At 43.9% G+C, this 576,716-nt stretch overlaps 4 protein-coding genes across 11 annotated transcripts in view; all 4 read right to left on the bottom strand.

Annotated features, from left to right (window-relative positions):
* SMOC2 (SPARC related modular calcium binding 2) overlaps positions 1-4,411 on the bottom strand; it is a 308,253-nt gene extending 303,842 nt beyond the window's left edge. The window contains exon 1 of the mRNA XM_056567010.1: positions 4,013-4,411. Coding sequence (XP_056422985.1) covers positions 4,013-4,093 — 81 coding nt within the window. The 5' untranslated portion in view covers positions 4,094-4,411. The remainder of the gene's footprint in view (positions 1-4,012) is intronic.
* Positions 4,412-64,913: 60,502 nt separating this feature from the next.
* On the bottom strand, positions 64,914-149,411 carry GALNT2 (polypeptide N-acetylgalactosaminyltransferase 2). The gene is made up of 16 exons (XM_056567007.1): positions 149,116-149,411; positions 124,482-124,575; positions 121,734-121,887; positions 116,546-116,644; positions 116,050-116,117; positions 113,159-113,224; positions 110,534-110,655; positions 96,781-96,868; positions 95,747-95,834; positions 94,040-94,143; positions 81,818-81,944; positions 79,705-79,797; positions 78,785-78,868; positions 76,492-76,618; positions 74,242-74,361; positions 64,914-66,174 (listed from the first exon to the last, which is right to left on the bottom strand). Exons 1-16 carry the CDS (start codon positions 149,212-149,214, stop codon positions 66,019-66,021), a joined length of 1,689 nt encoding a protein of 562 aa, XP_056422982.1. The 5' UTR covers positions 149,215-149,411; the 3' UTR covers positions 64,914-66,018.
* An 18,782-nt stretch (positions 149,412-168,193) lies between these two features.
* Positions 168,194-171,981, bottom strand: LOC130362471 (protein spinster homolog 1-like). The gene is made up of 2 exons (XM_056567009.1): positions 171,843-171,981; positions 168,194-169,750 (listed from the first exon to the last, which is right to left on the bottom strand). Exon 2 carries the CDS (start codon positions 169,723-169,725, stop codon positions 168,211-168,213), a length of 1,515 nt encoding a protein of 504 aa, XP_056422984.1. The 5' UTR covers positions 169,726-169,750; positions 171,843-171,981; the 3' UTR covers positions 168,194-168,210.
* A 17,902-nt stretch (positions 171,982-189,883) lies between these two features.
* On the bottom strand, positions 189,884-547,222 carry PCNX2 (pecanex 2). 8 transcript variants are annotated; one of them, XM_056566999.1, is made up of 35 exons: positions 546,721-547,221; positions 537,374-537,561; positions 533,415-533,505; positions 523,892-523,928; positions 518,836-518,971; positions 510,388-510,518; positions 495,766-495,853; positions 493,304-493,427; positions 484,306-484,451; positions 471,616-471,769; positions 469,688-469,720; positions 442,664-442,835; positions 428,983-429,093; positions 413,504-413,595; positions 372,893-373,002; positions 353,653-353,743; positions 350,803-350,895; positions 341,321-341,471; positions 332,911-333,052; positions 319,504-319,681; positions 309,901-310,009; positions 297,932-298,061; positions 294,365-294,423; positions 293,432-293,647; positions 285,233-285,486; positions 281,333-281,566; positions 266,736-266,839; positions 257,657-257,801; positions 247,553-247,783; positions 215,079-215,353; positions 212,916-213,106; positions 211,440-211,879; positions 192,139-192,181; positions 191,639-191,708; positions 189,884-190,448 (listed from the first exon to the last, which is right to left on the bottom strand). In XM_056566999.1, exons 1-34 carry the CDS (start codon positions 546,952-546,954, stop codon positions 191,653-191,655), a joined length of 4,989 nt encoding a protein of 1,662 aa, XP_056422974.1. In that variant the 5' UTR covers positions 546,955-547,221; the 3' UTR covers positions 189,884-190,448; positions 191,639-191,652. The 8 variants fall into 8 exon arrangements, with proteins under 8 accessions (XP_056422974.1, XP_056422975.1, XP_056422977.1 ...); XM_056567000.1 differs by lacking the exon at positions 191,639-191,708; XM_056567002.1 differs by lacking the exons at positions 189,884-190,448; positions 428,983-429,093 and having other exon boundaries at positions 191,357-191,708; positions 546,721-547,222.
* Positions 547,223-576,716: the final 29,494 nt, after the last annotated feature.

Raw genomic sequence — 576,716 nt, 5'->3', positions numbered from 1 at the left:
TCTCCTACTCTGCTCCCAATGGTCATGGGCAATGAGCCATGGATAATATACGGTCTGATGATCTTTCCAGATTCTCTATAAACTCTCAAGAGTATCTTCTGACTGAGTGCAGTATATAAAAACTAATAGACAGCACAGAATAAAAATGATCTGACAGTTTAGCACTGGATGGATACATTCTGTTGCAGAAAAGACAAATGTGTCGTTCCATTATTATGTCATATCTGTCTGTTTATAGGCTAAATGTACATTTTTACATTTTATGTTATGCATTCATTGAAGAAGACGCATGTTTATATGATCAAGTGACCTGTTTTTATGATCTGAGCTGAGCTGTCATTGGTTGCTATGGGCAAAACCAGACGGAATTGGTTTTAGCAATACAACCACAAAGAATCCCCAATGACACCAGTTCAAATAGACGGCCATGGCTGGCTACATGGTGCCTAGCTAGATCCTATTTTAAAGCGGAAAAACTCAATCAGAATTGTAACACAGAAGAAAAAACTAGAGTTCACGCTATACCGCTTGAATAAAACTGATCATTTTATTGATTAAACAATTAAAAACATGTACCGTATTTTTCGCCCTATAGGACGCACCGGCGTATAAGACGCACCCTATTTTTAGGTGCAAAAATTTAAGATTTTGAACCCAATAGTGGTCTTCAACCTGCGGACCTCCAGATGTTGCAAAACTACAACTCCCAGCATGCTGGGAGTTGTAGTTTTGCAACATCTGGAGGTCCACAGATTGAAGACCACTGCATAGGAGGTAATACTCACGTGTCCCCGCCGCTCCGGACCCGTCACCGCTGCCCTGGATGTCGCTCCATCACTGTTGCCGTGTCCCCGTCGCTCCGGAACGTCTCTGCTGCCGGACGGGTATCCTCACTCTCCATCGCCGTCATCACGTCGTTACGCACGCCGACGCACGTACGCGACGACATGATGACGAGGAAGGAGAGCGCTGGCCATACAGGGGATCCCTGAACGGAGAAGACACCGAGGAGGCAGGTAAGGTCCCTCCCGATGTCCTGTAAGCACTAACCTGGTTATTCAGTCGGGCTGTTCGGGACCGCCGCAGTGAAATCGCGGCTGTCCCGAACAGCCCGACTGAACAGTCGGGTTAGTATCACTTTCCCTTCAGACGCGGCGATCAAAGCTGATCGGTGATGTCCTGTATTAGCCGCGGGATCCCGGCCGTTGATGGCCGCAGGGACCGCCGCGATAGGGGTGTATTCGCCGTATAAGACGCACCGACTTTTTCCCCCCAGTTTTGGGGAAGAAAAAGTGCGTCTTATACGGTGAAAAATACGGTATATGGACAGCAATCTGATTGCAAGATTGCTGTCCATATACATGTTTTTAATTGTGTCATCAATAAAATTATACGTTTTATTCAAGCGGTATAGCGTGAACTCTAGTTTTTTCTTCTGTGTTACAATTATGGAATTGGTTTTAGGCACATTGATAAATCTGGGCCATTAAGTTTACAATTAAAAAGCAATAGTTCCAGCTGCTGGAATTTGATGTCAATAGTTAAAGGGGTATTCCAGGCAAAAACTTTTTTTCATATATCAACTGGCTCCGGAAAGTTAAACAGATTTGTAAATTACTTCTATTAAAAAATCTTAATCCTTCCAATAGTTATTAGCTTCTGAAGTTGAGTTGCTCTTTTCTGTCTATCTGCTTTCTGTAGAGTCACGTCCCAGGAGCTGTGCAGTTCCTATGGGGATATTCTCCCATCATGCACAGCTCCCGGGACTTGACATCATCATTGAGCAGTTAGACAGAAAACTTCAGAAGCTAATAACTAGTGGAAGGATTAAGATTTTTTAATAGAAGTAATTTACAAATTTACTGTATTGTAATTCTAGCAACATTTCCACACCTAGAAAGTTTTATCCTGTATTAAAATCTGTTCTGTGGAGAGAAGAGTGCTGCATACAACTAAGCACACATACACATAACCCCTTATATTTATAACACTTTATACACATTGAACAAGGAATACCAGCTCACTCCTGTTGTATGCGCCCGGACTGGACTGGGACAATACCACGTAAATAGCAGAAAAAGGAAAGGAATGTCCAGCGCTGACTCTTAAACAAGGGCCGAAACGCATCACATTACATGAACTCTTGTTGTATCCCATGGCAACCATGATGTCTTAAAGGGGTTATCCAGGAAAAAAAAATGTTTTAAATATATATATATATATATATATATATATATATATATATATATATCAACTGGCTCCAGAAATGTAAACAGATTGGTAAATTACTTCTATTAAAAAATGTTAATCCTTTCAATAATTATCAGCTGCTGAAGTTGAGTTGTTCTTTTCTCTCTGGCAACAGTGATCTGCTGACATCTCTGCTTGTCTCGGGAACTGCACAGAGTAGAAGAGGTTTGCTATGTGGATTTACTTCTAAACTGGGCGGCTCCTGAGACAGGTGTCATCAGAGAGCACTTAGACAGAAAAAAACAACTCAACTTCAGCAGCTCATAAGTACTGAAAGGATTAAGATTTTTTAATAAAAGTAATTTACAAATCTGTTTAACTTTCTGGAGCCAGTTGAGATAGATATATATATATATATCAACAGAAGGCCAGGTCCATATAATAGTTTGGTATCAACTAAAGTGCTGGCTGACTTATTCTTTGTCTATCTATCTATCTATCTATATATATATATATATATATATATATATATATATATAAAGTTTTTTCCTGGATAACCCCTTTAATAAAGAAGTTCCTTGTTTAAGAGTCAGCGCTGGACATTCCTTTCCTATTTCTACCTTATACACATTATATTCTCATGATTCTACCTGGTAATGTTTCTTATGACCTGCACAACATAGTATATTATTAGTAAACATGGAACTTTTAAAATGGTGGCAGTTCTGTAAAGATTTTTGAAAGACTACTGTATGACTCAGCATGGAATGTCTTTTATAACTATATATATATATATATATATATATATATATATATATGTCATAATCTTCTGGTCAGTTAGAAGTAGAGATTTGCGAACTTACAGTAAATTCGATTCGTCACGAACTTCTCGGCTCGGCAGTTGATACCTTTTCCTGTGTAAGTTAGTTCAGCCTTCAGGTGCTCCGGTGGGATGGAAAAGGTGGATACAGTCCTAGGAGACTCTTTCCTAGGACTGTATCCACCTTTTCCAGCCCGCCGGAGCACCTGGAAAGCTGAACTAATTTATGCAGGAAAAGTCCTCAACTGCCGAGCGGAGAAGTTCCTGACGAATCGAATTTACTGTAAGTTCGCTCATCTCTAGTTAGAAGCTAACTCCTTTTGACTATGCTATGAAAATGATGACTGCTGTAGAGAGTGCAGGCTTGCCCACTCTGTGATGGAGTACACACCAGTACACCAGTATACTATGGGGCTTGTAAAAGTTAGAACAGGTTGGTCTGGATAATGTGACACACAATTCCATGTATTCATCGGCTACAGTGCAAGGCAGTGGTCTACATGATATCTCTATATCTCTCTATACACATATTCTAATGCACAAATATAAACTTCGTATGAATCCAAATATTTTTGCGAGTTCTTGATTTTGGTTGGAAAATAAAAGGGCAATTGCCAAGAACCAGAACAATGGAACAATAGGACACACTCGGTTGTGCAATTTCTTCTGGCAGAAGTGAATTTAGGGTAAAACTGAAGCAGATTGGTACTAGAGACAAAATAGCACCTGAAACCTACCCCCCAAAGCCATGACTGGATGCACCTCCAGTATCTCCAGGCAGGACAGAGGGGTGCAGCAGCTGTGCTCACCCAGGTACAGTAGATCTCTACTATTGTTAGGATAGGATCTGGACTGAAAGCTGAACAGCGCAGAGCAGATCAGCTCCACAAAAGATGTGGGGGGAGGGCAGACTGCAGTGAAGCAGTGCTATGCCATGTGATACCATCAATGCCCCCAAAAACTAACACACAAGTCACATTGGAGAGGGAAATGCCATCTTACCGTCAGGGCTGAGAACTTCTGCGCATGGCTGAGAGGTCCCACAAAGACGATCAGGAGCAGAATGAAGCTAACAGGCAGCATCCTCCTCCTCCTCCTGGGTGATTGTAGAGAAGTGTCTGGAATAAGGATGACTAGACTCAGTCCTCAGTGTGCGGGCTGCCACAAATCCGCCTCCTGCTGTCACTTTCCAGAGATGAAGCCTGAGAGGCAATTGTCAGCCTTTACCTTGTGACAGATGGAAGTTCTGGGCAGCCTAGGACTACAGAGCTCAGCCTTCCGCTCCCTCCCCTCTTATCTGATCCTGGCTATCCTCTCCCAGCCTTGTAGATCCCCCCTTCTCCAGGAGATCTGTCATATGATGAATGCAGAGCTGCCTGAATGGCTGCAGGCGAGAGGTGAATGCTGCCTCGCCTTCCCAGGGAAGGTGTTACTCCAAGTCCCATAGAATGACCAGATGATGGCAAAGCCCCCTGTGCTCCTGCTGGGGCCAGCCTTCATACTCCCCCCCCCCCCCCCTCCCAGACCTGACGCTCATTAATTAACCCCCTGACACTTAGCACACAGGGAGCTGATGTCAGCCTGCCAGGGGGGCACCATGGGCATGCACACCAGAGAATGGGCAGGAGAAAAAAGGACTCAAGTGCTCAGCATGGTTGTCAGATACAATTGTAGCACAATTATTTCACATTCGTTATGTTATTAACACATTTTTTATTATTTACAGATGTTATGTACAATATTAATCGGTTCCAGGACAGCCATTGTATGTTGGGACCATTGTATGTTGAGACCAGAACTCTGTGGAAACCTGGGAATTGGTTCTAAAGGCACCAAAATGTCATCCAAAAAAATGGGAAAAAGTGAGGATTAAAGAAAAATAAGTAGATAACTAATATAGATAAAGCAAGTCCTTACATATAAAAGTAAGAAAGATCTGCTGGGAGCTGTAAATCACTGTCTATGTCAGTGTTTCCCAAAAATGGAGCCTCCAGCTGCTGCAAAACTACAACTCCCAGCATGCCCGGACAGCCAAAGGCTGTCCGGGCATGCTGGGAGTTGTAGTTTTACAACAGCTGGGGGTACCCTGTTTGGGAAAACACTGGTCTGTGTAGAGGACAGGAGCTTCTTCGGGGTCCTGTACAGTACACAAAGTGTCCCAAAAACTAACATAGAGCCGCCCTCACCTGGTGTCCAAAGGAGCAGGTAACCCTGGGACAGGTAAAGTGTACAGAACATGTAATACCTCCCTGTACTGTAGGGGGCGCTACCAGACACCAGTCAGTGCATACACTTCAGTAATACAGGGGTTTTACCATTAAATACCTATTCTGATTGGTCAGTTCTTCCGGCCATTGACAGGTTTCACAGTCTGTACATTGTATGTTGATTCCGGTTTCAACTTACAATGGTTCAGAATAGACCATTGTATGTTGAAACTATTGTATGTTGAGGCCATCGTAAGTTGAGGGATCACTGTATTATTTATATAGTGCCATCGTGTTATCCTGCACAGGACAAAGTTTGTTTTACAAACAAGTGAATTGTGAATATTCGGCCAGTGTAAAGAAGTCTTAAAGAGGTACTCCGGTGAAAACCTTTTTTCTTTTAAATCAACTGGTGGCAGAAAGTTAAACATATTTGTAAATTACTTCTATTAAAAAATCTTAATCCTTCCTGTACTTATTAGCTGCAGAATACTACAGAGGAAATTCTTTTCTTTTTGGAATGCTCTCTGATGACATCACGAGCACAGTTCTTTCTGCTGACATTATTATAATAATAATAACGCTTTATTTATTGTTGTCCTTAGTGGGATTTGAACCCAAGTCCCCAGCACTGCAAGGCAGCAGTGCTAACCACTTAGCCACCATGCTGCCCTTAGCATCTATCTGCTATGCATGGTTGCTAAAATGGACAGAGATGTCAGCAGAGAGCACTGTGCTCGTGATGTCATCAGTGTTCCAAAAAGAAAGGAATTTCCTCTGTAGCATTCAGCAGCTAATAAGTACTAAAAGGATTAAGATTTTTTAATAGAAGTAATTTACAAATATGTTTAACTTTCTGCTACCAGTTGATTTAAAAGAAAAAAGGTTTTCACCGGAGTACCCCTTTAAATCTCCCTGGAAACTTGGCAATAAGGCACTTTTCACACAAGTGTATTCTGTGTTTATATTAGGTTAACCTATGGGGCTATTCACATGATGGTATACACTATACACATAGCATGTGCTACTTTTATTCATTTTGTAGATGAAATATGGGGAGTATATGGGGAGGAATTAAAATAGTATATCATAAGTATTTTTGTTTATTTTATCATCAGTTTAGTGTAATTCAATCTCCTGTCTCTCAGTGAAAGGGTGCATTCACACTGAGCAAATCAAGAGGAATTCACGCTGAAAAATTTACGTGCGGAAAAAAGAATTTTCTATTCGCGCGGAATTTGTACGGAATTGCATGCGGAAATGGGGGAGAAAGAAGTGAAGGTTTTTTTTTAGCCATTTCCGCGCGAATCCCGCGCAAAAACGATGTTGGGCGGAATTTTTTTTTCACCATTGACTTCTATTGATTTCTGCTCGCGGATTCCGCTTGAAGAATGAACATGTTCTTACTTAAAGCGGAAAGGAATTCAGCGTCGGAATTCCGCTAGAAGAATTTCCGCAGTGTGAACAGGAAAGCAGAAATAACATTAAAGTCAATGGGCAGAGAGGATGTGCATTAATTTGGAGCGGAGAATTCAAGAGGAATTACTCGAGTAAATTCCTCTTGAATTACTCAGTGTGAACGCACCCAAATACGCTTATATCTCTATTACAGGTATATACTTATATGCTTGTGTGAAAGAGGCCTCACTGGGTTGTTCTGCTACTATCTGGTTTGGGTTTGTAAGAGACAAAACATTAGAAATAAATAAATTGTAAGAAATTATTTTAGTACTTTGACTTGTATGTTTATTTACTATTTGTCTTATCATTTGTTACATTCGTCCCCTGTACAACTTTCTATTCACCCTGTTAGGTGTCATTGGCATCACAAGTGGTTTCATCAGTTCTTCCATGTATTATATGGCAAGCAATTCATATAAATGGAATACAGCAATCCCTCAACTTACAATGGCCTCAACATACGATAGTTTCAACATACAATGGTCTTTTCTGGACCATTGTAACTTGAAACCAGACTCAACATACAATGCAACAGTCCAGATCTGAGAAACGTGTCAATGGCCGGAAGAACTGAACAATCAGAATGGGCATTCACTGGTAAAACCCCTGTATTACTGAAGCGTATGCACTGACTGATGTCTAGTAGCGTCTCCCTACAGTACAGGAAGGTATTACTTGTTCTGTACTCTTTACCTGTACCAGGGTTACCTGCTCCTTTGGACACCAGGTGAGGGTGGCTCCATGTTACTTTTTTAGGACATTGCATGTACTGTACAGGACCCTGAAGAAGATCCTGTCCTCTACACAGACCAGTGTTTCCCAAGCAGGGTGCCCCCAGCTGTTGCAAAACTACAACTCCCAGCATGCCCGGACAGCCTTTGGCTGTCCGGGCATGCTGGGAGTTGTAGTTTTGCAACAGCTGGAGGCTCCCTGCTTGGGAAACACTGACATAGACAGTGATTTACAGCTCCCAGCAGATCTTTATTACTTTTATATGTAAGGATTTGCTTTATCTATATTAGTTATCTACTTATTTTTCTTTATTTCTCACTTTTTCCTATTTTTGGATGACATTTTGGTGGCTTCAGAACCATTTACCAGGTTTCCATAGAGTTCTGGACTCAACATACAATGGTTTCAACATACAATGGTCATCCTGGAACCAATTAATATTGTAACTTGAGGGACCACTGTACTACATGCTGCAGAAACGTACAGCTAGCCGCAGCTTTCACAGCTGGTTCCCACATGATTCTGAAACTAGACCCACAGCGATCATTTGACTGTAATAGAAAATCAGATGGTCTAGATGAGACATGTATCCCCCACTTTATCCCCCACCCATAATGTAAAAGAAATTAAAAAACGAATATGATATGAAGCTAGTAAGATAGTAACAATATTATTATTCCAGGTTTCTGGAATTTCCCCCAAAAAAATGTCTGTTGGCTGGAACCAGTATGAATCAGGAAAATCTTTACTCCCTCCTAATTTCACCACTATCACTCCAGTATCTGGTGCCAGACCTGCTGTGATGACATCATATACATTGTTCATATGATGCCGCAGCTCATCACTGGCTTCAGTAGTCTCTGCATGCATGTACGTCATGTAATTGGCTGCAGTGACGTGTACAATGTACAATCTGCAGTAGGCTGCACACTTCCAGGGACACACCATCATGACTAGCCTGGACAGAGAGCCAAGCTCACTGCAAAACCAGAGTATAGCACTACAGCTGGGATCACATACATCTGGCATAGTTTCCCTCTGGCGTGCATGGTGGAGGGAAACTGATGCTAGAACTAATCCCATTCATTTGAATTGGACAGTTCACAATCATCCAGGGTCTCAACTTTGACACCAGATGGTTGGACACGCCGGACGGCACCGGACAGGGGAACGCAGCTAGCTGCATTCCCCTGTCCGGCGTCCAGAAACAATGGAAACCAGATGCCATACAACAAATGATAACTGATGCATGATGTCATCAGTTGTGGCATCAGTTGCGTCAAGATTTAGGTTGAGTTCACCTATGCCAGATGCCGGACATATGTGAACCCAGCCTTAGATTTCTCACTTCATTCCTCTGATTTCAGCTACTTTATTTATTTTAGGTATATTACCTTTTAAGAGTCCATAGAAAGACAAGTATTCAGGCATTGTGCTTTGTTTCTCTAAGATTTATATTTTTTTATAACCAGGCAAAGTGAAAACTATGAAGGAATCATTATAACGTAGAATCTTACATGTTTTGTGCAGCTCTATATTATGCTCAGAGCTGCAGACATGGGCAGATAGGGAGAAAAACTAATGCTATCTGTCTCTTAGCTGATAGCTGTTTGCAAAGTTATAAAATCATGTTTTCTATACAAGCTTGTGTTTCATAGAAGCAGTGCCGAGCTGCAGCATGTACACCTCCCCCCTCCACCAGCTCTCCGTGAGGCTTCCAGTACTGAACCCAGTACATTAATAATGCAGGGCAGAAGGAAGGAGGTATGCATGCTGCGGCTAAACACCTCTATGACACCTAAAGGCAAGTATTTACATTTTACTCTTGTCTCTGACCTGCCTCTGTCCCAGAATTCTATGCAGCCAGAGATAATATGTTTTAAGTCACATGGTCTTCATGGAATCGTGCCCAAGCTGCAGTAAATTGGCGGATAACAGGGTACAAGGAATTTACTGAAGCAATGCTGTCCACCCACCCATTAAAGCATAGCCATGCATCAAAGGCTGAGGGAACAAAAAACCTGGAATATTCCTTTAAGCATGGACAGAAAACATGTTTTTATAACTTTGCAAACAGCCATCAGTTAAGAGAAAGGTCTAATTTGTTTTATCTCACTATTTGCCAAAGTCTGCAGCATTGAGCATGATATAGAGCTGATGGGTTATCTTCCAATAACAATGTAATTCCGAGCATCTGACCAGAATGTCTCATAGCATGCTGTCATTCATACCTAATGCTTTGAAAAATAACTTAAGGGGTACTGCGGTGGAAAATTCATTTTTTCTAATCAACTGGTGCCAGATTTTTAAATGACTTCTACATAAAAATCTTAATCCTTCCAGTACTTATCAGCTGCTGTATGCTCCACAGCAAGTTGTATAGTTCTTTTCTGCCTGACCACAGTACTCTCTCTGCTGACACCTCTGTCCATGTCAGGAACTGTCCAGAGCAGGATAGGTTTTCTATGGGGATTTGTTCCTGCTCTGGAGAGTTCCTGACATGGACAGAGGGGTGTCAGCAGAGAGCACTTTGGTCATACAGAAAACTTCTTCTGTAGCACACAGCATCTGATAAGTAGTGATGAGCAGCATATGCCACATTCGAATTCGCCATATTTTGTAAATATATGGACGAATATATATGCAAAATTTGCATATTTGATATATTCACGGCTATTTGCGCATGGGGATAACTATCTACAGGGTGGGCCATTTATATGGATACACCTTAATAAAATGGGAATGGTTGGTGATATTAACTTCCTGTTTGTGGCACATTAGTATATGTGAGGGGGGAAACTTTTCAAAATGGGTGGTGACCATGGTGGCCATTTTGAAGTCGGACATTTTGAATCCAACTTTTGTTTTTTCAATAGGAAGAGGGTCATGTGACACATCAAACTTATTGGGAATTTCACAAGAAAAAAAATGATGTGCTTGGTTTTCACGTAATTTTATTCTTTCATGAGTTATTTACACGTTTCTGACCACTTATAAAATGTGTTCAATCTGCTGCCCATTGTGTTGGATTGTCAATGCAACCCTCTTCTCCCACTCTTCACACACTGATAGTAACACCGCAGAAGAAATGCTAGCACAGGCTTCCAGTATCCGTAGTTTCAGGTGCTGCACATCTCGTATCTTCACAGCATAGACAATTGCCTTCAGATGACCCCAAAGATAAAAGTCTAAGGGGGTCAGATCAGGAGACTTTGGGGGCCATTCAACTGTCCCACGACGACCAATCCACTTTTCAGGAAACTGTTCATCTAGGAATGCCCGGACCTGACACCCATAATGTGGTGGTGCACCATCTTGCTGGAAAAACTCAGGGAACGTGCCAGCTTCAGTGCATAAAGAGGGAAACACATCATCATGTAGCAATTTCGCATATCCAGTGGCCTTGAGGTTTCCATTGGTGAAGAATGGCCCCACTATCTTTGTACCCCATATACCACACCATACCATCAATTTTTGTGTTCCAACAGTCTTGGAGGGATCTATCCAATGTGGGTTAGTGTCAGACCAATAGCGGTGGTTTTGTTTGTTAACTTCACCATTCACATAAAAGTTTGCCTCATCACTGAACAAAATCTTCTGTGTAAACTGAGGGTCCTGTTTTTGTTTTGCCCATTCTGCAAATTCAGTGCGCCGATCTGGGTCATCCTCGTTGAGATGCTGCAGTAGCTTGAGTTTGTAAGGGTGCCATTTGTGAGTAGCTAATATCCGCCGAAGGGATGTTCGACTAATGCCACTCTCCAGTGACATGCGGTGAGTGCTACGCTGTGGGCTCTTGCTGAACGAAGCTCGGACAGCCACTGATGTTTCTTCATTCGTGACAGATTTCATGCGTCCACATTTTGGCAAATCCAACACTGAACCTATTTCACGAAACTTAGCAAGCAGTTTGCTAACTGTAGCATGGGAGATGGGTGGTCTCGTAGGGTGTCTTGCATTGAAATCTGCTGCAATGACCTCGTTACTGTGTTCACCAGACATCAACCCAATTTCTGTCCGATCCTCATGTGTTTACCTCGATGACATGTCAATGGCTGTAAACAAAGAGAAACTTGTAAATAACTCATGAAAGAATAGTTATGTTAAAACCAAGCACATCATTGGTTTTCTTGTGAAATTCCCAATAAGTTTGATGTGTCACATGACCCTCTTCCTATTGAAAAAACAAAAGTTGGATTCAAAATGTCCGACTTCAAAATGGCCACCATGGTCACCACCCATTTTGAAAAGTTTGCCAAAAACAGGAAGTTAATATCACCAACCATTCCCATTTTATTAAGATGTATCCATATAAATGGCCCACCCTGTATATTATCTATCTATATTATCTATATATCTATCCATCTCCTAATATTCTTTAGTGATGATATTCACGAATATGAGGATATTCGCGAATATTCGCATATTCTCATATTTGTGAAAATTCGCTCTCCAGTCTAATACAGTAAATAGTATAGGAGACTTCTTTAGACCACAATCTGGAAGCAGGGAGGGATGAGCACGAGTTCACTGTGATGTGTTCTGTGGGGATTTTTTCCCCCCAAATAATCGTTATTGTGAATTTATAGTGCTATATTCGCCATATTCGCGAATATGCGAAATTTGCAATAAATATTTGAATTGCGAATATTGGTGCTCAACACTTCTGATAAGTACTGGCACCAGTTGATTTTAACCCCTTGAGGACTAAGGGCATACATGTACGCCCCGAGTCCGCTCCATTTCTATAACGCGGGGTCACACCGCGACCCCCCGTCATAGCGGGTCGGACCCAGCCTCTAACAACGGCGGAGACCCGTGGCTAAAAACAAGCATCACCGATCGCAGTGCCGCGCGCTATTAACCTTCTAAAGTTGTAAAAATCCACCCCCAGCAGCTCAGCCTCCTGCATGTCCAATTGCCGAATTACTGCTCTGTACCTGAGATCCACGCAGGAGCGGTCAAGAGGCAGAATCACTGATCAATGTTATCCTATGGGATAACAATGATCAGTGTAAGAGATTGGTGTGTGCAGTGTTACAGCCGCTAGAGAAGGCTATAACACGGCATAAAAAAAAGTAAAAAAATTAATAAAGTTCATTAAGCCCTCCCCTAATAAAAGTCCAAATCACCCCACTTTTCCCATTTAAAAAACAGTGTAAATAAAAATAAACATATGTGGAAATGTCTGAACTATAAAAATATATCGTTCGTTAAACCGCACAGTCAATGGCGTACGCACAAAAAAATTCCAAAAGTCCAAAATTGTGTCTTTTTGGTCACTTTTCATACTATAAAAAAAAATGGAACCAATAAAAACTTCAGATCACTGTGCAAAAAATGAGCCCCATACGCGGAAAAATAAAAAAGTTATGGGGGTCAGAAGATGACAATTTTAACGTATACATTTTCCTGCAGTTCTTGTAGTTATGATTTTTTTCAGAAGTGATACAAAATTAAACCTATATAAGTAGCGTATTATTTTAATTGTATGGACCTACAGAATAAAGAGAAGGTTTCATTTTTACCGAAAAATTTACTGCGTAGAAACGGAAATTGTGCTTTTTCTTCAATTTTGTTGCACAATTATTTTTTTTCCTGTTTCGCCGTAGATTTTTGGATAAAATGACTGATGTCATTACAAAGTAGAATTGGTGGTGCAAAAAATAAGCCATTATATGGATTTTTAGGTGCAAAATTGAAGGGGTTATAATTTTTTAAAGGTAAGGAGGAAAAAAGTGCAAAAACTGAAAACCGCTTATTTGTTTTTCTCCAGCATACCCCTTTAACCCCTTAAGGACTCATGACGTACCGGTACGTCATGAGTCCGCTCCCGATCTATAACGCGGGGCCAGAGCAGGGCCATAGCCCGGGACCCGTGGCTAATAGCACGCGGCATTGATTGTGCTACCGCGCGCTATAACCCTTTAGACGCGGAATTCAAAGTTGAACACCGTGTCTTCTAAAGTGAAAGTGAAACCATGCCGGTTAGCTCAGGGAGCTGTTCGGGATCGCCGCGGCGTAATTGCGGCATCCCGAACAGCTGCAGGACACGAGGAGGGTCTCCTACCTTGCCTCCTGGTGTCCGATCGCCGAATGACTGCTCAGTGCCTGAGATCCAGGCATGAGCAGTCAAGTGACCGAATCATCGATCAATGGTTTCCTATGAGAAACCAGTGATCAATGTGAAAGATCAGTGTGTGCAGTGTTATAGGTCCCTATGGGAGCTATAACGCTTCAAAAAAAAAAAAGTGAATAAAGATCATTTAACCCCTTCCCTATTAAAAGTTTGAATCACCCCCCTTTTCCCATAAAAAGAAAAACAGTGTAAATAAAAATAAAAATAAACATATGTGGTATCACCGCGTGCGGAAATGTCCGAATTACAAAAATATATTGTTAATTAAACTGCACGGTCAATGGCGTGCGCGCAAAAAAATTCCAAAGTCCAAAATTGTGCATTTTTGGTCACTTTTTATACCATGAAAAAAATGAATAAAAAGCGATCAATAAGTCCTATCAATGCAAAAATGGTACCGCTAAAAACTTCAGATCACGGCGCAAAAAAATTAGCCCTCATACCGCCCCATACACGGAAAAATAAAAAAGTTATAGGGGTCAGAAGAGGACAATTTTAAACGTATAAATTTTCCTGCATGTAGTTATGATTTTTTCCAGAAGTACGACAAAATCAAACCTATATAAGTAGGGTATCATTTTAATCGTATGGACCTACAGAATAAAGATAAGGTGTCATTTTTACCGAAAAATTTACTGTGTAGAAACAGAAGCCCCCAAAAGTTGCAAAATGGCGTTTTTTTTCTTCAATTTTGTCTCACAATGATTTTTGTTTCCGTTTCGCCATAGATTTTTGGGTAAAATGACTGATGTAATTACAAAGTAGAATTGGTGGCGCAAAAAATAAGCCAGCATATGGATTTTTATCTGCAAAATTGAAAGAGTTATGATTTTTTAAATGTAAGGAGGAAAAAATGAAAATGCAAAAACAGAAAAACGCTGAGTCCTTAAGGGGTTAAAGGGGTTATCCAGGTATATAAACACTAATAGACACTAACAAATAGAGCTAAAAAACAAATTCTAAAACAGTACCACTCTTGTCCTCAGGTTGTGATTGATATTACAACTTGGCTTCATTTCAGTGGAACTGAGCCCTCTATTAAATATACATTTGTAATTTGTAATGCTGTGATGTAGATATGTCAATCGATGGTTACTTCACCCTTTATGATAGCTATATACATAATACACACAGATATAAGAAATGTCAGCAGGGAGATTGATACACATAGGGACGATCCTGCTACAAATGCCAAGATAGGAGCTAACTCAGTCTTGGGAGTTTACCTCAGAAATGCTGCAGTCATTAGTGACAGTAGCATCTATGCGGTTAGACCGAGGGAATAGATTCCCGGGCTATGTGCATATGGAAAAAATACATTTCAGATGACATGCTTGAGAAAGGCAATTTGGCTGAAATGTCGCATGTACTTGTTGGTGCAAAAAAACTTCTAGTCACTTTATTCACCTATATGCCGCTGCACTTGGGATGGTATCAGATGACATAAAACACAAAAAAAAATGAACAAAATGAATGACAGAAGGGAGCAGTGTAAAAAAAAACTATTTGATGTGATCTATTACATTTATTAAATAAACTGGAGAGGTGGGAGGGGGCCTCACTTTTTTTTTTTTTTGTGGTTGACATTAACCAGTTTTCTTGGTTTCAAAAATTCAAGTGCTGTTTTGCTTTTGCTGCTTCTGCATTAGTATTTTTTACTACTTGGCAAAGTCTTTTTTTGTGGCAGTAAACAAGCATTTACCAGAATATGAGTTTTCCATTGTATGAATAAAACCCCTACTAGAATTAAGCGCTGTTTCCTACATTTCCAAAATGTTCTCCAACATTTTAATTGTATAAAATATGTCTGTGAAGACATAAGTATCATGTCAGTTCTAGATTGGGCCTAGGTAAAGCTATGGATGTTATGTATCTGGACCTTTCTAAGGCATTTGATACTGTGCCATATAAAAGGTTAGTACATAAAATGAGGATTCTGGGACTAGGAGAGGATATATGTAAATGAATTAGCAACTGGCTCAGTGATAGGAAGCAGAGGGTGGGGATCAATGGAACTTACTCTGGATGGATGATTGTTACAATCAGGGGTCAGTACTGGGTCCACTTCTTTCAAATGTGTTTATAAATGACCTTATAGAGGGATCACAGTGTCAAATTTTAATATTTGCAGATGACACTAAACCAGGTAAGGTGATCACCACAGAGGACGATAACATAATATTACAGAGGGATCTGGGGAAGCTGGAGGCTTGGACACAGACATGGCAAATCAAGTTTAATGTGGATAAATGTAAGGTTATGCAATTTGGCCATAAAAAACATGTACAATTATGTGCTAAATAATAAGACATAAGGTGAAACAGCTATTAAAAGGACTTGAAGATAATGGTGGACAGAAAACCCAACTTTGGCTCCTTTCACACTGCCGTTATGACACAGTAGTGTGATGCATGTCAGAGGAGCCAAGGGAGAAGAGCGGGAGAAAAAATACGGCTTGCGCTGTCTTTTTCTTCACTATTCCCGTAAAAAAAACAACAGTGCCCGATGGACCCCATAATAAGAAATGGGGGCCGTTGGGACCCGTTGTTGCCCCATCACGAGAATGGCCGTTAAAGGCACAAAAAAAAAAAAAAAGAGACTTTAACAGCCATTCTTGACGGGGCACAACGGCAGTGTTAAAGGGGCCTTTAGTGATCAGTGCCAGGCAGCTGCTGCCAAGGCTAACAAAGTCATAGCATGTATCAAGAGAGGCATATAGGCTTGTTACAGGAACATAGTTTTGCCTCTGTATAAATCATTAGTCAGACTACATATGAAATATTGTGTCCAATTTTGGGCACCTGTGTATAAGAAGGACATGGCTGACCTGGAGAGGGTGCAGAGTAGGGAGATGAAGGTAATTACTGATATGAAAGGATTACAGGACCAAGACAGGTTATCAAGCTTGGGGTTATTTTGTTTGGAGAAATGATGTCTTAGAGACGATCTGATCACAATGTACAAATATATAAATAGACAGTACAGTGATCTTTTTATATCTGGGCCAGTAACCATGACAAAGGGGCATCCTCTACATTTAGAGTGTTTCTCAAGTGCGGTCCTCAAAACATGTCGTGTTTTCAGGATTTCCTTAGTCTTTTACAGGTGATATAACTGTGGTGATGCCAGATTCACTGACCATAATTATATAATCTGTGAAAGACTAAGGAATTCCAAAAAACATGACCTGTTGGAGGGTCTTGAGGACAGGGATTCTTTACTGTAGGAGCATTGAGACCAGGGGGAAAAAGTGTGGGAATTCATCCAAGGTTTCCACTTAAGGGCTGGTTCTACAGGTCTCCTGCTAATGAGAACAGTGGAACAGTGTTCATGCTGGGTCAAAAGTGCAAGAACTCCTTTCCTATACGTTCCTGCAGGATTGGAGCCCCGATTATGACTATGGAACGCTCTGTCATTTGATGCTGTGATGTCGGACACAAACGAGAAATTTCAAGGTCATGTTGAACAATGACTAAGAACAGCATTGTTTGAAATGCGTCGGTGGACATGGGTTTTTAACTCATCAGAGCACTCCATGTTTTGTTTTGTCTTTTTTTTATTTTAAGGCAACATGAATTAAAGTTATAAATATATTTTTATACATTTTTTTGTGGAGCTGGAGCTCCTCTTTTCCCCATTGGATTGCTTTATTTACCAAGAATATGGCTTGGTGTTCACCTCCTGTGCTCCCTGCTGCCAGGCACCTTCTCCTTTTGAATACAAGGAAATGGTGAGCTGAAAGTTTTTTTGTTTCTATTTTGGTCACGCGCCGTATTTTGCTGCTGCATATGTTCCTACAATGAGTAGTAAAATTGGCTGCAGAGAATATGCAGCAAAATTTGGCACTTGTGGCCCTACCCTTATAAAGAATAGGGGCCGACATATTTGATAAGCTTATACTACCTATAGTAGGACTTCTCTATGTTTCCACTGAGGCCCACCACCAAAGCCTCTTCAATGGTTGTGATTGCCCTCTTGTTATAAGACAAACAGGTCATTAGTTTGATCTTTGTACTGACCTTTATATATATTTTTATATGCATTTATTTGGTCACTCTTAAATTGTGTTTTTGCAAACTAAATAAATAGACTCCAAATAAATCTTCCTGAGGACTAAAACCGTCCACCAGGGTAGTAGAAAACAGTGTCCCAACTAACACTATATACTCCGAAGAAATAGGGAAAGAAAAGAAGAAAAAGGGAGATAAACACACCATAAATATTGCACAAATACATAATGAGCCTTACCAAATACACATGCAATACCCCTACATATGTATCGCTCCGTTGAGCTTCCCTGAGGAAGCTCAAAGGAGCGAAAAATATGTAGGGGTATTGCATGTGTATTTGGTAAGGCTCATTATGTATTTGTGCAATATTTATGGTGTGTTTATCTCCCTCTCTGCCTATGTACTCCTACTGTTAGGATTGCTACATTTTACTATGGTAGAATATAGGGTGTGATACCGTTTTCTTCTGCTAATTTCTTTACTGGCCTACCTTTTTGCTTGTATTCCGTGATTTATTTCCTGTGAGTGTCATTTTAATACATTTTTACATTGTGTGTACTTTAATAAAATTGATTTATATTTTCATTATAATTTTGGAGTGTTTCCCTATTTCTTCGGAGTATAAACTAAATAAATGCTAAACGTCTTTAAAACCGCACAGCATAAACAAAAGGCATTACCATAAAAAATCCTAAGAAATTAACTCAAAAAGCAATAATTAAAACAATGACAGACATTCCCCTCAACAAAGGGACCCTCATAAGACCCTGGGTTATGCTGTATTGGTTTCTTCTTGGGCAGTGTTTACCTGTTTCTAGCTGGTCTGGGAGAATAATACCACTAAGGTAGTTAGGAGAGAATTTGTCTTATGCCCTTTGTGGAATAAAAAACATCATCAAACCATATAAGCCACAAGTAAAATATAAGTGTACAATGCATTCACAAATTCTTCAGACTTTTTAATATATTTTTTACATTTTGTTTTTGCATCCTTTCTTGGTGAAAAATTTTAAAATTTTATGAAAAATTTGAAAATTTTGCATTTTTCCTAACTTTGAAGCTCTCTGTTTGTAAGGAAAATGGATATTCAAAATATTTTAATTTTTTATTCACATATACAATATGTACACTTTATGTTTGCATCATAAAATTGACAAGTTTTTACTTTTGGAAGACACCAGAGGGCTTCAAAGTTCAGCAGCAATTTTCCACAAAATTTCCAAACTCACTATTTTTCAGGGACCAGTTCAGGTTTGAAGTGGATTTGAAGGGTCTTCATCTTAGAAATACCCCACAAATGACCCCATTATAAAAACTGCACCCCCCAAAGTATACAAAATGATATTCGGTCAGCCTTTTAACCCTTTATGTGTTTCACAGGAATAGCAGGAAAGTGAAGGAGAAAATTCACAATAATTTTTTACACTCGCATGTTCTTGTAGACCCAATTTTTTAATTTTTACGAGGGGTAAAAGGAGAAAATGTATACTTATATTTGTAGCCCAATTTCTCTCGAGTAAGCACATACCTCATATGTCTATGTAAAGTGTTCGGCGGGCGCAGTAGAGGTCTCAGAACCAAAGGAGTGACAAGGGGATTTTGGAGAGTACGTTTTTCTGAAATGATTTTTGGGGGGCCATGTTGCATTTAGGAAGCCCCTATGGTGCCAGAACAGCAAAAAAAAAAAAACACATGCCATACCATTTTGGAAACAAGACCCCTTGAGGAACGTAACAAGGAATAAAGTGAGCCTTAATACCCCACATGTGTTTCATGACTTTTGCATATGTAAAAAAATAAAATTAAATTTCACCAAAATGTGTGATTCCCCCCAAATTTCACATTTTTGCAAGGGTTAATAGCAGAAAATACCCCCCAAAATTTGTAACCCCATCTCTTCTGAGTATGGAGGTACCCCATAAGTTGACCTGAAGTGCACTATGGGCGAACTACAATGCTCAGAAGAGAAGGAGTCATATTTGGCTTTTTGAGAGCAAATTCTGCTCAGGGGCATGTCCCATATAGGAAGCCCCTATGGTGCCAGGACAGCAAAAAATACCCACATGGCATACCATTTTGGAAACAAGACCCCTTGAGGAACGTAACAAGGAATAAAGTGAGCCTTAATACCCCACATGTGTTTCATGACTTTTGCATATGTAAAAAAATAAAATTAAATTTCACTAAAATGTGTGATTCCCCCCAAATTTCACATTTTTGCAAGGGTTAATAGCAGAAAATACCCCCCAAAATTTGTAACCCCATCTCTTCTGAGTATGGAGGTACCCCATAAGTTGACCTGAAGTGCACTATGGGCGAACTACAATGCTCAGAAGAGAAGGAGTCATATTTGGCTTTTTGAGAGCAAATTTTGCTCAGGGGCATGTCCCATATAGGAAGCCCCTATGGTGCCAGGACAGCAAAAAATACCCACATGGCATACCATTTTGGAAACTAGACCCCTTGAGGAACGTAACAAGGAATAAAGTGAGCCTTAATACCCCACACGGGTTTCACGACTTTTGCATACGTAAAAAAAAAAAATTTCATTAAAATGGGGGTTTCCCCCCAAATTTCACATTTTTTCAAGGGTTAATAGCAAAAAATACCCCCAAAAATTTGAAACCCCATCTCTTCTGAGTATGGAGGTACCCCATAAGTTGACCTGAAGTGCACTACGAGCGAACTACAATGCTCAGAAGAGAAGGAGTCATATTTGGCTTTTTGAGAGCAAATTTTGCTCGGGGGGCACTTCGCATTTAGGAAGCCCCTATGGTGCCAGGAAAGCAAAATAACCCCCACATGGCATACCATTTTGGAAACTAGACCCCTTGAGGAACGTAACAAGGGGTACAGAGAGCATTTACCCCCACTGGTGTCTGTCAGATCTTTGGAACAGTGGTCTGTACAACATTTTTAATTTGCACAGCCCACTGTTCCAAAGATCTGTCAGACACCAGTGGGGGGTAAATTGTCACTGAACCCCTCATTACATTCCGTGAGGGGTGTAGTTTCCGAAATGGGGTCACATGTGGGGTTTAGTGTTTTTTGCGTTTGTCAAAACCGCTGTAACAATCAGCCACCCCTGTGCAAATCACCTGAAATGTACATGGTGCACTCTCCCTTCTGGGCCTTGTTGTGCGCCCCCAGAGCACTTTGCTCCCACTTATGGGGTATCTCCGTAGTCGGGAGAAATTGCATTACAAATTTTGGGGGGCTTTTTTCCCTTTTACCTCTTGTCAAAATGAAAAGTATAGGGCAACACCAGCATGTTAGTGTAAAAAATTTATTTTTTTACACTAACATGCTGGTGTAGACCCCAACTTCACATTTTCATAAGGGGTAAAAGGAGAAAAAGCCCCCCAAAATATGTTAGGCAATTTCTCCCGAGTACGGCGATACCCCACATGTGACCCTAAACTGTTGCCTTGAAATACGACAGGGCTCCAAAGTGAGAGCGTCATGCGCATTTGAGGCCTAAATTAGGGATTTGCATAGGGGTGGACATAGGGGTATTCTACGCCAGTGATTCCCAAACAACCTCCAGCTGTTGCAAAACTCCCAGCATGCTTGGACAGTCAACGGCTGTCCAGCAATACTGGGAGTTGTTGTTTTGCAACAGCTGGAGGCTCCATTTTGGAAACAGTGGCGTACCAGACGTTTTTCATTTTTATTGGGGAGGGGAGGGGGGCTGTGTAGGGGTATGTGTATATGTAGTGTTTTTTACTTTTTATTTTATTTTGTGTAAGTGTAGTGTAGTGTTTTTAGGGTACAGTCACACGGGCGGGGGGTTACAGCGAGTTTGAGCTGCCGCGCAAAATTTGCTGCATCGCAAACTTGCAGCCTGATACTCACTGTAAGCCCCCTGCCCATGTGAATGTATCCTGCACATTCACAGGGGGGGGACCTCCAGCTGTTGCAAAACTACAACTCCCAGCATGCACAGTCTATCAGTGCATGCTGGTAGTTATAGTTTTGCAACAGCTGGAGGCACACGGGTTGGGAAACACTGAGTTAGGAAACAGACAATGTTTCCCAACCATTGTGCCTCCAGTTGTTGCAAAACCACAACTCTCAGCATTCTCAAGCATGCTTGGAGTTGTAGTTTTGCAACATCTGGAGGACTACAGTTTGCAGACCACTAATACAGTGGTTCTCAATCTGTGCCCTTCCAGATGTTGCAAAACTACAACTCCCAGTATGCCCTTACTGTCCAGGCATGCTGGGAGTTGTAGTTCTGCAACATCTGAAGGGCCAGATGTTACAGAACTACAACTCCCAGCATGCCTGGACAGTAAGGGCATGCTGAGGATGTGTAGTTTTGCAACATCTGGAAGGGCACAGTGGTCTCCAAACTGTGGACCTCCAGATGTTGCAAAACTGCAACTCCCAGCATGCCCAGATGCCAAGGGCTGTCTGGGCATGCTGGGAGTTGTAGTATACAGGGTCCCAATACAGCAATGCATGTCGCTTTATGGCGACGTGCATTGCTGTAAAGGGCCCGACCGCGGCTGAAGATCAACTCACCTGTCGCCGCCGCTGCCGTCTTCATCGCAGGGATCCGGGTCTTCAGGGACGAGGTAAGTACCGGGGCTGGTCCCCAGCACTCCCCCGTCCCCCGCCGCGTCCTCCGGTCTTCCTCCCGTCCTCTCCGGAATTTCAGGGGCCGGGCAGGACGGGAGGAAGTAACCGCCCCCCCTCCTGCGATTGGTCGGTTAACTAACCGACAGATCGCAGGGTATAGGAGGAGGTGGCCGGCTTGCCACCTCGCTCCTAGCCTCCAGCATGGTCCTGGCTGTCTGTGACAGCCGGGATCATGCAAAATTACCGGGCGGTCGGGTCCCAGAGACCTGATCAGCCCGGTATCGCCGCAGATCGCAAGGGTGATTTCCCCCTCAGCGTTTGCCCTGGATGCCTGCTGAAGGATTTCAGCAGGCATCCGGTTCCGATCTCTGCCCGGCGCGCGGCAGAGACCGGAAAACGCCAGGGCGTATGGATACACCCTGGGTCCTTAAGGCCCAGGGTGTGAGGGCATATCCATACGCCCTGGGTCCTTAAGAGGTTAAAGCCTTGTGCTGAGATAAAATACCTCATAACGACAAAGTAAGAAACAGAATATTACAAATCTTTTGTCACTTATCAAGAAGGAAAAGCTAAAATATTGCATTGATGGAGTGGTGGCCATCACGCCCTCTCCATGTATCTCTATGGGAGAGCCGGAGAAAGAGGCGTAGCTATAGGGGATGCAGCAGTAGCAGTCGCCCCAGGGGCCTCAAAGCTAGTTTGCCCCATAAAAGGCCAGTATTATAATTGGCACATGGGGCCCCATTGCAGATTTTGCTTTGGGGCCCAAAACCTACAAGTTACGCCTCTGGACGGATATACAGTGCTCATGTATCTCCAGCTCTCCCAGAAATACATGAAGGAGGCGTGTTGGCCACCGCTTCGTATTGGGGTTGACAGTCTCCTTCCACAGAGCGGAGAACGCTCCGGGCAGGAGATTGTGGGAAGTCCCAGCGCTCAGAGCACCTGCGAACAGATACTTGTCCTTTAAATAGGGGATAACTTGTCCTGCCCCACAGTACCCTTTAACCTCCTCCATGGTTGACCATTGGAAAACGTATACATAGATTTTATTGCTTGTTTAGTGAACTATTTCTGTCAGGACAACAGCTCCAATGAGTCATTAATGTACATGACTATTGATTCTCATTTTCATATTGATAAAAATATTCTTCAATAATCATTCATGCAGGGAGTATGTTTGAAACAAGCTGCACACCTCCCATCTCCCATCAATCTCTCTGCCATACCCAGAGCTGCTTAGCTTAAAGTAAAGCTCAGTGCAACTTTCCATAGACCCAAACAGGCCAATTGATTTCTATGGGGAAAATTCCTCTATGTTATACGTAAACCCTATTTAAGCCTCCAGCAAATCCCTTCCCAAGGTCATAGGGACTGACATCATAGACCAGCCCCCAGTGACTTCAGTTACCCACCATCTTTGAAAATTTGAAGCCCCTCTACTGTATAAATACACACACCATAAAGCAATATAATGGACCTGATGAAGAGAGGAATCCCCTCTGGAAACGTGTCTTTGTCTCCCCGGTGAAGCGCTAAAGAAGAAGTTGGATTTTGGGGTTTCATTCCTTGTCAGGGACACCCGCAACCTTCCTCCAGCTTCAATAATCATTCACACATACAGTGGGGGAAAAAGTATTTAGTCAGCCACCAATTGTTCAAGTTCTCCCACTTAAAAAGATGAGAGAGGCCTGTAATTTTCATCATAGGTATACCTCAACTATGAGAGACAGAACGAGGAAAAAAAATCCATAAAAACACATTGTCTGAATTTTAAAGAATTTATTTGCAATTTATGGTGGAAAATAAGTATTTGGTCAATAACAAAAGTTCATCTCAATACTTTGTTATGTACCCTTTGTTGGCAATGACAGAGGTTAAACGTTTTCTGTAAATCTTCACAAGGTTTTCACACACTGTTGCTGGTATTTTGGCCCATCCCTCCATGCAGATCTCCTCTAGAGCAGTGATGTTTTGGGGGTGTCGCTGGGCAACACTGACTTTCAACTCCCTCCAAAGGTTTTCTATGGGGTTGAGATCTGGAGACTGCCTAGGCCACTCCAGGACCTTGAAAGGGTTTTTACGAGGCCACTCCTTTGTTGCTCGGGTGGTGTGTTTGGGATCATTGTCTTGCTGAAAGACCCAGCCACATTTCAACTTCAATGCCCTTGCTGATGGAAGGAGGTTTTCACTCAAAATATCATGATACATGGTCCCATTCATTCTTTCCTTTACACCGATCAGTTGTCCTGGTCCCTTGGTAGAAAAACAGCCCCAAAGCATGATGTTTCCACCCCCCATGCTTAACAGTAGGTATGGTGTTCTTTGGATGCAACTCAGCATTCTTTCTCCTCCAAACATGATAAGTTCTACTTTGGTTTCATCTGCCCATATGACATTCTCCCAATCCTCTTCTGGATCATCCAAATGCTCTTTAGGAAACTTCAGATGGGCCATACATGTATTGGCTTAACCTCTTAAGGACGCAGGGCGTATGGATACGCCCTGCATTCCGAGTCCTTAAGGACGCAGGGCGTATCCATACGCCCGTGGGAATTCCGGTCCCCACCGCTAGCCGGTTGGGGACCGGAGCCGGATGCCTGCTGAAATCATTCAGCAGGCACCCTGGCACATCGCCCAGGGGGGTCCTGAGACCCCCTCATGTCGGCGATCGGAGAAAATCGCATGTCAATTCAGACATGCGATTTTCTCCAATTCCGGGCTGATCGGGTCTCTGGTGACCCGATCACCCGGAAAATAGGGCTGATCGGAGTTGTCAGCAACAACCCCGATCAGCCTAAAGGATAGGAGTGAGGTCGCAAAGCTGCGATCTCCTCCTATCCCCTGCCATTACTCAGAACGGAGTTCTGACCAATAGCAGCGCAGGACAGGGGGTTGCCATGGCAACCCCCCGTTCTGCCCGCCCCTGGATGTCAAGGGGCTCTGGAAAGAAGATGGAGGCCGTACCTGCAGGAGAAGATGCCTGGGGACCTGGGATCTTCGCTGGAGCCTGCAGGATCCTGATCAGGTAGGGAATCCACAGTGTGGGGGGGGGGAATTGAAAGTGAAAGTAAATCGATCTTTACTGTGGCAACCACTAGGGGGCCAAACTGCAACTCCCAGCATGCCCAGAGAGCCAAAGGCTGTCTGGGCATGCTGGGAGTTGTAGTTTTGCAACATCTGGAGGGTCACAGTTTGGAGACCACTGTTACAGTGTTGCCCAAACAGTAGCCCTCCAGATGTTGCCAAAGTACAACTCTCAGCATGCCTCGACTGCCCAGGCATGCTGGGAGTTGTTGTTCGCTAACATCTGTCCCTTCAGATTTAGCAATTTTCATGACATTTTTGAAAATTGCTGCTCTACTTTGAAGCCCTCTAATTTTTTCAAAAAGCAAAAGTATGTCCATTTTATGATGCCAACATAAAGTGGACATATTGTATTTGTGAAGAAAAATAAAATTTATTTGGAATATCCATTTTCCATACAAGCAGAGAGCTTCAAAGTTAGAAAAATGCAAAATTTTCAAAATTTTCATGAAATTTTGGGATTTTTCACCAAAAAACGATGCAAGTAACGCCGAAAATTTACCACCAAAATAAAGTAGAATATGTCATGAAAAAACAATCTCAGAATCAGAATATTCGGTAAAAGCGTTTTCGCGTTATTAATTTGTAAAGTGACGGTGGTCAGAATTGTGAAAAAGGGCTCAGTCCTTAAGGTGAAAAAGGGCTGCGTCCTTAAGGGGTTAAGCAGGGGGACACGTCTGGCACTGCATGATTTGAGTCCCTGGCAGCACAGTGTGTTACTGATGGTAGTTTTTGTTACTTTGGTCCCAGCTTTCTGCAGATCATTCACTAGGCCCCCCACGTGTGGTTCTGGGATTTTTGCTCACCATTCTTGTGATCATTTTGACACCATGGGGTGAGATCTTGTGTGGAGCCCCAGATCAAGGGAGATTATCAGTGGTCTTGTATGTCTTCCATTTTCTAATAATTGCTCCCACAGTTGATTTCCCACATACCAAGCTGCTTGCCTAATGCAGATTTAATCTTCCCAGCCTGGTGCAGGTCTACAATTTTGTTTCTGGTGTCCTTCAACAGCTCTTAGTAGAGTTTGGAGTGTGACTTTTTGAGGTGGTGGACAGGTGTCTTTTATACTGATAACAAGTTCAAACAGGTGTCATTAATACAGGTAATGAGTGGAGGACAGAGGAGACTCTCAAAGAAGAAGTTGCAGGTCTTTGAGAGCCAGAAATCTTGCTTGTTTGTAGGTGACCAAATACTTATTTTCCACCATAATTTGCAAATAAATTCTTTAAAAATCAGACAAATGTGATTTTATGGATTTTTTTCTCATTATGTCTCTCAAAGTTGAGGTATACCTATGATGAAAATTACAGGCCTCTCTCATCTTTTTAAGTGGGAGAACTTGCACAATTGGTGGCTGACTAAATACTTTGTTTCCCCACTGTATGTAAATACATTTATCATCTAAAGGCTGTGTTAATAAGGAAGAACAAGGATATACATACCATAGTGGAAGGCCATACGTCTGTAATGGGGCACTGTCCTAGTAAATCTCTTTGCAGAAATTCTTTGTCCAGGGAACACATTGGCCCAGATTTATCAAACTGTGTAAGAGAAAAAGTGGAGACATTTTTCCACAGCAACCAATCACAGCTCAGCTAACGAGCTGTGGTAAAGTGAAAGCTGGTCTGTGATTGGTCGCTGTGGAAAAATCTCTCCACTTTTTCTCTTACACAGTTTGATAAATCTGGGCCATTGTCTGCAGATTATTGGAGGGGGAATTCACTAATGGGTCATGGAAATAAACACCAGGCATTTTTGTCATGGATAGAAAAATCTGACGTCATAATAGGAGGCCATTTTTAATGTTTGCTAGAGTGCCCCCTTTCTTCTATGAACATTACTGAGGAGAATTTTAAAAATGACAATATATCTATGCAAACATTCATGTACATGTCTATTTCAGTGAGCCGACAAAAATCATTCACCGGCAAAACCCTAGTGTAATATAATGATTAAATGCATTTTATAGAACACAGAGATGCAGTTAAATCATTCTATATGACATATATATGACAGTTTGGTTTACAAAATGGATAACTCCCATTAAGTAGCATCAAAAAGGACAGTTTTTAGTGATCATTATATTAACGCTATGAAGTTTAGCAATTCTTAGAGAAGAATGACATCTAGTGGTAGACTTTGTCTATCTTCTGTTAAAATTATTGTAGAAAATAAAACCATAGAACTCTATGCAGTTTTCATCTTGATTATTGTCTAGCAACAAAGCAAAGACAAAAATAGTGTACAGTATAGGCATCAATCTACAATCTAGGAATAATCTAAAAGGCTGACAATAAAACTATGAAAACGCTTCCTATGCTCAGATATGACCAACTGCTTTTTGGCAATAGGAAATTCTAATGATTTTGAACAAATTGTTTCATGTTACAAGGGAGAGGATCGAATCTAGGCCAAGGAATCTTCCAGATGCATTGCCTTATAAAGAGGTCTTGATATATGTAAAAATTAAAATTCATTTAAAAAGAAAGAAAAAGAAATTCATAAATCAGTTTTTGTAGAATCCAGAAACAAAAAAGAACAAGGCTTCGCTATCAACATCAAATGTAAGTGCAGGGTAAGTGCAGGTATATATTTTTAGGAGATCAATGAATTGTGTGGAGAAAAAACGATCTCAATGTCAAATGTCAAATCTGTTACAACGGTTTGTTCTGGAAACCAAAACAAGCTATAAGTGACAAATCCGAAAATTTATTTACATGGAATAAAGACTGTATAGTATAGCCTGGATGGAAAATGCATAAATTTGGCGCTATTCAGGAAAGTTCACATTAAGGAAACTGAGGATCAATCGGCAAATATTTCATGCAGAATTTGGCGCCGAAATAAAGCACAGGAACGCAAAGTTCCATTGACTTGTGATACTTTGGGGATTTCACAGAAAGAAGGGTTGGCGGACAGCTTCTGGTCTCAAGTTGTTTCTCTTATAAAAGAGATCATGTATCCTAAATAACCCTCTATGTGCCTATAAGGAGATAAACCCTCCAAAATGATAAAATAGGTTCTTTTAGTTATCACAGCTCCTCCTCCTATTAGAAGCTAAAACATATTTTGCTTAGCAATAAAAGCAGCATGCTGAACATGCATCCAGGCTCTTTAAACATTAATATTTTTTTTTATAAATTGACCATCCCAACATCATGTGGCAGAGAATTCCATAGTCTCACTCCCTACAGTAAAGAACCCCTGTCTTTGATAATGGTGAAACTTTCTTTCTTCTAGACGTAAGCTGCTTCTTATCATGGTGAGGGGCCTAGGTGTAAAAAGATCACTAGAAAATCTCTGTGTGGCCAACTATGTACATTGTGATCAAATCCTCCCTTAGACATCTTTTCTCCAAACTAAATAACCCCAAGCTTGATAACCTGACCTGGTACTGCAGTCCATCCATTCCCTTACATGAAATCTGCGGCAATATACACTTATCCCCTAAGAGCAGAGGCGGCTCTCTAATTAGGCCTCGCGCTAAAGGGGGCCTCGTGGCTGCCTAAATCGTGTAGTTAGAGCAGTGATTTTGGCAACATTTTTGTATATTTTTTTCAATTGTCCCGCCCCGGCCTGCGCGCAGGTGGGAAGGGAAGCCTGCGTGCGCATTGCGCACACAGCGTCCTCCTGCGTGACCCTCCCCCTTGCGGCGCAGTGAGCTGAAAATGGTGCCCGATGTGGGAACGAGCTGCATTTGCGCCGGACTGCCGTGGAACTGCAAGCTGCGCAGGCAGGTGTGAGGTGAGATTTCCGAAGGTACCGTACCCTTTCCACCCCCCTGTTACCCCTGTTCACCCCCTGTCACCCATGTCTACCCCCCTGTCACCCATGTCCTCCCCCCTGTCACCCATGTCCACCCTCCAGTCATCCCTGTCACCCATGTCCTCCCCCCTGTCACCCATGTTCACCCCCCCTGTCACCCATGTTCTCCCCCCTGTCACCCATATCCACCCTCCTGTCACCCATGTCTACCCCCCCCCCCCCCCCCCGTCACCCTTGGCCATTCATTTTGTGGTATTAGGAAACCCCTTGGAGCCCTGCTGGCTCATCGAGGATCAGGGGCCCTTTAAGTGGTGTTACTCTGGCAACTCTGGATGTAAATATAGCAATATACTCAATGATATAAGTATCCCGTCCAGTGTTTCCCAACCAGGGTGCCTCCAGCTGTTGCAAAACTACAACTCCCAGCATGCCCGGACAGCCTAAGTTTGTCCAGGCATGCTGGGAGTTATAGTTTTGCAACAGCTGGAGGCACCCTGGTTGGGAAACACCGATGCAGTCTATACTCATCCCACACAAAGGCCAGTTAGGATGTCAGGTATTTACACTGTCCGTAATAATGTTATAATAACAACATGTCCACCCCCCTGTCACCCATGTCCACCCCCCCCCTGTCATCCCTGTCATTCATGTCCACCCCCCTGTCATCCCTGTCACCCATGTCCACCCCACCCTCTCACCTATGTCCACCCTCCTATCATCCCGTCACTCATGTCCACCCTCCTGTCATCCATGTTCTCCTTGTCCACTCCCCTGTCACCCATGTTTTACCCCCGTCTACCCCCGTAGTCTACCCTGTCACCCATGTCCACCCTCCTGTTCACCCATCTGTCCCTTTGTTACCCCAGTCTACCCCTCTGTCACTCCTGTCCCTCTTTTACCCCCTTGTCCACCCCTCTGACCCCCTGTCTCCCATGTCCACCCTCCTGTCATCCATGTCCACCCCCCCATCCAACCCTCTGTCACCCATGTTCACCCTCCATTGTCCACCCCCCTGACCACATCCTTGTCACCCATGTCCACCCCCTATTCACCCCTCTGTCACCCTTGTCCACACCTCTGTTACCACCTTGTCACTCCTGTCCACCCCTCTGTCACCCCTATGCCCCCGTCACCCATGTTCACTTTTCTGCACCCATCTGTCACCCTTGTACACCTCCCTACACCCTTCTGTACACTCCTCTACACCCCTCTGTCACCCATGTACACTCCTCTACACCCCTCTGTCACCCATGTACACTCCTCTACACCCCTGTCACCCATGTACACTCCTCTACACCCCTCTGTCACCCATGTACACTCCTCTACACCCCTCTGTCACCCATGTACACTCCTCTATACCCATCTGTCCCCCATGTACACTCCTCTACACCCCTCTGCCACCCATGTACACTCCTCTACACCCCTCTGTCACCCATGTACATTCCTCTACACCCCTCTGTCACCCATGTACATTCCTCTACACCCCTCTGTCACCCATGTACATTCCTCTACACCCCTCTGTCCCCCTTGTACACTCCTCTACACCCCTGTCATCCATGTACACTCCTCTATACCCCTCTGTCACCCATGTACACTCCTCTACACCCCTCTGTCATCCATGTACACTCCTCTACACCCCTCTGTCACCCATGTACACTCCTCTACACCCCTCTGTCACCCATGTACACTCCTCTACACCCCTCTGTCACCCATGTACACTCCTCTACACCCCTCTGTCATCCATGTACACTCCTCTACACCCCTCTGTCACCCATGTACACTCCTCTACACCCCTCTGTCACCCATGTACACTCCTCTACACCCCTGTCATCCATGTACACTCCTCTACACCCCTGTCATCCATGTACACTCCTCTACACCCCTCTGTCATCCATGTACACTCCTCTATACCCCTCTGTCACCCATGTACACTCCTCTATACCCCTCTGTCACCCATGTACACTCCTCTACACCCCTCTGTCACCCATGTACACTCCTCTACACCCCTGTCATCCATGTACACTCCTCTACACCCCTCTGTCACCCATGTACACTCCTCTATACCCCTCTGTCACCCATGTACTCTCCTCTACACCCCTGTCACCCATGTACACTCCTCTACACCCCTCTGTCACCCATGTGCACTCCTCTACACCCCTCTGTCACCCATGTACACTCCTCTATACCCCTCTGTCACCCATGTACACTCCTCTACACCCCTCTGTCACCCATGTACACTCCTCTATACCCCTCTGTCACCCATGTACTCTCCTCTACACCCCTGTCATCCATGTACACTCCTCTATACCCCTCTGTCACCCATGTACACTCCTCTACACCCCTGTTATCCATGTACACTCCTCTACACCCCTCTGTCACCCATGTACACTCCTCTACACCCCTGTCATCCATGTACACTCCTCTACACCCCTCTGTCACCCATGTACACTCCTCTACACCCCTCTGTCACCCATGTACACTCCTCTACACCCCTCTGTCAGCCATGTACACTCCTCTACACCCCTCTGTCACCCGTGTACACTCCTCTACACCCCTCTGTCACTCGTGTACACTCCTCTACACCCCTCTGTCTCCCATGTACACTCCTCTACACCCCTCTGTCACCCATGTACACTCCTCTAGACCCATCTGTCACTCATGTACACTCCTCTACACCCCTCTTTCACCCATGTACACTCCTCTACACCCCTCTGTCACCCATATACACTCCTCTATACCCCTCTGTCTCCCATGTACACTCTTCTACACCCCTCTGTCATCCATGTACACTCCTCTATACCCCTCTGTCATCCATGTACACTCCTCTACACCCGTCACCCATGTCCACTCCTCTACACCCCTCTTCACCCATCTGCAAGCATTATAGTTAATGGTTTACCTTCAAAAGAATTTATGCTTCTTTGTGGGACTCGTCAAGGATGTCCTATCTCCCAATGCTATTTGCTCTGTATATTGAAATTCCTGCAATATTGGTGAGGAAATTGGAGGGAGCGAAGGGGCTACTGGTAGAGGGGAGGAAGAAAAGGCTGGCACTCTACGCAAATTATATTTTACTTTTTCTGCAAGATCTTGTGAATTCCATACCAAAGGTTATAAAGAAAAAAAAACTTTTAATGCTACAGGGCTCTTTCTGGGTTGGAAATCAATTGGGGAAAATGCTCTTTTCTTCCCCTCTCTCATGAATTGCATGTGGGAGACGTCCCTTTAAAAAGATTTAGAGTATCTAGGGATAAATATAACGGAAGATGTGGGAAAGTATATGTCTTTTAACTTCGATTCCTTATCAAGGCTGGAAAAAAAGATGACTGTCTGGGGAAGGTTACCTATCTCAATGCCAGACAGGATGACTTTGATTAAGATGGTGGTATTACCACAAGTCTTATTTTTCCTAAACGCTTCTCCAGTTTGGATACAGGAATCATGGTAAATTTATTCAATTGTTTATGAAAAATATTATGAGGGCGAAAATGGTGTAGGTTAAAGTATGAGAGGTGGTGTTCCCCCGGATGGAGAGGGTGGTTTTGCTCTACCGAACTGTAGAATGTATTACATGGCAAGAATCCTGGATTAAAGAGGGTTGGATGGGAATAAATATACAACAGGAAGTAGGTCAGGGGTATAATCTTATAGAATCACTTGAAACCAATTTGGTGGATACGAAATTCTCATATGGTGGTATGTTAAAAAAGGGGTAGAATCAGTTGAGAAATAAGGTTTTGAGTAAGGGTAGTACACTGCTCAAAAACATAAAGGGAACACTAAGATAACACATCCTACATCTGAATGAATGAACTAATCGTATTAAATACTTTCGACTTTGAATGTGCTGACAACAAAATCACACAAAAGTTATCAAAATGATTAACCCATGGAGGTCTGGATATGGAGTCACACTCAAAATCAAAATGGAAAACCACACTACAGGCTGATCCAACTTTGATGTAACGTCCTTAACCCTTTAAGGACCCGGCCATTTTTTGAACATCTGACCACTGTCACTTCAAGCATTAATAACTCTGGGATTCTTTTACCTTTCATTCTGATTCCGAGATTGTTTTTTCGTGACATATTCTACTTTATGTTAGTGGTAACATTTTGTCGATACTTGTATCATTCCTTGGTGAAAAATTCATGTACACTCATGTACACTCCTCTACACCCCTCTGTCATCCATGTACACTCCTCTACACCCCTGTCATCCATGTACACTCCTCTACACCCCTGTCATCCATGTACACTCCTCTACACCCCTGTCATCCATGTACACTCCTCTACACCCCTCTGTCATCCATGTACACTCCTCTACACCCCTCTGTGACCCATGTACACTCCTCTACACCCCTCTGTCACCCATGTACACTCCTCTACACCCCTGTCATCCATGTACACTCCTCTACACCCCTCTGTCACCCATGTACACTCCTCTATACCCCTCTGTCACCCATGTACACTCCTCTACACCCCTGTCACCCATGTACACTCCTCTACACCCCTCTGTCACCCATGTGCACTCCTCTACACCCCTCTGTCACCCATGTACACTCCTCTACACCCCTCTGTCACCCATGTACACTCCTCTATACCCCTCTGTCACCCATGTACTCTCCTCTACACCCCTGTCATCCATGTACACTCCTCTATACCCCTCTGTCACCCATGTACACTCCTCTACACCCCTGTTATCCATGTACACTCCTCTACACCCCTCTGTCACCCATGTACACTCCTCTACACCCCTGTCATCCATGTACACTCCTCTACACCCCTCTGTCACCCATGTACACTCCTCTACACCCCTCTGTCACCCATGTACACTCCTCTACACCCCTCTGTCAGCCATGTACACTCCTCTACACCCCTCTGTCACCCATGTTCACTCCTCTACACCCCTCTTTCACCCATGTACACTCCTCTACACCCCTCTGTCACCCATATACACTCCTCTATACCCCTCTGTCTCCCATATACACTCATCTACACCCCTCTGTCACCCATGTACACTCTTCTACACCCCTCTGTCATCCATGTACACTCCTCTATACCCCTCTGTCATCCATGTACACTCCTCTACACCCGTCACCCATGTACACTCCTCTACACCCCTCTGTCACCCATGTACACTCCTCTACACCCCTCTGTCTCCCATGTACACTCCTCTAAACCCCTCTGTCACCCATGTACACTCCTCTACACCCATCTGTCACTTGTGTACACTCCTCTACACCCCTCTGTCACCCATGTACACTCCTCTATACCCCTGTCACCCATGTACACTTTTCTACACCCCTGTCATCCATGTACACTCCTCTACACCCCTGTCACCCATGTACACTCCTCTATACCCCTCTGTCACCCATGTACACTCCTCTATACCCCTGTCATCCATGTACACTCCTATACACCCGTCACCCATGTACACTCCTCTACACCCCTCTGTCTCCCATATACACTCCTCTACACCCCTCTGTCTCCCATATACACTCCTCTACACCCCTCTGTCACCCATGTACACTCCTCTACACCCCTCTGTCACCCATGTACACTCCTTGACACCCTCTGTCAACCATGTACACTCCTCTACACCCCTCTGTTACCCATGTACACTCTTCTACACCCCTCTGTCACCCATGGAAAAAAAAAGTTTGGCGCCTATTAGGTTTGTTTTGCAGGTTTAACGGTGAAGAATTGTGTGTGGAAGAAATCGTGATGATGGCCCGGACCAAATGGAGAAGAGAAGGCAACGAAGCAAATTAGAGAAGACGTCATTGGTGAGTTGCTGTATAAAGCAGCACTTTAAACTACATACCCACTGATAAATAGATATAGTGCATTGCATTTTTTTTTATCGCGCTTGGGGGGGCCTCAGATATATTTTTGCCTAAGGCCTCAAAAAGTCTAGAGCCGCCTCTGCCTAAGAGGATAAGTGTCTAGGCACAGGGGTCTGAATGCTGGGAAGCTATCACCCCCCACCCCCTCCCTGCAACCTCCTCCACGGGGCCCCGGCTCTCCCATGCCAAAGGCGTGTCAGCAGCAGCATGATGCCTCGGCCGACACTCCCCCTCCATGTATCTCTATGGGAGAGGTGGAGATGCAGCGTTCATGCATCCCTGCCTCTCCCACAGGGCTGTATGGAGGGGGAGTGTTACTGACCTCAATGAGGTAGATGAGCAAATTCCGGGTCCCCATACGGGAGATCACAGGGGGTCCCAGTGGATGGGGGGGATAAGCATCTTAGACTGCAGTACTCCTTTAAAGGGGTATTCCAGGAGTTTTTTATTTGACTATAAAGTTAGTGTTGTTCAAAATAAGTAGTTTGGTAGATCCAGATGAAACTGGATTTATGCCAGGGAGATCATTATTTACAAATACTGAAAGAACTTATTGGAACATACAGAAGGGAGAGGGAGACCTCCGCTCCATCCTATCTTTGGATACTACTAAAGCTTTCGATAGTGTCGACTGGAGGTTTCTATGGAAATTATTGGAAAAGTTCGGTATGGGTGCTGTATTTATAAATTATATTAAATTGATGTATGCAAGCATTATAGTTAATGGTTTACCTTCAAAAGAATTTATGCTTCTTTGTGGGACTCGTCAAGGATGTCCTATCTCCCAATGCTATTTTCTCTGTATATTGAAATTCCTGCAATATTGGTGAGGAAATTGGAGGGAGCGAAGGGGCTACTGGTAGAGGGGAGGAAGAAAAGGCTGGCACTCTACGCAAATTATATTTTACTTTTTCTGCAAGATCTTGTGAATTCCATACCAAAGGTTATAAAGAAAAAAAAACTTTTAATGCTACAGGGCTCTTTCTGGGTTGGAAATCAATTGGGGAAAATGCTCTTTTCTTCCCCTCTCTCATGAATTGCATGTGGGAGACGTCCCTTTAAAAAGATTTAGAGTATCTAGGGATAAATATAACGGAAGATGTGGGAAAGTATATGTCTTTTAACTTCGATTCCTTATCAAGGCTGGAAAAAAAGATGACTGTCTGGGGAAGGTTACCTATCTCAATGCCAGACAGGATGACTTTGATTAAGATGGTGGTATTACCACAAGTCTTATTTTTCCTAAACGCTTCTCCAGTTTGGATACAGGAATCATGGTATAATATTTTTCATAAACAATTGAATAAATTTGAGGGCGAAAATGGTGTAGGTTAAAGTATGAGAGGTGGTGTTCCCCCGGATGGAGAGGGTGGTTTTGCTCTACCGAACTGTAGAATGTATTAAATGGCAAGAATCCTGGATTAAAGAGGGTTGGATGGGAATAAATATACAACAGGAAGTAGGTCAGGGGTATAATCTTATAGAATCACTTGAAACCAATTTGGTGGATACGAAATTCTCATATGGTGGTATGTTAAAAAAGGGGTAGAATCAGTTGAGAAATAAGGTTTTGAGTAAGGGTAGTACACTGCTCAAAAACATAAAGGGAACACTAAGATAACACATCCTACATCTGAATGAATGAACTAATCGTATTAAATACTTTCGACTTTGAATGTGCTGACAACAAAATCACACAAAAGTTATCAAAATGATCAACCCATGGAGGTCTGGATATGGAGTCACACTCAAAATCAAAATGGAAAACCACACTACAGGCTGATCCAACTTTGATGTAACGTCCTTAACCCTTTAAGGACCCGGCCATTTTTTGAACATCTGACCACTGTCACTTCAAGCATTAATAACTCTGGGATGCTTTTACCTTTCATTCTGATTCCGAGATTGTTTTTTCGTGACATATTCTACTTTATGTTAGTGGTAACATTTTGTCGATACTTGTATCATTCCTTGGTGAAAAATTCCAAAATTTGATGAAAAAATGTAAAATTTTGCATTTTTTTTTACTTTGAAGCTCTCTGATTATAAGGAACATGGATATTCCTAATAAATTATACATTGATTCACATATACAATATGTCTACTTTATGACTGCATCATAAAGTTTACATGTTTTTACTTTTGGAAGACATCAGAGGGCTTCAAAGTTCAGCAGCAATTTTGCAATTTTTCTCAAAATTTTCTAAATCAGTTTTGAAGTGGATTTGAAGGGCCTTCATATTAGAAATACCCCACAAATGAGCCAATTATAAAAACTGCACCCCTCAAAGTATCCAAAATGACATTCAGTAAGTGTGTTAACCCTTTAGGTGCTTCACAGGAATAGCAGCAAAGTGAAGGAGAAAATTCTAAATCTTAATTTTTTACACTCTTGTTCTTGTAGACCCAATTTTTGAATTTTTACAAGTGGTAATAGGAGAAAAAGCCCCCAAAATTTGTAACCCTCGAGTAAGGAAATACCTCATATGTGTATGTCAAGTGTTCGGCGGGCGCAGTAGAGGGTTCAGAAGGGAAGGAGCAACAATGGGATTTTGGAGAGTGAATTTTTCTGAAATGGTTTTTGGGGGGCATGTCACATTTAGAAAGCCCCTATGGTGCCAGAACAGCAGAAAACCCCACATGGCATACCATTTTGGAAACTACACCCCTCAAGGCACGTAACGAGGGGTCCAGTTAGCCTTAACACCCCACAGGTGTTTGACAACTTTTCGTTAAAATCGGATGTGTAAATAAAAAAAAAAATGTTCTCACTAAAGTGCAGTTTTTCCCCAAAATTTACCATTTTTACAAAGGGTAATGGGAGAAAATGCCCCCCAAAATTTGTAACCCCATCTCTTCTGAGTATGGAAATACCACATGTTAGGACGAAGATTCTCTGCTGGCCAACTACAATGCTCAGAAGAGAAGGAGCCACATTTGGCTTTTTGAAAGCAACTTTTGCTGAAATGGTTTTTTGGGGGCATGTCGCATTTAGGAAGCCCCTGTGGTGCCAGAACAGCAAAAAATACCCACATGGCATACTATTTTGGAAACTACACCCCTCAAGGAACGTAACAAGGCATACAGTGAGCCTAAACTACCCACAAGTGTTTGACGACTTTTTGTTAAATTTGGATGTGTAAATGAAAAACCTTTTTTTTTTTTTTTTTTTTACTAAAATGCATTTCCCCCCCAAAATTTTACATTTTTACAAGGGGTAATAGGAGAAAATGACCCCAAAATGTGTAACCCCATTTCTTCTGAGTATGGAAATACCCCATGTGTGGACGTCAAGTGCTCTGCTGGTGAGCTACAATGCTCAGAAGAGGAGGAGTGCCATTGAGCTTTTGGAAAGAGAATTCTTTTGGAATGGTAGTCAGGGGCCATGTGCGTTTACAAAGCCCCCCCCCCCCCCGTGGTGCCAGAACAGTGGACCCCCCCCACATGTGACCCCATTTTGGAAACTACACCCCTCACAGAATTTAATACGGGGTGCAGTGAGTACTTACACCCCACTGGCGTTAGACAGATCTTTGGAACAGTGGGCTGTGCAAATGAAAAATTTAATTTTTCATTTTTACGGACCACTGTTCCAAAAATCTGTCAGACACCTGTGGGGCGTAAATTCTCACTGTACCCCTTATTACATTACATGAGGGGTGTAGTTTCCAAAATGGGGTCACATGTGTCGGGGGTCCATTGTTCTGGCACTATTGGGGCTTTGTAAACACACATGGCCTTCAATTACGGACAAATTTTCTCTTAAAAATCCCAACGGCGCTCCTTCTCTTCTGAGCATTGTAGTTCGCCCGCAGAGCACTTTACATTCACATATGGGGTATGTTCTTACTCAGAAGAGATGGGGTTACAAATTTTGGGGGGCTTTTTTCCTATTTTCCCTTGTGAAAATGAAAAATTTAGGGTAACACCAGCATTTTAGTGAAAACATTTTTTTTTTCATTTTCCCATCCAACTTTAATGAAAATTCGTCAAACACCTATGGGGTGTTAAGGCTCATTATACCCCTTGTCACGTTCCGTGAGGGTGTAGTTTCCAAAATGGGGTCACATGTGGGTATTTATTTTTTTGCGTTTATGTCAGAACCGCTGTAAAATCAGCCACCACTGTGCAAATCACCAATTTAGGCTTCAAATGTACATGGTGTGCTCTCACTCCTGAGCCTTGTTGTGTGCGCGCAGAGCATTTTACGCTTACATATGGTGTATTTCCGTACTCAGGAGAAATTGCGTTTGAGATTTTGGGGGTCGTTTTTTCCTTTTACCGCTTGTGAAAATAAAAAGTATGGGGCAACACCAGCATGTTAGTGTAAAAAAATTAAAAAATTTACACTAACATGCTGGTGTAGCCCCCAACTTTTCCTTTTCATAAGGGGTAAAAGGAGAAAAAGCCCCCCAAAATGTGTAGTGCAATTTCTCCCGAGTACGGTAATACCCCATATGTGACCCTAAACTGTTTCCTTGAAATACGACAGGGCTCTGAAGTGAGAGAGCGCCATGCGCATTTGAGGACTAAATTAGGGATTGCATAGGGGTGGACATAGGGGTATTCTACGCCAGTGATTCCCAAACAGGGTGCCTCCAGCTGTTGCTAAACTCCCAGCATGCCTGGACAGTCAGTGGCTGTCCAGAAATGCTGGTAGTTGTTGTTTTTAAGCAGCTGGAGGCTCTGTTTTGGAAACACTGCCGTACAAGACGTTTAAAATTTTTATTGGGGGGGGGGACAGTGTACGGGGGTGTATATGTTGTGTTTTACCCTTTATTATGTGTTAGTGTAGTGTAGTGTTTTTTAGGGTACTTTCGCACTGTCGGGTTACGGTGAGTTTCCCACTAGGAGTTTGCGCTGCGGCGAAGAATTTGCCGCAGCCCAAACTTGAAGCAAGAAATTTACTGTAAACCTGTCCGTGTGAATGTACCCTGTACATTCACATGGGGGGGGGGGGGGGCAAACCTCCAGCTGTTTCAAAACTACAACTCCCAGCATGCACTGACAGACCGTGCATGCTGGGAGTTGTACTTTTGCAACAGCTGGAGACACACTGGTTGGAAAACCTTCAGTTAGGTTCTGTTATCTAACTCAGTATTTTCCAACCAGTGTGCCTCCAGCTGTTGCAAAACTGCAACTCCCAGCATGTACTTATCACCGAAGGGCATGCTGGGAGATGTAGTTAATCAACAGCTGGAGGTACCCAACTACAACACCCAGCATGCCGAGACAGTTGTTTGCTGTCTGGGCATGCTGGGATTTGCAGTTTTGCAACATCTGGAGGGCTACAGATAGAGACCACTGCACTGTGATCTCCAAACTGTGACCCACCAGATGTTGCAAAACTACAAATCCCAGCATGCCCAGACAGCAGACAGCTATGTGGGCATGCTGGGAGTTGTAGTTTTGCAAGATCTGGAGGGATATAGTTTAGAGACCACTGTATAGTGGTTTCAAACTGCATCCCTCCAGCTGTTGCAAAACTACATTTTCCAGCATGCCCAAACAGCTGTCTGGGCATGCTGGGAATTGCAGTTTTGCAACATCTGGAGGGCTAGAGTTTAGAGACCACAGTCTCAGACTGTAGCCCTCCAGATCAACTTACCGGCTTCCGTAGGATCCCCGGAGCCGTCCTCTTCTGACGCACGTCACGCCGCCCGCCGATCACCGTCACCGCAGCCTCCGGATCGGTAAGTGGACGTCGGCGCTCGGTCCCCTTCATTTCCCTGATCTGCCCCGCCTATTGTGGGTGGGCAGGATGGGGAAAACGAAAGTTAACCACCCACCCCCGATCTGCTATTGGTCGTCGCCTCCGACGATCAATAGCAGAGTAATAGCAGGGATAGGTGGGGTAGCACCTCTACCACCTCACTCCTTTGCCTTCAGGGAGATCGTGGGTGTCTTGGACAACCGCGATCCCCCTTATATTCTGGGTCACCATAGACCCGTAATCGGCGCAAATCGCAAGTGTAAATTCACTTGTGATTTGCGCCGATCGCCGACGGGGGGGGGGGGGGGGTATGTTCTGATGACCCACCTGGGCATTTGCGCGGGGTGCCTGCTGATTGATATCAGCAGTCACCGCGGTCCGGTCCCTGCCCGGCGCGTGGTGGGGACCGAAATTCCCACGGGCGTATGGATGCGCCCTGGGTCCTTAAGTACCAGGACGTCAAGGCGTATCCATGCGCCCTAGGTCCTTAAGTGGTTAAAGGGGTACTCCGGTGGTCAACGTGTTTTTCCGTTTTTGACTTACCCTATTCGTTTTGTTTCATTTCTTTTCTTGTTGTTTAGGCGACTTTATTTCCATTCTTTGTTGTCTTTTTATCCCCCACTATGTTTTCTTAGCTTTGCTTCTATTTCCTGTTTCTTGATGTGCTGAAAACTACAAATCCCAGCATGCCACATGCCTTGCTGGTTTGGGGCGGCTCCTTTTTTTTTGTTTGTTTGTTCCGCCCTTTACCCATCCTACTATTTTCCCGAGTCAGCCCCCTTATACACAGCACACTAATATAATCAGCCCTGGTTGGGATACACTGTCATACACACACAAAAGGGACTACAACTCCCAGCATGTGTCATTCAGGAGTCTTCAGTCTGTGGTATAACACCAACATGCTGCCTCTGTAGTCTCCTGGGGGGTTGTAGTTCACCACACCTCTTTAGGGCATACACCAGTGTTTCCAAACCAGGGTGCCTCCAGGAGTTGCAAAACTACAACTCCCAGCATGCCCTGACAGCCTTTGGGCATGCTAGGAGTTGTAGTTTTGCAACAGCTGGAGGCACACTAGTTGGGAAACACTGGTGTAACATGATGTGTATGCTGAATAGGCTAGAACAGTGTTTCCCAACCAGTGTACCTCCAGCTGTTGCAAATCTACAACTCCCAGCATGCCCAAAGTCTGTCAGGGCATGCTGGGAGTTGTAGTTTTTCAACACCTGGAGGCACACTGGTTTGTAAAGACTAGCATATACACACAACAGGGACTACAACTCCCAGCATGTGTTATTCAGGAGTCCCCACCCCCTTCCCATATAGGGGGAGATTTATCAAAACCTGTGAAGAGGAAAACTTGCCCAGTTGCAAATAGCAACCAATCAGCCTGCTTCTTTCATTTTTATGAAGGCCTGTGAAAAATGAAAGAAGCAATCTGATTGGTTGCTATGGGCAAGTTTTCCTCTGCACAGATTTTGATAAATCTCCCCCATAGCGATCGTTCCCAGTATGAGATTTATTCCCCTGCAGTCCATACATCCCCAGCTCGTGCACCTTCTCATCCTCCCCTTCAGATAACACTTATCTTCTCTGTGAGGTCCTTCTCCTGTGCAGAACTGCATCCTTAGAATACAGAGCAGGGGGGAGGGGAGGTGAGGAGCCGTGTACTCAGCTGGATCAGATGAGGGGGTGTGGCTTATTCCTCTCAGAAGAAAAAAAAAAAAAGCTGTGACATCTTGTCCACAACACTCAGAACTGTGGAAAAGAGTAAAAGAAAACACTCTGAACTACAGAACTTCCTGCCCAACAAACAGGTAAGAAAAACACACACATGCTGCCAAAACATATAACACATGAATATTGCAAAAAAACTAAACTTACAAAGAAGATGCCATATAGTCAAAAAAATTAACCACCGGAGTACCCCTTTAAAATAAGTCAAAATGAGGCTCAGTAGTGTGTGTGGCCTCCACGTGCCCATATGACCTCCCTACAATGCCTGGCCATGCTCCTGATGAGGTGGCGAATGGTCTCCTGAGGGATGTCCTCCCAAACCTGAAATAAAGCATCCACCAACTCCTGGACAGTCTCTGGTTGGTAGATGGAGCAAGACATGATGTCCCAGATGTGCTCAATCTGATTCAGGTCTAGGGAACGGTTAGGCCAGTCCATAGCATCAATGCCTTCCTCTTGCAGGAACTGCTGACACACTCCAGCCACATGAGGTCTAGCATTCTCTTGCATTAGGAGGAACCCAGAGCCAACCGCACCAGCATATGGTCTCACACAGGGTCTGAGGATCTCATCTCGGTACCTAATGGCAGTCAGGCTGCCTCTGGCAAGCACATGGAGGGCTGTGCGGCCCCCCAACGAAATGCCACCCCACACCATTACTGACCCACCGCCAAACCGGTCATGCTGGAGGATGTTGCAGGCAGCAGAATGTTCTCAACGGCATCTCAGGTGTGAGTAGAGGGCGCCAGTGGTGAATTTGCCAATCATGGTGTTCTCTGGAAAATGCCAAACATCCTGCATGGTTTTGGGTTGTAAGCACAACCCCCTCTGTGGACGTCGGGCCCTCATACCACCCTCATGGAGTCTGTTTCTGACCCTTTACGTGGCCACCTGCACATTTGTGGCCTGCTGGAGGCCATTTTGCAGGGCTCTGGCAATGCTCCTCCTTGCACAATGGCAGAGGTAGTGATCTTGCTGCTGGGTTGTTGCCCTCCTATGGCCTCCTCCACGTCTTCTGATGTACTGGTCTGTCTCCTGGTAGCGGCTCCATGCTCTAGACACTACGCTGACTGACACAGCAAACCTTGACTTGGACTTACTCTGTGTTGTTTAAGTGTTCCCTTTATTTTTTGAGCAGTGTATATCGGCTACTCCTTTATGGGACAATAGGAATTTGAAAGAATTTCTAACTATCCCAGATAGGATATTTTGGGAACATTTTGGGATTAGGTATATTGCACAAATGTTGGATGGAGAGAGATTGGCCTCTTTTAATACACAAACAGGAATATGGTTTTAGAGATTGTCATTACTTTAGATATATACAGTTAGCACATGCTTTTCACAAAACAGAGAATAGGGTAGTATTCAAGATTGTGAAAAATCCGTTTTTTGCATATTTGATAGATGGAGTTAATATTAAGAAATGAAAGGTATTTATAAATTAAATTATACAGGAAATTGCACTACAATCAAATAAGAAAGTACGCACAAGATGGGAAATGGAGGTAGGACCGTTCTCCTTGCAGCAGTGGAAGGGTATAATGCAGAATGTGAATAAAGTATCGGTCAATAGTAATTCTAGAAGAATGCAAACAAAAATTTAGCTTAGATTGCATTTATCACCAAAATCACTAAAACATTTTAGGTATAGTAGGAGTGCTATTTGCCCAAGATGTCCTGTCAAGGAAGCAGATTTCTCTCATATAATTTGGGAATGTCTGCCTATATTAGAATATTGGAGGGAGATTTTTATACAGTCATGGCGGTAAATGTTGGCACCCCTGAAATATTTCAAGAAAATGAAGTATTTCTCACAGAAAAGGATTGCAGTAACACATGTTTTGCTATACACATGTTTATTTCCTTTGTGTGTATTGGAACTAAACCAAAAAAGGAAGGAAAAAAAGAAAATTGGACATAATGTCACACCAAAATTATTGCCACCCTTTCAAAATTGTGGATAAATAAAAGATTATTTCAAGCATTTGATGCTTCTTTAAACTCACCTGGGGCAAGTAACAGGTGTGACAATATAAGAAAAAATATCACACCTGAAAGCAGATAAAAAGGAGAGAAGTTCACTTAGTCTTTGCATTGTGTGTCTGTGTGTGCCACACTAAGCATGGACAACAAAAAGAGGAGAAGAGAACTGTCTGAGGACTTGAGAACCAAAATTGTGGGAAAATATCAACAATCTCAAGGTTACAAGTCCATCTCCAGAGATCTAGATTTTCCTTTGTCCACAGTGCACAATATTATCAAGAAGTTTGCAACCCATGGCACTGTAGCTAATCTCACTGGGCGTGGACGGAAGAGAAAAATTGATGAAAGGTGTCAACGCAGGATAGTCCGGATGGTGGATAAGCATACCCAAACAAGTTCCAAAGATACTCAAAGCTGTCCTGCAGGCTCAAGGAGCATCAGCCTCAGCACGAACTATCCGTCGACATTTAAATGAAATGAACGCTATGGCAGGAGACCCCCCACTGCTGACAGAGACATAAAAAAGCAAGACAACATTTTGCCAAAGTGAACTTGAGTAAGCCAAAATCCTTCCGGGAAAATGTCTTGAGGACAGATGAGACCAAGATAGAGCTTTTTGGTAAAGCACATCATTCTACTGTTTACCAAAAACAGAATGAGGCCTACAAAGAAAAGAACACTGTACCTACAGTGAAATATGGTGGAGGGTTCAATGATGTTTTGGGGTTGTTTTGCTGCCCCTGGCACTAGGTGCCTTGAATGTGTGCAAGGCATCATGAAATCTGAGGATTGCCAACAGATTTTGGGTCACACTGTACAGCCCAGTCTCAGAAAGCTGGGTTTGCTTCCGAGATCTTGGGCTCTTCCAGCAGGACAATGACCCCAAACATACGTCAAAAAGCCCCCAGAAATGGATGGCAACAAAGTGCTGAAGAGTTCTGAAGTGGCCAGCAATGAGTCCAGATCTAAATCCCATTAAACACCTGTGGAGAGATCGTAAAATTGCTGTTGGGAAAAGGCGCCTTTCCAAAAAGAGAGACCTGGAGCAGTTTGCAAAGGAAGAGTGGTCCAACATTCCGGCTGAGAGGTGTAAGAAGCTTTTTGATGGTTATATGAAGTGACTGATGTCATTTTTTTTTTCCAAAGGGTGTGCAACCAAATATTAAGTTAAGGGTGCCAATAATTTTGTCCAGCCTATTTTTGGAGTTTGGTGTGACATTATGTCCAATTTGCTTTTTTTTCCTCCTTTTTTGGCTTAGTTCCAATACACACAAAAGGGAAAAAACATGTGTTACTGCAATCCTTTTCTGTGAGAAATACTTTATTTTCTTGAAAAATATCAGGGGTGCCAATATTTACGGGCATGACTGTACATCTAGATACGGTACTAGAGCAGAAGGTGGAGTTTACCTTTATTCAAGCTATTCTGGGAGGTTTGGTAGTGAAGGACAAAAATAAAACACTTCTTCTGAAATTGTTGTTCTGTGCAAAAGTACTTATTTTAAGGGTATGGATGTCGGATAAAATCCCTAGCGTTGATGAATGGTGAACATCAGTAGATAAGATCAGAAAATATGAATTTATTGCAGTAAAGGGACATAAAAAGAGGGACAAACAGGTTTAAAATGTATGGAGTCCTTGGATGCTAGGATGTTGTGGAAAAAGATATATATAACAAAGTGGTCATCTTTATTTTTATTTTTTCCCCCCTTCTCTGATCGGGGTGGTTTGGGTGGGAGGTTATATTGTTTGATATTATTTCTGTAATAATTTGTACAGTTATTTGTATGTTATAACACTTGTGATAAATAATTAAAAAAAATCGATTAGGACAAAGAAAAACAAAACAAAAAAATTGGTTGTAAGATTGTGGGAGTCTGAATTTTATTTTGGCTTAGGTATGTACGTGTTACTGTTAGAAACAACTTTTTTTATTTAATACTTTCATTAAAAACTAAGCATTTTCCTTATATACTTCATAAAAAAAAGCTTGATTGCTTAAGATGTGAAAAAATGGATAAAAAAAAAAAACAAAAAAAAAAAACGAACAACCCTGGTATCAAAGTCATTTTGATCCTAACAACAAGATATTTGGACCTATTTTCGGAGGCGGGTGTGTGGTCCTCTCTCTGCTCCCTTCTGTACACTGTATAATCCAGCTATCACCAGTGGGAGCTGAAGCCTTGTAAGATCCAGACAGGACCCAGACAGCTTGCAGTCTTTTAAGAAGAGAAGCATTTTCATGTACACTGACACGCAACTAAATTATTATTTATATGCAAAATGATTTCTCATTGTTCATTTTATGAACGTATTTCTTGTGTATTTGCACCATATAGGTTCCACATGGCTGCTTAAGGGTTATACAAAGCCTGCACTTTGGGCACAAAGCTTTGCAAATGTATAAAAAAAAAAATTGGGGCATAAAACTGAGGTTTTTCTTGGGGACTTGTCTTGGAGTTTGTCATGCTCCTGAATAAATGCCCCCAGCCTTCAGGAGTGGAAGAGTGAGCACAGTAAGACATAGATCAAAAAGGTATTTTACATATAAAACAACATGCATATTATTATGCATACAGTCTTATTGCACATTACTACACAGACTTGATTTTTAAAAAAAAATCTTATTTATGACAGTAAACGCTCTGACATGATCTCAGAGTCAACCTATAAGAGAGAATGCCATCACGCTACGTGTAGCTGTAGAGAATAGCTAAAACGAAGACAATCTCTAAGGTCAGGATTTGATAATTCTGCCACCAGTCTGTCTGATTCTAGATATTTATAGGTGTGAGCCCCAAAGTTTGCAATCCTAACATTGTTAGGATCTCCAGTGCCAGCTGATAATGTGGTATGGGTGCCTCTAATGTGTATTAAACGTCTATAAAAGATGATACAGAAGGAGGAGATTCCGGCTCCCAAGCTGGATAAAATTCAAACTTTATTCCTTACATGTTAAAATCCAGTGCATGAAAAATATAAAAGCATGGAAAAAGCAAGACACAAACGCACCGACGCGTTTCGACTTAACAGTAAGTCTTGGTCATGGCAACTACAAATCACAGCATAATTTCCTTATATATCGTAATATCCTGTATCGTCACTAGGTCAGGATACTCCACCCACAGGTAGGCGTATACTCAGGTGCAGAATAACACATGAATGGATAATAAATAAGGGTCAGAGGTGAACAAAATATATGAAAAACATATATATAAATGTGAATTAATAATGTGTAACAGAATGGTGACATAGATTAAAAAAAAAAACTATGTCATAAATTAGTAACAAGTATATATATGTTAAATCATGTCTATAGTTTAGCCCGGATGGGAAGCGTGAATCCAGACACAGGATCCAAAACGCTTCGCGTCTGAATAGTGCCTTGCACCAATCTCCGCCCCTGCGTGGTGGAGACACCCTTTCCAGACCAGTGACTGAAATCTTGGGGATAGTGCCACCATGTTTCTCAACTATATGTTTGGTGATACCTGACATAGATCTATTTGTAAATGATCCAGATGATGGTATATGTAAGTATATTATATTTTGTTCACCTCTGACCCTTATTGGTTATCCATTCATGTGTTATTCTGCACCTGAGTATACCGCCTACCTGTGGGTGGAGTATCCTGACCTAGTGACAATATAGGATATTACGATATATAAGGAAGTTATGCTGTGACTTGTAGTTGCCAAGACTTACTGTTAAGTCGAAATGCGTTGGTGCGTTTGTGTCTTGCTTTTTCCATGCTTTTATATTTTTCGTGCACTGGATTTTAACATGTAAGGAATAAAGTTAGAATTTTATCCAGCTTGGGAGCCGGAATCTCCTCCTCCTTCTGTGATTGCTGCACCTGGGGACTCGGCCCCTGTGTTTCCTCCGTAGCTTCCACTGGAGAGGTTTGTTGTGTGATACCATTGGGAACGATCAGAACTACAAGTGGTGAGCTGATACAATATCCTTCTTATTGTGAATTCTACCTTGCCGTAGTGTATCGTGCTAACCCGGACAGCCTGCTCTTATTTATATCATTTTGATGATTGGAGATCCCACACACCCCATACAATATATATATATTAAGTGCACTGAAATTATCATTTTTGCTTTATTATGTCCACACAAAACAGCAACACAGCATCTTCCGTGCCTACCGCTACCAATATTACTATGCCTGACTTTTCCACCTTGAATGCTGCAACTCACCAAGCCAGAATTGCAAATGTTTTTTCAGGAGGCACTGACGCATCATCTGTATTCGATCTTAAAAGACTGATTTGGGACCTAGAGAATCTTAAATCATTGCAGCTAAAAACATGGTGGGATGCTACCACCTTATCCAAATATTTGGAAAAGCACATGATTCCCAGAGGTCTCCGCATTAGAAAGAAATCCACCACCACATATGATGAGGACTTTAATGTCAGGTGGAGTGATGCGTTAACAAGGTGTTTTTTGGATCTTATGTCTCTCATAATAGAAAAAGAAGAATTAAAACTTGCAGATCTGGAACAGAGTATTAATAAAATCTTAACTTCCATTGAACCCTACAAACAATCCACTGATTTTGAAATGCTACAGAGAAAAATGAATGAACATCTGTTGAAGTTGGAAGAAACAGTCACCAGTATCAAAAAAACTAAACTCAATAGAGACCTGAGAGATTATACAACCAAGACAGCGTATAACTGGCAAAATAAAAGGTCACACAAACCTAGACCTATATTAAAACATTCACACAACACACCTCAGAAGAAAAATGTGAGCTTCAGCTCCTCGGATAATGAGGCCACAGACTATGGTACAGACAGTGACTATGAGATGAGACCATCTACATCCAATTCCAACAATCACAATCAACAACCAACAAGTCAAAAAACAGCAAATCGCAGTATGTGAACAAGGATATAACGCAGAACACAAAAGGAAACGGAGGAAACACAGGGCGGGAAGAAAACATAGGTCGGGAAGGAAATATCAGGACCATGTACACGAGGAAGAACAAATATGAACCCAAGTACAGATAATGAATAATTCAGTAATCAATCTATCTGCTCAGATTCTAAGCAAAGCACAGATTGAAGTACTAGAAAAAGGCCATACCTTTGTTGCCACCTGTGACTTCGCCCTCTATCATACGATTCTTGAGGTGAACAAATTTGTTCATCTTTTGACCATTAAGACATATCTTTTCTGACAGCGAGTCTAGCAACAATGTGGATTCCATAGATACACCAGTACTAAATACAAAAGGACTCAGCCAGATGCCATTATGTAGCACCTTTCAAGAACAAGTTGCCACACATATTCTTTTGGAATTACAATATGCTCCTGACAGTTCTGAGACATTCTCCAGTACAGCCAAAACCTTTAAAACTAAAAAATCCTGAATTCTACCCGATTAACTCCAGATCTGAAAGCATGGACATATTTCAACAAAGTCGAGCAGGACTTGAAAACATCATATTTACAACAGAATAATACTCATTCTAAACATAACCTTACTGCACTCCAAAGAAAAGCTATAAGGGAGTTATCGGATAACAAGACACTTGTCATTCGTCAGTCAGACAGGGAAGATCCATTGCAGTTAAAGACACGGCACTCTATGAAAAATCTATTTTACATATGCTTCATGAAAAAAAAACACCTACCGAAAACTAGATGCGGATCCCACAGAAACAGTGAGAATGAAGCCGACTAAACTCCTGGAAGAGGGTGTAATGTTATCCATTATTACGGAAAGACAGATGGAATATCTAATACCGCAGTTTGTGAAATGCCCTGTATTTCACGCATTGCCTAAACTTCACAAAGACAAATTCCCTCCACCCATGAGGCCGATCGTGGCAGCAATCGACTAACTGCTGGAGAGACTTAGTTCATGGCTGGATGAATTATTACAGCCCTTGGTCATTAGGACTACAGGTTACATTAAAGACACTAAATCTCTTTTACAAGCTGTTGGCAATTTACAATGAGCGGAGCAGGAAAGTTGGATGAGTTGCGATATCACGGCTCTATATACATGTATTCCACATGATGGAGCCGTGGTGGCGGTATCTCGCCACATTAAAAAGTACAGCAATTATGATTATAATTTGCAGGAATTTATTTTACAGGTTATGCATTTTTTGTTCCAGCACAATTTTTTCTGTTTCAATAACATGTTCTATCTGCAGATTACTGGTTGCCCGATGGGTTCCAAATTTTCGCCATCGCTTGACAATCTGTATACGGCCTATTGGGAGGAGGTCTTGTTTTCACCCGCTAACCCCTTTTGCCATCTCATCGGATGGTTTGGGCGTTACATAGACGACCTCCTCCTAGTATGGCGAGGTACACCTACACAAGCTAGACATTTTTCTAGTTTTCTTAATGACAATGATTTATCTTTAATTTTTACTGTCAATACGGACCCTGTAAGCATAGATTTTTTGGATGTCACCCTTACAGGTGAAACAGAAGAACATTGTATACATACCAAACTTTACCGTAAACCCTGTTCGGGCAACAGCCTTTTACATTCTACTAGTTGTCACCCCCGTCATATTACACAAAATCTCCCTATAGGTGAGTTTGTCAGGCCCAAACGTGCCTCTTCACAGGAACACACCTATCAGGAAACATGTAAAGAGATCAAACAGCGACTCCGAGATAGGGGGTACAACACTCGCATAATAGCGAGGGCAGAGGGTATTGTTAATTCTACGCCACCAGGATACTACTTGAGAGATAGATCCAAAACTACACATTGTGACATGGATAGTTCACTTGTTTTTACTACTGCTTTTTCTAATCAATTCAATCACATTCGTAATATCATTTACAAACACTTACCTATACTAGATCATAATTCTACCATGTCCCATATTTTGGAAAACAACAATGTCAAGGTCATTCCTCGTAAAGCACGGTCCTTACATAATCAATTATCACCTAGCGACATAGCTACGTATTATACACAACAAAGTACTTGGTTGTCTGTGAAAGGCAGCTACCAGTGTGGGCGCAACAGGTGTAGTATTTGCAAGTACATGACCAACACCAACACATTTAAATCATGTGTCACCAACAATAGCCATAATATCAAAAGCTATATAAATTGTCAAACACACCATGTCATCTATAGCATTACGTGTCTGGAATGTACTCTACAATACATTGGCTGTACTAGTAGAAAACTCAAAGTCAAGATAGAGGAACACTTACATATACCATCATCTGGATCATATACAAATAGATCTATGTCAGGTATCACTAAACATATAGTTGAGAAACATGGTGGCACTATCCCCAAGATTTCAGTCACGGGTCTGGAAAGGGTGTCTCCACCATGCAGGGGCAGAGATTGGTGCAAGGCACTATTCAGACGTGAAGCGTTTTGGATCCTGTGTCTGGATTCACGCTTCCCGTCCGGGCTAAACTATAGACATGATTTAACATATATATACTTGTTACTAATTTATGACATAGTTTTTTTTAAATCTATGTCACCATTCTGTTACGCATTATTCTTTCACATTTATATATATGTTTTTCATATATTTTGTTCACCTCTGACCCTTATTTGTTATCCATTCATGTGTTATTCTGCACTATATATATATATATATATATATATATATATATATATATATAGTGCAGAATAACACATGAATGGATAACAAATAAGGGTCAGAGGTGAACAAAATATATGAAAAACATATATATAAATGTGAAAGAATAATGCGTAACAGAATGGTGACATAGATTTAAAAAAAACTATGTCATAAATTAGTAACAAGTATATATATGTTAAATCATGTCTATAGTTTAGCCCGGACGGGAAGCGTGAATCCAGACACAGGATCCAAAACGCTTCATATATAGCAATAATAGATCAGGGGGAGCACTGTGCACCAGGATTCCGGATCCTCCCGGGTGCCAAGCTTCGGGAACCGACCAACTCCCAAATAATATGTAGAATCAAGTAGAAGCGGCACACCAGTATACCAATGAAAGCGTGGGTTTATTCACACATCTGTGCAGAAAAGCTACGTTTCGGCTCAGCAATAGAGCATGCTTGAGAAAAGCTCTATTGCTGAGCCGAAACTTAGCTTTTCTGCACAGATGTGTGAATAGACCCACGCTTTCATTGGTATACTGGTGTGCCGCTTCTACTTGATATATATATATATATATATATATATATATATATATATATATATATATATATATATACATACACACTAGTTACTAATTTATGACATAGATAAAAAAAAAACTGTCACCATTCTGTTACGCATTATTCATTCGCATTTATATATGTTTTTCATATATTTTGTTCACCTCTGACCCTTATTTGTTATCCATTCATGTGTTATTCTGCACCTAAGTATACCACCTACCTGTGGGTGGAGTATCCTGACCTAGTGACGATACATGATATTACGATATATAAGGAAGTTATGCTGTGACTTGTTGTTGCCATGACTAAGACTTACTGTTAAGTCGAAACGCGTCGGTGCGTTTGTGTCTTGCTTTTTCCATGCTTTTATATTTTTCGTGCATTGGATTTTAACATGTAAGGAATAAAGTTTGAATTTTATCCAGCTTGGGAGCTGGAATCTCCTCCTTCTTCTGTGATTGCTGCACCTGGGGACTCGGCCCCTGTGTTTCCTCCGTAGCTTCCGCTGGAGAGGTGTGTTGGGTGATACCATCGGGAACGATCAGAACTACAAGTGGTGAGCTGATACAATATCCTTCTTATTGTGAATTCTACCTTACATACTACCAGCAGCACAGTTGGGACATTCCACTCCCAGTGAACTGGTAAGACTATGGAATTTATTGATAAAAACAACATGCAAATGAAGGTCTAAGCACCAACTCCCCATGGCTGTAGCCTCCGGTCAGCTGTACACCCCATGCAACTCCACTCTGTACCTAGGTTGTAACAATGCTGGATGTGGATCCACTGACCTGAGTGGCTGATGACACGGGCCGTATCGGGGAGCGGAGTCTAAGGTGCCGCTGGTCTTCACCAGAGCCCGCCGCAAGGCAGGATGGATTTGCTGCAGCAGGCAACACCTAGGTCGCTACCACCGATACGACTCGACCACACAGGTAGCTGGGCGAGGCGAAGTACAGTAGGATGAGGCAGAGGCGTCGTCGGACTTAGCAGAAAGTCAAGGCAGGCAGGAAAGGTGCGTAGTCAAATAACGTAGCGGAAGGGTTAGAACACGGGCAAGGCAGACAGTATGGAACGCTTAATCTCAGGCAAATGGCACTGAAAATCCGGCAGGGAAGAGCTGGAGGTTCAGCTTATAGAATAGTGTCAGGTGTTTCACATAAATGGGCATACTGGCCCTTTAAATTTCAGAGCACCAGTGCGTGCATGCCCTAGGAGACGTGGACACGCGCACTACAGCTGAAAGGCAGAGGAGCGGAGACCCCCAGCGAAAATCGGGGGGTCCCCAGGCATCTTCTCCTGCAGGTACCGGCCTCTATCTTCTGTCCATGTTCCCCTCGACATCCAGGGGTGGGCAGAATGGTCAGAATCAGTTCTGACCAATAGCAGGGCATCGGAGGAGATTGCAGCACTGCGACCTCACTCCTAGCCCTCAGGATGATCTGGGCTGTTCCTGACAGCTCCGAACATCGCTATTTTCCGGATGATCGGGTCACCAGAGACCCGATTAGCCCGGAATAGCAGAAAATCACATGTCTGAATTGACATGCGATTTTCTGCGATCGCCGACATGGGGGGGTCTCAGGACCCCCCTGGGCGATGTGCCGAGATGCCTGGACCCCAAAATTTGTAACCCCATTTTTTCTGAGTATGGAAATACCCCATATGTGGATGTAAAGTGCTCTGCAGGCAAACTACAATGCTCAGAAGAGGAGGAGTGCCATTGAGCTTTTGGAGAGATAATTTGTTTGGAATGGAAGTCGGGGGCCATGTGCGTTTACAAAGCCCCCCGTGGTGCCAGAACAGTGGACCCCCACCACGTGACCCCATTTTGGAAACTACACCCCTCACGGGATGTAATAAGGGGTGCAGTGAGCATTTACACCCCACTGGCATTTGACAGATCTTTGGAACAGTGGGCTGTGCAAATGAAAAATTAAATTTTTCATTTTCACGGACCACTGTTCCAAAAATCTGTCTGACACCTGTGGGGAGTAAATGCTCACTGTACCGCTTATTACATTAAGTGAGGGCTGTAGTTTCCAAAATGGGGTCACATGTGGGGGGGTCCACTGTTCTGGCACCATGGGGGCTTTGTAAACACACATGGTCTTCAATTCCGGACAAGTTTTCTCTCCAAAGCCCAATGGCGCTTCTTCTCTTCAGAGCATTGTAGTGCGCCAGCAGAGCACTTTACATCCACATATGGGGTATGTTCTTAATCAGAAGAAATGGGGCAAAACATTTTGGGGGGCTTTTGTCCTGTTTTCCCATATGAAAATGAAATATTTAGGGTAACACCAGCATTTTAGTTACATTTTTTTTTCCATTTTCCCATCCAACTTTAACGAAAATTCATCAAACACCTGTGGGGTGTTAAGGCTCACTATACCCCTTGTTACATTCTGTGAGGGGTGTAGTTTCCAAAATGCGGTCACACATGGGGGTATTTCATTTTTTCTGCGTTTATGTCCGAACCGCTGTAAAATCAGCCACCCCTGTGCGAATCACCAATTTAGGCCTCAAATGTACATAGTGCGCTCTCACTCCTGAGCCTTGTTGTGCGTCCGCAGAGCATTTTACGCCCACATCTGGGGTATTTCCGTACTCAGGCGAAATTGCGTTACACATTTTTTTTTTTTTCCTTTTACCTCTTGTTAAAATAAAAAGTATGGGGCAACACCAGCATGTATGTGCAAAATGTTTTATTTTTTTTCACTAACAGGCTGGTGTAGACCCCAAATTTTCCTCTTCATAAGGGGTAAAAGGAGAAAAAGCCCCCCAAAATTTGTAGTGCATTTGCTTCCGTGTACGGAAATACCCCATATGTGGCCCTAAACTGTTTCCTTGAAATACAACCGGGCTCCAAAGTAAGAGTGCTCCATGCACATTTGAGGACTAAATTAGGGATTGCATAGGGGTGGACATAGGGGTATTCTATGCCAGAGATTCCAAGGCAAGGTGCCTCCAGCTGTTGCTAAACTCCCAGCATGCCTGGATAGTCAGTGGCTGTCCGGAAATGCTGGGAGTTGCAGTTTTGCAACAGCATGAGGCTCCGTTTTGGAAACACTGCTGTATGATACGTTTTCATTTTTATTGTGGGGACAGTGTAAGGGGGTGTATATGTAGGGTTTTACCCTTTATTATGTGTTAGTGTAGCGTTTTTAGGGTACATTCACACAGGTTTATGGAGAGTTTCCCCGCAATGAGTGGCAGCTTTTTTCCCGCAGCTCAAACTTGAAGCAGGAAACTCACTGTAAACCCCTCCATGTGAATGTACCCTGTACATTCACATGGGGGCGGGGGGGGGCAAACCTCCACCTGTTTCAAAACTACAACTCCCAGCATGCACTGACAGACCGTGCATGCTGGGAGTTGTACTTTTGCAGCAGCTGGAGGCACACTGGTTGGAAAACCTTCAGTTAGGTTCATTTACCTAACTCAGTATTTTCCATTGTGCCTCCAGCTGTTTCAAAACTACCACTCCCAGCATGTACTGATCGCCGAAGGGCATGATGGGAGATGTAGTTATGCAACAGCTGGAGGTACGCAACTACAACTCCCAGCATGTCGAGACAGCAGCTTGCTGTTCATGCATGCTGGGAGTTGTAGTTTTGCAAGATCTGAAGGGCCACAGTTTGCACGGGGTGCCTGCTGAATGAGTCCAGTTCCCGCCCATTCCTGCCCTGCCACAACTTTCCATTAGCAGGCAGGAATGTGCAGAAGTGATGGAAGGGGGGAGTTTAATTATGGCTGGGGCCCACAATATCAGGGGAGCCCAGCCACCTAAGGAGGACATGTAGCATTACACTTGGGGCTGCAAATATCTTCTCTGCTGCTGGTGGATCTTAGAGGGGAGGACTCATGGCACGGCAGCCTGAAGAGGCCAAACAGCAGGTCATGAATAGGAATATGTGCCTGCATGGTGCCTGTGCCCCTCCTCTCAGCTGTGTTATCTGCTATTGACCCCTCCATGACAATCCAGAGATAAAAGACCAAGTCAGGAGAATGCCTGCATGAGGTTAGTGTAGTGTTAATGAGAGTGCATGTGTGTAAGTGTTAATCACAGTGTGTGGTAGTATATTCAGAGGGCACTGTGTGTGGTAGTATTACATTCAGAGGTCACAGTGTGTGGTAGTATTATATTCAGATGGCTTGCTGTATCGTAGTACTATATTCAGTGTGCTGGGTGTGGTAGTATATTCAAAGGGCACCGTGTGGTAGTTTTATATTGAAAGGGCGCAGTGTGTGGTAGTTTTATATTGAAAGGGCGCAGTGTGCAGTAGTATTATATTCAAAGGGCGAAGTGTGGTAATATATTGAGAGGGTACAGTGTGTGGTAGTATTATATTTAGAGGGTACATTGTGAGGTAGTATTATATTCAGAGGCCACAATGTGTGGTAATTTTATATTCAGAGAGTGCAGTATGTGATCACGGCGATATGTACCAGCTAGATTAGATAAGGAAAGACTACAGAGAAGATGTCACCTGTAATCACTGATATTATGTATTCTCCTCACTATGTCCCATCATAGCGGTAGTCACTTGCAAGTTCTGCAGTAATGATGGGTAAATCAACAACTCCCAGCATACCCTCACCACTGCTAAGGCTACGAGGCATATTTTACATGGTAAAAACTTCTTTACCACTTTACTCTTACATGGCAATTGGTATATTTGATTATTATACTGGAAGTTATTTCCTAAGATGCGCTACACCGTGGGCTTGAATACAGGATAAAAAATTATGTTTTTTTGTGGGGGGGTGAGGGCGGGCATTATGAGGGGACACCAAGTCTAGCAACGAGTCTGGTACTAATCAGCTGCTGTATGCTCCAGAGGAAATTCCGTTTTTTTTCTTATTTGACTGACCACAGTGCTCTCTGCTGACACCTCTGTCCATGTTAGGAACTGTCCAGAACAAGAGCAAATCCCCATAGCAAACCTATCCTGATCTGGACAGTTCCTGACATGGATAGAGGTGTCAGCAGAGAGCACTGTGGTCAGACAGAATAGAAATTAAAAAAATAATAGAACTTCCTCTGCAGTATATAGCAGCTGAAAAGTACTGAAAGGATGAATATTTTTTTTTTTAAATAGTTTAAATAGAAGTAATTTACAAATTTGTTTAACTTTCTGGCACCAGTTGATTTATAGATTATAGTCCAGTCAGCAACCATACGCATGCAGAGGGAGCAGGAAAATGGCCCTAGAACTCTGGCACAAACACTCTACAAAGGATATATTTGGCCTCATAGATTTATTGATTAAAATAAAATGTACCGTATGTACTACATAACATGTTTCGGAGCTCCTGAATATACATATAATGCTATATATGCATTCTATTTAATTGATCAATACATTTTGGACACCATACACTAAGTGAATTCCTTTGTGAAGTGTTAACAGAGTTTCAGGGCTTTTCTCCTGCCGCCCCCCTGCATGCTTGTGTTTTTTTCTGGTTCTACACTTTGTTTTGCATTGGTGTCTCCTTTACACACTGCTCCAATATGGCCATGATGTAGTATTTGGAACACTCCTTGCTGCTATGGGCAACTGAAAACTAACCATTACCACACATGGCTCAAGGTTGACAGTTACACATACATAACTAGAGAATTTTTCTTCCCTCTGAATACCATTAGCCTGGTAGATCTTAGTGTTCATTTCCAACCATACTATATAACAGTCTACTATACCATGTTTGAACACCAGGTGGCACTCGGCTCCTGTTGAAAAGACTGTTCAGCCTAGACTAAAGAGGGTCATTACACTGCAATACCCAAAATCAAGTACAGTATATAGTTATTAACAAATATACTGTCCGCTTCATTTTTCAATTTCCTGACTGATGAGAGCTCAAATGTTTAAAAACCACAATATACACCAGCCATATTATTAAAACCACTGACAGGGAAAGTGAATTACATTGATTACCTTGTTAAATCTGTTACTAGGCAGCAAATGAACAGTCTGTTCTTAAAGTTATGTTGGAAGCAGGAAAAATATTCAAATATAGGGAGCTCAGAAACTTTGTTAAGTGCCAAATAGAGATGAGCGAACTTACAGTAAATTTGATTCGTCACGAACTTCTCGGCTCAGCAGTTGATAACTTATCCTGCATAAATGAGTTCAGCTTTCAGGTGCTCCGGTGGGCTGGAAAAGGTGAATACATTCCTAGGAAAGAGTCTCCTAGGACTGTATCCACCTTTTCCAGCCCACCGGAGCACCTGAAAGCTGAACTAATTTATGCAGGCTAAAGTCAGCAACTGCCGAGCCGAGAAGTTCGTGACGAATCAAATTAACTAAGTTCGCTCATCTCTAGTGCCAAATTGTGCGAGTTAAAAAAAAAAAAAAACAGAGCATTTTCAAAACCGTGTTCCAAAATTGATTCGATGAATGGCAACCAGTCTCAAGGTCATGGATGCCCAAATTTCATTAATATATCCGAGTTGTGAATTTTGGCCTGTCTGTTCCATAGTAAAATTTGCTTAAAAATGGCATGCTGGCTATGGTAGAAAGGCAACTTCCTCCCTAAGGGGCTCCATAGCTGCAGACCTGTCAAGAGTGCCAATGTACATCAGTGAATGCGGCTACAATGAGCATCAGAACTAAAAGCAATGGAAGAAGTTGGCCCTGTCTGATTAATTATGTTTTCTGTTACATCATATAAATATCCAGGGGGGGGGGGGGGGGTGTTTGTCACCTGGGGAGGAAATGTACTATGTGGGAAAGGAAAATATTGAGGCAGTGCAACACTTTGGGCAATAGTCTGCTGGGAAACCTTCGGTCCTAGCATTCATGTGGATGGCAATTTAACTTGTACCACCTACCTAAACATTGTTGCAGATCAAGGATACCCCTTAAAAGGGGGTTAAACATATCACCTTTCCACACGATACTTAACAAGCATCTGATAGGTCATAAATGAAGCGGCAGCATACAGGCTTGGCTACTGCTCAATTCACGGTCCATGTGACTTTAATGGATAGCCCATTGCAGCATAATTCTCTTTGGAAGTCTCATTAAGGGTAAATAAGAAAAGCCAAGCAGGTGTATAATGTCGATCCCAGTGGATGGACCCTCAGTGATCAGATACTCCTCTCTCATCCTCCTCAGGGACACCTTTCAGCAGGATACTGCACAGATTGTTCAGGAATGGTTGGAGGAACATAAAGAGTGCAAGATTTTTACTAAAAATCACAGACCGAGCTTTAGAAATGCACGTTATAAATGTATACATAAGTAGCACTATTCCTGGCCATCATATTACAGCTTATGCAGAAAAATTACCTTAAAAGGAGTATTCTGCTTCAATTTTATCTATCCACGAGCCAAAGGATAGGGGTCACATAAGATTGGTCTGGCTTCCCATTCTCTTATAATTAGTTGATCCTGAGAAAGTGGTTGGAGACTGCTGTAAAGTCTCACACACAGCACATACACAGCACATACACAGAATAGGTGAGATGTAACAATTGTAGGAGCTTTAAAGTGCAACACGTACATTCCCTAAGTACCGTAAGTTTCACCAAATCAGCTGCCCCTTTATAAACCAAATATGGGTCTTTTATACTCCTTTAGTAACTACAGCTGCCTGTGGATAGTGGATTAAGTCAGAATACCCCTTTAAAGTACAAGTAGTCTTTAAATCCTTAAAAAGTACCTGTTGCCAAATAGACGGTTCTCAACTACATCCGGCTATGTTCCCTAACTACTCCTAACACCTCTCCAGCCCTTAAAACAATTTCAGAGCTTTAAAAAGCTGTGAATCTTACCTTTATTTCTGCTCACATAGTGCAATTTCCCAGCAGGAGAAAGTGGGAGTTTCCCAGCAGGCATGACATCACTAAAGCCTACTGGGGGACCACTTTTGCCCTCACATTGTTGCAGCATTGTAATTAATAGACGACCTCAAGTTCTGTGCATGTTTCAGTCTGTGCAGATTCCAGTGAAGCTCTCCTTCAGCTGTCAGTCTGTGTGGCTTTCTGTGAGAACCTGTGGAGCTTTCACTTTCTGTGCAGCTGACAATCAATCTCCATGCAGAGAAGCACTTTCTGAGTTCTGACTCCTGCCAGGCTGGGAGGAGACCGAACTCACTGTATTAATTGTGGCAGGGAAAAGAACAGAGCCACCTAGTGGCCATTTTTTATATTATATTTTAAACATATTTATGTTGATAATTTTAAAAGCAAGTGAATGACGTGTCTGCTAATTACACAAGGAACACTATATTAAAAGTTTTATTTGGTGACAGGTACTCTTTAAAGGGTGGGCTCACAACAGAATTTCCTTACTAAAAATAATCCTCATTAGGAACTTCCATGGACATCAATGAGGCATTGATTCCACTAGGATTCCTGGCAATTATTCTGCCATTGTTTTGCAAAGAGAAGTTCACACTGCAACAATTCCGCTCGGAAATTCTGCTGTAGCAGAGTCCCATTGATTAGAATGGCAATGTGCTTTACTGTGCACACTGTGAAATGCAGATTAGGATGACAGCAGAAAGCACCATCTATAGGACGGCGCATTTCCAAGTGGTCCTAGCACATGTTGGAACACTGAAGTGTGCGGAATGTCAGCCAGTGTTTTCCAAGCAGACACTGTGCACATTTCAAGTGTGTGAACATGGCAATAGAGGAAATTCAGTGAGGAAATTTTGCTGTCTGAACCCAGCCTAATAGCCGCATTAAAATGACATGCCTGCTCTGTTATTGTGCTAGAATAGCAAAGTGCTCACGTCACTAGAACGTGAGAGCCAAGAAAACGGAATATTCATAACGGGACAGACAGTGCGCGGCATAGAGGGGAGGCAGGAAAGCTCTGAAATCCGGCTCCACTGCACACAGAAGAGCTGTAGGTCCATAACTTCTCAATTACTGGACCAATTTCTGTAAGTTATACCTGGTTTTACTCCTGTTTACCCGCACTAAGTTTTTAAATAAAATACACAATAGCTAGAAAATAAAAATCACAACAGCTCAGTAAAATAAGCACAACTTTTTTGTTATCTATAAAGTATTTATTTTTTTTAAGTTAAATTTCAATGATGCTTTGAATTTATAAAATGAACACGTACAGGCCCAGTACAACAGACACCGTTGTATTACTATAGCCAATTAAAAGAACAGTTACCAAATTATAAATTTGAGTAAAAAACAAACAAAAAAAAAACATGTTATTACATCATTGTTATGTCCTTGATAATGAAAATGTATTACAACAGACATTCTAGGAATCTGCTTATAGCAGTGGGGGTCTTACTTGTTTTTTTCGTACAAGATTGGGACTAGAAACTCACAAGAAAATGACTTTGGCACATGATATTATGTAAACATACAGAGACATCTAAAGCATCAATTATCTCGCTATCAAACAGTGTAGAGATTTAATACAATTAAATGTTTCTGAAAGGTCAAGCATTCAAGGTCTCTGACAGAGGTTTATGAACTCAGGATTAGACTGTTCAAGCTGATGCAGCAAAAATACTCGTGTGCCACCTGACCGTAACATGCCTACAATTTATAGGCTCCTTTAGATTATAGTCTATTCAAAAGATGAATGCCACCCATGTTTACCTAAGCTTAAAAGAACCGCATGTATTAAAAAGTTTTCTGAGAATATAAATCAAATATTTTACCTCAGAACATGTAATCCAGCTGCATTATATAAAAACCTATCAGAAGATGTAGTGTGACTACGGCAGAGAATGTATTTCTAAATATAAATGGAGGTTGGGAGGCATCCTTATATGAAATAATGCTAAGGCCGGGTCCACACTACGTTTTGTCCCATACGGGAGCGCATACGGCAGGGGGGAGCTAAAAGCTCGCGCTCCCGTATGTGACCGTATGCGCTCCCGTATGTCATTAATTTCAATGAGCCGACCGGAGTGAAACGTTCGGTCCGGTCGGCTCATTTTTGCGCCGTATGCGCTTTTACAACCGGACCTAAAACCGTGGTTGACCACAGTTTTAGGTCCGGAGGTAAAAGCGCATACGGCGCAAAAATGAGCCGACCGGACCGAACGTTTCACTCCGGTCGGCTCATTGAAATTAATGACATATGGGAGCGCATACGGTCACATACAGGAGCGCGAGCTTTTAGCTCCCCCCTGCCGTATGCGCTCCCGTATGGGACAAAACGTAGTGTGAACCCAGCCTAACTGGGTTTATTTCTCCAAACAGATTGGATAAAACAATTATACACACAGACCTTGTAAATAACATTCATTAGTAATCATCAGAAAAAGGATAGTGATGGCCATAACTTGGTGTCCTACAAAAGATATGTCATCATAAAGGCAAACACAGCTGAAAAGATCGATAAAATGAAGCCAATGCCACAATATGCTTTCAGGAGTAAACAGTGTAATGAAGAACTAAAAATGGCCAATCCTTAGAACCCTTTGTGAAAAGAATGATGGCAGGTTTCTAGCAGTTGCTTATTCTCCACTCATATGGCAGCAAACCTGCATGTCTGGCTGCTCCAAGCATGCACATTTACAAGCCAACTTTTGGCTTTCAATGCTATATTATGTCTACCTTAAAGGGGTACTCCGCCCCTAGATATCTTATCCCCTATCCAAAGGATAGGGGATAAAATGTCAGATCGTCGAGGTACCGCTGCTGGGGACCCCCAGGGATCTCCGCTGTGGCACCCCGCTATCATTACTGCAGAGAACACACTCGCTCTGGGCGTAATGACGGGCGATACAGGGGCTGGAGCATCGTCACGGCTCCGCCCCCTCGTGGTGTAACGACCCGCCCCCTTAATGCAAGTCTATGGGAGGGGGCATAATGTCCGCCACGCCCCCTCCTATAGACTTGTATTGAGGGGGCAGGCCGTGACATCACGAGAGGCGGAGCCGTGACTTAATGCTCCGGCCCCTGTCATTACGCACAGAGCGAGTGTGCTCTGTGCAGTAATGATAGCGGGTGCCGCAGCCGAGATCCCGGGGGTCCCCAGCAGCAGGACCCCGGCGAGCTGACATCTTATCCTCTATCCTTTGGATAGGGGGATAAGATGCTAGGGGCTGAGTACCCCTTTAATAGTGACTGTACGTTTAAATGAATTGAAAAACAGAGCCACATCTGTCCTCAGGTTATGCGTGGTATTCCAAATTGGCTCTATTCACTTCTATAGAACAGAGCTCCACTACACACAAACTGAGGACAGGTGTATCTTTTCCTAGAAACCCCCTTTAAAGGGGTACTCTGGCCCTGGGACATCTTGTCCTCTAGCCAAAGGATAGGGGATAATATGTCTCACCGCTTGGGTCCTCCGCAATTTTGAATTCGCCACCCACCTGTTTGAGCTACATGTCGCGGTGCCAGCTCACAAGCAGCCGGGTGACGACCACGGGGCCAGAGTATCGTGACGACACCCCCCACCCCCTCCCATAGACTTGCATAGCGGGGGCGGGGGGTGACGTCACACAGGGGCGGAGTCGTGACATCACAATACTCCAGGCTCATGGTCGCCACCCAGCTGTTTGTGAGCTGGCACCGTGGCATGCAGCTCAAACAGGTGGGTGGCGAATACGAGATTGCGGGGGTCCCCAGAGGCGGGACTCCCGCGGTGAGACATCTTATCCCATATCCAAAGCATAGGGGATAAGATGTCTCAGGGCCGGAGTACCTCTTTAACAGGGTTATGCAGGATTAAAAAAATAAACATAACTGCTTTCTTCCAAAAACAGCACATCTGTCCTCAGGTTCTGTGTTGTAGTACAACTTTGCTGCATTCACTTAAATAAAACTGAGCCACAATACCACACACAAGCTAAGTACAAGAGCGGGGCTGTTTGTGCAAGAACGCAGCAATGTTTTTGCTAATCCTGGATAACCCATTTAAGCAAGAATGGATAACCAAATAACTCACACAACACTCTGTGGGTCAACATTGACAAATTTGGGATATGCAACCTTAGAAGATGTAAGGCTATGGCTACACAGCAACATGTGTCAAATGACCACAAACAACATCTGAGATGCATGACCAGAATATTTGAAAATAGCAAGCAGGTCTCCATCACACACAAGTTGCATTGATAAAACGGTGGGAAGATTATGTGAAATGTGACCAAAAGTGTTTTTTGGCAACATGGCTTTGCAGTCCCTCTATGTTAAAATACGACACCATTTATTAACATTGCAGCGCAACACTCCAATCTTTGTGGATTGCGACCAAAGTTGCAGCGTTGCCCTAGTCTAACATTTCCCCACAGTCTGAGAGGCAGGCTTGAAACTCATTCAGAAGCAATGCCCAATAAGTGTTTCTTCACAAAAAATTATCTGCAAGCCGCCCCTCTTTCTTTGTTCTAAATACACTAACAGTTGAAAGTGCTTAAAACAGGCACTATACCAGAAAGGATCAAAATAATTCCACTTAAGAGGACATGTGGTTTATAACGGGTCTATATAAATCTTAGATGTTTACTTTTTGATGATTTAGTTAGAAAATATGACACTAAAACGAATACAAAAGAGCACAAGGATGTGCAGAAATAAAACGGCTGCACATATGACTGGCAACGCAGGATATAGTGCCCCAAATAACTTAACTCAATTTTATATTTACTTACAGACATTATCCTTCAAGGTTCTTTTTTTTTATCTTGTTTAGAAGAGTCAAGAGAGGGGATAAGAAATGCTTTTAATCAGTAATGCCTCATTTCGAGAAGGGAATATTCCCCAAAAATCGGCTTATATTGTTTTGTAGAATAAAAGACCATTTTTTACTGAACACTATGGGGGAAGGAAGGTAGGAAGAAAGAAAGGAATGGAGGGAGGGAGGAAAAGAGTTACAAAACAACTTACCTCAACAAAACTGAATGCACATACATTCAAAGCTCTGAATACAAACGCATCTTCTGGCAGCAACTCATCTCTGAGCAATAGAACTTTTTTCAATAAAATGAAATGATTCTTTCACAATGTAAAAATGCTTCCAATGTTCAGATCTACAACCAACACAACATTTCCCACATCTCCCAAAAAACTATTGCATTGCTCCAGTCTTGTAATGGTTCTTGTTTGTTTTGAGGTATCCCACTTAGATCAAGGGATAGCAACAAAAAGAGAAAATGAAACCAACATTGCACATATATTTTTACACAATTTGCATTGAAATATTGAAATGGGGGAATACAAGCAAGAGCAACCAAACGACTTGTCTCAATGGGGAGTTATTTCTTACATACACACAAGGCTAGATATGTTCCTTCCCATTTATCTTTTCAAGTTTATACCTCCATTTCTGCACATTCTGAAGTAGAAAGTTTTGCAGTTTATCCTCTTCGAGGGCCTAGGCCTATGTGCAACATTTAAATACTTTTCGTACTCACAACACAAAATTGTAGAAGGCCTTGCTTTGCTTTTTCTTCTCCACAGCTAGCTCTCATTTTCACCGTACTTCTAAAATCCAATCCGAGATGGAATACTGAGGTATATAAATCCGCAGAATGTTTAACATATACATCTGCAATGCATTCAAAATTGATGTCCATGAAATGATTGTCATTCCCCCCACCCTTTATACGAACGCTTGAGATTCTACTGTTGCAGATTGAGTGAAAATTTCCACTGCTGTGATAAAGAAGCGCTGCAAGCTTCTACTGTTAGACCACCGGTTTTGGCATTCCGACTGTCTAGGCAAAAGTTGCTGCCAACATGTCTCAATTTCGAGTTGTTGTCAATTTGCTCCCATTTCTAAGAGAAAATAAAGGAAAATTGTAAGTAAACAACAGATAACTGCAGCCATTGCAGGCAGCATGTTTATGGTACGAGTCATTTTTTTTTTTGGGGGGGGGGGGGGGTCACCACGCTTTAGCTTAAATAAGTAAAATGGAAACTGTAGTAAAAAATTCTGTTATAGTTTAAATCGGAGGTTTTTGCAAGTACTACAACAAAAGTGTAGGGTATAATACCAAAATGTGAGGAGTTGCATAAATGGATAAAACATAACTTCATTTACTATTTAAAATAATGACCCATATAGACACATACATACAAATAATTGTATATACACAACAATCACCATTAACATGAGATTATGTTCTGGAAATAAACATATACCATTCTCCATTTAGATGCCTCCGCTTGTTTGCTTATTATATAAAATACCCAACAATTTTTTAAGGAAAACTGTCAGCCCATTCACCCACACTAAATCAAATACACTGGGTTATAGTGAGGGTGAACAGGAGTCTGCCGGGGGCTGGGCTTCGTGACTCCACTTCACTAGGTTGTGGAGTCACAGACAATGAATATGTAAATTGAGCAGGTGAAGCCCTGCCCCCTGCACACAGTCTTTGCATATCCACCATTGAAAAAGGGGATGCTGCTCCCCGAAACACGTCTGGTCCAAGAATGCCTTTGCACAAGAAGTCGGGACAATTTGGATTATTTGCCCACCACTATTGGTCTTTTACTGCCCTCTCAGCTTCTCCCCGCGCCGTCGGGGTAGAGAGGGATCCCACACCAAAGACCTCCAGCGCTGCCACACGCTACAAACTAACATTACCTTTTCCAGCAGACTACGCAATAACCATCTGTACCGGACATCTTCACCTCTCCTACACCTTCCCCGTGCTGCCAGGGCTGAGAGTCATCAATCACCGTTAAGCGCTGCCATGCGCATATGACTGCTTTCGCTGGAGCCGGTAAGAGGCACTAAGTGCCTGACTTTGATCTATTTTTCCTCTTGTACTTTGTCCCCGTGCCGTCGGGGTATAGAGGATAGATCTTTAGCGCTACTGCGCATACAAGTATACTCAGTGGGCTCATAACTGCGAGCCTCCAGTGCTGCAAAAACTTTATTGGACATATACTATTACAAACAGACTATAAACCCCCACCATTATCCCACCGTTTATATGCAATACTATTTTAAACGTCATGTTTTAAATGTTGATAACTAACTTTTACCTCACAGTATTATTCAATAAATGTAATTATATTTTATATCTTATTATCAGACACTTCCTTTCTTTCTTTTTTATTTATCTCTATTTATTCTGCCTTAATCTAAATTTTCTTCCTAGCCTAGAAGGACTGCTATTTTTCCATTTTTTAAGTCAGTATGCTTTTTTTTGGCATTGAACGAGTAACCACAGCGTATGGCATAGATGTCCGGAATAGCCTTCTGAAAAAAAAGGTATGTGGATAATAAAGACAAACGCCTTGGGCAACCCGGGCTTAAATGACAGGATAGAGATGAATGTTTTTGTTTAATTTGGCTTTGTCCAAGCTGTGATAATGACTAAGTTTTGAATATGTTTTTAATTCACCATTGCTTGACTAATTGTAATGCCCTTTTCCGTGACGTGAGCGAGGAAGGTGCATTTACCTGCGCTCAGGTGGCGGAAGGGGTTGGTCAGACAAGGCACTGCTTGATCAGTGCGAAAGCAGCTATTCCGTGGCCTCCTGGCGTCCCGCTCCATGATGCACATGCACCGCACAGATGTCAAAGAATAAAGAAACCACTTGATATCATCCCTACGCAGTGAGTGCTCCCTCTATTTCTTGTTTGCTATGCATGAACTGCCTTTTCATTAGGGGTCGAGCACGGGAAGATTTGATCAGAGTGGGCCCGTTAGTGTGTCCTGCCGCTGTTTACAATAGTGAAGTTAAGACACTCGTGTCAAAAGTGGCAGTAGACGATCTCTGGGTTTCCAAGTCTTGCCTGATAAAAATGTGTGTGTGTGTGTGTGTGTGTGTATATATATATTATATACACACACACACACACACACACACACACACACATACATACACACACACACACACCAATATACTTTTAGGTACGGATCTTATGTGCACAATCCCCACTGCTTAATTCTCTTTTATATAGATATCCTATATCTTATACACATACATTTTCCTCTATAGTCTATTTATATATTCCCCATTCATAATACGTACAAGACAATTATCGGTATGCCACAGTGTCTTAATCACACATACATCTCCTTTGACTAACGAATCTGGATATCCATGCCTATGCGAAACGCGTTGTCAAAATAAAGGAATTACTGTACCACATCTCGCTCCTGTACCATCATTCCAAAACCCAGAGCTGGGATAGAAAACAGGAATCCTGCTCAATAGAAGCATCATTATTTTCTAACACCTTTAGGTGTTTCACAAGAATAGCAGCAAAGTAGAGGAGAAAAATCTAAATCTGCATTTTTTACACTAACATGTTCTTGCAGCCCCATTTTTTTCATTTTTAAAAGTGGCATAAGGAGAAAAAGTCCCCCAAAATTTGTAGCCTAATTTCTCTCGAGTATGGAAATACCTCATATGTTGACATAAAGTGCTCTGCGGGCTCACAACATGGTTCATGGTTTAGGAAGCCCCCATGGTGCCAGAACAGCCAAAAAAAAACAAAAAACACACATTACATCCTATTTTGGAAACTACACCCCTCAAGGGACATAACAAGGGGTATAGTGAGACTTAACACCTCACAGGTGTTTGACTACTTTGTGTTGAAGTTGGACATGAAAATGGAAAATTAGATTTTTAACAATAAAATTATGCTGTTACCCCAAATTTTTCTTTTTCACAAGGGGTAATCGGAGAAAATGGACCCCAAAATTTGTAGCCCAATTTCTCCCAATTAAGAAAACACCCCATATGTGGATGTTAAGTGCTCTGCTGGCGCACTACAGGTCTCAGAACAGAAGGAGCGCCATTGGACTTTTGTAGAGAGAATTTTGCTGAAACCACATGTGACACACTATTTTCGAAACTACACCCCTCCAGGAATGTAACAAGTGAGTACTTACTCCTCACGGGTTTTTTGAACAGAGGTACGAAAAAGTTAAAAATTTGATTTTTAACACTAAAATGATTGTGTTACTACAAATTTTTCATTTTCACATGGTGTAATAGGAGAAAATGGACCCCAAAATTTGAAGCACAATTTCTCCCAGTTAAGAAAATGGCCCATATGTGGTTGTAAAGTGCTCTGCTGGCGCACTACAGTTCTAAGAACAGAAGGAGCGCCATTGGACATTTGCAGAGAGAATTTTGCTGAAATTGAAGTCGGGGGCCATGTGCATTTACAAACCTCCCATAGTGCCAGAACAGCAGAAACCCCCCACATGTGACACCATTTTGGAAACTACACCCCTCACAGAATTTATTAAGGGGTGCAGTGAGCATTTATACCCCACTGGCATTTGACGGATCTTTGGAACAGTGGTATGTGCAAATGAAAAATTACATTTTTCATTTTCACGGACCACTGTTCCAAAAATCTGTCAGACACCTGTGGAGTGTAAATGCTCTCTGCACCCCTTGTTACATTCTGTGAGGGGTGTAGTATCCGAAATGGGGTCACATGTGGGGGGTCCACTGTTCTGGCACCATGGGTGGCTTTGTAAACACACACATGGCCTTCAATTCAAGACACATTCTCTCTCCAAAATCCCAATGGCGCTCCTTCTCTTCTGAGCATTGTAGTTCGCCAACTGAGAATTTACATCCACATATGGGGCATTTCCATACTCAAAAGAAATGGAGTTATAAATTTTGGGAGGCTTTTTTCCTATTACCCCTTGTGAAAATGAAAAATTTGGGATAACACCAGCATTTTTGTGAAAAAAAATAAAAAAAATTCATTTTCACGTCCAAATTTTATGAAAATTCTTCAAACACCTGTGGGGTGTTAGGGCTCACTATACCTCTTGTTATGTTCCGTGAGGGGTGTAGTTTCCAAAATGGGGTAACATGTGGGTGTTTTCTTATTCCCTGTTTATGTCAGAACCGCTGTAACAATCAGCCACCCCTGTGCAAATCACCTCAAATGTACATGGTGCTCTCACTCCTGAGCCTTGTTGTCCCCCCGCAGAGCATTTTACGTCGACATATGGGTATGTCCATACTCAGGAGAAATTGTGTTACAAATTTTGGGGGTATTTGTTTTTGTTTTACCTCTTGTGATAATGAGTATAAGTATGGGGTAACACCAGCATGTTAGTGTAAAAAAATAAAACATTTTTACAATAACATGCTGGTGTAGACCTCAACTTTACCTTTTCATAAAAGAAAACCAAACCTCCAGCTGTTGCAAAACTACAACTCCCAGCATGCCCTTTGGCTGTCTGTGCATGCTGGGGGTTGCAGTTATGCAACAACTGGAGGCACACGGGTTTGGAAACACTAAGTTAGGAAACAAACAATGTTTCCCAACCAGCGTGCCTTCATTTGTTGCAAAACTTCAGTTCCCAGCATGCCCAGACAGCCGAAGGGCATGTTGGGAGTTGCAGTTATGCTGCAACTGGAGGAGAACAGTTTGGAGACCACTGTGTAGTGGTCTCCAAACTGTGGCCCTCCAGATGTTGCAAAACTACAACTCCCAGCATGCTGGGAGTTGTAGTTTGGCAACTCCTAGAAGGCAGCAGTAAAGAACACTTACCACTGATTTTCACTGCTGCCGACTCCTCACTGCAGCCGATCCTGCCGCCGGTCCCACCGTGATCGCCAGTCCCCACGCCATCCTCAACTGCTCCGGTAGCCGCTGCCATCTTCTCCCCGCTCTGCCCTGGCATCCAGGGCGGGCAGAGCGGGGATTTCAACTGTAACCCCCCCCCCCCCCCCAACTGCCATTGCTCGGTTAGTCCTAACCGACCAATGGTAGGGGATAGGAGGAGGTGGCACCCCTGCCACCTCGCTCCTATCCCTCAGCATGATCGGGGATGTCCCTGACCTCTCCGATCATCCCTATTTTCCGGACTGTCGGGGCATCAGAGACCCGATCAGCCCGGAATTGCCGCAAATCGCCGGTCTGTATTGATCGGCGATTTGCGGCGATCGTCGAAATGGGGGGGGGGGGGGGGGATGGGTAGGCGGGGGGAGCGGGCTGGTTTCCCAGGGATTTGCACGGGATGCCTGCTGAATGATTTCAGCAGGCATCCCGGTCCAGTCCCCGACCGGCTAGTGGCGGGACCGAAATCCCCACATACGCCCTCAGTCCTTAAGCACTCTAAAACGGGGGGCATATGGATACCCCTTAAGGACTGACCGTTTTTCTGTTTTATTTCCACTTTCGTTTTTTCCTCCTTACCTTTAAAAAAATCATAACCCTTTCAATTTTACACCTAAAAATCCATATGATGGCTTATTTTTTGCGCCACCAATTATACTTTGTAATGACATCAGTCATTTTACCCAAAAACCTACTGCGAAACGGGGAAAAAAAATCATTGTGCGCCAAAACTGTTTATACGCAGTACATTTTTCAGTAAAAAGGACACCTTATCTTTATTCTGCAGGTCCATATAATTAAAATGATACCCTACTTATATAGGTTTGATTTTGTTGTACTTCTGGAAAAAATCATAACTACATGCAGGAAAATTTACATGTTTAAATTTGTCATTTTCTGACCCCTAAAACTTTTTTCTTTTTCCGCGTAAGGGGTGGTATTAGGGCAATTTTTTTGCACTGTGATCTGAAATTTTTAGCGGTACCATTTTTGTATTGATGGCTTTTTATTAATTTTTTCATGATCTAAAAAGTGACCAAAAATACGCTATTTAGGACTTTGGAATTTTTTTGCGCTCACGTCATTGACCGTGCGGTTTAATTAACAATATATTTTTATAATTTGGACATTTCTGCACGCGGCGATACCACATGTTTATTTATTTATTTTTTTTACACATTTTTTTTTTTACATGGGAAAAGGGGGGTGATTCGAACTTTTATTAGGGAAGGGGTTAAATGATCTTTATTCACTTTTTTTTTTTGCAGTGTTATAGCCCCTGCACACACTGATCTTTTACATTGATCAATGGTTTCTCATAGGAAACCATTGATCAATGATTCTGCCGCTCAGGCACTGAGCACTCATTCGGCAATCCGACACCAGGAGGCAGGTAAGGGGACTCTCCTGCTGTCCTACAGCTGTTGGGGATGCCGCGATTTCGCCATGGCGATCACGAACAGCCCCCTGAGCTAACTGGCAACGTTTTACTTCCCCTTTAGAAGTGGCGGTCAACTTTGAACGTCGCTTCTAAAGGGTTAATAGCGTGCGGCACCGTGATCAGCGCCGCGCGCTATTAGCCACAGGTCTCGGCCGTTGGCGTGGCCCCGCGTTATGGAACAGGAGCGGACTCAGGATGTACAGGTACGCCCTGAGTCCTTAAGGGGTTAAGACAAAATGAAATGCTGCATACCTGCTGCAGCAATAAAAATTAGGACAAGAAGCTGCTTTTCTCAACGATAATAACATGATCAGTTTACTTAGCCCCTTAAGGACCAAGCATATTTTGGCCATTTTTCACCTACAGACCCATTTGAAGGCTTGTTTTTTTTGCACGAACAATTGTACTTTGTAATGACATCTTTCATTTTACCATAATATGTTAGCCGCAATAAGAACATTTTTTTATTTGCGGGCAGAAAAACTGCAATTTTGCTACTTTTGGAGTGTTTGGTTTTTACGCAGTGCACTTTATAGTAAAAGTGATACATTAATTCTGTAGGCTACCCAATTTATATAGTTTTTCTATTACTGTATTATTAAAAAATGCTAACTTTTTTAAAACAAAATTGGTATGCATAAAATTGTCATTTTCTAACCCAACTTTTTTATTTTTCCATATACAGGGATGTGGGAGGGCAAATTTTTTGCGCCATGATCTGTAATTTTTATCGCTACCATTTTTGTTTGAAATTTTTTCCAAATATATGATGTGATTAAAAATCTGTATTTTTGGTGTTTGGCATTTATTTACATTTACACCGTTTACCGTGCGTGATTATGAACATTATATTTTAACCCCTTAAGGCTTGTTTTATGCATTCCCAATTTTACTTTGTAATGACATCAGTCATTTTACCACAAAATATACGGCAAAACCCCCAAAAAATTTGTGCGACAAAACTGAAAAAAGAAAACGCCATTTTATAATTTTTAGCAGCATCCGTTTCTACGTAGTGCACTTTTCTTTACAAATTACACCTTTTATTTATTCTGTAGGTCCATCCGATTACAAGGATATCTAATTTATATAGGACTTATTTTATTTTACTACTTTATTTTTACAGCCTCACGTATACACTATAACATGCAATCCTTGGATTGCATACACTGTTCAATGCTATGCCATACACTTGATGCTCCAGCTGCCTCAAGGAAGAGATGGGACAGCGAAGCAGCAGGTAATGACCGGCATTTGACACAGGTCCTAGCGGTTGATAGCGGCCGAGATCATGCAGGTCAGCTCATGAGCACACGTCATAGCAGGGGAGCGTGCACAGGGCGTATAGGTAACAGGTTAATAGTGTGGACATTTACGCATGTCACGATACCAAATATGTAAAAAAATTAAATAAACTCCACCACCATTTTGGTTCACTGAACCCCCGTGATGCCCTTGCAGGGGTTCAGTGAGCTCCACTGTGCTGCTTGCATATTTCACTTTCAATGCAGTGATCTGCATGGATCACGGCGTCTAAAGGGTTAAATACCGGGCAGTGGTGGGATCGCTGCTGTCCGGCATAAGCAGCGTGTGAGAGGTTACTGACAGTAGCCGACACTCACTGCTCTGAAGAGAGCACAGCTTCTGCGTTTGCTTCAGAGCTGCTTAAGGATTTAGGGCAAACTGGTACGCCCGTGGTTCTTAACAGGTTAAGTAGATTTTAAACCAGTTAGAATAGGAAAATAAAAATTAGAAGCAAATACCGTAAATCACCACAACTACCTCTAGGCAAAGCTATATTTTCTATGGTAGAAAAATAATGCAAATTTTGTGCTCTTACTTGTCGACTGTCATTTTCTCTGCAGCCCTGAAGTTTTATAAGTGATCCTGGTGTCCTTTCTACAACAGTAAGGCAAAGATCCATATGTTTGACTGATTTGTCCTTTGTTAAAGCCCATTCCTGTAAGTAAAGGGAAAACAACAAATATTTGAAAAATAAAACTTTCCACAACATGGACCTACTCAAATAATGTGACCATATCCTCTACTTTAAAAGGGTAAATCCACCTTTGAGTACCATTTTAGATCTAGGGATAAAATAAAAAGTTAAGGCATTTTGTAAATACAGCACATAGATCATATTTTTATTAACTGATTAAAACTAGCAAGTCATCAATTAGGCTAGGCTCACATGTCCGTTCTCGCCCTTATCGATATTCTCCGATTATTGCTGCTAAACGGACCATACTAACAAACGGATGCAAACTGATGCAACAGATGCCATTTGTCTGTTATTTTAATTGACTATAAGAAAAAAAATATATATACACAAGTGCCATCTTTTTGCATCAGTTTATATACTTTATTGTCTGTTTTTTTCTGTCTGGCTACTTCCTTGTTGCTCACACCTCACCTGAACAAACGGATCAAAAATGGATTGGAAAAAAAAATGATGCAAACGCATGACATAAAAGGCTTACCCGTTTCCCACTGACTCAATGCCTACATTTATTATATCCGTTTCTCTTTGTTTTTTATTTGTTGTTTTTTTTGACGAGGAAAAAAATACAGAATTTTTTTCCTGTTAAAAATTTAATAGAAACCAAAACAGGTGTAAACCGATGAAAAAGTATTGTAATACAATCCGACTGACACCCATTTGCAAAAGGCTTGAGTGGATTTAAGAACTGAATGAAATTACGGAAACGGACATTACAGACATGTGGCTAGTTTTAGACATCAGTTTATATGAAGTGTGACTTGGATACAATTGCATACACCGTTTACTGACAATATGTACTATTACATTGTGGTAAAAGATATGCCCTACAATAGAACTTAAAATATAACAGATTGTCTAAAATAAACAAGTTAAATAAATAAAACACGCTAAGGGTGTAAAATGAAATGCACTATGTGCTCCTTGCCGATTCCAGTGCCAGCAATCTGGTAGGTTCAGGTTGTCATGAGGAGGAGATTATCATGGTAAGTAAACAAAGGCACTAGGGCAGACCAGCTCTACACTCAGCATGGTGAGCAGTGTATTCTATTACAGTAAAATCTCCCTTAGCAGACACCTAGCAATAGAGGACACCTCCCAATAGTGGACAGCTTTTAATTCCCCGGCAGAGTCCCATAAGATTTAATGTATTTGCAGCCTCCGAATAGGGGACATTCCCAATAGTGGACATGGACACTCCCAATAGAGGGAAAAAAAAAACACTTCCTACATTGTACACAGGGTCGCTGTCAGGGGGTATAGCCTATACCCCAGTAAGGGGCCCAGATTCCCAGTGGGCCCTGGCCCCCGCTGCACCCCCCTGTAGCAGCCCCAACACAGAAGCAGAAGACCGTGGTCTCATGCTTCTGTACATACATGATTCGCCCCCTCCTTCCCCGATTCTACCCCCTCCCCCCCGTTCCACTTTATTTCTCCTGTATCAAATCATCCCTCCCTTTATTACCCCCTGTGCCACATCATTTTCTCTTGATCCCACTCTGTGCTATTTAAATCCAAATTTATTCCCCTCTTTACCACCCCCTGTTCCATTTCTTCCACTACCCATGTGCCATTTTATTCCCCTTTACTCTCCTGTGCCACTTCATAAAGAGGGGGGTGATGAATTTACACAGGGGTTAATAATGGGGGAATGAAATGGCACATGGGGATCTAGGGGAAATTATGTGGAACAGGGTAAGGAGGGAATAATTTGGCACAAGACATAAGGTGGTACAGGGTATAAAGGGGGATGAAATGATAAGGGGGGGGTTAAATGGCACTCGGAGATTCTACTGCAATATTGCTTTTTATCCTGTTTTATAGGTAATTACATTCTGTGAGTACAGGACAGTATTCCATCATATAGAAAGATTTGTGAGCCTTTTTCCCCAATAGGGGACATCTCTCAATAGTGGACACTTTTTAATTCCCCATGAGTGTCTGCTATTGGGAGATATACAGTATTTTATAGCTCAATCAGGCCATAGTTTGCATTTTATTTAACTTGGATAACTGGTATAAAGGAATAAATACTATATGTAACTTGCAATATGCTGAAAATTATAACCAAGTCATCTTTTTTACACCTACCTGGTTGCCTCCAGCATTATGGCATTCATAAACACCAACAACTCCATCTGCAAAATGACCAAGTGTATCAAGGCAGTTTGTACCTTGCTGCAAAGCTCCAAATGCAATATCTTGATGATCAGGAACTCTGGTAAAACAAAATGCAATTTGTAAAAGGTACTAAAACATACAGTACAGTGCCTCCAGAAATCAACAAGAATTACTGTAGCCTACTGTCAGTATTAGAATCTAAAGTTACCCCCATGGCCTCTCTTTAGTATACAAAAGGCTGTATGTCGAATATATGACCTGGAGAAGTACAAGCATCTAAATGGTACAGTCAAGTAATTAAGTACTTTCATTACACTGACACATACTCATTAGGTTTCTAAGATCCGTTTTCATCCTAGTGTAAACCCTACGGGGGAGATTTATAAAAAAATGTCTAAAAGAAAAAAAGACTGTCTTTGGTGCCTATAGAAGACAATTTAGAGCTCGCCATTCATTTCATAACCTCTTAAAGAAATGTTTACATTTCCATTTTTTCCTCCTCTCCTTTTAACAGCTACAACTCTTATTTTGCTATACACAGAACCATATGAGGTCTTTTTTTGAGAAGGGGGGAGATTTGAATTTTTATTGTAGGAGGGGTATATTTATATTTTTAAAAACATTCTTTGAATATATTCTTTAGTTCCCCCTCGGGGACTTCCATAAGCAATCATACAATTGACCAGCAGTCTTGGAGGCCTGGCAAATGCCGTGGGCTGCCGTGACAACAGATCGTTCCCCGTGTTGGCCTTGCGGAGAGACTATTCGAACCACTGTACCACCAATGACACTAAGGGCGGCTGCTTAAATGCCATTTTCACTTAGGACACCTGATAAAAGCAACTTGAATCCCGAGCACGCTCCATACACCCATAACGGCTGCAGGCACCTTAAACCTTTGTTCTTTTTCCATAGTTACACTTGGTGGAGTGTAACTTGATGTGGTAAGCGTCACTTTAACTACATCTATTCCTGTTGAAAACGGTTTCACACCACGGAGCGCTGTCTGTTTTTTAAGTCTGCCATGACATAAATGACATTAAGTGGTTAAAGCGTACCTCCAGTCATGCAGTCATCATACTTTAGAGTGGAGAGACGCAGCTCATGTTGGGCATTTGGTTTGCTGAAACAACCGTATGACAGCTAGTGAGTTTGGTGCACAAGTCCTTTTAATTAGAATAAGGCGTCAGTAACCTGACCACTTGAAGTGATCTGCGTCTCTGCACGCCAAAGTGTACAGAGCACATAGTACCATTTTATTGGAGGTGCGCTTTAAATTGTTCAGGTAAAATGATAGCTGCAATGGTATGGGTTGCGACGGGCAACAAAGCAAAATCTCAAAACACTTTTTGTAATAAAATTGGCCAATGTTAAATAATGAGATATAGATGCAGTCCTAAGGAATACATTGAATTGTATGCGCCTTTGTGAACTACAGCTGCCAATTGAAAGCTAAAATAAATTTTAAAAAAGTTACAAAAAGTCCCAGGTTAATGTAAACATTATAGTTATAGCAAATAATGTCCATAAAATTTTCGGCCAGTGAAACAGATTTCTGTCAGTCAGAAAAACTGGAGTAGGTGAACAAAAGTGCCTGCATGAAAAGTCTGGTGCAATTTACACCAAAAACCTAGTTCATGTAGATTTTCAATGTGTTGATGACACTTTTTAGACTCTCCCTTCACCACATTAAAGGGGTTATCCACCATAGGGTGATTTTGGTACATACCTACCAGGCTATCTGGGTATTTCCTGTTGGGAGTTTGGTCTCTTAAACTACACATCCCATAGTTCCATACTTGTAGGTGTGAAGTTACATTCCCGCTCACACATCAGCTACAGATCAGTGTTTTCTAATCAGGGTGCCTACAGCTGTTGCAAAATTGTCTCTGTCGTGCCACCCATTGAAGCAGGACTAGCTACCTTTGCACAACTGACTAGTGATATCAGGTCTCGACGCACGGCAACCTGGGAAATCCCGAGACATGAGTAATTTTGTATGCAGTTAAAAATAAGTATTGGGGCGAAAATCCCATAAGAAATGTGAGATCATCGTCACACACAGGTACAGACATTATATTATGAACTACACTACCTTTACAGCCCCTGTAGCATAGTCAAATAAAAAAAATCCTGGAATACCCCTTTAAGCTATGAGAAACTGTAGATAAAAATCTGAACATAATACCAATAATCTGCAATACTTTAACTGTGTTTTAACTACTCTGAAGATGTATTTAAAATCCGCAGCATTAGATCTTACCTCAGTTCAGGATAAACATTTTCCAAGTACCACTTGAAAGGCTTGCAGCTCAGTTTTTTCTTCAACTCTGTACGACTTTGAATACTAGATAGAAGAAATAATAAATAAAAAAAAAGTTTTCAGCTGCCACAAAACTAAATATGTCTCTAGTAAAAATCCAAACATTTCTGTAGCAGGGTTATACTGTAAAGAATTCCTATTTAGACATTCTCTTCTATATTAGTACAATCTTTTAGTAGGAAACAATCCATTGCAAGCAAGGCCACTAACTACAGCTGCAAATGGTGCCCTCCACTGAGCTGGTCTAAAGCTGAAAACCCCACTGGTTCCCTGCCCCAACTAAAGGTGAGTACAACCACAAGTAAAAGCCATCTTACACCAGGCTATCCAGGACACTGGTGCACTAAAGAGTGGCTAAGCAGAGGGCCACTGGCTCCCTACATCACTCACTTTTTTCTTGCAGGAAACAGGGTGCTTAAGGATGTTTTGGGGGGTTGTTGGGTGCTTGGAATCTGTCTACTTACCTAATGGGTGTCTAACTATACTCAAAGCTATCTACCTGGGAAGTGTGGGGGGTTTAAACATGTTCCTTAGTGTGAACAGTAGAGTAACCGCAGAAAACAATGGGAGGCTGCTGCAAGCAGAGTCTGCTTAGAAAGTATTTCCGATGCAGCAGTCTCCCATTATCATCAATAGGATTCTGTTGCGTCACGGACACTGCTGAATTTCACATTCCACGAACAAGTTCAATGTTTTGGTGGAATCCACTCAGAAATGCATTGCAGTCCATGGGGGTGGCGTATGTCCGAGTGGCCCTAGTGGCGATTCAGCTAGTAATCATACTGTTTGCCATTTGTAGGCACCAAAGCATAGGATTTAATCACAAGCCAAATGAGTGCAGAAAGCTATCATCTACTTACTTGCCAAATGGTACATTTCTGGCTGACGGCACAGCTGCATAGTAGAAATTCTTGTATTCATCCATCCAAACCTCAGCAGCTCGCCTGGTGTTTCTTTATTAGGAAAACATTACCATTAACACTTTCTAATCGTAATTCTAAACAAACTTTAGTTGGTTTGTATGGATAAAGTTATAAAAGAAAATAACTAATGCATGCATATTAATCATGCATATCATGTTAAATCTGAAGTATCTGCAGTCAAGTTTTTAGGTACAGTGACCCCCCCGACTTATAATGGCCCCGACATATGATCATTTCAACATATGATGGCCTCTCAGAGCCCATCGTATGTTGAAGGCAGCATCGACATATGATGCTGCTGTGTGTCGGGGCCATCGTACAAACAGATATCTGACAGCGCTGACAACGTCAGCAACTGACAGATAGTGGTTTAATGTGCCCCATTACTCACATGCTGTCCTGCTAACTCACGCAGGCTTCCACTGTGAGCTCCGTGTAAGCCCCACCCCCCCAGTGCAGCCATAGCCAATAGCCTGCAGCATCTTGCTGCAGGCATCCAATGAGCTGCTGGCTGCCCTCCCCTTCCTTTCCTATAGAGCTGTAGTCGGCAGGATCGTAATGGAGGACATTCTGTCCCCCCTGAAGGTATTTAAAGAACTGTACAGTACTGTATGCGATGTCACACATCACATACAATACATATACACACTATACACCCCATACATCAATGTTTCCCCATCAGTGTGCCTCCAGCTGTTGCAAAACTATAACTCCCAGAATGCCCAGACAGTCAATGGCTGTACATGCATGCTGGGAGTTGTAGTTGTGCAACAGCTGGAGGCACCCTGGTTTGTTAAACACTCCCCATACACTCCACATACAATGGTCATCCCAGAACCAATTAGCAGTTTCCCATAGAGATATGTATTCAACATACAATGGTTCCGAGGCCCCAGAACCAATTACCATTTTTACATAGACATATATACTCTACATATGATGGTTTCAACATATGATGGTTCTCCTGGAACCAATTAATATCATATGTTGAGGGACCACTGTATTTAGATCCTCTGAAGCATGATAAGTTGAAATATTTAAAACTTTCACATTATCTCACTTAGTACAAGGAACTGTGTGACCTAAGGAAGCTACAAAAAGAGCTGAGCAAGCATGTCCAGTTGGACCCCATAGACTTACAATGGAGACAATACAGACTACTGCAGCTACACTGTAAAGGCAGCAAGATGGGGAGTGCATTAAGTTAGCAGAGTGGTTCTGTAGGATCTATATAACAATTAGTAGGGGTCTAAACACCCAAAAGAGACAGTGTCTATTTAAAGAGGACCTGTGGTGAATGTAAGAAAAAAAAAAAAACGGAGTGCTGCTGTAACCTGTAGAAAGCATGATGAAGGGAGGGGGGCATCTATTTACACACCTGTTTACAGTATGTTAATCTGTCAGAGAGGTTGGAATGCAGTCCTAACATGGCTGTGTTTTGCAGTGTTCGGCATGCTGTACATGCCACGGGCTTTCCAGACAATTTTTTCAAATTTTTCTACATAACCATACTCTCCTGACCCAATCCCTCTTCGCTGCTATTCCAACGGTGCCTGGTCCAGACATAAGAGAAAGCTGGAAAAATCGGAGAGGATCAGGGACTGATGTCTGAATAGCAGCAGCTGGGGAATTCGGTCAGGAGAGAATTATTTTTTTTTTCTTTGCAGCAACAGGATCCAAAAGAAGTTTGTTCTCGAGAAACCCCTTTAAAAAAGGAAGAGAAATGGGGGTATGGAACTCTGTTAGAAACATATAGCTGTGACACCTATGAATGATTTATTTTTCAGAATGTACTGAAATAGCCTTGCACAGTTGTCCGTTCCCTTCTAAGCTCTGCCATTGTTGATAGGTGAACGGTGCTTTGTCAAGAAGTGATGCTTAGCCGTCTTTGTAAACTACTGCAGGGAGTGCCCTCCTGCTCCTGGCAGCCAGATGCAGGTTAGTGAGAAAGAGGGAGACAGGACTAATCTTTGACAAAGAAGAAAACCAAGAAAATGAAGGAAAATATGGGAGAAATTGCCATTTGTTTAGTCTTCTCATGGCTGCTTACCTGGCAAACACTGTTCCACTTCCACCAGGAAAAGTGTATGGATGCTGTTTACGAAACACATGGCCTACTCTGCTGCATGGGATTATTTCTAGACTTCCACCACATTGCCACACCCGGAATGAAATCTCTAACATAAAAAAAGAGGACATACTTAAAAGCACAATACATGTAACCAACACAACCAGTGTCAGGGCAAAACATGCATATTTTACAGACAAATTAGCTTTTAGACATTATCAGGTTCAGTTAAGATAACTCCTTCAATATGGGACCAACTGATTCTACTAAATGACATACAGAAGAGACAGAGGGGATATGATAGAAACTTTTAAATACATAAAGGGAATAGACACTGTAAATGAGGAGAGCATATTTAAAAGAAGAAAAACTACCACAAGAGGACACAGTTTTAAATTAGAGGGGCAAAGGGTTATGCAGTAATATCAGGAAGTATAACTTTACTGAGAGAGTAGTGGATGCATGGAATAGCCTTCCTGCAGAAGTGGTCGCTGAAAATATGCATGGGGTTTAAACATGCATGGGATAAGCATAAGGCTATCCTTCATATAAGATAGGGCCAGGGACTATTCATAGTATTCAGATTATTGGGCAGACTAGATGGGCCAAATGGTTCTTATCGACCGACACATTCTATGTTTCTATGTCTATAAGTACAAGTTATAATATAATTTTCTATACATCTATATGTCTGTGTAGAAAATTTTTATATCTCTATGTATATCTATATATCTGTATCTCTGTATCTATATCTACAAACACATTATGTATACACACTAATATATATATATATATATATATATATATATATATATATTATTTATACACATATACACACACGTCACACACATATATATATATATTTATTTATTTTTTTTTAACACAGATAAGCCAGATTGTCCAACATAACCACACTTTTCAGCTGCTTTTAATTCTGCAAGGAGGGCAAGCAGGGCACCCCTTTATATGTGTATTAGACTGAAAACCCATTCATTTTCCCTACGGAATATTGGAAATCTGTCCAGCATTCAAAAATGTTATGTTCATAGCCATATGATCTATTTTTATGCTCTAAATCCATGCTCCTTTGCTTAGACATTACTGTAGTTCAAAGATTTCTAACTAGGCAGCCACAGCATAATGTTGTGCTGTGGCATTCGGTGGGGAAGATGGCAACAGGACGCACTAAGACACCAGGCTGTGGTTTAGCACCACTACAGGTGTCCTAGCGCATCCTAATTTCTGAGGTCTGCAGGCCGCAGGAATTAGGCCACAAGAGACTGAGAGTGGCTCTTCCACCGAGAAGCACACAGTTTGTGAATTCACCCAGCATGTCTGAAGGTAGAGATGACCCTGGCCTATAGCAACTGCAGGAACAAGACCAGAAGACAGCTGTGATCATGACAGAACTGAGATGATGAGATGTTTGTGTGTTTTTTGTTGTTGTTTTTTTTTTTAATTATTGGGGGGGGGGGGGGGGGTTCTACTTTATACTGTGGAAACTACTTACTGGGGGGTGAAGAGGAGAAAACGAAAAAGAGGGTGTTGAAAAGCTGCAACACAATTAATTTGTTTGTCAGGTTTTGCAGAGATAAGTGGTGGCTAGAAGAAATCACCATGGCAGTCTGGGCCACATGGAGAACAAAAATCGAATGACTCGGCTTGGAGAAAATGTCATCTGTGAGTCACTGTAAACTACAAGAATTTTTTTTACGTGTACGCCTTTGACGCAATTAACAATAAGGAGTTTTTTATGCTTACCGTAAAATATCTTTCTCGAAGGATCCATTGGGGGACACAGACCATGGGTGTATGCTGCTGTCACTAGGAGGCTCGACACTATGGCAACAAGAGAAGTCTGCTTCTCCCAGCAGATTATACCCGCCCACAGGCACCTGAAGTAATCAGTTTTAGTCCCAGAGCAATAGGAGAAGACCGACAGGTCAAGAGAAAACCACAAACTGTCTGAGCAATCAGAAGAAAAGGCAACTGAACACACCTTCGGACAGATAACTGAAATAGGAACACCAGAAAAAAGGGTGGGAGCTGTGTCCCCCAATGAATCCGTCGAGAAAGAGATTTTACGGTAAGCATTAAAAAAAATTCTCCTTTTCTCTATCGGCTCCATTGGGGGACACAGACCATGGGACGTACAGTCTGCAACATGCAACATCTTACATCCCAGAGTAGCATCAACCGATGCGAAGGCATGAATCTGGTAGCACCTTTAGAAAGTGTACAAAGACGACCATGCGGATGCCTTACAGAACTGCAAGGCCGAAGCCACGTAGCGGAGGGCCCAGGATGCCGCGAAAAACGGGTGGAATGAGCCAAACCCCTGAAGGGTGGGATTTTCCCATTGCAGCGGTAAGCTCCCAAAAAAGAGCAGCCTGGATCCACCGAAAAATGGTGGTCGTAGAAGCAGGTTGTCCTATAGAACGACCTTCCGGAAAAACAAAAAAGGGGGGTCACACTGCCGAAAGGAAAGAGTGACAGAGATAAGTCCGAACAGCCCTCACCACAACCAGGTTGTGGAGCAAACGCTTCCAGGGATGAGAAGGGGCCGGACAAGAGGACGGTAGGACGATGTTCTCATTGAGATGAAACAGTCAAAAACCATCTCAGGTAAGAAGGACGGACCTGGATGGAAAACAACTTGTCCTGATATACCACCAGGAAGGGAGAACGGCAGGAGAGAGCTACCAGCTCCGACACCCTCCTAACAGAGGCAAGAGCAATAAGGAATGCCACCTTTTGGGGTAGGAGGCGAAAAGAAATGTCCCCGAGAGGGTCCAAAGGGGCATCATGCAGAGCACCTAAACAAGTCCCAAGGGGATAAAAGGGACTGATAAGGAGGGGCAACTTGTGCCACTCCCTGATCTAGGTTCGGACATGATAATTGAACGCCAAAGAACGTTAAAAAAGAATGGAAACGGCCGAAAGCTAACCACGACCGGAGAAAAAGGCTGAGTTTCACACCAACAGAAATAAGACCACCAGGTATAGTGATAAATCGTTGCAGAGGAAGGCTTGTGAGCTCTCAGCATGGTGTGAACCACTTGGGAAGAGAAACAGTGGGTCCTCAGAACCGCTGTCTAAACCGCCAAGCCGTCAAAAGCAGAGACTGTAAATAGGGGTGGCACAGGGGACCTGATATAGGAGGTCTGGACGATAGGGAAGGTGCAGAGGTAAGTAGTACAGGAGCCTGACCACGACGACGTACCACGCCCGCCCGGACCAGTCTGGGCCATGAGAATGGCAGGAACACCCTCTGCTGTGAGTTTCCTCAGGACCCCGAAAAGAGAGGAAGGGGAGGAAACAGATAAGGTAGGGCAAAACCCGACCAATAAACAGATAAGGTAGGGCAAAGCCCGACCAAGAAAGAGGAACGGCTGGTTGTGGCGGGACATGCAGAGGCCCACGCCGGGAGCGCCCCAGAGGGGTCAGATCACTGCAAACACCTCCGGATGTAGGGACCACTCTCCTTGGACGTCTGAGGACCGGCTGAGAAAGACCACATCCCAGAAACGCCAGGAATGAAAAGCGCTGAGATGGCCGGAAACCTGAGTTCCGCCCAGTAGGGAATTTCCCAAGAAGCAAGCAAAGGAAGCATTGCCCTAGGCCCCAACATGTTGAAGGGGAAAAGGGATTCTCGAGGGACCAAGGCCCCAGACCAGCCGGTCCTTGAAAACACCTCCCCAGCCCGACAGACTGGCAGGGAGTGGCAGGAAGGACCGCCTCCGAAAAAGCAGGGGGGAAACAAAGCCACCATAGAAGGGACCGACAAGACTGTCGAGTGACAATGGAGACCTGTCCCACCGGAAGAGAATCACCAATTGAAAAGGTCGGTAATGGAACTGGGCAAATGGCCCGGCCTTCACAGCCGCTGCTAACCGACCCAGGACATCCATGCAAAAGCAAATGGAAACTGGAGCAGGGTGCTGAAGTCAACGGACTCTTGGTAAGAGAGTCAGCCGATTGGTCGGCAGAGTTGAAAGCGGGCAAAGGCTGCGTCGAACTGGAGCCACGGGAAAGCGGTTGGACTTGTCCCGAATGACCATCCAACCGAAGAGAGACAAGGTCTGGAGGTTGAGACTAAGACTCTCCAGGATCTGGGCCCTGGCTGGAACTCTGATCAGAAGGTCGTCCAAGTAAGGAATCACGGAAACAACTGTTGTCCCTAAAAGGGGCTATCACAGGCGCCGGGACTTTGTTAAAGGTCCGCGGAGAAGTGGCCAGACCGAAATGGAGAGCCACAATAGAAAATGACCGTTCAGAACTGCAAAGCGGAGGTACCGCTGATGACCGGAACAATGAGATGTGGAGGCAGGCATCCTTGATGTCCACCGAGGAACCAAAATTCCCCATGAACCAGGGACGCCAGCACCGAACAGAGAGACTCCATTCGGGATGGGAAGCAGAAGATGCTGGTTGAGATACTCGAGAACTAAGATTGGGCAAACAGAAATTCCTTTCTTGGGGACCACAAAGAGGTTGGAATAAACCTCGAAAACGTTCCCCTGAAGGAACCGGGACAATGAATGTGTGTAGTCCAGGCATCCCGGAAGAGTAAGAGGCGACCAACCACCCAAGAAAGGTCGGCAGGTGGGGGCGACCATTCAGATCAAGGAAGGCCTACGGGTGCCTAATGGGGCCGCAAAACGGCCTGAACGGATAGCCGCCCTCGGGAGGGACAGGTCCGGAAGAAGGAAGCCCTCTTCCCGTGAAAGGCGCCCGGCTGGACCCTTTGTTGGCACCCTGTGGTGGCACCAAAGGTCCGCAGAACCCGAAGGAGGACTCTTTTCCACCCGACGCCTCACTTCCTGAAGGCGGCGTCCACATTCCAGGCTTTAAGCCACATGGAGGGACGGTGGCTACCAGGTAGCTTGTGGCAAAGGCAGCACAGTGGCTGCGCATGGAACAGAAAATCTCCAGCTGCGGAGCATCGGGAGCTAGATTAATTAAATCCTCCAGAGGGATCTTCAAGACTACCCTGGCGGAGTTGGGAGACCATACTGAAAGGGCCCTTGACCCCCCAGGCCGAAGCAAAAGCAGGAAGAACCTGCTGTCTCAAGGCAAAATTTCCCAAAGTCTCCACCTTCAGGTCGGCTGGATCTTGAAGGAAGCCGCATCAGCCAAAGGCCCGGTAGGCGCCTTAGAGAGGTGGGAGACCGGCAGTTCCACAGTTGGAGAGGAGGTCCACCAAGGTCCTTGGCGAAGGGATACCGCGCTTGAACCTTCTAAGTTTCCTGAAACTTCTTGTCAGGGTGCCTCCAGGCGGATACCAGCAGAGCGTAAAATTCTGCGTGAGAACTGAAGGTCCTGGGTGCCGGTCGGGCATGAAGAAAAGGAGACTTCTGGAGCCACGTCCGAAGTTCCTGGGTCCTTTAGATGGAAGGTTTATCTTATGTCCGAAACCAATGAGTACACCACATCAGGCATCCGTGCGTTCCTTTAAGTCGGAGGCCGAATCAGAAACCTCATCCGAAAGTTCTCCAGGTGAATGGGAACGAGGTGAGGCAGCCCTGGAAGAGGTCGGGCACGATTAGAGGAAACTTCTGGACCACGTCCGAAGTTCCTGGGTCCTTAGCTGGAAGGTGTCTCTTATGGCCGAATCCAATGAGTACACCACATCAGGCATATCCATGTGGCCCTCTGAGTCAGAGGCCGAATCAGAAATCTCATCCACAAGTTCTCCGGGAGAATGGGAACGAGGTGAGGCAGCCCTGGAGGTTGGGCACGATTAAAGGAAACTTCTGGAGCCACGTCCGAAGTTCCTGGGTCCTCTAGATGGAAGGTGTCTCTTGTGGCCAAGACCAAGGAGTGCACCATGTCTGACATATCCGTGTAGTCCTCTGAATCAGAGGCCGAATCGGAAACTGCACCCACAAGTTCTCCAGGTGAATGGGAACGTGTGAGGAGGCCCTGGAAGAGGGGGAGACTGACCAGGTACGCAGGTCTCGAGAGCCAGAGCGGCGACCATGGGAGCGTCCTCTAGGGGAGCGACGCTTGCTACAGGGCAGAGTAACGGAGCGATGCCTGTGAGGGGAGCGCCCGTGCCTGCCAGAAGACTCGGAGGATGAGTCAGATGAAAAACACCCCCATGACGCTGCGAGAGCATCAGTATAGGAGGAGAGTGGAACCCTCCAGAGGGCCTCTCCAATGCAGTTACCACATAACAGAAGACCTGAGCCAAGTCGGATATAGACTGGGGGAGGGAGAGAACCCAGGCTGGAGGGGCGGTCGAACCCACCGGGTCTGGTAGACAACCGGGGTAGAATAGCAGGGGGTCTGGGGGAGCAGTGGAGCAGGCAGAACAAGTCGTTCAGCAGAACCAGACATTTTTGAGATACAGCTTTTACAGATGAAATGAGTGGCTAACCCTCCAGTTAACTGTTTAGAGGGAGCAAATGGGTTCAACAGAACCAGGCACTTTGGAATTACAGCTTTTACAGACAAAATTATGAACGCTCAAGTTGTCTGTGCAGCCCAAGTCTGTGACCCCAGGGCAGCTGCTGTGAGGAGAACTCCGTTCTAGTGTAGACAAAGAAGGGAGAAATGCCAGCCAATAGCAAAAGAGGGGCGGACCAGGAGCAGGGGCACTGCTGATTGGCCCCTGCCTCTCACAACGCACGCACAGCGCTGATTGGAGGCTAATAAACAGAGGGGGCGGAGCTATAGTGCCCTCAGCTTCAGACAAGAAGGTCAGTAATGGCGCCCACGCCCGCTTCTCTCCCCGAGCGCACATGTCATTCGCATATGCACTCGCGGGGAAGTGAGCGAGACGCCGCCGGCAGCCTACTGCTGCCGAAAGCGAAAGTAAGCCGGCGCTTCATGTGCCCGCATAGAAAAAACGCTGCGGCTGTCAGCCGCTTAAAGAAACACACACCACACACACATATCGTTCAGGAAAGTGAAGAGTATAGTGCCCTCTGAATAAAGCTGTGCCCCAGTCCAAAAATGCTCCTGCTCACCCCAGTTTTTTCAATAAATATAGAAAAAAAACCCTGTCCAGGCCAGCCCCTGAAAAAAAGTGGGCAAAAAGTGAGGGTCTACAGAGGTTGCAAGGCTGTGCCTAGGAGAAAGGGAACACACTCACCTCAGTCAGAAGAACTTACCTAATGGAGTCTTCTGTGAGGTCTTCAGTCAGCTTTCTGTCACCTGCATCACGGCGAGCTACCATGTGCGAGCGAGGCAAGCAGGGAAATAGGGGGACCCGGACCCATGAGGTACAACCCCAGGCGCTGAACCTTGGCGAGAGGGGGTTAACGGCGCATATACGCAATGTTTGTGCCCCCTCAATCGCAACGGGGAGACAGTGAGCCGCAGTTCCTGAATCCCCACCTGAAAACATGAAAGAAAAAGGAATAAAAAACTAACACATCCCTAACTAGGAAAATAATAAAACATAAGACCTGGTCTGGAGAGAACTCCAGACCATGTCCCCCTCCTTAAGACACTAAGCTAAAACTGATTACCCCAGGTGCCTGTGGGCGGGTATACCCTGCTGGGAGAAGCCGACTTCTCTTGTTGCCATAGTGTCGAGCCTCCTAGTGACAGCAGCATACACCCATGGTCTGTGTCCCCCAATGGAGCCGATAGAGAAATATTTTTATAGTTCAGACATTTACGCACGTGGTGATACCACATAAGTTTATATTTTTTTTAACCCCTTAACGACAATGGACGTAAATGTACGTCATGGTGACGTGGTACTTAGCGCACCATGATGTACATTTACGTGCCGCCATGATCGCCGCTATCAGCTGCCAGGGACCCGCCGGTAATGGCGGACATCCACGATCGCGCGGATGTCCGCCATTAACCCCTCAGATGCCGTGATCAATACAGATCACGGCATCTGCAGCAGTGCGGTACTTTGAATGGATGATCTGATCGGCCGCAGCGCTGCCGCGGCGATCCGATCATCCAGCATGGCAGCCGGAGGTCCCCTCACCTGGTTCCGGCCGTCTCCCGGGGTCTTCTGCTCTGGTCTGAGATCGAGGAGACCAGAGCAGAAGATGACCGATAATACTGAGCAGTGCTATGTCCTATACATAGCACTGAACAGTATTAGCAATCAACTGATTGCAATGTCCCTATGGGGACATAAAAAGTGTAAAAAAAATAAATAAATAAAAAATAAATAAATTTAAAAGAAAAAAAATTTGAAAAATCCCCTACCCCAATCAAAAAGTAAAACGTCCGTTTTTTCCATTTTACCCCCCCAAAAAGCGTAAAAAAATTAATTAATACACATATAATACAATAAAAGTCTGAACTATTAAAATATATGGTTAATCATCCCGTACGGTGAACGGCGTAAAATTGCTGCTTTTTTGTCACATTTTATTCCAAAAAAAATTAATAAAAAAATTAATAAAAAGTAAAACCTAAGCAAAATTGGTACTGATAAAAAGAAAGTTATAGGTGGTCAAAATAGGGCAATTTCAAACATACTAATTTTGTTAAAATAGTTTGAGATTTTTTTTAAGCGGTACAATTATAGAAAAGCATATAACATGGGTATCATTTTAATCGTACTGACACACAGAAAAAAAAAAAACATATCATTTTTACCATAAAGTATACACCGAGAAAACAAAACCTTCCAAAACTTGATAAATTGCGGTTTTCTTTTCAATTTTCCCACATATATAATATTTGTTTGGTTGCACCGTACATTTTATGGTAAAATAAGTGATGTTGTTACAAATTACAATTGGTGACGCAAAAAAACAAGTCCTCATATGGGTCTGTGGATGGAAATATAAGAGTTATGATTTTTAGAAGGCGAGGAGGAAAAAACAAAAATGCTAAAATAAAATTGGTCTGGTCCTTAAGGCCAAAATGGGCCTGGTCCTTAAGGGGTTAAAAGAGGAGTGATTCAAACTTTTATTAGGGAAGGGGTTAAATCACATTTATTAACTCTTACTTTACACTTTGTTTTTTTTTGCAATGGGGGCTATAACATTGCACACACTGATCACTTACACTGATCACTGCTATGCCATAGCATAGCACTGATCAGTGTTATCTGCGCTTGATTGCTCAAGCCTGGATCTCAGGCTTGGAGCAATCAAATGCTGATCAAACAGGGTGGAGCCAGGTAGGGAGCCTCCAGCTGTTCTCTCAGCTGTTCGGTATGCCGCAATTTCCCTGCTAGTCGGCATGGATTTCTCCCGTTTTAGGCATTTAAAGGGTTAATACCAGACAGCCAGATCGGTGATGCCCAGTATTAGCAACCGGGACCCCACAGATATGAAGCGTGTTCAGCTTCTGAGCACGCTACACAGATCGGGAGCCAGTCACGGATGTAAATATATGTCCGTGGTGGTTCATGGGTTAAACCTGGCTGTGTGCTCCAAAGGGTTCACATTGTGTGTGAAAGGTAAATATAGGTAAATTTTCTGTTATCACCCATAAAGTTTTGGCCATTTGTCCCTTGTCCAAATACTTCTATACTAGAAGCTTTACTATACAGAGTATACTTTCCACACAGAGTTGCCTACGGAATGTAACCCCCCCCTCTGTAAATCAACCCCTCAGGAGAGTATGTTCAGCATGTTCTGTATAAGGCTGGGTCCACACTACGTTTTGTCCCATACGGGAGCGCATACGGCAGGAGGGAGCTAAAAGCTCGCGCTCCCGTATGTGACCGTATGCGTTCCCGTATGCCATTCACTTCAATGAGCCGACCGGAGTGAAACGTTCGGTCCGGTCGGCTCATTTTTGCGCCGTATGCGCTTTTACAACCGGACCTAAAACCGTGGTTGACCACAGTTTTAGGTCCGGTTTAAAAGCGCATACGGCGCAAAAATGAGCCGACCGGACCGAACGTTTCACTCCGGTCGGCTCATTGAAGTGAATGGCATACGGGAACGCATACGGTCACATACGGGAGCGCGAGGTTTTAGCTCCCCCCTGCCGTATGCGCTCCCGTATGGGACAAAACGTAGTGTGGACCCAGCCTAATTTGGGTGCTCGGATCAAAAATAATAAATTCAGATTTGCTTTCTGTTGAAAGTTCTAATGTCACTTTTGTAAGCTTAGTGCCACCTAGACGAATACTTTTAATCCAAGTTCGCTCTAAAACTATGTTTAGTCAATTACTTAAAAATAGAACAAAATACAATCCACAGGAAAAGCCACATAAGATAAAGTTGATGTTGATTTACTGAGGTTAAACAAATATTATAAATAGTGAATGATGATTATTCTCGGTACCATGCTGCTGCAGAACGTGTTAGCGCTATATAAATAAATATACCCCCCCCCACACACACACACTTTGGTGACAAGGTGATTGTAGTGCTCTTCCATTTGTTACTTGTCCTCATGGTGCACTATTTCACATTCACTCTATTTTAGGCAAAAGGGTCAGAGCAGAGCAGTAAGCTAGTAGAACCAGTGCATTTTTCCTCTACACTGTGATGCTATACCTTACTTATGGTGCGTTTTTCAAAACCTGCCCTTTTTCACAAATCATCCTCCTCCTCCTCCTCATGATCCTCCTCCTCCTCCTCCTCATGATCCTCCTCCTCCTCCTCCTCATGATCCTCCTCCTCCTCCTCCTCATGATCCTCCTCCTCCTCCTCATGATCCTCCTCATGATCCTCCTCATCCTCCTCCTCCTCCTCCTCCTCCTCCTCCTCATGATCCTCCTCCTCCTCCTCATGATCCTCCTCCTCCTCCTCATGATCCTCCTCCTCCTCCTCATGATCCTCCTCCTCCTCCTCATGATCCTCCTCCTCCTCCTCATGATCCTCCTCCTCCTCCTCATGATCCTCCTCCTCCTCCTCATGATCCTCCTCCTCCTCCTCATGATCCTCCTCCTCCTCCTCCTCCTCATGATCCTCCTCCTCCTCCTCCTCCTCATGATCCTCCTCCTCCTCCTCCTCCTCCTCCTCCTCCTCATGATCCTCCTCCTCCTCCTTGTCCTCATGATCCTCCTCCTCCTCCTTGTCCTCATGATCCTCCTCCTCCTCCTCCTCATGATCCTCCTCCTCCTCCTCCTCATGATCCTCCTCCTCCTCCTCATGATCCTCCTCCTCCTCCTCCTCCTCCTCCTCCTCCTCCTCATGATCCTCCTCCTCCTCCTCCTCCTCCTCCTCATGATCCTCCTCCTCCTCCTCCTCCTCATGATCCTCCTCCTCCTCCTCCTCATGATCCTCCTCCTCCTCCTCCTCCTCCTCCTCATGATCCTCCTCCTCCTCCTCCTCATGATCCTCCTCCTCCTCCTCCTCATGATCCTCCTCCTCCTCCTCCTCCTCATGATCCTCCTCCTCCTCCTCATGATCCTCCTCCTCCTCCTCCTCCTCCTCATGATCCTCCTCCTCCTCCTCCTCCTCATCCTCCTCCTCCTCCTCCTCCTCCTCATGATCCTCCTCCTCCTCCTCCTCCTCCTCATGATCCTCCTCCTCCTCCTCCTCCTCATGATCCTCCTCCTCCTCCTCCTCCTCCTCCTCATGATCCTCCTCCTCCTCCTCCTCCTCATGATCCTCATCCTCCTCCTCCTCCTCCTCATGATCCTCCTCCTCCTCCTCATGATCCTCCTCCTCCTCCTCATGATCCTCCTCCTCCTCCTCATGATCCTCCTCCTCCTCCTCATGCTCCTCCTCCTCCTCCTCATGCTCCTCCTCCTCCTCCTCCTCATGCTCCTCCTCCTCCTCCTCATGCTCCTCCTCCTCCTCCTCCTCATGATCCTCCTCCTCCTCCTCCTCCTCATGATCCTCCTCCTCCTCATGATCCTCCTCCTCCTCCTCCTCATGATCCTCCTCCTCCTCCTCCTCATGATCCTCCTCCTCCTCCTCCTCCTCATGATCCTCCTCCTCCTCCTCCTCCTCATGATCCTCCTCCTCCTCCTCATGATCCTCCTCCTCCTCCTCATGATCCTCCTCCTCCTCCTCATGATCCTCCTCCTCCTCCTCATGATCCTCCTCCTCCTCCTCATGATCATCCTCCTCCTCATCGTCCCCCTCCAGTACAAATAATGCCACCATCTACATTCAGTACAATAATAATGTCACTACTAATGTCATTAAAACTACTAATGGCAACCGTACAATTAACCCATACCACAAACACTATCATTGCCATCATTTAACCTCAGTAGAAGTTAAAAGTTTCTACAAATCTCATAATAAAATATTTATGTTTGTACAGCAAGAAACAAGAATGCAATAAGAAGTCACCTGTACTTACCTAAATTTTCTCCACCCCAAACATCCATCATCATATCATATTTCCCCAGTTCTTCGAAGTAGGATTTGTCCATTACAAACAACCCTCCAGCAATCATTGGCGTTCTGAAAAGAGCAGAGATTTTATAAAAGACTGTGGCGCTTCTAGAACAGAAACCATAATATAAAGGATTTTTATAATACACATACTGACAAGAACAAAAATAGATTAAAAAAAAGGTGCAAAATTTTTTTTTAAAAAACTCATTTTTCACACTTCATTCCCTTTACAGAAAAACTCCACTTTTAACTGAGGCTTAGTGTAAACCAGTGTTTCCCAACCAGGGTGCCTACAGCTGTTGCAAAACTACACCTCCCAGCATGCCCGGACAGCCTTCGGCAAAAATTCTGCATGAAAATTCTTTGAATTTATAGCCAATTCACTTCAATGGAATTCCTGCAATAGAAATTCTGCAGCAGAAATTCTGCTGTGTGAATGGGACAGCAGAATCACATTGAAGTGTATAGGCTAAATTCATGCAGAATTCGGTGCAGACATTCTGCTGTGTGAAACCAGCCATAGAGAGGTTTGATTGATCCGCTGACTAGCACAAGCATGTCCCACAGTTTCCTTGTTCACCATCCAGACACAGGTGGCACCTTTATAATACCCCAGTCTCTACCTGAACTATTGCCTGGCACCTAATAGAAGGAAATTTGGCACCCATATTGGACTTCTATGGACCGGAACCGTATTGTCTTTACAAACAAATCCAAGTTCTGTTAGGAATCCGATTTTTAAATCAACTGGTGCCAGAAAGTTAAACAGATTTGTAAATTACTTCTATTTAAAAATCTTAACCCTTCCAGTACTTAGCTGTTGTATGCCCCACAGGAAGTTCTTTTCTTTCTGACCACAGTGCTCTCTGCTGACACCTCTGTGTCTCAGGAACTGTCAAGAGCAGGAAAGGTTTGCTATGGGGATTTGCTCCTGATCTTGACAGTTCCTGAGACAGCAGGTGTCAGCAGAGAGCACTGTGGTCAGAATTCTTTTTTCTTTTTCTTTTTTAAAGAAAAACTTCCTTTGGAGCATACAGCAGCTGATAAGTACTAGAAAGGTTAAGATTTTTTAACAAAAGTAATTTACAAAATCTGTAACATTCTGGCGCCAGTTGATTTATAAAAAATAAAATAAACCGGAGTACCCCTTTAAGTATGGAGGCCTCGTGGTGGTGCATCAATCCTGCCTTTGCTGAGGAGCAACTTAGCAGCCTCATTTGCTGATGTGATGATTTGGGGATCCATGACATACAACATTTAGTCACCCTAAAAGTAATACGAGGGGCACAAACAGGCCGTTGCATGGTCGTTCTATTCAAAGTTTAAGCGACTGCCAGAAATAGCCTATGCTGTACTCACTGTACACGAGTATGCAACACTGTGCATTCTTTACCTCCACTACATTTAAAATGGCTGGGAGGGGCATTCTGATCAACTGTGTGAGAGTCAGATTCAGATCACTCTAGCGGTTAACACCAGAATAATAATTTAGGGTCTATCTACACATACAGTATCCGGCACATATTTGATGCGCAGGATTTGAAGCGGTGTTCAGTCATTTAGTTTACATTGAACCCTGCAGCTTTAAATCCTGCGCATCAAATATGCGCAGGATACTATAGGTGTGAATTGATCATGAAGGTAAGAAGATTAGAAGAGAGCTACTCACTTAATTGGTGCTACTGGGTTTCCTTGCCGTGCCCGTCTTTGCTCTGGAGTCATATAGTCCCATTTGAAAACTAAGTTCCAATCAAAACCTAGAAATTTGAGAGGTAAAAAAATGCATGTCATAGACATAGAGTACCCTAGAGTGTCAAAGAATACAGTCCAATTATACATCCTGATGGGACACATCTGAAGGAAAAGGGCTTAGTGCCTGTTCAGAGCCACACAGGCTTCTCTGTTCCTAGCCAACTCTAAGGTGTATGATCAGTACAGCGGAGGGAAGGGGAGCTAAATGTGTTGTGCACTTTGCATTTCATTTTCTGACAGGACCCCCATTTACACTAGACCAGCAAGAAATATATCCACCTCCTAGAAGAAGAACAAACACCCACTTCCACCTTAGACCAATACTGAATGATAAAATATGAACTCAGTCTACCCTAGACCACCAGGCACCCACCCCTCTTCTATTACCAGTTAAAATAACTGAGGATAAATGTCAGATCGAGGGGGCCCAACTGCTGGAATCCACTGTGATCTGCAGAACGGGCACTGAGTCTTTGTTATGAATGGAGTTGCGAGTGACACGTTTACTGTTGCGCCCTTAATTTTTTTTATGAAGCTGCAAAAGCTAGCCAAGTACACCCAAATACCCTTGGCAGCTCCCATAAACATTGAATGGAGCAGCGGAGCGTATGCACAACCCCCTGCTCCATAACAAACATCTGTTCATAACAAAGACCTGGGGCCTCATGCTAAAGATTGTAAGAGGCTGGGTCCTCTGGTCACCCCAACCACAACTGAAACCTAGCCAATCTCCTGTGGGTAGGGGACGCTTTAAAGAATAAGGATACTACCCTACACCACAAAAATCCGTCATATTGACCTTTCTACAAACACTGTCCACACCAGGGAAGTGTGTGTGTGTGTATGTATGTGTGTGTGTATATATTTTTTTTTTTTTTTTTTTAGCCTAGTGCATCTTTACAGGCCAAAAGAATTATTATTATTTTTTTTTGAAAAGTCATAAAGTTTTACCTCCTTTTAAATCTGCTGATGCACCAACATATTGGAAATTGTCCATATTAATCACATCAATTATTGGAGACACAACTCGAGTTCTGTCCTAAAATGACAAAATAATGCAATGACCACAAGACCTTTAATAAAACGTTTAAACATTAATATATGTAAATAAATATTTCCAGTTCATACAGTTTTGTGAAAAAGAACCCCCCTTATATTTTATCGATTATTACTAGAGATGAGCGAATCGAAGCTGACGAACCCGAATTAGTTACGAATTTCATGAAATATTCGATCCGCAACAAATGCGAATATCGCCGCGATTCGATCGCGCGAATCGCTTCATTAAACTTCATTTTACAGTGTTCCAGGCTATTGGAGACCTAAGATGGCGGATCCACATGTGAGTACATGGGGTAGGGGATTATGGGAGGGCGGGAAACAGCGGCGGGAATGAAGGTAGGGGGGCTGACCCTGAATCACATGTGAGATGCTGCCTATCAGTGTTCACTGACCCCTGTGATGTCACAGCCCCTATATAATCGGCGGCCATCTTGCCTCTTCATTTCATCTATGCACTCAGAGAGAATGGGACTGTGTGTGTGTGAATAGCTTAATACCACAGCATTACACTGCAACTGCTAGTCACAACAGCATTAGGGAAAGACAGGAGTGCAGAGTGCTTTGCTGTTACTCTGAGAAGGATCATTGATTGCTAAACCACCTATTCACGTTATTGAGCATTGCAGCAGAGAGGGGCAGATAGCTGTCAGCTGCCTCATACAGATCTCCAAGCTGCCTGAACTTTATCAACCATCTTACCACCTCATTTTTCAGCCCAATTCAGTATTTTTTTGCTCCACAAATCTGCTGCTCAGAATTGTGTGACAGAGTGCAATTTAGGGTTTAATCCCTGTATTTTTTTTTTATTGTGGTGCTGCACTGTTGGGTCCTGCTGCTGTTCACAAATACGTAATTTTTCAGCGGACTGTAGTGCATACCGTGCATACCGCATAGGTACATCCAAGTATTGTACCATTTAGTACCTGTTAATCTGTCAAGGGGCTACATACTGTCAAAGTCCAAACACTAGTATTCACCGGCTGGTGTTTCACAAAAATACAGAGTTATTTCTGCGTATAGTTGCGCATATTACTGCCCTCATCAGTGCATACCGCATAGGTACATCCAAGTATTCTACCATCTTGTACCTGTTAATCTGTCAAGGGCCTACATACTGTGAAAGGACAGCCATAAGTAATCACCTGCTGCTGTTCTAGACAAATACTGTTCAAAGAGTAGTGTAGCGTATTGTAATACCCTCATATACGCACTAAGTATGTCAGGCAGAGAAGTGCCATGACATACACAGAGGCGTGGCAGAGGCCTAAATACTTCAGGCAGAGTTGGCAGCAGACTAGGGGCGAGTGGCAGCAGGAGTCGCAGTGAGAGGCCTGAGCTCCCGGTATCAGCCAGCGGTCGTGTCTCCACCAGCAACCCATCTGCCGTCGTCCATTGGTTAACACGCTCATCCACATCACCACAAGTGACATCTGACACCCCCAGTCAACTGTCGGTGGGTTCCTCAGACACAACCCTCAGTTGGTATGGCCTGGGAGCAGTCCCTGTCCTCCCATTGCCTTTGTCCTATGCTGTTCCCTCTCCTAAAGAAGTATCTTATGCTGTGGGTTCAGCTCCACTATTTACTGAGGACGATCTAATAGAGGACAGTCAGCAGCTACTGCCCAGGCAAGAAGGGGAGGAGACATGCGCCGCTTGCTCTGCTAGGCGGCCAAATAGTGATGCAGAGAGTGACGTGGGAGGCGGTGTTGCAAGGGTTCAGGGTCCTGAAGCAGACACTGTTGGGGAACCTGAGGAGGATATCAGTGACGTGCATACGCCTGTTTATGATGATGAAGCCGATCGCAATTGGGAGCCGGGTGCAGAAGGGGCTTCATCATCATCAGGAGAAGAGAGTTGCAGGTTGCCCTTGAGGCAGCAAGGCGGTAGCACGGTTGGCAGTCAGCGTAGTGGCAGGAGTGGAAATTCAGGAGCCAAACGTGCTCGGGGGAGACCACGGGTTCCTGGAGACGGCGCCAGTAGCAGTCAATTAGTGCGGACTGCAGGTGGGAAAATCAGCTACTCGGCGGTGTGTAAGTTTTTCATCAGGCATCCGGAGGAGGTTCACGTAGCCACATGCAAGATCTGTCGGCAGAAGCTGAAGAGTGGCCAGGGTTCCAATGTCGGCACCACGGCCCTGCGTCAACACATGCTTCACCACCATAAAGCGGCCTGGGAGAACCGTGGCTCCGATGTAGTGCTCCAGCCTGCTGCATCACCCAGTGGCCATCCGCTCCCTCCTTCATCCAGCCAAGGCTTCACCACCTCAGCCGAAGGGAGCATTGTGTCAAACCCTCCTTCTGTCGCTCCTGCTTCTCCCGCTTTTAGTCAGCCATTCCGCCAACAATCCATCGGCGAAGCAGTGTCCAAGAGACAACAGTATGAGACAACTCATCCGACGGCACAGAAGTTGAATGTGCTCCTGTCCAAGATATTGGTGTTGCAGTCCCTCCCTTTTCAAGTGGTGGACTCTGCACCTTTCAGAGAATTGATGGCTTGTGCTGAGCCGAGGTGGAGAGTCCCAAGCCGTCGTTTCTTTGCGAAGAGGGCAGGACCAGTCCTGCATAAGTTTGTACAAGAGAAGGTGGGCCAGTCCTTGAGCCTGTCTGTGTGTTCAAAAGTGCACGGCAGCACCGAAGTGTTGAGCTGTAACTACGGGCAGGGACAATACTGCCCAGCCACAACAGCAACTTGGACAGGTCACACCGCTCCCTCCTCCACGCTCTCGCTCTCAGGCAGTTGGTCCTGTGACAGTGTGCTACTCCGCCTCCACATCCTCCACTGTGTCTCAAGCCTCCACTGCCCGGACAAGTCTCAGTGGCCCTTCAGCATACCAGGTGTGCAGGGCACGGCGGTGTCACGCTGTTCTTCACATGGTTTGCCTTGGCGAAAAGTCTTGGAAACAATGGCCGGTCAGGGCAATCGAGACGTTGCGCCTACATCTCACGGCCACATGAGCCCTGTGGGGGCTTGTTATGTTTGGTCCTTCGTACCCACACGCTGGGGTCCGGGACACTCAAAGTTTGTTTTAAATTTCAAATCAAAAATTGATGTCGCTGCTGGGCCTGGGTCTGGGAATTTCAAATTTTCTCATAGGTAGCACCCGCTATCCAATTTTTTTTTTCAACATTTCAAAAATTGTGTTTTTTTTTTTTGGGAGGGGGGGATTGTGAAGCCCTGCTGTGTACTCGGCATCAGTAAACCATATATTGCTTGAATGACACAGCCTGGAGTTGGCTGATGCACACTGCTGGGCCTGGGAATTGAAAATGTTATCAACTGCTATCCAAAATCTCCTTCATAAATTTCTAAAATTGTTGTGTTTTTTGGCAGGATTGTGAAGCTCTGGTGTGTACTCGTGCATCAGCCAACTCCAGGCTGTGTCATTCAGGCAATATATGGTTTACTGATGCCTCTGCTGGGCCTGGGCAATTCAAATTTTATCATAGGTAGCACCCGCTATCCAAAATCTTCGGTTTAAATTTCTTAAATCATCTTTTAATCTTAGGGATTGTGAAGGCCTAGTGCCTACTCATGCTTCCGGCAACTCCGGGCTGTGCCATTCATCCACTATATGGTCTCCTCATGCTGCCAACACCTCCACGCTGTGTCATTCAGTCACTATATGGTCTCCTGACACTGATGCCACCACCAGGCTCTGTCATTGTGCTGCTGTGCGGCAATGATTCTAAAAGCGATGCCGGTAATCTGCATGTTATTCTGAATAACAGTATTATTTCACTACCCCAGTATGCTCCATATGCGTTTTAGAACACAGCAAAGTGTTCTATACCCCTAAAGAGGCTGTATGTAGGCTAGAAATAGCCTTTTTTTAATATAGATTTGCCGCAAAAAAATTCGGATCGAAACAAACTTTCGGAAAATTCGGCAAATCGGCAAAATCGAATTTTTGAAAAGTTCGCTCATCTCTAATTATTACAGCTAATATGCAAGATGGTATCAGGTATCTAACACTTGACTGGACGGTGCAGGAATGTGTAAGGACAAGCTCCGTTGAAGAGCATAAAAAACATACCGACTGCCACTTTACATAATTAAAGTTGCTAGAGCAAATTGCAACAAACATATTAAGAGGTGCAGACCATTTTAAAAATTTGTGTCTGTGCGTCACAGACTAAAATGTAGGCCATCTATGAGCTAGTGTAGACTTCAGCTACGATATTATGCCATTTCTGTAATATTAGATTACATGCATAGGAGTCATCGGATGCCCTTCTGCTAAGCCGCACTCACATTAGATTCGGGAGTAAAAGAGATGCAAACCTTTTGCGCAAAAATAACCAACCCTTTTCCAGCTGTCAATTAGGCAGGACTGACCAACCATCTAGTGTCTAAGCAGTCAGGACTTCTGGCGTTTAGGAACGCCTCTTTGACACTATAGACACACACACACACGACACAGCATGTGTCCCACTATTTCTTCCTGCCTTCAGATAGAACACTCTAAAGTAGGAGCTTTAATTGAAGCTTAAAAGGAAGTTGCCCCTGCTATAAGGTTTATTTCAACCGTAATCCTACTGAAATATGGTCACCTATTCTCTTCTAATACCAAGTGTTAAATATATCACCATTCTGATTAGGACATTCATTTGTTTAGCGGTCATCAAAGTCAATCTATAAAATAAGATAGAGCTACTAAAGCTATTAATACAATCACGTTACAGGATCATCTGCTAAATCTTGTAGTAATCTCTCATGATGAACAGCTTGCTGCCTTATTCATTTACCCTTAAGAAGAAGCTTTAAAAACAAGCCCATTTGAAATTTTCACTGCAACAAAAATATTTCTGCAAAAAAAGTTTATATCTTAAAAGTCCAAACAGCTGTACACTTTCAGCAAGAAAAACTAAATATATGTTTTTATTGTAAACCATATTTTTTAAGAATTTTTGGTGATTTGGTTTCAAAAATAATACTAAAATCGTGCATGTCCCAGCAGTACTCTCAGAACAGTGAAGGTGACTCCAGTGTATACATGACAGAGGTACAAAGGGAGCTATTAAAACCTGTTGTGCAGTTGCCCATAGCAACCAATCAGATCGCTTCATTCACTTTTTAGAGGACCATTTAAAAATGAAAAAAGCAATTTGATTGGTTGCTATGGGCAACGATAAATCTCCCCCAATAGCCATTACTTACCGATCAGCAGCCCCCACTAGAATTACTGAAAAGTTCACACAGCACGCCCAGGTAAAGAGGCTTCTGTGCCCTGCAGTGGAAGCTTCTTTGCCAGTCAATAACACCGGCAGAGAGCCGTGACTAGTTGCAATTTGGTCTCTTCTCCGATGACTACTTAGTATACCTCTCACGCCAGATTATAAGGATCTTTTTCAAGCATTATCATCGCTAAACTTCCTGCAACGAACATGAGGTGTTCGATCATGCCCTGCGCTGCCCTTGCTTTTATACCCTCCAATGTGCTTACAAGTTGCCTTTAAAAAGGAATGTGTCACCATTTAATTTTTTTAATAAATAAAAGTATTCTATCAAGATACAGCATTTCATTTATGTATTTAGTTTTAGGACAATGTAGTTTTAATGTTATTTATTAATAAAGTGTGTACTGGGGGCTGCCATTACTGTAGCCTCTTTGTTGTGTGTCAATTCACAACACCTACACAGTTGCTTTATGGCAGGCACAGGACAAAGTTAAGACAGAGTGTCTCATAGAAAAGCATGGGCTGCTTACTGCACATGGGCATAGCACAGGCTAGGTGAAATGAAAGGGGGAGCCAGCACCGTTTTCTGGAAGTCCCTGAGGAGCAGTGACCTATCAAGAGACATCTAGTCTGTCCTTTACAACTCTTTAGGTACCAACAAAATATAACCAAACCCCCCACCCCCATCTCTCCTTTTGCACATAGAGGAGGAAGTTAGAAGGGCAAGGTCTAATTAGCAGCAGCCAGACAAGTTGCTTGCTTTCACCAGATTTCTCATGTTAGCTCCATCTGCTGGTCAACAGTGGGAGATATGACAAGTTATTTCAATTTTCATATTTTGTGACAAGTATTTCATTTTTTTTGTTTTATATTTCCAAAAATATTTAACAAATGTGAAAAAATTAATTTAACCCCTTAAGGACCCAGCCCATTTTCACCTTAAGGACCCGGGCATTAGCAGGGATAGGAGGGGTGGCACCCCTGCCACCTGACTCCTATCCCTTCAGGGGGATCGGGGGGGTGTCTTGGACATCCCCGATCCCCCTTATTTTCCGGGTCACCGGAGACCCATATGACCCGGAATCACCGCAGATCGCCGGTCTGAATTGATCTCAGGAACCCCCAGGGGTTTGCACGGGGTGCCTGCTGAACAATTTCAGCAGGCATCCCGGTCTGGTCCCCGCCCGGCGAGCGGTGGGGACCGGAATTCTGATGGGCTTAAGTACCAGGGCGGGTCCTTAAGTCGTTAACCAAAAAAAAAATAAAAAAAAAATCACATTTGGTGACACATTCCCTTTAAAAATTATGCCAAATTTTTTTTGTCCCCACAGCTTTCATTTTTTGCATGAGTTTTTGTATTTATTAGCACAATTTTGTGACTAAAGCATTTAAGGGGTTACATTTAAGTGATCATTTTGTTTTTGTTTCTGTGTGTGTATTCACGCAGACCATTATATAGTTCATAGCCCTCAGAGTGCTAGAAGGTGACTAAAATGGTTGCCTCGGGTCATGTTTCTTTCTTTGCCTAGGTTCATGTCACTGGAAGAGAGTATCATCACAACTGTTGGCTCACAGGCTCCTAGCCCTGACTTTTGCGCCACAATATTTTTATTCTACAGCCATACTATGATAATTTATAGATCACTTACATGGACAGGTTTGAAGTATTCTCTGCGCCGCCAGAAAAAAAAATTAAGTTGATCTATCTTTCAAATCATTTCCAGACTTATTGCAGAAAGGCTTTGTTGCTAAGGGGGCTGCTAAAGGAGGTGAAAAACAGTAGAATGGCGCAACTTATCATATAGAAGGTCAGCTCCTGGCTACTGAGCAGAGGCATGCCGTCAGTGCCTGAGAAGCAGGAAAAAAGCGGAAGCATCGAGTACAAGGAAATATATGTATACTGCTTTTACATAATATGATGGGGAAGAGGACAGCACTGAGTGATCTCTACATGTACGTCTACTTTAGGATTGTAAAGCTGATGGAAATCATCAAGAACTACAAAACCAGAGTGTCCAAATAAAATGGCATTTCAGTGCACCTTTGACAATACAATTTTAATTTTCAGTTATGATCATGTTCTCAGGGGTGAAATTTATTATTTGGAGGCAGAATTCCAACCCCTCTGAGAAGTGTCACAACTTTTTTTCTGTGCTGATTTTTTGGCACTGGGTGCTTTTTTGTTCTTGTTTTGTTTCTATATTTGAATCACATTCCACATTGAAGTAAATGGGAGATGGAAACCATACATTTTTCCTAGAGAGGATTACTTTGGGGAGACAAAACACCTTCAAGCTTACTGTCATTTATATAATCTTTTGACATGTCGTTTAGAAATGTATAAAGTTTAGATCGCAACAGGTCTCAGCCTGATCCGACTGATGGGCTTTATAGACTATAATGAAGCACACCAGTTGGATCTTATGGCCTTTCAGAGGGTGAGGCACGCTGCCATACGTGTCACCTGGGTATAACTCACAATCACAGAGGGTCTCAGGACTGAGAGTTGATATTATCTGAACTTTTGACACACCTGCACAATATGTCAAAAATGTATATAAATGACAGTAAGGCTACATTCACATCACAATTTTGCCACATTGTTTTGCATCTGTTTTTTTTTTTTGCATAACATTCTTAAAAACTGACAAAACTGTATGCCAACGTGCTGTAAATTTAAACTGCATACAGTTTTAAACCGTATGAGTTTTAAATTAAGATGTCTGGTTGCATCAGTTTTTGCACAAGAAAAAAAAAAACTAAACTTACTTTTTTGGATTACCGTATATACTCGAGTATAAGCCGACCCGAGTATAAGCCGAGACCCCTAATTTCAACCCAAAATCCCAGGAAAAGTTATTGACTCGAGTATAAGCCTAGGGTGGGAAATACATCATCCCCCCCTGTCATCATCCCCATCCCCCTTCATCATCCCATTGTCATCATCACCACCCCCCTTCATCATCATCCCACACACCCCCCTTCATCATCCACTTGTCATCATCCCCACCCCCTTCATCATCCCCTTGTCATCATCCCCACCCCCTTCATCATCCCCTTGTAATCATCCCACACCCCCCCCCTTCATCATCCCCTTGTCATCATCCCACACATCCCCCTTCATCATCCTCTTATCATCCCACACCCCCCCTTCATCATCCCACACACCCCCCTTCATCATCCCCTTGTCATCATCCCACACCCCCCCTTCATCATCCTCTTGTCATCATCCCACACCCCCCCTTCATCATCCTCTTGTCATCATCCGCCCACAGTGGTCTTCAACCTGCGGACCTCCAGAGGTTTCAAAACTACAACTCCCAGCAAGCCAGGGCAGCCATCAGCTGTCCGGGCTTGCTGGGAGTTGTAGTTTTGAAACCTCCGGAGGTCCGCAGGTTGAAGACCACTACGGCCTTCGACATCATCCAGCCCCCTCTCACCCCCTTTAGTTCTGTACAGTACTCACCTCCGCTCGGCGCTGGTCCGGTGCTGCAGGACTGTCCGGAGAGGAGGTGGTCCGGTGGGATAGTGGTTCCGGGCTGCCATCTTCACTGGGGGCGCCTCTTCTCCGCTCTTCGGGCCCAGAATAGAGGCGTTGCCTGGACGATGACGCAGAAGTACGTTGGCAATGAACGTACCTCTGCGTCGTTGTCAAGGCAACGTGACTATTCTGGGGCCGGGCCCGAAGCGCTTAGAAGAGGCCTCCCCGGTGAAGATAGCAGCCCGGAACCACTATCCCACCGGACGACCTCCTCACCGGACAGTCCTGCAGCACCGGACCAGCGCCGAGCGGAGGTGAGTACTGTACAGAACTAAAGGGGGTGAGAGGGGGCTGGATGATGTCGAAGGCCGCAGTGGTCTTCAACCTGCGGACCTCCGGAGGTTTCAAAACTACAACTCCCAGCAAGCCCGGACAGCCGATGGCTGCCCGGGCTTGCTGGGAGTTGTAGTTTTGAAACCTCTGGAGGTCCGCAGGTGGAAGACCACTGCGGGTGGAGAGTTCACTCGAGTATAAGCCGAGGGGGGTGTTTTCAGCACGATAAATCGTGCTGAAAAACTAGGCTTATACTCGAGTATATACGGTAACACTTTTTTGCAATTAAATTCAAATTGTTTTATAGAAATTCCAAGGAAAGTAGGTGTGGTTTGCCATGTGCAAAAAAAAATAAAAATAAAAAAAAATCCCAAAAACCATATGCCACCGTAGACCAATCCGTTTTTCATTGACTTCAATGTAAAAAAAAAAAACTAACAAAAAAAAAACTCTACAGTTTTTAGTAGACTGCAGTTTTGTGTACAGTAAATAAAAAATAAAAACTCACAAAACCGTTCACAACCAGATACTTCTTGTTGCATAAATTTTTTTGCATGGGAGGTGTATGTATATATTATATTATATATATATATATATATATATATATATATATATATACATACATATATATATATATATATATACATACATACATATATATACATACATATATATATATATATATATACACATACACATACACACACACACAGTTTTCAATACGGTTGTATATGGTTTTTATATACAAAACGGCTTACAGGTACCGTGTAGCAAAATCATCATGTGAATTTACTGTAAGTTCGCTCATCTCTAATCTTAACACTCCACGTAGCTTAGTGTTCATGACTCCTATAATTATGATATATAATTAGAAGATGACATGTCAAAAATAGACTATAAAGGCTTCTGCTTTGAATTTGAGAAGAACACAGAACTAATCTTACATTAGCACATACAAAAACAACTACCAAGTAGAGGGCTCAAGTGGGTGCCAGAGGAAATGCAGTCATGGCTGAACTACATCTTTTTGTCCTGTTGTGCAGTGTGTCTAGAGAAGAGTAGTAAAAGTAGTAAGTACTTATCAAAGAAATGGCAGATTTTTATACAATGGATTTAAAGAAACTAAAAAAGGGGACTTCAACACCTGATCTACATTAACAGCCAACGCTATGCTTGGATGAAAAGGTTTTATCCACAATACTATACTGCTGTTACCATTCAACTACAGTAAATATGTGATCTAAAAAAGGTTTTTTCAGGCAAATTTTATATTTTACCATTTGCCTCACTGTACATTAAAATAAAAGACAACATACTTCCATTTCCCACTATTCTGGTCCCCATTGCAGTCCTGTTCTTCCGGCTTTCACCTTAGCCAATCACTGGGCTGATCAAGCAGTTCCAGCAGGAGTAGAATGTAACTGGAAGCAGGAGGAACAGGACTACAAATAGCAGATTTATCCCTACATACATCTTGTACATGAGCTGCATGCAGGCACCAACTATACAGCAGCACGAGCACACTTAAAATGGACACTGTCAGATCCAAAAACTTTGTTACTGATAAAAATTATATGGTGGTTTAATTATTGTTATTTTTTTTTTTATATTTAATAAATAAAACGGCTCCTGAAAATCCCACCACTAGGAGTCCCCATACCAACTGGAATACTAACCAGTCCTGCAGCAGCATCTGGTGTGTCCATGAGTCATAGACAAGAGATGACTTATGGACAAGGCTGCATCAGCAGATGCACCAATCACCTCCTTCCACAAGGAAGCGACATACCCCTTTTCCTGAGAGGATTTCTAACACTGAGCTAATGAAAAGAGGTATTTTTATAATAAACATAGTTGATAGAGGCATAAAAATTGGTTGTACATAGTCAGGATTAGGTATTAAGTAACTTTTTTTTTTTTGTGGAATCTGACAGGTACCTTTTAATAAAGGCCTAATCTGTTGTTTCAGTGTTACATATGGATGTCTTTAGAACCATTTCCTAACATGCAGATTTGCATGTTAAATGGCTTTATACCATAGTTTAATTTCTACACTAGGTATTCTTTATAATGCAAATATTTCAATAAATATAAAATCTTTTACAATTACTTTGTAGTGTCTTGAATTATCTTCTTTAATATCTGATAGACCATAAATGTGGCTCCAGCATGGGGCCTGAAGCAAAAGGCTCCATTCATTGAATAATGGTTGCTCCAGGTAGCTGCACCGCAGCTCCTATTCACGTCAATGGGAGCCAAGCTGCAGTAAACCAGCATGACCACTACTAAGTGAATTGACCCTTCTTTCAATCTCATTCATTAAGTGTATACTGAAGTTGAGGCTCAGCCAAACAACTGATTGGTGTGGGTGTTGGATGTTAGCACCCAGTTGATCATACATTGATGGTCTATTCTTCAGTGTAAAAGTACCAGAAAAGCACTTCAAAGTTCTGTTAATTCCTTCGTTTGTCTCTTAATTAAAGCCTGTACATTGCCTGTTCCTGTACATCATCCATAGACTTCCTCTATTCAGCATGCTCTGATATCTTCTACTATTCAGCAATTAATAATTTACTTTAATAGGCAAAGAGGGAAAAGGTCTGTTAAGCAAAATGTATAAATTGCTAAGGGTCCAATCACTGGTCTTCAAATGCCCCTTGTGAACAGAGCAGTAATGGATGATCTGAATGACTCGATTCACTGCATTCTGCTATTACCATCACAGCCATTTATTTCTGTCCTGTTTAACCCAAACTTTTTAGTACTTTTAAAGCAGAGCAGGATATCAAAATATTAATTTGTAATAAGAGTAAGCCAAAATCAGTTTATTATAAGAAAAAAATATTATATATTGTAGACTCTTTCCTAGGACTGTATCTACCTTTTCCAGACCACCGGAGCACCTGAAAGCTGAACTAATTTATGCAGGATAAGTCATCAACTGCCGAGCCGAGAAGTTCGTGACGAATTGAATTTACTGTAAGTTCGCTCATCTCTAAATATAATAATACAATAATACTACTAATAACATAATAATACAATATAATATAATAATATATTGTATATTATATAAGTCAAAACAATCAGACTTCAAAATAAATCTGCCAAAAATGAAATAACTTAAGACATTCTAAATGTTAAAAGTTGGCGCTCAGAAACTGCCCCTTGTTTGCATGTGTTCTTATGCTCTGTGAGCCTATTTTATTGTCATTTCAACACCACGTGTCAAATATCAGCAAAGCAGGACAGTTGCTTTCCTTCTTTAAACAGCATACCATATGTATGGTAAGTATTCAACTACAGAAAAGGCACTGGAACCTGTGAAAAAAAAATTTCCCCGAAAAAGGGACAAAAAAAATAATCCCCTCTCGGGTTGGCCCAAAGCAGATATCTCCGAAGCACTAAGAAAAACCTTCCTGTGCTACTGGACTTGTTCTGGCTGTCATCCCTGCAATGCAAATGCAGATTACACTCCCATAGGGTAAACAGGTGGCACCATTCATCCCTAAAGGTTGGCTTAATGATGCCACTGCGTGACAAAACTAAATGGGATTGCATGCAAATCAATAGAAGTTTAATAATAAAGTACTCAGCTATGCCCAATTGATTGTCCGATACTTTGTGGTCAGTGAAATACCCCTGTACTGCTATACAGCAATGATCTACAACCTAGGACTCGGTAGCTCGTGCAGAACTACAACTCCCACCAGGCAAAAAACAAAAAAACAAAACAACCAGCATTGCATAAAAGGGCAGTGACACAAATTTATTTGTGTTAAGAGTTGTAGCTCTGAGTCTAATATTATACAATTATACAAAAAGTTGGATGGGGGAAAGAAAAAAAGTCATCTTGGTTTGGGCCAAGAAAATCCAGAGTTTTTAGTTACGGTCCACAACTTTTCATTTCGGGGCACCACTAGTGATCTGATGAATACCACTAGAGATGAGCAAAGTTACAGTGATTCGATTCATCACAAACTTCTCGGCTCGGCAGTTGACTTATCCTGCATAAATGAGTTCAGCTTTCAGGTGCTCCGGTGGGCTGGAAAAGGTGGATACAGTCCTAGGAAAGAGTCTAGAAGTCTGAATGACTAGAAGTTCGCTCATCTCTAAGGGCTGTCCTTAGAGAGATATAATTGAACTAAATAACTGCCCTAAGAAAATGGACGCAAACATTAATCTAATGAGTCTCTATCTACTCTTAATAGCAGGAAGAAAAAGAGACTGGATGTGTCAAAAGTTCAGTGCAATCATTTTTTACCACCTGGCTACAATTCTAGTAGACATTGGACTCTGCTGTAGATCTTGACAACGGTTATGTACCCACTAAAAGTTTTAGGGATCACAACCTTTTACTCAAGTTTTGTACTTCACAAAGCATGAGCTACACTAAAGGTCGCCAGATAAATGTAGTTATATGCCAAATATATTGCTTTTCAGATTTTTACAATGCTAACAAAAACAACTGATTTTGAAGGTCATGTATTTTACATCATACAACCCAAAAGGTATGAGCCTGAGGCTGGAGGCAGAGAAGACTGTGACCCAAGTCAGTAAGGACAAGTGCACTCTCATTCCACCTGGTAATCTAACATAAAAAGACTCCAAAGGCATATATTATCTGCAACAGTCAATTTAAAAAGCTGGTTACCTCAGCAACTCTCTCAAGTAGGGGCTCCAGCCAGTGTTCGTTACATTCACAGTGACTATCAAGGAAAGTGAGAACTTTAGATTGGGCTGCATCTGCTCCCTTAACACGAGAACGCATAAGACCTGTTATTAACAGACAACTGAAATAAGCATATGGATGACACATGAAAGTATAAAATGATTATGTTAATATACAAATGTATAAACACTGCTCAGAAGAATAAAGGGAACACTTAACCAACACAATGTAACTCCAAGTCAATCACACTTCTGTGCAATCACACTGTCCACTCAGGAAGCGACACTGATTGACAATCAATTTCACATGCTGTTGTGCAAATGGAACAGACAACAGGTGGGAATTATAGGCAATTAGCAAGACACCCCCAATAAAGGAGTGGTTCTGCAGGAGGTTAACACAGACCACTTTTCAGTCCCTATGCTTCCTGGCTGATGTTTTGGTCACTTTTGGATACTGGCGGTGCTTTCACTCTAGTGATAGCATGAGACGGAGTCTACAACCCACACAAGTGGCTCAGGTAGTGCAGCTCATCCAGGATGCCACATCAATGCTAGCTGTGGCAAGAAGGTTTGCTGTGTCTGTCAGCCTAGTGTCCAGAGCATGGAGGCACTACCAGGAGACAGGCCAGTACATCAGGAGATGTGGAGGAGGCCGTAGGAGGGCAACAACCCAGCAGCAAGACCGCTAACTCCGCCTTTGTGCAAGGAGGAGCACTGCCAGAGCCCTGCAAAATGACCTCCAGTAGGCCACAAATGTGCAGGTGTCCACTCAAACGGTCAGAAACAGACTCCATGATCGTGGTATGAGGGCCCGATGTCCACAGGTGGGGGTTGTGCTTACAGCCCAACTCCGTGCAGAACGTTTGGCATTTGCCAGAGAACACCAAGATTGGCAAATTCACATCTGTGCTCTTCCAGATGAAAGCAGGTTCACACTGAGCACATGTGACAGACGCGACAGTCTTGAGACGCCGTGGAAAACGTTATGCTGCCTGCAACATCCTCCAGCATGACTAGTTTGGCGGTGGGTTCTTTGGGGGGGGGGGGGGGTCGCACAGCCCTCCATGTGCTTGCCAGAGGTAGCCTGACTGCCATTAGGTACAGAGATGAGATCTTCAGATCCCTTGTGAGATCATATGTAGGTGTGGTTGGCCCTGGGTTTGTCCTAATGCAAGACAATGCTAGACCGCATGTGGCTGGAGTGTGTCAGCAGTTCCTGCAAGAGGAAGGCATTGATGCTATGGACTGGTCCGCCTGTTCCCCAGACCTGAATCCGACTGAGCACATCTGGGACATCATGTCTCGCTCCATCCACCAACAGACTGTCGAGGAGTTGGCGGATGCTTTAGTCCATGTCTGGGAGGACATCCCTCAGGAGACCATCCACCACCTCATCAGGAGCATGCCAAGGCATTGCAGAGAGGTCATACGGGCACGTGGAGGCCACACACACTACTGAGCCTCATTTTGACTTGTTTTAAGGACATTACATCAAAGTTGGATCAGCCTGTATTGTGGTTTTCCACTTTAATTTTGAGTGTGACTACATATCCAGACCTCCATGGGTTGGTAAATTTGATTTCCATTGATAATTTTTGTGTGATTTTGTTGTCAGCCCATTCAACTATGTAAAGACGAAAGTATCTCATACGATTAGTTCATTCATTCAGATCTAGGATGTGTTATCTTAGTGTTCCCTTTATTTTTTTTAAGCAGTGTATCTTATCTGACCAGCAACAAACAAAAGGGCATAATTAATAACTGTCAGTTTTTTGAAGCAATCGCAATAAAAAGAATCACGTTTTGGCTAAACACCACATTTATCAAGCCACACTTAAAAAGTGTTGCAAAAAATATCATCATATCTTTGCAGTAATTTTACACCCAGGCCCCTAACCAGTGCAAAAAGGAGTCTATAGGTTTAAACAAGCTCACAGATTGGGATTCTTTACTGTAAGAGCAGTGAGACTATGAAAGTCTCTACCACATGATGTAGCGATGGTTGATCCATTGAACAAGATCAAGAAAGGCCTTGGTGCTTTTCTTTAAAATATAATACTAGAATTCTTGAAGTCAGATGTTGATACATGGATTTATTCTGAATGCCATATATGGAGGTGGAAAGAAATTTTCCCTGTAAGGCCGTGTTCACACGGTGGAGTGCCTGCACGGAAAATCTCCATGCTTACAGTGTGGGGAGCCGGCTAAGACCCCACGGAATGCACCATCTCATAGACTGTTATGCACTCCGTGCGGAATCCGCACAAACATTGAGCGCGTTCATTCTTTGTGCGAACAAGGAAAAAGGAATTTCCGTGATGGAACAATCTGGCACGGAAATTCTGCCGTGTGCACAGAGCAACAGAATCCCGATGAATTAAACGGGACTCTGCTGCAGTGCAAATTCTGTGCAGACCTTCTAAGCAGAAGTCCGCACGGAATTTCCGTTGTGTGAACGTGGCCTAAGAGTATCTTTACCACCAAACGTATTAGGATTATTGGTAGGGCCCTATGGACACATTTTTCAACTATGTAGAGCAAATGCATACAAAGTATAACCTAAATTGTTCCCCATTGCCCCATATGGAATGCATTAGATGTATACCTTCACGTCTGTCATTCCTAAGTACTCGCACCTTCTCAATCTTCCCAAGTAAAGCCCCATCTTCAGCTGTTAAAAAAGTGATAAAAATTAATTATTGTACTGCATTATTTGACAAGAGAAAAAGCTAAACTGGATGGCAATCTGAAAAAATCTAAAGGCCATAGACACCTTGCATGGATCATTTTTAATTAATTATTAATTTTAATTTGTTTTCTAAATGGAAAATTAAGGAACTTCCTAAATGTTTTTTTTTTTTTTTTGTTTTTGTTTTTAGAAGTTTCCTGCCATTGAGCTTCTACTGAGAAAATGATAAGAAAAACAGTGTTACAACAAATTCTTTTTATAAAAAAAAAAAAGACTTGTGAAGAATAATTTTTTTAGCATAATAAATACAAAGTGAGAATAAAAAAAAGCTTTGAAAGGAGAACTCTGGCACCAAAAAAAAAAAAAAAAAAAAAATACTTTAACTCAAAGAAAAATACATCCAAACGCTCTCTCTAAAACTGGTAAGCCAATGCTTTCTCTCTCTAGAATCAGGTAAACTTAACCCCTTAAGGACTCAGCCCATTTTCAGCTTAAGGACTCAAAACAATTTTCGTTTTTGCATTTTTGTTTTTTCCTCCTCATCTTCTAAAAATCTTAACGCGTTCAATTTTGCACCTACAGACCCATATAAGGGCTAGTTTTTTGTGTTAACAATTGTACTTTGTAATGAACTTACTTATATTATAACAATCTGTGGCGAAACAAAAAAAAAAAATTTATATTTGTGGGGTGAAATGAGGAAAAGAAACAAACCCATTTTTCAACTTTTTAGAGCTTCTGGTTCTACGCAGTGCACTTTTCGGTAAAAATGACACATTACAGGGACACCCAATTTATGTACCGTATTTTTCGCCCTATAGGACGCACCGGCGTATAAGACGCACCCTATTTTTAGGTGCAAAATCTAAAAAAATTTAAGATTTTGAACCCAATAGTGGTCTTCAATCTGCGGACCTCCAGATGTTGCAAAACTATAACTCCCAGCATGCCCGGACAGCCGTTGGCTGTCCGGGCATGCTGGGAGTTGTAGTTTTGCATCATCTGGAGGTCCGCAGATTGAAGACCACTACATAGGAGGTAATACTCACGTGTCCCCGCCGCTCCGGACCCGTCACCACTGCCCTGGATGTCGCTCCATCGCTGTCGCCGTGTCCCCGTCGCTCCGGAACGTCTCTGCTGCCGGCCAGGTATCATCGCTCTCCGTCGTCGTCATTACGCATTCCGACGCACGTACGCGACGACGTGATGACGAGGAAGGAGAGCGCCGGCCATACATGGGATCCCTGAACGGAGAAGACACCGAGGAGGCAGGTAAGGTCCCTCCTGGTGTCCTGTAAGCACTAACCCGGCTATTCAGTCGGGCTGTTCGGGACCGCCGCGGTGAAATCGCGGCGGTCCCGAACAGCCCGACTGAACAGCCGGGTTATTGTCACTTTCCCTTAAGACGCGGCGGTCAGCTTTGATCGCCGTGTCTGAAGGGTTAATACAGGGCATCACCGCGATTGGTGATGTCCTGTATTAGCCGTGGGTCCCGGCCGTTGATGGCCGCAGGGACCGCCGCGATAGGGGTGTATTCGCCGTATAAGACGCACCGACTTTTCCCCCCCAGTTTTGGGGAAGAAAAAGTGCGTCTTATACAGCGAAAAATACGGTAGGTTTTATTTATTTTTCTACTTAAAAAAAGAAATGATAAACTACATGAACCAAAATTAGAATGTTTAAAATAGTGATTTTCTGACCCCTATAAACTTTTTTTTTATTTTTCCTCGTATGGGCCTATATAAGGGCTTATTTTTTTGCACCGTGGTCTGTAGTTTTTATTGGTACCGTTTTGATGGGACTTTTTGATCGCTTTATATTAATATTTTTATGGAATATAAAGTGACCAAAAATTCACTATTTTGGACTTTAGTATTTTTTTTTTTACGCGTACGCTATTGACCGTGCGGTTTAGCTAACCTTATATTTTAATAGTTCGGACATTTAGGCACGTGGCGGTACCACATATGATTATTTTTTTTTAAATTACATTTAAGGGGGTGATTTAAACTTTTATTAGGGTGGGGCTTATTCACATGTATTTTTTTTACCCCTTAACTTTTTTAGCCCCCTCAGGGTGCTATACTATGCAATCTTCTGATTGCATACACTGTTCAATGCTATGCCATTGAACAAAATGATCAGTGTTACCGGCACTCTGCTGCTCTAGCCTGCTGCGCAGGCATGGAGCAGCAGAATGCCGATCGGACGATGAGGAGACAGGTGAGGACCCTTCTGTCATCCAGTAAGCTGATCGGGACATCGCCATTCTGTCACAATAGTCCTGATCAGCTCCACTGAGCTGCCATGATAGTTTCACTTTCAGTTTAGACGATGCGATCAACTTGGATTACAGCATCCAAAGGCTTAATGCCGGGCACCGGCCCGATCGGCGGTGCCCGGCATTAGCTGTGGGTCCTGGCTGCCCGTAGCAACCGGGACCCACACGGTTTAGCCCATTCTCTGCTTGTGACAACGGTTTAAACCCTGTTAGGGGGACACAGGACGTACGGGTATGCTCTGAATCCTTAAGGGGTTAAAGAGAGAGCACCAGGTACAGACAGATACACCGTAGTGCACAGTCCAGGAGAAGGAGGACAGATAAAACGAATAAATAAAATACATAGAAGAAGTAGTTAAAATTGCGTATATTTTGTTACTTAAAATAAAATCGCTGAGCTGAAATACGGTCGGAAATTCCTCAGTCTGAACCTAACCTAAGACAGTGGCTCAAGTAGATTAGGTTGTTGGTGCCCTCTTATAAAATATACTGGCTATATGCAGAAATAATAAACATGTAGGCTTACCACTGTCACTGTAATCATCAACTAATATGATTTCTTTTATGAGATGAACAGGACTTTTTTTTAATACACTGAAAAGGAGACAAAAGGTTTAATTAACAAAATATCAATATCAGGACCAATAAAAAGCCTGGAGAGGCACAGACAGAAGAAGACACACATCAGCCGAAAGAAGCACAGACAAGGCAACCTGGATTAGTGGTGACCTGGTTGTTGTGCACACTAACAACATTCATTAGCCAGTCTGAGTGGACCACTAGCTTTACATAGGTCTGCCAGGCTGTCCTTTTCTTTACAGCTTAGATGTCGCAATTGTCACATGTCCCATGAAACTTTTTAACCCACAGGAGGTACATGGTCATAACATCACAACTTTACTGCAACTTTTATGTGACCAAATTGTGACCCAATAACCATAAACTAATGAAAACAAGAGTCTGCAGCAGCTGATGTTTTGCAATATCAGTCACAGTACACCAACCTCTCCACACATACTCACCTGATCACTGTGCGCAGTAATGCAGACCTGGCTTCATTATGAAACGTTATTACAACACTGGTTGATGGTAGATCAGTTCTCCAATGTTTCCTACGACATCTGTTACCGGAATAAATTATACTTATATAATATACATTATAAATTTCAGCATTAAAAAGGTTATATTATATAGCAATTATTCACTGCTTTCCTCTACATACAAGGCTGTGCTTACACTGTTAAAATGCATTTTCTGTTATGTCTTTCAATGAGTTGACCAATCAAAAAATATATATTTTAACCCTTTTCACTAAATTCATTTGGAGCCTTAAAAGTCCACAAAAAAATGAGACGTTCTTGTCAGTCAATAGCTTATGGTACCCTGATCACAAACCATTTTAAAGCTTCTTAATACGCCCTTCTGTTCCTGAGATATGAGGGTTCGTAAGGTGACAATTCTGAGAATCAGTACGATGGGTGTGAACTTAATTTTAGTAATGGGAGTGAATATAATGTAATGAGATTATACAGTCAGGGGGTGTGAATGTTTTACACTGAGGAGCGTGTCTGCCAAATACACACACCCCCCTCACTGTAACGCCACCCATTACCTGATATTTATTCCAATTGTTAAAATTTAGTTCACACCCATTTGACTGATTCCCTGAATTACCCACATATCGTAGGAACAGAAGGACATATTTAGAAATTAATAAGGTGTGGGATCAGGGCAGCTTAACCTCTTAAGGTCGCAGGACGTAAATGTACGTCCGGGTGCGGTGGTACCTAACGCACCAGGACGTACATTTACGTCCTGTGCATAACCGCGGGCATCGGAGCGATGCCCATGTCATGCGCGGCTGATCCCGGCTGCTGACCGCAGCCAGGGACCCGCCGGCAATGGCCGACGCCCGCGATCTCGCGGGCGTCCGCCATTAACCCCTCAGGTGCCGGGATCAATACAGATCCCGGCACCTGCGGCAGTGCGCGATTTCAATGAATGATCGGATCGCCCGCAGCGCTGCTGCGGGGATCCGATCATTTAGAACGCCGCACGGAGGTCCCCTCACCTTCCTCCTTCCGGCTCCCGGTGTCTCCTGCTCTGGTCTGAGATCGAGCAGACCAGAGCAGAAGATCGCCGATAACACTGATCTGTTCTATGTCCTATACATAGAACAGATCAGTATTAGCAATCATGGTATTGCTATGAATAGTCCCCTATGGGGACTATTCAAGTGTAAAAAAAATGTAAAAAAATATAAAAGTAAAAAAAAAAAAAGTGAAAAATCCCCTCCCCCAATAAAAAAGTAAAACGTCCGTTTTTTCCTATTTTACCCCAAAAAGCGTAAAAACATTTTTTTATAGACATATTTGGTATCGCCGTGTGCGTAAATGTCCGAACTATTAAAATAAAATGTTAATGATCCCGTACGGTGAACGGCGTGAACGAAAAAAAAAAAAGTCCAAAATTGCTACTTTTTTTTAATACATTTTATTAAAAAAAAAATCTATAAAAAATGTATTAAAAGTTTTTTATATGCAAATGTGGCATCAAAAAAAAGTACAGATCATGACGCAAAAAATGAGCCCCCATACCGCCACTTATACGGAAAAATAAAAAAGTTATAGGTCATCAAAATAAAGGGATTAGAAATGTACTAATTTGGTTAAAAAGTTTGATTTTTTTTAAGCACAACAATAATATAAAAGTATGTAATAATGGGTATCATTTTAATCGTATTGACCCTCAGAATAAAGAACACACGTCATTTTTAACGTAAATTATACGGCGTGAAAACGAAACCTTCCAAAATTAGCAAAATTGCGTTTTCCTTTTTAATTTCCCCACAAAAATAGTGTTTTTGGTTGCGCCATACATTTTATGATATAATGAGTTATGTCATTACAAAGGACAACTCGTCGCGCAAAAAACAAGCCCTCATACTAGTCTGTGGATGAAAATATAAAAGAGTTATGATTTTTAGAAGGCGAGGAGGAAAAAACTAAAACGTAAAAATTAAATTGTCTTAGTCCTTAAGACCAAAATGGGCTGAGTCCTTAAGGGGTTAAATGTAGCTATTTTGAGGTTCATACATTTTAATGATTCATTTTTATTAACTCTCTTTATGTGGGTCAAATGGAAAAATGTGATTTGGTAATTCATTTTTTGCACTCTAAATGTATGCTATTCACTGTAAAGTAAAGATAAACATAGTTTGATTCTTTGGATCAGTACAATTAGTGATACCAAGTTCATACAGGGTTTTTTCTTTCTGCATTCCTGATTGATATATCATAGGCTTCCCTATAGATTCTGGTGCGTGCACTTTTCTGACCAACTATAAATTGGCCTGTTTATGTATTATTTACATGATTGGTACAGTTTGTTTGACAGATAATACATTTAGCGGGACGAGAAACTAAAAAATGTGGTGTCATTTTAGAAAACTCCCAATGAAAATAATGAATGGCAAGTACTGCGCTTTCACATCTCCCCATATAAGATTTTCAGCTTGGTTCACTTGCTAGAATTAAAGACGTTTGTGTTCAGACCACTTTTTATTTTTTTACTTTACGTACATTCAATGTATACTGTGGTGATTTTTAAAATATCAGAAAATAGACCCTCGAATTGTTATCAAAAGATATGTAGAGTTAATTTTAGCTCTGACATAACCCTGTATTAAGATAAGATCATGCTCTGCGGAGTCTGAAAAATGACGTCTTCCTAACAGGATAGCACCACATTATAGGATATCAGCTTAGACGTTCTGAACAGGTTATTATTCTGCTGGTTGCTACTTGTATTCATTCAGTCATAACAAGGATGGATGAGAGAGGTCTAGGATATAAGCTGATACAAGTCATTCTCTTCGGTATTCTACAGTATCTTACATATTAATAGGAAATTAATGACATGACTAGCTAAAAGCTATAACGATACTCCAAAATGTTAGTTTTGCTTAAAGGGATCTCTCTGACATATTTTACCCTGGTCCTGGCACTCTAAATGCTAAAATGCAGCTTTGCTAAGAGAAGGGCAGTCTGCAGCATCATCATCCCATTATGCATAATAACTTTGAAAGGGAATTACAAGTATAATCTCTGTCACCTTAAAATATCACTACCAATCTGTCTGGCGGATGGGCTTGAGCTGTGTCTCAAAGTACAATTTAGCGTACAAGATTATACATGGGCGGAGTATGGCAGCATTATGTATGTTGTGTATAGTGGCATTAGTTTGGTTGTACAAGGAGGTTTTGAAAGATATGGGGGCCCAGATAAAGAACCTGCTCTTGGGTCCACAGGACAATGTTGAGGAATGTCTCACCTCTGCTGTATCCGTGACCGACCAGTAGCACCAAGTGAAAGTACAATAGGAAAGAGGCAATGATGACCCAACAGTGTGTAAGTGGAGCATTTCCCAATGTCTGTACCCATCTCTACCTCTGTCCTGCACTGTACTGGCTGTGGATTTTTAAAAGTAATACTGAAAAAAAGAAAGCATGTGTGGTTACTAAGGCATTGTTCACATTGCCATTGTGCTCTGTCCCGCTCTGGGTCTGTCCAGCTATTTATTTTGTGCCGAATGAACCTATAAACAGGTCAAAGCACAACTGATTCCACAGGGTCGCCACAGATTTCCACAAAACCCGTCATCTGGACAGAATTGCCAATTGAGCTTCCTTTAGCAGAGCCCAACAACAATGTGAACCAAGTATAACTTAGTACCTCTGAATGTTACTCATAAGCAACCCAATGTGAAAAATGTGGTATTATTAAAGAAAATCTGTCATCCGTGTCACCTGCACTAACATATAAGAAATAAGGAGAGCATGTGATACTGATGACAACAGTACTTACCTTGTCCCGTTCCGTGCTGTGGTTCTATGGCAATCTTCTTCCGTATCTTCAGCTCTGGACCAGACTTTGAGCATGGGTGCAGCTTAGAGATGTCGCCGCTGCTGTTCTCTGATGTCTCTAAGCTCCGCCCATGCTCCAAGTGGGGTCGGAGCTGAAGATACTGAAGAGGATTGCCGGAGAACCACAGCACGGAACAGGACAAGGTAAGTACCGTTGTCATCAGTGTCACCTCCACTACCTTTCTGTACAGACAGGTTAGTGCAGGTAACACTGATGACATACTTCCTTTAACCCCTTAAGGACTAAGCCCATTTTGTTTTTATGCAGTGCATTTTACAGTAAAAATGACATGTTCTATATATTCTGTAGGTCAATACGATTAAAATGATACCCATGTTAAGACGCTTTATTATTATTGTACCTGTTAAAAAAAAAAATCTCAAAATGTTTTCAACAAAATTTGTATGTTTGTTTTAGGTCGCCCTATTATGATCCCTATAGCCATCTCATTTTTTCGTATACAGGGCTGTATGAGGGCTCATTTTTTGCACCAAGATCTGTAGTTTTTATTGGTACTACTTTTGCGTATGTGACTTTTTGATCACTTTTTATACATTTTTTCTGAGATGTGATATAACCAAAATTCTGCAATTTCTGACCTTTTTTTATTTTTAAAACGCTGTTCACCCTATGGGATCATTAACATTATATTTTAATAGTTCAGACATTTATGCACGTGGCGATACCAGATATGTTCATTTTATTTTATTTTTTTACACTATTTTTGTAAAAAAAAATAAATAAATAAATAAAAAAAAAAGTGTAAGGGTTAATTCACTTTCTTTTTTTCTACTTTTTTTTACACTTATATAGTCCCCATAGGGGACTATTTATAGCAATCACTTTATTGCTAATACTGTTCAGTGCTATGCATAAGTATAGCACCGAGCAGCATTATCGGCTATCTACTGCTCTGGTCTGCTCAATTGCAGACCAGAGCAGATGACACCAGGATGACATAAGGATGCAGGTGAGGAGACCTCCGCCCATCATCTTAGGTGATCAGAACCCCCGCTGCAGAACTGCGGGCGATCCAATCACACGTTCAAAGTGCCTTACTGCCGCAGATGCCGTGATCAGTATTGATCACGGCATCTGAGGGGTTAATGGCGGATATTATTATCAAACATTTTTTATTATTTCAGAAAAAGAAAAAAAGAATAAAAACCTTGCCCCAGATTCTGAAATCACATTAGAATTGCATCAAAACTGGTTTTTGAGGACAGAACAAAATAATTGTTTTATCTGTTACAAAATATTTTTATAGATTTTTCTTTGCACTTACTGGTCATGTCTTGTATCAGGAACACTTCTGTCCATACGTAATTTGTCACTTTCCACTTGATTGAATTTGTTTCGTGCATAAGCATCTTGACCTGGCCGCACTGCAGTAACACCAATGTACGCTTCTTGATCAAAATCTTGCCACCGAACCTTACCTAAAGTAGCAAAGTAAACTATTAAAACTGTTTGCAACACTCGGCGAGTTTCTCTTTGAGGGTTTGAGCCACAGCAGCAGGAGCTATGGTGTCTATGTAACTCTGGGAGTTACACAAATAGCATGGCTTGTGGAGCGATGGAGTTTATGAAACCCCCTTTAATGTCAATGAGAGTTTCGCAAATTGCATAAGTCAGCAGTCTCCGCAGTTTTCAGCTTTCTTAACATATACAGTGGTCACAAATAATTCAGAGGTAGCTTGGAAGCCATCTTTTAAATTTGTGGGCAAACCCCTTCAAGGGACGTTCACACATGGAAAATACGCAGATAACATTGAACATACCCTAAAGAGGTTTGCCTATGAACTTAACAGATGGCTTCCAGGCTACCTCTGAAGTGTTTGTGGCCACTGATTGATGATCAGGAAGCTGAAAAGAGTAGAGACTGTTGACTTACGCAATTTGAAAAACTCTCATTGACATTAATGGATGTTGTATAAATTGCATAGCCTCATGTAACTACCAAAGTATTATTAGTAGTATTCCTGCAATGGCATTTGTTTTATGCCAGCTTTCATTTTGTCAACCCCATGTATCACTGCAATGTTATAACACTCCCCTGTCTGTCTCCTCTGTGCGCAGATTCTCTAGTATTTCCTGGGAGATGTAGTTGGGTATTAAAGGGGTACTCCGGTGAAAACCTTTTTTCTTTTAAATCAACTGGTGGCAGAAAGTTAAACATATTTGTAAATTACTTCTATTAAAAAAAATCTTAATCCTTCCTGTACTTATTAGCTGCTGAATACTACAGAGGAAATCCTTTTCTTTTTGGAATGCTCTCTGATGACATCACGAGCACAGTTCTCTCTGCTGATATTATAATAATAACGCTTTATTTATTGTTGTCCTTAGTGGGATTTGAACCCAAGTCCCCTGCACTGCAAGGCAGCGGTGCTAACGACAGCCACCATTCTGCCCTTAGCATACATCTGCTATGCATGGTTGCAAAAATGGACAGAGATGTCAGCAGAGAGCACTGTGCTCGTGATGTCATCAGTGTTCCAAAAAGAAAGGAATTTCCTCTGTAGCATTCAGCAGCTAATAAGTACTGGAAGAATTAAGATTTTTTAATAGAAGTAATTTACAAATATGTTTAACTTTCTGCCACCAGTTGATTTAAAAGAAAAAAGGTTTTCACGGGAGTACCCCTTTAATCGATAATCTTGGATTATTGTATGGACTTATTTAGATTATGATTTATCATGCATGCTATAACACATGACACGCTACCATTGTGCAATGAATGGAGAAGAGGGGGGAGGTGGTGTCTGCAATCCAGACTAGATTACAGTCCAGAATGTAATATGTAAAAAATAGTTGCAACCCTCCATAAGCCAGTGAGAAGAGTGTAGCTTATTTCATCAAGTCTCAGTAAGCACCAGTGCAAATGTACTTGTGTAAGTTTCCCCATACCTTGAACAAAACGGCAGTACAGTGAGCAATCGGCTCCCTGCATCTCCGAGCAGTCGCACGGGCTGCAACACAGGATACCCGCATGGACCAGCGTGATCATAAGAAATCATTACGTCTACCAAGGGATCCTGTCTTGTGGTTTTTGCAGTTTTCAGTCTTGCCGCTGGGCCTATTATTAATCTAAGACTTTCTGGGCTGTACAGATCACTTTCCAGCAGTGTCCCCCTTAACACAGACAGGAGTACAGTAAAAGCTTTCACTAGTAGATACAGAAGGAAATATATGTTGTTCACAGCTAAGCCTATCCCTCCCTGTATAATGACCTCTGCTAAGGTCACAGAGCATGCCTGGAAACCTTTCCCACTCATGTCAATGGGGTGGCTCCTGACTATTCTAGTCTATATCTATGAGGATTGCTGTAACATTTCCCAAACTACATATACACATACACACAAATTATTATTACTACTACTACTACATTTATTTTAAAGAATATTTTAAGAAGACCAGTTAACAGAAAAACATGGGTGTAAACAAACACATGGCTAGATTGGGCTTGTCATAAAAATTTAGGGTATACTTTTTTTTTTTATCTGCATAGTTCTTTCTGGTGCACAGATATAGCCTTTTTAATATGCAAACGAGACTAAAAAGCCTAAGGGGCGTTCCTTAGCACAGCATGAGCTCTGGTAAATCCATCCTTCTCTTTATCACTCTCCATTGGCCCATTTGCATTCATATACCCCATTTGACTGGCAGCCAAAAAAGATGATGTGGATTGGACTGTTTCGTGCAACAGATACACCACCTGGGGGCTTTTAAACCTAATCTGCATTAAACAAAAAGGCTTATATCTGGGCACAGAAAAAGACAATAAAAAAAAAAAAAAAAAAAAAAAAAAAAAAAAGGATGCCTGTAATTCTGATAACTAAATGGAGGACATACAGACATGAGAACCTGATCCTAGAAGCTGGCATCCAACAGAAACAAGGCATCAGAAAATGAAAGGATGAATGAATATTGAAGATGGAAACTCTCTGCAACTTTTTTTTTTTTAAACTCAAGTTAGTTACTAAGAAATGGCCCTTAAGGGGTTAAAATAAACATGTGTAACTTAGAGAACCTGGTGGGAGAGTTTCCAAATTTTGAGCTCTCTCTTCTTCGCTGATGCTGTGTGGATCCCTTTTCTTCACTCCACCAATTTCATTCCAGACCTCCTAAAAAAGGTAGGGGGGAAAAAGTTAGAATTAAAGAGTAACTTTTCTGCTTGGCAATAACCCTTAAAGGGGGTATTCCAGGCAAAAACGTTTTATTTATTTATATATATATATATATATATATATATATATATATATATATATATATATCTCAACTGGCTCCGGAAAGTTAAACAGATTTGTAAATTACTTCTATTAAAAAATCTTAATCCTTCCAATAGTTATTAGCTTCTGAAGTTGAGTTGCTGTTTCTGTCTAACTGCTTTCTGATGACTCACGTCTGGGAGCTGCGCAGTTTCTATGGGGATATTCTCCCATCATGCACAGCTCCCGGGACGTGACATCATCATTGAGCAGACAGAAAACTTCAGAAGCTAATAACTATTAGAAGGATTAAGATTTTTTAATAGAAGTAATTTACAAATCTGTTTAACTTTCCGGAGCCAGTTGATATATATAAAAAAAAGTTTTTGCCTGGAATACCCCTTTAAAGTGAAAGTCCAAAGTTATGAGCCTGCATGATTTGATTTCCTATGTGAGGAGATGAAAGCCATATTAGGCAATACAGTTGCCGAGGCAACCATACCACGCACAGCAAAGTACCAGACAAAAGTGCATTTATAAAAAAAAAAAAAAATGGGCTCACGTGCAAATTACGGTTGTCTTGGCAGCTGTTTTGCCCACCGTGACCTGTGTCTCCCCCCCAACGTTGAAGCTAGGACTTTGATGGCTTAGGACTTTGGAATTAAGCTTTAACCCCGTAAAGACCAAGGCAATTAAGCCTGTACACCCCCCTTAAAGACCAAGCCTGTTTTTTTAAATCGAGTATCGATTGTGAAATGGATGTATGACTTTGTTAGAAAATAACTCTGGTAACGTTTGGCCAATCACGATAATTCTGACAAAGTTTTTTTGTCACAAGTTGTCCCTCATGAACATAGTAAAAGTAAGCCGATATCATTTGTAATTTTTCTTTTTTTTTTTACAATGCAAAAAATCATGAAATAAAAAAATAGATTTTTTTTGCTATTTTAACACTAATAGGTTGCATATATTTATACCTACTGAGCAAATAGTTTATGAAACATACTTTCAGACGTCTACTTTATTTTTAGAGCATGTCTTTTTTATTATTTTTATTAACATTTTAAATAATTTAGAAGCCTAACAATTTTACTTGAAATGTTCTACATTTTGGAAATTTGAAAAGTACTTTTTTTTTTTTTTTGTATGTGCTATGCAAGGTTTGCAGAAACGTGGAGGTGGTAGAACATAGAAACACCCCCCCCCCCCTCAAATAACTCCATTTTAAAAACTAGACCCCTAAAGGTATTCGCTAGGGGGTACAGTGAGTATTTTAACGCCATACATTTTGGGCAGGAATTATTACAAAGTCAGTGTTGAAAATTGCTTTCTTTCACAAATGCATCATTTGTGGGACATATTTTTTGTACATCACTTCTGATATTGGAAGAAATTCACCCTATATTTTATTAAGCTGCTCGGTCCGTGTTTGGAAATATCCCCACTTAGGCCATATTTGGTTCCTTGGCCACGTGGTAGGACCCAGAAGGAGAGGAGCGCCATTTGGCTTTCAGGGCATCATTTTAGGCCGAATGGATTTCATGCCTGCAAAGGGTTTTAGCTGCCAGAACCATACAGAACCCCCACAAGGGACCCCATTTTGGAAACTACACCCCCTAAAGTATTCATCTAGACCAAAAGGGAGTACTTTGAGTGCTTTATGTGTGGCTGGAACATTTACAAAATAATTGTAAAAATTTAAATTTGCTTTCTTTTTAACAAATGCATCATTTGTGGGACATATTTTTTTTTTGTACATTGAGTCTGAAAAGGAGGAAATCGCCCCATATTTTATTACGCTGTTCGCCCTGTGTTCGGTAATACCACCGCTTAGTCCATATTTGGTTGCATGGCCACATGGTGGGACCCAAAAAGAGAGGAGCCCCATTTGGCAGGATATCATGATATCATTATACAAATTATAGGCCGCACTTCATCTGGCAAAGCATTCTAGCTGTCAGAACAATACTGCATCCCCAGAAGTGACCCCATTTTCAAAACTACACCCCCTAAACAGTATTCACCTAGGGCAAAAGTGAGTAGGCTGAGCCCTTATTGTGTGGCTAGAATTATTTCAGTCTGTGGAAAAAAATAGAAATTGGCTTTTCCCCCCCACAAATGCTTTATTTGTGGGACAACATTTTTGTACATCGCTTCTGAAATGGAGGACATACGCCCCGTATTTTATCACGCTGTTTATCACGGGCTGGGCAGTACCCCCAATTAGGCCATATTTGGTTGCCTGACTGCCTGGTAGGACCAAGAAGGAGAGGAGCCCATTTAGCTTTCAGGGCATCATTATATGAATTATAGACCCCCACGCCTGAAAAAGGATCCCCCTCGGATACCTCTAACATACTTTTAAAAACGCAGTATGAATGGGGCCTTTGTAAAAACATATTTCATAAGGGTAGGGTTACATAGAGCGCATCCGCAGCATATTTCACACCACGGATGCCCCGCAGGTAGTCACAATAGTGAGCTCACTGCTGCGGCTGGGTAGCTCAGTGTGTCCGCTCGTGACTGCCGGCGGGAAATCCGCCGCTATGAGTGAACACACAAAGCTACCCAGCCACAGCAGGGAGCTCACTATCGTGAATGCTTGCAGGGCATCCGCAGCATGTAACATGCTGCGGATGTGCGCCGTGTGATCCTACACATTATGCATTTTTATTATATTTAATGTATTCATTTTTACACTATTATTTTTATTTATTTTTTACACTTTTTTTTTTTAATGCTTTGGAATACTTAGTATTGTAGTAATTGTAGTAATATGCTGTGTGCCAGTTTAACACTGGAAGTCAGCATATCAGGACGTGCTTCAGGCAATTACAGGGCCAGACCTGGGGGGGTCTTTGTCAGACCCCCGGCTGCCCAGGTAAGCAGAAGCACCCCAAGTTCGTTGTGGGATGCTTTTGGAGAGAGACAGAGGGAGCCCCCTGCCAGCTCGCGATCGCTTCCGAACGTGGCTGTAAGGGTTAAACTTTTGGAACCAAAGTTTACTTGGGTCTCGGCAGTGCAGCAGGGTCCCGTCTTTGTGTTACAGCAGAGTCCCTGCTGCAATCTCGTGGGTACACTGGGCAGTACCCACGAGAACCATGGATGTGTATACTCGTCCATGTGCGGGAACGTGCATCCCCCCTGGAAATGTTTACACGTCCATGGGCGTTAACGTGTTAAAATACCTTTGGAGAAAATTAGGTCTCATTGGCCATCTGCAATGCGTTTTTGCCGCAATACGTACAGTCACATTTGCTTCAGTATGTAGGATGTAACGCTTAAAAAGGCAATTTAGGTTTCGGGCTCTGTTGTTTTTTAGGTGGCAAACATAAATATTCTATGTAACTGTATAAAAGGATGTACAAAACCTGGGCAAAGTACACAAGCTGGTGGATGCTGATTTTTTTCTCTCTCACAGTATAGCTTTTAACTATCTGATCTGTTAGAGGGCTCTGACCAATGGAATTCCCACCAAACAGAAGAACAGAAATCCCCTGTTCCTCATGTGAATGCAGCCGCAGGTATCCATGCTCCACTGCCACTCCATTTACTTTCTATGGTACTGCAGAGTACATCATTTAGCTAACTTCTGTAATCCTATAGGGAGACATTTTTCATTGTCATTCGAAAGTGAGTTTTAAAGGCTCTATTTTTTGCTTTGGTTTTGCCTATGTGCAACACATTTATCATACTATCGCGGAGGGGAGGGGGGAGAAAAGGGTGCACATAAGTGAAAAAATAAACAATAAATCACTTCAGAACACCATTTTGTGGGTTTCCTCCTCTCCTTTGCAACTTTCTACAGAAAAAGTCAGATCTAACATGGCTTAGGCTGGGTTCACGTCAAGTTTTTACCAATACAGGACCGTATACGGCTGGGGGGGGGAGCTAAAACCTTGCACTCCCGAATCCCTGCTGTATGCAATTAATTTCAATGAGCCGACCGGAGTGAAACGCTGACTTCGGTCGGCTCTTTTTTGCCCCGTATGCGGTTTTCCCACCGCACCTAAAACCGTAGTCTACCACGGTTTGAGGTCCGGTGGAAAACCGCATACGGGGCAAAAATGAGCCGACCGGACTCAGCGTTTCACTCCGGTCGGCTCATTGAAATTAATTACATACGGGTGGCATACGGCAGGGATACGGGAGCGCAAGGTTTTAGCTCCCTACAGCCGTATGTGGTCCCGTATTGGTAAAAACGTGATGTGAATCCAGCCTAAGGTGTGCAACATTAAGGAGGGGTTTGCGACTTTTCTATGCCAATGTGCAACATTCGCACTTCATAAATTCGTGACCACTGCAAAGTGAAAACTGAAAGTTGTTCAGGTATAAGACATTTGCTACTTTCTGTATAGCCACAAAGGTCACAAAAAAAGTGCACATGACATTTTGTGCGCCAGGCGTACGCAGAAAAAAGAAAACTCTAAATGCAATGATAAATCTTTTAAAGTCAGTGGCCAGTTACAAAAATACATTATAAGGACATTTCCAACAAATGACTACACCATTATCTCCGATTTGCTAAGATATATATTTGGCTTTATCATATATTATACATTTTAGCCATCTTTATTGAAAGGATAACTTCTCTTAAAAAAAAAAAAATAATAATAATAATTATATATATATATATATATATATATATATATATATATATATATATATATATATATATTTGCAGCTTATTCTCACCCACTGAAAAAATTCTGGAGGAATTTGAGGAAAACATACCCTAAGGCTACCTGCTTCAGGTAGTGACCGGCACTTTGTTTACTGAAAAAGCTTGTTCATGGACCCTACATGAAACGTACGTCATGTAAACATATCTTTAAATATTCCAAAATTATTATTTAAAAAGTTAACAACCACTTTAGTCATCAAATTCTTTCCAACTTTACAGATGCCTGAAGCCCCCAATGATATTTTATTACATATCACAAAACAAATGAATAAATATCCAGTCCATCAGCAGTGTGATATATACATACATGGGCACTATTTGCTTGCTTTTCTTTGGTATCACTAGTTACATATTCACCTAATGTATAATGTACCTCATCTTAAAGACACTGCTGATGGAATAGAGTATCCATTTATTCAGAACGCAGGTAATTACTCACTGGTAATTCTATTTCCTCGTAGTCACGACAGCACCACCTGAAAGATTGACGTAGCTGTAGCTAAAGTCTCTGGGAAAGTCCCCTAGGGACAAGAAAACTAGAGTACAAAAGGAAGTACAGCCCTCCTATGCCGAGACCTAAGAAACATCCTATAACTGGTTAGCAAAATGTATCACTAACTAACAGAAATGTAACACTAAAGGAAACAAATATAATACACTTTTTTTGTGACACCTCTGAACAAAAACAAGAAAAAAGGTGGGAATAGGTCGTGGTGCTGTCGTGAAAACGGGGAAATAGAATTAGGCCTCTTCCACACTATGAAATAGTTCCATTTAGGAACTTCCGTCACAAGTTCCGTCACTATATCGGCGAAACCCGGCCGTTACAAAACCCCTGACGGCCGTGACTAAATCGCATTGCAACCACTGCATACAGTAATTTTTCCGCCACGATGTCCCGTCACTGTATAACGCCCGTAATGAATTACGGGCATATACGGGTGCAAACGGGCAGTTACAAAACCCCATAGGCTGCAATGCGATTTAGTCACGGCCGGGTTTCGCCGATATAGTGACGAAATTGTGATAGAAGTTCCTAAACGAAACTATTTCACAGTGTGAAAGAGGCCTTACCGGGAAAGAATAATTGGGACCAGCTATCTTCACAGCTTATCAGACTTTCTAAAGTCACTAGTTCCATTGATGTACTCTAGAACACATCTGTGGAAAACCTTCTCATCCTCCGTGGATGGATTGACGCAGAAAGGAGGAAGTTCCACCTCCTGCGACATATGAAAATCGGAAACTACTTTGGGGAGAAAAGCAGGGTCCGGTCTCAGAATGATTCTATCATCTAAAATCTGAGTGTAGGGGTCTCAGGTAGATAAAGCCACTAACTCCCCTACCCTCCTGGCTGTAGTAAGAGCTACCAACAGGGCCGTCTTTTGAGCTCAGAGGAATAGCAGATAGTGGCTCTAATGGATTCCGGCAGAGGGAATTAAGGAACAGTGTGAGATCCCATGCTAAAGAAACCTGCGGAATGGACAACTGCAGCCTGTTGACTGAACTTCACACTCCAAGGATGGTTAGCAATTTTCTGACCACAGAGAGCCCCTAGAGCAACCACATGAACTTTGAGAGTTGCCGCTCTTAACCCCTTTTCCAATCCTTTTTGCAAAAAGTCAAGAATAAAGGCAAAGTTAGGCTTGTTAACCCCTTAAGGACCCAGCCAATTTTCACTGTAGGACCCGGCCATTTTTTGCAAATCTGACCACTGTCACTTTAAGCATTAATAACTCTGGGATGCTTTTACCTTTCATTCTGATTCAGAGAATGTTTTTTCGTGACATTCTACTTTATGTTAGTGGTAAAATGTTGTCGATACTTGCATCATTTCCAAAATTTTATGAAAAAAAAAATGAAAATTTTGCTTTTTTTTTTTTTTTTTTTTTTTTTAACTTTGAAGCTTTCTGCTTATAAGGAAAATGAATATTCCAAATAAATTATATATTGATTCACATATACAATATGTCTACTTTATGTTTGCATCATAAAGTTGACATGTTTTTACTCTTGGAAGACATCAGAGGGCTTCAAAGTATAGCAGTAATTTTCCAAAACATTTTTCAGGGACCAGTTCTGTTTTGAAGTGGATTTGAAGGGTCTTCTTATTAGAAATACCCCCACAAATCCCATTATAAAAACTGCACCCCTCAAAGTATTCAAAATGACATTCAAAAGGTTTGTTAACCCTTTAGGTGTTTCACAGGAATAGCAGCAAATTGAAGGAGAAAATTCAAAATCTTCAGTTCTTTACACTCGCATGTTCTTGTAGACCCAGTTTTTGAATTTTTACAAGGGGTAAAAGGAGAGAAATCTTCCTAAATTGTGTAACCCAATTTCTCTTGGGTAAGAAAATACACATGAGGTATGTCGAGTGTTCGGCGGGTTCACTAGAGGGCTCAGAAGGGAAGGAGCGACAGTAGGATTTTGGAGAGTGACTTTTTCTGAAATGGTTTTTGGGGGGCATGTCACATTTAGGAAGTCCCTATGGTGCCAGAACAGAAAAAAAAAACAAAAAACACATGGCATACTATTTTGGAAACTACACCCCTCAAGGCACGTAACAAGGGGTCCAGTGAGCCTTAACACCCCACAGGTGTTTCACGACTTTTTGTTAAAGTTGGATGTGTAAATGAATTTTTTTTTTCACTAAAATGCTAGTTTTCCCCCAAATTTTTAATTTTTACAAGGGATAATAGGACAATGCCCCCCAAAATTTGCAACTATCTCTTCTGAGCATGGAAATACCCCATGTGTGGATGTCAAGTGCTCTGCAAGCGCAAGCTACAATGCTCAGAAGAGAAGGAGTCACATTTGGCTTTTGAAAACCGAATTTTGCTGAAATGGTTTTTGGAGGGCATGTCGCATTTAGGAAGCCCCTATGGTGCCAGAACAGCAAAAAAAAAAAAAAAAAAAAGACACATGGCATACTATTCTGTAATCTACACCCCTCAAGGAACGCAACAAGGGGTACAGTGAGCCTTAACACCTCACAGGTGTTTGATGACTTTTTGTTAAAGTCGGATGTGCAAATGGGGGAAAAAATTTTTTTTTCACAAAAATGCAGTTTTCCCCCCAAATTTTACATTTTTTACAAGGGGTAATAGGAGAAAATGACCCCCAAAATTTGTAAGCCCATTTCTTCTGAGTATGGAAATACCCAATGTGTGGATGTCAAGTGCTCTGCTTGTTCTGGCTCTATGGGGGCTTTGTAAACACGTGGCCTTCAATTCCGGACATATTTTCTCTTCAAAATCCCAATGGTGCTCCTTCTCTTCTGAGCATTGTAGTGCGCCAGCAGAGCACTTTACATCCACATATGGGGTATGTTCTTACTCAGAAGTGATGGGGTTATAAACTTTGGGGGGCTTTTTACTAGGGATCGACCGATATCGTTTTTTTAGGGCCGATACCGATAATCGGTGCAGGTTAGGGCCGATAGCCGATAACTTATACAGATATTTTGGTATAAGTTATCGGCTATTTAACCCGCTGCGACACCGCTGCAGATCATTCATTTAAAGTGGGCGCTTTAAATCAATGATCTGCAGAGGCTTTTGCGGGGCCATAGGCCGCCGCCGCCACCACCACCCGCTTCTCTCCCCTACCTGCCAGGGTGCTCCGGGCCATCCATCCATCGTTCCTGTAGTGTCCGGGGGCATTCCGGGTGGAGGGTGGTCCGGTCCGGGCTGTCCTTCTCCGGCGGGCCTCTTCTCCACTCCGGACAGGCTCCGGCCTAGTACGCTGCATAGACGTCGCTGCGCAGTGACGCCCGTGCGCAGCGACGCACCTGACGTCACGGCGTAGCGGCGTCTATGCAGCATACTAGGCCGGAGCCTGCCCGGAGTGGAGAAGAGGCCCGCCGGAGAAGAAGGACAGCCCGGACCGGACCGGACCACCCTCCACCCGGAACGCCCCCGGACACTACATGAAGGAAGGATGGCCTGGACCACCCCCATTACGGGTAAGTTTAATTTTTTTATTCACTCGGAGGGTGGGGGAGGGGCCCGACCGTTATAGCGGTATGGGAAAAAATCCATACCGGTATACCGCCTAGCATCACGGTGGGGGGTGCGACGCGGTGCGGTGGGTCGGAGGTGCGGTGGCGGTCGCGGTGCGGGCGGTGCGGGGGGCGGGGCATTATCGGCTTATCGGCAAGATAATTGCCGATACCGATAATGCCCAAAATCGTGATTATCGGCCGATAATATCGGCCATACCGATTATCGGTCGATCCCTACTTTTTACCTATTTTTCCTTGTGAAAATGAAAAAGTTAGGGTAACACCAGCATTTTTGTGAAAATAATTTTTTTTCTATCCAACTTTGAAGAATTTTCATTAAACACCTGTGGGGTGTTCAGGTGCACTATACCCCTCGTTAAGTTCCGTGAGGGGTGTAGTTTCCAAAATGGGGTCACATGTGGGTATTTCTTTTTTTTTTGCGTTTACATCAGAACCGCTGTATAATAAGCCACCCCTGTGCAAATCACCAATTTAGGCTTCAAATGTACATAGTGCGTCCTCACTCCTGAGCCTTGCTGAGCGCCCGCAGAGCATTTTACGCCTACATCTGGGGTATTTCCGTACTCGGGAGAAATTGCGTTACAAATTTTGGGGGTCTTTTTTTCCTTTTAACACTTGTGAAAATAAAAAGTATGGGGCAACACCAGCATGTCAGTGTAAAATTTATTTTTTTTTTTTTTTTTTTTTTTTTTTTTTTTTTTACACACTAACAGGCTGGTGTAGCCCCAACTTTTCCTTTTCGTAAGGGGTAAAAGGAGAAAAAGCACCCCAAAATTTGCAGTGCAATTTCTCCCGAGTACGGAAATACCCCATATGTGGCCCTAAACTGTTTCCTTGAATACGACAGGGCTCCGAAGTGAGAGAGCACTATGCGCATTTGAGAACTAAATTAGGGATTGCATAGGGGTGGACATTGGGGTATTCTACGCCAGTGATTCCCAAACAGGGTGCCTCCAGCTGTTTCTAAACTCCCAGCATGCCTGGACAGTCAGTGGCTGTCCAGAAATGCTGGGAGTTTATGTTTTGCAACAGCTGGAGGCTCTGTTTTGGAAACACTGCCGTACAATACATTTTTCATTTTTATTGGGGGGGGGGCAGTGTAAGGGCGTGTATATGTAGTGTTTTACCCTTTATTATGTGTTAGTGTAGTGTTTTTAGGGTACATTCGCAATGGCGGAGGTTTACAGTGAGCTTCCCGCTAGAAATTTGCGCCGCGGCGAAAAATTTGCCGCAGCTCATACTTTAAGCAGGAAACTTACTGTAAACCTGCCCGAGCTAATGTACCCTGTACATTCACATGGGGGGGGCAAACCTCCAGCTGTTTCAAAACTATAACTCCCAGCATGTTCTGACAGACCGTGCATGCTGGGAGTTGTAGTTTTGCAACAGCTGGAGGCACACTGGTTGGAAAAGCTTCTGTTAGGTTCCGTTACCTAACTCAGTATTTTCCAACCAGTGTGCCTATAGCTGTTGCAAAACTACAACACCCAGCATGTACTGATGCTGGGAGATTTAGTTATGCAACAGCTGGACGTACGCAACTACAACTCCCAGCATGCCGAGACAGCTGTTTGGGCATGCTGGGATTTGCAGTTTTGCAACATCTGGAGGGCTACAGTTAGACCACTGCACAGTGATCTCCAAACTGTGGACCTCCAGATGTTGCAAAACTACAAATCCCAGCATGCCCAGACAGCAAACTGCTATTTAGGTATGCTGGGAGTTATAGTTTTGCAAGATCTAGAGGGCAGTATAGAGATCACTGTGCAGTGGTCTCTAAACTTTAGACCTCCAGCTATTGCAAAACTGCAAATCCCAGCATGCCAAAAAAGCTGTCTGGGCATGCTGGGAGTTGTAGTTTTGCAACATCTGGAGGGCTACAGTGTAGAGACCACTGTATAGTGGTCTCAGACTGTAGCCCTCTAGATGTTGCTAGGCAACTTACCGGCTTCCGTGAGATCCAGGGAGCCAGCCGCACGACATGCCGCCCGCGCCGATCACCGCAGCCGACCGCATCCCGCAGCCTCCACCGATGGGTAAGTGGATCTTCGGCGCCCGGTCCCCTTCAGTTCCCTGTTCTGCCCGGCCTATTGTGGGTGGGCAGAACGGGGAAAACAAAAGTTAACCCCGCTGCCCCCGATCTGCTATTGGTCGTCGCTTTTGACGACCAATAGCAGGGATAAGAGGGGTGGCACCCCTGCCACCTCACTCCTATCCCTTCAGGGGGATCGTAGGTGTCATGGACAACCGCGATCCCCCTTATATTCCGGGTCACCATAGACCCGTATGACCCGGAATCGGCGCAAATCTCAAGTGTGAATTCACTTGCGATTTGCGCCGATCGCCGACATGGGGGGGGGTCTGATGACCCCCCTGGGCATTTGCGCGGGGTGCCTGCTGATCGATATCAGCAGTCACCCCGGTCCGGCCCCCGCCCAGTGGGGACAGAAATTCCCAGGGGCGTAAAGGTACGCCCTGGGTCCTTAAGACCCAGGTACAGAAGGCGTATCCATACGCCCTGGGTCCTGTACGGGTTAAAGTCTATTGTAGCAGAATCTGACATAGACCTGAACTTTTCCAGATTCTGAAATAGATTGGAAGTTACTGGCTTTTTGAGAGGCCTTTAGAGCGGACAATTAACCTCTCAAGAGCCAGACGGTCAGCTGAAGGTTGCGGGCATCTGGACGGATTATCCGCCCCTGACTGAGCAGATCCTAGAGTTCCGGAAGAACCCATGGGTCTGTTAATGACATAGTTTGCTAAACTAAACTGTGTGAAAGAAAAAAACTGATTTTTCCACAGCAAACAATCACAGCTCAGCTTTCACTTTATCAGAGCTCATTAGCTGAGCTGTGATTGGTCGCTGTGGGAAAATCTCTCCACTTCTTCTCTCACACAGTTTGATAAATCTGGGCCACAGTCCTTAGACAGGAGAACCAGAATCTCCGTGGCCAGAAAGGGGCAATCAAAACAACTGTCGCTCTATCCTCGATTTTGTTGATGACCCTGTGGATGAGCGCTAGGGGAGGAAAAACATAGGCTAAGTCCCAATCCCATTTCTGGGACAGTGTGTCCACCACCAGGGGTCTGTCTGTTGGGGAGAGGGAGAACAATTTGCTGACCTGTATGTTCTGTCTGGTAGCAAACAGATTCACCTGCAGTATTCCCCATAAGGCCGATATCTTATGGAATATTTCCGGATTCAGCAGCCACTTGCCCTGATGAATCAAGTGACGACTCAGGAAGTGTGTGATGTGTACTGTAGACATTGATCTTGAGTCTTTAGTCTCTGCGAAGGTAAGGACCTAGAATGATAAATTCATTAGGGAAGAACTCATGGTTCCTTGCCTATTAATGATGGACACAGTGGTGGAATTATAAAAATGAAAAAAAATTACATTTGAACCTTGAATACAAGGACTAGGTGACTCGAGAGCTCCTTACATCGCTAATAACCCTTGTAATTTGAAGATTTATCAGATAATTCAAATTCACTAAGTGGGCTCCCCGCCCACAGGGGCTAGCATCTGTAGTAATAATGACAGGGTTTTGAAGCTGCCAATCTACACCTCAAGACAAGTTTTCCTCAATTAACCACCAATCTAGAGAGGCGAGAACAGTGGAAGATAATACAATATGCCTGTCCAAACCTGATTGAGAACCATCGTAAACCCTCAGAAGTTCTAACTAAGTTACTGGAGTGGAGTTGAGCCCAGAGAACTGTAGGGACGGCTGAGGTAAAGAGACCTAAAACTGACATCCCTTTCCTGATGGAAATACGAGGAGATCTGATATCTCTAACTGAGGAGATGATCTTCTCTATTTTAAGTATGGGAAGAAAGGCTTTCTGGGTGCTTTTTTTTTTTTTTTTTTTTTTTTTAAATTAACTGGTGCCAGAAAGTTAAACAGATTTGTAGATCACTTCTATTAAAAAATATTAATCCTCCAGTACTTTTTAGGGGCTGTATACTAAAGAGAAATAAAAAAAAGAAATGCATTTCCTCTGATGTCATGACCACAGTGCACTCTGCTGACCTCTGCTGTCCATTTTAGGAACTGTCCAGAGTAGGGGAAAATCCCCATAGCAAACATATGCTGCTCTGGACAGTTCCTAAAATGGACAGCAGAGGTCAACAGAGAGCACTGTGGTCATGACATCAGAGGAAATGCATTTCTTTTTTGGATTTCTCTTCTAAAAAGTACTGGAAGGATTACGGTAAGTTTTTTTTAATAGAAGTGATTTACAAATCTGTTTAACTTTCTGGAACCAGTTAATTAAAAAAAAAGTTTTCCACGGGAGTACCCCTTTAATAGTTTGTATAGAGGACAAAATTTGCTCCCTTGGGGCATTATTTTGCAAATCCGTGGACAGCTTATCTATCCACAACAGCAAAGTTCTAGCGACCGAGGTACTTGCTACCATAGGTTTTAAAAGTAGCTCCCACAGCCTCCCAAGCTCTCAAGAAAACTTTCTGCCTTCTTATCTATAAGCTCATTCAAGGCTCCTAAATCCTCAAACAGTAAGGACCCTTTCCTAGAGACTTTAGCTATAGCCAAGTCAATCTTTCTAGTGGTACTGTTGTGACAAGTTAGAAAGACTTAAGCTGTGAAGAAGCTACTACAGTGGTCCATGAGGCCCCTACCATACCTTAGCATGCCTCCAATTTCATACAAAAAATTTTATGTAGGAATTTAACAGAAAAAGAAATGTAGCAATTTCGCTGGACGTCTTAAATCATAGCTATAATTTCATGTGACTTTTCAGGATAAGCTGAAGCACTATTCCTGGTATATAATTTGTATATGGTATTATTCAGTAGATTTCTGCTCTGTAGGCTTCAGCTATAATTTGTAGTTCTCCCAGAGCTCCCTCCTCCCCTTCCATAGACTTGTATTGCTTGTCTTGCAGACACAGGACAGAACTGAGCTGATTTTCAGAGATGAATAGAGCAGCAGGAGAGGTAAAAAGTTTGATAACAATGGAAACATTTTTTGTGTAACATGATTTATATTATAAAGTCTCTTACATTGGCTAGTTCTATTGATCTATGCAATGTTTGTCCAAATGACAGGTAGTCATCTCTAGTCTCCATACATAAGGAGTCCTAAAGAGCCTGTATGGCAGTATACACACAGTAGGCTGTACAACTTTGTACTAAAAGGAGCCATACAACTTCTGTTTAGTGCCCCCACCCCCGGGTGCATAAACCCTATGTAAGATGTTAAGAAGAAAAGTAAACATGTAATCATTATACCTAAATGTCTGTGTAATAAAAGATTATAATATCTTTTCACAGAAACCATTCCTTATAAGTAAACATTTGAAAAAGCAAACTGGAGAAATCCTTCCCCATACCAAGAAGTCAGTTTGGATTATCCCTTACATGACTAACATTTACACTCCCGGATGTATATCAGAACAGCGCAATTCTAAGGTGATGTGCAGCTTTACATTTTACCTTTAAAAACGGAAGGCAAGGGTAGAAAAACAAACGCATAGAACATATTCGGAGAATCCTTGTGAGGAATCAACTCATTAGCAAAAGATGCAAGTGGAACGTATAGACCAAAAGATATGGGAAAGGAGTGAAGGGGGGGGAGGGTAGTGAAAAAAAAAAAACACAGCGGTATTAAGCTGTGTTAATTCTTCTCGGCTGATAATCTTCTTATGGATCAAGAAAACATATGTACAAAGCTCCTGCATAATGCACTGCTTTATAAATAGACACTAAACACAATTACCGGTAGCTCCTTCCAGAAACGTATAAGGTTTGGAAAAATTGCCCCAAAAATAAAGTTGCCGTAAGAAAAATATTTGAAAACAGCCAATAAAATTGTTAAGAAAAAAAAAAGAATGTTTTAGATCACTAAAAGGCACAGCAAAAGTTACAAAATGAGACAGATGCCCCAAAGCACAGCCAAAAAAAGGAGTCTACCCACAATGATAAATTCCACCTTATAATCTTTATTCTGTGGGTCTGTGCAATTAAAACATGCTTGTCTATGATTGTACAACCTTTATAAACAATCAAACATTTTTGATAAAATTTGTATGTTAAAAATTGTCCTACTCTCACCCATATAACTTTTTCGTATATAGGGCTGTATGAGGGCTCATTTTTGGCATTGTGATTTGTAGTTGATATAGACAGCACTTTCGTTTTGATGCAACTTTTTGATTGCGTTTTACTTTTACTTTTTTCCTGACTTGGCCAAATCCTGCACATTGGAGGCTGTTCTGAGACATCTGTCAGCCAATTGCGCTCATTGAACCCTCCTGATTGCATTGTGGTGGTCCAAATGAGCCGACTCAAACCAACCAGCACCTCCATTTTCACTATAGATACAGTGATTAGCATTGATCATGGTATCTATAGGATTAATGACGGCCATCAGTATGATCGCTGATGTCCGCCATTAGCAGCGAAGTCCTGTCATTGCAGCCGCAAAGTGCTGTGTGTGAAGTACATCCCAGGGCACCATGACATACATTTACGTCATAGGTCTTCTAGGTGAAAGTGGTATTTCAGCATTTGGAAAAAATTTATGTTGCTAGGGTTATGAAAATTTTAAGGGAAGAAAAAGAAAAGAAAAAAAAAGGCCATAAGTATCTACACCCAGTCCCGCAGTTAGCGTGCAGTTCTTTCTGGTCCCCCAATCTTCTTCTTGCTTCCAAAACAAGAGCTCGGTGCAAGCCCAGCCCCCTCAGCTAATCACTGACAGAGACTGGACACAGCTGCCGCCAATGACTGCAGGACCTGCCCGTTCAGACAGTCTCTGGTAGTGACAGGACAACCAGCTACAGCCAATTGGCTGAGTGGGCAGGTCCTGTACAAAAGGCCAGAAGGAGCCAAACAGGAAATGCAGGGACCAGCATGGGAATGGGAGTAGGTAAGTATGCCTTTTTATTTTCTATTTTTTGGGGAAATTTATTTCAAACACTGAATAAAGAATGCTACTAAATTCTTCAGTTTCCAGTGCTCTATTATCACAGAAAGTAAATTTCACAAGAGCAAATGAGGAAATCTAATGCTATTTAAACGTGACTGGACATGAAGTTATAAGATAGGCACAGAGGTGTTCCTGCATTACACTTGTGTAAAGTTGGCATCGGGACACAGTAACTTCAGTCATATGACACGAAGTTCGCAGTGTGGCACTGCAACTTTACATGTAATGTTTGTTGGACATAGTGTGACTGCAAGGCAAAAATAAAAAAAATTTGTACCCAAGTTGAACACAACTTTGCCACAAAAAGAAGGTTGCAGCAGCACTCTGTCAAAAAATTTAGATCCTAAGCACACTCTGATCAAAACATGTCCCCCCATCCTCCACGCGGATGTGGCCTAACTTCGCATGGGTCCCTAACACGCTTATTCTACTCACCTCTGCTGGGCAAAACACACACACTAAGATACATATTTTATTCTTTGATAAAACAAACTGCAGGAAAGACCATTTTTAAGCAACATTTTTGCACATTTTAAGTGCAATGGTGTATGTTAAATTTGAGTGCATCTGTAGGGTTGACTGCATATTTATTATTATTATTATTATTATTATTATTATTATTATTATTATTATTATTATTATTATTATTATTATTATTATTATTATTATTATGTAGCTAGCACTCCAATATATAAAGTTCAGCCAGTATAACCTTTTTCTAGTTCCTTTCTATCTACAAATGACAGAAATCCTCTCTTATTTGGGTCATGTGATTTTATGGTGACCCCCTTGGAAAGTACATGTGCTTCTAATGGGGGTCAACATCTCCGCTACTAGAACCTCCTGTATCTCTTGTAACCTCCTCCTGAAACTGAATGGACCGTTAAACACAAGTTCTCCACAAAGGGCAAATAGACATTTCCATCAGTTACTATTTATACAATTCCTGTCACACATATATAATGGAAGAGATGACCATTTCGCCCCACTGACTGTATACTTTATTTTAATATTAGACTAGCTGAGAACCTGGCGCTGCCCGATTTTCCTACCTAATCCTTGTGGAGGAGGAAAAGTAACAAAGAAGGAAGCTTTTGTCCTCATATCAGACCCCACGTCCCGTCCCCAGGTGGGGCTGAGCTGTGATGAAAATATTGTAAGCTGAAAATAAAAGGGCTGTGACTTAAATGGTGGGCATGGTTAAGAGATGGAGCATGGAATGCAGGGAGGGTGTGGCCTGCCAGCCGGACTGACACATTCACCAGGAGATGCAGAGCGGAGCTTGTAGAGTAAGGCGCCAGAAGTCCTATATACTTGCATGGGACTTGAAACAAAAACCCCATCATTAACAAATGGGGGTAGGTTAGAGTTAATTTAACTATTATATACTTTTAGTGGACATATAAGTAACACGTGACCAAGTATTATCAAAATATCTCCAGCCGTACGGAAGTTATGCTGGAACATACATTTCCCAAAGATTTGCATTGGACTTTAAACAAGAACCCTGAACCTCGCAATTGGGGGTGGGTAAGGGTTAAATTACCTATCCTATGTTTGCTGTTGACATATAAGTAACATGTGCGCCAAGTTTCATGTTAATATCGTCAGCTTTGGAAGTGATGCTGGAACATACACACATTTATTGAGATATATATATTATAAACTATAGAGGTAACATTGATTACAGTGTCCTCCCAGCAAGACTGGCTCCGACTGCTCATATGATGCTGTGCTGAGGTATCATGGGATTAATATCAAAGCACAGAGAGAGGGAAAGCTGGATGAAATGTAAAAGTCTGAAGTTTTTTGAAAACCCCGAAGATTGTCAGAAGAAACCACATTAATACTGATCCATTCACCGTCACAAAATAGAGGTTGTTATTCCTTTTATTACAAATTTAGAACTTTAAAAAGGTATTTCTTAGAAACATCATTTCCTCTTACTGTAAGCATAGCTATATTAAGGCTGGGTGGTAGAGATGAGCGAACTTACAGTAAATTTGATTCGTCATGAGCTTCTCGGCTCGGCAGTTGATGACTTTTCCTGCATAAATGAGTTCAGCTTTCAGGTGCTCCCGTGGGCTGGAAAAGGTGTTTACAGTCCTAGGAGACTCTCTCCTAGTACTGTATCCACCTTTTCCAGCCCACCGGAGCACCTGAAAGCTGAACTAATTTATGCAGGAAAAGTCATCAACTGCCGAGCCGAGAAGTTCATGACGAATCGAATTTACTGTAAGTTTGCTCATCTCTACTGGGTGGTATACCGCTTCATACTGAAATTTTTGTGCTGCACGATATGAATTTTAACCCATACCGCAATACCGGTTTGGCCCCTCCCCCTCGGGAATGAATGAATGAATCAGCCCAGCGATGCGCTGTCCCCACATCGGGGAACTAATCCTATGTGACCCGCGAGTGCTGTTCTGCCCCCCCTCCCCCAATTTATTAGCCCAGCGCTGTCCCCATCAGGGTACTACTCACATGTCACCCGAATGCGCTGTCCTCCTCGGCCTGTTTGTTGCGGCCGCAGGCGCTGAAACTCTATACCAGTGATCTCCAACCTGCGGCCCTCCAGATGTTGCAAAACTACAACTCCCTGCATGCTGGGAGTTGTAGTTTTGCAACATCAGGAGGTCTGCAGGTTGAAGACCACTGCTCTATACTATACTCTATATAGGATACCCCCTATGCCCGGGCTGCAAAAAACAAACTTTAACTCACCTCCCGTTGGTCCGGTACTGGCCTCACTTGTTTCCTGGGGACGGAACGTCGGACAGCCGTCAGCCTATCACCGGCCGCAGCGATGTTCCGCCTCGGCCGGTAATAGGCTGAGCCCACGGACATGTAAGAAGCCGGCTTCTTACATGACAGTGGGCTCAGCCTATCACCGGCTGAGGCGGAACATTGCTGCGGTCGGTGATAGGCTGACAGCTTACAGATGTTCCGTCCCCAGCGTAAAGCCGACGTAGGTACGTTAAAGTTTATTTTGTTTACCTTTTGCAGCCCGGGCATAGGGATACCGCACAGTATAGAGTGTCAGCACCGGCGGCCGCAACAAACAGGAGGGAGGAGGGCAGCGCTTGCGGGTGATATGTGAGTATTTACCCCGATGGGGATGTGGGCTGATAATTAATATGGGGGGGGGGGTTAGGAAATACCGTTATATACTGTGGAACCGCCAAAAGTTTAAAAAATACGGTGACACACACATTTGGTCATACCGCCCAGCCCTAAGCTATCTTCTATGCCTTGTTAGCTCATTTATTATTTATGTAACATATTGGGGTTTATGAAACCATTTTTACGTGTGAACAATAGAGATGGCTTTTGAGCTGCATGTATTGCTCCAGCGTACACTAAGAAATTACATTTGCTGTCACCCATTATTCATCCATAAAAGACAGGCACTCAAACCTAAATCTACCTGAAATAAAAAGGTCACCATTACTGGAGACAGCAGTTCAAATGAAAGAGAAGTGTAGCTTGGGGGATGCGTAAAGCAAGGAGACAGCATTCAACAGATCTGCCAGCGCTTTGTTCAGCTATGTGTCACAGATTTTTCTTATCAGTTAAAGGGAAAAAAAAATTAAAATTAAAAAAAACGTAAATAATATTTTCTACTTCCATTTCAGCATCTGTTCCTTAGCAACACAATTGCACAAGATTGGCAGCAGTAACATATGACTATGGTATGCATCCGCACAATACAGAAAAAACAACTAAAAACCTTATTAGCACTCCTGTTCAGTAGCTACGAATGTAGGAGAATTCCCATCTGAAAAACGTACTATGTAAATCCTGAAGAACAAATTACTGAACACAGACATATGTGTCACTTTCCCCCCTAGGGACTCTCACTATGCTGCAGAGGATGGCATTCACCTGTTGGCTTTCGGAAAAGAGTAAAAAAAAAAAAAAATAACAAAAGGCCAAGCAAGTGTTCTTGCTAACACAGGAAAGGTCAACTAAAAGGGAGGAGGGAAAAACAACAAAATAAGCTACACAGCAAATAAATGCAGTTGATTCAGTTGTGCTTGAATGCCACAATAGCTTTTAAAAACATTATTTAATTCTTACTTTGTAATTATTATGGTGCACAGTTAATTTCTTCATAGGTCTTTATTAATGATTTTACTCAGTTTCTCTACTACATTCTCTATAATTCTCCCCTGCAGACTGCCTTGTATCTATACTCCTCTCTCTTTACAGTCTGAGTGAGCTGTCCTTAAATGTTTCTCTCCCCTTTCTCTGAGCTACTATGTAACCCTACCCCCCTCCCTGATAGATTTATCAGCCACATGGTGGGAAATGTTTAATGAAGACTATATAGAAAGTTGCTTAATTTTACATTCATTCATTTAGGAAATAAAAAAAATCATCAATAAATTATATATATATCAAAATATTGGTGGTAGATGTCACTGTGTACACAGCAACTCCCCAATAATAACAGTTGTAGATGACACTGTGTATAGGAAAACCTGAAACTTTGGGAATATAACAGGAAGAAGCTGTGTACACAGCGACATCTACTGCTGCCAATTTTGGAATCTTGGGCCCTGGTATTCCTTAGCGCCTGGCCAGGTTCCAGAAGTTATGGAAAACTTACTTTAGTCTGCCACAAATCATATTCACAATAGAGTTATGGAAGAAATCTTGATGCCTATACACCAATCGTCTTAAAGGGTATGGTCACAGCATCTGCTGACATTGCAGATTTGCTGCCGGCGGGAAATCCAGACACACAGTTACAGGGCCCTTGCTCTGCCGTCGTTCTGTGGCTGCCAGCAACGCACCCACAGCGTCAAATACATTGCGATTGCGCTGTGTGGGACACTGGCCTAAGGGGGAATTGAAGATCCCCACTAGATAGTAGCAAATACATAACAAAGCTCTGAAGACGGCAGCTGCTTAACATCACATCAAGGGAAGATAATCAGGATTTTAAAAAGCAAAAATGCACCAGAACTTTGGCCCCAATTATACCAAAAACCTGATTTATTATTTTATACAGCAATTACGCCTCTCGAGAGACATTGAAAAGTGTCTAGAAAAGAAGCTGTGGATAAGTGGAGTCATTAAACGTACCAGATTTATTAATACTGCGCGCCATTCCTTTGGAACAGAATATTAAAAAAGTAAAAGAGAAACCAAGAAGGAGGTGGTATAAGGTAAAGAGGCTACATATCTAGCATCACGTGACAATCACACAGCACGGCCACTGTGATAAATGTAGCACATCTGTCTTCTCCAGGTTTCAGATGGTATTAATACATCTCCACCACTATGTCTAAATTTACTGCTAAATGCCAGACTGCAAATTATACTTAAAGGGGTACTCCCCTGGAAAACATTTTTTTTTTTTTTTTTTAAATCAACTGGTGCCAGAAAGTTAAACAGATTTGTAAATTTCTTCTATTTAAAAATCTTAATCCTTTCAGTACTCATCAGCTGCTGTATACTACAGAGGAAGTTTAGTTGTTTTGACCACAGTGCTCACTGTTGACACCTCTGTCCATTTTAGGAACTGTCCGGAGAAGGAGAGGTTTGCTATGACGATTTGCTTCTACTCCGAACAGTTCCTAAAATGGACAGAGGTGTCAGCAGAGAGCACTGTGGTCAGACAGAAAGGAAATTCAAAAAGAAAATAACTTCCTCTGGAACATACAGCAGCTGATAAGTAGGTTAAGATTTTTGAATAGAAGTCATTTACAAATCTGTTTAACTTTCTGGCATCAATTTATAAAAAAAATAATAATAATAATAATAATAATAATAATAATAATAATAATGTTTTCCACGGGAGTACCCCTTTAACACAGTGCATATAGAGACAGTGTTTTGTACTCCTTAGGCTAGGTTCACACTGCGAAACTTCCAGAGGGAAAAATCCCGGAAGGAGATTTGGAATGCGACCAGCACTGACTAAATTAGTCCGGGCTAGGACCGTGTATACACTGCCATCGCCTTAGACGGCAATCTATTCCAGGAGGGTTCCGCCATAAGAATGACCGAGAGCATTCTTTTAGCGGCGGACATTCCACAATGTTCATTGTGCATTGGAATCCCGTAGACAGCAATGGGATACTGTTGCACTGTCATTTCTGACGACACACAAAAGGGAGTTTAAAAAAATAAAATAAAAAATAAAACACCTTCAGATTAAACAAATTTCCCAATTTCATTAGAAAAATACATTGAAAATTCCAAACATAGAAGCTGTAACTAGTTGAGTGATACAATAGAAAAAAAAAAAGAAAAACTTATGGGGCAGGAGTACAAGCGGTCTCCCATTAGAAAACACCAGCATTTATTCTCTTTGAAAAAGTAGAGTACAGCGCTCGGCTGTTCCTGCAGATGTCAAAGTAATGTATTGGTGACGCACATAGGCGTCTCGCTGCTCCATTCTAACAGAAGACCGGGGTTCCTAGCAGTCAGACCCCTGTGAACAACTAGCTTCCCCTATCCCAGTGTTTCCCAACCAGGGTGCCTCCAGCTGTTGCAAAACTACAACTCCCAGCATGCCTGGACAGCCTTTGGCTGTCCAGGCATGCTGGGAGTTGTAGTTTTGCAACATCTGGAGGCACCCTGGTTGGGAAACACTGCCCTATCCTGTGACTTTGCTAGACAGCACAACCCCTTTAGTGTATGGTTCTTTTGCTATGTGTATAGGGACCCTACGGGGGAGATTCATCAAATCCAGCGTAGAGGAAGAGGGGTGCAGTTGCCCATAGCAACCAGAATGCTTCTTTCGTTTTTAACAAGGCCTTTGAAAAATCAAAGAAGCAATCTGATTGGTTGCTATGGGCAACTGGGTAACCTTTACTCTGCACAGGTATTGATAAATATCCCATTAAAGGGGTACTCCGTGAAAACCCTTTTTTTTTTTTTTTTTTTTTTTTTAAATCAACTGGTGCCAGAAAGTTAAACAGATTTGTAAATTACTTCTATTAAAAAAATCTTAATCCTTCCTGTACTTATTAGCTGCTGAATACTATTCTTTTCCGTTTGAAACACAGAGCTGTCTGCTGACATCACGAACACAGTGCTCTCTGCTGACATCTCTGTCCATTTTAGGAACTGTCCAGAGCAGCATATGTTTGCTATGGGGATTTCCTCCTACTCTGGACAGTTCTTAAAATGGACAGAGATGTCAGCAGAGAGCACCGTGCTCGTGATGTCAGCAGACAGCTCTGTGTTTCAAACGGAAAAGAATTTCCACTGTAGTATTCAGCAGCTAATAAGTACAGGAAGGATTAAGATTTTTAAATAGAAGTAATTTACAAGTCTGTTTAACTTTCTGGCACCAGTTGATTTAAAAAAAATAAAAAAAATAAAAGTTTTTCACCGGAGTATCCCTTTAAGTGTATATATGGCAAAAGAAGAATTCAGAATCTGAGAGACCAGAAGGGTTTCTCCAACCAAACTGCGCCTTCTCTTCAGCAACTTCCCATTGAAATCAACAGAGGGGGCTACACATTGACTTCAATGGGAGATAGTAAACTATGCAGAGAAGAATTGACATGTCACGTCTTTTCCATGCGGTTAAGGAGAACTCCGGTGGAAACACTTTTTTTTTTTTTTTTTTTTTTTTAAATGAACTGATGGCAGAAAGTTAAACAGATTTGTAAATTACTTGTATTAAAAAAAAAAAAAAATCTTAATCCTTCCAAAACTTATTAGCGGAAATTTTTTTCTTTTTGGATTTATTTTCTATCACGACCACAGTGCTCTCTGCTGACACCTCTGTCCATGTCAGGAACTGTCCAGAGCAGGAGAAAATCCCCATAGCAAACATATGCTGCTCTGGACAGTTCCTAAAATGAATGGACAGATGTGTCAGCATAGAGCACTGTGGTCGCGACAGAAAAGAAAGCCAAAAAGAAAAGAATTCCCTCTGTAGTATACAGCCGCTAATAAGTACTGAAAGGATTAAGATTTAATAGAAGTAACATACAAATCTGTTTAACTTTCTGGCACCAGTTGATTTAAACAAAAAATAAAACTTTTCCACCAGAGTACCCCTTTCAGTGCTAACCGAATGGAAAAGTAGTGGTGTCAATAAAAGCCAATGGGAACTTGGAGGGTGCCCCCCCCCCCCCCCCGGACCACCGCATTGCTCTGCACACAGGAGCGGATTATACCATTGTGCACACAGGAGCGGATTATACCATTGTGCACACACTTATAGTCCTTCCTTTATATTTCCAGATCCTTATGGATCTACGTCTGACTTTATGCTTCAAAATTTCAACAAAACTGTTCACAGTAAACTGTCGCTGTCACATGACCAAAGTTTGCAGCAGTTCGAACTCTATTCCGACACATACCGTGGCGTGCCCTGGGGTTTTGGTTTGCTTTACACCTGGATACACTATATGTGGGATAGGACAGTGTATTATTCTACTGGGTCACATAAACTGCATCCATTCTACTGTCTGAGCCACGGTATATGTTGGAATTCCTTCCTGATATTCTGACATGGGGTATACTCTGAGGCAGTGTTTACCAGGGCCTGCAACTAGTGCAAAACAACATCTTCCAGCATAAAGATTTGCAACAGCTGGAGGCACCCTGGTGGGAAAACATTGCTCTGAAGCAACGATCCCCAAGCTGTGGCTCTCCAGCTGTAACAAAACTACAACTCCCATCATGATCTGAGGTTGGAGGACAGTCCTCTCCTGTGGGGCCCCTCCAGGTGGGATACATGACAGGGTCTGTACACGTCACTGCTCGGTATTTAGCCCCTGACTGTATAGAATGGCGCAGCCCCCTCCTCCACCCCCGTTACCTTCTGGTTGCTGACAGAGGAGCCGGAGTACATGTAGTAGGCAATCCCCAGAACCCACAGGAAGGCGAAGCAAAGCAGAATGCGGGATTTCCTCCTCATTGTAGACGGAGCGGGGTCCCGAGGCGGCCACAGGCGGTGTACGCTGGCGCACGCTTCCTCTTCCGCCCACTGGAGCCGTGTGATCGCCGCCCGCAGCCTCAGCCCCTCTGCTTCTGGCACTGACTCCCTGACTGCAAGCAGGCCAGCGAGCAGGAAACAGCGAGCATCACCAGGTCAGGGGGCAAAGGTCGAGCTGCGCCTGCTCAGCCAATCACACATCACTGAGGGGGTTGCCGGTCGGGATGGGTGGGATCAGCGGCGTCGCCATGGTTACAGTACGCTGCTGCTCCAGAATGGATGGAGGTCTATGTGGCGCCTTCAGGTCACCATAGAAGAGTCCCAACAGCTGTCTCCAACATGAGACTTCCCGGCTGTGAGGGCCTGATGGGAATTGTAGTTTATTAATAGCTGGGGAGCTATGAGGGCATGATGGGAATTGTAGTTTATTAATAGCTGAGGAGCTGTGAGGGCATGATGGGAATTGTAGTTTATTAATAGCTGGGGAGCTGTGAGGGCATGATGGGAATTGTAGTTTATTAATAGCTGGGGAGCTGTGAGGGCATGATGGGAATTGTAGTTTATTAATAGCTGGGGAGCTGTGAGGGCATGATGGGAATTGTAGTTTATTAGCTGGGGAGCTGTGAGGCCATGATGAGAATTGTAGTTTATTAGCTGGGGAGCTGTGAGGGCATGATGGTAATTGCAGTTTATTAATAGCTGGGGAGCTGTGAGGGCATGATGGGAATTGTAGTTTATTAATAGCTGGAGAGCTGTGAGGGCATGATGGGAATTGTAGTTTATTAATAGCTGGGGAGCTGTGAGGGCATGATGGGAATTGTAGTTTATTAATAGCTGGGGAGCTGTGAGGGCATGATGGGAATTGTAGTTTATTAATAGCTGGGGAGCTGTGAGGGCATGATGGGAATTGTAGTTTATTAATAGCTGGGGAGCTGTGAGGGCATGATGGGAATTGTAGTTTATTAATAGCTGGGGAGCTGTGAGGGCATGATGGGAATTGTAGTTTATTAGCTGGGGAGCTGTGAGGGCATGATGGGAATTGTAGTTTATTAATAGCTGGGGAGCTGTGAGGGCCTGATGGGAATTGTAGTTTATTAATAGCTGGGGAGCTATGAGGGCATGATGGGAATTGTAGTTTATTAATAGCTGGGGAGCTGTGAGGGCATGATGGGAATTGTAGTTTATTAATAGCTGGGGAGCTGTGAGGGCATGATGGGAATTGTAGTTTATTAATAGCTGGGGAGCTGTGAGGGCATGATGGGAATTGTAGTTTATTAATAGCTGGGGAGCTGTGAGGGCATGATGGGAATTGTAGTTTATTAGCTGGGGAGCTGTGAGGCCATGATGAGAATTGTAGTTTATTAGCTGGGGAGCTGTGAGGGCATGATGGTAATTGCAGTTTATTAATAGCTGGGGAGCTGTGAGGGCATGATGGGAATTGTAGTTTATTAATAGCTGGGGAGCTGTGAGGGCATGATGGGAATTGTAGTTTATTAATAGCTGGGGAGCTGTGAGGGCATGATGGGAATTGTAGTTTATTAGCTGGGGAGCTGTGAGGGCATGATGGGAATTGTAGTTTATTAATAGCTGGGGAGCTGTGAGGGCATGATGGGAATTGTAGTTTATTAATAGTCGGGGAGCTGTGAGGGCATGATGGGAATTGTAGTTTATTAATAGCTGGGGAGCTGTGAGAGCATGATGGGAATTGTAGTTTATTAATAGCTGGGGAGCTGTGAGGGCATGATGGGAATTGTAGTTTATTAATAGTCGGGGAACTGTGAGGGCATGATGGGAATTGTAGTTTATTAATAGCTGGGGAGCTGTGAGAGCATGATGGGAATTGTAGTTTATTAATAGCTGGGGAGCTGTGAGGGCATGATGGGAATTGTAGTTTATTAATAGCTGGGGAGCTGTGAGGGCATGATGGGAATTGTAGTTTATTAATAGCTGGGGAGCTGTGAGGGCATGATGGGAATTGTAGTTTATTAATAGCTGGGGAGCTGTGAGGGCATGATGGGAATTGTAGTTTATTAGCTGGGGAGCTGTGAGGGCATGATGGGAATTGTAGTTTATTAATAGCTGGGGAGCTGTGAGGGCATGATGGGAATTGTAGTTTATTAGCTGGGGAGCTGTGAGGCCATGATGAGAATTGTAGTTTATTAGCTGGGGAGCTGTGAGGGCATGATGGTAATTGCAGTTTATTAATAGCTGGGGAGCTGTGAGGGCATGATGGGAATTGTAGTTTATTAATAGCTGGGGAGCTGTGAGGGCATGATGGGAATTGTAGTTTATTAATAGCTGGGGAGCTGTGAGGGCATGATGGGAATTGTAGTTTATTAATAGCTGGGGAGCTGTGAGGGCATGATGGGAATTGTAGTTTATTAGCTGGGGAGCTGTGAGGGCATGATGGGAATTGTAGTTTATTAATAGCTGGGGAGCTGTGAGGGCATGATGGGAATTGTAGTTTATTAATAGTCGGGGAGCTGTGAGGGCATGATGGGAATTGTAGTTTATTAATAGCTGGGGAGCTGTGAGAGCATGATGGGAATTGTAGTTTATTAATAGCTGGGGAGCTGTGAGGGCATGATGGGAATTGTAGTTTATTAATAGTCGGGGAACTGTGAGGGCATGATGGGAATTGTAGTTTATTAATAGCTGGGGAGCTGTGAGAGCATGATGGGAATTGTAGTTTATTAATAGCTGGGGAGCTGTGAGGGCATGATGGGAATTGTAGTTTATTAATAGCTGGGGAGCTGTGAGGGCATGATGGGAATTGTAGTTTATTAATAGCTGGGGAGCTGTGAGGGCATGATGGGACTTGTAGTTTATTAATAGCTGGGGAGCTGTGAGGGCATGATGGGAATTGTAGTTTATTAGCTGGGGAGCTGTGAGGGCATGATGGGAATTGTAGTTTATTAATAGCTGGGGAGCTGTGAGGGCATGATGGGAATTGTAGTTTATTAATAGCTGGGAGCTGTGATGGCATGATGGGAATTGCAGTTTATTAATAGCTGGGGAGCTGTGAGGGCATGATGGGAATTGTAGTTTACTAATAGCTGGGGAGCTGTGAGGGCATGATGGGAATTGTAGTTTATTATTAGCTGGGGAGCTGTGAGGGCATGATGGGAATTGTAGTTTATTAATAGCTGGGGAGCTGTGTGGTCATGATGGGAATTGTAGTTTATTATTAGCTGGGGAGCTGTGAGGGCATGATGGGAATTGCAGTTTATTAATAGCTGGGGAGCTGTGAGGGCATGATGGGAATTGTAGTTTACTAATAGCTGGGGAGCTGTGAGGGCATGATGGGAATTGTAGTTTATTAATAGCTGGGGAGCTGTGAGGGCATGATGGGAATTGTAGTTTATTAATAGCTGGGGAGCTGTGAGGGCATGATGGGAATTGTAGTTTATTAGCTGGGGAGCTGTGAGGGCATGATGGGAATTGTAGTTTATTAATAGCTGGGGAGCTGTGAGGGCATGATGGGAATTGTAGTTTATTAATAGTCGGGGAGCTGTGAGGGCATGATGGGAATTGTAGTTTACTAATAGCTGGGGAGCTGTGAGGGCATGATGGGAATTGTAGTTTATTTATAGTCGGGGAGCTGTGAGGGCATGATGGGAATTGCAGTTTATTAATAGCTGGGGAGCTGTGAGGGCATGATGGGAATTGTAGTTTATTAATAGCTGGGGAGCTGTGAGGGCATGATGGGAATTGTAGTTTATTAATAGCTGGGGAGCTGTGAGGGCATGATGGGAATTGTAGTTTATTAATAGCTGGGGAGCTGTCAGGGCATGATGGGAATTGTAGTTTATTAATAGCTGGGGAGCTGTGAGGGCATGATGGGAATTGTAGTTTATTAATAGCTGGGGAGCTGTGTGGTCATGATGGGAATTGTAGTTTATTAATAGCTGGGGAGCTGTGAGGGCATGATGGGAATTGTAGTTTATTAATAGCTGGGGAGCTGTGAGGGCATGATGGGAATTGTAGTTTATTAATAGCTGGGGAGCTGTGAGGGCATGATGAGAATTGTAGTTTTACACCAGCCAGAGAGTTCGGTTATCTGCGCATGATTGTAATTGTGCTTTTAAATGTCATAATGGAAACTGTAGCTTTCTAGCTTTGTAGTTTTACAACAAATCCAGCTGTTGTATAACTACAATTCCCATCATGCCCGGACAACCGAGGGAGGCTCAGGTTGGAGAAAGCTGTCCTACATGAATGGGCATGACATGAAGGGACACACTAAACAGCATAGTGGGATGATTGACTGCAGTTCTCAGAACTATCACTAGATGTCACTACACTTTTTACACTCATGGTAAATCACAGTTTGTTCTTTTCTGTAGTTCTTGATACTATGTTGCATAAAGAAGCTGCAAATGATTAACCATTTACTTGCTGAAATATTTACAGTTGTATAATGGAATCATAGTAAATTCTATAGAAAAAGAAACATGAGTCAAAACATTTGTAGGGCTAGATTATTGATTTTACCTGTTTAAATATCATCATCTTGCAATATATTTTACATGGGAATTATGGGTGGAATATCATGGTTACACATGCTAAGGAACACATTTCACCTGTTTCTGATAAGAATATGGCTATAAATGTTTTTTTTTTACATTGGGATTATGGTTACACGTGCTAAGGAACCCACTCGACCTATTTCTGATAAGAATACGGGTATAATATGTTTTTACATTGGGATTATGGGTGGAATATCATGGGTACACGTGCTAAGGAACCCACTCGACCTATTTCTGATAAGAATACGGGTATAATATGTTTTTACATGGGGTTTATGGGAGGAATATCATGGTTACACATGCTAAGGAACACATTTGACCTGTTTCTGATAAGAATATGGCTATAAATATTTTTTTACATGGGGACTATGGGTGGAATATAATCGTAACACATGCCAAGAAATAACTGTGAAAAACCAAACAATGGCGCTGCATTGTGCCCTTACCAATGGCAACTGGAGAAAAGACAGGCGAGCTGGTCCGCTTACCTGATGATGTTGAGCTAGGAGCTGAACACCTATTCTGGCATGTAGCAAGTAAAATCTTTCGGTAGTTGCCTTTACCCACACCCGTCCAGGACGCTCCTGCTATAGAGATTTCAGATGCCCGGGAGAACCAAGAACCTGCTGTGGAGAAAATCTGGGTTATGCATACATAACTAATATACCTAAAAAGAAGAAGGAATCCAGTAGGAAATGTGGGAGATATAGTAGTTGGTAGAATGGCATTTGTCCACGATGTTGCAGAAGGAATGCACACAGTAACGTAACCGTTTGTATCTTTTTTTTAAATCAAAAGTGGCTTTGAGGTACATATATTACAATTGATTACCGTATTTATCGGCGTATAACATGCATTTCTTATACAAAAATGTTTAGCTTAAAGTCTATCTGCATGTTATACGCCGATAAACTCTTTCTGGCCCCACAGAAGCCGCTGTGGTTCAATGATTTAAAGTGGCCGCTTTAGATGATGTAACTGCAACAGTTTCTACGGGCCAGAGTCCCACCTCTGCCGCCTGATTCCTTCCCCATCCCCGGCTACTTCTCCTAGGGGCGCGCTCCTGCAGGTTCTGGGGCATCCTGGCTGTTGCTGTCCACTGACGAGTGATGTCACACTGAGGATGTCACTCATCAGTGCGCAGCGCACAGCAACAGCGCAGGATGCCATAGAAGCTGCTGCAGTTACATCATCTAAAGCGGACGCTTTAAATCATTGAGCCACAGTGGCTTCTGCAGGGCCAGAAAGAGTTTATCGGCTTATAACACGCAGATAGGCTTTAAGCTAAAAAATTTTGTTGAAAAATTAGTGTTATCTGCCGATATATATGGTAATTAACTATATCTCAAACTAGGCACTTTTAATAAAAACGAAAAAATAAAAAAGATACAAACGGTTTAGTGTGCATTCCATTCTGCAACATCGTGGACAAATGTATCCCGTTCTACCAACTAATACATCTCCTATTAGATTATAGCGATACATACATACTAATTGTTTTAATAGAGCCCTCTTTAACCTCTTCAGGACCCATGACGTATGCATACGTCTTCACACCCTGGGTCTTAAGGACCCATGACGTATGCATACGTCATGTCTTTTCCTGGTCTCCGCCGCTCACCCGGCGGAGATCGGAAGCGGATCCCTGCTGAAATCCTTCAGCAGGCATCCAGGGCAAACGCCGAGGGGGGCCATGTAGGCCCCCCATGTCGGTGATCGCAGCAAATCGCAAGGGAAATCGCCCTTGCGATCTGCAGCGATACCGGGCTGATCGGGTCTCTGGGACCCGACCGCCCGGTAATTTCGCATGATCCCGGCTGTCACAGACAGCCAGGACCATGGTAACGTATAGGAGCGAGGTGGCAAGCCGGCCACCTCCTCCTATTCCCTGCGATCTGTCGGTTAGTTAACCGACCAATCGCAGGAGGGGGGGCGGTTACTTCCTCCCGTCCTGCCCGGCCCATGAAAGTCCAGAGAGGACGGGAGGAAGACCGGAGGACGTGACGGGGGAGTGCTGGGGACCGGCCCCGGTACTTACCTCGTCCCTGAAGACCCGGATCCCGGCGAGAAAGATGGCGGCGGCGGCGACAGGTGAGTAGATCTTCAGCCGCGGTCGGGCCCTTTACAGCAATGCACTTCGCCGTAAAGCGACATGCATTGCTGTATTGGGACCCTATATACTACAACTCCCAGCATGCCCAGACAGCCCTTGGCACCTTGGCATGCTGGGAGTTGCAGTTTTGCAACATCTGGAGGTCCACAGTTTGGAGACCACTGTGCCCTTCCAGATGTTGCAAAACTACACATTCTCAGCATGCCCTTACTGTCCAGGCATGCTGGGAGTTGTAGTTCTGTAACATCTGGCCCTTCAGATGTTGCAGAACTACAACTCCCAGCATGCCTGGACAGTTTTGGCATACTGGGAGTTGTAGTTTTGCAACATCTGGAAGGGCACAGATTGGGAACCACTGTATTAGTGGTCTGCAAACTGTAGTCCTCCAGATGTTGCAAACTACAACTCCAAGCATGCTGGGAGTTGTAGTTCGGCAACATCTGGCTCTAAAGATGTTGCCGAACTACTACTCCCAGCATGCCTGAGAATGTTTGGGAGTTGTGGTTTTGCAACAACAGGAGGCACAATGGTTGGGAAACATTGTCTGTTTCCTAACTCAGTGTTTCCCAACCCGTGTGCCTCCAGCTGTTGCAAAACTATAACTACCAGCATGCACTGATAGACTGTGCATGCTGGGAGTTGTAGTTTTGCAACAGCTGGAGGTCCCCCCTTGTGAATGTACAGGGTACATTCACATGGGCATGGGGCTTACAGCGAGTATCAAGCTGCAGTTTGCGATGCAGCTAATTTTGCGCTGCAGCTCAAACTCGCAGCGGGAAAATCGCTGTAACCCCCCCGCCCGTGTGACTGTACCCTAAAAACACTACACTACACTAACACAAAATAAAATAAAAAGTAAAAAACACTACATATACATACCCCTACACAGCCCCCCTCCCCTCCCCAATGAAAATGAAAAACGTCTGGTACGCCACTGTTTTCAAAATGGAGCCTCCAGCTGTTGCAAAACAACAACTCCCAGTATTGCCGGACAGCCGTTGACTGTCCAGGCATGCTGGGAGTTTTGCAACAGCTGGAGGCACCCTGTTTGGGAATCACTGGCGTAGAATACCCCTATGTCCACCCCAATGCAAATCCCTAATTCAGGCCTCAAATGCACATGGCGCTCTCACTTTGGAGCCCTGTCGTATTTCAAGGCAACAGTTTAGGGTCACATATGGGGTATCGCCGTACTCGGGAGAAATTGCCTAACAAATTTTGGGGGGCTTTTTCTCCTTTCACCCCTTATGAAAAGGTGAAATTGTGGTCTACACCAGCATGTTAGTGTAAAAAAAATAAATTTTTTACACTAACATGCTGGTGTTGTCCTATACTTTTCATTTTGACAAGAGGTAAAAGGGAAAAAAGCCCCCCACAATTTGCAATGCAACTTCTCCCGACTACGGAGATACCCCATATGTGAGCGCAAAGTGCTCTGGGGGCGCACAACAAGGCTCAGAAGGGAGAGTGCACCATGTACATTTGAGGTGATTTGCACAGGGGTGGCTGATTGTTACAGCGGTTTTGACAAACGCAAAAAAAAAAAAAAACACATGTGACCCCATTTCGGAAACTACACCCCTCACGGAATGTAATGAGGGGTGCAGTGAGAATTTACACCCCACTGGTGTCTGACAGATCTTTGGAACAGTGGGCTGCGCAAATTAAAAATTTTGTACAGCCTACTGTTCCAAAGATCTGACAGACACCAGTGGGGGGTAAATGCTCACTGTACCCCTTGTTACGTTCCTCAAGGGGTCTAGTTTCCAAAATGGTATGCCATGTGGGTGTTATTTTGCTGTCCTGGCACCATAGGGGCTTCCTAAATGCGACATGCCCCCCGAGCAAAATTTGCTCTCAAAAAGCCAAATATGACTCCTTCTCTTCTGAGCATTGTAGTTTGCCCATAGTGCGCTTCAGGTCAACTTATGGGGTACCTCCATACTCGGAAGAGATGGGGTTACAAATTTTGGGGGGTATTTTCTGCTATTAACCCTTGCAAAAATGTGAAATTTGGGGGGGAAACACACATTTTAGTGAAATTTTTTTATTTTTTTTTACGTATGCAAAAGTCGTGAAACCCCTGTGGGGTATTAAGGCTCACTTTATTCCTTGTTACGTTCCTCAAGGGGTCTAGTTTCCAAAATGGTATGGCATGTGGGTATTTTTTGTTGTCCTGGCACCATAGGGGCTTCCTAAATGCGACATGCCCACGAGCAAAATTTGCTCTCAAAAAGCCAAATATGACTCCTTCTCTTCTGAGCATTGTAGTTCGCCCATAGTGCACTTCATGTCAACTTATGGGGTACCTCCATACTCAGAAGAGATGGGGTTACAAATTTTGGGGGCTATTTTCTGCTATTAACCCTTGCAAAAATGTGAAATTTGGGGGGAAGCACACATTTTATTGAAAAATTTTTTAACATTTTTTACATATGCAAAAGTCGTGAAACACCTGTGGGATATTAAGGCTCACTTTATTCCTTGTTACGTTCCTCAAGGGGTCTAGTTTCCAAAATGGTATGCCATGTGTTTTTTTTTTGCTGTTCTGGCACCATAGGGGCTTCCTAAATGCAACATGCCCCCCAAAAACCATTTCAGAAAAACGTACGCTCCAAAATCCCCTTGTCGCTCCATCGCTTCTGTGCCCTCTACTGCGCCCGTCGAACACTTTACATAGACATATGAGGTATGTGCTTACTCGAGAGAAATTGGGCTACAAATATAAGTATACATTTTCTCCTTTTACCCCTTGTAAAAATTCAAAAATTGGGTCTACAAGAACATGCGAGTGTAAAAAATGGAAATTGTGAATTTTCTCCTTCACTTTGCTGCTATCCTGTGAAACACCTAAAGGGTTAAAATGCTGTCTGAATGTCATTTTGAATATTTTGGGTGGTGCAGTTTTTATAATGGGGTCATTTGTGGGGTATTTCTAAGATGAAGACCCTTCAAATCCACTTCAAACCTGAACTGGTCCCTGAAAAATTGTGATTTTGGAAATTTTGTGAAAAATTGGAAAATTGCTGCTGAACTTTGAAGCCCTCTGATGTCTTCCAAAAGTAAAAACTCGTCAATTTTATGATGCAAATATAAAGTAGACATATTGTATATGTGAATAAAATAAAATAATATTTGGAATATCCATTTTCATTACAAGCAGAGAGCTTCAAAGTTAGAAAAATGCAAAATTTTCAAATTTTTCATCAAATTTTGGGATTTTTCACCAAGAAAGGATGCAAGTTACCAAAAAATTTTACCACTAAGTTAAAGTAGAATATGTCACGAAAAAACAATCTCGGAATCAGAATGATAACTAAAAGCATTCCAGAGTTATTAATGTTTAAAGTGACAGTGGTCAGATGTGCAAAAAATGGCCAGGTCCTAAGGTGTAAAATGGCTGGGTCCTTAAGGGGTTAATGTGTATATTCATGTCAGTCATTTCATTTATATATATAGGAAAGTATATTAATTATGTATGCATGGACTGTCCGTACTCAGTCATGATTATGTAGAAACCTAATCATGTATGTAAAATTGCACGACCGGTGAGAACCCCTGAAAACCCAGCTTTTCTCCACAGCAGGTTCCTGGTTCTCCCGGGCATCTGAAATCTCTATAGCAGGACCGTCCTGGACCGGTGCGGGTCATTGCAGTTCCGAAAGATTTTACTTGCTACGTGCCAGAATAGGTGTTCAGCGGACCAGCTCACCTGTCTTTTCTCCATTTGCCACTGGTAATGGCACAACGCAGCGCCGTTGTCCGTTTTTTAGTTTTTACACACTTATTTCTTGGCATGTGTTACCATAATATTCCACCCATAATCCCAATGTAAAAAAAATATATATATATTTATAGCCATATTCTTATCAGAAACAGGTCAAATGTGTTCCTTAGCATGTGTAACCAGAATATTCCATCCATAATCCCCATGTAAAAAAAATATAGCCATATTCTTATCAGAAATAGGTCAAATGTGTTCCTTAGCATGTGTAACCATGATATTCCACCCATAATCTCCATGTAAAAAAATATTTATAGCCATATTCTTATCAGAAATAGGTCAAGTGTATCACTTGGCATGTGCAACCATGATATTTCACCCATAATCCCCATGTAAAATTTTTTATACCTGTAGTCTTGTCAGAAACAGGTCAAATGTGTTACTTGGCATGTGTAACCACGATATTTCACCCATAATCCGTATGTAAAAAAAATATTTACAGCCATATTCTTATCAGAAATAGGTCAAGTGTGTCACTTGGCATGTGTAACCATGATATTTAACCCATAATCCCCATGTAAAAAAAAATATTGCAAGATGATGATATTTAAACAGGTAAAATCAATAATCTATCCCTACAAATGTTTTGACTCATTTTTCTTTTTCTATAGAATTTACTATGATTCCATTATACAACTGTAAATATTTCAGCAAGTAAATGGTTAATCATTTGCAGCTTCTTTTTGCAACATAGTATCAAGAACTACAGAAAGAACAAACTGTGATTTACCATGACTGTAAAAAGTGTAGTGACATCTAGTGATAGTTCTGAGAACTGCAGTCAATCATGCCACTATGCTGTTTAGTGTGTCCCTGACATGAACAGTGAGAAAGCCAGAGGCTGTTCAGGCATATAAGGAATTTCGGTTTTACAACAGCTGGATAGACTTAGACAGCCCAGACATGATGGGAATTGTAGTTTTGCAGCAGCTATAGATCTACAGGTTGGGAACAGTGATATAGCTATATATCTCCATGTAGCGGGGTTGGTGCGTACCTCACTCTTCATGGAACAGTACAGCAGAGAGGATGTAGAAGGACGGCTCTGTTCACACTACATCCGGGGTAAAACAGGACTTACTGCCTCCATATACTACTGACATTACACCCTGTAGTGATACCTTTTAGTTTTTTAAAGGGCATATTCACTTTTTACACCTATTTTGTGGTATACAGTGGCAAGCCGGGAGAAAAAGATGCAGATGTCCTGGTCACCCATGCTTGTGGGTCCCATAACAAAACCAGTATATGCTTAGAAATTGACCAAATATCATTAGACTACTTAGTCTATGAAAACCAATGGCATATGTTAGCATGTTCTCTGTGGTACATGTAGACATGTTCTCTGTGGTATATGTAGACATGTTCTCTGTGGTACATGTAGACATGTTCTCTGTGGTACATGTAGACATGTTCTCTGTGGTATATGTAGACATGTTCTCTCTGGTATATGTAGACATGTTCTCTGTGGTATATGTAGACATGTTCTCTGTGGTATATGTAGACATGTTCTCTCTGGTATATGTTAGCATGTTCTCTGTGGTACATGTAGACATGTTCTCTCTGGTATATGTAGACATGTTCTCTGTGGTATATGTAGACATGTTCTCTGTGGTATATGTAGACATGTTCTCTGTGGTATATGTAGACATGTTCTCTGTGGTATATGTAGACATGTACTCTCTGTGGTATATGTAGACATGTTCTCTGTGGTATATGTAGACATGTTCTCTGTGGTATATGTAGACATGTTCTCTGTGGTATATGTAGACATGTTCTCTGTGGTATATGGAGACATGTTCTCTCTGGTATATGTAGACATGTTCTCTGTGGTATATGTAGACATGTTCTCTCTGGTATATGTAGACATGTTCTCTGTGGTATATATAGACATGTTCTCTCTGGTATATGTAGACATGTTCTCTGTGGTATATGTAGACATGTTCTCTCTGGTATATGTAGACATGTTCTCTCTGGTATATGTAGACATGTTCTCTGTGGTATATGTAGACATGTTCTCTGTGGTATATGTAGACATGTTCTCTGTGGTACATGTAGACATGTTCTCTGTGGTATATGTAGACATGTTCTCTCTGGTATATGTTAGCATGTTCTCTGTGGTACATGTAGACATGTTCTCTCTGGTATATGTAGACATGTTCTCTCTGGTATATGTAGACATGTTCTCTGTGGTATATGTAGACATGTTCTCTGTGGTATATGTAGACATGTTCTCTGTGGTATATGTAGACATGTTCTCTCTGGTATATGTAGACATGTTCTCTGTGGTATATGTAGACATGTTCTCTCTGGTATATGTAGACATGTTCTCTGTGGTATATGTAGACATGTTCTCTCTGGTATATGTAGACATGTTCTCTGTGGTATATGTAGACATGTTCTCTGTGGTACATGTAGACATGTTCTCTGTGGTATATGTAGACATGTTCTCTGTGGTATATGTAGACATGTTCTCTCTGGTATATGTAGACATGTTCTCTGTGGTATATGTAGACATGTTCTCTCTGGTATATGTAGACATGTTCTCTGTGGTATATGTAGACATGTACTCTCTGTGGTATATGTAGAGATGTTCTCTGTGGTATATGTAGACATGTTCTCTGTGGTATATGTAGACATGTTCTCTGTGGTATATGTAGACATGTTCTCTGTGGTATATGTAGACATGTTCTCTCTGGTATATGTAGACATGTTCTCTGTGGTATATGTAGACATGTACTCTCTGTGGTATATGTAGACATGTTCTCTCTGGTATATGTAGACATGTTCTCTGTGGTATATGTAGACATGTACTCTCTGTGGTATATGTAGACATGTTCTCTGTGGTATATGTAGACATGTTCTCTGTGGTATATGTAGACATGTTCTCTGTGGTATATGTAGACATGTTCTCTGTGGTATATGTAGACATGTTCTCTGTGGTATATGTAGACATGTTCTCTCTGGTATATGTAGACATGTTCTCTGTGGTATATGTAGACATGTTCTCTGTGGTATATGTAGACAGGTTCTCTGTGGTATATGTAGCCATGTTCTCTGTGGTATATGTAGACATGTTCTCTGTGGTATATGTAGACATGTTCTCTCTGGTATATGTAGACATGTTCTCTGTGGTATATGTAGACATGTACTCTCTGTGGTATATGTAGACATGTTCTCTGTGGTATATGTAGACATGTTCTCTCTGGTATATGTAGACATGTTCTCTGTGGTATATGTAGACATGTACTCTCTGTGGTATATGTAGACAGGTTCTCTCTGGTATATGTAGACATGTTCTCTGTGGTATATGTAGACATGTACTCTCTGTGGTATATGTAGACATGTTCTCTGTGGTATATGTAGACATGTTCTCTGTGGTATAAGTAGACATGTTCTCTGTGGTATATGTAGACAGGTTCTCTGTGGTATATGTAGACATGTTCTCTGTAGTATATGTAGACATGTTCTCTGTGGTATATGTAGACATGTTCTCTCTGGTATATGTAGACATGTTCTCTGTGGTATATGTAGACATGTACTCTCTGTGGTATATGTAGACATGTTCTCTGTGGTATATGTAGACATGTTCTCTCTGGTATATGTAGACATGTTCTCTGTGGTATATGTAGACATGTTCTCTGTGGTATATGTAGACAGGTTCTCTCTGGTATATGTAGACATGTTCTCTGTGGTATATGTAGACATGTACTCTCTGTGGTATATGTAGACATGTTCTCTGTGGTATATGTAGACATGTTCTCTGTGGTATATGTAGACATGTTCTCTGTGGTATATGTAGACATGTTCTCTGTGGTATATGTAGACATGTTCTCTGTGGTATATGTAGACATGTTCTCTGTGGTATATGTAGACATGTTCTCTGTGGTATATGTAGACATGTACTCTCTGTGGTATATGTAGACATGTTCTCTGTGGTATATGTAGACATGTTCTCTCTGGTATATGTAGACATGTTCTCTGTGGTATATGTAGACATGTACTCTCTGTGGTATATGTAGACATGTTCTCTGTGGTATATGTAGACATGTTCTCTGTGGTATATGTAGACATGTTCTCTGTGGTATATGTAGACATGTTCTCTGTGGTATATGTAGACATGTTCTCTGTGGTATATGTAGACATGTTCTCTGTGGTATATGTAGACAGGTTCTCTCTGGTATATGTAGACATGTTCTCTGTGGTATATGTAGACATGTACTCTCTGTGGTATATGTAGACATGTTCTCTGTGGTATATGTAGACATGTTCTCTGTGGTATATGTAGACATGTTCTCTGTGGTATATGTAGACATGTTCTCTGTGGTATATGTAGACATGTTCTCTCTGGTATATGTAGACATGTTCTCTGTGGTATATGTAGACATATACCACAGAGAACATGTCTACATATACCACAGAGAGTACATGTCTACATATACCACAGAGAACATGTCTACATATACCAGAGAGAACATGTCTACATATACCACAGAGAACATGTCTACATATACCACAGAGAACATGTCTACATATACCACAGAGAACATGTCTACATATACCACAGAGAACATGTCTACATATACCACAGAGAGTACATGTCTACATATACCACAGAGAACATGTCTACATATACCAGAGAGAACCTGTCTACATATACCACAGAGAACATGTCTACATATACCACAGAGAACATGTCTACATATACCACAGAGAACATGTCTACATATACCACAGAGAACATGTCTACATATACCACAGAGAACATGTCTACATATACCACAGAGAACATGTCTACATATACCACAGAGAGTACATGTCTACATATACCACAGAGAACATGTCTACATATACCAGAGAGAACATGTCTACATATACCACAGAGAACATGTCTACATATACCACAGAGAGTACATGTCTACATATACCACAGAGAACATGTCTACATATACCACAGAGAACATGTCTACATATACCACAGAGAACATGTCTACATATACCACAGAGAACATGTCTACATATACCACAGAGAACATGTCTACATATACCACAGAGAACATGTCTACATATACCACAGAGAGTACATGTCTACATATACCACAGAGAACATGTCTACATATACCAGAGAGAACCTGTCTACATATACCACAGAGAACATGTCTACATATACCACAGAGAACATGTCTACATATACCAGAGAGAACATGTCTACATATACCACAGAGAACATGTCTACATATACCACAGAGAGTACATGTCTACATATACCACAGAGAACATGTCTACATATACCAGAGAGAACATGTCTACATATACCACAGAGAACATGTCTACATATACTACAGAGAACATGTCTACATATACCACAGAGAACCTGTCTACATATACCACAGAGAACATGTCTACTTATACCACAGAGAACATGTCTACATATACCACAGAGAACATGTCTACATATACCACAGAGAGTACATGTCTACATATACCACAGAGAACATGTCTACATATACCAGAGAGAACCTGTCTACATATACCACAGAGAGTACATGTCTACATATACCACAGAGAACATGTCTACATATACCAGAGAGAACATGTCTACATATACCACAGAGAACATGTCTACATATACCACAGAGAGTACATGTCTACATATACCACAGAGAACATGTCTACATATACCAGAGAGAACATGTCTACATATACCACAGAGAACATGTCTACATATACCACAGAGAACATGGCTACATATACCACAGAGAACCTGTCTACATATACCACAGAGAACATGTCTACATATACCACAGAGAACATGTCTACATATACCAGAGAGAACATGTCTACATATACCACAGAGAACATGTCTACATATACCACAGAGAACATGTCTACATATACCACAGAGAACATGTCTACATATACCACAGAGAACATGTCTACATATACCACAGAGAACATGTCTACATATACCACAGAGAGTACATGTCTACATATACCACAGAGAACATGTCTACATATACCAGAGAGAACATGTCTACATATACCACAGAGAGTACATGTCTACATATACCACAGAGAACATGTCTACATATACCAGAGAGAACATGTCTACATATACCACAGAGAACATGTCTACATATACCACAGAGAACATGTCTACATATACCACAGAGAACATGTCTACATATACCACAGAGAACATCTCTACATATACCACAGAGAGTACATGTCTACATATACCACAGAGAACATGTCTACATATACCAGAGAGAACATGTCTACATATACCACAGAGAACATGTCTACATATACCAGAGAGAACATGTCTACATATACCACAGAGAACATGTCTACATATACCACAGAGAACATGTCTACATGTACCACAGAGAACATGTCTACATATACCACAGAGAACATGTCTACATATACCAGAGAGAACATGTCTACATATACCACAGAGAACATGTCTACATATACCAGAGAGAACATGTCTACATATACCACAGAGAACATGTCTACATATACCAGAGAGAACATGTCTACATATACCACAGAGAACATGTCTACATATACCACAGAGAACATGTCTACATATACCACAGAGAACATGTCTACATATACCAGAGAGAACATGTCTACATATACCAGAGAGAACATGTCTACATGTACCACAGAGAACATGCTAACATATACCAGAGAGAACATGTCTACATATACCACAGAGAACATGTCTACATGTACCACAGAGAACATGTCTACATATACCACAGAGAACATGTCTACATATACCACAGAGAACATGTCTACATATACCAGAGAGAACATGTCTACATATACCAGAGAGAACATGTCTACATATACCACAGAGAACATGTCTACATATACCAGAGAGAACATGTCTATATATACCACAGAGAACATGTCTACATATACCAGAGAGAACATGTCTACATATACCACAGAGAACATGTCTACATATACCAGAGAGAACATGTCTCCATATACCACAGAGAACATGTCTACATATACCAGAGAGAACATGTCTACATATACCACAGAGAACATGTCTACATATACCACAGAGAGTACATGTAGACATGTTCTCTCTGGTATATGTAGACATGTTCTCTGTGGTATATGTAGACATGTACTCTCTGTGGTATATGTAGACATGTTCTCTGTGGTATATGTAGACATGTTCTCTGTGGTATATGTAGACATGTTCTCTGTGGTATATGTAGACATGTTCTCTGTGGTATATGTAGACATGTTCTCTGTGGTATATGTAGACATGTTCTCTCTGGTATATGTAGACATGTTCTCTGTGGTATATGTAGACATGTTCTCTGTGGTATATGTAGACAGGTTCTCTGTGGTATATGTAGACATGTTCTCTGTGGTATATGTAGACATGTTCTCTCTGGTATATGTAGACATGTTCTCTGTGGTATATGTAGACATGTTCTCTCTGGTATATGTAGACATGTTCTCTGTGGTATATGTAGACATGTTCTCTGTGGTATATGTAGACATGTTCTCTGTGGTATATGTAGACATGTTCTCTCTGGTATATGTAGACATGTTCTCTCTGGTATATGTAGACATGTTCTCTCTGGTATATGTAGACATGTTCTCTGTGGTATATGTAGACATGTTCTCTGTGGTATATGTAGACATGTTCTCTGTGGTATATGTAGACATGTTCTCTCTGGTATATGTAGACATGTTCTCTGTGGTATATGTAGACATGTTATCTCTGGTATATGTAGACATGTTCTCTGTGGTATATGTAGACATGTTCTCTGTGGTATATGTAGACATGTTCTCTGTGGTATATGTAGACATGTTCTCTCTGGTATATGTAGACATGTTCTCTCTGGTATATGTAGACATGTTCTCTGTGGTATATGTAGACATGTTCTCTGTGGTATATGTAGACATGTTCTCTCTGGTATATGTAGACATGTTCTCTCTGGAATATGTAGGCATGTTCTCTGTGGCATATGTTAGCATGTTCTCTCTGGTATATGTAGACATGTTCTCTCTGGTATATGTAGACATGTTCTCTCTGGTATATGTAGACATGTTCTCTCTGGTATATGTAGACATGTTCTCTGTGGTATATGTAGACAAGTTCTCTGTGGTATATGTAGACATGTTCTCTGTGGTATATGTAGACATGTTCTCTGTGGTATATGTAGACATGTTCTCTCTGGTATATGTAGACATGTTCTCTCTGGTATATGTAGACATGTTCTCTCTGGTATATGTAGACATGTTCTCTCTGGTATATGTAGACATGTTCTCTGTGGTATATGTAGACAAGTTCTCTGTGGTATATGTAGACATGTTCTCTCTGGTATATGTAGACATGTTCTCTGTGGTATATGTAGACATGTTCTCTGTGGTATATGTAGACATGTTCTCTGTGGTATATGTAGACATGTAACGAATAAGGGGTAAAGTGGAACATAGAACAAATGCAGTTATTTTTTTCTTAAGTTTTTTTTAATGAAGTAAACGAGATAAAGGTAAGCAATGACTTTTCCTCAGTCTAAAGCGTGGTCCTCATCGGCAGGAAGCAGTGAGGAGGAGGAGGATGACGGAGGTTCTGATTCCATCTCTGCTTCTTTTTCGTCCCTCTCTATATATAGGGCCGTGGCCATGAAGAAGGCCCCTCCGATGACTGCCATTATGGTGCAGGTCATGAGGGCATACTCCAGGCTGCGGTATTTCAGAAGAGGGGATTTGGCATATCCTCGTTCGTAGGTGTCAGATATTAGGCCGATGAGGTACGGGCTGCCGGCGTCACCTAGGAGGTGATAGATTGTCATCTGCACGGCCAGGGCTGAAGATCTCCTCCACGGAGTTACTACTTTTAGTATAATGTCAGATATGAGGGTGAAATTTACTGACAGAAGCGTCTCTCCGATGAAGATGAAGATGTTGGTGGCAACGAGGCTGATGTTGCCAAAAGTCAATGCCAACAGAAGAAAAGGGGCGGAGAGCATCATCGCGCATCCACACACAAGCGGGTCCGCCCGTGGGTTGGATTTGCGATATCTTTTACTTATCTCCGTCCCTGCTACAACTCCCAGAATGCCGGAAACGACTGTAACCACACCAAATATTAGGATGTCGTGATAGTCACACGGTTCAGCACGGCAAGGGTCCTTCTCTTGTAGGAGTGTTCGTGCGTGGGTCAGGTATGACGGACCCCATACACCTATGGCTCCCACTATGAAGGATACAGCCGTCGATCCCATGGTGGTTAACATGAAGCTTCGATTTTTAAATAGTTTTTTCAGATCTGTCGCCCATTTGGCAAACTTCTGGGATTTGTTGTTCTTCTTCCCGTTTGTAGTCGTTCTTGGAAGCTCTTTTGTGACCAAAATCATCAAAGCCACAGCTATGAGGCCCAGGCCAGGGGTGACCCGAAACGCCCAGTGCCAATCACCCCTTGCTGCATCAGTCACTTTGGGCCCGATGATGTATCCTAGTCCGCAGCCTACAGGTATGACGGAGTAAAACACGTTCAGCATGCGGGTCCGCTGGTCACTTGTAAAAAGGTCTGCAATGATGGAGGGGGCGATGGTGCAGAAAGTCGCCTCTCCGGCTCCAACCAGTCCACTCGTCAGCAGGAAGAGCAGGAAGTACCCGTCAGGGATGAATGACAGGGTAAGTGTCATGCTCAGCCAAACGATGACTCCTGCGCAAACAGTATATTTCTTATTACAGTGGTCGCCCAAATATCCGGCAATTGGTGCGACCAGCACATAGCTTCCAATGAACAATGTATTCAATAAGCCGGACAGACTAGCATTGGTGTCATATGCTTTCTGTATATAAGGCAGCACCCCCGCCACGCTGGAGCGATTTGCATAGATGAGCAAATTAACAAAGGCGAGGATCACTACGGTGATGATGGAACGTGCGGTGGACATCACGCTTAGAGATGGCAGGTTCTGCCTCTCAGGGATATCGCCCTTTTCTACATCCATATCACTATGGTCCTCCATTGCTTCTTCCTCCTCCTTCAGCAATGGGTCTTGTGGAGAGGCCATGGTCACAGGTTAGAGCCTGAAAACACTAGAGAGAGATAAGTGAACACATTAGACAACATGTCATCATTCCTGTCATTATACAATAGATCCTTCATACAGAGCAGAAATGTCCAGCACAGAACCACAAGATAACACTAAGACCATCGCAGCCTCAGAAGAAGACGCTTCTCTATAAGTGTTTTATATGGAGACGTCTTCCCTGAGGCTACCAATGTCTGATAACCCTGAACCTGTCCGGTCCTAGTAATATCTGATAACCCTGAACCTGTCCGGTCCTAGTAATATCTGATAACCCTGAACCTGTCCGGTCCTAGTAATATCTGATAACACTGCACCTGTCCGGTCCTAGTAATATCTGATAACCCTGAACCTGTCCGGTCCTAGTAATATCTGATAACCCTGCACCTGTCCGGTCCTAGTAATATCTGATAACCCTGAACCTGTCCGGTCCTAGTAATATCTGATAACCCTGAACCTGTCCGGTCCTAGTAATATCTGATAACCCTGAACCTGTCCAGTCCTAGTAATATCTGATAACCCTGCACCTGTCCGGTCCTAGTAATATCTGATAACCCTGCACCTGTCCGGTCCTAGTAATATCTGATAACCCTGAACCTGTCCGGTCCTAGTAATATCTGATAACCCTGAACCTGTCCGGTCCTAGTAATATCTGATAACCCTGAACCTGTCCGGTCCTAGTAATATCTGATAACCCTGAACCTGTCCGGTCCTAGTAATATCTGATAACCCTGAACCTGTCCGGTCCTAGTAATATCTGATAACCGTGAACCTGTCCGGTCCTAGTAATATCTGATAACCCTGAACCTGTCCTAGTAATATCTGATAACCCTGAACCTGTCCGGTCCTAGTAATATCTGATAACCCTGAACCTGTCCGGTCCTAGTAATATCTGATAACCCTGAACCTGTCCGGTCCTAGTAATATCTGATAACCCTGAACCTGTCCTAGTAATATCTGATAACCCTGAACCTGTCCGGTCCTAGTAATATCTGATAACCCTGAACCTGTCCGGTCCTAGTAATATCTGATAAACCTGAATCTGTCCGGTCCTAGTAATATCTGATAACCCTGAACCTGTCCGGTCCTAGTAATATCTGATAAACCTGAATCTGTCCGGTCCTAGTAATATCTGATAACCCTGAACCTGTCCGGTCCTAGTAATATCTGATAAACCTGAATCTGTCCGGTCCTAGTAATATCTGATAACCCTGCACCTGTCCGGTCCTAGTAATATCTGATAACCCTGAACCTGTCCGGTCCTAGTAATATCTGATAACCCTGAACCTGTCCTAGTAATATCTGATAACCCTGAACCTGTCCGGTCCTAGTAATATCTGATAACCCTGAACCTGTCCGGTCCTAGTAATATCTGATAACCCTGAATCTGTCGGGTCCTAGTAATATCTGATAACCCTGAACCTGTCCGGTCCTAGTAATATCTGATAAACCTGAACCTCTCCGGTCCTAGTAATATCTAATAACCCTGAACCTGTCCTAGTAATGGCGGATTATAAGGGCTTGGCTGTATGGTCACTGGGCCATGTGAACTTCATACTGTAGATACAATTGGGCTATCCTGCTATATACATTTACTAATAATGAACCTACCCCATCTCATTGGGATCTATCGTACCCTATATGACTTTCTGCCACTAGTTGATTTGAAAATTTTCCCTTTCGGAGTACACGGAGTATTTCTATTGTTAGTACACACAGAATTCTATTATATACTTATTATATTTCTGCCCTAATCTTTCTGTCATTCTTTTACTACACCACAAAATCTTTCTCATAGACTTATATCTTTTAGAACTTCATGAATTAGGACTCTTTTTCTTGGGGGCTTTTTTGGGCATAATTGCATTTTAGCAGTTTTGCAAGAAAAAGCTCTGGTCATGATACTATCTGTGCGTTTTATTATGTTTAATGCCTAAGCCAAGTATTGTCACAATGCTATGAGGAATATAACTTTTGTTATTTCTTTTGGAAATTAATTTCTTGTTTTTTTTTTGCTAAAAAAAAAAGCAACAGCAATAAAAAAAAACTGTCAAACAAAAAGCCCTGTGTATGTATGAATAGAAGAGGCTGAGACTTACCTTGTGGTTCTCTCTTCAGACAAGGAACGGTCAAAATCTTGAATTCTCTATCGCAAATAGAAACTCTCTAACAAACACTTTGCACCACAGGTTGTGAATGCAAAACACACTGAAGAGACTGCAGCCGGCGCGCACCTCCTTGTACAGCTTACGGTGACATCATCACAAGCATGTGTGACATCACAAGGTTCTAAACCATCTTCAGGTATGCGTATATCTGTATAGTAAATGTGAGTAGACGTATTAGTCCAGTGATGCAGATTGTAATACCTTTTTTATTGGACTAACAGAATTTTGTAGAGACAAACTTTTGGGATTCCTCCCTGATAATTTATAAAGTCCTTTGATCATTAGTCCTTGACTATTGGACTTGATAAAGGGAGGAATCCTGAAAGCTTGTCTCTACAAAATTCTGTTAGTCCAATAAAAAAGGTATTACAAGAGACTGCAACATATTTTTTGGTTTGTGTGTGTATATATATATATATATATATATATATATATATATATATATATATATAGTTCCAAGCGTTAGTAGGTGCCTCCAGCTAGGGTCCGTGTCCAGGATCCTGCATACGTAGTTCCAAGGAAAATGCTGTGGCACTCAAGGTATGGTGAAAAAATGAAAACTATTTATTCATCCCAAATGTGCAAAGAGCAACGTTTCAATGGTCTCACACCATCATTATCAAGCCACTTGCTCTTTGCACATTTGGGATGAATAAATAGTTTTCATTTTTTCACCATACCTTGAGTGCCACAGTATTTTCCCTGGAACTACGTATGCAGGATCCTGGACCCGGATCCTAGCTGGAGGCACCTACTCACGCTTTAGGAGTGCTGCTTTCTTCTTTGACATATATATATATATATATATATATATATATATATATATTAATATACACCTAGAAATACATCAAGTACATAAAAACATCTTTTAGAAAAATATTTATCCAGGCCTGCCGAGTATATCCCCGTACTTCACAGTGTCTTCTTAGTTTATATATTTTAATCTTTTGACCTTTTAACCCCACTAGGACCAAGGGCATCCTGGGACTTAAAGGGGTATTCCAGGCCAAAACTTTTTTTTATATATATCAACTGGCTCCAGAAAGTTAAACAGATTTGTAAATTACTTCTATTAAAAAATCTTAATCCTTTCAGTACTTATGACCTTCTGAAGTTAAGGTTGTTCTTTTCTGTCTAAGTCCTCTCTGATGACACCTGTCTCGGGCAACGCCAAGTTTAGAAGCAAATCTCCATAGCAAACCTCTTCTAAACTGGGCGTTTCCCGAGACATGTGTCATCAGAGAGCACTTATGTCACGATGCCGGCTGGCAGGTAGTGGATCCTCTGTGCCAGAGAGGGATTGGCGTGGACCGTGCTAGTGGATCGGTTCTAAGTCACTACTGGTTTTCACCAGAGCCCGCCGCAAAGCGGGATGGTCTTGCTGCGGCGGTAGTGACCAGGTCGTATCCACTAGCAACGGCTCAACCTCTCTGGCTGCTGAAGATAGGCGCGGTACAAGGGAGTAGACAGAAGCAAGGTCGGACGTAGCAGAAGGTCGGGGCAGGCAGCAAGGATCGTAGTCAGGGGCAACGGCAGGAGGTCTGGAACACAGGCTAGGAACACACAAGGAAACGCTTTCACTGGCACGATGGCAACAAGATCCGGCAAGGAAGTGCAGGGGAAGTGAGGTGATATAGGGAAGTGCACAGGTGATAACACTAATTGGAACCACTGCGCCAATCAGCGGCGCAGTGGCCCTTTAAATCGCAAAGACCCGGCGCGCGCGCGCCCTAGGGAGCGGGGCCGCGCGCGCCGGGACAGGACTGACGGAGAGCGAGTCAGGTACGGGAGCCGGGGTGCGCATCGCGAGCGGGCGCTACCCGCATCGCGAATCGCATCCCGGCTGGAGGCGGTATCGCAGCGCCCCGGGTCAGTGGATCTGACCGGAGCGCTGCAGTGAGGAGAGTGTAGCGAGCGCTCCGGGGAGGAGCGGGGACCCGGAGCGCTCGGCGTAACAACTTAGACAGAAAATAACAACCTTAACTTCAGAAGCTCAAGTACTGAAAGGGTTAAGATTTTTTAATAGAAGTAATTTACAAATCTGTTTAACTTTCCGGAGCCAGTTGATATATATAAAAAAGTTTTTGCCTGGAATACCCCTTTAAGATTGAACCGATTATTATTGATATATGTCATGAATGCATCAACGGTCAGATGGTCGGACGACCAAATGATGACCACATCGTCTACATACCTCCCATACCATGCGAGGCATGTGGAAAATGGATTGGTGTCAGAAAAAATAAACTGCTCTTCCTACCAAAAAACAAAAAGGTTAGCCCGAGCTGGTGATGACTTTGCTCCCATTGAAGCACCCGTGCGCTGCAAATAAAAATTTTTACCAAATATAAAATAATTCAGATTGTTCAGATACCACGGACACTAGCGGGGACACCGCAATATGTGAACACTCGCAAGAATCGCAATGCGAGAAGACAGTCAAAAACGAGGAAGGCGCGGTGGCAGAAAACATAGGAAGAAGAGCTTCGGAGCGTAACAAGGACAAACGGAAAAAGTAATAAAAGAGGATTTTCAAGTCATCAACATTTCTGCACAAATCATTACAGATGAAGAAACCTCGGTCCTGTGGAAAGGACTCGGTTTCTCTCCTACACAGCATTTTGATGTTTATCGGACAATTTTGGATATAAATAAATTTGTGAGAACTTTAACAGTTAAGAAACATTTTTTTGTGGAAAATGCTGATGAACAAATTGCTTTTAGAGATCTCTGTCTCCTTGAAAATAGTGGGATATCAATTTGTGATGAAGTGAATACTGCACATACCTTCTCCACTAAAAATCAAAATTTTTACCCCATACAGACCAGACCAGCAATTTTTGATTGGTTCCAGGACCTTATCATGAAAGATTTGGTTAATCTGCAATCAAAAGTAATGTCCAATACAACTTGTCCTAATTTGAATAAAAAGGAGGCTGCTGCCATAAAGAAATTAAAGAAAAACAAAAATTTGACGATCCGATCCGCTGATAAAGGCGGCTCGGTAGTATGTATGGACACGGGACTGTATATCAATTTAAATGAAAATCTACTATCTGATGATAAAACTTACCTTAAACTTTGTGGGGATCCCACTGAACCTTTTAAAAAAGAACTGTTGACTCTGTTGGAAGAGGGGAAAGCCAGATCTATTTTGACCCAAAAAGAAGTGGATTATATTTTCGGACCTGCTAAAAATTATTCCTATCTTCCACTCGCTACCCAAGCCGATGCGTCCGATCGTGGCGGGGATCGGATCCCTTAACAAGCACCTATGCGAGTGGTTGGACTCAGTACTGCAACCTCTGGTTATGCAATGCCCAAGTTATATCAAGTCCAATAGAGAAGTCCCACTGGGTTATGGGCTCTTACTAAATAAATCTCCAATCCCCTTCAGGAGGGGAAACCCCCCCTTTTCCGGGGAACAATGCCCTAACTTATAACCCAATTAAAATTTAACTTTTATTGTGATTTATTAAAATAACATGGAAAACGTGAAAATCAAATGTAGTGATTTTAAAACTATCAGGAAATACAGGGTGTCTTCTAATAATGGCCCACTAGGTGGTACTACAGTATAAGTTATGGAGTTCTCCTTTTCCCCTATGCCGGTTCACTACCGTTACATAGTCACTCCACACTTAAACACAGCCTGTATTCCTGTCTAAAAAGTGTATAGATGCTCTAACGTTTCGTTTGTGACCAAACTTCTTCAGAGAGCTGCCTAATCTGGCGTTCAGCGTGCTGGCACTATCTTTTATACGCTTACATCTGCGCGTCACTTCCGATCCATTCCGTTATTTCCGGCCGTCAAGGGTGCGCATGGCCATTACTATCATAGTATACGGCCTCTCTATCTGTCTGTTGCGCCCGTTCCCGAGTTCGCGCCTGCGCTGTATGCAGGCCTCTTCTTCGTGGAACGCAAGCTTCATCCATTGGAGCGCAACATCTCTTTCTCATCAATGCGCATGTGCGTTATATCAAGTTATATCAAGGACACTAAGCACTTGCTAAAAATCATGGATGAATTCACATGGAGCGATTCTCTGTCGTGGCTTACTTGCGACATTGAATCGCTCTATTCCAGTATTCCGCAAAACCTGGCATTATCAGCTATCTCGGATATACTGATGAGATTTTCTAAATATTCTGTGGATTTGAGACATTACATTATTGAGGTGGTAGATTTTGTGTTAAAACACAATTATTTTATGTTTGGTAACAATTTTTATTTGCAGCGCACGGGTGCTTCAATGGGAGCAAAGTCATCACCAGCTCGGGCTAAGCTTTTTGTTTTTTGGTGGGAGGAGCAGTTAATTTTTTCTGACACCAATCCATTTTCCACATGCCTCGCATGGTATGGGAGGTATGTAGACGATGTGGTCATCATTTGGTCGTCTGACCATCTGACCGTTGATGCATTCATGACATATATCAATAATAATCGGTTCAATCTTACGTTTACCCACACATGGTGTAAAAGTGAAACCCCCTTTTTGGATGTCATATTACGTGGCAACCCTGATACAAATAAAATTGAGGTTGATCCTTACAGAAAAAAGATATCAGGCAATACCATCCGAAGGGCGAATTCATGCCATTCCAAACAAACAGTAAGAGCCATACCAGTAGGTGAACTTATACAAATTAAGTGGAACAGTTCTTTCGCCGAGGTGTACCGCAGGGAAGCTGATGCAGCATGCACACGCCTGGCGGCTCGAGGTTACCCTGGATGGCTCTTGAAAAAAGCTCGGTCGAGAGTGGATCCTATGGATCGAAAATCCCTTTTTACAAGTAAGCAACCAACTGAATCACAAGATTGTCCTACATTTGTCACCACGTACAGTCCAGAATTTAATGACATCAAACGCATTGTAATTAAACACTTACCTTTGCTATCAACAGATCCCACAGTAGGGGAGATTATGAAGTCAGGTGTGAGATTTGCAGCGAGGCGGGCACCTACTCTATCCAATCTCCTTGTTCCCAGTATGGTGGACACGGCTAGTGTTACCACCCAGTGGATTAGCACCAAGGGCTTCCACAAGTGCGGTAAATCGCGGTGTGTGGTATGTCCCTTTGCCGAAAAATGCCAGAAAATAGAAGGTACGGTGGATGGCAAATGCCATGTCATTCACAACTTTATAAACTGTGATAGCACTTTTGTTTTATATAAAATCATGTGCACACAATGTCACTTAACATATGTGGGTCCCACCAAAAGGTCACTTAAAAAACGCATGCAAGAGCACATTAGACATGCTGCTGGCCCTTTAAGCTCGAACATTTCTAACATATCTAAACATTTTCTAATATGTCATAATTCAGACACCACTTCCCTCAGGTTCTCAGGCATTGAGAAGGTGAAGCTAAATAAAAGGGGAGGTGACCATATTCGATCCCTCCACAATAGGGAAATCATGTGGATTTATCTTTTGAATTGCATTCAACCCCATGGTCTAAATAGCAAAACAGATTTAATATTACATTACTGATATGTCTCCGAATAATTTATCTGTGTTTGGTCCCATGTTTTTGTTTTAATCACCTGCACATGTGAGGGGGACCTGTCCCTCCCCTTCCTGTGGGAATGGGGAAAATGCCCTGGAGTATATAAGGGTGCCTCATTTGAGGATCTACAGGCTATGAGTAAGGATCGATAGATCAGAAACGCGTCAGCCATGCTTGGGACCCCCCTCTGTTTGTGCAATATTTCATATTTTTGATATGTTCACGGTTTGTCTGCCACCGTGAAGGCTTTTAAGGAAGAACCCTGAATAAAGACGGACATTTTACTTCTACTTGCTGGCTTTTTTTTAGTATTTTATTTTATTTTTATCCACTGTGCCAGGGATGAAAATTATTCCAAAAGAAACTAACTCAACTGTCTATGCTCCCCCGTTGCTCCAATATTGGTGTCCTGTTCTCTGTTCGCCGCCTTCTGCTTTTCCTGCAGGTCAGTGAATCACTGTGCGCTCAGTGTCATCATTGTTTCAGCACCAGTTTTACAAATCAGTGTGCCTCCAGTGTTACACCAGTGTTTACAAATAAGTGTGCCTCCAGCTGTTGCAAAACTATAACTTCCAGCATGCCTTGACAGCTAGAGACTGTCCGGGAATGCTGGGAGTTGTAGTTTTGGACCACCTGGAGAGACACTGTTTTGAAAACACTGCCTTAGTCAGTATTTTCCATCCTGGGGACTTCCAGCTGTTGCAAAACTACAACTCCCAGCATTCCCCTGACAGTCTTTAGCTGTCCAGGCATGCTGGGAGTTATAGTTCTGCAACAGCTGGAGACACTCAGGTTTGGTAGGTAGGTCCTTAGTCCATTGTTTTCCAACCTGGGTGCCTCCAGCTGTTGAAAAACTCTAACTCCCAGCTTAAGACTGTCCGGGCATGCTGGGAGTTGTAGTTTTGCAACAGCTGGAGGCCCCCAGGTTGGGAAACACTAACTACGGCAGTGTTTTCGAAACATTGTCTCTCCATCTGTTGCAAAACTACAACTCCCAGCATGCTCAGACAGTCTTAAGCTGGAAGTTAGAGTTTTGCAGCAGAAGGTGGCATTTTGGTGGGTAGTTGGGCCCTTAGTCCAGTGTTTCCCAACCTGAGTGCCTCCGGCTGTTGCAAAACTACAACTCCCAGCATGCCCAAACAGCGAAAGCCTGTTTGGAAAACACTGGACTAAGGGCCTACCTACCAAATGTAACGTGGCCACCCACCTACCAACCAAACATATTACCTACCTAGCAAATGCTTTTCCTGCCTACCTAACAAACGTATACCGTATATACTCGAGTATAAGCCGAGTTTTTCAGCACGATTTTTCGTGCTGAAAACACCCCCCTCGGCTTATACTCGAGTGAACTCTCCGCCCTCAGTGGTCTTCAACCTGCGGACCTCCAGAGGTTTCAAAACTACAACTCCCAGCAAGCCCGGGCAGCCATCGGCTGTCCGGGCTTGCTGGGAGTTGTAGTTTTGAAACCTCTGGAGGTCCGCAGGTTTAAGACCACTGCGGCCTTCGACATCATCCAGCCCCTCTCCCCCCTTTAGTTCTGTACTCATCTCCGCTCGGCACTGGTCCGGTGCTGCAGGACTGTCCGGTGGGGAGGTCGTCCGGTGGGATAGTGGTTCCGGGCTGCCATCTTCATCGGGGGGGCTTCTTCTCCGCGCTTCGGGCCCGGAATAGTCACGTTGCCTTGATGATGACACAGAGGTACGTTCATTACCAACGTCCCTCTGCGTCATTGTCAAGGCAACGCCCCTATTCCGGGCCCGAAGCGCGGAGAAGAGGCCCGCACGGTGAAGATGGCAGCCCGGAACCACTATCCCACCGGACGACCTCCCCACCGGACAGTCCTGCAGCACCGGACCAGCGCCGAGCGGAGGTGAGTACAGAACTAAAGGGTGTGAGAGGGGGCTAGATGATGTCGAAGGCCGCAGTGGTCTTCAACCTGCGGACCTCCAGAGGTTTCAAAACTACAACTCCCAGCAAGCCCGGACAGCCGATGGCTGCCCGGGCTTGCTGGGAGTTGTAGTTTTGAAACATCTGGAGGTCCGCAGGTTGAAGACCACTGTATCAGACATTGACAAGGGGTGATGATGATGACATGTGGTGATGATGACAAGGGGATGATGAAGGGGGGGTGTGGGATTATGACAAGGGGATGATGAAGGGGGGGGTGTGGGATGATGACAGGGGGATGATGAAGGGGGGGTGTGGGATGATGAAGGGGGGATGATGACAGGCGGTGATGATGAAGGGGGGATGATGACAGGGTGAGGATGATGAGGGTGTTAATGACGGGGGTCTGGATGATGACGGGGGGATGATGTATTTCCCACCCTAGGCTTATACTCGAGTCAATAACTTTTCCTGGGATTTTGGGGTGAAATTAGGGGCCTCGGCTTATATTCGGGTCGCCTTATACGCGAGTATATACGGTAACCTACCTACCTAGCGGCAAACCTTTTACTTGCCTTCCTACCAACTGAACTTACTACCTGCCTAAATAACTTGCAAACTTACTACTTGCCTACCAACTTAGGGAATGTTCTACTTACCTAATTTACTACTTGCAAACGTACTACCTGCTTACCTAGCAAACATATTACCTGGGTGGGGGGGGGGGGGCCCAGGCATATTCTTTGCACAGGGGCCCTCTCTTGTCTGTGTCCGCCCCTGTGTAGACATGTTCTCTGTGGTATATGTAGACATGTTCTCTGTGGTATATGTAGACATGTTCTCTGTGGTATATGTAGACAAGTTCTCTGTGGTATATTTAGACATGTTCTCTCTGGTATATGTTGACATGTTCTCTGTGGCATATGTTAGCATGTTCTCTCTGGTATATGTAGACATGTTCTCTCTGGTATATGTAGACATGTTCTCTGTGGTATATGTAGACATGTTCTCTCTGGTATATGTACACATGTTCGCTGTGGTATATGTAGACATGTTCTCTGTGGTATATGTAGACATGTTCTCTGTGGTATATGTAGACATGTTCTCTGTGGTATATGTAGACATGTTCTCTCTGGTATATGTACACATGTTCGCTGTGGTATATGTAGACATGTTCTCTGTGGTATATGTAGACATGTTCTCTACATGTCTCATCCTCCTGTACCTTGCCTTGCCCAGTTACCTGTGTGGTCGAGCCACGTCGGGGGTAGGGACCTGGGTGTTGCCTGCTGCAGCAAATCCATCCTGCTTTGCGTCGGGCTCTGGTGAAGACCAGCAGCACCTTAGACCCCGCTCCCCGATAAGTTTCGAGTCATCAGCCACACAGGTAGAGGATCCACTACCAGCTCTGTGACAGCCCGCTATCAGGTGCGTGACACAGTAACACATGTTTTGCTATACACATGTTTATTCCCTTTGTGTGTATTGGAATTAAACCAAAAAAGGGAGGAAAAAAAGCAAATTGGACATAATGTCCCACCAAACTCCAAAAATGGGCTGGACAAAATTATTGGCATCCTTTCAAAATTATAGAAAAATAAGATTGTTTCAAGCATGTGATGCTCCTTTAAACTCACCTGGGGCAAGTAACAGATGTGGGCAATATAAAAATCACACCTGAAAGCAGATAAAAAGAAGAGAAGTTCACTTAGTCTTTGCATTGTGTCTGTGTGTGCCACACTGAGCATGAACAACAGAAAGAGAAGAGAACTGTCTGAGGACTTGAGAAACAAAATTATGGAAAAATCTCAATGTTGCAAGTCCATCTCCAGAGATCTAGATTTGCCTTTATCCACATTGTGCAACATTATCGCAACAAGTTTGCAAGCCATGGCACTGTAGCTAATCTCCCTGGGCATGGAAGGAAGAGAAAAATTGATGAAAGGTGTCAACACAGCATAGTCCAGATGGTGGAGAAGCTGCACCAAACAAATTCCACAGATATTCAAGCTGTTCTGCAGGCTCAGGGAGCATCAGTGTCAGCGCGAACTATCCGTCAACATTTAAATGAAATTAAACGCTATGGCAGGAGACCCAGGAGGACCCCACTGCTAACACAGAGACATAAAAAAGCAAAACTACATTTTGCCAAAAATGAACTTGAGTAAGCCAAAATCCATCTGGGAAAACGTCTTGTGGACAGATGAGACCAATATAGAGCTTTTTGGTAAAGCACATCATTCTACTGTTTACCGAAAAAAGAACACAGTACCTTCAGTGAAATATGGTGGGGGTTCAATGATGTTTTGGGGTTGTTTTGCTGCCTTTGATACAAGGTGCCTTGAATGTGTGAGACTCTTAAGGCTGGAACTCCACTGAGTTTTTTTTTGCAAAAACGCCATTAAAAACGCAAATTTTCCCATGCTGAGAGTAGTAGTACTACATAAAAAAATTGAAAAAAAAGAGAAAAAAAGTTAAACACACTTTACAAAAAAAATTATAAAAACTTTGTTATAAAAAATAAACATTTAGTTAAATACATTTTAACATCCCTACTGCATCCTTTTTTTTTTTTTTTTGGCACCCAACTATTCTGGAAAAAAAAAATGCAAAAGGGGCCAAAAAAGGCAAATTCCACACAAAGGTAAAAATGCCAAAACGCAGGCAAAAACTGGCAGTTTTTCTGGTGTTTTTATGCCACAAAAATCGGAGGGCAAAAATCTCAGTGGAGTCCTAGCCTAAAGAGTCTTACAGGTCTGTGAGATCCAGAAATCTTGCTTGTTTGTAGGTGACCAAATACTTATAGTGGGGATCAAAAGTTTGGGCACCCCAGGTAAAAATTTGTATTAATGTGCATAAAGAAGCCAAGGAAAGATGGAAAAATCTCCAAAAGGCATCAAATTACAGATTAGACATTCTTATAATATGAACCTACAAAATCCCTTTCCCCAATGTAGGCTCCAGCACAAAAGATATAGAAGTGGAGTTTTATCAGAAATAGACTGAATATACATTCATTTCTTATAATATGTCAACAAACGTTAGATTTTATTCCCATCATGTACACTTTCAAAATAACAGAAAACAAAAAAATGGTGTCTGCAAAAGTTTGGGCACCCTGCAGAATTTATAGCATGCACTGCCCCCTTTGCAAAGCTGAGACCTGCCAGTGTCAATCTCAAAGGTTTTAAATGCCCAGACTCATCTGACCTTGCCCCAACAATCAGCACCATGGGTTCTTCTAAGCAGTTGTCTAGAAATCTGAAACTGAAAATAGTTGACGCTCACAAAGCTGGAGAAGGCTAGAAGAAGATAGCAAAACGTTTTCAGATGTCAATATCCTCTGTTCGGAATGTAATTAAGAAATGGCAGTCATCAGGAACTGTGGAAGTTAAAGCAAGATCTGGAAGACCAAGACAAATATCAGACAGAACAGCTCGCAGGATTGTGAGAAAAACAATTCAAAACCCACGTTTGACTGCACAATCCCTCCAGAAAGATCTGGCAGACACTGGAGTTGTGGTATACTATTCCACTATAAAGAGATACTTGTACAAATATGGTCTTCATGGGGTCATCAGAAGAAAACCTCTTCTACGTCCTCACCACAAAAATCAGTGTTTGAACTTTGCAAATGAACATATAGACAAGCCTGATTTTGGAAACAAGTTTTGTGGACTGATGAGGTTAAAATTGAACTTTTTGGAAGGAATGAGCAAGGTACGTTTGGAGAAGGAGGGGAACAGTGAATGAAAAGAACCTCTGTCCAACTGTTAAGTATGGGGGTGGATCAATCATGCTTTGGGTGTTGTATTGCAGCCAGTGGCACAGGGAACATCTCACGAGTAGAAGGAAAAATGGATTCAATAAAATTTCAGCAAATTTTGGATGCTAACTTGATGCCATCTGTGAAAAAGCTGAAGTTAAAGAGAGGATGGCTTCTACAAATGGATAATAATCCTAAACACACCTCGAAATCCATGGGGATTACATCAAGAGGTGTAAACTGAAGGTCTTGCCATGGCCTTCACAATCTCCTGACCTCAACATAATTGAAAATCTATGGATAGACCTTAAAAGAGCAGTGTGAGACAGCCCAGAAATCTCAAAGAACTGGAAGACTTTTGTAAGGAAGAATGGGCAAAGATACCTCAAACAAGAATTGAAAGACTCTTGGCTGGCTACAAAAAGTGTTTACAAGCTGTGATACTTGCCAAAGGGGGCAGTACAAGATATTAACTCTGCAGGGTGCCCAAACTTTTGCAGACGCCATTTTTTTGTTTTCTGTTATTTTGAAAGTGTAAATGATGGAAATAAAATCTAACTTTTGTTGACATATTATAAGAATGTCTAATCTGTAATTTGATGCCTTTTGGAGATTTTTCCATCTTTCCTTGGCTTATTTATGCACATTAATACAACTTTTTACCTGGGGTGCCCATACACTCTATTTTCCACCATAATTTGCAAATAAATTCTTAAAAAATCTGACCATGGGATTTTATTTTCTTATTATGTCTCTCATAGTTGAGGTATACCTATTATGAAAATTACAGACCTCTCATCTTTTTAAACGGAAGAACTTGCACAATTGGTGGCTGACTAAATACTTTTTTGCCCCACTGTATATGTTGACATGTTCTCTGTGGTATATGTTGGTACTTTCTCTGTAGTATGTTGGATGCTGTTCTTTAGACTTAGGTATGAACCTAGCCTTATAAAAAAATTAAAATAAAAAAAGTTATACATTTCCTTTGTGAGATGCTTTTGTATAGGAAAGTGTGACAAACTACTTATTTCTATGAAGCTTATAGGTAAATCCCCTCATATCTGCCCTGTGTATGTCAGCAGAACGCTGTAATGGCGTTTGTCAGTTCAGTGCGCATAGGTTTAAGATAGGCTATGGCAGCATTCACATGAGGACTGGTTTTTCTGCTTTCTTCGGGATGTTGAAGATTAGTCACATAAACCAATTGTCTGTACACGTGAATGCAGCCACTGACAGCCGTAGTCGCCTGGAATGTCCGTAGTATCAGTCAGCTAAAGATCTTATGTGTCTTCTTCTGACTGCAGACGTTAGGGGAAAGAAGAATCAGATGTGCTGAATTTCATCATGGCTTATTCAATCTTCCAGAAGATAAGCCACAGCCAGAGATTTCTAGCAGTGGCTCCCGCCTCTCTCTATTAAAACAAACCTGGACGACCTGGATTCCTTTGCTTCCACGTTCAGATCTGTTATAGCGCATTTGTTTATGTCCACCAAATTATGCATTGCTAGACACTGGAAATCCCCATCAGTGCCAACCTTGTCAGAGATTCTTTCATATGTTAATCTCACATGTGAATACGAACGAACCTTTGCTCTATCCCAACATAGGGACCTAACATTTTTGAAGACTTGGGATGTTTGGATTCACAGCCCACATTATGTCTCTTTAAAAACTTTCTTCCCTCCTCCACTCCTCTCTTTTTCCCTTCCCTGTGTAATCTTTATCTCTTTTTCCTTTTGTTTTTAGGACCTTACACTATTGGAACCTACCAATTGCTATCCATTGTTCAAGGGACACTGTCCAAAAGTTACCTTGTCTTACGTATCGGTTATCTCACGCTTTTCTGATATTCAATTTCTGATACCAGGTCTCTCAGGTCTTTTCTTCTTCTTTTAGTATGATCCAGCTCCAGCAATAGTTATTTATAGAGACAGAAGATATGACTCTTTGAGGCAGTGGAAATAATCAGGTTGTGGAGTGTAGAGTCCCATTTATTTGGGGGGAAAGTAAAGGGATCATAGAGTTAATATAATTATGTGCTTGATAATAGGCAAAAGGGGGTAGTGGTAGATCAGGGTATTTGAGATGCAGTACCAGAAGAGAGATGGGAGGTGCGGGAGAGGTCTGCTAATTGTAAAAGACTATACATGGCTCATTTAGCCCAGATATAGAAAATAAACCCCCTTTACCATCCTGAAGGCAGGGTTCTGTATAAACATTAGGTGCAAAGAATGTGGGGGGGTGACAAATGTTTTGGTGGCAAAAGTTTTTTTTCTGTCCAAGCTTTCCAGGTATTTATATAAGGGGTTGTGCATATTTTGCAAAAATATTTTAAAAATTAAGTGCACAAAAAGATTGTAGCTTACTTCCCCTATGTTCCCATACTGATCCCCTGTTCTGCCTTCAGTCAGCGCTCTGGTCCTGATTTGAGAGCGGCGGTCATGTGACTGGCACAGCCGGTCATTGCCTTGGTGGTCACGCTGCATACTCCTGGCATCAAGAGTGTGATGCCATGAATACAGAGTATATATAGAATAAGTGTCAGCACAACTGCAACAGTGGTGGTGCGGATGGTTGCATCAAAACCAAAAATGCAGTATACAGAAGATTCCAGCATTTACCAAGAATGATGTCAGAAAGTGGTGTTTACTCACATCTGGTCACAGAATGGGTACAGACAGGACATGTTTCAGCACAGCAGGACAGCTGAGGAACGCTTGGTGTGCCCAAAACGAAGCCTGTTTGCACCTATCCTGTGATCCGGAGTACGGAGTGTGACTACCGAGGCGACTGATTGGCTTGTGGACTGGTTTGTAGTGGTCACATGACCTCCCCTTCTAATGCAGGACCGGAGGCAGAAAGGGGAATAGGCGTGGAAAAGGGGGGGGGGGCATTGTAAGTAATAGTTATTTTCATGCATTTTGGGCTTTTTAAAAACTTTGCAAAAAATTGCAATAGTAGTTAAAATATCTTTACGGCGTACCTTCATTATTATTATTATTTTTTTTTAAATGAATTTAAATAATCACTATCGTGTTAAACAACTCCCCTCTATTAGATGTGATTTTGATCAGATTTATAATTGTCTGCAATCTGCTGTACTCTACCTGTTGTCAGAGGAAATTCGCCTCTAGTTACAAATAGAGCAGGACAAATTACAGCAATGTGCTATGTGAAGGAGAAAGAGACTGAAAAAGCCTGGCTATGTACCTGCAAGTTGACCGTATCTAAATATGAGTGCACATACTGTTATGTCCATAGTACTGCAGTGTAATCTGCCCTTCTTCCTCCCTTTAGCTTATCAGTAGCAGCAACACTAGCAGCTTAGCGTATCCCTTTCCTTGCTGCCGCTGTTTATTTTTTTTCTGTTCAAATTTTTTTTAGCTCCTTGCAAACCCAATCCATCCAAAACCTCTTCTCCCTTCACATGCCATCTATAGTACTGTGTAAATCAAATTAGTGCACTTTCTCAAGCACTAAGTGATGGCATAGCGGGGAGGAAGATATGAAATGTTGTGCTGTGCTATTGCTATGGACACCTTTTGGATATACTGGTTTCATTAAAGTACAGACTAAAATGTTTTTCATGAGCTTTGGTTTAAAATTTCTGCAGCTTGTATTATAAAACCTAGCAAGCTGCTTGATGCCAGCTGTCAGACAGGATGTCTCTGATGATCTTCAGCATGCTGTTTCTTTTCTACACTTAAAGCTGAATTTAGATCACATCATAGTGGATTTTACTTGATTATAATTGACTACAGTAAAATCTCCCTTAGCAGACACTCCCAATAAGGGACATTTCCCAATAGAGGACAGTTTTTAATTCCCCAGCAGGGGCTGTAAAGTTAGTGTAGTTCACAATATAGTGTCTGTACCAGTGTGTGACGGTTTTCTCACAATTCTTCTGTGATTTTCACTCCAATTTTTATTTTTTACCAGCATACAAAATTATTGTTGTCTCAGATTTTTCCCAGCTTGCAATGCGGCCGAGACCTGACTCACTAGTCAGCTGATGACAGGGAGCCTGTCTGCTTCAATTGGTGGAGCGATCGCTTTGTGGGAGAGAGATCGATCTGCAACTACTGCAACAGCTGTAGGCACCCTGATTGAAAACCACAGGTCTTTTGATGGATGCAGCTCATTTATGTTTCAATGGGTGGGGTGGCTGATGTGTGGGAAGGAGGAAAATGGAATTGTGGGATTTTTAGTCAAAAAAAGAAAAGTCAAACAGGAAATACTAGTTCACAAAAAGCTAGCCACAGTGTTATGGTAATCTCACAACATAGCCATTTATCCCCAAGACAAGTGCAGATCCTTCCTAAGCATGTCCATTACTGTCTGTCAGGTATGTACTAAAATCACCTTATGTTGGATAACCCCTTTAATGCAATTGCAGCCTCTGAATGGGGGACATTCCCAATAGCAGACACGGACACACCCAATAGGGGGCAAAACACTCCCAGTAGGGGACAAAACACTCGCTACCTTGTACACAGGGTCAACGTCAGGGGGTATAGTCATTACCCTAGTAAGGGGCCCAGACTCCCAGGGAGCTCTGGCCCCTGCTGCACCCCCCTGACCCCAACACAGAAGCAGAAGACTGTGATCTTATGCTTCTGTACATATGCCAGCCACATGATTAGCTCTCCCCCTGACCCCCACCCCACCCCCATGCCACTTTATTCCTCCTGTGGCAAATCATCTCTCCCTTTATTACCCCCTGTGCCACATAATTTCCTCTTGAACCCCCCTGTGTTATTTAATTTCCCCTTTATTATGCTCTGTGCAATTTATCACCTCCTCTTTACCACCCCCTGTGCCATTTCATTCCCCTTTATCCCCCGTGCCACTTCATAAAGAGGGAGGTGATGAATTTACACAGAGGGTAATAATAAGGGAATGAAATGGCAAAGGGGGATCAAGGGGAAATTATGTGGCACAGGGGGTAAGGAGAGAATAATTTGGCACAAGGTATAAGGTGGTACAGGGTATAAAGGGGGATGAAATGATGGGGGGGGGGGGGTTAAACACTACTGAGAGATTCTACTGTAATATTCCTTTTAATTATGTTTTATAGGTAATTACACTCTGGTATGATTTCAGTATGGTATTCAGTCATTTAGAAAGATTTTTGAGCCTTTTTACCAATAGGGGACATGTCTTAATAGTGCACACTTTTTTTTCCCCCCGTGAATGTCCGCTATTGGGAGATTCTACTGTATATTTGTGTATTCAGAAGGCAGACTGCGCTGTCGTCGAAACCAGAATTGTCGACAGAATTGACACTGAATCCAGACAGCCTGCAGCTTGCTATGTATTGTAATACATGCAAGCTGCAGAAACCAAGAAGTGCAAATTGTATTTTTATAAATGCAAATTGCAAAAATGTTCCATCGATAATAAATGTAATATAATAAATGTAATTAAATTGAAAAAAAAAAATGCTGTGAACTGCATGTAGAATATTTTTGTATTTAAGAGGGAGTTGTTGGAATTAAATGATTATTTATATGTGTAAATATATTGATGATATAGGTAAGTGATTAAGAGAAAGAATATGTTTATTGGGAAGACTGAACAAGTAAAAAGGAGGCTTTAGTACCCTGTTGTGCCTTTTAGCCTGGATACAAGATGAGATACAGTTGTGCATGGAGGCATAAAGGTTCCGGATGGCATCCTGTAGTACATTTGCCCACAGATGTTGCAGCTTGGGCTGTAAACCCTGCACATTCCTAGGTTGCTGAAACTGATCCCATAATGCTAGATTGGCAATAATTTTGCCACTAGGCAGGCCAAGAAATGTAGAAATGTGTTCGGGTAAACATTATCCTTCTGAAAAATACAGGTTGGAAGCTTTGTCATGAAAGGCAATACATGTGGTTGCAGGATGTCCAGTACATATTGCGGAGCTGTTAGTGATCCTCATATCACTGCTAGGAGTGACTGACTGCCATATGTTATTGCTCCCCAATCATCATACCAGCAGTATGGGCAGTGTGTTGCTCTACAGCGAAGGCAAGAATACAGAGCTCACCATGAGGCCTCCATACTGAAACTCGAACGTTGTCAAAGCATTCTGGTTTCATGACACCACTACAAACAAAAGTGATGGTGGCTATTTTTTAGTGGCAGGAAATATAATGGGCACTGTGACACCACATTTTATTCTGCTAAGCGTCTGGAAACGGTCCCAGCAGAGAGTGTATAATAAAAGGTACTACCTTTGTCTAGATGATGGACAAGAAAACTGTAGAAGCTGCTTATGCTTGTCGGAAGATTGATTATCCTTTTTACTGGTGGTCTGTAATTACTACCCCCAACATCTCCTAATAACTTGGTCAGCATGGCCTAGATTGTAGGCAGTTTGCCAAGATTACATTGCTGCTTCTCTCTGTCCAAAAATGCACCCCTCTCAAAGTCTGTCAGATGGGCAAAATATCTTCTTTGACTGCTAGACATGCATTTACAATGCATTCAATCTCTTACTAAGAGGTACACTACTCAAAAGTAGCCTCTGAGAGTGTGGGATATTTTTTTTTCAGGGCAGTGGGGAAAAGCACTTCTATGTTCTTTTGTGGTCATACTCTGTGCAATCAGACCACACCTGTAATCATTTACTTATCCGCCTGAGACATAACTACATGTTATACTGCAATCTGACATTTCTATCTAGGTGCATCTTTTCTTTCTTCTTGATGACTGTATGTTCAGACAGTAGACACGATATGTATCTTTGAGGCAATTTTATACAGAAATGCTTAACTCTAATGTATTAAAATATAACCATATAAACAAGAGGCACAATTTTCTTGGCTTGTATCTTTAAGTTCAAACAAATCAATGTGTGATAAAAATATGCAATAATTGAGTCACACAGCTAATATTCAAAACAATTATGTTCGGTCAACACAAAAAATACAACAGGTCTGACAGGTTAAGCATGCAAGCCTGAAAGCAGGAAGCAGAAAGAAGGGGGTAGAAAGTGTTCAGCCTGGCAGGCACAACTTGTATAAAAAAAATACAGTAATGGTGCAGAGATCTGGGAGAAAGGTAGCAAATAACAAAAACCTCATGATTTCTATCCATTGAATATTAATATTAGGTATATATACATGCTCTATAGGTTTATATACATGCTCTATGGTTCAAGAATATATTTTCTTCTGGATACAATGAGGTGCTGTAAAGGACCCTTAGGTATAAATGATGGACAATCTCCATGAAGCAGATAAACTGTAATAGGTTGGACAGTCGCTGCCACTTTTACGCTGCTCTGTATAAGTTGCTCTCTGCTTCTTCTTGGCCCCTGTGACATTTCATGCAGGAACTTCTCATTCAGCCCAATGAAGTCCTGATTGGGCAGATCCTGCGGAACAAAACATACCAAGAAAAAGAGGAAAGCATTGGGGACAATGCCTAACCAGAACTGCAGCAGCAGGGAGGGGGGCAGGTAAGTATACAGTAAATACCTTTTTATTTCAACAGTACCTAGAAGCATTACCTAATAATACCTCCTAGCCTAGAAAACACCCCTTAAAATGATAAAGTAAAGGCTGTTTGCACATACTGTTTCTGTTTTGGTTATGGGGGGAGTACAATTCTGGCTTAAATGGAAATGTTGTGGAACACGAAATCTTGATGCTTCAAAGTGATGACAGAGGAATTATGTGGATAAAATAGATATTATTCTGCTCACGTAATTATATTCTATTTAAATATCAAACCATGTTATATACTCTACTAAATAATTATTATATCTTAAATATAGATATTCCCCAATGTTATTAATTATTTATTATTATTCTGCACAGAGAGGCAGAACGCTAAAGTAAATGTACTGTAGTTTGCAGACCTTTCCCTACAATGCTATATGTAAAATCTTCCTTTCTGCACAGGACTCGCTGCCTAATTAAAGGGGTATTCCAGGAAAAAAACTTTTTATATATATCAACTGGCTCCAGAAAGTTAAACAGATTTGTAAATTACTTCTATTAAAAAATCTTAATCCTTTTAGTACTTATGAGCTTCTGAAGTTAAGGTTGTTCTTTTCTGTCTAAGTGCTCTCTGATGACACGTGTCTCGGGAACCGCCCAGTTTAGAAGCAAATCCCCATAGCAAACCTCTTTTAAACTGGGCGGTTCCCGAGACAGGTGTCATCAGAGAGCACTTAGACAGAAAAGAACAACCTTAACTTCAGAAGCTCATAAGTACTGAAAGGATTAAGATTTTTTAATAGAGGTAATTTACAAATATGTTTAACTTTCTAGAGCCAGTTGATATATATAAAAAAGTTTTTTCCTGGCTAACCCCTTTAATTGTTTCTGCTTCATAACTAGTACTTCAGTATATACTATATCCACTGGCATGCAGGTATTAGTGTCCATTAAATTGCTTAGCAGTGCTAAAATGTGCATGTAATGCAGAACTTCATGATGTGCTTAAAATTTTTTTTTAACATTGTTTTCACTTTCTTACACACTAAAAAGTTCTAACTTCAAAGCTGTTTTATCATAAACATATCTATACTATAAATATGGAGCAGCATAAAACACTTACTTTGTTTAAGGGGGCTACAGTAATTCTTGCATAATACATTTAAATAATACTGTATTCATGCTGTCTCTTCCTAACAAAATAGGAAATAAAACACAGACCAATCTATTAATTGATATAAATCCACTGGCAAGCATATACTAGAGTCCCTACATTATTTAGCAGTGCTAAAATTGATGTATTTGATACAGGTCTTCATGATTCGAATAATACATGTGTCATCTCTGATCCATTCTAAGACTTACACAAGAAGTGCAATAATAGTATAGTAGTGACAAGTTAAAATCCACTGGTATCAAAAGCCTGAAAACATTTCAATGTCACTTATCCAGTTTTCCTTCTCAGTTCATCTGAGTGTCAGGTAAGTTCCCCCAGAGTTTATATATTTATAATTTAATAACCTTAATCTATTCACTAAGGTTTTAAGAATCTGATATGGGTGGAGTATTAACAATATCTGTCTTTTTTTCCAAGTAGAAAGACTCTGCGGTGTTATGTTTCACCTGCATCTGTAGGCCCATCAATGTCCACAGTCCTGTAGATATTCTGAAAGGAAGAGACATAGTTACTTTATCATTTCAAACATACTACAGATACTGAGCTGTCTTTATTATAATAAAATGTAAAATGTTTAAAGGGGTCATTCCAATATAATAACTTATCAACATGAGAACGAGGGTCCCACGTCTCCCGAGTGAAAGGAATGGCAGCATGCATGTTGCTACTCCATTTACTTGACATGGGATTGCCATAAGAAGTAAATAGGGCATCAATCCATTCACTTGAAAGACAAGGCACCACGTCCTCATGTTGATAGGTGATAAGTTATGACCATAAGTATATCACAATTAAAAATGTACATAGTCATAGTGTACTTTTTGGAAGATGGTCAAGATCTGTATTTAGCGTAGTGACATTTTCTGTGTTGGTATTTGTCAAGAAACTAAGTTCAGAGAAAACGTGAAATAGCAATGCCAAAAGTGAATTACTTTTCTCTACATTTAGTCTACTTTTACTAGCCATATGCCTAAGTGGCCTAATCAGAGTCCTGTGGGCCCCAGGGCTTTTTAAAGAGGCACACAAACAGTTGAAAGCCACTTTCAGCAGAGATTGAGGACTTACAGTATGACAGCCCCTCCCCCCCCCCTTCCCCTACTATCGATATGCCCCTAATACACCTGCATACCCCTCTGAGACCACTTCCAGATGAGTGCAAACAAAAGTCTTCAGTAATTTTAGCCACAACAGTATTTTTTTATTTACTATTTTGACATGCTTCCATATTCCTGAGATATAGGGGTTTTCCTATTTGGATTACCATCTGTACTTTTCACTGAATATAACTTTTCTGCAAATAGGGTGTGAACATTAGGCTGAGGGGGTGTAAATATGAGGCTAAGTTGTCGTAAAACATTTAAAGTGGTGTCATTATGAAGCTCCTGATTACACTCCCTGAACCTAGCATTTACAATTCATTTTACAATAAAATTCCTGCTCATCTGACCATTCAGCAAAAAGTGCAGTCAACAGAAAGTCCTTCTCGTCTCTTTCCCTGAGTAGCAAATGGTAGGACATTTTTAATGAAGACTATAAAGTTGCTTTATTTTGCATTAAAAAAACAAACAATAAAAACAAAAATTAGTGCAAAGGTGTCCTTGGCCTTTAACCCCTTAAGGACCTGGCCAATTTCATTTTTGCATTTTCGTTTTTTCCTCCTCTTATTTTTTAAATCCATAACTCTTTTACTTTTTCACCTACCGACCCATATAAGGGCTTGTTTTTTACAGGAAGAATTGTACTTTGTAATGACATCTTTCATTTTACCATAAAATGTACGACGCTACCAAAAAAAATATTATTTGCAGGTGGAAATTTATAAGAAAATGTAGTTGTTTTTTTTACGCAGTGCACATTATGGTAAAAATGATACATTATCTTTATTCTGTGCTTTAATGCAATAAAATGACGCCTGATTTATATAGTAAATGCAAACTTTATTTTTTTACGAACCTGGTATGCATAAAATTGTAATTTTCTCACCCCTGTAACTTTTTTATTTTTCCGTATAAAGGGATGTATGATGGCAAATTTTTTATACTTTTTATCAGTACCATTTTTGTTTTGATAAAACTTTTTGATCGCTTTTTATTTGTTTTTTTTATAATTTTTATATACATGATTTGATAAAAAATCTGTATTTTTGGTCTTTGGTATTTTTTTTATGTATTCATTTATGCGTGGCGATACCAAATATGTACATTTTTTTTCATTTTTTTGTAAAATGGGAAAATAAGGGGCATTGGATTTTTTATTAGGGGAGGGGTTTTATATCATTTTAGAAACTTTTTATTTATTTTTTATTTTACACCATAGAGAACTTTTATATGCAGTCATTAGATAGCATTACACAGTAACATTGGCAATTCACTGATATATTGTTACGCCGAGCGCTCCGGGTCCCTGCACCTCCCCGGAGTGCTCGCGGCGTTCTCCTTTCTGCAGCGCCCTGGTCAGACCCGCTGACCGGGAGCGCTGCACTGTCATTCACGATGGGGATGCGATTCGCATAGCGGGACGCGCCCGCTCGCGAATCGCATCCCAAGCCACTTACCCGTTCCGGTCCCCGGCTGTCATGTTCTGGCGCGCACGGCTCCGCTCTCTAGGGCGCGCACGCGCCAGCTCTCTAAGATTTAAAGGGCCAGTGCACCAGTGATTGGTGCCTGGCCCAATCAGTCTAATTAGCTTCCACCTGCTCCCTGTGTATATAACCTCACTTCCCCTTTCCTTCCTTGCCGGATCTTGTTGCCTTGTGCCAGAGAAAGCGTTTATTGTTGTCCAAAGCCTGTGTTCCAGATCTCCTGCTATCGTCATTGACTACGAACCTTGCCGCCTGCCCCGACCTTCTGCTACGTCTGACCTTGCCTCTGTCTAGTCCTTCTGTCCCACGCCTTCTCAGCAGTCAGCGAGGTTGAGCCGTTGCCGGTGGATACGACCTGGTTGCTACCGCCGCAGCAAGACTATCCCGCTTTGCGGCGGGCTCTGGTGAAAACCAGTAGCAACCCTAGAACCGGTCCACCGACACGGTCCACGCCAATCCCTCGCTGACACAAAGGATCCACATCCAGCTAGCCGAATCCTAACATATATTCTGGCTAAGCCAGGCTACATTATTGAATCGGCGATTGGGCAGCAGGAGGCAGGTAAGGGGACCCTCCTCAGGCATCACAGGGTTCCGCAGGGTTTCACTTTAGACGCCATGATCGGCATTGATCACAGCGTCAAAATGGTTAAGTTCCAGGCTGTAGAGATCCTGCATCATCAGTGAGTAGCACTGATAGTAGCCGACACTCACTGATCTGAAGCAAGCACAACTCCTGTGCTCGCTTCAAAACTGCTTAAGAATTCAGGCCATACAGGTACGCCCATGGTCCTTAAGTACCAGGACGCAAGAGAGTACCTGTACGCCCTTCATCCTTAACAGGTTAAGGTATTTCAGGAGTATAACATTATTGTTTAATAAGTCCTAAGATGTGTAAGAATGTAATATACTTTCATAGAAAAAAAAAAATCCTGTGTCATTGCACTCACTCAAAAGCTGTGTACTGCTACCATTTTGACTACACTTGGATCTGACCCAGCTCTGCTGCCTCTCTTGCTCCCCATGTTGCACATTCCTTTAACTCAGGGGCTGGCATGAAAAGTGAGGCTGAACTGAAAAGGCTTGTCTCAGAAGCAAAAAAGGTATTACCTGTTCTACTCCGCGGAACTCATTTCAGCCCTCTGCATGTCTCTAAGGCAGGCATGGTTTTGCATGTTCAAATGTAAAACATTTTACTATAAACAAACTTTAGATCAGAGAGTGAAGCAATATCTTGTCTCTTGTATACACAATATTGAACTTTTCCAAACAGTGAATCACCTGTTTGATAAGAAATTCTGTAAGAATTATGATGCTATGACTCGGAACAGATAGATGGCTAAAACACCAGCCAAAAGGACCATGGGTAGGAAGGAGTGGGAGACAAATAAGTATGGGTTATTTTTCACCATAGTTTATCTCCCTTTCCTACTACATACGTTGTCATCTGTACCCAGTGCTGTTTTACTCTTAGAATAAGCTCATTCTTTAAATGGGCACTGTCACTAAACTTTGATTTTTATATTTTCTTCCCTATATGTCAATTCATTTTTTTCTAATGTACTTGCTTTAAAAAAATTTCTTTTGGCTGTGAAGTTCCGTCCACTAGGTGTCTCAATTGCGGCATTCTGTGCGTGAGCAAATGAACAGTTTGGTCTCATGCAAACCGGCATGAAGCCAAATTCTGGAGGCATACAGCTCTTACTCTCTGCCTGTGAATGAGACATTACCATGGCCCAGCCCCCTGTTGCGCCTACTATAAATGATCCCCAGCCGGCAGCATGCACTGAGGCTCAGTACAGTGCTTCTGTTCAGAGCAGCAGCATACAGAAGAGAGGGCGGAAGTGAGCCCCTGCACGGCTTCAGATAATGTTACGCCTGTCGGGGAATGCTCTCTGCCTCAGCACGGAGCTCACACACAGTGAGCAGGACTCAAGAAAGGAAAAAAAGGTACTTAGAAAGGATTTGTTTGTAAATTAAGAGCAGGATGCTTCTAAGCATCAGTCAGGGATAGATAGAGTTGTAAATCAGGGATAGATTAGTTAGTGACAGGTACTCTTTAAACTAACTAGGCAAGGTTAAAATATATACTGACTTAAACTAGATGAAACTTAATTGTTACTTCCTTGTGGACTTGCTCCACACCAGTTTTAATTAGTACCGCTGGCTACTGGGGCGAGTAAGAGCAGGCAACCAGTTCTGGAATCCATTAGCAATTTGGAAACTCGTCTGTTGCCTCACTGAGCCAGCAGTCTCTGGGGCAGAGGTGGGGGGGGGGGGGGGGATAAGGATATAGAGGTACAGGAGAAGAAGGCAGCTAGGTTTGTGAAAGTTAGAAGGCAAGGTATAGGGATAAGGGTCAGGAAGGCCAGCCCTGATCTGGCACACCCCAACAAGTCTTCCCGGTTGGCAGATGAAAGGAATGTTAGATCAGAATTAGCACTGCTGTAGCAAGACACTGCCTCTGACAGCTAGGGGGTGTCTCCTCCAATAAGGAGGGAAGGACGAGTGCAAGGCAGGCCAGACAAGTGCTGGTAGTGGGGGACTCAATTACTAGGGGGACAGATTAAAAGGTTACATAGTTACATAGTTAGTACGGTCGAAAAAAGACATATGTCCATCAAGTTCAACCAGGGAATTAAGGGGTAGGGGTGTGGCGCGATATTGAGGAAGGGATGAGATTTTATATTTCTTCATAAGCATTAATCTTATTTTGTTCCAGGAATGTATCTAATCCTGTTTTAAAGCTGTTAATTGTTCCTGCTGTGACCAGTTCCTGAGGTAGACCGTTCCATAAATTCACAGTCCTCACGGTAAAGAAGGCGTGTCGCCCCTTGAGACTAAACTTTTTCTTCTCCAGACGGAGTGAGTGCCCCCTCGTCCTTTGGGGGGGTTTAACCTGGAACAGTTTTTCTCCATATTTTTTGTATGGGCCATTAATATACTTATATACGTTTATCATATCCCCCCTTAAACGTCTCTTCTCAAGACTAAACAATTGTAACTCCTTTAATCGCTCCTCATAGCTAAGATGTTCCATGCCCCATATTAGTTTAGTCGCGCGTCTCTGCACCCTTTCCAACTCCGCAGTGTCCCTTTTATGGACAGGTGACCAAAACTGAACAGCATATTCCAGGTGAGGCCGTACCAATGCTTTATAAAGGGGGAGTATTATGTCCCTGTCCCTTGAGTCCATGCCTCTTTTGATACATGACAATATCCTGCCGGCTTTGGAAGCAGCAGCCTGACATTGCATGCTATTCTGTAGTCTGTGATCTACAAGTACACCGAGATCCTTCTCTACCAGTGACTCTGCCAGTTTAATCCCCCCTAAGACATACGATGCATGCAGGTTATTAGTACCCAGATGCATAACTTTACATTTATCCACATTGAACCTCATTTGCCAAGTGGATGCCCAGACACTTAGTCTATCCAAGTCATCTTGTAACTTATGCACATCCTCTATAGACTGTACTGTGCTACAAAGCTTGGTGTCATCTGCAAAGATAGAAACAGAGCTGCTAATACCATCCTCTATATCATTGATAAATAAATTAAACAACAGCGGTCCCAGTACTGAACCTTGGGGTACACCACTAATAACCGGGGACCAATGAGAGTACGAATCATTGACCACCACTCTCTGGGTACGATCCATGAGCCAGTGTTCAATCCAGTTACAAACTAAAATTTCCAAACCCAAAGACCTTAACTTACCTGTCAGACGTCTATGAGGGACAGTATCAAATGCTTTAGCAAAATCCAGAAACACTATATCCACAGCCATTCCTCTGTCAAGGCTTCTACTCACCTCTTCATAAAAGCAAATTAGATTGGTTTGACAACTTCTATCCTTAGTAAACCCATGCTGGCTATCACTTATAATACAATTATCCCCTTTGTATTCCTGTATGTAATCCCTTATAAGTCCTTCAAACAATTTACCCACAATGCACGTTAAACTTACCGGTCTATAGTTTCCTGGGGAAGACCTAGAGCCCTTTTTGAAGATTGGCACCACATTCGCCTTGCGCCAGTCCCTTGGCACAATACCAGACACCAGAGAATCTCTAAATATCACGAACAGGGGTACAGATATTACTGAACTTACCTCTCTAAGAACTCTTGGGTGTAGTCCATCCGGTCCTGGGGATTTGCTTACATTTATATCACTTAACTTACCTTGTACCATCTCTACATTAAGCCAGTTCAGTACATTACATGATGTGTTACCAGCACTGACCTGGCCAATGTCAGCTCCTTCTTCCATAGTGTATACAGAACTAAAGAACCCATTCAGTAGCTCCGCCTTCTCTTGATCGCCTGTGACAACCTCCCCATTATCATTATTAAGGGGTCCTACATGCTCTGTCCTTGTTTTTTTTGCATTTATATGTCTAAAAAAATATTTAGGATTAGTTTTGCTTTCTTTGGCCACCTGTCTCTCATTTTGAATTTTTGCTGTTTTTATTACATTTTTACAGATTTTATTAAGCTCCTTGTACTGTTTAAATGTTATAGCTGACCCATCAGATTTGTATTTTTTGAAGGCTATTTTTTTGTTGTTTATTGCTCTTTTAACATCATGTGTCAGCCATGTAGGATTTAGTTTTAGGGTACATTCCCACACGGTGTATTTGCTGCGTATTTGCTGCTGCGTATTTTATTTTCTCTGTTGAAGTCAATGGGTAGGAAAATACGCAGCACCAAATACGCAGCAAATACGCAGCAAAATACGCCGTGTGGGAACATACCCTTAATCGTTTATATTTGTTCCCATTTGGTATATATTTAGCTGTATAGTTATTTAGAGTTGATTTAAAGATGTCCCATTTACCTTCTGTATCAGTATTTGACAACACCTCCCCCCAGTCTATGTCCTGTAGTGCAGCCCTCAGCCCAGGGAAATTTGCCTTTTTAAAGTTATATGTTTTTGCCTTCCCCGCCTGTCTTTGTTTTCTACATTTTAAGTCAAAAGTAACTATATTGTGGTCGCTATTACCAAGGTTTTCCCGCACAGTTACATTACCAACCAGCTCTGCGTTGTTGGAAATGATCAGATCCAACAAGGCATCACTTCTTGTTGGGTCCTCCACAAACTGGCCCATAAAATTATCCTGCAATAAATTTAGGAATTGTCGCCCCTTTGTAGTTTTAGCCAACCCCGGACCCCAATCTATATCTGGATAGTTAAAATCTCCCATTATTACCACTGTACCTGCCCGGGCGGCCCTCTCTATTTGTTTATGAAGCCGAACTTCTATCTCTTCAGTGATATTAGGGGGTCTGTAGATTACACCAAATACTATTTTTTCAGTATTTCCCTCCTTTTGTAATTCTACCCACAATGATTCCACATCCTCAGAATCATCACACACTATGGCATCATTCACACTGACTTTCATACCACTTCTTACATACAGACAGACTCCACCACCTTTTCTGTTCATTCTATCCTTGCGAAACAATGTAAACCCCTGCAGATTGACAGCCCAGTCATGCGAGGAGTCCAGCCATGTCTCAGTGACCCCAACTATATCAATATGTTCCTCCAGTATCAAGGCCTCAAGCTCCCCCATTTTATTTGCTAGGCTTCTGGCATTTGTGAACATACACTTTACATTTCCATCCTTTATGTTATTGGGGTTAATGGGATTCAAGGGTGTAAGTTTTATTTTCCTATGAAGCCTAATCCTATTAACTATTCTAACCCCTCCCTCCGCTCCACCCCCAGGTACATTTATAATTCCCACCTCTCTATCTACACTATCTTCCCCCTCTTTGCTGTAGGTTCCCTCCCCCCAAGTCCCTAGTTTAAACACTCCTCCACCCTTCTAGCCATCTTCTCCCCAAGCAAAGCTGCACCCTCCCCATTGAGGTGCAGCCCGTCCCTACGGTAGAGCCGGTAACCGACAGCGAAGTCAGCCCAGTTCTCCATGAACCCAAACCCTTCCTTCCTACACCAGCTTCTGAGCCACTTGTTTACCTCCCTGATCTCCCGCTGCCTCTCTGGTGCGGCTCGTGGTACTGGTAGTATTTCACAAAAGACTACCTTGGAGGTCCTTGCCTTAAGCTTGCGGCCTAAGTCCCTGAAATCATTTTTAAGGACACTCCACCTACCTCTTACTTTGTCATTGGTGCCAATATGTACCATGACTGCTGGGTCCTCTCCAGCCCCGCCCAACAACCTGTCAACCCGATCCGCGATGTGCCGAACTCGTGCGCCAGGCAGACAACACACTGTTCCGCGATCCCGGTCTTTGTGACAGATTGCCCTATTTGTCCCCCTAATAATTGAGTCCCCCACCACTAGTACCTGTCTGGCCTGCCCTGTACTCCTCCCTCCCTCCTTACTGGAGCAGACACCCCCCTGGCGGTCAGAGGCGGTATCCTGCTGCAGTTCTGCTAGCTCTGTAATGGCATCCCCCTCATCTGCCAAGCGGGCAAACTTGTTGGGGTGTGCCAGTTCAGGACTAGCCTCCCTGACACTTTTTCCCCTACCCCTCTTTCTAACTGTAACCCAGCTAACTGCCTGACTGTCCTGCAACTCCGTCCCACTGTCCTCCCCCACCTCTATTCCCGAGAGTGCCTGCTCAGTGAGCAGGAGACTCCTCTCCATGTTGTTAATGCTTCTCATTGTTGCCAGTCGCCCCTCTAGATGCAGGATCTGGGCTTCCAAACGGACAACTAGCACATATCTCGCACAACAATATGCACCCTCAAACTGTTGTTCAAGGATTGCATACATTGAACAGGATGTACATTGGACTGCATTTTCCAACATGGAGGCCATCTAATTATGGGGATTTCACAAATGTATAGGAAAAAACAGACAGTCAAAATTACACTTAAAATTTTTTGTAGACCTTGTGGGTTCAAAAATTCAAACTCACAGCGATCTCAACCTTCTGCTTTCAAACTCCAGTTTTTGAAACTCCTCTTTCACGCCCCCTCTTACACAGCAACACTCAGAAAGAGCAAGCTCTCAATAAGAGTCCCAAGCTAAGATTTATACACCTGTGCCCAATCTACTCCTCCTCCCCCTAGAGGTGGAACAGAGAAAAAAAAAAAAAAATGAAAAAGGGTGTTTAAACTCTAACAGTTATCCCACTATGTGCAAAAGAGAAAAACTTACCCAAAATATGAATGTGGGCTATAGGCAGTCGCACCCACTCCACAGATTCACTCCGCACAACAGATAATCACAGTTTTTGAAACTCCTCTTTCACGCCCCCTCTTACACAGCAACACTCAGAAAGAGTGCCTCCTGATAGGTTGAAGGCTTTGGCTGCAAAGTGGCAGATGAGGTTCAACACTGATAAATGTAAGGTTATGTACATGGGGAAGAAAAATCCAGGCTGGGAATATGAACTAAATGGCAAAATAGTGGGGACAACTGACATGGAAAAGGACTTAGGGGATACAGCCATGGCCGTAAATGTTGGCACCCCTGAAATTTTTCAAGAAAATGAAGTATTTCTCACAGAAAAAGATTGCAGTAACAAATGTTTTGCTATACACATTTATTCCCTATGTGTGGAACTAAACCAAAAAAGGGAGGAAAAAAAGCAAATTGGACATAATGTCACACTCCAAAAATGGGCTGGACAAAATTATTGGCACCCTTAACTTCATATTTGGTTGCACACTCTTTGGAAAAAATAACTGAAATCAGTCGCTTCCTATAACCATCAATAAGCTTCTTACACCTCTCAGCGGGAATGTTGGACCACTCTTCCTTTGCAAACTGCTCCAGGTCTCTCTTACTGGAAGGGCACTTTTTCCCAACAGCTATTTTAACCCCTTGCCGCAAAACGCTGTTTATAAATGGCGCTGCGGCAGGGAGGGTTATGAAGCAAGCTCAGGAGCTGAGCTCGCATCATATCTGCACGGTCCCGGCTGCTTTCAGCAGCTAGGACCTGTGCCTAATGCCGGACATCACCGTTCAGGCAGATGTCTGGCATTAACTCTTTAGACGGGGCGATCAAAGTTGATCGCCGTGTCTAAAGTGAAAGCATCCAGGCAGCTGTCGGGCTGATCGGGACCATTGTGGTAAAATCGTGATGTCCCGATCAGCTACGACGCATCAGGAGGGTGCCTTATCTGCCTCCTGCGTGTCCGATCGGCGATTGATTGCTCCAAGCCTGAAATCCAGGCTTGCGCAATCAACCGCCGATAACACTGATCAAAACATTGCAATGCAATGGCATTGATCAGTGTATTGAATCAATGTACTGCATGTTATAGCCTATGGGGGCTATAACATTGCAAAAAAAAAGTGGAAAAAAAAGTTAATAAAGATGATTTAACCCCTTCCCTAATAAAAGTTTGAATCACCCACCTTTCCATAAAAAAAAACTGTAAATAAAAATAAACATGTGGTATTGCCGCATGCATAACTATAAAAATATATCGTTAATTAAACCGCATGGTCAATGGCGTACGCGCGAAAAAATTCTAAAGTCATAAATAGCGTATTATTTGTCACTTTTTATACCACAAAAAAATGAATAAAAAGCAATCAAAAAGTCTGATCAAAACAAAAATGGTACTGATAAAAAAAAATACGTGAAAAAATAAAAAAGTTACAGGGGTCAGAAGAGGACAATTTTAAACGTAAAAATTTACCCGCATGTAGTTATGATTTTTTTCAGAAGTAAGACAAAATCAAACCTATATAAGTAGGGTATCATTTTAATCATATGAACCTACAGAGTAAAGATAAGTTGTCTTCTTTACTGAAAAAATTTATTGTGTAGAAATGGAAGCCCCTAAAATTTACAAAATGGCGTTTTTTCTTCCATTTTGTCACACAATGATTTTTTTTTCAGTTTCGCCGTAGATTTTTGGGTAAAATGACTGATGTCTTTACAAAATAGAATTGGTGTCGCAAAATATAAGCCATGATATGGATTTTTAGGTGCAAAACTGAAAAAGTTATGATTTTTAAAAGGTAAGGAGGAAAAAACTAAAGTGGAAAAATGCTATGTCCTTAATGGATTACGATCTCTCCACCGGTGTTCAATGGGATTTAGATCTGGACTCATTGCTGGCCACTTCAGAACTCTCCAGCGCTTTGTTGCCATCATTTCTGGGTGCTTTGTGATGTATGTTTGGGGTCATTGTCCTCCTGGAAGACCCAAGATCTCGGACGCAAACCCAGCTTTCTGACACTGGACTGAACAGTGTGACCCAAAACCCATTGGTAATCCTCAGATTTCATGATGCCTTGCGCACATTCAAGGCACCCAGTGCCAGAGGCAGCAAAACAACCCCAAAACATCATTGAACCTCCACCATATTTCACTGTAGGTACTGTGTTCTTTTCTTTGTAGGCCTCATTCCCTTTTCGGCAAACAGTAGAAAGATGTGCTTTACCAAAAAGTTCTAAGCTCTATCTTGGTCTCATCTGTCCACAAGATGTTTTCCCAGAAGGATTTTGGCTCAGGTTGCGTTCACACGGAGTAATTCAAGAGGAATTTACTTGAGTAATTCCTCTTGAATTCTCCGCTACAAATTAATGCACATCTTCTCTGCCCATTGACTTTAATGTTATTTCTGCTGGCCTGTTCACACTGCGGAAATTCTGCTAACAGAATTTCGACGCTGAATTCCGTTCCGCTTGAAGAAAGAATATGTTCATTCTTCAAGCGGAATCCGTTAGCAGAAATCAATTGAAGTCAATGGTAAAAAAAAATTCCGCCCGACATCGTTTTCGTGCAGAATTTGCTCGCAATTCACAGGCAATTTGCGCAGAATTTGCACGCAATTTGCGCAGAAATGGCTGAAAAACCCTTCACTTCTTTCTCCCCCATGTCCGCACACAATTCTGCTCGCAATTCCGCGCGAAAAAAAAAAATTTCCGCCCGTAAATGTTTCGGCGTGAATTACTCTTCATTTACTCCGTGTGAACGCACCCTTACTCAAGTTTATTTTTGGCAAAATGTAGTCTTGCTTTTTTATGTCTCTGTGTCAGCAGTGGGGTCCTCCTTGGTCTCTTGCTGTAGCGTTTCATTTCATTTAAATGTCGACAGATAGTTCGTGCTGACACTGATGCTCCCTGAGCCTGCAGGACAGCTTGAATATCTTTGGAACTTGTTTGGGGCTGCTTATCCACCATCCGGACTAACCTGCGTTGACACCTTTCATCAATTTTTCTCTTCCGTCCACGCCCAGGGAGATTAGCTACAGTGCCATGGGTTGCAAACTTCTTGATAATGTTGCGCACTGTGGACAAAGGCACATCTAGATCTCTGGAGACGGACTTGTAACCTTGAGATTGTTGATATTTTTCCACAATTTTGGTCAGACAGTTCTCTTCTCCTCTTTCTGTTGCCCATGCTCAGTGTGGCACACAGACACACAATGCAAAGGCTAAGTGAACTTCTCTCCTCTTTATCTTCTTTCAGGTGTGATTTTTATACACATGGAATACTGTGTACAGTACTGGGCACCAATTTACAAGAAAGATATAGTGGAGTTGGAGAGGAATCAAAGATGGATAACCAGAGTAATAAAGGGAATGGAAGGACTATAGTACCCAGAAGTATTATCAAAATAAGGTTTATTTAGTTTTTAAAAGAAAAAAAACGGATAAGGTGCAACCAAATAACTATGTATAAAGATATCAGGGAGCAGTACAGAGATCTTTCACATAATCTATTTATACCCAAGACTGTATCTATAACAAGTGTATTGGGTTTAGTGTAGGTGAATAGCCTGTCAGTTTCCCTATAGAAGGTAAAGTGTAGAAAAGTTAAAAGGGTACTCCGGCGCTAAGGGGATAAGATGCCTGATAGCAGGGGTCCCGCCACTGGGGACCCCTGTGATCTTCCACGTCGCACCCCGTTAGAATCAGCCCCCGGAGCGTGCTCACTCTGGGTCTGATTACTGGCGATCACGGGGACGGAGCATAGTGACGTCACGGCTTCGCCCATGTGTGCCGTCACACTCCGCCCCCTCAATGCAAGCCTATGGAGGGAGCGTGGCAGCGGCGGGACCCCCGCGATCGGGCATCTTATCCCCTATCCTTTGGCTGATGTTTTGGTCACTTGAATGCTGGTGGTGCTTTCACTCTAGTGGTAGCATGAGATAGAGTCTACAACCCACACAAGTGGCTCAGGTAGTGCAGCTCATCCAGGATGGCACATCAATGCGAGCTGTGGCAAGAAGGTTTGCTGTGTCTGTCAGCATAGTGTCCAGAGCATGGAGGCACTACCAGGAGACAGGCCAGTACATCAGGAGACATGGAGGAGGCTGTAGGAGGGCAACAGTCCAGCAGCAGGACCGCTACCTCCACTGCCAGAGCCCTGCAAAATTACCTCCAGCAGGCCCCAAATGTGCAGGTGTCCGCTCAAACGGTCAGAAACAGACTCCATGAGGGTGGTATGAGGGCCCGACATCCACAGGTGGGGGTTGTGCTTACAGCCTAACACTGTGCCAGACGTTTGGCATTAGAACACCAAGATTGCTCTTCACAGATTAAAGCAGGTTCACACTGAGCACATGTGGCAGACATAACAGAGTCTGGAGACGCCATGGAGAACGCTCTGCTGCCTGCAACATCCTCCAGCATGACCGGTTTGACAGTGGGTCAGTAATGGCGTGGAGTGGCATTTCTTCGGGGGGGGGGGGGGGGGCGGACACAGCCCTCCATGTGCTTGCCAGAGGTAGCCTGACTGCCATTAGGTACCGAGATGAGATCCTCAGACCCCTTGTGAGACCATATGCTAGTGCGGTTGGCCCTGGGTTCCTCCTAATGCAATACAAAGCTAGACCTCATGTGGCTGGAGTGTGTCAGCCGTTCCTGCAAGAGGAAGACATTGATGCTATGGACTGACCCGCCCATTCCCCAGACCTGAATCCGATTAAGCACATCTGGGACATCATGTCTGGCTCAATCCACCAACACCACATTGCACCACAGACTGTCCAGGAGTTGGCAGATGCTTTAGTCCATGTCTGGGAGGACATCCCTCAGGAGACCATCCGCCACCTCATCAGGAGCTTGCCCAGGCATTGTAGGGAGGCCATACGGGCACGTGGAGGCCACACACTACTGAGCCTCATTTTGACTTGTTTTAAGGACATTACATCAAAGTTGGATCAGCCTGTAGTGTGGCTTTCCACTTTGATTTTGAGTGTGACTCCATATCCAGACCTCCATGGGTTGATAAATTTGATTTCCATTGATAATTTTTGTGTGAGGGGGCGGGGTGTGATGTATCAGCTGTCACACCCCCTCCCATAGACTTGTATTGAGGGGGCGGAGCTAAGACGTAACGAGCTCCCGGCTCCAGCGTTTCGGAACAGTTTGTTCCAAACGCTGAGCAGTGGAGTACCCTTTTAACTGCTCTGTCTGTGGCATGTATCCTTCTGAATTATGTTGCCCTCTAGTGGTATATAATTATCACTGTTGCTTCTTCTTTATTAGCTTTGTCTGCCTGAACTTTGCTGCCCTCTAGTGGATAAATGTGCTATTATTTTTAGATAATTGTGTTTCTAGATGCACAAATCAGTTATTTTGAATACACTCACTGTTCGATTGACTTTTTTCCTCCTCTCCTACTTTTTTCCTTCTCGTTGGCCAACAGTTTTCATTGACTCATAGAGTACAATGCATAAACTTTTTTTTAACGTCTATAAGATTAAAATTAGACTATTTTGTATATATACTCTCTAACCCCTCTTAAATGGGCACTGTCACCAACTTTATTTTTTGATATGTTGTAGTACTTATGTACTACAACATATCTCTAATATACTTTTATTTATTTATTTTTCATTAAAAAGATTTAAGTTACATTTAAAAAACGGCCACTGAAAAAGGACTGATTTTTGGAGTGGCAATCAGTCCTTTTTCAGTTAGGCTGCACTCGCTCCCTGCCTGTCAATCAGACAGGCGGGAGCGAGCGCATTGGCTCCCCGGCCACACCTCCCGCACATCACCACCGCTGCCTCGTTGCCGCCGCTGTCCCTGCACGCCCGCTGACGGACTTTGCAGTAACTGCAAGTGTAATGAGGGAAGGGGGTGGAGGGGAGGGAACGGGCTAGTGCCGTAGCGGGGGGGAACGGGCTAGCAAAAAAAAAAAAAAATAGGATGGTGGGAGCTACCCTTTAAGGAAAACAGTCAGCCCATCTCCATGCTATAGGCTGCAGGCATGGATTGCCAGATGATGAAAATATCTTTTATAAATTATATCATGGATTCCATTCAATCTTTTATAAATCTGTTGGCCTTTTCATAAGTGCTAAAATAAATGTTTTTATTCCTGACAGAAGAGTCAATGGTGCTGAATTGCTGCAGCATTGTCATCTGCAAAAAAAATATACCTTTTGTATCAGCAATACTCCTGCTGAGTATTTTTTTCATCCCAGCTCAGCTGCACCCATACATATTGAGCCATTTCATTATTAGAGTTGGATTATATCATCCCCCCTCAGACCAGCATGTACAAATGGAGATCAGCCTGTTAAATTTGGCTGACTGACAGTGAACAACATAATTACATCAATACCTATCAAATCCCACCTGGCTGCTCTCAAATCCCTCCCCACTAAACCATGCTCTCCATTGTCATCTGTTTGTGTGAGGCTAAAGAGATCATTTCTTCCTTCCTGTTGAAACAGAGTGCAGTGTTAGGTGGTAGGTCCCTAGCAGGCTGACAGGGCTGTCGCGGGTCTCCTTTTACAGTTTTACAGAGCAAAAAGCCATTGATTTCTTGTCCCGTTCATTACTTGTGTGGCCGCCTGCAGTGTTTGCAGGCAGCCACAAGAAGTTGAGCTTCTCTTTCTCTATACTTTCGCAAAGATGAGTCTATTACCCACATGTGGACTGCTACCTAGATATAGTCACTAGCGCTCTAATGGGTCTGTGGGTGAATAATAATGCCTACTCTGCAGCCTGGTATATTATGGTTCCCTGCCAACCATACATGTGAAACGAATCAAAATAATATAATAAAATACTGGCGCATATAAATAGGACTTACACTTGAATAAAAAATGGATTTTATTCCATTGTGAGTTAAAGCCTCTGCGTACAGAAAACAAAATGTTAAGATGTTATTTAGTTCCAAAAACTTGTATTCCTCTGGAATTACCTCCATACAAGTTTTTGGAACTACCGTAAATAACATCATAATGTTTTGTGTCTGTACACAGAGGCTTTAACACACAGTGGAATAAAATATATTTTTTATTCAAGTGCAAGTCATATTTATATGCATCAGTATTTTATTATATTATTTGGACTACTTACAAGTGGGTTACTTCCAACAGGGGGGCTACTTACTACCTACCGGGGGACTATTATCTAAAGTGGGACCTACCAACTCGTGGGACCTATACAATGGGGGAAATGTGATGGGACCTGTCTACCTACTGGAGAAACCTAACTACCTAATGGGGGGGGGACCTACCTACTTTTCCCCAACCCACTTACCTACCCAATCTACTGTGTGGGACTCCGGGGGGGACTCTTACTGTTTGGGGAGTTAGAGGTGCTGGAAAAGTGTGGAGATTAAAAATGCTTGTCTTGCAGGTTCTGTGGAGACAAGTCGTGGCTGAAAGATCATCATGACACTGAACGGAGAAGGAAAAGGAAAGTGCATGACTTCAATTAGAGAAGATGTTACCTACAAGTCACCTAATATAACTACACTGTAGTCACTCATATGGTCTGTAGAGCCTTGGTGACTATATGGGGGGAACATTTCCTCCTTGTAAACTGGTGTTTGCACCTGACACCACATTATAAGTCCCTGCACCTCCCTCACTTCCCTGCCAGGTCTTCAGTGCCCCTAGCCTGAAATTAAGCGACCCTTATAGCCTGTTAGCCTTACCCATGGTTCCAGACCTTCCGCTACGTTATTAGACTCCGCACCTTTGCCACCTGCCGTGACCTTCTGCTACGTTTGACTACACTACTGCCTTATCCTTTGGTACCTCGCCTTGCCCAGCTACCTGTGTGGTCGAGCCGTGTCGGGGGTAGCGACCTGGGTGTCGCCTGCCGCAGCGAGCCCATCCTGCCTTGCGGCGGGCTCTGGTGAAGACCAGCGCCACCTTAGACTCCGCTCCCCGATACGGTCCGAGTCACCAGCCACACAGGTTAGAGCAGGGGTCGGCAACCTGCGGCTCTTTTACTCCTTTGCCGCGGCTTCACGAGTCTGTCCCGGGTCCCAGTCACCCTCATTCCGGGACAATGCAGTGTCCCAGAATGATCTGAGCCCGTGAGCCGCCATTGGTTTACTTACCTGCACTGGTGCCATCGGAGCGGAGTTTCTTCTTCCGGGGCCGTGCGGATCCTCACTGTCATGTGACAATGTAACGTCACATGACAGTGACGTCGCCGGCCTGCGCCTCAGTCGAGGAGCGCTGCCGGGAGAGGAAGACGCCACGTGAGGAGCTGGTGAGTATGTAAAGTACATTACTCACTTGACAGTGGGGCGTTAACCCCTCATCCCCCGCGGGGTGAGATGTTAACGCTGCCGCTGCCATGGGGTGAGGGGTAACTTAACCCCTCACCCCATGGCAGCGGCAGCATTATCGCTGCCGCGGGGTGAGAGGTTAACGCTGCCATGGGGTGAGGGGCTAAGTTACCCCTCACCCCTTGGCAGCGGTAGCATTAACCCCTCACCCCGCGGCAGCATTAACCCCCCTCTCCCCAGTGCATTAACCCCACTCTCCCCAGCCCACCCCAGGCCTGGGCCCCAAAAAAGCCCACCCCAGGCCTGGGCCCCAAAAAAGCCCACCCCAGGCCTGGGCCCAAAAAAAGCCCACCCCAAAAATATATTTTACATTGTTAAGTGAAAGTCCTTTTTTTCTTCAGATTGACAGCTGACTGCACGATCCTGTATACATAGAATTAAGGTAAGAAACAATATATGCAGTGTTATATTTGTTTTAAATGTCGCAATGGTTTTGCGGCTCCCAGTTTTTTTTTTTTTCTTCGGAAACGGGTCCAAGTGGCTCTTTTTGTCTTAAAGGTTGCAGACCCCTGGGTTAGAGGATCCAAATCCAGCTCCATTACATTGGTGTCCATATACAGGATTTAGTCAGTAACAGTGTTGTGGTAATATGTATGACAGTAATATTTATTTTTGTATACTGGTATTTGTGATAATATTGGTCTTAGAATACAGGAGTTGGTTAGTAGCAGTATGATGGTAATATGTATGGTGATAATATTACTCCTTGTATACTGATGTTATTAGGTAAGTATATGATTTATTTAGAGGCACGCATTCTTATCATGGGAAATTGTCTTACCTATGTTAATATAAAGATTTATATTAACAGACATGCAGCATTACAATGCTTGTAAGAGTTTTGGGGGGAAACCTACTACAAGGAGACAGACTGAAGCAGCATCCCATAGGAATACTCATCTGCTCCTGCAGTGTGATTTAGAGACAGGTCTCTCTCAATGATCTTTTACTTGCTGCATTCAGATACGACTCAGAGCAGAGCTAGTGCAATGTGATTAGACTCCTTCCCCCTATCTTTGCAGAGGCATTATGGGAAATGTAGGCTGCAGTAGTACACCATATCAAAAGAGAAGATCAAGAATCAAGATACCAGGCATCCTATATAAAATAGGTACAAGGCACACAAAAGCCTCCATGTTATTTTCTAATAAGAGCTAGAGCTGTACTATAGCAGCGGGAAAAAATTATTCTTTACTCTCCTTATATAACAAAAGCTGGAACCAAAATAAAAACATTACCTAGTAAAACAAAATAAAACAAAAAAACAAGACAGACAATGGAATTAGCATAACAAGCATGGAAGGCCTGCATGCTTTACTACCAGGTCTAATAAGGTTTTCTGCAAACTAATCAAAAAAGAATCTACAGCCTGTTAGGGCTGTAAAATAACATACTAATATCACCTGGTCCACTTCCAGCACGCTGGACCTCCCTGGTGCCCGTTTACTTAGCCCAATGGCTCTCCTGATAAGGCTCCCAAACACCTGCAGCCACAGTTACTGCCAGTAGAGGGTTTCTAGGGTCATCAGGAAATTCCGGAGAGTGTGTTATTGGAAAAAGTAGAGAGAGACTCCAGGGAGCATAGGAGCATGCTGTATTTTGTTACTGTTTTCTAATAAATCAGAAAGCCCCTTATAGAAATGATGGATGTTGAGTTACCTTTTGAAGCTCTTACCTCTGTAGATTGATCTGCCGCTCTAGAATGTGAACACACAACTATATTAACACTACTCGAGGACAGGGTGTCTGCTGTATTATCTCCATCAGCAGCTGAAAGGCCAGACAGAACTAATGCACTTGAAAATCCTTTCTTTCCAAACAGAAGGCTCAATGTAGAATTGGTAGATGATGTCTGGCCAGACTGATGAAGCTCTCTTGCTTGTTCATTAATATTCCTGACTGCTGAAGCAGGGGAAACAACAGTGGGAGCATACTGGGATCTTGAGGAATTTGTTAAGCAGTGATGGCTTGAAGATAATCGTTTGACATCTTTATAATTATCTGTACAGGAAGAATTACATTTTTCCACATTTGGTCCAGAAAGGCTTGAAAGGACATGTATTTGGTTTAAGGAGGAATGTGTATAGGCTGACTGACTCCTATATTTTCTTTTTCCTAAAAGAAAAATAATCCAATAGCTATTTTTTAAGACAGAAAGTTATCTCAAATCTAGTATGTCATAGCCAATTAAGCTTTTCCAAAAAATATTTGTCAGAAAGGCCCATTTTACATTAAAACACATGGTGCTACATATGTGATCTCTCTCTATATACAGAATCATCTGTGACAGATGGATTCTCCAAAAAAGTCTGTCATTTGCACAGAAAGAAAATTATTTGTGAAGGAGGCAAGCATTTATATTACTTGAGGGCACAGTGGCTGTTTTCATTACCCGTATAAACTTTAATGGAGAGGGCAGCATGCACATGTGGCCAATTCTCTATTAGAGTGTTTGTAGAATGTTGTACCTGGGTAACTAACACCTAGAGTGTCTGGTAGATATGCCATAAATGCCTTAGATAAAAAATAAACCTTTTAAGGAAATGTGGCTGGCATGGGAGTAATATGAAAGGTATTAAAAAAAAAAGATAAGAAATGGCGTATTAGAGTACACCATTCCATAAAACAGAGGTGCTGTAGAAAAAAATAATTATATATATATATATATATATATATATATATATATATATACATATACCATGCTGTGACACAATGAGCAACATAATCCACTGTATACCTATACATATTTCAAACCTTCAAAAGAAGAAGCTTTCATCCTTTTTAATAAAAAAAAGTAAAATATTTTAAACAGATACATAGGAGGGAAAAGGATGGATATTTATTTCAATATGTCTACAGGATAACTTCAATTGTATAAAATTCTGTGCTACTCTGCCCACCATAGACAGACTGAAACATGCCATCTCTTTTTACCCATTTCTCCTTCTTATATTAAAATGGAATTATCAAATCTTGACTGTAAAGCAGGGAGAATGTAAAAGTATAAAAATGGGAATGTGTTTCACTGGTCTCCTTTTTTTGCAGCTCATTCTAGCAATGTGTCATTGTTGACCTTATTTTCTAATCTCATGTATACTGTAGATGTGAATACATTATATGGACTATTACCAGTTAAAAGGCAACATTTTACCTTTAGTTTGGTGTTTTTTTTTCTCCAATGATTTAGTCCCTGAGCCTGCATGAGAAGCGTTCAATGAGTTTCGACAACTTTCACTGTTATTGCTTTCTGAGTTGATGGTTACTGATGACAAACCACCCTCACAGTTAGCATCTTCATTAATGCTTCCATCATTATGGCTTCTGTCATAATCCTTCTTCATCCTGAATTAAATAAGTAATGCATATCTAAGATCACCTTTAATCAAATCAACTTTATGTGCTAATATTTTTTATAAAACATCAGAAAAAACAAAAATGACCACACTATATACACAACTATGTATGTACAAGTTTGTATATGTTGGAAATGTATTTTAGGTAGGCTGATCAGACTTCCTTGGTTTCTAGGGACGGTCTCCAGATTGAGGACACTGTCCATGTACAAATTATGTCCCCAGCGGGCTCTGACGGGGACATCATTTGTTCATGGACAGTACATGCTCCTTGCTGTGTATGGAGCCGTCTAGAGTATAGTGTGATTTCGCTTCCCCGCACAGACCACATATCCCATGTGAGCTTGGATGCAGAGGGACCTCACTTAACCCATCTGTGCTATGAATGTAGTGCTCCTTATTAGCTGGTGCCCATTAGCTGACAGACAAAAACTGGATGGGAACATAGGGCAACAGCCAATAAGACTCACCCCTTCCTCTCAACGCCATGCATGGAGCAAATTTTTGTAGCATCATGCTACATTGGGAGGTTCCGCCCCTGAGGCCCCTTCCCTTTTGTATAACAAAAAAAAGACCCTAAGGAAGAAGCTGGACAGGCTTTGAAATGTGTTGTGCACTACAATAAATCTTGCCAGTTTAATTCTTTTTGGAACTGTTTTTATGGAAGCTTTTGGCAATGCCCAATATCCCCTAGGAGGAGTTACTGGAGACATTTTAGATTTTGAGGCCCTAGAGCATGTTTGGCGAGGAGCATTAGCCCTTTGTTGCCTGATGTGAGTTGTGCTGACATTTGTAAAACAAAAATGGGTAATTTTTTTAAATAAACCTCACCTACATTTTGAGATTCACACAAAGGAGGGCTCTTTGGTTGTGTTTCTTCTCTCTTCATATACCATGTATAGACAGACAGCTGTCAATCAGTGCCAGGTGGACAGGGGGGAGTGAAAGGGAGTGCGCTTAGGATGCTGGTATAAACCCTGATTTTATACTAGCTGCCTTAAAGTGCAACTCTCATGAGGTTTGGGGCATATAACCTAACCACAGTCTATATGTATCCAGCCTTACTTGTATCTCTCTTATTCCAGCTTTTATTATGCCAAAAAATGCTTTTATTTACAGCCACTGACAGTCGGATAGGCATGGCCAGGGCTTCGCTATGCGCCACGCCTGTCCCGTGTACACCAGTGTTGGGACCACTGTGTGATTGACACACAGGTCCCAGTGCATGCGCCTCTTATCTTTCATATGTGAGTGCCGAACTACATTAATTTACAGAGCAAGAGTGCTCACTCCCACTGTCTGACGCCTCCGTGCACTCGGACAGTGCCTGTCCTTCTCCTCTTCCTTCTTCTCCGTGAGGGAGACACGCTGGGTGCTTCTGTATTCACTAGAGGCAGAGAGTGCTCACTCTCTGCATCTAGTATTGCCCGGGTGCACGGAGGCATCAGACAGAGCGCTCGCTCAGTAAAGTAATGTTGGTCGGCGCTTACATATGAAAGATAAGGGGCGCATGCGTTTGGACCTGTGTGTCAATCCCACAGTGGTCCCAGCGCTGGTGTACAGAGGACAGGCGTGGCGGTTGCGAGACATAGCAAACCCCTGCCCATGCCTAACCGACTGTCAGTGGCTGCAAATAAGTGTTTTTTTGGGATAATAAAAGCTGGAATAAGAGAGATACAAGTAAGACAGGATACATATTCTGCACACCATACACAGACTGTGGTTAGGTTATATGCCCCAAACCTCATGAAAGTTGCACTTTAAACCATACATTGTTATATTTAACGGACACTGGTGACAGATTTCAAAAGGGAATTAATGCCGTTCTTGAAAGACATGTAATTAATAACTGTATTTATGGGAGTTTATTTGATAAACACTGCATCAGCATAGGTTGTCTTTCTTGTACCCTTTTATAGAATTGCGTTACTTTGCATATAATTTAGTTTAGCAATACTTACAAAAGCCATTTTGTTTGAAACCACGAGGTAAAAATGTCAAAATTAATTGGTCCACCCAATAATTTTTTGAGTTGACTGTGTGTCCCTAGATAAGATGTAGTGAGTGGCGATACATAAATGGGATAACCCAAAGGTTGATCACAGGAAGAGTTGATTAAATTTCTTAAAACATGTTGGTTGTTTTGAATGCTGCCTCTTTCATGATCACGGTTCCGGAGAAAGATCAGCTCCTGTTGTTGTCCAGCCCAAAGTCCTCTTACACATTCCTTATTAACCTAAAACAATATAATATAATTATACATAAATTGCTAAGGTTGGATACACTAGGTTCTAATGTATTAATTATTCAGTAACATAATGTAATATGTATAATATAATATGAATAATAATGTAAAAAATAAATTTAAGCAATTGAAAAGTAATGCTTATTGTAATAATAGTTTGATCCTGAATGTCAGCTTTAGATAAAGAAAATAAATTTAAAAATAAATTTTAATATTGAAAAAAGCAGCCAAAACTCCATTCAACTATTGGTAGCTGTTACGGCAAGCGCTCCGGTCCTGGACCCCGACCGTGAGCGCCCGCCATCTCCTGCTCCCGCTGGGACCTGTATTTGCATCGCGGCACGCGGCCGCATGCGAATCGTGGCCCGTGGCTTACCTCCTGCTGCCCGGCTCTCTGCTTCCCCGCGCACACGCCCCCGCCTCCTAGGGTGCACGCGCGGCACCTTCTCTAGATTTAAAGGGCCAGCACACCACTAATTGGTGTCTGGTCCATCCCATATGTTATTTATGCCAGCTCCTCCCCCACTTTCCTGCTGGATCTTCAGCGCCCCTAGCCTGAGATTAAGCATTCCTTTTTGCCTGTTTGTCTTTTCCTGTGTATCCAGACCTTCCTGCCACATTATTTGACTATGCACCTTTGCCACCTGCCTTGACCTCTGCTAAGTTTGACTAGGCTACTGCCTCATCCTCTGGTGCCTCGTCTTGCCCAGCTACCTGTGTGGTCGAGCCATCTCGGGGGTAGCGACCTGGGTGTCACCTGCCGCAGCATGCCCATCCTGCCTTGCGGCGGGCTCTGGTGAAGACCAGTAGCACCTCAGAATCTGCTCCCCGTATGGTCCGGGTCATCGCTACACAGGTTAGTAGGATCCACATCCAGCATCGTAACACTACCCCTGCGACTTCATCGGAGCCTTGAGCAAGTTCAGACAGACTAAGCTGCCAGGAACCCAGTTGCACCTGCAGAGCACTGAGATGGAGCCATAACCCTGGTCAAAAGTTTGCAAACTATAACAGCAACCCCCCTCCCCATGCAGGGATTAACAAGGTTGTCTAGCCAGGCTAGTACCAGGAGGGCTAGTAGGGACAAAGTTGACAGGCAGGGGAATAAACAGCAGACAGCCCAGAGGTCAGATAGCCAGGAAGTAACGTATATGAAGAACCAGCAAGCAGATGGTTAACAGGGAACAGTCCAAGAGTCATATTAGTTGGTCACATCAATGCAGAATCAGCAGACTAAAAGGGGATTACCAAACGGTAAGAAGCCAAAATAGCTACAACCACAGGATAACACAAAGTACACAGCCAGTAGATCCAGGAGCCTATATTAAATAGCCCCCCATAATTGAACATTAAGACCAAGCTATTACATGCTTGGTGTCCAGCAGAGGAGGTAAGACAAAAAGAAACTCCTGGATCAAGGCGCTGCAACTCTTAAAGGAGTACTCCGATGCAAATCTTTTCTGCAAATCTATTCCTGCATCCTAATGGCTAGCACATTATTCCTGCATCAAGCAAAGTTATATAGCATTCTAATATACTTGCGCTTTCCATATGGCCCCTTTCCCGGTCTTCTCCTGCATTTTTCTGCTGACCGGAAGCTGGGTCCTTTACCTGCATTTGATGACGCTCGACCGCTTATTCCGAGCGCTCCGCCGGCAACTTAGCCCGGTGACTCATACCTCCCATGAGTCGGCTACTCCCCCCTCACTAATATATTCATATATGCGCTGAGCTGAGCTGCCATAGGCTCAGCTCAGCAAACGCAGAGGGGGCGTGATTTATTATAATTTCTGGAGGGGGCTGAGCAGGGGAGATACAGGCCGGATGTGACGAGCGGGCATGCTGGGAGATGTAGTTTTTACAGCACGGGCTGGGCCCTTCTACACGATTGAGGGCTCCATCAAAAGGTATTTTAATGGGCTACATTATGACATTAATTTTTTTTGGAGGGGAGGCTGCATTGGAGTTTTCCTTTAAAAATGGAGAAGAAGTCCAGGTAATAGTAAAGATCCTCAGCAGGACCATTTATTAAAAGAAAACAATAAAAAAAAAGTGATTATGCGTTTTGGGAGGAGCCCTCCCTTCCTCAGATCAGGGTCACTCTAATCTGAGGAAGGGAGGGCTCCTCCCGAAATGCGTAATCACTTATTTTATTGTTTTCTTTTAATAAATGGTCCTGCTGAGGATCTTTACTATTACCTGGACTTCGTCTTTTCCAGCGCCGTGATCCAAGGGATCTTTTTGCCTTACCTCCTCTACTCATCCACAGGAAGACCTGGGTCGTTTCCTGCAACCCACTGGTTTGACAGCGACTCACTATTGATGGTACACCGTATCATTAGGGTTACATGCCTTTTATTTCTATCCTGAGGTGAGCGGCCATCTATAAGCCCAGTGGGGTATCCCCCCACCTCCCCACATCTCGCATATCCTGGGGTAATACACAAGGCGCCGCCCGTCGGTCCTTCTCTCTTTTTTATCTCCACATTGGTGTCCAGCAGTACTGATTGGCCAACCAGCTCTCCTGTCAGCATGTCTAGTGGCCATAACAACAGGGAATGCCAGCTGTTAAATATTATGCAATAAGCTATTTTTCAATTCACAATATCAATCAAGGTTATTAGGTACAGTACAATTCATATGTTGTATATATATTTATCAAGGTTACAGGCTGTCATTGAAATACCATAGTGCTGTATATATGACATAGTACAGTGCTGTGTAGCAGGGACGTGCACAGACATTTTGAAGGGCAGGGGCTCAAGTAAAAAAGAGGGCACTTTTCATAATTTAAAAAACGTCTGCCAGACTTAATGGGCAGATGTGCTGCGGCCCAGGGACACAGTGGACTCCCGCCGGGCCTCCTCGACATTCCCCCCATAAAAGTTGGTGTTTTTGTAAAATCGAGTCAAGAACAGTTTCTATGAATGTCTGCCATGTGTATATACACTTTGGCTATGCTGTCAGTTTTATTTACAGAAAACATGTGACAGCTGCACTATAATATACTGTATTATAGAGGAGATTCATCAAAACCTGTGCAGAGAAAGAGCGGTGCAGTCGTCCATAGCAACCAATCAGATCGTTTTGCAGAGGGCTTTTCCTCTGCAAAGGTTTTAATAAATCTCCCCCATATGCCCCAACCTGAGCTCTATATGACAGAACCCATCACCAATCACCCAGCACCCATCACCAATCACCCATCACCAATCACCCATCACCCATCCCCAATCACCCATCCCCAATCACCCATCCCCAATCACCTAGCACCAATCACCCAGCACCCGTCACCAATAACCCACCTTATGCAAGAATCTCCACACAGCTCTGTATCTTACACTGAAGAGATGGACAAAACACTATAATATATGCTTACATTCTACAATATACTAGCGTTGGCAAAAAAAAGAATTATAAATATACAAAGACGGCCAGGACTAGCAAAGCATACAGGATGGAGGCAGGGAAGCTTCGCCTCCATTGCACACAAGAATGACTTCGCATACTGGCAATGTGGGGCAATACCTAGAAAATGGAAAGACCAATTTTTGTATACATTCACTGTAGTGTATTGGGTTTAGTGCGAGTAAACAGCCTGTCAGTTTCCCTTTAATTATATACCGTACCCCCCTTAATTCCCTATATACTGTGCCACCATTCATCTATTAATTCCCTATATACTGTGCTTTCATTAATGAACTATATACTGTGCCACCATTAATGAACTATATACTGTGCCACTTTTATTTTACTATACTGTGCCACCACTATGGGTGCGTTCACACGTGCGTATTCTCTGCTGCAGATCTGCTGCAGATTTGCTTTAGCAGATTTCTCTTCCCATTGTCAATGGGAAGCAAAATCTGCAGCAGCAAAATCTGCAGCAGATCTGCAGCAAAAATAGGCACATGTGAACACACCCTAAGGATCTATATACAGTGCCAACATACATAAAAAATATAATGTTCCAATATAATGAAATATATACTGTGCTTCCATAAATACAAGCACATAACATAAAGGCACATACAGTACATAGGTAATATACACACATACATAGAGACACTTTGACACATACATACAGGTACAAATATACATTAAGAAACATAAATACACAGACACACATATAACATGGAATATATACTAAAAGATATAGCCAATAAGCACATCATACATACAGGTACACACATACAATCACTCACAGATATATACACACACATACATAGATTCACTTGCTCATATATATATATATACACACACATACATACATACATACATACACACACATATATAGGCACATGCATAGAGATAGACACACACAAACACACATATATACACCTCACACTGACATACAGTCACTCAATATATACACAATCACTTACACTAAGGCCCCAGCCATCCCTCTCTGCACAGGCACATACATAGAGATACACATACACATATATACATACACACACACTGACATACAATCACTCACATACATTTACAGTTACTTACAGTAAGGGCTGCATAGACTGAAGTTTGTGGCTGGACATGCTGTGGGAGGGGCTTCTCTCTGCCTCCTCTGCTCCTGTCTCCTCCATGTGGAGAGAAGCAGAGAAATGGCAGATAATGAAAGGGTAAGTGGCGCCCCCTTGCTGCAGGGAGGGCACAGCACCCTCCATTAAACCACATACAAAACTCCCCAGCAATGGATCCTTTTTACTTCACCTGTCACCCTGAGTCTGCAGCTCCTTTTGTGAGGGCACTAGAGGGGCAGGTGAGGAAAAGGGCAGGGGCTCCAGCCCCCTTTCACTCCTATGTGTGCACATCCCTGCTGTGTAGCTTCGGGATCAATGAGGCCATATATGTACAAATAATATCCAACCAGGAAAGAATACACCCACATTCTAATGTATACTATGCCAACCCACAAGGGAGGAGGATTGTACTCAATAATAGAAGACACCTCCTCAATTAGGATAAACACACCCTCATTTATAAAGGAGACCCCCTCATTATAATAGACACACCCATTAATATTAGTATAAGTTAGACATAAGTTCATAATGGGAGGAATCAAGACACAGACAGATGGACGGAGGGATGAAGAAGGAGGAATATGAAGGAGACAAAGGCGGCCATCTTAGAGGACACTAGGAGATGGATCTGCCATGCTGATGCTATATTTGAGGAAGAAATCCCAGCTGGTGACATAAGATTCAAAAGACACAAGCTTATGTAACTCTCCCTACATGATTAACTTGAACTAACTAAGGACTGCCATTTTTTGATAATTCATTGTTTTATACTGTCTGCCATGTTGTCAATAAGAATACAATACATGTCTGTTTTTTATATAAACTAAGAACTCGTGGAAATCCCCTCCACTGTCAAACCTGAGTATATTTACATATACATAATTTTTAACAATGGCTCACAGCAGCGAGACCTTTCCCATTTGCCAGAGCCTGCTATCCGGCTTACCTCCACTGTCTTGGTACAATGGAAAGAATAGAGAAACATCGGACAGGTCAGAGCAAACAGAACAGCTTTTAGGACAATATGATGCATTCTTGCCTATTCATGGACAAGGAATCACTACAGATGGATAAGACATGATCGTTTTGGAGGTTTTTCTTTTGTTCAACAATTAGGTCATATTTCTACCACAATAAGACAAAGTGATTCTGTGCATTTCTAAAATAGATAAAATGCTATAGTTTTCCTTACAAGTAATTCCACTACCAGATTAAAAACAATGCAGAATGTTGGATATTCAAAGCAGATTTTTGAAAGCTGTAATTGTTTTAATCCATAAGAAGATTTCATTATTCACAGGTTTTAAAGAGCCTTAGTTCTAACCAGTAGTATTAATTTGGATGCAGGGAAAAATATACTAAATCTATAAGCCCAGGCCTATGTCAGTTCTAGTCTGCCTAAAGTAAATTCATTTAATTTAAATACTGACTTCTTGTACGCCAATTAGCAGAACAATTTCCCAGGACTCCTGCTGAGCTTCTTATTATCACATTCTTATTATCAGAAGCCAATAAATGGGCCAGAGCAGAGACAGAAAGCACAAACACTTCAAGAAGGCACTCCCAAAGAGTAGAGAATTATCTAAGCCTTTTTCATCAACATAACAGGAGGCTGACAGCTGCACTGACATTCCTTTCCTTGTCTCAACATCATCATCGCTAACCTCTCCATAGTGGCGCATGTGAGCTTTTTTTTTTTTAACCGGTAATTTTTATTGAAAAACCTTTTTGTTATGAAACAAACACTTAACAGCGAAGAGCAGAAGTACTGTATCACATGACTTTTGCACAGGATACCATGTAGATGTGTAACACTCAAGGTAGTAGTGGATCCACTGTACCTGTGTGGAAGATGTCGTGGGCCGTACCAGCGAGCGGAGTCTAAGGTGCCGCTGGTTTTCACCAGAGCCTGCCACAAAGCGGGATGGACCACTGGTATGACTTGTCCACACAGGTTGCTGAGATGTAATATACCACAGAAGGGATAAGGCAACTCGATGTCAGGATAGCAGAAGGCCAGGGCAGGCGGCACAGGTGCGTGGTCAGGAACGTAGCAGGAGGTCAATAGGCTGGCGGCACAGGAGCAAGGTCAGGTCACGGACCAGAAGGTCAGAACACTGCAGGGTAAACACAGTAACGCTTTCTCTATGGCTCTAGGCAAACAAAGATCTGGCAAGGAGTGGTGGGAGGTGCAGATACTAATAACAGAGGTACAGGTGCAACTGATAATTAAGGGCGCATTGGCCCTTTAAATCACATAGCTCCAGCATGCACGCACCCTAAGGGACGGTGATGCACACGCCAACGATGCACTTGCAGAGAGGAGCCGGAGACAGCAGGTGGTACGGAGATGCCCGGGACTCGCATGCGGGCGCGTCCTGCACAGCAAGTCCCAGAGCCGCCGGTGACAGGAGGAGAGGAGCACTCACGGTCAGAATGAATGACCGGAGCGCTGCCCGTAACAACATGTGAGCTTTAATTGCAATTAATAAATACAAAACCAGTAATGGATTCCTTTAGCCATGTCCCCCATGCAATTAAAAACTTAAACATATGACACAGTCTAAAGGACAGGTCTATGTCAACTAGGGAGTGATCAGTCTGCAGCTGACCACCTCGGATTAAACCACCAAACCTTGCCTGAACAACAATGCTGACCAGTTTCTGCTAATTTGTAAGGCTGTGTTAAATTTTTTGGGGGCGTAATTTTGCAGGTGCTTTTTTGCAGCGGTTTCTGAAGAAATGGCAAAATCATCACAGGAGCGAATGTTTGTGTTCACAATGTGTGATCCTAAGGGTTAATGTTTACTATTTTAGATTTTACTCTTACTTTACTCTTTGAATGATGCCTCAGCAACTGTACCGCCCAGAGTCTGCAGCGTCTCTTCACATTGAACTTTACAAAATGGGCGTGAGAGCAACATTGGACTTCAGCTTTAAAGGGATACTCAGGTGGAAAACAATTTTTTTCATATCAAGTGGCCCCAGAAGGTTAAACAGATTTGTAAATTACTTCTATTAAAAAACCTTATACCTTCCAGAACTTATCACCTGCTGTATGCTCTACAGTGCTCTCTGCTGACACCTCTGTCCATGTCAGGAACTGTCCAGAGTAGGAACAAATCCCCATAGCAAACCTCTTCTCCTCTTGACAGTTCCTGGCATGGACAGAGGTGTCAGCAGAGAGCACTGTGGTCAGACAGAAAATAACTACACAACTTCCTCTGAAGCATATAGCAGCTGATAAGTACTGGAAGGATTAAGATATTTGAATAGAAGCAATTTACAAATCTGTTTACAATTTACTTTCTGGCACCAGTTGATTTAAAAATAAATAATTCCACCAGAGTACCCCTTTAAGTCCCGGATTATGTGGGCACATCAATCTTTTAGACACACAGCTATGCCCACATTATCATAATGGTACTACCCATAGTGCTCGCACCTTGGCTTTCTCACTGGCTGTTATACCCTGTGTGGTATCCACTAATTGGAAGCAGAATTCTCATACCTGCATTAAAGTCGTGAAGGCAGCTGATCTCCGGATCTATGCCCTCCTCTTGTACCCAGCAGAGGTCCCAGAAGACCAGCTTGAAGAGTTCATAGTTTATTTTCTCATGCAGCTCCAGTCGTCAACTGCCCTCCCCATGGAGCTGCACATACAATGAACCTCAGGGCTCGATGGGGCTCACTTGCTGGGCATGGATGGTGAAAGCTGCAGCAGGTGCATGTGCCCCTCACTGCACATCCCACCACAGCAACGTCATGTGTATCCTAGTCTAAGATCTTTCTTGACATCACAGCTTAAAGGGGTACTCCAGTGGAAAACAAATGTTTTCAAATTAACTGGTGCCAGAAAGTTAAATGTTTAAAAACCTTTAACCTGCCAGTACTTATCAGCTGCTGTATACTACAGAGAAAGTTGTAGAGTTCTTTCCAGTCTGACCACAGTGCTCTCTGCTGACACCTCTGTTTGTGTCAGGAACTGTCCAGAGTAAAAGCAAATCCCCGTAGCAAACCTCTACTGCTCTGGACAGTTCCTGACTCGGACAGTGTCAGCAGAGAGCACTGTGGTCAGACTGGAAAGAATTACACAACTTCCTCTGTAGCATACTGATAAGTACTGGAAGGTTTAAGATTTTTAAATAGAAGTCATTTACAAATCTGTTCAACTTTCTTGTACCAGTTGATTTGAATACATTCTTTTTTCACCAGGGTACCCCTTTAACCCCTTAAGGACTCAGCCCATTTTGGCCTTAAGGACTCAGACAATTAAATTTTTACGTTTTCATTTTTTCCTCCTTGCCTTCTAAAAATCATAACTTTTATATTTTCATCCACAGACTAGTATGAGGGCTTTTTTTTTGCGCGACCAGTTGTCCTTTGTAATGACATCACTCATTATATCGTAAAATGTATGGCGCAACCAAAAAACACTATTTTTGTGGGGAAATTAAAAAGAAAAACGCAATTTTGCTAATTTTGGAAGGTTTCGTTTTCACGCCGTACAATTTATGGTAAAAATGACGTGTGTTCTTTATTCTGAGGGTCAAGATGATTAAAATGATACCCATTATTACATACTTTTATATTATTGTTGTGCTTAAACTCTTAAACCAAATTAGTACGTTTATAATCCCTTTATTTTGATGACCTCTAACTTTTTTATTTTTCTGTAATTTTTTGCGCCATGATCTGTACTTTTTTTTGATACCACATTTGCATATAAAAAACGTAATACATTTTTTATAATTTTTTTTTAATAAAATGTATGAAAAAGGTAGCAATTTTTGACTTTTTTTTTTTTTTTTTACGTTCACGCCGTTCACCGTACAGGACCATTAACATTTTATTTTAATAGTTTGGACATTTACGCACGCGGCGATACCAAATATGTCTATTAAATTTATTTTTTACGCTTTTTGGGGGTAAAATAGGAAAAAACGGACATTTTACTTTTTTATTGGGGGAGGGGATTTTTCACTTTTTTTAACTTTTACTTTTACATTTTTAATTTTTTTTTTTACACTTGAATAGTCCCCATAGGGGACTATTCATAGCAATACCATGATTGCTAATACTGATCTGTTCTATGTATAGGACATAGAACAGATCAGTGTTATCGGTCATCTTCTGCTCTTGTCTGCTCGATCTCAGACCAGAGCAGAAGACGCCGGGAGCCGGAAGGAGGAAGGTGAGGGGACCTCCGAGCGGCGTTCTGAATGATCGGATCCCCGCAGCAGCGCTGCGGGTGATCCGATCATTCATTGAAATCGCGCACTGCCGCAGATACCGGGATCTGTATTGATCCAGGCACCTGAGGGGTTAATGGCGGACGCCCGCGAGATCGCAGGCGTCGGCCATTGCCAGCGGGTCCCTGGCTGCGATCAGCAGCCGGGATCAGCCGCGCATGACACGGGCATCGCTCCGATGCCCGCTGTTATGCACAGGACGTAAATGTACGTCCTGGTGCGTTAAGTACCACCGCACCAGGACGTACATTTACGTCCTGCGTCCTTAAGGGCCACGGTGAAGGCAGTAGGAAACCCCTAGGAGGGCAACATGTGGCCCAATGGCCGTATGTTGTGCAGGCCTGCTTTACCTGATTATAAAGTAGTCAGTTGGAATAAAATGCAGAGAACCATGGATGGAAATAGGAATCACACAAACGAATAATTCCGTAGGCCCACTAAGGCCAATTTCACACGAATTAAAGATGCATTTATGTGTCCGTATTATGGACACAGTTTCCAGCCTGACCATATTTCTGATGACCCAAACAGACACTTGTCCGTTCGGATTATTAGACCCTCAAAAAGGTATTAGTAATATGTCTATGTGAAACTGGCCTCTGGCTCCTCCCTTCACTAACCAGTAGCAAAGTTGTGAAGGATGTAGCATTCTTGTGACCTTTGGTCCCATGGGATTATAGTTTTGTATTTAGGGAACAATTTAACAGTTTTATCTAGAGATAATTCATTGCAACAATGGTGGACAACTGAGGGGTATTTATACCATAAAGAGGTGGATTAAGGTTACCATGGGCCCTGGGCTGTTAGGGAAGTGGGGGTCCCCTTCCAGCCCCAAATATTAAAGCTGCTTTCAGACATGTGAAAATGCAGTGGATTTTCATTTGGGGGAAAAAAATGTAGCATTTTAGTTTTTTGGTAAAATAACCCTTATAATGAATTATAGAGCTAAAAAAAAAAAAAAAAACTGTTTACGGATCTTTTTCATCCAGCAAATGCTTATACACTGACATGCATGTTTTTATACACACACACAAACACTCAGAAGGAAACTTTTACACACCCGTGCTATTCTTTTATCGTGCTTTTTATTTCTTGAATTTTTTTTTTATAGACAAGCATGCACTTTAGTTTTGGAATAAAATTAGGTGTTGATTGTAAGCACACTCTAAAGAGAACCTACTATTAAGATAAGTGGTAAGATCGGGTCTATGATAGTACTCAGTCTCAGATCAGACGGCATGAAAGGTAACCTACTGCCGTGGATGTAGTACAACACCACTTCATATAAATATGTGTAGCTTAGTTTTCTCTACAGCTTATTGGGATATATAATATTAGTTTTCTCTATATGATATTAGTGTTCTCTACAGCTTATTGGGATATATGATATTGTTCCTCAATACTTGCACTCCAATTATCACTACTGCTATCTATGAACCCATTTGTCGTTACACTTTGCCATGGGAGTTTCTGAGACAATGAATGGAGGTGCTTTATTAAAAAGTGGGCCAGTTGAATCACTTGCACAGCGTGAAATCGCATCGTCGCCCAGGAGAACATCCCCCTACTACTGTTTGTCCATATCTGTCCTGCAATATATGTTGTGATATGAATAAAGAAGATTGAAGACCTGTCAATGGTGAGTGCCCTGATTTCATTCTATTTTTTTTTTTTTTAGGGACAGATACAGAGGTCAGAGCTATAGGAGATATATCGCTAGAACAATTTAGGTAAGTCACATATACTTCAACCCTGATGGACCAATTTGTATTATCCAGGATAGAAGTTATGACTTAGGGGGGCGGGGGCCTGACCGCGGACAGGAATGGCTGTGTGAGTCTGAGCTCTCCTGCCACGCACCTCTTCTACGCTACTTTATTCCCACTTTATTTGGACTGTGATTGGGAAGATTGGTCGCTACCAGGCCAGTGACTCTGCGGACATGCCTAAAAGCCAAAAAAAGTCTAGTGGACGTGACTAAATTCTTCGCTAAGAGAGGGGACCGCTCCCCGGCCCGTTCCCTCAAAATGGCACCGGAGCCCGACTCGCAGTGCAACTCGGAAGAGGAGGCGAGGCCTGACAGTGACTCCGATGAGGGGAGCTCTGCGACACTGACCCCTGCCTTTCTCAAATCGTTCATGAAGAAGGCCCTCTCTCAAGCTTTGAAGCCGGTACGTGCCGACCTAGCCGAGATTAAGTCAGACGTGCACGCCATTGGCTACCGCACTGAAGCACTAGAAGCTGCCTGCGCAGACCTCACCACACACTCGGCGGCCATGGCGGAAAGAGCGGAGGTGCTGGAGACCCATGTCAACAATGCACTTACCTTGATTGAGGATCAGGAGAACAGAAGTCGACGAAAGAACATAAGGTTCAAGGGACTGCCAGAGTCCTGGGCGGCTGACTCGTTACCTAGCATTGCTAGGAAAATATTCGGAGGCCTCCTGGCGGTAGAGAGGGCGTCCGGGGTGATAACTGAACGCATCCACAGGGCTTTACAGCCTAAGCCGTCAGAACCGCCCCGAGACGTTATCTGTGGCCTTTTGTCCTATGTGGACACTGCGGCCATTCTACAAGCTGCACGGGAGAAGCGGACAATTTACTACGGAGACGGAGAAGTGGCGCTGTATCAGGACATTGCTCCTACCACGTTAATGAAGCGTTGCATACTGCGCCCTCTGCTTGAAAAGCTCAGGGACAAGGGACTCTCTTATGCCTGGCTATTCCCCTTCGGCCTCTCGGTCCTCAAAGACGGGAAGCGAATAGTTATCAAGATGCCTGAGGACCTGGAAAAGGCCTGGTCTGCTATGGGGATACCCCCTGTTCCAGTTCCCTCATGGATGCCGCTGTATGACCATATACCTCTGCCTCAGCTCCCCCGAGTAGAGGAGTGGAAACAGGTATCCCGCTCCAAGCCAGCTAAACAGAAGAAGACCCCTGTGAAGACCCCTGTGAAGGCCCTTCCTCCTGACCGCTGAAGCTGCATACCTCCATCCACTGCCTTTGTTACTCGGAACCCTGCCGAGAGAGATGTCGGTTCCTGTTTGTAGTTTATCTAGCTCCTCTCAGATCGGCCCTTCAGTTTGGTTTGTTGTCTTCTCCGAGAATGGATCTCCCGGCTCCTCCGAATGAGACGTCCTGAGGACACTAGCAGAGACACACTGGAAGGCTAAGTAACAAGTTTTTTTTTCCCTAACCCGTGCCCCCCCCTCCCCTCACCGCTACCTCTCATACTTGCCCCACTGCCCACCCCTCCTATGGACCTGAAAACCCTGGACTGCTCCGTAGCACCCCCCCTCCTGCTGACACCCTTTCCCCTTCTGGATGGGGACTGGCCGATGAACTCCCTCTCGCAATGTCCCTTCCAGTGGTCTCTCAGGCCCGTGCCCCCCCTTCCCTCTCTCTAGGCCTCACATATGGAATTTGGCTGCTGGTTGCCTTCTCCAGCCTCATGAGCTCCTTTTCCTGCTGTGCCCGCAACTCACGTTATTAAGTTGGACTTTAGTGTATATTGCACTGACGTGTAATTTTTTCCTTGCTACATTGCTCCCTGCTGGGTTCAGGTTACTCGATTGTTTTTTAAGTGCATGCATGTATTGTGGTTCTTATGTGTGTCCGGGTCGCAGTTGCGTAGATGGACCACTTGTCTCTCGATGTGACTGGGATCTGGCTCATTGCCCTCTATCTGGCCTGTATTTTTCCACTTGTAATTTATCTTCAACTGCTCAGCCTGTTTTGACCCACGATGTTAATCCCTGCACTATGATATCCACCCCCCCTCCCCCCCTTCCACTCTTTTCTCCCCCCCCCCTTCCCCCTCCCCCCTTTCCCTGTACTCCCCCCTAACCCTGTCCTTGTTTTAAACGTGAGAAAATACCTAAATTGCCTACCAAACACTTTCCCTCCTGGTTCCATGAATGCCACGAGAGTCTCAGCATCTAAAGGGGTTTCCATCGCTATTCACAGGAGTGTACCTCTTAGAGTCCCCCAACAGTTCTCTGATGACGAGGGGAGAGTGCTCTTTTTGAGGGTGCTGACACACAACTCTAAATACACTCTGGCGAATATTTATGCACCAAACCATGCTCAGGTTCCGTGGTTGCTGAAGGTCTTAGATGACCTACGCTTGTTTGCCGACGGCCCCATAATACTTGGAGGCGATCTGAATGTTACCCTAAACCCTTCTCTTGATACGTCTGCCTCCAAACCCTTTATTTCTCACAGAGCGCTAGCATGTTTACGTAACAACTTTCTGATTTATCCCTAATAGACGCCTGGAGGACACGGCATCCCATGGTCAGGGACTACTCTCATTTTGCTGCTGCTCATAATTCCCACCAGAGGCTAGACTATCTGTTCCTGCACTCCTCTCTGCTGTCCTCTCTCACGACCACAGGTATTGATGCCATTTCTATTTCTGACCATGCCCCTGTCTTCTTCTCTATTTTTACCTCTCCCTCTTCTGCCAGGGTCCGAGTACCCGTTGGTGTCTCAACGAACACATACGAGAGCTGATATTGAGTCACACTTAACTACCTTCTTTGAAACTAATGTAGACTCAGGCCCGTCCATCCACATTGTCTGCGAGTCTTATAAGGCCTACATTCGGGGTATTTTTATATCCTGGGGCACAAAACCGAAGAAGATCTACCAGAGGGAGATAGACTCCATGTTGAGTCAGAATGCCTTGCTGGAAAGGGTTCCCAAATCATCTAGAAGTATTGACACCCAGAGGGAACTGGTTTCTCTAAGGGAAAAGCTCTTACAACATCTTAATTACAAATCTTCCAAAGCTTACCTCAACTTCAGACATCGTCTCTACGCCCACGGTGATAAGGGTGGAAAACTCATGTCCTCCCTCCTTAAAAAGGCAAAAGAGAAACAACATATTCATGAGTTTAGGGGGACTGACTGGGCGCTCTGTACCTCTACTCCCGACATCGCGGTGGCGTTTCAACAATTCTACTCTAAATTGTATAACTTGGATGGAGTGGCCTCAGCTCTGATTATAGCTGATTTTTTGGAGGACATTTCCCTCCCATATGTGGATGAGGGTATGGCAGCCTCCCTCCTTGAACCCATTACTCAGGTGGAAGTGGAGAAAGTGCTGTCTTCATTCCCCCCAGGTAAGAGTCCAGGCCCTGATGGCCTCCCCCTCTCCTATTATAAAAATTCTGTGATATACTTTTGCCCCAATTGACTAACTGGTGCTCCTCCCTCTTTACTGGTGCCCACCTACCTAATCAGTCATTAGAAGCCCATATTACCTTGATAGCCAAAGAAGGCAAAGACCCGATGGATTGTAGGAGTTTCCGCCCAATATCCCTGCTGAACCTTGACCTCAAATTATGGGCCAAGCTTCTATCCCTACGCATCAAAAAATTACTGCCCCACCTGATAGGCGAGGAACAGGTGGGCTTTGTCCCGGGCAGGGAGGGCTGCACAAATACGGAGAAACTTCTTCTGGCTATTTCGCAGGCTCAGTCCTCCAAGCTGTCGTTGGCTCTTCTCGGAACAGATGCCGAGAAGGCCTTCGACAGAGTTAGCTGGCAATATATGGTGGCAGTCCTACGGCACTTTCACTTCCCTGAACCGTTTGTTACTGCCATCATGTCGCTATATTCCAACCCCTCTGCCTCTCTCCTGGTTAACGACTCGATATCCCCCCCTTTCCACATAATGAACGGTACCGGGCAAGGGTGCCCCCTTTCCCCTACGCTGTTCATTCTAGTGATGGAAACCCTTCTCCAGAAGACACGCCAACTCCCCTCCATCAAGGGCTTCGACACTCCGCATGGAGAACTCAAGGTCCTAGCTTTTGCGGATGACTTGTTGTTTTTATTATCGGACCCTCTGGATGACCTGCCTTCGCTGATGGAACTCCTCACTGACTTCAGAGTTGTTTCTAACTTTAGAGTCAATGTGACTAAATCTGAGCTGCTCAATGTGACGCTACCCCCTGAGTGTGCCTCTAGACTGCATCAGCAATCCCGATTTCGGTGGGCGTCCTCACATATCAAATACCTAGGGGTGAATATAACTGCGAATATGGCGGCTCTCTACGAATCCAACTTTGTACCATTACTGTCGGACATCACTTCTATGCTCCGCGACTATGACGTCGCTATGATATCGTGGTTAGGGAGGAGGAATGTCCTGCAATGTTATGTTTTACCTAAATTTTCATACGAACTCACTATGTTACCCATTGCCCTCCCCGAGAAATTCTTTCTTGCTATAAAATCCATTTTCTCCAAATACCTCTGGAGACAGAAGAGACCTTGTATGCCTCACTGCCTCCTATCTCGCTCGAAACACGACAGGGGTCTGGGGTTGCCAGACATTCGTAGGCTGTACAGAGAAATCCAACTTAAACGTTTGGTTCAATTCACCCGCTCACCACACCCCTCGAACGTAGCTGAGTGGGCCAAGACGGCCTTTGTGGGCGACTTTCTGGGCGACCTTTGGCTGCCTACCCCTTCCTGCTGTAGGTACAGACGATGCGACGGGTGGTCCTTGTACAGAGGGATCTTCTCCCCCTGGTCTTTTCTGTCCCCTTCTCTCTCTCCCACTATTTCCCCCTTACTCCCCTCACACCTCTTGCCTGTGGGCGTGGAGATGTCTTCACCGAAGTACCTGCCTATGTGGACTAGAGTCTCGCACATACCGCTGTTGCAGCTTTTTCCTGACGGTGGGATTCCGTCTGATGAACAACTTCGTGCCCTGATGCCTGAGGTAACCACTTCTTTCCTACACTTCCGTCATGTTAGGGACTGCCTCAAGACATTTGCCGAAAAATTTCTTCCTCTCCGACACCTAACAGATTTCGAACACTCCCTGCTCCCTACTACTGATTCTCCCTGGAAACTTTCAAAAGCTATGATGTTGTGTAGGCAGGCCCTGCCCCCGCCTAGGCCAGGGTATCTCGCCTCCTGGGAGAAAGAGCTTCAACGGTCTTTCATGGACATTGAGGTCTCCCGTATTCTGGCCAATTCGCATGGTCTGTCCAGGTGTGTACGGCTACAGGAGAACCACTTTAAGGTTTTAACTCGTTGGTACAAAGTACCTTAATTCCTGCATGCCCATGGTCTCTCTGCTTCAAATTTGTGTTGGAGATGCAATGCACAGGTTGGCACCCATCTGCACATTTGGTGGCAATGCCCCCTGATCCAGCCCTTCTGGCAAGAAGTGGGTTCTGTGCTTTCCACGCTTTTGGGTAAGACCATGCGATTAACCTTGCGAGGTCCTTGAAGAATAATTACAAGGAACTAGGTGCCAAGCTGAAGGGAAGGACCTCTAAGGTTGTGTTCTCTGGAATACTTCCTGTGCCATGCGCATCACAGGAAAGACAGCGGGAGCTTAGGGAGTTAAATGCATGGCTTAAGTCGTGGTGTGAGGGGGAAGGGTTTGGGTTTTTAGAGCACTGGGCTGACTTTTCATTGGGGTACAAACTCTATTCTACGGATAATTTGCACCTGAATGGAAGGGGGTCTGCTGTGCTGGGGGAGAGAATCCTGGAAGGGGTGGCTGAGTATTTAAACTAGGTGAGTGGGGGGGAGGATAATAAAGCAAAGAAAGCAGACAGTGGGATGGATAGGTTAGAGAGGGGTCAGGACATAATGGTGGGTGGAGAGGAGTCCTGTGGGGGGAGGTTAAGAGCAGTGGATAAGGAGATTCATGCGTTACAAACCAGCTGTAAAAATAAATGTAGCCTGAAAAATTGTAATCACAGTAATTCAAAAAATTCCATTAGCCCCAATAACTCAATAACTACAATAAGCCCCATTAACTAAAAAAATACCGTTAGCCCCAATAACTTAAATAACAACGTTAGACGCAATAACGCAAAAAATCCCATTAGCCCCAATAACTTAAATAATAACGTTAGACCCAATAACTCAAAAAATCCCATTAGCCCCAATAACTTAAATAGTACAATTAGCCCTTATAACTCAAATAATAACATTAACCCCAATAACTCTGAAAATCCCATTAGTGAGACTATATGTGTAAAACTTAATGGAAATGTAAAGTGTATGTTCACAAATGCCAGAAGCCTAGCAAATAAAATGGGGGAGCTTGAGGCCTTGATACTGGAGGAACATATTGATATAGTTGGGGTCACTGAGACATGGCTGGACTCCTCGCATGACTGGGCCGTTAATCTGCAGGGGTTTACATTGTTTCGCTAGGATAGAATGAACAGAAAAGGTGGTGGAGTCTGTCTGTATGTAAGAAGTGGTATGAAAGTCAGTGTGAATGATGCCATAGTGTGTGATGATTCTGAGGAGGTGGAATCACTGTGGGTAGAATTACAAAAGGAGGGAAATACTGAAAAAAAAAATATTTGGTGTAATCTACAGACCCCCTAATATCACTGAAGAGATAGAAGGTCGGCTGTACAAACAAATAGAGAGGGCCGCCCGGGCAGGTACAGTGGTAATAATGGGAGATTTTAACTATCCAGATATAGATTGGGGCCGGGGGCTGGCTAAAACTACAAAGGGGAGAACATTTTATGGGCCAGTTTGTGGAGGACCCAACAAGAAGTGATGCCTTGTTGGATCTGATCATTTCCAACAACGCAGAGCTGATTGGTAATGTAACTGTGAGGGAAAACCTTGGTAATAGCGACCACAATATAGTTACTTTTGACTTAAAATGTAGAAAACAAAGACAGACGGGGAAAGCAAAAACATATAACTTTAAAAAGGCAAATATCCCTGGGCTGAGAGCTGCACTACAGAACATAGACTGGGGGGAGGTGTTCTCAAATACTGATACAGAAGGTAAATGGGACATCTTTAAATCAACTCTAAATAACTATACAGCTAAATATATACCAAAGGGGAACAAATATAAACGATTAAAACTAAATCCTACATAGCTGACAAATGGGGTTAAAAGAGCAATAAACAACAAAAAAATAGCCTTCAAAAAATTCAAATCTGATGGGTCAGCTATAACATTTAAACAGTACAAGGAGCTTAATAAAATCTGTCAAAATGTAATAAACACAGCAAAAATTCAAAATGAGAGACAGGTTGTTACGCCGAGCGCTCCGGGTTCCCGCTCCTCCCCGGAGCGCTCGCAGCATCCTCTCATTCGCAGCGCCCCGGTCAGACATGCTGACCGGGTGCGCTGCAATATCTCTCCTAGCCGGGATGCGATTCGCGACGCGGGAGGCGCCCGCTCGCGATGCGCGTCCCGGCTCCCGTACCTGACCTGTTCCCCGTCTGTCTTGTCCCGGCGCGCGCGGCCCCGCTCCTTAGGGCGCGCGCGCCGGGTCTCTGCAATTTAAAGGGCCACTGCGCCACTGATTGGCGCAGCAGGCCTAATCAGTGTTATCACCTGTGCACTCCCTACTTATACCTCACTTCCCCTGCACTCCCTCGCCGGATCTTGTTGCCATTGTGCCAGTGAAAGCGTTCCCTTGTGTGTTCCTAGCCTGTGTTCCAGACCTCCTGCCGTTGCCCCTGACTACGATCCTTGCTGCCTGCCCTGACCTTCTGTTACGTCCGACCTTGCTATTGTCTACTCCCTTGTACCACGCCTATCTTCAGCAGTCAGAGAGGTTGAGCCGTTGCTGGTGGATACGACCTGGTTACTACCGCCGCTGCAAGACCATCCCGCTTTGAGGCGGGCTCTGGTGAATACCAGTAGCAACTTAGAACCAGTCCACCAACACGGTCCACGCCAATCCCTCTCTGGCACAGAGGATCCACCTCCAGTCAGCCGAATCGTGACAGTAGATCCGGCCATGGATCCCGCTGAAGTCCCGCTGCCAGTTGTCGCCGACCTCACCACGGTGGTCGCCCAGCTGTCGCAACAGATAGCGCAACAAGGCCACCAGCTATCTCAACTGACCGTGATGCTACAGCAGCTATTACCACAGCTCCAGCAAGCTTCTCCTCCGCCAGCTCCTGCACCTCCTCCGCAGCGAGTGGCCGCTTCCAGCCTTCGATTATCCTTGCCGGATAAATTTGATGGGGTTTCCTTTCGCAATGTTCCCTGCACTTGGAGATGATGTCGGACCAGTTTCCTACTGAAAGGTCTAAGGTGGCTTTCGTAGTCAGCCTTCTGTCTGGGAAAGCTCTGTCATGGGCCACACCGCTCTGGGACCGCAATGACCCTGTCACTGCCTCTGTACACTCCTTCTTCACGGAGATTCGAAGTGTCTTTGAGGAACCTGCCCGAGCCTCTTCTGCTGAGATTGCCCTGCTGAACCTGGTCCAGGGTAATTCTTCTGTTGGCGAGTACGCCATCCAATTCCGTACTCTTGCCTCCGAGTTATCCTGGAATAATGAGGCCCTCTGCACGACCTTTAAAAAAGGCCTATCCAGTAACATCAAAGATGTGCTGGCCGCACGAGAAATTCCTGCTAACCTGCATGAACTTATTCATCTTGCCACCCGCATTGACATGCGTTTTTCCGAAAGGCGTCAGGAGCTCCGCCAGGATATGGACTTTGTTCGCACAAGGCGGTTTCTCTCCCCGGCTCCTCTCTCCTCTGGTCCTCTGCAATCCGTTCCTGTGCCTACCGCCGTGGAGGCTATGCAAGTTGACCGGTCTCGCTTGACACCTCAAGAGAGGACACAACGCCGCATGGAGAATCTTTGCCTGTACTGTGCCGGTACCGAACATTTCTTGAAGGATTGTCCTATCCGTCCTCCCCGCCAGGAAAGACGTACGCTGACTCCGCACAAAGGTGAGACAGCTCTTGATGTGAACTCTGCTTCTCCACGCCTTACTGTGCCTGTGCGGATATCTTCTTCTACCTTCTCCTTCTCTGCTATGGCCTTCTTGGATTCCGGATCTGCAGGAAATTTTATTTTGGCCTCTCTCATCAACAGGTTCAACATCCCGGTGACCAGTCTCGCCAGACCCCTCTACATCAATTCTGTTAACAATGAAAGATTGGACTGTACCGTGCGTTACAGCACGAAACCTCTCCTAATGTGCATCGGACCCCATCACGAAAAAGTTGAATTTTTTGTCCTCTCTAACTGCACTTCAGAAATTCTTCTTCTTCTTCTGGTCCACAGGAGAAATCAAGAACTGGGGTACTTCTTGTCACAAGGACTGTCTCAAACCGGTTCCCAGTACTCACAGTCGTGACCCTGTGGTTCCCCCGGTATCTGGTCTTCCTAAGGCCTATCTGGACTATGCTGATGTTTTTTGCAAAAAACAAGCAGAGACTTTGCCTCCTCACAGGCCTTATGACTGTCCTATTGACCTCCTCCCGGGTACTACTCCACCCCGGGGCAGAATCTATCCTCTGTCTGCTCCAGAAACCCAAGCCATGTCGGAGTACATCCAGGAGAATTTAAAAAAGGGGTCCTCCTCTCCTGCCGGAGCTGGATTTTTTTTTTGTGTCCAAAAAAGATGGCTCCCTACGCCCTTGCATTGATTACCGTGGACTTAATAAAATCACGGTAAAAAATCGCTACCCCTTACCCCTTATCTCGGAACTCTTTGATCGTCTACAAGGCGCCCACATCTTTACCAAGCTGGACTTAAGAGGTGCTTATAATCTCATCCGCATCAGGGAGGGGGACGAATGGAATACGGCATTTAACACCAGAGATGGACACTTTGAGTATCTGGTCATGCCCTTTGGCCTGTGCAACGCCCCTGCCGTCTTCCAAGTCTTTGTTAATGAAATTCTTCGTGATCTCCTATATACCTGTGTTGTGGTTTACCTGGACGATATTCTGATTTTTTCTGCCAACTTAGAAGAACACCGCCAGCATGTCCGCATGATTCTTCAGAGACTTCGGGACAATCAACTTTATGCCAAAATGGAAAAATGTCTTTTTGAATGTCAATCCCTTCCTTTCCTAGAATACTTGGTCTCTGGCCAGGGACTACAAATGGACCCAGATAAACTATCTGCCGTGTTAGATTGGCCACGCCCCTCCGGACTCCGTGCTATCCAACGTTTTTTGGGGTTTGCCAATTATTACAGACAATTCATTCCACACTTCTCCACTATTGTGGCCCCTATCGTGGCTCTAACCAAGAAAAATGCCAATCCTAACTCCTGGTCTCCCCAAGCGGAAGACGCATTTAAACATCTCAAGTCTGCCTTTTCTTCTGCTCCCGTGCTCTCCAGACCTGACCCATCTAAACCCTTCCTATTGTTGGTAGATGCCTCCTCAGTGGGAGCTGGAGCAGTTCTTCTACAAAAAAATTCTTCCGGGCATGCTGTTACTTGTGTTTTTTTTTCTAGGACCTTCTCTCCGGCGGAGAAAAACTATTCCATTGGTGATCGAGAACTACTGGCCATTAAATTGGCGCTTGAGGAATGGAGGCACCTGCTGGAGGGATCAAAATATCCAGTTACTATATACACTGACCACAAGAATCTCTCCTATCTCCAGTCTGCCCAACGACTGAACCCTCGCCAGGCTAGGTGGTCGTTGTTCTTTGCCCGTTTTAACTTTGAAATTCATTTTCGCCCTGCTGACAAGAACGTTAGGGCCGATGCCCTCTCTCGTGCTTCTGATGCCTCTGAAGTAGAAGCCTCTCCGCAACACATCATTCCTCCGGACTGTCTGATCTCCACTTCTCCAGCTTCCGTCAGGCAAACTCCTCCAGGGAAGACCTTCGTTTCTCCACGCCAGCGTCTCGGGATTCTCAAGTGGGGACACTCCTCCCACCTCGCAGGCCATGCGGGAATCAAAAAATCCTTTCAACTCATCTCTCGATTTTATTGGTGGCCGACTCTGGAGACTGATGATGTTGATTTTGTGCGGGCCTGTACTGTCTGTGCCCGGGATAAGACTCCTCGCCAGAAGCCTGCTGGTCTCCTTCATCCTCTGCCCGTTCCTGAACAGCCTTGGTCACAGATTGGTATGGACTTTATTACGGACTTGCCCTCATCCCATGGCAACACCGTTGTTTGGGTGGTCGTTGATCGATTCTCCAAGATGGCACATTTTATTCCTCTTCCTGGCCTTCCTTCATCGCCTCAGTTGGCAAAGCAATTTTTTATACACATTTTTCGCCTTCACGGTTTGCCCACGCATATCGTCTCAGATAGAGGCGTCCAATTCGTGTCTAAATTCTGGAGGGCCCTCTGTAAACAGCTCAAGATCAAATTAAACTTCTCTTCTTCTTATCATCCCCAATCCAATGGGCAAGTAGAAAGAATTAATCAGGTCCTGGGTGACTATTTACGGCATTTTGTTTCCTCCCGCCAGGATGACTGGGCAGATCTTCTTCCATGGGCCGAATTCTCATACAACTTCAGAGTCTCCGAATCTTCTGCTAAATCCCCATTTTTTGTGGTGTACGGCCGTCACCCTCTTCCTCCCCTTCCTACTCCCTTGCTCTCTGGTTTGCCCGCTGTGGATGAAGTGACTCGTGATCTTTCCACCATATGGAAAGAGACCCAAAATTCTCTTTTACAGGCTTCATCCCGGATGAAAAAATTTGCTGATAAAAAGAGAACTCCCCCCATTTTTGCTCCCGGAGACAAGGTATGGCTCTCCGCTAAGTATGTCCGCTTTCGTGTCCCCAGTTACAAACTGGGACCACGCTATCTTGGTCCTTTTAAAATTTTGTGCCAGATTAACCCTGTCTCTTACAAACTTCTTCTTCCTCCTTCTCTCCGTATTCCCAATGCCTTCCATGTTTCTCTCCTTAAACCACTCATCCTTAACCGCTTCTCTCCCAAAGTTGTTTCTCCTACTCCTGTTTCCGGTTCGTCTGACGTCTTCTCTGTGAAGGAGATTCTAGCCTCCAAGATCGTCAGAGGTAAAAAAAAATTTGGGGTGGATTGGGAGAACTGTGGCCCAGAGGAGAGATCTTGGGAACCTGAGGACAACATCCTAGACAAAAGTCTTATCCTCAGGTTCTCAGGCTCTAAGAAGAGGGGGAGACCCAAGGGGGGGGGGGTACTGTTACGCCGAGCGCTCCAGGTCCCCGCTCCTCCCCGGAGCGCTCGCAGCATCCTCTCATTCGCAGCGCCCCGGTCAGACATGCTGACCGGGTGCGCTGCAATATCTCTCCCAGCCGGGATGCGATTCGCGACGCGGGAGGCGCCCGCTCGCGATGCGCGTCCCGGCTCCCGTACCTGACCCGTTCCCCGTCTGTCTTGTCCCAGCGCGCGGCCCCGCTCCTTAGGGCGCGTGCGCCGGGTCTCTGCAATTTAAAGAGTCACTGCGCCACTGATTGGCGCAGCAGGCCTAATCAGTGTTATCACCTGTGCACTCCCTACTTATACCTCACTTCCCCTGCACTCCCTCGCCGGATCTTGTTGCCATTGTGCCAGTGAAAGCGTTCCCTTGTGTGTTCCTAGCCTGTGTTCCAGACCTCCTGCCGTTGCCCCTGACTACGATCCTTGCTGCCTGCCCTGACCTTCTGCTACGTCCGACCTTGCTATTGTCTACTCCCTTGTACCGCGCCTATCTTCAGCAGTCAGAGAGGTTGAGCCGTTGCTGGTGGATACGACCTGGTTGCTACCGCCGCTGCAAGACCATCCTGCTTTGCGGCGGGCTCTGGTGAATACCAGTAGCAACTTAGAACCGGTCCACCAACACGGTCCACGCCAATCCCTCTCTGACACAGAGGATCCACCTCCAGCCAGCCGAATCGTGACACAGGTGGCCGAAGAAAGCAAAACTAATCCTAAATATTTTTTTAGATATATAAATACAAAAAAAACAAGAACAGTGCATGTAGGACCCCTTAATAATGATAATGGGGAGGTTGTCACGGGCGATCAAGAGAAGGCGGAGCTACTGAATGGGTTCTTTAGTTCTGTATACACTATGGAAAAAGGAGCTGACATTGGCCAGGTCAGTGCTGGTAACACATCATATAATGTATTGAACTGGCTTAATGTAGAGATGGTACAAGGTAAGTTAAGTAAAGTAAATGTAAGCAAATCTCCAGGGCAGGATGGACTACACCCAAGAGTTCTTAGAGAGGTAAGTTCAGTAATATCTGTACCCGTGTTCATGATATTTAGAGATTCTCTGGTGTCTGGTATTGTGCCAAGGGACTGGCGCAAGGCGAATGTGGTACCAATCTTCAAGAAGGGCTCTAGGTCTTCGCCAGGCAAATATAGACCGGTAAGTCTAACGTGCATTGTGAGTAAATTGTTTGAAGGACTTATAAGGGATTACATACAGGAATACATAGGGGATAATAGTATTATAAGTGATAGCCAGCATGGGTTTACTAAGGATAGAAGTTGTCAAACCAATCTAATTTGCTTTTATGAAGAGGTGAGTAGAAGCCTTGACAGAGGAATGGCTGTGGATATAGTGTTTCTGGATTTTGCCAAAGCGTTTGATACTGTCCCTCACAGACGTCTGACAGGTAAGTTAAGGTCCTTGGGCTTGGAAACTTTAGTTTGTAACTGGATTGAACATTGGCTCATGGATCGTACCCAGAGAGTGGTGGTCAATGATTCGTACTCTGATTGGTCCCCGGTAATTAGTGGTGTACCCCAAGGTTCAGTACTGGGCCCGCTGTTGTTTAATTTATTTATCAATGATATAGAGGATGGTATTAACAGCTCTGTTTCTATCTTTGCAGATGACACCAAGCTTTGTAGCACGGTACAGTCTATAGAGGATGTGCATAAGTTACAAGATGACTTGGATAGACTAAGTGTCTGGGCATCCAATTGGCAAATGAGGTTCAATGTGGACAAATGTAAAGTTATGCATCTGGGTACTAATAACATGCATGCGTTGTATGTCTTAGGGGGGATTAAACTGGCAGAGTCACTGGTAGAGAAGGATCTGGGTGTACTTGTAGATCACAGACTACAGAATAGCATGCAATGTCAGGCTGCTGCTTCCAAAGCCGGCAGGATATTGTCATGTATCAAAAGAGGCATGGACTCAAGGGACAGGGACATAATACTCCCCCTTTATAAAGCATTGGTACGGCCTCACCTGGAATATGCTGTTCAGTTTTGGGCACCAGTCCATAAAAGGGACACTGCGGAGTTGGAAAGGGTGCAGAGACGCGCGACTAAACTAATATGGGGCATGGAACATCTTAGCTATGAGGAGCGATTAAAGGAGTTACAATTGTTTAGTCTTGAGAAGAGACGTTTAAGGGGAGATATGATAAACGTATATAAGTATATAAATGGCCCATACAAAAAATATGGAGAAAAACTGTTCCAGGTTAAACCCCCCCAAAGGACGAGGGGGCACTCCCTCCGTCTGGAGAAGAAAAGGTTTAGTCTAAAGGGGCGACACGCCTTCTTTACCGTGAGGACTGTGAATTTATGGAACGGTCTACCTCAGGAACTGGTCACAGCAGGAACAATTAACAGCTTTAAAACAGGGTTAGATACATTCCTGGAACAAAATAACATTAATGCTTATGCAGAATTATAAAACTACATCCCTTTCCCTTATCCCCTTACACCCTTCCCTTCAATTCCCTGGTTGGACTTGATGGACGTATGTCTTTTTTCAACCATACTAACTATGTAACTATGTAACCCCTGAGGAAGTCCTGTTTGGTTGTCCCTCTGTCTCGTACGTCCCCTCTTCCGCTCTTTTAGTTACACATCTACTGGCAGTGGCTAAATGCCTAGTGCCCATTAACTGGCTCCGGCAGACCCCTCCCTCCAGACGGGACTGGCTCAGCAAAGTGGCCCAGATCTGTAGGTTTGAGGAAATATCCAGTAGAATCAACAGAACTCATGATTCTTTCCTCAAAATCTGAGGACCCTGGTTAGACTCGGATATCCATGGCTCTGAAGGCTGAGCCCACCGTGGATGCCTATACTCTCCCCCTTCGCTACCCAGCTCTCTCCTCCTGCTGAGACCGCTGTGTACTGATCCTTCCTCTTTTTTTTTTCTTCTCACTTTCTTCCATTCCCCTGAGGCCCCTCCTTCCTTCTTTTCTCTTCTGCTCTTACCTAATGTCTTCTGATTACCTTTCTTGGCCCTCTTTCTTTTCCAATCCTCTCCTCCCTCGCTTCCCTGCTGTCATCCACTTCTCCCCCCCCCCCCGGCGACTCAAACCCCCCCCCCCACCTCCCTTTCTTTTATCTGCCCACTGCATGCCTCTGTTCCCCTCGGTTATTGCCTCCTCTTTTTGTTACCTCTCGTATTTCACACGTTTGGCCCTTCCTTCCTAATCCCCCCCTCCCCCCCTTACGGCGCACCGTGCTGCCCAAATCTAAGTAATTCATTACATCCCACCTCTTCTCGCATACATAGTGTCGCTTTGCACTACCAATTCTTTTCGTTAGTTGTTAGATATACTCCACCAATGAGTGGTACCTTTGTTACTGAGTATACTTGTTTATGCCATTTTTGTCTCTCTTGCTATTTGTATCGGAAAATTATGGGCATTGACTGTACCCCCACCTGTGCGTGGGCTGATTTTCTGCTTTGTCTCTCAATAAAAATTATAGTTGAAAAAAAAAGTTATGACTTAGCAATAGGTGCCAGTTATGCACAGTAAAAATCATGAAAAGCCATTAAAACCATGTAAATTATACTTTATAGCCTCAAAAAAGAGAACTGATAAACCTTACATATAGGTTACTATAACCTCTGAAATAACAGAGTGTAAATGATGCAAAACATTGTTTTTGTTATTGAAAGATATTATGCTCATGTGTTTAATTATGTTACATATGATTAAGCATCAACCACATGCAAGCACTGATAGAAGCAATGAAAAATGTGGGGCACTTTCTCATGATCATAAGCAAATATATGTCATGAACTCATCCCCATTACAATGCTTGGCATATATGGACATATATGGGCAAATATATAGCATTATATTGACACTCTCGACAGGGACCAGAGCTCCAGCATACTGGCATTGATGAATAAGCCGTATATACTCGTGTATAAGCAGAGTTTTTCAGCACGATTTTTCGTGCTGAAAATGCCCCCCCTCGGCTTATACTCGAGTGAACTCTCCGCCAGTCAATCCCTTCATCAGTGGTCTTCAACCTGCGGACTTCCAGATGTTGCAAAACTACAATTCCCAGCAAGCCCATCGGCTGTCCGGGCATGCTGGGTGTTGTAGTTTTGAAACCTCTGGAGGACCGCATGTTGAAGACCACTGCGGCCTTCGTCATCATCCAGCCCCCCCCCCCCTTTTGATTTGTACTCACCTCCCCTCGGCCGCAAATTAGGGTGAGCTGGTCCAGGCCATCTATGCTGCAGGGCCCGTCCGGTGGGGATGGTTAGTAATTGCTGGCTGTTCATTTTCACCGGGGGGCCTCTTCTCCGCGCCCGGCCCCGGAGTAGTGACGTTGCCTTGATGACGCCGCACAGGGACGTTCATGCGCAACGTCCCTGTGCGTCGTCTTCAAGGCAACGTCACTAGTCCAGGCCCGAAGCGCGGAGAAGAGGCCCCCCGGTGAAAATGGACAGCACGCAACGACTAACCCTCCCCACCGGATGGTCCCTGCAGCATAGATGGCCCGGACCAGCTCACCCTAACTTCCCGCCGAGGGAAGATGAGTAGAAAACAAAAGGGGGGGGGGCTGGATGATGACGAAGGCCGCAGTGGTCTTCAACCTGTGGACTTCCAGAGGTTTCAAAACTATCCGGGCATGCTGGAAGTTGTAGTTTTGCAACATCTGAAGGTCCGCGGGTTGAAGACCACTGATGAAGGGATTGACAGGCGGTGATGATGATGAAGGGGGGGGATGATGGCGAAGGCCGCAGTGGTCTTCAACCTGCGGACCTCCAGATGTTTCAAAACGACAACTCCCAGCATGCCTGGACAGCTGATGGCTGTCCGGACATGCTGGGAGTTGTAGTTTTGCAACATCTGGAGGTCCGCAGGTCAGGTTGAAGGCCACTGATGAAGGGATTGACAGGCGGTGATGATGAAGGGGGGGGGGGGGATGATGACAGGGGTCTGGATGATTATATGGGGGGATGATGTATTTCCCACCCTAGGCTTATAGTCGAGTCAATAACTTTTCCTGGGTTTGTGGGGTAAAATTAGGGGCCTCAGCTTATATTCGGGTCGGCTTATACTCTAGTATATACGGTATATGTTTTGGGTTTTCTATTTTTTACCTCTCCATCTATGATTTAAAAAGAGAATGTTGCCTGGGCAACCCTTTTATTAAACAAATTGAAAAGAAGGTGTCCAATACTGCTTCCTGTGGTACCACACCTATAACTATTCTCTGTTTCCTATCACTGAGCCAGTTGCTAACCCATTAACATATATCCTTCCCTGGTCCCAGCATCCTCATTTTATGTACCATCCTTTTGTGTGGCACAGTATCAAATGCATTAGAAAAGTCCAAATATACATCCACAGCTTCACCCGGTCCAATCTATAACTGACTCCCTCATAGAAGCTGATCAGATTAGTCTGACAGGACAGATCCCTCAGAAAGCCATGGTGATGCTGTGTTAGAAGGTTATTTTAATTGGCATACCTCTGGATAGTATATACTGTATTAGAAGATCCTTAAATGTCTTACACACAATAGATGTTCACATGCCTTTACTTTTTAAGCCCCTTTTTTTTTTTACTGCCACCAAATTTGCTACATGCCAGTCATGTGAAACAAACCCTGCCATTATGGAATATTTATACATTAGCATAAGGGTCTCTCTAGCACAATACTTCCTGCAGTGGTAGATGCCATCTGGACCAAGTGTAATTTGGTGTTTTTAAGGCAGTCGGGCACTTGTTGGGTTAAGCACAGGGCCAAATGTGCCATGAGGTGAGATATGAATCTTGCCTCAGGCTGCAGATTCTCAGGTCTTTCAGGTAGCGACAACTTCTGTCTAGACATTTTATGACATCTATTACATCTAACTTAACTAAGATGACAGGGTTGACAGAATCAATCCCACTGCCCTGCTAGTGCATGTTGTGCCATGTGTGCTCAGCCTGTCTTTCACCTGTCAAAACTGTCCATGCCAGTGTCTCAAGTAAGAATGATCAAGTTCAGGACCCTCTGTATAGCAAAATCACAAATGGTGGGCAGGGTCTCAGGGTCGTGTAATCCATGGTCCTGCTTGTCATTTGTCATTGTGAATCTTGTGGCAAATGTGCATTGAATCCACAGTGATTCCACAGTAAAATGTGCACATTACCTGCGGGTTATGCCACAGATTGCACAACCCACTGCATATTTCTCTCTCTCTCTCTATATATATATTTTGAATGGGTGAAATATGGAGTAAAAATCTGCTGCATATATGCAGTTTAATGAGTATAATGTGCATCTATAAATCTGCTGCAAGCTTGTTTTTCTTTATGGATTCTTTATGAATTGTACTGTAAATAGCTGTGGGTTTGCATTATAGAATTGCCACTGTAAATCTGCAGTTTAAGAATTTACTCTTATGCCTCTAGACCGTTTGCAGGCATCCTCCATTGTATGAAATTTTTGCTGGGGATCGCTCTTAGCAACGGTTTACAAGTGGAGGACCTCCGCCCCAGCAAAGGTGCACAACTGCACTTGGGGTTGAGTTTTCCTACTATAACCATGTTCATGCAAATATAAGCCGTTATGTCTTTGCTTAGGGCTTATACTAATGCACCCTTATCTTGCTGGGTAGCATTAGGGTTTCACCTGTGAGGCCTGCTATAAATGAACCAACCAGGGAGGGGCTTGTAGCTTGTCTACTCCCTCCCATTGTATGTGTGCTTACATTCACACTGGAGGTGACTGAGGAGCAGTCTGCAAGTCGGGCCTATGGCTACTGTAATTTGGTTCCTGGTTTTATTTATCTGGCCAGGTAGGTTAGTTGATAGGACCCGCACCCTTTGAGAAACCTTGGCGTGGTGTGCGGGCTCAAGTGTGTCCTTCATATAAGGATATACTGGCTAATGTCTCAATTTTACATCAGTTTTGAGGGTTAGCTAATGTCATTGTTTACATTAACCACAGTTGTGAAACCACATTGTGATCCATAGGTGCAGGTCCTCCACTCCAACGTAAGTGCACAACTGCACTTGGAGTTGAGCACCTTGTATCACCTTAGATCACATCAATGTAAGTGTTTACTTATGCCTCTTACCCTTACGGTTTGCTGTATGCAGGGGTCAAGTGGGGGAACTCACCCAAGATTTTCACTTAAAAGGGTACTCCGCCCCTAGACATCTTATCCCTTCTCCAAAGGATAGGGGATAAGATGTCTGATTGTGGGGGTCCCCCCGCTGGGGACCCCTGCATTCTCCCTGCTGCACCTGGCGTTCGTTTAGAGTGTTTGGTGATGCGCCGAAGGCTCGTAACATCATGGCCAATTGCCCCTCAATGCAAGTCTATGGGATGGGGAGGGATGGCCGTCACGCCGCCCTCCCATAGACTTGCATTGAGGGGGCATGGCAGTGAAGTCAGGAGCCTCTGCCCCCCTTCACCAGTCATTCGGCACTGAGCAAAGTTTGCTCTGTGCACCGAATGTCTGGGGTGCTGCAGCCGAGATCGCGGGGGTTCCCAGTGGCAGGACACCTGCGATCAGACATCTTATCCCCTATCCTTTGGATAGGGGATATGATGTCTAGGGGCAGAGTACCCTTTAAGGGCTGGTTCTGAAGGACTCCTACTAATAGGAACTGCGTTCCTGCTGTGGAAAAAGTGCAGGAACTCCGTTCCCATGAGTTCCTGCAGGACTTGAGCCCTGGCTGTATAGCAGAAACATGAAGGCAGGGTTCACAATGCGGATTCTCTGGCTGGTAGAATCCGAGGGTGGCCACGGCTGTCTGAATCAGTCAGCTCTAGGACAGTGCAGATATTGCTGTCCCCATGTGCTCCACATAGATTCTGCCAATAGAATGAGTGAGGTCATACTTTTGGCGACTGAATTTTAGGGGTGTAAGCTTTGCTGCTGAGATTCCATAATGCAAACTGTGCAGCAGGATCCCAATGACAGCAATGGGATTCTGCTGAACCGGAATTACCAAGCGGAATTTCAAAATGAAATTCTGCTATGAAATTCCGTAGTATTAACCTAGCCGTACAGTATATGACAGGCTGCTCTGCTGTCTGAGTAAAAGGTGATTTTTATATTTCAAAAAAAAAAAAAAATGTATTCCAAAACAACAGTAACCATACTAGTGACAGATCCTTATTAAAAGAGTACTCCACTGAATTAAAAAAAAAAATTATTATTCTGCCCGGTTGGAAAAATAGAAATAAACTTTAACTCACCTTTGACGCTCCCCCTTGTGCAAATATCGGTCTTCAGTCTTCTTCCGCATGCTGGGGCCCAATGCATCATATTGCGCTGAGCTTATGATGCATTGATGCTCTGTCCCAGAATGCGGAAAAAAAACAAGACCCAGAAAACAGGAGATCGATATCGGCACACTGGGGGAGCCTTGGAAGGTGAGTTAAAGTTTATTTTTATTTGTGGAGCTGGGTAGAATAGTAAAATAAAAGGAAATACAATAAGGAAAATACCATATTTATCTTAAAAATTGTATATCATTTGTACCTTAATAAGTTTGAAATTGAGATAGCTTTTGTGAAGCATGATGACACTGTATTCATCTGTTCCATCTTCAACAACGTGTCTTAATGTTAGTAATTCTTTCTTGTTAGACAGTATAGCAGACCTCCATGCAGGATCTTCTTCATCACAAATTACAATCTTTTCTCCAAACGTCTTTATTGCTTCATGAAGTGCAAGAGGATCCTCGTATTCTTCTGGACAGGCGAACTGACTCTGTTACATACATGGAAAAAGATTACATTTCACAGTGTTATAATACATTCCATAGCAATAGGATTCTCAAATGATATTTTTTGAATGCGAAATGTGGCATTACGCTACCCTGGATTAATTACCCTGAACATCTACCCTGTGGCCAGTGTTTCACTTACCCAGCTAGTGGTGAAGGATCCTGGAATCCCCCTAGAGGCTCCTGACACGCGGTGGTGGTGGTCGGAGGAGCACACTGGAGGAGCACGCTGTCAGGAGAGGGGGTGAACGCTGGAGTGTACCGGGGGCTCATGCTGTGCCCTGGCCGTCCATCCTTGCTGCAATACTGTGGTCCCGGCTGCTATTAAGGCCCCTGCCATCTTGGGCCTTCGTGGGCAGGAGGCTGTCTGCATTTCTATGGCTGGGCTGTGTGGAGCTGCCTGCTGTCCACTCCACTGAGTACTTTCTATACCTCTCTGTCTGACTCATTTGGATCCTACAAGCCCCCCCCCCCCCCCCTCTCCATAGCTACTGGGATTGCTGGGACTGCTAGTAGACAAACTATTGGCTGTGGCTTTGTGCTATCTTTTTCTGAGACACCTGTGACTAGCCTTTCCTGGAGACTTTTGGCCCTTCTCTGCTACTGGGCTTGCTGGGACTTCTAGTTGTTGGTGTGCCTGCTTGGGTCTCTGTGCTATCTTCCGTGTGCCTCTGTCTGCAGTTATGGGAGGTCCAAGAGGCAAATCTAAACGTTCTAAGACTGTGGCCAAGGCTCCCTCTTCAGAGGATGAATTCTCCTCTGAGGATGGACGTTCTAGGCGAGCGGGAGGTCTCAGAAGCACTTGGATGCTTAAACACCCCTCTCTACAATAGTGGCAGCTAATACTGCAAAGGCCCTCAGCCAGTTCTCCAGGCCTGCGGCTTCCCCTGATGATTCCCTCCCTGGCTCTTCCGTGTCTCCTGATGATTATCCTCCTGCTCAGCAGCCTGTCCTGGCTCCTGAAAGGGTCACATATGATGCGGTTTCTATTGACCAAAATTTACTGAAATATTGACCGCTAATACTTCGTGTCACACATCTATGATCTCTAAAGTGGATGAACTTCGGCAGGAATTTGTCATTCTTCGCCACGAGACTCAGAAATTGAGAGAATGCACCACGGAGGTGGAGCACAGGGTTTCTGCAGTGTAAGATATGCCCTGTACCACAACAGATTGCTGAGCTACAGTGTCAATTTAGGGGACTGGTGGACAGAGCTGATGATTTTGAAAATCACCTCTGGTGCAACAACGTAAGGCTGGTGGGCCTTCCTGAAAAAGCAGAGGGTGCTGACCCGGTGGCATTCCTTGAATCCTGGCTCAAAGAGATTTTGCCGACCGATACTTTCTCCCCCTTCTTCTCTGTGGAGAAGGCGCACAGGGTCCCAGCCAGGCCTCCCGTCCCTGGGGGGCCGCCTTGGCCCTTCCTAGCAAAAATCCTGCACTTTAAGGACAGAGATGCTATCCTGCGAGACTTAAAGGGGAAGTCCTCTTTGGTGACAGCAGAGTATCTTTTTATCCAGACTTCTCAGTGGAAATAAGAAAGCAGCACACTCAATTTACTCAAGTTAGGGCGAAGCTTCGCTCTATGGGTTATCGATATGCCATACTGTATCCGGCTTGTCTCAGGGTGGTGGTTGGCAACTCTACTTTTTTACTGATGGACTACCTATTGGCTACTGATTTTACTGATGGACTACTATCAGGGTCCGGACTAGCGGTTGGTGAAGACACTGGAGGTGGATCCTCTGTACCAGAGAGGCGATGACTCGGGCCGTACTGGGGAATCGGTTCTAAGCAGTTACTGGTGTTCACCAGAGCCCGCCACAAAGCAGGATGGACTTGCTGCGGCAGTAACTACCAGGTCGTGTTCCCCAGTAGTGACTCGACCTCTCTGGCAGCTGAGACTGGCGCGGTACACAAGGACTAGACAGAGGCGAGGTCAGACGTAGCAGAAGGTCAGGGCAGGCAGCGAGGTTCGTAGTCAGGGGCAACAGCAGAAGGTCAAGGTACACAGGCTTGGGACACACTATAACGCTTTCTCAGGGCACAAGGCTACAAGATCCGGCAAGGAGAGGAAGGGCAAGTGGGTTTTTATAGGTTAGGGAGTGATAGGAAGTGATTGGGCCAGGCACCAATTAGTGGTGCACTGGCCCTTTAAATTTAAGCAAGTCGGCGCGCGCGCGCCCTAGGGAGCGGGACCGCGCGCGCCGGGAGGAAGCACACGGGGGCGAGAGGTGAGTGAGACAGAGCGCGATCCGAGGGCGGACACGAGCCGTGCCTCGGATCGCGTCCCCTCCGGGGACCAGAGAGCAGCGCTCGCGGTCAGCAATGCCGATCGGAGCACTGCAGACAGAGGCACGCCGTGAGCGCTCCGGGGAGGCAGCGTGACAGTACCCCCCCCCCCCCCTTGGGTCTCCCCCTCTTCTTGGGACCGAGGAATCTGTAGATGAGTTCTTTGTCTAGAATATTGTCCTCTGGCTCCCAAGACCTCTCTTCGGGGCCACAATTTTCCCAATCAACAAGAACATTTTTTTTTACCTCCGACAATCTTTGAAGCGAGAATTTCTTTAACCGAGAAGACGTCAGAGGAGCCCGAGACAGGAGCAGGAACGGTGACCTTGGGGGAAAAGCGGTTAAGAATGAGAGGCTTGAGTAGGGAAACATGAAAGGAGTTAGGAATATGAAGAGAAGGAGGAAGATGGAGCTTGTAAGAGACAGGGTTGATTTGACTTTTAACCCTAAATGGCCCGAGGTAACGTGGACCTAGCTTGTAGGTCGGGGGCACGGAACCGAATATATTTGGCAGAGAGCCACACTTTGTCACCAGGGGCAAAGACAGGAGGAATTCTTCTCTTCTTGTCCGCATGTTTCTTCATACGAGAAGATGCCAGCGAGAGTGACTTTTGAGTCTCCTTCCAAATAGAGGAAAAGTCCCGGGTCAAATCATCTACGGCAGGGACTCCAGATGAAGTGGGGATGGGGAGGGGGGAAGCGGGTGACGGCCGTACACCACAAAGAATGGAGACTTGGCGGATGACTCAGAGTCTTTGAAATTGTACGAGAATTCGGCCCAGGGTAACAGGTCAACCCAATCATCTTGGCGGGAGGAGACAAAATGTCGCAGGTAGTCACCAAGGATTTGGTTTACTCTCTCCACTTGTCCATTAGATTGCAGGTGGTAGGCGGGGGAAAAATTCAATTTAATCTTTAATTGGGTGCAGAGTGCTCTCCAGAATTTCGAGATGAATTGAACGCCTCTATCGGAGACGATATGCGTAGGCAGTCCGTGGAAACAAAAAATGTGCAAAAAAAAAATGCTTCGCAAATTGTGGCGCAGAAGGGAGTCCAGGGAGTGGAACGAAATGGGCCATTTTGGAGAATCGATCAACGACCACCCAAATGACAGTGTTGCCATGGGATACAGGAAGGTCAGTGACGAAGTCCATCGCTATGTGTGACCAAGGCTGTTCGGGTACTGGCAGAGGAAGAAGAAGACCCGCGGGCCTCTGGCGATGAGTTTTATCACGTGCGCAGACAGTACAGGAGCGTACAAAGTCAGTTACATCTTTTTCAAGGGAAGGCCACCAATAGTGTCTGGCAATCAACTGAGTGGATTTCTTGATTCCAGCGTGCCCCGCCAAGTGGGAGGAGTGACCCCATTTGAGAGTCCGGAGGCGAAGACGTGGGGGGACAAAGGTTTTTCCTGGAGGAACTGGTGCCAGAGAAGCCGGAGCAGCAGAGATCAGACTCTCAGGGGGAATGATGTGTTGGGGAGAGGTTTCTGCCTCCGCAGCATCAGTGGAACGAGATAGGGCATCCGCCCTGACATTCTTGTCTGCAGGACGAAAATGTATCTGGAAATTGAAGCGGGCGAAGAACAATGACCACTTGGCTTGGCGAGGATTTAAGCGCTGAGCGGACTGAAGGTATGACAGATTTTTGTGGTCAGTGTAGATGGTGATCGGGTGGAGAGACCCTTCCAGGAGATGCCTCCACTCCTTGAGTGCCATTTTAATGGCCAGCAATTCACGGTCACCAATAGCCAATAACCAATTTTTTTCAGGAGGAGAAAATGTTTAGAGAAAAAACCGCAAGTGACGTTTTTTCCTTTAGCATTTTTCTGAAGAAGAACCGCCCCGGCTCCTACTGAAGAGGTGTCCACCTCAAGGAAGAATGGCTTCAGAGGATCAGGCTTAGTCAAGACTGGTGCGGAGGCGAAGGCGGCCTTAAGGCGAGTAAAAGATTCTTCCGCCTGGGGAGGCCAGGATCTCGGATTCACATCTTTCTTGGTCAGAGCCACAATGGGAGCCACGATAGTGGAGAAGTGGGGGATAAACTGACGGTAGTAATTAGGGAATCCGAGGAAGCGCTGGATAGAGTGAAGTCCAGAGGGGCGTGGCCAATCCAAGACTGCGGAGAGTTTATCGCGGTCCATTTGAAGAACCTGTCCTGAGACCAGGTATCCTAGGAAAGGAAGACAGGTACATTCAAAGAGGCATTTTTCAATTTTGGCGTAGAGATGGTTAACATGGAGGCGCTGGAGCACTTGGCGAACATGGAGGCGGTGTTCCTCTAGGTTGGAGGAGAAGATTAGAATGTCATCGAGAGAGACCACCACGCAAGTATACAACAAGTCCCGGAAGATCTCATTGACAAAGTCTTGGAAGACTGCAGGGGCGTTGCAAAGACCGAATGGCATGACCAGGTATTCGAAGTGACCATCTCTAGTATTAAAAGCAGTTTTCCACTCATCTCCTTCACGAATTCTGATGAGATTGTACGCGCCCCTGAGGTCAAGTTTAGTAAAAAATCTTTGCTCCGCGCAGCCGGTCAAAGAGTTCCGAGATGAGTGGCAGAGGTTAGCGGTTCTTTATAGTGATCTTATTGAGGCCGCGGTAGTCTATACAAGGGCGTAGAGACCCATCCTTCTTGGCAACAAAGAAGAATCCTGCTCCAGCAGGAGAAGAAGACTTCCTGATGAAACCTTTTTTGAGATTCTCCTGAATATACTCCGTCTTGGCCTCAGTTTCCGGAGCGGAGAGAGGGTAAATCCTGCCACAGGGCGGCGTGGTCCCAGGGAGCAAGTCAATAGGGCAGTCGTAGGGCCTATGTGGTGGTAAGACCTCTGCCTGTTTTTTGCAAAAGACGTCAGAAAAGTCTTGATAGGCCTTTGGAAGGCCGAGCAAAGGAGAAGAAATAGAGACTTGGCTGGTGGGTAGCGACTTAAGGCAGCGTGTGTTGCAGGAAGAGCCCCAGGATTTTATGTCCCCTGTGGTCCAGTCGAGGGTAGGAGAATGCCGCTGGAGCCAGGGTAAGCCAAGAAGGATGTCAGAGGTGCAGTTAGACAGGACAAAGAACTCAATCATTTCTTGATGGAGAACCCCCACGGTCATGCGTACTGGGGCCGTGCGGTAACGCACGGTAGAATTCAGTTGTTCTCCGTTAACTGAGGAAATGAAGAAGGGCTTGACTAGATGGATAACAGGGATGTTAAACCGGTTGATGAAGGAGGCTTTAATGAAGTTTCCTGCTGAACCAGAGTCCAAGAATGCCTCCGCAGAGAAGGAGGCTTTATCAGCTGGAGAAATCCGCACTGGAATAGTCAGGCGTGGAGAGGAGGAATTTACATCCAGTGACGCCTCTCCCACGTTCACTAGGTGCGAGTGTTTCCATGACGCTGAGGACGAAGAGGACAATCCTTTAGGAAATGTTCAGAGCTCGCACAGTATAGGCATAAGTTCTCGTTCCTCCGGCGAGTCCTCTCTTGTTGGGTTAGGCGAGACCGGTCCACTTGCATGGCCTCCTCAGCGGGAGGCACAGAAACAGACTGCAACGGATGCTGCAAGAGAGGAGCCAGGCGTGGGTATGGCCTGGTGCGAACGAGATCTTTCTCCTGGCGGAGCTCCTGACGTCTCTCAATGTAGCGCATATCAATGCGGGTAGCCAGGTGGATAAGTTCAGTCAGGGAGGAGGGTATCTCTCGTGCGGCCAGACAATCCTTAATATGGCTGGATAAACCTTTTTTAAAGGTCGCGCAGAGAGCCTCATTGTTCCAGGACAACTCAGAGGCCAAAGTCCGGAATTGTATGGCGTATTCATCCACAGTAGAGTCTTCTTGGACAAGGTTCAGTAAGGCAGTTTCCGCGGATGAGGCACGGGCAGGTTCCTCAAAGACAATGCGGACTTCAGAAAAGAAGTACTGGACGGAGGCAGTGACAGGATCGTTGCGGTCCCAAAGCGGCGTGGCCGCCAAGGCCTTCCCAGAAAGTAAACTGACGACGAACACCACCTTAGACCGTTCTGTGGGGAATTGGTCCGACAACGTCTCTAAGTGCAGGGAGCATTGGGACAGGAATCCCCGGCATTTTTTAGAGTCCCCGTCAAACTTATCTGGGAGAGACAGGCGGACTCTAGCAGAAGAAGCAGCAGCTCGGAGAGGAGGAGATGCTGGAGCTGGCGGTTGAGGCTGTGGAGGCAGAAGCTGTTGAATCATGGCGGTCAACTGCGACAGCTATTGTCCTTGTTGAGAAATCTGCTGGGACTGCTGGGCAACCACGGAGGTGAGATCAGCGAGGCTTGGCAGCGGTACCTCAGCGGGATCCATGGCCGGATCTACTATCAGGGTCCGGACTAGCGGCTGGTGAAGACACTGGAGGTGGATCCTCTGTACCAGAGAGGCGATGACGCGGGCCGTACTGGGGAATCGGTTCTAAGCAGTTACTGGTGTTCACCAGAGCCCGCCGCAAAGCAGGATGGACTTGCTGCGGCAGTAACTACCAGGTCGTGTTCCCCAGTAGCGACTCGACCTCTCTGGCAGCTGAGACTGGCGCGGTACACAAGGACTAGACAGAGGCGAGGTCAGACGTAGCAGAAGGTCAGGGCAGGCAGCGAGGTTCGTAGTCAGGGGCAACAGCAGAAGGTCAAGGTACACAGGCTTGGGACACACTATAACGCTTTCTCAGGGCACAAGGCAACAAGATCCGGCAAGGAGAGGAAGGGGAAGTGGGGTTTTATAGGTTAGGGAGTGATAGGAAGTGATTGGGCCAGGCACCAATTAGTGGTGCTCTGGCCCTTTAAATTTAAGCAAGTCGGCGCGCGCGTACCCTAGGGAGCAGGGCCGCGCGCGCCGGGAGGAAGCAGACGGGGGCGAGAGGTGAGTGAGACGGGGCACGATCCGAGGGCGGACACGAGCCGTGCCTCGGATCGCGTCCCCTCCGGGGACCAGAGAGCAGCGCTCACGGTCAGCAATGCCGACCGGAGCACTGCAGACAGAGGCACGCCGTGAGCGCTCCGGGGAGGCGGCGTGACAACTACCTATTGGCCCCTTCTAGTTAATTAGTGATTTAGGAGTAGGGGTAGATGGCCGAGGTACGTGTCCTGTTAGGACTTCCCCGCAGCAACGGGTTGGTGGGTTATTTAGTCGGGTGGCGGGAGGGGGTGTCTTGGTGGCTGTTAAGTAGCTCTTGCCTGAATTGGTTAGTGTTTAGGGTCTAGGTCTTCACTTGTTAGTTGGTGTTAGACAGGGAATTGTTCTGGGGAATGTTTGTTGTTTATATCTGTTTTTGCTGTGTTCTGTTGTCCTCTCTGTTTTGTCTGTGTCTGTAGTGAGGATGTGTGTGGTGTGCCTGGGAGCTCTCCTTGGATGGCATTCGGTGCTTACTGTTTTTCCCCCTGCTTCTGCGTTCTACTGGTTTCCTGATGGGGTTCCTTAAAGTACTTAGCTGGAATGTCCATGACCTTAATTCTAAGTTTAAGAGAGTGTTATGCCTGGATTTTGTAAAACGTTATTCCCCGCATATCGATGGTCTGTAGGAAACCCATCTTACAGGTCAAAAGGTATTGGCCCTTAGGAGGGCATGGGTAGCAAGGGGGTATCATTCCTCATTCCTTTTTGGCAAGAGGGGTTTCTGTCTTAGTGTCTAAGTCCCTCCCGTTGGTGATCTCACAAGTTTCCTGTGACCACTTTGGCAGGTATGTTATCCTTCACTGCTCCTTATCTTCCTTTTGTTTTACGTTGGTTTCTTTGTATGTGCCTCCTCCTTTTACAGTTTCCTTGTTGAATTCCCTAGTGGACAAGTTGACTTCTTTTCCTACAGACCCTGTTCTTTTTATAGGAGACTTCAACGTTGTTCCAGATCCTTGGCTTGATCGCACCGGTGTTGCGGACTCCGGTTCTTTCGCACTGAATTCTTGGCATCTGGCCTTACTGAAATGCGGAGATGGAAATATCCTGCTGCTTCTGTCTTCTCCTTTTATTCCTCAGTGCACAAGTCCTTCTCCTGTATTGACCTTGCCTTCGCCACGGCTGATCTTCTGCCAGCGGTTCAGTGAGTCAGCTACATTAATAGGGGGATCTCAGACCATACCCCCTTGGGTTCATTGGGTTCCCGTCAGTCATCTTGGATATGGAGAATGCATCCGGGTTGGCTTCAGGCGGGACGAGGTTTCGTCCGCGCTGGAAGCTGCTCATAGTGACTATTGGACATATAATGCTTTCCATCCTGATGTCAGAGTCTGGTGGGATGCGTACAAGGCAACAGTGAGGGTGCATTATATAGCAGGTGTGGCAGGTAGGAGAGTGGAGCTCAGTTTAAGGGAACGGGCGTTACAGGTTGAAATTGGGGTACTCGAGGTGGAGGTGGTTAGAGACCCTACTCCTGAGGCGGAAAGGGCATGGGCTAAAGCGCAGAGGTCTCTCCTGATTTTGCAGAAAGATTAGGTTAATTTGAAGTTGGCGAATAGGGAGGCAGCTTTATTTGAGTTTGGAGACATGAATGGTAAATTATTGGCTTATCTGTCCAGGGACAATCATCCTGTGGCCTCTATACCCTGCATTCGCACTAGTGATGGGTCGCTTAGCTCTGACCCGGAGACTATTAACGGGATTTTCCATGCCATTTATAAATCTTTATATTCTTCCTCTTCTCAAGTTGCCCCTACAGCCATTATGTCTTTCCTGAGGGGTCTGCCTCTCACCCCTTGACTTCTCTTCAATCTTCGTCCCTTGAGGCCCCCTTGGTGGCTGAGGAGGTGTCACGGGTTATTAAGCATTTGCCTATGGGAAAAACACCAGGTTTGGATGTCTTGGTGGGGGATTGGTACAGGGTGAACAAGGAGAAATTGCTCCCTATACTGCTTAACCTCTATACCTATGCCTTGGACTCTAAGGCCTTACCTGACTCTATGAGGGAAGCTCCGACTTTGCCAGAATCTTACCGCCCTATATCTCTTCTAAATGTGGACATTAAAATACTGGCTAATGTGCTGGCGAACAGGCTTCAGGGGGTAATTTCTTCAGTAGTTCACCCTGACCAAACTATTGCCAGTCTACTGCTGTAGTAAGGGGTAGATGTTCTCTATAAGAAAGCCCTATTATAATAATGGGTGGGGTTCAGAATTACAGAATGACAACTCCATTGATTTCTTTAAAAGCCTAGAAAATATGGCACAGACCGGCAGTATATTTTTTTTTTACAATTACAGCAGATCCTATGGGAGATATTTTCAGTTGTTTGCCTATTCAGTAGGATATATGCCAGCTATCTGATAAAAGGTATATATCAGGAGCTCCGCTCTCATGTCAAACAGTCCACATGGACAGAGGTGGCAGCAGAGAGCATCAAGTCTAACTGGAAAGGCTACACTTCAAAGCAGCTCTGTGCTGGAAGACTTGATGGATTTTTAAACAGAAACAAAGAGTACTCCCTTAAAAAATTTTGTGTTATTTTGTTTGATTTTAAGGACAATGACATAGTCAATGTGAAACAAAATGTGTAATCTACTTTCCTTATCACTATCTCAATCCTATTTTTTTCACATACATACAAAATAAGTTTTAGATTTTTACACATATACCTGATGGAGTTTCAAGGCCATCCGGATGGCTGGAGAAATAACTGTATGTAATAAGTCCATGTCTGCAAACACCCATTCTTCTTCTTTGGAAATTTGATAATGCCCCTTAAATAGGGTATGTAGTCCATGAAGAAATGCGTCCAAACTAAAAGAATAATAAGGATAATTTGACTATCCTATACACACTTTTGCTTATACACCCTGGTTGGTGATATTAACTTCCTGTTTGTGGCACAATAGTATATGTGAGGGGGGAAACTTTTCAAGATGGGTGGTGACCATGGTGGCCATTTTGAAGTCAGCCATTTTGAATCCAACTTTTGTTTTTTCAATAGTAAGAGGGCCATGTGACCCATCAAACTTATTGGGAATTCCACAAGATGTGGGGGATTCCAAACAATGATGTGCTTGGTTTTAAATGTAACTTTATTATTTCATGAGTTATTTACAAGTTTCTGACCACTTATAAAATGTGTTCAATGTGCTGCCCATTATGTTGGATTGTCAATGCAACCCTCTTCTCCTACTCTTCACACACTGATAGCAAACACCGCAGGAGAAATGCTAGCACAGGCTTCCTATATCTGTAGTTTCAGGTGCTGCAGAATGGGCAAAACAAAAATTGGAACAGGACTCTCAGTTTACACAGAAGATTTTGTTCAGTGATGAGGAAAACTTTTATGTGAATAGTGAAGTTAACAAACAAAAAACCACTGCTATTGGTCTGACACTAACCCACATTGGATAGATCTCTCCAAGACTGTTGGAACACAAAAATTTATGGTATGGTGTGGTATATGGGGTACAAAGATAGTGGGATCATTCTTCATCAATGGAAACCTCAAGGCCACTGGATATGCAAAACTGCTACATCATGATGTGTTTCCCTCTTTATGCACTGAATCTGGCACGTTCCCTGAGTTTTTCCAGCAAGATGGTGCACCACCACATTATGGGTGTAGGGTCCGAGCATTCCTAGATGAACAGTTTCCTGGAAAGTGGATTGGTCGTCGTGGGCCAGTTAAATGGCCCCCAAGGTCTCCCGATCTGACCCCCTTAGATTTTTATCTTTGGGGTCATCTGAAGGCAATTGTCTATGCTGTGAAGATACGAGATGTGCAGCACCTGAAACTACGGATACTGGAAGCCTGTGCTAGCATTTCTCCTGCGGTGTTGCTATCAGTGTGTGAAGAGTGGGAGAAGAGGGTTGCATTGACAATCCAACACAATGGGCAGCACATTGAACACATTTTATAAGTGGTCAGAAACTTGTAAATAACTCATGAAAGAATAAAGTTACGTTAAAACCAAGCACATCATGGCTTTTCTTGTGAAATTCCCAATAAATTTGATGTGTCACATGACCCTCTTCCTATTGAAAAAACAAAATTTGGATTCAAAATGGCAGACTTAAAAATGGCCGCCATAGTCACCACCCATCTTGAAAAGTTTTCCCCCTCACATATACTAATGTGCCACAAACAGGAAGTTAATATCACCAGCCATTCCCATTTTGGCCCACCCTGTATATTCATATAAGGATACAAGAATACAGACAGCAATCCAGGGATAATTGGTGTGTAGTTCATGAAAAAAACTACTGTAACACGCCCTTACTAAGTAATGCCCATAAGTAATATTAGACTCCGAATATAAATAGAAAACACAGAGCACAAGCAAATGGAGTAATTTATAAAGGTATAAAAATATTACATTTATTGGTATACATTAAAACCAAACACACACACAGAAAGAAACAGTACATCAAAAATGTGCGGCAACTCCGGATACCCTGCACCAAGGATGTAAGTCAAGGGGTATACATAATAAGCTGGTATGTCATATACATAAGCATGAGCACTAGTCCACACAAGAAGAGTAATAGTAGTCCAATAACATATATATAAAGTACAACTTGGAATAAAGTGCTACATGCTGGTACTCATATCAAATACGCAGTAAAGTGCATAATAAAAAAATATAGTAATAGAATGATACCCACAGAGGACCGTACTGGTCACAGAAGTGATGCAGGGACCGGGATGCTGCCACTCCAACGCGCGTTTCGGCACGCTGACTCCCCGACGAAGGGTATCCGGAGTTGTCGCACATTTTTGATGTACTGTTTCTTTCTGTATGTGTGTTTGGTTTTAATGTATACTTATTTATACATAACATATTGACTTCTTCTAATATTTTACTACTATATATCATGTCCAATTTGCATTTTTTTCCTCCCTATTTTGGTTTAGTTCAAATACACATAAAGGGAATAAACATGTGTATAGAAGAACATGTGTTACTGCAATCCTTTTCTGTGAGAAATACTTCATTTTCTAGAAATTTTTCAGGGGTGCCAACATTTACAGCCATGACTGTATGTAGTAACCCTTTATGAGAAAGGTCAGAGGCAGAGACAGTACCACATTAATATGCTAAAGGCATACTATGACCCTGAGGAGGTGGTACTCAGTGTATGCAGTGCACCAGAGGGAGGGCTGGGGAGTGATCACTTACTGGACCTAGTGGAGGAAGCTAAGAGCCAGGGATCCCTTCAGGATATGGAGATAAATCCACAGCTCTCAGATGAAAGGAAGAGGCAGCTAAATCAGGTACCAGGCCCCTTCAGTGCCATCTTTGACTGGGAATACAGGGCCTGTGGTGTCAAGAAAAGAAATAGACGGTTAATGGAGACAGATCTATCAGCCTGGAGAGGCAAGATCTCTCTGTCTCCATCTCAAGGGGAAGGTGTCGGCCCAAGGCCAGATTATGAAATCATAGATGTGTATTATAATTGTATTTTTGTATCATGTATAAATCCAAGAGCTGGGTAAAGGGTCACTCAGACTGTGTATGAATTGTGTTTGTGTATTTCAGTTTTATTGGGGGGTCTGTGTGTTTGTGCTATACCTCCTTTGAAGTCAGGCACTCTGGTCCCATCATAAAATCAAACTGAGATAAGGGACCTGGAAGAGAGATGCTCCCCACCTGGTGGGATCAGAGGGGAGGGGGGAATGGAGTTTTCCCTCCAGAAAAGCAGATATAAAAACCTGGGTCAAAAGCCTGTGGCAAAAGATGACAAGATATCCTAAGATACAGCTGGACTCTCACTCACAAGGACTGCTATACCATTATGCTTTAAGGTCTTTCTTTTTGTTTTCTGAACTTGTCTTGCCGAGCTCTTTTATATATTTTTGTACCTGTATGTCATTTGTTTATTTTATCCATAGCACTGTGCTACCTTTTTTCAGTTTAAAATGTTTAACCCCTTAAGGAAGCAGGGCATACGGGTACGCCCCCGTTCCCCAGTCCTTAAGGACTGAGGGTGTACCTGTACGCCGTGATCCCGCTAATGGGTTTTAAACCGTTCTCATGAGCGGAGAACGGGTTAAACCACGTGGGTCCCGGTTGCTACAGGCAGCCAGGACCCACGGCTAATACCGGGCAACACCAATCGGGCCGATGCCAGGCATTAACCCTTTAGACACCGCGATCAAATTTGATCACGGCGTCTAAACTGAAAGTGAAACTATCCCGGCAGCTCAGCGAAGCTGATAGGGACTATTGCGACAGAAAAATGAAAGAAGCGATCTGATTGGTTGCTATGGGCAACTCAGCAACTTTTTCTCTGGACAGGTTTTGATAAATCTCCCCCTAAATATACATTTATTTGTACAAGTCCTGCAATGGTCATTTTAACTGTAAGAAGAAAGGTTAAGTTTTATACTGTATATTTTGATTGCAGAGGAAAAATTCAGCTTTTGGGTCACAGAATCCCATAATATTTGCAGTAATAATTCAGGAGGTATTCTCACCCTGGTTTCTCCTGGTAACCTGAGATTGGGCAACATAGTTACTGATGAGAAGACGAATAATGTGACTGCTGCGTCTAAATGGCATGACACATCCTCCATGTATAGTCGTAAGTCGTTTCTTAAAAATGTGTGTCGGTCTAAAAGATGTGCTGCCAATTTCCAGGAGACTTTGTGTACGTTTAGTTGTTCTTATGCCTTTAAGCATGCCCTACTAAACCTACAGTGTCAAAATGGCCTTCCTCAATGCCGCTTAATCTGCAACATTTCAACACACTGGAACTAACGTGTTGGACCAGCATTGGAAAGTGGTGACTGATTTCCTCATGCAGCAGACGGACAGATACGTATTAGAGCCAGTGTGATTTTCAGCTCAGGTATCAGCAGCTGATCAAAGACATTTGTCATGCTAAGCTTTTTAAAAGAGATAAATAGATTTTTCAGCAGGCACAATGCACCATATTGTGCCACTGATATTCCTTCTGGAGCTAACATTCATAGTGATGAATAAGCATGGGATGGAAGAAGGTTCATATCTGGCTCACTGCAGTATGAATGTTAAAAGGAGCTGGATGAGGGACCTAAGGAGGATTTGGAGATTGAATCGATAAAAGGGATTGGGGACAAAGCAAACAGATGAATACTGTATAGCCCTACTCTAAGACCCTCGTAGTAAAACCAAAATTGGGGAATTTGTCTGTCTTCCAAGACAAAATTGGAATTTTTTTGAGAGAAACTAAACAGCAACAAACACCTGCCAAACAGGTGCTGAACTCTCTGCTCCCTTCTCAATGCTCCACTACTTCTGCCAGTGCTACCTCTCCAAAAGGTAGAAGCAACTGCAGAAGAAGCATGTTCATGTTGGAGTACATGATGATGTTTTTACAGCCAGTATGCCAACCTGAGACAAATAATCACCACAGGAATGTTCAACACTACCTAAACAACCAGGTGTTTATTCCTGAGCTGTGTCCCTTCTATGGCCCATGCCAGTCCAGATCCTATGGATGTCTGGTCACCAGATTAGACTATTGGGCAGAGCATGGCCAGTTTGCCATAGGTGTTATTGTTCACCAATCAGTGTAGTGGCAGAGAGAATAGTTAGCGCGGCAGGTGGCATAGTCACCCATAAGCCAACAAGACTGTCTGCCAAAAATGTGGAAAAATTAATCAAGCATGGATCAGTGAATATTTTAAAACTCTGGTGCCTGATGCCACTGATTAGATATCCCATTGCTGCTGACAACTGGCTACTACTAACACCAACCCTGCTGTCGACTTATTAGTACTACCACTACCTCTGCTGTCTACTGGCTACTACTACCTTCAGTCTACCACCCCTCCTGTAGACTTTCTATTACTACCACCAGTCCACCACTCCTGTGGTCTACTCATTACTACTACCACCTTCAGTCCACCACCCCTTCTGTACACTTTCTTCTTGTACTTCCAGTCCACATTCCCTGCTGCCGACTCACTAAAACTACCACCAGTCTATCACCCATGCTGTTGCTTTGCTACTAGTACAAACATTCCACCACCCCAGCTGCCACCCTCTACAACTGGGCTTGTATAAGCACAGATCCCCTCTCCTGTACTTTGTTTTACACAATGCTGCTTCTGATGCATTTTTTTTAGGCTTTTCATTTAAAAAAAAAAAGACATTTCTTCTTCTTCACTTTCATTGACTCTAATCCTGTTGCTTCTCCCCAAAACTGGAGAATTTTTTGACGGCCTGTAAGTGCTTCTTCACTTGCCACACACAAAACCAGTTTCTACTCCCAGAAAAGGATAATTTTAGTTCCGCTAGGAATAAGCCACTGCTTATTTCCATTTTGTGCGAGTATTAACACTGGCAGGCAACTGCAAGCAAAAAAAAACTGCTAGTGCAAGGTGATTTTTAACAAACTGTTAGTTACCATGGGTTACTGCATGTTGCAGTAATGTGACATAAACCTAGCCTTAGAACCAGTTCAAAGCTACTTAAATACATTCATAGGTGTCCTAGCAGTGTAAGGCTAAGTTTCTACTTGTTTTTGTGTGCTGCTTTTTTTGAGTAGAAACAAATGCATGAAAAAACGCCTGAAAAAACGCCAGTGCAATTTCCTGCATCTGGCGTTTTTTCTGGCATTTTTTCATTTGTGTGGAAATTGCACCTTGGCAGTTTTTTTTTAGTACCCGAAATTTGTTGGGTACCAAAGGAAAAAAAAAAAAAAAAAAAAGGATGCAAAAAGTGATGGAAAAATATTTTCTAACCAAACTTTTATTATTTTTTAATAAAGTGTGTGTGTCACTTTTTTCTCTAAATTTTTTACATTTTTAGGTAGTACTACTACTCCCAGCATGGAACACACTGTTCCATGATGGGAGTAGTAGTACCTGTACTATAGACATATCGCCCGGGTGTCAGTCCTGACACCTGATGCGAGCATCCATAATATAGCAGAGATGCGGCTCTATACAGCGCTCGCATCTCTACTCTGTACTCAGGCCAGTGATGTGAATAGAAAATCACTCATTCATATTTTCCACCCAGCTGGATGGTTGCAGCCAATCACAGCTCTGAGGGAAATATGAATGAGTGAGTGGCCGGAGTACAGAGCAGGGATGTGAGCACTATATACAGCAGCTCCGCATCTCTGCTATAGACAGGACGATCACAGCGGATGTCTGTAGTGATACCCTCTGTGATCTGTTCTTACCTGCAAGTGCTACAACTCCCAACATGGAGCACACTCTGCTCCATGCTGGGAGCTGTAGTACTTGCATTAATAGACAGATTGCAGTGAGTGTAACTTCTGACACCCGCTGTGATCTGTCTATTAATGCAGGTACCACAGCTCCCAGCATGGAGCAGAGTGTACTCCATGTTGGGAGTAGTAGTACCTGCAGTTAAGGAAAGATCACAGCGGATGTCACTACTGACACCCGCTGTGATCCTCCTGTATAATGTATAGATGCGTCTGGAACCATCTGGCCAATCACAGCTCTCTGCGGGAAATATGAATATGTGTATATATACGGCAGTGCAGGGGACCATAGAAGAGCGGCTGCCGCATCTAAACATTATACAGGAGGATCGCAACGGCAATCTGTCAATTAGTACAGGTACTACTTCTCCCATCATGGAACAGTGTGTTCCATGCTGGGAGTAGTAGTATACTACCTAAAAAATTTTAAAAATGTATTAAAAAAGGTATCTCCATCACTTTATTGGATCGCTAAAGTCCAAAAAAGAATAAAAAACGCCTGCAAAAACGCCAATATTGGCGCTGTTAAAACCCACATATTGTTAAAACCCATATATTATTTTTCTTGGCGTTTTTTCACTCCCCTAGACTTCTATTGGAGAAAAACGCCACAATTTTGACAAAAAAAAATCGCCAGTGGCTCACCATGCTGCGATTACCAACAATCTGAAAAACGCCAAAAAAGAGTGAAAAAACGCCAAAAGGATTAAAAAAAAAACACCAAAGTGAAAAACACCAAGTAGAATAAGAACTTTGCTATTTCTCATTGATTTACAGCTAACATCTGGCCGCATTTTGCCCAAAAAAACACCATCCGGCAGGTTTGGCGTTTTTCTTGCCGCTTTTCCAAGAAAAACCTAAGACTAGGTTTTCACTTGTTTTTTTTTTTTTTAACACCTAAAAAAAACGCCAGCAAAAACGCCAGAAAAACTGCTACAGCTTTTCCCTGCATTTTCGCAGTTTTTCTGGCGTTTTTCCTGGTGTGTGGAAACAGCCAGTTTTGTCCCCTGTGGCAGTTTTTTTCATAGTCTTCGGGGTACCACTCTGTGGGTTGGATGCTGAGCTCCCGGTCCAGAGAGTGCAAGGTGGTGAGGAGTGATGTACAGCATCACTACTCACCTCCCCCGGCCGTATAGTATACAGGGGGGCATAGTGTACCCGTGTATACTATACAGGAACCGGGAATCCTGTCACCAGACTGACAGCACTCCCTGCTGTTATAGCCCCTTTGGGTGGTATACCGTATATAAAGCTATCTATAGATAGCTGTATATAGTGTATACAGAAGCCGACGTCCACTTACCTCCCTTGCTCCTGTCCCGGCCGGGTCCGTGTAGCTCCGCCCCTAGTGGTGACATCATAAGGGGCGGAGCTACAGACGGGAGCCAGGCTGGTAAGGGTGTGAGGCTCTGTTCACATTGTCCATTTTGTATAATGTGAACAGACCTTTCTGGCAGTGTCCTCCCAGACAGGAAGACTCCAGCTGTTGCTAAACTACAACTGCTGTAAGATACAGCAACCACCTGCAATTGAAAAAGGGAGCTGTGACTCACGAAACGCGTCTTGCTTTATATTTATTTATTTTCTTTGATTTCTCATGCTGTAAGAATAAATTATTTTGCATCAATACCCACGACTTGGGTTACTTCCTTGGGAGCGCCAACGCAGCTTTTTTCTCCTATACCTCTGCATTTTAAGAACTGTCCAGAGTAGGAGAAAATCCACATAGCAAACATATGCTGCTCTGGTCAGTTCTTAAAATGGACAGAGATGTCAGCAGAGAGCACGGTGCTCGTGATTCAGCAGAGAGCTCTATGTTCCAAAAAGAAAATAATTTCTTCTGTAGTATTCAGCAGCTAATAACTACTGGAAGGATTAAACATTTTTAATAGAAGTAATTTACAAATCTGTTTAACTTTCTGGCACCAGTTGATAAAAAAAAAAAAAGTTTTCCACCGGAGTACCCCTTTAAGGGCTCTTAGTGTTATAATATGAGATTTAGGGTTATTAGGTTAAGGCTTTCCTTGAACGTATTCTGTCCAAACCAAACTTTTTGCCTTACTTGCCAATTAGTCGTTTCAAAAAGTCCCCTACTTGTATAAAGTGTTTTGAGCCTTTTTTTCTATCTACAGTATATACTGTAGATCTGAGACCACTTCCACATGTATGTAGGTCAATATTTCACATTAGTACTGTATTTGGTATCAAAAAGTGGAGCAAAAGCCTAACATGATTTAGCATACTATTCTACATAAATCAAAAGAATTTGAAATTATTTTGAAAAAATTGCAAAATTATTACTAAATGACCTTTCACGCTAAGACAATCCGTGGCTCTAGCAGTGTCTGCCACAGTCAATGATTGACTAAGCAGGAACATTCTTGCGTGCACCGTCGGAAAGAATGGAGAGTAACTATAGTTTTTCCCATTTAACTGTGCCCTGAACACAGTGAAATAGAAAACCTTTTTCTGAAATACCCCTGTATATAAATGACAACATATATGTAACAGATTCACCTGAATGGCATGTGATGTGCTGCCGCTGCAAGAAGTCTTCTGCCCAAAATGCACAGTCCAAAGCAGAGAGTTACCAAAAAGGAGTCTTCACCAGTGCCAACTTTCTGGAATACAGAGAATGGTATTAGCTGAAGAAATATGCAGAATATAGCAGAATATGTATAATGGTGTTATATCATGTGTTACTGCACAGGTGAATTGTATGCTATGATTGATTACTAATTACTAGAAAGTTAATTTTCTATCGACAAGAAAGCCTGTTCAAAATGTTAAGTTTTTGATCTACTGTAAATCAAAATCAAAAGTTTTGGATCCTTTTTTATTTTACTGACAAAAATGATGTCATTCTGTTAAAGAGTACCTGTCATCAAATTTTTTTTTATATGTTATAGATCATTCCATATTAAACAACTTTCTAAAGGATTTTATTTAAAAAAATAAAAAACAAAATGCTTCCTTATATGTCTTTTTACATTTTGAAAATGTGGCCACTAGGGGTCTCCCTAGGAGTCCCTGGCTGAGCAAGTGACCAGCGGGAGATAGGCGGGAGCGCTGTGCTCACTCGCATACCCTGAAGAACTCTGTACACTGAGGACAAGCTGCGCTCTGTACACTGAGGACAAGCGGCGCTCTGTACACTGAGGACAAGCGGCGCTCTGTACACTGAGGACAAGCGGCGCTCTGTACACTGAGGACAAGCAGGGCTTTGTACACTGAGGACAAGCAGGGCTCTGTACACTGAGGACAAGCAGGGCTCTGTACACTGAGGACAAGCAGGGCTTTGTACACTGAGGACATGCAGGGCTCTGTACACTGAGGACAAGCAGCGCTCTGTGCAGCGAGGACAAGCAGTGCTCTACGCTGAGGACAAGCAGGGCTCTGTACACTGAGGACAAGCAAGGCTCTGTACACTGAGGACAAGCAGGGCTCTGTACACTGAGGACAAGCAGAGCTCTGTACACTGAGGACAAGCAGGGCTCTGTACACTGAGGACAAGCAGGGCTCTGTACACTGAGGACAAGCAGGGCTCTGTACACTGAGGACAAGCAGGGCTCTGTACACTGAGGACAAGCAGGGCTCTGTACACTGAGGACAAGCAGGGCTCTGTACACTGAGGACAAGCAGGGCTCTACACTGAGGACAAGCAGGGCTCTGTACACTGAGGACAAGCAGGGCTCTACACTGAGGACAAGCAGGGCTCTGTACACTGAGGACAAGCAGGGCTCTACACTGAGGACAAGCAGGGCTCTACACTGAGGACAAGCAGGGCTCTACACTGAGGACAAGCAGGGCTCTACACTGAGGACAAGCAGGGCTCTACACTGAGGACAAGCAGGGCTCTGTACACTGAGGACAAGCAGGGCTCTACACTGAGGACAAGCAGGCCTCTACACTGGGGACAAGTGGCACTCTGTGCATTGAGGAAAAGCAGGGCTCTGCAAATGCGGGCTCACTCGCAACCAACCCCCCCCCCCCCCGCTGCTCTCCTCGGTGAGGGCGGAAGCAGTGCCCCCAGCTGGTTTCAGTGACATAGCCCTTGCTGGGGCACGCCCACATCCCCCTTCTGGCAGGTCACACTTCACACTATGTGAGCAAGAAGAAAGGTAAGATACGGAGCTTTCTAAAGCTCTTAAAAAAAAATTAAGGGCGGGGGGTGTATTAGGAGTAGTTAGGGAACATAGCCTGAGTTAGTGTAGAAAAGTTCCTTTAGTGACAGGTACTCTTTAATAACAATTATTTTTAAACATGTGTGGGAGTTGACCTGAGGAAACTAGAGGGTCACCATAAATGATTGAAATAAATCCCCTCCTTCCTCAAGGACAACATCTGCAAATTTGTATGTTCTCTCTGTGTTTGCGTGGGGTTTTCTGCGGGTACTCCGGTTTCCTCCCACACTTTAAAACATACTGATAGGTTAAGATTGTGAGCCCCAATTGGGACAGGGACCAAATGGAGTGTACAGCGCTACGGAATCAGTGTGCGCTATATAAATAAAGAGTTATTATTATAAAGAGATAAAGGTTAACCAATGGGACCTCTCCCCATCAAGGCGTAAGTAATCATAATCGCCTGATCATTTACTATGGATCAGGCTTTAGGTAGTTTTAGACAGGGGAAGAGAGATCATCAGAAGGATTCATGATTTTTTTTTTTTTAACACTTCTGGCAAATTTCACCCCAAAGTGTTCGAACCATACACACTCTAATTAGCCAACTGCAGCTCCTTACCTAAGTTACTGCTTTGGTTATTGATCATGATATATTTTGTGGCTACACAAAGGTTTGACCCCTTGTACCAAGTATGGCTTGGGACCTGCCATGCATATGTTTTGAAAGTTTGTACCCTGCTTGATAACTATGACAATGTCTGCTCATACAAGCAACCATCTGCTCCTTCACCCTCACCTTGCTGGTTTCTGTATACTGTATACAATACATGATGTAGATAATTACCTTGCACTAAAATCCTGGGACCAACAGAGTTCCAAGGCCCTTAAAAAGCTCTGGGAAAAGGGGTGCTAAAGGTGAAACTTGCATTCTGGTTTCTCTAGGTAACTGAACAACAGATTTTTACTAAGGCTAGGTTTCCACTTGTTTTTTTTTTTTTTTTTTTTTTTTTTTTTTTTTACACTGCCACAGGTTTTTCCTAAGTTTTGGTAGTTTTACTGGCGTTTTTGCCTTTGAGTGGAAATTGCATTTTTTGGCCCCTTTGGTGTTTTTTTCTAAATTTGTTTTGGTACCAAAAAAAAAAACAAAAAAAAAAAAAGATGCAGGTAGGGATGGGAAAAAAATTTGACAAAATTTTTATTTTTTATAGCGAAATTTAAATTCATTTTTAATAAAGTCTGTGTGTGTTTCACTTTTTTCTCTCTATTTTTTAGGCAGTACTACTACTCCCAGCATGGAACAGACTGTTCCATGATAGTAGTAGTACCTGTACTAATAGAAAGATCGCCCGTGTGTCACTCCTTACACCAAATGCAATTGTCCTATCTATTGCAGAGATGCGGAGCGTCAATCACAGCTCTCTGCGGGAAATATGAATTACTACTACTACTGCCTAAAAAATGTAAAAAAATTAAAAAAAGTGACAAACACACACACACACTACATTTTTATTATTGTCGGCTACATTTTTAGTGCCCTGCCCGCACACATAAATTGATCCCTGTTTAAAAATTAATAAAAATTTAGTTATAAAAAAGATACATTTCGTTAAATACAGTTTTTCCCATCACTACTGTATCTTTTATTATTATTGTTTTAATGGTACCCTACAAAATTTTATTTAAAAAAAAAAAAAAGGCATCTCCATCACTTTTTTGGTCCAAAAAGTAAAAAAAAACACAAAAAAAAAACCCCAGCAAAAACCCCAAAGTTAAAACCCACATGGCGTTTTTCTTGGCGTTTTTTTCAAGATTTTCTTTACAAAACGCCAAACTCTCAACAAGAGGTCGTTTTGAAAAACTGCCAATGAGCCAAAAATTGCTGAAATACTCCAAACTGAAAAACGCCAAGTGGATATGGCATTTTGCAGTTCCCTATTGACTTGCAGCTAACATCTGGCCGCAGCGTTTTTTCACCCCCAAAAAAACGCCATTCGGCAGAATGGGCGTTTTTATTGGAGTTTTTTGCAAAAAAGAAACCAAGTGAAAACCTAGGCTAATGCCACAATTAATAAGGTTTTTTTTGCTTAATTGGAAATGCAACTTGTTCAAATAGCTACAAGCACATTTCTTATCGAAATGGTCGAAAACTTTTTTTTTTTTTTTAAATCAACTAGTCCCAGAAAGTTAAACAGATGTGTAAATTACTTCTATTAAAAAATCTTAATCCTTCCAGTACTTATCAGCCGTTGTATACTACAGAGGAAATTATTTTCTTTTTGGATTAAAGGGGTATTCCTGGCAAAAACTTTTTTTATATATATCAACTGGCTCCAGAAAGTTAAACAGATTTGTAAATTACTTCTATTAAAAAATCTTAATCCTTTCAGTACTTATGAGCTTCTGAAGTTAAGGTTGTTCTTTTCTGTCTAAGTGCTCTCTGATGTAGTGGGCTGAGAGCTGCACTACAGGACATAGACTGGGGGAGGTGTTGTCAAACACTGATACAGAAGGTAAATGGGACATCTTTAAATCAACTCTAAATAACTATACAGCTAAATATATACCAAAGGGGAACAAATATAAACGATTAAAACTAAATCCTACATGGCTGACAAATGATGTTAAAAGAGCAATAAACAACAAAAAAATAGTCTTCAAAAAATTCAAATCTGATGGGTCAGCTATAACATTTAAACAGTACAAGGAGCTTAATAAAATCTGTAAAAATGTAATAAACACTGCAAAAATTCAAAATGAGAGACAGGTGGCCAAAGAAAGCAAAACTAATCCTAAATATTTTTTTAGATATATAAATGCAAAAAAACCAAGGACAGAGCATGTAGGACCCCTTAATAATGATAATGGGGTTGTTGTCACAGGCGATCAAGAGAAAGCGGAGCTACTGAATGGGTTCTTTAGTTCTGTATACACTATGGAAGAAGGAGCTGACATTGGCCAGGTCAGTGCTGGTAACACATCATATAATGTACTGAACTGGCTTAATGTAGAAATGGTACAAGGTAAGTTAAGTAATATAAATGTAAGCAAATCTCCAGGGCCGGATGGATTGCACCCAAGAGTTCTTAGAGAACTAAGTTCAGTAATATCTGTACCCCTATTCATGATATTTAGAGATTCACTGGTGTCTGGTATTGTGCCAAGGGACTGGCGCAAGGCTAATGTGGTGCCAATCTTCAAAAAGGGCTCTAGGTCTTCCCCAGGAAACTAAAGACTGGTAAGTCTAACGTGCATTGTGGGTAAATTGTTTGAAGGACTTATAAGGGATTACATACAGGAATACATAGGGGATAATTGCATTATAAGTGGTAACCAGCATGGGTTTACTAAGGATAGAAGTTGTCAAACCAATCTAATTTGCTTTTATGAAGAGGTGAGTAGAAGCCTTGACAGAGGAATGGCTGTGGATATAGTGTTTCTGGATTTTGCTAAAGCGTTTGATAATGTCCCTATTAGACGTCTGACAGGTAAGTTAAGGTCTTTGGGTTTGGAAACTTTAGTTTGTAACTGGATTGAACACTGGCTCATGGATCGCACCCAGAGAGTGGTGGTCAATGATTCGTACTCTGATTGGTCCCTTGTAATTAGTGGTGTACCCCAAGGTTCAGTACTGGGCCCGCTGTTGTTTAATTTATTTATCAATGATATAGAGGATGGCATTAACAGCTCTGTTTCTTTCTTTGCAGATGACACCAAGCTTTGTAGCACGGTACAGTCTATAGAGGATGTGCATAAGTTACAAGATGACTTGGATAGACTAAGTGTCTGGGCATCCATTTGGCAAATGAGGTTCAATGTGGATAAATGTAAAGTTATGCATCTGGGTACTAATAACCTGCATGCATCGTATGTCTTAGGGGGGATTAAACTGTCAGAGTCACTGGTAGAGAAGGATCTGGGTGTACTTGTAGATCACAGACTACAGAATAGCATGCAATGTCAGGCTGCTGCTTCCAAAGCCGGCAGGATATTGTCATGTATCAAAAGAGGCATGGACTCAAGGGACAAGGACATAATACTCCCCCTTTATAAAGCATTGGTACGGCCTCACCTGGAATATGCTGTTCAGTTTTGGGCACCAGTCCATAAAAGGGACACTGTGGAGCTGGAAAGGGTGCAGAGACGCGCGACTAAACTAATATGGGGCATGCAACATCGTAGCTATGAGGAGCGATTAAAGGAGTTACAATTGTTTAGTCTTGAGAAGAGACGTTTAAGGGGGGATATGATAAACGTATATAAGTATATAAATGGCCCATACAAAAAATATGAAGAAAAACTGTTCCAGGTTAAACCCCCCCAAAGGACGAGGGGGCACTCCCTCCGTCTGGAGAAGAAAAGGTTTAGTCTCAAGGGGCGACACGCCTTCTTTACCATAAGAAATGTGAACTTATGGAACAGTCTACCTCAGGAACTGGTCACAGCAGAAAAATTTAACATCTTTAAAACAGGGTTAGATACATTCCTGGAACAAAATAACATTAATGCTTATGAAGAAATATAAAATCCCATCCCTTCCCCAATATCGCGCCACACCCCTACCCTTCATTTCCCTGGTTGAACTTGATGGACGTATTTCTTTTTTCAACCGTACTAACTTTGTAACTATGACACCTGTCTCGGGAAACGCCCAGTTTAGAAGAGGTTTGCTATGGGGATTTGCTTCTAAACTGGGCGTATCCCGAGACAGGTGTCATCAGAGAGCACTTAGACAGAAAAGAACAACCTTAACTTCAGAAGCTCATAAGTACTGAAAGGATTAAGATTTTTTTATAGAAGTAATTTACAAATCTGTTTAACTTTCTGGAGCCAGTTGATATATAAAAAAAAGTTTTTTCCTAGATAACCCCTTTAATTTTCTGTCTGTCCACAGTGCTCTCTGCAGGCACCTCTGTCCATGTCAGGAACTGTCCAGAGCAGGAGAAGATCCCCATAGCAAACATATGCAGCTCTGGACAGTTCCTAAAATGGACAGAGGTGTCAGCATAGAGCACTGTGGACAGTCAAAAAAAGAAATTAAATAAAAGAAAATAATTTCCTCTGTAGTATACAGCAGCTGATAAATACTGGAAGGGTTAAGATTTTTTAATAGAAATAATTTACAAATCTGTTTAACTTTTTGGCACCAGTTGATTTAAAAAAAAAATAAAAATGTTTTCCACCGGTTTACCACTTTAACCCCTTAACGACGCAGGATGTATATTTACGTCCTGCGCCGGCTCCCGCGATATGAATCGGGATCGCGCCGCGATCCCGCATCATATCGCGTCGGTCCCGGCGCTCATCAACGGCCGGGACCCGCGGCTAATACCACACATCACCGGACTGCCGCTTCTAAAGTGAAAGTGACCCGGCTGCTCAGTCGGGCTGTTCGGCATGCCGAACAGCTTGCTGGACACCGGGAGGGCCCTTACCTGCCTCCTCGGTGTCCGATCGGCGAATGACTGCTCCGTGCCTGAGATCCAGGCAGGAGCAGTCAAGCGCCGATAACACTGATCACAGACGTGTTAATACATGCCTGTGATCTGTGTAAAAGATCAGTGTGTGCAGTGTTATAGGTCCCTATGGGACCTATAACACTGCAAATTTTTTTTTTTTTATAGTGTTAATAAAGGTCATTTAACCCCTTCCCTAATAAAAGTTTGAATCACCCCCCTTTTCACATAAAAAAAATAAACCAGTGTAAAAAAAAATTAAAATAAACATATGTGGTATCGTGTAAATGTCCGAACTATAAAAATATATAATTAATTAAACCGCACGGTCATTGGCGTACGTGCAAAAAAATTCCAAAGTCAAAAAAAGCGCATTTTTGTCACTTTTTATAACATTAAAAAATGAATAAAAAGTGATCAAAAAGTCCGATCAAAACAAAAATCATACCGATAAAAACTTCAGATCACGGCGCAAAAAATGAGTCCTCATACTGCCCTGTACGTGGAAAAATAAAAAAGTTATAGGGGTCAGAAGATGAAATTTTTAAACGTATAAATTTTCCTGCATGTAGTTATGATTTTTTCCAGAAGTACGACAATATCCAACCTATATAAGTAGGGTATTATTTTAACCGTATGGACCTACAGAATAATGATAAGGTGTAATTTTTACCGAAATATGCACTGCGTAGAAACGGAAGCCCCCAAAAATTACAAAATGGCGTTTTTTCTTCGATTTTGTCGCACAATGATTTTTTTTTCCGTTTCGCCGTGCATTTTTGGGTAAAATGACTAATGTCACTGCAAAGTAGAATTGGAGACGCAAAAAATAAGCCATAATATGGATTTTTAGGTGGAAAATTGAAAGGGTTGGGATTTTTAAAAGGTAAGGAGGAAAAAACGAAAGTGCAAAAACTGAAAAACCCTGAGTCCTTAAGGGGTTAAATATAGGTCAATGTATAGTGCAATTTGAAATAAAAGAAAAATAAATATAGTGTAAATAAAAGTTTCTATCATTCTGTGGATCTGTGCACATGACTGAATCCAAGCATGTGTAAACGCGGCCTACACAACAAATGGCCTGAGGGCTGCATGCTGACCACAAATTATTACTTTTGGCCTACGATCATAGTGCCAATATTTCACAGAAGGACCTCAAAGTGACTAGATTTGGACCTTCCTTAAAATCACCAAAAATTGTTTATTGGATGACCTCAATGTAAAGGGATTAGATTTGAACCTTCCTTAAAATCACATAAAATAGTGTATGGGATGACCTCAATGCAGCCAGCCATACAATAGAAGTAGGATGCACAAGCAGCTGATGTTCGCTATCCCCACACACGGTGTCAAGTAGGACCTGTATACAACAGTAGGACCTTTCTTGACATTAAGGGTGGGAGTAATCAAAGTCAGCTGCATCTGTGTCACGATTCGGCTAGCTGGAGGTGGATCCTCTGTGCCAGAGAGGGATTGGCGTGGACCGTGTCGGTGGACCGGTTCTAAGTTGCTACTGGTATTCACCAGAGCCCGCCGCAAAGCGGGATGGTCTTGCAAGCGGCGGTAGCAACCAGGTCGTATCCACCGGCAACGGCTCAACCTCTCTGACTGCTGAGATAAGCGCGGTACAAGGGAGTAGACAAAAGCAAGGTCGGACGTAGCAGAAGGTCAGGGCAGGCAGCAAAGGATCGTAGTCAGGGGCAACAGCAGGAGGTCTGGAACACAGGCTAGGAACACACAAGGAAACGCTTTCACTGGCACGATGGCAACAAGATCCGGCGAGGGAGTGCAGGGGAAGTGAGGTATAAGTAGGGAGTGCACAGGTGAACACACTGATTAGGCCTGCTGCGCCAATCAGTGGCGCAGTGGCGCAGTGGCCCTTTAAATCGCAGAGACCCGGCGCGCATGCGCCCTAAGGAGCGGGGCCGCGCGCGCCGGGACAACACAGCCGGGGAACGGGTGAGGTACGGGAGCCGAGATGCGCATCGCGAGCGGGCGCGTCCCGCATCGCGAATCGCATCCCGGCTGGAAGTAATATCGCAGCGCACCCGGTCAGCAGGTCTGACCGGGGAGCTGCGAATGAGAGAACGCTGCGAGCGCTCCGGGAAGGAGCGGGGACCCGGAGCGCTCGGCGTAAAAGTACCCCCCCCCCCCTTGGGTCTCCCCCTCTTCTTGGAGCCTGAGAACCTGAGGATAAGACTTTTGTCCAGGATGTTGTCCTCAGGTTCCCAAGATCTCTCCTCTGGGCCACAATTCTTCCAGTCAACCAAGAAGAATCTTTTACCTCTGACCGTCTTGGATGCTAGAATCTCCTTCACCGAAAAGACGTCAGATGAACCGGAAACTGGAGTGGGAGAAGCAACTTTGGGAGAGAAGCGGTTAAGGATGAGTGGTTTAAGGAGAGAGACATGGAAGGCATTGGGAATATGGAGAGAAGGAGGAAGAAGGAGTTTGTAAGAGACAGGGTTGATCTGGCACTTGATTTTGAAAGGACCAAGATAGCGTGGTCCCAGTTTATAACTGGGGACACGAAAGCGGACATACTTAGCGGAGAGCCATACCTTGTCTCCGGGAGCAAAAATGGGGGGGGAGTTCTTCTTTTCTTATCAGCAAATTTTTTCATCTGGGATGAAGCCTGTAAAAGAGAATTTTGGGTTTCTTTCCATATGGTGGAAAGGTCTCGAGTCACTTCATCAACAGCGGGCAAACCAGAGGGCATGGGAGTGGGGAGGGGAGGAAGAGGGTGACGGCCGTACACCACGAAGAATGGGGATTTAGCAGAAGATTCGGAGACTCTGAAGTTGTGTGAGAATTCGGCCCATGGTAGAAGATCTGCCCAGTCATCCTGGCGGGAGGAAACAAAATGTCGCAAATAGTCACCCAGGACCTGATTAATTCTTTCTACTTGCCCATTGGATTGGGGATGATAAGAAGAAGAGAAGTTTAATTTGATCTTGAGCTGCTTACAGAGGGCCCTCCAGAATTTAGACACAAATTGAACGCCTCTATCCGAGACGATATGCGTGGGAAACCCGTGAAGGCGAAAACTGTGTATAAAAAATTGCTTTGACAACTGAGGCGCCGAAGGAAGGCCTGGAAGAGGGATAAAATGTGCCATCTTGGAGAATCGATCAACGACCAACCAAACAACTGTGTTGCCACGGGATAAAGGCAAGTCAGTAATAAAGTCCATACCAATCTGTGACCAAGGTTGTTAAGGAACAGGCAGAGAATGAAGGAGACCAGCAGGCTTCTGGCGAGGAGTCTTATCCCGGGCACAGACAGTACAAGCCCGCACGAAATCAACAACATCAGTCTCCAGAGTAGGCCACCAATAAAATCGAGAGATGAGTTGAAGGGATTTTTTGATGCCAGCATGGCCTGCGAGGTGGCAGGAGTGTCCCCACTTGAGAATCCCGAGGCGCTGGCGTGGAGAAACGGAGGTCTTCCCTGGAGGAGTTCGTCTGATGGAAGCTGGAGAAGAGGAGATCAGACAGTCCGGAGGAATGATGTGTTGCAGAGAGGCTTCCACTTCAGAGGCATCTGAAGAACGAGAGAGGGCATCGGCCCTAATGTTCTTGTCAGCAGGGTGAAAATGGATTTCAAAGTTAAAACGGGCAAAGAACAACGACCACCTAGCCTGGCGAGGGTTCAGCCGTTGGGCAGACTGGAGATGAGAGATTCTTGTGGTCAGTGTATATAATAACTGGATATTTGGATCCCTCCAGCAGGTGCCTCCATTCCTCAAGCGACAATTTAATGGCCAGTAATTCTCGATCACCAATGGAGTAGTTTTTCTCCGCCGGAGAGAAGGTCCTAGAAAAAAACCCACAAGTAACAGCATGCCCGGAAGAATTTTTTTGTAAAAGAACTGCTCCAGCTCCCACCGAGGAGGCGTCTACCTCCAATAAGAAGGGTTTAGATGGGTCAGGTCTGGAGAGTACGGGAGCAGAAGAAAAGGCAGACTTGAGATGTTTAAATGCGTCTTCCGCTTGAGGAGACCAGGACTTAGGATTGGCGTTTTTCTTGGTTAGAGCCACGATAGGAGCCACAATAGTGGAAAAGTGTGGAATAAATTGTCTGTAATAATTGGCGAACCCCAAAAAACGTTGGATAGCACGGAGTCCGGAGGGGCGTGGCCAATCTAATACGGCAGATAGTTTATCTGGGTCCATTTGTAGTCCCTGGCCAGAGACTAAGTATCCTAGGAAAGGAAGAGACTGACATTCAAAGAGACATTTTTCCATTTTGGCATAAAGTTGATTGTCCCGAAGTCTCTGAAGAACCATGCGGACATGCTGGCGGTGTTCTTCTAAGTTGGCAGAAAAAATCAGAATATCGTCCAGGTAAACCACAACACAGGTATATAGAAGATCACGAAAAATTTCATTTACAAAGTCTTGGAAGACGGCAGGGGCGTTGCAAAGGCCAAAGGGCATAACCAGATACTCAAAGTGTTCATCTCTGGTGTTAAATGCAGTCTTCCATTCGTCCCCCTCCCTGATGCGGATGAGATTATAAGCACCTCTTAAGTCCAGCTTGGTAAAGATGTGGGCGCCTCGTAGGCGGTCAAAGAGTTCCGAGATAAGAGGTAGGGGGTAGCGTTTTTTTTACAGTGATTTTATTAAGTCTGCGGTAATCAATGCAAGGGCGTAGGGAGCCGTCTTTTTTGGAGACAAAAAAAAATCCAGCTCCGGCAGGAGAGGAGGACTTGCGGATAAACCCCTTTTTTAAGTTCTCCTGGATGTATTCCGACATGACTTGAGTTTGAGCAGACAGAGGATAGATTCTGCCCCGGGGTGGAGTAGTACCCGGGAGGAGGTCAATAGGACAGTCATAAGGCCTGTGAGGAGGCAAAGTCTCTGCTTGTTTTTTGCAAAAAACATCAGCATAATCCAGATAGGCCTTGGGAAGACCAGATACCGGGGGAACTACAGGGTCTCGACTGTGAGTACTGGGAGCCGGTTTAAGACAGTCCTTGTGGCAAGAAGTACCCCAGTTCTTGATTTCCCCTGTGGTCCAATCAAGGGTTGGGGAATGGCGTTGAAGCCACGGTAATCCAAGAAGAATTTCTGAGGTGCAGTTAGAGAGGACCAAAAATAAAAAATTTTCGTGATGGGGTCCGATGCACATTAAGAGAGGTTCCGTGCGGTAACGCACGGTACAGTCCAATCTTTCATTATTAACAGAGTTGATGTAGAGGGGTCTGGCGAGACTGGTCACCGGGATGTTGAACCTGTTGATGAGAGAGGCCAAAATAAAATTTCCTGCAGATCCGGAATCCAAGAAGGCCATAGCAGAGAAGGAGAAGGTAGAAGAAGACATCCGCACAGGCACAGTAAGACGAGGAGAAGCAGAGTTCACATCAAGAGCTGTCTCACCTTTGTGCGGAGTCAGCGTGCGTCTTTCTTGGCGAGGAGGACGGATAGGACAATCCTTCAAGAAATGTTCGGTACCGGCACAGTACAGGCAAAGGTTCTCCATGCGGCGTCGTGTCCTCTCTTGAGGTGTCAAGCGAGACCGGTCAACTTGCATAGCCTCCACGGCGGAAGGCACAGGAACGGATTGCAGAGGACCAGAGGAGAGAGGAGCCGGGGAGAGAAACCGCCTCGTGCGAACAAAGTCCATATCCTGGCGGAGCTCCTGACGCCTTTCGGAAAAACGCATGTCAATGCGGGTGGCAAGATGAATAAGTTCATGCAGGTTAGCAGGAATTTCTTGTGCGGCCAGCACATCTTTAATGTTACTGGATAGGCCTTTTTTAAAGGTCGCGCAGAGGGCCTCGTTATTCCAGGATAATTCGGAGGCAAGAGTACGGAATTGGATGGCGTACTCGCCAACAGAAGAATTACCCTGGACCAGGTTCAGCAGGGCAGTCTCGGCAGAAGAGGCTCGGGCAGGTTCCTCAAAGACACTTCGAATCTCCGTGAAGAAGGAGTGTACAGAGGCAGTGACAGGATCATTGCGGTCCCAGAGCGGTGTGGCCCATGACAGGGCTTTCCCAGACAGAAGGCTGACTACGAAAGCCACCTTAGACCTTTCAGTTGGAAACTGGTCCGACATCATCTCCAAATGCAGGGAACATTGCGAAAGAAAACCACGGCAAAACTTAGAGTCCCCATCAAATTTATCCGGCAAGGATAATCGGAGGCTGGAAGCGGCCACTCGCTGCGGAGGAGGTGCAGGAGCTGGCGGAGGAGATGATTGCTGAAGCTGTGGTAGTAGCTGCTGTAGCATCACGGTCAGTTGAGACAGCTGGTGGCCTTGTTGCGCTATCTGTTGCGACTGCTGGGCGACCACCGTGGTGAGGTCGGCGACAACTGGCAGCGGGACCTCAGCGGGATCCATGGCCGGATCTACTGTCACGATTCGGCTAGCTGGAGGTGGATCCTCTGTGCCAGAGAGGGATTGGCGTGGACCGTGTCGGTGGACCGGTTCTAAGTTGCTACTGGTATTCACCAGAGCCCGCCGCAAAGCGGGATGGTCTTGCAGCGGTGGTAGCAACCAGGTCGTATCCACCGGCAACCGCTCAACCTCTCTGACTGCTGAGATAAGCGCGGTACAAGGGAGTAGACAAAAGCAAGGTCGGACGTAGCAGAAGGTCAGGGCAGGCAGCAAAGGATCGTAGTCAGGGGCAATGGCAGGAGGTCTGGAACACAGGCTAGGAACACACAAGGAAACGCTTTCACTGGCACGATGGCAACAAGATCCGGCGAGGGAGTGCAGGGGAAGTGAGGTATAAGTAGGGAGTGCACAGGTGAACACACTGATTAGGCCTGCTGCGCCAATCAGTGGCGCAGTGGCCCTTTAAATCGCAGAGACACGGCGCGCGCACGCCCTAAGGAGCGGGGCCGCGCGCGCCAGGACAACACAGACGGGGAACGGGTCAGGTACGGGAGCCGAGATGCGCATCGCGAGCGGGCGCGTCCCGCATCGCGAATCGCATCCCGGCTGGGAGTAATATCGCAGCGCACCCGGTCAGCAGGTCTGACCGGGGCGCTGCGAATGAGAGAACGCTGCGAGTGCTCCGGGGAGGAGCGGGGACCCGGAGCGCTCGGCGTAAAAATCTGCTTTTGCTATCCGCACCTTCCTGGTCACATAACTAAAGGCAGTTGGTCCCAAGGACAAGGACAGACAGCAGTGCCGTCAGTGACTGCAGCCATACAGCAGTATGGTCAGTGGGTTCAGCCATACAGCAGTGTGGTCAGTGAGTGCCGACATCACTCTTTGCAAAAATATTCATTTAGCACTTACTTCCATCTTCTGATATTCCTGCTCCTTTCCGCCCCTTGTCAACAAGGGTTGGTAAGGAGCAGATAGGAGAAGAATAAAGTTTGCTTCTAATTTATATCCATTTCTGATTTAAATTATAGGAAAGGGCGATGTCCCCTCCAAGATAAGCCCCATCTAATTTTTAGTGTTTTGTGTAAACATTTTCTACTTTTAGACTCAAGAAAATAACCATGCAAGCCTTAAAAATGTCCTCTACAAAATATACATTTCATTTAATTCTACCTTTTTTACCATAGAATACCTTAGTTTCCCTTTTAGCACAGTACTGAATCCAGTCCAGATAAACACCACAGAAGCTGGCTCTTGTAATACCCTGCAGGCATGGAATGTAGTCTTCATCCACATTGATGTTGAAAATGGTCATATCATATACAACATGATTCCACCTTGTGAATGGCTGTAAAGCTTTCTGCATCGATTCATCTTTCAGCCAGTACAATAGTTTAGGTGATTTTACAGTAAAATATATTATGCTCTGTGGAGAAAATTCCAAAATGTTAAGTGAATACTATAAATATAAATCTTTGGATCCTCTCAATCAGGAGGAACATATCTCCTTTTATGCCTTTCACGTTTCTTGCAATTAAGTTCTACAGTTACCCACATTCTTCTGCTATTTACATGCACCGTGTGCACAGCTAGGCAAGTCAGTATTTTTAACAATATTATCATGTTTATGTATATTTTCAAACTTCATGCTATATAAACTTGAATGCTAATGGAATTGTCAGCTGTAAGACCTTATAAAGAGTGTGTCTTTCCAAATCATGTCCAATCACCTGAATTTGAAAATAAAATAGTTCACAAAGTAGAGAGGTGGCGCTCCATTCAGTCTTCAGTCCAATGTGAAGGTCTGCCCATCAGTGTGAATAAAATGTGGTGTTTCAAATCCACAATGAGTTCTTTCTCATGGCCATTGTGGATTTGAACTATCACATTTCTTTGTACACTGATGGGTGAATAAACCTTTACATTGGACTGCCTCTCTACTTTGTGGATTACTGGATAACTGAAGATCTGGGTCAGACCTTGGAAAGCAGAGCAACCACCAAAGGACTATGCCCGTGCCCGCTCGACATTAATTGGGTGACTCAATTAAGGTGTAGAAACATCTCAAAGTTGATGAAGAGAAATGGGAGGCCTCCGAAGTTGAATATGAAAGCAAAGGGTCTGAATACTTATGCCCATGTGAAATTTTAGTTTTAAATTTTATATACATTTCTAAAATTCTGTTTTTACATTTGTAGTATAGGGTAATCAGCGCAGACAAATAGAGGGGACAAATAGATTTTTTTTATTTTATTTTAGCTCAAGGCCACAGCATAACAAAACGTGAAATGCTCTGAAACTTTCCTAATGCACTGTGGGGGAGATTTATCAAAACCTGTGCAAAGGAAAAGTTGACCATAGCAACCAATCAGATTGCTTCTTTCATTTTGCAGAGGCCTTGTTAAAAATGAAAGAAGCGAGCTCATTGGTTGCTATGGGCAACTGGTCAACTTTTTCTCTGGACAGGATTTGATAAAGTTTTAATTCTTTTTTGGACTTTAGCAATCCAAAAAAGTGATGGAGAAAACTTTTTTGTTAAAATTTCGTAGGGTACCATTAAAAGAAAATAAAAAAGATACAATTTTTTCATCACTATTGTATTTAATGAAAATTATTTTTTTAATACAAAATTTTTATACATTTTTAAACAGGGATCAATTTATGTGTGGGGGCAGGACACTAAAATTGTAGCCGACAATAATAAAAGTGTAGTGTGTGTGTGTTTGTCACTTTTTGCATTTTTTAGGTAGTACTACTACTCCCAGCATGGAACACACTGTTCCATGATGGGAGTAGCAGTACCTGTACTAATTGACAGATTGCCCGGGTCCGTTGCTATCCTTCTGTATAATTTAAAGATGTAGCCGGCCGCTCTTCTATGGTCCCCTGCACTGCATAGGACCATTACACCTATTCATATTTCCTGCAGAGAGCTGTGATTGGCCAGATGGTTCCAGCCAATCACAACTCTGTGGGAAATATGAATAGGTGTATATATACGTCAGTGCAGGAGACCATAGAAGAGCGGCCGCCCGCATTGATACATTATACAGGAGGATCACAGCGGGTGCCAGGAGTGACACTCGCTGCGATCTGTCTATTAATGCAGGTACTACAACTCCCACCATGGAGCAGAGTGTGCTCCATATTGGGAGTAGTAGTACCTGCAGTAAGGGACAGATCACAGCGGATGTCACTCCTCCTGACACCTGTTGCGATCCTCCTGATGTGAATGTTGGGGCTCAGCTGTGCCCACGGCTACAGAGCCGGGAGAACAGCTGATGTTGAGCAGTAGATATATGTCATATATCTACTGCCCAGCAAGAACTTACAGTGAGCCTGCAATGTGTATACAGTATACACATTGCTGGCTCACTTAACCCTTTGCTGAGCTGTACACTATGCGCCAGCCCAGCAAGGAAAGAGTTAACTTATACTGCTGGACAGTGTAGGTTAACCCTTTGGGCGGTATACACAGCTATCTATAGATAGCTGTATATAGTGTATACAGAAGATGAAGCCCGCTTACTTCCCTCTAGCCCTGTAGTCCAGGCTGGGTCCGTGTAGCTCTGCCCCTAGTGATGACGTCATCAGGGGCGGAGCTACAGACGGGAGCCAGGCTGGTAAGGGTGTGAGGCTCTGTTCACATTGTACATTTTGTACAATGTGAACAGACCCGTCTGGCAGTGTCTTCCCAGATAGGGAGACTCCAGCTGTTGCTAAACTACAACTCCCAGCATGCCCAGACAGCTAAAGGCTGTCTGGGCATGCTGGGAGTTGTAGTTTTGCAACAATTGGAGTCTCCCTGTTTGGAAAGACATTGCAATATGGGCTACACAGACCCAGCCGGGAAAGGAGCAAGGGAGGTAAGTGGACGTCGGCTTCTGTATACACTATTTACAGCTATCTATAGATAACTGTATATACTGTATACCGCCCAAAGGGGCTATAGGAGCAGGGAGACTTGTCAGTCTGGTGACAGGACTCCCGGCTCCTGTATAGTATACACGGGTACACTATGCACCCCTGTATACTAATCGGCCAGGGGAGGTGAGTAGTGATGCTATACATCCCTCCTCATCTCCTTACACTCTGTGTACCGGGCGCTCAGCATCCGACCCTGAAGACAGTGAAAAAACTGCAACAAGGTACAAATTTGGCTGTTTCCACACACCAGGAAAAATGCCAGAAAAACTGCCAAAACCCAGGAAAAAGCTGTGGCAGTTTTTCTGGCGTTTTTTTTAGGTGTGGAAAAAAAAAAGTTAAAAGCTAGCCTAATTTTGATCCATTATGTGTGTGAAAGCTAGAAACAAAAAGTTGGGTGGGAACAGAAGAGAAAGCTCCACGCTATCTTTCAGGACAGTCTCTGGTTTTTAGGTGTCTAATAAGCTGAATTAGGTGTAAGGGTATGAATAAAGGATGATGGCCTGTGAGAGTTAGGTTCATTATAATGAATTATTAATTCACATTACCTTATATATTTGCATGACTCGCAATAAAGCTAAAAAAAAAATGTACGTGCATAGAAGTTCCATAGCAGATAAGAGTTTATCAGGCTCAACCTATAACCCCACTGTGTTGATCTAGTGGAAAGCAAGAAACTGTTATGAGGGAGATGCAAATTGCCCTTTACTTTGAGAAAATTCTTCCAGACTCCAAGTATGGCTATCAGTATAAGTCCCTAAATTAATATCCTGTCCAGAAATCTATTACTCTCAACTTTTAATATAATATTTAAAAAAAAAAGGCAGCTAGACCCCTCTTGACATTATTTAATAAATCCACCATCACATGGCAGAGACTTCTGTGGTCTCACTCCTCTTACAGTAAAGACTACCGACCTGTGATGATGGTGAAACCTTTTTTACTCTAGACATAGTGGATGCCCCCTGTCATGGTTACAGGCCTAAGTGTTAAATGATCTCCTGTAATTTGCATTTATATATTTGTACCTTGTAATCAATAGTTTTCCAAACTAAATAACCCCCGGTTCCATAACCTGTCTTAGTAAGGGAGTCCACCCATTTCCAGTTTAGCCATGTCCTTCCAATTTTAGCAAAAATTTTACACAATATTCCATGTAAATATATACCTTTACAAAATATTTGATGAGGATTTTCCGTAAGTCAAACACTTGGAAAAGACTTGCTGCATTAGTATAAATCACACTATATCCTTCCAGAATATATTGGCTTCTTGCTATTTCCCATGTCAGCCACCTAAGGTTGAACGCAGCATTACATGAGAGAACATGTGGCAAATGACCAATTTGGAAACAGCAGCATCCCGTGTTATCCTCATCACCTTCAGTTATTGCTTCCACCTCTCGTTGGTGGCAGTATGTACCTTTAATATAAAACAGACACCTTTAAGGGATTTTACAGTATATAAAATAAAACAGTAACAGTAAAATTAACCCCTTGGCAAATGTGTACTGAGCATTCTGTAAGACTGTATGAGGGCGCAGTTCTTTGTTATTTAATTTTTTATTCTCTTTTTATTGAAAAGTAAGCAATGAAAAGGCAATGCATTCACAGACCATTACACCACGCGACAATGGAGTAACAATCACAGCACGATCAGTACAAAGCCATGAGAGAAACATGTCACAGTCATTGAGTACAAGATTAGCAGAAATACGAAGCAAGTCAAACCATCAAAAAACAACACTCAATACTCCTTGTAGGGAACAGCTCACACGGTGAGGTCAGCAATGACAGTATTCACAAAGGCAGCAGGTTTCAAACGTCCAAGAGGATGTTTATTTAAATGATTTTAGGCACAAAGCACAGTGCACACAAAACAACAAAACCTAAGCCTGTTCGGCTCTAACTAAGCATCAGGATACCTCACTATCCTACTGTGGGCCTAATGTCTGGCCCCAAGCAAACTCACAAAATGTCCAGGTTCAGACCTGGTAGGTTGGAGCTGCAGTGCTGGCTGTGGCTACTTCTCATCTCAGTCTCTCCAGCTATCAAACCCGAACAGCCCTTTACTATAGTAAAGCAATCAGCACAGGAAGCCTCACCTTAGAACACCTTGGATTAGGGAAACCCGTAATGGACTAGGGGTGTTCCAACCTGTTCTTTCCTGAGGAAACCAGGTGAAATATACACACCATCCACTGCTTTCCCATACACTTTACCACATCCTCTATAGTTATATGTAGGGGGAGTAAAGTGCCCAGCTATGCAACTATTGTTCCTTTCCCAAGAGTAAAAAGAGTAATCATTCCACACATCAAAAAGGAAGGAAAAGGGTACAAAGTAGGGAGTACAATTAGAAAGGAGATCCAAAAGTGTTCGAAGACAGCAACAAAGTGTAGCAGAAAGTGAGTATCGAGTCAAGGGAGCGCTATACCAGGTCCTCCACACCTTAAAGAACTTATTGGGGCATTTACAGTTGGGGATGATTACAACAATTCTGATTGCTGATCAATATATATATATATATATATATATATATATATATATATATATACATATATATATATATGTATATATATATATATATAAATGCTAATCAAATGCTGCAGAAAAACATTATTATTCCCATCAGATATATCAGCTTAGCTATATGCTTGTAACCAAGAGTTGAACCTATTCTCTGGATAATACTTGAGAAGCAAGAAAGAAGATTTATGGTGTTCCAAAAAGGAAGATGTAACAATGAAACAAGTAGGAGTCTGAATGAAATCATTCTGAGGAAAATGCAATCGGTGCAAAATAGCGGATACATCTGTAATCTTCAAAATACAGCAGGAAATCTGCCCTATAATCTCATATGACTATGATTGAATAAATGCTTAAAAATAAATGCTTACGCCTGTATAAGCGTATGGACTTGAATGGCCAATCAAGGCCGTGACAAGATGATTTTTTATGTGATTGACAACCTCCCCTTTTGATAATCCTATATAACAATGTGCTTCCTTAACCCCTTAAGGACCAGGGCTTTTTCCGTTTTTTCATTTTCAATTTTTCCTCCTTAACTTTAAAAAATCCTAACTCTTAAAAATTTTCACCTAAAATTCTATATGATGGCTTATTTTTTGCGTCACTAATTCTACTTTGTAATGACATTAGTCATTTTACCCAAAAATCTACGGTGAAACGGGAAAAAAAATCAATGTGCGACAAAATTGATGAAAAAACCCTATTTTGTAAGGTTTGGGGGCTTCCGTTTTTACGCAGTACATTTTTCGGCAAAAATGACACCTTATCTTTATTCTGTAGGTCCATACGGTTAAAAGCACACCCTACTTGTATAGGTTTGAATTTGTATCACTTCAGAAAAAAATCATGAATACATGCAGGAAAATTTATAAAATGGTCATCTTCTGACCCCTATAACTTTTTTAATTTTCTGTGTTCAGGGCGCTATGAGGGCTCATTTTTTGCGCCGTGATCTGAAGTTTTTAGCGGTACCATTTTTGATCACTTTTTAATAATTTTTTTGTGCGTACGCCACTGAACGTGCGGTTGAAAAAGCGGTATATTTTTATAATTCAGACATTTCCGCACGCGGCGATACCACATATGTTTATTTTTATTTACACAGTTGTTTTTTTTTTATTCTTGGAAATGCCGGGTGATTCAAACTTTTATTAGGGGAAGGGATAATTCAAAGGGTTAATGATTTTTTTTACACTTTTCTTATACAATATTATAGCTCCTATAGGGGGCTGTAACATTGCATTAACTGATCTTTAACACTGATTGATGCATCCCCATAGGAATGGGTCAATCAGTGTTTTCGGCGATTGATTGCTCAAGCCTGGATCTCAGGCTTGATCATTCATTCGGTGATCGGACAGCGCAGGAGAAGATAAGAAGACCTCCTCCTGTGCTACAGCTGTTCGGGATGCCACAGCTTTGAGCGTGCGGCTAAAGGGTTAATAGCTATTAGCGGCGGGTCTCGGCTTCACTATGACGCCGGGCCCACCGCGATATGATGCGGGGTCGCCGTGTACGCGTACGTCATGGGTCCTTAAGGGGTTAATAAAGACAGAACTTTCTTGGCTGAGAAAGGAGATTATACCAAACTCTCTTGTGTGGTATTTTTTCTTACGTCGACATTCAGCACACACATTGAACAGCAGCAGTCACTCACATTTGAGGCCTAAGCAGAGACACTCCTCGACACTACTGTTTTTGACAGCCAATTGTTCAAAGGGGATAATAGCATTAACTATCTTCTTCCACTGGAGGAGAGAGGGAGGTCGAAGGCCCATTCACCTCAAGGCCACTGCTTTCCTAGCCAAAAATAGCACCTTACAGATTTTTCATATGATGTTGCCAGGATTCCTCCGGGAGGGGCCCAAATGAACAGATCAAAGGGTCCAAGGGTACTGGGACAGATATCAGGGAGGACAGAAAGTATGCTTTATTTTTCCAGTAAGATAGGAGGAAAGGACACATCCATATAACGTGCCAGAAGTCAGACCTAGGAGAATTGGCATTTGTGGCATGTATCGGAAGGCATACATGCCATGTTAAAAAGTCTGACCATGGTGATGTAACTTTGATGTATAATATACAGTGGTATCAGCTTGTTGTTAGCCATAATCTCAGACCAATCCTCACCAGTGAGGGAGGGGATGCATGCCTTCCAAAAAAAAAAGCCTGAGCAGAAGAAAAACCAGCTCAGTCTGTGAAAAAAGGTGATGAGACATTCTTAAGGACGAGGGGTTTTTCCGTTTTTGCCTTTTAATTTTTTTCGACATCACCTTCTAAAAATCATAACGCTTTAAATTTTGCACCTAAAATTCCATATTATGGCTTATTTTTTGCACCACCAATTCTACTTTGCAGTGACAGTCATTTTACCAAAATATCCACGGCGAAGCGGAAAAAAAATCATTGTGCGACAAAATAAAAAAAATGCCATTTTGTAACTTTTGGGGCCTTCCGTTTATTAACTTTTTTTTTACCCCTTTTTTTTGCAGTGTAATAGCCCCCCCCCCCCAGTGGCTATTACCCTGCACATACTGATCTCATACACAGATCATTGCTGTGCTGCCATTGACACGGCAAAGATCAGTGTTATTGGCGGTCGATTGCTCAAGCCTGGATTTCAGGCTTAGAGCAATGAATCGCCGATCGCTCGCGACGGAGGCAAGTAAGGGGACCTCCGCTCGTGTTCTAGCTGATCGGGATTTCATGATTTCACCGTGATGGTCCCGATCAGCCCAACTGAGCTTCCGGGAAGCTTTTACTTTCATTTTAGAAGCGTCGATCGACTTTGAACGCCGCGTCTAAAGGGTTAATAGCACGCGGCACAATGATAGTGCCGCACGCTATTAGCCCAGGGTCCCGGCTGTCATTAGCCGCCGGGACCAACCCAGTATGAAGCGGGGTCACTGCATGACCCCGCATTATATACTGGGAACGGGCGCAGGGCATATAGGTACGCCCTGTGTCCTTAAGGGGTTAAAACAAGCAATAACTAAATTAAAAAGAAAGGAAGGTATGTAGAAGAGAATAAAGGGCTAGCGGACTGCCTTAATGAATATTTCTGTTCAGCTTTTACAGAAGAAAAAGAAGGAAAAGGACCTCAATTAGGGAGGAAGACTAATGAATTGTTTGATGCATGTGTCTTTACAGAGGAAGAGGTTCTACTTTTGCTGTCTAAAGTGAAGACAAATAAATCACAGGAGCCTAATGGGATATACTAAAAATTATTTAAAGAGCTTAGTGGTGAACTAGCAAAACCGTTAACAGATTTATTTAACCAATCACTGGTAACAGGAGCCGTCCCGGAAGATTGGAAATTAGCAAATGTCATGCCCATTCACAAAAAAGGTAGTAAGGAGGAATCAAGCAACTATAGGTCAGTTAGGCTGACATCAATAGTGGGGAAATCTTGTGGAACATCTAAAATCCCATGGATTGCAAGATGAAAAACAACATGGGTTTACTTCAGGGAGATCATGTCAAAAAATGTTATAGATTTTTTTGATTGGGTGACTAAAATAATAGATGGCGGAGGGGCAGTTGACATCGCATATCTAGATTTTAGTAAGGCTTTTGACACTGTCCCACATAGAAGACTTATCAATAAACTACAGTCATTGGACTCCCATACTGTTGAGTGGATTAAGTAGTGGCTGAGTGACAGACAACAGAGGGTTGTAATCAATGGAGAATATTCAGAGCAAGGTTTTGTTACCAATGGGGTATCTCAGGGATCTATACTGGGATCAATTTTGTTTAATATCTTCATTAGCAAAAAATATCGATGGTTTGACACAGTCCTGACCTCAGTATCTGAGAAAAGGGATTTAGGAGTAATTATTTCAGAAGACGTATTTCAGAAAACAATGTAATAGAGCAGCAAGAAATGCTTGCAGAATGCCTGGATGTATATGGAGAGGTATAAGCAGTAGAAAGAGGGAAGTGCGCCTGCCGCTATACAGAGCACTGGTGAGACCTCACTTGGAGTTTTGTGCGCAGTACTGAAGGCCTTATCTCCAGAAGGATATAGATACTCAAGAGAGGATTCAGAGAAGAGCTACTAAACTAGTACATGGATTGCAGGATAAAACTTACCAGGAAAGTTTAACATGTATATCTTGGAAGAAAGACGAGACAGAAGGGATATGATAGAAACTTTTAAATACATAAAGGGAATCAACACAGTAAAGGAGGAGAGCATATTTAAAAGAAGAAATACTACCACAAGAGGACATCGTTTAAAATTAGAGGGGCAAAGCATGCATGGGATAAGCATAAGGCTATCCTGCATATAAAATAGGGCCAGGGACTATTGATAGGATTCAGATTATTGGGCAGACTAGATGGGCCAAATGGTTCTTATCTGCAGAAACAGATTCTATGGTTCTATGTTTATAGAATCAGAAGCCTGGGAGATCTTGGTCCTAGTCAGGTGAGTAAATAAAATATACACCAAGCCCAGTGGATCCTGAGAGCAGACTATCCCAATGAGAGGATAGGCCGATATAGGGGGTCTAGGAGGAGGCAACTGGGAAGGCAGTGCATATAAAAGCTGGAGGTACCTATAAAATGTCTCCCTTGGAATATTAAAGTATGTTTGAACCTGATTAAAAGATTTGAAGACATTGTCCACATACAGGTCACCCAACTGTGTAACCCAATAAGCCATCCAGAAGGAGGAGCCCAATGCGTTCATTAAGTGGGTAAAATGGGGGTTGTCCCATAGGAGGAGATCAGCATTTATGTCCGAGAAAGTGGAGACAATTTGTGTTTGCCAGCAGAAAGGTAGGGTTAGCCTATGTAGAGGTAAGAGTCCACGAAGCCAGGGGGCGCGCCCTACAGGAAGGCATAGCTGCCCAGCCAGAAATTACAATTTAAAATCTCTGAGTGCTGCCCCCACCAGATCCTTAAGATGCTGCAAGGTGGAGAGCTTCGGTTTGGATCAACTAGAATCTAGGGTCCTGAAAAAGGTGGCTGGAGGGGTGATCCAGTAAGTAAAAATATTTAGGTCATTTTATCATTTTTATTAGGTTGATCCTCCCTAAAACAATCAGCAGCAGAGCACTCCACACCTTAAACTTGACCCTGACGAAAGAGAGAAAGGACTGGATATTGACAGATAGGTCATAGCGTGTCCCTATGTATAACTATCCCCAGGTACTTGAAATGAGCAACAACTGACAAACCACAGAGGTTGGAGGGTCCATGTCTTTTCCCTAAAGGCATGATAAGCAGGGTCCTGCTGGAATAGAAGAGCCAGGGGCTTCACTGCCACCGCAAACAAAGCGGTGACAAACGGTACCCCCGGAGTGTCCAGCTCTTTGTTATTCTTACTGGCAATTAATTATTTGTGTAAAAGGAATACTCAAGTGCCGACTATTCCTCCACCGCTGTGCCTGGGCTGAAAAAAAAAATGAAAATAAACTTTCACTCACCTACCTGCATTGCTCTGGAGTGCCGCTACAACTGTTCGATCCTCCGGTCCTGTCTTCTTCCGATCGTCACACGGCACTCAGCCTTTAACCAGCCGCAGTGATGTCCCGCATCGGCCGGTGATAGGCTGAGCGCCGTGTGACAATCTGTGCATAGGAAGAAGGCAGACAACAGGACAGAAGGACCGATCAGCTGTAGAGGCCCATTTTGATACTTGCTATGGGGCCCTCTTTTTTCTATGTATGCCACTGGTACTGTATACAGGCTATACTTATCAGCTGCTGTATAGCTATACTATACAGCAAAAAAAGAAACCAAAAAAAAAAATAATGGAAATCAGTATACATAAAATGAAAACATTTGTTCACATTACATCACAAGGCATCAATGTTTAGTTTTCAAAAATGCACTACACTGCATGTGCCTGTCTCCCCACACGCCTATTCAAAGAGCGGGTCAATACGCTTATAACGATAAAAAAAAAAAAATCATTATTTGTTTTTGTTTTTTTTTCCTTTTCCTCCAGGGAACTTTTATAAGATATGCTTGGATTGCTTATAATGATTAATTCTCTCCATCTATTCTGGATAGAGAGAAAGCTGCTCCTCTGGCGGCAGCTTATCTTCCCAAGAACAAAATTATTGGATACGTTGAAATCAAACATGCTCTGTCCTTCTCTTCCCTGATATCTGCCATTCCATGTATATATTAGATGGGTGGCCAATGCCATCATGAATATAATGTGTATGGCCAACCTAACAATTGCATTTATGACCCATTACATAGAAAGACTAACTCCAGATCTCTCTACATCTAAGTCCTCAGCTCTACTGCTTATTAATAAAGCTGAGTATTGTTGCTTTATCCTATTTTAATATGTATCATCCCATGTATATAGTCTATGTGTAACATCTTTTATCTGATGTATTTATTTGTTATCTCAACTGATGAAGGGACCAATGTACATTAAAACCTTACAATTATTTTTTTTTGGGCTGAACAGAAAAATGATATCACTCTAATAATAAACAATTGGCCCTGATTTACTAAGAGTGGAGTGTAGTTTTCTCTGTGGGTTTAATTCCCTACAAGGTTTCCCTACATTTTGCACTATTTTTTTTACACATGCCCTGATCAGTGGGGATTTCCTCAGCTGAAATCCGCCATATTTTCTGTGGAAATCTTAGTAAATATGTTGAGTTTTTGTGAAAATGTTGGGGACACCCCTCCCCCTTTTCTGTGACCACACCCCTTTCCACGACGGCCACGCCCCTTTTTCGTGTTTTCTCAGTAAAATGGAGAGTCTGGCGCACAACCCGACAAAACATGTCGGGTTTACAATAGTAAATCAGGGCCATTATATTGTTTTTACTATCTTATACACAGACACATTATTTACCTACCTTTAAATTCAAGTCCTCTAAGCTGAAATGTAATAAATCCATTTCCAGTTTCAATCAAGTGGACAAATGCATTTAAATAGTCTGAAACTAGAATAAAACAGTCGCCAGAAGCATAGTTGCCCCATCTTCCCAATGTTAAATCTCCGCACAAAGAATGCTGTAGTGATCTTGCAAGATGTTCATAGAATATTGAATTCAAATTATCATTATCATTTCCTTAAAAAAATCAATAATATTATGTAAAATATATGAGTATTACCCTGCTGTAATGTTGCAGACAAACAACAAGCAAACTACTTTTCTTCATACAGTGTGGTACAGCACCTTTGGCAGTTACTGTCACTTCAAGTGACAACTGAATAGAACTGGTCATCTTATGCCATTGGTCATCCTATGTTGTTAGTCTAAGTGGTGTTAAACTAGGGAACAGAATGTAACTGATCCATATCCAAACTTCTACATCATTGTCTCCTTTTTCCCCATCACATTTCAATAATATGCTGTCCTTTTTCATACTGCAAAACCTTCCTTTTTTACCCCAAATATTCACAACAATGTCACAGATTATCTCTCTCACACATGCTATCTTCTATACCATCCCTGTATAGCCAAAATGTAGTGTGAACACAACCTTAGATGGAATTAGGTAAATTTTCCATATCTCCCCATTTCTGTGAACCTGTTGTTGTTCTAACAACCTAGTAACATAGTAACATAGTTCATAAGGTTGAAAAAAGACCAGAGTCCATCAAGTTCAACCTATAACCCTAATAAGTCCCTATTGAGTTGAGTTGATCCAGAGGAACCTAGGAAAACAGTCTGAATCTTATCTTTGATCTTAAGGAGCCCAATACACTGTGGTCTAGTTCAGTAAAAGATTCTGTCTAAATAAAACATATATATATAATATAGTCCATTAAATATTTCAAATACCTGGATCTTTTTCAATTTGATGCTGAAGTCTTGTATTCATAATGTCAAGCCTTTTGGTGCTAAAGATATAAGAAAACCGTAAATTTTCATAGGTTTATACATTGTTAAGTGTATATTTGTAGAAGTGTGGACCTTCTGTATTTTTTTTTTATACAAATAAGTAAACAAATAAATAGAAACTTTCTTAAAGCGGATGTGTGAAGTCACCTATGCTCCCCTATGTAAAGGTAGAATAAAAACACATCTCTTCAGACAGGCCTATAACAGTCTCTAATTGGCCTCAACATATCCCCAACATTTCCTCAACATATCCCCAACATATCCTCAACATATCCCCAACATATCCTCAACATATCCCCAACATACCCTCAACATATCCCCAACATATCCTCAACATATCCCCAACATATCCTCAACATATCCCCAACATATCCTCAACATATCCCCAACATACCCTCAACATATCCCCAACATATCCTCAACATATCCCCAACATACCCTCAACATATCCCCAACATATCCTCAACATATCCCCAACATATCCTCAACATATCCTCAACATATCCCCAACATATCCCCAACATATCCCCAACATATCCTCAACATATCCCCAACATACCCTCAACATATCCCCAACATATCCTCAACATATCCCCAACATACCCTCAACATATCCCCAACATATCCTCAACATATCCCCAACATATCCCCAACATATCCCCAACATATCCTCAACATATCCTCAACATATCCTCAACATATCCTCAACATATCCCCAACATATCCCCAACATATCCCCAACATATCCTCAACATATTCCCAACATACCCTCAACATATCCTCAACATATCCCCAACATATCCCCAACATATCCTCAACATATCCCCAACATATCCCCAACACATCCCCAACATATCCCCAACATATCCCCAACATATCCTCAACATATCCCCAACATACCCTCAACATACCCTCAACATATCCCCAACATATCCTCAACATATCCCCAACATACCCTCAACATATCCCCAACATATCCTCAACATATCCCCAACATATCCCCAACATATCCCCAACATATCCTCAACATATCCTCAACATATCCTCAACATATCCTCAACATATCCCCAACATATCCCCAACATATCCCCAACATATCCTCAACATATTCCCAACATACCCTCAACATATCCTCAACATATCCTCAACATATCCCCAACATATCCTCAACATATCCCCAACATATCCCCAACACATCCCCAACATATCCCCAACATATCCCCAATATATCCCCAATATATCCCCACACTTCTTGTTTGAATAGTTATTGTGTAATTTTATGTCTGATACTTGTCTTTGTTTGTACCCCATAATTGTAAGCGCTGCGAAATCTGTAGGCGCTATATAAATAAAATAAATAAATAAATAAATAAATAAATAATAAATACTGTTGAATAGAATGAAAGATGTTTAAAGGGATACTCCATTGAAAAACATTTTTTTTAATCAACAAGTGCCAGAAAGTTAAACAGATTTTTAAATTACTTCTATTTCAAATTCTTAATCCTTCCAGTACTTCTCAGCTGCTGCATGCGCCACAGGAAGTTCTTTTCTTTTTAAATTTATTTTCTGTCTGACCAAAGTGCTCTCTGCTGACACCTCTGTCTGTCTCAGGAACTGTCAAGAGCAGGATAGGTTTGCTATGGGGATTTGCTCCTGCTCTTGACAGTTCCTGAGACAGACAGAGGTGTCAGCAGAGAGCACTGTGGTCAGACAGAAAAGAAATTTAAAAAGAAAAGAACTTCCTCTGTTCTATACAGCAGATCATAAGTACTGGAAGGATTAAGATTTTTAAATAGAAGTAATTTATAAATCTATTTAACTTTCTAGCACGAGTTGATTTAAAAAAAAAATAGTTTTTCACCGGAGTACCCCTTTAACTCAAGGGTATGCAGTTTTCTGTGATGTGAAGTTTCTTTCCAAAAAGGAAGATTGTCTGAAACAAAACATTTTACTGGAATGTATGCCACAAAGAGAGAAAGAGTGTACAGTGACTACTGGGGAAATTGTGCCAAACCTCATTCTTTGGAGCACAAAAAATAGGTTTCAGCACATGGGCCTGACGAAGTGCAAGGCGCCATACGGACCGTCGCCCACCGGCTGAACCCACCCGTTCTTGTGTCATCTATCCACCTCCTTGCTATGCTGTATTTCCTGCACCGTCAATAAAAGAAGTTATTGGCATATCCACTGGTGTCCGAAGTGAGTGCTTCAGGATTTGCTTCTTGCAGTGTACAGGTCTCAGCACATGCTTCACTGTCTAAGTCTAATGGCTGATTCACCCTACGAAATTTCCAGCCAGAGAAAATTCTGGGAGGAGATTCCTTGGGCGGCAGGCAACGGCAGAACAAGCCAGCACTAGGACCACTCCGAAGTGTATTGTCTATATAGACAGCAATGCCATTCCGAATGGATTCTGCAGCAATGGACATATTCATTCTTTAGGTGGAGTCTAGGATATGGAATTTCCATGTAGGAAAGCCTGCCACAGAAATTCCGTAGTGTGAATAGTGAAGCTAAATGCCATTGAAAACAATAGTAGGCTGTTGCACCAGATTTTCCGCAGTGGAATTCTACTCAGTAAATACGTAGTGTGAATGGGCCCTAATTTCTCTTGCTCATCTTGTCTCATTCTGAATGTACAAATAAATTCAAAAAACAATGAAAAGACTGTAGTAAAAAAAACAATCAAGATAACATCTCTACTGTAAATAAGATTGGTCTTGCTTTTGCAATGGATTGGTCTTGTTTCTGAACCTCTTAATGGAAAATGCTGCTGATCGACATTTGCATACCGTAAAAAATAATACAGGAATAAATATTTTGATCCCCTGCTGATTTTGTATATTTGTCCACTGAAACAGAAATTATCAGTCTGTTGTTTTAAAGGTAGGTTTATTTAATAAGTGAAAGACAGAATTAGAACATACAAATCTAGAAAAATGCATTTCAAATAAGTTATATGAATTGATTTGCATTTCACTCAGTAAAATAAGTATTTGATCTTCTTTCGGCAGCAAGATATATGGATCCCAGGTGTCTTTTATACAGGTAAGGGGCTTAGATTAAGTGCACTCAGCATTAAAGGAAGAGCTACTAATCTCAGCTAATCTGCATAAAAGACACCTGTCCACATGTTCTAAGCTCTCCACCATGGTCAAGACCAAAGAGCTGTCCAAGGATGTCAGATTGTAGACCTAAACAAGGCTGAAACGGGCTACAAGACCATTAACAAGCACCTTGGTCAGAAGCTTACAACAGTTGGTGCAATTATTTGCAAATGGAAAAAACATGAAATAACTGCCAATCTCTCTCAGTCTGGTACTTCACGTAAGATTTCACTAAGTGAAGTTTAATAATCATGGGAATGGGAAAAAAATGGTGAAAAATGCAAGACGTATAGCAATATCTGATGTGCACACCCTACAGCCTGTTCTAAAAAGCCTACTAAACTGACAGATATTATGCAATGCAATGATACATTATACCACCATAATAGTTACTCACCTGTTAATTCCCTCCCAATACTTTATTGGTCTTGGATACGATGCAATAAAAATTACACTTCCAAGAAATGGACTCAGAGAGCTGGAAAATATTGATGTTGCAAATGTCTGGAATAAAAGCATTCCCGAATCTAATTGATAGAATGTTAAGTTTGAATAAAGTCAAGTGCGGACAATAGTACAGCAAAGCACTAAAACATACCAAACATATTGCTTCTACCAAGTACAATATACAGGGTGGGCCATTTATATGGATGCATCTTAATAAAATGGGAATGGTTGGTGATATTAACTTCCTGTTTGTGACACATTAGTATATGTGAGGGGGGAAACTTTTCAAGATGGGTGGTGACCATGGCGGCCATTTTGAAGTCGGCCATTTTGAATCCAAATTTAGTTTTTTCAATAGGAAGAGGGTCATGCGACACATCAAACTTATTGGGAATTTCACGAGAAAAACAATGATGTGCTTGGTTTTAACGTAACTTTATTCTTTCATGCGTTATTTACGTGCTGGCTGGTTTATGTGCTGGCCATTGTAATAATACAAAAAAACTCAGTCCTCAGTAACTCACTCCTAAAAAGAAGTGCTTGAAGGACACATGGAAACTGGACTAGTTGATGATGTGACACTCGATCATCAGTGCCCCCCCCCCCACAATAGTGTGTAATGCTAAAAAATGTATATATATGTCAAATTCATAGTATCAGGCCAGCATAAATAAAATATTGTTTAATATATTAAAATAGTAATCTATACCTCCAAATATTCGCCACCGCAGGGCCCTTGCGGTTATTGGTGAATATCAGGGCTAATAGTAAAGATGTTAACAATTGTTCACGACAATATGAGGATGTATAATTGCAATTCACTTTCTGTAAATGGGTGTGAAAAATACAATATAGTAATAAAACACAACAAAGTCCTCTAAAGTAATAAACCTATTAGGAAAGAAAGTCCTGCTGAAAGAAAGTCCTGTTAGAATAAAGAGAATGTCTCCACGCCTATAACGCTATAAAGGGAAAAATTTCACTTTTGATCTGTATCCACAAATAGTCTGTGATTATGTATCACTTTGTAATAGACCTTTCACAACTATTTCTCAGCAATTTTTCTGTTAGAAAAAAGTTTTTGTTTGGCACTATGTGCCACTCACCGCCCTCGACCAGTGTTTGCTGGGGTTTAGAGATGTTGCGCTCCGGGAGGGTGACTTCTCCGGCCGGGAGCGGCGACACCCGTGTATCGGGGTCAAGCCGCTTCTCCGTTTGGCAGATGGTATCGCCTTCGGCTGATGTATTCGCCGCCACCGCTCTCTCCACGCATATTCTGGCACCGTTCGCTGGCGTGTGACGTGTAGCGGTCAGCTGGTTTCAGATCAGCTGACCTAAGAGGCAGGGTCCCAGTCTAGTTGTTAGGAGTCCCGATGAATCCCGGAGTTTAGAACACCCAGGCGCCGGACGGGAGGTAGGAGGATTCAGAGGTTTAGACTGTGTTTGAAAATGGATAGCAAGGTATGCTAAAGTTTGTAGTCCAGATTCAAGTCCTTCAAAGATGCAATAGATGTAATCCTGATAGGGAGAGCACTCTTTCCCATATGTGAAATGGTCCGATAGATATTTAAGTCCAAATATAGGCAAATTGGTTAAAAAACGTAGGTGAACCGCACATCCGTGTGAACACGTAGCAATAGTCAATCAAACCAAACGCGTTTCGGGGTACACATAGGTGATGTCCTGACCCCTTCCTCAGTGGTGTACAAAGTAACAATTACTGGCTATTTATGCTTACAAAATTGGATCACCTGTGGGTATCCATTCCTTTATCTAAAATCTGGTACGGAATATTTAATACGGGATATTTGGATTTATCTGACTATAAGTTGGATCACATTGATATTGTGTGAACAGGAATCTATCTGATATCTATGATACCTATAATGGATATATTAATATACATACAACCTATACTAACCAAAATGAATAGAAATGAAATAACATTAAAATAAATACAATTGGATGTGATATAGAAGACAGAAATTACTTGTAATATTACTGATGAACAAGAAATATGGATGTGCAAATGTGAATAAAGATTAAAAAAAATAAAAATAAAAAATAAAAATAAAAAGGAAATAATAGTAAAGTAAAAATAGAAATATAGATAAAAATAATAACAATAAAAATGAAAAAATAAATAAATAAATAAATAAAAATAACATAAATATAAAAATAAATAAAGAAAAAATGAGAAAATAGTGATAAATGAAAATAAAATATAAATATATGATGTGAAATAAGGATGGAAAAATGGGGATAAAAAATTATAATAAAATGAAAAAATTAAAATGTTATTTTCGTGTTGTAAGGTGACATAAACATGATATGGGAACCGCCTTGGAGGGATGCCCCGGGACTGATCAACAGGGAAAACCTGCAAAACGGGACCCATCCCATTATAGAAACCCAAAAATCTCTAGACTTGCGTTCAATCCTTTTGGTTCAAGGCTTTCAAACTCCTATATCTTCTGTGTTTTTAGCTTGGACATTTTTGACAAGTAGCTACCACCTCACCAATCCCTCTTTACTAATTGGATACCTACAAACACGAGACTGACGGGAATCTTGTTATGTACCTGTGAAAAATGTAATGACAGGGGATGTTTCTGAAATCCTTTTTTTATATTGTTGATATGTTCTGCTATCCTTACTTTTAAAGGACGTTTCATCCTGCCGACGTATTGTTTGTTACACCCACCCATTGTCCTTTAGTGGCCAGACAATTCAAACACTCACCACAACGAAAAAACCCTTTCGTGGATAACCATGTTGTAGAGGTCGACTCTGCGGTCGGACCTTTCACAGATGGTGCCACCGTGATGCCCAAATTAGGTGCTTTAGTATAGACTATCAGGGGTCTATCGGGTAATAGACCCCAATTAATCTATCCTGTTTAATTAAGTGCCAGTGTTTGTGAAATATTTTTTCAATACGTTTATATTCTTTATTAAAAGGTAATACAAGTTTCATTTTGTGTTCATCATCTTTACTGGGGTTCTCTGGGATCTCAAAAAATGTTCTCCTATCTAGACTATTGACGTGGTCTAATGATTTTTTAATTACTTTCATGGGGTATTCTTTTTCCAAGAACTGAGTGGTTAATGTTATTGCCTCTTGTTGAAACTGGTACTCTGCCGTACAGTTTCGTTTAAGACGTCTAAATTGCCCCGTGGGTACATTAATCAGCCACCGGGGCAAATGACAGCTACTGCATTTTATGTAGCTGTTTTTAGCTGTAGGTTTAATATAGGTTTTGCACTGAAGACTATCTAATATTGGAAAGATTTCAATGTCCAGAAATTCCATTGATTGTGGATGTGAGTTTTCAATTTTGTGTGTTGGAGTGGAGATCACTGATGAAAGACTCGAGGTCCCACCTGGGACCTTTCCAAATCAGAATAATGTCATCATTGTAACATTGCCATAGTACCAGGCTCGCGCCGAGAATGGGAGAGATGGTCTCCGCCTCCCATGCTGCCATAAATAAGTTGGCATAGCTCGGCGCGAACCTGGTACCCATGGCCGTTCCCATTCGTTGTAGATAATAACCTTGATTGTAATAAAAATAATAATGCGTCAAAATGAATTATATGGTGTCCAATATAAACTCAGCCTGTTCCTCCTGAATGTCCCCCTGTTCCAGAAATTTTTTAACAGCAGTTAACCTTTGATTATGTTCAATTATAGTGTATAGCGAACTCACATCCAATGTAGCCATGATGTGGTCTGTGGTCCAGGTAAATTGTTCTAATATCTTTATGATTTGAGTGGTATCTTTTAGATAAAACTCAGTTTTTTGGACGAAGGGTTGCAGAAATCGATCCACAAACTGCGATAGATTGGAGGTCACAGAGCTTATACCCGATACTATCAGGCGACCGGGGGGATGAAAATAATTTTTATGAGTTTTTGGCAAACAATAAAAAACAGGTAGTCTATCTGGGGTACCGAGTATGAACCTCGACTCATTCTCATCAATGATACCAATTTCCAATGCTTCCTTACATAAGGTACATAGCTGTTTACTGTATTCTAATGTGGGGTCTGTATCCAATTTGGTATATGTGGTATTGCCTTGTAGTTGTCTGAGACATTCTCTATTATAATCGTTAGTGTTTTGTATCACGATTATCGGCGGGGCATTTCTCTCCTTCAGATTAATATTGAACTTAGTTTGTTTTTTTTACACTTTAAGGCTCTTAGATCTCCCTCAACTGCCTTTTTGTACGCTATAACATCTGAACCCATCTCAGCTCTTGGAAAAAAACATGATTTTGGCTTACAATTTGTATGAATATATTTTGATGTTGTAGTTACTTGTTCTACTGGATGTCGCATAAAATATTTTTTAAGGCAAATATTCCGTACGTATTTCTCTAGACCAATATATACATAAAATATTTTTAGTGAGTGATCAGGTGCAAATTTTAAGCCCTTCTCCAATAAAGATTCCTGTGAAGGTATCAGTGTTGTATTGCTTAAATTGATTATTGTAGATCGGGTAGATTCGGTTGTGTCTTCCCTATTTTCATTGGTGGTGGGTTGTGTAATTCTATCTAGTCTGGTTCTACGACGTATCCTCTTTTTTTGGGGCTTTGTAATAAGTTTAGTGATGTTCCTTCCTTGGCTAGTGTCTGGTGTGCTGTCTTGGAGATGTAGTTCAACTCCCGTGTCCTCACTGGTGAAATCGGTCGGTGGTGTTTCTGTGGCACCATTTGCCAGTTGTGATAATGTTCCCTGTGATGATCGTAGTGACGTGTGTGATTCCGATAATTGTGAGATGGAGGTGTGTGATGTGATGGATTCCTCCTGTGTTGTGTGGCATATGAGTGATGGTATTGTGGAGATGTTGGATATCGTGGGTGTTGGCATGGACATCTGTGAGGTGATTGTTGAAATCTTGTTTGTGGATAGTGATATGTTTGTTTTTGATTTCTGTGAGAAGAATATTGTGGGTAATGTTTGTGGTACGTCTGTAATTTTGGGTGGGAGTGACTTCGTGGGTTTGGCCATCCCTCAAAAATGTTTCCGATAGAGGGGTATATCTGTTTTGCACTGGAATTTGAAATTCTTGTTCTTCTATCCTCTGTTGATGGATTGGAGGCTTCCCTTTCTGCCATGTTAGTTTTTTGGTTTTCCTTTTCATTATTTCTTGTTCTAATTTATCCAGCTGTTAACAGATATATTCCTGTTGTCTCAAATAGTTGTCATCTTTTTCAAAAACTACTAGATCCTGTTTCTATCTGTAAATCTAATACTTTAATTAATTAATTGGGGGTCTATTACCCGATAGACCCCTGATAGTCTATACCAGTGATTCCCAACCGGGGTGCCGCGGCACACTGGTGCGCCGTTCGGCACTGCCTGGGGTGCCGCAAAATTTTGCTGTCAAAATTATTATTTCTTTTTTTTTTATTTCCCTCCCCGGCGCCGCAGGGGGAGGGAAGTTTGTGTGCGCTGTGCATGCGCCTGAGGCTGTAACAGGACCTGCGATGATGTCACCGTCATGTGATCAGTCACATGGAGGAGGAGTCACATGATCAGGGGCTACGGTTCTAGGCTTCAGCGTACCCCTACGTCCCCCACTATCCCTTAGCTTCCCCCTCCCCCCTGCGGCCCAGAGAGGGGAAGTATGCGGATGCTGCGCCAGGCAGGTGTAGTGACCCGGGCCCCAGCGGCGCAGTGAATGATTGCCCTGCTGGAGCCCTGAGTCGGTGCCCTGCCGGAGAGGGGAAGAACGGTGAGGGGAAGAAAAATGGCTTGCTTAAGGTACTGTACCATATCCATCCCCCCCTCACCTTTTTCCACCCCCCCCCTCACCCATGTCCATCCCCCACATCACCCGTGTCCATCCATGTACACCCCTCTGCCATCCATGTACACTCCTCTACACCCCTCTGCCATCCATGTACATCCCTCTGTCCCTTTGTCACCCTTGTTGCCATCTTGTCACTCCTGTCCACCCCTGTCACCCCCGACGCCCCCTGTCACCCATGTACAGCCTTCTACACCGCTCTGCTACCCATGTACACCCCTTTACACTCCTCTGTCACCAATGTACACCCATTTACACCCCTCTGTCACCCATATACACCCCTTTACACCCCTCTGTCACCCATGTACACTGCTCTATACCCCTCTGCCACTCCTCTACACCCCTCTGTCACTCCTCTACACCTCTCTGTCACCCATGTACACTCCTCTGCCACCCATGTACACTCCTCTACACCCCTCTGTCACCCATGTACATTCCTCTTCACCCCTCTGTCACCCATGTACACTCCTTTACACCCTTCTGTCACCCATGTACACTCCTCTACACCCCTCTGTCACCCATGTACACTCCTCTACACCCCTCTGTCACCCATGTACACCCCTCTAAACCCTTCTGTCACCCATGTACACTCCTCTACACCCCTCTGTCACCCATGTACACTCCTCTGCCACCTATGTACACTCCTCTACACTCCTCTGTCATCCATGTACACTCCTCTACACCCCTCTGTAACCCACGTACACTCCACTACACCCCTCTGTCACCCATGTACACTCTTCTACACCCCTCTGCCACCCATGTACACTCCTCTACACCCCTCTGTCACCCACGTACACTCCTCTACACCCCTCTGCCACCCATGTACACTCCTCTACACCCCTCTGCCACCACTATAAACCCCTCTATCACCCACTACACCCCTCTGTCACCCCTGTATACTCCTCTACACACCTGTCTCCCATGTACACCCCTCTGTTACCCCTTTACACCTATACACCCCTGTATTCCTCTTCACTTGTAAAAGGGGAATCTGGAGGCTATTGCTGGTAAGGTCGGAGCCTAATAGATTTGTTTTGCAGGTTTTACGGTGAAGAGTTGTGGCTGGAAGAAATGGTCAGGACAAACCACGCTAATCAGAGATGACGTCACATGTGAGTTGCTGTATAAAGCAGCACTTTAAACTACATACCACTGATAAATAAATATTGGAATTTGTGTGCATTGTGGCTTTTAAAAAAAAATGTTTTTTACTTGTCAACTTCGGTCGGGGTGCCCCGCGAAAAAAAAATTTCCGAAGGGGTGCCCCGAGCCGAAAAAGGTTGGGAAACACTGGTCTATACTAAAGCCCCTAATTTGGGCATCACGGTGGCCCCATCTGCGAAAGGTACGACAGCAGAGTCGACCTCTACAACATGGTTATCCACGAAAGGGTTTTTTCGTTGTGGTGAGTGTTCGAATTGTCTGGCCACTAAAGGACAAAGAAAAATTTTGGAGATCAAGTCTACTGTTGGTCCTTTTAAGTGGGAGATCAGTGATCTGATCACTTGCAATTCAAAGGGAGTCATAAATACTGTGGGTGTATATTACAATGTGGGTGTAACAAACAATATGTCGGCAGGATGAAACGTCCTTTAAAAGTAAGGATAGCAGAACATATCAACAATATAAAAAAAGGATTTCAGAAACATCCCCTGTCATTACATTTTTCATAGGTACATAACAAGAACCCTGCCAGTCTCATGTTTGTAGGTATCCAATTAGTAAAGAGGGATTGGCGAGGTGGTAGCTACTTGTCAAAAATGTCCAAGCTAGAAACACAGAAGATATAGGAGTTTGAAAGCCTTGAACCAAAAGGATTGAATGCAAGTCTAGAGATTTTTGGGTTTCTATAATGGGATGGGTCCCGTTTTGCAGGTTTGCCCTGTTGATCAGTCCCGGGGCATCCCTCCAAGGCGGTTCCCATATCATGTTTAGGTCACCTTGCAACATTTTTTTTATCCCCATTTTTCCATCCTTATTTCACATCATATATTTATATTTTATTTTCATTTATCATTATTTTCTCATTTTTTCATTATTTATTTTTACATTTATTTTTATTTTATTTTTATTTATTTTTATTTTTAGTAATTTTTTTATTTTTATTATTTTTATCTATATTTCTATTTTTACTGTTACGCCGAGCGCTCCGGGTCCCCGTTCCTCCCCGGAGCGCTCGCCTCATCCTCGTTGTTGCAGCGCCCCGGTCAGATCCACTGACCGGGTGCGCTGCGGTCCCGCCTCCAGCCGGGATGCGATTCGCGATGCGGGTGGCGCCCGCTCGCGATGCGCACCCCGGTCCCCGTACCTGACTCGCTCTCCGTCGGTCCTGTCCCGGCGCGCGCGGCCCCGCTCCCTAGGGCGCGCGCGCGCCGGGTCTCTGCGATTTAAAGGGCCAGTGCACCAATGATGGTGCCTGGCCCAATCTTCCCAATTAGCTTAATTAGTTTCCACCTGTGCACTCCCTACTTATACCTCACTTCCCCTGCACTCCCTTGCCGGATCTTGTTGCCCTTGTGCCTAGTGAAAGCGTTCCCTTGTTTGTTCCTAGCCCGTGTTCCAGACCTCCTGCCGTTGCCCCTGACTACGATCCTTGCTGCCTGCCCCGACCTTCTGCTACGTCCGACCTTGCCTTTGTCTACTCCCTTGTACCGCGCCTATCTTCAGCAGTCAGAGAGGTTGAGCCGTTGCTAGTGGATACGACCTGGTCACTACCGCCGCAGCAAGACCATCCCGCTTTGCGGCGGGCTCTGGTGAAAACCTGTAGTGACTTAGAACCGGTCCACTAGCACGGTCCTCGCCAATCCCTCTCTGGCACAGAGGATCCACCTCCTACCAGCCGGGATCGTGACATTTACTTTACTATTATTTCCTTTTTATAATTTTTTATTCACATTTACACATCCATATTTCTTGTTCATCAGTAATATTACAAGTAATTTCTGTCTTCTATATCACATCCAATTGTATTTATTTTAATGTTATTTCATTTCTATTCTTTTTGGTTAGTATAGGTTGTATGTATATTAATATATCCATTATAGGTATCATAGATATCTGATAGATTTCTGTTCACACAATATCAATGTGATCCAACTTAGTCAGATAAATCCAAATATCCCGTATTAAATACTCCGTACCAGATTTTAGATAAAGGAATGGATACCCACAGGTGATCCAATTTTGTAAGCATAAATAGCCAGATTTTATTCTGAGAAGTAATTGTTACTTTGTACACCACTGAGGAAGGGGTCAGGACATCACTTATGTGTACCCCGAAACACCTTTAGTTTGATTGACTATTGCTACGTGTTCACACGGATGTGCGGTTCACCTACATTTTTTTTACCAATTTGCCTATATTTGGACTTAAATATCTATCGGACCATTTCACATATGGGAAAGAGTGCTCTTCCTATCAGGATTACATCTATTGCATCTTTGAAGGACTTGAATCTGGACTACAAACTTTAGCAGACCTTGCTATCCATTTTCAAACACAGTCTAAACCTCTGAATCCTCCTACCTCCTGTCCGGCGCCTGGGTGTTCTAAACTCTGGGATTCATCGAGACTCCTAACAACTAGACCGTGACCCTGCCTCTTAGGTCAGCTGATCTGAAACCAGCTGACCGCTACACGTCACACGCCAGCGAACGGTGCCGGCATACGCGTGGAGAGCGGTGGCGGCGAATACATCAGCCGAAGGCGATACCATCTGCCAAACGGAGAAGCGGCTTGACCCCGATACACGGGTGTCGCCGCTCCCGGCCGGAGGAGTCACTCTCCCAGAACGCAACATCTGAAAACCCCAGCAAACACTGGTCTAGGGCGGTGAGTGGCACATAGTGCCAAACAAAAACTTTTTTCTAACAGGAAAATTGCTGAGAAATAGTTGTGAAAGGTCTATTACAAAGTGATACATAATCACAGACTATTTGTGGATACAGATCAAAAGTGACATTTTTCCCTTTACAGCGTTATAGGAGTGGAGACATTCTCTTTATTCTAACAGGACTTTCTTTCAGCAGGACTTTCTTTCCTAATAGGCTTATTACTTTACAGGACTTTTTTGTGTTTTATTACTATATTGTATTTTTCACACCTATTTACAGAAAGTGAATCGCAATTATACATCCTCATATTGTCGTGAACAATTGTTAACATCTTTACTATTAGCTCTGATATTCACCAATAACCGCAAGGGCCCTGTGGTGGCGAATATTTGGAGGTATAGATTACTATTTTAATGTATTAAACAATATTTTATTTATGCTGGCTTGATACTATGAATTTGACATATATATATATATATATATATAAAGTTTTTAGTATTACACACTATTGTGTGTGTGTGTGGGGGGGGGCACTGATGATTGAGTGTCACATCATCAACTAGTCCAGTTTCCATGTGTCCTTCACACACTTCTTTTTAGGATTGAGTTACTGAGGACTGAGTTTTTTTGTATTATTGCTATTTTTATCTTTTCCTTGAGTGAAGGAATACAGTTAACATTGTACTTTTACTGTGAGCTCCACATACTATTTTCCTTCTGCTGCCCATTGTGTTTGATTGTTAATGCAACCCTCTTCTCCCACTCTTCACACACTGATAGTAACACCGCAGGAGAAATGCTAGCACAGGCTTCCAGTATCCGTAGTTTCAGGTGCTGCACATCTCGTATCTTCACAGCATAGACAATTGCCTTCAGATGACCCCCAAAGATAAAAGTCTAAGGGGGTCAGATCGGGAGACCTTGGGGGCCATTCAACTGGTCCACGATGACCAATCCACTTTCCAGGAAACTGTTCATCTAGGAATGCTCGGACCTGACACCCATAATCTGGTGGTGCACCATCTTGCTGGAAAAAACTCAGGGAATGTGCCAGCTTCAGTGCATAAAGAGGGAAACACATCATCATGTAGCAATTTCGCATATCCAGTGGCCTTGAGGTTTCCATTGATGAAGAATGGCCCCACTATCTTTGTACCCCATATACCCCACCATACTGTCAATACTGTGTTCCAACAGTCTTGGAAGGATCTATGCAATATGGGTTAGTGTCAGACCAATAGCGGTGTTTTTTTTTGTTAACTTCCCCATTCAAATAAAAGTTTGCCTCATCACTGAACAAAATCTTCTGCGTAAACTGAGAGTCCTGTTCCAATTTTAGTTTTGCCCATTCGGCAGCACCTGAAACTACAGATACAGGAAGCCTGTGCTAGCATTTCTCCTGAGGTGTTGCTATCAGGGTGTGAAGAGTTGGAGAAGAGGGTTGCATTGACAATCCAACACAATGGGCAGCACATTGAACACATTATATAAGTGGTCAGAAACTTGTAAATAACTCATGTAAGAATAAAGTTACGTTAAAACCAAGCACATCATTGTTTTTCTTGTGAAATTCCCAATAAGTTTGATGTGTCACATGACCCTCTTCCTATTGAAAAAACTAAATTTGGATTCAAAATGGCCAACTTCAAAATGGCCACCATGGTCACCACCCATCTTGAAAAGTTTCCCCCCTCACATATACTAATGTGCCACAAACAGGAAGTTAATATCACCCACCATTCCCATTTTATTAAGGTGTATCCATATAAATGGCCCACCCTGTATAATGCTTATATACCCTAATATATCTTAAATTCAGGGGGGGGGGGGGGGAGTCCAAAACTTCCATAGTGCTGTGTTTTTTTAGTTCTGCTAAATGTCAATTTTTTTGGGGAAAAAAAAATTCCATTGTTTTCAATGGACAACATATGAATCTAGATGTGCATATGTTTGCATAGGTTTTAAGCAGTTTTTTTTTTAACAGCTCCAACTTTACAACATCATTATACTTCCATAGAAATGTATTATTATCATAAAATGTATAAGATTTTTGGAAAAACTTCTAGCAGAAAAGGTAAAAAAAAAAAAAAAAAGAAAATTGATGACAACATATGTTTGTGCATTTCTTGCCATATATTACTGAAAAAAATATGTGCAACAACTGTAGGGGAAAAATAAGCTGTAAACCCATCCTAATGTTGCTTATGTATAGCTTTTTGCATTAACTACCTTTGCCTTTTTTTTTTACAAATAAAAAAGGATACGGGGCACAGCAAAAAACTGGGCAAATACATGAAATGATGAACCCCAAGCGATTTGCCATGGTGCGATATATGCAAACACATATTGCAGCTTTTGGAGAAGATCCCATATCTATGAAAGATGAAATTATTAGTTGCTTTCCAGGTGTCAGAAAAAGTCATAAAAGCTACAGCTGACTAGAAGATTTTCTGTAGACAAAGAGTTAGGTGGAGACAATTCTGTAAAGAATTTTTTGTAGATAATGGAATCCATTTGTACAATCCAACATTCTACCCCTTTGACTAGTTCCAGGATTCAAGCTGCAACTTTGTTTACTGTAAGAATAGGTTTGCATATTGCAGACTTTGATGTGGTTTGGTGTGTATTTCATTTAGCAAAATTTGAGACTAGATAAACAATTATAAATAAGAGTCTTTATGTCTTCATGTTCTAAAGCAGTGGTCTCAAACTGTGGCCCTCCAGATGTTGCAAAACGTCAAATCCCAGCATGCCCGGAAAGCCTACGGCTGGGAGTTGAAGTTTTGCAACATCTGGAGGGCCACAGTTTGAGACCACTGTTCTAAAGAATCCAGTTCTGGGTTTGACTAAAAGACTCTACCAAATCTGCACCGTGTTATTCTGGTCTAAGACTGAAGTGTATAAATCTGTACATTAAGAATTATCCTAAACTACAGGGTAGGGATCGACCGATATCGTTTTTTTAGGGCCGATACTGATAATCGGTGGAGGTTAGGGCCGATATCCGATAACTTATACCGATATTCCGGTACAAGTTATCGGCTATTTATCCCCCCACGACACCGCTGCAGATCATTGATTTAAAGCGGGCGCTTTAAATCAATGCACTGCAGTGGCTTTTGCGGTGCCATAGACCGCCGCCGCCACCCGCTTCTCTCCCCCTGCCTGTCAGAGTGGTCCTTCCTGTAGTGTCCGGCGGCATATCGGGTGGAGGTTGAACCGGTCCGGGCTGTCCTTCTTCTCTGGGGGTCATCTTCTCGACTCCGGGCAGGCTCCGGCCTAGTAACGCAGCATAGATGCCGCTGCGCAGTGACGCCCGTGCGCAGCGACGTACCTGACGTCACGGCGCAGCGGCGTCTATGCAGCGTACTAGGCCGAGCCTGCCCGGAGTGGAGAAAATGACCCCCGGAGAAGGACAGCCCGGACCGGTTCACCCTCCACCCGGAATGCCGCCGGACACTACAGGAAGGATGGATGGCCTGGACCACCCCCATTACGGGTAAGTTTCATTTTTTTTATTGACTCGGAGGGTGGGGGAAAGGCCCGACCGGTATAGCGGTATGGGCAAAAATCCATACCGGTATACCGCCCAGCACTACGGTGGGGGGTGCGGCACGGTGTGGTGGGTCGGGGGGGCGGTCGCGGTGCGGCGGGTCGGGGGGGGGGTTGCGGTCTCGGTGCGGCGGGTCGGGGGGGGGGGCGGTCGCGGTGTGGTGGGGGCGGTGCAGGGGGCATTATCGGCTTATCGGCAAGTTAATTGCCGATACCGATAATGCCCAAAATCATGATTATCGGCCGATAATATCGGCCATACCGATAATCTGTCGATCCCTACTGCAGCGTACTGTCCACTATGTGTCAACCCTAAAAAGTAGAAATTTTAAGGAGCAGGTTGGCTCCACAAGAACAGCAACAGCAGGGAAGTGAGGCATTTATATGTTTTTTTATTTAAATTTTTTTCAACCAAGCTGAGCAGTATTCTAAATAAACATTTATCCCCAGAATACACCTTAAGGATCTATTCACACGTACAGTATTCTGCACATATTTGATGCACAGATTTTTCTGCTGCAGATTTCAATGTAAACTAAATGACTGAGCACAGCTTCAAATCCTGCGCATCAAATCTGCGCAGAATACTGTACGTGTGAATAGACCCTAAGGGTATGTTTACACGTACAGGATCTGCAGCATACTTTTACTTCAGCTGATTTTTCTAGTCATTGAAGTTAATGGGTAACAAAACATGCAGCAAAAATATGCAGCAGATCCTGTATGTGTAAACGTACCATAAAGGGGAATTTATGGAGGGGGTATGCTAAATTTCTGGAGTTCAAAAGCATGTTTGCCTTTTTCCTTCATGTACGCCATTCTCTGTAAACGTGGGTGGGGCTTAGCGGGAGGGGGCTAGTGCAGATACGTTAGCACAGTTTTAAAGGTATTGCCTTGGGGACCAAAGAAATGACAAATTTAAGCACTTAAATGAAGTGGAAAACCTCTTTGTGGACCTTGCTCTCTACAGTGTGATAGTAGGAGGTAGAAAACGAGCACTGGTCAGCGAGATTAACGCTCATTTGCAGAAGCTTTTGCAAGGCTCAATCAATTGTGCAGCTGGGCCACACGTACGATTGCTGGATCGTTCATGGGGCCCTTTAAATTCATTGTTTGTCAGTCACACATCCTGTCTACATAGGGCGATGTGTGGATGACTACAAGGATTTATATGGCTGCAAGATTCAATCAGCCGACGAACAAGCCTTTTACTTAGGCTTAGTATTGGGAAGGAACGTTCCCAGGAAAGCTTATTTGCCAGATAATCACCTGTTTAAAAGGGCCTTACCATTCAGACAGTTACACTGCGCTGAAAAGACACTTTTGTTAGCAAAAGCCAGAGACGATTTGCAGTAATTTGGTTACAACTTGAGTCAGAACACTATGGCTGGGTTCACACTGTGGAATCCCCGGTTAGAATTTCTGCCAGAGATCGAGCTTGTGGCACTAGGACCGTCCCCATAGATGGCAATGCATTTCTGAGCAGATCTTCCAAAAGATCCACCCATAATTGCATTGCCGTCTATGGGGGCAGCAATGCAGTCCGCTCGGTCCTAGTGCCGCCGACAGGAAATTCTGCAGTGTGAACCCAGCCTTAGGCTAGGTTCACACTACGGAATTTCCGTCTGCAATTCTGCTTTGAAATTGCAGGTAGAAATTCTGCATACTAAAATGTAAAGTATAGTGAATGGGTTTCCGTTCACAAATTCCCACTTCGGAATTTGTGAAGCGGAATTTGTGAACGGAAAATCCGCTTGGAAATTTCTGCCTGAAGAATGGCGTTGCTCATTCTTCAGGTGGAAATACTCGCGGAACACATTGCAGTCTATTGGAGACTGCAGTGTCCGTGTGGTCCTAGCGCCGACTGATTCAGTCATCGCTGGCTGCACTCTGAATCTGCGGGCGGAAATTTTCTGCCCGGAGATTCAGCAGTGTGAACCTAGCCTTAGGGTCTATTCACACGGCAGAATTTCCGCTAGTGGAATTCCACCTGAAATTAAAGCCCATAGACTTCTATGGGATTAAGCACTCCCATTCACACTTCTGAATTTCTGCATGAGGAAATTCTGCCGTGTGAATAGACCCTTATAGGTCAAAATACTCTTATGATGGAAGGCAGGGTTACAGTTATGTTAGGGTTTTAACCATTGTGGTGGTTACTCAGTATACAGTACATTTTGCATGTTTCTAACTTTGAAACTCTGCTTGTAAGGAAAATTGACATGCCAAATAAATTATACATTGATTCGCATATACAATATGTCTACTTTATGTTGGCATCATAAAGTAGACATGCTTTTACTTTTTAAAGACATTTAAAGTTTTGCAGCAATTTTCCAAATATTCACAAAAAATTCTAAATCTTTCAGGTACCCGTTCAGTTTGAAGTGGATTTGAGGGGCCTTTCTGTAAAAAATCCCCCATAAATGACCCCATTTTAGAAAATGCACTCCTCAAAGTAATCAAAATGACATTCAGAAAGTGTGTTAACCCTTTAGGTGTTACATAGGAATAACAGCAAAGTGGAAGAGAAACTTGTTGACAAACTATTATTAAAATGGGACGTGAAAATGAAAAATTAGATTTTTTTTTCACTAAAATGCTGGTGTTACCTAAAATTTTTCATTTTCACAAGGGATAATAAAAGAAAAAGCCCCCCAAAATTTGTAACCTTTGTAACCCTATTTCTTCTGAGTATGTAAATACCCCATATGTGGATGTAAAGTGCTCTGCAGGCGCACTACAAGGCTCAGAAGAGAAAGAGCAAAATTTGGCTTTTGGTAAGTGAATTTTGCTAAAATGGTTTTTGGGGGGCATGTCACATTTAGAAAGCCCTCATGGTGCCAGAACAGCATAAAAAAAAACTCACATGGCATACTATTTGGGAAACTATACCTCTAAAGGAACATAACAAGGGGTACAGTGAGCCTTAGCCCCTTAAGGACACAGGGCGTATCCATACGCCCCCGTTTCCAAGTCCTTAAGGACACAGGGCGTACGCTAGCTGGAGGGGAGCCAGATGCCTGCTGAAATCGTTCAGCAGGCATCCCGGCATATCGCCCAGGGGGGTCATTATGTCCCCCCATGTCGGCGATGGCCGCAGATCGCTGGACAATTCAGTCCAGCGATCTGCGGCGGATTCCGGGTCAATCGGTTCTCCAGTGACCCGGAATTACTGGCTGATCGGGGCCGTCTCTGACGGCCCTGAACAGCCATAGCCAGCAGGGGTAAGGTGGCACTGGTGCCACCTCACGATCGCCCTGATTTGTCGGGCGGGAAATCAGCAAATTTCCCGGCCGACCAATCAGGGCGCCTGCTGCGGGTGTCACTCCCGCAACCCGCTCCGCCCCTCTTCCGGCGGACATGAGCGGGGCCCCAGGAGCGACGGCGGTGAGGGACTGACCTGCGCGGTGGCGGCGTGGATCTGCAGTTGGAGGTGAGTGACAGGGCATGCTGGGAGCTGTAGTTATGCAACAGCAGGAGGCAGACCACCACAACTCCCAGCATTCCCTTATGGGCATGCTGGGACTTACAGCTTTGCAACAGCTGGAGGCACATTTTTTCTATGGAAAAGTGTACCTTCAGCTGTTGTATAACTACAACTCCCAGCTTGCACAATCAGCTAAAGTGCATGCTGGGAGTTGTAGCGGTGCATCTGCTGGTTGCATAACTACAACTCCCAGCATGCCCGTTGGCTGTCGGTGACTGCTGAGAGTTGTAGTTTTGCAACAGCTGGAGGCACACTGGTTGTGAAACACTGAGTTAAGTAGCAAACCAGTGTGTCTCCAGCTGTTGCATAAATACAATCCCCAGCCAAAGTAGTATGCCTCCAGCTGTTGCATAACTACAAGTCCCAGCATGCCCTTCCGCTGTCCGTACATGCTGGGAGTTGTAGCTTTTGCAACAGCTGAAGGCACACTGGTTGCAAAACACTGAGTTTGTTACCAAACTCTGTGTTTCACAACCAGTGTGCCTCCAGCTGTTGCAAAACTACAACTCCTAGCATGCACTGATAGACCGTACATGCTGGGAGTTGTAGTTTTGCAACAGCTGGAGGTATTTCCCCTCCCCAATGTGAACGTACAGGGTACACTCACATGGGCGGAGGTTTAAAGTAAGTATCCGGCTGCAAGTTTGAGCTGCGGCAAATTTTCTGCTGCAGCTCAAACTGCCAGCGAGAAACTACTGTGAACCCCCGCCCGTGCGACTGTACCCTAAAAACACTACACTACACTAACACAAAATAAAAGAAAAAGTAAAAAACACTACATATACACATACCCCTACACAGCCCCCCTCCCCTCCCCAATAAAAATGTAAAACGTCTGGTATGCCACTGTTTCCAAAACGGAGCCTCCAGCTGTTGCAAAACAACTACTCCCAGTATTGCCAGATAGCCACTGACTGTCCAGGCATGCTGGGAGTTTTACAACAGCTGGAGGCACCCTGTTTGGGAATCACTGGCAAAGAATACCCCTATGTCCACCCCTATGCAAATCCCTAATTTAGGCCTCAAATGCGCATGGCGCTCTCACTTTGGAGCCCTGTCGAATTTCAAGGCAACAGTTTAGGGTCACATATGGGGTATCGCCGTACTCGGGAGAAATTGTGTTACAAATTTTGGGGGGTATTTTCCGCCATTACCCTTTTTAAAAATGTAAAATTTTTGGGAAACCAAGCATTTTAGGTTAAAAAATGTTTTTTTTTTTTTTACATATGCAAAAGTCGTGAATCACCTGTGGGGTATTAAGGTTCACATTACCCTTGTTACGTTCCCCGAGGGGTCTAGTTTCCAAAATGGTATGCCATGTGTTTTTTTTTGCTGTTCTGGCACCATAGGTGCTTCCTAAATGCGGCATGCCCCCAGAGCAAAATTTGCTTTCAAAAAGCCAAATGTGACTACTCCTCTTCTGAGACCTGTAGTGCGCCAGCAGAGCACTTTTCACCCCCATATGGGGTGTTTTCTGAATCGGGAGAAATTGGGCTTCAAATTTTGGGGGGCATTTTCTGCTATTACCCTTTTTAAAAATGTAAAAGTTTTGGGAAACCAAGCATTTTAGGTAAACATTTTTTTTTTTTACATATGCAAAAGTCGTGAATCATCTGTGGGGTATTAAGGTTCACATTACCCCTTGTTACGTTCCCCGAGGGGTCTAGTTTCCAAAATGGTATGCCATGTGGGTTTTTTTTTTTGCTGTTCTGGCACCATAGGGGCTTCCTAAATGCGGCATGCCCCCAGAGCAAAATTTGCTTTCAAAAAGCCAAATGTAACTCCTTCTCTTCTGAGACCTGTAGTGCGCCAGCAGAGCACTTTTCACCCCCATATGGGGTGTTTTCTGAATCGGGAGAAATTGGGCTTCAAATTTTGTGGGGTATTTTCTGCTAATACCCTTTTTTTAAATGTAACATTTTTGGGAAACCAAGCATTTTAGGTAAAAATAATTTTAGGTAAAATTAAGGTTCACTTTACCCCTTGTTATGTTCCCCGAGGGTCTAGTTTCCAAAATGGTATGCCATGTGTTTTTTTTTTTTTTGCTGTTCTGGCACCATAGGGGCTTCCTAAAGGTGACATGCCCCCCAAAAACCATTTGTCGCTCCTTCGCTTCTGAGCCCTCTACTGCGCCCGCCGAACACTTTACATGAACATATGAGGTATGTCCTTAGTCGAGAGAAATTGGGTTTCAAATACAAGTAAAAATGTTCTCCTTTTTACCACTTGCAAAAATTCTAAAATTGGGTCTACAAGAACATGCAAGTGTAAAAAATGAAGATTTTGAATGTTCTCCTTCACTTTGCTGCTATTCCTGTGAAACACCTAAAGGGTTAAAACACTTACTGAATGTCATTTTGAATACTTTGGGGGGGGGGGGGGGTGCAGTTTTTATAATGGGGTCTTTTATGGGGTATTTCTTATATGAAGACCCTTCAAATCCACTTCACAAATGAACTGGTCCCTGAAAAATTGTGAGTTTGAAAATTTTGTGAAAAATGTCAAAATTGCTGCTGAACTTCGAAGCCCTCTGGTGTCTTCCAAAAGTAAAAACTCATACATTTTATGATGCAATCATAAAGTAGACATATTGTATGTGTGAACCAAAATTTTTTTTATTTTGAATATCCATTTTCCTTACAAGCAGAGAGCTTCAAAGTTAGAAAAATGCAAATTTTCATTTTTTGGATCAAATTTGGGGATTTTTCACCAAGAAAGGATGCAAGTTACCACAAAATGTTACCACTATGTTAAAGTAGAATATGTCACGAAAAAACAATCTCGGAGTCAGAATAATAACTAAAAGCATTCCAGAGTTATTAATGTTTGAAGTGACAGTGGTCAGATGTTCAAAAATGCTCTGGTCCTTAAGGTGAAAAAGGGCTCAGTCCGTAAGGGGTTAATACCGCACAGATTTTTTTTACTAAAATGTTGGTGTTACCCCATATTTTTTATTTTCACAAAGGATAATAAGAGAAAAACCCCAGAATTTCTCCAGAGTAAGGAAATACCCCATATGCTGACATAAAGTACTCTGCAGACGCACAAAATGGCTCTGAAGCCATATGGCTTTTGAAGTGAAAATTTTATCGGAATAGTTTTTTGGGGGCAATGTCGCACTTAGAGAGCCCCCATGGTGCCAGGAAAGTGGAACCCCTCCCCCTGTAGCACCATTTTTAAAGCTACATCCCTCAATGAATGTAATAAAGGAGCACAGTGAGCATTTACACTCCATAGGTGATTGACACAATTTTGGAAAAGTGGGCTGTGAATATGAAAATTTAAATTTTTCATTTTCACGGACTTGTGTTCAAAAAATCTGTCAGGGGTGTAAATGCTCACTGCACCCCTTCTTAAATTCATTGAGGGGTGTAGTTTTCCAAATGGGGCCATGTGGGTGTTTTTTTTCTGCTTTTATGTCAGAACTGCTGTAACTATCAGCCACCCTTGTGCAAATCACCAATTTAGGCCTCAAATGTACATGGTGCTCTCTCACTTCTGAGCCATGTTTTGCACCCGCAGATCACTTTACTAGGGAGAAATGCAGTACAATTTTTGGGGGTCTTTTTCTCCTTTTACGTCTTTTGAAAATATATGTAAAATATATGTAAAAATGTAATGTTTTTACACTAACGTGCTAGTGTAGCCCCCAACTTTTCCTTTTTATAAGTGGTAAAAGGAGCAAAAGCCCCCCAAAATTTGTAACACAATTTCTCCCGAGTACGGATATACCTCATTTGTCACCCTAAAACTGTTGCCTTGAAATACGACAGGGCTCCGGAGTGAGAGAGTTACATGCGCATTTGCATAGGGGCGGTCCGGGATGCAAGCATGGCATTTCCCTCCTCCACCAAAAATACCCTACAGCAGTTTTTCCCAAACAGGGTGCCTCCAGCTATTGCAAAACTACAACTCCCAGCATGCCTGGACAGTCAATGGCTGTCTGGCGATGCTGGGAGTCTTTGTTTTGCAACAGCTGGAGGCTTCATTTCGGAAACAGTGCCGTATGAGCTATTTTTAATATATATGGGGGGAAGGGACGTAAGGTGTGTGTATATGTAGTGTTTTACTCTTTATTTTGTTTTAGTGTAGGTGTAGTGTAGATGTTTTTACTGTGCATACAGTCGGGTTTACAATGAGTTTCCTGCTACAAGTGTGCTCTAGTTGTTGCATAACTACAACTCCCAGCATGCCCTGACAGCAAAAGAGCATGCTTGGACTTTTAGTTATGCAACAGCTGGAGGCACACAACTACAACTCCCAGCATGCACTTTGGCTGACCGTGCATGCTGGGTGTTGTAGTTTTGCAACAGCTAGAGGAAAAAAAGTGCCACTAGCTGTTGCATAACTACAACTCTTAGCATGCACATACAGCCAAAGGGCTGTAATTGTGTGCTTCCAGCTGTTGCATAACTACAACGCACAGCATGCCTTTTGACTGTCCATGCATGCTGGGAGTTGTAGTTATGCAAAAGCTGGAGGCATATTTTTTTCTATTAAAAAGTGTGCCTCCAGCTGTTGCACAACTACAACTCTCAGCATGTAGGGACAGCCGAAGTTGCATGTTGGGAGTTGTAGTTATGCAAAAGCTGAAGGCACATAACTTTAACTCCCAACATGCCCCTTGGCTATCTGTGCATGCTGGGAGTTTTTTTTTTATCTTATGAAGGTCTATGGAAAGAAAAATTTCACAAATCAATGACAAAACACCACAGCCAAAAGAAAAAACTGTCACTGATCCAAAAATTATGCTAAAGGAGAAAAAAATCCAAATACTATGCTGTGCACATAAACCAAATATTTAATAAATAGTATATATACTTACCTTATAAAACATTATAGAAATAACATAGAAATCCAGTAAAAAACTTTCTGAAATAGAACTGTAATCAAACTGAAAAAGTATAACAGTGAATCCTAATGTGATATATTGCTGTGAGGGATTGCAAAAACAGGAGCGCATCAGCTTCATTCCAGACACTGCTATGATAAATGCATCCAATCTGCATAAACACAAACAAAATAACACACTGAAATAAAAACTCTATGTCAGCATACAATTTTTTTTTATAGAACTCAATCTTGGGGACCATGGTTACAGAAGCATTTGCAGCAACCGGAGGTGGTCGTAAAAAAAAGCAGCCAAAGCAGCAATGGAAGTTGCGGATATGGCAGCAATTTTTTTTCTTTTTTTAAGTGGCAAGGGCTTGCTTTAAAAAAAGTTTTAAAAAAAAAAGCTATACTCAACTGCTGTGATCTTCTATTGTAAAGGTGCTCAACTCTCAGTGCTCACCTTTTCATGGTCTTCATCTTGACACAAGGAAGTGGGTGCTCAACCAATCACTGTCGAACATTGGTCGCCATTTCAGCCAATGACTGGCTGCATAGACATTTTTATGTGTCAAATTTACCAGAGACTGGTGAGCAGTTGAAGTACCAATGAAAGGAAATTGCGGAAGGGATGTATGGTATTTTTTTAGTTTGCAGTCCTGACTGGCCAACTAAAAAAAATCATCTGAAAACCCTTAAGATATGACACTTAGCAAATTAGATTATTTTCAGTTTCCCTAGTGCCACTTACTAGGAAAGTTTCTCTGTAACTTTATGTGAACCCTTAAGGGTAGGGTCACATGTGTCGTATATTGCTGTGTATTTTCTGCTGTGTATTTTCCCATCTATTGAAGTCCATGGGTAGCTAAATCAGCTGCAGCAAATACGTAGAAAATATGCAGCAGCAAATATTCAGAAAAATACGACACATGTTACACTACTCTTAACAAGCTTGCAACATGACCAGAGAGGTTAACCAAGCCAGTTGCCCTGAATCCCTGAAGAAGCTCTTCTTTTAGCTGTTACCGGATCCTCATGAAGCTGATTCATTTAAGGAAAAGCAGCTATAAGTTCCCTGACCTGCTCTCCTCTAGGCCTACAGCCTAAAAAAGACACCTAAATGCACAAACCTAAATGACTGAAATATTGCACTGTTACTTAGTGGGACACAGAGGAGTGCACTTTTAATATTTGCTGCTCTTTTACATCTAAAGAACGACTAACTTTAGGTGGGACTATATTTGGGATTATTGACTACTGTTTTCAGGAGTGCTGTCGGTGTAGAAATTTTTAACTACAGATATGACACCATTATTTCTGCCATGCAGCATTTTTGGGCACTGCACAACAAAGCAGGGGAGTAATAGGAGCAAATATGCGAGCAGCAGGCAAAAAAGGAGGATAGCAGCAATATTGGGGGTTGAAGTAGACAGGAAAAAAGAAGGGAGGGTCCTGAAAAAGTGAGAAACTAAATCTTAGCTGAAATAAGACTTCATGGATCTCTGGTCAGATGGGGAACACAAGAAAAGAGAGAAACTCGGATCAGAGAAGACACCACATGTAGAACTGGTATCTACATCTACACTGCTCAAAAAAATAAAGGGAACACTAAGAGAACACATCCTAGATCTGAATGAATGAACTAATCGTATTAAATACTTTCGTCTTTACATAGTTGAATGTGCTGACAACAAAATCACACAAAAATGATCAATGTAAATCAACCCATGGAGGTCTGAATATGGAGTAACACTCAAAATCAAAGTGGAAAACCACACTACAGACTGATCCAAATGTGATGTATATGTCCTTAAAACAAGTAAAAATGAGGCTCAGCAGTGTGTCTGGCCTCCACTTGCCCGTATGACCTCACTACAATGCCTGAGCATGCTCCTGATGAGATTGTCACGTATGGGCAGGGAAGGAGTGCACTCTAATCTCGCCCACTCCCCTATCCCTGCCCTGCCTACTTACGTACCTGCCCTAAAAGAGCCTAAATGACAGGTCTGTAACCACGAAGACAGTCCCTTCCTGAATACGTGAGGGGCGTAATAGTCAAAATAATAAATTACAATGAAATTGACTAGGTCCAGGATCAGTGGGCACTCACACAATAGTCCAGAGTCAACTAACCGCATCAAAGCCAGGAGAAGTTAGAAGTACCAAGTCTCTAATATCAGAAAGAAGTCGAGATCAAAGCCAGAGCTCAAAGATGCCGGGTATACAGGAGAAACAGAGAAAAGACGCTAGTTACTGAAGCTTATTGACTCTTTCACAAGCGCTGACTGAGAGCCAACTGCTGGGTTAAATAGGCAACCCACAGGGGTGCTCACATCAAGCGGTCAGCTGACCAGCTAGACAGCTAGGTGTAACCTGGCAACAAAATAAACAAAGAACCTGTCAGAACCTTTTAACCCTATAGGTTCTGACAGTCCCCCCCCCCTTTTAAAAGGGGCCACTGGGCCCTTAAATTTGGGTTTAGGTTTGTCCGGATGAGAATCGTGGAACCTTTATATCAAAGTGGAAGCATGAATAGAAGAGGCTGGAACCCACGATCTCTCCTCCGGACCATAACCTTTCCAATGAACTAAATACTGGATAGAGTTCTGTACCTTTTGACTGTCCAGAGACCTCGTACTCCAGTTCTCCATCGACCTCAACTGGTGGAGCTGGAACTGGAACTGGAGACTGAGTAGGAAGTTTTAACAAAGAGCAGTGGAACACATTATGAACCTTAAAAGAAGAAGGTAATTTTAATCTGTAACAAACTGGATTAATAACTTCAATTACCTCATAAGGTCCAATAAACCTAGACTCCAATTTTTTAGATGGAGCCTTAAGATGAAGATTTTTAGTAGACAACCACACTTTATCAGTAACTTTAAATTTCATGCCACAAGTACGTCTCTTGTTGGCAGATCTTTTTTGTAGTTCTTGGGCATTTCTCAGGTTCTTTTGAACCTGGGCCCAAACTGTGCACAGTTTACGCATGGTAGTCTCAACTTCAGGGTTATCACTATCAGTATTAGTACAGGAAGAAAACTGCAGATTAAACTAATAAACACAAAAGAACAGTGGCATACCAGTAGAAGAATTTTCTTTGTTATTGAAGGCAAACTCAGCAAGAGACAGAAAAGATAACCATTCATCATGTCTATCTGCTTCATAACATCTTAGGTACTGTTCCACATTTTGATTCAACCTTTCAGTTTGACCATTAGATTGGGGATGAAAAGCGGATGAAAAAGTTAACTGAACCCCCAACTGTTTACAAAAAGCTTGCCAAAATTTAGAAACAAATTGTAACCCTCGATCATTTACAATATTTTCTGGAACCCCATGACACCTAACAACATGTCTTAAAAATAAGTCAGCAAGAATTTTGGCCGAAGGGAGATTTTTAAAAATAAATTAGATGACACTGTTTACTAAACCTATCCACCACCACCCATAGAACAGTTTTCCCTCAGATGGAGGCAGATCAGTCATAAAATCCATAGAAATAGGAGTCCGGGGCCTTTTAGGAATGGACAATGGACACAACTCCTCTGCAGGACGTGTCCGAGGAGTTTTTGCTCAGGCACAAACTTCACAAGAAGCAACAAAAGCTTCCACATCCCTGTTGAGGGTTGACCACCAAAATTTCCTTTGAAGCTATTACTTTGTACCCCTGATACCAGGATGACCTGCTAATGGGGAACAATGAGACTCCTCGATTATACGGAGGCAAAACTGACTAGGTACAAAGATCTTGCCTCTAGGAGTCTCTGGAGGAACCAAGCCTTGATTATTCAAAATCTCAGAAGTTAAATCAGCAGACACTGCAGAAATAACCACACCTTCTGGAAGAATAGTCTCTGGATTAGAGTCTAAAGACTGAGAAGCACTGAAACTTCGAGATAAGGCATCAGCCTTGACATTCTTAGTACCCGGTCGGTAAGTAATAACAAAGTCAAACCGAGTGAAGAACAAGGCCCACGGGGCTTGAGGAGGATTGAGACGTTTGGCAGATTCCAGGAAGGTAAAATTTTTATGGTCAGTGATTATAGTGACCCGATGAACTGCCTCTTCAAGAAAATGTCTCCATTCCACAAAAGCCATTTGATTGCCAAAGGTTCTCGGTTTCCAAAATCATAGTTTTGTTCTGCTGCGGAAAATTTACGAGAAAAGAAGGCACAAGGACGTAATTTAGTCAAAAGAAGCAGTTCCCTGTGACAAAACCGCACCAGCACCAACTTCAGAAGCATCTACTTCAACAATTAAGGGCTTGGTCTGATCTGGTTGAACAAAAATCAAATCTCTTAAGATGTTCAAAAGTGGCTTCCGCCTCCGGAGACCAGTTAACCAGATCTGTGCCTTTACAAGTCAGATCAGTTAATGGTTTTGCAACAATAGAAAAATTCTTTATACATTTTCTATAGTAGTTTGCAAAGCCAAAAAACATCTGTAGTCCCTTTAACCCCTTAAGGACTCAGCCCATTTTGGCCTTAAGGACTCAGACAATTTAATTTTTACGTTTTCATTTTTTCCTCCTCGCCTTCTAAAAATCATAACTCTTTTATATTTTCATCCACAGACTAGTATGAGGGCTTGTTTTTTGCGCGACCAGTTGTCCTTTGTAATGACATCACTCATTATATCATAAAATGTATGGCGCAACCAAAAAACACTATTTTTGTGGGGAAATTAAAACGAAAAACGCAATTTTGCTAATTTTGGAAGGTTTCGTTTTCACGTCGTACAATTTATGGTAAAAATGACGTGTGTTCTTTATTCTGAGGGTCAATACGATTAAAATGATACCCATTATTATATACTTTTATATTATTGTTGCGCTTAAAAAAAATCACAAACTTTTTAACCAAATTAGTACGTTTATAATCCCTTTATTTTGATGACCTATAACTTTTTTATTTTTCCGTATAAGCGGCGGTATGGGGGCTCATTTTTTGCGCCATGATCTGTACTTTTTTTTGATACCACATTTGCATATAAAAAACTTTTAATACATTTTTTATAATTTTTTTTTAAATAAAATGTATTAAAAAAGTAGGAATTTTGGACATTTAAAATTTTTTTTCGTTCACGCCGTTCACCGTACGGGATCATTAACATTTTATTTTAATAGTTCGGACATTTACGCACGCAGCGATACCAAATATGTCTATAAAAAATGTTTTTTACGCTTTTTGGGGGTAAAATAGGAAAAAACGGACGTTTTACTTTTTTATTGGGGGAGGGGATTTTTCACTTTTTTTTTACTTTTACTTTTACATTTTTTAAAAATTTTTTTTACACTTGAATAGTCCCCATAGGGGACTATTCATAGCAATACCATGATTGCTAATACTGATCTGTTCTATGTATAGGACATAGAACAGATCAGTATTATCGGTCATCTCCTGCTCTGGTCTGCTCGATCACAGACCAGAGCAGGAGACGCCGGGAGCCGCATGGAGGAAGGTGAGGGGACCTCCGTGCGGCGTTATGAATGATCGGATCCCCGCAGCAGCGCTGCGGGCGATCCGATCGTTCATTTTAATCGCGAACTCCCGCAGATGCCGGGATCTGTATTGATCCCGGCACCTGAGGGGTTAATGGCGGACGCCCGCGAGATCGCGGGCGTCGGCCATTGCCGGCGGGTCCCTGGCTGCGATCAGCAGCCGGGATCAGCCGCGCATGACACGGGCATCGCTCCGATGCCCGCGGTTATGCTTAGGACGTAAATGTACGTCCTGGTGCGTTAAGTACCACCTCACCAGGACGTACATTTACGTCCTGCGTCCTTAAGGGGTTAAAGAAGTGGGAAGCACCCAGTCAGATACAGCCTTAACCTTCTCAGGATCCATTTTAAAATGTCCTGGAATTAAGATCCACCCCAAAAATTGTACTTCTTTGACACCAAAAACGCAATTCTCCTGTGTAACAAACAATTTATTTTGGCACAGTACCTGAAGAACAGAACATACATGATCCACATGAAATGACCAATCTCGAGAGAAAATTAGAATATCATCTAGATAAACTACTAGGAATTTACCCCAAAATTCATGAAAAATATCGTTGACCAAATTCTGAAAGACTGCAGGTACATTACTGAGACCAAAAGGCATTACCAGATACTCAAATGGCCCTCAGGGGTTTTAAAAGCAGTCTTCCATTCATCACCCTCTTTTATTCTAATCAAGTTATAAGCCCCTCGTAGGTGTAGTTTAGTGAACCAACATGCTCTCTGTAATTGATTAAACAAGTCTGGAATTTAAGGCAATGGATATTGATTTTTGACTGTGTTCTTGTTCAGACCCCGATAATCAATACAAGGCCTAAGCCATCCGTCCTTCTTTGCTACAAAGAAGAACCCTGCTCCCATGGGAGAAACGGATGGACGAATAGGACCATTTTGTAAACTTGACTGAATATAATTCTTCATAGCTTTCCTATCAGGACCAGATAAAGTCACCCCTTAGGATACTTGGCATGAGGTACAAGTTCAATAGCACAGTCATAATCTCAGTGTGGGGGCAAAGCAGAGGAGGCCTCCTCAGAAAAAAACATCACAAAAATCAGCAATAAATTCGGGTAGATTACTTTGGACCAAAGCGAGAGTTGCAACAGATATAGTAACGCATTTAGTTATACATTCAGACCCCCACTTGATGAGTTCCCCAGAGGACCAATCAAAACAGGATTGTTTCCTTAACCAAGGTAATCCCAAAATCACATTTACCGACAAGTTTTCCAGAACATAAAATGTAATTTTTTTCAAAATGCAGAGAACCCACCAGTAACCCTCCACCTCTGGAGTGGAAGAACTGACACAACCCCCTGACAAGGGTGTATAATCCACTCCACCAATGGGAATCGGGCTCTCCAACAGTTTCAAGGGTAAATTCAAAGACTTAATAAAATTCCAATCAGCAAAATTAGCAGCAGGACCAGAATCAACAAAGGCTTTACCAAATATATTTATTTTTTGAAAACATATTTGAACAGGTAACAAGATTTTAGAAGACGATTTCGTCTAGATACCTGTGCACCCAAATGACCTCCCCAATTGTCATTTAGGCACTGGGGTTTCCCGGCTGCTGGTGTTTGGCGCAATTCTGGATCCATTTTCCCTTCTCTCCAAAAAAGAAACACCAGTCGTTTTTCCTCCGAATGGATTTTTTTCTGCCAAGGGGACAACTTCCCTATCTGCATAGGTTCCTAAGAAGAGACATGAGAGGTAGGAAAATAAGGAAACATGGAGGAAGGAGAGTGAGGAACAGAAGAAAGTGTCCGTTCTCGACTTCTTTCCCTCATACGTCTGTCAAGTCGTACTGCTAAAGTCATGGCTTGTTCTAATGAGTCAGGTGATGGATAACTTACAAGAACATCCTTATTAGAATCAGATCAAGGAAGTCTGAACTGACACCTAAGGGCTGGATCATTACAACCAGACGCAGTACACCATTAGCACAGTACTCCTCAGCTGCGACTCTGCAAAGGCTGCACGGTCAGGTTCATCATAATGAAGGAAAAAGCAGAAAAGAAAGCATCCACAGAACTTAATTCAGGATCTGAGTAATGTAAAGAGAATGCCCACTCCTCGGGATCTTCTTGAAACAAAGACATTATAAGTCCTACTCTCTGGTCCTCTGTGCTAGTAGACTGTGGTCTCAGGCGAAAGTACAGTTTACAACTCTCCCTGAATAGAACAAATTTCTTTCGGTCACCAGAAAAGCAGTCAGGATGATTCATTTTTGGTTCACTCGAAACAGCTGGAGGACAGACCACTGACTGAACATTAGCTGAACCCTTTCAGCAAAGGGACTGTACGAAATGGGATAATCCCTGCATTTTCTCTACTAAAGCCATCATTGCTTCCATTTTAGCAAATGCAGGTATATATTTTTTTAGGCTTGTGAAAATGTCACGTAAGGGCAGGAAAGGAGTGTACTGTAATCTCGCCCTCTCCCCTATCCCTGCCTACTTACGTACCTGCCCTAAACGACAGGTCCGTAACCATGAAGACAGTCCTTTCCTGAATACGTGAGGGACATAATAGTCAAAATAATAAATTACAATGAACGTTGCTGAATGTGAATCCACTGACCTGTGTGGCTGGTGACCCGGGCCGTATCGGGGAGCGGAGTCTAATGTGCCGCTGGTCTTCACTAGAGTCCAATCCAAGGCAGGATGGGCTTGCTGCAGCAGGCAACACGCAGGTCGCTACCCCCGATACGACGCAACCGCACAGGTAGCTGGGCGAGGCGAAGTACAGTAGGATTAGGCTGAGACGAAGTCGGACTTAGCAGAAGGTCAGGGCAGGCGGCAAAGGTGCATAGTCAATAACGTAGCAGAAGGGTCAGAACACAGGCTAGGCAACAGACAAAAGGTATGCTTAATCTCAGGCAAATGGCACTGAAGATCAGGCTGGGAAGAGTGGGAGGTGGAGGGACTATACAGACTAGTGTCAGGTGTTACACATAATTATGGGCATACTGGCCCTTTAAATTTTAGAGCTTCGGTGTGCACATACCCTAATAGGTGGGGACACGCGCACTGGAGCTGAGAGGAAGAGGCAGCGGATGGCTGAGGTAAGTGACGGGCTGGGATTCGCAATTAAATCGGCCCAGTCATCTTGACAAGCAGAGATGGAATGCTGAAGATAGTCTCCTAAAACCTGATTCACCCTCTCGACCTTTCCATTGGATTGGGGGTGGTAGGTTGAAGAAAAATCCAGCTTGACTTGGAGACGTGAGAAGAGGGCCCTCCAGAGTTTAGAGACAAACTGGACTCCACAGTCGGATACAATATGCGACGGCAAACCATGTAAATGGAAGATGTAGCAAAGAAACAGTTTAGCAAGCTGCGATGCAGATGGAAGTCTAGGCAGCAGCACAAAATTAGCAATTTTAGAAAATTGGTTCAATACCACCCAGACGACAGTACTGCCTCCGGAAGACGGAAGGTCAGTAATGAAGTCCATAGCAATATTGGTCATGGGGAGCTCTGGAACAGGCAAAGGCTGAAGAAGACCTGCAGGTTTAGCATGAGGGGTCTTATCCCGGCCACAGACTGAACAGGAGCGGACAAAATCAACGACATCCTGCTTTAAACTAGGCCACCAATATTGTCTGGAGATGAAATGTAAGGACTTACTGGCTCCAAAATGACCAGCCAGAAGAGAGGAATGGCTCCATTTCAAGACACGGAGTCTTAAATGGGGAGATACGCAAGTCTTTCCTGGAGGTAGGTGCTGAAGATTTGCTGGCGCTGCAGAGATGAGACGCTCAGGAGGGATAATATGCTGAGAAGAAGATTCTCGGTCATGCACATCAGTAGACCTGGAAAGAGCGTCAGCTTGCAAATTCTTGTCTGCAGGACGGAAATGGATGTAGAAGTCAAATCTGGAGAAGAACAGAGACCATCGGGCCTGCCGGGGGTTGAGTCGATGGGCTGTCTGGAGATAGAGCAAGTTCTTATGGTCAGAATACAGTGGGGATCAAAAATTTGTATTAATGTGCATAAAGAAGCCAAGGAAAGATGGAAAAATCTCCAAAAGGCATCAAATTACAGATTAGACATTCTTATAGTATGTCAACAAAAGTTAGATTTTATTTCCATCATTTACACTTTCAAAATGACAGAAAACAAAAAAATGGCATCTGCAAAAGTTTGGGCACCCTGAAGAATTTATAGCATGCACTGCCCCCTTTGCAAAACTGACACCTACCAGTGTCATGGATTGTTCTCAATCATCATCTGGGAAGACCAGGTGATGTCAATCTCAAAGGTTTTAAATGCCCAGACTCATTTGACCTTGCCCCAACAATCAGCACCATGGGTTCTTCTAAGCAGTTGTCTAGAAATCTGAAACTGAAAATAGTTGATGCTCACAAAGCTGGAGAAGGCTATAAGAAGATAGCAAAAGGTTTTCAGATGTCAATATCCTCTGTTCAGAATGTAATTAAGAAATGGCAGTCATCAGGAACAGTGGAAGTTAAAGCAAGATCTGGAAGACCAAGAAATTACAGGATTGTGAGAAAAACAATTCAAAACCCCCGTTTGACTGCACAATCCCTCCAGAAAGATCTGGCAGACACTGGAGTTGTGGTACACTATTCCACTATAAAGAGATACTTGTACAAATATGATCTTCATGGAAGAGTCATCAGAAGAAAACCTCTTTTACGCCCTCACCACAAAAATCTGCATTTGAACATATAGACAAGCCTGATGCATTTTGGAAACAAGTTCTGTGGACCGATGAGGTTAATATTGAACTTTTTGGCTGGAATGGGCAAAGGTACATTTGGAGAAGAAGGGGAACAGAATTTAATGAAAAGAACCTCTGTCCAACTGTTAAGTATGGGGGTGGATCAATCATGCTTTGGGGTTGTATTGCAGCCAGTGGCACAGGGAACATCTCATGAGTAGAAGGAAAGATGGATTCAATACAATTTCAGCAAATTTTGGATGCTAACTTGATGCCATCTGTGAAAAAGCTGAAGTTAAAGAGAGGATGGCTTCTACAAATGGATAATGATCCACGGGGGATTACATCAAGAGGCGTAAACTGAAGGTTTTGCCATTGCCTTCACAATCTCCTGACCTCAACATAATTGAAAATCTATGGATAGACCTTAAAAGAGCAGTGCGTGACAGACAGCCGAGAAATCTCAAAGAACTGGAAGACTTTTGTAAGGAAGAATGGGCAAACATACCTCAAACAAGAATTGAAAGACTCTTGGCTGGCTACAAAAAGCGTTTACAAGCTGTGATACTTGCCAAAAGGGGGCAGTACAAGATATTAACTCTGCAGGGTGCCCAAACTTTTGCAGACGCCATGCATAGATAACATAGATAACGGTTCTGTGCGGTATAGCACAGTACAGTTCAGATTTTCTCCATTAACCGTAGAGATGTAGAAGGGCTTCAACAGATGAGACACCAGCAGATGATACCTATGAACTAAGGAGGCATCAATAACATTTCCCGCGGAACCAGAATCCAGGAAGGCAAGAACGTAAATAATCTCTTAGAAAGCTGGACTGATAAATTCAAGCATGGAAAGGTGGTGTTCACACCTAGGGAAGCCTCTCCCACAAACCCTAAGTGCGAGCGTTTCCCTGAGACTGGGGACGTATAGGACAATCTTTGAGGAAATTATCTGCACTGGTGCAGTAGAGACATAGATTCTCCGCTCATCGACGAGTTCTTTCCTGCAGAGTCAGGCGAGACCGATCCTTCTGCATTAATTTCCTATAGATCATCCAGAGATGACCCAAAAATTACCCATTCTTCCCATACACCCTAAAGACGTGGGTTAAAAGTGCAATCTTTATTGTATTGTACACACACAAATTATATTAAAATACTAGGAGCCACTGTAATCCACTTTCCTAATAGATGTGAAATGACCAACTGGTTCAGTATTTGATATAGATCCACCTGCATAGCCTCCACTGAGGGAGGCAACGTAGAAGGTTGCAGTGGTTGCTGGAGGACTGCTGCCAGGCGGGGAAAGTGCCAAGGTTGTGCAGACTCCCATTCTTGACGTTGTTTCTCATGCTGCTCAGAGAAAGTGATATCAATCCGAGAGGCCAGCTGTATAAGATCATTTAAGGTAGATGGCAATCCCGGGCAGCAAGGACATCCTTAATGTGGCTAGAGAGTCCTCTTTTGAAGGTGGCGCAAAGAGCTTCATAATTCCAGGATAACTTAGAAGCCAGTGTACGAAAAAGGATAGCGTACTCGCTAAGAAAGGCCGAACAAAGCCGTTTCAGCAGAAGAAGCTTGTGAAGATTCTTCAAAAACACTTCGGAATTCCATCAGGAAAGCTTGAAGGCTGGCTGTGAGAGGGTCACTGCGATCCCATAATGGAGTTGCCCAGGCTTGAGCCCTTCCAGTTAACAAACTGACAACAAAGGCCACCTTCGCTCGTTCCATAGGGAATTGTTGCGCCATAAGCTCTATGGTGTATGGAGCACTGTGTCACAAATCCACAGCAGGACTTGGGATCCCCTTCATACTTACATACTGGGCAAGGCAAAGTACAGTAGGATAAGGCTGAGACGAAGTCGGACTTAGCAGAAGGTCAGGGCAGGCGGCAAAGGTGCGTAGTCAATAACGTGGCGGAAGGGTCAGAACACGGGCTAGGCAACAGACAAAGGGTACACTTAATCTCAGGCTAATGACACTGAAGATCCGTCAGGGAAGAGTGGGAGGTACAGGGACTATATAGACTAGTTTCAGGTGTTACACATAATTATAGGTGTACTGGCCCTTAAAATTTCAGAGTGTCGGCACACACGCCCTAAAAGGCGGGGAGTTGAGAGGCAGAGGAAGAGGCAGCGGAGGACTGAGGTAAATGAGGGGCTGGGATTCGCATGCAGGCGCGTCCGGTGATGCGAATCCCAGCCCAACCAGCAGCAGGGGAGAACAGGACAATGAGCTCACGGCCAGCGCAAGTGGCCGGAGCGCGAAGTGTAATAACTTGGAGTTTGTGTTGCCTTTATATTTTTGAGCATTTTTTTTTACCCCCTGTATGGGGGTAATGTTAGACTTTGTATTGTGTTTTTTATTCAGTGAGATTATGATGGCATTACTGAGTTACTATTGAGTGGTAAGGGTAGAATGGTCATGGTATAAAAGTGAAGAAGAAAAAAGAAAACAGAGCGCTCCAATGTGTAGAACAATTAAAGATAAGGGGGGCCCCTTAAATTGAAAAGGACTCACCAGATATTGTTGTGCTAAGGTGGAGGCACAACGCTCGTGTGCACAATCTCCTTACGGAGGTGATAGTGAATCCAATGTGGGCTGCAGCTTATCCCGCCCAGGCAGCAGCATGGGAGAAACAAAAGCAGATAATCACACCAGCAGGTGTGAAAAGGTGATGGGATATATCTCAGCGCTGTCCACAAAACAGGTATAGGAGAAATTAATTTTTATTTTAGCATATTAAAATAAAAAGATGCTAAAATAAAAAGAAATTTCTCCTATACCAGTTTTGTGGACAGCGTTGAGATATATCCCATCACCTTTTCACACCTGCTGGTGTAAATATCTGCTTATGGTATAAAAGTATCATTATAGCTTTGTATAGTGGCAATATTGACATTTATATAGTGACACTGGCTATAGTATATAACAGGTGACTGTGTTGTTGCTACAATATTTTATGTTATGGAATCCCACTTAAAACAAAAAATACACTATTGATTAAGACTGCGGCCCTTTATTTAGCTTATTCGAAAAGTTTGATCTGCCTAATCAGCATGAAGGGCAGAAAATTCCCTTGCATGGTTCTACTGTGAAGAAAGAACAAAACTGAGGGTACTTTTAAGGGTACTATTCAGAAAATGCTGGATGAATGTTTTTCTCTCATTTAAAATTATACTAGTAAAAAGGAACTTACTGTTTTCCAAACCTTTGGAAACCACTGACTGAAAAGGCTTCTGTAGTAACTGCATTTAGAATGATCGATGGATACAAGAAATACTTCTCAAAACAGACAAGGCAAACATATATCTTTTCAAACCACATTAACTGGGCGGCATCTAAAAAGACAGAAACAAAAGATATGTTAAATTTATAGCAAAAAAATACTATACACACAGTAATAAAAAATATAGCAGTTAGGGAGGAGACAGAAGCGTCAGCTTTTTGCTAAACTGTAGTGGCATTGGATTCAAAAGGAATGGGAAATGTAAAGGAAATACTTTTCCTACATGGAAGACCTACTTCAAGCTTTGGCTAATAAACTGAAGTGGCTGTGCCGTGTGTGTTTCCAGCCTAAGTCCTGTCTGTTTAAGTTATATACAATTAAGGTGAACTGGACTAAGATATCAGTGTGCCGTCTGTGTTCCCTGTTTCTTGGAAGTTGGATCATAAACAGAGTGAACCTGTTTATGATCCAACAATTTCTTCAAATAAATTGCCAGACTCACAATAATGTATTTTTTTTTTTTTGTAAATAATATTTATTAAGTTTTTCAAAATAGTTAACAAGACAGACTGCTTCATGTGAAGCATCCACACAAGCAGGGAATACATAGTACATTATAACTTGCGTTCAAGTAACAAAAACAGCAAACGGAAATTAAACTCACAGTGAAGTTAAATATGGTCATCTGATAAGTAAACATTAGGTCTAATCCAATTGGAAAAAGATAGCTATTGATACATGAAAATGGTGCGTGCACTCCAGTGTATTTACAAAGCGATTATGAAACAATACGCCAGCGGTGAATTGTTCTTGGTGAACAGCCCTGACAATGTTGATATACATATTATATATCTATACAATATGAGGACATAATCCAACAACCCCACCTTTTTTGGAAGGCTTTAAAAGGTATTCAATCCTAGTGCTATGATTTTCTCAAACGAGTAAGTGGTGTTAATCTTATTGATCACTAACTCTATAGATGGTACCGTACTAGACTTCCAGTGACACGCTAACGCTATTTTAGCTATTATGCACATAATGCAGTATAAATCTCGTGTAGATATAGATAAGGAGGAAAGGTCAAGGAATAAAAGGGCTGAATGTGGTGACCAGGGTATACCGTCCCCCAAAACTGTCCTCAGTAATGCGGAGAAGGCAGTCCAGAAAGGACTAATACGTGTGCAATCCCATAAGATGTGGTATAACGTGCCTTTCGCTCCAAAGTTCCTCCAACACCTTTCGGAAGTTTCAGGATAAATCCTTGCTAATCTGTCTGGCGTGTAATAACATCTTAAGGACGTTTTCATAGCTGATTCTATATGGGAGGAGCACATAAGGGCTGCATGCATGTGTCTGAAAGCTTTCTCCCATTCGGATAAAGGTATGGTGATCCATAAATCCCTTTCCCATACACGAAGGGGGTAGGGCTTAATGTTCTTCTGATATGTTATGACGGCGTTATAAAATGGTTTAAGTTCCTTTTGTGAGGAGGCTAGCAACCTAGTAGCTGAACTATCCAAGTCCCCCAGGGCTGGAGCAAGGTGTTGTACAGACTCACAATAATGTTAATGCATGACTTTCTCCAAATTTTTATACATTTTCCACCACATTTGAAAGGGGCATGGCGTCATGGTTTGGCAATGCATAAGAAGCAGCACTACATTACCAAAAAATAAATAAATACATGTAGTGTATGTTTCTGGCGCAGTTTAGACCAACTAATAGTTGGTGTTACGGAACTGGATGTGAATCCTCTAACCTGTGTGGCTGATGACTCGGACCGCATCGGGGAGCGGAGTCTAAGGTGCTGCTGGACTTCCCCAGAGCCCACCACAAGGCAGGATGGGCTTGCTGCGGCAGGGGACACCCAGGTCACTACCTCCGACATGGCTCGACCACACAGGTAGCTGGGCAAGGCGAGGTACCGAAGAATAAGGCAGTAGCGTAGTCAAAAGTAGCAGAAGGTCAAGGCAGGTGGTAAAGGTGCGAAGTCAAATAACGTAGCAGGAAGATCTGGATACACGGGTAAGGCAAACAGGCAATATGGAACGCTTAATCTCAGGTCAAGAACTAATTATCGGTGCACTAGCTCTTTGAATTTCAGAGCTCCGGCACGCGTGCCCTAGGAGATGGGGAAGCGCGAGTCAGAGCTGAGACACAGAGGTGGAGGCGGCAGCAGAGCGTGGCGAGTGACGGGCTGCGATTCGCAAGTGGGCACGTCCCGCAATGCGAATCCCAGCCCGCCGGCAGACGGGGACACAGGGGACACTGCGCTCGTGGCCGGAGCTTTCAGCCGAAGTGCAGAGCGTAACAGTACCCCCCCCCCCCCCCTTTGGTCTCCCCTCCTCTTGTGGTTCAGAAATTTTTTGAGAAGGTCCTGGTCCAAGATATTGCCCTGTGGTTCCCAAGACCTCTCCTCTGGACCGAATACTTCCCAATCCACAAGAAAGAAGTGTTTTCCTCTGACCAGCTTGGAATCCAGGATTTCCTTAACAGCAAAAACATCAGAGATGGAGGAAGGCGAGATGTCCTTTTGAGCAAAACGATTGTAGATGACAGGCTTCAAGAGGGAGACATGGAAGGAATTCGGGATCCGGAGAGAGGAGAGCAGATGAATGGAATAAGCCACGGGTTTAAGTAGCTTTTTGACTTCATAGGGACCCAAAAAGCGTGGACCCAGTTTATAAGAGGGTACCGTAAAGCGGATATGTTTGGAGGATAAACACACTTTGTCCCCAGGAGAGAACTCGTGAGGGGGGTGTCTTTTCCTGTCCGCTTGCGACTTCATACGGGTCGTGGCATGAAGAAGGCAGTGACTAATCTTCTGCCAGATGGAGGTGAAATTCCGCACCAGTTCGTCAGCCATAGGTAATCCAGAAGAAGAAGAAGAAGACAAGGGAAGAGGAGGACGAGGATGAAACCCATAGACCACAAAGAAGGGTGAAGTCCCAGTGGATTCAGAATACCTATGGTTGTAAGAAAATTCGGCCCAGGGTAGCAAATCGGCCCAGTCGTCTTGGCGAGCAGAGACAAAATGGCGAAGTTAGTCCCCCAGGATCTGGTTCACCCTTTCGACCTGACCATTAGATTGAGGATGGGAAGCCGAGGAGAAGTCCAATTTAACTTGGATACGAGAGCAGAGGGCCCTCCAGAACTTGGAGACGAACTGGACTTCCTGGTCGGAGACAATTTGAGTAGGAAGTCCATAGAGATGGAAGATATGACCAAGGAATAGCTTGGCAACCTGCGGTGCAGATGGTAAACCTGGCAAGGGCACAAAATTAGCCATTTTAGAAAATCGGTCCACAACAACCCAGATGACTGTATTGCCGTCAGAAGAAGGAAGGTCAGTAATAAAATCCATTGCTATGTCGGTCCAGGGCAGCTCAGGAACTGGCAAAGGATGTAGTAGACCAGCAGGCTTGGCACAAGAGGTCTTGTCCCGGGCACAGACTGAACAGGAACAAACGAAGTCAATGATATCTTGTTTTAGAGTTGGCCACCAATACTGTCGGGAGATGAGTTGCAAGGATGTACGAATACCGGCATTACCAGCCAACAGAGAAGAACGACCCCATTTCAAGACTCGGAGTAATGTAGGTTTTCCCAGGAGGCAGATGCTGAAGACTTGCTGGTGCTGCGGAAATGAGACAATTAGGAGGTACAATATGTTGAGGGTGAGATTCTTGGACTTGTACTTCAGAGGATCTAGTGTGTCAGCCCGAACATTCTTCTCTGCTGGACGGAAGTGAATAAAAAAGTCAAATCTGGAGAACAGAGACCAGCAAGCCTGTCGAGGGTTGAGACGATGGGCAGTCTGTAGATATAGCAAGTTCTTGTGGTCAGTATCAATAGTAAGCAGATCTACAGAGCCCTCCAAGAGATGACGCCATTCTTCCAAGGCCAATTTAATAGCCAAGAGCTTGCGATCTCCAACTGTATAATTTCTCTCCGCGGGAGAGTAAGTCTTAGAGAAGAAACCGCTGGTTACAGTTCTTCCTTTGGATGATTTTTGTGTCAAAACTGCACCTGCACCAACTGAAGAAGCATCCACTTCCAAAATAAATGGCTTGCCTGGATCTGGTCTTGACAACACAGGAGCAGAGGCGGATTTTAACTGTTTGAATGCTTCTTCAGTCTCAGGAGTCCAGACCTTTGGATTAGCAGTTTTCTTGGTAAGAGAAACGATGGGGGCAACCAAGGTGGAGTAGTGTGGAATAAATTGCCGATAATAATTGGCAAAGCCGAGGTAGTGCTGAATCGCTTTCAAGCCAGAAGGTCGAGGCCAAGCCAGTACAGCGCACAACTTGTTAGGATCCATTTGTAGACCTTGACTGGTAACAATATACCCAAGAAACCGAAGGCTGGTCTTTTCAAAAGTACACTTTTCAAGTTTTGCATACAGATTGTCTCGGAGGCGCTGTAAAACTTGGCGGAGGTGAGAACAATGAGTGTGGAGATTGGGCGAGTAGACAAGAATGTCATTCAAATAGACAACAACACAGGACTATAGGAGGTCACGAAAAATGTCATTGACAAACTCCTGGAAGACTGCTGGAGCATTACAGAGCCCAAATGGCATCACAGATACTCGAAATGTCCGTCACGAGTATCTTCCACCTGTCCCCTTCTCACATACGAATGAAATTATAGGCCCCACGAAGGTCTAGTTTAGAGAAGATCCTGGCACCCCGCAGATGATTACAAAATTCAGAGATTAAAGCAAGTGGGTAGTGGTTCTAGTGGTAATTTTATTCAAGCCTCGGTAGTCAACGCAAGGTCCCAAAGACCCATCTTTCTTTTCCAGGAAGAAGAACCCGTCCCCAGCAGGGGAAGATGACTTCCTGATAAATCCCTTCTGAAGATTCTCCTGGATGTAATTAGACATAGTCTGAGTTTCAGGGACCGACAAAAGGTAGATTCTGCCCCAGGGAGGTGTGGAGCCGGGCAGTAAATCAATAGGACAGTCATAGGGATGATGTGGTGGTAAGACTTCAGCTTGTTTTTAACTGAAGACATCAGCAAAGTCCTGAAGGAACGAAGGCAAACCGGGCAGAGGACAAGAAGATGATTCCAACCTAGCCAAACTTATTTGAATACAGTGGTTGTTGCGATGTGGTCCCCAATGAAGAACTTCTTCAGTTTTCCAATCCAACTGCGAGGCATGGAGTTGCAACCACGGTAGGCCAAGCAGAAGAGAAGTACAATGAGGGATTACATACAAAGTCAAGTTCTCCTTATGCAAGGCTCCGACCTGCATAGACAACCGTTCAGTGCAGTATAGCACAGTACAGTCTTTCTCCATTGACTGTAGAGATGTACACAGGCTTTAACAGGCGAGATACCTATGTACAAGGGAGGCATAAATAAAATTTCCATCGGAACCAGAGTCCAAGAAGGCAAGAACAAAGACAATCTCTTTGGAGGGTAAAAAGAGCAGGACCATCAAATTTAAGCATGGAGAGGTGGTATTCACACCTAGGGAGGCCTCTCCCACAAACCCTAGGTGTGAGTGTTTCCCTGTGGCTGTGGATGTAGAGGACAATCTTTTAGGAATGATCCGCACTGGTGCAGTAAAGGCATAGATTCATAGTTCATCGGCGAGTTCTTTTCTGCAAGGTCAGGGGAGACCGATCCACTTGCATAGCCTCCACTGCGGGAGGCAATGTAGAAGATTGCAGTGATTACTGGAAGACAGATGCCAGACTGGGAAAGCGCTGAGATCATACAGATTCCCTTTCTTGGCAAAGTTCCTCACGTCTGTCAGAGAAACGAATATCAATCCGGGATGCCAAGTGTATAAGTTCCTTCAAGTTAGATGGCAATTCCCGGGCAGCAAAGGCATCCTTGATATGACTAGATAATCCTCTCTTGAAGGTGGCGCAAAGAGCTTCATTGCTCCATGATAACTCTGATGCCAGGGTACAAAACTGAATGGCATACTCGCCCACAGAGGAGTTGCCCTCTCAGCGGAGGAGGCCCGGGCTGGTTCCTCAAAGACACCCCGAAATTCTGTCAGGAAAGCCTGGAGATTGGTTGTGAGAGCATCACTGCGATCCTGCGATGAGGAGTTGCCCAGGCCAAAGCCCTTCCAGTTAAGAGACTGATGACGAAGGCAACCTTTGCTCGTTCCATAGGGAACTGTTCAGCCATGAGTTCAATTTGCATGGAGCACTGTGTCACAAAACCATGCCAGGACTTGGGATCCCCCTCATATTTCTCAGGAAAAGATAAGCAGAGTTTCGTTCCAGAGGAGACTGCAGCAGCGGGAGGCAGCACTGGAACAGGAGGAGGCTGTGGTTGTGGCGGTTGCTGCAGAGCAGTTGGCAACTGCTGCATCATGATGGATAACTGGCTCAACTGCTGTGCCTGCTGTGCCAACTTCTGTGACTTGAGCACCACGATACAAGCGAGATCTGGATTATCTGGTAGAAGGAATCCCAGCGGGATCCATGGCCGGATCTTGCTGCTTCGGAGCTGGATGTGGATCCTCTAACCTGTGTGTCTTATGACTCGGACCTTATCGGGGAGCAGAGTCTAAAGTGCAGCTGGTCTTCACCAGAGCCCGCCGCAAGGCAGGATGGGCTTGCTGCGGCAGGCAACACCCAGGTCACTACCCCCCACAGGGCTCAACCACACAGGTAGTTGAGCAAGGCGAGTTACCGAAGGAAAAGGCAGTTGCGTAATCAAACGTAGCAGAAGGTCAATGCAGGTGGCAAAGGGGCGAAGTCAAATAACCTAGCGGGAAGGTCTGGATACATGGGTAAGGCAAACAGGTAATATGGAACGCTTAATCTCAGGCTAGGGGCACTGAAGATCTGGCAGGGAAGTGTGGGAGGTGCAGGGACTTTATAATGTAGTGTCATGTGCAACAACTAATTAGGAGCGCACTGGCCCTTTAAATTTCAGAGCTTCGGCGCATGTGACACAGTGACACTGTGCTTACGGCCGGAGCTTTCGGCCGGACGCAGAGTGTTAACAGTTGGTCTAGTCATTGTAACAATATGACGGATTTATCAAACAGCTTGAGCCACTATGATAAATCTGGCGCATTCGTACACTGTTTTAGTTTACAGTCTTCACACGTTACAAATTTTGATGTGGTGTCTGTTGTGATTTTGCTGCAGGTTGCCAATAATTTTTTTGAAACACAGGGGAAAAATGGCATTTTAACTGTGATTCTAAGGTTGCAGTAGAACAGTTACACTTTTTGCTGTCCTGTGATGAATGTTACGCCGAGCGCTCCGGGTCCCTGCTCCTCCCCGGAGCGCTCACGGCGTCTCTCTCCCTGCAGCGCCCCGGTCAGACCCGCTGACCGGGAGCGCTGCACTGACATTGCCGGCGGGGATGCGATTCGCACAGCGGGACGCGCCCGCTCGCGAATCGCATCCCAAGTCACTTACCCGTCCCGGTCCCCAGCTGTCATGTGCTGGCGCGCGCGGCTCCGCTCTCTAGGGCGCGCGAGCGCCAGCTCTCTGAGACTTAAAGGGCCAGTGCACCAATGATTGGTGCCTGGCCCAATTAGCTTGATTAGCTTCCACCTGCTCCCTGGCTATATCACATCACTTCCCCTGCACTCCCTTGCCGGATCTTGTTGCCTTGTGCCAGTGAAAGCGTTTAGTGTTGTCCAAGCCTGTGTTACCTGATCTCCTGCTATCCATATTGACTACGAACCTTGCCGCCTGCCCCGACCTTCTGCTACGTTTTACCTTGCCTCTGCCTAGTCCTTCTGTCCCACGCCTTCTCAGCAGTCAGCGAGGTTGAGCCGTTGCTAGTGGATACGACCTGGTTGCTACTGCCGCAGCAAAACCATCCCGCTTTGCGGCGGGCTCTGGTGAACACCAGTAGCCTCTTAGAACCGGTCCACCAGCACGGTCCACGCCAATCCCTCGCTGGCACAGTGGATCCACAACCTGTAAGCCGAATCGTGACAATGAAACTGTAACAAAACCACAAAGTGTGAACAAAGCCTAAAATCCCATCTGAATTGAGTCCACCTCGGTGTGGTGGATGGGGGACATTGTTTTAATCAAAAAGTGCATTAAGAGCCTCCATTTCTTGACCAAGAGTGCTGTTGTAACCTTCTTTTTTTTATACTTTGTATTTGCCACAGCAGTGTGCACCCATGTATTAGGTAAGTTGTGCTGGCATTTTTTTTTTTTTTTTGCAGTAGAACAGTCGCACTTTTTGCTGTACCATGATGGAACTGTAAAAAAGAATGTGTGAGCACAGCCTAAAAATTGTGATTAATTAGCAAAACCTCATAAGGTGAGCCCTCTATAAACCCTACTTACCATTCTGATTTACCTATTTCTCCCTATTATGCACTTTTTGATCTTTATTTCTTATACTCTGGCTTAAAATATGATCTACTAACCAATGATTTCTCTCTGTCTGTATTCTTTATTTTGAAGCAGGGGATGTGCAATCCAAAGCCATGGATGATGTTTTCGTAGTTGTGGTATTATATAGTGTGCCAGAAGACCCACAGTCAATGCCATAACAAGCAACACAGTACTGAGAATTGGCTGTATAAAGAATATATAAAACAAAATTATTAACATTTTTATAACACTTTGCAATGCAAGGTATAGACAGGCTTATCAAAATATTAAATATAAAAGAAAAATGTCAGATCTAAAGAAAGTGTTGCTGTCCACTTTATCTGAGTAGGTCTATATATTTAAGACCCTGATATTTGATAGGTCCGCTTTGGATGAAATTGCTGCATGATATTTAGAATTCAGTAGCTAATCCAATATCTGTAAGTGTAAACAAACTTAAAGGAAAACTGTCAGATATTTTCTCCAGTACTATCCACTGGTACTGAGGGATAGTGCGGGAGACACTGATTCCAATGAGCCCTACCTTGCCCGGAACCGCACAGCCGTTCGCCCGCAATTGTAGTTTTATTATATGTAAAAATCTTGCTGTAACTGGCACAGGCGGGGCTCCTGCAGCTTAACTGGCACTGACGTCAGCGCCGCTTATGAATATTCATCCCCCCTCCCTCCAGTTAGAAGCATCGAAGAGAGGGAGAGCTGGAGGGAGGGGGGATGAATATTCATAAGCAGCGCTGACGTCAGTGCCAGTTAAGCTGCAGAAGCCCCGCCCATGCCAGTTACAGCAGTATTTCCACATATAATACAACTACAATTGAGGGCAAATAGTCGGGCAGATCCGGGCAAGGTAGGGCTCATTGGAATCAGCGTCAACTGCACTATCCATCAGTACCTGTGGATAGTGCGGGAGAAAATATCTGACAGTTTTCCTTTAAAGGGGTTATCCACTATAAGGTGATTTTAGTATGTACCTGGCAGACAGTAATGGACATGCTTAGGAAGGACTAGTCTTGTGGCTAAATGGCTATGTTGTTAGATTACCATAAGACTGTGGCTAGCTTTTTGTGAACTAGTATTTCCTGTTTGACTTTTCCTTTTTTGACTACAAATCCCACAATTCCATTTTCCTCCCTCCCACACATCAGCCACCCCACCCATTGAAACATAAATGAGCTTCAGCCATTCAAAAGACCTGTAGTTTTCAATCAGGGTGCCTACAGCTTTTGCATTAGTTGCAGATTGATCCCTCCACCCATTAAAGCAGACAGGCTCCCTGTCATCAGCTGCCTAGTGAGTCAGGTCTCACCCGCATTGCAACCCGGGAAAAATCTGAGACAATAGTCATTTTGTATGCTGTTAAAAATAAATATTGGGGTGAAAATCACAGAAGAATTGTGAGAAAACAGTCCCACACAGGTACAGACACTATATATGAACTAAACTAACGTTACAGCCCCTGTAGCATAGTCAAATAAAAAAAAATCCTGGAATACCCCTTTAACAACGTTGTATTTTAGTGTAAAGTTTTTTTTGGGGGAGGTCTCTACTGGATAAATTATTAACGTTAGACAGGTGGGGTTCCCTCTCCCCCAGCCACAAGATCATGACAAGGAGTAGATTAGATTACGTTGATGAAAATATTCAAAAGTTAATCCTCCATGTGGTCCAGCACTCATGGAGCTTGAATCAAAAATGCATCATTTATCAGATGTTCAGATTAGTATCAGCAGCAACAATGTAGAAATAAAATAAATACTTATGACAAGGCTCTGTTAGCTAATATGTTTTAGATTTCCTTGGATTCTTAGTCATATGACTTAGTTGAATGTCATGCGTCATGATGGCCTTGCACATGCCGATTTCCTACTGCAAGGCCATATGGAAGAATATAGCACTAATTATAAACAGATATAAAGATTATTCATAGATCTCAGACCTCAGAATTTTTTGCTTAAATTATTTTTTCTTTTCAATGCGGCCTTCTTTCTACAGGTCAGCGGATCTTTGTGCAGTGAGCGGTAGTGTTCACTGGTAATATTTTGGCCTAGATAAGACTTTTTGATAGATTTGCATTCCATGTTTTTTGGAATGCAAGGTCACCAAATATAGACATTCTGGCAACAGGTATTTTTTGGGGGGAAATCACATGAGGATATTCATTGGATGTTTCTAGAGGTACTCCCATGGAAAACTTTTTTTTTTTTTAAATCAACTGGTGCCGGAAAGTTAAACAGATTTGTAAATTACTTCTATAAAAAAAAATTTAATCTTTCCAGTACTTATTAGGGGCTATATACTACAGAAGAAATGCTTTTCTTTTTGGATTTCTCTGATGTCATGACCACAGTGCTCTCTGCTGACCTCTGCTGTCCATTTTTGGAACTGTCCAGAGCAGGAGAAAATTCCCATAGCAAACATATGCTGCTCTGGACAGTTCCTAAAATGGACAGCAGAGGTCATCAGAGAGCACTGTGGTCATGACATCAGAGAAATCCAAAAAGAAAAGCATTTCCTCTGTAGTATACAGCCCATAAAATGTATTGGAAGGATTAAGATTTTTTAATAGAAGTAATTTACAAATCTGTTTAACTTTCTGGCACCAGTTGACTTAAAAACAAGAAGCACGTATATCGTGTGAAACAGTTCTGTCGCCAAGCAATGATACCCCTGCACCGATCCCTCTCCCCTACTTTGATATTTGTATTGTGAGTCTGCCAACTTTTTCTTCATCTACTTGTCCTGTTTTCCATGGGAGTACCCCTTTAAGTAACCCAAAATAAAGCGTAATAAAGCATAATCTAAAAGTACTAAGTCAATATTTTAATACACGACATGTATTTAACCCATTAAAGGGGGGATTTTATTTTTATGTTTTCGGTTTTTCCTCCTCCCCTTCTAAAAATCATAACTCTTTTATATTTTCATCCATAGACGAGTATGAGGGCTTGTTTTTTGAGAGACCAGTTGTCCTTTGTAGTGACATCACTCATTTTACCATTAAATGTATGGCACAACCCAAAAAATACTATTGTGGAGAAATACTAGTGTGGGGAAATTGAAAAGAAAACTGCAATTTAGCAAATTTTGAAAGGTTTCGTTTTCACGCTGTACAATTCACCGTAAAACTGACATGTTTTGTTTATTTTGTGGGTCAATACGATTAAAGTTATTCCCATGTCTACATACTTTTCTATTATTGTACTGCTAAAAAAAAAAAAAAGCTAATTTTTTACCAAATTAGTACATTTAACCCTTTAAAGCCCATTTTGACCTTAAAGACCAGGCCAATTTTATTTTAGCGTTTTCTTTTTTTCCTCCTCGCCTTCTAAAATCCATAACACTCTTATATTTCCATCTACAGACCCATATATGGGCTTGTTTTTTTGCATGACCAATTGTACTTTGTAATGAAACCTCATTTTACCAAAAAATATATGGCGAACCAAAAGAATAAATTTTTTGGGGACGAAATTTCAATGAAAACCACAATTTTGCACACTTTGGAGGGTTTTGTTTTCACACTGTACACTTTACAGTAAAAATGACATGTGTTCTCTGGGTCAATACGGTTAAAATGATAGCCATGGCTAGCTATTTTTCTTTTTTTTTTACCGCTTAAAAAACATCTCAAACTTTTTATACAAAATCAGTAATAAAATCGCACTATTTTGACCGCCTATAACTTTTTCATTTTTCCGTATATGGGGTGATATGAGGGCTCCTTTTTTGCGCCGTCATCTGTACCTTTTATTGATACCACATTTGCATGTATACAACTTTTAGATCACTTTTTGTAATTATTATTTTTGAATAAAATGTGACAAAAAAACAAAATTTTTGGACTTTTTTTTTATTTTTTACGTTTACGCTGTTCACCGTACGGGATGATTAACATTACATTTTGATAGATCGGATATTTACGCACGCGGAGATACTAGATATGTTTAAAAAAAATGTTTATGCTTTTTGGGGGTAAAATGGAAAAAAGGGAAATTTTCATTTTTATTGGGGGAAGGGACTATCAATAGCAATCAATTGATTGCTAATACTGTTCAGTGCTATGCACAGGGCATAGCACTGATCAGTATTATCAGCTATCTTCTGCTCTGGTCTGCTCGATCTCAGATCAGACCAGAAGACACCGGGAGACGGCCGGAGGCAGGTGAGGAGACCTCTGGACGCCATTACAGATGATCGGATCCCCGCGTCAGTGCTGCAGGCGATCCGATCATTTATTTTAACAAGTGCATTGCTGCAGATGCCGTGATCTGTATTTATCACGGCATCTGAGGGGTTAATGGTGGACATCCGTGCGATCGCGGATGTCCGCCATTACTGGCGTGTCCCCAGCTGCTGATAGCAGCCGGGACCTGCAGTGTATGACGCAAGCACTGCTTCAATGCTCGCGGTCATGCACAGGATGTAAATGTATGTCCTGGTGCGCTAAGTAACGCCGCACCAGGACGTACATTTATATCCGCGGTCGATAAGGGGTTAAAATCCCTCTATTTTGCTGACCAATAACTTTTTCATTTTTCCATATAAGTGGCGGTATGAGAACTCATTTTTTGCGCCGTAATCTGTACTTTTTATTGATACCACATTTGCATATATAAAACTTCTAATACATTTTTGATCAATTTTTTGGGGATTAAAATAAAAAAAAAAAAAGCAGCAATTTTGGACTTTTCTTTTTTTTTACGTTCACGCCGTTCACCATACGGATGTCCCACCAAACTCCAAAAATGGTCTGGACAAAATTATTGTCACTCTTAACTTAATATTTGGTTGCACACCCTTTGGAAAAAATAACTGAAATCAGTGGCTTTCTATAACCTTCAATAAGCTTCTTACACCTCTCAGCCGGAATGTTGGACCACTCTTCCTTTGCAAACTGCTCCAGGTCTCTCTTATTGAAAGGGCGTCTTTTCCCAACAGTAATTTTAAGATCTCTCCACAGGTGTTCAATGGGATTTAGATCTGGACTCATTGCTGGCCACTTCAGAACTCTCCAGCGCTTTGTTGCCATCCATTTCTGGGTGCTTTTTGACGTATGTTTGGGGTCATCGTCCTGCTGGAAGACCCAAGATCTTGGACACAAACCAAGCTTTCAGACACTGGGCTGTACAGTGCAACACAAAATCAGTTAGTAGTCCTCAGATTTCATGATGCCTTGCACACATTCAAGGCACCCAGTGCCAGAGGCAGCAAAACATCCCCAAAACATCATTGAACCTCCACCATATTTCACTGTAGGTACTGTGTTCTTTTCTTTGTAGGCCTCATTCAATTTTCGGTAAACAGTAGAATGATACGCTTTACCAAAAAGCACTTGGTCTCACCTGTCCTAAAGATTTTTTTCCTGGAAGGATTTTGGCTTACTCAAGTTCACTTTGGCAAAATGTAATCTTGCTTTTTTATGTCTCTGTGTCAGCAGTGGGGTCCTCCTGGGTCTCCTGCCATAGCGTTTCATTTCATTTAAATGTTGACGGATAGTTCGTGCTGATACTGATGATCCCTGAGCCTGCAGGACAGTTTGAATATCTTTGGAACTTGTTTGGCTTGTCCTGTGTTGACACCTTTGACCAATTTTTCTCTTCCATCCACGCCCAGGGAGATTATCTACAGTACCATTGGTTGCAAACTTCTTGATAATGTTGTGCACTGTGGACAAAGGCAAACCTAAATCTCTGGAGATGGACTTGTAACCTTGAGATTGTTGATATTTTTCCACAATTTTTTGTTCTCAAGTGCTAAGACAGTTCTCTTCTCCTCTTCTGTTGTCCATGCTTATTGTGGCAAACACAGACACACAATACAAAGACTAAGTGGACTTCTCTCCTTTTTATCTGCTTTCAGGTGTGATTTTTATATTGCCCACACCTGTTACTTGCCCCGGGTGAGTTTAAAGGAGCATCACATGCTTGAAACAACTGCAAAACATGTGTTTCTGAAATCCTTTTCTATGAGAAATACTTCATTTTTTAGAAAAATTTCAGGGGTACCAACATTTACGACCATGACTGTAGATACAGATCTAGGTATAAATAGGTCATGGGAGAAGTCTCTGCACTGCTCTGCATCTTTCTGGGTGCTGCAGTCCTCCAATTCCCCTCATAACTCTAGTTGCCCAACTTTGAACCAGGGATGTGGAAATTGTATCGCCCGACACCCAGCACATGCAGTTCGTGCGCCGGCCAGGTGAATTTTTCAGGCATTTTCCCCTGCTTCGGGTAAGCATGGCTAAATACCTGAGGAATTCCCATATAATGGGGCCCCGTCTCTAAACTCCTAGACTGCAGCTGTATGCAGCAGCCTATAGTGAGCCGCGCAGGACGTCAGCGTCCCTTCGTACGCGCGTGCCATGACGTCACTCATCGCGCGCACCTCCGTCAGGACGGAGGCTGCGGTCCAGCAACATAAACAACCGCAGAGCCCCTGAGCCTGCTGGAGCGCACATGGGACGGAGGACAAGTAATAGCAAGGGATCAGTGGGTGAGGGAGGTTTGGTGAATAAGTAAATTATGTGGCTCAGGAGGGGGGGGGGGGGGGCTGAAATATAATGGCACTGGGGGGAGGGGGCTGAAATATAATGGCACAGGGGGAGGGGGCTGAATTTTAATGGAACAGGGGGGAGGGGGCTGAAATATAATGGCACGGTGGGAGGGGGCTGAACTATAATGGCACAGGGGGAGCGGGCTGAATTTTAATGGCACTTGGGGAGGGGGCTGAAATTTAATGGCACAGGGGGGAGGGGGCTGAAATATAATGGCACAGGGGGAGGGGGCTGAAATATAATGGAACAGGGGGAGGGAGCTGAAATATAAAGGCACAGGGGGAGCGGGCTGAATTTTAATGGCACTGGGGGGAGGGGGCTGAAATTTAATGGCACAGGGGGGAGGGGGCTGAAATATAATGGCACAGGGAGAGGGGGCTGAAATATAATGGAACAGGGGGAGATGGCTGAAATATAAAGGCACAGGGGGGAGGGGGCTGAAATATATTGGCACGGGGGGGATGAAATATAATGGCACAGTGGAAGAGGGCTAAAATATAATGGAAAAGGGGAAGGAGGAGGGGGCTGAAATATAATGGCACAGGGGGGGCTGAAATATAATGGTACAGGGGGAGGGGGCTGAAATATAATGGCAAAGGGGAAGGGGAGGGAATATAATGGCACAGGAAGCATCAGAGAGGGGAGGAATATACTGACACAGGGGGACATCAGAGGGGGGAATATAATGTCACAGGGGAATGATATGGCACAGAAGAGGATCGTGAGGGGAAAGATGTGGCATAGGGAGTGATACTGGCACAGGATGGTAGAAGCCACATTTCTAATGCTGATACTGGTACTACGTTGTGCATTGTCAACAAGCAACGCAATGAATGCAGTACAGTGATCCCTAAACTTACAATGGCCTCAACATACAATAGTTTCAACATACAATGGTCTTTTCTGGACAATTGTAAGTTGAAACCAGACTCAACATACAATGTACAGACAGTCCAGATCTGTGAAACGTGTCAATGGCTGGAAGAACTGACCAATCAGAATGGGCATTTTACTGGTAAAACCCCTGTATTACGGAAGCGTATGCACTGACTGATATCTGGTAGCACCCCCTACAGTATAGGGAGGTATTACATGTTCTGTACACTTTACCTGTACCAGGGTTACCTGCTCCTGACATATACTGACATATACAGAGATTTACAGCTCCCAGCAGATCTTTCTTACTTTTATATGTAAGTATTTGCATTATCTGTATTAGTTATCTACTTATTTTTGTTTAATCCTTTTTCCTATTTTTGGATGACATTTTGGTGCCTTTAGAACCAATTACCAGGTTTCCATAGAGTTCTGGTCTCAACATACAATGGTTTCAACATATAATGGTCGTCCTGGAACCAATTAATATTGTAACTTGAGGGACCACTGAACAATGTCACAAAACTATGCATCACCATTAAAAGTTTGAAAAGCTCTGACTTAGGGGGTATAATTGTTTAAGTGGGAGCCCGACCTGATGGGGGTCATATCTATTTGGGGGCCTGTCTACCTACTGGGGGAGCTTTACCTAATGGGGGTCATTTCTATCTGGGGCTCTGTCTGGGAGCCCTACCTTTTTACCAACTGGAGGGACATATATATCTGGGGCCCTATTTACATACCAGGGGGCCCTACATGCCTGCTTACCTGATGAGGGGACGTATTACCTGAAGGGGGGGGTACCTACTTAATGGGGCGGACTTACTTATTAGGGACCCTATCCCCCTAATGGGATGACATACTGGTCTGCCTATTAAGTTTCTATTAATAAAGACCTTATTTACAGACCATTTTGGTTGAAATTATTTTGTGTACCAGGACAAGTAGATTGTGTTCAGTTTTAGTCCCTTGGACAAGTATTTTTTTTATTTTATTTCCACACGCCTGTTGAACCCTCTCTAGCTCAACTATATCTTATGTACGCTGGTGCCCAGTATTGTACACAGTATTCCATGTGTGGTCTGACTAGTGATTTGTACAGTGGTAGAATGATTTCCTTGTCGTGGGCATCTATGCCCCTATTGATGCACCCCATGATTTTATTTGCCCTGGTAGCAGCTGCCTGACACTGGTTACTATAGTTACATTTACATTTGACTAAAACTCCTAAGTCCTTTTCCATGTTAGTCAACCCAGGTGGTTTCCCATTTAATACATATTCCCGGCCAGGATTTTTCCTCCCTATGTGCATAACTTTACATTTATGTGTTTTTAACCTCATCTTCCACTTAGCCAGAACCTCAAACTTATCCAGATCCATTTGTAACAGTGCACTGTCCTCCATTGTGTTAACCATTCAACAGAGCTTAGAATCATCTGCAAAAATTGAACCTTTTATTATCTATAATCAACTACAAGCTCATTGCTGGGCCAGTTACTTACTCATCTACACACATTTCCCCGAGCCCAAGTATTCTCATTTTACGTACCAACCTTTTATGTGACACAGTATCAAATGCTTTGGAAAAATCTATGTATCTTCCCGCAGTGTGGCCTTCAGACTGGACTTTACATAAAGGCAAACTCCTCCCTTCTTCTGATTTTTTCTGAATAGACTATGATAACTTTTTTCTTTTTTTTCTTGTGTACACTATGACCGCTGGGTCTACTCCAGCCCCTCCCAGTAATTCATCAACCCGATCCGCAATGTGCCAAACATGAGTACCAAGACAACACACTGTTTGATGATCCTGATTTTTGTGACAGATCACCCTGTCTGTCCCCATAATAATTAAGTTCCCCACTACCAGCACCTGCCTGACCTCCCTTGCACTCTCACACTTTTTTAGTCCCCCTACAGGATATGCACAAGTGATAATTTGATTGCTTACAGAATAGGCTACAATATATTCAGAGTAATAAAAAATTGCCATAACAAAGGAGCCTGTCACAATTTCATGCTGCCTATGGTTCATGCTAATGACATAGAAATTTCAGAAATACATTCTGGAAATAGCTACTTACACTTAAGAAGAGAAAAACTGTGCTAGCACTAATCGCAAAAGTTAAGAAGCCAGCCAATGTACAGACAATTAGATCTGACGTGAGGATTTCTTTCTAGTAAACAAACAAAACAGTTTATGTTTAAACTTCAGTTTTAGCGTTTCCTGCCACAAGCATTATATTTTATCATGAAAGTAAATGGTAAGCTCACCAGCTCAGTTAATAACTTGCAGACTTATTATTAAAGGGATTCTCCTGGAATGGTTCATTCTGTTGTTAAATCTATCAGAACTTAATAATTTAGACACTGGTGCAATTTTTAATAAAAGACAAATGGTGGTATACAGTCATGGCCGTAAATGTTAGCACCCCTGAAATTTTTCTAGAAAATGAAGTATTTCTCACAGAAAAGGATTGCAGTAACACATGTATTCCCTTTGTGTGTATTGGAACTAAACCAAAAAAGGGAGGAAAAAAAGCAAATTGGACATAACTTCACACCAAACTCCAAAAATGGGCTGGACAAAATTATTGGCACTCTTTCAAAATTATGGAAAAATAAGATTGTTTCATGTGATGCTCCTTTAAACTAACCTGGTGTAACAGGTGTGGTCAATATAAAAATCACACCTGAAAGCATGGACAACAGAAAGAGGAGAAGAGAACTGTCTGAGGACTTGAGAACCAAAATTGTGGAAAATATCAACAATCTCAAGATTGCAAGTCCATCTCCAGAGATCTAGATTTGCCTTTGTCCAGAGTGTGCAACATTATCAAGAAGTTTGCAACCCATGGCACTGTAGCTAATCTCCCTGGGCATGGACGGAAGAGAAAAATTGATGAAAGGTGTCAACACAGGATAGTTCGGATGGTGGATAAGCAGCCCCAAACAAGTTCCAAAGATATTCAAGCTGTCCTGCAGGCTCAGGGAGCATCAGTGTCAGCGCGAACTATCCGTCGACATTTAAATGAAATCAAATGCTATGGCAGGAGACCAAGAAGTACCCCACTTCTGACACAGAGATATAAAAAAGCAAGACTACATTTTGCCAAAATGAACTTGAGTAAGCCAAAATCCTTGTGGGAAACATCTTGTGGGCAGATGAGACCAAGATAGAGCTTTTTGGTAAAGCACATCTTTCTACTGTTTACCAAAAATGGAATGAGACCTACAAACAAAAGAACACTGTCCCTACAGTGAAATATGGTGGGGGTTCAATGATGTTTTGGAGTTGTTTTGCTGCCTCTGGCACTGGTTACCTCGAATGTGTGCAAGGCATCATTAAATCTGAGTATTACCAACGGATTTTAGGTCAGTGTCAGAAAGCTGGGTCTGCGTCCGAGATCTTGGGTCTTCCAGCAGAACAATGACCAGAAATGGATGGCAACAAATCGCTGGAGAGTTCTGAAGTGGCCAGCAATGAGTCCAGATCTAAATCCCATTGAGATCTTAAAATTGCTGTTGGGAAAAGGCGCCCTTTCAATAAGAGAGACCTGAAGCAGTCTGCAAAGGAAGAGTGGTCCAACATTCTGGCTGAGAGCTGTAAGAAGCTTATTGATGGTTATAGGAAGGCCACTGATTTGTTATTTTTTCCAAAGGGTGTGCAACCAAATATTAAGTTAAGGGTGCCAATAATTTTATCCAGATCATTTTTGGAGTTTGGTGTGACATTATGTCCAATTTGCTTTTTTTCCTTCCTTTGTTGGTTTAGTTCCAATTCACACAAAGGGAATAAACATGTGTATAGCAAAACATGTGGTAATGCAATCCTTTTCTGTGACAAATACTTCCTTTTATTGAAAAATTTCAGGGGTGCCAACATTTACGGCCATGACTGTAAGATGGGAAATTGAATATTTAATTAATGGACAATCTCTGGACAAAATAATGGACAAGCTCACGATTAGTTATGTATGCAGCCATTTGCCTATCCACCTGTATGTAGAAATGGAATGTCATACCATGACAGTGACAGATGCATGCCGCTGTATACTATTCAGCTGTAATATATTTCATGATGACTATGCAAACGATGAGCTCAGGACGTTCAATTTGATTTGGGCATGAGACTTATTTATCTGTCATTTTTTCTCCCAGGAACATCACTTTAAGTCTAGACCAGGAGTATAAATAGAAATACTAAAATTGTATGTAATTTATGTATAAAGTTCCATATAGTTCATATAATAGGGGGCATTTTACTGCATTTGTTGTTGGTGACAAGTCATTTGGTATCAAAAATGTTAAAATACAAAAGTTTACATTTGTCCCTTCAGTCCATCTTCAGAAGTGAAGGCCTCAGCTATATAAAATGTTATATTTTTGCTCTCCCAACCAGTGTTTCCTTTTTAGGGTGCGTTCACACGCTGAACGCACCTTAGGGTGAGTAATACACGCTGAATCTCCTCTTGCGGAATTCAGTGAGCAGAGATTCAGCCTGGAAGCCGCTAACAAAATTCTTCGGCGGTAGGACCGTGCAACCCTGCGCCGTGACCATTGACGGCTATGTAGTGCTCGCAGAATTAAGCTCAAAGAATGAATATGTTCGTTTTTGCGCAGAACAATTTCAGCAGTGGAATTTTCCGCCGCTGAAAATGCTCAATGTGAACGGGTCTCGCAGAAGATCATTCACAGTGATGTGTGAATGAATCTTCTGCGGGAATTACGTAGTGTGAACGCACCCTTATAGTTTAAGCAAAATGTAATTATATTGTGTTCATTGTTACCAAGGATTTCATGAAAAATAACTATTAACAAAAGCTGACTTGGTTGTATTACAGCAATATAGATAGCATTGTAATGACCCATTCTAATTGATCTAACTCATCTTTGCTGATAAAACACACACATTTCCCATACAAACTATTTACCATTGAACTTTTTAACTGTTCTGGTAAAGGATCTTCATGTTTGGTTGAACTTATCAAGTTTTCTGGTAACAGTCTGCACTTAATATAAGACCTATAATAAAAGAAATGAATAAGAATAAAAAATGTTAAATGCCATCAGCTATTTGCTACAAAACTGTAAAAAAAAAGATGTAAAAGGTGTATAACAAAGGCATTTACAGCAGGTAAAATAGCAAATAATCACTACGGGAAAAACTGCCATCCTAACATTTCATCAATTAATTGATTCATGTACAGTGCAATTCAGATAGTCTTCACACCCTTTCACTTTTTTCACATTTGTTATGTTGTGGACTTGTGTTAAAATAAAAACAATCAAGATTTCATCTTCATTCTGCACTTAAAGGGGTTATCCAGGAAAAAACTTTTTTTTTATATATATATCATAGTTAATAAGGTTGAAAAAAGACCAGAGTCCATCAAGTTCAAACTATATCCCTAATGAATCCCTACAGAGTTTATCCAGAGGAAGGCAAAAAAAACCTCATACTAGAGGTAAAAATTCCTTCCAGACTCCAAAAATGGCAGTCAGAAAAAATCCCTGGATCAACGTTCTGTCCCTATAAATCAAGTATACATAACCGGCGATGTTATTATTCTCCAATAATGCATCCAGACCCGTTTTTAATTCTTTTACAGAGTTCCCCATGACCACCTCCTCTTGCAGAGAGTTCCATAGTCTCACTGCTCTTACAGTAAAGAACCCCCGTCTGTGCTGGTGTAGAAACCTTCTTTCCTCAAGACGTAGAGGATGCCCCCTTGTAATAGATACAGTCCTGGGTATAAATAGATCATGGGAGAGATCTCTGTACGGTCTCCTGATATATTTATACATAGTTATTAGGTCTCCCCTAAGCCTTCTTTTTTCTAAACTAAATAACCCCAATTCTGATAATCTTTCTGGGTACTGTAGTCCTCCCATTTCCCGTATTACTCTAGTTGCCCGTCTTTGAACCCTCTCCAGCTCCACTATATCTTTCTTGTACACTGGTGCCCAGTACTGTACACAGTATTCTATGTGTGGTCTGACTAGTGATTTGTACAGCGGTAGAATTATTTCCTTGTCGTGGGCATCTTGAGCCAGTTGATATATATATAAAAAAAGGTTTTGCCTGGAATACCCCTTTAATGAATATATTAAATAGGACAGGGCCCAAGACTGACTCCTGTGGTACCCCACTACTATTCCCCCTGTATCAGTCTGGAGCTCACCTCCTCATAAAAGCTGATCAGGTTAGTCTTACAGGACCGATCCCTCATAAAGCAATGCTGATATGGAGTCATACATTTATTTTTATCAAGATACTCCAAAATAGCATCCCTTAGAAAACCCTCAAACAATTTACATTCAACCGATGTTAAACTAACAGGCCTATAATTCCTAGGGTCACCTTTTGACCCCTTTTTAAATATTGGCACCATGTTTGCCATGCGCCAGTCCTGGGGAACAGTCCCTGTCACTATAGAGTCCATGGGGGACATGTATCAAAGATTTTACCCCTGTTTTGTGTGTATTTTTTGGCGCAAAATTTTGCGCAAGCCCTTTTTTTAATGCATTTTTTGCGCACGTTTTGGTAGAGCATGTCCTCCAGATGTGTCCGAATCAGGGTACCTTGGAGTGACATCTATAGTACACATGGATTTATTAACTGCATACTTTTCCTTTACACCAAAAATTTTGCCGCAAGTGCTGTTTTTTTTGCGCAAATATAAGCCATCTCGGACTTAACGTAGCAAGATGCTCTAAATCATCTATTCTATTTTCCAAAGAGTGGATTTAGGAGATCACTATATTTACCCCAAATTTATGAAGCTCATTGCGCTTGATTGATAAATTAAGCGCTTCTGCACATAATTTAGAATTCGGGAAAAGGGGTAAACTACTTCTACCATACACAAATAATGATACATGTCCCCCCATGAATATAAATAGGGGTCTATCTATTACATTACTTAATTCCTTTAGAACACGGGGGTGAATGCCATCAGGACCTGGTTATTTAAATATTTAGATTTTTTGTAGATGAACTGTAATTCTTCGTGGGTTAGACAGTTGACCTGCACAAGGGCGTTTACCTTACCTCGCTGTTTTTTATTTAATTTTCCTCGGTGCATACAGTGGAGAAGAATTTGTTTAATATATTTGCTTTTTCCTGATCCCCGTTTATAATTTCTTCCTTATCATTTTTTAAGGGGCCAACACTTTCATTTTTTAACCTTTTTGCTATTTATATAGTTAAATAACATTTTGGGGTTAGTTTTACTCTCTTTGGCAATGAGTCTTTCTGTCTCTATTTTTGCGGATTTTATCAGTTTTTTACATATTCTACATTTTTCTCTATAGCTTTTTAATGCTTCTTCACTGCCTTCCTGTTTTAGTAGTTTAAATGCTTTATTTTTGTAATTTATTGCCCCATTAACATTTTTATTCATCCATATTGGTTTTCTTTTATTTCTGACCCTTTTATTCCCATAAAGTATATATACATCTTACATTAAGAATTTAAGATATTTTAAAAGTCTCCCATTTAGTGTCAGTATTCTTGTTTCTGAGGACATTATCCCATTTTATATTGTTATGGGCTTCTCTGAGTTGATCAAACATTGCATTCCTAAAGTTCAGTGTTTTTGTGGCCCCTCGAGAGATTCCCTTATTGAAGAACAAGCTATAATGTATTATATTATGATCACTATTTCCTAGGTGTCCTTCTACTTGCACATTAGTTACTCTGTCAGGTCTGTTGGTTAATATTAAGTCTAGTAGGGCGCCCCCTCTGGTCGGGCCCTGCACCATTTGGGACAGTTAATTGTCTTTAGCTATAGTCAGAAACCTGTTTCCTTTATGAGATTCACAGGTCTCAGGATTCTCCCAGTTTATATCAGGATAGTTAAAGTCACCCATTATTATCACATCATTCTGATTTGCTGCCTTGTTTATTTGCCTCAATAATTGATCTTCTGGCTCTTCAAATATGTTTGGTGGCTTATAGCAAACCCCTATCAGAATTTTTTTTTATCTCCATATATTTCTACAGACCATGCATGCTGGGAGTTGTAGTGTTGCAACAGCTGAAGGCACACGGGTTGGGAAACACTGAGTTAGGAAACAATGTTTCCCAATCAGTGTGCCTCCAGTTGTTGCAGAACTACAACTGCCAGCATGCCCAGACAGCCGAAGGGCATGCTGGGAGTTGTAGTTTTGCAACAACTGGAGGAGAACAGTTTGGAGGCCGCTAAGTAGCGTTGTCCAAATTGTAGCCCTCCAGATGTTGCAAAACTAACACTCCAAGCATGCCCAGACTGCCCAGGCATGCTGGGAGTTGTAGATCAGCAACATCTGAAGGGCCAGTTGTTACAGAACTACAACTCCCAGCATGCCTGGACTGTCTGCGTATGCTGAGAGTTGTAGTTTTGCAACATCTGGAAGAGCACAGATTGAAGACCACTGCACAGTGGTCCCCAAACTACGACCTCCAGATGTTGCAAAACTACAACTCCCAGCATGCACGGACAGCCAAAGGGCATGCTGGGAGTTGTAGTTGTAGCTGAAGGTTTGCCCCCCCCCCCCCATGTGAATCTACAGGATACATTCACACGGACGGATTTATAGCGAGTTTCACGCTGAAAGTAAAAATGAAAAACATCAGGTACGGCACTGTTTCCAAAACAGAGCCTCCAGCTGTTGCAAAACAACAACTCCCAGTATTGCCGGACAACCATTAACTGTCCAGGCATACTGGGTGTTTTGCAACAGCTGGAGGCACCCTGTTTGGGAATCACTGGCGTAGAATAGCGCTATGTCCATCCATATGCAAATCCCAAATTTTTGCCTCAAATATGCATGGGGTTCTCTCATTTCGGAGCCCTGTCGTATTTCAAGGCAACAGTTTAGGACCACATATGGGGTATTTCTGTACTCGGGAGAAATTGCATAACAAATTTAGGGGGGCTTTTTCTCCTTTTACCCCTAGGTAAAGTTGGGGTCTACTCCAGCATATTATTGTAAAAATTTTAAAAATTTTTACATTAACTTGCTGGTGTTGCCCCATAATTTTTATTTTCACAAAAGGAAAAAAAAGACCCCCAAAATTTGTAACGCAATTTCTCCTGAGTACGGAAATACCCCATATGTGGGCGTAAAATGCTCTGCGGACGCACAACATAGCTCAGGAGTGAGAGCGGCACGTACATTTGAGGTGATTTGCACAGGGGTGGATGATCATTACAGCGGTTCGAAAAAAAATAAAAACCACATGTGATCCCATTTTGGAGACTACACCCCTTAAGAAATCTAACAAGGGGTATAGTGAGCCTTAACAGCCCACAGGTGTTTGAAGAATTTTCGTTGAAAATGAAACATTTTTTTTTTTTTGCACAGTCCACTGTTCCAAAAGTCTGTCAAACACCAGTGGGGTGTAAATGCTCACTGCACCACTTATTAAATTATGTGAGGGGTGTAGTTTCCAATATGCAGTCACATGTGGGGGGGGGTCCACTGTTTTGGCAACATGGGGGGCTTTGTAAATGCACACATGGGGTATTTCCATACTCAGAAGAAATGGGGTTACAAACTTGGAGGGGCATTTTCTCCTATAACCTCTTGTAAAAATAGTAATTTTGGGGGGAAAAACAGCATTTTAGTGAAATTTTTATTTTTTTATTTACACATCCGAGTTTAACTAAAAGTGGTCAAACACCTGTGGGGTGTTAAGGCTCACTGTACCCCTTTTTACGTGCCTTGAGGGGTGTAGATTCCAAAATAGTATGCCATGTGGCACCATAGGGGCTTCCTAAATGTGAAATGCCCTCCTAAAACCATTTCAGCTAAATTTCCTCTCCAAAATTCCATTGTTGCTCCTTCCCTTCTGAGCCCTCTAGTGCACCCGTAGAGCACTTTACGTTCACATATGAGGTATTTCCTTACTCGAGAGAAATTGGGTTACACATTTTTGTGAGGGCGTTTTCTCCTTTTACCCCTTGTAAGAATTCAAAAACCGGGTCTACAAGAACATATTAGTGTAAAAAATGGAGATTTTGAATTTTCTGCTATTCCTGTGAAACACCTACCATATATCCCGGCGTATAAGACGACTTTTTTACTCCAAATTTTCTTCTGAAAAGTCGGAGGTCGTCTTATACGTCGGGTATTGAGGTACGGGATAGGAAAACTTCTGATTATCTGCCCAGGCCGGCTCACGTGTGTGGCTGCAGGTGGGGGCCGGCCATAGCAAGTAAAAACTAATACTGTATACTAAAAAAAACAGGGTGCCTCCAGCTGTTGTGAAACTACAACTCCCAGCACGGCAAAGGCTGTCCTGGCATGCTGGGAGTTGTAGTTTTACAACAGCTGGAGGCCCCCTGGTTTTTAGTATACAGTATTAGTTTTTAGCTGTTCTGGCCGGCCCCCGCCTGCAGCCACATACGGGAGCCGGCCCGGGAAGATAATCATAGGTATTCCTATGCCGGGCATCCCTGTGTCCCTAAAAAAAATTTCGGGACATAAGGATGTCCGCCGTCACTTACCATTCCCCGCCGTCCTCCTGCGATCCTCCTTCGGTCCTCCTGCGGTCCGGTCCTCCGTCTCTATGGTTGTACGCACGGGACGTCAGTGACGTCACGTGCCTACAACCATACAGGTAGAGGTGAGTGACCGGCCGTGCTATCTTAAGTGATCCGGTGACCGCTCCCCGGTCCCGGCACCTACTGCTATGGTCCATAGGCCATAGCAGTAGATGGTGACCCGGGCCGGAGGAGCGGTGATCGGATCACTGTGGGGGCAGACCAGTACAGACATACAGCCTGCAGCCATACACTGTATATGGCTGGAAGCTGTATGTCTGTTGGGGGGAGCTGCCAATCTAATGTGGGGGGAGCTGCCTACTATTGTGGGGGAACTGCTGACCTAATGTGGGGGGAGCTGCCTACAAACGTGGGGGGAGCTGCCAACAAATATGGGGGGAGCTGCCTACTATTGTGGGGGGAGCTGCCTACAAATGTGGGGAGAGCTGCCTACTATTGTGGGGCGAGCTGCCTACTATTGTGGGGGAAATGCTGACCTAACGTGGGGGAATTGCCTACAAATGTGGGGAGAGCTGCCTACTATTGTGGGGGAACTGCTGACCTAATGTGGGGGGAACTGCCTACAAATGTGGGGGGAGCTGCCTACAAATGTGGGGGAGCTGCCTACTATTGTGGGGTAACTGCTGACCTAATGTGGGGTAACTCCCGACCTAGTGTGGGGGAGCTGCCTACTATTGTGGGGGACCTGCCGACCTAATGTGGGGGAACTGCCGACCTAATGTGGGGGAACTGCCGACCTAATGTGGGGGAGCTGGCAACCTAATGTGGGGGAACTGGCAACCTAATATGGGGGAACTGGCAACTTAATGTGGGGGAACTGCAAACTTAATGTGGGGGGAACTATACTGCCTACCTAATGTGGGGGGAACTACAAGGTACCGTACATCGCGGTAGAAGGGGTAGTCTTATATGGCGAGTATATCCCAAACTCTATATTTTAACTGTAAAAGTTGGGGGTCATCTTATACGCCAAGTCGTCTTATACGCCGGCATATACGGTAAATGGTTAACAAACATTCTGAATATCATTTTGCATACTTTGATGGATGCAGTTTTTATAATGGGGTCGTTTATGGGATATTTCTAATATGATGACCCCTCAAATCCACTTCAAAACTGAACTGGTCCCTGAAAAATTCTGATTTTGAACATTTTGTGAAAAATTGGAAAATTGCTGCTGAACTTTGAAGCTCTCTGATGTCTTCCAAAAGTAAAAACATGTCAACTTTATGATGCAAACATAAAGTAGACATATTGTATATGTGAATCAATATATAATTTATTTGGTATGTCTGTTTTCCTCACAAGCAGAGAGCTTCAAAGATAGAAAAATGCAAAGTTTTCAAATTTTTCCTGACATTTTTGAATTTTTCACCAAGAAATGATGCAAGTATCGACGAAAATTTACAAAAAATGTCACAAAATAAAAACTAACTATCTCGGAATCAACTTCAGAATTAAAAACATCCCAGAGTTATTAATGCTTAAAGTGACAGTGGTCAGATGTGCAAAAAATGCTCTGGTCCTTAAGGCCAAGTTTTTTTTTTTATATGGGAAAAGGGGGGTGATTCAAGCTTTTATTAGGGAAGGGGTTAAATGATCTTTATTCACAATTTTTTTTGCAATGTTATAGCTCCCATAGGGGGCTATAACACCGCAAACACTGATCTTTTACATTGATCAATGGTTTCTCATAGGAAACCATTGATCATTGATTCTGCCGCTTGACTGTTCATGCCTGGATCTCAGACACTGAGCAGTCATTCGGCAATCGGACAGCAAGGAGGAAGGTAGGGACCCTCCTGCTGTCCTACAGCTGTTCGGGATGCCGCGATTTCGGCGCAGACCCGCGTTATAGAACGGGAGTGGGCAAAGGGCGTACAGGTACGCCCTCCGTCCCCAACAGGTTATGGACACTCCATCTACCTCTTACTTTGTCATTGGTGCCAATATGTACCATGACCGCTGGGTCCTCTCCAGCCCCACCCAGCAACCTGTCAACACAATCCGCAATGTGCCGAACTCGAGTGCCAGGAAGACAACTCACTGTTCGGCGATCGCGGTCTTTGTGACTGATCGCCCTATCTGTCCCCCAAATAATTGAGTCCCCCACTAACAGTACCTGTCTGGCCTGCTCTGCGCTCCTCCCTCCCTCCTTACTGGAGTAGACACCCCCCTGGCGGTCAGAGGCAGACTCCGCTGCAATACTGCTAGCTCATAAATGGCATCAACCTCATCTGCCAACCGGGCAAACTTGTTGGGGTGTGCCAGATCAGGACTAGCCTCCCTGACACTTTTCCATCTACTCCGTTTTCTGACTGTAACCCAGCAAGCTGCCTGATTGTCCTGCCCCTCTGTCCAACTATCCTCCCCCCACCTCTACCCCAGAGAGTACTTGCTCAGTGATCAGGAGACTCCTCTCCAAGTTGTCAATGCGTCTCAATGTTGCCAGTTGCTCCTCTAGATCCAGAATCTGGGCTTCCAAATGAAAAACTCGCACAGATTTCGCACAACAATATGAGCCCTCAAACTGCTGTTCAAGGATTGCAAGAGTTTTTAATAGAAGTAATTTACAAATCTTGATCCCAAAAAAAGACAGAAAAAGGAGGGTGGGACGTTACTGGTACTGAGCAAAAAATGCACCCAAATGTGAATAAGGAGCAGAGTCGACAACTAATGGCTTATCCAGCAACTACCTGATCAGACTAGAGGAAACCAACCTGACTCTCTTGTGGTGCTCTCGTATGTATAAGTGTATGTTCAATATAGCAACAAGAAGAAACAAAAAAGTAACGGAGCACTCACATAATGGACTTGTTTCCCAAGGCAGGATAGTCTGTTTCATTCCCGGTCTTCCATAGGGAGGCGGTAGATGGTACGGGGCATCATATGGTCCGTGGCCGGCTTCTGTTCTCCCCCGTACCATCTACCACCTCACCTTTATGGAAGGCAGGGAATGAAACTGACTCTCCTGTCTTGGGAAACAGGTCCATTATGTGAGTGCTCCGTTACTTTTTTGTTTCTTCTTGTTGCTATAATTTACAAATCTGTTTAACTTTCTGGAGCCAATTGATATAAAAAAAAAAGTTTTTTTCCCATGCCTTGGGTATGATTCCTCAATGTTTGCACACCTGGATTTGGGGATTTTCTGCCATTCTTTTCTGCAGGCCCTCTCATGCTCTTTCAGGTTGGATGGGGACCATCAGTGGAAGACATTTTTATTTCTCTCCAGAGATGTTCAATTGGGTTTAAGTCACAGCTCTGACTGGGTCACACAAGGGCATGCACAGAGTTGTCCCTAAGCGACTCCTGTGTTGTCGTACCTGTGAGCTAGAGACATTGGAGGAGATTTTTCAAAACCTGTGCAGAGGAAAAGTTGTCCAGTTGCCCATAGCAACCAATCAGATCGCTTCTTTCATTTTTGAAAAGGCCTCTGCAAAATGAAATAAGCTATCTGATTGGTTGCTATGGACAACTGGGCAAATTTTCCTTTGCAATGGTTTTGATAAATCTCCCCCATTGTCTTATTGGAAGGTTGGTCCAGAGCACGCTGGATCAGGTTTTCCTTAAGAATATCAATGTACTTTGCTCCATTTAGATTTTCCTCAATTCTGACCTTATTCTAGATATAGTCTAGGAGCTTGAAAAAGACCAGGAGAGCTGGTTGAGATGTTGTTCTTGGACACTCTGTTTTGATGGAATAAACCACCTTATTTTTTTCACAGATTTTTGTGTGCTGCTGAAATTCCTTCCTGTTTATACATAGACCCCTGACCCAGGTCTGGTCTCTGCGTGCAGCATTTTTTTACTTTACTATACAAGGAAGTGCTGTTTCCCTGTTTATACATACCTACCTAGCTACCAATCTATGTACTTACCTAACTAGCTACTTGGCTACCTACCTGCCTACCTACCTGGGAGGAGTGGGGGAACTACCTACCTAGGGCCATACCTGACTTTGGGGAGGGCAACTTAATAAGGGACCTACCCTACCTTGTAGGGGAACTACCTGCCTACTGTATAGGATATAGCTACTAAATAGGGGACCTACTAGCCTACCCACTTTTGATCTCAGTGCCCTCACAAAATACTTCATAAACAAAATTAAATAAGAGGAGGGACAGCCTGTATCCCTTTTGTATTTCATAATTTTTTTTTTAAATGTGGCAGAAAGGGAACCATAGACAAGCACTAGTGCAACCAGACCATTATAAAAAAAACATAATCCTTTCCGCCATTAGATTACTCAGGCCCAATCTACCAAATCTAATATCAAATACCTTCTTGGTATCAACCAAAAGGAGGGAAAGAGGGGTCCCCAGGGCTTGTGCTCTAGAGATCAGCAAAAGGGTTTTAATCCTTTGGTCCTTCACCTCCCCCCATCGAGAAACTTCAACTGATCATTGTGAATCAAAGCTGGAATCAGCTGGTGAAGGCAGTTCACTAGAAAATTTTTTGTCAATATTAATCAGGGAAATCGGGTCATAGTTATCACACAATAGCGGATCTTTGCCAGGCTTTGTGATGACACAAATATGGCTTGTGAGTGTCTAAAGTGGAAAAGGAAAAACCCTTCATTATCCATAATACACTAGACTACATTAGATGGAGAGTTCACGGCCAATATATAAGATAATGAGAGGCTTAATGCCTTGGAAAGCCTCCCACTTTTAACAGAAGATTTGTAGATTTTGTGCAATTTATCATGGGCAGCAAGGTATCTTTCATCTATGAGTTTGCACAAGGCTTGACTAGTCTTCTACAGCTTACCCCCGCCCCCCTGATGTTTTGGCCGCCTTGAATGTTGAAATTCAATTTGCTCCAGACAGTTCCATATCACTGACAAGTAATTCATGGAAATTGTGGACTGTGTTAAAATAGTTAGTGTTTTGGAAGTGGTTATTGTGGTATATACTCTGGTCTTAGTGGGACTTGGTTGAAAACAGAGGTCTACTGCAGAAACGGGAGGAGAGGCAATCTTGAGAAAGATATTACAGGCGGTGGAAACTAGGAAAAAAAAACAATTCTGTACATACAGTGGATAAAGAGGAACCTTGTTACACTCTGCACTCCGACCGATAGCACCGGCCATGAGCGCGGAGTCCCTGTGTCCCCGTCTGCCGGCGGGGCTGGGATTCGCATCGCGCGACACGCCCGCATGCAAATCCCAGCCCGTCAGTCACTGTACTCTGCTGCCGCCACCTCCTCCCCTGTGTCTTAGCTCCAGCATGTGCGTCGCCGATTCCTAAGGCGCACGCGCGCTGGAGCTCTAAAATTTAAAGGGCCAGTACGCCCATAATTACTGTCGCACCTGTCACTACATTATAAACTTCCTGCACCTCCCCCACTTCCCTGCCGGATCTTCAGTGCCCCTAGCATAAGATTAAGCGTTCCATAATGCCTGTTTGCCTTACCCATGTATCCAGACTTTCTGCTGCGTTATTAGACTCTGCACCTTTGCCGCCTGCCTTGACCTTCTGCTATGGTTAACTACGCTACTGCCTTATCCTTCGGTACCTCGCCTTGCCCAGCTACCTGTGTGGTTGAGCCGTGTCAGGGGTAGCAACCTGGGTGTCGCCTACCGCAGCAAGCCCATCCTGCCTTGCGGCAGGCTCTGGCGAAGACCAGGGGCACCTTAGACTCTGCTCCTCAATTCAAAGGTTAGAGGATCCACATCTAGCTCCATTACAAGGCAAAAGGGCATGTGCCCCTGTGATTTTAATTTAGTTGATTCCGTAAAGATGATCCTTGCAAAACCCACTTGACCTTGATTGAGAAAGTAAACATTAGCAATTACTAATACATTCTGGGAAATAAAGAAAGAGAATAAGAAAGAGAAATCTGCCCTCAGGGTCCATCCAAACATTATGGATAATGTTTGGGGGTATGTTTATGTATAGCAATAGAAATACCTCTTGATGCAAAAGCAGTAGCTGTGCTATGATACCAAGTAGATTAATAGTGATTGCGACAAGTAGGCATTTGGCACGTGTTAAAATGTGTTTGTTCAAAGAGGGCAACCTTAGACCACTGCTTATGGAGCAAATGTAGGTTTTGGTTCAGTTTGGCAGGCTTGTTTAAGCGCTTAAATTTAACTAGCGCACTATCATAGAAGACAGGCTAAGAGGCAGTTTCAACACCATCTCTTCTTAAAGGAGAAAAAAAAACATTAGGAAGATGGCCTGGAGAATGAAATAATGAAAAACTGCCAGCTTCCCATCATTTTGGCACTCAATTGAAAAGGAAATCCAATGGTAGGGGATGTCTTTATCAAACAGTGCAGCAAGCATTGTTCTGTGAGTGAGGTCCAATAACATCTGTACCTTGTTTCCTTCCACTTCTAAGTACAACTATGGCTTCCTTTATTGTGGACAAATGGTCCTGGCACATGACATTCTCGGGGTCTGTTTAGATCTTCATGGTGGTGGCTTAGTGCATGCTAGACTCAAGAAAGAGGCAAAGAGAGACAAACTTCTCTTGCTTCTGCTGTTCTGATTCTCAATGTCCTACAGGTGTGGAAAGTATTAAAGGATACCAGAGATGTGGAAAGTATTACACTGGATAAATCCCTGGTGCTTATCCAATCTGGAGTGAAGTGCCTTGGAATTATGAGATCGCGAGAGTCCCAGTAGTCATACACCCTGCGATCTGTCACTTATCCCCTATGCTTTGGTACGGAATCCTTTTTTTCTAAACTGGACTACTTTTTTAAACTCTCCAGATCCGTCCTGTAAGTGTTGTCAAGATGAATAACATAATATTTAATGTCTAGTATAGTTGGTAAAGATCTTAGATGTTCTCTTAAGCCGGCCATCCCTAGCAGAGTGTACAGGAGATAGTTGTGAAAACAAGGGCTAGAAGCAGATGATATCAAGTCAGCTTAAGAAAAAGGAGCTGAAGACTCTTTATGCGGGCCAACATGGTTAAGAAAATGATTAATGGTGGAAGAGTTAGTCAGGTTTTAGCAGCACTCTTGCTTCTTTACAGCCCATAGAGAAGGTATTGAGGAGGGTCCATGGAGAAATATAGCAGAAAATCCAACCTTGGCACAGCAGCACACAAAATACAGAAGGGATGCACAGAGAGTCAGAGAATTGCATAACCAAAAGGAAATCAGCCTTAGGGTGCGTTCACATGGAGTAAGGCTTGTTTCACACTAGCAAATTACTCCGTTTAGCAAGTTCCGTTGCTAGTTCCGTCCTAAAATCAGCTGTCAACGGCAGTAACCAAATCCTATACGTCCGTTAAAAAATCCCATTATAGTCTATGGGATGTTTCTAATATCCTTTTTAATCCGTTATAGTCCGTTATTGATAACGGACGTTATTTTGTGACGGAAGATAGTACGGAAGAAAATAGTTCATGAACTATTTTCTTCCGTACTATTTTCCGTCACAAAATAACGTCCGTTATCAATAACGGACTATAACGGATTAAAACGGATATTAGAAAAATCCCATAGACTATAATGGGATTTTCTAACGGACGTATAGGATTTGGTTACTGATGTTGACAGCTGATTTTAGGACGGAACTAGCAACGGAACTTGCTAAACGGAGTAATTTGCTAGTGTGAAACAAGCCTAATTCAAGAGGAATTTATTCGAGTAATTCCTCTTGAATTTTCCGCTCTAAATTAATGCACATCTCCTCTGCCCATTGACTTCAATGTTATTTCTGCTGTCCTATTCACACTGCAGAAATTCTGCTAGCGGAATTCCGACACTGAATTCCGTTCTGCTTGAAGAAAGAACATGTTCATTCTTCAAGCAGAATCCGCTAGCAGAAATCAATTGAAGTCAACGGTAAAAAGTTTTTGCGTGGAATTCGCGCAGAATTCGCACTGAGATGGCTGAAAAACCCTTCACTTCTTTCTCCCCCATTTCCGTGCGCAATTCCACGCAAATTGCGCGCAAATTTCCAGTGAAAAAAAAATTATTTTTTCAGTTTTTCGGCGTGAATTACTCTTCATTTACTCCATGTGAACAGACCCTTTCACTAAACAAGTATGGGGGAGTCAGATATACCACCAGCCCCAGTAGGGCAATGCAGGAACCAGAATGATGAGCAGTTGGAAAGGTGCAGCAAGCAACAAGTCTCAGTTCAAGCTACATAGTATAGGTCAATAATAACAACACCACTGCACTTATAGGGATCTTAATGGGCTCTCAAGGGCAATCTTACAGTCTCCGCTTCCCTTGCAGTGTGAATTTTCTTCCTAGATGACCAGATGACTCACCAATCAAGGCAGACAGTCAAGGAGCCAGAATTACCAGAGACAGCACATAGAGATGGGAGCCACAAGTGACCAAGCACTGGAGAGAAGTGAGAAAACCATGGCAAGGCAGCCAGGCATTCAAAGCAAGGGGGTGGATGGAAATAGAAATAGACAAATTGTGGCTGGCCCCTATCCAGCCAAATTCCCTCTTGTGGAGTTCCTCACCACTGTTTGGTTCCGTTGGACCTTTACTAGACCCCATGACTTTGTCTAAATATATCTGGGGGTACTGTAATTGCAAATTCAAACTAGCCTCCCCCTCTTCCCCTATGCAGTCTTTCTTGTACCTCCCTAACCTTCCTGCTAGCATTACCTCGGAGATGGTGTGACTGTGGGAATCTAGGACTCTCTTTTATTACGCTGATGTGGTTGATGTATTCTCCTGCTCTCTCCTTCCCTTTGACCAGTTAGTTTCCAGGTGTGGAAAAAGGTGCTGTTCCTGCCTTCTTGGTAGGTTGGTTTAATGTCCTTTTACTCTGATTACTTTGCTTTTGTGAATTCACAGGGTTATTCTACTGTGTATTGCCTTGTAGACACTATGATAACATTGTGTTACTCTTCACCGTGACCCTTAGAATGTTACTGCTGTGTGATTTGCTTTACTGTTTTGCTGTTCTACTACATGATTTGCCTTTTCTTATGGTTCTGAGTTGTTCCTGGTTGTTTTAATGGTTGGCTTACTCAGCTGTTATGTTATCGTATGTGTTATTTCTTCATTTGTTTTATCGAAAATGTATTCAATAAAAATACAATTATGAAAAAAAGCAAGGGGGTGAAGGCTGATACTTTTAAGGGGATTCAGCCTCATCAGAAGGCAGAAAGCTGCAAAAAAAAAGAAAAAAAAAAAAACTCTTAAGAGGCCGAAGACCTGGAATAAAACATCTGGTGCATTCTGTGGTTGGTCACATTCCCCTTATCATATCATTATTACTCCAATTTCCATCGATTTTGCAGTGCAGTTTTAAATTTTGTGCTTAAATAGGCATTGTCAGATATAAAAAAACATTTTATATGCTGTACATCTTGGCAAAACAAAAGTTTTTCTAATTTAATTCTTTAAAACATTTTCACATTTTATTAAAGAAAACTGCCTTTGAAAATCCAATCACTAGGGGTCCCCATATCGGGACACCGATGAGTTCTACAGCAGCATTAGCTTGTCCAAGGGTCATGGATACAAGATTGCTGATTGACAAGGCTGCAGGAGGAACACAGCTTGCAGCAACACTGCTGTAACACAGAGTTTTACCAAACATATGCCTCCAGCTGTTGCAAAACTACAACTCCAAGCATGCCAAGTCAAAGGATGTCTGGACATGCTGGGAGTTTTAGTTTTGCTAAAGTTGTAGGCACACAGCTGAAGGCAACACTGCTGCAAAAAAGAGTTATCCAAACACTGTACCTCCACCTATTCTAAAAATACAAAGTTTGCATACAAATCCACTGTACTTTTAGCACTAAACCTTTTTCCTAATTTAGGAAGATGTAAGTTACGGTATTTTTCGCCGTATAAGACGCACTTTTTCTTTCCCAAAACGTGCGTCTTATACGGCGAATATACGCCCGAGGCTGCTGCGGGCGAGAGCAGGAAGTCAGCGGTAAGTACAGAGGCTGCGGCGGTGCGGTACAGCAATGACTACCCGCTCCCCACCCGCAGCAGCCTCATGACCGCCGGTGAATTTTTCACCTCACACCGGCTATGTTTATTGCCCTACGCCTGGAACATACAGTTCTGGCGCCGGGCAAGTGAATTACTAATAACTGTATACTAAAAACCAGGGTGCCTCCGGCTGTTCTGAAACTACAACTCCCAGCATGCCCGGACCGGCAAAGGCTGTCTGGGCATGCTGGTAGTTGTAGTTTCACAAGAGCTGGAGGCCCCCTGGTTTTTAATATACTGTACAGTATTAGTTTTTACCTGCTCTGGCCAGCCCCCCCGCCTGCAGCCGCACACAGGAGCCGGCCCGGGCAGATAAAATCATAGGTTTTCCTATGCCGGACATCCCTATGTCCCGAAAAATCTTTTCGGGACATAAGGATGTCCGCGGGTCACTAACCATTCCCAGGCCGATGCACGCCCTCCTCCGGTCCTCCTGCGATCCTCCGCCTCTCTATGGTTGTACGCACGGGACCTCAGTGACGTCCCGTGCGTACAACCATAGAGGCGCAGGAGGACCGGAGGACCGGAGGAAGACGCCTGGTGAGTGACCGGCGGTGTGTAATCTTCAGCGTTCCGGTCACCGCTCCTCCGGTCCCGGCACCTACTGCTATGGTCCCTAGGCCATAGCAGTAGATTGTGACACCGGGCCAGAGGAGCAGTGACCGGAACACTGTGGGGGCAGCACACAGACATACAGCCTTCAGCCGTACACTGTATATGGCTGGAAGCTGTATGTCTGTGGGGGGCTGCCTACCATTGTGGGGGAACTATACTGCCAACTATTGGGGGGGGGGAGGAGCTGCCTATCATTGTGGGGGGACTATACTGCCAACTATTGTGGGGGGACTATACTGCCAACCATTGTGGGGGGGGGGGGGGAGGAGCTGCCTACCATTGTGGGGGAACTATACTGCCAACTATTGTGGGGGGACTATACTGCCAACCATTGTGGGGGAATTATACTGACAACCATTGTGGGGGAACTATACTGACAACCATTGTGGAGGGGGGGGAGCTGCCTACCATTGTGGGGGAACTATACTGCCAACTATTGTGGGGGGAGCTGCCAGTGCCTACCATTGTGGGGGAACTATACTGCCAACTATTGTGGGGAAACTATACTGCCAACCATTGTGGGGGAACTATACTGCCAACCATTGTGGGGGAACTATACTGCCAACCATTGTAGGGGAACTATACTGCCAACCATTGTGGGGGGAGGGGGGAGGAGCTGCCTACCATTGTGGGGGAACTATACTGCCAACCATTGTGGGGGAACTATACTGCCAACCATCGTGGGGGGAACTATACTGCCAAATATTGTGGGGGAACTATACTGCCAACCATTGTGGGGGCACTATACTGCCAAACATTGTGGGGGGAGGAGCTGCCAACCATTGTGGGGGAACTATACTGCCAACTATTGTGGGGGAACTATACTGATATAAAATATTTTACTACAGTATTTGGTTCAGAATCTTTTTTTTCTAGATTTTCCTCCTTTAAAATTGGGTGCGTCTTATATGCCGGAGCGTCTTATATGGCGAAAAATACGGTATACACTCACCATATATTATCTTTGGTAGAGTACAGGCAATCTCCAATAATCATTGTGTGTGTATGTACAGCATAAAACCAGAGAGGCACGGGTTATAGAGCAGGGCTGCCATGCTCCTCCAGTGAGGGAGGGGGAGGAGTCATCACAGTGCAGGCAAGAGAAAGACACACACCCTCCAGTTGGATAGATGAAAATGACATTGGCCGACATTTATCATTGTTTTTAGACAGTTTTTTGTGTCTAGAAAAGGTGCAAAAAAGGCACAAGCAGGGTTTGTTTGCTACTTTTTTGCGCCTTTTGGTTTACACATTTCCGCTGATTTTGAGTTGCAATCCACCGATTTTGGCAATACACATGATATGGAAGGATTTTATGAACTGCGCCTTTTTGTGAAAAGGCGCAAAGACACTGAAAAGTCTCTAAAAGTACATCAGCCCAGAATTAGCTTAGCGTTTTGGTGTATGGGAAGAGAGAAATTTCAGAAAATGTCTACCTGCACAAAATTTATCAAATGCTATATGACAATTTAATAAATTTGGTGCTCCTACACATTACCAGCATACATAAAAAAAAGTGTAAGAAAATGCTTCACTTACACCTACAATGATAAATGCCAGGCATTGGCCCTGATTTACTAAGAGTGGAGTGTAGTTTTCTTTGTAGGTGTTACGTACCGGCAGGATAGGTAGTGGATCCTCTTGACCAGAGAGGCGATGGCACGGGTTGTACTGGAGGACCGGTTCTAAGCTGTTACTGGTCTTCACCAGAGCCTGCCGCAAAGCGGGATGGACTTGCTGCGGCGGTAACTATCAGGTCGTATCCCCAGTAACAACTCAACCTCACTGGCAGCTGATATGGCGTGGTACACAGGGAGCAGGCAAGAGCGTAGTCAGACGTAGCAGAGGTCAGGGCAGGCAGCAAGGGTTCACAGGCGAGTATACGGTAGCAACGGGTTCGGCAACTGGCTAGGCAACAATCACAGTGGGGAACGCTTTCTCAGAGGCACAAAGATCCGGCAAGGGCAGGAAGGGGCAGGTGCCTTTTATGGGAAGGACACAATGGGAGGTGAGGAACCAGCGCACCAATTACCGGTGTGCTGGCCCTTTAAATTTACTGAAGCCGGCGCGAGAGAGCGAGGCTGCACGCGCAGGGATACAGGAGAGCAGAGCGCCGCGCGGGGAGCAGGTAAGGCGAACAGGGACGCGGCGCGTGAGCAGGGACCAGCCGCCACACTAGCTGCCACAGTGGGACCCGCGCTCCCGGTCAGTGCGTCTGACCGAGACGCGCCGGGACCGCGGAACGGAGGGCTGAAGCAGTGGGCGCTCCGGTCCGGAGGTGATGACCGGAGCGCTCGCTGTGACAGTAGGGTTTTTTCCCCAACAGATATTTTTCCATGGTTTTCATTAATGTTTCCCTACATTTTGCACTTTTCCCTACATTTTGCTTTTTACACTTGCTCTGAGCTGTAGGGTTTCCCTCAGCTCAAATCCACCACATTTTCCAGGCAGCCACATTCCTTTTTAGGATTTTCTCAGTAAAATGGAGTATTGGTTGTTTTTTTTTATTCTGGCACAACTTCTGGTGCAGACAGAATTTCAAAACCTGGCACACAACCCGACAAAACAGGTCGGATTTACAATAGTAAATCAGGGCCATTGAGCAACTATAATATGCAATTTTTTTTGTGAAATGATAGAGACATAAAAATTAAATGTACATGATTAGGATGAGATACTGAGTAACATATGACAGTTTTTTGATTTTTTTTTTGTGGGATCTGAAAGGTACATTTAAGTATTTCACTTACCTGTATACAATGACTAAGGGCCATAATGGTTAGAAACACATAATTAAATTTGATTTGGTTTGTTTTAAATAAAGGTTAGATGTTTTAACTTGGTGCTGGACTCCCCTGCAAACCTTCCTTGGATGAATGTAAACTTAAAATCTGTTGAAATCACACTTAGGACATACATTCGACATGTACATTTTAGGAGTGCCCTGAAAGCATATCTATACATCTTAATACATCTGCCACTGGCTTCTATAGAAAGGCATATTGGAGTGTGTTCGTGAGAAATAATGAGATATGTAAAAATAATTTAAATTTAGAAATCTTTACTCACATTATAACTGTAGGGTCACTACTTTGGCGACTCAAGTGATATGAAAGGGCAACCAAAAGTCCACAGAATGCAGAAAACATAGATGGTATGTGTCTAATATCCCATGTCTCCTAATAAAACAAAACAAAATACTGTACCATTCAAGTTTACAGTTAAGTTTATATTTATAATTCTGACACAAGAACAAGAGAATGCCCCCACAAACAAAGTACGGTAAGAGTTTAAGTACATCTTTAGGCAGAGTTATTTTAGTTCATATGTATGCAGAGAAGCAGTTCCAAATTAGGTTTTAAATGATATTGTAAGAGCAGTGTCTCTTTAAATTTTCTGTTTGTTTTCTGTGTTATGTTGCTGTGGTTACTGACTTATGCTTCTGTGTCGCCCACCTACCAGATACCTGGCATGACCACACCTGTTTAGCTGGCTATTTAAGCCTTCCCCAGCTATGCACCTTTGCCAGTGAAAGATATTTTCTGTAGCTAGCATTCAGTATTGTATTCTGCTTTCTGGTATTTGATTTTGGCTCTGTTTTCCTAGATTACCCACTTGCTTTCTGATTTGGCATCTCTCTGATTGTCTTGGCTCTGATTTCGGCTTGTTGACTCTGATTTATCTGTTGGTTTGTTTGTCTCCCTCTGTATTGTTCAGAATGCATTTTCCTCTTGTATTCCTGACAATCCCATGACATGTCACTGAGTATTTTTGTAGTTTGTTATTTTGACTTTGAAGTCCTAGCACTCAGATGGCATGGACCGTCTTCGTGTTTGTTGATCCATCAGTTAGGGCGGATATGTAATAGGAAGGGAAAGAGGTCATGAGTGAGTGCAGGACTTCACCTTTTCCGTGCTCAAAAGTGACAGATATAACCTGTGTAACACAATAGTTTATGTGATGACACCTATTTAACTTTTTCTTCTTCACTCCATACCAAGAGAGAAAGGGAGAAAAAGCTTAATTGAACACCTCTCAAATCAGCGTAAACAGGAGGCTGCATCCTGATTGCTTCATTTACATACTGTGGACTAAACACACTCCATCTCTCTCTCCTAGATTTCCTTTTTTACGTACTTCTCTACAGAAGTATTTACACAAGAGACAGCTGCCCAGAACTTTATGGGTAGTAAGAGATAAAAGAGAATCCTAGATTTACTTTTGAGACACAACATGGACTCTCTAGAGGAGACAGAAAGGCTCAAATAGCAAACATCCTCCCTCTCTCTCCTGCATAGCTGTCACGATTCGGCTGGCAGGAGGTGGATCCTCTGTGCCAGAGAGGGATTGGCGTGGACCGTGCTAGTGGACCGGTTCTAAGTTACTACTGGTATTCACCAGAGCCCGCCGCAAAGCGGGATGGTCTTGCAGCGGCGGTAGTAACCAGGTCGTATCCACTAGCAACGGCTCAACCTCTCTGACTGCTGAAGATAGGCGCGGTACAAGGGAGTAGACAAGAGCAAGGTCGGACGTAGCAGAAGGTCGGGGCAGGCAGCAAGGATCGTAGTCAGGGGCAACGGCAGGAGGTCTGGAACACAGGCTAGGAACACACTAGGAAACGCTTTCACTGGCACAATGGCAACAAGATCCGGCGAGGGAGTGCAGGGGAAGTGAGGTATACATAGGGAGTGCACAGGTGAACACACTAATTAGAACAACTGCGCCAATCAGTGGCGCAGTGGCCCTTTAAATCGCAGAGACCCGGCGCGCGCGCGCCCTAGGGAGCGAGGCAGCGCGCGCCGGGACAGGACCGACGGAGAGCGAGTCAGGTACGGGAGCCGGGGTGCGCATCGCGAGCGGGCGCCACCCGCATCGCGAATCGCATCCCGGCTGGAGGCGGTATCGCAGCGCACCCGGTCGCTGCAGTAGCGAGGATGTGGCGAGCGCTCCGGGGAGGAGCGGGGACCCGGAGCGCTCGGCGTAACAGTACCCCCCCCCCCCTTGGGTCTCCCCCTCTTCTTGGAGCCTGAGAACCTGAGGACCAGACTTTTGTCTAGGATGTTGTCCTCAGGTTCCCAGGATCTCTCTTCAGGACCACAGCCCTCCCAATCGACCAAGAAATTTTTTTCCCCTCTGACCGTCTTGGAGGCCAGTAACTCCTTTACGGAGAAAATGTCAGAGGTACCGGAAACAGGAGTGGGAGAAACAAGTTTGGGAGAGAAACGGTTGATGATGAGTGGTTTAAGAAGAGAGACATGAAAGGCATTAGGAATACGAAGAGAAGGAGGAAGAAGAAGTTTGTAAGAGACAGGATTAATTTGGCACAAGATTTTGAAAGGACCAAGATAGCGTGGTCCCAGTTTGTAGCTGGGGACACGGAAGCGGACATATTTAGCGGAGAGCCATACCTTGTCTCCGGGAGAAAAAATGGGGGGAGCTCTTCTTTTCTTATCGGCAAACTTTTTCATGCGAGATGAAGCCTGTAAAAGAGAATTTTGGGTCTCTTTCCATATGGTGGAAAGATCACGAGTCACTTCATCCACAGCGGGCAAACCAGAGGGCAAGGGAGTAGGGAGGGGGGGAAGAGGGTGACGGCCGTACACCACGAAAAATGGGGATTTAGAAGAAGATTCAGAGACTCTGAAGTTGTACGAGAATTCGGCCCATGGTAGAAGATCTGCCCAGTCATCCTGGCGGGAGGAAACAAAATGCCGTAAATAGTCACCCAGGACCTGGTTAATTCTTTCTACTTGCCCATTGGATTGAGGATGATAAGCAGAAGAGAAGTTTAATTTAATCTTGAGTTGTTTACAGAGAGCCCTCCAGAATTTTGACACGAATTGGACGCCTCTATCCGAGACGATCTGCGTGGGCAAACCGTGAAGACGAAAAATGTGTACAAAAAATTGTTTTGCCAACTGAGGCGCTGAAGGAAGACCAGGAAGAGGAATAAAATGTGCCATCTTGGAAAATCGATCAACGACCACCCAAACAACAGTGTTGCCACGGGATGGGGGTAAGTCTGTAATAAAGTCCATACCAATCAGAGACCAAGGCTGTTCGGGGACAGGCAGAGGATAAAGGAGACCAGCAGGCTTCTGGCGAGGAGTCTTATCCCGGGCACAGACAGTACAGGCCCGCACAAAATCAACAACATCCGTCTCCAGAGTTGGCCACCAATAGAAGCGAGAGATGAGTTGCAAAGACTTTTTGATGCCCGCATGGCCAGCGAGGTGGGAGGAGTGACCCCATTTGAGAATCCCGAGACGTTGGCGTGGAGAAACGAAGGTCTTCCCTGGAGGAGTTTGCCTGATGGAGGCTGGAGAAGTGGAGATCAGACAGTCAGGAGGAATGATGTGTTGCGGAGAGACCTCTACCTCCGAAGCATCCGAGGAACGAGAGAGAGCATCGGCCCTAATGTTCTTGTCGGCAGGGCGAAAATGAATTTCAAAGTTAAAACGGGCAAAGAACAAAGACCACCTGGCCTGGCGAGGATTCAGCCGTTGGGCAGACTGGAGATAGGATAGATTCTTGTGGTCGGTGTAAATGATAACTGGAAATTTTGATCCCTCCAGCAGATGCCTCCATTCCTCAAGTGCCAATTTAATGGCCAGTAGTTCTCGATCCCCGATGGAGTAGTTCCTCTCCGCCGGAGAGAAGGTCCTAGAAAAAAAACCACAAGTAACAGCATGCCCGGAAGAATATTTTTGTAGAAGGACCGCTCCAGCTCCCACAGAGGAGGCATCAACCTCCAATAGGAAGGGTTTAGATGGGTCAGGTCTGGAGAGCACGGGAGCAGAAGAAAAGGCAGACTTGAGCCGTTTAAATGCGTCTTCCGCTTGAGGAGACCAGGACTTAGGATTGGCATTCTTCTTGGTTAAAGCCACGATAGGAGCCACAATAGTGGAAAAATGTGGAATAAATTGTCTGTAATAATTGGCGAACCCCAAAAAACGTTGGATAGCACGGAGTCCGGAGGGGCGTGGCCAATCTAAGACGGCAGAGAGTTTATCTGGGTCCATTTGTAGTCCCTGGCCAGAGACCAAGTATCCTAGGAAAGGAAGAGATTGACATTCAAACAGACATTTCTCCATTTTGGCATAAAGTTGATTGTCTCGAAGTCTCTGAAGAACCATGCGGACATGCTGGCGATGTTCTTCTAAGTTGGCAGAAAAAATCAGAATATCGTCCAGATACACAACAACACAGGAATATAAGAGATCACGAAAAATGTCATTAACAAAGTCTTGGAAGACGGCAGGGGCGTTGCACAGGCCAAAGGGCATGACTAGATACTCAAAGTGTCCATCTCTGGTGTTAAATGCAGTTTTCCATTCGTCCCCCTCCCTGATGCGGATGAGATTATAAGCACCTCTTAAGTCCAGTTTGGTAAAGATGTGGGCACCTTGAAGACGATCAAAGAGTTCTGAGATAAGAGGTAGGGGGTAGCGGTTCTTTACCGTGATTTTATTAAGTCCGCGGTAATCAATGCAAGGACGTAGGGAGCCATCTTTTTTGGACACAAAGAAAAATCCAGCTCCGGCAGGAGAGGAGGATTTGCGGATAAACCCCTTTTTTAAATTTTCCTGGATGTATTCAGACATAGCAAGAGTCTCTGGGGCGGACAGAGGATAAATTCTGCCCCGGGGTGGAGTAGTGCCCGGGAGGAGGTCAATAGGACAGTCATAAGGCCTGTGAGGAGGTAAAGTCTCAGCTTGTTTTTTGCAAAATACGTCTGCATAGTCCATATAAGCCTTAGGGAGACCGGTTACAGGGGGACCCACAGGGTCACGGCAGGGAGTTCTGGAAACCGGTTTAAGACAGTCCTTGAAACAAGAAGTACCCCAGCTCTTGATCTCTCCTGTGGACCAATCAAGGGTTGGGGAATGGCGTTGAAGCCACGGTAGTCCAAGGAGAATTTCGGAAGTGCAATTGGAGAGGACCAAAAACTCAATTTTTTCGTGATGAGGTCCGATGCACATTAGGAGGGGCTCCGTGCGGTAACGCACGGCACAGTCCAATCTTTCATTGTTAACACAATTGATGTAGAGGGGTCTGGCGAGACTGGTCACTGGGATGTTGAACCTGTTGATGAGAGAGGCCAAAATAAAATTTCCTGCAGATCCGGAATCCAAGAAGGCCTTAGTGGAGAAGGAGAAGGTAGAGGCAGATATCCGCACAGGCACAGTAAGGCGTGGAGAAGCAGAGTTGACATCAAGAACTGTCTCACCTTTGTGCGGAGTCAGCGTACGTCTTTCCAGGCGGGGAGGACGGATAGGACAATCCTTCAGGAAGTGTTCGGTACCGGCACAGTACAGGCAAAGATTCTCCATGCGGCGTCGTGTCCTCTCTTGAGGTGTCAAGCGAGACCGGTCAACTTGCATAGCCTCCACGGCGGGAGGCACAGGAACGGATTGCAGAGGACCAGAGGAGAGAGGAGCCGGGGAGAAAAAACGCCTCGTGCGAACAAAGTCCATATCCTGGCGGAGCTCCTGACGCCTTTCGGAAAAACGCATGTCAATGCGAGTGGCTAGATGAATGAGTTCATGCAGGTTAGCAGGAATTTCTCGTGCGGCCAGAACATCTTTAATGTTGCTGGATAGGCCTTTTTTAAAGGTCGCGCAGAGGGCCTCATTATTCCAGGATAATTCGGAAGCAAGAGTACGGAATTGGATGGCGTACTCGCCAACGGAAGAATTACCCTGGACCAGGTTCAGCAGGGCAGTCTCAGCAGAAGAGGCTCGGGCAGGTTCCTCAAAGACACTTCGAATTTCCGAGAAGAAGGAGTGTACAGAGGCAGTGACGGGGTCATTGCGGTCCCAGAGCGGTGTGGCCCATGACAGAGCTTTCCCAGACAGAAGGCTGACTACGAAAGCCACCTTAGACCTTTCAGTAGGAAACTGGTCCGACATCATCTCCAAGTGCAGGGAACATTGCGAAAGAAAGCCACGGCAAAACTTAGAGTCCCCATCAAATTTATCCGGCAAGGATAGTCGTAGGCCGGAAGCGGCCACTCGCTGCGGAGGAGGTGCAGGAGCTGGCGGAGGAGATGATTGCTGGAGCTGTGGTAGTAGCTGCTGTAGCATCACGGTCAGTTGAGACAGCTGATGGCCTTGTTGCGCTATCTGTTGCGACTGCTGGGCGACCACCGTGGTGAGGTCGGCGACAACTGGCAGTGGAACTTCAGCGGGATCCATGGCCGGATCTACTGTCACGATTCGGCTGGCAGGAGGTGGATCCTCTGTGCCAGAGAGGGATTGGTGTGGACCATGCTAGTGGACCGGTTCTAAGTTACTACTGGTATTCACCAGAGCCCGCCGCAAAGCGGGATGGTCTTGCAGCGGCGGTAGTAACCAGGTCGTATCCACTAGCAACGGCTCAACCTCTCTGACTGCTGAAGATAGGCGCGGTACAAGGGAGTAGACAAGAGCAAGGTCGGACGTAGCAGAAGGTCGGGGCAGGCAGCAAGGATCGTAGTCAGGGGCAACGGCAGGAGGTCTGGAACACAGGCTAGGAACACACTAGGAAACGCTTTCACTGGCACAATGGCAACAAGATCCGGCGAGGGAGTGCAGGGGAAGTGAGGTATACATAGGGAGTGCACAGGTGAACACACTAATTAGAACAACTGCGCCAATCAGTGGCGCAGTGGCCCTTTAAATCGCAGAGACCCGGCGCGCGCGCGCCCTAGGGAGCGAGGCCGCGCGCGCCGGGACAGGACCGACGGAGAGCGAGTCAGGTACGGGAGCCGGGGTGCGCATCGCGAGCGGGCGCCACCCGCATCGCGAATCGCATCCCGGCTGGAGGCGGTATCGCAGCGCACCCGGTCAGTGGATCTGACCGGGGCGCTGCAGTAGCGAGGATGTGGCGAGCGCTCCGGGGAGGAGCGGGGACCCGAAGCGCTCGGCGTAACAATAGCACTAGTTAAAACCCACCTCTATTTCCTGTGTTCCGCCTTAGTCTCTCTAATGATAGAGATGGAATTCCCCTAACAACAAGTAGTGGACAACAATGATTTACAAATATGTTAGTAACTATGTAGGACCCATGGTGAGAAGCGTTATGGGTCTTTAATAAAAAAAATATCTTAGTTTCTTTCCTACTGCCTATCCATTTTTAAATATACTTGTAGTTTATCTCTGTGAAAGAAGTTGTAGTGAAGCTCTGTGAAGGAAGTTGAGAGGGTCCTGCATCTCATGATCTCGCATTTACGGTTTTTGTTTTTTTCTTATCTTCCTTTTACCATGCATGAAAAGTGAGGGTTACATAACAATCCCTGATTCTTAATTTTAAATGACAGCTTTATGTTGTTGTAGTGTGGGAGATGTTAACGGAGGGGAGGGTAAATGTTTTCTCTTTTTTCGTTTTTAATTCCCACCTAGATCCTTATGGGATATCTACAGGATAATATCTGATAGGTGTAGGTCCCATAAATGGGACCTGTAGTGATCTTAAGAACGAGAGCTCCCTGGCACCATCTGACCTCCAAAGCAGGGTAAATATGATCTTGCCTTTATGATCTTCTCTGTTTTTTTCAGTTTGATTCAGTTAGAGGTTGACATTACATATTTAGCTTGTACACCATCCCCTTTTATCTATACCCTAGAGCTTAGGGTGGTTTGAAATGTAAACCAACTTTGTGGAAGCTTTAAAGGGGTATTCCAGGAAAAAACATTTTTTTATATATCAACTGGTTCCAGAAAGTTAAACAGATTTGTAAATTACTTCTATTAAAAAAATCTTAATCCTTTCAGTACTTATGAGCTTCTGAAGTTAAGTTGTTCTTTTCTGTCTAAGTAATCTCTGATGACACGTGTCTCGGGAAACTCCCAGTTTAGAAGCAAATTCCCATAGCAAACCTCTTCTAAACTGGCCGTTGCCCGAGACACGTGTCATCAGAGATTACTTAGACAGAAAAGAACAACCTACACTTCAGAAGCTCATAAGTACTGAAAGGATTAAGATTTTTTAATAGAAGTAATTTACAAATCTGTTTAACTTTCTGGAGCCAGTTGATATATATAAAAAAGTTTTTTACTGGATAACCCCTTTAATGTGGAACTGCCGTGAAAGAGCAGCATGTCCCTTTTTTTTTTATTTATTTTTTTTAGCACAGTTTTTTGAACATTCACCAATTCAATTAATGTGAGATGGGTTTTTAGATAAAAATGACAAGTTGATTTAAATTATTCTGCCTATCAATATATATTAATATTTATATATTTATATGCCATTTCTAATGCTGAAAAAATATATTTGTTACATACTCTTAACCTATACACCATGTTCCTGATGTCATATTCCTGATCTTGCTATCTGCTCGTGACTAAGATGGAAACCTTGGAACAACGCCAAGATATGACGTTAGAAGGAAGAAGCACATAATCACTGTGCGTGAAACCGCGGGCAGTTGCCTCTGAGTGTCCCACACCAAGCACACCTGCCAGTCGGATGGAATATCCCTGAAAGGAGCCGAATATACAGAGCCCATGCGGTGAGTGCAAGATTACCTTTCTTTGGTTATATTATATACACTTACAATTGGTTTCATTGATCCTAGCACCACCGCAGGACAAGTCTATATCTGATAGTCCACGGAGTGTATCCTTTTGTATTCCGGTTGTACAAGTATTTGTGTCCTATACCACCAGTGGTGCCACTCATACCTATCTTATTGTTAGATTGTCAAAGAGTTTTTATACCAACATTCTGTCTGGTGTGAATTTGCTTATGCCGGCTGTCAGCATTATGTAGCAGCGGTCACTCACATTTTTATGCCTCACCTCAAGCCACCCTTCACAGTTGGCGAAGAGGATGCGATTTTCCGTTCCCTGGACCACACTCGAGGGGAGTGCCAAGTCTGCTGGAGCGACACCTTCCCAGCTGTCCAGGGCAACCCAGAACTGTCCAAACTAGGAGTCAAATCTCCACAAAAACACGGTAAGTCTGCTGATTTCCTTATGAATCTGTAGCTCATCTGTGTGTCTTTTGGGCAGGCCTGGGAGCCTGAGAGATGGCCTTTGTCGACCCTCTAGAACTAGCCCTAGTAATGGGGAATCTTCCCCCTGTGTGGTCTCAATTTCACAGGAGAGTTCTAGTCACAGGTGACTTATTGCTGCTGTTTAAAAAGTCCACAATTTAGCATTTAGGGAGAAGTTGTGAGAGAACCAGTAAAATGTTGTTTTTCCCAACCTTAACATCAAAAATGCACTACATAACAAGATTTCTTGAGCTTTAGGGAATCTCACAGACATTTTTGATTGCGAAAAACGTTTTGCTTGGATTTTGATTTTTGAGTTTCCTTGGTCTACTCAGTGGATACGGTCAAGGGAGTTAAGAGTGCCGTTGATTTTTGTGTTCGAAGTCCCTGGTAACTTTTGCTTGATTGTACTCATGATATCTTTTGTATGTATCAGATTTTAATCTGATAGCTTTTGATTTGTATCAGCTGAGTATCTTTTTCTGTATCAGAGGACTTGTGGCGGCTTACTGATATCTTTTGTGACGTACTTGAGCAAAATATTGACTCTCATATGTTTTGTGGTGTATCAGTAAAAGATTTAGATTAGAAGATCAATTTTTGTTTGGCCAATACACTGAGAGTTTTTGTTAATATAGTAATTACACGATCCTCACAACTCCCAAAAAGAAGAAATGGTTAAACTTTGATAGATGTGAACAGTCTGCAGCCAGAATTAGATAGAGAAGGTAGAACTGTATTTGAATGTGTCAGTTAATTCAGCCCTAATGTTTTTTTTCCTCCAAAGAAATGGGTGACTGAGTTGTGCAAAGAGAAGGATGTATGGCTGTGTAAAGAACTGTGCAGTGTGTGCAAAGATGGGAAGTATATAGAAGTTTAAAAACGGTGTCTGTGTTGTAAATTAAGTTGTTGAGTAGGATTGATTGTCTCAATGTCTCATAAAGAATGTTCCTTGGTGGTTTTGGGATATTGTAGTTTGAGTGGACATATGGTTGTGTGCATTGTATTGAGAAAATTGGTGTTTTTTGTCCGGTGTGTGCAAGTGGTAGGAGCAGATTGTTGTAAAGGAGTTGGATTAGCAGAGCTGAAAGTGTTCATGTAAGTGATATTATGGTACAAGAATTTAGAAGAGTCCAAAAAGTTTGTTGAAACTGTGAAAAGTGTTAATCCTTTGTTCAGTAATGTTTGGTGCTGTGGAATGTCGATGGTGTGCTAGGTCTCTGGGAAAGCTGGGTGTATGTAGTCATATGATGACATTCATAGAATGGTTCTTTGGATATAAAGTATGTTGAGGTAATAATTTGGCCTGACAAATTCCATTTAATTTTAAAAGGATGATTATTTATTTATTATACCTTTATTTACACCTTTCTAGAAACATAATCTAGTTAATCAAATGACCTTCCAACTTCTTGGTAGTGCATACTAACAACCATCAGCCTTATTTTCACCAGACACCTTTTGGTGTTTTTTGGTGTCTACTCGGGACCACAATATTTCAATTCCTCTTCATGGAAACACCCATTTGTGGCCGCTTATTTACTGTCACCATTTAAAAAACGTATTTCATAAATTGATTTAAAGCGGAGTGATTCCAGGAGAAGGTATAAGATCCCATAATGACAGGAATTGTTCCATTGGACTGGCTCTTAGAAAATGTGGTGCCCATTTTCAAAAAGGGATCAAAAAGGGATCATAGAAACTATAACTGTTTGGGGTTTTCTGAGAGATGCTATTCTGTAGTATCTTAACCCCTTAAGGACCAAGCCCATTATGACATCAAGGACCAGAGCATTTTTTGCACATCTGATCATTGCCACTTTAAGCATTAACAACTCTGGGATTCTTTACTTATGAATTTGATTCCGAGATAGTTTTTTCGTGACATATTCTACTTTAACATAGTAGTACATTTTCATGGATACTACATCATTTCGTGGTGATAAATTTCCAAATATACAATATGTCTACTTTATGTTATCATCATAAAGTTGACAGGTTTTTACTTTTTGAAGACATTAAAGGGCTTCAAAGTTCAGCAGCAATTTTCCAATTTTCAACAAAATTTTCAATCAATTTTGAAGTGTATTTGAAGGGCCTTCATATTAGAAATACCCCATAAATGACCCCATTATAAAAACTGCACCCCTCAAAGTATTCAAAATGACATTCAGAAGCCCTTTAGGTGTTTCACAGGAATAGCAGCAAAGTGAAGGAGAAGATTCACAAATCTTCATTTTTTACACTCGCATGTTCTTGTAGACCCAGATTTTGAATTTTTACAAGGTTTAAAAGGAGAAAAATCCCCCTAAAATTTGTAACCCAATTTCTTTCGAGTAAGGAAATACCTCATATGGGTGCTCTGTGGGTGCATTATAGGGCTCAGAAGGGAAGGCGCGACAAAGGCATTTTGGAAAGTGAATTTAGCTGAAATGTTTTTTGGGGGGGCATGTCGCATTTAGGAAGCCCCTATGGTGCCAGAACAGCAAAAAAAAAAAAAAACATGACACACTATTTGGGAAACACCACCCATCAAGGAACGTAATAAGGGGTACAGTGAGCCTTTACACCCCACAGGTTTGGCAAATTTCCGCTAAAGTTGCACGTAAAAATGAAAAAAAATTTTTTTTTTTACTAAAATGCTGGTGTTACCCCAAATTTTTCATTTTCACAAGGGGGAATAGGAGAAAAAGCCTCTCAAGATTTGTAACCCCATTTCTTCTGTGTATGGAAATACCCCATATGTGGATGTAAAGTGCTCTGGTGAACTACAATGCTCAGAAGAGGAGGAGCGCCATTGAGCTTTTAGAGAAAGAGAATTTGTTTGGAATGGAAGTCAGGGGCCATGTCCGTTTACAAAGCCCCAATGGTGCCAGAACAGTGGACCCCCCACATGTGACCCCATTTTGTAAACTACACCACTCACATAATGTAAACATTGGTGCATTGAGCATTTACACCCCACTGGCGTTTGACAGATCTTTGGAACAGTGGGCTGAGAGATGAAAAATTTAATTCTGTAAGGGGTGTAGTTTCCAAAATGGGGTCACATGTGGGGGGTGGTCCACTGTTCTTGCACCATGGGGGCTTTGTAAACACACATAGCCTTTAATTCCGGACACATTCTCTCTCCAAAAGACCAATGGAGCTCCTTCTCTTCTGAGCATTGTAGTGTGCCCACAGAGCACTTTACATCCACATAGTTTTTTTTCCTATTTTTCCATGTGAAAATGAAAAATGTAGGTTATCACAAGCATTTAAGTGAAAAAGATTTTTTTTTTCATTTTCACATCCAACTTTAACAAAAATTTGTCAAACACCTGTGGGGTGTTAAGGCTCACTATACCCATTGTTACTTTACATAAGGGGTGTAGTTTCCTAAATGTGGCCACATGTGAGTATTTATTTTTTTGAGTTTATGTCAGAACCGCTGTAAAATCAGCCACCCCTGTGCAAATCACCAATTTAGGCCTCAAATGTACAGTGTGCTCTCACTCCTGAGCCCTGTGGCGCGCCCACAGAGTATTTTACGTCCACATATGGGGTATTTCCGTAATCACGAGAAATTGCGTTATAAATTTTGGGGGTCTTTTTTTCCTTTTACCTCTTGTGAAGATGAAAAGTATGGGGCAACACCAGCATGTTAGTGTAAAAAATAACATTTTTTTACAATAACATGCTAGTGTAGACCCCAACTTTACCTTTTCATGAGAGGTAAAAGGAGAAAAAGACCATCAAAATTTGTTAGGCAATTTCTCTTGAGTACGGAAATACCCCATATATAGCACTAAACTGTTGCCTTAAAATACGACAGGGCTCCGAACTGAGAGAGTGCCATGTGCATTTGAGGCCTAAACTAGGTATTTGCATAGGGACGGACCGATACCAAAAAATACCCTATGGCAGTGTTTCCCAAACAGGGTGCCCCCAGCTGTTGCAAAACTCCCAGCATGCCTGGACAGTCAATGGCTGTCCAGCAATACTGAGGCTCCAGGGGTGTGGAAATTTTATAAAAAACTACTTGTCCACGGGACTAAAATGGAGCAAAATCTACTTGTCCCTCATGACGATCCACTTGTCCCGGCCAATTTTCGCTTTTACGCTCTCGTTTTTTCCTCCTCGCCCTATAATATCCATAACTACCTACTATAATGACACCTTTTAATTTTTCAATAACATATTCTCTGAACCAAAAAAATATATAAATATATATTAAGGGAAGTGAAATTGAAATAGTAAAAGATAATTTAGCAGATTTGGTGGTTTTCTTTTCTGCGCCATTTACCTTGTGGTTGAGGTAACATGTTAGTTTTATACTTTAGGCGCCTGATTACAGCAATACCAGATTTGTATCGTTTACGTCATGTTTTACTAATTCTGGACTTTTTCTAATTTTTTTAATTGCCATTTTTTAACCCCTGTAGCTTTATTTTTTTTCCGCATACCAGGCTGTATGAGGGCTCATTTTTTGCGCCATAATCTGTTTTTTGTATCGGTGCCATCTTGGTATTGATCCGATTTAATCGCTTTAACTTTTTTTTTCTGGGATATTATAAAAATTTCAAATCTGTGGTTTGGTATTTTTTTTTACATTTACCGTACGGGATACATAATGTTATATTTTAATAGATTGTACAATTACGCACGAAGCGATGCCAAATATGTTTATTTTTATTATGTTTACATGTTTTTATATAGGAAAAGGGGGTGATTTGAACTTTTAACATGGAAGGGGTTAATGCAGCGGTCTTCAAACTGTGGCCTTCCAGATGTTGCAAAACTACAACTCCCAGCATGCCCGGACAGCCAACGGCTGTCCTGGCATGCTGGGAATTGTAGTTTTGTAACATCTGGAGGGGCACAGTTTGAAGACCACTGGGTTAATATGGGTCTTTCAAACTTTTATTAAAACTTTTATTTATTATTATTATAATTTTTTTTTTTTTGACACTTTATTAGACTTATGAGGAATCATTAGATTCCTCAGACAGATGAATAGATTCTATTGAACTCTATTAATCTGTGTGCTCTGTGATCCATTGATAGAGCCTGGTCCAGCCAGGCTCTATCAATGACAGAGCTGGGACTGGAGGAAGCAGAGGTAAGTCCTCCGGCTACCTCTATAGTGGATCGCCCCCCTGCGATCACGCTGCAGGGGGGCGATCCACCCCACTAGCCCACCACTGAGCGTTCACATCTCCCTTTAGACGCCGCTGTCAGCTTTGACAGCGGCGATCTAAAGGGTTAATAGCCAGCCGCGGCAATCGCCGCATGCTGGCTATTAGCGGCGGCCCCCGGCTACTGAGAACAGCCGGGGGCTGCAGAGTATAGAGCGGGCAGAAATCCGGAGCCCGCTCCATACTCCCCTGTGAGCGCCGCATACAGTCTCCCCGTGCAGACGTGCGGGGAGCGAAGGCAGAGGACGCAGGTCTGCACGGGGAGAAATAAGCCACGCCCCCTCATCTCCCCCGCACGTCTGCAGAGCAGGGGAGAGAAGACAAATACTGTACACAACTTCTCATCTCCCCTGCTCTGCTTCGGAGGACACAGGCTGCAGAGTATGGAGCGGGCAGGAGTCGGGTGCCCGCTCCATACAGACTGCAGATCGCCGCACTTGTCAGGTCCGGCCCTGCTTGCCCGAGGCCGGGCTAAGGGCCGGACAAATTCACCTGCCCGGCGCCCAAAACTGCTAGTCCCGGGCGTCGGGCGATAGAAATTCCACATCCCTGGGCTCCGTTTTGCGTTTTGGAAACAGTGCCCTACACGACATCCCTCTTTTTCATTGGGGGGGGGGGGGGGGTAACTGTGTAGGGGTATGTGTATATGTAGTGTTTAACTTTTTTTGTGTAGTGTAGTGCTTATAGGGTACATTCACACCGGAGGGGGTTTACAGCGAGTTTCCCGCTGGGAGTTTGAGCTGCAGCGGAAAATTTGCTGCATCTCAAACTTGCAGCGAGGAACTCACTATAAACCCCCACCCGTGTGACTGTACCCTATACATTCACATGGGGGGGCAAACCTCCAGCTGTTGCAAAACTACAACTCCCAACATGCCCTTTGGCTGTCCATGCATGCTGGGAGTTATAGCTATGCAACAGCTGGTGGAAAACCAGTTACAAAACACAGATTTGTTACCTAAGTGTTTCGCCACAAGTATGCCTCCAGATGTTGCAAAACTACAACTCCTAGCATATACGGCCTGTCAGTGCATGCTGGGAGTTGAAGTTTGCAACAGCTGGAGGCACACTGGTTGCGAAACACTGAGTTAGGTAACAAACTCTCAGTGTTTCGCAACCAGTGTACCTTCAGCTGTTGCAAAAACTACAACTCTCAGCATGCACTGACAGCCGAAGGGCATGCTGGGACTTGTAGTAATGCAACACTTGGAGGCACTCTACTACAACTCCCAGCATGCCCTTTGGCTGTCCATGCATGCTGGGAGTTGCAGTTATGCAACAGCTGGAGGCACGCTGGTTGCAAAACACGTTACTTAACTCAGTGTTTTGCAACTAGTGTGCCTTCAGCTGTTGCAAAACTACAAGTTCCAGCATGCATTGACAGACGAAATTCATGCTGGGACTTGTAATTTTGCAACTCCCAGCATGCCCTTTGGCTGTCTATGCATGCTGGGGGTTGTAGTTATGCAACAGCTGGAGGTACACTTTTTCATAGAAAAAATGTGCCTCCAGCTGTTGCATAACTTCAACCCCCAGCATGCACAAACTACCAAAGGGCATGCTGGGAGTTGTAATTATGCCTCCTGCTATTTCATAACTCCCAGCATGCTCTTTTGTGCATGCTGGGAGTTGTTGCTAAGCAACAGCTGGAGGCACAGTCTTACCTCCTGTTGCTGCACGATCATCCTCCTGCCTGCTGCCGCCGCTGACTTCGCTTCTGACTCCCTGCTGACTCCCAGCACCCGCTCTCGCCCTCTGGAAAAGGGGCGGAGAGGGTGCCGTTGGGGACACCCCCACAGCAGGAGTCCTGATTCGTCGGTCGGTAACCAGTGCCACCTCACTTCTGCTGCTAAAGGAATATAGGTGCCGTCTGACCCTTTTTTCCTGGTCACCGGGGACCTGATTGACCCGGAATTGCCGCAAATCGCCAATGTGAATTGGTCTCAGGACCCCCTCAGGGGTTTGCACGGGGTGCCAGCTGAATGATTTAAGCAGGCATCCCGGTCCGGTAGCCGCCCCGGCAAGAGGTGGGGACCGGAATTCCCACAGGCGTACAGGTATGCCCTGTGTCCTTAAGTACCAGGATGTCAGGGCGTACCTGTATGCCCTGTGTTCTGAAGGGGTTAATGAAAAAAAACTTCAAATACAGCACCAACGTGGGTTTATGCAGGATTGGTCCTGTCAGATCAATCTGATCAGCTTCTATGAGGAGGTCAGTTATAGATTGGACCTGAGTGAGAAAGTGGATGTTGTGTTTATGAACTTCTCTAAGGCATTAGAATGCCTTTACTTTGGAAGGCCTGCCAATCCTGAAGGCTCCAGTATATTAGATTTGTCAACAGTATGGGATCTTGGTGAAATCCTGGCTGCTATTTTGGAGAGTTACTAGCATATGCCTTTTTTATACCCTCATTATGGGCAGATTTGGTGAGTTTGTGCCGTATGTGCAAAAGAGTGAGTCTATAATTTGTAATCTAGCACCACCTTTCTCATGTCTTAGATTTCATATTTGCTCTGACCTGAAGGGCCTTTATTTTCTCTGTTAGAACTCTGCTGGATTTTTATTTAGGCCCCTTCCCGATGGAAGGGAATTCACCCATTTTTCACATGCTCAAACATCTTAGCCCTGATTCAATTATTGTTTTGTATCTCTTCTCTTGTTATGTAGAATAGAATTCCCCATGATCCATGATCTAATAGTGTCCCCGGTGTGGGAGAGAACACAAGCAACTCAGGTGGAAGGCTGGGCCACAGCCGCCTACAACCTTGCAACCTAAACCAGCGTCAGAAGACGCAAAAGTGTGCACCTGGTAAAATTTTGTAAAAGTGTGCAAGGACGACCAGGCAAGGCCTAAGCCCAGTTGCGGAGAGCTCAGGAGGCCCCAACGGAACAAGTGGTATGAGCCGAGACCCGGAGAGGCGGAGTCTTCCCTTAGCAGCAGTAAGCTTCAGAGATGGCAGAACAGGTCACCGCGAAATGGTCGCCTTCAAAGCAGGAAATCCCTTATGATCACCCTCCTTAAGTACAAAGAAAGAGTCACACTGGCGAAAGGATGGAGTGACCGAAAGGTAAATCTGAACGGCCCGTACTACGTCAAGGCCATGAAGTAACAGTTCCCTGGGATGGGACGGAGCTGGACAAAAGGACGGGAGGACGATATCCTCATTTAGGTGAAAGGCGGAGACCACCTTAGGCAAAAAAGATGGGACCAGACGGAAAACAACTTTGTCCTGGTGCAAGACCAGGTAGGCGGAACGGCAGGAGAGAGCTGCCAGCTCCGAAACTCTCCTAATGGAAGTGACCGCAATGCGGAAGGCCACCTTCCAGGAAAGGACACGAAGAGAAACATCCTGGAGAGGTTCGAAGGGAGTACCCTGCAAGGAACTGAGAACCAGTTTCAGATCCCACGGAGGAGTAGGGGATCTTTATGGTGGAACCGCATGAGCTACACCCTGCAGAAAAGTGCGGATGTGAGGGTCGGATGCCAGGGGGCGCTGAAAGAAAATGGAGAGAAACGACACCTGACCCTTAAGGGAACTGAGAGTCAAGCGTGTTCCAGCCCAGACTGCAAAAAGGAAGGAAGGTAAGGAAAGGATAAAACAACTGGGGAGAAGGATTGAGACTCACATCATCGAAAGTAGGACCGCCAAGTACGATGATAAATCTTCACAGAGGAAGGCTTGCGTGCCTTGATCATTGTGCGGATCACCTGAGGAGAGAACCCCCTGGCCCTTACAACCGTGGTTTCGACCGCCACGCCTTCAAATGCATAGACAGTAAATTGGGGTGGCAGAGGGAACCCTGAGAGAGCAGGTTGGGATGAACTGAGTGGCACAGTGGTACGTCGGCAACTAAGCGAACAACGTTGGTGTACCACGAGCGCCTGGGCCAGTCCGGAGCCACCAGAATGGTGGGGACGCCCTCCGCTTTGAGTTACCTCAGTGGAGGGAAGAGATAGGGGAGGACGAAGTGCGACCAGGGGATCACTAAGGCATCTACCGCTAGGGCAAGAGGATCTCGGAACTTTGCGACGAAGCAAGGAACTTTCTAGTTGTGGCGAGACGCGAAGAGGTCCACGTTCAGAGTGCCACAGAGGTTGCAGTTCTCCGCAAACACCTCAGGATGAAGAGATCACTCACCAGGGTCGGTAGAGGAATAACTGAGGTAGTCCAGCCCCGGAATGTAAATCGTCAAGATGGAGGGAACTCTGAGTTCCACCCAGAGCAGGATCCTGGAGACCTCAGCCATCGCTGTGGGGCTGCAAGTGCCGCCCTGGTGACTGACATATGCCACAGCCGAACAGGACTCCCAATGGAGGAGGCAAAGGTAAATTGCCCGAAGTGCCAGAATGTTGATGGGGAGAAGAGCTTCCTGGGAGGACCAATGGCCCTGGACCGTCCAATCCCTGGAAACATCCCCCCAGCTGCTGAGACTGGCATCCGTCGTGATGACCTGCCAGTGATGGGGCAGGAAAGATCGCCCCTGTAGAAGACGAGGCGACCAAAGCCACCACAGGAGGGACTGGCAAGTCCTGGGGGGGGAGGGGGGAAGAATAATCCTGCGATTGAGGGATAGCGGAGACTTGTCAGAAGAGAAAGTTGAAGAGTTCGACAATAAAACTGGGCGAAGGGAACAGCCTCCATGGCTGCCAACATCCGACCCAGGACTTCCATGCAGAAACAAATGGAAACAGGAACAGGACGACTGAGAAGACAAACTCCTGTTGACAGAGCGTGGTGCTTGCGCAGCGGAAGCCGGACCCAGGCGGCTGCCGTGTCGAACTGGAGTCCCAAGAAGATCAGAGACTGGGTGGGAATCAGATTGGACTTGTCCTCATTGACCGCATGACAAACGGGTCTGAAGAGTAAGAAAGAGACTCTCCCGATTCTGGTCCCTGGTTGGAGCCTTGACCAGGAGGTTGTCCAGGTAGGGGATCACGGACACACCTCGGGCTCACAGGATGGCAATCACCGCCACCAGGACCTTGGTGAAGACCCTTGGGGCGGTGGCCAGGCCAAAAGGAAGGGTCGTAAACTGAAAATGTACCCCCCCCCCCCCCCCCCGGAATGGCAAAGTGGAGATAGCGCCGATGCGACAAAAAAATTGGGATGTGAAGGTAAGCGTCTCAGATATCCACCGTGGAAAGAACCTCCTCTTGATCCATGGATGCCACCACATAACGGAGTGATTCCATAAGGAAATGACGCAGGAGTAGGTGGCTGTTGAGGAGCTTCAGATCCAGGATCGCGCAGACGGAACCCCCTTTCTTGGGGATGAAGAACCGGTTTGCCCTGACCTTTGCTACATCTGACTACGCTTCTGCCTATTCCTCCTGTACCGCATCTATCTCAGCAACCAGAGGAGTCGAGTCGCTACCGGGTGGAACGACCTGGGGGCTACCTGCCGCAGCAAGACCATCCCGCTTTGCGGCGGGCTCGGGTGAAGACCAGTAGCGCCTTAGACTCCGTTCCCCGGGTACGGCCCACGCCATCACTCCTCTGGTCCAGTGGATCCACCTCCTGCCACCTGTCCATACCGTTACAGTAAGATCCGGCCATGGATCCCACTGAGGTACCTCTTCCTAGCCTTGCGGATCTCACTACCATAGTGGCTCAACAGATGCAGCAGATTGCCCAGCAAGGTCAACAGCTGACCCAGTTGACTGCCATGATGCAGCAGCTCCTGCCTGTCCAGCAACAGCCGTCATCTCCGCCTGTGCCTGCTGCTCCACCTCAGCCAGCAGCCGTCTCTTCTTCCAGAATCCGCTTGTCCCTGCCGGACAAGTATGGCGGAGATCCGAAGCAGTGCCGTGGGTTCCTGTCGCAGTGCTCACTACACCTTGAGTTATTGGCTGACCAGTTTACGTCTGAACGTGCCAAGGAGGCCTTCATTCTCAGCCTGCTAACCGGGAAGGAAGGCCCTGGCCTGGGCTACACCTTTGTGGGACCGCTTTGATCCAGCCACTACCTCCGTCCAGAATTTTTGCCAAGAGTTCCGCAGTGTATTCGAGGTACCTGCCCGGGTGTCCTCAGCAGAGACTGCTTTGCTGAACCTGACCCAAGGAGACTCTACCGTGGGTGATTACGCCATCCAATTCCGTACTCTTGCCTCCGAGTTGAATTGGAATGATATTGCTCTATGTGCCACGTTTAAGAAGGGACTAAGCAGTGAAATTAAGGACGTCCTAGCTGCACGTGAGATGCCATCTACCCTTAGTGAGCTTATACTACTGGCCACTAGGATTGACAAGCGTTTCTCGGAGAGAAAAGAGGAACTTCTGCATGAAAAGGAGAAAGCTCGACCAAGACGCTATCCTCATCTGGCTCCGGTTTTTCAGTATCCACCGCAACCCTTCTCTGGGCCTCCCGCCGTGGAACCCATGCAGGTGGATCGCTCTCGCTTGACCACTCAAGAACGGAGTCGTCGAAGAAACGAGAATTTGTGTCTGTACTGCGCCAGTACCGAGCACTTCCTTAGAGACTGTTCTCTCCATCCTCCGCGTTCGGGAAACGCACGCACCTAGTGAACGTGGGAGAGGCGTTGCTAGGTGTGGATTCCTCCTCTCCACGTCTCACATTATCAATACAGCTCACCGTGTCTGCCAAGTCTACCTTCACTGCTACCGCCTTCTTGGATTCAGGATCTGCCGGCATTTTCATCCATGCCTCCCTGATTGACAAGTACCAGATTCCTGTGCACCGTCTGCCCAAGCCTTTCTTCATCTCTAGAGTTAATGGTGAGAGACTTTCTACTACAGTGCAGTACCGCACTTCACCACTACAGATGGACATTGGTATTTTGCATACTGAGAGATTGGAGTTCTTGGTTCTTCCTATTTGCTCCTCAGAACGTCACCTGGGTCTGCCTTGGCTACATTGTCCTGTCCTGGATTGGGCCTCCGGAAAAATCCAGAGTTGGGGTTCCTCTTGCTTCAGCCGCTGTCTCCGGTCTGCTCCTGTTAAGCAAGACCCCGTTGCTTCTCCGCCACCTGGTCTTCCTGAGCCCTACCACAGTTACGCGGACGTCTTTTGCAAGAAGTAAGCCGAGGTTCTTCCACCCCATAGACCCTATGATTGTCCAATCGACTTGTTGCCAGGGACTACGCCTCCTCCTAGAATCTACCCACTCTCTCAACCAGAGACTCTCGCCATGTCGGACTACATTCATGAAAACTTGCAGAGAGGTTTCATAAAGAAGTCCTCCTCCCCCGCTGGAGCCGTTTTTTTCTTTGTTGCTAAAAAGGACGGTTCCCTCTGTCCTTGCATTGATTACAGAGGCCTAAACAAGATCACAATTAAGAACTGTTACCCTCTCCCCTTGATCTCTGAGCTCTTTGACCGTCTCCGTGGGGCCAGAATCTTTTCCAAGTTGGATTTAGAGGAGCCTACAACTTGATCCGAATTAGAGAGGGTGACGAGTGCAAGACCGCCTTTAACACACAGGATGGCCATTTTGAATATCTGGTGATGCCCTTCGGTCTCTGCAATGCACCCGCCGTGTTTCAAGAATTTGTCAATGACATTTTTAGAGATTTGCTTTACACCTGCGTGGTCGTATACCTTGACGACATTCTCATTTTCTTCTCAAACCTTGATCAACACCGGGTACATTTACGCCAAGTTCTGTCTCGCCTCAGAAAAAACGCCTCTATGCTAAGATCGAGAAGTGCCTCTTCGAGCGGTCCAGTCTGCCCTTCCTAGGGTACATCATTTCTGCCCAGGGATTACAGATGGACCCGGCTAAGCTCACCGCGGTCCTGGACTGGCCACGTCCCTCTGGACTTCGTGCCATTCAAAGATGTTTGGGTTTCGCCAATAATTATAGGTAATTCATCCCGCACTACTCCCCCCTGGTGTCTCCTATTGTGGCCTTGACCAAGAAAGGGGCAAATCCAAATCCTGGCCATCTCAGGCTGAAGAGGCCTTCCAGTCCCTGAAGGTCGCTTTCGCCGCCGCACCTGTACTTTCCAGACCTGACCCCGCTAAGCCCTTTTCTTTGGAAGTGGATGCCTTCTCCGTAGGAGCCGGAGCTGTGATCACCCAGAAATCTTCTAGGGGCAAAACCTTAACTTGCGGCTATTTCTCCAAGACCTTCACCCCAGCCGAGAGAAACTACTCTATTGGAGACAGGGAGTTGTTGGCCATCAAATTGGCACTCGAAGAGTGGAGGCATCTTCTCGAGGGCTCCATCCATCCCTTTTGCATTTACACGGATCACAAAAATCTTGCCTATCTTCAGTCCGCACAGAGGCTCAACCCACGACAAGCTCGCTGGTCCCTGTTCTTTGCTCGCTTCAACTTTGAGATCCACTTCCGTCCAGCGAGCAAGAACATCAGGGCGGATGCCCTCTCCCGCTCTTCAGATGTAGTGGGTGAAGAGGTTACTCCACGGCATATAATTCCACCTAAGCGCCTTATTGCCGTTGCACCTGTGGATCTTCGTCTTCTTCCTCCTGGCAAATCCTATGCACCTCCTCGCCAACAGTTGGAAGTCCTTAAGTGGGGTCACTCTTCCTTGCTGGCGGGTCATCCAGGTGTCCAAAAGACCCTTCAACTTATCTCTCGAAGATATTGGTGGCCTACTATGGCTAAGGACGTGTTTGAGTTTGTTCAAGTCTGTACAGTCTGCGCACGGGACAAGTCGCCTCGTCTGAAGCCGGCTGGGCTGCTCCAACCTCTTCCTGTCCCTGAGACCCCATGGTCTCACATCGCCATGGACTTTGTGACTGGCCATCCTCCTTCCCAGGGTATGACGGTCATTTGGGTCGTTGTTGACCGTTTTTCTAAAATGGCACACTTTGTACCCCTACCAGGATTACCGTCTGCGCCTCTGCTGCATATTGTTTCTGATCGTGGGGTGCAATTTGTTTCCAAATTCTGGAGAGCTCTTTGTGGACGGTTCAAAGTGAAGTTGGATTTCTCATCCTCTCATCACCCCCAAACCAACGGCCAAGTGGAACGCGTGAACCAAGTCTTGGGGGAATATCTACGCCATTTTGTATCCTCACGTCATGATGATTGGGCTGACCTTCTCCCTTGGGCGGAATTCTCCTACAACTTCAGGAATTTATCCGCCTCTAACAAGTCACCGTTTTTCGTGGTCTACGGTCGCCATCCTCTACCACCTCTGCCGTTGTCTTCCTCTTCTTCTGTTCCTGCAGTCGATGAGCTCATCCAGGACTTTTCCTCCATTTGGCGAGAGACTCGCACCGCTCTTCTGAAAGCCTCTGCCCGCATGAAGTCCCAAGCGGACAAGAAACGCAGGGCTCCTCCGGAGTTTTCTCCTGGTGACAGAGTGTGGCTCTCGGCCAAATACATCCGTTTTAGGGTCCCAAGTTACAAACTGGGACCCTACAAGATTAAAGGAAGAATTAAAGCTGCGGCTTACCAGCTTCATCTCCCCTCCACTCTTAGGATCCCAAACCCATTTCATGTCTCCCTCCTCAAGCCAGCTATCTTTAACCGGTTCTCCCCCAAAGGTCACCACTCCCAGACCAGTGGCCAGTACATCGGACATTTTTTCTGTCAAGGAGGTCCTGGCTTCCAAGTTGATCCGGGGGAGAAGATTTTTCTTGGTTGACTGGGAAGGCTGCGGTCCTGAGGAGAGGTCTTGGGAGCCGGAGGAGAACATCTTTAATTCCCAGGTTGAACTTGATGGACGTATGTAACTATGTAACTATCTTGGACCACAGATTCTTATCCTCAGGTTCCTGGGCACCAAGAAGAGGGGGAGACCAAAGGGGGGGTACTGTTACAGTGAGCGCTCCGGTCCCTGCTCCTGGATCGGAGCGCTCACTGCCTCTGTCCCGGCCCGCAGCGTCCCTTCGCGTCCCGGTCAGAAACGCTGACCGGGAGCGCAGAGTTATCCCCGACGGGGATGCGGTTAGCGTGGCGGGAGGTCACTGCACACGCGCCACATCCCGATGCTGTCCTCTACCTCCTGCGGCTGTACGTGTCTTCTCTGTTCCCCGGCGCGCGCGTCCCAGCTATCTAGGGCGCGCGCGCGCCAGCTTTATGAAATTTAAAGGGCCACCGCACCATTGATTGGTGCCTGGCCCAAAGTGATCTATAAATGTTCCCTGCCCCTTCCTGTCCTTGCCGGATCTTTGTGCCTTGTGCCAAGAGAAAGCGTTCCACATTTGTTATTGTGTTTCCCTGCCTGTTGCCGACCCATTGCCCGTGCCTTCCGCCTCTGAACCTGTGCTGCCTGCCTTGACCTGTTGTTAGTGACTATCGCCTCTGATCCTGTGCCGCTTGCCCTGACCTTTGCTACATTTGACTACGCTTCTGCCTATTCCTCCTGTACCACGTCTATCTCAGCAACCAGAGGAGTTGAGTCGCTACCGGGTGGAACGACCTGGGGGCTACGTGCCGCAGCAAGACCATCCCGCTTTGCGGCGGGCTCTGGTGAAGACCAGTAGCTCCTTAGACTCCGTTCCCCGGGTACGGCCCACGCCATCACTCCTCTGGTCCAGTGGATCCACCTCCTGCCACCTGTCTGGACAGTCACACTCAGTAAGAGATTTCTTGGAAGCGATATCTGTGTCCCAGGCCTTGAGCCACATGGAGCGACGAATTGCCACCAGGTTACCTGTGGCAAAAGCCGTACAACGGGCAGACTGTAAGGAAGCAGAGTACAAGTAGTCTCCAGCATTGGAGAGTTGAAGAGAAAGATCCGCCAATTCCTCCGAAGGGGCCCCAGATAAAATGCCCTGGCGGAGTTGGGAAGCCCAAACAGATAGGGCTTTTGACACAAAAGCGAACTTGGCCAGATTCTCGATCCTCTTGTCCGCCAGATCCTTAAAGGAGGCTGCGTCCGCCAAAGGGAGAGTAGTTGATTTTGACAGGCGGAAACCAGAGGACCCAAAGCCGGCGACGTTGTCCATTTCGCAATCAAGTCCTGGGAAAATGGAAACTGCGCCTCAACCTTCATAGTCCCTTGGAAGCGTTTGTCAGGATGCATTCATGCCGCTTCCAGTAAGGAGTCAAATTCAGTATGAGAGATGAATAACTTAGGAGAGCGACGGGAGCAGTGGAAGGAAACTTCAGGAGCTGGGTCCGAAGTTCCTGGGTCCTCTAGGTGAAAGGTGTCCCTGATGGCTGACACCAGCTGTCCACTTTGTCGGACAAGTTGGTTCGGTCCTCTGGATCAGATGTAGAACCTGACGCCTCATCTCCCACCTCCCCAGGAGAATGGGAGCGGGTGGAAGCAGTCTTAGATGAAGGCAAGGCAGACCTAGCACATATACTTGGAGACCTTGCATGGCAACCAGGAGAGCGGCACTTGTAACGGGGGCGCTGCCGGTTTGCCGGGGAAGAGGAGGGAGACCCATGAGGAGAGCGCCTGCAGTGACCGGTCTGGGGTGGGGGTCTGTGGGTTCTGGGTTCGGACATAACTGCAAGTAAAAGAAGTCAGCATGAAAAAAGGAGCAGTCTCACCCAGTTTCTGTGTCCCTCAGATGGAGAAAAGAAGCAGGCTGCAGCTGGAAGAGCAGTCACTCGGTCCAGGAGAAGAGAGGGAGGGGAGGGAGTTGGAACCCAATGTAATCAGACTCTCATTGGTGAAAATGTAGGAGGTACCCAGACATGACTCCTGCAGCGCGCGCACCGCACTGATAGAAGGTCAGTGACCCCCCCAGTGCACCCACTGTAATGTGATAGGAAGGTGGGGGGAAATGTCCCAGAACAAACTTACCTACTGAAGTCTTCAGCCAGCTGTTAGATACCTGCATCATGCCAGGCTGAGACAGCGAAGGGAAGGTATGGGGATCTTGACCCAATGTACAGCCCCAGAGATAAAAAGCTAAAAATACTTCCCTGAACTAAAAAATGAAAAAAAGTTAAAGACCAGGTCTGGAGAACTCCAGACATGTGTCAGTCTCCTACGGACACTAAGCTAAAACTGATAGCTCAGAGTTTGTAGGCGGGGTATACCCTGCTAGGAGGTGCCGGCTTTCTTTTTGTTGCCTAGTGTAAGTCTCCTAGTGGCAGCAGCATATACCCACGGTCTCTGTGTCCCCTAATTAAGCCGAACTAGAAATAAACTTTTTGAGGCTTGGACACAGGCACGCTTCCGTGTAGTGGGAGACCCTATAGACAGTGATTTAGGTATTGTCTTATCCTGGTAGCAGACCATTTTTAATTGCCTTCCCGTCAAGCTTACCAACTTAGAAGTTATTGCAAGCCTTTATTGACTGATTTTGCATTGACAGAAATGAAGGGGGAATTTGACACATTTGTCAATTCCTGATCATGGGAGACTGTTGGATCACCCAGAGGACGCGCACAGGAAACACAAAACAATTGTCATTCGCATCTCTGTTAACGTATCTGCTCCCTAAACCAAGTTGGTCTTAATGGAATAAAAAAACATGTCCGTAAAGTTGTGGCGAGTGCCACCTTCTAATTTATTTTTGCCTTCTGGTATTGAAATTTACTGAAATTTGAATAGCGCACTCCCTCCCACAATCATGCTAACTAGCACAAAGTGACTTTACTACAAATAACTGGCTGTAAAGAAGAAGCTAAGTTATATATTTAGCAGTAAATATGAAATAGAGTTTGATCGGTTCTCTAGAAATGTGTAGGTAAATTGGTGGTTATATGCAAAAAAAAATTGACTATATGTAATAAAATGGTTGTCTATGTGACGTTTGCAATGAAGGATGATGTTATGTAAAAATTAGCAAAATGTTTGTGGTATGTAATTACATAAATAATGCATGGATATGTGACTGAGAATGATATCAGAGTATATACATGAGGTAGTGGTGTGTGTGAGTGAAAGGAAGGAGGGATAGAAGAAAGGAATAGAGAAAATCTGATAAAAAGAAGTGTTTATTCTGTGCTGATAAAAAGTTTGGTATACACTGTGGGGCGAGCACTGGGCCTTAGTGCTTTACTTCCCTGCTAATATGTCTTGTAGCGTGTGTTAGCCAGGCTACATGGAAGAAGCGCAGTCTGTGAAGTATATAGGGCAGATAGCGCAGCAATGATTCCTTGGTTGCACAAATGTGCTGAACTGTGCTGTAAACTGTGCTGTCCTGAACACAGCAATAACTAAACAGACTAAACAGTTCAGCGCATTTGTGCAACCAAGGAATCAGCCTTAACACCCCACAGATGTTTGACAACTTTTCGCTAAAGTTGGATGTGTATATTTTTCACTAAAATGCAGTTTTTTCCCCAAATTTAAAATTTTTACAAGGTTTAATAGGAGAAACTGGCGCACCCCCGTGGTGCCAGAACAGTGTACCCCCCCCCCCCCCCACATGTCACCACATTTGTGAAACTACACCCCTCACAGAATATAACAAGGGGTGCAGAGAGCATTTACACCCCACTGGCATTTGACAGATCTTTGGAACAGTGGGCTGTGCAAATGAAAAATTATATTTTTCATTTTCACGGACCGCTGTTCCAAAAATCTGTCAGACACCTGTGTGGCATAAATGCTCACTGCACCCCTTATTACATTCTGTGAGGGGTGTAGTTTCCAAAATGGGGTCACATGTGGGGGGTCCATTGTTCTGGCACTATGGGGGCTTTGTAACACACGTGGACTTCAATTCCGGACAAATTTTCTTGCCAAAAGCCCAATGGCGCTCCTTCTCTTCTGAGCATTGTAGTTCGTCCGCAGAGCACTTTACATACACATATGGGGTTACAAATTTTGGGAGGCTTTTTCCCCCTATTTTCCCTTGTGAAAATAAAAAATTGAGGGTAACACCAGCATTTTAGTTAAAAAAAATGTTTTTTCATTTTCCCATCCGACTTTAACGATAATTCGTCAAACACCTGTGGGGTGTTAAGGCTCACTATACCCCTTGTTACGTTTCCGTGAGGGGTGTAGTTTCCAAAATGGGGTCACATGTGGGTATTTATTTTTTTGCGTTTATGTCAGAACCGCTGTAAAATCAGCCACTCCTGTGCTGAAATGAAATAAATGAAAGAAACGATCTGTCTTCCTTTTTATAAGTTTCATCTTGCATTTTTACCAATGTTTACCTACCGCTGCTTGTGATATACCTGTTTGGACCACATAGCAGCAACAGGGATTTGTTTTTATTTTTTCACTATGTAATTTATCTATGTATGTTAATTACTATGCACTTGTATATAAGCACTTCCCTCTAGGCAGTATGATGTACCTACGACCAGAAGAAGCGTCACTTCCGAGGCGAAACTAGTTGTCAAGTGGTACGCTCCCCGCACCTGAGAGCTGCGGCTTTCGCTCCCCGCATCTACAGCTACACACTGCCTTTGATGTTTGGACACTGGAAATAAAGACATTTTCTGGCATCTATCTCAGAGTGGGTGAGTGCAGCTTATTTCCTACATTTCTAATTTGCTTATTGCTGCATTGTCTTTTCTAAGCTCGCACCCCCACCTTATCAACCAGGATTCCTTTTGCTGCTGTGGTTGTATTAGGTTGAAGTGCCTGATTGCCGTCACCTGTCCTGCTACACTTTTATTTTTTTACACTAACAAGCTGATGTAGACCCCAACTTTTCCTTTTCATAAGGGGTAAAAGGAGAAAAAGCCCCCCCAAATGTGTAACGCAATTTCTCCCGAGTACGGAAATACCGCATATGTGGCCAAACTGTTTCCTTGAAATACGACAGGGCTCCAAAGTGAGAGAGCACCATGTCCATTTGGGGACTAAATTAGGGATTGCATAGGGGTGGACATAGGGGTATTCTACGCCAGTGATTCCCAAACAGGGTTCCTCCAGCTGTTGCTAAACTTCCAGCATGCGCTGTCCGAAAATGCTGGGAGTTGTTGTTTTGCAACAGCTGGAGGCTCCGTTCTGTAAACACTGCCATAGGATATGTTTTTCATTTTTATTGGGGGGGGGGGGGGGGGCAGTGTAAGGGGGCGTATATGTAGTGTTTTATTAACATTTGACCGCTAAGCGGTCACTAAGACCCTATATTTCCCACCCAATATAAAACTTAACGTTTATTGAGCCAAGATTAAAATAACCTCACACATATTGATCCATAATCCATTGATTGGCATGACACTGCATGCTATATCAATTGGGTGGGAAATATAGGGTCTTAGTGACCGCTCAGCGGTCAAATGTTAATAAAATTGGATTTACCCTCCACTCATAGGTCCCCTTTGTTGTATTATATGTAGTGTTTTACCCTTTATTGTAGTGTAGTGTTTTTAAGGTACATACACACGGATTACGGTGAGTTTCCCGCTAGGAGTTTGCGCTGCGGCGGAAAATTTACCGCAGCTCAAACTTGAAGCAGGAAACTCACTGTAAACCCGCCCGTGTGAATGTACCCTGTACATTCACATGGGGGACAAACCTCCAGCTGTTGCAAAACTACAACTCCCAACATGCACTGACAGACCGTGCATGCTGGGAGTTGTAGTTTTGCAACAGCTGGAGGCACACTGGTTGGAAAACCTTCAGTTAAGTTCTGTTACCTAACTCAGTATTTTCCAACCAGTGTGCCTCCAGCTGTTGCAAAACTACAACTCCCAGCATGTACTGATCGCCGAAGGGCATGCTGGGAGATGTTGTTATGCAACAACTGGAAGTATGCAACTACAACTCCCAACATGGCGAGAAAGCCATGCTGTTCGTGCATGCTGGGAGTTGTAGCTTTGCAAGATTTAGAGGGCCACGGTTTAGAAACCACCGCACAGTGATCTCCAAACTGTGGCTCTCCAGATGTTGCAAAACTACAAATCCCAGCATGCACAGACAGCAATCTGCTGTGTGGACATGCTGGCAGTTCTAGTTTTGCAAGATCTAGAGGGCCACAGTTTAGAGATCACTGCACAGTGATCTCCAAACTGTAGCCCTCCAGCTGTTGCAAAACTACAAATCCCAGTATGCCCAAATAGCAAACAAACTGTCTGGGCACGCTGAGAGTTGTAGTTTTGCAACATCTGGAGGGTTACAGTTTAGAGACCACTCTGTAGTGGTCTCAAACTGTAGCCCTCCAGATGTTGCTAGGCAACTCACCGACTTCCGTAGTCTGCACCAGGGAGCCAGCCACACGATTTCTGCTGCCGATCGCCGCCACCGCCGCCACTGATAGTAAGTGGACCTCCGGCGCCGGTCACAGGACAGTTCCCCCTTTCTGCCCACACTACTGTGGGTGGGCAGAACGGGGGAACAGAACTTCAACCTACCTCCCCCCCCCCCCCCCCCCCCCGCCCCCAATCTGCTATTGGCCGGTTGGTCAGCAGTCATTCCGGTCCGGTCCCCGCCCCGAAGTTCCCACGGGCATACAGATATGCCATGGGTCCTTAACCCCTTAAGGACCCAGCCATTTTACACCTCAGGACCCGGCCATTTTTTGCAATTCTGACCACTGTCACTTTAAACATTAATAACTCTGGAATGCTTTTAGTTATCATTCTGATTCCGAGATTGTTTTTTCGTGACATATTCTACTTTAACATACTGGTAAAATTTTGTGGTAACTTGCATCCTTTCTTGGTGAAAAATCCCAACATTTTATGAAAAATTTTAAAATTTTGCATTTTTTTTACTTTGAAGCTCTCTGCTTGTAAGGAAAATGGATATTCCAAATAATTTTTTTTTTTTATTCACATATACAATATGTCTATTTTATGTTTGCATCATAAAATTTACGTGTTTTTACTTTTGGAAGTCACCAGAGGGCTTCAAAGTTCAGCAGCAATTTTCCAATTTTTCACAAAATTTCCAAACTCACAATTTTTCATGGACCAGTTCAGGTTTGAAGTGGATTTGAAGGGTCTTCATATTAGAAATACCCCACAAATTACCCCATTATAAAAACTGCACCCCCCAGAGTATTCAAAATGACATTCAGTCCGCGTTTTAACCCTTTAGGTGTTTCACAGGAATAACAGCAAAGTGAAGGAGAAAATTCACAATCTCCATTTTTTACACTCGCATGTTCTTGTAGACCCAATTTTTGAATTTTTACAAGGGGAAAAAGGAGAAAATGTATACTTATATTTGTAGCCCAATTTCTCTCGAGTAAGCACATACCTCATATGTCTATGTAAAGTGTTCGTCGGGCGCAGTAGAGGGCTCAGAAGCGAAGGAGCGACAAGGGGATTTTGGAGAGTACGTTTTTTTGAAATGGTTTTTGGGAGGCATGTTGCATTTAGGAAGCCCCTATGGTGCCAGAATAGCAAAAATCCCCCACATGGCATACCATTTTGGAAACTAGACCCCTTGAGGTACGTAACAAGGAATAAAGTGAGCCTTAATACCCCACAGGGGTTTCACGACTTTTGCATATGTAAAAAAATAAAAATAAAATTTCACAAAAATGTGTGTTTCCCCCCAAATTTCACATTTTTGCAAGGGTTAATAGCAGAAAATACCCCCCAAACATTGTAACCCCATCTCTTCTGAGTATGGAGGTATCCCATAAGTTGACCTGAGGTGTACTATGAGTGAACTACAATGCTCAGAAGAGAAGGAGTTATATTTGGCTTTTTGAGAGCAAATTTTGCTCGGGGGCATGTCGCATTTAGGAAGCCCCTGTTACGCCGTGCGCTCCGGGTCCCCGCTCCTCCCCGGAGCGCTCGCAACATCCTCGCTACGGCAGCGCCCCGGTCAGACCCACTGACCGGGTGCGCTGCGATACCGCCTCCAGCCGGGATGCGATTCGCGATGCGGGTGGCGCCCGCTCGCGATGCGCACCCCGGCTTCCGTACCTGACTCGCTCTCCCTCGGTCCTGTCCCGGCGCGTGCGGCCCCGCTCCCAAGGGCGCGCGCGCGCCGGGTCTCTGCGATTTAAAGGGCCACTGCGCCACTGATTGGCGCAGTGGTTCCAATTAGTGTCTTCACCTGTGCACTCCCTATGTATACCTCACTTCCCCTGCACTCCCTCGCCGGATCTTGTTGCCCTTGTGCCTAGTGAAAGCGTTCCCTTGTGTGTTCCTAGCCTGTGTTCCAGACCTCCTGCCGTTGCCCCTGACTACGATACTTGCTGCCTGCCCCGACCTTCTGCTACGTCCGACCTTGCTTCTGTCTACTCCCTTGTACCGCGCCTATCTTCAGCAGTCAGAGAGGTTGAGCCGTTGCTAGTGGATACGACCTGGTCACTACCGCCGCAGCAAGACCATCCCGCCTTGCGGCGGGCTCTGGTGAATACCAGTAGTGACTTAGAACCGGTCCACTAGCACGGTCCACGCCAATCCCTCTCTGGCACAGAGGATCCACCTCCTGCCAGCCGGCATCGTGACAGTAGATCCGGCCATGGATCCCGCTGAAGTACCTCTGCCAGTTGTCGCTGACCTCACCACGGTGGTCGCCCAGCAGTCACAACAGATAGCGCAACAAGGCCACCAGCTGTCTCAACTGACCGTGATGCTACAGCAGCTACTACCACAGCTTCAGCAATCATCATCTCCTCCGCCAGCTCCTGCACCTCCTCCGCAGCGAGTGGCCGCTTCAGGCCTACGACTATCCTTGCCGGATAAATTTGATGGGGACTCTAAGTTTTGCCGTGGCTTTCTTTCACAATGTTCTCTGCACTTGGAGATGATGTCGGACCAGTTTCCTACTGAAAGGTCTAAGGTGGCTTTCGTAGTCAGCCTTCTGTCTGGAAAAGCTCTGTCATGGGCCACACCGCTCTGGGACCGCAATGACCCCGTCACTGCCTCTGTACACTCCTTCTTCTCGGAAATTCGTAGTGTCTTTGAGGAACCTGCCCGAGCCTCCTCTGCTGAGACTGCCCTGCTGAACCTGGTCCAGGGTAATTCTTCCGTTGGCGAGTACGCCATACAATTCCGTACTCTTGCTTCTGAACTATCCTGGAATAATGAGGCCCTCTGCGCGACCTTTAAAAAAGGCCTATCCAGCAACATTAAAGATGTTCTGGCCGCACGAGAAATTCCTGCTAATCTACATGAACTCATTCATCTTGCCACTCGCATTGACATGCGTTTTTCCGAAAGGCGTCAGGAGCTCCGCCAGGATATGGACTTTGTTCGCACAAGGCGTTTTTTCTCCCCGGCTCCTCTCTCCTCTGCAATCCGTTCCTGTGCCTCCCGCCGTGGAGGCTATGCAAGTTGACCGGTCTCGCCTGACACCTCAAGAGAGGACACGACGCCGCATGGAGAATCTCTGCCTGTACTGTGCCGGTACCGAACACTTCCTGAAGGATTGTCCTATCCGTCCTCCCCGCCTGGAAAGACGCACGCAGACTCCGCACAAAAGTGAGACAGTCCTTGATGTCTACTCTGCTTCTCCACGTCTTACTGTGCCTGTGCGGATATCTGCATCTACCTTCTCCTTCTCTACTATGGCCTTCTTGGATTCCGGATCTGCAGGAAACTTTATTTTGGCCTCTCTCATCAACAGGTTCAACATCCCGGTAACCAGTCTCGCCAGGCCCCTCTACATCAATTGTGTTAACAATGAAAGATTGGACTGTACCATACGTTACCGCACGGAGCCCCTTCTAATGTGCATCGGACCTCATCAAGAAAAAATTGAGTTCTTGGTCCTCCCCAATTGCACTTCCGAAATTCTCCTTGGACTACCGTGGCTCCAACGCCATTCCCCAACCCTGGATTGGTCCACGGGGGAGATCAAGAGCTGGGGTACCTCTTGTTTCAAGGACTGCCTTAAACCGGTTCCCAGTACTCCCTGCCGTGACCCTGTGGTTCCCCCTGTAACCGGTCTCCCTAAGGCCTATATGGACTTTGCTGATGTGTTTTGCAAAAAACAAGCTGAGACTCTACCTCCTCACAGGCCTTATGACTGTCCTATTGACCTCCTCCCGGGCACTACTCCACCCCGGGGCAGAATTTATCCTCTGTCCGCCCCAGAGACTCTTGCTATGTCTGAGTACATCCAGGAAAATTTAAAAAAGGGGTTTATCCGCAAATCCTCCTCTCCTGCCGGAGCTGGATTTTTCTTTGTGTCCAAAAAAGATGGCTCCCTACGTCCTTGCATTGACTACCGCGGACTTAATAAAATCACGGTAAAGAACCGCTACCCTCTACCTCTTATCTCTGAACTCTTTGATCGCCTCCAAGGTGCCCACATCTTTACCAAACTGGACTTAAGAGGTGCTTATAATCTCATCCGCATCAGGGAGGGGGACGAATGGAAAACGGCATTTAACACTAGAGATGGACACTTTGAGTATCTGGTCATGCCCTTTGGCCTGTGCAACGCCCCTGCCGTCTTCCAAGACTTTGTTAATGAAATTTTTCGTGATCTCTTATATTCCTGTGTTGTTGTGTATCTGGACGGTATTCAGATTTTTTCTGCCAACCTAGAAGAACACCGCCAGCATGTCCGCATGGTTCTTCAGAGACTTCGAGACAACCAACTTTATGCCAAAATGGAGAAATGTCTGTTTGAATGTCAATCTCTTCCTTTCCTAGGATACTTGGTCTCTTGCCAGGGACTACAAATGGACCCAGACAAACTCTCTGCCGTCTTAGATTGGCCACGCCCCTCCGGACTCCGTGCTATCCAACGTTTTTTGGGGTTCGCCAATTATTACAGACAATTTATTCCACATTTTTCCACCATTGTGGCTCCTATCGTGGCTTTAACCAAGAAGAACGCCAATCCTAAGTCATGGCCTCCTCAAGCGGAAGACGCCTTTAAACAGCTCAAGTCTGCCTTTTCTTCTGCTCCCGTGCTCTCCAGACCTGACCCATCTAAACCCTTCCTATTGGAGGTTGATGCCTCCTCAGTAGGAGCTGGAGCAGTTCTTCTACAAAAAAATTCTTCTGGGCATGCTGTTACTTGTGGTTTTTTTTCTAGGACCTTCTCTCCGGCGGAGAGGAACTACTCCATCGGGGATCGAGAGCTACTGGCCATTAAATTAGCACTTGAGGAATGGAGGCATCTGCTGGAGGGATCAAAATTTCCAGTTATTATTTACACCGATCACAAGAATCTCTCCTATCTTCAGTCTGCCCAACGGCTGAACCCTCGCCAGGCCAGGTGGTCTCTGTTCTTTGCCCGGTTTAATTTTGAAATTCACTTTCGCCCTGCCGATAAGAACATTAGGGCCGATGCTCTCTCTCGTTCCTCGGATGCCTCGGAAGTAGAGCTCTCTCCGCAACACATCATTCCTCCTGACTGCCTGATCTCCACTTCTCCAGCCTCCATCAGGCAAACTCCTCCAGGGAAGACCTTCGTTTCTCCACGCCAACGCCTCGGAATCCTCAAATGGGGTCACTCCTCCCATCTCGCAGGCCATGCGGGCATCAAGAAATCCTTACAACTCATCTCTCGTTTCTATTGGTGGCCGACTCTGGAAACGGATGTTGTTGATTTTGTGCGGGCCTGTACTGTCTGTTCCCGGGATAAGACTCCTCGCCAGAAGCCTGCTGGTCTTCTTCATCCTCTGCCTGTCCCCGAACAGCCTTGGTCTCTGATTGGTATGGACTTTATTACAGACTTACCCCCATCCCGTGGCAACACTGTTGTTTGGGTGGTCGTTGATCGATTTTCCAAGATGGCACATTTTATTCCTCTTCCTGGTCTTCCTTCAGCGCCTCAGTTGGCAAAACAATTTTTTGTACACATTTTTCGTCTTCACGGGTTGCCCACGCAGATCGTCTCGGATAGAGGCGTCCAATTCGTGTCAAAATTCTGGAGGGCTCTCTGTAAACAACTCAAGATTAAATTAAACTTTTCTTCTGCTTATCATCCTCAATCCAATGGGCAAGTAGAAAGAATTAACCAGGTCCTGGGTGATTATTTACGGCATTTTGTTTCCTCCCGCCAGGATGACTGGGCAGATCTTCTTCCATGGGCCGAATTCTCGTACAACTTCAGAGTCTCTGAATCTTCTTCCAAATCCCCATTTTTCGTGGTGTACGGCCGTCACCCTCTTCCCCCCCTCCCTACTCCCTTGCCCTCTGGTTTGCCCGCTGTGGATGAAATAACTCGTGATCTTTCCACCATATGGAAAGAGACCCAAAATTCTCTCTTACAGGCTTCATCACGCATGAAGAAGTTTGCTGATAAGAAAAGAAGAGCTCCCCCCATTTTTTCTCCCGGAGACAAGGTATGGCTCTCCGCTAAATATGTCCGCTTCCGTGTTCCCAGCTACAAATTGGGACCACGCTATCTTGGTCCTTTCAAGATCTTGTGCCAAATTAATCCTGTCTCTTACAAACTTCTTCTTCCTCCTTCTCTTCGTATTCCTAATGCCTTTCATGTCTCTCTTCTTAAACCACTCGTCATCAACCGTTTCTCTCCCAAACTTATTTCTCCTACTCCTGTCTCCGGTTCTTCAGACATCTTCCCCGTAAAGGAGATACTAGCCTCCAAAAAGGTCAGAGGAAAAACTTTTTTTTTTAGTGGACTGGGAGGGCTGTGGCCCTGAAGAGAGATCCTGGGAACCTGAGGACAATATCCTAGATAAAAGTCTGGTCCTCAGGTTCTCAGGCTCTAAGAAGAGGGGGAGACCCAAGGGGGGGGGTACTGTTACGCCGAGCGCTCCGGGTCCCCGCTCCTCCCCGGAGCGCTCGCAACATCCTCGCTACGACAGCGCCCCGGTCAGACCCACTGACCGGGTGCGCTGCGATACCGCCTCCAGCCGGGATGCGATTCGCGATGCGGGTGGCGCCCGCTCGCGATGCGCACCCCGGCTTCCGTACCTGACTCGCTCTCCCTCGGTCCTGTCCCGGCGCGCGCGGCCTCGCTCCCTAGGGCGCGCGCGCGCCGGGTCTCTACGATTTAAAGGGCCACTGCGCCACTGATTGGCGCAGTGGTTCCAATTAGTGTCTTCACCTGTGCACTCCCTATGTATACCTCACTTCCCCTGCACTCCCTCGCCGGATCTTGTTGCCCTTGTGCCTAGTGAAAGCGTTCCCTTGTGTGTTCCTAGCCTGTGTTCCAGACCTCCTGCCGTTGCCCCTGACTACGATCCTTGCTGCCTGCCCCGACCTTCTGCTACGTCCGACCTTGCTTCTGTCTACTCCCTTGTACCGCGCCTATCTTCAGCAGTCAGAGAGGTTGAGCCGTTGCTAGTGGATACGACCTGGTCACTACCGCCGCAGCAAGACCATCCCGCCTTGCGGCGGGCTCTGGTGAATACCAGTAGTGACTTAGAACCGGTCCACTAGCACGGTCCACGCCAATCCCTCTCTGGCACAGAGGATCCACCTCCTGCCAGCCGGCATCGTGACAGCCCCTATGGTGCCAGGACAGCAAAAAAAAACCACATGGCATACCATTTTGGAAACTAGACCCCTTGTGGAACGTAACAAGAAATAAAGTGAGCCTTAATACCCCACAGGGGTTTCACGACTTTTGCATACGTAAAAAAAAAATAAAAAAAATCACTAAAATGTGTGTTTCCCCCCAAATTTCATTTTTACAAGGGTTAATAGCAGAAAATACCCCCCAAAATTTGTAACCACATCTCTTCTGAGTATGGAGGTACCCCATAAGTTGACCTGAAGTGCACTACGGGCGAACTACAATGCTCAGAAGAGAAGGAGTCATATTTGGCTTTTTGAGAGCAAATTTTGCTCGGGGGGCATGTCGCATTTAGGAAGCCCATATGGTGCCAGGACAGCAAAATAACCCCCACATGGCATACCATTTTGGAAACTAGACCCCTTGAGGAACGTAACAAGGCATAAAATGAGCATTTACCCCCCACTGGTGTCTGTCAAATCTTTGGAACAGTGGGCTGTACAACATTTTTAATTTGCACAGCCCACTGTTCCAAAGATCTGTCAGACACCAGTGGGGTGTAAATTCTCACTGCACCCCTCATTACATTCCGTGAGGGGTCTAGTTTCCGAAATGGGGTCACATGTGGGGTTTTGTTTTTTTTGCGTTTGTCAAAACCGCTGTAACAATCAGCCACCCCTGTGCAAATCACCTCAAATGTACATGGTGCACTCTCCCTTCTGGGCCTTGTTGTGCGCCCCCAGAGCACTTTGTGCCCACATATGGGGTATCTCCGTAGTCGGGAGAAATTGTGTTACAAATTTTGTGGGGCTTTTCTCCCCTTTACCTCTTGTCAAAATGAAAAGTATAGGGCAACACCAGCATGTTAGTGTAAAAAGTTTATTTTTTTTTACACTAACATGCTGGTGTAGACCCCAACTTCACCTTTTCATAAGGGGTGAAAGGAGAAAAAGACCCCCAAGATTTGTAAGGCAATTTCTCCCGAGTACGGCGATACCCCATATGTGGCCCTAAACTGTTGCCCTGAAATACGACAGGGCTCCAAAGTGAGAGCGCCATGTGCATTTGAGGCCTGAATTAGGGATTTGCATAGGGATGGACATAGGGGTATTCTACGCCAGTAGAATACAGGGTGCCTCCAGCTGTTGTAAAACTCCCAGCATGCCTGGACAGTCAACGGCTGTCTGGCAATACTGGGAGTTGTTGTTTTGCAACAGCTGGAGGCTCCATTTTGGAAAGAGTGGCGTACCAGACGTTTTTCATTTTTATTGGGGAGGGAGGGGGGCTGTGTAGGGGTATGTGTATATGTAGTGTTTTTTACTTTTTATTTTATTTTGTGTTAGTGTAGTGTAGTGTTTTTAGGGTACAGTCACACGGGCGGGGGGATTACAGCGAGTTTGAGCTGCCGCGCAAAATTTGCTGCATCGCAAACTTGCAGCCCGATACTCACTGTAAGCCCCCTGCCCATGTGAATGTACCCTGTACATTCACAGGGGGGGGACCTCCAGCTGTTGCAAAACTACAACTCCCAGCATGCCTGAGAATGTTTGGGAGTTGTGGTTTTGCAACAGCTGGAGGCACACGGGTTGAGAAACACTGAGTTAGGAAACAATGTTTCCCAACCAGTGTGCCTCCAGCTGTTGCAAAACCACAACTCCCAAACATTCTCAGGCATGCTGGGAGTAGTAGTTCGGCAACATCTTTAGAGCCAGATGTTGCCGAACTACAACTCCCAGCATGCTTGGAGTTGTAGTTTTGCAACATCTGGAGGACTACAGTTTGCAGACCACTAATACAGTGGTTCCCAATCTGTGCCCTTCCAGATGTTGCAAAACTACAACTCCCAGTATGCCAAAACTGTCCAGGCATGCTGGGAGTTGTAGTTCTGCAACATCTGAAGGGCCAGATGTTACAGAACTACAACTCCCAGCATGCCTGGACAGTAAGGGCATGCTGAGTATGTGTAGTTTTGCAACATCTGGAAGGGCACAGTGGTCTCCAAACTGTGTACCTCCAGATGTTGCAAAACTGCAACTCCCAGCATGCCCAGACGCCAAGGGCTGTCTGGGCATGCTGGGAGTTGTAGTTTACAGGGTCCTATTACAGCAATGCATGTCGCTTTACGGCGACGTGCATTGCTGTAAAGGGCCCGACCGCGGCTGAAGATCTACTCACCTGTTGCCGCCGCCGCCGTCTTCATCGTCTGGATCCGGGTCTTCAGGGACGAGGTAAGTACCGGGGCCGGTCCCCAGCACTCCCCCGTCCCCCGCCGCGTCCTCCGGTCTTCCTCCCGTCCTCTCCGGACTTTCAGGGGCGGGGCAGGACGGGAGGAAGTAACCGCCCCCCCTCCTGCGATTGGTCGGTTAACTAACCGACAGATCGCAGGGGATCGGAGGAGGTGGCCGGCTTGCCACCTCGCTCCGATACTCCAGCATGGTCCTGGCTGTCTGCGACAGCCGGGATCATGCGAAATTACCGGGCGGTCGGGTCCCAGAGACCCGATCAGCTCGGTATCGCCGCAGATCGCAAGGGCGATTTCCCTTGCGATTTGCGGCGATCGCCGACATGGGGGGCCTACATGGCCCCCCTCGGCGTTTGCCCTGGATGCCTGCTGAGGATTTCAGCAGGCATCCAGTTCCGATCTCTGCCCGGCGAGCGGCAGAGACCGGAAAACGCCATGACGTATGCATACGTCATGGGTCCTTAAGACCCAGGGTGTGAAGATGTATGCATACGTCATGGGTCCTGAACAGGTTAAGCACCAGGATGCCAGGGCATACCCATACGTCCTGGATCCTTAAAGGGGTATTCTGGTGGAATTTTTTTTTTATCAACTGGCGCCAGAAAGTTAAACAGATTTGTAAATGATTTCTATTAAAAAATCTTTACCTTTCCAGTACTTTTTTAGCGGCTGTATGCTACAGAGGAAATTCTTTTCTTTTTGAATTTCTTTTTTGTCTTGTCCACAGTGCTCTCTGCTGACACCTCTGTCTGTGTCAGGAACTGTCCAGAGCAGCATATGCTCTGGACAGTTTCTGACACAGACAGAGGTATCAGCAGAGAGCACTGTGGACAAGACAAAAAAAGAAATTCAAAAGAAAAGAATTTCCTCTGTAGCATACAGCCGCTAAAAAGTACTGGAAGGATAAAGATTTTTAATAGAAGTCATTTACAAATCTGTATCTTTCTGGCACCAGTAGATTTAAAAAAAAATGTTTTCCACCGGAGTACCCCTTTTAATGGGAGAACAGGAAGGGATCACATAAGTAACTGCTGCTTTGTTGTTTTAATGCAATTGTGACCAATGGAAAAAAAAAAAAAAAAGAAATATCTAAAATCCAGAAATTCTGTTTGCAGAAATGCACACTTACCTTTATGGAATAACTGCAGATGCCATATAACATAACAACAGCAAGAGTGCTTCGAAGTAAGCTGTAAATTGATGACCCAAATCCAGTAGTTGCTGTAATTAAAGGGTAGATTGTAAGCGATACAATCTGTATATAAATGCTTCAAATGAAATATAAAATAAAATAAATTACAATGAAACATATACGGCAGGATTTCAGAAAAAAGGTAAAACAATAAAAGCCCGTATTCATATATTATTTTGCTAGTACAGAGAATCATAGCAGTGACAAATGACAACTGTACCAATCATATTACAAAAGAATAGCAGCAGTTAATAAGACATGTGAACGCTTTACAACATTATATATATATATATATATATATGTATATAAATATAACTACCCTATGCATGCAGCAATCAAATCAATGTCAGCATAGTCATATTTATTAACTAAAGTGACAACCAGAATGTAGCCATATTTGAAATTATTTTCAGCCACTGATGCTGATAAGGATGACCATTATGATTTTGATTACTGATCAATATATCTATATATACAGTGGTCCCTCAACATATGATATTAATTGGTTCCAGGAGAGCCATCATATGTTGAAACCATCATATGTCGAGTACATATGTCTATGTAAAAATGGTAATTGGTTCTGGGGCCTCAGAACCATTGTATGTTGAATACATATCTCTATGGGAAACTGCTAATTGGTTCTGGGATGACCATTGTATGTGGAGTGTATGGGGAGTGTTTAACAAACCAGGGTGCCTCCAGCTGTTGCACAACTACAACTCCCAGCATGCATGTACAGCCATTGACTGTCTGGGCATGCTGGGAGTTTAGTTTTGCAACAGCTGGAGGCACACTGATAGGGAAACATTGATGTATGGGGTATATAGTGTGTATATGTATTGTATGTGATGTGTGACATTGCATACAGTACTGTACAGTTCTTTAAATACCTTCAGGGGGGACAGAATGTCCTCCATTACGATCCTGCCGACTACAGCTCTATAGGAAAGGAAGGGGAGGGCAGCCAGCAGCTCATTGGATGCCTGCAGCAAGATGCTGCAGGCTATTGGCTGTGGCTGCACTGGAGGGGGGGGGGCTTACATGGAGCTCACAGTGGAAGCCTGCGTGAGTTAGCAGGACAGCATTTGAGTAACAGGAGGCAGAACGGGGCACATTAAACAACTATCTGTCAGTTGCTGAAGTTGTCACAGCTGTCAGATAGCTGTTTGTACGATGGACCCGACACACAGCAGCATCATATGTCGAGGCTGCCTTCAACATACAATGGGCTCTGAGAGGCCATCATATGTTGAAATGATCATATGTCGGGGCCATCATAAGTCGGGGGGGTCACTGTATATATATATATATATATATATATATATATATATATAAAAAATCGATATATATATATATATATGCTAATATTCTGCAGAAAAACATTATTTTCCTTATGAGACATATCAGCTAGCTATTTGCTTGTGACTAAGATGAAGACCTTGGGACGCGGCCAAAAGAAGCAAGACATCTGCTATAAGAAGCAGACATAAAGAAGAGGTTGGAAGTTGGAGACAAAACATTTGAAGAAGGATAGACTGTGCAAAAGGACAGATTCATGCAGAATTTTCCTGTAGAATAGTGACCTATGGCTAAGATAGAAATGAATGCTTAAAGGGGTTATCCAGGAAAAAAACTTTTTTATATATATATATCAACTGGCTCCAGAGAGTTAAACAGATTTGTAAATTACTTCTATTAAAAAATCTTAATCCTTTCAGTACTTATGAGCTTCTGAAGTTAAGGTTGTTCTTTTCTGTCTAAGTGCTCTCTGATGACACGTGTCTCGGGAACCGCCCAGTTTAGGTTTGCGATGGGGATATGCTTCTAAACTGGGCGGTTCCCGAGACACGTGCCACCAGAGAGCACTTAGACAGAAAAGAACAACCTTAACTTCAGAAGCTCATAAGTACTGAAAGGATTAAGATTTTTTTATAGAAGCTATTTACAAATCTGTTTAACTTTCTGGAGCCAGTTGATATATAAAAAATAAGTTTTTTCCTGGATAACCCCTTCAATATGCCAATATATACAGACGCAATACTCAAATAACCAATCAAAATATAACATGATGGTTCTGACATGATAACTAACCTCCCTTTTTGTCAAATGTAAAAAACAATGTACTTCCGTATAATAAACAGAACTCTTTGGGACAGCTCCTTAGTAAGTATGCTGAGAAGGAGATATATACCAACATTTTGTCTGGTGTTTATTTCTTGAGTCGACACTCAGCAGTATACTACGGCAGCCATGCACATTTTAAGGCCTAACCAGCAACCAACCTTATACGCCCTCAGCCCACTCCCTTTCTATAACGCGGGGCCACGTCATAGCGGGTCGGGCCCAGCCTCTAACAAGGTCCGGGACCCGTGGCTAATAGCACGCGGCACTGATCGTGGTGCCACGCGCTATTAACCCTTTAGACGCAGCATTCAAAGTTGAACGCCGCCTCTAAAGTGAAAGGAAAGCACTGCCCAGAGCTGTTGGCTCTGGAGGCTGTTTGGGACCACCGCAATGAAATCGCGGCATCCCGAACAGCTGTAAAGACAGCAGGAGGGTCCCTACCTTCCTCCATGCTGTCCGATCGCCGAATGGCTGCTCAGTGCCTGAGATCCAGGCATGAGCAGTCAAGCGGCAGAATCAGTGATCAATGGTTTCCTATGAGAAACCATTGATCAATGTAAAAGACCAGTGTGTGCAGTGTTATAGACCCCTATGGGAGCTATAACATTGAAAAAAAAAGTGAATAAAGATCATTTAACCCCTTCCCTAATAAAATTTTGAATCACCCCCCTTTTCCCAATAAAAAAAAAAAAACTGTGCAAATAAAAATGAACATATGTGGTATCGCTGTGTGTGGAAATGTCCGAATTGTAAAAATATATCGTTAATTAAACCGCAAACCAGTCAATGGCGTATGCGCAAAAAAATTCCAAAGTCCAAAATAGCATATTTTTGGTAACATTTTATATCATGAAAAAATGAATAAATAGTGATCAAAAAGTCCGATCTATACATAAATTGTACCCTAATTGTAATGAGCCCTAATACCACCCCATATGCAGAAAAATAAAAAAGTTATAGGGGTCAGAAGATGACAATTTTAAACGTATAAATTTTCCTGCATGTAATTATGATTTTATTCCAGAAGTACGACAAAATCAAACCTATATAAGTAGGGTATCATTTTAATCGTATGGACCTACAGAATAAAGATAAGGTGTCATTTTTACCGAAAAATCTACTGGGTAGAAACAGAAGCCCCCAAAATTTACAAAATGTCATTTTTTCTTCAATTTTGTTGCACAATGATTTTTTTTCCATTTCGCCATAGATTTATGGGTAAAATGACTGATGTCATTACAAAGTAGAATTGGTGGCGCAAAAAATTAGCCATCATATGGATTTGTAGCTGCAAAATTGAAAGGGTTATGATTTTTAAACGGTAAGGAGGAAAAAACGAAAGTGCAAAAACTGGGAAACCCTCCGTCCCCAAGGTGTTAAAGGGGTACTCCGGGGGGAAACTTTTAAATTTTTTTTTAAATCAACTGCTGCCAGAAAGTTTAAATAGATTTGTAAATTACTTCTATTAACCTCTTCAGGACGTGGGGCATATGCATACGCCCTGCATCCCGAGTCCTTAAGGACGTAGGGTGTATGCATACGCCCGTGGAAATTCCGGTTCCCGCCGCTAGTCGGTTGGGGACCGGACGGGGGATGCCTGCTGGAATCATTCAGCAAGCATCCCGGCACATCGCTGCTGCTGCTACTGCTGCCCTTCCTAGTGGGTGCCAAACTGCAACTCCCAGCATCCCCAGACAGCCAAAGGCTGTCTGGGCATGCTGGGAGTTGTAGTTTTGCAACATCTGGAGGGTCTCAGTTTGGAGACCACTGTTACAGTGGTGCCCAAACGGTAGCCCTCCAGATGTTGCCCAACTACAACTCTCAGCATGCCTAGACTGCCCAGGCATGTTGGGAGTTGTAGTTCTGTAACATCTGTCCCTTCAGATTATGCAATTTTCGTAAATTTTTTGAAAATTGCTGCTCTACTTTGAAGCCCTCTAATTTTTTCAAAAAGTAAAAATATGTCCATTTTATGATGCCGACATATTGTATTTGTGAATAAAAATAAAATTTATTTGGAATATCCATTTTCCTTACAAGCAGAGAACTTCAAAGTTAGAAAAATGCAAAATTTTCAAAATTTTCATGAAATTTGGGGATTTTTCACCAGAAAAGGATGCAAGTAATGACGAAAATTTACCACCAAAATAAAGTAGAATGTGTCACGAAAAAACTTTCTCAGAATCAGAATATTCGGTAAAAGCGTTTTAGAGTTATTAATGTGTAAAGTGACAGTGTCAGAATTGCGAAAAAGGGCTCAGTCCTTAAGATGAAAAAGGGCTGAGTCCTTAAGGGGTTAAAAAATCTTAATCTTTTCAGTACTTATCAGCTGCTGAGTACTACAGAGGAAATTCTTTTCTTTTTGGAACACAGACCTCTCTGCTGACATCACGAGCACAGTGCTCTCTGTTGACATCTCTGTCCATTTTAAGAACTGTCCAGAGCAGCATATGTTTGCTATGGGGATTTTCTCCTACTCTGGACAGTTCTTAAAATGGACAGTGATGTCAGCAGAGAGCACTGTGCTTGTGATGTCAGCAGAGAGCACTGTGTTCCAAAAATAAAATAATTTCCTCTGTAGTATTCAGCAACTAAAAAGTACTGGAAGGATTACGATTTTTTAATAGAAGTTATTTTACTAATCTGTTTAACTTTCTGGCACCAGTGGATTTAAAAAAAAAGTTTTCCATTGGAGTACCCCTTTAGCAATGCTACGGGTGAGGACACATGATAATTGCTGCATATGGTAGAAAATAAAAGTGAGAAAAACAAGAGTAAAAAAGTGATTGTTAAATGGGCACTCTCATTAAAGCTATTTTTGCTATTGCACTCCTTATGGTAAATAAAAAAAATCTTTCTAATGTACTTTGTTTTTAAAAAAATTAGTTTTCTGTTTTAGTTGTGTTTAAAAAAACTGCCACTAGGTGTCTCCCTACTTGTCCAGAGCACATGTTCCCCCATCTTTTTAACAGACTTTGGACTCCTGCTGGCCTGGCAGAAGTCCAAAATCAGGAAATGCTGAGGGGGGGGCGGGGGGGTGTGCAGCCTTAACCAATCATACTTCATGTCACACACTGAACTGTTCTGGGCTGCGTGTAGCAGAGTGAGGGAGGAAGTTCTCCCTTGTATGGCTTCAGATGATGGCACAGCCTGCTGAGTAACACCCCTTCAAGGCAGAGAACTAATAAATAATAATAAAGGCAGGGTGTGGTTTATCATGATGTGGGCAGTGAACTGGGAGGATTATAAAATTTAACATGATGATGAGAAGTACTCTTTGAGTAAAAAAAAACACAATTCCAAACATTGATAATCACCTTATAGGCGTTACCCAGCCAAAAAACCTGCATCCCCTATCTACTGATAGATGGCAGGAATGTCATGCTTTGTCTATGGGAGCATCGGTGAAACCTGTGTGCTATATTCTGCCATCTCTAATCATCCTATGCATGCAGCAGAGAAAGCCAGGAGAGCAGGGAGAGCTGGCGCCCCATCCCAGATCTTCAGTGCCCCTAGCCTGAGATTAAGTGTTCCTATTGTTTCTTGCCTTGGCCATGTATTTGACCGTTTCGCTGTTATTTGACTACGCACCTTTGCCGCCTGCCCTGACCTTCTGCTAAGTCTGACTACCCCTGTGCCTCAACCTTCTGTACCTCATCTTGCCCAGTTACCTGTGTGGTCAAGTCGGATCAGGGGTAGCGACCTGCCTCCTAGGAAGACTTACGTATCTCCCCGTTTAACACTCAGAGTCTTGAAATGGGGTCATTGCTCTCTTCTGGCCGGTCATTCTAGTCCCTACAGCTCATTTCCAGACAATATTTGTGGCCTAGTTTAAAACATAAAACAGGATGTTGTCGATTTTGTCTGTTCCTGTGCGGTCTGTGCTCAGAACAAGACCCCTCGTTGTAAACCTGCAGGTCTTCTACAGCCTTTGCCTGTCCTAGAGCTCCCCTGGACCGATATTGCTATGGACTTCATTACTGACCTTCCACCTTCCAGTGGCAATACAGTCGTCTGGATGGTAGTGGACAGATTCTCTAAAATGGCTCATTTTGTGCTGCTGCCTGGACTTCCATCTGCACCACAGCTTGCTAAACTTTCCCTTTGCCAAATCATCCGTTTCCATGGTTTGCCTACATATATTGTATCTGACTGTGGAGTCCAGTTCGTCTCTAAGTTCTGGCAGGCTCTCTGCTCACGTCTCCAAGTCAAGCTGGATTTTTCCTCAGCCTACCACTCTCAATCCAATGGACAGGTTGAGAGCGTGAATCAAGTCTTGGGAGACTATCCCCGTCATTTAATTTCTGCTAGTCAAGACGACTGGGTCAATTTGCTTCCTTGGGCAGAGTTCTCATACAACCATAAGGATTCTGAATCTACTGGAACTTCGCCTTTCTTCGCAGTTTATGGACTTCATCCTCGTCCTCCTCTTCTTCCGGAGTTCCTGCGGTTGACGAGCAAGTGCAGAATTTTCCCCCATCTGGCAGAAGACACGTTCCTGACTTCTGCATGCTACGAGTCGTATGAAATCTCAAGCGGACAAGAAAAGATGTTCTCCTCCCAAGTACTCTCCTGGTGACAAAGTCTGGTTGGCAGCAAAATATATCCGCTTCAAAGTACCCAGTTATAAACTGGGCCCTCGCTATCTTAGTCCCTATAAAATCAAGAAATGGTTAAATCCCGTGGCCTATTTTCTCCATCTGCCGTCCTCTCTCCATAGCTCAAATTCCTTCCATGTTTCCCTCTTGAGGCCTGTCATCCACAACCGTTTTTCTAAAAAAGACATTTCATCTACTCCCATCTCTGGTACCTCTGATGTTTCTGTTGTTAAAGGAATTGTGAACTCCAAGTTTATCAGAGGAAAACACTTTTTTCTTGTGGATTGGGAAGGATTCGGTCCAGAGGAGAGATCTTTGGAGCCAGAGGAAAATATCCTAGATCGTGACCTTCTCAGTAAATTTTTGAACCGTAAAAGGAGCGGAAGTCCAAAGGGGGGTACTTTTACACAATGCGCTCCAGCCACTTGCGCTGGCCATGAGTGCACTGCTCCACTCTCCCCTGCTGCCGGCGGGGCTGGGATTCACATCGCGGGACGCGCCCACATGCGAATCCCAGCCCGTCACTTACCACGGTCCTCTGCCGCCACCTCCACTGTGTCTCAGCTCTGAAATTTAAAGGGCCAGTACGCCCATAATTACGTGTAACACCTGACACTACTCTATAAGTCCCTGCACCTCCCACACTTCACTGCCGGATCTTCAGTGCCCCTAGCCTGAGATTAAGTGTTCCTATTGTCTGTTGCCTTGCCCGTGTATTTGACCCTTCCGCTACGTTATTTGACTATACACCTTTGCCGCCTGCCCTGACCTTCTTCTAAGTATGATTACGCCTGTGCCTCAACCTTCTGTACTTCGTCTTGCCCCGTTACCTGTGTGGTCGAGTCGTATCGGGGGTAGCGACCTGGGTGTCGCCTGCCGCAGCAAGCCCATCCTGCCGCAAGCTCTGGCTCTGGTGAAGACAAGCGGCACCTTAGACTCCGCTCTCAGATACGGCCCTGCAACACAGGTTGGAGGATCCACATCCAGCAGCACTACTGCCACTACCGTGAGTGTTACAACAGCCTTTATCAACTGTGTACAGGTATCAATTAGGACATATCTTATACACAACATCCGACTCACAAATACCACATCATCACAATTAGTACTATCATTCTAAACACATGAATGAAAAAAGAAAAAAAGGAAAAACTTTTTAACACTAAATACTTGTCAATACTTGTATGATTCTGAGCAAAGATTCTTTCAGAATATGCATCCGACACGTCTGCGCATTTGGACGTATGCATACGTCCTAGCGATCTCCGGCACTGCCACATGCAGCGCAGGAGATCGGTGACGGGACCCGGCTGTTAATCACAGCGGGAGTCCCACCGCAGCTGCCGGAGCTGCGATCGCGCCGGTCCCGGCAGCTTTAACCCCCTAGATGCCGTGATCAATCCTGATCGCCAATTTTGGTAAAAATAGCGGAATAAAAAAGAACAAAAGGTAGCATGTATCGGAAAAATTATACCAATAAAAAGTACAGCTCATCCCGCAAAAAATAAGCCCTTACTCAATGGCATTGGACGAAAAATAAAAAAGTTACGGCTGTTGGAAAATGAATGGCATAAAAAGAATTTTGCTCAGAAAAGGAAAAAGAACATATAAAGCCATATAAAATGAGTATCACCATAATCGTACTGACCCACAGAATAAATATAACATCACTTTTACCGCACAGTGTACACCATAAAAAATTAGTTTTTCACAAAATTTAGAAGTTTTTCACAAAAAATGCTGCATGTGTCAACAAAAATGCACCACTTATATAAAGTACAATATGTCAAGAAAAAAACATCTAAGAATTGCTCTGCTCAGAAAAAGCGTTCTAAAGTTATTACCATTTAAAGAGAAACATGTCAAATAAAAAAAAAAAAAAAAAAAAAGAGCCTGGTAAACAATGGGTCTGTCCTTAAGGGGTTAATCGACATAAGTCAAGCAATTGGTGCCAAAATCATCATCTTCCCATTCCAGCTCACTTTAAGAATAAAAACCACTCTATAGCACAGCTAAAATATCAAGTCATAGATGAAGTAAGACAACCAAGGAGAGGAGGTGATATTAAAAAGTTACTTGTGCGCAAAGAACCATTTTGGACTTACCATTTGGGGACCCTGGAACCGCGCGGCTTGAATGGTGACTATGAGCTGTCACAACTGTTACAATGACATGGACATTGTATGTCATGCATGGGTTAACGATACTCACCTTATTTTATTTTTTCTACAGAGAGTGAATTGAATCTCTATTATGAAAGGATCTTCACTCAGAATTAAAGACGTATTGACAAGTATTTACTGTGTTTATAAGTTTTTCCTTTTTTTCTTTTTTCATTCATGTGTTTAGAATGATAGTACTAATTGTGATGACGTGGTATCTGTGAGTCGGATGTTGTATATAAGATGCCTCCTAACTGATAGCTGTACACAGTTGATAAAGGCTGTTGAGCTGTAACGCGTACTGTGATGTATGCTATGCTGCCTATTGGATGAATAAAGATTAAGATAAGCAAGAATCTTGAGTGCCGGGACCCTTTCTTCTTTAGATTGTATTTACCTGGTCCTCGGAGACCAATGCTTACCTGCAGTGCCAACCTCTACTTGACCTCTTGTCTGAAATCTGGGACCCCCTTCTTCCCCCCTTCCCGTATAGTGAGAATGGGAACCCTGTTTTCCCGGCTGTTTTCTGATGTCTCGAACTCTCATACACAATGAATGGAGTAAATGACAATCCACAGTTCTGTTCAGCAAGAAGAGACAGTGGCCCTGTTCACATGTGAATAGTTAATGTCTGCGGCCATATATCCAGTGCTGGCCACACTCAGTGAACAGAATCTTGTGAGAGCTCAGGCAGGGCTGAATTAACGCCCCCTGTTACAATAACTGTACTGAACAGGAGCCAAATACAGTCCATATTATAATCAGGTTCCCACCCCTCCGACGGACTGCCTCAATCATCAGAGGGGCTACAAAGCACTATAGCTCAGGTAGGTTATTAGGCCCCACTAAGGGATAATGGATAAATTAACTACATGTCCTCTTTAAAGTCAACCATTATTAAGATTTGCCTCGTGACATTACTCAGCATATGTTTTTTATTTGTTTTTTATAAATTGTTTTTTATTGAAAAAGTAAAAACCTTTCCAATGCAATATATGCATTGGAAAGGACAGTTATACAAAGTATGATAACAGTGGAAGCAATAAACTAATCATTATCAGCAAACTGGTGTTGTCCTCAATAGAGATGAGCATAATCTGGCCGACAAGAAATTAAATATAACAGACACATATGTAAATAAAACAAGAACAATACAACTCGTCCATCACCTATTTCACCAAGTCTCCGTCAGTGCTATAGAGAATGGTGGGGATAAAACACTGCTGTCGAGCGGTGGTGTACCTCAGGAGAATACAGAGGACAATCACATTGTTGGGGTACAGATGGGTAAAGCGTATTCACATTATTGTAGGGATGCTGGGTCAGAGGGAAAGAGCACCAGGAGCCCCACCCATGTACAAATTTAGCTGGACATTTCCTATTCTTGTAAACCCCATGTGAAAAACTAATTATGGAGTTCACTAATTTCTTTCACCTAGTGAATGTTGTGGGTTTCTGGTCCATCCACTAGAGGGTGATCGCCTTTCTGGCAAGGAATAACACCTCCCTGAGAAAGGTGCAAACATGGTGGATCCACAACTCCTAGTCCAGGACACCAAATAAACATTATAATGGTTTTGAGGGGGAGTGAGGGATTCACCAAGGTAGAAAGGAGCCCCATCTTTTGTGGTCTAATGTGGGGTGATATAACTATAGTGTATGAACACAGCTGAATTTGTTTATTATTGGCAGCTGGGGAAACTAGGGTGTGAGAAAACAATACCTCCTCCCACTACTTATTAGACATGAAGGGCATGTGGAACTGCCAATACTGTTCAGCCAGTAAGGAGGAGCAGGAAACCTTGGCCTGGATGAGGTGCATGTAAAGGATGGACACAAGGCCCTAGGGACCCTGAGATTTCAAATATGATGAGAATGAGAAATAGCTGTGCACCATTATGGGATTCAATAAAAGCAGCAAGAGCCCCAAAATCACATTATCACCACTTTAACCCCTTAAGGACTGAGCCCTTTTTCACCTTAAGGACTCGGCCATTTTTTGCAAATCTGACCACTGTCACTTTAAACATTAATAACTCTGGAATGCTTTTAGTTATCATTCTGATTCCGAGATTGTTTTTTCGTGACATATTCTACTTTAACGTAGTGGTAAAATTTTTTGGTAACTTGCATCCTTTCTTGGTGAAAAATCCCAAAATTTGATGAAAAATTTGAACATTTGCATTTTTCTAACTTTGAAGCTCTCTGCTTGTAAGGAAAATGGATATTCAAAATATTTTTTTTTTATTCACATATACAATATGTCTACTTTATATTTGCATCATAAAATTGATGAGTTTTTACTTTTGGAAGACATAAGAGGGCTTCAAAGTTCCGCAGCAATTTTCCAATTTTTCACAAAATTTTGAAACTCGCTTTTTTTCAGGGACCAGTTCAGGTTTGAAGTGGATTTGAAGGGTCTTCATATTAGAAATACCCCATAAATGACCCCATTATAAAAACTGCACCCCCGAAAGTATTCAAAATGACATTCAGTAAGCGTTTTAACCCTTTACGGGTTTCACAGGAATAGCAGCAAAGTGAAGGAGAAAATACACAATCTTCATTTTTTACACTCGCTTGTTCTTGTAGACCCAATTTTTGAATTTTTGCAAGGGGTAAAAAGGAGAAAATTTTTACTTGTATTTGAAACCCAATTTCTCTCGAGTAAGGACATACTTCATATGTCTATGTAAAGTGTTCGGCGGGCGCAGTAGAGGGCTCAGAAGGGAAGGAGCGTCAAATGGTTTTTGGGGGGCATGTCACCTTTAGGAAGCCCCTATGGTGCCAGAACTGCAAAAAAAAACACATGGCATACCATTTTGGAAACTAGACCCCTCGGGGAACGTAACAAGGGGTAATGTGAACCTTAATACCCCACAGGTGATTCACGACTTTTGCATATGTAAAAAAAAAAAACATTTTTTTTACCTAAAATGCTTGGTTTCCCTAAAGTTTTACATTTTTAAAAAGGGTAATAGCAGAAAATACACCCCAAAATTTGAAGCCCAATTTCTCCCGATTCAGAAAACACCCCATATGGGGGTGAAAAGTGCTCTGCTGGCGCACTACAGGTCTCAGAAGAGAAGGAGTCACATTTGGCTTTTTTGAAGGAAATTTTGCTCTGGGGGCATGCCGCATTTAGGAAGCCCCTATGGTGCCAGGACAGCAAAAAAAAAACACATGGCATACCATTTTAGAAACTAGACCCCTCGGGGAACGTAACAAGGGGTAAAGTGAACCTTAATACCCTACAGGTGTTTCACGACTTTTGCATATGTAAAAAAAAATAAAAAAATTTACCTAAAATGCTTGGTTTCCCAAAAAATGTACATTTATACAAAGGGTTAAAGCAGAAAATACCCCCCAAAATTTGAAGCCCAATTTCTCCCGATTCAGAAAACACCCCATATGGGGGTGAAAAGTGCTCTGTTGGCGCACTACAGGTCTCAGAAGAGAAGGAGTCACATTTGGCTTTTTGAAAGCAAATTTTGCTCTGGGGGCATGCCGCATTTAGGAAGCCCCTATGGTGCCAGGACCGCCAAAAAATACCCACATGGCATACCATTTTGGAAACTAGACCCCTCGGGGAACGTAACAAGGGGTTAAGTGAACCTTAATACCCCACAGGCGTTTCACGACTATTGCATATGTAAAAAAAAACTTTTCCCAAAAACTTTACATTTTTAAAAAGGGTAAAAGCAGAAAATACCCCCCAAAATTTGAAGCCCAATTTCTCCCGAGTACGGCGATACCCCATATGTGACCCTTAACTGTTGCCTTGAAATACGACAGGGCTTCAAAGTGAGAGCGCCATGCGCATTTGAGGCCTAAATTAGGGATTGCATAGGGGTGGACATAGGGGTATTCTACGCCAGTGATTCCCAAACAGGGGGCCTCCAGCTGTTGCAAAACTCCCAGCATTCCTGGACAGTCAACGGCTGTCCGACAATACTGGGAGTTGTTGTTTTGCAACAGCTGGAGGCTCCGTTTTGGAAACCATGGCGTACCAGATGTTTTTCATTTTTATTGGGGAGGGGAGGGGGGCTGTGTAGGTGTATGTGTGTATGTAGTGTTTTTTACTTTTTATTTTATTTTTTGTGTTAGTGTAGTGTAGTGTTTTTAGGGTACAGTCGCACGGGCGGGGGTTCACAGTAGTTTCTCGCTGGCAGTTTGAGCTGTTGCAGAAAATTTGCTGCAGCTCAAACTTGCAGCCCGATACCTACTGTAAGCCTTCCCCCATGTGAGTGTACCCTGTACATTCACATTGGGGGGGACCTCCAGCTGTTGCAAAACTAAAACTCCCAGCATGCGCTGACAGACTGTACATGCTGAGAGTTTTAGTTTTGCAACAGCTGTAGGCACACTGGTTATGTATCACGGAGTTTGTGACCTTAGTGTTTCAAAACCAGTGTGCCTCCAGCTGTTGCAAAACTACAACTCCCAGCATGTACGGTGCATGGTGTAAGGTGACTGCTGGGAGTTGTAGTTTGCAACTGCTGGAGGCACACCGGTCGTGAAACACTGAGTTAGGTAAAAAAAAAAACTCTAAGTTTCACAACCAGTGTGCCTTCAGCTGTTGCAAAACTACAACTTTCAGCAGTCACCGACAGCCAACGGGCATGCTGGGAGTTGTAGTTATGCAACCAGCAGATGCACCACTACAACTCCCAGCATGCACTTTAGCTGTTTGTGCAAGCTGGGAGTTGTAGTTATACAACAGCTGAAGGTACACTTTTCCATAGAAAGAATGTGCCTCCAGCTGTTGCAAAACCATAAGTCCCAGCATGCCCATAAGGGAATGCTGGGAGTTGTGGTGGTCTGCCTCCTGCTGTTGCATAACTACAGCTCCCAGCATGCCCTTTTTGCATGCTGGGAGCTGTTGCTAAGCAACAGCAGGAGGCTGTAACTCACCTCCTGCTGCTGCTTCATCACAGGACTGTCCCTCGCCGCCGCCGTCGCTCCTGGGGCCCCGATCCCAACATGGACGCCGGGGATCGGGGTCCCCAGCACCCGGGGTCGTCTTCCCGCACCCGCTCACGCCCTCCGGAAGAGGGGCGGAGCGGGTGCGGGAGTGACGCCCGCAGCAGGCGCCCTGATTGGTCGGCCGGTAATCCGGCCGACGAATCAGGGCGATCGTGAGGTGGCATCAGTGCCACCTCACCCCTGCAGGCTCTGGTTGTTCGGGGCCGTCAGAGACGGCCCCGAACAGCCAGTAATTCCGGGTCACCGGGTCACCGGAGACCCGATTGACCCGGAATCGCCGCAGATCGCTGGACTGAATTGTCCAGCGATCTGCGGCGATCGCCGACATGGGGGGGCATAATGACCCCCCTGGGCGATATGCCGGGATGCCTGCTGAACGATTTCAGCAGGCATCCGGCTCCGGTCCCCAACCGGCTAGCGGTGGGGGCCGGAATTCCCACGGGCCTATGGATACGCCCTGCGTCCTTAAGGACTCGGGATGCAGGGCGTATCCATACGCCCTGCGTCCTTAAGAGGTTAAAGGGTTAAAGGGGTACTCCAGTGGAAAAAGAACATTTTAATCAACTGGTGCCAGAAAGTTAAACAGATTTGTAATTTACTTCTATTAAAAAATCATTATCCTTCCAGTACTTATCAGCTGCTGAATGTTCCACCGGAAGTTCTTTTCTTTTTGAATTAATTTTCTGTCTGACGACAGTGCTCTCTGCTGACACCTCTGTCCATGTCAGGAACTGTCCAGAGCAGGAACAAATCCTGATAGCAAACCTCTCCTTCTCTGGACAGTTCCTGAAATGGACAGAGGTGTTAGCAGAGAGCACTGTGGTCTGACAGAAAAGAAATTCAGAACAAAAGAACTTCCTGTGGAACATACAGCAGCTGAAAAATACTGGAAGGATTAAGATTTCTTAATAGAAGTAATTTACAAGTCTGTTTAATTTTCTGACACCAGTTGATTAAAAAAAATTGTTTTCCACTGGAGTATCCCTTTAATCTAACAAAACCATGCATAAAATTACTAAACCTATATTTAAAGGGGTTGTCCAGTCAAAAAAAACTTTTCCCAGCAGTTGTACTAACTTATTTTTCTCTGGATAATCCCTTTAATGGATCCCTTTATCTCTGTGCAGACGCTATGGACATTGCCAAGCCAACTAGTGTGATCTCTCTTTTCTATCTTTTCCGATATGTTACGATACAAAGTTAGCATTTAGTTTTAGTTGCTTCTGCTTTTGTTTCTAGCTTGGAAATAATTTTTGGTCCACTTTTGTCTCATCATGTCTGTAAGATTGTGTTATGTGGCCTTGTTGTTTGTGGTTTTTCTGATTTAGCCTGCAAGTACAACTCTTATCTGCTACAGTCATCATTGATAAGTAGTTATTGATTTTGCCTTCTGATTGTGAGAATGTTTCCCTATTCTGCTGCACTACAAATACTTGGAGCAGCTGAGTAAGGGGGTTTGGTTCTGCAGTCTACCAACCTGCCAGGATCTCTTGACATACAAACTAAAAATATGCATTATAATGTTAAAATATAATAACACACTTACCAGTACCACCAAATATGAGTATATCAATCTGCTCCAAGAAATACACACAAAATGTATTCACTTGAGGAAAAAGACCGAAAAGTGATATGATAGGAAAACAACTCACGAATACTGAAAAAAGAGGAAAAGTAAAAAGTAAATAACAGCCTGGTGGTTTAGCATTTAGAGGGTTTAAAAAACACTTAACGATTACCTTTGCACTGAGGGATAAAAATAAACACAAAGGGGAAGATTCATCAAAACCAGTGTAGAGGAAAAGTTAAAGGGGTTATCCAGGAAAAAACTTTTTTTTAAGTATATCAACTGGCTCCAGAAAGTTAAACAGATTTGTAAATTACTTCAATTAAAAAATCTTAATCCTTTCAGTACTTATGAGCTGCTGAGGTTGAGTTGTACTTTTCTGTCTAAGTGCTCTGTGATGACACCTGTCTCTGGAACTGTTCAGAGTATAAGCAAATCCCCATAGCAAACCTCTTCTACTCTGTGCAGTTCCTGAGACAAGCAGAGATGTCAGCAGAGAACACTGTTGCCAGACAGAAAAGAACAACTCAACTTCAGCAGCTGATAATTATTGGAAGGATTAAGATTTTTTTTTTATAAAAGATTTTTTTTTATAAAAGTCATTTACAAATCTGTCTAACTTTCTGGAGCCAGTTGATATTAAAAAGAAAGTTTTTTCCTGGAATACCCCTGTAACCAGTTGCCCAGTGTTGAGCGTGAATATTTGAACATAGGGAAATATATTCGTTATGACGAATATTCATTTTTTGTTTTTTATCACAGTACAAATCACAATGATTATCCCTCCCTGCTTCCAGCTTGTGATCCAAAAAAGGCAAATATGCAAAAATTTGCAAATATCGGCACTCCCAGAGGACACTAATCCCTACCTTCTTTTAGCTTGTGGGCCAATGCGAAGGATGGAAATACAGTTGTCAGAGGTTTGCAACATCCCTAGCAACCAATAGGAAAGTAGTTAGTTGAAAGATATAATCACGCATTTAGCGAATTTCATTATGAATTTCGCATGAAAAAAAAAAAAAGAACAAATATGCTAAATTCGGGAATATAGGACGAATATTCATCCATATATTCGCGAAATATTGCAAATTTGAATTTGGCCTTTGCTGCTCATAACTAGTTGCCCATAGCAACCAATCATGTCGCTTCTTTCATTTCTCACAGGCCCTTGAAAGAGGCAAGCTGATTGGTTGCTATGGGCAACTGGTTAACTTTTCCTTTACACAGGTTTTGATGAATCTCCCTCAAAACTCCTAAATATACTAAATATGATTATCTAGCACAACATTTGGATTGTTTAGCAAACAGGAAGGAAACAAATGAAAGTGAAATGAAGGGTTTGGGTTATTAGTTGTGACTTAACTTTATCAAGTTAAAAAAAAATTCAGAGCTTATAAAAATATAGAATGTGGTGAAAGCTCACCAGGTGATGCCGCCATAATTCAATGACACAAAAGAGGGAGAAGGATGACCTTGGGATTAGTAAAGATAAGTGGTGTTTGAAATTTGGTGCATCATGGTGGGGAGATACACATTTTTAGTGTGAAGGACATCACACACCCAGGAGATATACAGTGACCCCCCAACCTACGATATCCCCGACATACGATCATTTCAACATACGATGGCCTCTCAGAGGCCATCGCATGTTGAAGGCAGCATCAACATACGATTCTTTTGTATGTCGGGGCCATCGCATAAACGGCTATCCGGCAGCGTAGACTGCTTCAGCTGCCACCGGATAGCCGTTTACGATGCCCCATGTTGTCCGCTGACGATCACTTACCTGTCCTCGGGGCTCCGGCGCGTCCTCTTCGGGATCCCCTGCATCGTCGGCACTCTCCATCGTCGGCATCACGTCGCTGCGCACGCCGTCCCGTCATCCAATAGGAGCAGCGTGCGTAACGACGTGATGGCGGCGACGGAGGGCGAGGATTCCGGGGAAGCAGAGGCCTTGCCGGAGCGTCAGGGACACCCCGGGGACGCGGCGACAGCGATGGAAGGCGACATCCAGGGCAGCAGTGACGAGCGGTGACGGTCTGGAGTGGCGGGAACACGTGAGTATAATCTCCAATACCAGTGGTCTTCAACCTAAGGACCTCCACATGTTGCAAAACTACAACTCCCAGCATGCCCAGACAGCCGTTGGCTGTCCGGGCATGCTGGGTGTTGTAGTTTTGCAACATCTGGAGGTCCGCAGGTTGTAGACCACTGTCCTATACTTTACATTGCACGGATTCCTCAACATACGATGGTTTCAACAAACGATGGTCCATTTGGAACGGATTACCATCGTATGTTGAGGGACCACTGTACAGCATATAAAACTGACTCACAGAGCCATTTTAGTTACAGTGTCTGTATAGTGACTAATCTTACAGCATTTACACAAAATGTTTATGAGCTAGAGTTATCCCTTTAAGGGCACATGCACAAATAACACTTATCACCTTTGAAGGCTCTGAGTGTACATGTAAAACACAAACTACAAAACAGTATGTAATATAAATTAGCTGTTTGTAAGGCCATCAGGATATTGTCATAGACTTACAGGACAGGGACACAATAAACTCACAGGACTGCAACTCCTATACTGTAATAATGCCTTCTGCGACCCCCATAATGTAATAATGACCTATGTGTCCCTATACTGTCCCATTAACCAATTTTCATTTCTGCATTTTCATTTTTTCCTCATTGTCTTCTAAGAGCCATAACACAGAGATTGTAGAGTCATTTTTTTTCATCTACAGTCCCATATTAGGGCTTGTTTTTGCACCACCAATTTCATTTTGTAATGACACCTTTCATTTTACTATAAAATGTACAGCAAAAAAAAAAAAATAAATTGTGAGGGGGAAACATCTGGGGGAGTTTTGTTTATACCCCGTGCACTTTATAGTAAAAAAATGACATGTTCTCTTTATTCTGGAGGTGAATGTGATTAAAACGATTTATATCGGTTTTCTTATATTGCCCTACAGTGATCCCTCAACTTACAATGGCCTCAACATACAATCGTTTCAACATACAATGGTCTTTTCTGGACCATTATAACTTGAAACCAGACTCAACATACAATGCTATGGAATCTGCGAAACGTGTCAATGGCTGGAAGAACCAACCGATCGGATGGATATTTCACTGGTAAAACCCCTGTATTCCTAAAGTGCATGCAGTGACTGGTGTCTGGTAGTGCCCCCTACAGTAAAGGGAGGTATTACATGTCCTGTACTCGTTACCTGTGCCAGGGTTAGTTGCTCCTTTGGACATCAAGTGAGGACGGCTCAATTTTCCTTTTTTTAGTATAGCGTGTTCTTTACCTGAAGAAGCTCCTGCCCTCTACACAGACCAGTGTTTCCCAAAGAGGGTGCCTCCAGCTGTGGCAAAACTACAACTCCCAGCATGCCCGGACAGCCGAAGGCTGTCCGGGCATGCTGGGAGTTGTAGTTTTGCCACAGCTGGAGGCACCCTGGTTGGGAAACACTTAAATAGACAGTGATTTACAGCTCCAGCAGATCTTTCTTACTTTTATATGTAAGGATTTACTTTATCTATATTAGTTATCTACATATTTTTCTTTAATCCTCACTTTTTCCTATTTTTGGATGACATTTTGGTGGCTTCAGAACCAATTACCAGGTTTCCATAGAGTTCTGGTCTCAACATATGATGGTTTTAACATACAATGGTCGTCCTGGAACCAATTAATATTGTAACTTGAGGGAGCACTGTACTTTCGGTGTGCGATTCCCTAAATTGGTATGCTTAAAATTGGCCTCTTCAGACCCCTATCATTTTTCTTTATTCCCATTTAAGGGATCCTGGAAGAAGGAAGTTATTCCGAAACGGCTGTAGGGGCAGGTGGTCATTGGCTTGGCGTTGTTGCCACTACATGTGGGTATTTTGCTCCATCTGCTGCTATTCTTCTCTGCATGTTTGCACTTGCCAGCTTTAAAGGGGTACTCCGGTGAAAACCTTTTTTCTTTTAAATCAACTGGTGGCAGAAAGTTAAACATATTTGTAAATTACAAAGGAGGTAGTGCGGCACTGCTTGTGTTTGCTTAATTAGGAATGGCAGGTGGGAGTTGGTGTAGCTGTAATGCCTCTGGTGGTGCTCAGATACTATAATAAGCAAAGTTCATGATATCCGTGAAGAGAAATGAAAATATCGGCACTCACCAGTGTGGCTGCAGGGTCTTCTTTATTGAGACATACTCACATGCGGGGTACAGGGGGAAGGGGAGTGGGGGGGACAGGTGGTGGCGACCGAGCTCTAGTTTCTCACACTTGGTGTGCTTCGTCTGGCCATTCGTCTGGCCGGACGAAGCACACCAAGTGTGCGAAACTAGAGCTCGGTCGCCACCACTTGTCCCCCCACTCCCCTCTCTTCTGTACCCCGCATGTGAGTATGTCTCAATAAAGAAGACCCTGCAGCCACACTGGTAAGTGCCGATATTTTCATTTCTCTTCACGGATATTTGTAAATGACTTCTGTTAAAAAATCTTAATCCTCCCAGTACGTATTAGTTGCTGAATGCTACAGAGGAAATTCCTTTTTTTTTTTGGAACACTGATGACATCACGAGCACAGTGCTCTCTGCTGACATCTCTGTCCATTTTAGCAACCATGCATAGCAGGTGTATACTGTGGGCAGCATGGTGGCTCAGTGGTTAGCACTGCTGCCTTGCAGTGCTGGGGACTTGGGTTCAAATCCCACTAAAGACAACAATAAATAAAGCGTTGTTATTATTATTATAATAACGTCAGCAGAGAGAACTGTGCTCGTGATGTCATCAGAGAGCGTTCCAAAAAGAAAAGGATTTCCTCGATAGTATTCAGCAGCTAATAAGTACAGGAAGGATTAGGATTTTTTAATAGAAGTAATTTACAAATATGTTAAACTTTCTGCCACCAGTTGATTTAAAAGAAAAAAGGTTTTCACCGGAGTACCCTTTTAACTGTGTTACATGATGCTGATGGGTTTTACCCTACTATATGTAGACTATCCGTGGATAGTGACTGCACTTTATACATGTCTTTTTAGCACATTTTTTTTGCCATGCCTATGTCACCCCCTGTGTTCCAGTTGTCATTTGTCTTTTGTCCTCTTATCACCTATGTATTATCATGTCAATTGTTTTTTAATCTCATATAATAAAGGATATATTTTTATACGGTTATCTGATGCAATTTTTGTGAATTTATATAGAGCAGGGCTGTGGAGTCGGAGTCGAGGAGTCGGACGAAATTTTGGGTACCTGGAGTCAGAGTCAGAGTCAGCAAACAATGCACCGACTCAGACTCCTACTAAATTTTGATTGGAATAAAAAAAAAAAAAGCAAGTTTAAATGTCCCAATTCACAAAAAGTTATAATTAATGACTTCTCTACTTTAAGAATAAAGACCAATGCATGCAGTGCCTCACGTAACCGCAAAACAAACATATTAAGTGACCGTTGAGAAGCATTTTTTTCATGTGCTTTACTATATGGCACACAACGCACAGTTAGGAGCGGTAATATTTATACTTTCCATAGTGTTGTGTTCTGCTGTTACAGGGAACCCATGGGTAACCTAGCCTCTCACTGATAAGGGATTAAGTAAATATGTTTTTTGCAGGACTAGAGACACTTGCATAAGTGAAGGGAATGGAGGGTCAATAGTTCAAGACTGAAGCTGTAAACCGTTGGAAAAACTGCTGCCATTCAGTTATGGCTATAAAAACTTGTAACTCGATTGTTAGCTTAAAAGGGTACTCAGCCCCTAGACATCTTATCCCCTATCCAAAGGATAGGGGATAAGATGTCAGATCGCCAGGGTCCCACTGCTGGGGACCCCCGGGATTGCCGCTGCGGCACCACGCTATCATTACTGCACAGAGCGAGCGTCACGGCTCCGCCCCTCGTGATGTAACAGCCAGCCCCCTCAATAAAAGTCTATGGGAGGGGGCGTGGCAGTCATCACGCCCCCTGCCATAGACTTGCATTAAGGGGGCGGGCCATGGTGTCACGACGGGCGGATCCATGACATCACGCTGCTCTGTCCCCTGTATCGCCCGTCATTACGCACAGAGCGAACTCGCTCTGTGTAGTAATGAAAGCGCGGTGCCGCAGCGGCGATCCCAGGGGTCGCCCGATCCTTTGGATAGGGGATAAGATGTCTAGGGGTGGAGTACCCCTTTAAACTTTAAACATGACTATGTGATTCTACTAGGGAAATCATGTTTTATAATAAATGCCCCTTCCTGGATCCTCCCACTGCCCTATCTTCAGAAGCAGATCAGCACATAAACTGTTCAATACAGTAGACTGTTGGCTTCCCAGCCAGTAGTCCTGTGGTAATGACATGTATGTTGCCTTTCTTTCCTTCAAGAAATGTATAAAATACATTCGCATATTAATACAGAGGAGTCTGAGTCGGGGAGTCAGAGTCGGAGTTGGAAGTATAGAAAACTCCGGCGTCGGAACATTTATCTACCGACTCCACAGCCCTGATATAGAGTATACTGTACTGCACTGATCTCACCCTCTGCCCCTTGTACATGCCCCCTATATACTGACTTCACCCTCGGCTTCTTATATATGCCCCTAAATACTGACCTCACCCCTTGCTCCTTATATATATGTCCCCTATATACTGTACTGACTGTACATTTCAGGGAGTCAGGAATGAATTATAAGTTTTCCATAGAGTAAAGGATTCAACAGGTCTCTGAGCTAACCAGCACCTGTAACTAGATACTTTAGATGTTGTGATTGGCATTCAACACTATGAGCCGCAGGGATAGAATCCCCAGGCAGCCGCGATTACGTCATCTCATAATGCTGTCCAGTGTAGGATCGCATTCCAACTGCAGCCTATTAGAGTTAAATGGGCACTGTCATTAAAACTATTTTTTTCTATTACACTCCCTGTGGTAAATAAAAAATCTCTCTAATGTACTTTGTTTAAAAAAAAAAAAAAAAGAAGTTTTCTATGTTTTATTTGTGTTTTAAAAAAAGCTATCACTAGGTGTTTCCCTACTTGTCCAGAGCACATTTTCCCCCATCTTTTGCACCGACTTTGGACTCCTGCTGGCCTGGCAGAAGTTGAAAATCAGGAAATGCAGTCTGGGGTGCTGATGGGGGGGGGCAGCCTTAGCCAATTATAGTTCATCTCCCTCTGAACTGTTTTGGGCTGTGTGTAGCAGAGTGAAGGAGGAAGTTCTTCGGATGATGTCATGCCTACTGGGTAACGCCCCCTTCCCTGTCTGTGACACTGAGCAGAAAATACAGAGCAATATCAAGGTAAAAAACTAAAAAAAATACTAAAAATAAAGGCAGTGGTTTATCATGATGTTGGCAGCGAACTGGGAGGGTTATAAATTATAACAAGATCATGACAGGTACTCTTTAAGGCTCAGATTCTGGGCTAAAAATCCAGGGCTTCAGTCCCTGATGCCTAGTGCAATCAAACCCCTACCCAGGACCACAGCGCTGAAACGAAGCAATGCTAGCAACTGAGCCACCATGTTGCCCTCACCAAGGTCCCTGATAGTAAGGGTCCCCAGACCCATCCAGCAGTGTTAATTTTAACAGCAAATTTTAATACAGTTTTTGCCTAGTTTAGACTAAAATGACATTTAGTTGTTGTCATATTTTAGTCATCTGAATTGTTTTTTGTTTTAGTTTAGTTTTAGTCAACTAACTGTCATAAGATTTTAGTCAATTAAATCTACAGTAGTCTAAGTCGAATAAAATCGAACTGGTTTAGTTAAAGTGTAATGGAAATTCTATGAAAATGCCTACATAAAGCAAACAGATGATATACTGTTGAAGTAAATTATTAAGGTTTGGACACTGAACACAGACAAAAAGATAAGTGAGAAATAGCCGAATGGGCTGTTTTGCAGTTTATGCAACTCCCATATAGGTGTCACGATGCCGGCTGGCAGGTAGTGGACCCTCTGTGCCAGAGAGGGATTGGCGTGGACCGTGCTAGTGGACCGGTTCTAAGCCACTACTGGTTTTCACCAGAGCCCGCCGCAAAGCGGGATGGTCTTGCTGCGGCGGTAGTGACCAGGTCGTATCCACTAGCAACGGCTCACCTCTCTGGCTGCTGAAGATAGGCGCGGTACAAGGGAGTAGGCAGAAGCAAGGTCGGACGTAGCAGAAGGTCGGGGCAGGCAGCAAGGATCGTAGTCAGGGGCAACGGCAGAAGGTCTGGAAACACAGGCAAGGAACACACAAGGAACGCTTTCACTGGCACTAAGGCAACAAGATCCGGCAAGGGAGTGCAAGGGAAGTGAGGTAATATAGGGAAGTGCACAGGTGAAAACCCTAATTGGAACCACTGCGCCAATCAGCGGCGCAGTGGCCCTTTAAATCGCAGAGACCCGGCGCGCGCGCGCCCTAGGGAGCGGGGCCGCGCGCGCCGGGACAGAACAGACGGGGAGCGAGTCAGGTAGGGGAGCCGGGGTGCGCATCGCGAGCGGGCGCTACCCGCATCGCGAATCGCATCCCGGCTGGCAGCAGGATCGCAGCGCCCCGGGTCAGAGGACGTGACCGGAGCGCTGCAGCGGAGGGAGTGAAGCGAGCGCTCCGGGGAGGAGCGGGGACCCGGAGCGCTCGGCGTAACAGTACCCCCCCCCTTGGGTCTCCCCCTCTTCTTGGAGCCTGAGAACCTGAGGAGCAGACTTTTGTCAAGGATGTTGTCCTCAGGTTCCCAGGATCTCTCTTCAGGACCACAACCCTCCCAGTCTACTAAAAAAAAATTTTTCCCTCTGACCTTTTTGGCAGCCAAAATTTCCTTGACCGAGAAGACGTCCGAGGAGCCGGAAACAGGAGTGGGAGGAACAGATTTGGGAGAAAAACGGTTGAGGATGAGTGGTTTGAGAAGAGAGACGTGAAAGGCATTAGGGATACGAAGAGAAGGAGGAAGAAGAAGTTTATAAGAGACAGGATTAATTTGACACAAAATTTTGAAAGGACCAAGATAGCGTGGTCCCAACTTGTAGCTAGGGACACGGAAGCGGACATATTTAGCGGAGAGCCATACCTTGTCTCCAGGGGAAAAAACGGGGGGAGCTCTTCTTTTCTTATCCGCGAACCTCTTCATGCGTGAAGAAGCCTGTAAGAGAGAATTTTGGGTCTCTCTCCATATAATGGAAAGGTCACGAGAAATTTCATCCACAGCAGGCAGACCAGAGGGCAAGGGGGTAGGGAGGGGGGGAAGAGGGTGACGGCCGTACACCACGAAAAATGGGGATTTGGAGGAAGATTCAGAGACCCTGAAGTTATACGAAAATTCGGCCCATGGAAGGAGATCTGCCCAGTCATCCTGGCGGGAGGAAACAAAATGTCGCAAATAATCACCCAGGATCTGGTTAATTCTTTCTACTTGTCCATTGGACTGGGGATGATATGCAGAGGAAAAATTTAATTTAATCTTGAGTTGTTTACAGAGAGCCCTCCAGAATTTAGACACGAATTGGACCCCTCTATCCGAGACAATCTGCGTAGGCAACCCGTGAAGACGAAAAATGTGTACAAAAAATTGTTTAGCCAACTGAGGCGCAGAAGGAAGACCAGGAAGAGGGATGAAATGTGCCATTTTGGAGAATCGATCAACGACCACCCAAATAACGGTGTTGCCACGGGAAGGGGGTAAATCAGTAATAAAATCCATACCAATCAGAGACCAAGGCTGTTCGGGGACAGGCAGAGGATGAAGAAAACCAGCGGGCTTCTGGCGAGGAGTCTTATCCCGGGCACAGATAGTGCAGGCTCGCACAAAGTCCCCAACATCCGTCTCCAGAGTCGGCCACCAATAGAAGCGGGAGATGAGTTGCACAGATTTCTTGATGCCCGCATGACCTGCGAGATGGGAGGAGTGACCCCATTTGAGGATTCCGAGGCGTTGGCGTGGAGAAACAAAGGTCTTTCCTGGAGGAGTCTGCCTGATGGAGGCAGGAGAAGTGGAGATCAGGCAGTCAGGTGGAATGATGTGTTGCGGAGGGAGATCAACTTCTGAGGCATCCGAGGAACGAGAGAGAGCATCGGCCCTAATGTTCTTATCGGCAGGACGAAAGTGAATCTCAAAATTAAATCGGGCAAAGAACAGAGACCACCGGGCCTGGCGAGGATTCAGCCGTTGGGCCGACTGGAGGTAGGAGAGGTTCTTGTGGTCGGTGTAGATAATAACAGGAAATCTTGATCCCTCCAGCAGATGCCTCCATTCCTCAAGTGCTAATTTAATGGCTAGAAGCTCTCGATCCCCGATGGAGTAGTTCCTCTCCGCTGGAGAGAAGGTCCTAGAGAAAAAACCACAAGTGACAGCATGCCCGGAAGGATTTTTTTGTAGAAGAACAGCTCCAGCTCCTACTGAGGAGGCATCAACCTCCAATAGGAAGGGTTTGGAAGGGTCAGGTCTGGAGAGCACGGGAGCCGAAGAAAAGGCAGACTTGAGTCGTTTAAAGGAGTCTTCTGCTTGAGGAGGCCAGGACTTGGGATCAGCATTTTTCTTGGTTAAAGCCACGATAGGAGCCACAATGGTAGAAAAATGTGGAATAAATTGCCTGTAATAATTGGCGAACCCCAAAAAGCGTTGGATAGCACGGAGTCCGGAGGGGCGTGGCCAATTTAAGACGGCAGAGAGTTTGTCTGGATCCATCTGTAGTCCCTGGCCAGAGACCAAATATCCTAGAAAAGGAAGAGATTGGCATTCAAACAGACATTTCTCAATTTTGGCATAGAGTTGGTTGTCACGAAGTCTCTGAAGAACCATACGGACATGCTGGCGGTGTTCTTCTAGATTGGCAGAAAAAATTAGGATATCGTCCAGATATACCACAACACAGGAGTATAACAGATCACGAAAAATTTCATTGACAAAGTCTTGGAAGACGGCAGGGGCATTGCACAGTCCAAAGGGCATGACCAGATACTCAAAGTGTCCATCTCTGGTGTTAAATGCCGTTTTCCACTCGTCCCCCTCTCTGATGCGGATGAGGTTATAGGCGCCTCTTAAGTCCAATTTAGTGAAGATGTGGGCACCTTGGAGGCGATCAAAGAGTTCAGAGATGAGGGGTAAGGGGTAGCGGTTCTTAACCGTGATTTTATTAAGACCGCGGTAGTCAATGCAAGGACGTAGGGAGCCATCTTTTTTGGACACAAAGAAAAATCCGGCTCCGGCAGGAGAGGAGGATTTACGGATAAAGCCCTTTTTTAGATTCTCCTGGACGTATTCGGACATGGCAAGAGTCTCTGGGGCAGAGAGAGGATAAATTCTGCCCCGGGGTGGAGTAGTACCCGGGAGGAGGTCGATAGGGCAATCATAAGGCCTGTGAGGAGGTAGAGTCTCAGCTTGTTTTTTGCAGAAAACATCCGCGAAGTCCATATAGGCCTTAGGGAGACCGGTTACTGGAGGAACCACAGAGTTACGGCAAGGGTTACTGGGAACCGGTTTTAGACAGTTCTTGGAACAAGAGGACCCCCAACTCTTGATCTCCCCAGTGGACCAATCCAGGGTTGGGGAATGAAGTTGAAGCCAGGGAAGTCCAAGGAGAATCTCCGAGGTGCAATTGGGGAGGACCAAAAGTTCAATCCTCTCATGATGAGATCCGATGCTCATAAGAAGGGGCTCCGTGCGGAAACGTATGGTACAGTCCAATCTTTCATTATTTACACAATTGATGTAGAGGGGTCTGGCGAGACTGGTCACTGGGATGTTGAACCTGTTGACGAGAGAGGCCAAAATAAAATTTCCTGCAGATCCAGAGTCCAAGAAGGCCACTGTAGAGAAGGAGAAGGCAGAGGCAGACATCCGCACAGGCACAGTAAGACGTGGAGAAGCAGAGTAGACATCAAGGACTGTCTCACCTTTGTGCGGAGTCAGCGTACGTCTTTCCAGGCGGGGAGGACGGATAGGACAATCCCTCAGGAAGTGTTCGGTACTAGCACAGTACAGGCAGAGGTTCTCCATACGGCGTCGTGTCCTCTCTTGAGGTGTCAGGCGAGACCGGTCGACCTGCATAGCCTCCACGGCGGGAGGCACAGGAACAGATTGCAGAGGACCAGAGGAGAGAGGAGCCGAGGAGACGAAACGCCTCGTGCGAACAGAGTCCATATCTTGGCGGAGTTCCTGACGCCTTTCAGAAAAACGCATGTCAATGCGAGTGGCTAGGTGAATAAGTTCATGTAGATTAGCAGGAATTTCTCGTGCGGCCAGAACATCTTTAATGTTGCTGGATAGGCCTTTTTTGAAGGTCGCGCAGAGGGCCTCATTATTCCAGGACAATTCTGAAGCAAGTGTACGGAATTGTACGGCATACTCGCCAACGGAAGAATTACCCTGGACCAGGTTCAACAGGGCAGTCTCAGCAGAAGAGGCTCGGGCAGGTTCCTCAAAGACACTTCGGATTTCCGAGAAGAAGGAGTGTACAGAGGCAGTGACGGGGTCATTGCGGTCCCAGAGCGGTGTGGCCCATGACAGGGCTTTTCCGGACAGAAGACTGACTACGAAAGCCACCTTAGACCTTTCAGTGGGAAACAGGTCCGACATCATCTCCAGATGCAGGGAACATTGGGAAAGAAAGCCACGGCAAAACTTAGAGTCCCCATCAAATTTATCCGGCAAGGATAAGCGTATCCCAGGAGCGGCCACTCGCTGCGGAGGAGGTGCAGGAGCTGGCGGAGGAGATGACTGCTGAAGCTGTGGTAGCAACTGTTGTAGCATAACGGTCAGTTGAGACAGCTGTTGGCCTTGTTGCGCTATCTGTTGTGACTGCTGGGCGACCACCGTGGTGAGGTCAGCGACAACTGGCAGAGGAACTTCAGCGGGATCCATGGCCGGATCTACTGTCACGATGCCGGCTGGCAGGTAGTGGACCCTCTGTGCCAGAGAGGGATTGGCGTGGACCGTGCTAGTGGACCGGTTCTAAGCCACTACTGGTTTTCACCAGAGCCCGCCGCAAAGCGGGATGGTCTTGCTGCGGCGGTAGTGACCAGGTCGTATCCACTAGCAACGGCTCACCTCTCTGGCTGCTGAAGATAGGCGCGGTACAAGGGAGTAGGCAGAAGCAAGGTCGGACGTAGCAGAAGGTCGGGGCAGGCAGCAAGGATCGTAGTCAGGGGCAACGGCAGAAGGTCTGGAAACACAGGCAAGGAACACACAAGGAACGCTTTCACTGGCACTAAGGCAACAAGATCCGGCAAGGGAGTGCAAGGGAAGTGAGGTAATATAGGGAAGTGCACAGGTGAAAACCCTAATTGGAACCACTGCGCCAATCAGCGGCGCAGTGGCCCTTTAAATCGCAGAGACCCGGCGCGCGCGCGCCCTAGGGAGCGGGGCCGCGCGCGCCGGGACAGAACAGACGGGGAGCGAGTCAGGTAGGGGAGCCGGGGTGCGCATCGCGAGCGGGCGCTACCCGCATCGCGAATCGCATCCCGGCTGGCAGCAGGATCGCAGCGCCCCGGGTCAGAGGACGTGACCGGAGCGCTGCAGCGGAGGGAGTGAAGCGAGCGCTCCGGGGAGGAGCGGGGACCCGGAGCGCTCGGCGTAACAATAGGTTAATAGGAGTAGCATATCTTGCTTGAAACCAAATAATTATAAACAAATATATTTATTTATAAAAAAAAAAAAAAACATGTTATTTATCTTGTAATGGAACAGACTTACCAATAATATGATCTCTTATTGTTTGAAAAAAATCTGGAGTAAATAAGTGAAATCCATAAACTGTAGTAGGTTGAATTGCTGTCAGTTTGGCTCCAGAATCCAGTAGAAGAATAAGGCCACAGAAAATACAAAAATAAACTGGTCGGCTGTATGTTATTATTTGATTGTAGCCCTGCAAAAAAAAACAACAGTTTAAAAAATATAGATAAATAATACAATGTTTTATATTTAATACTACAGATATTTATACTTCTATAAATGGACAGTTTACATACGAAATATACTAACCTATCTACTATTTACATAAAACATCTTGAGTCGATGATGGACATTCCAGCAAAATAGGATATCTAATGGTTAAAGGGGTACTCCGGTGCTTACGCATCTTATCCCCTATTCAAAGGATAGGGGATAAGATGCCTGATCGCGGGAGTCCCGCCGCTGGAGATGCCCAGGATCATGGACGCGGCACCCCGTTTGTAATCAGTCCCCGAAGCGTGTTCGCTCCGGGTCTGATTACGGTCGACCGCAGGGCCGGCGTCACGCTCCGCCCCTCAATGCAAGCCTACGGGAGGGGGCGCGACAGCTATCACGCCCCCTCCCGTAGGCTTGCATTGAGGGGCGGAGCGTGACGTCACATGGGGGCGGAGGCGTGACGTCACACCCCGCCGGCCCTGCGGTCGACCATAATCAGACCCGGAGCAAACACGCTACGGGCACTGATTACAAACGGGGTGCCACGTGCATGATCCCGGGCGTCCGCCATCTGCTGTCCGGGTATGCTGGGAGTTGTAGTTTTGCAACATCTGGAGGTCCGCAGGTTGAAGACCACTCTTCCCCTTTCCTTACTTGTCTGCGCTTCGGCTGTCTTGCGGGGTCAGTGAAGCAGATGAGTTACATCCTATCCCGGCTCCTCTGTGCAGCATCACGGATGTCACTTTTCGGCGGCGACTACAGGAAATGAAAAGTGACGTGAGTGATGCTGCACAGAGGAGCCGGGATAGGACGTAACTCATCTGCTTCACTGAAACCGCAAGACCCTCTGCCTGACCTGACCTGCCGAAGCGCAGACAGGTAAGGAAAATAAACAAAACTATAAAAAGCAGGGAAAGGGGGAATGATGAGGGAGGGGCGAGGGAGGGAAAATGAAAAGTGAACAGGTACTGGTGGATTGTGCGGGAGACGCTGATTAAAAGGCCGGACAGATCCAGGCAAGGTAGGGCTCATTTTAATCAGCATCTCCCGCACTATCCACCACACCAGTACCTGTGGATAGTGCGGGAGAAAACAAGTGACAGAGCGGGGAGGAGACGCCGCTGGTCACTGATTTAAAGTGGCCACGGCCGTGCTGTTAATACTTAACAAGCAGACGCTGCTGCAGCCGCTTTAAATCAGTGACCAGAAGATTTATTGGCGTATAACACGCAGACTTTTTGCCTTAAATTTAAGTTTTAAAAGTGCGTGTTATACGCCGATAAATACAGTATTTATTTAACCTCTTTCTATATTTTATATATATATATATATTACCAGCTAATTTCCCACTTTGATCAATAATTCATATATCTAATACATATACATTATTCATAACAATAAACACACACTTTTGCTTAACCCCTTAAGGACACAGCCCATTATGACCTTAAGGACCAGAGCGTTTTTTGCACATCTGACCACTGTCACTTGCTTTTACTTATGAATCTGATTCAGAGACTGTTTTTTTTATGACATATTCAACTTTATGTTAGTGGCAAATTTACATCGATACTTGCATCATTTCTTGGTGAAAAATTCCAAAATGTCATGAAAAATTTGAAAATTTAGCATTTTTCTAACTTTAAAGCTCTCTGCTTATAAGGAAAATAGACATTCAAAATACATTTTATATTGATTTACATATACAATATGTCTACTTTATGTTTGCATCATAAAGTTGACATGTTTTTACTTTCGGAAGACATCAGGGAGCTTCAAAGTTCTGCAGCAATTTTCAAATTTTTCACAACATTTTCAAAATCAAAATTTTTCAGGGACCAGTTCAGTTTTGAAGTGGATTTGAGGGGCCTTCCTATTAGAAATACCCCATAAATTTCCCCATTATAAAACCTGCACCCCTCAAAGTATTCAAAATGACATTCAGAGACAGTTTTTTTTATGACATATTCAACTTTATGTTAGTGGCAAATTTACATCGATACTTGCATCATTTCTTGGTGAAAAATTCCAAAATGTCATGAAAAATTTGAAAATTTAGCATTTTTCTAACTTTAAAGCTCTCTGCTTATAAGGAAAATAGACATTCAAAATACATTTTATATTGATTTACATATACAATATGTCTACTTTATGTTTGCATCATAAAGTTGACATGTTTTTACTTTCGGAAGACATCAGGGAGCTTCAAAGTTCTGCAGCAATTTTCAAATTTTTCACAACATTTTCAAAATCAAAATTTTTCAGGGACCAGTTCAGTTTTGAAGTGGATTTGAGGGGCCTTCCTATTAGAAATACCCCATAAATTTCCCCATTATAAAACCTGCACCCCTCAAAGTATTCAAAATGACATTCAGAAAGTTTGTTAACCCTTTAGGTGTTTCACAAGAATAGCAGCAAAGTGAAGGAGAAAATTCAAAATCTTAATTTTTTACACTCGCATGTTCTTGTCGACTCAGTTTTTGAATTTTTACAAGGGCTAAAAGGAGAGAAATCACACTAACATTTATAACCCAATTTCTCTCGAGTAAGGAAATACCTCATATGTGTATGTAAAGTGTTCGGAAGGCGCAGTAGAGAGCTCAGAATGGAATGAGTGAAAGTGGGATTTTGAAGAGTGAGTTTTTCTGAAATGGTTTTTTGGGGGCATGTCACATTTAGGAAGCCCCTATGGTGCCAGAACAGCAAAAACAAAACCAAATGGCATACTATTTTGGAAGCTAGACCCCTCAAGGCACGTAACAAGGGGTCCAGTGAGCCTTAACACCCCACAGGTGTTTGAGGACTTTTTGGTAAAGTCGGATGTGTAAATTACATTTTTTTTCACTAAAATGCACTTTTTTCCCCCAAATTTACCATGTTTACAAGAGGTAATAGGAGAAAATGCCCCCCAAAATTTGTAACCCCCATCTATTCTGAGTAGGGAAATACCCCATAAGTGGATATTAAGCTATATAAATGCTCTGCGGGCAAACTACAATGCTCAGAAGAGAAGGAGCGCCATTACGTTTTTGGAGAGAGAATTTGTAATGGAAGTCGAGGGCCATGTGCGTTTACACAGCCATCGTGGTGGCAGAAAAGTGGACCCCCACATCTGATGCCATTTTAGAAACAACACCCCTCACAGAATTTAATAAGAGGTGCAGTGAGCATTTACACCCACTGGCGTTTGACAGATCTTTGGAACAGTGGGCTGTGCAAATAAAAAAAAAAACATTTTCATTTTCAAGGACCCATTTTCACGGACCACTGTTCCAAAAATCTGTCAGACACCTTTGGGGTGTAAATGCTCACTGCACCCCTTGTTAAATTCTGTGAGCGGTGTAGTTTCCAAAATGGGGTCACATGTGGGGGGGGAGGTGCGTTGTTCTGGAACCACGTGGCCTTCTCTTCTGAGCATTGTAGTGGGTCTTAAAATTTTTGCGTTTATCTCAGAACCGCTGTAAAATCATCCACCCCTGTGCAAATCACCAATTCAGGCCTCAAATGTACATAGTGCGCTTTCACTCCTGAGCCTTGTTGTGCGTCCGTAGAGCATTTAACGCCCACATATGGGGTATTTCTGTACTCAGGAGAAATTGCGTTACAAATTATTATTTTTTTTTCCTTTTACCTCTTGTGAAAATGAAAAGTATGGGGCAACGCCAACATGATAGTGTAACCTAGTGGATACTGGTCTCCCTAACAGCCGGGGGAACAGCTCAACTAGTAGTGTGGGGAATGGTAACGCAGGTAGGCCAAGACAGTTAGTTGTGGTAGGGGATTCTATAATCAGGAAGACGGATAGAATAATTTGTCGCCAAGACCACCTCAACCGAATGGTTTGCTATCTCCCTGGTGCCAGGGTTCGGCATGTGGTGGAAAGGGTGGACAAATTACTAGGGGGGGCTGGGGATGACCCAGCTGTCGTGTTCCATGTGGGAACCAACGACAGAATACATGGTAGGTGGAGGTCCTTGAAGAATAATTACAAGGAACTAGGTGCCAAGCTGAAGGGAAGGACCTCTAAGGTTGTGTTCTCTGGAATACTTCCTGTGCCATGCGCATCGCAGGAAAGACAGCGGGAGCTTAGGGAGTTAAATGCATGGCTTAAGTTGTGGTGTAAGGGGGAAGGGTTTGGGTTTTTAGAGCACTGGGCTGACTTTTCATTGGGGTACAAACTCTATTCTACGGATAATTTGCACCTGAATGGAAGGGGGTCCGCTGTGCTGGGGGAGAGAATCCTGGAAGGGGTGGCTGAGTATTTAAACTAGGTGAGTGGGGGGAGGATAATATAGCAAAGAAAGCAGACAGTGGAATGGATAGGTTAGAGAGGGGTCAGGACATAATGGTGGGTGGAGAGGAGTCCTGTGGGGGGAGGTTAAGAGCAGTGGATAAGGAGATCCATGGGTTACAAACCAGCCGTAAAAATAAATGTAGCCCGAAAAATTGTAACCCAATAATTCAAAAAATTCCATTAGCCCCAATAACTCAATAACTACAATAAGCCCCATTAACTCAAAAAATCCCATTAGCCCCAATAACTTAAATAACAACGTTAGACCCAATAACGCAAAAAATCCCATTAGCCCCAATAACTTAAATAGTACAATTAGCCCTTATAACTCAAAAAATAACATTAACCCCAATAACTCTGAAAATCCCATTAGTGAGACTATATGTGTAAAACTTAATGGAAATGTAAAGTGTATGTTCACAAATGCCAGAAGCCTAGCAAATAAAATGGGGGAGCTTGAGGCCTTGATACTGGAGGAACATATTGATATAGTTGGGGTCACTGAGACATGACTGGACTCCTCGCATGACTGGGCTGTTAATCTGCAGGGGTTTACATTGTTTCGCTAGGATAGAATGAACAGAAAAGGTGGTGGAGTCTGTCTGTATGTAAGAAGTGGTATGAAAGCCAGTGTGAACGATGCCATAGTGTGTGCTGATTCTGAGGATGTGGAATCATTGTGGGTAGAATTACAAAAGGAGGGAAATACTGAAAAAATAATACTTGGTGTAATCTACAGACCCCCTAATATCACTGAAGAGATAGAAGTTCAGCTGTATAAACAAATAGAGAGGGCAGCCCGGGCAGGTACAGTGGTAATAATGGGAGATTTTAACTATCCAGATATAGATTGGGGCCGGGGGCTGGCTAAATCTACTAAGGGGAGAAAATTCCAAAATTTATTTCAGGATAATTTTATGGGCCAGTTTGTGGAGGACCCAACAAGAAGTGATGCCTTGTTAGATCTGATCATTTCCAACAACGCAGAGCTGGTTGGTAATGTAACTGTGCGGGAAAACCTTGGTAATAGCGACCACAATATAGTTACTTTTGACTTAAAATGTAGAAAACAAAAACAGACGGGGAAGGCAAAAACATATAACTTTAAAAGGCAAATTTCCCTGGGCTGAGATCTGCACTACAGGATATAGACTGGGGGGGAGGTGTTCTCAAATACTGATACAGAAGGTAAATGGGACATCTTTAAATCAACTCTAAATAACTATACAGCTAAATATATACCAAAGGGGAACAAATATAAACGATTAAAACTAAATCCTACATGGCTGACAAATGATGTTAAAAGAGCAATAAACAACAAAAAAATAGGCTTCAAAAAATTCAAATCTGATGGGTCAGCTATAACATTTAAACAGTACAAGGAGCTTAATAAAATCTGTAAAAATGTAATAAAAACAGCAAAAATTCAAAATGAGAGACAGGTGGCCAAAGAAAGCAAAACTAATCCAAAATATTTTTTTAGATATATAAATACAAAAAACGGGCGATCGAGGCGGAGCTACTGAATGGGTTCTTTAGTTCTGTATACACTATGGAAAAAGGAGCTGACATTGGCCAGGTCAGTGCTGGTAACACATCATGTAATGTACTGAACTGGCTTAATGTAGAGATGGTACAAGGTAAGTTAAGTAAAGTAAATGTAAGCAAATCTCCAGGGCCGGATGGACTACACGCAAGAGTTCTTAGAGAGGTAAGTTCAGTAATATCTGTACCCTTGTTCATGATATTTAGAGATTCTCTGGTGTCTGGTATTGTGCCAAGGGATTGGCGCAAGGCAAATGTGGTACCAATCTTCAAGAAGGGCTCTAGGTCTTCGCCAGGCAATTATAGACCGGTAAGTCTAACATGCATTGTGGGTAAATTGTTTGAAGGACTTATAAGGGATTACATACAGGAATACATAGGGGATAATTGCATTATAAGTGATAGCCAGCATGGGTTTACTAAGGATAGAAGTTGTCAAACCAATCTAGTTTGCTTTTATGAAGAGGTGAGTAGAAGCCTTGACAGAGGAATAGCTGTGGACATAGTGTTTCTGGATTTTGCCAAAGCGTTTGATACTGTCCCTCACAGACGTCTGACAGGTAAGTTAAGGTCTTTGGGCTTGGAAACTTTAGTTTGTAACTGGATTGAACACTAGCTCATGGATCGTACCCAGAGAGTGGTGGTCAATGATTCGTACTCTGATTGGTCCCCATTAATTAGTGGTGTACCCCAAGGTTCAGTACTGGGCCCGCTGTTGTTTAATTTATTTATCAATGATATAGAGGATGGTATTAAAAGCTCTGTTTCTATCTTTGCAGATGACACCAAGCTTTGTAGCACGGTACAGTCTATAGAGGATGTGCATAAGTTACAAGATGACTTGGATAGACTAAGTGTCTGGGCATCCATTTGGCAAATGAGGTTCAATGTGGATAAATGTAAAGTTATGCATCTGGGTACTAATAACATGCATGCATCGTATGTCTTAGGGGGGATTAAACTGGCAGAGTCACTGGTAGAGAAGGATCTGGGTGTACTTGTAGATCACAGACTACAGAATAGCATGCAATGTCAGGCTGCTGCTTCCAAAGCCGGCAGGATATTGTCATGTATAAAAAGAGGCATGGACTCAAGGGACAGGGACATAATACTCCCCCTTTATAAAGCATTGGTACGGCCTCACCTGGAATATGCTGTTCAGTTTTGGTCGCCTGTTCATAAAAGGGACACTGCGGAGTTGGAAAGGGTGCAGAGACGCGCGACTAAACTAATATGGGGCATGGAACATCTTAGCTATGAGGAGCGATTAAAGGAGTTACAATTGTTTAGTCTTGAGAAGAGACGTTTAAGGGGGGATATGATAAACGTATATAAGTATATAAATGGCCCATACAAAAAATATGGAGAAAAACTGTTCCAGGTTAAACCCCCCAAAGGACGAGGGGGCACTCCCCCTGTCTGGAGAAGAAAAGGTTTAGTCTAAAGGGGCGACACGCCTTCATTACCGTGAGGACTGTGAATTTATGGAACGGTCTACCTCAGGAACTGGTCACAGCAGGAACAATTAACAGCTTTAAAACAGGGTTAGATGCATTCCTGGAACAAAATAACATTAATGCTTATGCAGAATTATAAAACTACATCCCTTTCCCTTATCCCCTTACACCCTTCACTTCAATTCCCTGGTTGGACTTGATGGACGTATGTCTTTTTTCAACCATACTTACTATGCAACTATGTAACATTTTTTATTTTCTTAAACTAACAGGCTGGTGTAGATCCGAACTTTTCCTTTCCATAAGGGGTAAAAGGAGAAAAAGCCCCCCCCCCCCAAATATGTAACGCAATTGCTCCCGAGTACGGAAATACCCTATATATGGCCCTTAACTGTTTCCTTGAAATACGACAGGGCTCCGAAGTGAGAGAGCGCCATGTGCATTTGAGAACTAAATTAGGGATTTGCATAGGGGTGGACATAGGGGTATTCCATGCCAGTGATTTCCAAACAGGGTGCCTCCAGCTGTTGCTAAACTCCCAGCATGCCTGGACAGTCAGTGGAGGCTCCGTTTTGGAAACACTGCTGTACGAGACGTTTTTCATTTTTATTGGGGAGGAGGGGGGACAGTGTGTGGGGTGTATATATGTAGTGCTTTACCCTTTATTATGCGTTAGTGTAGTATATTGTAGTGTATTAAGGGTACATTCGTTTACAGTGAGTTTCCCGCTAGGAGTTTGCGATGCGGCGGAAAATTTGCCGCAGCTCAAACTTGAAGCAGGAAACTCACTGTAATGTACCCTGGGTGGGGGTGGGGGGTGGGGGGTGAGGGCAACCTCCAGCTGTTGCAAAACTACAACTCTCAGAATGCACTGACAGATCGTGCATGATGGGAGTTGTACATTTGCAACAGCTGGAGGCACACTGGTTGGAAAACTTTGAGTTAGGTTCTGTTACCTAACTCAGTATTTTCCATCCAGTGTGCCTCTGGCTGTTGAAAAAATACAACTCCCAGCATGAACTGATCGCCAAGGGGCATGCTGGGAGATGTAGTTATGCAACAGCTGGAGGCACAGAACAACAACTTCCAGCATGCCGAGACGGCCGTTTGCTATTTGTGCATGCTGGGAGTTGTAGTTTTGCAAGATTTAGAGGGCCACAGTTTAGAGACCACTGCACAGTGATCTCCAAACTGTACCCCTCTAAATCTTGCAAAACTACAAATTCCAGCATGCCCAAACAGCTGTCTGGACATGCTGGGAGTTGTAGTTTTGCAACATCTGGAGGGCTACAGTTTAGAGACCATTGTATAGTGGTCTCCAACTGTAGCCCTACGGATGTTGTTAGGCAACAACTCACAGACTACCGTAGAACTGCCGCACCAGGGAGCCTCACATCATCACCGCTCGCCGTCGGTAAGTGACCACCGATTCCCATGCTCTGCCCGGACTACAGTGGGTGGGCAGAGCGCGGAATCGAACTTTAACCTCCCCGGCTCAGGTCTGCTATTGGTCGGTCGCTTCTGACCGACCAATAACAGGGATAGGAAGGGTGGCACCCCTGCCACCTCACTCCTATCCTTTCAGGGGGATCAGGGGTGTCTTGGACACCTCCGATCCCCCTGAAGGGATATTTTCTGTATTTTCTGGGTCACCGGAGATGCGTATGACCCAGAATAGCCGCAGATCGCTGAATGATTTCAGCAGGCTTCCCAGTCTGGTCCCCGCCCAGTGAGCGGCGGGGACCGGAATTTCCAGGGGCGTACAGGTACGCCCAGGGTCATTAAGTGCTTAATAGCCTAATTGTTACGCCTAGCGCTCCGGGTCCCCGCTCCTCCCCGGAGCGCTCACGGCGTCTCTTTCCCTGCAGCTCCCCGGTCAGTCCCGCTGACCGGGAGCGCTGCTCTCTCATGGCCGTTGGGGATGCGATTCGCACAGCGGGACGCGCCCGCTCGCGAATCGCATCCCAGGTCACTTACCCGTTCCCGTCTCCTGCGGTCATGTGCTGGCGCGCGCGGCTCCGCTCTCTAGGGCGCGCGCGCGCCAGCTCCCTGAGACTTAAAGGGCCAGTGCACCAATGATTGGTGCCTGGCCCAATTAGCTTAATTGGTTCCCACCTGTTCCCTCCTTATATCTAGTCTCCTCCCTTGCACTCCCTTGCCGGATCTTGTTGCCCTAGAGCCTAGTGAAAGCGTTTTTGTGTGTTTATACCCTGTGTACCAGAACTTTGCTATCTCCCCTGACTACGAACCTTGCCGCCTGCCCCCGACCTTCTGCTACGTCCGACTTTGCTTCTGCCTACTCCCTTGTACCTCGCCTATCTTCAGTATCTTCAGCAGCCAGAGAGGTGAGCCGTTGCTAGTGGATACGACCTGGTCACTACCGCCGCAGCAAGACCATCCCGCTTTGCGGCGGGCTCTGGTGAAAACCAGTAGTGTCTTAGAACCGGTCCACTAGCACGGTCCTCGCTATCCCTCTCTGGCACAGAGGATCCACTACCTGCCAGCCGGCATCGTGACAGTAGATCCGGCCATGGATCCCGCTGAAGTTCCCCTGCCTGTTGTCGCCGACCTCCCCACACTGGTCGCCCAGCAAGCCCGACAGATTGCCCAACAAGATCACCAGCTGTCGTACTTGACCACCATGACTCAGCAACTCCAGTCGCAGCTACAGCAGATTCAGTCTCAGCTACAGCAGCAGCAACCATCTCCTCCGCCAGCTCCTGCACCTCTTCCGCAGCGAGTGGCCACTCCTAGCCTCCGCCTGTCTTTGCCGGACAAATTTAATGGGGACTCTAAGTTTTGCCGTGGCTTTCTTTCCCAATGTTCCCTGCATCTGGAGATGATGTCGGATCAGTTTCCTACTGAAAGGTCTAAGGTGGCTTTCGTAGTCAGCCTTCTGTCTGGAAAAGCCCTGTCATGGGCCACACCGCTCTGGGACCGTGATGACCCCGTCACTGCCTCTGTACACTCCTTCTTCTCGGAAATTCGAAGTGTCTTTGAGGAACCTGCCCGAGCCTCTTCTGCTGAGACTGCCCTGCTGAACCTGGTCCAGGGTAATTCCTCCGTTGGCGAGTACGCCATACAATTCCGTACTCTTGCTTCTGAACTTTCCTGGAATAATGAGGCTCTCTGCGCGACCTTTAAAAAAGGCCTATCCAGCAACATTAAAGATGTTCTGGCCGCACGAGAGACTCCTGCTAGCCTGCATGAACTCATTCATCTAGCCACTCGCATTGACATGCGTTTTTCTGAGAGGCATCAAGAGCTCCGCCAGGAAAAAGACTTAGATCTCTGGCCACCTCTCCCACAGTCTCCACTGCAATCTGCGCCTAGGCCTCCCGCCGAGGAGGCCATGCAAGTGGATCGGTCTCGCCTGACCCTGGAAGAGAGGAATCGCCGTAAGGAAGAGAATCTTTGTTTGTACTGTGCCAGTACTGAACATTTTCTGGTGGATTGCCCAATCCGTCCTCCACGTCTGGGAAACGCACGCTCACACTCAGCTCTCGTGGGTGTGGCGTCTCTTGATGCCAAGTCGGCTTCTCCACGTCTCACGGTACCTGTTCGGATTTCCACTTCAGCCAGCTCTCCCCTCTCAGCCGTGGCCTGTCTGGACTCTGGAGCTTCTGGAAATTTTATTCGGGAGTCCTTTGTGAATAAATTCCATATTCCGGTGACCCGTCTTGTCAAGCCACTCCGCATCTCCGCGGTCAACGGAGCCAGGTTGGACTGTACCATACGTTTCCGCACGGAGCCCCTTCTTATGAGCATCGGATCTCACCACGAGAGGATTGAACTTTTGGTCCTCCCCAATTGCACCTCGGAAATTCTCCTTGGACTTCCCTGGCTTCAACTTCATTCCCCAACCCTGGATTGGTCCACTGGGGAGATCAAGAGTTGGGGGTCCTCTTGTTCCAAGAACTGTCTAAAACCGGTTCCCAGTAACCCTTGCCGTAACTCTGTGGTTCCTCCTGTATCTGGTCCCCCTAAGGTCATTAAGGACTCTGCCTGCCACAGGAAATGCCCCTCCCCCCCTCCCAGTTCCATCAGGCAAGCTTCTGTGTCCCCTCATGGCCCTCCTCCTGGTGTCACACTGCCCCGTGCCAGGTCCCGCCCTCTGCCCTCTCTCCCCATTCCTACTCCTGCGGTTCTGCCTGCCGTTGAGGAATCCCTCCATCCTTTCCCGGTGTCCTCATCCCAGGGGAGGCAGTTACCCGATAAAGAGAAGGGGAGACCTAAGGGGGGGGGTACTGTTACGCCTAGCGCTCCGGGTCCCCGCTCCTCCCCGGAGCGCTCACGGCGTCTCTTTCCCTGCAGCTCCCCGGTCAGTCCCGCTGACCGGGAGCGCTGCTCTCTCATGGCCGTTGGGGATGCGATTCGCACAGCGGGACGCGCCCGCTCGCGAATCGCATCCCAGGTCACTTACCCGTTCCCGTCTCCTGCGGTCATGTGCTGGCGCGCGCGGCTCCGCTCTCTAGGGCGCGCGCGCGCCAGCTCCCTGAGACTTAAAGGGCCAGTGCACCAATGATTGGTGCCTGGCCCAATTAGCTTAATTGGTTCCCACCTGTTCCCTCCTTATATCTAGTCTCCTCCCTTGCACTCCCTTGCCGGATCTTGTTGCCCTAGAGCCTAGTGAAAGCGTTTTTGTGTGTTTATACCCTGTGTACCAGAACTTTGCTATCTCCCCTGACTACGAACCTTGCCGCCTGCCCCCGACCTTCTGCTACGTCCGACTTTGCTTCTGCCTACTCCCTTGTACCTCGCCTATCTTCAGTATCTTCAGCAGCCAGAGAGGTGAGCCGTTGCTAGTGGATACGACCTGGTCACTACCGCCGCAGCAAGACCATCCCGCTTTGCGGCGGGCTCTGGTGAAAACCAGTAGTGTCTTAGAACCGGTCCACTAGCACGGTCCTCGCTATCCCTCTCTGGCACAGAGGATCCACTACCTGCCAGCCGGCATCGTGACACTAATAAATATGAGCCAAAATCTTTTTAGTTATCCTACCATCCATCAATCTCCTCAAAAACTTAGGTGGGGGACAAATTACTAATCCCTTTTCAATCGTTGTAAGATACTTTTCATCCTAATATAGTCAAACCATGATCCTACACCTATTCCCCTTCTATCTTTAATTTCTCCCATAAGACCCAAGGTTTTTATATCTATAATTTTCAATTCCTCTACAAAAAGTGAATTGCACCAAAGTGGAACAGTATCTAGAGTGCCCACAACCCCTCATTCTTTTTTAAATATTTTCCAAGACATAACTAAACTCTAAACTACTGTGTATACATTTCATCTTTGTCCACTAAGTTGCCCCGATTCCAAGACCTGATACATGTCTTCGTAATTCCCCCTTCTATTCTTTATCAAAAAATCAAAGAAGGAAGACTTTTTCCATTCACTTATAAAAAATATATTTGTACTTGGGGCTTCACACTCGTGCTCGTGGCTGCAACATTGCATACATTAGGAACACTAGAAAATGATCGCATAACGATCCCACTTTTCGTCTGCCAACATCCCACATCTGGACAGGGTGATATCGTAGGGAAGATATATAGATGATGGCAGGGCACTCCAGTGGAGTTGAAGGAATTCATGGACAGTCTGAATGCTAATGATCTTAACATTCGACTTACATACGGAACTAGCTGTTCTATTAATGATTTTTTAGATATCCAGATCATGATTGATGAAGACGGTTATGTTCAGACTAATCTCTTCCGGAAGAGCACATCTGCCAGTACAGTATTGCATGCAGCATCAGCAGATCCCAAACATCTTATTAGGAATATCCCCTTTGGACAATTTCTGAGAGAAAAACGCCTATGTTCTACCGAAGAGAAATTTGAGACACAGGCAGCTGATTTAAGAAAAAGATTCCAGGAGAGAGGTTACAGCAACAGTATCAGACGAGTACGTATCAGAGTCAAGAATGAAGATCGAACTTCTCTATTACATTCGAGTAAATCAAGGGGACAGACGACAGAACAGATGAGGTGTGTTTCTGACTATACATCTAATAATGCTCAGGTTGTAGATGTTATGCAACAGCATTGGTAAATCCTCCTCATTGACACCAACTTAAGAAAAACATTGCCCCCGAGGCCAGCAGTCACCTATCGTCGGGCCAAAAATCTTAAGGACTTATTGGTACATAGCTTCTATACGCCCAACAGCGGGACACCTATGTTTGGAACTAGAGGTCCCAAGTTGGGTAACTCTGCTTGAGAGGAACGTGTTGCATGTTGCAACATAGAGAGAACTAGTGAATTCTATGATTCGTCCAGATCTAGGACCTATACCATCAGATGTCCCATTACTTGCAACACAAAAGGGGTGATTTATGCTGCCACTTGTCCCTGTGATTTGATCTATATAGGGATGATGACGCGGGAATTTAAAAGACGCATCAGGGAGCATGTAGGTGATATACAACAGGCGATGGACAAACCAGATTTGACAAGATGGAAAACCCTTCCGCAACATTTCAAACTCAATTGTGATGCCTCACTTCTTTGTTTCCGAGGGATATACCATGTACCAATTGGACCGCGACAAGGTAATTGGCCCAAGGTGTTGGGGCAACGCGAGACGCGTTGGATTTTCAAACTGCGAACTATGGTACCACATGGCCTAAATGAGATTAACAGCTACATACTTTTTATAGTAAGCATCAGTCCTGCTCAGTAAATCAATAACTCAGTTCAGACTTTGGTTTATAATTATTATCTACATGTTTTTAATTGGTTTTATCTCTTGTTTTGTCCTCTTGTTACACATTTTGTGCTGACCTGATGGTATCTGTGTGCCCACTAATGTATGTCCTGCCCTCCAAGGATCAGAAGACTTAGAAGAACTTTTTGGAATTTCTTTATATCAGACAGTGGTGGATGTCAAAAGTCGCTTCCATTGGAATTCAACCATTGGTGTTGGATACATTTGTCAAGTCATTGTCCCTGTGTGTGGACAAGTTTTTTTTTCTTCCCTATACCTATTGGGACCTTAAAAGCTTTTGCCCCTACTATCATAGTGACACCCAGTCTTCCACTGGGGATGGGCATTTGATTATTACACTGATATTGTTGCCATGGACCACTTGGGCCAACTGACTAGTAGGCCTTACTGGCGGCTCTGACTATACATCTAATGCGGGCCGCCCAGATCTGATCCATGGTTGCTATTCCTGCCTCACTCTTTGGGTAACTATGTGTAATTTTAAACCATGAATTTCAAGCTTTAGGTGTTATATTTCCATATTTCCATCACGAGTGTATCTATTCACTAATTGTGTATTTGGGCCTATGTCATGTCATGTTATGGTGGTGCATCCAGTCTGGAATTCCATTTTGTCTTCTATTATCTGTTTTTGATTTATTCCACATGAGACACTTGGTATCTGTTTTGTGTGATATGCTATTAGATTATTTGGTAATCCCAACTATGCAATTGTGCCTTTGGCTGTATTTGTGTTATATATTGTTACCAGATTTTTCTTTTTCAACCACCATGTTTGTCACCATGCACCTATTGTTTTGTGTTTTCTCACTTGTGCAATTTTTTCTGTCACGTTAACAAATATTTTTTTATACTCACCATTGTCATTGTATGCACACATACCTATAGAGATTTACGATTTCTTACCTTTTATATATCTGTGTTAGAGAGACTTCTACAGTGATTGGTGGCTGAACTGGCCCTTCACCTGTCCATCACGCTCACATATTTATTTATTGTTGTTGTTTTTTTTTGTTTTTTTTATATTTATCCCTGGCACCTGAGACTTATGCTGTCTCATGCCTTCCTTGGTCCCCTGTGTTTTTGTAAATATATATATATATATATATATATATACATACATACACACACACACACACTTTTTTCTTACTTTTGTCTTATTTTTGTCAGATTTTAACTGATATATACTTTCATTCCCTTATTTACCATATTTGGATATAAGTCCTTTTCCATGTTTTATCTTTTATTTATCATTTATATTAATTTATTCATTTATTTCTCCTACGCATATTTATTCTTTATTTACATTACTACTATGTATTACCTAGGTCCCATATATATATTTACATCTGGATTATACATATATATTTAGTATCATTTATGTTTCTTTATTTCCATTTAAATCCAATTGAGCACCTTGAACTGTGGAACTTATCTGTTAGATAAAACCAACTTTGATATATGCATGCTGATTATGGTAACTGGTAACAATGTCCCCCGCCCTGCGGGCATTACTATCTAGGTCTCTGTATTGCCCCGGCTCTCCGATCCGGTGGCTTGGTTCCAGGTGCTTGTCACCTGGTTGCCTTGGGAGATGCGGAACACTCCCCCGGCAGTGTTTACACGGCGCCAGGGGGTGGCACCCTGCTCCCTGGTGTTGGCGTCAGTGGGTTGCTATGGTATCTCCATGAATCCCGTGCGTGGTAACATTGGGTGCGTCATCCGCAGGGAGGCCCGGAGCTCCGTACTCCGTGCATCACTAGGGGGGGACGGAGTTGCCACCGGACCGGACAGCAAGGTTTGTGCCTCTTCTCTGGGATGATGTGATTACGCTGCACCCATGGAACTATATGTATATATCCTGGACACCATTATAATGGATACTATAAAAAATGGCTATTTTAGATGCACACCATAGTTGTTATACTAACTCTGCTGAAATCATCTTGATGAGCAATAGTGACCAGTTACAGGTCGAATTTGATCAGGTGTCTGATTAGGTGATGACAGTTGGGAAGGTACTAAGACATCAGGTGGCCACCAGATCAGTCAGTGATTGGTTATTGGACCATATATTAGAGAGGGCTGAGCCTCCCATGGCAACACCCCGGATGAAGCCCTAAGTGAAACGTTGGGTGGTGGAGGCAGGCACGCTTAATCTTTCTCACTGTGGTAATGATATTGTGTTTGTCAGTGTACTTTTATTTACATTTGTGGTCCCTTTTTTTTGGACATCTGTGATTTGCAAATCTTTTGCACTGTGTCACTTTACCTTTGTTTACAGGATAGCAACCATTATAATTTATATACATCTATATCTTGTACTGTGTCACTTTACCTTTGTTTAACCCCTTAAGGACCCGGGGTTTTTCCGTTTTTGCATTTTCGTTTTTTCCTCCTTACCTTTAAAAAAATCATAACTCTTTCAATCTTTCACCTAAAAATCCATGTGATGGCTTATTTTTTGCGCCACCAATTCTACTTTGTAATGACGTCAGTCATTTTACCCAAAAATCTACGGCGAAACAAAAAAAAAATCAACGTGAGACAAAATTGAAAAAAAAAATGCCATTTTGTAACTTTTGGGGGCTTCCATTTCTGCACAGTACATTTTTCGGTAAAAATTACACCTTCTTTTTATTCTGTAGGTCCATACGGTTAAAATGATACCCTACTTATGTAGGTTTGATTTTGTCGTACTTCTGGAAAAAATCTAAACTACATGCAGGAAAATTTATACGTTTAAAATTGTCATCTTCTGATCCCTATAACTTTTTTATTTTTCCGCGTATGGGGCGGTTTGAGGGCTAATTTTTTGCGCCGTGATCTGAACTTTTTAACGGTACCCTTTTTGCATCTATAGGACTTATTGATCGTGACCAAAAATGCACTATTTTGGACTTTGGCATTTTTTTGCGCGCACGCCATTGACCGTGCGGTTTAATTAATTATATATTTTTATAATTCGGACATTTCCGCACACGGCGATACCACATATGTTTATTTTTATTTACACTGGTTTTTTTTATGGGAAAAGGGGGGTGATTCAAACTTTTAATAGGGGAGGGGTTAAATGATCTTTATTCCCTTTTTTTCACTTTTTTTTGCAGTGTTATAGGTCCCATAGGGACCTATAACACTGAACACACTGATCTTTCACATTGATCACTGGTTTCTCATAAGAAACCAGTGATCGATGATTCTGCCGCTTGACTGCTCATGCCTGGATCTCAGGCACTGAGCAGTCATTCGGCGATAGGACAGCGAGGAGGCAGGTCGAGACCCTCCAGCTGTCCTGTAAGCTGTTCGGGATGCTGCGATTTCACCGCGGCTATCCCGAACAGCTCCCTGAGCTAACTGGCATGGTTTCACTTTCATTTTAGACGTGGCGTTTAACTTTGAACGCCGCGTCTAAAGGGTCAATAGCGCGCGGCAGCGCGCCATTAGCCGTGGCCCCGCGTTATAGATCGGGAGCGGACTCAGGTATGCCCTGGGTCCTTAACAGGTTAAAGTATAGTAACCACTATGATCCTTATAATGTACATTGATTAAACTTACTTCAGCTATTTAACTGTATGCTTAGTGCGTAGACTCCTATTAGTCAGTTCCTCCAGCACCATGTTATTGTGCATTTTTTTTTATAAGTTTTTAAATGTATGTCTTTTGGAGCATATTTGACTAATGAAATAGATTTTTACAAACATATACTTGGATCGTTATGTGCTCATTTTCTAGTGTTTCTAATTCAAGTCTATAGTGTAAATCTCTTACGTATTGGGACTTATGTGTCTTATAACATTGCATACATACCTGTATGAAAAAACGTTAAACTTAACAAAGTGGTCAGAGGTGTGCCATTAACCGCATCCGAGGGCACGCCTTTAGAGGGCATACCCTGCAATTAATAAATAAAATAAAGGAAGGTTGGGAGGTATCTGCAAAACGTCACGTACGCCTAGCCATATATACCCACGCCTGTAGTGCAGGGGGCGTAAAATATACACACCCCTCGCACAAATGCAGCCTAACAGGCTTAATACTTGTACTTCACACTTGAGCTTCACACTCGTGCTTGTGGCTGCAACATTGCATACCTGACAAACTTTCCATTTTACTTGAAACATGAAAAGGGGTGTGGTCTGCATGAAAAGAGGCGTGGTCACTGAAAAGGGCTGTGTCCCCGCCATTTAAAAAAAAAACTATTCCAACATGTTTACTAAGTTTTCCACAGAAAATGTGGTAGATTTGAGCTCTGAAAAACCCCACAGTTCAGAGCAGTTGTAAAAAAAAAAAAAGCAAAAGAGAGGGAAAAGTGCAAAACATAGTGAAACATTAGTAAATACCTTGGAAAAATACTTGATGGGAAAAAAAAACTCACAAAGAAAACTATACTCCATTCTTAGTACCGTATATCCCGGTGTATAAGACGACTTTTTAAACTCGAACTTTCTTCTGAAAAGTCGGGGGTCGTCTTATACGCCGGGTATAGGGGTCCGGCATAGGAATACTTATGATTATCGTGCCGGCTCCTGAGTGCGGTTGCAGGCGGGGGCCGGCCAGAGCATGTACAAACTAATAACTGTATACTTAAAAACCAGGGTGCCTCCAGCTGTTGTGAAACTACAAGTCCCAGCATGCCCGGACCGGCAAAGGCTGTCCGGGCATGCTGGTAGTTGTAGTTTCACAACAGCTGGAGGCACCCTGGTTTTTAGTATACATGAATTAGTTTTTACATGCTCTGGCCGGCCCCCGCCTGCAGCCGCACTCAGGAGCCAGCACGATAATCATAAGCATTCCTATGCCGGACATCCCTGTGTCCCGAAAAATCTTTTCGGGACATAAGGATGTCCGCAGGTCACTTACCATTCTCCGCCCGCCGCGCGTCCTCCTCCGGTCCTTCTGCGCTTCTCCACCTCTCTATGGTTGTACGCACGTGACGTCAGTGACGTCCCGTGCGTATAACCATAGAGGCACATGAGGACTGGAGGAGGACGAGCGCGTCCGGGGCCTGGTGAGTGACCGGCGGCGCGTCATCTACAGTGTTCCGATCACCGCTCCTCCGGTCCGTGGGACTGCTGCTATGGTCCACAGGCCATAGCAGTAGATTGTGACCCCGGGCTGGAGAAGCGCTGACCGGAACACTGTGGGGGGCAGTACACAGACATACAGCCTCCAACCATACACTGTATATGGCTGGAAGTTGTATGTCTGTGGGGGGAGCTGCCTACTATTGTGGGGGAGGGAGCTGCCTACTATTGTGGGGGAGGGAGCTGCCTACTATTGTGGGGGAGGGAGCTGCCTACTATTGTGGGGGAGGGAGCTGCCTACTATTGTGGGGGAACTGCCTACTAATGTGGGGGGAGCTGACTACTATTGTGGGGGAGGGAGCTGCCTACTATTGTGGGGGAAATGCCTACTAATGTGGGGGGAGCTGCCTACTATTGTGGGGGAGGGAGCTGCCTACTATTGTGGGGGAGCTGCCTACTATTGTGGGGGGAGCTGCCTACTATTGTGGGGGGGGGGGAGCTGCCTACTATTGTGGGGGGGGGTAGAGCTGCCGACCTAATGTGGGGGAACATGCTGCCGACCTAATGTGGGGGAACTATAAGGTACTGTACATAGCGGTAGGAGGGGTAGTCTTATACGGCAAGTATATCCCAAACTCTATATTTTAACTGTAAAAGTTGGGGGTCGTCTTATACGCCCAGTCGTCTTATACGCCGGCATATACGGTAAATCAGGGTAATCATTTTTAAAGACAAGGTAGGGTTTTGCTCGGACACATGGTAAATGTGCATGTAATAATATAAATGGCTAATCTTTACTCAGTTATGTCAATAAAATACAGTCATGGCCGTAAATGTTGGCACCCAGAAATGAATGGCAACAAAGCGCTGGAGAGTTCTGCAGTGGCCAGCAATGAGTCCAGATCTAAATCCCATTGAACATCTGTGGAGAGATCTTAAAATTGCTGTTGGAAAAAGGCACCTTCCAATAAGAGAGACCTGGAGCAGTTTGCAAAGGAAGAATGGTCCAACATTCTGGCTCAGAGGTGTAAGAAGCTTATTGATGGTTATAGGAAGCAACTGATTTCAGTAATTTTTTCCAAAGGGTGTGCAACCAAATGTTAAGTTAACCCCTTAAGGACCCAGCCATTTTACACCTTAGGACCCGGCCATTTATTGCACATCTGACCACTGTCACTTTAAACATTAATAACTCTGGGATGCTTTTAGTTATCATTCTGATTCCAAGATTATTTTTTCGTGACATATTCTACTTTAAAATATTGGTAAAATTTTTTGGTAATTTGAATCCTTTCTTGGTGAAAAATCCCCAAATTTGATGAAAAATTTGAAAATTTTGCATTTTTCTAACTTTGAAGCTCTCTGCTTGTAAGGAAAATGGATATTCCAAATATTTTTTTTTTTATTCACATATTGCTTGCATCATAAAATTGACGTGTTTTTACTTTTGGAAGACACCAGAGGGCTTCTAAGTTCAGCAGCAATTTTCCAATTTTTCACAAAATTTCCAAACTCACTATTTTTCAGGGACCAGTTCAGGTTTGAGGTGGATTTGAAGGGTCTTCATCTTAGAAATACCCCATAAATGACCCCATTATAAAAACTGCACCCCCCAAAGTATTCAAAATGACATTCAGTCAGCGTTTTAACCCTTTAGGTGTTTCACAGGAATAGCAGCAAAGTGAAGGAGAAAATTCATAATCTTCATTTTTTACACTCGCATGTTCTTGTAGACCCAATTTTTTTATTTTTACAAGGGGTAAAAGGAGAAAATGTATACTTGTATTTGTAGCCCAATTTCTCTCGAGTAAGCACATACCTTATATGTCTATGTAAATTGTTCGGCGGGCGCAGTAGAGGGCTCAGAAGTGAAGGAGCGACAAGGGGATTTTGGAGAGTACGTTTTTCTGAAATGGCTTTTGGGGGGCATGTTGCATTTAGGAAGACCCTATGGTGCCAGAACAGCAAAAAAAACACATGCCATACCATTTTGGAAACTAGACCCCTCGGGGAACATAACAAGGAATAAAGTGAGCCTTAATACCCCACAGGTGTTTCACAACTTTTGCATATGTAAAAAAAAATTTTTTTGCACTAAAATGTCTGTTTCCCCCCCAAATTTCACATTTTTGCATGGGTTAATAGCAGAAAATACCCCCCAAAATTTGTAACCCCATCTCTTCTGAGTATGGAGGTACCCCATAAGTTGACGTGAAGTGCACTACGGGCGAACTACAATGCTCCGAAGAGAATGTGTAATATTTGGCTTTTTGAGAGCAAATTTTGCTAGGGGGGCATGTCGCATTTAGGAAGCCCCTATGGTGCCAGAACAGCAAAAAAAAAAAAACACATGGCATACCATTTTGGAAACTAGACCCCTTGAGGAACGTAACAAGGAATTAAGTGAGCCTTAATACCCCACAGGGGTTTCACAACTCTTCCATATGTAAAAAAAAAAAAATGTTTCACTCAAATGTGTGTTGCTCCCCAAATTTCACATTTTTGCAAGGATTAATAGCAGAAAATACCCCCCAAAATTTGTAACCCCATCTCTTCTGAGTATGGTGGTACCCCATAAGTGGAGCTGAAGTGTACTGCGGGCAAACTACAATGCTCAGAAGAGAAGGAGTCACATTTGCAAACTTTGCTGAAATGGGGGGACATGTCGCATTTAGGAAGCCCCTATGGTGCCAGGACAGCAAAAAAAAAAAAAAACACATGGCATACCATTTTGGAAACTAGACCCCTTTAGGAACGTAACAAGGGGTAAAGTAAGCCTTAATACCCCACAGGGGTTTCATGACTTTTGGATATGTAAAATAAAAAATAAAACATTTCACTAAAATGTGGGTTTTCTCCAAAATTGTACATTTTTACAAGGATTAATAGCAGAAAAGACCCCCCAAAATTTGTAAATACATTTCTTTGGAATAAGGACATACCTTAATTTTTGATGATTTTCGCTCCGTGGGTGCACACCAGGTCTTGGAGTGGGAGGTCAGTCAGGGGCCTTGAGCTTATATTTAGCAGCTAGGATGTGGGACATTAATGGGGGGAGCACTGAGCCCTAAAATAGGGGAACTGGGGTAAACAGGTGGGATACAGAGGCCCGTAATATAGGGTACAGTGGGCCAGAAAACTATAAATCATAAAATAATAATAATAATAAAACAGGATATGTTCACAGAATGATGACCCAGAGCATATCCAAAACTAAAAAAAAATATGCCCGCCCCAAACCCTATGCTCTGAGTCATCATTCTGGGAATGTCATGTGTATGGCCGTCCCTAACCTGTTGCCTCAAATGCGCACCCGCTCAGGTGGAGAGAGAGCGCTGCGCATTTGAGGCAACATAAAAAAGTCCCCGATGATAGTGACTCAGTGACCTATGACCCATTTTTGAAAAAAAAACACCCCCAGGAGGTCTTATCAGGTTTTTTTTTTTTCAGGTTTTTTGGGGCAATTTAGTGATTTTATGGGGGTTATATTTTTGAATGTACTCTGGACTTGGTACATTGGTCAAATTATGGAAAATTCAAATGAAAAGGGAAAATTTAGTGCTCCATGGAAGTGTGATACTCCCTGAAGCAGCCTATGCAGAGGCTCGGATTATCTGGGCAAGTGTCACACTGATACCTGGTGTCCTTCTGCACCCCCTTCCTGTAACACACTCTGCATTTTTTCTGTGATCGCCCCTTCTTTCCACTGTGGGGGACCACACCTGGAAAGTGTTGGCCTGGTACGATCCTGGCGCCTATAACTCCAGACCCTTGGGAAGTCCGGCCTGCTCTTTCCCGGTCAGCAAAGATCAGGAACCTTAGGACTTCTTCTTGGTACTGGAGGAATGTCCCTGTGTTGCCAGCGTACTGGGATAGTACAAAAGCGTTGTACATAGCAACCTGTACCAAGTCCACCGCAACTTTTTTGTACCATACCCGTGTTTTCCGCATGGCGTTATATGGCTTAAGGACTTGATCTGAGAGATCAACTCCCCCCATATACCGATTGTAGTCCAGAATACAATCGGGCTTGAGGACCGATCCCGCGGTACCTCGCACAGGGACAGGGGTGCTGCCGTTCCCATGAATAGTGGTGAGCATAAGGACATCCCTCTTATCCTTATACTTCACCAACAACAGGTTATTATGGGTCAGGGCACGGGATTCACCCTTGGGAATAGGCATCTTAACAAAATTTAGAGGGAGGCCTCTCTGGTTCTTCCGCACGGTCCCACAAGCGGACATGGATCTGGCGGAAAGGGATTTGAACAGAGGGATGCTGGTATAAAAGTTATCCACGTACACGTGGAAACCCTTATCCAGCAATGGGTGCACAAGGTCCCAAACGAGTTTCCCGCTAACACCCAGAGTGGGGGAACAATCTGGGGGATCAATACGAGAATCCCGTCCCTCATATACTCTAAACTTGCAAGTGTACCCGGAAGTACTCTCGCAGAGTTTATAGAGCTTCACGCCATACCGCGCCCGCTTCGAGGGAATATACTGGCGGAAGGTGAGTCTCCCCTTAAAACTGATGAGAGACTCATCTACCGAGAGGTCCCTGAGCGGTACGTAGGCCTCCAAAAATTTGGCCCCAAAGTGATCGATGACCAGCCTCACTTTGTAAAGCCGATCATGGGCGGGATCACCTCTGGGCGGACATGCCGCATTATCTGCATAATGCAGGCATTTCCGAATCGCCTCATACCGCTTCCGTGTCATCACCATACTGTAAAGCGGGGTCTGGTAGAGGACGTCCCCGCTCCAGTAATGACGAGCACTTGTTTTTTTGTCCAGGCCCATATGCAGCGTGAGGCCCCAAAATGTCCTCATTTCCGCTGCAACAATGGCGCGCCATTCATTGGACCTGGCAAAAAGGAATAGGGGTGGTGGGCAATGAACTGCTGGGCATACAAGTTCGTTTGCTCCACCATGTGATTGACCAGGTTGTCACTGAATTTTTTTTTTAAAAAGTCCAGATCAGTGAAGCCAGCCGTGTTTATCCGGATTCCTGAGTCGCCAACTAACTCAGGAATCCGTGGCTGATAACCCTCAGGGGGGCTCCAGACAGGGTCATCGGAAGGGGTCTCCGGTGCACTTGTCTGGGGGGCCGGACTCCTATTACGAGCGGCATTGCCACTCGTACTAGTGTCGGCCACTGGGTCACTCTCATGGGGGGTGCGTAGCCTCGCCTGGCGGCGTCTCCGCCGCCGTACAGGGGACTCATCATCACTACTAGATGATGAGGAGGGCGAGGAAGAACACAAAAAAAGTTGGATCTTCCTCGTCCTCACTGGCAGATTCAGAGTCGGAGGCTAAAAAAGCGTAAGCCTCCGCTGCCGAAAATGCCCGGCGAGCCATCGCCTTTTCTCTGCGGGGGGGGGGGGGCAGTAGCGGGGGGGGAGGGGGTGTGTGCGGGGGGGGCGGGGAAGTATGTAGTGTGTGGTGCTTGGTGTAAAAAGTGTAATAACAGTAATGGGAAAAAAAAAGCGGCGGCCAAGAAAAAAAAAGGGGGATGGCGCACTCAGCTCCCTGAACCCCTAATAGGACCCGGGGCCAGGGATCAGACCCTAATAGGACCCTTGGGGACCTATTAGGCGGTCTGGGGAGGGGGGTACTTTTTTTTTTACTTTTATTTCACTTTTTTACTTATTTACTCCTACCTGTCCCTGCAATCCGCTGTCCCTATTCTAAGGCGCCTGAGGGGGCTCCGGAGCTCTGAGGGGGGATCCACGGCTTCTTCTCATTGCTGCACCCGCTGACTGAACGAAGAGAGCGGGTGCAGTAGCGGGAAGGGACCGTTAACCCCTCCTCTGTTGCTTTGCTATTGGCTGGACGATCGCCAGCCAATAGCAGCGTTGCTGGGGCGGTGACAGTATTGTCACCGCTCCCCAGCAACGGCAGGTGATAGGCGGTGTACTGTACACCGCCGATCACCATTTATTTCCAGGTCATCGGGTCACAAGTGACCCGAATCGCCGAAGATCGCTTGCGTGATTTCGCAAGCGATCTCCGGCGATCGCCGACATGCGGGGGGTCCCGGGACCCCCCTCGGCATTTGCACGGCATGCCTGCTGAAGGATATCAGCAGACATGCCGTTCCGATCTCTGCCCGGCGCGCGACAGGGACCGGAAAACGCCAGGACATACGGGGACGTCCTGGGTCTTTAACCCCTTAAGGACCCGGGCTTTTTCCGTTTTTTCATTTTCAATTTTTCCTCCTTAACTTTAAAAAATCATAACTCTAAAATTTTCACCTTAAATTTTATATGATGGCTGATTTTTTGCGTCACTAATTCTACTTTGTAATGACAGTCATTTTACCCAAAAATCTACAGTGAAACGAGGAAAAAAATCAATGTGCGACAAAATTGATGAAAAAACACTATTTTGTAAGTTTTGGGGGCTTCCGTTTTTACGCAGTACATTTTTCGGCAAAAATGATACATTATCTTTATTCTGTAGGTCCATACGGTTAAAATGATACCCTATTTGTATAGGTTTGATTTTGTATTACTTCAGAAAAAAATCATGAATACATGCAGGAAAATGTATACGTTTAAAATGGTCATCTTCTGACCCCTATAACTTTTTTATTTTTCTGTGTTCAGGGCGCTATGAGGACTCATTTTTTGCGCCGTGATCTAAAGTTTTTAGCGGTACCATTTTTGTTCTGATCAGACTTTTTGATCACTTTTTATTCACTTTTTTGTGGTATAAAAAGTGATCAAAAATGCGCTATTTTGGACTTTTGAATTTTTTTGCGCATACGCCATTGAACGTGCGGTTTAAAAACCGGTATATTTTTATAATTCGGACATTTCGGCACGTGGCGATACAACATATGTTTATTTTTATTTACACAGTTTTTTTTATTCTTGGAAATGCCGGGTGATTCAAACTTTTATTAGGGGAAGGGATAATTGAAAGGGTTAATGATTTTTTTACACTTTTCTTATGCAATATTATAGCCCCTAGGGGAGGCTATAACATTGCATGTACTGATCTTTTACACTGATTGATCCATCTCCATAGGAATGGATCAATCAGTGTTTTCGACATGGATCTCAGTCTTGAAGCATTCATTCGGCGATCGGACAGCGCAGGAGAAGGTAAGAAGACCTCCTCCTGTGCTACAGCTGTTCGGGATGCCGCGATTATATCGCGGCGATCCCGAACAGCTCCCTGAGCTAGCCGGGCACTTTTACTTTTGTTTTTAGCCGCGCGGCTCAGCTCTGAGCGCGCAGCTAAAGGGTTAATAGCGCGCGGCACCGCGATCAGTGCCGCGCGCTATTAGAGGCGGGTCCCGGCTTCACTATGATGCTGGGCCCGCCGCGATATGATGCGGGGTCACCGTGTGACCCAGCGTCATATCGCAGGACCGGGACCCAGGACTTACCCATACGTCCTGGGTCCTTAAGAGGTTAAAGCCCAGGGTATGTCCTGGGTCTTTAAGGGGTTAAGGGTGACAATAATTTTGTCCAGACCATTTTTGGAGTTTGGTGTGACATTATGTCCAATTTGCTTTTTTTTCCTCCCTTTTTGGTTTAGTTCCAATACACACAAAGGGAATAAACATGTGTATAGTAAAACATGTGTCACTGCAATCCTTTTCTGTGAGAAATACTCAATTTTCTAGAAAAATTTTATGGGTGCCAACATTTACGGCCATGACTGTATATTTTATTCTAATAGGACACAATACAGGAATGATTACTGTTGATATAAACGTAGTGTACCTGATAAAATATATTTCCTCTAACTTACATGAACTGGTGAAGCTGGATCTGGCTGCACACTCTAAGGAAGCAAAAAGAAGAAAATCCATTGGTCTGTTAGATTAGTATCCATGTTTTGGTTTAAAATAAAGCACAGAACTAACTAAAACCATTCGCTTTATACAATAAAATAATTGAATATTGATTTAGTTATTCTTATACTAACGCCAGTGAAAACATACAACAATTTATTAAATAAATACCTGAAAACAACAACACAAAAACTGCCGAAATAAAGTTCTGCACTTTAGACTAATGACTCTTATCTAGCCTGATATATCTTAAAGGCTCATCTGTGCACTATGGCTAATAACATTATATTAGTAATTAGCTTAATTATACTTATAAAGAATTACACTTACTTACTTATAAAATGCTTAGGAGCTTTTAAAATGTTATGTCCATATTTGCTGTTCCTTAATAAACATGACCTGATTTTGCAATTTGGGTGTGCATTGCTTCTAGTGCTTTTCACTTTTCTTGGTACATTGTATGGATGCACTCAATAACACCCCAGTGTTTTTACCCATAGTTGAGCCCTCCATTTGCCGTTTTTTACAGTCTATCTGAAGTATGGAGGTACATGGCAGCCAGTTTCTACAGTTTTTGGCAAATATGTAGAAAACGCTGATGGCTGTCAGTGCTCTCCTCACTCCTCTTTCCCATATTGCTTCCCAAGTTTGTACAAAACACCACTGGTTCCCTTCCCTCCTCTTCCCCGCTATGTGTGCTGAGTTTTCTGTGAGATTGAGAGTGAGTGAGATGCAAATAGAAGAGCGAAGGTGTGCGCAGCTCCGGCACTCAGCAACCATTTCAGTTTTCTATGATCTTGCAGAAAACTTTAGATCTCTGGCATGTATCACAATGCACATGCATCTTGATAAATGGCGACCAGCTGTTTCTGGGGTACACTCGCGCACCGCACAAGGTTAAAAATATTTTTTTTTTAAAAAGCTGTGTTTATAAATGAACTCCAAGAACTATAAAGTCTATATGAAAGAAGGAAAATTGGAGATTAAAGGGTTTAGAAAGGAAGTGTTTTTTTATAAGCAGTACAAAGCCATAAGGAGTTGCATACAATTCTGTGCACTGCAGCTTTTCCTTCTGTAGCACGACAGATAGTCTTTGTGAAAAGTGCCAGTGAAGAGAAGCCACTGTCAGTTTTAATTTTTCTGGTTCCTATTTTGAGCAGTTTTACTGCAACTTGGTCTGCTTTTTGAGCGATTTATTGAAACTTTTTTTAGATTTTTTTTCAGGCTTTTTTTCATCTACAGCAAATGTTAATATGCAATTTACAAATCAGATAAAAATAGCCAAAATTGGCCCAAATATGCAAAAATGGTAAAAGCAGACATCTTTGAGCTGTAAAATGTTTCTTAATAGGAACTCAATAATCATATCTGTCCCATGGACACTGGAATTTATTTCAAAATGTATATGAGAATACTAAAAAGAACTGTGTTATTTTACTGCGCTTCTATTTTAGTATAGCACACTAGCCAATAAGAGAAAGCTGAAGGAAATCTAGGAAAATACTAAGGGAGGGGGGAGATTATCATTTACATGAAAATTTGTGCTATATTCCTTTTCATTTGCACAGTTGTTCTGGTGGATTTTCTGTGTCTATTTTAATAAATTACATATGCATTTTTAAAAGAATGCGCAACAGGGGAAAAGACATGCAAGTATCCATGCAGATTTTTTTGTGCACAAATAATTTTTACACAGATAAAAATGCAAATAATCTATCTGCACACACTAAGCCGTGCCACCTCCAAGAGCAAAAATACAAAAATGGTAAACTCAAACTGCAAAAAAGTAGTGCATAAAAAAGGAGCATGGTCTTCCAAGCTTGAATACCAGTCAAAACACACAAAAAAAGATAAATGCTCCCCATAAGTCTACAAATATTCTTACCTTGAGAAGGCAAAACTGGCAGCTAGCAATAACAAAACAAAACTGGAATATCCAAATATCTCTAAAAACATCTATTTGCAAAACTAAAAATCCGAAAAGTGACACAACGATGGCTAGTAATATGGCTAAGATGTTCTCACCAACATTTTCTGTTCTGAAAAACAAAACAAATAATCATATGAAACATATAAAGATACACATAACACGTGGAATATGTGCATAAGTAGATACAATAAAAAACTTGAGACCCCCTTCCCCTTTACCCAAGTAAAATATAAGCAGGTGGGTTAAATGCTACCGATGAATTTAAGATCTATACCCATCTTAAATTTGATATATATATATATATATTGTGATGGCTCACTCTTGCAGACAGGTGCCGTTTGCAGTATAGAGATAAGGAGACAACGCTTTCAATCAAAGTCCAGTGTTTTATTCACACTCAGAATACAACAAAACAGTCTTTCAACGCAGAGCAAAGGAGACGTCATATCAGCCCACCTGTATTTCCTTAGGTGTTTGTTGACACCTGCATTCACGCCACGCAGCGTCAGCAAGTCTTTTCCAGGCCTCAGCTAGGCTGTCCAGCAGCTTCCACTCTAGGAGCTATCATGGGGAAGACTCCACACACAGCCCTCTCTGCCACTGTGTGCTAAAACTAGCAAAATCCCCCTCAGTTGGTGAGGCAGCCTAGCTTTAAGGGCAGACAAAAGCCGGCCTGGATTGTGGGGAATGACCCCCACCCTTCACATGGTCATTCCCGGTAAGAGCCGTCCCAGATTGACCTTCCAGCCATACTACGGGCACAGTATCAGGCTGCACTGAAGCAGAGATACTGGAAAATACCGGGTCTTACCTCACCAAGGCCAGGAACCTTGGCGTTACATACAGTCCATCTATGACCACACCTTTCACCTTCTCACAAGATATATAAATATATATATATATATATATACCCACACACAAATATAAAGAGCATTGTTTAACTGCTTCACAAATGGAACATGGAACAACTGATAGTTTGGGTCATTAGAAATGTGGTCAAGGTTGGGTTTACGTCCGTAAGACGAAAGGGGGTAAAAAATATGCATGTAACACGTTTGTGTGAAACCGACCTAAGGCTTAGTTTCCACTTTTTTGCAAAAACTCCCAAAAAATTGCTGCAACAGCTGCATACCATTTTTCTTGTAAAAAACAAAACAAAAAACTTAGCAGTAAGATGTTAGCAACAAGTCAATAGGGTTTCTGAAATGTCATACGCACCTTTTAATTTAGCATTTTTTTTACTCAAGACAAAACACCATCAATAACGCCATGTGGGTTTTGAATTGGAGTTGTTACTGGCTTTTTATGCTTTAAAAAAAGGTTTGAAAACAGGAACAGAAAGATCTGCAATTTCATGTGTCCTATGCACAAAATTATCTAGGTGGTGTTTATTAATTTGTGCATTAGGTGCATGTGTTTGTTGCACCCCATTTGCCAACCATGACACCCACATTTCCTTGAATGGCCACTAACACCAAAACTATATTTTTAAAAACAATACAGTCATAGAAACAAAGTATATCTCTAATACTATTTCATTATTTTTTTCCACAGTTTCCCTTAGAAAACTGCTCCTATAAAAGTGGCCACTAGAGGTCCTCATAAAATGCCCCCCCCCCCCCCCCCCCCCGTTAAGTCCCCAACCTGTTACTATGGTCTTTCCGACGTTAGCAACATCAGCATCTAAGTTGGAATACAGGAAGTGAGGGGTAGATCTCCAAAAAGAGCAGTAAGTAAGCTGCTGTGATTGGCTAAGAGGAGGCCACACCCCCTCACACATCCCCAGCTCTCTGATGCATCAAGAAGGAGAATGATTCAGTGCAAAGCTCCATCCATAGCATGGAGAGAATAGGGAGCACAAGTGTACCAGCCCAGTAGTAAGGAGATGGCAAGGGGAGGGGGTTTGTTACAATGTGCACCTCAGTAGTAAAAAATATGTAAGGAGATGGCATGAGGAAAGGTTGTTACTGTGTGTTATCAGTGTGTGATCCCATTAGTAATGAGATCACATGAGGAGGAGGTTAGTTACAGTGTGTCACCCCAGTAGTAATGAGATCACATGAGGAGGGGGTTTGTTACAGTGTGTCACCCCAGTAGTAATGAGATTACATGGGGAGGAGATTTTTTACAGTATCTCACACCAGTAGTAATGAAATTACATGGGGAGGAGATTTGCTACAGAATGTCACACCAGTAGTAATGAGATCACATGAGGAGGGGGTTTGTTAAAGTGTGTCACACCAGTAGTAATGAGATTACATGGGGAGAAGGTTTGTTACAGTGTGTCACACCAGTCGTAATGAGATTACATGTGGAGGAGGTTTGTTACAGTGTGTCACACCAGTAGTAATGAGATTACATGGGGAGGAGGTTTGTTACAGTGTGTCACACCAGTAGTAATGAGATTACATAGGGAGGAGGTTTGTTACAGTGAGTCACCCCAGTAGTAATGAGATTACCATGGTAGCCACAATATAAATCCGACTCAGTGACTGTCTCCCAATGCTCCTCCCAGTCCTGTATCCTCCCCCTGCTGCCACCGCACTGCCATTTTGTGGAGCACTTAGCCTGCCCTGGAGGATCGTCTACTCTGTACTCAATCTTCTCCAGCCGGCCTGTTAGGTCAGAGCTGCCACCAATGTAGCTGGGTCCACACTACGTTTTGTCCCATACGGGAGCGCATACGGCAGGGGGGAGCTAAAAGCTCGCGCTCCCGTATGTGACCGTATGCGCTCCCGTATGTCATTCATTTCAATGAGCCGACCGGAGTGAAACGTTCGGTCCGGTCGGCTCATTTTTGCACCGTATGCGCTTTTACAACCGGACCTAAAACCGTGGTTGACCACAGTTTTAGGTCCGGTTGTAAAAGCGCATACGGCGCAAAAATGAGCCGACCGGACCGAACGTTTCACTCCGGTCGGCTCATTGAAATGAATGGCATACGGGAGCGCATACGGTAACATACGGGAGCGCGAGCTTTTAGCTCCCCCCTGCCGTATGCGCTCCCGTATGGGACAAAACGTAGTGTGGACCCAGCCTTGTCACGATGCCGGCTGGCAGGTAGTGGACCCTCTGTGCCAGAGAGGGATTGGCGTGGACCGTGCTAGTGGACCGGTTCTAAGCCACTACTGGTTTTCACCAGAGCCCGCCGCAAAGCGGGATGGTCTTGCTGCGGCGGTAGTGACCAGGTCGTATCCACTAGCAACGGCTCACCTCTCTGGCTGCTGAAGATAGGCGCGGTACAAGGGAGTAGGCAGAAGCAAGGTCGGACGTAGCAGAAGGTCGGGGCAGGCAGCAAGGATCGTAGTCAGGGGCAACGGCAGAAGGTCTGGAAACACAGGCAAGGAACACACAAGGAACGCTTTCACTGGCACTAAGGCAACAAGATCCGGCAAGGGAGTGCAAGGGAAGTGAGGTAATATAGGGAAGTGCACAGGTGAAAACCCTAATTGGAACCACTGCGCCAATCAGCGGCGCAGTGGCCCTTTAAATCGCAGAGACCCGGCGCGCGCGCGCCCTAGGGAGCGGGGCCGCGCGCGCCGGGACAGAACAGACGGGGAGCGAGTCAGGTAGGGGAGCCGGGGTGCGCATCGCGAGCGGGCGCTACCCGCATCGCGAATCGCATCCCGGCTGGCAGCAGGATCGCAGCGCCCCGGGTCAGAGGACGTGACCGGAGCGCTGCAGCGGAGGGAGTGAAGCGAGCGCTCCGGGGAGGAGCGGGGACCCGGAGCGCTCGGCGTAACAGTACCCCCCCCCTTGGGTCTCCCCCTCTTCTTGGAGCCTGAGAACCTGAGGAGCAGACTTTTGTCAAGGATGTTGTCCTCAGGTTCCCAGGATCTCTCTTCAGGACCACAACCCTCCCAGTCTACTAAAAAAAAATTTTTCCCTCTGACCTTTTTGGCAGCCAAAATTTCCTTGACCGAGAAGACGTCCGAGGAGCCGGAAACAGGAGTGGGAGGAACAGATTTGGGAGAAAAACGGTTGAGGATGAGTGGTTTGAGAAGAGAGACGTGAAAGGCATTAGGGATACGAAGAGAAGGAGGAAGAAGAAGTTTATAAGAGACAGGATTAATTTGACACAAAATTTTGAAAGGACCAAGATAGCGTGGTCCCAACTTGTAGCTAGGGACACGGAAGCGGACATATTTAGCGGAGAGCCATACCTTGTCTCCAGGGGAAAAAACGGGGGGAGCTCTTCTTTTCTTATCCGCGAACCTCTTCATGCGTGAAGAAGCCTGTAAGAGAGAATTTTGGGTCTCTCTCCATATAATGGAAAGGTCACGAGAAATTTCATCCACAGCGGGCAGACCAGAGGGCAAGGGGGTAGGGAGGGGGGGAAGAGGGTGACGGCCGTACACCACGAAAAATGGGGATTTGGAGGAAGATTCAGAGACCCTGAAGTTATACGAAAATTCGGCCCATGGAAGGAGATCTGCCCAGTCATCCTGGCGGGAGGAAACAAAATGTCGCAAATAATCACCCAGGATCTGGTTAATTCTTTCTACTTGTCCATTGGACTGGGGATGATATGCAGAGGAAAAATTTAATTTAATCTTGAGTTGTTTACAGAGAGCCCTCCAGAATTTAGACACGAATTGGACCCCTCTATCCGAGACAATCTGCGTAGGCAACCCGTGAAGACGAAAAATGTGTACAAAAAATTGTTTAGCCAACTGAGGCGCAGAAGGAAGACCAGGAAGAGGGATGAAATGTGCCATTTTGGAGAATCGATCAACGACCACCCAAATAACGGTGTTGCCACGGGAAGGGGGTAAATCAGTAATAAAATCCATACCAATCAGAGACCAAGGCTGTTCGGGGACAGGCAGAGGATGAAGAAAACCAGCGGGCTTCTGGCGAGGAGTCTTATCCCGGGCACAGATAGTGCAGGCTCGCACAAAGTCCCCAACATCCGTCTCCAGAGTCGGCCACCAATAGAAGCGGGAGATGAGTTGCACAGATTTCTTGATGCCCGCATGACCTGCGAGATGGGAGGAGTGACCCCATTTGAGGATTCCGAGGCGTTGGCGTGGAGAAACAAAGGTCTTTCCTGGAGGAGTCTGCCTGATGGAGGCAGGAGAAGTGGAGATCAGGCAGTCAGGTGGAATGATGTGTTGCGGAGGGAGATCAACTTCTGAGGCATCCGAGGAACGAGAGAGAGCATCGGCCCTAATGTTCTTATCGGCAGGACGAAAGTGAATCTCAAAATTAAATCGGGCAAAGAACAGAGACCACCGGGCCTGGCGAGGATTCAGCCGTTGGGCCGACTGGAGGTAGGAGAGGTTCTTGTGGTCGGTGTAGATAATAACAGGAAATCTTGATCCCTCCAGCAGATGCCTCCATTCCTCAAGTGCTAATTTAATGGCTAGAAGCTCTCGATCCCCGATGGAGTAGTTCCTCTCCGCTGGAGAGAAGGTCCTAGAGAAAAAACCACAAGTGACAGCATGCCCGGAAGGATTTTTTTGTAGAAGAACAGCTCCAGCTCCTACTGAGGAGGCATCAACCTCCAATAGGAAGGGTTTGGAAGGGTCAGGTCTGGAGAGCACGGGAGCCGAAGAAAAGGCAGACTTGAGTCGTTTAAAGGAGTCTTCTGCTTGAGGAGGCCAGGACTTGGGATCAGCATTTTTCTTGGTTAAAGCCACGATAGGAGCCACAATGGTAGAAAAATGTGGAATAAATTGCCTGTAATAATTGGCGAACCCCAAAAAGCGTTGGATAGCACGGAGTCCGGAGGGGCGTGGCCAATTTAAGACGGCAGAGAGTTTGTCTGGATCCATCTGTAGTCCCTGGCCAGAGACCAAATATCCTAGAAAAGGAAGAGATTGGCATTCAAACAGACATTTCTCAATTTTGGCATAGAGTTGGTTGTCACGAAGTCTCTGAAGAACCATACGGACATGCTGGCGGTGTTCTTCTAGATTGGCAGAAAAAATTAGGATATCGTCCAGATATACCACAACACAGGAGTATAACAGATCACGAAAAATTTCATTGACAAAGTCTTGGAAGACGGCAGGGGCATTGCACAGTCCAAAGGGCATGACCAGATACTCAAAGTGTCCATCTCTGGTGTTAAATGCCGTTTTCCACTCGTCCCCCTCTCTGATGCGGATGAGGTTATAGGCGCCTCTTAAGTCCAATTTAGTGAAGATGTGGGCACCTTGGAGGCGATCAAAGAGTTCAGAGATGAGGGGTAAGGGGTAGCGGTTCTTAACCGTGATTTTATTAAGACCGCGGTAGTCAATGCAAGGACGTAGGGAGCCATCTTTTTTGGACACAAAGAAAAATCCGGCTCCGGCAGGAGAGGAGGATTTACGGATAAAGCCCTTTTTTAGATTCTCCTGGACGTATTCGGACATGGCAAGAGTCTCTGGGGCAGAGAGAGGATAAATTCTGCCCCGGGGTGGAGTAGTACCCGGGAGGAGGTCGATAGGGCAATCATAAGGCCTGTGAGGAGGTAGAGTCTCAGCTTGTTTTTTGCAGAAAACATCCGCGAAGTCCATATAGGCCTTAGGGAGACCGGTTACTGGAGGAACCACAGAGTTACGGCAAGGGTTACTGGGAACCGGTTTTAGACAGTTCTTGGAACAAGAGGACCCCCAACTCTTGATCTCCCCAGTGGACCAATCCAGGGTTGGGGAATGAAGTTGAAGCCAGGGAAGTCCAAGGAGAATCTCCGAGGTGCAATTGGGGAGGACCAAAAGTTCAATCCTCTCATGATGAGATCCGATGCTCATAAGAAGGGGCTCCGTGCGGAAACGTATGGTACAGTCCAATCTTTCATTATTTACACAATTGATGTAGAGGGGTCTGGCGAGACTGGTCACTGGGATGTTGAACCTGTTGACGAGAGAGGCCAAAATAAAATTTCCTGCAGATCCAGAGTCCAAGAAGGCCACTGTAGAGAAGGAGAAGGCAGAGGCAGACATCCGCACAGGCACAGTAAGACGTGGAGAAGCAGAGTAGACATCAAGGACTGTCTCACCTTTGTGCGGAGTCAGCGTACGTCTTTCCAGGCGGGGAGGACGGATAGGACAATCCCTCAGGAAGTGTTCGGTACTAGCGCAGTACAGGCAGAGGTTCTCCATACGGCGTCGTGTCCTCTCTTGAGGTGTCAGGCGAGACCGGTCGACCTGCATAGCCTCCACGGCGGGAGGCACAGGAACAGATTGCAGGGGACCAGAGGAGAGAGGAGCCGAGGAGACGAAACGCCTCGTGCGAACAGAGTCCATATCTTGGCGGAGTTCCTGACGCCTTTCAGAAAAACGCATGTCAATGCGAGTGGCTAGGTGAATAAGTTCATGTAGATTAGCAGGAATTTCTCGTGCGGCCAGAACATCTTTAATGTTGCTGGATAGGCCTTTTTTGAAGGTCGCGCAGAGGGCCTCATTATTCCAGGACAATTCTGAAGCAAGTGTACGGAATTGTACGGCATACTCGCCAACGGAAGAATTACCCTGGACCAGGTTCAACAGGGCAGTCTCAGCAGAAGAGGCTCGGGCAGGTTCCTCAAAGACACTTCGGATTTCCGAGAAGAAGGAGTGTACAGAGGCAGTGACGGGGTCATTGCGGTCCCAGAGCGGTGTGGCCCATGACAGGGCTTTTCCGGACAGAAGACTGACTACGAAAGCCACCTTAGACCTTTCAGTGGGAAACAGGTCCGACATCATCTCCAGATGCAGGGAACACTGGGAAAGAAAGCCACGGCAAAACTTAGAGTCCCCATCAAATTTATCCGGCAAGGATAAGCGTATCCCAGGAGCGGCCACTCGCTGCGGAGGAGGTGCAGGAGCTGGCGGAGGAGATGACTGCTGAAGCTGTGGTAGCAACTGTTGTAGCATAACGGTCAGTTGAGACAGCTGTTGGCCTTGTTGCGCTATCTGTTGTGACTGCTGGGCGAGCACCGTGGTGAGGTCAGCGACAACTGGCAGAGGAACTTCAGCGGGATCCATGGCCGGATCTACTGTCACGATGCCGGCTGGCAGGTAGTGGACCCTCTGTGCCAGAGAGGGATTGGCGTGGACCGTGCTAGTGGACCGGTTCTAAGCCACTACTGGTTTTCACCAGAGCCCGCCGCAAAGCGGGATGGTCTTGCTGCGGCGGTAGTGACCAGGTCGTATCCACTAGCAACGGCTCACCTCTCTGGCTGCTGAAGATAGGCGCGGTACAAGGGAGTAGGCAGAAGCAAGGTCGGACGTAGCAGAAGGTCGGGGCAGGCAGCAAGGATCGTAGTCAGGGGCAACGGCAGAAGGTCTGGAAACACAGGCAAGGAACACACAAGGAACGCTTTCACTGGCACTAAGGCAACAAGATCCGGCAAGGGAGTGCAAGGGAAGTGAGGTAATATAGGGAAGTGCACAGGTGAAAACCCTAATTGGAACCACTGCGCCAATCAGCGGCGCAGTGGCCCTTTAAATCGCAGAGACCCAGCGCGCGCGCGCCCTAGGGAGCGGGGCCGCGCGCGCCGGGACAGAACAGACGGGGAGCGAGTCAGGTAGGGGAGCCGGGGTGCGCATCGCGAGCGGGCGCTACCCGCATCGCGAATCGCATCCCGGCTGGCAGCAGGATCGCAGCGCCCCGGGTCAGAGGACGTGACCGGAGCGCTGCAGCGGAGGGAGTGAAGCGAGCGCTCCGGGGAGGAGCGGGGACCCGGAGCGCTCGGCGTAACAAGCCTTACTCATAATTCACACACACAGTGCGCTGTGCTGCAGCCCTGGCTGTGTATGTAAGTGACTGCATCCATCGGTGATCCTCCCAGCCAGGGCCTCTGTCTGCACTGCTATTCACATAGGGGTAAGTGCACTGCAGAGCATTGCACCCTAGTGTCTTCTACAGACCCTAGGGTGCAATGCTCTGCAGTCTGCACATACCCACCATGGGTAGAGCAGTGTGTATGTACATTCCTATACAGGTGGGGTATGTGCATAGCATCGCATCAGTCAGTGACCTAGGGCTTCTGAGTCTGCACAGTCGCTGCTATTCACATCTGCACATACACTAGAGTACAATGCTCTGCACATACCCCCACCCCCCCCCCCCCATGTATAGCAGTGGGTGTACTACACACACTGTTATACATGGGGAGTATGTGCAGAGCATTGAACCCTAGTGTCTGTACATTCCTATGTTAGCGGACGGGATTGGACAAAAAAATCAGGGAGCAGACTGAAACAGGATTGAAAAACTAGTCCCGCGCAGGGCTCTACTACACAGTGTATAAGGAGAACAGCAGGAAAACTTCTTCCTCTCCGTGTGAGAGGAAAGGGTTACAGATCAGAGTGCAGTGATTGGCTGACAGCTCAGTGACACACAGTGAGGGAGGAAGTTTTGTGAGGGCAAGAGAGAGACACACGCCCCCTGCCTGAGAGAGATGGAAATTCAGTGTGATCTGATAACTTTTTTTTTTTTCTGTGATATGATAGGTACGCTTTAAATGAGTTGTGCAGCAAAAAGTTACATCACCTATCCACAGGAATAAGGGAATAAGTGTCAGATTGGGGGGTGGGGCTTGGGGGAATGGTGTCTGACCACTGGGGCCCCCTGCGATCTTCTTCACGGGCCATAGCTCGTACTATTTTGAGCACAAAAATAATTTTTAAGGGTATGTTTCCACACAGGTTTTTTTCTGTGAAAAAATTGCTGCAGCTCAAACTCACTGCAAACTTGTTATTAAATCTGCCCATGTGAACATACCACCTGGGATCCATCGGGTATAAAGGGGTGCTCATCTCCTGACCCCACTTCATAGACCAGATTGGGTGCAGGGCATTTATGTAGGGGTCCTCTAGGGGCAAAGGTATCATTGCTATTATATATTTACTTTTTTTGGCATAAAAAAGTATTTAAATGGGCACTGTCAGATACAAAAACTTTTGATATGTTGTAGAGCATGCAAAACCAATAGGTTTTGAAATTGCTTTCATTAGAAAATTTTCAGTATTCCATACTAAAAAAGCCAGTCAAACAACTGTCCCCCTGCCTGCTTGGACACATACTAGTCCTGGTGTGTCCATGCATCATCACCTACATCATGGACACACTTCCTTGATTGACAGCTGTGAGCGCAGGGCTCACAGCTGGAGGAAAAATCCTCCCACTGTCAGCTTGTGTCCCGCTACAGTCAGTGAGGACAAGCTGCGAGTTGTAGTTTTGCTAATGCTAGGGGAGATGTGAGCAGACAGCATACTGAGTGAGGGGGTGGAGACATGCACAGTGAGGCCACGCCCCCTCCTTTTGAGAGGAATTCAGACTAGTGAACGAAATTAAAAGTGAAATAAAAAAATAAATAAAGGTGCTAGATACATAATAAGATGTACATGGTCAGGATTAGGTACTGAGTGATAAATTAAAAAAAAAAATTTTTTGTTCCACCTGACAGGTACGCTTTAAAGGGAATTTGTCTTCAGAAAATTACCTATTGTTTAAATCAAGTTTTTATGTAAACCATTTCTAAAATTTTTGGTGATGTGCTTTCTAATTTTTCATTTTAATATGTATATTTAAAATATTAAATCTTGTAGTTTCTTGGCCTAAAATCTAAGCTGAAATTTTCTGTTCAGATAATTTTTCAGCAGTGTCCTCCTTATCAACACAGACAAGAGTACAGTGAAAGGTGACACCAGTTTATAGATAACAGAGGTATACACAAAAGCAGTTGCACAGAGATCAGTCTTCTAAAATCCTGTCGAATTACCCCTAAAAAGTTCACCAAGCACACCCAGACACCTTTTCCATTCGTCAGAATTACCTCCATCCCTGTACTGTACTTCTGCCCCTAGGATCTAATCTCTTCCTGGTTTCTTCTCTGAACTGTGACCTTGCTGTTGCCAAGCACACACTTTTCACAACCCCGCTATGCTGTAAAGCATATCTCTAAATGTTGTAAAAAATAGCTCAGGCAAAGTAGCAGCCCCCATAATAAGGTACAAAAAATGAAATAAAAAAGAATCCAAATATAGAAATAGATTAAAAAACAGAACGTGTTTTAGTATATGACTCTAATCTGACTCAGACCCTGACTAATCAAAACTTTTAATATATCTAGTGAGTAAAGCCACAATAATAGTAATGTCTCTAACAGTTTACATTGCAGTGGGGACCAAAAGTTAGGGCACCCTAGGTAAAAATTTGTATTAATGTGCATAAAGAAGCCAAGGAAAGATGGAAACCCCCTGTTTGACTGCACAATCCCTCCAGAAAGATCTGTCAGACACTGGAGTTGTGGTACACTATTTCACTATTAAGAGATACTTGTACAAATATGGTCTTCATGGAAGAGTCATCATAAGAAAACCTCTTCTACGCCCTCACCACAAAAATCAGCATTTGAACTTTGCAAATGAACATATAGACAAGCCTGATGCATTTTGGAAACAAGTTCTGTGGACCGATGAGGTTAAAATTTAACTTTTTGGCTGGAATGGGCAAAGGTACATTTGGAGAAGAAGGGAAACAGAATTTAATGAAAAGAACCTCTGTCCAACTGTTAAGCATGGGGGTGGATCAATCATGCTTTGGGGTTGTATTGCAGCCAGTGGCACAGGGAACATCTCATGAGTAGAAGGAAAGATGGATTCAATACAATTTCAGCAAATTTTGGATGCTAACTTGATGCCATCTGTGAAAAAGCTGAAGTTAAAGAGAGGATGGCTTCTACAAATGGATAATGATCCTAAACACACAAAATCCACTGGGGATTACATCAAGAGGCGTAAACTGAAGGTTTTGCCGTTGCCTTCACAATCTCCTGACCTCAACATTAATAGAGCAGGAGCGTGAAAGAGCAGTGCGTGAAAGACAGCCCAGAAATCTCAAATAACTGGAAGACTTTTGTAAGGAAGAATGGGCAAAGATACCTCAAACAAGAATTGAAAGACTCTTGGCTGGCTACAAAAAGCGTTTACAAGCTGTGATACTTGACAAAGGGGGCAGTACAAGATATTAACTCTGCAGGGTGCCCAAACTTTTGCAGACGCCATTTTTTTGTTTTCTGTTATTTTGAAAGTGTAAATGATGGAAATAAAATCTAACTTATGTTGACATATTATAAGAATCTGTAACTTGATGCCTTTTGGAGATTTTTCCATCTTTCCTTGGCTTCTTTATGCACATTAATGCAAATTTTTACCTGGGGTGCCCAAACTTTTGATCCCCACTGTAAAGGGCCCTAGTTGCTGCAAATAAAGCATACTCACCTGGTCTGATTTACCTGTCATGCTGACAGTTATCAGTCCCCAATGCAGTGAGCTTCTTCAAGCTTTCGATGACTACTGACCCTGCATGAACGGTCAGATTAGCCAATCACTGGCTTATGCGGGTCATTACTTTGGCCAGGGATTGGCTTAGCTGGCAGTTCATGCAGGGTCAATATATCATCAGAAGCAGGAAGAAGTCAAGAGCACTGAAGACTTGGACCTAATTTTGGCAGCACCAGCATTATTTATTCACAGACATTTATTAAACCTTTCTGAATAAATGTGTAAAATAGTTTAGTCAAAACACAGGTGTTACTGTATTTTTACAGAAAAAATTGTGATCACAATAGTGTCGTTTTTATTGGTTTCTATTATACCTTTCACTTTCCACAAAGTTTGCTAAATACCGAGACTTAGGAGAATGCAGTTATAATATGATTCATATACTTACTTATCCAGCAGTGCCAATAATGTCATCCTGTCACACCAAACTTTGATCCATTTACCAGGAAAAATACGAAACTTATAAAACTGTTTTTTTGGAAAACTAGTCTCTGATATGACATGGAATGAATTTTCAGATTTTTGACTTATAGGCTGCAAGAAAAACAAACAGTAATTAATTATTAGGAACAGTTAAAAAGTAAATGTCCATAAATCAATACCACAAGCCACATAAAAAACTTTAAAATACATCTTCTTTCTCCACTTATCTGCACTGATTTGTATCTGCACCTTTAATCTCAATTAAATAGAGAATTCTGTCTCAAAACCAGCATCAGCACCCCTAAAAGATCAGGTTAAAGGTGTTTTATGGGCAAAAAGTGTCTGAAGGCCCATTTTTGGATAGGCCATAAATAGCTGATTGGAGGAATGGCAACATCCTGGGCCATATGTACAGCTAATTCTGCCCTAGGCCCTTGGACTAAATACACCCCATTAGGGTGAGTCGACAAGTTTAAATGCAGATCTGTCACAAATATGCATCAAAAATTGGATGCATTACATGCAGATTATATTGCCAACTCACCTTGGATATCACCCCTATACATAGAAAGTGGTAAAATAAACTCAAATCCACAACATAATGAGCATGTTGCAACTGAAAATCTACAGGCAAAGTTAACAGCAACCATGTGGATTCATCCAGAGGGGAACATTTTTTCTCTCAAGGCCACAGCATGGTGACAGCAGCTACATGAAAAGTGAAAAGTATTTATCATTTTATTTACCTACTGCCGCCCCTCTCAACTCTGCTGTCCTAGGCACAGGTACCTATTGGTAAATACAGCCCTGCCAAAACCAGGCACCCTCACCAACCAGTTGTTCTGCAGAGCTGCAGAACCAGGGTAAAACATATTTTCACTTATATGGCATAGCCACTACACACTGCTTCTTAATTATTGCACCCGTGTAATGAATATTTAAAGGGAATGTAATACAGGTTTGGTATCTTCTGATAAAGAGCACATGTACTTGAAACACGTCAAGAACTTGTACCAAAGTTGGTGTGTTGTTCCCTGTTTTTAATTGGATGAAGTAAAGCAGCAAAAATCTTTTTTGAAGTGTTTGATCAACAGTCTTTTTTTGAAGATATGCTTGTATGCACCAGGACAGGTACGGATCAGCGCAACGCTATAAGGCACTGGGCTGGTCTTTATTCATTATAAAGGAATGTGACCAGTACCAAAGTCACTGTGCAGGGAGAGGGAGACAGGGATGCCTGATTACCACCTATTTAAATAGCCTGATACTGATCTTTCTATATACTAATGGCAACTTTTACTATAACCCTGCCTGCAATAAGGAGGGGACTGCCGAAAGGTTTTTCTACAGGAAGTGCTTATTAGGCTTAATGGCCAGACTACAAAATTATTTTATAATGAAGATAATAAAAATGGAGGAAAAAAATAAACATAAAAAATTACCAAAAGTTATTGTATTCCCATTTAGACATATTTAGACATCTTTCTCATAGAGAGAGCTCCGTAATGTCACTGCGCTTACAAGTAAAGGAACCCCTTCTGTGTTGGTGTAGAAATCTTTTCTCTGACTGTAGGGAGTGCCACCTAATTATGGTCCTGTGTATCCTATAAATAGATCATGGTACTGACCCCTGATTATACTCATACATATTATTAGGTCACTCTCAGCCATGTCTTTTCTAACCTAAATTATCAGGTTACTAATAACCTTGGTATTATGGCCCATCCAATTGATTTATTATGCTGGTTGGATGCATCTAATCCTGCTACAGGTTTACTATGTCTTTCTTGTACACTGCTGCTCAAAACTGGAATGTATACTAGCAGTCAGCTCCTGCCAGCATGTGACCATTTTTGTGGTCTCTTAGTATCCATTGTGTAAGGGTGCTGACTCTGATATCTGTATATTGGCCTGTGTCTGTCTTCTGGATTCTCTCTCTGCCAAATTCCTTCTGTAATGTACCTTATCTCCTGTGACTGACCTGAACTGTTGACCCAAAATCTGTGCTGCCTGTCTCGACCAACTTGCCTGTTCCTGACTCCACCTCTGCCTTACTCCTGTGTACCCCATGCCAGCTCTCCTGTGCTTGACTTGGACTGCTGACTACACTCTCTTGCCTGACTCTCTAGTGCCATGCAACAATGAAACCTGGTCTGCTTGGCCCACACATGAACCCCATCTGGGGAAAACTTGGCACTCTTTGGCAGCGAAAATCCAGCTTCCGCATTCTGGAGCAGTATGCAGGGTGAGAACCAACAGAGCACTTAGATTGCACTCCTAAGTGTGACAGAAAGTCAATACTCATTGCCAATAACATGTACACAATATTCCATCTGCAGTCTTCTAATCATGTGTACAGTGTACAGAACTATCTTTATGTAATTTGCATCTATGTCCCTATTAATGTACTCCAAAATCTTCTTTGCCTTGGCTACAGTTGACTGACACTGGTTGCAATAATTACAATTTCAATGTCTGTTTTAGCCAGTGTATTTCTATTTAGTAAATAATTCTGCCATGTGTTGTACATCCCCTTGTGTGTGACCTTACATCCTTACATGTTTCATTGTTAGACCTCATTTGCCACATCTTCACCCAAGTCTTCTTCTCAACTAGATCAATTAGTAACATAATACTGTCATATTAAGTGTTAAAAGGAAACTGGCAACTGGTTCTAAACCCAATACAAAGGCTTATAGTGTGGGTGAGCTGCATTAAAATTAGATAGAACTTTCAGGAGATACAAGTAGTATTAAGAGCCATTGCTAATATGTTACTGCTGCCATTTGCACAATGCGGGATCTAGCATACAGAGCCTCCTTTCCCCTTTCCCCTCTGTTCCCATATGCCCGTCCACCATTAATATTTATGGAGGAACCTTCACCCATGTGTGCGCACTGTGAGTGGGCATATGGAATAAAGGGGAAGGAAGCATGGAAGTTCTGTATGCTGGCTTCTGCCTCAGTTGCCCAAAGGACAGTATTAGTGTATTAGCAATGGAACCTAAAAGTTCTTGAATCTCCTCAACAACGGCATCGATCAGAGTAAGTTATATCTAATTTTAACTCAGTTCACCTGCACTATAACAGTTTAGTGTTAATGATTTTTTAAATGTGCTTTTGATGAAATTATAATAATAAATACTTATACATACAGTAAATGATAATTGATAGAAGTACTTACATATGGGGGCGTGGCCTGGAGCCGAACAAAATGGCTGCACACTGATCTCGCTCCTGCTCCCTGAGGCTACAAATTTGCTTTTTTACTGCAGTGACCCGGCCGTTCTAGATGGAGAGAACCTCCCTACGGCGAGCAAAGCTTTCTCCCACTAACCGGCAGTCTTCTGTCCCTCCAGGGGCCATCACCCACTACCTCCAGGCACCCTCCAGGTCTGGCCTGCAAAGTCAGTTCCCCATTGTAGGTCCTATGTCCGGCCTGCAAAGCCAGTTCCCCATTGTAGGTCCTATGTCCGGCCTTCGTTCCCGCTCCGTGGGACCCACTCCTCCTCCGCTGTCATCCCTGCAGGGGCCGTGGGACTGTCTGATCTCCCAAGCACCCCTTACCACCGCTCCAGTACTTCCGGTCATGGACCTCCCTGCCGCCTGGCCTTCTCCTCCCTGCTCAGCGGCGGATCCCCCGGACCTCACTGTAGTTCCCACCACTACTGACCTGCAGTACGCTGAGCCTCTGGCCATCCCTACAGCCCCGGTGAGTCTGCCACTTTCTGTAACATCTGGGGAGGTGGGCTCTCCTAGCAGCGCTCTCCGCTCACCCCTTTTGGGAGTCCTAGTCTCCTCCTCACCCCTGCAGGGAGTCCCGGTCTTCTCCTCATCCCTGCACTGTAAGGTGCCATCTTGGGCTGCAGTGGTGCAGGGCTCCTCACTGTCTCCTCCCTGTACTCGGACACCTCCAGCTGGACTTCTCACCCCTGAGGCCCCCTTTCCATCACTGCTGGCTACCTCATCTGGACCCTCTGCACTGCAAGGGGACTAGTCCATACCACCTGCCTCCCCTCTGAGTCCCTCTGCGGAGACCTCCCCTGTTTGCACACCTCAGCCAGAACCCCCCAAGCCGCAAAGGGCTATGGCGACCAGCAGACTTAATGCTGGGCCCCCAAAGTTCTCTTCACAGAAGCACTACCATGGAGTTTTGTGAGCCTCAGGATGGTAAAATGCCGTGGGACACTATGTCTGATACGGAGTTGGAGTGCTCAGGGGTCCCTACACCTTCTCCTGCTCCTCCCAACTGGAGTTAGCTTTTATCCCAAATTCCCACCAAAGAGGACTTCCACTCCTTAATTGTTGAAGTTAAGGACACCTGTAGGGTGGAAATCTCCTCCCTCCGCCAGGATCTCCAGCATGTCTCTGACAGGGTTGAAGGATTGGAGGGTGCACATGATTCTACCATGGCTTATATCGCTCAACTCCAGTCTACTATGGCCTCCCAAATGGAATTCCTCAGTGATTTGCAAGGTCATGTGGAGAATTTGGATAATAGGGGAGGCGTAACAACATACGGGTGAGAGTTTCCCCGAAGCGACCCGAGAGGAGGATTTCCATGTGACTTTGGAGGCTATATTCAACCTTATCTTAAGTGTACCCTCCTTTCATAAAGATCAAACTGGATAGAGCCCACAGGGCTCTCTTCCCCAAGCCTGTTAATGGTCCCCCAAGGGACGTCATCTGTCGTTTCCAGCTCAACAAGGCGATTATGGCCAAAGCCCCTAGGAGCCCCTATTCAATTGTTCCAAGATCTCTCCTTGCTCACCCTCCGGAAATGGCAGATGCTTCATGCATCAAGTGCCCTACAGGTGGAACTTTCCATTTGCCCTGAATGCTAGGAGGGTTGGATGCTCTGCTGTCCTGCGATCTTTTGCTGACCTCCCAGCCTTCTGTTCTGCGCTGGATTTGCCTGTTCCTTAGATGAATCTCACTACACACTCCTCTCCCTCCGGTGTGGCAGCCTGTTCACCCCCGTAAGTATGGTCCTCCAGGAAGTCTACCTCCTCGGCTCCTCAGAGCCTTCTGTTAGTGTCTTCGTAGTCGGTCTATGGAGTTGATTCCAGAATTCTAATGTGGGGGAAGTTGTGAGGGATTGACTGTGTTGTTCTTTTTTCTTTATTTCCCTAGGCTGCAAATGCAGGCCATTCTTTGAACTTTAGTTCTCCACTGACTTCAACATGAATATGTTCTATACTATTTGCTTGTTTACATGATTCCCATATTTATGCATATTTGGTCACCTGTAGTTTTCATGCTTGTGTCCTACTTGCATGGCCTCGGGACGGGAGGTTTATTCTTTGAGTGGCTGTCCTCTGATGGCGTTCTCACATTTTTCCTCCTACAAGGCTGTGACAATGGTCTGGATCTCTTTGGGATCCAAGTTGAAGTTGTTCTTACATCTGGTCTTGGCCTCTGCATTGACCAATTGTTCAATGGTTCATTTTGTGATCTGTTGTTTGTGTTTTGTCCTCAATCACCTTGTTGTTGTATCTGTTTGTCTTTGTGTCCCCTTCTGGTTTCCTCCCCTTTGTTCTCCTTTTTCCTTCCTAGGTTCCTGTACTTCTCATCTCTACTGCGGTGGTCCGGTTGGCACTCCTTTCATTTGGTTCTCCCGGATGGTCCTCCTGGCTTTTTGGGTGAGTCTTTATTAGTTGTTTTATCTCCCTACCACATCAAGGTGGTTAAGTGTGACTCAGTGAACGTTAAGGGCCTTAACTCCCCCCCCCCCCCCCGCCCCCTAAATGGCGGCTTTTGCAGCGGGAGTTACTTACGCTGAGTGCCAATATTGTTTTCCTTCAGGAGACACATTTTAACCACTCTGGATCCTTCCAATTTCTTCAACACCTCTATCCTCAGGTCTTTTCTGCTACTTCTGATAGGAAAGTGGCTGGAGTTGCTATCCTCCTCTCTAGATCGTGCCCGCTGCAATGTGAACGGATCGTTCTTTTAGTTTTTAATCTCACCCCCATAGATTACACACTCATATTGAATATTTTTTTGGCAATCTACCGATGGTTCACATGCTTTCGGATGCCTTCTTAGAGCCCATTTCCTGGTCTGATCACTGTCCTGTTCTTCTTTCCTTTTCCCCTTCACCCTCTGTTCTCCGGCGCTGTCACTGGCACCTAAATGAATCTTTGCTTAAGTCTCTGCCTTGCCGAGAGTCGATTCAGGCTTATCTGACTGAATATTTTTCCACCAACGAGGGCTCGGTTTCCTCTCATGCCATCCTCTGGGTTGTCTGTATTGCGTTTGAAATGGGACCCCATGGCTCGCTCTTGGGAGCGTAGAGCGTGCATAGCTCACTTGGAGGCCCTCCTGCTGTCTTCTACTTCTCTCTCGATTCTGAGGCGATTGGTGGCTGCTCGGGCCCAATTGAGTGAGCTTGCCCTTCATAAGGTTGAGCGGCAATTGTTGTACCCTAAACAGAAATATTATGAGAAAGGTAATAAGGCCCATACTATGTTGGCCAAACGACTAAGGGACTGTGCAGCCACTCGTTCCCCCTCGGCCTTAAAGGATTCTTCAGGTGTTCTTCACTATCATCCTGCTGATATTTGCACTATTTTCGTTCATTACTCTGACCTTTACTCCCTGCCTTCTAAACTTCCATTTGATCCTGTGGAACGAGCTGCGGAACTTGACTCATATCTCTCACGATGCGGGCTGCCGACTTTGTTGGATGCTGATCCTGCTGTTTGGAATGCCCTGATTACCCCTGAGGAACTTCAGGAGGTTCTCAAGTCTCTTACTGCGGGTCGCTCTCCTGGCCCAGACTGCTTTACTTATTTGTATTATAAGACTTTTTCTTCTGTCCTTCTGCCTAGCGTTGTTTCCCTTTTTACCTCTTTCATGGGGGGGTGAGGAGATCCCGCAGTCTTTTCTACATTCTTTGATTACCTTGATACCCAAGCCTGGTAAAGATCCCCATGATTTCTCCAGTTACAGACCCATTGCCCTTATTAATTCTGATCTGAATCAGATCCATAAGGACCAGGTTGGCTTTATCCCTTGCCCCCAGGGGGTGATAATACCAGAAGGGTGGTGGATCTCGTTGACTTGATCAATAGGAGATCTGAGCAAGCCTTGCTTCTTAGCCTCAATGCTGAGAAGGCCTTTGATAGGCTGAGGTGGCCATTTCTCTTTACAGAAATTTGGTATCACTGGTAACTTCCTAACTGCACTCAGGGGTCTCTATTCTTTTCCTACTGCCTCTCTTAAACTCCCTCATGCTCCTTCTTCTACTTTTCCTTTGTTTAATGGTACTCGCCTGGGATTTCCGTTATCCCCACTGATTTTTGCTGATTGATCCCCTTGTTGCTATGATTCAGGGAGACCCGGATATCACTGGCATTGCCCTTCACAATAGGGAATTTAAGATCTGTCTATTCGCTGATGATGTCTATCTTACTCTTTCCCGTCCTTTGCTGTCTCTACCTAATCCCTATCGGGTTCTTCATGAATATGGGGTGGTCTCTGGCTATAAGGTTAATTTATCTAAACCAGAAGCTCTCCCTCTCAATCTTCCCTTGCCTCTTTCTTCCCATTTGGGTGCTGATTATTCTTTTAAATGGTCTCCTTATGCTATTAAATACCTGGGCATCCATATTCCTCCTTGTTATTCCTCTTTATTTTACAATTTGGGCTATTTTGTTGGGCTGATGTGGTGGATCCCCTCTCTCATTCTCTGCTGTCCTTTGACCTGTTGGTCTCTCGCAGGGGCTCCCTCTGTCTGAGCGGTTCAGTTACATACAACTCCAGGACTATATCACCTCTTTGTTGCGCTCAGTGGTTGTCTCCCGACCCACCGGTTTTGGAAAGTATTTCCGTAATGGATCTCAGGCATGGAGACTTCTCTCTGATATTTACTCTCTTCTTCTACATCCCCCTGATTATGACCCTCCTCTGCATCGCTACATGTATCGTTGGGAGGAGGTTCTGAATACAACCATTACTATCCAGCAATGGCAAGTTATTTGGGAACAGGCATCAAAGGCCTCTATCTGCACAGTGTACAAAGAGACGCAATATAAGATGTTGATGGGGTGGTAACATACATTGCTGCTGAAAAAGCTAAATCCTACTATTCCTCCCCAGTGCTGGCACTGTGGTGTGGGTTTAGGCTTGGTTTATCATATTTTTTATGAGGGGGTCCTGCCCAATTATAGTGGACTATTGGAGTATGGTACAACATTTGCTCTCTGATGTCTTGGGTATCTCGGCCCCCTTAGACCCTCTTCACTATCTTTTGCACCTGTCTCATAGGGCTTTATCGAAGAAACCTTTCAAGCTTTCCATGCACATAGTCTTGGCAGCAAAAACCCTTATAGCCAAAAATTGGAAGAAGACCCTTCCTCCTCCTGAACTGGAATTGCTAGCCTGTATACGCGAGATTCGCTCTCTGGAATATCTTACGGCTTCCTTGAATAACTCTATGCCTTTGTTTCTTTCCGTGTGGGAACCATGGGACCGCTTTTCTGACAGCCAACCCCCATGAGAAAATGTGTTATTTCATATGACCTCTCTCTCCCCCCCCCCCTTTCTTTTCCCTCCCTTACCTCCCTCCCTTTAGGGTCTTGTGACTAGTCCTTTGTGTTAGTCCTGTGGTTCTTATATGGTACTTCTTCCCTCCCCCCCCCCCCCCCCCCCTTTCCCCTGTGTTTGTCTGTTTAGTTTCTGGTGGAGCTTAGATGTTCCTAGTTTAAACCCCCCTGAGGGGCGGCGTACTTATCTTTTTATATTCCTGTTTTTAAAGGGCTGTTCTTGCTACTTGTGGTGTACCTATACTGATACTCAGTAGTTTATTCTCGTGCTCTTTAATGTCACTTGCCGACTGTTTGGGGTTACTGACTTCATTTGTTTTCATTTGTGATTTATTCTTTTTCTTTTTTTTGTTGTCTTTTTTGTTTATTATATGAAAAAATCTTAATAAAAAGTAAAAAAGTAAAAAGTACTTACATATGGTGTTCCACACCTGCTTGGTTTCGCAGTGACTACTGAGGCTTGTGATTCTTCTTCAGGATCATGAGAAAATAGTCCATGATTTCCTGATGTTTCTTCTTCTGAGTTTAAATCGGTATCACTGTAAAATATACAGATTAGCTTAGTTACAGCAAAATATAAATTATTCAAATACAGTAATATTACTTTTAATTTATTTCTAACTGGATAATTATGTAAAATGTCACAATTTCAGAAGATGGAGTAGAGACCAATTTTGCCACTTTACATTTACATTTTTACATTAGCATTTTATTGTAGCTTTTTTTCTTGTGTATAATAAAGCCTTTTCTCCCAGTTCCAAAATTCAAGAATATCTTAAATTCTACCACCTATCTTTTCCCTCTAAAGGGTAACTTTACTAGTATAATCAATACTATGGTTAAAAAGGACCTGTGGCATCTTCAAAACACTTCAACTCTCATCATCCTTGGTCGAATACATAGGATTATGGTAGAGAACCCAAAATACAGATGTTTCCCAGTAGTGGTGACACTAGGGTGCTGGAATTCACTGGGAACAGGATTTGTGATGGCTCTAGAACATACTTCACTTTCACTCTTCTGAGCAAACACCTCTAACGGCTTTCTGGCTGCAGGCTTTTATAAGGAAATCTTTTAGAACCAGCAATCTCTGGGCTGTATTTCATGGCACAAATCTAATCAATGTGCTGGAATTAACAATATTTGTACAAGTGCAAAACTGCCCAATTTTTATGAACGTAGAAAATATTGTGCGAACTCCTGCTAGAGTAAAATATTCACATAAAAAGGAGTTTGATTTTGCCACTTTGTGCTGGCACAGGGAATGATACATTCCGCCGTGTGCACACCTTTCACGTGCCCCTTAGGGAAGGTATGCATGTTCATCAGGTTTCAGAAAAGAACTGTAGAGGGTCAGCTCACCACCTCCGTATGCATAAACATCCAAGTAGCAGAACCATAGATTCCTGGTTGAAGCACAGAGTAAAACAGCACTTCCAAGTCTGAGCATAGTAATGAGAGATATGTGGACTTATGGCTCCCAATTAAAATACAAGACTTTATTGTAGCATGTTAAAATCTTCACAAGTAGACCATGGTACAGAAAAAAAAAAAAAAAAACGCAAATTAAAGGCCAGCATGTTTTGACCTGTTAATAGATCTTAGTCATTATAAACAGATACAATACACTTTGTTTATATCCAACTACTCACAGGTGAAATGCTTGATTAGGTTACACCCACAGTACGTCATTGGCTAGGTCCATACCCACCACACACAATAAACAAAGTAAAGCCTAACACACAATGTGCTGAAGATAATAAATATTAATATATGAAAAAACAATAATATAAAGGTAATAAATAATGCTATCAATTTATATATATATATATATATATATATATATATATATATATATATATATATAGATTAGTTAGGAGTAGCCGTATTAGTCCAGTGATGCAAAAAGCAAAATCATCGGTAGTTGCAGTATCTTGAAATACCTTTTTTATTGGACTAACAAGATTATGTAGAGACAAGCTTTCGGGATTCCTCCCTTTATCAAGTCATAAGCACTTCTGAGCTCACAAGGAGCTCCTTGTGAGCTCAGAAGTGCTTATGACTTGATAAAGGGAGGAATCCCGAAAGCTTGTCTCTACATAATCTTGTTAGTCCAATAAAAAAGGTATTAAAAGATACTGCAACTACCGATGATTTTGCTTTTAATATATATATATATATATATATATATATATATATATATATGCTAAGTCATTACAATAATTCAAACCTTTGGGGAAACGTGTATCTAGGCACAATATCCAAAACGCTTCATGTTTGAATACATGTCTGCTCCAGTCGCCTCCTCCATGAGGTGGATGCACCCTTTCTATGCCAGACACTTTACATCAAGGAATGTTTTCGTCTGTACTTCTACAAAATGTTTGGTAAGTCCTGACATGGATTTAGTATTAGGTTTAGTAATGTCGGGTATATTAAAGTGCTCTTGTATTCTAATTTTCAACTTTCTAGTGGTACACCCAACATATTGCAGATTGCATTCTTCAAATGTAATCACATAAAGGATGACATAGTGTGGGCATAACCTTATCAAGCATTTCCCCTGTGAGTAGTGGGATATAAACACAGTAAGATATTGTATCTGTATGCTATGACTAAGATCTGATAACAGGTCGAAAGGCGTTGGCGTTTCATTTGCAGTTTTATTCTATTTCTGTAATATGGTCTACTTGTGAAGATGTTAACATGTCCACATATATCTCCTTGTTTCTGCATCAGGTTTCAGAGCCTAAAGCAAACCCAGCACTCTGAATAGAGAGACCAACCAGTTTTGTTCTCCTGATATCTTCTGATAGCTTAAAACAGCTGACAGGTCCTCTTTAAATGTAAATAGGAAAGTACCAGTGAAAAGCTTACTCAGATATAGAGGCACATTTCGGCTTCATTGTCTCACAATATTCTGCACTCTGATTTACGTCCATCAAGAAAATCGGTCTGCTATTTTCTGTTAAGGAAAAGCAAACTAAACTTAATACACATCTAGGCAATGTCTTCAAATATAGTTGTTTATACATATCCAACATTTAGAAGGCATATTTTGTAATATAATATAACTTGGTAGAAGATTGTAATTTGTATATTCCACACTGAGAGAAATTGAGACATGGGTGCTCATGCTAGACTGGGGTGCAAAGTCAAGGATCCTCTGGTTTTCACCCACAAGGAGGCAAACAGGCTAGGAGCTAGTAATAATAGTATTTAACCTTTTAATGACCGCCGATACAGGCATGGCAGGAGCTCGGGTCCTGAATGAAATAACAGCTCCTGTTAGATTAACCGCTTATATGTTTTGGTCAAACCATGATAGCTGCATGTGCAGAGTTTTTGAGCACCAATCACCCATTTGGTTTCCCAGTGATACCCTGGGTACCCTGCTATGGCTTGCCATGGGTGTCTGCATACCCAGTCTGCATACAATTACATTTTTATTATTTATCCATCACAGTGAATACTGTAAAAAACAAAAATAATATATATATATATATATATATATATATATATATATATATATATACACACATACCGTTTATACTCGAGTATAAGCCGACCCGAATATAGGCCGTGGCACCTAATTTTACCACAAAAAAAACGGGAAAACTTATTGATTTGAGTATAAAATGAAGGGAATGGTGGGAAATGAAGCAGCTACCTGAAATTTTTCAAGAAAATTAAGAATTTCTCACAGAAAAGGATTGCAGTAACACATGTTTTGCTATACACATGTTTATTCCCTTTGTGTGTATTGGAACTAAACCAGAAAAGGGAGGGAAAAAAGCAAATTGGACATAATGTCACACCAAACTCCAAAAATGATCTGGACAAAATTATTGATACCCTTTCAAAATTGTGGATAAATGAGATTGTTTCAAGCATTTGATGCTCCTTTAAACTCACCTGGGGCAAGTAACAGGTGTGGACAATATAAAAATCACACCTGAAACCAGATAAAAAGGAGAGAAGTTCACTTAGTCTAATTGTATGTCTGTGTGTGCCACACTAAGCATGGACAACAGAAAGAGAAGAGAACTGTCTGAGGACTTGAGAACCCAAATGTTCAAAAATATCAACAATCTCAAGGTTACAAGTCCATCTCCAGAAATCTAGATTTGCCTTTGTCAACAGTGTGCAACATTATCAAGAAGTTTGCAACCCATGGCACTGTAGCTTTTCTCCCTGGGCGTGGATGGAAGAGAAAATTGATAAAAGGTGTCAACGCAGCATAGTCCGGATGGTGGATAAGCAGCCCCAAACAACTTCCAAAGATATTTAAGGGGTGCAGGCTCAGGGAGCATCAGTGTCAGTACAAACTATCCGTCAACATTTAAAGGGGTATTCCAGGCCAAAACTTTTTTTTATATATCTACTGGCTCCGGAAAGTTAAACAGATTTGTAAATTACTTCTATTAAAAAAATCTTAATCCTTCCAATAGTTATTAGCTTCTGAAGTTGAGTTGTTGTTTTCTGTCTAACTGCTCTCTGATGACTCACGTCCCGGGAGCTGTGCAGCTCCTATGGGGATATTCTCCCATCATGCACAGCTCCCGGGACGTGACATCATCATTGAGCAGTTAGACAGAAAACTTCAGAACCTAATAACTATTGGAAGGATTAAGATTTTTTAATAGAAGTAATTTACAAATCTGTTTAACTTTCCGGAGCCAGTTGATATATATAAAAAAAAGGTTTTGCCTGGAATACCCCTTTAAATGAAATGAAACACTATGGCAGGAGACCCAAGAGGCCCCCACTGCTGACACAGAGACATAAAAAAGCAAGACTACATTTTACCAAAGTGAACTTAAGTAAGCCAAAATCCTTCTGGGAAAACCTCTTGTGGACAGATGAGACCAAGATAGAGCTTTTTGGTAAAGCACATCATTCTACTGTTTACCGAAAATGGAATGAGACCTACAAAGAAAAGAACACAGTACCTACAGTGAAATATGTGGAGGTTCAATGATGTTTTGGGGATGTTTTGCTTCCTCTGGCACTGGGTGCCTTGAATGTGTGCAAGGCATTGGCGTGCGCACGGGGTGTGCCGGGTGTGCACAGGCACACCCTAATCACCGCGGCCCGCTGCTGCAGGACTTTTTTTTTTTTTTACTAAACCCCAGCCCCACCGGACATCCCCCCCTGTCACAGCAAACCTAGCTTGACAACATACACGCCCTCCCCTCAGCCTCGTCTTGCTGGAGGAGCTGCAAGACCACAACACACCTCGCCCCACCCCTCACGTTGCTGGAGAAGCACTGTGAGATCCAGTACCACCTGCCTCACCCCCCCAACCACAACCACATTGCGGCTGCTTTTTTGCTTACTTCATCCTGACGAGGAGCGCTGCTTCCTCCCCCGAAGTGCCTCTCTCTGCCTCAGCTGCTGCGCTACACATGTCTTCAAATCAGGGTGAAAAGGTCAGTCACAAATATCGGCCATTCCTGTCCTCAGAGCCTCAGCCGGACAGGGAAGAGACACTGACCTGGTGAGGCTCCTTTCATGTGTGATCTGTCTGCTAAAATGTGTATCTAATCCCCCAGTGTGTGATCTATCTGCTAAAATGTGTATCTAATCCCCCAGTGTGTGATCTATCTGCTAAAATGTGTATCTAATCCCCCAGTGTGTGATCTATCTGCTAAAATGTGTATCTAATCCCCCAGTGTGTGATCTGTCTGCTAAAATGTGTATCTAATCCCCCAGTGTGTGATCTATCTGCTAAAATGTGTATCTAATCCCCCAGTGTGTGATCTGTCTGCTAAAATGTGTATCCAATCCCCTAGTGTGTGATTTGTCTAATGAGCTGTGTATCTAAACTCCCCATGTGTGATACTGTTTGCTGAGCAGTGTATCGAATCCCCCATGTGTGATCTGTCTAATGAGCTGTGTATCTAATCCCCCATGTGTGATCTGTCTGCTAAAATGTGTATCTAATCCCCATGTGTGATCTGTCTAATGAGCTGTGTATCTAATCCCCCCATGTGTGATCTGCCTGCTAAAATGTGTATCTAATCCCCCATGTGTGATCTGTCTAATGAGCTGTGTATCTAATCCCCCCATGTGTGATCTGTCTGCTAAAATGTGTATCTAATCCCCCAGTGTGTGATCTGTCTAATGAGCTGTGTATCTAAACCCCCCATGTGTGATACTGTTTTCTGAGCTGTGTATCTAATCCCCCATGTGTGATCTGTCTGCTAAACTGTGTATCTAAACCCCCCATGTGTGATACTGTTTGAGCTGTGTATCTAATCCTCCCATGTGTGATACTGTTTGTTGAGCCCCTATATCTAATTCCCCCATGTGTGATCTGTCTGATGAGCTGTGTATCTAATCCTCCCATGTGTGATACTGTTTGCTGAGACCCTGTATCTAATCCCCCCATGTGTGATACTGTTTGCTGAGCCCCTGTATCTAATCCCCATGTGTGATTTGAGCTGTGTATTTGATCCCTTTATGTTTGATATTGTCTGCTGAGCTGTGTATCTAATCCCCCTATGTCTGATACTGGTTGCTGAGCCCCTGTATCTAATTCTATAATGTGTGATACTGTCTCTATCTAATACTGTTACATGGTCTGCTAAACAGTGTGTCACCCTAGTAGTAAGGAGATTACATGAGGAGGAGGTTTGTTACAGTGTGTCACCCCAGTAGTAAGGAGATTACATGAGAAGGAGGTTTGTTACAGTGTGTCACCCCAGTAGTAAGGAGATTACATGAGGAGGAGGTTTGTAACAGTGTGTCACCCCAGTAGTAAGGAGATTACATGAGGAGGAGGTTTGTTACAGTGTGTCACCCCAGTAGTAAGGAGATTACATGAGGAGGAGGTTTGTTACAGCGTGTCACCCCAGTAGTAAGGAGATTACATGAGGAGGTTTGTTACAGTGTGTCACCCCAGTAGTAAGGAGATTACATGAGGAGGGGGTTTGTTACAGTGTGTCACCCCAGTAGTAAGGAGATTACATAAGGAGGAGGTTTGTTACAGTGTGTCACCCCAGTAGTAAGGGGATTACATGAGGAGGAGGATTGTTACAGTGTGTCACCCCAGAAGTAAAGGGATTACATGAGATGGAGGTTTGTTACAGTGTGTCACCCCAGTAGTAAGATGATTACATGAGGAGGAGGTTTGTTGCAGTGTATCACCCCAGTAGTAAGGAGATTACATGAGGAGGAGGTTTGTTACAGTGTGTCACCCCAGTAGTAAGGAGATTACATGAGGAGGAGGTTTGTTACAGTGTGTCACCCCAGTAGTAAGGAGACTACATGAGGAGGAGGTTTGTTACAGTGTGTCACCCCAGTAGTAAGGAGATTACATGAGGAGGAGGTTTGTTACAGTGTGTCACCCCAGTAGTAAGGAGATTACATGAGGAGGAGGTTTGTAACAGTGTGTCACCCCAGTAGTAAGGAGATTACATGAGGAGGAGGTTTGTTACAGTGTGTCACCCCTGTAGTATGGAGATTACATGAGGAGGGGGTTTGTTACAGTGTGTCACCCCAGTAGTAAGGTGATTACATAAGGGGGAGGTTTGTTACAGTGTGTCACCCCAGTAGTAAGGTTTGGCGTGTCAAAGGGCAGAGCCAATGTGTGGGGTCAAGGGGGTGGCAAAATTAGCTTTCGCCTAGGGTGCCAAAAGTCCTTGCACCAGCCCCGATCATGTATGATTGTGACTGTCTATTATATGTAGGTTCACAGCTCAGAACTACATTCCCATCATGTGTGATTGTCTATTATATGTAGGCTAGATATAATAGACAGTCACAATCATACATGGCAAAACCTAATTTTGACAACCCTTTGGCTCCGCCCATTGAACCCCTTGGCAAATATAAGATCAGGGGTAGAATTAGACCCGTAAGCCTCATGGTAAATTCTAGACTTGTCCTCCTCCCTACAATTATAACTATACTGCACCTAATGTGGGGAACTATACTGCACCTAATGTGAGGGAACTATACTCCACCTAATGTGGGGAACTATACTGCACCTAATGTGGAGGAACTGTACTACTAACCTAATGTGGGGGAACTATACTGCCAACCTAATGTGGGGGAACTATACTGCACCTAATGTGGGGGAACTATACTGCACCAAATGTGGGGGACTATACTGCACCTAATGTGGAGGAACTGTACTACTAACCTAATGTGGGGGAACTATACTACTAACCTAATGTGGAGAAATTATACTGCACCTAATGTGGGGGAACTATACTACTAACCTAATGTGGGGGAACTATACTGCCAACCTAATGTGGGGGAACTGTACTACTAATCTAATGTGGGGGAACTATACTGCACCTAATGTGGGGGAACTATACTGCACCTAATGTGGGGGAACTATACTGCACCTAATGTGGGGGAAATATATTTCCATCCTAATGTGGGAGAGAGATTTATACTGCCAAACTAATGTGAGGGAACTATGCTGCCAACCTAATGTGAATACAAAAATATAAAATTGTACTATTCTGATCCCTATAGCACTTTTATTTTTCTGTATATGGAGATGTACGAGGGTCATTTTTAGCGCTGTAATTTGTAGTTTTTATCGGTACCATTTTTTTTTTTTTGCTTTTTAGATATTTGTTATGGTATTTGAAGTGACCAAAAACGTGCTAATCTGATTAGTGCACTATTACGACTTTTGGGACCCCACTTCTGATTTTGCCGAGGGCCATGCTAAGCCTAAAACTGGCCCTGGATCCAATCCTCCTACATTATGCAAGCAGGAGTGTGTGTGTGTGTATATATATATATATATATATATATATATATATATACATACATACATACACACATACATGAACACACACACGCGCGTGCGCGGAGTGAGTTTGTGTTTTAGGGTGCACACCCTAATGCAATAGGCTGCGCACGCCTATGGTGCAAGGCATCATAAAATCTGAGGATTATCAAAGGATTTTGGGTCGCACTGTACAGCCCAATGTCAGAAAGCTGGGTTTGCATCCGTGATCTTGGGTCATCCAGCAGGACAATGACCCCAAACATACGTCAAAAAGCACCCAGAAATAGATGGCAACAAAGCGCTGGAGAGTTCTGAAGTGGCCAGCAATGAGTCCAGATCTAAATCCCATTGAACACCTGTGGAGAGATCTTAAAATTACTGTTGGGAAAAGGCGCCCTTCCAATAAGAGAGACCTGGAGCAGTTTGTAAAGGAAGAGTGGTCCAACATACCGGCTGAGAGGTGTAAGAAGCTTATTGATGGTTATAGGAAGTGACTGATTTCAGTAATTTTTTTCCAAAGGGTGTGCAACCAAATATTAAGCTAAGGGTGCCAATCATTTTGTCCAGCCCATGTTTGGAGTTTGGTGTGACATTATGTACAATTTGCCTTTTCTCCACCTTCTTTTGGTTTAGTTCCGATACATACAAAGGGAATAAACATGTGTATAACAGAACATGTGTTACTGCAATCCTTTTCTGTGAGAAATACAAAATTTTCTTGAAAATTTTCAGGGGTGCCAACATTTACGGCATGACTGTACACACATATAAAGCCCCCATATATATATATATATATATATATATATATATATATATATATATACATATATATACAGCCCCCATATACACACATACACAACACCCATATATACACAAACACAGCCCCGATATATACATAGCCCCATATACACAGCCCCCATATATACACATACACAGCCATCATATATACACAGTCCCCATATACACACATACACAGCCCCTATATACACACATACACAGCCCCATATACACACAGCCCCCATATACACACATACACAGCCCCCATAAACACACATACACAGCCCCTATATATACACATACACAGCCCCCATATACACACATACACAGCCCCCATATATACACACATACACAGCCCCCATATATACACACATACACAGCCCCCATCTATACACATACACAGCCCCCATCTATACACATACACAGCCCCCATATACACACATACACAGCCTCCATATACACACATACACAGCCCTCATATATACATAGCCCCCATATACACACATACACATCCCCCATATACAAACTTACACAGCCCCCATCTATACACATACACAGCCCCCATCTATACACATACACAGCCCCCAAATACACACATACACAGCCCCCATATACACACATACACAGCCCCCATATACACACATACACAGCCCCCATATACACACATACACAGCCCCCATATATACACAGGCCCCATACTAACACATACACAACCCCCATATACACACATACACAGCCCCCATATACACAAACATACACAGCCACCATATACACACATACCCAGCCCCCACATACACACATACACAGCCCCCATATACACACATGCACAGCCCCCATATACACACATACACAGCCCCCATATACACACATACACAGCCCCCATATACACACATACACAGCCCCCATATATACACAGGCCCCATACTAACACATACACAGCCCCCATATACACACATACACAGCCCCCATATACACAAACATACACAGCCACCATATACACACATACACAGCCCCCACATACACACATACACAGCCCCCATATACACACATGCACAGCGCTCATAAGGAAATACCATTAAAGGATACCTCCCATCGTAACTGAAAAAAGATATACCAAGAACAACCCTCAGTCCTCAGCCTTTTTATTGTGTATGTTAAAGCACTCTGTGACATATATTAAAAGAAATGCTGCTGGTATTGGCTCCTACATTATGTAACTAGGAGAGCTCTCCTTAGTGTTATTAAGATATACTGCCTGGGCTGCCATAAAATAAAACAATAAAGGGGACACACCTGCCTTTGCTCCCTTGGTGTCCCGTAAATGGTTCCATTCCTCTGCTGGGGTCTTCTTCCTGCTTCTGCTGTAGCTCAGTGCGTCACGCTGTTGTTCAGCAAATCGCTGACTGCAGCGATGTTCCGCCTCGGCCGCCAATAGGCTGACCGGCAGTGTTTCCCACTGAGCCACAGCCGAAGCAGGAAGAAGACGCTGGGGGAGCAAAGGCAGGTGAGTCCCCTTTATTGTTTTATTTTATGGCAGCCAGGGCAGTATATCACTCTAGCATAAGCCGAGGAGAGCGTTTACAGCATGAAAAAATGTGCTGAAAAATTCGGCTTATACTCGAGTATATACGTTATACCAATAAAAATTTTAGAAAAAGAAAACACACAACACACTCACATACAGAAAGTAATGGGTCTTGGAATTTGCCCCCCAAAAAAATGTATGTTGCTATTGTGCCAAAACAGTAAAACATATAAATAAACTATATAAACTTGGTATAAAATTGTGTAATAGGGCTGATAAAAAGCTATGAAGTTATTTTTACTGAATGAAGTAAATTTTAAATGCAAAAAAGTATGAACAAACTTATATTTTTCCAATTCCCTCTCAAAAACAGTTAGCAAAAGTAACATAGTTCATAAGGTCGAAAAAAAGACCAGAGTCCATCAAGTTCAACCTATAACCCTAAAGAGTCCCTACTGAGTTGATCCAGAGGAAGGCAAAAAACCCTCATACTAGAGGTAAAAATTCCTTTCTGACTCCAAATATGGCAGTCAGAATAAATCCCTGGATCAACCTTCTGTCCCTATAAATCTAGTATACATAACCAGCGATGTTATTATTCTCCAAATATGAATCCAGACCCGTTTTGAACTCTATCACAGAGTTCACCATGACCACCTCCTCCAGGTGAGAGTTCCATAGTCTCACTGCTCTTACAGTAAAAAATTCCCATCTGTGCTGGTGTAGAAACCTTCTTTCCCCTAAATGTAGAGGATGCCCCCTAGTTACAGTCCTGGGTATAAATAGATCATGGGAGAGATCTCTGTACTGTCCCCTGATATATTTATACAGAGTTATTAGGTCGCCCCTAAGCCTTCTTTTTTCTAAACGAAATAACCCTAATTCTGATAATCTTTCTGGGTACTGAAGTCCTCCCATTCCCCATATTACTCTGGTTGCCCATCTTTGAACCCTCTCCAGCTCCACTATATCTTTCTTGTACACTGGTGCCCAGTACTGTACACAGTATTCTACGTGTGGTCTGACTAGTGATTTCTACAGCGGTAGAATTATTTCCTTGTCAGGGGCATCTATGACCCTATTGATCCACCCCATGATTTTATTTGCCTTGGCAGCAGCTGGCCGACACTGGTCGCTACAGCTAAATTTACTGTTAACCAAGACCCCTAAGTCCTTTTCCACGTCAGTTGTCCCATGTGTTCTCCCATTTAATACATAATCCCAGCCTGGATTTTTCCTCCCCATGTGTATTACCTTAAATTTATCAGTGTTGATCCTCATCTGCCACTTCCTAGCCAAAATCTCCAACCTATCCAGATCCATTTGTAACAGTGCACTGTCCTCTATTGTGTTGACCATTTTACAGAGCTTAGTATCATCTGCAAAGATTGCTACTTTACTATTCAACCCTTCTACAAGGTAATTAATGAATATATTAAATATAATAGGACCCAAGACTAGAATAGGACCCAAGTAAACCAATAAGATATATGAACCCCAAAAACTACACATTGTCCTGCAAAACAAGCCCTCATATGGCTCCATTGATGGAAGCTCTTAAAAGAGTCCCTGTCACCATCTATAATTTTATTTTCTGTCCCTATCTGTTGCCCAACTATCCCTAACCCCCACCGTGCCTTTAAAAAACATTTTTCTAGCTTTAATTTTTTTATTTTTTTTTTACTTACCTTATTGCTCACTGTGGTTGGAGCTTCAAACCGAGGAAGTGGGCGTTACTCAGAAGGTGCAACATCACTAAAGCCTGCTGGGGGCCTTCTTCCGCTCTCTGCTCATCTATGCTGCGATCCCCATCAGAAGCGCACATAGATGAGCGGAAAATAGAGTGGCAGGCTGCTCAGGGGTCTCTGTCTCCCTGTTTAGCACTGCATGTGCTATACAGGAAGGAGGAGTATAGGAGCATCGTCAGACCTGCCGTGCTGCACTTCTGCTGAGACTTGGGACCGATCTATATAAAGAAAATAGCGGGTTTTTGTAAAAATAATAAGCAATTTAGTAAAATGCCCCAGTGTTCCCCAGAGTGCCCCAGTATGCCCCAGTGTTCCCCATTATGTCTGATTGACAGAGGCAGGCAGCAGAACTGTGCTTATCAATGTCTCGGCTGCACTGTCAGAGTTTGGACTCATGCCAGGCCGGCATAAGTCCAAACTTTATGGGAGACTTGTGGCCGGGACATCTTGGGAGACCCCTAGTGGTCATTTCAAAGAAAGCTAAAAAAAATATATAAATAGACATTTTTTTTAACAGCAATTCTATTTAAAAGTTGTTTATTACAATATAATAAACAACATATGAAAATTTTTTTTGGTGAGAGGTACTCTTTAAAAGGCAACAATAAAAAAATGTAAACAATTGCTTGGCTAGTAAGGCCCAGAATGTATGTCAGAGGAAGGGGTTACATAGCGCTAACATATTCCACGGTACTTTACAGTTCTGAGGCTTCATATAGACAAAAATCAGGAAATACAATATGGCATAATAATTATTCAAACAAGTGGAATGAGGGCCCAGCTAGCAAGAGTTTATAGTCTATGGGAAATACAGTTGAGACAAAAGGCAATTATTTATACAATGGTCCAGCCATCTTTTGTAAATTGAGTAAATCACATAAAGGTGGATGAACCAGTCGCAACCAATTTCTAAATGTTTTAAATGGGTTATCCAGGTAAAAGCTTTTTTTATATATATCAATTGGCTCCAGAAAGTTAAACAGATTTGTAAATTACTTCTATTAAAAAATCTTAATCCTTTCAGTACTTATGAGCTTCTGAAGTTAAAGTTGTTCTTTTCTGTCTAAGTGCTCTCTGATTAAACCTGTCTTGGGAAACGCCCAGTTTAGAAGCAAATCCCCATAACAAACCTCTTCTAAACTAAAACTCTTGCACGTCCTGGGCACGCTACAGCCCCCACCACCAGAGACAGGTGCAATTGAAGGTCCACTTAGCCAATCAATTAATGTATCCTCTATGCAGTGTGGACATCTTTAAAAAAAAATTACTTTCCACCAGAGCACCACTTTAGGGTATGTCCACATAGACATGTTTCCCGCTATGGGATTAAATTTTTTGTTGCAGATTTTCTGTAGTGGAATCTTTGCAGCTGAAAATTTGCGAGTAACCCGCTCATGTGTAGGGTTTGTTCACACACTTGTAACTAGCAATGGGTTTACCTCTATGGGAAATCCTCTGCAAGTTACGCTACCATTCATTTCTACAGGTCTGCTGGCAGACTGCAAATCTGCCACTATTGTGGACTGTCCACGGATACAAAAAAGTGAATGGAAACCCACTGCTAGTAATGAACATGTAAAGATACCCTTAAAGTGCAAGTACAGTGTTGGTCTCCCATCTGTTCTGTAAATATCATGCTGTGTGGTAAAGTTGCAACTGTGCAACCTTTAGCAAGTTCCGTGCACAAGTCCCAGTCATAAGAAAAGGGCTTGTGCACAGGACTCGCTGGGTGTCAAACAGTTGCCTTGGCAAAAGTACCAAGTTCATAGCATGAGCTTTGCTGGGATCCTGACTAATCACTAGAATGGGGTCCCATGCTTTTGAATCCTGCAAAATAAGGAAATGGACCAAACAGTCATTAAAAGACTATGTTTGGTTCATTAAGGGAGTAAAGGTAGTTTTTTATGCCCATATCATGTACACCAACCATTACTAGTTGCACAGCACTATTTGTTTTACTGCAGCGCAGATTCTTCTATATATTTCATAACAGTAACATGGTCATGTGATCACAAGTCTGATGTCCGTTCTGGATGAGCTAACTTCCTGTGAACTACAGCATGACATAATCACCTACCAGATTCCATCCTGCTAGCTATGAGACCCCTCCCCTTGCCCCCCCTGATTGTATTTCTATGGGATCACAATATATAGTAGCTATTCACCTTTTCTGAGGCTGTATTCACACATTGAGCTTTTTGCTGTGTTTCAGCTCTGTTATTCCTCAACAACAAAAACAGCAATATTTACCCCAATTGTACAAATTACGGTATAAAGGTGTCATTTTTGCCATGGTTATAGAAAATAGGAATTGAAGGTGTGAAAAAATAATTTTCACCTTATGGCAATACTTCTCAAAAAAGTTGACTTTGAATAAGAAAATGCATTAAAACTGTACAGAGTGAACTGACCTTAAAAGGGGTACTCCACCCCTAGACATCTTATCCTCTATCCAAAAGATAAGGGATAAGATTTTCTGATCGCGGGGGTCCCACCACTGGGAACCCCTGTGATCTTTCCTTCAGCACCCCCTGTAATCTGGTGCATGGAGCGAGCGTCGTTCCGTGCCTGATGACTGGCGATGCAGGGGCCAGAGGATCGTGACATCACGGCCCCGCCCCCTCGTGATGTAACATCCCGCTCCCTTAATGCAAGTCTATAGGGGAGGTGTGGCAGCCGTACTGTTTAGCCTTTAAAGGGGTACTCCGGTGGAAAACTATTTTTTTTAAAATCAACTGGTGCCAAAAAGTTAAACAGATTTGTAAATTACTTCCATATAAAAATCTTAAAGGGGTTCTCCGGTGCTTACACATCTTATCCCCTATGCAAAGGAAAGGGGATAAGATGCCTGATCGCGGGAGTCCCGCAGCTGGGGACGCCCGAGATCATGTAGCGGCACCCCGTTTGTAATCAGTCCCCGGAGCGTGTTCACTCCGGGTCAGATTACGGGCGACCGCAGGGCCGGCGGCGTGTGACGTCACGCCTCCGCCCCCATGTGACGTCACGCTCCGCCCAATGCAAGCCTACGGGCATTGAGGGGCGGAGCGTGACGTCACACGGGGGCGGAGGCGTGACGTCACACGCCGCCGGCCCTGCGGTCGCCCGTAATCAGACCCGGAGGGAACACGCTCCGGGGACTGATTACAAACGGGGTGACGCGTGCATGATCTCGGGCGTCCCCAGCTGCGGGACTCCCGCGATCAGGCATCTTATCCCCTTTCCTTTGGATAGGGGATAAGATGTGTAAGCACCGGAGAACCCCTTTAACCCTTCCAGTACCTATCAGCTGCTGTATGATGCTAAAGAAGTTTTATAGTTCTTTTCTGTCTGACCACAGTGCTCTCTGCTGACACCTCTGTCCATGTCAGGAACTGTCCAGAGCAGGAACAAATATCCATAGCAAACCTCTCCTGCTCTGTACAGTTCCTAACATGGACAGAGGTGTCAGCAGGGAGCACTGTGGTCAGACTGAAAAGAACTATACAACTTATTTTGCAGCACACAGCAGCTGATAAGAACTTGAAGGGTCTAGATTTTTATATAGAGGTAATTTACAAATCTGTTTAACCTTCTAGCAGCAGAAGTTTTCCACTGGAGTACCCCTTTAAGGTACTCCTTAAAGAGGGTAGGATTCATTTTAATATTTTCACTATAACTTTTTTTTCTACTTTTTTCGTACTCTGGGTTGTATGTGGGTTTATTTGTTGTGCTGCAATTTTAGTTTTTATCAGTACCATTTTTTGTTGTGATGGAACTTTTTGCTCGCTTTTTATAATTTTTTTTTCATATGATGTAACAAAAAATCAGCAATTCTGGTGTTTAGTATTTCATTTCTTTGACGCCATTCACCGTGAGGGATCATAAACATAATTTTTGAAAAGTTTGAACATTTCTGCACGCATTAAATAGGATAAGAGGGAATTTACATTTTAATTAAAGGGTTATTTAAAAGGAACCGGTCATGAGATTTTACCATAAATAACCCATGGTAACTCGTTATATATGGTAAAATCTTCTTCCTCACCATCCCCGGGAGACCTTCCTGCAAACAGGGATGGTAAGGATATGAAGTTAGAAAGTTTTCTCCATTGTCCCTGTAAGTAGACCTCTAGCGAGGAGCCATACTTAACTAGTTAACGCCCAGGTGGACTACTTACGGGGTGGTGGGAAACACTTCTAACTTCATATCCTCACCATCCCAGTGGGAAGGAATGTCTCCCAGGGATGGAGAGGAAGGTACTTTTTTATAACATGGCTCTGCAGGCTGCACAATAAGTTTGGCCATCCAGCACATCGAAGGCTGTAAAAGACCTCCGGTTGCCATTGCACTTATCGTACCCCCATAACGCAATCGTGGGGGTCCGTCGAGCCCACCCAAAGCCACTGGCACCTCCATTCTCACTATAGATGCCGTGATTGGCACTGATCACGGAATCTATAGGGTTAATGGCGGACATCAGCATGATCGCTGATATCCGCCATTATCGGTGAGTCTCTGACTGTTGTGCACAAAGTCGTGCGTTTATAGCGCATGTCCTTAAGGGGTTAAACTTGAACATTTGAATTATGTGTTATGCCTGATGAAGGCTCTGGTGCAACAGAGCCAAAAACATGTTTCCAATAAAATATATGATATTCGAAGTCCATGAGAGGAACTCCTTTATTGGTTGATGCCCCCAACAACTCCGACTCACCTTTACTTGTCTGTGTGTCATGTTGCATTGAGGCAGTTGTTCCACAAAGGACTTGTAAAACAGTACTTTCTTGCTGTGGTGGATGACTGCAAGTCACTTCATAGATGATCTTTTTTCTGGTGATCTGGCAACTTTATAAATAGACAGCATTTTAAGCCACAATATTAAGCAATATACTGAAAACTGCTAAACAACATTTTACAATGTAAAAACTGCATTTTGGACTGGTTAACATCTAGTTGTGTGTTTTGGTCACACTGTTCAATAACATACAATTTATAAAAGCATGTAGACGATAGTTTACCTTTAAAAGACTGACAGCAGCTATTGTATCGTATAAATGTTTCTTTCATGGAACAGCAAATGTTTCTGAGGTGGCAGTAGCAGAATACTGCTGCTGCCAAGTGTTTGAGCCTCTGAAGTGAGTCTTGGTTCTATATAACTGCAGGCAGCTGCCACAGTCAGCACCCTTCTGCCTCGACTCACAAACAGTGTAGCAGCTGGAGGGGGCCCCATGGAAGATGGGTGCCCTGGGCAGTTGCCTTGTTTAATGTTTTCACTTCAATGGGGTCTGCGGCAGATTTTCAACAACAGAGACTCCGCTGGTGAAAATCTGCTGCGCGTAGCGCACGAAGACCCCTTCCCTTTTCAAACTTGCAGAAGGAGATCCGCTGCGAGTTTGAAAAAAATCCGCTTGTGTGAACGTGCCCTTAGGTTTTGTTCACACAGCAGAATTTCTGCACGAAATTCTGCATGAAAGTTCTTCAGTACATTCAGCAGAAAGGAATTGCCCATTCACTTTAATGGAATTCGTGCAGCGAAAATTCTGCAGCAGAAATTCTACTGTGTCAATGGGACAGCAGAATCCCGTTGAAGTGTATTGGCTATAAATTCATGCAGAATTTTCATGCTAAATTCCATGCAGAAATTCTACCATTGAACATAGCCTTAAGCCTTGAGTCCTGGTACTTAAAGGGGTACTCCGGTGAAAAAACTTTTTTTTTTATTAAGTGGTGCCAGAACATTAAACAGATTTGTAAATTACTTCTATTTACCGTATTTTTCGCCCTATAGGACGCACCGGCATATAAGACGCACCCAATTTTAAAGGTGCAAAATCTAGAAAAAAAAGATTCTGCACCCAACAGTGATCTTCAACCTGCGGACCTCCAGATGTTGCAAAACTACAACTGCCAGCATGCCTGGACAGCCGTTGGCTGTTCGGGCATGCTGGGAGTTGTAGTTTTGCAACATCTGGAGGTCCGCAGGTTGAAGACCACTGGATAGGAGGTAGTTCTCACGTGTCCCCGCGGCTCCGGACCCGTCACCGCTGCCCTGGATGTCGCTTCATCGCTGTCGCCGCGTCCCCATGGTGTCCCCAACGCTCAGGACGTCTTCTTCCCCGGGATCCACGCTCTCCATCGCCGTCATCACGTCAACGTCATCACGTCGCTACGCACGCCGCTCCTATTGGATGACGGGACGGCGTGCGTGACAACGTGATCACCGAGGAGGTAGGTAAGGTCCCTCTCGGTGTCCTGTAAGCTGTTCGGGATGCCGCAATTTCACCGCGGCGGTCCCGAACAGCCTGACTTTCGCTTCAGACGCGGCGGTCAGCTTTGATCGCTGTGTCTGAAGGGTTAATACAGGGAATCACCGTGATCGGTAATGTCCTGTATTAGCCGCGGGTCCCGGCCGTTGATGGCCGCAGGGACCGAGCCGATAGGTGTGTATTCGCCGTATAAGACGCACCAACTTTTCCCCCCCAGTTTTGAGGAAGAAAAAGTGCGTCTTATACGGCGAAAAATACGGTAAAAATCTTAACCCTTCCAGAACTTATCAGCTGCTGTATACTACAGATATACTACAGAGAAATTTGTTAAGTTCTTTCCAGTCTGACAGGAACTGTCCAGAGAAGGAGAGGTTTTCTATGGGGATATGCTTCTAATCTGCACAGTTCCTGACACGGACAGAGGTGTGTTTTCTCTGTAGTATACAGCAGCTGATGAGTAGTGGAAGACTCCAGATTTTGAAATAGAAGTAACTTACAAATCTGTTTAACTTTCTGGCACCAGTTGATTTTAAAACATTTGTTTTCCACTTGCTTCCACCTAGTTCCCCTTTAATAGAACACTAAAAGTTTGTGCGGATTCCCCACAGAATCCACATACATTCTGCACAAATCCTGCATGAAATTTGCAGAAATCAAGACTCAATGACATCAATGGGATTCGGCAGCCAAAGTCCAGAAAAATATATGACAAGACTTTTTTTGGAGTGCAAAATGCAGAATTCCAGCAGCGGAATTCCACATGCAGAAATTTTGCTTAGTGAATGACATAGCGGAATCTCATTAAAGTTAATGGGCAATAAACATAAGCGGAATTCCGTGCAGAAAACACATGCGGAATTCCGTGCATGGAATTCTGCATGAAAATTCTGCATGAATTTATAGCCAATACACTTTAAAAGGATTCCTCTGTCCCATTCCCACAGCAGAATTTCCGCTGCAGAAATCCCATTGAAGTGTATTGGCTATAAATTCATGCAGAACGCGACCTTAATGTTTGCTGATGGCTTTCTGTTTTGTAACCTGTCACCAGGGCCTATATATGTATTAAGTATTTTTTATTTTTATTGTCTAACAACATAAGGTCTAATTAAATTAGGAAATTATTGGTATTCTCTTTTCATTATCTAGGATACTGGCTAGCATGTTATAACACATACTTTTCTCAAATATACATTTAGGCAAAGTTTCTTCTTGTTTTTTTGTCCTGTGTTTTTTGGTTTGAAAAAAACGCAAGAAAAAATGCCTGAAAAAATGTTAGTGCAATATCCTGCGTCTGGCGTTTTTTCTGGCGTTTTTTATTTTGTGTGGAAATTGCACAAATACAGCGCTCGCATCTCTGCACTATACTCCAGCCAGTGATGTGATGTGAAACTCCAGCACTTCTCTCAATTTGATTTGAACTAAATATAGATCTGGTACAGCATAGTGGGCTCCAGAAGGAATCCCCATACAACAAATTCACATGACTCATTCATATTTTCCGCCCAGAGTGGGGATTGGCCGGATGGTTGCAGCCAATCACTGCTCTCAGACGGAAATATAAATGAGTGATTCACATCACTGGCCGGAATATAGTGCAGAGATGCGAGTGCTGTATAGAGCCGCTCCGCATCTCTGCTATATTATGAACAATCGCATTGGGTGTCAGGAGTGATACCCGCTGTGATCTGTCCTTAACTGCGGGTACTACTACTCCCATCATGGAGCACTCCCTGCTCCATGTTGGGAGCTGTAGTACCTCCAGTTAAGGAAATATCACATCGGATGTCACTCCTGACACCCGCTATGATCCTCCTGTATAATGTATAGCTGCGGCTGGCCATTCTTCTATGGTCCCCTGCACTGACGTATATATATATATATATATATATATATATATATATATATATATATTCATATTTCCCACAGAGAGTTGTAATTGGCTGGAACCCTCTGGCCAATCACAGCTCTCTGTGGGAAATATGAATAGGTGTGTATATACAGCAGTGCAGGGGACCTGTTACGCCGAGCGCTCCGGGTCCCCGCTCCTCCCCGGAGCGCTCACAGCGTTCTCCTATTCGCAGCGCCCCGGTCAGACCTGCCGACCGGGTGCGCTGCGATAATGTTCCCAGCCGGGATGCGATTCGCGATGCGGGACGTGCCCGCTCGCGATGCGCATCCCGACTCGCTTACCAGACCCGTTCCCCGTCTGTGCTGTGCTCCTTAGGGCGCGCGCCGGGTCTTTGGGATTTAAAGGGCCGGTGCGCCACTGATTGGCACATGAGGTTTTAATCAGTACCTTCACCTGTGCACTTCCCTACTTATACCTCACTTCCCCTGCACTCCCTTGCCGGATCTTGTTGCCATTGTGCCAGTGAAAGCGTTTCCTTGTGTGTTCCTAGCCTGTGTTCCAGACCTCCTGCCGTTGCCCCTGACTACGATCCTTGCTGCCTGCCCTGACCTTCTGCTACATCCGACCTTGCTCTTGTCTACTCCCTTGTACCGCGCTTATCTCAGCAGTCAGAGAGGTTGAGCCGTTGCCGGTGGATACGACCTGGTTGCTACCGCCGCTGCAAGACCATCCCGCTTTGCGGCGGGCTCTGGTGAATACCAGTAGCAACTTAGAACCGGTCCACCGACACGGTCCACGCCAATCCCTCTCTGGCACAGAGGATCCACCTCCAGCCAGCCGAATCGTGACAGGACCATAGAAGAGCAGCCGGCCGCATCTATACATTATACAGGAGGATCGCCACAGAACCCGGGGCAATCTGTCAATTAGTACAGGTAATACTACTCCCATCATGAAACAGTGTGTTCCATGCTGGGAGCAGTAGTACCACCTAAAAAATAAAGAATAAAAAGTGAAAAATGCACACACTACATTTTTATTATTGGAGGCTATATTTTTTGTGCCCCGCCCGCCCACATAAATTGATCCCTGTCTAAAATTAATAAAAATGTTGTTACAAAAAAGATACATTTCGTTAAAAACTATTTTTTCCATCACTACTGTATCTTTTTTATAATTTTTTTTATGGTACCCTACGAAATTTTTTTAAAAAGGTATCTCTATCATTTTTTTGGATTGCTAAAGTCCAAAAGAGAATAAAAACAGCCTGAAAAAACGCCAAAGTTAAAACCCACATGGCGTTTTTCTTGGCGTTTTTTACTCCCATAGACTTCTATGGGAGAAAAACGCAACAATTTCAGGGAAAAAAACGCCAGTGGCTCAACGTGCTGCGATTTTGCAAAACCACCAAGTAGCTGAAAAACACCAAAAAAGTGTGAAAAAACGGCAAAAGGATTTAAAAAACGCCAAACTGAAAAACGCCCAGTGGAAAAAGAATTTTGTGATTTCACATTGATTTACAGCTAACATCTGGCCACAGTGTTTTTAGGCCGAAAAAACGCCATGCGGCAGAATTGGCGTTTTTCTTGGCCTAAGGCCTAAGGCTTTTTTCCTGGCAGTTTTTGGAATACTGCCACTGCAGTTTTTGAGCCAAAGTCAGAAGTGGATCCATAAGGGAGGAGAAGTATAAGTCCTTCCTTTATATTTCCAATTCCTTTTGAATACATTTCTGGCTTTGGCAAAAAAACTGCAGTGGCAGTTTTCTAAAAACTGCCAGAAAAAAAAACAAGTGGATACTTAGCCTTAGGGTAAGGTCACATGTGCAGTATTTTGCTGAATATTTTCCTACCCATGGAAGTCAATAGGTAGCAAAATCAGCTGCAGAAAATATGCAGCAAAATAAGGAATGTGTGATTTTGTAATCTCATCACTCCTTTTACCATATTATGCGTGGCAAAACCAAAAAAAGTAAGTGGGGAATTTGAAACCACAATTCTGCAAATTTTGGAGGGTTTCGCTTTAACACTGTACACTTTACTGTAAATATGACATGCTTACTTTATTATGTGGGTCAATACAATAAATTGATACCTATGTTTAGATACTTTTCTAATATTATACTGCTTTAAAAAAAACTTTTTTTTTTTTTTACAAAATAAGTGTGTTAACCCTATTTTGACCACCTATAACTTTCTTATTTTTCCATATGCAGGCCTGCATGAGGGCTAATGTTTTGCACCGTGAGCTGTCATTTTCTTCTGTGTATACGTAACAAGAAAAAGGCAAAAGTTGGGCCGTTGGTGGCGCTGGTCCTGATGAAAAGAAAGCTCTGTAGACCCTTCTCAGTGTCTAAATGTGGTTTTATTAGCACAGAAAGCAACGCGTTTCTGGTCCGAACTGGACCCTTCGTCTGGCAGTGTGCATCTGCCCAGATGCACACTGCCAGACGAAGGGTCCAGTTCGGACCAGAAACGCGTTGCTTTCTGTGCTAATAAAACCACATTTAGACACTGAGAAGGGTCTACAGAGCTTTCTTTTCATCAGGACCAGCGCCACCAACGGCCCAACTTTTGCCTTTTTCTTGTTATTTACACTGCTGGGACATCACCTTTGCTCCAGAGGACCGTGGCTGCAGACCTGAGACATCACCTAAGGCTATCACAGATGTTGTGCTCTCAGCACAATGAAAATAGGTGAGTGTTACAACTTAAATTGTTTTCATCTCACCTATAAACATCCTTCACTAGGGGCGCATATCCCTGTTTTTTTCTTCTACTTTCTTCTGTGTATACGTGACTTTTTAATCGCTTTTTATAAAAACATTTTTTGGAATGTGTTGTGACAAAAAAAGGATTCACTGTACGGGATTATTAACATTATATTTTGATTGTCTGGACATCTATACCAAAAATGAATATAAATTATTTTTTGTACACTTTTTTGAGTAAAACGGGAAAAAGGGGCAATTTGAATTTTCATTGGGGAGGGGATTTTTCACAGGTTATTTTTTACTTTTTTTTATATTTATTATACACTTTTTAAGTCTAAATAAGGGTCAATTTATAGCAATCATTAGATTGCTAATACTGTTTAGGGCTATGCATATGCTAGAAGGCAGACCAGAGAAGAATACCCAGTCAGAGTGGCCTGAAGGAAGGTAAGGAGACCTCAGTCTGCCATTTTGGGTGATGGAATCCCTGCAGTCTGGGTGCTAACGATCTGATCAGCCATTAACCCCTTAACGACGCAGGACGTATATTTACGTCCTGCGCCGGCTCCCGCGATATGAAGCGGGATCGCGCCGCGATCCCGCATCATATCGCATCGGTCCCGACGCTAATCAACGGCCGGGACCCGCGGCTAATACCACACATTGCCGATCGCGGTGATGTGCGGTATTAACCCTTTAGAAGCGGCGGTCAAAGCTGACCGCCGCTTCTAAAGTGAAACTGAAAGTGACCCGGCTGCTCAGTCGGGCTGTTCGGGACCGCCGCGGTGAAATCGCGGCGTCCCGAACAGCTGACCGGACACCGGGAGGGCCCCTGCTCCGTGCCTGAGATCCAGGCAGGAGCAGTCAAGCGCCGATAACACTGATCACAGGCGTGTTAATACACGCCTGTGATCTGTGTAAGAAATCAGTGTGTGCAGTGTTATAGGTCCCTATGGGACCTATAACACTGCAAAAAAAAAAAAGTAAAAAAAAAGTGTTAATAAAGGTCATTTAACCCCTTCCCTAATAAAAGTTTGAATCACCCCCCTTTTCCCATAAAAAAAATAAAACAGTGTAAAAAAAAAAAAAAATAAACATATGTGGTATCGCGTGTGTAAATGTCCGAACTAGAAAAATATATCATTAATTAAGCCGTACGGTCAATGGCGTACGCGCAAAAAAATTCCAAAGTCCAAAAAAGCGTATTTTGGTCATTTTTTATACCATTAAAAATGAATAAAAAGTGATCAAAAAGTCCGATCAAAACAAAAATCATACCGATAAAAACTTCAGATAACGGCGCAAAAAATGAGTCCTCATACCGCCCTGTACATGGAAAAATAAAAAAGTTATAGGGGTCAGAAGATGACATTTTTAAACGTATAAATTTTCCTGCATGTAGTTATGATTTTTTCCAGAAGTGCGACAAAATCAAACCTATATAAGTAGGGTATCATTTTAACTGTATGGACCTACAGAATAATGATAAGGTGTAATTTTTACCGAAATATGCACTGCGTAGAAACGGAAGCCCCCAAAAGTTACAAAATTGCGTTTTTTTTCGATTTTGTCGCACAATGATTTTTTTTTCTGTTTCGCCGTGCATTTTTGGGTAAAATGACTAATGTCACTGCAAAGTAGAATTGGCGACGCAAAAAATAAGCCATAATATGGATTTTTAGGTGGAAAATTGAAAGGGTTATGATTTTTAAAACGTAAGGAGGAAAAAACGAAAGTGCAAAAGTCCTTAAGGGGTTAAAATCACTGCATTGCCTTAGATGCCGTGATCAGTGCTCCTGTGCTTGTTTCATGTATAGGACGTAAATGTTGCTCACTTTAACCCCTTAAGGACATCTACACAGGTGATCTGCACTGGTAGAAAGTATAATCACTGAACAGTAGCTGTTGGCTTTTGTGAGAAATGACGCCCCTCGCGTTGCATCCGATGTTGCCTCCAGCTCAGAATCATCAAACCCACCATGCTGCCTTGCACACACACTGCGGAATGTAACAAAGCACTTGAGGCAGAGGGATATCCTGAGCTATCACTTTGAGGAAAACGCTTTGTCCTAATAGTTTGTAGTATAATATCATGGAACTACTAAGTAGTAACACCAACTCCTCTAAACAGCTCCATTGGAAGGCTCGGCAGACTCGTCTCCCACCACTTTTAGGTGGTGTATGTGTTAAAGTCCATGCAACTTGTTGATAGATTTGTCGCACATACACCACCTCTAAACTTGTAAATACAGTATAAGCAGTGTGTACCAACACCAAGGTTGATTATCCTCCCCTGTAATGTTAACTGGTAAACCAAAATACTGTATTGCTTACTTTGGAAACTGATCAGGAGATGTCCAAATGTTTTGGTCAAAAGTGTTTAACTGATCCTTTTCCAGACAGCAGTTAGTTTTTTCTGATAGACGCTCACAACACATATTTTCTTTCACATCTTCTGCTGCACCAGCCTCTGCATATTTATAAAGTAAAGGAAAAATGTTACCATGCAATACCAATGTTCATATTTTTTCTTCTCAAAAGTGCACAACTGCTCCAAAAGAATCCATGGAAAACTACAAGCTTACAGTTCTTTTTTAGAATTTTGATAAATAAAATGTTTTAATTTTCCATGTACAAACCAGACTGGGATACTGTATTTGGGTGGTAAAGGTGGCAACCTAATATGTACACCATAGGTCCTCAGCACCATACGCAAAAAGAAAATAGATTCATGTGAAGGAGCTGCACAGGGGAATTTGAAAGAAAAAAAAATAATAATGATAATATTATTATGTGCAAAGTGCATGCAAGGGGCTTGTAGAGCTGTAAGTCTACAGCTGCAGAACATTTCCTGATGTCATTTAGGCTGTTTCTCTAGTAAAGCTAAGTAATATGCATCCATTCTTGTGATGTCCAAGACAGTTTTGATAAATCTGTCCAGTGCAAGGGTGGACTGACCCATCGGGCACTCAGGCAGTGCCCGAGGGCTCTGGTTCCTGGTGGGCGGGGGGGGGGGGGGGGGGGCTTTGGGGGTTGTAGTTGGTTAGTGATTAACTGAAACTTCCAGCATTTCCTGACACAGAGTGAATATAATGCATGACAGAAACGGACAAGCAGAGCACGCAGTCAGTAACACTGATCAATACTGTGCTGTAGAACAGCATTGTTCAGTGTTTTGCATGCTTCAAAGCTGGCGGGTCCCGACTGCTATCAGCAGTCAGGACCCAGGGTTAATGCGGGTACCGCCGATCAGGCCAATGCTCGCCATTAACCAAAAAAACGCAGCGATCAAAGTTGAATGTGGCATCTAAAACTAAAGTAAAAGTATCCCGGTAGCTCAGGGGAGCTGATCGAGACCATTGCAGTGAAACCGCTTTGTTCTTATCAGCTGAGAGGAAGACAGGAGAGCCCTTACCTGCTTCCTCACCGTCCAATCGGTCTTCTGATGCTCCAGCCCCCTATGGGGGCTAAAAACAAATATATATATATATATATATATATATATATATATATACACACAGGGTGGGCCATTTATATGGATACACCTTAATAAAATGGGAATGGTTGGTGATATTAACTTCCTGTTTGTGCCACATTAGTATATGTGAGGGGGAAACTTTTCAAGATGGGTGGTGACCATGGCGGCCATTTTGAAGTCGGCCATTTTGAATCCAACTTTAGTTTTTTCAATAGGAAGAGGGTCATCATCAAACTTATTGGGAATTTCACAAGAAAAACAATGATGTGCTTGGTTTTCATGTAACTTTATTCTTTCATGAGTTATTTACAAGTTTTGTTGGATTGTCAATGCAACCCTCTTCTCCCACTCTTCTCCCACACTGATCGCAACACCGCAGGAGAAATGCTAGCACAGGCTTCCAGTATCCGTAGTTTCAGGTGCTGCACATCTCGTATCTTCACAGCATAGACAATTGCCTTCAGATGACCCCAAAGATAAAAGTCTAATGGGGGTCAGATCGGGAGACCTTGGGGGCCATTCAACTGGCCCACGACGACCAATTCACTTTCCAGGAAACTGTTCATCTAGGAATGCTCGAACCTGACACCCATAATGTGGTGGTGCACCATCTTGCTGGAAAAACTCAGGGAACGTGCCAGCTTCAGTGCATAAAGAGGGAAACACATCATCATGTAGCAATTTCACATATCCAGTGGCCTTGAGGTTTCCATTGATGAAGAAAGATCCCACTATCTTTGTACCCCATATACCACACCATACCATACATTTTTGTGTTCCAACAGTCTTGGAGGGATCTATCCAATGTGGGTTAGTGTCAGACCAATAGCGGTGGTTTTGTGTGTTTGTTAACTTCACCATTCACATAAAAGTTTGCCTCATCACTGAACAAAATATTCTGTGTAAACTGAGGGTACTATTCCAATTTTTGTTTTGCCCATTTTGCAGCACCTGAAACTACGGATACTGGAAGCCTGTGCTAGCATTTCTCCTGCGGTTTTGCTATCAGTGTGTGAAGAGTGGGAGAAGAAGGTTGCATTGACAATCCAACACAATGGGCAGCACATTGACCACATTTTATAAGTGGTCAGAAACTTGTAAATAACTCATGAAAGAATGAAGTTACGTTAAAACCAAGCACATCATTGTTTTTCTTGTGAAATTCCCAATATGTTTGATGTGTCATATGACCCTCTTCCTATTGAAAAAACTAGTTGGATTAAAAATGGCCGACTTCAAAATGGCCGCCATGGTCACCACCCATCTTGAAAAGTTTCCCCCCTCACATATACTAATGTGCTACAAACAGGAAGTTAATATCACCAACCATTCCCATCTTATTAAGGTGTATCCATATAAATGGCCCACCCTGTGTGTGTGTATATATATATATATATATATATATATATATATATATATAAAGTGTTAAAAAAAAAGTGAATTCAATTTAAATTTAAATAAGGTTAGCTAAACCGCACGGTTGATAACGTACATGTAAAAAAAATACCAAAGTCCAACATTTAGCATTTTTGGTCACTTCATATACCATAAAAAAATTTTAAAAAGTGATCAAAAAGTCCCATCAAAACAAAAATGGTACCAATAAAAACTACAGACCACGGCGCAAAAAATGAGCCCTCATATAGCCCCATATGCAGAAAAATAAAAAAGTTATAGGGGTCAGAAGATCACAATTTTAAAAATACTAAATTTGATGCATGAAGATATAATTTTTAGTAGTAAAATAAAATAAAACCTACATAAATTGGGTATCCTTGTGACCATATGGACCTACAGAATAAAGATAAGGTGTAATTTTTAACGTGCACTGCAAAGAAATGTTAGCCCCTTAAAAGTTACAAACTGGTGCAAAAACAAAAATTAAGTGCTTAAGGTGAAAATGGGCTGAGTCCTTAAGGGGATATATACATATATAGATCATATATCATGTATTCTATATTTGTGTATAGAGCTCATTGTCCGCTTAAAGCACCTGGTCCCCGCATAGTCTATTGTAATGCCGCCAATGGTCTATGCACAGTCTAGTGTAATGTTGCCCCTGGTCCCTACACAGTCTAGTGCAATCATCACCCCCGGTCACAGTGCAGTAGAGTGTAAACGCCAGTATATAGCATAACTTGTATGTGGGTGGGGCATCTGTATAGATTTGGCTTACACATGGGTGGGCGCACGGGGGCCCCATGATCCTCTATTGCCCGGGGGCCCCATGAGTTGTCAGTCCACCCCTGGACCAGTGTCCAAATCCCCACCTGCTGCCATTTTCCTGCTGTACCCGTACTGTACCCCTTTCAATTCAATGAGCCAAACGGAGTCTTCTAGTGACTGTGGTCAAGTCAGTTTTCAACCGTATCTGGTATTTGGGCCGGACAGAAAACCGAGGTCTGCTGTAAATGTGGCTTAACACATTTGGGGAAAAATGTATGATTTGTGTTTGATGCATGATCCTTATAGGTCTGTTATACTTATTAATATAAACCTAATTCATAATTCGCCTAAAGTCAATAGGTATCAACACAATCCACTGTGGCTTTGTATTTATTTTACAACTGCAAATAAAAAATTCAAAGTGTGAACACACTCTTAATAATGGCAGCACACTATGGAGAGGAGTCAGCTATCCTATAAGCTCAAGAAGCACAAAAAATCTCCTAGTTCGGGTATGTTCACACAGGTGGGTTACTAACTTGTTTTCAGCTGGGGGTTTAAATTTTGCACCTACAGACCCATATAAGGGCTTGTTTTTTGCCCTTGCCCGACATTAACAGTGGGTCCTGGTTGCTGACAGCAATTAGGACCCACTGAGTATGAAGCGTGCTCAGCTCGCGAGCACACTTCAAACCCATGTAACGGGACCAGGGCATAGAGGTACTCCTGTGAAAATCATTTTTTTTTTTTTTAAATCAACTGGTGCCAGAACGTTAAACAGATTTGTAAATGACTTCTATTTCAAAATCTTAATCTTTCCAGTACATATCAGCTGCTGTATACTACAGAGGAAGTTCTTTTGTTTTCTGTCTGACCACATCTGCTCTCTGCTGACACTTCTGTCTGTCTCAGGAACTGTCCAGAGCAGGAGCAAATCCCCATAGCAAACCTCTCCTGCTCTTGACAGTTCCTGAAACAGACAGAGGTGTCAGCAGAGAACACTGTGGTCAGACAGAAAAGAAATTTAAAAAGAAAAGAACTTCCTATGTAGTATACAGCAGCTGATAAGTACTGGAAGAATTAAGATTTTTAAATAGAAGTAATTTACAAATCTGTTTAACGTTCTGACACCAGTTAATAAAAAAAAAATATATAAAAATCACCGGAGTACCCCTTTAAGTAGCAGGACTCAAGGGCGCACTGGTACGCCCTTAGTCCTTAACAGGTTAAGTCAATGAGGAAGGTCTTTTACATTGACCTTAATGGGGTCTGCTGCCAATTTTCTGTTGCGGAAATTTACAGTGGGAGATGCGCTCCTAACCCGCTCGTGTGAACGCATTCTTCAGGCTAGGTTTTCACACAGGTTTTTCTGTTGCTTTTTTTTTTTTTGAAAATTGTCTATAAATTTTCTTAGCGAAAGTCAGAAGTGGATCCATAAGGAAGGAGAAGTATAAGTCCTACTTTTTATATCTCCAGCTCCTTTTGAATACACTGGTTTGGCTCAAAAACTGCAGAGGCAGTTTTCAGAGAGAAAAAAAAATGCCAAGCAGAAACGCAGCCTAAGGCTGCAGTCACACACAGAAGGTTTATTTTTTTCTTTCATTGTTTTTAACTGCCACTGCATAGTTTGAGCCAAAACTAAGGGTACGTTCACATGTGCATATTTCTGCTGCAGATTTTGCTGCCCATTGACTTTAGAGTAATACAAAAAAATCTCCATAGTAGGATTAAGAGAGCAGTAAAAACCTTTGACCTCTGTATGGTTATCCGGTGTCTGTATTACCTAAAATGTAGAAAGAAACAGTATCATAAAAATAGTAATATCTTAATCAGAATTTACAAGAATACATTGAAGAGTATATTCACATTTAGTATATCTGCTGTATGAGACTTCTGCACCTCCATAAAATAGAATGGGGTTGATTTTGCATATATATAGATATATATATATATATATATATATACATACACAGTGGGGATCAAAAGTTTTGGGCACCCCAGGTAAAAAATTGAATTAATGTGCATAAAGAAGCCAAGGAAAGAAGGAAAAATCTCCAAAAGGCATCAAATTACAGATTAGACATTCTTATAATATGTCAACAAAAGTTAGATTTTATTTCCATCATTTACACTTTCAAAATAACAGAAAACAAAAAAATGGTGTCTGTAAAAGTTTTGGCACCCTGCAGAGTTAATATCTTGTACTGCCCCCTTTGGCAAGTATCACAGCTTGTAAACACTTTTTGTAACCAGCCAAGAGTCTTTCAATTCTTGTTTGAGGTATCTTTGCCCATTTTTCCTTACAAAAGTCTTCCAGTTCTTTGAGATTTCTGGGCTGTCTGTCACACACTGCTCTTTTAAGGTCTATCTATAGATTTTCAATTATGTTGAGGTTAGGAGATTGTGAAGGCCATGGCAAAATCTTCAGTTTACGCCTCTTGATGTAATCCCCCGTGGATTTTGATGTGTTTTTAGGATCATTATCCTTTTGTAGAGGCCATCCTCTCTTTAACTTCAGCTTTTTCACAGATGACATCAAGTTAGCATCCAAAATTTGCTGAAATATTATTGAATCCATTTTTCCTTCTACCCGTGAGATATTCCCTGTGCCACTGGCTGCAATACAACCCCAAAGCATGATTGATCCACCCCCCTGCTTAACATTTGGATAGAGGTTCTTTTAATTAAATTCTGTTCCACTTCTCCAAACGTACCTTTGCCCATTCCGGCCAAAAAGTTAAATTTCAACCTCATCGGTCAACAGAACTTGTTTCTAAAATGCATCAGGCTTGTCTATATGTTCATTTGCAAAGTTCAAATGCTGATTTTTGTGGTGAGGACGTAGAAGAGGTTTTCTTCTGATGACTTCCATGAAGACCATATTTGTACAAGTATCTCTTTATAGTGGAATAGTGTACCACAACTCCAGTGTCTGCCAGATCTTTCTGTAGGGAATGTGCAGTAAAAGTGGGTTTTGAATAGTTTTTCTCACAATCCTGCGAGCTGTTTTGTCTGATATTTTTCTTGGTCTTCCAGATCTTGCTTTAACTTCCACTGTTCCTGATGACTGCCATTTTTTAATTACATTCCGAACAGAGGATATTGACAACTGAAAACGTTTAGCTATCTTATAGCCTTCTCCAGCTTTGTGAGCATCAACTATTTTCAGTTTCAGATTTCTAGACAACTGCTTAGAAGAACCCATGGTGCTGATTGTTGTGGCAAGGTCAGATGAGTCTGGGCATTTAAAACCTTTGAGATTGACATCACCTGATCTTCCCAGATGATGATTAAGAACAATCCATGACACTGGCAGGTCTCAGCTTTTCAAAGGGGGCAGTGCATGCTATAAATTCTGCAGGGTGCCCAAACTTTTGTAGATGCCATTTTTTAGTTTTCTGTTATTTTGAAAGTGTAAATGATGGAAATAAAATTTTAACTTTTGTTGATATATTATAAGAATGTCTAATCTGTAATTAGATGCCTTTTGGAGATTTTTCCCTCTTTCCTTTGCTTCTTTATGCACATTAATGCAAATTTTTCCCTGGGGAGACCAAACTTTTGATCCAATTCGAGGGGGGCTCCCCTCTTCCTCAGATGATCTGAAGAAGAGGGGAGCCCCCCTCAAAACGCGTCATCCACACTTTTATTATTTTTATATTTAAGCAATAAAGCTTTAATTTTACTTGAGATCTACTCTTAGCCTTCTTTCTCCCATACTGATGACCGAACGGGCAGCACCAGGACAACAAAGGTCTTTTTTCTTGCAACAGGACCTATTAATTTAGGGCTCCATATGTCAAGTGTGGAATGTGGGTTTGAAACCAACATTGGACAGTTAACCCTTAAGGATAAAGATGCTAATTGTTTATATGCAATAGCACCCCCTAGCGTATGGGTAGTTGACGTTGCACCAACAGGAAAGGCATTATGGGTGATATGCTCAATGCACTCTGGGTAATATAGTGATGTCATAGTCATTACCATATGTACACGCCCAACCTACATTCATTGGGGAATTCCAATTCAGGGAGGTGTGTCTAACTAATTAAAAAGTCTGGTAAACCAGATGTTAGGGACAGTGGAACACAAAGACACAAAGGAAAGAGTTCCAACAAGGTGGAAAAGCCATGTGAGATCACAGCAAGCCGGACTGATCACACGGTTACAGACCAATGGCTATCCATGATGATGAGATGGATCGTTCAATTTTCCTAAGAGCCGAAGTGAGGTTCTTACATTGACTTGGTAAGAGACACAAAAATGGTATTCCATTTAATTAAGACCAATTTGGATAATGTGAATGGAATTATACCATTTAGATTGGCAAATAAATTAAATAAAATTATTAATTACCTCCATATTGAGATTATAGTTTTAGGATATTGTGAGACTTCATTCTAACTGCAGAAGAATCAGGACTCATAATCTATCAAAGTATTAAAATACTGCTTATACATATTGATAGAATTCCTACTCGCCAAACTAAGTGTTATAAATATATTTTCCACACAGGAAACTTGTTTCAAGTTCTTCCTCCTAAAATATAGTCTAGCGAGATCATAAAACTCTGCTATTTGTCTTAATGTGTTACCAAGATCATGTATAGAAAATAGTCCAGAATGGGGCAGAAGTATAATACATTTATTCCATGTTTATATCCTTAGATGGATTTCCCCATTCATGGAGTCATGTGATTTTTAGTTGAATAGAAGGGGGCGTGGAGTGTATTTAGCATTCCATATTGAGATGTCTATGATTAGATATTGCCCATCTGGATAGCATGAGTTTTCTCTGGATAGAGTGATATGTAACCTTTTTATTGTATGATATCCTAACCTAGTAGCTTTTGTTTGATTGTAACAAGTTACTTACTATTCACATGTATTGTTCTACTATATATAGTGAATTAACAAGCTTGCACTGTTTACTAAAATATCTAATTGATATTATTTTGCATATATAATTGTGTTTATTACTCATTTATGTTTATATTCTTATAACCAATAAATTTGCATACTTTTATAATACCTGTGTATTATTGTATATTGCAAAACTACATCCTTAAGCTTTAATGTCATCCCGTCATAAAAATAACTTCCTGATATCTGAGGAAATAAATCGGACTCAGATGAATTGTATTCATTGGCTTTATCTACAATTCACCAGGTCATAATTTTGATATTTTTCATAATTTTCAAAATGTTTAATTTTTATAATTAATATTTTTATGACCATAATTCATAATTGAGTTATTACCGCTCGACACGGCAGGAAACACCATCAACCCATCTTCTAATGGCGCCAGACACCAGGACTGCTGTCGCAGATGCAAGAGACAAAGGATGTGTGTGGGAAAGGAAACATGCAGACGCAGCCTGACAGGCAGGTACAGTCTGGCTATCTGGCATAGGGACAATTGCCACACCGGGTGTTACAGTCAGAACCACACACAGAAAGTGGGTTACCAGCCTTCAGCCGAGAGAGCGGCAGTCATGTAGAGAGGGATCTGGTAATGGAAGGAACCCTGCAAACCTGTATATGGTGTATTGTATAGGGCCCATTGAGCAACATGGGGAGACTCATTCGGAACTGCACCTTGGCAGTGGCTTACCTGAACTTCCGTCCACGGTGTGGGAAATGTATGGTCGTAACTCGACATAGTAGTAGACCATGCAGACTAGTCTGGCTGACTAGTATAGAATTCCTGAATGCTCAGGGTCACTCCCTCGAACCCCCACAGAAAGTGGGGTATTGGAGCGCGACCTAACTAATGGGCAACCTGGCGGTGTAAGAGACCCAGCAGATTAAAGTCTGGCTGACTGGCATCAGTACCTGCAGGGACCCTCATCTAGAGTCCTTTCACCAGCAGTGAAGAACGGGAACCCCGACCATACCCGTGGCAGCCCAGAGATGGGAGACCAACAGCGATGGAGACTGTGCAGACAACAGTCTGGCAAAAAGGGGAAGACAGCCAGATAGGCAGACCACTATCTGGCTTACTGGTATGGGTCCATATTATCCAATGGGTCACTCCTTCGGACAGCTCGCACAGCAGTGGGGTACCAGAACTCCAGCCACAGATACAGCAGCTGCGTGATGAGTGGCAGGTAGTGGAGGAAACCATGCAGACCACTGTCTGGCTTACTGGTATGGGTCTATAGTAGACAACGGGTCACTCCGTCGGACACCTAGCATCAGCAGTGGGGTACCAGAGTGCCAGCCGCGGATGCGGCAGACGAGAGATGAGTGACAGGCGAGACTACTGTCGGACCAATTCATGTCCACGCAGGGACACTTCCACGGAGACCTCACACTAGACAGGAGGATCTGGAGCACTAGCTGCGGATGCGGCAGTCTGTGGAGGAGGAAATCATATTGTATGACACTCCAGAACAACCCATGATTGGTGACCGGCAGACCTGACAGATCGTCCTCAGCGTCCGCTAGGAATGCAAAAAACTTGCAAGGGCAACCGACCAGTGACTTGCCTCGGTAGGGAGGGACTGGAATTCGGCCGTGGGCATGACATGGCATGGCACTCAATGACAGTTCATGAATATATCCCCTACAGTTTCCAAGGGATTGAGAAATCCTTAGCAATAACCTGCCACGTCGGTGTGCATATATTCCTGACAGAGTGAGAACCCTGCAGAAAATAGATATGCCAGAGGCATACCTCAACTGACAATGTAAATAGCCTAAAGCAGGCCACCATATAGGGGGACTGAAGGAATAAAGCGGCCCCTGATTCGGTCCCCAGAAAAAGGACCCTGCAGATATTAAAGTGATAAAAACAGAACTGGTAGGAAGATGCGTCCGTCTCCTCCGCCAACCAGCCGCATAGATGGGGCACCCTAAAAACAAATGTATCTAACAAAAACAAGTGTACACACAAGTATACAAACAAAATAACAGAGATCTTAATAAGTAATAAATAATCTAAGAATTTTAGTATGTGGTAAGGGGGATATCCCTTGAAGCACAATGAAGCAGATACTTTGAATTCTTGGCAAGCTTTGTGGCCATGGTGATATGGGGAGAAGTAAAAGCTATAAAATACAAACTGCATTGCCTATGGATCTTTGCACTGAATGTTGCTAAGGGTACCAGCGCCATCATCAAGTGCATTCTTGCTTGCCACAGATTATGAGCATTTTCTTAAAAAAACAGAAACGTACCGGAGGGCAAGAACAGGACCCACTTTATTCATTGATACAAGGCATATAAAAGTGTTGTGACTGGTGGAACTCTCCAAGGTGAACACAATCACATGGGTTTGGGGGTGCTCATCCCCTATACTGTTGTGTTCCCACCAATGAAGCGCTTCTTGTTTTTTCTTTTCCTCTATTTTGACTGAAGCACAATGGGGAAGAATTATTAGATTTTGTTAAGAGAAACAGTGATGCAGTTGTCCAATGTCTTGGATGTTTATACTAGGCTTTAAAGGAGTGAAAAACGAAGTGAACAACAAATAACATGTCAGCAGCAATACGGGAAAATTATAAAATGCAAGCCACACAACCATCCATAGTTTCAGTGATTAAAATAGTAATTGCCACAGGGATGCCACTAAGGGGTGTTAACAACTTGCAGATATACAGAATTTGGTGTACAGGCAGCCATACTTTTGAGTTCCAAAAAAAAAAAATGTACCAAACAAAGTCACTACTAGACTATGTTTAGTCTATTAAAATCAATGGATCTGGTCACAGTATATGTCAGCATACCATTATGTACCACTAATGTCTGTCATTTTTAGATCTGAACATAGCCTAAATCTGTACTAAGTGAGCCCCCTATATTTCTGATATAGATGCAAGTGTGGTAACCCAGTACAGAGTCATGTATTCCTCTGTATTTCTGCCCATCCTGCCTGGCAGATCCAGCTCAATGTCCGTCATGAGTCCCCTCTCCCTAGAACTCTCTTTATTATATTAAGGAATGTATTACTAATGTGTTGTTATACCAGCGTTAATATAATGTATTTTATATGTATTTTATATGTATTTTATATGTATTTTATATGCACTTAAATCTGTGTTACTAAGGACCTTTGTTGTCAAGGGGAGTATGCAAGGTGAACAGGTGGCTTCTCGTGACCAATGGAATATCTATAAACTGCCCCCCCCCCCCCCTTATATAGTGAGGTCAGGGTTCAGCTAGTTTGTATTGAGATTCTGCTGAGGTACAGTGAAGTGAGGATAAGAGTAGTCTGTGTGATCCTGAAGGAGGCCTAAGGCCTAGTCCTGCAACTACGCTTTAAATGCAAGTTAACCCCTGCACCTGTAGTGAAAGTCAAAGCTGCAAGGTAGGAACTAGACCAGTGGGAAAACCACAGAAGTCCAAGTCCAGTCAAGATATTCAAGTCTGTCAATTACTTAATTCAAGCGTGGCTGCCTCAGTCAAGTCAATTACAACTACAAGTCCCAGCAAGCCAATAAGCCTCCCTAAGTTCACCCTGCATCTCCTTGGTGCTGAACTGAGCTGTATAGACTGTAACACCTTGTCAGCCTCAGTAAACAGCCATTGTTCCATAACCTTGTGTCGGAGTGATTATTTGCCCCGTGCCTGGCCTTGGAATAATCGGCTATACAACGGGTGGTGAAATAGGTAAACCACGCCCTGGTGTCACGATCACAAAGGGTTAATAGCATCTGCCCTTCCATACCCATCACCACACAAGCGAGGTAACTTAGTAGACTTTTTTGATATATCCCTCATATCCTATATTACCTGTCCAGAGCACTTTATAAATGCTCCCTCATGTTGTATATATGTAAATGTATGCAATTGCAGTCTAATTGATTTATAGTAGTGCTGTTCTGGTTGGCATATGTATGATATCAATTCTTTCATATCAATTGTTTTGTTTTTAGATGGTTTGAAATAAAGATTTATATATTTTACTATAGTGGTGTGTGGTTTAGTACGACTAATTTCTCTGGTACAGAAACAAGAGATTTAACTGTTAAAAAATGTAAAAAGTCTTTCAGAGCGATGTAGCCCCTTGAAATTAAGATATTGGTGCGTGATCACAGAATCATCAAATGTTTTGTTGCAAATAGTCACCAGGGTCACAAGAAATGTGCTGAGAAAAAAAATGCTAATTAACTGGATACGTTTTCAAAATTGAAATTGAAAGAATCAAAACCTTCCAGGAATCCATTATTCTCCAGTGCTGTCAAATTCTAGAACTGCAACCTGCAACCTGGATTACACCTTTAAAACTTAGCCCTTTAAAAAGTAATGAGGAAGGAATTACAGAGAGCGATGAGGAAAAAGGGAATATAGCAAACATTTTTCTCCACTGTATTCACAGAGTAAAATTAAATGGGATAAGGTTAACTCCCTATTACTTGTCACCTGTCTAACCCAGGAAGCTGCCTAAAAAAAATTGAAATAGACAAAGCACCAGGTTGAAATGGCAATCACCCGTGTGTTCTAAGGAGTTAAATAATGTAATAGACAGACCCCTATATCTAATATTCAAGGACTCTATAGTGATAGGGTCTGTTCCCCAGGACTGGCGCATAACAAATGTGGTGCCAATATTCAAAAAGGGGTTAAAAGGGGTTTAAAAAAGCTGGAATTATACATAGTTTAGCCTCAATTGTATGTAAATTGTTTGAGGGTTTTCTAAGAGATGTTATATTGGAGTATGTCATTGAGAATACATGTATGACTCCATATCAGCATGGGTTTATGAGGGATCGGTCCTATTAAACCAACCTGCTTACCTTTCATGAGAAGGTGAGCTTAAGACTGGATCAGGGTGAATCAATAGATTTCTTCAAATAATTGAATACTGTGCCACATAAAAGGTTGGTACATTAAATGAGAATGCTTGGGCTGGATTCTTTACTGTAAGAGCAGCAAGACTATGGAGCTCTCTCTCAAGTTCAAAATGGGCCTGGACACATTTCTGGTTAGTAACATTACAGGTTATGGATCCTAGGTTTATAGGGACAGAACACTTATCCAGAGACAGAGATGGGTTGTTAAACGTGGTAATATTATGTTTGGAGAGGAGATATCTTAAGGGTGATCTGATCACAATGTACAGAGAGCTTTCTAGTGATCCTTTTATACCTATGCCGGTAAATATGACAAGGGGGCATCCTCTATATTGAGAGAAAAGAAGGTTTCACTATCATCAAATTTACTGCAAGAGCAGTGAGACAATGGAACTCTCTGTCACATGATGTTGTGATAGCTGACTTAACAAACAAGTTAGAGGTGTTTGGGGGGGGGTCTGGATTTTTTTTATGGAAAAGTACTATATTACAAGTTATGGATCCTAGATGTATGGGGATAAAACATAGATCCAGGGATTTATTCTGGCTGCCATAAGCCTCAACACAGTTGGGACACAGTAGGGATAGAGGTGGAACTTGGAAAGGTTACTATATAATTCTATATGATTTAGATCAAAATATATTATTTGTAACACTCACAGAGGTAGTAGATCCGCTGTATCTGTGTGATGATGGCTTTGGTTGTGTCAGGGAGCGGAGTCTAAGGTGCCGCTGGTTTCCACCAGAGCCCGCCGCAAAGCGGGAAGGACTTGCTGGTGGCGGGCAGGACCCAGGTAGCTACCCCTGACACAACTCGTCCACACAGGCTGCTGACAAGATACATGGCACAAGAGGGATCTGGCAACTCGTAGTCAGGATAGCAGAAGGTCAGGGCAGGTGGCAAAGGTGCGTGGTCAGGAACGTAGCAGGAGGTCAATAGGCAGGCGGCACAGGAGCATGGTCAGTACACGGAACAGAAGGTCAGAACACTGGCAGGGCAAAGCACTGGAATGCTTTCTCTAGGGGCTCAGAACACACAAACATCCGGCAAGAGGTAGAGGGAGGTGCAAAAACTTATAAGGAAGGGACAGGTGTAATTACTAATTAAGGGTGCACTGGTCCTTTAAATCTCAGAGCTCCGGCATGCGCGCACCCTAGGAGGTGGGGGCGTGTGCGCCAGAGAACAGGGGCAGCGGGGAAGTCATCAGGAGCAGACGGTAAGTGACGACCCGAGATCCGCATGGGGCACGTCCCGCGATGCGAATCTTGGGCCCGCTGGAGGAAGAAGGAAGAGAAAGATCAGAGCACTCAGTGCAACATTATTATTGAAGGATGTGATTATACCATCATTGTATTATCTACACAATTACCTGAGATATTTTAGAGATGGGTCACATGTGATAAATAAAACTTGATGCTGTATTAAAAAGAGCCACAAACTGAAAATCTATAATGCAACAAAACATACGCACCACTGAATCTGAAGAAACATTTCTACGGAGATCTTGATGGCTTTGCTGGATATCCTGGGTTTTTAGGTCTTTAAGAGTATCCTCTTTCATGCTACATACAAAACCAAAAACAATGTAAATAGAACTATTCATGAAAACCTGCCTGTGAACAACACTGTCATGACTACAATATGTAAAGAGAGAAAAGTAGTGGCACAAACGTACTACCTATAGCTAGATCAGCTAGAGCTGACAAGCGGAAACCACAAGCAATGCTGGTGTGATTTATGGTATTTTTACATGCAAAGGGGTATATTTATCAAAACCTGTGCAGTGGAAAAGTGGAACAGTTTCCCATAGCAACCAATCAGTGTCACGATGCCGGCTGGCAGGTAGTGGATCCTCTGTGCCAGAGAGGGATGGCGAGGACCGCGCTAGTGGACCGGTTCTAAGCCACTACAGGTTTTCACCAGAGCCCGCCGCAAAGCGGGATGGTCTTGCTGCGGCGGTAGTGACCAGGTCGTATCCACTAGCAACGGCTCACCTCTCTGGCTGCTGAAGATACTGAAGATAGGCGAGGTACAAGGGAGTAGGCAGTAGCAAGGTCGGACGTAGCAGAAGGTCGGGGGCAGGCGGCAAGGTTCGTAGTCAGGGGAGATAGCAAAAGAACTGGTACACAGGCTATTAAACACACAATACGCTTTCACAAGGCACAAGGGCAACAAGATCCGGCAAGGGAGTGCAAGGGAGGAGACTAGATATAACCAGGGAACAGGTGGGAACCAATTAAGCTAATTGGGCCAGGCACCAATCATTGGTGCACTGGCCCTTTAAGTCTCAGGGAGCTGGCGCGCGCGCGCCCTAGAGAGCGGAGCCGCGCGCGCCAGCACATGACCGCAGGAGACGGGAACGGGTAAGTGACCTGGGATGCGATTCGCGAGCGGGCGCGTCCCGCTGTGCGAATCGCATCCCCAACGGCCATGGCAGAGCAGCGCTCCCGGTCAGCGCTGACCGGGGAGCTGCAGGGAGAAAGACGCCGTGAGCGCTCCGGGGAGGAGCGGGGACCCGGAGCGCTAGGCGTAACAGTACCCCCCCCCTTAGGTCTCCCCTTCTCTTTATCGGGTAACTGCCTCCCCTGGGATGAGGACACCGGGAAAGGATGGAGGGATTCCTCAACGGCAGGCAGAACCGCAGGAGTAGGAATGGGGAGAGAGGGCAGAGGGCGAGACCTGGCACGGGGCAGTGTGACACCAGGACGAGGGCCATGAGGGGACACAGAAGCTTGCCTGATGGAACTGGGAGGGGGGGAGGGGCATTTCCTGTGGCAGGCAGAGTCCTTAATGACCTTAGGGGGACCGGATACAGGAGGAACCACAGAGTTACGGCAAGGGTTACTGGGAACCGGTTTTAGACAGTTCTTGGCACAAGAGGACCCCCAACTCTTGATCTCCCCAGTGGACCAATCCAGGGTTGGGGAATGAAGTTGAAGCCAGGGAAGTCCAAGGAGAATTTCCGAGGTGCAATTGGGGAGGACCAAAAGTTCAATCCTCTCGTGATGAGATCCGATGCTCATAAGAAGGGGCTCCGTGCGGAAACGTATGGTACAGTCCAACCTGGCTCCGTTGACCGCGGAAATGTGGAGTGGCTTGACAAGACGGGTCACCGGAATACGGAATTTATTCACAAAGGACTCCCGAATAAAATTCCCAGAAGCTCCAGAGTCCAGACAGGCCTCGGCTGAGAGGGGAGAGCTGGCTGAAGTGGAAATCCGAACAGGTACCGTGAGACGTGGAGAAGCCGACTTGGCATCAAGAGACGCCACACCCACGAGAGCTGAGTGCGAGCGTGCGTTTCCCAGACGTGGAGGACGGATTGGGCAATCCACCAAAAAATGTTCAGTACTGGCACAGTACAGACAAAGATTCTCTTCCTTACGGCGATTCCTCTCTTCCAGGGTCAGGCGAGACCGATCCACTTGCATGGCCTCCTCGGCGGGAGGCCTAGGCGCAGATTGCAGTGGAGACTGTGGGAGAGGTGTCCAGAGATCTAAGTCTTTTTCCTGGCGGAGCTCTTGATGCCTCTCAGAAAAACGCATGTCAATGCGAGTGGCTAGATGAATGAGTTCATGCAGGTTAGCAGGAGTCTCTCGTGCGGCCAGAACATCTTTAATGTTGCTGGATAGGCCTTTTTTAAAGGTCGCGCAGAGAGCCTCATTATTCCAGGATAGTTCAGAAGCAAGAGTACGGAATTGTATGGCGTACTCGCCAACGGAGGAATTACCCTGGACCAGGTTCAGCAGGGCAGTCTCAGCAGAAGAGGCTCGGGCAGGTTCCTCAAAGACACTTCGAATTTCCGAGAAGAAGGAGTGAACAGAGGCAGTGACGGGGTCATTGCGGTCCCAGAGCGGTGTGGCCCATGACAGGGCTTTTCCAGACAGGAGGCTGACTACGAAAGCCACCTTAGACCTTTCAGTAGGAAACTGGTCCGACATCATCTCCAAGTGCAGAGAACATTGCGAAAGGAAGCCACGGCAAAACTTAGAGTCCCCATTAAATTTGTCCGGCAAAGACAGGCGGAGGCTAGGAGTGGCCACTCGCTGCGGAAGGGGTGCAGGAGCTGGCGGAGGAGATGGTTGTTGCTGCTGTAGCTGAGACTGAACTTGCTGTAGCTGTGACTGTTGCTGCTGTAGCTGCGACTGGAGTTGCTGTGTCATGGAGGTCAAGTACGACAGCTGGTGCTCTTGTCGGGCGACCAATGTAGGGAGGTCGGCGGCAGCTGGCAGAGGAACTTCAGCGGGATCCATGGCCGGATCTACTGTCACGATGCCGGCTGGCAGGTAGTGGATCCTCTGTGCCAGAGAGGGATGGCGAGGACCGCGCTAGTGGACCGGTTCTAAGCCACTACAGGTTTTCACCAGAGCCCGCCGCAAAGCGGGATGGTCTTGCTGCGGCGGTAGTGACCAGGTCGTATCCACTAGCAACGGCTCACCTCTCTGGCTGCTGAAGATACTGAAGATAGGCGAGGTACAAGGGAGTAGGCAGTAGCAAGGTCGGACGTAGCAGAAGGTCGGGGGCAGGCGGCAAGGTTCGTAGTCAGGGGAGATAGCAAAAGAACTGGTACACAGGCTATTAAACACACAATACGCTTTCACAAGGCACAAGGGCAACAAGATCCGGCAAGGGAGTGCAAGGGAGGAGACTAGATATAACCAGGGAACAGGTGGGAACCAATTAAGCTAATTGGGCCAGGCACCAATCATTGGTGCACTGGCCCTTTAAGTCTCAGGGAGCTGGCGCGCGCGCGCCCTAGAGAGCGGAGCCGCGCGCGCCAGCACATGACCGCAGGAGACGGGAACGGGTAAGTGACCTGGGATGCGATTCGCGAGCGGGCGCGTCCCGCTGTGCGAATCGCATCCCCAACGGCCATGGCAGAGCAGCGCTCCCGGTCAGCGCTGACCGGGGAGCTGCAGGGAGAAAGACGCCGTGAGCGCTCCGGGGAGGAGCGGGGACCCGGAGCGCTAGGCGTAACAATCAGATTGCTTCATTTATTTTTAGAGGCCTTTAAAAAAATTTAAGAAGCAATCTGATTGGTTGCTGTGGGCAACTTCTCCACTCTTCCTCTTCACAGGTTTTGAAAAATCTCTCTCCAATGGATCTACTCCTATTTTACTTCTCTTCTAGTCAATAAAGGTAAAGATCACATAATGCTTTAATATGTGCTATTTACAATAGCCCTAGACTAAAACAAATAGGAGTCCAAAAGGTCATAGAGAATATATATATAATTCCTTCATGCATTACAAGGCGTTTTTATGCATGATGAACATTAGACAAAAATATATATTTCTATAAATGTAGCAAAATACTGCATTATATGAAATGTGTTGAGCCAAATAATAAAATTAAGTAATGCTACATTTTAGACAGAAAAATGGGGGACAGGGGGAAAAAAAACAACACATTTTCTTAAGAATATCTTACCCGGGAACAGAGTGGCCATTTGTGACATTACCATCTTGTTTTGGTTGTTCTTTACTTTTATTGAGCTGATTCCGAATCCCTTTATCGAACATAAGATGCAGTCGAAAACTTACAAGCTTAATAACTGCAAATAGGATGGTCGTGGATACACAGTAAAGGCATAGTGTGAAGTTTGTTGGAGGCAAACCCTGTGGGAAAAGTAGGTGAGAAGTTGCTCATCAAATTTTTCTTTTATTTCTACACAACAGTGAATAAAACATAATAAAGTAAACTTTCTTTACTGTACAGTTTGCTTACAGATGGCAGGTACACTCCCCACCATCTCCTACACAATACAGTAGCTAAGCCAGCACCCGCTTCTTGTGTTAGGTCTTGCTGTCTCTGGTAAAAAGGAAGGAATTCCCCTAACAACAGGCACAGAACAGCAAAAATTGTGGGAAAGATTTTTGCGCTATTTTGTCATTGAAGAGCTTTGCAAAAATGTTAGGAATCAAATAGCCTATCACACGAAGGAAAGTTGCTTAAAACAACAGTGACCACTTAAAGGGGTATTCCTACAAACGTATACCCTATTCACAAGGGTATCCACTTGAGTATCTCTGGCGTTCCTATAATGCATGGAATGAGTGCCGACCCAACGCTCCACGCAGCGGGGAGAGTTGGGTCCCAGCTTAGGAGACCACAAGGGGTCCCAGAGGTCAGACAACCCCAAACATACACTTACACACACAATCAGAAACGTACCCCATATCTGTGGATAGTAGACACATTTTTAGGGGCTGGTATACCCCTTTAAAACATGTGAACCTGGTGGGGACCACTGCACTGCAATACATTTGAATCAGAGACCATGACAAAACCTTTAAAAGTGTAATATACGAATGTAAAGGCCCTGATACACTTTGAAATTAAACTAGGGGCAGTCCCTTCCCCTAGCTCCTCTTTAAATCTGTGCTCCTTTCTTAAAGCCCATACACATTGTTCAAACCTCATGATGTGTATAGAATCTCCCCTTTCAACTGCTTGCCAAGCAATACTAAGAACCATTATAGAAGCGAGATTGCATTGTGGCGTCCCCTAGAGAGACAAACAAAACAAAGTAAGGGTACATTCACACATGCAGGATCTGCTGTATAGTTTTGCTTCATATTTTGTGCAGCTGATTTCCCTACCCATTAATCTCAATGGGTAGCAAAATCAGCTGCAGAAAATATGCAGTATAAATATGTAGCAGATCCTGTACATGTGAACGTACCCTAAAACAAAGTTACTAAAAAAAAATTTAAAAAGCACATTACAAAAAATAAAAACTTTATATTTTTTGAGAAAAGGGGGTTTTAGATTGCAAAATATAAACATGCTATGGAAATCAAATAACAAATGATGTAAAAGCAAAATTCACAAACCATTGCATAACTGCTTTTTTCCATCTCTCTAAGGGTAGGGTCACACGTAATGGACCCGCAACCACACAGGGAGCCTGCGAGTCGTCGAATGCACTCAGACATCGCGGCTGCTCCTGTGTGGCTGCTCGTAGTGGCGGATTGCTGCTGCGAGCAGGCCAGGGACGGAGCGAGGCGGGAGAACGGGGGTGGCTGGAGGCACAAAACAGCTGGAGGCACAAAATGGGTGGGGTCACCGACGGATCTGCAGCTTAAAATGCGCTGCGGATCCGTTACATGTGACCCTACCCTTAGGCTAGGTTTCCAAACATGTTTTCTCTGCCGTTTTTTGGAGGAATAGGAAATATGAAGGAAGGACTTTGTTCACACATCAGAATGTCTGTACAGAAAATCTTCATGCGGACATTTTGCAGACTGTGCGCCCGGCATAACATGCCAGCGTTAGGAACACAAAGTAAGGGTACACACGGGAATGCATTCCGTGAAGAGTCCTCAGAAAGAATGGACAGGTTCATTCTTCCTGCAGCCCCCGGAATCAGAATTCAATGGGGTCTAATGTGGATTTTCACAATGGAGAGCCCATCCCCATTCAAACTCCCAGCAGGAAATGCACTTCGAGTTCACTATCAAATCCACCCGTGTAAACGAGCCCTAAGGGTGTACTCACATGTACAGTATTCTGTGTATATCTGATGCGCAGGATTTGAAGCTGCAGATTTCTATGTGCACTAAATTACTGAACACAGCATCAAATCAGCAGCTTTAAATTCTGTGCATCAAATATGCACAGGATACTTTATGTGTGAATATACTCTAAGGGTAGGGACACACATTGCATATACGCAGTGTATTTTATGGTGGGAGAAATTCACTGCACTGCGTATTCTCCTATGAGCAGATACACAGGGCTTCCCCGTGGCAGTCTTGTGTGTGCAGTGAGGTTTGAGGTGGGCCGCGTGTCACAGTCTTGACCTCACTGTCCACACATGGCTGCCACGTGTGTCTGCTTATAGGAGAATACGCAGTGTTTTTCCTGCAGCGCAGCTGATTTCATGAAGAGTGAAATACACTGTGTATACAAATAAGATAAATTAGCAAATATTAAGCTGCATTGATAGACTCCCCCTCCCACATTAAATATCCTTTTCTTATCTGTTATCACCAAGTTCTCACCAAGTTGTTCCTGATCCTTTAAAAGTGGGTACTCCACTGCCCAGCGTGGAACTAAATGTTCCGAACGCTGTTTTTGCGCTGTGGGGGTCGTCCACGCCTCCTTGTGATGTCACAAACCCACCCCCTCAATGCAAGTCTATGGGAAGGGGGGTGACGGCTGTCACATCCCTCCCATAGACTTGCATTCAGGGGGTGTGGCCGTGACATCATAAGGGGCGTGGCCGACCCGCATCGCGAAAACAGTGTTCGAAAATTTTTGTTTCACGCTGGCCAGTGGAATACCCCTTTAAAATCCGTCAGTATAGCAGTTGTTTCTTTACATTGTGCAGGGGGAGCATGTGTAAATTACAAGCAATAGGTTAAAAGCACCTAATAAATGTTTCCTCTGCAGCTATTCCTCCTCAATGCCTGCAGCTCAGCGGTATGTATGCTAAAACTAAGTGAGCATAAGGGGATGACCACTAGACCACCAATAAATGTGGATCTTTTGTTAAAAAAACAAAAAAACAAACATATGTATGACCTTTCTGGGATTTTAATGGGATTCTGCTGCACTGTGCACACAGCAGAATTTCCGCATCAGATGCTTCTGCCATGAAAATTCTGATTTCGCCATCCGCAGAAATAATAGATCTGTCTATTCTTTCAGCAGATTTCGCAAGGAAATGCATTGTTAAAGGGTACCTCTCATCAAATAAACTTTTGATGTATTTTAGATTAATGAATGTTGAATAACTTTCCAATAGCATGTTAATGAAAAATATGCTTCTTTCTATGGTATTTTTCCCGATCAGTCCTGTCAGCAAGCATTTCTGACTCATGCTGGAGTCCTAAACACTCAGAGCTGCCAGCCTGCTTTGTTCACAGCCAAACAGGCTGTGAACAAAGCAGGCTGGCAGCTCTGAGTGTTCTCCTTTGTGAACAAAGCAGACTGGCAGCTCGTAGTGTTTAGGACTCCAGCATGAGTCTGAAATGCTTGCTGCCAGGACTGGTAGGGAGACCCCTAGTGGTCATTTCTTCAAAGTGGAAAATTAAATAGAAAGAAGCATATTTTTTAATAACATGCAATTGTAAAGTTATTCTGCATACATTAATCTATAATATATCAAAAAATTTTGATGAGAGGTACACTTTAAAGGAAATCTGTCACCAGTGTCACCTGCCCTAACCTGTCGTTACCGACAGATAGTGCAGGTGACACTGATGACAACAGTACTCACCTTGTCCCGTTCCGTGGAGGGGATCTTCGGTAATTTCCTCCGTTAGCTCCAGTCCTGGCAGCCGGCTTGTGGCACGGGCGGAGCTTACTGATGTCACCGCTGCTGCAAGACCCTGCAGAGAGCAGCAGCGGCTTGGGGCATGGGTGGAGTTTAGTGACGTCACCGCTGCTGCTCCCTGCTGGGTCCCGCTGTAAGAGAACAGCAGTGGTGACGTCAGTAAGCTCCGCCCGTGCCCCAAGCCGGGTGCCCCGAGCGGAGCTAATGGAGGAGATAACCGAAGATCCCCACCACGGAACGGGACGAGGTGAGTACCGTTGTCATCAGTGTCACCTGCACTATCTGTCGGTACCGACAGGTTAGTGCAGGTGACACTAGTGAGAGATTTCCTTTAAGGATAGGTTAATATCACCATCGTGCTTCATCGGGGAACTGGAAGTTAACTGGAGTTTAGCGCAATACTGCTATCCGCATTTCCACTTTACTCCCGATGTTTTGACAAAATTTGCAGATGGAGCTCCTTTTTAGCGAAACCCGACTGTGAACCTAGCCTTCCTGTGCTGCAATTTATAGAATTTTGAAAAATGTTTAATATAACAAATTTTCAAACAAATAAAAAAGTTTTCCTACATGATGGTGCCCATTTGAGTCTGGTGTCACACACATTTTTCTGTGGTTTTAATCAATATTTGTGTGTGTATTTTTTTCCAGCAGCCAGTTGTTAGTTCATAATCTATAGTAAATTAGTAAACACACTATTTAACAGAATATTGTTTTCCATTGTGGGTTTTTTGTGTGGATTTGAGGGGTTTCAGCGATTTTTTTTTTTTTTTTTTTTAAATAATTCAGCACATTCTGGCCCTCATTTACTAAGAGGGGAGTGTAGGTTTCTTTGTGGGTTTTAATTCCCTACAATTTATTTTCCACGGTATTTACTAAGATTTCCCTACATTTTCCACTTTCCCTACACTTTGCTTATTTTACACACGATCTGATCTGTAGGGTTTTCCTCATCTCAAATCCACCACATTTTCTGTGGAAACCTTAGTAAATACAGTGAGCCCCCGACCTACGATGGCCCCGACATACAATCATTTCAACATACGATGGCCTCTCAGAGGCCATCGCATGTTGAAGGCAGCATCAACATACGATGCTTTTTAATGTCGGGGCCATCTCATAAACGGCTATCCGGCAGTGCAGACTGCTTCAGCTGCCACCGGATAGCCGTTTAACCCCTTAAGGACTCAGGATTTTTCCGTTTTTGCACTTTCAATTTTTCCTCCTTACCTTTTAAAAATCATAACCCTTTCAATTTTCCACCTAAAAATCCATATTTTGGCTTATTTTTTGCGTCGCCAATTCTACTTTGCAGTGACATTAGTCATTTTACCCAAAAATGCACGGCGAAACAGGAAAAAAAATCATTGTGCGACAAAATGGAAAAAAAACGCCATTTTGTAACTTTTGGGGGCTTCCGTTTCTACGCAGTGCATATTTCGGTAAAAATTACACCTTATCATTATTCTGTAGGTCCATACGGTTAAAATGATACCCTACTTATATAGGTTTGATTTTGTCGCACTTCTGGAAAAAATCATAACTACATGCAGGAAAATTTATACGTTTAAAAATGTCATCTTCTGACCCCTATAACTTTTTTATTTTTCCACGTACGGGGCGGTATGAGGACTCATTTTTGGCGCCGTGATCTGAAGTTTTTATCGGTATAATTTTTGTTTTGATCGGACTTTTTGATCACTTTTTATTCATTTTTTAATGTTATAAAAAGTGACCAAAATATGCTTTTTTGGACTTTGGAATTTTTTTGCGCGTACGCCATTGACCGTGCGGTTTAATTAATGATATATTTTTATATTTCGGACATTTACGCACGCGGCGATACCACATATGTTTATTTATTAATTTTTTTACACTGTTATATTTTTTTTATGGGAAAAGGGGGGTGATTCAAACTTTTATTAGGGAAGGGGTTAAATGACCTTTATTAACACTTTTTTTTAACTTTTTTTTTGCAGTGTTATAGGTCCCATAGGGACCTATAACACTGCACACACTGATCTCTAATGCTGATCACTGGCGTGTATTAACACGCCTGTGATCAGCAATATCGGCGCTTGACTGCTCCTGCCTGGATCTCAGGCACGGAGCAGTCATTCGTCGATCGGACACCGGGGAGGCAGGTAAGGGCCCTCCCGGTGCCCGGTCAGCTGTTCGGGACGCCGCGATTTCACCGCGGCGGTCCCGAACAGCCCGACTGAGCAGCCGGGCCACTTTCAGTTTCACTTTAGAAGCGGCGGTCAGCTTTGACCGCCGCTTCTAAAGAGTTAATACCGCACATCGCCGCGATCGGCGATGTGTGGTATTAGCCGCGGGTCCCGGCCGTTGATTATCGCTGGGACCGACGCGATATGATGCGGGATCGCGGCGCGATCCCGCTTCATATCGCGGGAGCAGGCGCAGGACGTAAATATACGTCCTGCGTCGTTAAAGGGGTACTCCGGTGAAAAACTTTTTTTTTTTTTTTAAATCAACTGGTGCCAGAAAGTTATACAGATTTGTAAATTACTTCTATTAAAAAATCTTAATCCTTCCTATACTTATTATCTGCTGAATACTACAGCGGAAATGATTTTCTTTTTGAAACACAGAGCTGTCTGCTGACATCATGAGCACAGTGCTCTCTGCTGACATCTCTGTCCATTTTAGGAACTAAAATGGACAGAGATGTCAGCAGAGAGCACTGTGCTCGTGATGTCAGCAGACAGCTCAGTGTTTCAAAAAGAATAGGAGCAGCGTGCGCAGCGACGTGATGACGGCGATGAAGAGACGCAGCAGAGACGGTCCGGGGACGTAGTGAACGCGATGGAGGGTGACATCCAGGGCAGCGGTGAGCGGCGGGAACAACCTTTGGTTGTCCAGGCATGCTGGGAGTTGTAGGTTTGCAACATCTGGAGGTCCGCAGGTTGGAGACCACTGTCCTATACTTTACATTGCACGGATCCCTCAACATGCGATGATTTCAACTAACGATCGTTCATTTGGAACGGATTACCATCGTATGTTGAGGGACCACTGTATGTTGTTTTTTTGTGAAAATGTTGGGAACACGCCCCTTTTCAGATACCATGCCCCCTTTTCCCGGGCCACGCCCCTTTTTCGGGTTTTCTAAGCAAAATGGAGTTAGTCGGGGCTTTTTCAATTCTGGCGCAAATTCTGGCACAGAATCTGGCGCACAACCCGACAAAATATGTCGGGTTTGCAATAGTAAATGAGGGCCTCTATATATGGGGTTTTTTCTAGTGTTTTCCCACAGGCTTTTCTATAACAAACAAAGAAAAAAAAAAAAAAGAAATGTAAAAAGAAATTCTCAAAATTAGAAAAGAAAAAAAAAGACATTAAGGCCTGAAACACATTTTGTTTTTGTTGTTTTATAAAAAAATTTTAAAAAATTATAAAAAAAACCTATGTGAACAGGGGACCTAATGGGGTTCTGCCAGAACTAATAGTGAATAGTTATTATCTACCCATTGGTGTGGGTAGACTGGCAGCTGCTGTGTCCTGCTTAAATGGAGCAGCGGTCAAATACAAGCCCATTTAAAGCAGTGGTCTCAAATTGTGGCCCTCCAGATGTTGCAAAACTTCAACTCCCAGCGTGCCCGGACAGCCAACGGCTGTCCGGGCATGCTGGGAGTTGAAGTTTTGCAACATCTGGAGGGCCACAGTTTGATTTAAAGTCTGTGAGACTGTTAGGCTTCTATTGCACTACGAAATTACCCTAGTTTTAAAGATCCGTTCGAAGTTCTGTCTGAAAATTAAAATTCACAGAAGAGTAAGATTAGCTCACTAAAACTTAGCATTTAATAATAATAGCATAAAATAGTAGTCCTCAAGAAAATATTAATCAACACCAAAAATACACAATGGGTGTAACGCCAGGGCCATTAGCCAATGGCCCCAGTCAAATAGCGCGTTTCCTATAATCACAATAAGTGTCACCAGATAAGACACAAATAATGAAGTAATCAATCCCGACGCGTTTCCCCCTCCTATATGGATATTTAGGAGCAATGCGGGGTTCATCAGGGGAATGGATAGGCAGCAGAAGCAACAAAAACGCAACTTATTCCAAGCGCCAGATCCCTTGAGGTAATCCGTCTAACAAAGTAGACCAATTTCAAGAAAAGATAACATTTATTCCAAGCCTAAATCAACGCATTTCAGACCCGAAACGGGCCCTTCATCAGGACAGAATCTGAGATTGCTGTTACTGTCTGGACGGAATCACACGTATTCACCGACCAGGAGGGATCTGCATCTGGTCACTGGCTACCTATACCGTGCATCGCTAATTGGGACCTCCATCCCGAGTCTCGGCTAGGAGGACTACTTTCCGTGGGTCTGAGTGAGTGGTCCCTATCGGACCGGTTTATCATTTATATAGCTGGCACTTACAGACTTATTGCCAGAGTATCAAGTATTTCTTTGGTTTCCTATCCATTCCCCTGATGAACCTCGCATTGCTCCTAAATATCCATATAGGAGGGGGGGGGGAAAACGCGTCGGGATTGATTACTGCATTATTTGTGTCTTATCTGGTGACACTTATTGTGATTATAGGAAACGTGTTATTTGGCATTACACCCATTGTGTATTTTTGGTGTTGATTAATATTTTCTTTAGGACTACTATTTAATGCTATTATTATTAAATGCTAAGTTTTAGTCAGCTAATCTTACTCTTCTGTGAATTTTTGTCCATTGGCTCCACATACATCTGTATATCTGTGAATTTGCTGTGAAATTTTGTTTTCTGTCTGAAAATTGGCTGTAAAACGGCAGTTACAAAATCCTATAGAAATCCCATTATAGTCTATGGGATTTTTACATTATCCTTTTTAACCCGTTATAGCCCGTTATTTTGTGACGGAAGATGCATGCATGCACTATTTCTCCCGTTACCATCTTTCGACACAAAATAACGTCCGTTATTAATAAGGGGCTATTAGAGGGTTAACACGGCTATTAGAAAAATCCCATAGACTATAATGGGATTTTCTAACGGCCGCATAGGATTTTGTAACTGCCGTTTTAAAGCCGATTTTCAGATGGAACTTTGAATGGATAATTTTGTAGTGTGAAAGGGGCCTTAAAGGTAGCCAAGCAGTCAGCCCCATGGACCATTGGGGGTGTAGTGCCATTGGGCTCATAGAGGCCGCTGTATTCATACCTGGACAGTTCTGCACATTTCAGGGAGTTGTCCTTCTTTGGCAGTGTTTCCAAATCAGGGTGCCTCCAGCTGTTGCAAAACTACAACTACCTGCATGCCCGGACAGCCGGAGGCTTTCATTGCCTGCTGGGAGTTGTAGTTCTACTGGAGGTGCCCTGGTTGGGAAACACTGAGCTGAGGTAATGTTCAGGAATTCAGCACATCCCATCTGGATGTCACATGTCCTGGGATGTCTACCGGGACTACATTACAACATACAAGGACTAGAAGAAGCCAGTGCCATAGCCCGGTATGGAGGACTTACCAAGTGCATTGCGAGCGGTAACAGCAGCAGGAAGATCCACAGATACAAGTGGCAGATGTTATTAAACTGGCTGTCGTGGGGGTCATGGTACCAGCCTCCTGTCAGTGCTGCCCAGACCCCCTGCCTAAATATCTGCAGGACATGGGATCCCATCACTTCCAGGACACCACAAGCCGCTGCTGAATGACTGTGGCAGGGGGAATCGCAGTGCGCATGCCCGCAGCCTGGATTCATTGACTGCAGACTAAGCAGATCCCTTCACTGCAGCCTGGCAGTTCTCGGGATTACCACTAGATGGCTCTCTAGGGATGAAGCGATGACTGCAGTCAGTGATAAAATAATCTGACGTCATGTGCTGTTTTCTCAGGATGATGAGTGGCGGTGTACTGAAGAAAACCGTTCCCTGAAGACTCCGGACAAGGCTTGGAGGTTCATTCATCCAGAACCAAGACTTCGGTTGGTTTCTTATTCTGCCAGTTTCTTATTCACTGAAGTTGGTTTCTTATTCACTGAAGTTGGTTTCTTATTCACTGAAGTTGGTTTCTTATTCACTGAAGTTGGTTTCTTATTCATCCAGTTTCCTATACATTACTATGACAAATAAACCTTTTCTCCCCTTATTCCTCTGCAGTTATTTATTTATTTATTTTTATTTTTTTATACATAAATGTTAAATATTATTTGGGAACAATCAGATGAATAAAAAAAATCTAGATTGTGTTTTTACTGAGAAAAAAACAATATTAAACCATGGATAAAAAAAATTTGCATTTTGAATAAGTAACTGAGGAATTTAAAGGGTTAAACGCTGTTGGGCCACTGACATAAGGGAGGAAATAGAAGGAGTAAGGGCCCCTCCATAATACCCAGCTGTATCCAGCCTGGCCCAAACTCTGCATTGGCAAGAAAACAGGTGCCAGTCTTGCCAACTATATACATTTTTAGCATTTTGAATAAGTAACTGGTGATTTTAAGGGGTTAAACGCCATTGGGCCACTAATTTAAGGGTGGGAATATAAAGATTAAGGGCCCCTCCATAATACCCAACTGTATCCAGCCTGGCCTAAACTGTGGATTGGCAAGAAAACAGCTGCCAACTTTGCCAACTATAATTTTTTTCAGTATTTGAATAAGTAACTGAGGAATTTAAGGGGTTAAACGCTGTTGGGCCACTGACTAAAGGGTGAAAATAGAAAGAGTAAGGCCCCCCCCCCCATAATACCCAACTGTATCCAGCCTGGCACAAACTGTGGATTGGCAGCAAAACAAGTGCCAACCTTGCCAACTATATACATTTTTATAATTTTGAATAAGTAACTGAGGAATTTAAGGGGTTAAATGCTGCTAGGCATAAGGAAGGAACTATAAAGTGAAGGATCCCTGCATAATACCCAACTGTATCCAGCCTGGCCCAAACTGGATTGGCAAGAAAACAGGTGCCAACCTTGCCACCTATATACATTCTCTACATTTTGAATAAGTAACTAAGGAATTTAAGGGGTTAAACGCTGTCGGGCCATTGACCTAATGGTGGAAATAGAAAGAGTAAGGGCCCCTCCATAACACCCAACTGTATACAGCCTTGCCCAAGCTGTGGATTGGCATGAAAACAGGTGCCAACCTTGCCAGCATTATACATTTTCTACATTTTGAATAAGTAACTGAGGAATTTAAGGGGTTAAATGCTGTTAGGCCACTGACTTAAGGGTGGAAATAGAAAGAGTAAGAGCCCCTCCATGAGACCCAACTGAATCCAGCCTGGTCCAAACTGTGGATTGGCGAGAAAATAGGTGCCAACCTTGCCAGCTGTATACATTTTCTGCATTTTGAATAAGGAACTGGTGATTTTAAGGAGTCAAACGCTGCTGGGCCACTAATCTAAGGGTAATAACATAAAGAGTAAGGGCCCCTCCATAATACCCAACTCTATCCAGCCTGGCCCAAACTGTGGATTGGCAAGAAAACAGGTACCAACCTTGCCAACTATATACATTTTCTACATTTTGAATATGTAACTGAGGAATTTAAGGGGTTAAATGCTGTTGGGCCACTGTCTTAAGGGCGGAAACAGAAAGCGTAAGGGACCTTCCATAATACCCAACTGCATCCAGCCTGGCCCAAACTGTGAATTGGCATGAAAACAGGTGCCAACCTTGCCTGCCATATACATTTTCTACATTTTTAATAAACACACCGAAAAGAGACTTTCCTATTTCCAAGCTCAAAAATATATAAAAGAAAGGGTTTACAAGAACTGAACAATATATGACACCAAAAGGTGTGTAAAAGAACACACCTGACTGAGAGATGAACCACCAATAAAATGTATAAATAAGGATAAAATAATAAGTAAAATACACTGAGAGTGATAGTTAGAAATATTTTATTACACAAAATAGATAAAACAATGCATACAGAATGAATTCATATGGGCATATTAAAAAATTCCAATATATATATAAAAAATAGTTATATATATATATATATATATATATATATATCTATATATATATATATATATATATATATATATGAGGTAAAAGAAAAATGGAGCACTAGCACTTTACCAATTAGCAGCCCAGGCCATTGACTTTTCTGCGTCATATATATTACTACGTTTTTTAACTACACAGGACTCTATATCCCAGCAACCCTCCATTTTTCTTTTACCTCATATATATATATATAACTTTTTTTTTTATATATATTGGAATTTTTTTTAATGGAATGCCCATATGAATTCATTCTGTATGCATTGTTTTATCTATTTTGTGTAATAAAATATTTCTAACTATCACTCTCAGTGTATTTTACTTATTATTTTATCCTTATTTATACATTTTATTGGTGGTTCATCTCTCAGTCAGGTGTGTTCTTTTACACACCTTTTGGTGTCATACATTTTGAATTTAAGGGGTTAAACGCTGTTGGGCCACTGACCTAGGGGTGGAAATAGAAGGAGTAAGGGCCCCTCCATAATAACCAACTGTATCCAGCCTGGCTCAAACTGTGGATTGGCAGGAAAACAGGTGCCAACCTCGGCAGCCGTATACATTTTCTGCATTTTGAATAAGTAACTGGTGATTTTAAGGGGTGAAATGCTATTGGGCCACTGATTTAAGGGTGAAAATAGAAAGTGTAAGGGTCCCCCCATAATACCCAACTGTATCCAACCTGGCCCAAACTGTTGATTGGCAAGAAAACAGGTACCAACCTTGCCAACTATATACATTTTCTACATTTTGAATAAGTAACTAGTGATTTTAAGCGGTTAAACGCCATTGGGACACTAAAGTGAGAAAAGAAATAAGAAGAAGAATGGCCCCTATTATCCAAAAAGGTAGTGGGCAAAAAACAAGGGCTATTATTTTTTGGTGTGGAAGGGCAGGGGAGAAATTTTCATTGAGTGTGCTCAAATCTGCCGGCACTGTATAGCTCACCCCCCATGAGTGTGGCTGTGGTATTGCCTGTCCTGTGGAGCCATTTTGTATCATTACAAAATATGGCTTGTTGTCACCCTCTTAAAGCAACCTTGGTTACTCCTTTGGAAAGGAGAAAAATCTCCATGTCAAGAACTCCATAAGGGACATTTATCAAGGGATTTAGAGGGTTTTTCTTTATGCTTACAAAAGTTGCACGTGCGTCTAAGCAATTGTTTGTGCGACTTTCGTAGGTAAGCATAAAGTACCAATCAGCCTTCCCTAAGCAATTTTCAGTTTTCACTTGTGTGAAAGCTGTTGTCGGGAATTTATCAAGTGCAAAAGTCACACTTAAGCAACAAAACAAAAAAGTCGCAAAACCCCTTTAACCCCTTAAAGAATCAGCGTTTTTCCATTTTTTGCATTCTCATTTTTTCCTCATCACCTTCTAAAAATCCATAAAAAATTCAATTTTGCACATAAAATTCCATATGATGGCTTATTTTTTGCGCCACCAATTCTACTTTGCAGTGACATTAGTCATTTTACCCAAAAATCCATGGCGAAACGAAAAAAAAATCATTGTGCGACAAAATTGAAGAAAAAATGTAACTTTTGTATATAGTTAGCATGGTTGGCACCTATTTTCTTGCCAATGCACAGTTTGGGCCAGACTGGATACAGTTGGGTATTATGGAGGAGCAGTGGCGTAGCTATAGGTCCCCCAGCCCCAAGTAACGTCGGCTGGGGGAAGGGACACTGCTGCTTTAAGAGCAGCAGACGTCGGAAGCACGCACCTGACGTCACGGTCCCTGCCCCAGCTGCGCAGGAGGACGAGGATATCCCGCCCCCGCCTAGAGATGGTGCATCCTCCCTGCAAGACGAGGAGGTGAACGAGGCTGGAAAACAATGACGGAGGGTCAGAGGTGAGAGTGGCGGGGGAAGGTTTGCTGGCTAGAAGAGCATGGAGCAGTTTTTCCCAACCAGGGTGCCTTAAGCTGTGGCCAAAAATACAACTGACAGCATGCCTGGAAAGGCAAAGGCTGTCTGGGCATGCTGGAAGTTGTAGTTTGGCCACAGCTGGAGGCACCCTGTTTGGGAAACACTGGCATGGAGTATGACAGAGGGGGGGGGGGGGAAGGAACATGGAGGACAGATGGGGGGGGTTGGAAAAGGATCATGGAGGAGGACAGGGAGGGGAGGGGCATGAATAAGCCCCCTCTGACCTCCTTTTCCAATACCCCCCTGAAAAAGGAGCATGGAGGAGGGGAGGGTGTTGGAAAAGGAGCATGGAGGAGGACAGGGGGTGTAAAAAAGGAGCATGGAGGAGGACAGGGGGGGGGGGTGTAAAAAAGGGGCATGAAGTGCCGTTCATTTATGGCATGGCTATGAAGTTAGCACAGGAACTCCTGCACTCACTTCATAGTAGTTGCACATAGTGACATCCTCTGACCTCAGAAGCCAGTGTTTTTCAACTATGGTGCCTCCAGCTGTTGTAAAACTACAACTCTCAGCATACCTGGGCAGCCTGCTTACAAATATTTTTTTTTTGTTTTTCAGTACATTTTATGGTAAATTAAAGATTATATTACAAAGTACAATTGGTACATAAAAAAACATGTCCTCATATGGATTTTTGATACTTGATATATGGAAAAATAGAAACAAAAAAGAATAGCGCGACAATGTGCCGTAAATGTAGTTCTTAATACACTGAGCAGAAGATGTATGAACAGTTTTTGCTCACCTTGGGGTGTTGTGCACTGGGCACAACACCATGTAGTGCTTGTCTCCCGGTGCAACGGGAATGGCTGAATTTAGGAGGTGCGGCTCACACCGTGGCGTCCTGTGGGTCCGGGACGTCTGGAGGATGCAATGGATAGAGTTTATCCGAGACAATCGTGCTCAGGGGAAAAAAAAAATCGGTGTCCAAAAAAGCGCTCTCTCCTCTGCGTCAGCTCGCAGGTATCGGATACAAATGGTGGTCATGAAAAGAAATAGCCTTGCTCGGTGGAGTAGTTTAGTAGTTGGAGTTTTATTGAGAAAATCACAGATAACGCGTTTCGAGGGGTGGGACCCCCTCTTCGTCAGATCCAATGATGTGGCATGTATCCAAAGGCCACTGATTTATACATAAAAAAGCCCGCGAAAATCACCGCAAATTACTGGGTGCACGGCAAGAACATAAATGCAAACATGACCATAATTATTATATACATAAGGGCTGTACCTTGTCAGCAGTGTTTACAACCCTCTGGCAGAGGTAAATCGGGAAAAACACAAATTCTGAAGATACACAGATACATCTCCCATATTAAAGATACTTGAAAGTATTGGGACCATTGGCCCTGCCCTCCGTATGAGAGGCGGTGTAGGTGTGAGTGATAGAGTGCTGCTTCCCGTAGTCCGGTGACATGCAGAGATAGATGTGCGGGAGGATCGGTGCTGTCCATGGTATGGGAGACCTGGGTGAGTGTTTCCCATGTGGACCACATGTTAACATTACATTCCGAACAGGCCCGAGCTAGAATGAAGGGCTGTTTATCTTCTTCTTCAGTGTGGTGTTTTTATAGGGGTAACGTATAGGGCTCCCTCTCCAACAATCGGCCCCGTGGGAAGGCAGAGATGTGGCCAGGTTGTAGTCCCTGGAGGTTGGGTAAGGGAATATTTGGTGGCAGAGATGTAGCAGGATTGCGACTCCCAAAGGTTTTTGCTACGGTGAGGGAACATTTAGTGAGATTCACCCTTTGTGGTATATTATCCTCCAATGTAGGTGTGGCAATTTGGGAGAGGATCTCGTGGATAGATGGCCTGACTGAAGTTGCTAAGGAGAGGATGATATGATGAAAAGAAGCGGTGCGGCAGTCGGAGTAGGTGAGTCTGTAGTGTTTGGCTTTAGTGGATTAATTCAATGGCTTCATTCAATCCATGAGGCTGGAGAGATTCCAATCTGTAAATCTAATACATTTCTTTTTTTCCCAAAGCTTCCAAGCGATTGGTAATATGTTCTGGGATGTAATCAATGGGCATGATGGAAAAGGCTTCTTTGATCCCATTGTGTTTAGTTGTGATGTGCCGTGAAAGGCCATGGAGCATAAATCCCTTTTTCACATTACACCTGTGTTGATTTAGTCTTTGGTGTAATTTTTGCGTGGTCCTCCCCACGTATTGTTTTCCACAACAACAGTTGATGAGGTAGATGACAAACTGGGATTGGCATGTCAGGTGGAATTGCAATTGGAAAGTTTCACCTGTGTGGTGGCTCTTAAAGTCGGTGCTGTGATCTGCTATGATGCTGCAGCAGAGACACCTCTTCTTGCCACATTTGAACACACATTTTTTAAGGGTGGTCTCCTTAGTGTAACATTTGGCTGGTCTTTGTTTTTTCAAGCGACTGGGCGTTATCATATTTCTAAGAGAGGGAGCTCTCCTGAATGTAAGCATAGGTTGAGAGGGCAGGATTTCTTTCAGGTAGGGGTCATTTTTTAAAAGACCCCAGTGTTTTTGTAGTATCTCTCTTATGTTGTAGTGGCCTGAGGAGTAGGTTGTTATAAAACTACTGTTCTTCCTCTCCGTGTTGTGTTTCAAACATTTGTTTGGGTTTATTCGATTTTCTTCTGATTTCTCCTTTTTAAATTCTTCTTTTGGGTTTGCATCATTCAGAGTTGTTGACGGCATTTGAGGGGATGGTAAGCAGGATTCCTGAGTGAGTATAAGTGCTTTCTGGAATGCATTTTCTACCAGGGTTTTAGGGTATCCTTTTATAGCAAATCTGTTCTTTAGAATTTTTGATTGGTCAATGTATGTCTTTGTACTCGTGCAGTTTTTGCGCACCCGGCGAAATTGGCCATAAAGGTATATTTTGCTTCCATTTCGAGTAGTGGCCACTCAAAAACGGTACATAGCTGTTGGAGTCCACGGTTTTGAAAAACGTGGAGGTAAAGAACTTTCTATGGATCTCCAACCCAAAGATGCCCTTTTATTTCCATCTACCTAAGGTACATAAGGACCAGGAACATCCACCAGGAAGACCTATCATTTCTGGGATTGAGAGTATTACTAGTAACATCTCACAGTACCTGGACCTTATACTCCAACCCCATGTCCAGAATCTACCCAGTTATCTTAAAAATTCGGACCAACTAATCCAAATACTAAAAGATATAACATGGGAAGAGAACATGCTGTTTGTAACTATGGATGTGTCGGCCTTATATTCCAACATCAGACACGATCTAGGAATAAAGAGCACAGCGTCCTACTTGAGAAATGACACCAAAATCCCTGCAAATCAGGCAGATTTTCTAACCACATGTCTGGAACTTATTCTAAAGAATAACTTCTTCACGTACAACGGGAGAACGTTCCAGCAAACCAGAGGGACAGCCATGGGCACCCTCCTACGCGAACCTCTTCATGGGGCAGTTTGAGGAAGAGTTCCTCTACAAAAATAACCTGTTTTGCGAGCACACAGTCATCTACAAACGCTATATAGATGATTTATTCTTGCTTTGGAAAGGTACAGTCGAGCAGATCCATCAACTGATCTGCAAAATGAACAACACTAATTGGGGTATTACCCTAACACCAAACATCTCCAACAATGAAATCGAATTTTTAGACCTGCTAATCTCTTACCATGACAATAAAATCATTACCTCCATGTTTTTCAAAACCGTGGACTCCAACAGCTATGTACCGTTTTTGAGTGGCCACTACTCGAACGTTACCCCTATAAAAACACCACACTGAAGAAGAAGATAAACAGCCCTTCATTCTAGCTCGGGCCTGTTCGGAATGTAATATTAACATGTGGTCCACATGGGAAACACTCACCCAGGTCTCCCGTACCATGGACAGCCGCGATCCTCCCGCACATCTATCTCTGCATGTCACCGGACTACGGGAAGCAGTACTCTATCACTCACACCTACACCGCCTCTCATACGGAGGGCAGGGCCAATGGTCCCAATACTTTCAAGTATCTTTAATATGGGAGATGTATCTGTGTATCTTCAGAATTTGTGTTTTTCCCGATTTACCTCTGCTAGAGGGTTGTAAACACTGCTGACACGGTACAGCCCATATGTATATAATAATTATGGTCATGTTTGCATTTATGTTCTTGCTGTGCACCCGGTAATTCGCGGTGATTTTCGCGGGCTTTTTTATGTATAAATCAGTGGCCTTTGCATACATGCCACATCATTGGATCTGACGAAGAGGGGGTCCCACCCCTCGAAACGCGTTATCTGTGATTTTCTCAATAAAACTCCAACTACTAAACTACTCCACCGAGCAAGGCTATTTCTTTTCATGACCACCATTTGTATCCGATACCTGCGAGCTGACGCAGAGGAGGGAGCGCTTTTTTGGACACAGATTTTTTTCCCCTTAGCACGATTGTCTCGGAGAAACTCTATCCATTGCTCATATGGATTTTAAAAGGGGACGAGGAAAAAACACAAAGGCAAAAATGAAAACTGGCTAAATACAACCCCCCTCTCCCCCTCCACACACACAAAAAATACCCATTAACAAATAATGTCAATTACAATTATCTTTATTACCTCTCCCCAAATTTTCTTAAATGAAATGCAATTAGTTAAATGATCCTCAAAATTGTTCCATTAAAACTGTAACTGCCCCCCCCCCCCTCCCAAATCATCACCATATAGGGAAAAATATAGTGCCCAGAGGGGTACAACAGAATGGAGGTAATAAGGCTGTCTGGGCATGCTGGGATTTGTAGTGCGGTACATGTTGTGGTGACCAAGGCATCTATAGGGTTACACCAGCAGGATGGGAAGTAACTGTGATCCCTGCCATACAGCTGCTATACATGTGCGTCACCAGACATTATATCGGGCAGGAAGGAGTTACCTGACAAACCTACTGATATGTGTAGTGACACCAGGGCTGGATCATCATTCCCGCTCATGGAGCACCTGATCCAGGCCCCTTGTCCGCAGGGGGCCCCATCACATTCGGGATATCCCTGTGTCCCGAAAAATCTTTTTAGGACACAAGGATGTTACCTCTCTGTGGCCCCGCGTTAACTTTAAAAACGCAGGGGCCACTGGGAGGTAGCGCATGCAGGGAAGTCACTGACATCCCGTACGTGCGCCCATGGTAACAGCAGAGAGGAGCGGAGAAGAGAGGAGGACGTGCGTGCGCATGGTAAGTATCCAGAATTAGCTGGCAGCACGTCATCTTCGATGTTCTGACCTCGGGTCCCGGGACCTAATGCTATGGCCCATAGGCCATAGCAGTAGATCGGGACCCCGGACCGGAGGAGTGGTGGTCGGAACACTGAAGTGGGGCAGTACACAGGCATACAGCCTCCAGCCATACACTGTATATGTCTGATGGCTGTATTTCTGTGGGGGAACTATACTGCACCTAATGTGGGGGAACTATACTGAACCTAATGTGGGGAACTATACGGAACCTAATGTGGCAAACTATACTGCACCTAATGTGGGCGACTATACTGCACCTAATGTGGGGGACTATACTGGACCTAATGTGGGGGACTATACTGCACCTAATGTGGGGAACTATACTGCACCTAATGTGGGGAACTATACTGCACCTAATGTGGGGAACTATACTGCACCTACTGTGGGGAACTATACTGCACCAAATGTGGGGAACTATACTGCACCCAATGTGGGGAACTATACTGCACCTAATGTGGTGAACTATACTGCACCTAATGTGGGGAACTATACTGCACCTAATGTGGGGGACTATATTGCACCTAAAGTGGGGAACTATACTGCACCCAATGTGGGGAACTATACTGCACCTAATGTGGGGAACTATACTGCACCTAATGTGGGGAACTATACTGCACCTAATGTGGGGAACTATACTGCACCTAATGTGGGGGAACTATACTGCACCTAATGTGGGGGAACTATACTGCACCTAATGTGGGGAACTATACTGCACCAAATGTGGGGAGCTATACTGCACCAAATGTGGGGTACTGTACTACACCTAATGTGGGGGTACTGTACTGCACCTAATATGGGGAACTATACTGCACCTAATGTGGGGAACTATACTGCACCCAATGTGGGGAACTATACTGCACCTAATGTGGGGAACTATAATGCACCTAATGTGGGGAGCTATACTGCCAACCTAATAGGGGGAACTATACTGCCCCTAATGTGGGGAACTATACTGCACCTCATATGGGGAACTGTACTGCACCTAATGTGGGGAACTATACTGCACCAAATGTGGGGAACTATACTGCCCCTAATGTGGGGAACTATACTGCACCAAATGTGGGGAACTATACTGCACCTAATATGGGGAACTGTACTGCACCTAATGTGGGGGAACTGTACTGCACCTTATGTGGGGTAACTATACTGCACCTAATGTGAGGAACTGTACATCACCTAATGTGGGGAACTGTACTGCACCTAATGTGGGGGTACTGTACTGCACCTAATGCGGGGTACTGTACTGCACCTAATGTGGAGGAACTATACTGCACCTAATGTGGGGAACTATACTGCACCTAATGTGGGGGAACTGTACTGCACCTAATGTGGGGGAATTGTACTGCACCTAATGTGGGGGAACTACAACCTAATGTGGGGGAACTATACTGCCAACCTAACTAACTATACTGCACCTAATGTGGGGAACTGTCAGGGGGGCCCATCATAATGAAGTGCTCCGTCTTCCAGGCAGCCTTAATCTGGCCCTGAGTGATGCTGAACTGCTGCAGAGCCTCCCACAGCTGGTTACTCACAGTCAGCACTCACTGCCTCACAGTGGGATCTCAACCGCTGCCTTCCAGCGCCTGACAGGAAACGGCGGGCTCACAATTCCCGCTACCGCGGTATATATACTGACTCCGCCCCCTCGCAACAAACGCCAGCTCGTAACCATATGAAACTAGTAGAAGGGGGGAGACAGGAGGCTGGCCTGTATGTGACTCGTGATGATCACGTGACTGATTCTGATTTGTCTACCGCACTATTCTGGCCAGAGAATTAGTAAATACCGTCAAGTGATAGTGCCTGTAACTCTAGACTCTGCCCTGTCAGTCACATGTCTCTCCCTCCTTGTACTATTTCCCTCATACAGCAGATTTCTATGCCCAAATTATACATACAGAGGGAGGAGTCATGTGATCACAGGGGGCACAGCCTGCAGGGGAGGCTGGGAGTTATATTTCTGCTGGTGTTACACTTGCAAAACTACAAATTATCACCAAGAAAATATTTGAGGGTCTCCTTACCTTATATCCGCATTTACCAACCTTTTATATTTTACCTAAAATCCACAAAGATCCCCTTGACCCTCCTGGGCATCTGATCGTTTCCGGAATAGATGGCTTATGTGATCCTGTATGTAAATTTATTGATTGTTATTTAAAACCACTTGTTGAGAATCTTCCATCATATGTGAAGGACACAACGGATGTTTGGAGCAGGGTCGACGGGATCTTTGGGGAACACAATATGATCTTAGTAACAACAGATGTTGAATCGCTATGTACTTGTATTGATCACAAAGATGGTCTTCATGCAGTCGAGTTTTTTCTGAATCTAGCAGTTGGGACCGGGACACCTGCCATTGGATACAGCACCGCTTTCGTTATATTCTCACACATAATTTTTTTTACCTTTAAAGACATTTTTTATTTACAAAAACAGGGAACTGCAATGGGGGCTCCATGCACCCCGTCTTACGCAAACCTCTTCCTAGGATTTTGGGAGAGGGAGGTCTTTGTGTGCAGCGGGGCACAGGGGGTCTCCCAGGTACAGTGTTGGTTCCGTTATACAGATGATGTGCTGTTCATCTGGCAGGGGCCCCTGTCCCAAGTTGAGTCCTTCATGGAGGACCTTAATAAAAATAAAATCAATGTTAGACTCACATATAAATGTAGTCCACAGACAATAGACTTTGTGGACATAAAAATAGACAGAGGTCCGGACGGACTCCTGTCTACAGATGTGTTCTGAAAGGAAACATCCACTAATGCCTTTTTTCATGCAGCCTCAGCCCATCTGGGGTAAACAATTAAAACGGTCCCCACTGGGCAATTCCTGAGAGTCCAGAGGATTTGTTCTTTGGACTCTAGATTTGAATGTGGGGGAACTGTACTGCACCTAATGTGGGGGAACTGTACTGCACCTAATGTGGGGGAACTACAACCTAATGTGGGGGAACTATACTGCCAACCTAATTAACTATACTGCACATAATGTGGGGGAACTGTCAGGGGGGGCCCATCATAATGAAGTGCTCCGTCTTCCTGGCAGCCTTAATCTGGCCCTGAGTGATGCTGAGCTGCTGTATTGGTGTGCGGCAGGGCACAGGGGGTCTCCCAGGTACAATGTTGGTTCTGTTATATAGACGATGTGCTGTTCATCTGGCAGGGGCCCCTGTCCCAAGTTGAGTCCTTCATGGAGGACCTTAATAAAAATAAAATCAATGTTAGACTCACATATAAATGTAGTCCACAGACAATAGACTTTGTGGACATAAAAATAGACAGAGGTCCGGACGGACTCCTGTCTACAGATGTGTTGAGAAAGGAAACATCCACTAATGCCTTTTTTCATGCAGCCTCAGCCCATCTGGGGTAAACAATTAAAGCGGTCCCCACTGGGCAATTCCTGAGAGTCCAGAGGATTTGTTCTTTGGACTCTAGATTTGAAGCCCAATGTGAGGATCTGGAGGATCGCTTTTTGAGGAGAGGATATAGTAAGAAAAATATAAAACAGGCATAAGAGAACGAAAAAAAACCTCTTGAACAGATGTCCTAAAAATACGACCAAAACCAATACAGTACAGTACAGATAACAGAACACAATTCATATCAGCTTATAATTGTTAATAGCAAAAAATGAGAGATATCATGCAAAAACATTGGGGAGTATTGAAGACGGATCCCCAAATAGCCTCTTTCATTACAGATAGGGTTATGATGACAGCAAGGAAAGGAAAAACATTAAAGATCTATTAGTGAGGAGCCACTATACACCAAATAGTAACAACCCCTTCAGATCCAGGGGCCCCCGGACAGGATGTTTCCCTTGTGGAAGTTGCAAGTCATGCGCTAATATTGAGAGGTCTCTGGACTCTACATCGGCAGATGGTGGACAGACATTTAAAATCAGACAATATATCTTGCAGCAGCTGCAACATGATCTATTATGCCACGTGTGGCTGTGGCAAGATATATATAGGCCTTACATCAAGATAATTAAGAATGAGAACGCAATAGCATGTTAGGGTCATCCTAGCAGCAAGGGAGATTGAAGATATCCATACATTGAAAACAATCCCAAAACACTTCAAACTGGCGCACAATGGACATCCACAGGGACTGAAGATCAGAGGTATTGAAAGGGTTCACACTGCATCAGAGGGGGTGATGTACGTAATATCTTAGCCAGAAAAGAGTGTCGATGGATAGTGACACTCGGGACGATGGTGCCACAAGGATTAAATGAACAATTAAGCTTTGCCTCCTTTTTATGTGTGGTGTCTCGGTACAGAACATAGTTCTGTACAGTCCTTAAGTCTCCTCAGGAAGAGTCCCCAAGGTCCACAGGGCTCTCCCGTAGGGTTACCCCTAGGTTATATGGTGTTTAATGCATTGTATATTCACTATGTACATTTATTGTATGTGTTCTACTGAGAATGTCATTATGTATAAAGTTGTACAGATTGTACAAAATGTTGGTCATGTGACCTGTAATCATATGATACACCCAGAGTTCCAAGGCACAGGTACCCCAGGCAACCAGCTACCAATGGGCTCTAGTCCAGGCCCCTAGTATATAAGGGGCTGTAGTCTGTATATTTGCTCTCTTAGTTCCTGGCATTAAAGAAAGCACAAAGTCCTGTACTATCCAAGTTCATCTCGGCTAGGCCAAAGCCTAAAGACCAGCAGCCATTTCTGAACTGTAAGTCAAAACTACTTCTACAAATCAAGTGACTACTACCCAGATAAAGTAATACTAGTTGCACAGTGGCCTGCTGCATTATCACAAAAACTACAAGTCCAAGCAAGCCTGAGAGGTTCCCTGTGTCCCAGTTACCTCTGTGGAAACTGCCTAATTGTAAAGACTGTTATCCACCTATTCTAAGTAAAAGTTCAAGTTGCTTCAAATCCTTGCTGTGGACCTTCATCCATTGCATGCTGTTTTTGGGCTGGTTGTCAGCGGTGCCCTATACCAAAACAACCACACCCTGGTGTCACGAACACTAGGGGTTAACAACATCCTGCCCCGGGGGTTAATTCTATCAGATCCCGTTACCTACACTGCAACACCCCGTGGTCACCACATATGAACATCTATCCACTGTTACGGCGAGTGCTCCGGGTCCCTGATCCTCCCTGGAGCGCTCGCGGCATTCGTCTCCGTGCAGCGCCACGGTCAGACCCGCTGACCGGGAGCGCTGCACTAGTCTCGCCGGCGGGGATGCGATCCGCGTTGCGGGACGTGCCCGCCCGCGGGTCGCATCCCAATCTCCTCACCTGCCCCGTTCTCTGTCAGCTCAGTCCCAGTGTGCGCGGCCCCGCTCTCTAGGGCGCGCGCGCCGGCTCTCTGAGATTTAAAGGGCCAGTGCGCCATTGATTGGTGCCTGGCCCAATCAGTACCTGCACCTGTGCCTTCCTTATAAAAGCCCACTTCCCCTTCCTGTCCTTGCCGGATCTTGTTGCCTTGTGCCCTGTGAAAACGTTTAGTGTGTTCCCAAGCCTGTGTATCCAGACCTTCTGCTGTTGCCCCTGACTACGACTCTTGCTGCCTGCCCTGACCTTCTGCTACGTTCGACCTTGCTCTTGCCTTGTCCCTGTGTACCGCGCCTGTCTCAGCTGTCAGCTGGGGTTGAGTCGCTATCGGGTGGAACGACCTGGGGTTTACCTGCCGCTGCAAGTCCATCCCGCTTTGCGGCGGGCTCTGGTGAAAACCAGTAACCCCTTAGACTCCGTTCCCCTGGTACGGCCCACATCATCACCCCACAGACACAGAGGATCCACCACCAGTATCCTCGCTGCATACCAGTCCGGATCCTGACAGTAGATCCGGCCATGGATCCCGCTGAGGTCCCCCTGCCTAGTGTCGCTGACCTAACCACGGTGGTCGCCCAGCAATCCCAACAGATCGCGCAACAAGGACAGCAGCTGACTCAACTGACTGTCATGCTGCAACAACTTTTGCCACAGCTTCAGCAATCATCTCCTCCGCCAGCTCATGCATCTCCTCCGCAGCGAGTGGGCGCTCCCGGCCTCCGCCTGTCTCTACTGGACAAGTTTGATGGGGAATCTAAACAGTGCCGTGGATTCCTGTCCCAGTGTTCCCTACACTTGGAGATGATGTCGGACCAATTCCCCACTGAACGGTCTAAGGTGGCTTTCGTGGTCAGTCTCCTGTCTGGAAAGGCCTTGTCATGGGCCACACCGCTCTGGGACCGCAACGATCCTGCCACTGCTACTATCCAGTCCTTCTTCGCTGAAGTTCGTAGTGTCTTTGAGGAGCCAGCCCGGGCCTCCTCAGCCGAGACTGCTTTGCTGAACCTAGTCCAAGGGAGTTCTTCCGTAGGCGAATACGCCATCCAGTTTCGTACCCTCGCCTCAGAGCTTTCCTGGAACAATGAGGCCCTCTGCGCGACCTTCAAGAAAGGCTTATCCAGCAACATCAAAGATGTCCTGGCCGCACAAGAAATTCCTGCTAACCTGTCTGAACTTATCCATTTGGCCACCCGCATCTACATGCGTTTCTCTGAACTTCGACAGGAAAAGGATCTTGTTCGTACCAGGCGATTTCTCTCCCCGGCTCCTCTCTTCCAAAGTCCTTTGCAATCTGTTCCTGTGCCTTCCGCCGAGGAGGCTATGCAAGTGGATCGGTCCCGCCTGACCCTACAAGAGAGGACTCGCCGCCTTAACGAGAATCTGTGCCTGTACTGTGCTAGTACCGAACACTTCCTAAAAGACTGTCCTATCCGCCCTCTGCGTCAGGAGAGACGCACTCCGTTACCTCACAAAGGTGAGACGACTCTTGGTGTGAATTCTGCTTCTCCACGTCTCACTGTGCCTGTGCGGATTTCTCCTTCCGCCAACTCCTCCTTCTCAGCTGTGGCCTTCTTGGACTCTGGTTCTGCAGGAAATTTTATTTTGGCCTCTTTTGTTAATAGGTTCAGCATCCCAGTGACCAGTCTCGTCAAACCGCTCTATATTTCTTCAGTCAACGGAGAAAAGTTGGACTGCACTGTGCGCTACCGCACAGAACCCCTGCTTATGAGCATTGGACTGCATCATGAAAAAATAGGATTTCTTGTTCTGCCCAACTGCACCTCTGAAGTTCTTCTCGGTCTGCCATGACTCCAACGTCATGCTCCTACCCTTGACTGGACCACCGGGGATATCAAAAGTTGGGGTCCTTCTTGTCTTAAACGATGCCTCACATCTGCTTCCACTTGTCAAGCCCCTGTGGCTCCACCTATACCGGGACTTCCCAAGGCCTACCAGGACTTTGCTGATATTTTCAGCAAAAAGCAAGCAGAGATCTTACCACCTCCTAGGCCTTATGACTGCCCCATTGACCTCCTTCCTGGTACCACTCCACCCCGGGGCAGGATTTACCCTCTGTCTGCCCCAGAGTCTCAAGCCATGTCCGACTTTATCCAGGAGAACCTAAAGAGAGGTTTTATTCGAAAGTCCTCATCCCCTGCTGGAGCGGGGTTCTTCTTTGTCTCTAAAAAGGATGGATCCTTACGACCATGCATTGACTACCGCGGTTTAAATAAAATCACCATCAAAAAACGCTATCCCCTGCCTTTGATCTCTGAACTCTTTGACCGTCTTCGTGGCGCTAATATTTTCACTAAATTGGACTTAAGAGGCGCAATTAATCTTATTCGCATCAGGAAAGGTGATGAGTGGGAGATGGACATTTCGAATATCTTGTTATGCCCTTTGGGCTCTGCAACGCCCCTGCTGTCTTCCAGGACTTAGTTATTGAGACATTTCGGGACTTATTATATACCGGTGTTGTGGTTTACCTGGACGACATCTTGATCTTCTCCTCTAACTTGGAGGAACACCGTCGTCATGTCCGTCTAGTGCTCCAAAGACTTCGTGAAAACCACCTGTATGCTAAAATGGAAAAATGTCTCTTTGAATGCAACAGTCTTCCTTTCCTAGGTTACCTAGTCTCTGGCCAAGGGCTTCAAATGGATCCAGATAAACTGTCATCGGTTTTGGATTGGCCACGCCCTTCTGGACTCCGTGCTATCCAACGCTTTCTGGGATTTGCCAACTATTACCGACAGTTTATTCCCCATTTCTCCACCATTGTGGCCCCTATTGTGACCCTGACCAGGAAGAATGCCAACCCTAAGTCATGGCCTCCTCAAGCTGATGAGGCCTTCAATCGTCTCAAAACTGCCTTCGCTTCTGCACCAGTGCTATCCAGACCTGATCCATCGAAACCTTTCTTTCTGGAAGTTGACGCCTCCTCAGTCGGAGCCGGAGCCATACTTCTCCAAAAAAAACTCTACCGGACGTAACATTACTTGTGGTTTCTTCTCTAAAACTTTCTCTCTGGCAGAAAAGAATTACTCCATTGGAGATCGTGAACTTCTGGCCGTCAATTTAGCACTCGAAGAGTGGAGGCATCTATTGGAGGGTTCCAAACACCCCATTGTCATTTACACTGACCACAAGAATCTCTCGTACCTCCAGTCTGCTCAGCGTCTGAATCCTCGCCAGGCTAGATGGTCGTTGTTTTTTGCCCGCTTTAACTTCGAGATACACTTCCGTCCCGCAGACAAAAATGTCAGAGCTGACGCCCTCTCTCGTTCCTCTGGTGCCACCGAATCTGAAGCCCCTCTGCAGCATATCGTACCGCCTGAGTGCCTGGTCTCCTCTGCTCCAGCTTCACTGGGACAAACTCCCCCTGGAAAGACTTTTGTTCCTCCTCGCCTTCGCCTCAAGATCCTCAAATGGGGACATTCCTCTCACCTTGCTGGCAATGCTGGCATTAAAAAGTCCATCCAGCTCATTTCCCGTTTGTATTGGTGGCCTACACTAGAGGGTGACGATACTGATTTCGTTCGGGCCTGTACTGTTTGTGCCCGGGATAAAACCCCTCGCCAGAAGCCTGCTGGACTCCTCCTTCCTTTACCCATCCCCGAGCAACCATGGTCCCAAATTGCCATGGATTTTATTACGGATCTGCCCGTATCCCATGGCAACACCGTCATCTGGGTGGTCGTTGATCGTTTTTCCAAAATGGCTGACTTCATTCCACTTCCAGGTCTTCCTTCTGCGCCACAATTGGCAAAGCAATTTTTTCTGCATATTTTTCGCCTTCACGGGCTTCCTACGCATATCGTCTCGGATAGAGGCGTTCAATTTGTGTCGAAATTTTGGAGAGCTCTCTGTAACCAATTAAAAATCAAATTAAATTTCTTTTCCTCCTATCACCCCCAATCCAATGGACAAGTAGAGAGAGTAAACCAGATTCTTAGTGACTATTTGCGACATTTTGTCTCCTCCCGCCAAGACGATTGGGTCGACCTTCTGCCCTGGGCTGAATTCTCGTACAATTAAAAAAATTCGGAATCCTCTGCCAAATCTCCATTCTTTGTGGTGTACGGCCGTCACCCTCTGCCCCCCCTCCCCATTCCCACTTCTTCTGGACTGCCTGCTGTAGATGAAGTTACACGGGACTTCTCTGTTATCTGGAAGGAGACTCAAAAGTCGCTCCTACTGGCCTTGTCTCGTATGAAGAGACATGCAGATAAGAAGAGAAGAACTCCTCCTGTCTTCGCTCCTGGGGACAAAGTGTGGCTCTCTGCCAAATATATCTGCTTTCGTGTTCCCAGCTACAAGCTGGGCCCACGTTACCTTGGACCATTTAAAATCAAGAGTCAAATCAATCCTGTCTCCTACAAACTTCTTCTTCCTTCTTCTCTTCGTATTCCTAACTCCTTTCATGTTTCCCTTCTCAAACCTCTCGTTCTTAACCGCTTTTCCCCCAAGGTCACCGCTCCTGCTCCTGTCTCCGGCTCCTCTAATGTCTTCACGGTAAAGGAAATCCTCGCCTCCAAGGTAGTCAGAGGTAAAAAAAAAATTCTCGTTGACTGGGAGAATTGTGGCCCCGAAGAGAGGTCTTGGGAACCCGAGGATAATATCCTCGACAAGGAGCTCATCCATAAGTTTCTGGGCTCCAAAAAGAGGGGGAGACCAAAGGGGGGGGGGGTACTGTTACGCCGAGCGCTCCGGGTCCCTGCTCCTCCCCGGAGCGCTCGCGGCGTTCGTCTCCGTGCAGCTCCCCGGTCAGACCCGCTGACCGGGAGCGCTGCACTAGTCTCGCCAGCGGGGATGCGATCCGCTTAGCGGGACGCGTCCGCCCGCGGGTCGCATCCCAATCTCCTCACCTGCCCCGTTCTCTGTCGGCTCAGTCCCGCGCGCGCGCCGGCTCTCTGAGATTTAAAGGGTCAGTGCGCCATAACACCCTTGCACCTCTTATCACCCCCATAACACCCTCGCACCTCTTATCACCCCCATAACCCCCCTGCACCTCTCATCACCCCCATAACCCTCCTGCACCTCTTATCACCCCATAACCCCCTGCACCATTTATCACCCCCCTGCACCTCTTATCACCCCCATAACCCCCCATGCACCATTTATCACCCCCCATAACCACCCCCTCTGCACCTCTTATCACCCCCATAACCCCCTGCACCATTTATCACCCCATAACCCCCTGCACCATTTATCACCCCCATAACCCCCCTGCACCATTTATCACCCCCATCATTAACACCCCCCCCCCCCCCCCCCCCCGCACCTCTTATCACCCCATAACACCTCATGCACCTTTTATCACCCCCATAACCCCCCTGCACCTTTTATTACCCCGCATAACCCCCCCTGCACCTCTTATCACCCCCATCACACACCCCTGCACCATTTATCACCCCCATAACCCCCTGCACAATTTATCATCCCCATAACCCCCCTGCACCATTTATCACCCCCCATAACCCCCCCTGCACCTCTTATCACCCCCATCACACACCCCTGCACCATTTATCACCCCATCACACACACCCTGCACCTTTTATCACCCCCATAACCCCCTGCACCATTTATCACCCCCATAACCCCCCTGCACCATTTATCACCCCCATAACCCCCTGCACCATTTATCACCCCCATAACCCCCCTGCACCATTTATCACCCCCATAACCCCCTGCACCATTTATCACCCCCATAACCCCCTGCACCATTTATCACCCCCATAACCCCCCTGCACCATTTATCACCCCCATCATTAACACCCCCCCTGCGCCTCTTATCACCCCCATAACACCCCTGCACCTTTTATTACCTCCCCCATAACCCTCCTGCACCTCTTATCACCCCATCACACACCCTGCACCATTTATCACCCCTATCACACACCCCCTGCACCTTTTATCACCCCCATAAGCCCCCTGCACCTTTTATCACCCCCATAACCCCCCTGCACCTCTTATCACCCCCATCACACCCCCTGCACCATTTATCACCCCCCATAACCCCCCCTGCACCTCTCATCACCCCCATAACCCTCACTGCACCTCTCATCACCCCCATAACCCCCCCTGCACCTCTTATCACCCACGTATCCCCCTCACACCATTTATCACCCCTATAACCCCCCTGCACCTCTTATCCCACCCATAACCCCCCTGCACCTCTTATCACCCACATAACCCCCCCTGCACCTCTTATCACCCCATAACCCCCCCTGCACCTCTTATCACCCACATAACCCCCTGCACCTCTTATCACCCCCATAACCCCCCCTGCACCTCTTATCACCCACATAACCCTCTGCACCTCTTATCACCCACATAACCCTCTGCACCTCTTATCACCCACATAACCCCCCACACCATTTATCACCCCCATAACCCCCCCGCACCTCTTATCACTCCCATAACCCCCCCGCACCTCTTATCACTCCCATAACCCCCCTGCACCTCTTATCACCCACATAACCCCCTGTTCCTCTTATCACCCACATAACACCCCCCTGCACCTCTTATCAAACCCATAACCTCTTCTGCACCTCTTATCACCCACATCACACCCCCTGCACCTCTTATCACACCCATAACCCCCCCTGCACCTCTTATCACCCACATAACCCCCTGTTCCTCTTATCACCCACATAACACCCCCCTGCACCTCTTATCAAACCCATAACCCCCTCTGCACCTCTTATCACCCACATAACCCCCTGCACCTCTTTTCACCCACATAACACCCCCACTGCACCTCTTATCGCCCACATATCCCCCCTGCACCATTTATCACCCCCATAACCCCCCTGCACCTCTTATCACCCACATAACCCCCCTGCACCTCTTTTCACCCACATAACACCCCCCCCTGCACCTCTTTTAACCCACATAACACCCCCTGCACCTCTTATCAAACCCATAACCCCTTCTGCACCTCTTATCACCCCCATAACCCCCCTGCACCTCTTAGCACCCCCATAACCCCCCATGTGCCTCTTATCACTCCCATAACCCCCTGCACCTCTTATCACCCACATAGCCCCCCCGCACCTCTTATCACACCCATAACCCCCCCTGCACCTCTTATCATCCACATAACCCCCCCTGCACCTCTTATCATCCACATAACCCCCCCTGCACCTCTTTTCACCCACATAACACCCCCACTGCACCTCTTATCGCCCACATATCCCCCCTGCACCATTTATCACCCCCATAACACCCCTGCACCTCTTATCACCCCCATAACCCCCCTGCACCTCTTATCACCCACATAACCCCCTGCACCTCTTTTCACCCACATAACACCCCCCCTGCACCTCTTTTAACCCACATAACACCCCCTGCACCTCTTATCAAACCCATAACCCCTTCTGCACCTCTTATCACCCCCATAACCCCCCTGCACCTCTTAGCACCCCCATAACCCCCCATGTGCCTCTTATCACTCCCATAACCCCCTGCACCTCTTATCACCCACATAGCCCCCCCGCACCTCTTATCACACCCATAACCCCCCCTGCACCTCTTATCATCCACATAACCCCCCCTGCACCTCTTATCATCCACATAACCCCCCCTGCACCTCTTATCACCCACATAACCCCCCCGGCCCCTTGTGCTTTACTTACCATGTCCCGCGGGGATCGTTGCAGCGGCGTGAGGCTGCAGTTGCTCCGAGCGCTGGACAGGGAGGATGCTGGAGATCGCGCAGGGACAGGTCAGGTGATTGGAAGAGACGTGCGTGCCTGCGCGGGGTACGTGACGTCTCTACTCCCATCAGCCCCCTGACCTGTCCGTCCCCACTATGATTCTTAAAGGGTACCTCTCATCAAATAAACTTTTGATATATTTTAGATTAATGAATGTTGAATAACTTTCCAAAACCATGTTAATGAAAAATATGCTTCTTTCTATTGTATTTTTCCCGAACAGTCCTGTCAGCAAGCATTTCTGACTCATGCTGGAGTCCTAAACACTCAGAGCTGCCAGCCTGCTTTGTTCACAGCCAAACAGGCTGTGAACAAAGCAGACTGGCAGCTCTGAGTGTTCTCCTTTGTGAACAAAGCAGACTGGCAGCTCGTAGTGTTTAGGACTTCAGCATGAGTCTGAAATGCTTGCTGCCAGGACTGGTAGGGAGACCCCTAGTGGTCATTTCTTCAAAGTGGAAAATTAAATAGAAAGAAGCATATTTTTTAATAACATGCAATTGTAAAGTTATTCTGCATACATTAATCTATAATATATCAAAAGTTTTTTGGATGAGAGGTACCCTTTAAGGGGCCCGATTCTTAAGGGGCCTGTTGCTTCTGACTCCCAGGGTTCCGGGGTCACCCCTGAGTAGAGCCAGTCTATTGGGGATATCCCTGCCTCACGGGTCTGGGGAACTCTTGTCTGGGGCCACAAAGATTTGAACCCTGGAAAGTCTCTCCCAATTATAAGTTCATAGGGTAACTTTGTGACAACGGCCACCTCATGAGTCCAGCGGCTAATCTTGACAAAGTTGACAAAGTCACCAGGGCAGTGGAATAGTCTTTTAAGTGCCTGTGTATGCACAAGACTCCCGATTGTCGGCCCGTATACTCAATAGGCGGCACCAGGTTGGACCACTTTTTCAAAAAACGCCAGGTAGGCCTTGACATTATCCGAGGGGGTCATCTTGGGGATCGCCGTCCGTATGGCAACCACTCCAACAGGTTATCCTAGGCTCAGTTCTTAGCAAACAGCATGCTGCAACTCAATCGCTGACCTCACTGCGTTACTCGCATTCCTCCACCAAATATGATGACTCGCTTTTGCAGATAGGTGCGGTTGCAAACAGTACTTTTCAAATCAAAGTTCTGTGTTGTATTTACACTTGGCAAACAGCAAAAACAGTCTTAGATGCAGTTCAAAGAAAAACATCCACCTGTATTCCTTAGGTGTTTGTTCACACCTGAGACCATGCCATGCGCATCAAGCAAGTCTTTTCCAGGCCTCCAGGCAGGCTGCTCACCAGCTTCCAAACTCTCAGGGAAGAACTCCACTCTCAGCTCTCTCTGGCAATTGAGCTGCAACTAGCAAACCCCCCTCAGCTGGTGAAGCAGGCTGCCTTTAACCCCTTAACGACGCAGGACGTATATTTACGTCCTGCGGCGGCTCCCGCGATATGAAGCATGGTCGCAGCGCGACCCCGCATCACATCGCGTCGGTCCCGGCGCTCATCAATGCCGGGACCCGCGGCTAATACCACACATCGCCGATTGTGGCAATGTGCGGTATTAACCCTTTAGAAGCGGCGGTCAAAGCTGACCACCGCTTCTAAAGCGAAAGTGAAAGTATCCCGGCTAGTCAGTCCGGCTGTTCGGGACCGCCGCGGTGAAAAAAAAAAAAAAAGTGTTTACAAAGGTCATTTAACCCCTTCCCAAATAAAAGTTTGAATCACCCCCCTTTTCCCATTAAAAAAATAAAACAGTGTAAATTAAAAAAAAATAAACATATGTGGTATCGCCGCGTGCGTAAATGTCCGGACTATAAAATTATATCATTAACAAACCGCACGGTCAATGGCGTACGCGCAAAAAAATTCCAAAGTGCAAAAAAGCGTATTTTGGTCACTTTTTATATCATTAAAAAATTAATAAAAAGTGATCAAAAAGTCTGATCAGTCCGTACTGTTAAAAACTTCAGATCACGGCGCAAAAAAATGAGCCCTCATACCACCCTGTACGTGGAAAAATAAAAAAAGTTATAGGGGTCAGAAGATGAAATTTTTAAACGTATACATTTTTTTGCATGTAGTTATGATTTTTTCCAGAAGTACGACAATATCCAACCTATATAAGTAGGGCATCATTTTAACCGTATGGCCCTACAGAATAAAGATAAGGTGTCATTTTTACCGAAATATGCACTGCGTAGAAACGGAAGCCCCCAAAAGTTACAAAATGGCTTTTTTCTTCGATTTTGTCGCACAATGATTTTTTTTCCCGTTTTGCCGTGAATTTTTGGATAAAATGACTACTGTCACTGGAAATAAGAATTGTTGACGCAAAAAATAAGCCATAATATGGATTTTTAGGTGGAAAATTGAGAGGGTTATGATTTTTAAAATGTAAGGAGGAAAAAACGAAAGTGCAAAAACGGAAAAAAACCCTGAGTCCTTAAGGGGTTAAATGGGTATTCCAGGAAAAAACTTTTTTATATATATCAACTGGCTCCAAAAAGTTAAACAAATTTGTAAATTACTTCTATTAAAAAATCTTAATTCTTCCAATAATATCAGCTGCTGAAGTGGAGTTGTTCTTTTTTTGTCTGGCAACAGTGCTCTCTGCTGACATCTCTGCTGACATCTCTGCTTGTCTCGGGAACTGCACAGAATAGAAGAGGTTTGCTATGGGGATTTGCTTCTACTCTGGACAGTTCCCGAGACAGGTGTCATCAGAGAGCACTTGGACAGAAAACAACAACTCAACTTCAAGAGCTCTGAAAGAGTACTGAAAGGATTAAGATTTTTTAATAGAAGTAATTTACAAATTTGTTTAACTTTCTGGAGCCAGTTGATATATTGAAAAAAGTTTTTTCCTTGATAACCCATTTAAGGCCAACAAAAGGCAGCCTGGATTGTGGGAAATGATCCCCACCCTACGCTTGACCATTCCCAGTAAGAGCCGTCCCGGATCAGCCTCCCAGCCATACTATGGCCACAGTTTCAGTCTGCATCACCGGTGAGACTGTCCCCTCACCATAGGACCTGGGGCTCATGGGCCGAGATTCGGTTTGAGGAGTCATCAGTGAGTACCCCGCCAGAGGTGGCCTTTTCTTCCTCATCCAGCCCTGAACCTGAGGTACCTCTATCCAGTTTGCAGAGTGCACGACCGCGCTCACTGAAACTACCTAAGTGGGTTTTTGGAGATGAGCCGGAGTTAATCGAATACATGCATGCGGTACTCCAGCCCACACCTGGGAAGCCAATCCCTCCGGTTCCCACTGCTCAAAGAGAAAGGGCCCGTCAGGAGGCCGAAATGGCTGACTTGATGGCACAACTAAAGGCCCGACACAGGGAACTGTATGCACCTAAACATGTTCACTGCCACATGAAGAGCAAGTGCAATATCAACAAAACACAAAAGAAATGGAGGCGCATTACATCAGAATGTGTGACTACCCCCGAGAAGGGGAGAAACCTTTGGAAAGACGCAGAGCCACTGTAACAAAGTTTGACAAGGTCAGAGGGTAAGGGACACTTACGGATTGCCACACAGGGCAAACCCTCCTTGTAAACCGGCGAACTGTACAGAGGCCGTACATTGAAAAGAGGTTTCAATGTTCAATGGGTGAGATTGTGGAATATACCCCTGTCCAGGGTCTTCATGGAGAATGGGCTGCGGCCCTTAAATACCCTTCAAATACTTCCCTTGAACTGATTGGGAGCCCGATCCCTTCAAGCTGAGATCAACGTGGCCTGCTCCTCCTGCCTACGCTGAAGAGCCTGCAGAGAGGGACCTACGACGGCAGCAGCCACTTCTCTCTGAGTACAGCGAAGTGCCCAGGCCTGCTCACGACAAAGAGATGAGGCCTAAACTTCGGGCACCAAAACTTGTACCTAGGCCCTCTCCCGACGGGGAGATTTGGTCTTCTTCACAGGTACCGAATAAAGTGCTGCGACACGCTCCCGACGTGGAGATGGGGCTGAACCAACCGGCACCAACCTTGATACCAGCAACCACAGCGGCCAGCAATCCCATGGTCAATTTGAATCCCTCTGTGTCCCACTCTACTCTCACCAATGTGGTGTGGGAGAGTTATATCAACTCCCTGCCAGCTCCTGATATTGGAAGAGCTAGTGGTCCAGAAGAGGAGTAGGAAGAATTCGGAGGAATGTCTTCTAAGGGACTAACTTTTGCTAACCTTTGTTTTTCTTGCTAATTTCTTTGTCCTTCAGCAACAACAATGTTTAAGAAAATGTGCCTAGCAGGACTATGCTAAGACTGTTCTAAGTTTTGAAACGTAACCATCAAGCTTTATGCCTGACCCTTAGGTCAAGAGACTCCTAGCCTGCAGGAGATTCGTAAGTTTTGTGCCCGGCTGATTGTGGAAAAGCCATGTTTAAAAGACTCCTAGTGTAGGTGGACTGCTGATCCTTACACGCCAGTTTTGTGTATATATCTCAAAAGACTCCTAGTGTTGGTGGACTGCTGATCCTTACACGCCAGTTTCATGTATATCCCTTATACCTCCATAGTAACATAAGAGTTTCTTGCTGAAAATTGAACTTATCAGGTGTATGCACCTGAACTTTGTTGGAGTGTTTTAAGAAATATTTCTGCTAGTATAAGAAAATGTAAATGGTTATTGTACACAGAAAAAAAAAATTCTGCCTTGTGTCTGTCCGCTTAAATGCACATGTATACCAAAGGAAAAAATGAAAATAATTCTTGTACACATGTACATACACTAGGAAAATGTAAAAGGTGTTGTAGTAGTTGCTTAGAGGTGACTCTCCCGGCTTCTCCGAGAGTAGCATTACCATCACCCATCACTAGCACCTGTCTCAGGGTAAACTGCCCTTAAGATACCAAGACTGATCTTCCAAATTGTATCTTAACACATAGTACATCACACAAATCACTTAAGGTGTACTTACCTCATTCTAACTTAGTACACAAAAATAAAATCTATCTCACACTAAGAAAAAAAACAAAAACACTTTAGGAATTGTAGCCTAAGTCATTATCCAATTCCTGCCACTGTTATGTACACTCATTTCTCTTTTCTCTCTGCGTGTAAGATGCCCTGCCCGGCCAGCAGGTGCTCTTGCGAGCTAAAATTTATAAATGTATTTACTAAAGGTAACCTAGGTAAGGTTATACTGTTGTGTTCTAGGGGTAAGAGGGTGTAGCCGATAGACCCTAGTAGCTAGCTTATTGGTAGACAGCCTCAGGCAAGCCAACATAACTTCTGTGTACTAACAGGTAACTTAAATGGCGAAAAGAAAATGTCTAGTGAGATATAAAAATGTCTAGAAAGCTTGAAGAATGTCTAGAGAGCTTTAAAAATATCCAGAGGGTTTGAAAAATGCCTCGTGAGCTTCAAAAATGTATAGAAAGCTTTAAGATGTCTAGTAAGATAATGCTAGTCAGAGAAAATAGAAACATTTTGTCAGGATGTATATAATGTATGGTAATTTCATCCTTAGTCCTGGTTCTTCTGCCTTAGGGGACAGGCGTCGGGGTCGATTTGTTTTAAGTAAGGGGGTTTGTGGTGTCCCGGTACCATATTGCATTATGTACCTTGGTTGGGGGTCCCCAAAGTCAGAGTTCCTAGGAACTGTGGGGGTCCGCTTCCCCAGTCATCCGCTAGTCACCTCTCAGATAGTTAATAGTCTGTTAAATTACATGTAAATGCTGTATATAATATGTATAAAACATCAAGGGAAAAAAAATCCAGCTCCTGGTGAATAGCAGAAATCCTAAAACTTAACTTTTAATCGTGCACATTAAAAAGGGGGAATGCCACGGCAGGTGGCAAGTGACATGTCACTCTAAAATCAGGAGTAAATGCTGACGTGTTTCGAGCTGTTGCTCTTAGTCATGCGTCAGCATTTACTCCTGATTTTAGAGTGACATCTCACTTGCCACCTGCCGTGGCATTCCCCTTTTTTAATGTGCATGATTAAATCTCCCTATCGCTTTTGGGAAGGGTGGCGATAGGCCAAGCTATTCAGTATTAACCCTCACCCTGGTGTCACGACTGACAAGAGTTAATTACATCCTTGATATACCGCATAGTAACACCCCAACTGCCATACACCCCCCAAGGCACCACATATACACACTATATATATATATATATATATATATATATATATATATACACATACACACACACACACACACACACACACACACACACACACACACACTATATACATATACCTATATACACACACACATTCACATTTACACACAAACAACCCTTTATATATACACATTTACACACACACACACATACAGTACTCTTGCCTATCAGGCTTGGACTTTCCTCAGGACTACTGTTCTTATTCTACAGGACAGCCATAAAGGGTGTAATGAGGATGAGGATGTCCAAGAGGAGGGGCAGTGGATGGCAAAGGCAGCTCTGCACAGACTTCCTGGCCATACTGAGCTGTATGATCTGCAGGCTGCCATTCTTTCCCTCCACCCACAGCTTGCTGTGCAGAGAAGAGACTGTGCACAGGGTCAGAGAGAAAGGGGAGGGGAGAGGGAGGGGGAGCCAAGGAATGAAGTGTCACATGATCTGTGATGTTTCGTCTTCTCAGACGGTGATGTTTCGCCTGCTCACATGCCACCATGGTAGGGTTGCCACCCTGCCGGTATTTTACCGGCACAGCCGGTATTTTAATTCAGATTCCGGTCTGTGCCGGTAAGTTTGGATGAAAAATACCGGCCATGCAATGGCCGGTATTTTTCATTCACTGTCATCACACTAACCTAAAAAAAAAAAAAAAAAAAAAAAAAAAAAAACTCCTGTTCTGTTCGGTGCCGGCGCTGCTGAGCGGGGGTGCGGGCCGCACGCCCGCACCATGCCGCTCAGCACAGCACCCTGTCTGACTCTGAGGCTGTCACTGTCTCCCAGTCCAAGGCTAAAACTTTACCTGGCACTGTACAATGCTGTGCGGCCGGGTGGCTGGATCTGCGGAGGGACGTTGTGGAAGTGACGTCACTCCGCAGACCCGCGCAGGACGTCACGTCACTCGCCGAGACTGAGAGGAGACTGGAGAGGTGCTGCGGTAGTAGGTAAGTGTGTCTGTTACTATGTGTGTGTCAGCAGGGGCGGACACAGACAACAGAGGGCCCCTCTGCAAAGAATATGCCTGGGCCCCCCCCCCTCACCCAGGTAACATGTTTGCTAGGTAAGCAGGTAGTACGTTTGCAAGTAGTAAATTAGGTAAGTAGAACATTCTCTAAGTAGGTAGGCAAGTAGTAAGTTTGCAAGTTATTTAGGCAGGTAGTAAGTTCAGTTGG

Source organism: Hyla sarda, chromosome 3 (genome assembly GCF_029499605.1).
Source record: "Hyla sarda isolate aHylSar1 chromosome 3, aHylSar1.hap1, whole genome shotgun sequence".
In the NCBI taxonomy this organism is placed as follows: Eukaryota; Metazoa; Chordata; class Amphibia; order Anura; family Hylidae; genus Hyla; species Hyla sarda.
Note: the sequence above shows the minus strand (reverse complement) of the source record. Positions and strands in the feature narration are given on the sequence as shown.

Excerpts from the sequence above, each read along its gene's own strand:
- GALNT2 (XM_056567007.1), bottom strand. The coding sequence starts at position 149,214 with ATGAGGAGGAAATCCCGCATTCTGCTTTGCTTCGCCTTCCTGTGGGTT. Across the intron at positions 79,798-81,817 it reads AGTGGAACAGTGTTTGCCAG|AAACACCAGGCGAGCTGCTG; the intron begins GTAAGCAGCCAT and ends TTCCTAATAAAG. Across the intron at positions 66,175-74,241 it reads GAGAAAATGACAGTCGACAA|AAATGGGAGCAAATTGACAA; the intron begins GTAAGAGCACAA and ends ATTTTCTCTTAG.
- PCNX2 (XM_056566999.1), bottom strand. The coding sequence starts at position 546,954 with ATGAATCCAGGCTGCGGGCATGCGCACTGCGATTCCCCCTGCCACAGT. Across the intron at positions 510,519-518,835 it reads TCTCCTGATCAGTTTCCAAA|TTGCCAGATCACCAGAAAAA; the intron begins GTAAGCAATACA and ends CTATTTATAAAG. Across the intron at positions 191,709-192,138 it reads TGATGGGCCTACAGATGCAG|GAAGAGACAGCATGAATACA; the intron begins GTGAAACATAAC and ends CTATTTTGTTAG.
- LOC130362471 (XM_056567009.1), bottom strand. The coding sequence starts at position 169,725 with ATGGCCTCTCCACAAGACCCATTGCTGAAGGAGGAGGAAGAAGCAATG.